Source organism: Acanthaster planci, linkage group LG04 (assembly GCF_054643075.1).
Source record: "Acanthaster planci isolate LZ-2023a linkage group LG04, COTS_SCS, whole genome shotgun sequence".
Lineage (NCBI taxonomy): Eukaryota > Metazoa > Echinodermata > Asteroidea > Valvatida > Acanthasteridae > Acanthaster > Acanthaster planci.
This window is the reverse complement of record NC_141780.1, coordinates 15,099,817-15,613,473: the sequence shown is the minus strand read 5'-3', so window position 1 is coordinate 15,613,473 and position 513,657 is coordinate 15,099,817. Positions and strand designations below refer to the sequence as shown.

Below are 513,657 nucleotides of genomic sequence, written 5' to 3'. Positions count from 1 at the left end.
TTTCAAGAAACGGACAGTCGTCGGACGAGGCGTGGTCTGGGAATGTGGAAACGCGCCTCCAGCGCGGCCCGTCCGTGCTGTTGAATCTATTGGTTATTGCCATGAAACACATTGTCAGTTGAAGCGAAATTCAGGTAATGGTGAAATTCAGTACTTGTACTAATGACCAACCTGAAATTCATTACCTCAAACAGCCTGCTGAAAGACAATAGTCGTCTTTTCCCAATTCGGCACTCGACAGTGTGTACAACGGCCGATGTTCCTTCAGGACTGACATTTTTATAGTTGTCATAAAGTGACCCCGTGGGAAGTTATAAATATCCACATTGCTTGGAGGGGTGTAGCAGTCTGACAATGCTAACCTCGTTTCAATTTTGATGTGATTTGGTGGGCAGTGAAAGTGAAAATTGCGTTATGCGTGCAGCTTTTGATATGACTGCTCAAACGAATCGACGGAACAGCTGAGAAACGAATATCGAGACGGCATTGTAGAAGACATCCAGCGATGGCACAGTGCTTCCTTTTTTCTTTCACCAATAAGCTCAGCCAGTTTCGTGCCTTGTGGCACCATTCCTAACTAATTGTTACAATTGGTACTTGGTCTGCCGACATGTGATCGCTCGGGGAAAAAATCATACCGGTATAAAGTCGTGTAGGCCTACTAGTGAACATTAAGTCCACAGTTTAAGCACGCACTTGCAGTGCAGTCTCGTTGATTGTTCCAAGTTCAGTTCATGATTCATTGGTAACAAATATAATTCAAATAACCCGGCAGAATTCCAGGCGGAATATGTCTTTCTTGTAAAACCATATTGCCCAATAACCTAGCTATAACATTCCCCGCCCACATAATTATTTTGTGTGACTTGATATCCAGACACTGTGAACAGTCGATGACACTCCCCAATTTCCTACACTCCCGTCTTGTCGAAACGAGGTATATAAACAACTTGTCTAGATGAGTCTAAATCACCTACGTTAACATCAGTGGCGGGTGGGAGAGCTTTTAAAAACTCTCTCTATTTGAAGCCTCAAGACTTTCCGAATCAGGTGTGGGCGTCTACATATTTGAAAAGGTGCCCCCAGGGTCAAGACAACCCGGTAGGCTGCACGGAATAAGGACTCTTCGCCGCGTGGCAGGGATGCCTGAAGCCGATTGCTTGGCCCAGTTTGCTTTTGACCTTTGTGTCTAAAAGCACTTTCTTGTGGCACGGTTTTTTTAAAAGAGCAGTAGAGAAATCGCTGTGGCTGTTTGGGATTCATAAGTTTGCTTTGGCTGAGTATCATGCAAATTTAATCAGAAGATATCAATTTGCAGTAAATGAGCTCTTATGAAAGTTACACCCTCATTAGAACTACTGATTGTGACAAATAGAAATTAGTGAACACATGGAATGTCTCTGATTTCAGTATGGTGACACTGAACAGCCATGAACATGTAGACCAGTTTGATCTTAGGTACCATAGCACTTTATGTGGTTCCAAGCAAGCTTTCGTCACAATATGTGCTGGAACCGAACTTAACTCGACAGCAGTTTCCATTCGACAACTTTTATGACAAGTCCCATCGAGAGAGGTCTCGGGATCATGAGCTACAGCGTGAGTTAAGGGGGAAGGGTTTAGCTGTGTCTCTTGCTTTTAACCGCGTGATGCGATATGGTTATTTGCTGGTAGAACATCAAACTGACTTCATGTGTTTCATCTCTTTTTCTGTTTCCTTTTAAAGTTGTGGAGAGGGACCTGTATGATGATTGTTCGGACGCGGTTATTTTGTGGCGATGTAGAAGCTTCGACAAGGCAATAGATTCAGGTACGTGCCTCGTTAAGACGGTTATCGTTTCATATTAACATCTCTCTTGGTGTTGTAGCTGAAATGTTGCCCCTAAGAGAACTGTCTTTAGCCTTCCATTTGCGATTTGCCGTAACATTTGGGCCAAGTGGTGATAGCCTCAAAGTTTTTTGCAGATGCAATTTTTCACAAAATAGAGCAGTTCATGGTAGAGCGCGTCAAACCAGTCGCCTGAATGGCAGGTACAGCGTTTGGGCAGTAAAATTGCAACATTACTTGAATTTCGCATATACAGATTGTGACCTGCATACATTCTGTCCGACGCGTATGAGTCATTGACTACTGAACACATAATAACCACGTTCCACTACACGAGACAATGGCGTCGCATCCCGATTGGTTCTGCTGACTTACCGCCAGCTAAATTGCTTGCACTCGTTTTTCAGTGACGAAAAAGTAATATCGGCAATTGGCGGGGGTCGGAATCCAAGGTCAGACGTGCTTGTTCGTATCCCCTCAATGCTCCAACGGCCACTTCGCCAATAATCGTGTTACGGTTATGTTTGCTCTCTTGGCACCGATAATTCTTTTAAGTCACGCATCCAGACAGGCGGCAAAGTAAAATGTTGTGCCGTTCCTGATTATGCGTCATAACCACCCGTATAAATAAGTAGATCTTTTTGTATGTTTGGCACGTTTTCTCATTTGTCGGGATTTGCGGGTGTTAATTGAAGATCAAGGCACAAGTACACCGAATCACGAATAACAAAACGTAAAATATTATTGTAACTCCATTTTTTAACGATTTTATAGATACATATTTTTTAAATGAGAACGTTTCTCTTGTTGACCGATTTCCATTTTTTCTTTACATATCAGTTTGTAGCAGACAATGTCCATCAAAATTAAACTGAAAGGAATTGTATTTTTCAAATAATCGTAGTCGTGTCTCCAGCGTGTAACAGTTTCGTTTTCTTATAAACTTCATCTCGCATGTCTGACTTCATAGTTTACCAAAGAAGATTCACAAAAATTGACGTACGTTAGATGTTAGGTGGCATGAAATTACAGTATTCAAAGGTAGGGAAGACCATTGGTAAAATCCTCCAAATCAGACTACGGTATAATCCTGAAATATCTTACTTTAAAGAAAGTACATAACAGGTTCAACCAGTCTGTCAAATATTTCCACCCAGAATGCTGTTGTTTTCGAGAAAACAGACATTTTGTTCTCTTTTTTACATTCCCGGCCGACCATGGTATGAGTTCATTTCACTTCGCACATCACATTCTTTAACAGGCAGTAATTCGTCTTTTCTGCTGTGTAGTCTTTGCAGATGTTGTGGGAGTCTCCATTTAAACCTAAAAGCAGCTCAAAATATACCGACAGAATTCACCAAAACATTGTTAACTGAAATTATAGGAAGCTATGTAAGGTGTAAAGTGAAGAATAAATTGGATCAGTATGAAGTTAAATTCTATTCAATGAAAGAATTTTCTTAACGCAAAATCTTTGCGAATTCAAAACCACCAATAGAGCATAATGTTTTGATCCAAATATCATGGCAGTTCCACGTTTTTGCAGGAATCCGTAAATACTGCTACATTTTCGAGGAAAGCGCATTATTCCAAGGTAACTGCACTGATTTCCATTCCCTTGAAAGCTGCTCCTTTTTCAAGGGAATGAGAACCTGTCATGTCTGTTTCCCATGTGACCCACGGACGTTGTTCGCTTACTCCGAACACCCTGTAATACAGAGATTTTACGCAAGATAAATTACAAGACCGTCGATTTTGGAGTTGAAAATTCCACGCTGTTTTTCTCAATTTTTCACGAAGCAGTGACTAAAACATGAAACAAGTCAGTGAAATGTAAGCTGCTGTGAATATTATACATCGTAATCAGCCAATCTTGTGAAATTACGGCAAAACACCAATGGTGTTCACTACCTTTAACTTGTCATTTTGACAAGATAGCATAGTTTGCTGACAAGTTAGCGTATGCCTGCCTCAAGTCGTTTTTAGTACCATTTTTACCACTAACAACGAGGCAAAGAGTCTTCAAATTCAGCCACAGTAACTCTCGTATGCAAAATGTAAGAGGTAAACATTTGATTAAAATGGCTATTATTCAAGGTCACTTTAGTAAGTTAAAACGGGTAAAACGGTACATTTTTCATGGTGAATGTAAAAGTAGGCATAGACGTATACCACAACCAATTTTATCAGGATATTGCGAAGGAAATGCATTGTCCGTGTGGCGGTTGAATGAAGCGAGCACTGAACGATATGAAAGTCCATCAAGGGAGTCCTTCCGGGCATCACTGTCTCGACTTCTGATTAAGTGGTAAAAAAAGAAAAGCTACATTTCCATAATTATACGCTAAACGTTCCCGCTTGACGCACGTCTCGGCTTTCAGCGATTGAAGTGGTCCTCGTGGGCCTCTGACGAAAGGGGGAAAAGGCGTCGATTAATCCGTGCGGGGGGAGATGTTACCTGCACGCAGGTAAACTTCTTGCCCTGGGCCTGAGGGAGGGTGCATCCTGGCCGTGCATAAATAATAATAAAGCAGCGATTAATAAGGAACGTCTTCGTATGCTTGCGGATGTTGACAGAGGCAGTCAGTAATTGCCCACCATTCAACAGGCAAAGTGTTGAAATAACTGGAGCCTGAAAGGACCATTCAAGCCTTGCAGCGTGTTGTCTAGGAGAGCGAAAAACCTTTAAAATTAAAATGAAAAGAAACAGTAGACGAATAGTTCAGCAAAGTGTTTAAAGTTGCATCCGCGGCTTGTCTCACAATGAACCAGAGCTGGAAGATTTAGGGAACCCTGAGCCAGACGATCGCCTGTTAAATTCTCTACTCCAGTGCCATGATGTGCTCGACGTATCAGTTACGTTCTTTTGCGCTAAAGCATTTAAAGGTCGTAGATGCGCAGTGCAAAACAGATAATTAAAATTTCCTCGATTGGATTGTACCCTGGAGCACTATACTACTCGTGCATGTGACATCCAGCCTTGGCAAGTGGAGTCAAAAGAATGGACGGAGCCGAGGTTGAACGGAAATAGGAACAATCACGTCTTTCTTTTTGTATTTTCAACGAAAGCCGTGAAAGGATGTAAATGGTACATATCAAGACGCCTGTGCAGCACTGCTCATCTGAAGCACCGATATTTATACGTATGCAAAGCGTATACAACCAACAGGCGTCTCCAAATATTTGTATTATTCTAACGTGGATCAAAGACATTGGATTGAGATTCATGTATTCCCGACAAATGGACAGATGGCGCCGTTCAAGATGGTGAGGGCTTTACAAAATGTACATGACAAAACGATTTCAGGTAGAAAAAAAAGGAGATATGGTGAATTATACGTTTGGGGAGAACGGGCTAATGTGGGGGAAAGTGCGCCTGCTCTGAGTGGGAAATATCGAGGCGCAATAGGTCTTAGTCCCACCTCAGACTTGATGTGATTTTGCACTAGGGTGGGATAAGGTCTCTTGCATGCTCGGTGTGAATTTCAGCAGCAGACGTTATGAAGCAGTTTATTTGGCAGGCTCCAGTGTAGGGATTCAGTTTGACGTACCCATTTGTGATTGCATACCACGATTTCAGTGGTTTGAAATGTTTAGTTGGCCATCATGAGCACAGACGTGTATAATAAAATCTGGACTCGCAATGCCCTTAAGCAGCTTATGAGAGTCATTAAATCCACTCGCAGCCATTTTACCGAGCCGAATACAAAGCTTTCCTGGTAATGCCCGCCTTTGTTCTTTCTGACGTCAATAGAAGGGGTCAATAGAAGGGGGCCAACCCACGCTTTTTTATTCGGTTCGGTAAAATGGCCGTTGGTTGGCTTCTTCTCCATACAAAGGCGTTCCAAGTCCAGGTTTTTAATATACGTCCGTGATCATGAGCCCTATGCGCGACCAAGAGAGGGCGCAATTTTCGTAGTAGCGGAGCTCTTCAGATAGAAACAGCTCTTCGCTGACTCACAAACGACTATGAAATGCACGTCCTAACAACAAAAAAGAACATTTCCGACCTGGATGTTATTACTCGATAAGGGGTACTTCTGCTCGAGGCGGACAGCCTTTTTGAGCATGCAGCGTTGCTACCCATCCAGCTTCCAAAACTCTCCCGACAATCGTCGAAAATTTCCCACAGTTGATTTCAAAATTGAATTGGTGGGTCTTCCAAAGGTTGAAATTTCGATTGGAAATCATGACGACTCGGAAAGATCAGAAGTAAAAGGAAGTCGTTTAAACGGAACGAAGTGGAAACATACCGCGAACAACGCGCCAAATGTTTTACTCGTTTTTTTGTATTGGGCCCTCGGGGGCTTCATGGTCTTAAGTTGCAGTAAACTCGACGTTACACTCGACGTTAAACTTGATTGCACTGTGGAATTTATGAAAAGAAAAGGGTTAGTTCTGTTCTTTCTGAATAAGAGTGCCATTGACTCACAACCATATTACCCTTCGTGATGTTTTTCAAGTTTTTCCCCCTAGGGTGCAAGATATTTTTCACCGAATTCGAAATCAAAAACGAGTAATTTAGGGCATTTATCGCACAACCCCCCCTAAAAAAGCCTTGAAAGTGTCACATGGAATATACCTGAAACATCCTTCAATTTTAGCGAGTGGTTTTTCGCTATGTACTGACTGTCCCTGAATCGCCATTATAGACTGGCGTAATTGACTAACTCTCGTGTTAAAATATCCATGCCAAAGTGGGTACACTTTATATGCAAATGTTTTCGAGCAGACCTAGATCACGACGTGTACGCGAGTACCGCCGTCTCGTATTGCCACTAATTAGTGATTCTCATGCATGCACCCTACCGTGGAAGAGGTTTACACGGGCGAGTTTTCCTAGCACTACCGCTTTTTGACCGGTCCGGGGATCTATGTGGCTTACCTGAGCCATAGACGTGCTTCCCACATTGTAATTTACTTGATTTGTTTCAAGCACTGTATTGCGTTTTGTCACGATAATGAATTATTCTGAACATACATTACCTGGCTTTGTTCGACGATCTCATACTTTCACAGGACATAAAATGACGAGTGACCACATGCGTCGGACTAGCACGAACGACACTGTTTCAGAATGTTAATGATGCAACATGAACTGATGTTTATTCTCCAAGGTTAAAAAAAAACCCATTCGACGTAGCACAGACTAAACGTTTCATTGGGAAACTAGTACTATTGCGAATTGCAGCATGTAATTGCATTTGGCCCCCACCACGGGCTTTGTAGAGTCTGTGTACAAAATTGGGTCCCTGCCCGTGAAAGCCAATCATGGATGCATGGCACATGTATCCATGCATCACTTTCAAAAAGCGCGTAAAATATCCATTGCAATACAACGATACTCTCAGAATACGCGGCCCAGCACCCATTTTTTCCTTTGGTAAATGACTAAACTACAAGAGAATTAGACGTGATTGGGCCATTCTGCATGCATACAACGTCTAGAGTCCCTCAGGATAGCAAGAACAGAGAGGCGAACATCCTTGCTGCGGACCCTATGTGAATCCTAAGGAGTTTCAGTACTTCGGCAAATGAAGCTACGGAGTGAGAGACCGCTTAATTCCCCCCACACTGAGTCAGAGGGGTAAAGCTTTCGCAGAGCTGAACATTAATAGCGTCTCCATTCGTTAATACAGGAAGCCGAAAGCACATTAAATGGCCCTATATGCTCCTTGGATTAAAGCATGTGCAGTATTGCGTGTTTCAAGGCACCTAATGAAATAATGTCAGATTGTTTCCGACGATAAAGCCCGGTCGGGAGATAAGGACCTTCTGTCGAGGTCTTTGGTTTTCATAATGAGCCATCAGCGGCCAGACATAGGCCTGGCGGGCTTACCTGCGAATTTAACGGGGACTATCCCGAGTTAGACATGAACCACGTGGAAAAACATTTAGTTTGCCCCACGTGCAAGTAATTGCATAGAATCGCCCACTCACGATGCCTTAGGGCCCTCTGATGAGATTGTCATCGGTCTCTTGAGTCCTCTAAGAGGTTGGGTGGGTTTTCTTTTCTTCCGCAAATGAATGTTCTCTTTCGGAGTAAAACGCAAACATGAATTTGTAAGGGGGAAAAGGACGTCACTGTTGGAGGGCCTGAGCGTCTTTCGATGCTGTTTATGACAGTTGGGAAACCATGGTTACTTTATGTTGTGTCTTTCTGCATTACTCCCAACAAAGGCTTAGTTCAAGTCGTGAACGATAGGTTTGAACGGGGTACAAGGCCAAAAGGAAAAGCTTCGGCTACAATCAAGCAGTGCTGCCTTAACTTCATTCAGGTTTATAATGCACACTGTTACGACGCGAAGGAGTTTTTTTCCCGTTGTGAAATGTAGCCTCGCTTCGGTTCCAGAAATACAAATCGTTATTACTCTGTCTTCAAGACTTTTGATGTTGGCATTCGGCGTGACACAGTGGCGTAGCCAGGCTCTTCTGAGAGGGAAGGACGAGCACAGGGAAGTATGGCTAACTTTTATTAAGGGAAGGGGCATTCCAGTTCGATTCAGGGCTTAAAATATATAGGTCTGTGTCTAAGTAACGTATATCAACGCACTAAAGATGCCGTGGTGAAACCGCCCCCCCCCACATGTCAATTTTCCAGAGGGTCAAGGGGGCATGAGTTCGGGGGGCATTTATCCCTTCCTATCCCCTTGGCTACGCCACTGACGTGACTTTCAAATCATACTCCGTTCGCTATCTTGATTTTTTTTTCTCACTGTGCTCTGTATTGAAATACCTGAGAACGTGTATAGGGTGTCCGCTGTCATGACGTCTAAATTTTGTGCTCCTACGCAGAAGATGAGCATCCCATCATGGCGGCGGACGCCAGTAATTGAAATTCTCTCTCAAAAGACCGTTTTCCCCTTCAACTTAGCTGTGGTAACACAATAGAGCGGGGCCCCCCTTGACATTTTAATTACCACGGCTGCCCCTCGGGGAATTGACATGTAAGGCACCGTTATTGGAGCCCGTCGCGGCCTGCGGGTGTTATCAAACGGAATAAGTTCCCTGGAGTTCGGGTGGCTGTTTGCACACTTTGCCCTGGCCGAGATTTCCCCGGAGATCAGATTTTCCACTCACCTCCGGCAGGAGAAGAAAAGAGAGGCTATAGATGTTAAATCTACAGGGAATGCTCTAACGATGAGATCCAGATTAGCTTCAGATCTTTACGCTGTGCACATTCTCTGATTTTGTTTTCTTTTTACAAAGGTAAGATGAATCGGAGACTGTTTATCTGCATCGCCCGGTTTTTAGCTACAACGCTTCTATTTCTGTTCTACAAGAGGGATGTGAGATGCGCAAGATATACGATGTGATGACAATACATCTTGCTTTCATGTTTCCTCATGTTACATTTCAAACTTGGAAATTTCAAGCAATCTGTGGATGCTATGCGTCGCTACTGGGGACAGTGCCACGTATGTTTTCAGTGTGTTTGATGCACTGCTCGCGGCAGGCGGTCTGGCTGTATTTCTACAATTTTATGGCCAAAATAATCTTAGTCATTCATGAGGAGAGCGTTCAGGGACACTGGAAAATACAGTCGATCGCCAAAATGAAAGCTGAGGTGAGCCCCATGTATTTTATGGTCATTGATGGCCAAGTGTCATCAAGAATTATTGAAGTTCTATGGAATTCACCTCAATCAAGATGGGATGTCATTTACAGTGAGTAGAGAGAGTTTTGCTGGACAGTCGGTTTCATGGGACTTTTGGATTTGACTTAAACGGTATCTTCGAAAGATTAAATAGCTTTTACTACTGATAATCATTTGTTGGAAGGTTTAGATTTTTCTGTCTTGTGTGTTTTGCCAAGAGGCCTATGCAGTTCAAATATTAATGTGGAGGTATAGGCGTTTTCCACTCCAAACAATAATCGTCAAAGATGGCAAAATGAAACATCGCCGTATAGATCACTGAACCAGTTAATTAACGGACGGATTTCTGTTTTTTCGTGTGTTTACGGAGGAACTGCACCCTTGAATTATATTTTACGAGCGTTTCTCGCAAAAAAAAAACCCAGAGCTCCCGTTTCGCCGTGAAGTGCACCCACACAGCTTTTGCAATTCGAATGATAATAACCACAAGTGATAATGTCATGGTGCGTTTGAATTTAAGTTCTGAGCTACCACCTTGGGCAACCTCTCATATTGCAGTCTTATTGCAACATCTTCTTCCAAATTCTACTTCACATCTTTTATAACCACGCTGACGGCGATAGCATCTTGACTGTTAAATACACTATTCTATCAACATTTTATTTACATTTCCATCCTCACAGAGAGGATGGCAATTAAAGAGAAGTCGGAATGCAGTTCAAGAGAAGTCTGGGCTGGTAACTGACATTTCGAAATTGAGATTACCTGTGCCGAAACCTTCACGAGACGGACACTACCTAAGCCAATTGTAAGCTTTCTACGAGTCCTTGGGGGACCGTAATTGCCGTGAAATTGAAGACACATGCACGGGAAATGAAGATTCGACTGTTCCGCGGAGAGTGACGCCAAACACTTCTGACTTCCCATCTAGACTTGCCTCCGTGTGATGCCTCCCCCCTCTTTCCGATATGACGCGTCATGACGTGGCCTCGCTCCCCAGGTATTCTGACCGACACTGTTGAGCGTCTGTGTCTATTATTAAAGACAAATTTGACGTCTGACGACAAAAACAACATGAATTCGTTTCGATGGGTTGGTGCAGTGTTTCCGTTATTTACTTTCAAGTTCCCTCTAATTTGTTTCTTTTGTATATTTGTATTGTGACAATAATTATTCCACCACTACTGGGCAGCCTGAAGGGAAATTTCCTAAAAAGGTTTGGGTTTAAAGTATAGCTTATTTTGTGTTTTTTAAAACACGCTGAAAGCCTTCGTATTTGAAGGACTTCAATCAGTTTAACATGAGAGAACCAGCCTTTCATCTCGTGTGGCAATCTCCATAATCTGTATTTCACTGCCAACGCCCTTCATTAAAGAATTATGCGAACAAAAACGGTATTTTGGAATAAAAAATAATGCATTCTAATTTGTAATTGGACTCCACTTCAGATTTGAAACTTATTTGTCATGTTACTTTGTGTCGTGCTCTTAACTTTTGCTGACAGACTCTGATTGGAAAAATTGAACTTGTGTTTAAAATTTGATTTGATACTGTATATTTCAGAGTGCCTCACCCGAAACAGAAGGGGTATTTCCTCTGGAAATTCCCACTTCTGAAAGAAATTTATGTGCTAAATAAGATGAAATTCGTCGCTATTTTGAAATGAAAAATCCCAGTCTTGTTGGTAGGGGAAATAGCCTTTACTACACCTGTAAAGAGTGCTTGCAGTTTAGAAGTACACCACTGTGGATGGTATGCTGTTGCCCACCAAAATGGACGCAATATGAATTTGACAGAAACTATAAATAAATCTATTGTTACCCTCATCATCAGTCTGTGCTGCAGGACGTGCCGTCAAATCCATCGAGTCAGTGTATGCACGTACGCCTTCGTGGACTTCAATATCAGAGTGCCCCCCACGAGTGCACTACTTCTCGACTCCAACACCAAATCACAGTTCAAGCACCACATTTTCAAATCCTGTCTCGCGCTGCCAAAGAAGTGAGTGGCTCCTCTGCGCGTAATTTCGGATCAAATCTCATTCCTTTAGATGTATATTGTACGGCAGCAGTTATATCAGGCAGCGAACAAATATGCGATATTGTGTTTCGGCATAAGAGACAGTTCACATTCAGCGTGCAAATACCAACCTGAATTCGATCGTTCCTTCTTGCCAGGAATATTTTGTACAATTGCCATTGGCTTTTACCTTAGAGGGTACTTCGATATGCCCCAGTGTGATTGGGTTGCGCCATAAAGGGAATTTCAATGTCTCCTACGAAGATAGTCGACTGTCATGTTTGTTTGCAAAATAGTTGCAGTTTATTGTACTTTCTAGTTTATTTGATCGCATCATTTGAATGGCCTGTTTGGGCAGCCAGCAAGCCGCACTGAATGTTTAAAGCGCCAGATTGTGACAAACAAATCCTCAACTATAAATACTGTACGTTTCATATCAGTTGTGATTGGGGGGCAGGTGAAAAATTGGACATGTCTTTAATTGGCTGTTTGTTGTTTTGCTTATGTGACAATTTCCTCACGTCTGGGAGGAATTTTTCTTAAACCACAGTTCCACAGTTCTTACACTCAGAGGTATAATAGGTCGAAAATGCAGTTGTCTTTTTTTACACTGGCCCTCATTGGTCATGCTGGGTTCGAAATGCTCTTTTTTGTCTTTCGACATTGCGTGTGGAGGCGGAACCGTCACAGGCTGGATATTTTATACTCAAACGCAAAGACTGACGTTCAACGATAAAATACCTCTGTCGGATGTTACGTGGACAACTTTGTGAGGAAATCTGGCCAAAGTGTCGGACAGCTGATGTTATCAGCAACTTTGACCCGCCATGCTGATTGTCATTTCTCGTTATGCTGTGGATGATCATGTGCGATGTTCAGTGGCCTGTCTGTATCAGTAAACACTGGATGTCATGCACCAGAAGTGACTGGTTATCATCCGAGCATCCATAGCTTTATATTTAGGCACGCACCTTTGCAATATTTCTTGTATATTGTCTGAACGTGATAAACTTTAAATAGAACAGTCAACAGCAATGTAAACTTCACAGCCACGTAAACCTATAGCATAATTCAATCTATATCTTAAAGCTATAACCCAATATCAATCCTTTCTTTACTTCAATCCCAACTTATATGTAACCTAACTGTAACCCCAACCTTTACCCTAACCTTTAACCCAATCTCCAGCCCTAAATGTCTCTAATTTTAGCATTGATCCTGATCCTAACAGTAACCATCAAACTGTAATCTAACCGAAAAGAGGCCCCATTTCGAATAACAACACTACCTCCCTCACAATGATAAATCCTTTACTGTACAACCCACTTGCATTAAATTTCTGCAGAAGTGTCAACTCGGTATCACGTCAACGCACATTCAGCGTGAAATGTGAAGTCAAAACGGCCACTGATGCCGCTGTCGGAACTGAATATGCAAATTCGTACCCAGTGTTGCCTTGACTTTATAAATCTACTTCACGGCCAAAAATGAATGTGCCCCTATTGGCCATTACGCTGTGTGGGTAAACTGATTTATTTATTTTTTTAATCATAATTTCCTCGTCCCCTACCCCACACGGATGCTTGTTTCACATATGTGTGGACAATCCCTTGCTCTCCTGTGGTTAAGGAAACTTGAGGAAAATGCTCCTTTTCTGCAACTATGATAAGTCCGTCGATTTAAATTTTTGATCTTGATTTCCTGGACTGTTCCTCTTCATTTGCCACTGATAAACCTGACCCCATCGTGCTTCTGAAGCTGTTTTTCAGGGGGGGGGCACTGTGTGGACGTGTGCGAGTCGACAGAACGCCATCACACCCTACATTACGTGTATTTCTTTTGTGCAGAGGTCCACACTAAGTATGCCACGCCTGCACACCTTGCTATGTGGTATGATTTCTGTTTGTCCTACCATCTTCCCGTCGCTGTCACTTTTCTTCTTGCGACGAGAATAGACCTTTTCACTAATAAATTTATAATTATGGATGCATGCGCACAAATGGCCTTGGCGGCAAGAAGTGTGAGTGGGTCATTGAAAACGTACAGGGGTGCGACTTTGATGATCATATCTCTCTCAGGTTTTCTGGCATTCAGTTTTTCTTCAGAAAATCCCATTAAATCGTTTTTGCTTTTAGTTCCTGATCTAAGCAGGTTTTTTAGTGCTCTGTAAAAAGACTGTATAATCATTATTTTTCCTGTGTGCACGAGATCGCTGTTTCTTAGTATGGCCCCCTTCCATCACACGTAGCATAAATTACATCGTTAGTGTTCTTGGAGCCAACCCGTACATTTGTAAACTCTTACTGATGTTCAATGTACACATACTGTACGTACATAGCTTACCATTCAACCTGCACTGCAATTTGCAAATCTTGTTGGTCAAAGTTTATACAACTTTTTGACCAACCTTGGGTCAAACATCAACTGGTCAAAAAGTTGGGCAAAACTTTAACCAACCGTAGCTGGGCAGTAGGTTTGTTCAATTATTGGGTAAAAATTTGACATAAATAGTTGGTCAAAAGTTTTGCTTAAAAATCGGGTAGTACCGGCAACCCTTAAACAAAATTAATGTTTGGCTAATTTTTGAATTAGATGTTGGTTCAGAATTACTCAATAATTTAGACAGTTGATATTTGACCCAATATTGGGCAACAGTGTTGGTTAAATCTTTTACCCAACAAATTAGTCACCAACTCCTGGTCAATCAAACATCAAACAGAATTTTTAAAAACCTTCATCGTTTCCTGGTTTCCATGTTATTCAGCATACATTTGTAATGATGTCATGGCTTTAAATGCTCGTTTTAAGTTGCATGAATATTCTCAAATAAGGCACATATATCAAGGGATAAAATCTTCTCATCTACATTCTTTCAGTTTAGGCCTACTCAAAAATGAGTACCTTTTTTCATAGCTAAGAGTTAATGGGCCCATCAGCGTAAAGCCTGCTTTATTTGGATTCGGATCAATGTCACTGCAGATCTATACCGTTTGACAAACACACCAGGATACATTCATTTCATACCTTACTTAATACATACAATCATTGAGACTAGTGCGACTTTAACACCAATGATAAGCCCATGACGAATGATCAAAATATTACAAGTTTGGTTGTAACTAACAGTTGTACTCAAACTCAAGGTGTGCTCAAGATTGCTAAAGATCATCTGGATCTTACATAAATTTTTGAGCAGTATTCAAAGGATACATTCAACATGTCAATCAGACTGGCTTTACATCAATAATTAAAACACTAGGGAACAAGTATCCAGTTGTTAGGTCTGGGGTTGCACGACAGCACAAAAAATAGATTCCAAAGAGAAAGGGATCTGGTACTTCAGATTTCGCAAGTGCAGAAAGCAGCGAATCGAATGGGTACAGTACATGTACACGTTGGCTCCAAAAACACTAACGATGTATACTACTTAGGATGGAAGAGGGTCATACTAAGAAACAGCGATCTTGTGCGAACAGGAAACGTCACGAGTATAAAGTCTTTTTACAGTCTTTACAGAGAACTAAAAATCGCGCTTGGATTAGAGACTAATACCAAAAACGATTTAATGGGATTTTCTGAAGAAAAAAGAACAAAGCCAGAAATCTTGAGAGAAAATGGTCATCAAAGTCAATGGCCCGCTCACATTTTTTGTCGCCTAGGCCATTTGTGCGCATGTTTTCTGTCTGGCATCCAGTCGCCCACATGAAATATTTAGGGCGTTATATATGCTGACGCTGCTTCGGTTGACCAAAGTCTCGACCTAATATATAAGGTTTTGTATTTTGAAGAAATGTTTGGTTGAGGGGAAGACCACGGGCCCTGACGTTTCGCTCATACAAGACCTTTTACATTCACGTGAATGAATAAAGCCTGTTTCGAGACCTTCGATATACTATTGTAGTTCCGTGACATCACCCAATCCGACTATGCACCATCATATTAAACTTAAATTATGTTTACCTAGAAAAATGTCAGGATTCAAAAGGTGGCAGTGACTAACAAAGGATCGTATTATGTGCTACGTGCACCACGCTAATAAGCAAAGCGAGTATATTTTCCCTTGAATACAACAAGCCTGAATGATTTAAATTTGGGCAGGAAATTAAACGACTATCCAGACCTGATTTTTTTCTAACTGGAACCATACCTGAAGAAGCCTTAGATCAGGAAAGAGATATCATGCAGAATTCGAACCATAGACATCCAGACTACAGGCCCAATTTCTGATCCACGTGATTCGAGCAATCTATAGCTCAACCCCCCCCCTTCACTTTTTGGTCCAGGACATTTTATGATGCTGCTCAAAGTTTTACGTAACTTTGGTACCAGTAATGTATTACCTGCATGCTTCGCATCGTGGCATTTTCCGGAAAACACTTTAATTATTAACAGCGCTGTGTAGTTTGAGTGTCTGTACACTGTATGACTTTACCTTTACGTTTGATCTTAGATGAATTAAGAAACAGATGCTATTGTTCCCCCACAAGTGGGCAGGGGGATTTTCTAGATCGCAACAAGTTTTTTTTTTTCAATCTTGGGATTTTTTTCTGCGCGGATTCACTCCTAGCGGATGAAATATTCAGATAAATTGCACAAATGTCACCGGCTGAAAGCGTTTAAGTCCAACGCGGTGTCCTCTTGCGTGCAAAGATGCATTCCCAACAGATTAAGTACGCATGTTATATATCTCATTTTTACATCTGAAGGAGGACACGACTTGGATAATATCCGGTCACAAGGCTGCATTATACCAACAAATAAAACGTTATAACAGCAATTTTCAAAATGACGCCACATTTTTTTCAAGGGGGAAATGACTTTCATGGAATGAATACAAAATGGGTCTCGTATAGGCGCAGCTTTAACACCGATTGTTACCGTCCACAGAGCACTCATCGGACATTACCAAACCGTGCTTTTAGACATTACTTAAGCTCCAAGTCACTTGATGGTAACCACAAGCCCCATGCATGCGCAACCGGTAGGCCTATATCATTCACTCGGCGATTCAACCCCTCGTGGCAAGTCGTTCCAGCTTGGCCTATCTCTGCTGCTGGCAGTAGCTGCGTTACTCCCACTGCAACGAGTGAACTCGCACAACCTGACTTGGCTTATTACGGGGCTTCACAGACTGCTACGCACGCAACGTTTGCCGTGAGTGATCTCCCTCATTTCGAGCATCACGGGGGGGGCTCCTCTCTCGGAAAATTGCTCCCAACCATCGTGGGGTGCACAACGGCTTCCAGATAAACCGCGGGTTTTAGAAGAAAGAAACATCAAGGTGTGTCAATGTGGTAAGGCCTTTCGTGCTTGGTCACATTTTAAGTAATAATTATTTTTCAGCCTGCAAGGCTGCGCATGCATGAATTAAACCTAATGAATTAAACCTTATGCACCTTTGTACATGGAAATGAAAGGAAAACTAGCATAGGACACTATAATGGTGTAAATAATAAATCGAGTTCAACACCACGCTGGAATTGTTGTCACATAGGCCTACACCTGTCGTTGTTGGGAAAACTAATAAGCAAAACCTGTTTGTATCTAATAAATTCTAGGCTTTTCTTAGTGACAGGCTGTATCACTTTGAAACTGTTCTGTACCATTCAGTGTTCAAATGGGATATTTTTGACAGTGAATCGATTGGTCGGCACGCGAACCTTCGGAGTAAAGTAAATACAACCACGTGATTGTAACCAGCTTATACAAAATGCCGTGGTTAAGGAGAGGTCATAACAACACAGACTGAACCTCTTCAGACCGGAGAAAAGTAGACTTCAAAGTATTTGGTTTGTAACATAATTTAGCGGTCGTGATCCGGATTATATTGCTGTCGACAAATGGAACTTTCTAGGTGATGATCGATCCCGACGTCCAGCTTGAAGCTTTCCTTTCAGGCAGCCTCCGAAATCCCCCTAGGAATTGCTTCACTAGTGACAGTTACCATGGTGACGCGCGGCAAGGATGCGGATTTTCACGTGGTTGACAGGCTCCGCAAATTCCTTTCCCTTGTGCTGATAAGGACCTTGAGGTTTTCTGGTGCACAGACTGTAAAGTGAAAATAATTCAGTATTTACGAAACTGTTCTACTGAGAGAGAAAAGGAATTCTTGACAGCATATGTAACTCGTTATCATCCTCATATTAAGATGCATATCCTATCTTTGGGACTCGGCAAACTACCTTGTACAGATGAAGTAACATCTTGTTATCTTGGATTCCCCGCTAATGTTCGGTTTTGTCTGTGTTCTCGCGTATTTTCTTTGATTTAAAATTGTTCAGTCGTGAAAAATCTGTACAATCGTTCCCACTCATCTTACAGTCTTATGAGCGATGTACAAACTGCCAACCATGAAGGAAAGTATTTATCCTGTCGAATCTTCAGTTCTTTGTTCGAATTTAGATTTCAGTACTTTGCATAATTTTGTGCTATGCTGTAATATTAAGTGTTGATCGTTAGTGAATGTTTTAGTTCTGGTGCATTCTTTCAAAAAATCTCCTGGCAACTACGGGGAGTGTGCAAACGATCTGGACGTCTCCGGATTTGCAAATGAGGTTGGAATGCAATTTAGGGGCAACATAACTGCTCAGTCGTGCAGGCTGCTTGGACCAAAAGGGGCGGTACTTTATAGGGTGAATTACGAAAGCTATTATGAAGGCTAGCACAGCTTTGCTCTTTGGGCAGTTAACGGCGTGGCGTATGTTTCTTGCTGTTAAGCATGGCGCGGCAGCTCGTCAGCCGTACTTCCGGGTTTAACTACAGCCGTACGGTGTTCTTCAGGCGCGGTTGATTTGCTTCGCTCTATGATGTACCAAGGCTTTGAGTATCAAAACATACGGCCGCGCATGCAATGTTTCCTGGCAGGTAAATCTTTTTTTTTCCTTTCATTCAATTATTCCTCCTTATTCAATTACACAGCAAGTCCTTACAGGGATATTAGACAAAAGAAGAAGCAGAAGACCAGACAAAAATTACTTTGTACTTTGGGTGCATCGCTCGCCGTAATGCACTCCGTTGGTCGTTCTATAACAGTATATGGGAAAGCAGCATTATTGGTGTTCACTGTAGTGACCCTGGGACCTTTTGTGTGCAGTTTGGCTGTTATGTTAAGATGAATCATTGCATCTGTAGAATCTGCAAGAAATGTCGCACAAAATGCTGGATATAATGTTCATTAAAAGAAGTCGCATCATACAATATCTCTAAAACTGGAAGGAACAGAAGCAGCAAAAAGCTGTCCTTACAAAAAAACTCAACCAAATCAAAATTTATTTGGTTCAACCCTCTTGTCTTTCAAACCAGATTAAGAGTTTTATTATAGCAATACAATCCATATACGGCCAGCATTGGTAAAAATCTGCATCTGCCAACAAAGAACTACACATCAAAATTCTCCTTCAGCTACTTCACCAGTTACACAAAAGCTTGCCATACGAAGTGATTTTGCCCTCTATTGGGATCTAACGAAGCGGTCCAATGGGTCCTGCTCTTCATTAGAGCTCCCTGAAGGTGTGAAAGCCCTGCACGGTGTGTTGATAATAGGGTTACCTTTCAGTCAGTGACGTCTGTTATGTTTTGCAAAAACGTTTAATCCATGGTTGATGCTGCATTTTGGCAAAATGCTCTGGAAACGCTTATTGTAATATCGAGCCAAGGATTTTGTACCGGTTTATGTTGACCTCAAAGGAATGGTTGATTTTTCCTGATAAAAGTTGTTCAATGCAAGACCTTTTTTTTCCTTTTTCTTTTCATTTTGTGGCACCATTGGAAGCAGTTGGAAGTTATTTTTATCAAAGGTGTTTTGTTTTGCTTTAGCACTATGCAGGATTCGCCCCAGTGCATTTCTCTTGTCTTGCCAACAAAAACCTCCATGCGTTTTTGTTTGATGTAGAGCACGCGTTTAGATACCGATTTTTTTCGAAAATCGGTTGCTTATCGTGCTCCTACTGCCGAGTGGTAAGCCGTGGACTTTTTGCTCGGTATTACCCATTGAAAAGTCCACGTGCAAAGACCATTCTGTGAATTCTAGGTGACGATAACCGCAAGGCCCTTCGCCCGATTCGATTTAAAACTAAGCAGGTTGACCATATATCGTCTCAGTCATCACCAACTAAAAAGGCCGAACACGTTTCAACTGGCGCGAAATTTCGCTGCAAATGCTTCGTGATGTCACTTTCGCTTCGAATGTACAGTGCACGTATCTGTCGTTTTCACGAAGTTTCACCCTTATTTAAGTCTCAAAGCATTTTTTTTCATGCAATAAAACCATTGTTCGTTCACAAGTGAGAATGATTTATTTACCTGCTGCTATTTCTACAAACATAATTCGTGTCAAACATGACATAATTTTCTCTGAATCTTATATCTAAAACATTCTCATATGTGACTTCGCGAAAACCAAAATCTTTAACCCTGTTTTCGCTCCTCCGATTTCAATATGATTTGACTTACTCCACACAGAGATTAGGGTTAAATCTCACGTTCATTTGAGACTGCGTGCGTACATTTTGTGTCAGTTCATGTTACTGTAATTGTTCATTTCACGGTCTTCACGAAATGCATCTTTATGCAGCAAACTTGGACTTGTGCGTTAGTTCGTGATGTCGCTCACGATTTGCGCTCTTTTTGTGCCTGCCATTTTTTTTACAGAATACGGAAATTTTTCCTTGAACATCAATTACATTCATCATAGCATTAACCAAAAACTGTACTTTGTGCAAGGAAACAGCCTCCAGTGCCCGGCAAGATACGCGATTTACGATCTTCTTCTGACATAAATATAGGCCTACGTAATAGGGGCCTACATAGAATAAATTGTGCTCGTACCGCATCCTTGATTGGTGCGACCCAGCGCCAAAATCAAATTGAACAGCACATTTTCATGGCTAAGGATTAACCGGAAATCAAATTAGAATTTCCGAAGTAAAAAAAAAATAGACGGTGGGTGTTATCAGCTGGAACCTAGCCACTCAACGGCTCTCCTTCCGTTTAGGTCTGGCCTGCATGAGATGTGAGAGGGCATCGAGTTCTCAGCCCATCACTTCCGGACTACACCTTGCACTTTTGGCGGTGGGCTTGGTAAACACGTCCGGCGTCCCGTTCTGCAATTAGCCGTGTTATTCTGTGCTTGTGACTCGTGCTTAAGCGACAAACCGATCATCTTCAGCCCACCGTCAGCACGACAGCAGAGGGATTGATAATTTCGCCGGCGTGTGGACGCAAGGAGGGTCGCGCTTGGCAAATCAGGCAGTTCGCACGTGCAGCTGCGCATGAGGTGTCACATTCCGCCCCTGTAATGTTGCAGATCGCTTCTTGGCGGTTATGAGAGTCGTAACGATCGAAGGAGAATCCAGGACCATTTCCCCCCTTTTCTGTGTCAAGACGTCTAGGAAGGCTCGTGCCTTCCCATACGAGGTGAAACCCCATCGCCACTCACGACATTTTATTGCCCGGACAAAAATCAATCTCTAGTTGTATATAGGGAAGGCAAATCCGGCGAATTCTCCTTGTGTCGTTCCTAGCCCGGCGCCGGCGCTGCTAGCCGGGATGAATCTCACTCTGGTTGAGATAAACCGATACCACAGGGGAGAACATGGCTGGCAGACGGAGACATTAATGTGCGATCTCTGACTTTAAAGGTAGGAATGTTTGGTAATTTGAGTTTGCCGTTCGGGACAACTGGCAAGTCTTGCCTCCATGTTGTGCAATACGTCATACGGTAAATGCTCATTAATTGCAATTGCGTTTCTTCTGATGCCGCGTTTTGAAGGCGTTTTACATTTTGAAAAGCAGTTTGGAGGTGTTTAATGTTCGACCTCATGAGACGAAATGACAATCGTTTCTTCTTCACATGAATACACTGTACCACGTTTTCTGGTTTCCACCACATACGTGTCACATCCAGAGTCTTCCCATGACGAGAGGGATTAATTGAAGCAGTACTTTCACACACTGACTTTGATTTCTGCTTAGAAGTCTTCAATATTGATGCATGCATCTCTAAATATACTCACCGCTAAATGACGTATAATGACACGGCAAGTCCACAGATTTTTTGGGTATTCTGCTCTTCGCCTACGTATTTTGATAGTCACTGAGGAAATATCGTTTGTAAAATACACGCCGGTTTAGGGTAAACAGCCAATATCTGAAATAATAACATCTGCCCAGCGTCAAAATTTACGTCGTTTGACCCAGGATGATGGCGCCTTATCCGCGGCTCATCTGTCTCGAACCGGCCAACTGACCCTGCGAGCTTAGCGGTAGAGAATGAAGACGTCTGCGCTAGTATGCCACGGGCTTGCGTCGCACCTGAGTGAACTGTATCGTGATTTATTTTACATACCCTTGGATTACACAGTACATGCACATTATATTTTTAACATTGTTGTTCCTTATAGTGAACATTTCGTTTTTTTACTCCACACTACGTGTACTGAAGTTATCTGTTAAGGTGAGTGTTGAAGATGTTTTCAAAGACGAAAACTAATCGCCTAGCTGGCATGGATAAATGTGTGATTAATCTTAGCTTTCTGTGTTGGAGTCAGTGTATAGACTCCATGAGACTCGGACCGTTATACCACACATCCCATTCCTGACACCATTTTGTTCCGCTTTGGCGCGTGGGTCTCCCCATGTCCCAACAAGTGATGTGCTAGAATTACCACGTGAAACTTTAAACTCGACGACGGCGTCGGTGCATACTCTCCAGTGCGGCTGAGCAATACATGTCATGGATGGAATTGATTGTGCTTGCGTCAGGTGAAGAAACAAAGAATAAGAAACAAGAACAAGCAATTATTGCTTCTTGGGATTTACAGTGCAACAAGAAATTATCCAGCTCTGCAACTTTAATAATCTTCTAAGATTTCATCTTATTCACTTGTTCTCCGTAAGTATTAGAATAAGATTTTGATCAGACTTCGATCGAATCATTCCATTAATGGCAGCTGAACATCCCTCGCGTTCTTGCGACTAGTATTTCAATGTTATACAACGAGTTGGGACTATGAACGCCATGTTGATGTAATTTGAGTTGTGAGCCTAGCAACAAATTCAAAGTACAGCAACACTGTGGCCGACTAAAATACTCCTGTACCACCAAACCATCATGCCAACAAGCCGACCAACCAGCCAAGCAAGCCATATGTTAAAAATAATGCATATATACATGTACGTTCAAAGTAACAAGTCTTGACTCAAAAATTCGTCCCGAGATTTCTAAACGTTGGGATTTTGCAAATGGCCAAGAAAGTGAACATAAATGAAAACAAAGCAAACCACACAGAACAAAACAAACAAAGCAAGTCATATATTAAAAACCCCAACAACTTTCAATTCGCAGTTACGTTTCAGGGAAAGTGTAGAACAGAGTAAATGTGTCCTCTGTGGAATATTTCCCCCGAAAGAGATACCACCAGAAAAAAATTTGCCCGAAAATGTTCTTTTTTAAAGGGCTATGGTGAGGACAGCTGGATAAAGAGTGGTTTCCTCCACTTTCTACGGATCTTGATGAAGTATTTCTTGAATTTATCAACGTTTTCATGTGCACTCACTTGTACGTGTATATTGTGCACCGAGCGAAAGCCCTCTAACATACGTGTCAATTTAATGTACTGAAAAAACAACTTTTTATTGGGTAATTCCGAGTCAATTCTCGCCGTACTAGGTGTTTTTCTTCCCTTGTTTATCTTTTGCTTTAAAGATTACACAATACATGCTGACAGTGGTAGGCTACTTTCGTGTATTAGATTTCAAACTCTTGCAGCAAAATGTAAAACATTAAACAAAGACTTTAAACAGTGTAAAAAGGAATCCTCTAATAAATGAAGAATGATCGTCACACACGCTTTGGTTGTATTTGTTTTTGGTATGATTTTGTATTTTTCATTAAGTTCTATTGTTGTCAATGTGAGCCGGCAGGCCCTCTTGAAGCGAATTTTGACAGACTCGAGATACTGCAGTTGTGCTGGTTCATACTTCAGGCGAAAGGCGAAAGCGAAGCGAATTTGAGTCACGAAAACCTTGCAGGGTCATCTCACTCAAGTTGAAATGTGTTGGAACTTTCACGGATTCGCGACGCGAATATTTCATCTGACGTCACAGATGCGCGTTCGTGTTCGCTGTCGCCCGAAGTATGAACCGGGCTGAATTCAGACTGACCTGTGCGAACATCAATGTTTTTCATCGTGTATGTTGGCAAAAAACCCAATGCGGTGATGAGGCAGGTAATTTCCTTTCGTACGAAGGGGATTAACAGTGCATTAACGGATAAGATCGCGCCTAATGGGAATTGGCAACGACAATTTCTTCTTGCAAGCGGTGGATTGAGATCGAGCTGCGCTTTCTTTGAAATTCACGCGAAGGTGACAGAACACACTGTTAAACGAACCAAGACTCGTTTTGCCTGGGCAGAGGTTTAGAGACGAGAAAACTCAAGTGTAGATGGGGGTATTTTGTCAGTTGAAGGCTGAATTAACTTTTTCTCTTTAGAAGTCCTAATGTTGTTGGGAAAAATCCACGCGAAAATGTAAAAAGTCTCACATAGAAAGGGCAACAGCAAGTGGCTATAGAGTGTCCTTGTGTAGATTCCCTGTCGCATTGGTTATCTAAGGATAACAATGCCACAGGGAACTCTATACCTCTGCGCAAGGGATGTCTCGCAGGGATGCTCCCTAGGAAATCCGAGCCCGATTTATCCCTGCGGGTGTGATTTTCTCATAGGCCCCATGCAAAAATTAGTACTTGACTGACAAGTGTGTCTCCTCTTGTATGACGGTCTCCTATTTTTCTCTCTCTCTCTCTCTTCTTCCTGTGCAGAGGCAAGGCGGACGACACTGAGGGAGATTAAGCTGTTGGAATCATAACGATCTAATTTAAGGGTGACCGACTGAATGAGCTAGTGTTTCCTCGATGGAAAGTGAAGGAGTATGGCTTCTGGGGCGCTCTCAACAGAGTACGGCTCTTGGTTGGAGGTCTCCGGCGGTGGACGATCCAGCTCCGGCCCAGGCTACGTCCTCCTCACCAACACCACGGGCCTGGTGGGCGGCGGCGCCCGGCTTAACGACACGCAGGATGATATAGGGCCCCGCACCATCGGGGTCGCGGTGCCGTTCGCCACCTTCATGACCCTCCTCAGCCTGATCACCATCTTCGGCAACTCACTGGTGATCTACGCCGTCAAGACGGAGAAGCGGCTGCAGACGGTCAGCAACTACTTCATCGTTAGCTTGGCCGTGTCGGACTTCCTGATCGGCCTGATCGTCATGCCGATCAGCACCACTTACTTCGTGAGCGGGGACTGGGTGCTGGGGATCGTGGTCTGCCAGATCTGGCTCTGCATCGACTACGTCTCCTCCACCGCCTCAATATTCAACCTCCTCGTGCTGAGCTTGGACCGCTACTGGTCCATCCGCTTCCCGCTCAAATACATGCGCAAACGGACCGGTAAGCGAGCCACCACTATGATTTCGTGTGCTTGGCTGGTGTCGTCGTTGTGGATAATACCGATAACCTGTTGGCATGCCATCTTCCACCAGGGTGTCCGCGTGGTCCCCGGCAATGTTTGTGATACAGAATTTGGCAAGAATAAGCCTTTGAAGGTTGGGACTGCCATTGGGAATTTTTACATACCTCTGGCCTGCCTGATTTTTATATATGCACAAATTTTCCACGAGATCCAGAAACGCTCCAAAATGGTTCTCGGCAGGCGATCCGTAGGAGGGACGCGAAAATCCACGCGGAATTGCGACAGTGCCCCGTCCAAAGGCACCGACTTGGAGTTGACCAGGGTCGACAACGCGACCTGGACACCTGACTATGATGATTCTATCAGCACCAGTAAGGACACGTCCAACGAAACTCCCGACCAGACGGAGAATAACAGCAGCAGTCCCAGTAGTGACAGGGGGCGGGCCAGGCGGCCTAAACGGATCAACTCGCAGCTGAGGAACATATCCAATCTGACGTTGCTGACCGTAGGATTGCACGGTATGGTGGACCCAGAGGCAGTCAAGAGAGCCGCTGCCGGTAAGAACACCTCTCCCGGAGCCGTACCCAGGGGATCTTGCACCAGGAGCCCCTGCTGTCATGGCGATTCCCGATTGAGAGAGACCCAGTTTTTATCCCCCGGGGATGCTGTGAGTCGAAAGGAATCCAGCTCGCGCCACCGACACCACATCATCACCGGGAAAAATTCGCTAGATCGGGACAAAGGAACACCTGTCACAACCGAGGAAGCTCGGCCCCTTAGAAACAGGACTTACCAGGCCCAAAATGGCAGCCGAAGATCGATTCTTCGACGGAACAGTACAGTGGAGGCCGATTCAGTGCCCAATGGGACCCTTTCCTCCAGGAAAATCTCCTTCTCCTCCGAGGATTTGCCGGGGAGCAGCAGCAAGCAGGCTCAGATCGGTTGCATGCCGACCAAGAAAAAGCTGTCTGCGGAGTACCAGGGCAGCGAGATGGGCAGGGGTGAACGGGAGAACAAGGGTAGACGCAACGGCGTCACCACCCGCCTCCTGAGCGTCGAGCAGCGGGTTGATGCCTCAGCGACCAGCAGGGAGAGAGACGAGGACCCGCACCCTCCCCACCAACCCCACCACCACCATCCCCATCTTAACAACAACACCAACCCCCGCGGCAAGTTCTCGCTGTCCCGGTTCAGCATGAGGCCCGGCCGGGCCACGGAGACCCTGCGCCGTATACGGAAGATGTCGCTGAGCAAGGAGCGGAAAGCGGCCAAGCAGCTGGGTGTCATCGTCGGCTGCTTCATCTGCTGCTGGGCCACCTACATGATCTTTTTCATGATTGTCGCCTTCTGCTCCGACTGCATCGACGACGACCTATACCTCGGCAGCATATGGCTTGGGTACATTAACTCCACCCTCAACCCGTTCATCTACCCAATGTGCAACTCGACATTTAGAAAGGCTTTCAAGAAGATACTTCGTATCACAAAGAGATGAAGTGGGACTTTGGGGGAGAAGTGCTGCTTTGTAGAAATTATATGATAATGAAAGAAGTAACTTCTAAAAATTACCGTTTAAGATTCAAGTACTGTCTACGGAAATACTTATGTTTCTTTGATGGTCAAGTGCAAACTATTTCGGTGTCAGTGAGAAACAGTGCTGTATGGTGGTACACAAAAAAATAATTCATCGGGCGTTTGAGTTATCTCAGGGTTTTTATTATGGCAGTGGAAGTACCTTTTAATTTCGTTTTATGACCAAATCTTGGGGGTTTTTTTTCTAGATTTCCTTGCCATACAACGCTACACAATATCATAGGCAGTCCCTGAGAATTTCGGCGCTTGTGTCCCCAAACACATGGGTTGTATCTTTGTAAAAATCTCTTTTCAAATGGTCACATTTCTATCAATAGTCGCATACCAGTTGTGTGTTTCTTGAAACCTGCTATTTCCCCCTTCATTATAAATTTGGCTTTAAGACTGTCATAATTGGTGGGAACGATCGAGAGCAATGGGTCTAGGGGGAACTGCACGTTGCCAGTGTTGAGCGAGGGAGGCTAGTTGAACTTTGCGAGCGTCACCAACAGAACGTGATGTGCATGATTTTAACTAATTCCCAGGATTTACCCCATGAAGGTCATTTGTCGCAAAGAATAATGATTCTCTTCTCTGTGATGACAGTCGAGGTCTTTAGTGAAGATTTTTGTCCCTTTAATTCATCAATGCCTCCTCACTTTTCCGCAAGGTGCTCGACGCACCTGCGCGCAGCGATGTATGCTTAGAGCCTAACTGCTGGAAATATCATGTGTGTATTTCTTTCGATCGCATTGCAGTGGAGATCCACGCTGTTCCGGTGTCGCTACCGGCGCCATGGCCGACACAAGATCCTTCTAAGCTGGCTGGTCAGCGCCACCTCCGGATGGCTGTCCTGCTGCGTTATTAAATTAATGAATCAGTTTGGTCCCCGTTTGACGTGAATTATTGAAAGGGAGACAAGGGTTGCCAAGCAAAAAAAGGTGTGCAGACTGTTGCCAACATACCCGCATAAATTTTTACGACAGTGAGCGGCTCTTGTTCCCGTTAATTCAGTAGTGATAGCCAAGTGAATCTCAGACATTTTCCGACCGTCGTAAACGATGGTCTCAGCAGGTCATTTGTAAAGGTGGAGTCAGCGGTGATTCTACCATATTTGCCGTAACACTGTTCACGATCACTGTTATGAAAAGTGTTTGCAGAAAGAGAGTGTGAGAGAGGATTCGTAGTTTTTGGTACATGTAAAACGAAATAGGGCCAACATTCAAGAGAGGCAACTTGATTATTGTTTCATTCAGTGAAGAAACTTTGAGAGTTGCGTGAAAATGCAATAATGTGACACATTCACGAAAGTGAGTGCCGATGTTTGTGCCGTCGGGCATACTCTTTGTACCTACCGAAAATTAGGGGCCGGGGATGCAAAACGGCCGGCGGAGTTCTCAAGGTCTTCGGGAACGAGAAAGCGCGGTCTACCTTACCTGTCCAAATCGTGGTGTGGTGCGTTGTGAGAGATAGAGAAAAACAAGGTGGGTCCGATGTACACTGAGGTCGACTTGCGTCAGGAGAAGAGGCTAATGGATTCGAGATACCGCGGTGTCAGGGAAGGGCAGATTGAGAAAGATGGGAAGAGAAAGACAGAATTGGTGACGGGAATGGAGGAGTGAGCGAGGAAAAGTTCGAAGATGGGAGGTTATTGTGAATGCAAAGAAACCGCAGGAACTGGACGGACAGGTCGGATGAGGGGGGCATCATCTGGTGAAACGGTTGAGAAGATCTTCGACGGCCGGGTGATTGAGAAGTTGGGACGCCGTGGGGGATTTGGGAGTTTATTTACATTTGAAATGTGAACGGAGAGGACGCGTTGGATGGCTGTGATGTAAAACATAACCACGGGGTGTTTACGGAGTTTCTTGTTTTCACCCATGAATGCATTGACAACTTGCGGGTCGACGGATGGATAACTAAGTCGAATGACCAGTGGCAAGCGGAATGAATCAGGGCATGGGTTGACGGATTTATACGGGGATTCCTGAGGGGGAATGCTGAGCAAAGGCTCCGGTATAAAAAAAAATTATTAAATACTGATACTCAAAGCCCCTAACAATAGACACTACACAGTGTAATATATCAATGCAATTCTATGACATCTAACCTTCATTCTCCCCATTTAGATATCCCTTGCTGCGTCGGTACGTTCCCGTTGCAAACCCGCCAAAATGTAGTTTGCACTGGCTGTAGGCAAAGATATGCATGTACATGTACGCGATAGCCCTTTGCTTGTTAAAGGTGGAGATATTTATTTTACAAGAACACCAGATGGACGGGTCAGTCAGGTCGATTAGTGGATGTGGTTGGATGGAATTGTTCATAAATGAATCAAAAGGAAGCAAATTGCAGGAATCGATGAAAGAGATGGGTGTTATCGCGTATCAAAGGGAAAGGAAAGGACTTGACAAAGTGTGCGGAGTTCCGGGAGAATGTGAGAGAATGTGGGAAAGGAAGTTGAGAAAAGCTGAGCTGCCAAATCGGTCGGAAATAATGCACAAACACTTGATGAGGGCGTGGATAATCCGGAGTGGCGTGCTGGCCACGAACGCGGTTGAAGCTTGTTGGTCTCTGCGTGGGGACCAGCGAAATTCCAGCCCACGTGGTGCGGACGTAAAGGTGAGGCCATTGGGTTCAGTAGAGCAAAGCCCTACCGGCCGCCGTGTAGAATTCATAATTGTACTCAACCAACTCAGCCGACCTTTTTGAATAGCAAGTGATTATTTTCTTACACCCTCACAACCTGTTTAATAATTTGGATAGTTCCATAGAAAAGAATTTACCATGGCTGCTCTCTGGTTTCGAAAAACACGCAAACCTATGTATCAAAAGGCGGTACAAGACGGTGCCAGACGTGAAAATGGAGTTTACATTTTCGGCTGAAACTTTATATGATTGTAATGTCAAGGCCCTACAACTTTAAGTGTATTACAGGGTAAAAACAAACGTTTATACATGTAAAAACATGACAGCTTTCGCCGCTTTCTTGGCGCTACTTGCTATATATAGGCGCCAGGCAATAGCGTGTTTAGCGTGAATTGTTTTACTAGCTCATCCGCACTATAAAGAAGCAAGCGATGGGCAAGGAACGTAATTATTTGGTCAAGTTTAATATCGGTTTACGGACTGGCAAAGAGTATTACAAACGCAACAAGTTATGTCTTCTCGTCGCTGAAATTGGTTCTGAACCACGGCAAATGTCGGTACTTTGCACTCATTACGTCACCGTAATAATGTAACATAAAAAAAGAAAAATATATATATTTTGAAATCTGTCTTACTCATCTTTGTTGTTGAGATGTACGTATTAAATCAGTACAGAATGTTTTGTAAAACTGCTTCATCAACCCTTGGTCAAATATACTTGGAAACAACGTTGAATTATTTTGTAACATCTACCGAAATAAAGCAGAAGCCTACGTCAGAACGTGACGACAGATTGTAGCGGCATTGGTCTTCGTGACTTTGCGTCGTTTTCGTAAATTACCTTCTCCCCTTCTGCATCTTTCCAACCAATCTCATGAAAAAACTGAAAGTCTACAGTGCTCGACGAATTTATGTTCACTCCAGCAGTTGCGGATCTAGGAAATGCATTATTGCTCAAGTAACGAAGATCAGACGAAAAGAACAGGAACAAGGCATACATTTCTACCCCCCCCCCCGGTTGCCGGCTGCACACCACCCGCTAGTAGCACACGGATACATCAACAATTTTGCACGGTCACGTGATGTGGCCTGTCTGTTTGAAACATGCGTGTACCTGTCAGATTCCTTCGAAACAGCTTGAGAACATACACTTGGAGAAACAATCCTCACCAAAGAATAACTAATACTTCCAAAGCAACAATGCTTCATTTTCAACACCCTCTTAAGAAAGAATGGAGGCGGCTCCTATCCCCCGCGAAGTGAAATTTAAAATATGCCACTCTTACCAGCATATACGGTACATTGTGCAATGTTACAGATAGGGACTTTCTTCGTTCTATCTCCATGTCAAATAATTACTTGCCACTCAAACAAACCTTACGAGCCTAACTTTCTGCGTGTGGCGCTAACATTACCATCTTAGATTTCACCTGCTTTGTTTGATGCACACTAGCACAATGGCGTACACGAGGGCGTGGCACGCCCCCTTCAAGCTGGAACTTAGAATCTTATATGCGTGTCCCCAAGCTACTGAACATTCGTAAGGTTTAAAGAACGAGCTCGACCACAAACTTCCCAAATGGCTCTTGTAATCAAAAAGAGGAATTCAAGCCACAAAATCAACTACCCTCCAGCTACATCTCAGGAAAAGACGTGGCATAAGCGAAATATGATGAATAGACTTATACAGAGTCTCAAATGAGATTGATATCGGTAAAAACGCAAATGTTGATCAGCAAACTTCGTACTGTAGACAATGAACAAAAAAAGCGTCTTACTGAGATTATTTTTCCAGGCCATGGTGTAAATTAGTTTGTGACTGCACCAGCCAACATTTTGCCTTAGGGACCATATGATTCACAAACCAAGCCACCGTATTTCATAACACGCACATAACCTATTTAGATAACCTTTCGAAGGTAACACCGACACAGCCCTTCTGTGGAGTTGCTGCTAACGTTGAGAGATGTTTTCCGCTGCAATTTCGTGCCTCATATTAAGCTTAGGCTCAAAACCTTAATAAATTAAAGGGATTTATCACAACTCGCAACGTTGCAATGTCACGTAGGCCTTTAATGCGAAATATACACGCATAAGGCTGATATATACCTGCCTGAGAAAAATTCCAGTAAACAATTTTCTCGTTGTCAAACCCTTTTTTGCCAAGGCAATTTTGGGCAATCCAATCACGCAGAGCTATTTCCTACTTCGGGACGTGCCTCTAATCGGAATTACTGGCCGCCGGGCCCCCGTAAACGTAAAACCCCATCCACAGCAACTACACTAAGTGTTTTCCTTTCCCCTCTGTGTATGTGTGTGTATGTGGCTCACTCTCCATGTCTTGCCGGTGTAACCTCAGGGTGGAATCATCGTTTCGCGTCAGCCAGCGTCTCTCATCTTGTTACCGGGCTGGCGGGCTGCCTTGGCCCCGTGCCCCGGGCGCTTGTTCCCCGCTTAAAGCTCCTCTCCAGCCGTCCCACAACGCCGTGCAAACACAAGAGGAAGAAGGGGGAGAAATAGACTTTACCCGCGTCAAAACCTCGACAGCAGCTCTTAATCAAATTAGCCGCTTTTTCAAACACGCAGACACAACTGGGGAAAACACGAAGCTTACAGCGGTGCTCAGCACGGGTACAGATAGCTTACAGGGACGATCGTGGGATGACGCGGCCGGCTGTGGACTTAAACCAGAGCACAGCAGTCATGGACACGAGATGACGCGTCCTCCCGCATCATGTTTTGGACTTATGTCCAATGTCTTCTCGGTGTTTGCTCTCCATAAAAGAACAGCATATGTCAACTTACATTTTGCTCTGGGGAGAACTTGAAAAGATTGAAACTGAGCAAGTAATTCCATACTTAAGTGCGGATTCACTTGACGAAGCCGATAAATCAGAGTTATTCATAGTATGGTCACGGTGTCGCAACTATGAAACTCGGACTCACATTAAGACTATGTTTCGTTGTCCAGCTTGAACATAAACTACAAAGCGATGTAAAGTTCTACGAACTGTTGAAGCACATGTATATTTTCTTTTATACCGCAAGCAGGTGCCTGCACTTCCTGACGAGTTAGACTAGCTCCTGTCCAGTACGTATAGTCTCCAGACGTCGTATAGACGTCCTCCAAACACATAGGACTGCATGGTACCAGGTAATGATTCCGGAGAAATCCTGCCAGGTTTATGTAAATGAGGAAATTAGCATATATCGGTCCTACAATCCGACACCGTCACGTGACAAAACTTTAGAAGACAGACTGGATTAGCACCTTCTCTACTGAGTCATTTGCGCTCGCAACATACTGTCAGACATATGTACCTGCTTTTTATGGATAACCACTTCCATAATTACAGGGGAGAAACTTTTCTGAAGTTCTCCTGAGAGCCATGTGTTAGGCTGTCACGCGCACGAAAGGTTGCATGTAAGCATCATCTCTATCCGGTTCGTAAGTGTGATTATATATTAAATTTTGTCAATATTCTGATCATGGTGCTACGCAGCCCTTCCATATTTCTCGTCAGTGTGACGTCTCTTCAGTTTAAACCACACCCAAAGTGCACATGCACTGCACATGAAGTTACATGCATTGATCGCCGTTTACCTGGAAGCATGGAACCGGAAGTAAACGCGAAACTTCAGCGATCGTCCAATGGGAGCCCGCAAATCGTGGACGCGCGTCCGCCTTTGCGACAAAGTCACTTACGAACCGGATAGACGTTGGATCTTCTATTAATATGCAAATTAGATAGGCGCATGCGCACTACTACCATTGGTTGGCAAGCGCGGCCGTCAACACTGTCGACACTGTAGGACAGCTGCTCTGACCATGAGCTAGCTCGATGAAGGTCAATTAAACCGTATTTCAGCCTTTGTCCAATATTTTAGCACGTCTTTCTCGAATCTAAGAGAAGTTTTTCGGTGCCATGAGATTGGAAAGTAACAATTCCTTGCCTTTAAGTTTGGGAATCATTCCAAACTATACCAGAGCAGAAACGGCGTGTATGTGTTGATAGTTGAGCGTGCGTGGAGATTTGTATTGTGACGTCATAGATTTAACTTTGCCAACCAGTCCATAATGATGCAAGGTATGGGGCGGAGAACCCCCCCCCTGCCTTTGTGTTGGTCGTCGTTTGATCGGAATCTCAAGAATTCTTGACAGACTTCCAGGGGGATGTGTTAGGTAACAATAGTCTGGAATGTGTATAGGATTGGACACGTGTGTGTGGGGGGGTACCCATCTGCCCCATATCGTGCACTGTATCATCCAGTGGTAGTAATGCGCATGCCTCTGCCTTATTTGTATATTTCATGGAAAGATCCATTGTACATGTGTAGAACTGAACCAACCACGGACCCCAGGAGCCTGATCCCCATCATAATTATGATAGGGACGGGGACCAGTCCACCTATATAATGAGCCAGTTCAGTTATACCCAGCAAGAAATGAGACCGAGGGGTACCCCCCCCAACATGTCCAATCCCTATACACATTCCAGACTATTGTTACTTAACTCATCCCCCAAGATGTCTGAAAGGAATTCCCCAGATTCCTGCGAGACAATGACCAGCACAAAGCAGAGGGGGGTTCTCTCTATCTCATACCTAGCTGCATATGAGTTCACTATTTCGATAGCGCATGTGCAAAATAAAGCGCGCCCGACGTCATTCGCACGCGCGTGCGAGATCTGGCCACAGGCGGACTTGCGCGCGTGTTTTGTTCCCGAATGACCTTGCTCTTTCTAAATACAGAATCTTTGCCAAAGCTAAAACTGCACGCGTAGAATAATGCATTGACAATCCAAAAGAACTGCATTTCGTGGCGCTCAAGTTATGGGATGCCTTTTAGCCCCTTAGTCTTAATCAGCAAACATTCCGTACTTCATCTATTCGTGGGAAATCCGAAAACAAGTGACACGGTTTGTGGCATTACCGCCTGCATTGCGATACCATCTTGTTGTTATGGCATTACATTCGGGAAGCTTACCTCGGGCATCTTGATTGATGATACGATGAGCTCGAGATTAGACCTACATGTTTTCTGCACTTGTCCGAATTGTGAGTTCTAACTCCCAACTCTGCAACCTTTTCATGGCCAAGTCCGCGGATTACCGCTAAGTAGCATAATGGCTTGCGAAGGAGCATGGTTAGACACTAAACTTTCAACGCGGGACCGGTTGAGAGTGTCATGAAAGTTAATACAGAGACCATCAGCTTTTATGCCGCTTGGTTTATGTTTGTGCATGAAAAAAAATATCTCCCGAGAGCTTTTACCACTGATGCTTTGTCCTACAAGTGGCTGCTTAGTATGGCTGGCCGTCAGTACAAACGTCAGAGAAAAATTCACAAAGTATTAAAAATCCCACGCAGTTATCAAAATGCCAAACGATAATACACACACTACACTCATGAAAAAAAGAATTTAGAATTAATGGGGCAAATGTACGAACATGTTCGAACGAATTCAGTGAGGTAAAATCGAAAACTAACAAAAGGGTGATTTTCTTCTGCACACTTTGGTCGCCCAAGCAAAATGTAGGCAAAGTGAGAGTGATCTATATGGCTCTGTTCAGAAGTCAGCTCTTGACCGTAGGACAACCGGGAGCCAATTTAAAGGGTCCCGAATGAGCCCCCGTACGAATACTGCGACTCCTATTCTGCCTCCGGCATTCAATGGGGTCCGCAGAGGCTTCAAACAAGAGCAATACTCTTCAATGGAGGGACCAGAGACTTCAGAGGCCCCTTTAATTGTCCTCAGACAGCATCTCCCGGCAGTGTTATTTGATTTTTTTTCTGTTGCTGTTTTTCTTTAAAATTCATGTTCATTATAGTCTGAACACGAAATCCCTATTACATGTATATACATCGAGTTGAAAGAGAGCAAACTTAACACCACTGTGTTATTGCCATAAGAACATTACGGTGTGTAGGCGACCGGTGCTGGAAAAACTGCACACACTTTGGTAACTCTACTCCAAGGGTGTGCCGATCAGCGTTTGTAATACACGTAACTTTCTTCTGCTTCGACACATGCATGTTTATGTTACCCTGTTTACGGACATTCCTTCGTTTTGTGCGTCGTTAAGAAAACTAGGTGGAAAAGTTCATTGCTCTCGCGAACTTTGAAAACTCTCTTTTATTAAAAATTAAAGCTGGATTTCTGTTCACGGGTTCCTTGACCTTTCCTCGTCCCTTGTCCACAAGGGGGTAACCTTGTTTAGACCTGACTTAGTCCACTCGAGGTTCGCACGGTCAGCATCACGTGGACCTCTAAGTCCCCACTACATGTATATACGTAGGTGTACAAGGTTGGTGCACCCATCAGGTTGTCTCCTCGCTTGCAGAAAACCAAAAGGGGTGGATATATGCGCCCCCACCCGAGAAGCCTCCGCTTTCATTAGTGCATGGAGATCATCAAGCAGTGGTTCAGTGCCGTTCGAAGCCCGATGGCACTCCCTTTTTTTCAGTCCAAAGACCCTGAACTTCGTCTCGACTCCTGCAACATTTCTGTCCATCTGCTCCTTTCCTTACTCAAGTTCCACTGACCCAATTGCTTTCATCAACTCAATAACAGACTCTGCGGCACAACAGACGCAGAGATCATAACATTCGGAGACATCAACAGCACATCTATGATCATTACAATTCAGCATACCAAATGACTAACTCTATACTTTTTATTTCATCCTGAAAAGTACTTAGCCCAATTGCCTCCACACCAATATAGAGTTACGGCACCATACCAGGCCAAGTTAGCGCCTCGCTATGTCCAGAAGTTAACTATGCAAATGTGAGTCCCCGTTCCCATTTAGAAGACTTACGTCATTATATGGATCATGCAATTTAGGCCACTCACGATTGGGGAATGGTTCAAATTGCCAGTAAGCTGAGGTGGTCTATCACTCCGATTGAATGTAAACGTAGGCCTATACGCATCAATATGCGACTGGTCTAACGAGGTAACAGCATGCTCCGAAGCCTGACATTCTGGTTTGTGTATCACGAGGCAAGCCTGATGAAGAGCGGTACGGACACTGATAAAGACCATTCCGTGAGATGACTTTTTTCAATGATCGAGGGGATCGATTGTTACTGGACTACCTAATCATATGTATACCTGTCTCCCTTCGATCGATTTACCGGGAAGCTTTGGCGGGCGGCAATCATGCATTCAACCGATGCAATGTGGGAAATTTCACAAACGCGCGTTATACAGGCAATAAGGGGGTCGTGATTTTTTTATTACTTCTTTTAATTAATGGCAGTATCTTTGGAAGCACAGTCTCTGTTGTTTTTTAAATTTGAGATCGGTAAAATTGCCTTACAAAAAGGGCATGGCGACATTTTTTATGAGGAATTCTTTGATTTGAAAGTCTCCTCATACCGTATATTCATACGCACCGTTTGGCAGGAGCGTTGAACCGGTAACAACTTTGCTGCCATGGTTTTAGATTTACAAAATAGCCACTGGTGGATTTCCAAGGGTTAGAGATTCTGGCAACTTGCGTTGTGCTGCATTATGTCCAGAAATAATTGTGTCTCTCTCGAAAAAGAACGCCGACGAAGTCCTTCTGCCGAAAAGTGCACAAATTCACGGTACCACACGCAGTTTAAGCGTTGACACAGTTTGCCAAATTGCAACCAAAATGCAAATTGCAACCCCGCAGCAGTTTTTTGGACCTAAGCACACTTCCCCCTTCGGAGTAGAATATAACGTAACAACCAAAATTATTGTCTAAAGAATTAATTCTTGAATATACAATTTACATTGCATGCAACCATCAACGCACATTATAAAGCCATTTACTGCTAATATAGTGACCTCAGGCAGCGTTCAGGGAGGGGGTGGGTGCTAACCCCGCCCCGAGGTTTTGTCTAGACCCCACCCCCGAAATTACTCTAGAACCGCTCCTGGTCGACCTGCCTCAATTCGTCGCATGAAAGAACTGAAGCTATTCTCTTAACATTTTCAATAAGTTAATTTCCACGCCCACTCAACAGTATACATTGTACTAACTTCTAAAGCTATAATCTTTTCTCAAGTTTAAACAATTAAGCCACCCTTGGGATTAGATTAAAGCTACAACTTTTTCTGGAGCGAAAGCTACACCATCCTTACGATAAACAGTCGGCCCTTTCTGTATCGACAAAATATTTCAGGCAATTCTAACTTGACTTACCCATCGTTGGCAGATTAATCTCAACCAAACTTTCCCTAGCTGACCTATAAAAACTCTTTCGTCCAACGAGACAATTCAGCGACGTTAAATCTTTGACATAAATAATTCACCTGCCGAAGATTGGCAAGGCTAAAAATATCATCTGCCGATTTTTCGAGATGAGCGCGGCGCGTAGGCTCCCCAACGGCAGCGGGATTTGTGACTCTATTTGTGCGTTTGTGGGGGGGGCGGTATTCCAGCGAAGTCTGTGACGAGTCGCGTCACCGTGGGCGATTGATCCTCAGCACGACAGGAGATCAGACCAGGCTGAGACATCTTGCCCAGTCCCGACGCACCCTTGGGACCAGGGTTCTCGTCCTCCGTCTCTCAACACGGCACCCGCATTATTGTCGGATGACTTTCACTTGATTCACCTAGAGTTTGTTTGGGGGTTTACCGGTAATCTTAATTCCATACTAAAACTCGTCAGTTGTGCACATTATAGCAGAGTCATCTTGATCGGAGTGGGGAGGGGCTGGCTTTGGAGAAAAGGGCGCCTGGCATTCGCACAGAAGGTTTCAACGGACAACTTGCCTCCGCAAAATCGAAACAGTGGAAGGTGGGGGTGGCAATCTTTTGTGTGGCGATGCTGTTCAAGCGGACAATACAGAACAACAGGTGGCGTTATTTCGTCACCACAATGCTCGCTCGTGAGCAAAGTGCCATAGTGAACAAGAGCACTTGATACAAAATATCACATGCAGCAAGGTATGAGACGAAGAGAACCCCTCCTGCTTTGTGTTGGTCATTGTCTCGCAGGAATCTGGGGAATTCCTTTCAAACATCTGGGGGGGATGTGTTAAGTAACAATAGTCTGGAATGTGTATAGGGATTGGACATGTTGGGGGGTACCCCTCGGTCTCATTTCTTGCTGGGTATACAAAATACGGTGAGGACGCAGATCCGTATCTAACGCCCCTGTCACATGTATTTCAAGCCGTCTTGTGACTTGATGGGAAGTGGGCAGTGAGGCCCAGCCCGTGTATATTTGGTAGCATGGCTTGTGTCTCCTCTTTGTGCCCCGTCCGACACCAGTCGGCTTCCAGCTTTTCCTCTCGAACATTTCTTTCCTATAGACTCGCACATTTCCCGCCTCCCGTCGATTTCATTTCCGAAAAAATAAAACCCGCCACATATTGATATATGGAGAGGCCAGTGTATTTCTCCCAGTCACAGTGGATGCACAATCTGATAATGGCAAGGGCAAAAGACCTTGCAAGACACAACTCTAAACACTGCAATGTGATCTCACTTTGCAGTGTGCAAAAATGCCCAACCAGTAAACGGCACACACAAGCTTCACACCCAAACCATCTTCCCCTAAACAAATCGTTACTTACTTACTCTTCTGAACCGGGAACACTTCAAGAAAATTAATGCAGTCCGCAAGAAGTCAGCACCCATCTCGCAAATAAGACCGGGACATCGACGCGGTATCGGGTTTTGAAAAGCAATGGCAGAAGTCACTGTGAAAAAGGCTTCACCTTTCAACAAATGTGTTAAGGGCAGTTTCAAAATAATGAGGTCACACTTTTTATCTGAAGTGAAAAAAAATGAAGTTGTACTTTGAACGTACCAACTTTACAAAAAAAAACGCGTGTTCGTCCAGCATTTTGATGGATAATGAAGTCACATAAGTTTTCTTTACTGCAATTGGCCTTGACATCATTGTATGATTAGTACGTGGATAGCAATTACATGCAAAGGTAATGACACTTTGATGAGGTGGTAGATTGGAGGTAGCATTTCATTTTCACTGAACGAAACTAATCCAATGCACGTAATGTAAAATATTCATCACATGGTCATTTACGTATTTGCTTATACACAATGGCTGAATATAGGCCTATCCTGTTTTTACAGGTAGAAGTTTCACTTCTGTTGCATAAAATCGCAACAAGGAGTTGCAAAGTTTATATTAGTGAATGCTACAACAGACGTGGCTTCCAAATTGCTCTCATCGTTTCAAAACGTGTTTAATTTGCTTCTGTCTGCTAGAAGCATCAGTTTCCCTTCAGAGATCGGAAATTTCTTCACCTATCTGCAGACGGAACGGTGACGTATCGCCCGCCATTTTTGTCTACAAGAGCCCCGACGTTGGCTTCTGCGCGCGTAACGTTCCATATATGGTCACTGACACGTGATGACCACTCACCAATCAGACGGTGTGGGCTTACATGTATGCATAGGCGGTATGGGCAGAAGCAAAATAAGTATTGAGACCTGGAGACATCAGGGGATATTTTGTGCTTTCTATTTGAGGACTCGCATGGCAATGAGAGAGCACGCAAATGATGGCCATCGCATTCGTACGCCATCCGTCGTTACATGTAACCACATTATGGTACATACGTACATGCGATTGAAAAGAAAGAAAATACGTATTTAGATCTTCATTCGTAAAAAAAAGAGCCCTTTCGATGACATTTCAGGAGATGGGGGGAGACCAATCACGACTTGACCACCGTATCATCCGTGTCTCCGAACATCGTATCACCACGAAAAACAAGAACCAAAAAATAGATATAAAATATCGGCGACCTTTACAGACGTTTCGCTCGAGAAGACAAACCATCAACAGTATTATCCAGACAATAAATTATTCACGCGTGCAGGACTAATCAAGCTAAAAAGACACACTATACGTCATCCGCCGTTTTGGCAGACGACGGAGGCAAAGGAGACTCCATTAGGGACGGCAGGAATTGCAACAAGTTGGGCCAATCTAGCGGCGCGGCTGTCGCGTTAAGAGATCAGAGATGGCTATGGCAATCCTTGCTTAGGCATCTGGGGCCAACTTCATAAAGCGCTAAGCGAGTAATTTACGAAGCAGGAGGAGTAATATTTCTCCGACAAAATATGTTAGACCAACCAAACGGACAAGGTACACCAAATATGTGACCGATGCTCTGCTTACGACTGAAATGTACAACGCGAGTTCTTCTGTTAAACGGCAATATGGAATTGACCCCCTGCTCTCGTCCAGATCTGCTGATCCCAGGCTTTGCGCGGCCCGCCTCCTGCCGCTTGCATCGCGTGCGGTAGGGTAGATATATCGGGCAATTCGAGCCGCGCTCCGGTGCTTCACAATTCGCTCCCCGGAGCCCTAAGGCAATAAAAGCCCTTGCCAGAACTAGAAAAACATCTCAATTATTAACCGGATCGGGGGGGCGAGGATTTGATTTGGCCGCCGACTTCGCGGGGTCCAACATTGAGGTCATGCATATAGGTAGCCTGCCTGGCCTGATTGTTGGTGGGGAGAGGTGGTAGATAGGTGGATAGGTGCAAGACTCGATCACACATTCAATACGACAGCTGTTCTCGAACAGCTGCAGAAATATAAAAAGATTAAATAATTAACAAAATAAACTACAAACAAACAAAGCACACAAGACAAAGTTTCTCACACGTAAATACCGCGCTGCATTTATGTGACTGCCTCTGCTAAAATGTCCATCGCCGTCTATAAGACTGTGACCAAAAGAGGGCGCTATTGTCCAAAACCAGCCTAGTTGAACTCGAACGTCTCGGAGTCTCCAGGCAAATTACATGTATGAACTTGGCCCAAAACAATGTAATTCGCGATATCTGCTCAGTTGGATCAATTTAAATACAAACTCTTGAAAACTCAACTCAAATAAATTGATCAAACACAATTACCACGACTTGTCAACCAATCATTTTTTCAGATGTAGAAAATGTATCCCCAAAATTTAACCTCAAAAAACCCCACAATATTTTGTTATGAGTAGACCGTATTTTCATCAATTTATCATTGCTGCCTAATAGCCTGTTTGCAGGCGGGGTATACCACGGTTGGGAAAAAAATAGCCTGGCCTAAGACAGCACTCTGGACAACTTCCTCCCAGTTATAATTCATTACCGACAGTAGACTAGTGTGACCAACAATGCCTGAACGAAATCCTACCCATAGTTCCCACAGCTGAGGACAGAGGTGTGGACTGCATGCTGCTGAACTGGGCTGTGGCCCCATGATCCTTGACCTGGTCGAGGTGACCTCACAGAGTTTATACCATCAGTTCATGTGGCAGCTGCATATCGTTGACGTTCCTAGTGGTCTCTCGTTGGTTGGTTGTTTTTAACGTACAGAACTGTTCATTCACAGAATTGCTTCATTCTTTGCATGCCTTCCTCAAACAAATCTTTTTGGGGGGCACGGGATGAGAGAAATCTTATTTCGGAAAGCAGCCTCATTCGACTCACAACCACTCCAGTGCTTCAAGGGCAAGCCATCGCCCTTGACCCGGCTGGGATGACATCATGGCTATTTTTAGTTCCTTTGACACAACGATCCAATCATAACTTCCTTCCCGGACATTCTGCTCACGACCGCATCCAGGACAGAGCACACCCTCAGTTCCTCCTCCTGGATTTTGTAAACCTGGAGAAAAAAAAACCAAACAACTGCCTATAAGGGAACAAAGCAATGCGGTGCTTGAACAAATATCACAAGAGCTGAATTCTTTAAGCAATGATAAATTTGATCAGGGCATGCACGTGTACGTGGACAAGGAGATTTTCAAAAGCTAAAATATTCACAGTGGCCTATTTTTAAGCATTATCCGAAGACAGGACTGTATGCATATGCAAACAAAATGATCTTGTTTCTTCCTTAGGCCTGCATGCACTGCATACATGTATGTTGTATCTGGAGCAGAACGTGACAAATCAATTGGGGTTTATCAGGCTGGTGGTTGCAAGCTGGCAGCGATAGATGGCAGGTTGGAGGACGGGACTGACTGGTACTGACTCCGCCCCTGGGAAATGCCACCCCCTCGTGTAATCACCTGCTTGATGAGGCTCTCGTCGGTGAAGGAGGCAAGGTCATCCAGACTGACAGCGCAACCGTCCACCGAACTCTCCACTGCCAGCATCTTATCTAGGGAGGCATCGTCCAGGGTGACTGCAAGTAGACCGGTGTCTTCCTGAGTCAGACCAAACCGCTTGAAGGAGGCGCTGATCTGGAGAAGGGAGACAGAGACCAATGGACAGCTGGACAGAGCCAATCAGAATAATTCTTGTATATATATCATTTTCAATTGTTCAGAATCTAAATATTCAGCAATCATCAAATACACAAAATGCGGGGCCAAAATGCAATTTTGTAAAAAACAAATGTGCAACTGCCACGCGTTTGTCTTTTGTAGAGCAATTTAGACAGAGCAATCTCTACTATGGCACACTGTGAAACCATGAAAGCCTAAAAAGGAGATGTGAAAACCGGGTGGTTGTACTTTACAATTTGATCATGATACATGGGAATCGCTGACGCTCAGCACAGCAACAATTGATCCCAAATGGCCTATGGATTAACCTTATGCTACTGTAACCAACCAGAATTTTCCACTTCATCTGACATTTTCCTCAAGCGCAGTGTACAAATGCTTACATTGTTCGTTGGAGACAAATTGAAGAGTACCTCCGAGTTGATGTTTCTGGTCTGCATCTTGAGCCCATGTTTCTTGACATGCAAAGTTTTATTTGCAGCAATCAGAACCTGGAAAGGATCGATAATCTGCAACAAAATAAAAACAGAGAAATATCAAACGCGCACACCTGTTTAGTGTTTATCACATCCTAGGAATAACAAACTGAGTGTCAGCTGTGAATGGCCATACAGGGTGTCTGATCTGCTAACTTCTGTCCCGCCTCCCCCGATCCCCTCCATATTTACATTTGCTAAAGAAATTTGCAGCAGTTAAATGACTCATAAGCCTACTGTAAATGAACTTAGAAAGGTACATTTCAGTAAATGAATGAAAATGCACAATAAAAAATAAATCTGGCTTTAGCATTTATCAAAATTACACTTCTTGTAAATCCCTCTCCAAACTGAAAAAGGAAAGAGTTCCACATACGGACTACACTAATTTCCCCTTAAAATGTTACAACAGCAATCAGAAAGTGATAACAAAACACGTCTCAAACAGTGAATTAGCAAGGAAAATTCCAAAGCATAGTGTAAAAAACACTAGTCTCATAGGTTTGAACATGGGGCATTAATTTAAGTTTTGCCCATTTATGGAACTTTTTCCACGAAAAATTATGCCTAGTACTACAATGGAGCTATAGCTCCATGGTAGTACTAGGCCTAGGCCTATAAAAATCACGATCAATCATTAGGCCTAGGCTTACTATAAAATCTGAAATGAATAAATAAAATGAAATGCAGTAACTTCAAAAAATGGGGGCAAAAGAAAGCAGCTTGTCACTTCTGGTCCCTCTTTTTGTAAATAGGATTTTAGGCCTAGATCAAATTAAAACATTCAAGAAAGCACACGAAGAATTTAAGTTGTAACATTACAAGCTGATGAACCACCGGTCACTAATAAACATGTAATATCCGGATAGACTAGGCTAGCTATCATTCAAGTTTACCATTTTGGGAGACAATAGAGCAGCATCAATTTCTCCAGCCATGATAATGTTCTTTATTTCATCGACATTTTTCACGTCTTTGAAAAGTGCAATGCACACCACAGTCTCAGGAAATAATTCCAGCTGAAACTTGACGGCGAAATCTGGAGTCAACATGCTGAAAACTTTAGTTTGCCTATACGTACAGTCAGGTGCTTCCCTCAGTTGAGGATCCATTTGGTTTTGAGAAGTCACAGTTACCAGGCCAAAAACAACAAAATGGCGGCGCCCATGAATTTCGTTCTCGTAATTGTTCTCTCCATATTTTTCGCTGTTGCCTCAGTGTTATTCTACCGAGTTAACAAAGTACAGCCTGATCCGTATATGGATGAGATTTTCCACGTACCACAGGCCAAGAAATACTGCAATGGCTCCTTTTCTGAGGTAAAACTAGCATTTTCAAATTCATAGACATGCATGACCACGATGCACATGCAGGATGACCATACACATGATACATGGTGACATGGTGGTCACTGCATGAATGCGCGTGATCGTGGTGCGTGATCATCAGGAGCGTAGGCCTGCATGTGGGTCTGTTTGTTTTTTCGCGGATCTGGATCTTGACCAGTGATCGCGAACCAAGATCCAGATGGCATACATGTACATTTTGTAATTTTTGTGAGATACACATGAAATGTATTTATGTCTTCTTCTGCCATACCTGTAACTGGTGGGAATGTCACATTTTCTAGAAACATCCTCTGAAAAATGACTCCTCAATCCTTTTTCTGTACGGAGACACCCCAAGGCAGCAAAGGACTAATGAACGCCTTGTACTCAGTTGAACAAAGAAAACTGAGTTAAACAAAAAGGCAGAGGTGTCATAAGAGTGAACATTGCTGCAATATTTTTGTCACAACTTTTCTGTGTGCCTGTAGGACTGGGAGGGAAGATTTGTATGATACATGTACAAACTAAAAGACTGATTGGTTCTCTATTTCTCTGTGGAAAGTGGGATCCCATGATAACCACCCTACCGGGCCTGTACCTGGCCTCGGTTGGTCTCCTCAGGCCTGTCACAGAACTGATGCAAGTGGACATGTCCGAGATGTGCACCACCTTAACCCTGCGCTCAACCAATGTACTGTTTGCAGTCGGAAACCTGTACATGCTGTACGCACTGATTATGAGAATCCACAGAGGGGACAAGGTACAGTATGACATTTGGCTTGAATTCTGCATATATCAAGGCTTGAAGGAGACAGAGGCCTCTGTGCTGTACATGTACGTGTAGTTTTCAGCCGAATCGTAGCAATAGAACTTGTCGTAAACTGCATAAATACTCTGTAGGGCTTACATGTATTTGTCAGCCTGGGAAATTTCCCTCTGCAGAGTTTCATATTGTGGCCTTAACGAAATGCACTGGTACTGTACAATTTTTGAGATCCTGCATTTGCCACCCCAAGGGTTCATCTTTACTATCTTTTGTTGCATAGCAGGCAGTTCAGTGATGTATTAATGACTAATGGGTTCTTCTCTCTATGTATGTTGGTTTTCAGGCATCACATGGTTTCAAGCCATTGCTGACGGCTGCTTCCTTGGCCCATCTCCCTGTGCTGTACTTCTACACCTTCCTCTACTATACAGATCCCGGCTCCACCTTTTTCATCCTCATAATGTACCTCTTCAGTCTCCATGGCAACCATATTATGGCTGGCCTGATGGGGGTGCTGTGCGTCATCTTCCGGCAGTCCAACATCGTCTGGGTGGTCTTCACGGCAGGCACGACGTTCGCCCGAGAGGTCGAGGGCGAGCGACGGAGGAAGCAGAGCCCCGACGCCGCCAATGACTTTGGCGCGATCTTGGCCTCAGTCAAGAAGTCCCTGCTGTACCTCCTGAAGATTTCGCAGCTGTGGCGACTGATACTCCTCCTCTGGCCCTATGGGGTTGTGGTGGTGGCCTTCCTGGGGTTCCTGTACGTCAACCAGGGCATCGTGGTGGGGGACCGGAGCCACCACGAGCCCTGCCCCAATCTGCCCCAGCTGGGCTACTTCCTGATGTTCACAGCCTTCTTCGCCGCGCCGTACCTGGCGTCGCCCTACGGCGCCGTCCGTTTCCTGAGGGCCTGCCTGAGGCGACCGCTGACTTACCTTGCCCTGACGTGCCTGGGGCTGCTGGCCGTGCACTACCTGACATACGTGCATCTGTACGTCCTGTCGGACAACCGGCACTACGTGTTCAGTATCTGGCGCCTTTACCAGCGCCACCACCTCATCAAGTACTGCCTGGTGCCCGTGGCGGTCTACATGGACTGGTGCATCCAGGACAAGCTCCCCTCCTGCAGCAACCTGTGGCGACTGGCCTACTTCGTCTGCCTAGCCGCCGCCACCGTGCCACAGAAGCTCCTGGAACTGCGGTACTTCATCGTGCCGTACCTCCTCTTCCGGGTGCACATGCCACTGCAACCCTACTGGAAGATCTGCTTGGAGCTCCTACTCGGTGCGTCAGTGAATATTGCCACCCTGTACCTCTTCCTGGAGAAACCGTTTGTCTGGGAGGAGACCCCAGGTCTGCAGAGGTACATGTGGTGATGCCTTAGGGAGTTTCCCAAGTACATGGACTGTAGTGGACTTGTAATCACACTCGGTATGCATCGAAACATTGTGTGGTCATATTCTGACTAAGAAAATGTCACTGTATTAACGGTGTATTTGTGGAAGTTGTCTGGTTTACCCAATTTGATTGGATAATACAACTAATTTATACAACTGTAATATGGCTGAGTCAATTCGAGTAATTCACTGTTCGAATATTCGATCTTAAATTCGATTGAATATCCAAATATTCAGTTGTACTGACTGGCATATTGTTGATGAACAAACCAAATACAAAATCAGTTGCAATAATGCATACAATTGTACATTATAAGCACTCTTATAGCTTCTCACGTCTAGGAGTATCTCCAGTCACAATTTAGCAAGATTTAAGAGACAAACAATACTTCTTGCCGTATTGAAAATTTCTATTCCTTTTCAATTTTTAAATGAATAATTTACTTTTTGAATCGTAAGATTTCTGTCGCTTCATTGAATCGGCTTGAAACAAGCCTCCATGTTGCAAGTTTTCTAATATAAAAAAGAAAGTTCTCCCTTCCTTTTCATGAATTTTGCATTCAAATATGGAAAACAATATTTGAATATTCGATATTCGATCAAATATTCGGCACAGCCCTAAAACGTTAGACAGTTTAGCTCTTCCCGTTGGCTACATGTAGTAGCCTGTCATGAATGCAACAAAACATTGTGGTCCATCTGAATGTTGTAAATGCACGGGAGTTGCGTGTGGCCTGGAAAAAGTGGCTTTTGCATTTCTGTTTTCAATTAGTTTTTCTGCCAGTTTGCCAGTAGTGCATGCCAGACTCCGGCTAATTACGTCATCAGAATTCGTTCATCAGGTCACAAGTTGTTCAAAAAAGCATCCCCAGTAATCTTCCCTCACGACCTGGCTTGCAATTTGACTTGTGATTACCTCATACATGTGATTACCTCATACATGTGATTACCTCATACATGTGATTACCTCATACATGTGATTACCTCATGTGATTACCTTCATAATTGACTGGTCAATCCACATTGCAAGTCTGCAAACAAATATGTCATTTGACATTTCATAGCTTTTGAGCTGCAAACATGTACATGTATGTCTCAATACCCATCTTAAATGGAGAGTGATCCTGATATGTGTTGTATTCAAGTCGAGTAGGGGCTTTATTGCTCTTTCACATCCAACATAACTTTAAAAACAGTCTAAATTAATCGAAATGAAAAATAATCAATAGATCAAAAATTGACCAGGGAAAATTGCGAACACTTGCCTTGTTCTGAGCGGTATTGTGTGGAGCACATTTTTTACCAACAATGACAAACCAAAACTAAGAAAGGCACATGCACACATACATGTATGTACATGTACAATGTACTTGTTCTGCTGTTAGGAGAACTACACATCTTTTGACTGTGGTTATTACAGGACAAAAATCCTTGTGGGACACACAAACTCCCACAAGGCAATCCAAAACTGTCCCCAGAATACCTTGCCGGCTAGAGCTCACCCACACACCACAATTTCACCTGTTTGGGATGAAATCTACTTAAAATACTGTAAATTGTTCAAGGCACACAGAACTCAAGAACACAAGCAACCCAAGCCACAAATGTAGACCACATCCATTTTGAATTTTTATTTTACTTAAATATGTTTGGATTTTGAAATACAAGGTACATGAATGAGAATAATTGACATCTAAACACTGCGTGACCACAGTGTATTAGTTTGAGGCACACCTACATGTAAAAAAATCTTACCTGAAAATTATCTTACAAAATATACTCATCTAGAGGAAGATTAACCTCAAAATTTGATCCAACAAAATTTGATCATTCCTCTGGCTCGCACCTTTGCTCAGGTCCAAGGTTTTTGAGGACCTAGCAATGCCTATCGTTTCAAAGTCTGTGTTTTAAATATCCAGCGCTTGTGGCTGCTGCTAAAAGCCGCACATGGCTACAGAAGTCACTGGCTAGCTAGTGGCTTCAGCAACTTTTCATAGGCTTACATGTATGGGGTACTCGAAGCCTCAGCAGGCAAGTCATTAACACAGCCTTAGTTGCCCTTCATCCTGGTCATGTTTCATTCAATGCAACATAAACCAAGATGTAAATAAGACCCCAACTGGATGCATTGAAATTATATTCCGTAGATTCCGTGACCACCTGCCCAGCACTGGACATAAGCAGCCATCAATTTAGTTATACCTATACACCTGTTCCCTACCCCTTGTGTTGTCTGCTAAGTTCAACATTAAACACATTTTCATCACTGTCATATTCTGTTGCAGTTAGGAGCTCTGGAGTTCTAATCCTGTGCACATGTTATATTACAAACCTGAAGTTCACATGTAGCTGAAATAATTCCAGCCTATTAATGCCCTAAGCCTAACCAAGAGCTTTTCGTCATATATGTATGTGCTAAACAACCTTTAAAAACTCTGAAATCTACCCCCATCTTTCTATAAACTTTCCTAAGTTTAAAAAGCCAAACCCTCACCCATGAATCAATCCATCATCATTCAATAAAAATTACAACTACAAGGAGCTAGGGCTAAAGGACCAATAAATTCCATAATTTGCTGCAGCACCAATTCAAAAATTCACCAAGCTTTACACAAATAAGAAACTTTAAATAGTACTTCTTTTTTCTCTTTGTACGACAAGCAGTAAAATTTTTGCAGGACAAAGATTTTGAGTGGTAAGCTGGAATAACTGCACTGTGTGACACCGCTGTTTGTTCAAGAAATAACATACAGTGTACATGTAATATGAGTGAAAAAGCCTGATACAATTACAAATACATGTACTTTCTTGAACTTAATGATTTTCAATTAAGCTACTACTGGTTTGCACATGTTCTCTTAAGCTGTGCAAAAACTTCTGGTATACTGTTAGTTATAAGCAAATGAACACTGTCAAAAGATTGAAACCCACATGATTACGAATTAGCAGGCTCTTCACTGCTCTCATGAGAAAACCTTCAGTTATCCAAACACCATCCGTTGTTTGAATTGGGGCGTCCAATCCAAAGAACTCTAACAACACATTCTTGATTCACAGGAATCAGAGGTCTAGCGATAAGCTGTTCCAAAAGGCACTGTGCCAAGTTCTTCAAAACAGCATGTCTGGAAGATCTAAGCTCTTAGCCATTTCCCATGTTCTCTGCTTACCCCACGGAGGTTTCAAACGTAATATACAAATGCTACATCTGACCAGATTTGAAAAATTCTATAAAAATACGCTGGAAGTTAGAATGATTATTTGGACATACAACAGACTTATTTCAGAAACACTAAAAGTACAAAGGAAAACAAACAGTGTGGCGAACCTCATGGTGAAAGAAATCAGATATCAATCCACACGTTCCTTGAAATTAAAAAATGCAGATCATTTGTCATGATATGCACAATTAAAGGCAACTTGTACAGTAACTGAGAAATATATGGTGAACATGGGGTTAAAAATGTGACAAACTGCAGGTTTCCACAGGGAGAGCTCTGTCCGGAAGACATCACACTGTGTTTACCTATGTGCTTTCCCACCGTGCGGAGAGGACCGTAGGCCCCAGGCACAGGTAAATATTAAAGTGTGCTTCAACTGCAGAGAAAGGACTTCACCCAGTCTATCACTTGGTAAAGTGCTAAGCCATATTTACATGCTGAGGCACATCACTAGATGACATATATTTTGAGATCTTAGATATATTGTAATTGAATACTTTCACACAGCTATTGTTATCTTCTAATCAGCTACTCTTTGGAAATGTTTCCCTGTTAATAAATTAGGCACAAATTCTGTAATTGTTTTTTTTTTTTTGAGATTAGGAATCGTAGATTTCGTCATTTCTCACGCATGTTGAAATGTAAAACTTCAGCACTGACACTTCAGCAAAATGACCAGTTTTCTTCATTTATGTGTCCCTGTGAGCAATGTTTCATCTACCTCCAGTGACTCGGTAATTCTGACATTCAAATCCTGAATTCTGTTTGTGAAAAAAGAAACAGTTTCAGCATTTGCGGTTCATGTAGTTGGAGATGAACGCCAACCTTTCTGTCACAAAATCTTGTCATCAGAAACTTTGCTGAAGGCATGCAGGCGGCCAAAGTGTGGCAACTGCAGAATGTCAAGGGACATTGACTTTGTCCCTAACCAACCACCCCAAGTCCTTCACACCTGCTTACAAAGAACTCTCCTAGGGCTGTGCCAAATTTGGCCAATGATCTGACACAAAATGTTCAAATAGTTAGTTTTGAGATTGAATTCCGAGGCAAGACGCACTGAAATAAAAATCAGAAGGCAGTTTTTAATCCGGTAACAAAACTTTGCTCTAAAATCTTCTTTCAAAGGTGTTGTGAAAACTTTCAAGGCATCAGCTGATCATGTCAAATAATAAGGCCGACAATTACCGTGGCTCCTACTTACCAATCAGCCCAATTTTTACAGTTCTAACATTTACACTGACAACTTAAAACCATAACAATGAATTCTGTCTTCATAACAAGCCTTTTATGTCTTTAATCTAAACACTTTTTGTGTCTAAAATTCACTTGAATGTTTACTGTTTGACTGTTTATATTTATTTTCATATTTACAATTTTTCCTACCAGAAGCAATGTTGTCATTTTCCCTGATGTCATCATCAAGTTTCCATCCTAAATTCTACGTGCGTAGAAATCTGGTGTAACAGAATATTCGATTGAATGGAAGGTCGAATATTGAAATACTGAATTATTCGAACCTCACAGCCCTAGACTCTTGATGGATCCTTGCCTATACGCAATCCGGGTTGTGTAACATGTACTCAACTATACCTGGACCTTGTTGGAGCGAAATTGTTCCAATGGTTTGCAGCACAAAGTTTTGGGCTGATACAAAAAGGTTACAAGCAACACAGGAGTTAGGGTTTTCATAAAGATATTTAAAACAAGTATAAATTCGGTGTGAGACTCGGAGTGCCAATGATCGTGAGCATGCTGGTCTTGATTGCTGTATCACTGTGTCGGGGGCGGGGACAGCGGCGTGTGGCTGGCGGGCATGGCGCTGGGCTGGATCCCACGCTTCTTCATGTAGGCGACGATCTGGTCCGGCACCTCTGCCAAGACGTCTTTGGCCAGTCGGGCCTGGCTGAGATGCTGGTTGCCGCTGCCGACCCCTCCGATGTATTCACGGAACGGAACAAACTGGAAGACGGAAAGAGGGGGAAAGCTCATGAGAAATGAGTAGGTAACCATGGGTCCATGCCATCATCGGAACCAGACTTGAAGAATGATGTGGATTGTTGTCTTTATGGCTACAGCTGACGACAGTGAAATCCTCAATGACAAAGATCAAAGTCGTAGCCATACAAAATGCCCAATTCCAACACAGCCTAGGTTACAACTTGTCATTCACGGAATTGCATCTTTCACAAGATTCAATTACCTCTGCTTTCCTCCACAAAATGTAGACACTTTTCATAACTACTTCTCCGAAATGCTCGAACCCATGCTTTGTAGGACCAACACTTTGAATTGGAAAGCGTGCAGTGCACACACCAGTATGCATTTGCGAACAATGCTGGTGGTCATGCAGTTTTGGGGTTGCTTTCGGTACAACAATTTGGTTGCTGTAGGTATAGTACTTTGGTTGCTATAGGTATAGTATTTTGGTTGCTACGGGTATAGTACTTTGGTTGCTATAGGTATATTACTTTGGTTGCAACAGGTATAGTACTTTGGTTGCTATGGGTAAAGTACTTTGGTTGCTACAGGTATAGTACTTTGAGTACTATAGGTATATTACTTTGGTTGCAACAGGTATAGTACTTTGGTTGCTATGGGTACAGTACTTTGGTTGCTATGGGTATAGTACTTTGGTTGCTATAGGTATAGTACTTTGGTTGCTACGGGTATAGTACTTTGGTTGCTATAGGTATATTACTTTGGTTGCAACAGGTATAGTACTTTGGTTGCTATGGGTACAGTACTTTGGTTGCTATGGGTAAAGTACTTCGGTTGCTACAGGTATAGTACTTTGGTTACTATAGGCATATTACTTTGGTTGCAACGGGTATAGTACTTTGGTTGCTATGGGTACAGAACTTTGGTTGCTATGGGTAAAGTACTTCGGTTGCTACAGGTATAGTACTTTGGTTGCTATGGGTATTGTTCCTTTGGCCACACACAGCGAGACGACAAAAATAGTGAATACCATGAGATTAGCTCTCGACCAATCAAGATAGTTTAGAGAATCAGTGGGTGAGGTGTTATAAGGCCAAGTAGATGCATAGGTACCTGCACTATGTCCCTCTCTGCCACTCTACCTCTGTAAGACAGGGCCTGCTTGTCGGCATCCAGCTCCTCCATGGCTACAAATGGAATAAGAAATGTCCAAACACAACGTTCCTTGTTGGCATCATTTCCGCATTAGATTATTCAACACAAATGCGGTAGGAAGTGAACGGTCCACCAGTCAAACACAGGTACAACCGGGAAAAAACACATTGCTCGGCCAGGAGCTAGAAATTCAGTGGATAATAGAAAATCGTTAACCACTTTGCGCCAAACGACACTTAACAAAAAAATGATTCCAGTGTCGTAACACATTCTGGCAAGTCGCGCATGCAGAACTGCAGGACGCCTGTACTCATCATCCCTTAGCTTGAGTGATTCTCATTGAGTCTGTGTTACACACAGAGGTTCGGACTTGTCCTCTGAACCATGCGTGTGGAGCCCTACAGCTGCCGTTGACAACGGTCTGGTAATATTGCAAATTTCACTCCACAATGTCGCCTTGGAGTTTCAACACAAGCAACAAAATGGGTAAGAAATGTTGCTCAAATCTCAAACAAGTGACCTCCAAGGGTGGGTATTTGCCAAGTCCAAGTTTATAAAGGACAATGGTTGTGGGTATCTTGTCTTTTTAAAAATTAGTATGTCTGATTGAAAATAATACCATGCACGGGACAAGTTCATTGTAGAATTATACCATTTCCGAGCCTCGTCTGTATTTTTGTATAAAAACACACTCACAGGCTCAACTTGGCCCCCAGGCTTACCTCAACAAAAGAATGAACATCTAACCGCTTTCCAACTGCCTTCTAGTGAAAAGCCAATCTTAGTTTGTTATTCCTACATGTGATTCCAGAAAGCCACTAAATTTTCTACATGTATGGGGAGCTGTTTCTACACTGAAATCAAACCAAAATTGGACTCACCATCAAATTCCGCTGGCCCCACCCCGATGATAATGATTGACATTGGGAGGAAACTGGCCTGTGGGCAGGAAATATATAATGTGCACTGTATCTCAACCAGGGTATTTCTCAACTGGAAGTATTGCAAAACAGCTCGGTTGCTGGACTCACAGCTCGGTTGCTGGACTCACAGCTCGGTTGCTGGACTCACAGCTCGGTTGCAGGACTCACAGCTTGGTTGCTGGACTGCCTGAGGTGGTAGCTTGCCTTATTTCTGAGCTAAAACTGATTGCTGGGAGAATTTTTTACGCATTTGTGAAACATTCCAGTGTGTGGCTGATGAGGCTGGATATCTATCATGATCATGAGAGATTATGGTTGTGGCTGCAGTTGCTTCCCACTGAGTTGTGTGTAATCGCAAGTAGCAGCCGGGTACTTTAGAAACAGTCTACATGTAACCAATCTGGTTAGCTTGTCGCTCATTTCATGGCTGTGCATGTACAGTAGATTGAAGCTCTGCGTATATGCTGGTTCCCCATCTCTCCAATGGAATGTGTGGAGGGAGCCACTCCCATCACTCAAAAAAATCTTTGCAAGTTGACTGTGAAGTGGAAACATGGAGCACAGCGACTTCACTCCCAACCCTCTGTAAGCTTATCCAGAATCCAGAGATCAATGGTCAGCAACCATAACGATAGGCGATCGGATTCCACAAATTGAGCCTGAAGGCCATATTTTTGGGTAATTCTGTATTAGTTTAAATATGGGGGAGCAAACCCAGTTCTTTGATTTCATGACCATCCTTTTCAGCATCCTGGCAAAAAGGGACAATGTATTGGTGGTGAAAAATGTTGGCAGTTCCCATTCAGTGACATGGTGCAAGATTCCTTTCCAGGCCTTGCTCTGGGTGACTTGTGACCCATTTCGTTGGGTTGCACTTGAATAAGTGATCTGCTCTCTTTCAAACTGGTTCTCAAGGACCCATCCTTGCTAAGCAATAATTTCCACTTTAGCAGTAAATGGGTTGGCCTTGCTTATGCTTACCCGTATGATGGCCTCCTTGGTCATCTCCATGTCGGAGATGACTCCATCAGTGATCATAAGCAGGATGAAGTAGTTAGAGCCGTCCATGTAGGCCTGCGCAAACCTGTGTGGTCAGAAAAAAATTACCAGTAAGCCAACTAACACAATTTCCATATTAATGAACACAACAGTGATGTCATCTTTAGCCTCCAATACATGTTACAGGTGCTAGAAGCACTCAACATGTTCGCAGTTTTGTTTCTTTTTGCTTTGTTAATTAATTCTAAATTTCTTGGTTTTTTTAATCCAGTAATTGAAAGACAGCCACTGATGAATTTGTTAATCAATGATCACTCGCTCTTCACCAGAAATAAAATCTAGGTCCTATGATTTGCAGAGAAAATCCCTAAACGGTCAAAAACCCACAAGGAAACTACGTTGCAGCAAAATCCAAATGTCCAAAAAAAGAGACTTCCCCCCAAAAGAGAAAAACTTCAGACAAATACTTCAGGAGTTCCATTATTTTGGTGCGATTGGCACAGCTACATGTACATGCATTTGCACAGTTGTTTTGGTATGAATTTGACGGTGGGTGGTTTTCCTGACACTCAGCTTTGTCTCCATCTCAGGCTACACCTGATTGTTCACCTCTTGACTTTGACGTTGTCATCAGCTCCATAATAAGTCACATGGTACGATCAGAACATCAAATTGAAGCATTTCTATCTAATATGAACACTGCAAGCCAACATTTGGAATCAGTTTCAAAGACAAAGCCTGAGATGGATACTAAGCCGAGTACTGGAAGACCGACTTATTCTGTGCTGATTTGAGGAAGTTGTATGGGTGCGGCTGTCTCTTAATGTTATGGCTGTGGCTAGAATTAACATGTATGCCTATGGGTGCCAACAGCTTGTATCCACAGCCATCCGCTCGGACATGGCCTCACACTCACTTGGCCACGTGGCTGATGATTGGGGCAAAGTTGGTGGGTCCGTAGAGCTGCACTGTCCTGATGCACTGCTGGTAGGCCTGCATGATGCCTGGTATGCCCATGCAAAACGGGCTCTGGGCGTTGAAATTCTGTAAAAAAAAAAAACAACCCCCGGAAATCTGACAACACAGTGCCAAGTATAAGAGCAGGGACATGTCGCTTCGGTGATCACAACAGAATGGGTTGTGTTTATACAACTTGACAACTTTATCGTTGGAAACCAATGTCATCACACAATCAAACATATGTCATCTGAACATTTCTCAACCAATGGGATTTCCAAATCTAATGGGTCACTGGCCTAATGGCCGGTGAGCAATGACTGTGAGTAGATGGTTTGCTTTAATATGAAGCATTATTTTCTTCCATCCATGATCGCGGATGTCAAGCCATGTCCAAAATGGGCACTGTTGGCTATGGGTATGACTCGCCACCAATGGTGACCTAAATGTAATGGAAAAACCCAAATCTGTAGCCATGAAAACTACAGGATTTGGGCACAGCACAATTTCAAGGGTCTAAAGTGTGTTCCCCTCCCAAAAAAAAAAGTCCCACCAGAAAACACTGTCCATTAATGTCAACTTACAGTTTTGATACAAAGTTTTTAAACAGGAAACTCTCAGCTTGACCAAGTTTTTCATTTCATGTTTTTCATGGTTGCTTTTGGTGATCCAGAGATATGCCTCGGCAAACATCAGCACTCAAAACTGCATTTGCGCCTCGGTTCAAAAAAAGGGTTACTCCCCGAGATGTTTCAGTGCATAGTTCTGTCAGCATCTCCTTTGAAATTGAACTGTAAAGCTGAAATGCACACTTTGTTACTTCCATTTACACAGGTCTAATGGTCAGACTGCAAAGTGGCACAAACTCAGCTTTGGTTGTGTTTGATGTGGCACATCTCTGGATTGCCATAAGCAACTACCATGAAGCACAAATGCATTGAGCAAAGAGCGCCCTCTGTCAAACTGAAAATGCAAGTTACAAATGCTGCCAGTTGACAACGTTTTTCAGGGCACGCAATGTACACGCAGATGAGTACTAAGAAGAGAAAAACCGGCATTAAATGGCACGTACCACCGGAAACTCATGCGACACTTTGCCCTCCGGTGGGATCCTGGCTCCAAACCCAAGCACCGGGAAGAGCTTGTCGCTGTCGTAGTCTTGGATGACCTCACCCACCGACGAGATGGCCATCTCGTAATGGTTAGGCTGGTAGGGATTGATGTAATGAAGGGAGTTGCTGTGTGATGGGTTGCCTTGGCGAGGAGGAAAAAAATTCAACCATGTCAAGTACAACAAGCAGGCAACTATATTTGCATCATATCTGAGGTAGTGAGCACATAAAGAAACAAACAATAACACCATGCAAACAACAGTTACCCCCTTCGCTCCGGGAGACGGCAAGAGCCGCGGCTTTATGTGAGGATTAGTGCATACCAACCATACAGTCTATTCACCATGCAGCTGCTGGTTCAATGGGGCCTGCTGATGGACAAAGCCCTCCATTCAGGGCATACCACAGCCCAAAAGAATCCCGCTGCGAAGGGGTTCATTAATTTCAGCCAGTTTAAGGCCGGTGATGTTTATACCATTTGAGGCAGTGAAGTCTACGGCTACGGTGAAGTTGATCTGCATGCCTCCTTTGATGTAATCCAGGAAGCTGGGTTGTTCCTCGACCACACAGTTGGTCAGCTCGATGGTGCCCGAGTTCTTGTATCCCTTCTTCTTGGCTTTCTTTTTCGGGTTTATCAACTGAAATTATAACACAAAGTTTCAGAACGGACCGTATTTGTCGGTGCATTTCACACAAACCACTGAGTTTTGGACCGGCGATCACCAACGAGACATCACTCTTCTTTCATTGGGACAAGATTGTGAAATGTCTCAAGCTGGTCTGGGCAGTAACATTGTGGAAGCCTGAATGCTAAGGTGGGCTTGACATGATTTTACCGCTTTCTTTTCACAGAGGCTTTCCATTCTAGTCAAAAATCTCAAACTGTGTAACAGACAAACAACACATGTTCTCTACTTGAAATCTGACTTGGGAAAGCAAGCCTCAAGAATATGGATAAGTTTGGAAGAGATAACTGAGAAACTTTGGCGGTTTAGAAGGAGGGATATGAACACAATATTGCAATATTCTGAACACCAGATAAGTAGTTTGAGCAACAACACCCTTGAAGAAAGTTAGCCTACTTCTCCGACTGCCAAAATGCCCCACGCAGCATTTTCTCCCTGAAAAGCACTCAGTTTGACACACAACCTACTACTGCTATTCCTAACCAAAGAGAGTCAGTATTACCTCAAATGTCTGTTTTCCCGTGGAAAGCTGCTTCATGTTTGTAGTGAATATACCAATCAGATCATGGCTACTGGAACAAAGAAGGCCAAGATAAGTAAAAGTCTACACAGCTGCCTGCTGTCCAAGAGACATCTCCATGTAGATTCCATGCATGCAAGTAACAAGCACTCTGATTGGTTTTTGCCAACTCTCATTTCTATGTATCTACCAATCAAAGGGAAGCATAAAGCACCAATACCAAGAGCTTCTGCTGATTGGCTATATGTAAATGGCAATTTTCCCCGAATACCTGCATGTGCATCAGCACAGAGCAGGATACACCAATAATAAATCACAAAATGGTAAACAAGAAACAGTTGCATATTCAAAGAAGGAACATGAATGAAAATCTACATGAAGGCATTCAATGTGTACAAACAAGATGGACAGGCAAGCAAAGGAAAATACCACCAACTACATGCACGACGTGTAGCAAACGAAAACATGATACCTGAATACCAAAGACTACATAAATGCCTTGCACTGTGTCAAGTCACTGCATTAACCCTAACAGTCCTCAAAGCTTCCAACCTGTTGAAGGACTGCGTATTAATTGTTAGGGTTAGAGTTGACCTGAAGCTGGATTTTCCAGGCAGCCAGCTGCATCTTTTGTTTGGCATGTTTATGACCACAGACACAATGGGTTCATCACACCCGCAAAGGTCTTGGCTACGGCTTGCAGTAATGCATGCATGTACGGTATAAGAAGTAGCCGTAGCCACTGGCCAATTGGCTGCCATACTGGTACATGCATTGGAAGCCATAGCCAAGACTTTCTAATGAAACATTAAGAAAACTTGTCAGTTATTCCGTGTACATGCACAAGGAACACAAAACTTTGGGTGTTGTCATTTTATTTAACATGAGCATTTCAAATAAAACTGGCAGATCTCGTATAAGGCCAACGTCACAGGCAAAACAAAGCCGTTGGAAGATTGCCAGCACGCTTACCCTCCGTCACTGTCCCAGTCAAAGCATTCCACTTTGATGGTCCGATCCTGGTCGCCGTTGCACAGCGCCCTCACAAGAATCGGGAATGGCCGCCATGATGGATTCAGAGTGTTCTTAATCACTTCCGTTTTGTGGCATATTGTGTACCTTTCATTAAAAAATTAGTCAGTCTAAATATATAAATATGTCACAATTTATTTACGATGCCTGACACAGTTTCGTTTTTTTGCCCTCCTACTGTGAAAACTCATGTTGCTAAGCATGCTGGAACTTGGAAGCATAGATATTAAGAATGATCCAGAGAGAAACGTCCAACTTACGAATTGTCTTCATTGCAGCGATAAAAGACCATGAAGGGGTCGGACTTGCCCAGGAAGTCTTTCTTGTCCAGCTTGTGCCCACAAAAGCTGAATGTTGCTCGCGTCTGTGCAAACATAAAGTGATGTAAACTCCTGTTACCCTTAAAAGTCATTATCATTACACATCTTCGTAACAATCTGCTGAGCACAAGATTTTAAGCTTACAGAGGCTCTGCATATTTTGCGTAGACAATTAGCAGTAAATCAAGCAAGAGGCACGCTAACTTTGGAGGAGCAAATTGATTTCTATGGTAAGCACGACATTTCTGCTATTAATCACTCCGTGAAATTGGGCCCAGAGCTCAGAGGCTTATTTAAGACCAACCTAAACATCCCCTCAAGCCCATGAACCCCTGCCCCCCAAAAACTTGATCTGTCTTACCTTGCAGTCACTGACTTCCTCGGCCATTATGATGATTTTGCCAGCTTTCTTCCCACCCGCACTGAAACACAAGCAACCATTTTAAACGAACAAAATGAACTGGGCCATTGGTTTTCTCCCTTCCACATCATCAGCATACCCGTGGGGGGGGGCAGATCGTTACACACCGTTGCAGGAGTGTAAGTGGCCACACATTCAACCAAAACTAAAAACAGGCCACAAAAAGCTGAAATTTATGAAGTTCTCATAATTTTGTACAAAGCAGATGTGAGCAGAAAGTCAGAGTAAAAGTCGCAATCAAAAAAGCTGAAATCAGCTGAAAAGCTGAATTCTCAAACTCCTGCTTTGACATTTCAAAGACAAGGCACAGATCTGATAAGGGGTGGATGAAGGATTTTTGCCAAAGGGGGAGAGTATGAACTCAAACTTTTAGGGTCACAGCCATAAAATTAAGGAGGTTGGGTAACCAGAAACAAAACTGTTGTTTTTAAGCCTTTGTCTCATTTATTGGGTTGGGTCCCTCTTTTTTCCCCTCCGTTCTTTTCTTCTCTTTTATTTATTCATTTATCTCTTTGGTGAAAAAGGACGGGGCATGCACCGCATGCCCCCCCCCCCCAATCTGCCCCCGATGATATTAACAAATCTTTCTGAAATCTTCCCTACAGTACTTACTTTAATGGTTTCTCCAGACGATTATTAGAGGAACCCAGGATTTCTCCTAAAGTGGTTTCAAGACTCCCTAGGAAATCCTGAATGTAAATTGAAAGTTCAAAAGAAAGTATTAATCAGGGACAACGTCATATGGGAAAATTACAAATTTGAGGAGGAAACCCAAAGTTCAAAACGCAAATAAAATATACTTTTTGCACACTGCCCTTTGCCTGTTTATTACACTACATTTGAAACCCTAGGACCCATACATGTACAAAATCCAAACACAACCGTCATATTGTACATCTACAACCTTATCATGCTGCCAATGTAAGTGTAATTGGCATGTGTCTGCTTTCTATTCGTAGTGTTTCATGCCAGATAGGGCAATATGTCAGAGCAGCGTTTAGATTACTGGCTCAAGGGGGCCCTCGGCTAGAGAGACCGTCACCATTCCACCTTGGGTAACCGTGACAAATGACTGCGGCAAAAATTAGCCAAGCACGTAAGGTAAGATGCTTCCTTGAGAACACCAAGCAATGTACATGTAGCGGTTGCCTAAAGTGAATACTTTCCATACCAGTAAACTTGTCAGTGACTACGTGGTGGAATGAAGATCCATAATGCTTTTATTATATCAAGTGGCACAAACATGGTCATCAGTTTGCAAAAGAGACGGCACTTCCCACAAGAGTATTTTCCAATATGTATGTGGTATGTGTACATACATGTATGTGTGCAGTGTGCACCCAAGCATTCAATTTGAAGATCGAGGCAACTCTTCAACAGCAACAATCCTTCCTTAAGGCTGTGCCAAAATCCAAGTAACTGAATATTCTATTGATTATCAAATATTTGAATATTACTCTTTAAATTTGAATATGCTCTGGTGATGCTCTGTACTGTATGTGACTGCTTCAAAAAAGCAGCCCACGAATGAAAACGTTTCCAATGTCATCATTGTTTTCACAAAAGACACAAATTTCGCTTTGCGGCACAAAACAAAACTTTCAAGAAAACTGCATTTTAAGTTGGTCACTTATCAGAACTTAATCTGTCCAATGCTGAAGGAATTTATCTGCCTAACAATTGGCAACATCTATTCTGTTGCCATTACACGTGATAGCAGCAGAATTGTTGCATTTGTAAATCATTCAAGAATTGAATTTGTCCCTTCAGGAAAATGAAAAAAATCCAATGGGGTAAATTCTGCCCTTCACTGCTTATTAATGGAATCTCCACTGGATCACAAAGTTCGGCCCTTCCTGAAAATGACACATACAGTTTGAATCATCGTTGTTTGGCCAATGGCAACAGATATGGTAAAAATGACTTCACCAGAAGACAACCTGGTCAGTTTCGTTCAAATATAGAAAACCAAAAAACAGTGACGATTAGGGGCCAACTTCAGCAAGGTAGAACCTGGAAAGACTTCTCGTGGTCCTGCTGATTCCTTCTCCCCTCACCCTTCCTTTAAAATGAGCCACTCAGGAGACGCGTCTACTGGAGTGGTACGATGCTCACAGGTGCATTCTAAAACTTAAAGAGTACACATATGCAGCAGTACGTGCATTTTGGCACTCCACAGCACCCTATCAATCAAACAGGCAGGCAACTCATGTTTGTACCTCCTGTCCATAAGTGTGGTGTCATTCACCTTCCAATACACTGGTTGCCTAATGCGGTTGATAGGAGCACGTGCAACACAGTTAAATCATTCCATGATTGAAGCAAAACACCAACCAACAAAAACAAAGACAGAAATCATCGGCTTACGTGAGAGGTGAGTTTCTGTCTGGGGGAGTCCACATCATAACTGAAAAATGAGAATATTCAGAAAAGGCTAATACGAATTGATCACACAACCGATACAAATAAAAATTATATCAGAAGAACTACTAGTAGCTATAGTGAAAGAGGAAATAACTCCAAGTGCTACCAACTACTGGAACACATTACCTGTGCATCTCAAAACAGAAACTGTATAAAAGGAATGGTACATCTACCTACATGTATTATTTTCATTTTCATTTTTAGAAATGTCTCTTTGTATATGAATTATAAGGAATCAAGACAGTATTGGAATGACTAATATCCACTTCTGCATGAATTGCCCATTGAGGATAATGATCGCCACATTAAATATATGTACTGTACTTAGACTTTCATGGGTGCATCAAGTTGAACGAGCCATTTGCGAGTTAAATTTAAATAATATCTTGTACACTGAGTTATCTGATTGCACATACATTGTAAACATAACGATTTGAATTCCCCAGACTAAAGACACTGTTACTATACCTTGTGATTCGGGGCAAGCTCTCCCATAGCAACCACCATCCCTGGAATGGACTGGTTCCTTTGTGCCCTTCTTATCCATTGAGAACAGTGTATTGTTGCAAGGCGTCTCTTATGTAACTAAGCAAAAGCTTGCCCCGAATCACGAAGTATAACAATGAAAAATTCAAATTGTTATGTTCATGTGAATTTAAAGAACTCAGTGAAGCAGATTTTTTTCTCAAAAAAGGCTATTTGCATATCAAATAAGTAGCAATTTACAGACAACTGTTTTCTTAATGAGCAACTCACTTTTAAAGTTTCCCTGAGATCCTGTGTTCATAAAACTGTGATAATACCAGGATTACTTGTCAGAGCTAATGCAGTCCAAACAAGAGACAACCAGTGGCTTGAAACAGAGAACTCTCTCTGAGAACTTTGATCATTTACACCATTCACTTGACAATAGTGAGGGGGAGACAGCATGGGGGGTGCACTGCTCAACAACGTGGGAAAGAGGTTGACTCCCCCATCTCATTGGTTTTCTCAGTGCATCACGTGTCAATTGCTGCAGTGTTTTTTACTCACATTTCGAATTTCAGCCTCTGGCATTCTTCAAAGAAGTAAGTCAGGATGAACTTCTTGACAAAGTCTGGATTCAAGGTGTTCTGGATCTGTTCCGTTCTCTCATACTGATGACAGAAAAATCGCAGCACACAGTCTTTTAAATAAATGTGACTACATGTATGTGCAATGTCACTTACATGCACTGCACCACTGGCTAAGCTCAAGTGACAACCATACAGTACTTCAACCACTGGTCAATTTTCCCTTGGAACCTCTGCAAAAATATACATTACGGGCACCGGGGAAAATTTACTAGTGGTTGGCAAGTGATCCTCACTTCAACTTGCCCGGTATTGTAAATGTACATGTAAATCGGCTTGATATTTTCACAACAGCATTGCACTTTGCATCTACCCCCACCCCAAAAAGTTCTGTTTTAATTGAGATGCTATGAGAATTTACTTCTAAAAATTTTAAACTCCGGTTCCAGTCAGTCTGTTTTTTAGCAGGCTTTGATGAGCTTGTTGTGTTGGCAGGGTGTCTGAGCAGTCCGGGCGATTCACAATAGTGCGCCACCAAGAGTTTGCAACAAACTGGCCAATCATAACGCGCGAAATTTGTCGACCATTTTCAAACGCGCATTGAGTCGACAAATTTCGCGCATTGTGATTGGCCAACGCGTTGCAAACTCTTGGTGGCGCACTATTGTGAAACGGCCGTATTACCGATACCGAGAAGCTCAGACTTGAGCTAGTGTAAATTGAATAACTTACACTTGGATGAAAAATCTGAACACTTACATTTATGTAAATGTCACATGGAAATTTATACATTGTCAGTTAGAGCTGCCTACCTCGGCAAATTGTTTGGATCCGAGCTGGGTGGTATACAAGACACACACTATTATAAAGCAAATCAAACGAGACAACCACAATTAACCAATTAGCACACACAGCATTTGTATTACAATGCACGCTACATACATGTACATCTACCGTACTCAGTACAGATCAATGGGCAGGCTGCCTGATTTTGACGATCCCCTTCATTTAGCCATTCAACATTTTCCTTTGCCATGCAGGTCCAAAGTTGTAAAATGAATGAGCAGGGTTAAATAAGCATGCAAATCAGGGTAAAACTGGGCATCCGTCTATGGACAAATTTCACTTTCACATCGGAAACAGAATTTTCACAGGTAAAAAGGTCATGAAGAAAAGGCAGGGAGAGTGTCCACCACGAAACATTTTCTCTGAGGTAATACTGATAGTCTATCAGCATCTTCAGCAAACAAACCAGATACACGAATATCATCATCTTGAACATTTCATACACAATGGCTGCACAGCTTTTGATGTTTGGTGTGACACTACGGGGTAGTAATGGGCACTGTGTAAAAAGTGTGCTCCTGAAAGAGGACATTTGTGTGTGCAGTTACGGAGAAAAAAGGTACTGTTTATGAAGAGGACAGTGAGCATTTAATGGTTACAAAACACTGAAGGTACAAAAAAGGACACAAAAGAATGGGAATTTGAAATAATATGAATAAATAACAATAAATACCCCACATATCTCATGATCTCCCATGCTAGGCTTCTGAATCCCATTCAACAATGCCACTCTAATACACCTTGAGGGGGCTTGCAACCTCTGATGCTAGGCTATTTGAGCCCAACCTGTAGCTGACCCGTTGGATCTTGTTCATAAGCTGAGCATGCATGTGTACTCTTCCTTGGACAAGCATTTTGTGTTAAAGTTCTGGACAAAGTGGGGTTGGAGACATGTAAACAGCTTGCACAGCATCGTGATGGAGCCAGAATTGTCCAAACTCTGGGGTGTGCATACTGTAGACCACGACATTTGCATAAACCAAAAAATAAAGAAAACAAAAATACGAACATGGGTAATTCCAGAAATGACATGTACATGTAGGGGTCCATTTTTTTCCGTGTCCCTGTCACATCTGACATATGTGCTTATTTCCAAGAGCAAAGAATCAATGCAAACTACCTGCCAAACGAATAGTAATAGAATTCAATTCTGGCGATATTTCCATGTCAAATGAAACAGGGACACAAAAATGTCAGACGTTTGGATCCTTAATTTCTGGAATTACCCACATACACGAACATCTCAAACCTTTTCTAACTTCTAAATTCATGGTATGTGTGGGCACTTACTTGGGTCTGACTTGGACATGACATCTCTGTCCCTCAAGTCCCTGTATTAGAAGAAAAAGACAACAAACACAAAACACTCACTGTATTTCATTTTTTTTTGGGGGGGGGACGGGCATTTTAAGCTTTAGGTGCACCGGTACACATATTATGTCAAGTCACGATGTCCAATGTTGAGAGGGAACAAGGGCAGATCCAGAACCAAATTTCAAGGGACTGGGGGATTGGTATTTGGGCAAGGAACCCAAAATTTGTCAATTTTTTCTTCATATAACCTTTTACGGCCCAGCTGTGGAGAAAGGCTGCATTTTCGGTCTTTTTAAACACTTCTGGGAAGAAGGGAATAAAGAAGATATGTACCCCAAATCACCTTCGTCTCACTAAATTAAAAAAAACCAAAATTTGTTCCTTTTGGGGAGGGGGTCAGGAGGTATGACCTCAGTTGAGTCCTCCCCTGGATCCATCAAAAAAAAATTGAAGTACAGTAAACATGTACATGTATGCACCGGTACACATGTACAGGGTACTGTACATGTACAGGGGTAGCCCAGGTTGGAAATTGTCTTCATTACACCACGACTAACGTCCACGTCGCCACGACTGTCAGATTGTAAAAGACAACCACTACAGCCCTATTTGTGGGGCTAGATGCAAGGGAGCCGTCGTGCCGTGAAGTTGCGTTGCCTGGAGGGAAGCTAGAGAGAGGAATGTGTGTCGTAAATGTAAAGGCATGACTAGAATTATAGGCCTAATACGAGTAACATGACTAATATGCCCACCTGCACGACACGGTGATTTCTACTCTTGTCGCGGGCACACTCGCCGTTCCGGGTTGAAACAGCGTCGCAGCCGAATTCACGGCCATCTTCCACCAGAAAGAGATAAACTGATCAAATATCTGGAGCTCAAGCTCTAAAGACTAAACGAGGCAAGCACATGCAGTACAGTAAGAGTAATGAGTAAGACTGGGACAGTCGATGCACCTGTTAGAGGAAAAGCGCGTTCAATATGTACAGTGTACAGTAGTAGTAGTAATAGGTCTAACGTTCTAGGGTATATATGGGCTGGGCCGAGCAAAACAGAGCCTATTTCCAAAACCAAGTGCGCCCTCATTTTGTTCACAGTGGTTTATTTTTTTTAACTCAACTCGTTTAATCCCGGTCACTGATGACGGTAATTTTATATAGGCCGTGTTCAATTAACTTCCTATCGTTTTCGGTGTTTTGAAGGGGCGGGTGACTTTCACGGTTGCTCCCTTCATGCCCACAATAAGTAAGCTTAGGAGCCATCCAATCTATTTTTTATCATTTCCACTAGCGTACAAGGAGTATCGTTTACAGACCCTGCGCTTATACCTAGGGGTGCACGGGTCGCAGCAAGTAAACTTCCATAGACAGCGGTGATAAATCCCCATACTTCACAGAAATACTCAGAACTCGCACAGGTGTTCAGGCTGCACATGAAAACGATGTTCGACATGTCGTCTTTCTTCTTCCTTTCACTTTTTAGTGAGTTGACCAATTAATTTTTGAGAAATTTTCACCCAAAGCCGACCACCCCTAAAGTGAAGGAAATTTCACTGCCTGGAAAAGTAGCCAAACGGCTAAATAGTGCCACTTTCGGACCCGATTGCAATAAAATTGCTCAGAATTGGAAGCCCTAGGCCTGATTCCGGGCCAGAGGTTCAGTGCATATGTCTTCAAAGCCCCCCCCCCTTCCATGGCTGAGTGCATGTGAGTTCGACGGAGATATTTCTGGCCTATTTTCCAGAGTGCACCCCTACAGAGATTTTTTTAAACGGTGATATTATCATACGTACGGCATACTGAACCAGATCTCTATTCGAAGCATATAAATATTTTTGCTCGCATCTTACCATTTATAAATTGTTAAAAAGAGCAAGTACGTACTCTACGAACACGACGAAGAAACAAAAAAGGGAATTAGGAGAAAAACTGGTGATTGTTGTCAGGGTTGTTGGAGTTTTCGGCAAGGGCCTCCCGTGCGGGGCCGGGTCGTCAGCGTTATGTTTCCAGCTGGCACGGTTCCCCCTTTCCCGCCTATAAAACCCACAGGCCTGCACCACGTGGGAGAAGAAAGACCGGCGGGCGCTGCTCCGAAGCTTCATGTCACTTTCAGCCAAACGTGCCCATCCTCTGCAAAGGTACTTCTGTGGGCTTGAGGGCTGTCAAAGTCAGAGTTTACCAAAGCGATACAGTACTCAACCAACCAACTTGTATTTACGACTGCATACAAATTCAATGCATGCAGCGACTGAGCTAGAGCTGCATTAATGCAAAAAAGGGACCTCACTGGGACCAGAAATTGAACCAATGTGCACGATTAGAAGTAAACGATTAGCTTTATCCTTGATAGATCATGTACAAAGATGCCATTAAATTTTTTCGTTTCGTTCCCAAGTGCAAAAAAAGCTTACAGCTGGTGAAAAGGATATTTCGACATCCTCCAAATTTAGTTTCAGGTTTCCAATCACAAACTAAATTACTGCCAGACTTCAAAACACAACACGGGTCCTATTATCCACTGCGCCATATCGCATATGACAACTGATAAAACCAAGCTCATTTTTGAACGAATGCTAACGGTATTCAATGAAACATGATTTATTACCCATATAACACTGAAACAAAGTAAAAACATCTTCAAGATGAAATTATTGCTTTTAGCATAAAGACTTTATACAGATTATATAAATACAGACCAAAGTTCGTCACTCTAAGGAAATTTCTTGGGGGCACACCCTTGATAAATTTGACAGTTTTCGTTTTTGATTATAACACAAAATCACCGTGGCGTGAACAACTGAGGCATGATCAAACAGTATGGAAACGCAAAAAGCTTCGCGAATAACTGAAACGTCTATCAAAGTATTCAAGCTGAAAAGTTCTGGTGAAGAAAACCCAATAAACAGAAAAGGGCACGTCATACGGATAACATATCCCTTTCGGCTATTCTAGAGAGGTATCGTGCTGCAGCCTGAGCAAATTAAAAGCAGTACAAAGATTCCGGCTAGAAAAAAATGCGAAGAATACTAGCAAAATGCTACCGTAGGCAGGCAGCACTTTGAAGCAGAAACAAATCATACAAATGTGTTTGTTGAGCAGCTTGTAAACATTTTTTACCAATAGGAAATAATGTTTCAGCCGGTTAGTACAATTTAAACTCGGCTGCGACTTTTTCAAACTCAAATCTAATTTCAAATGCACTTGGAATAACCTTGACTACTTGACGTTCTAGTCTGAAAAAAAAAATCAAAAATGGGACCTTCTACGGTAACAAATGCAAAAATAGAATGGGTGGAAACCAGTTTGAATGCTCTTTTTTTCTTGTTATGAATTCAGCGTACTTCTTTTGTACAAAAATTCAAATGTCAGAATAACTGCAGTCAAGCAGGAATGCATCTAATCACGGATAGACTGAACACAGTCCGAATGCCAGACTCCTTCGATCAAAAATAAGAACTGGTCTTCTTTCACCATTTCTGTAGGCACTTTAGAAAGGACCTGAACGTTAGCATGAAAAAAAATACATCTCTATAATGAAATGTACAAAAGAATTACATCTATGAAATGGCACTTAAAGACTTACATGTATAAATTCTGATAGTCATTCACGATGGTTATTTGATTAAATACTAAATTATACTCAATATAAAAAATGACCGACAAAAACATTCTACGGTGGAAAAAGGCTTTGAGCACCGTGCATATATGAAAATGAACCAAAAAACTGCATGTATGTATACACATTAGCTAGAGAAATACACGGTTACATGCAAGGGACCCACTTCACACCGCTGCAAGGCTACAAAATCTGCTAAGCACAGAAGACATTAACTCAGCAAAAATATGGGTTTCCTGCCCGTGTGCTGGTTTACAGCTGATTTTGCTCTTGATGAACAATAACAAGCTTAAGTACATAATCATTTGCCCTTAATACAGCTCTGCAGCGATGATCCATGCACTTGACAATTCAGCTATGAACATTTGGGGGTGTAACTTTCCCATTGTGTGTTGTGACTGAAGGTTTTGTAATTAATGTTATTTTTCACAGACCATGATTTTCAGCAGAATTTTTTTCCTACAGATTTGGTTAAATTTCACTCTGCACATCATGCAATAAAAAACATATTTTCCACACAAAATTACTCGTTCAGCCTTTTCACCTCAGCCTTGATATCTGCATTTGGATGATGCTTTTGAATAGGGCATTTTTACCTGGCGTAAGCATTGGATACTGAAAATGGGTAAGTCCCGCATGGCACCCTGACTTCTCCGCCACGTATTTGTATCTTGGTTTCCCTGCGCTGCCTGTTAACATTGGGGCGGGTCTTGCCGGCGATAAAGGCTGCCCTGCCCACTTTGTGGACGCCCTGGATCGGGTCTGGACCGCTGAGCGTCACCAGGTTGCCCTGCCTGTTGCTGACGAAGGTTCCGCTGCGCGGAATCAGCTCGGGCGACCAGCCGCCCGCCACCGGTGACTGGCGACTGGAGTTGGGCCGGCTGATGCACTCATCACCTACAGGGGTTTTCACGCTGTCCCGCCGGCAGGCACAGTCTGCAGCCGTTTTGTCAGCTTCCAACTTGACCCCAGGGATGCCGCTGTTGCAACGCGAGCAGGAGCGACCCCAGGCGCCATCTACAATCCCGACTGCTGTTTCCGGTAAAGATCACAGATACAGCGAGGACAGCCGAGGGTGAAGGGATGCGGCAAGGACAATGAGACAAGACGCGGTGAGCATTAGGTGAAAACAGATGCAGGGGGTACCATAGCAACGATGGGGATGAATGCAGGCAAGGATACCAAGGTTACAAAGGTCGACCATGCCAGGAGATGAACATCCAAAGGTGAGGCAAGGCAGGAAGAATGATACCGTAGGATGGAGAATAAGGCAAAGGGAGGTGAGGGGGGAAAGGGAAAAAACAAAGTCAATGTGAATGAGTGGCACCAGCATTCCCATGTGAAGGGTTACCGTCAATATTTAAGTTAAAGCTGTATACAGGCTTTAGCATCCAAAGTAGGGCTCAAACAAATACTTAAAACGGGAGATGGACACACATGTTTTTGTAAGGTCATTAGCAATTCCACAAAGCTGTACAGATTTGGATTTAAAATGGTTTATGCTCAACCACAGGGTTTTAAAAGAGGATGAGTAGGTCCCGAAAGCGTGTTTGCCTGAAGTCATGGTCATAAAACGGGGAAAAATGCACTAAAGCACAGCAAAATATGAAAAAAAATTACAAATTATGAGATACAATGTCTAAAGTCAGTAGTGATGAAAGTATTCATCAGAAATCCCACAGACTAGTGGCTTCAACAATTTGAATACAATGCAGTTTTATCAGGAAGACTTTCCTCAATATGCTCTACTTTTATGAGTATAGTTTTTATTTGGGCATCTGAGGCATAAACAACCCATTTTGTCTGGTTTATTTGCAAGCATAGCAATTGATAAAACAGGTGTTTTGACGTACAACTTGAGTCATGCTGGCTATCTCGCTGCGTAATGTCATCATGTGATGATTTAGCTTGCGTAAGCGCAGACGATGCTGTAATGGAAACAAACAGATGGGAATGAGGTGTGAGTGCGGGATGGAGGTTAACGATCAGTGTGGCCCATTTCTCAAAGTTTAACTTTGGTATCTGGATTTGGGTTTTTTTGTCTCTGACCAAATAGCTATTGCTGGACTTGTTGAGGAGGAAAGACTCCACACTTTTGCTTCTTGTCATATGGGTCTTGATGTCTCAGAATCTCCACAGTCAACGCAACGCTGAAGATGCCGAGATTTGAGAAATGCTTAACTTGAAATTAATGGGTTAATATGACATCTTAAGCCATGTCCACAACTGGCTTTAGGAGCTAGGAGCTTGGTCTATCGTCAGCAAGTTCTGACATATTTGTGACTGGCAAAAGACGTGGTGCTAGCTCTAGTTGCCAGACATGGACAAGGCCACAAGGAGGACGGGGTACATGATTAATTGTGGAGTTCTTGAAATGAATGGTTAGTATGAGGCGGCACCTCAACATGATTAGTCATTCACTGCATTAACTCAATGGGAGTCAAAGCACATGCACAAGATTAACTTATACATGTAAGTCACGTCCAAAATGGGCACCAATGAAAGCTATGGCTATTCATCAATGTGGCATGTGCATGGCAGCAGCCACAGCCGTACACAGCCAACTCGGACACGGCTCGGCAAACATGACAAGATAGTACAATTACAACATTTGCCACAGAAAAGAGCACTAAATAAAGCTTCATCACACTGATGGCAAAGAGTAAAGAAAATGATGGTGATCAATATGACACACACATGAAACAGCAGTATATTGGGACGCAGACTGGCCAAGGGTCCTCTCCAGCTTGTCAAGGTAAAAGCAGGACGGCAGATCATTGATTTGTCGTCCTTTCGGATCTTTTTAAGTACATGTATTTCTACATATGGGAAAGTTCTAAATCGGTATACACTTTTTCTGGGGTCCATTGCGCCAATTAAGTATAATGTTGCAAAATGGTCCGACAGATCTGCTATTTTTAAAAAGGAAAACACATCTTCACATTCTCCCAAGTGTACTGCCTCCAATTACACTAGGCACAGTTGGGAGAATTTTGGCACATGCAGAGAATGAATACACACTCAATCAGCCCAGATGAGCGTCCATTTACCTGAACTGTACCCATCGGGCCTGACGGAAGCAAGCGGGTTAATGATGGACACGAGAGATAAAAAAAAGAAGCAAACGTGTTAAAAACAGACATGTCAAACTATGACTGATGAGTCAAACGGTGAATGTGACAAGTCCTCATCTGTCTGCTTCGATGGCAGCCTTTTGCAGAATATTAGAGCTCGAACCATTGCTACCTTTGTTTCTTGATATTTGTAATAGGACAAAAACTACTTAACTGTGTGAAATTTCATTCGCGTAAATGTTTCAACAGGGGAAGTCCCTAAGAAATTCTTCAACCAATGAAAATGTTGAATGCATTCAACGCATCCAAACACTGCTGTAGTTATTTCAGTCACCTTGAATATAATACTTGATTATCGGGAGTAATCTCTTGAGCGCAGTAGATACATATATATACTTTTCATTTATGTAAAAAAGTTTGATTTAAAATCTAGACTACAATCTGCGAAGACCCACCGACTCCTTGGTCGTGTTCACAATGCATTGGTATGCATACCATCAACAGCAGAGGTACACAAACGTGTGCCAATTCCGGCGTACACATTTAGCCAGTGAATATGGCCCTAGGTATTGCTGTATAGTGGAATTCCAGTGTCCCACTAATGAGATTTCATCTAGTATTTGCCATGTCACGTACGTGACAAACATTTTCGGTTGCGACAAATTCAGATCCTTGAGATGTATTGAGCTTTTCCAATAGTTTGATTCTTACGCACTTGCACAAGGTAACTTTCTCTGTTTGTATCGGAAGAAAACCATCTATTGCAATGTAACCAGAAGGAACAGCATTCAACTCATGACATAGGTGAGAATGCAGCAAACCTCATGCAATGGACACCGTCAAAGAACAATGGACAGATGACATTCTTGGTTCATGGCACGAAGTTAAGCATCACACTACTAGATGTCAACACCGTTGACATTTGCTGACGGAACTGCCAAATGAACTATCCTAATAACTACATGTAAAGTACGGTACCCTTCCATCTCCCCTTAAGCTCAAAAGACGCTATCGGATTTCAATTCCAATGCTTAGTATATAGCCCAGCTGTCAGTCTTTGGGCTAATTAGCAATAGGAGAGGCACGGATATTCACCCCTTGCAATCTATCTAGTTGCTTACGGAAGACTATAGTTAACTGCCTGGTCTTTCACCACAGGGCCCATTCCTGGCCCAATCTCATGGTGCTTCTACGCACGCGATCTACTACTGAGGAGATCGCAAACAGGAGATCACAAACAGGAAACAAAGAGATTGCTAACTTCAACTCGCAATTTGCTGTATTAAGTGACGGGACAATAGAACTGCGAATACTTATGCAGCATGTCCACACTTTGAAATAAACTTGGGATAAGTACAAAGTTTCTGCACCACAAACTCTGCCTCCAGTGTGACTCTCCCTATAGTCTAGAGTCTTTGAAGTGATTTTAAATTCAGAAACATTTGAGCAAGAGTTGAAGGTTCGCATCTTAGAGAAGCAATGTGGGAAAGTTGGCAATTGCAATTAGGAGAAGAAAATCTCTTTAATGTGAGTTGGAGAGATTCTATTCAAAGAACTAGAGTTTGAACATCTCTTGCCAAGAGACAATCATGTTGTGAGAAATGTCCAGCTCTTCAGTTCTTTTTAGATCAACGACTCATAAAATGAGACGTGAAGCCACAAAATTACCCACACGTGCCACAATGCAAAGTTTATTACCAGGCCTCCTAAATTTGAGTAGTGCTGCCCTAAATGTGTCACACATGAAGCACGTGTCATTGCATTCAAATTTGTCACTGGGAAGTCACTCCCATGTTACCTGTGTAGAGTATCATCTACACAGTCATTTTTCAATATGAGCCAGCTAACCAAGCTAGTAGTTGGCGTCACTGGATGCAGCTTTTCTCAATATTGCACATTCGTCCACTGAAGTCTATCTACACAATGTCTCTCAGAGCCCTTTTTTAATACCCCAAAGGTTACTGAGTAAACTGACTGCGGTACAAAATGCAGCTTAATCAAATTGCATAGTGAGTAGATCGGTTTTTATTTAAATTCATTTAGGCACTGGAGTAGACAGACACCCCGTTCGGCCCAATGACAAAATGCTTCTCGGAATGGTCCGGGTTGTGGTGCTGCAGCTTCAATTTGGGATTGGTCAGTTGACCATGCTTGACCAGCGGGTTTTTGGGCCGTTTGGGATGGCCGATGTGATAGGTCCCGACGTGTGGGATCTCGGCCGTCTGGTGAGTGGCCGATTCGGAGGAGGGAGAGTGGCCGGCAGTGCTGGCTTTGTGATTGTAAATCGTGTAGGCCTTGAGCGACTTGGTGGGCTGCAGGCCGCTGCGCTGCTCGGGGGCTGGGGGGGTACCCTCCACCCCAGTCCCCTTGACGGTCACCGCGCGGAGCTTCAGCTCCTCCCGGACCACCTCGCTCTCCTGGCTGACGTTGGGCAGGCGGAAGTGGTGGTGGCGCTTCCGCCGGCCCCTCGCCTTGCCCTTCTTTTGGTGGTGGTGGCCAGGCTTGCGGGCCTCCACCAGCTCCAGGTCGTCCTTGCTCATACCTGCCAGCTTGCGGGTCATCTCCTCCAGGTTGGTGGCCCGGAGGAGCTCCGGGTCAGCCTCGGCATCCGGCTCCGTTTGGCTGGTTTCAGCTTTGCCCGGCTGGCTGGGTCGGCGGGGGCTGGTCTGTGAGGGGTTGCCGCTGGCATTGGTCTTCCGCAGGACCACCGGGCCATCCGGCTGGCGCGGGCTGATGATGTTGGGCTGGCTTCGCTGCCTGTGTATCCGGAGGGACGGGTTACGTAGGCTGGTCCCCTCAATGCTGAGCTGGGCACCGACGTATGGAGGAACTGTCACTTGAGGCTGAGACATTTGAAAAGGGAAAGTCGGAAATAATCAATTTCTTACTTTAACAGACAAATGAAAAATTTAGTCGTGTATCCACAGTTGATTTGAATAATTGTGACTTGACTCACGTCTCGATGACTCGTGACGGACTTACAGGAATTTGTGATAGAGTTTGCAGTGTCTTACACTGAAACATCCACAAAAATGCTGAACCAGGATCGCTGAGATTGAAACCCACCTGCCTGAAGGCCAGCTCAAACCTGCCCGTGTCACAGTTCTTGTCATGCCGTCGGTCCAGCACCACCTTCATGGTGTCCTCAATCACGTCATGGCATAGCTGCTCCGTGATCTCGGTGGTGGCACCCATGGCCGGCGAGGAATTGATCTCCAGCAACCAGGGCTGGAAGTCCTCTGTCAGCATGAAGTCGGCCCCGTACAGCTCGAAGGAATTCTGGCCCCGGAGAGAAAGAGAAGACAGTTAACAACTGATTCCATGCATCACAGAGCAGAAGACACACTTTGTCAGCACATTTTACGAAATTCTACATATATACACATTAGTGAAAGTGATGTCTATACGTTTCCCAACACTTGAGTGGTTCCAACTGTGTTTGTATGCACACACAGTCTCACAGTGCTTGGGGGTTAAGCATCTCAAGCAGTCATGGGCAACAGCTTAGTGTTGCAGCAAATATCACTCTGCTACATAGTCTCAGATTTTTAAAAAGGGGACAATGCAGTGAGATACGTCGCACAAATCTTGAATGAATGACCACCAAGGGTCAGCAATTGAAAAGTCCAACTTTGTGAAGAACAGCAGTTGTTGTATCTTGTCATTTTCAAAAATCGGCATATTCGGCTGAAAATAAAACCGTGCCGGGGGCAAGTATGTGGAATAATACCCTTGGCAAATAGTGAAAAGATAGGACTTTTGTGAAGATAATTAAGTATGGTCGGACCTCGGTCATAAGAGCACTGTTAATACAAGATTCTGATTATAACAAGGAAAATTTCAGGTCCCAATCCTTTGTTTTTCATTGTTTTCATTCCTGATAACACAAGGTTCCTGATATAAAAAGGTGATTTACTGTCCATAGGAATTCTTATTATCGAGGTTCAACTGTATTTCAATGCCTCGATGTTGAGAGTGGTTTGTCGTCATGATACAGTGTAAAGTGACTACTGTTTTCTTAAAACTGGCCGTTTCTACAGAACACCTAGAAAAAACCACGTTTAGATTCAGCTGTATCAAAATGTTATGGCACCCTACCTTGCGCATCTCCACCACATCCTGGGTGCACTGGAGCGCGGCGATGACGGCCCTCTTCATGCCCGGGTAGATGCAGTCCTGCCAGACATTGCCACAGCCCCGGCCGCGCAGGTACTGCTGGAACTCCTCGCTGGTCCACATGTTCTCATCCGGCAGCATGGCTGAGCGTGTCGCTGCATTCTCAAAGTTCTTCTGCACCGAGAAGTTGGACAGGTGTATGGCCCTGTGACAGAGGTGAAAAATTTGGCATGATTTCCTCCCACGAACTCTCCCCAAGAAACGAAACTCTGCCGAATGAAACAAAATATCCATTATGAAGTGAGCAAGATTCTCAAAGCCCGGGAAAATGGTCACTCACGACTCCAGGTTGTCTAGGGAGAACGGTTGGGTGCAGAACCGGAGGTAGCTGCTCTGGTACCACCAAATGGTGAGCGGGTTCCAGTCGGTCACCAGGAACCACTGCCGGATGTCAAACTTGGTGTTGTAGATCAGGAGGGGCCGCTCAATGTACTTCTGCACCACCCACTTGCCCTCCTTGACGATGGCCGGGTTGCCCACCAGTTTGAGGATCTCCTCCAGCCGATTCATGCAGATTATGCCTGGAAAAAGAAGAGAGTTACTGTGGGTCAATGCGCTTGCCACAATCTCATTACGCTAGAGTGAGTTTGTGGTCCTTTTCTGGAAGTGCTATTGCTCATTGCAAATGACCTGCATACTTGACTGCAAACTTGTGCAATGGTGTAGAAACCTGAAGCTAGCTCGCATGGTTTCATGCGAGCCTGTGGTATTAGGCTTGCATGCAATAGGCCTGTGTACTGATGATGTCACGCTTTGTTTACATGTGAATTTTCCTAAGGAGTAAGTTGGTCCAACAATCCGCTGGTCAGCTTAGGAAAAGCCCACAAGGCACACACCAATGAAGTGAGTCATCATCAGGGCAGGGGTCTCAAATTTATGGCAAGCTAGCATGGTTGGCTGCAAAGCGTGCATGATGGTTTACGAGCCCTCTAGGATCATAGGTGTTTACATATATCAGTCTTCAATACTGAAAATGCTCCTGGCATTTTAACACAGGCACGAGTTCTACAGAAAATCATGCCACTTTCATACAGCTGTGAAGCACTGAATTTTAAGTGGGTTAAAAAAATGTTTGCTTTAATGACAAAAGTAGGTTACCAGTGAAAAATTCCCGGAATACATTTCTTGTAACTAAATCCGAGCTAGCGCATAATTTAGTAAGCAACATACATGTATCTGCTAACAAGCTCTATGAAATGTGGCCCTGAGCTAGAGTGCAAGACAAGCACGAAAGAAATTTATGCAAGCATATTATGCCTTGGAAGGTCAGCGTCCTAATAAAGCGATCCCACCCCGACAAGTGAGAAGCTGCACGATTTGTGCAGTGCCACCTGGCTTGACCTCGGCACCCACCTCTGCCCCTGGACTTGGCCCCGGGCTTGATGATCCAGATGTTGCGCAGTCCGTCCATGTCCAGCTGGGGCAGGACGGCTCGTACCCTGTTGAGCAGACTCTCGCACATTGCACTGTGATTGCTGGACTCGGCTATCAAGCCTCCGTCACTGGACAGAAAATTGAACAGATGGTAAGAATTGGTTTGGGCAATTTGTGCCAACTTGAGATGGGGGCCTTTTTTTCTTTGTTTCGTCTTTTTTTGGCGGATATTGCATGAAACAACTCAACTGCTCATTTTCAAATATCCAGAAGGTAAAATTATGCCACTAAATAATGTCACCTGGAATATCACGTATGTATAGGGTGGGAGAATCTTCACAAAAGGTGGGTTTTATCAGAACATACACTGCAAACCATGTCCAAACCATACTTAACCTCTGCATATCACCCATATTATGGGCTCCACGTTATTTATCATGTATCTGTAAAGTCATTCACAGAATTTATTGATTTCTTTTTGTTCACATGTTCATTGAGGTTTTCACAAAAATACAAAGCTGCCAAGAAACCAGATATATATTTCAGTGATTAAAACTGATTTGGAGAACAAAAGTTGGAGGTAGACTCCTTAAAACTTACAAAATTAGTTGGCAATATTGTCGTATAAAGTCGTCCCACTGTTTATCTGTCATGACGTCGTTCAGGTCAACGTCGCTGTCCAGGAATTCGTGATTCACGTCTCTTAGGTAGTTTTCCACGATGTCCGAGGCGGTCCGTATCAGTGAGACCGACAGGATGGGGTTGGTTTTCCTCTTGGCTTTGCTCTGCGCCGGCTTGTTGCCCACTTTGGACTGGGATCTGGGCGAGTTGGTGGAAGAGTCCTCCAAGTCCGACTTGGCCGCCTCCTCATCGGGAATGTCTTCATTGTCGTCCATGGGCACATCCAGCTCGCCGCTGTGCCGTTGCACCACCCACTTCAGGATGCTGCAGGCCGCTGTCAGCCGGTAGTCGTCTGGAGTCAGGGAGGACAGATTGACAAATCTTCGAAAAATCTCAAGTACTGTCTATTTTTACACAACTCAGTCTATATGGACTGCATACCCAACCAACAAAGTTAACAAATAATGACAAAATTAAGCAAATTGGTATTGCAGGCAAAATGAACTTTGGGCGAAATGTTTGGTTGTAATGCTGTAAGGAAAGGAACATCACATTCACTTGAATACCTTCTGACATGACATATGGTTCAATGAACTTTGTTACAATTGCAGCTTTCTGAGTGAAAACGTGAAAGAATGAGGATTTATAGTGCAAATGTTAGGCATGACTGGTCAATGTGCACAATTGCAAAGATCTCCACGCGATCTGTTGATCTTATTTGATGATTTGCCACTAGCACTGCCGTCGCCAGTGGTCTTTTCTTTCTAAATGGCTGTTATGGAAGATTGTTTCAAGAAAGGATTGATTGATGGTGCCACACTATTGCATGACCATATTGACTGTCCCATTGCACAGAACATAAATACATGAAATACATGTCAAAATTTTGAAACACCTCAAAGAGACACTGCCAAGCACTGCCAGATTCCTACACTAGTTCTGCTTGACCAAAAGTGTGAGAAATTTATTCGAAAAAGGCTACAGGAAGGCACTAAGCTTCCACTCTAGTGTACATCGGCAAAAGCAAATTCAGTCCCCAGTTAGTGCCCATAACTAGTATTTGAAAGCCTTTTTATCAAGTCAAAATAAAATTGCTTCCTCACGTAGAAATGTCTTCTTCTCCTCCTCTATGCAGATTTTGTAGCTGCGAGGGTAGAAGGTGTCTGCGTCCAAATCTTCGTACCACTTCAGGTTCCGCAGGTGTGTGCAGAGACCACTCTGAAACCATCCCCCAAAACCAAGCTGATTAGATTTGGTACAATGTAACCACTTTTTCTCTGGAAGCCTTTTTGTTTCATAATAACTAATCCAAATCTCCCCAGCAAGGAAAAGATACGACAGCAAATGTTTTGATAGTTTCTAGCTCATTTTTGCCTTTAGGGCATAAGTTTTAGCAATATTTTTCTGCTAAGCAAATAAAGTACAATCGGCCAGGGTTGGTTTGCAACCAGTACATGTATATGATTACAATGTTCAAAGTGAGGTTATAGTAAAGAAAAAAGGACTCAGACTGCAAATGTTTAATTACAAGTTTTAACAATGAGCTGGTTCACGGCAACCATTCTTTTTCAACAGCAGGTCAGCTACATCCACTTTATTTTAAATTACAAGCGTAGACTAGCTGATTGTTCTGCTATAGAAAAGGAACGGTTGACAGGAAAAGATAAAGTCTTCAAACTCGAAATTTAAATCATGAATACTGTCCAACTGCATGAAACCTATCGACACAACTGTTAATAGCTACAGTTGTGTGGCACCAGCGTTGGACTTTTGGCAATGCTGGCGTCTCACCTTGGTGGTAAATGCTCCGTTTTTGGCAAAGTGGTTGACTATCGTCTCTTTCCGTAGGAACCTGAAGTTGATAGTATCTCTCCGACACGTCCAGATGAAGAAAGGATCGTTGTTTCGGACCATTCTTGACTGTTGGCGGATGAAGAAGAAAACACAAGCGGGGTTCCACTGCTTCAATACCTTCACCCACTTATAATCTTGAAGTCTCAATGAATAAATTATATTCAGTTACACTTAAACAAAGTTGTATGGTGGTGTTGGTATGAGTTGTGGAAATTGGTGGGGGGGGAGTGGACTAGGGGAAATGACATAGTAAACAGAACAAACCATCATGCCATAGATGTCATCTGAGTCGCCCAGTGGACTGTCCTCGTCGTCACTGTCTGGGGTTGCACCAGCGTCTGGGGTGTCGTTGTTGTCATCTATTTGACAAAGAAAGAAAGCAATTTTAAATGTTTGTGATGTCACTGTTGAACTCCTCAATGGAGTCTTCAGGTCGAAATGGTGAGTTGTGTAAAGGAAGAAGTAGTTTTCCAGGGTGAGATTGGGATATGGATATAAAGCCATGAAATACATAGAGAAGGGGTGTAACCATGGCGATAAGAATACAGAGATTTTGGGGGGCTTTTAATAGCTAATAGCTCTCTCCTCAACAGCTTGGATTATGCAAATCCTGCAACAGGTTTATGGATAGAGTGTAAAAAAAGTTAAAAACCTGAATGCTTTTCCTTGTAATATCCAGAGTTTTTTGTGTCACAGATCCTGAAACCCAGAAAAATCCTGAGCTATCGCACTCCTGGTTTTTCAACGCTCTACTGCAAGGATCATGTGCTATAGACCTCCACAGTAGATTCACATTCACCTGTTGCACTCCTTGCTAGATGCGTTCTCATATGCAGCAAGGTATGAGACGGAGAGAACCCACCCTGCTTTGTGTTGGTCATTGTCTCGCAGGAATCAGGGGAATTCCTTTAGACATCTTGGGGGGATGTGTTAAGCAACAATTGTCTGGAATGTGTATAGGGATTGGACATGTTGGGGGGTGCCCCTCGTTCTCATTTCTTGCTGGGTATATGCGTTCTGCACAATAAACGTGAATTTCAAATTCATAATAGTGACTGTTAAAAATGAAATGGTGGATGACTCAATTTCTTGAGTGGAATCAAAATCCTATGGACGACGGTGGTGACTTACCGTCATCGTCGTCATTGTCACTGTCATCGGTGTCATTGTCATCGCTGCCTTGCTTCCTCTTGACTTTGTGCGGGGGCATGGCTCGGTACTGCTTCTCCACCCAGTCTCGAGACCGCAGGCACTCTCTCACCACGGGGTAAGGGCCCTGGATCATGAAGATCTTCTTCCACTATTGAGAAAAAAAAAAACCATAATTTGTAACCGGGCTAATTCACGTCTCAGACCTTCGCAAAAGTTTGGCAGGCTACGACTTTGTGCACACAATGCAAACCTTATGAAAACTTCACAGAATCTGCCCACATTATGAGGACATACCAAGAAATTGATTGACGTGGGATTCGAATCTGTGACCTCTACGGACTGAACTATCAAGCTTTTATGCCCACGGTTAAAATCTAAATCCACACGTATACTACCAATCCATGACAATCTTCCTGACAAATACAGTTGGCATACTGTGCATAACATGAACATGTTCATGTACACGACTGTTTTTGCAGCAAGGAGTTGTGTCAATCAATGCACAACCAAAAATCACCTTGTAAAAATACAAGAGAAAGAATTATCAGAGGCACAATGGGTTCACCAGTGAACGTTTTTCAGATATATATCCCTGTGATACCTACTATTTAGACAACATATCACCCACAGAGGAAGGTTAAGTTCATCTTCCATTGTTAAATTAAAAAAGTTCTTTCCTCAAGCAAGTTGGGATTTATGCCTGATTCAGGCAAAAGACAAAGTCTGGAATGTTGGGGGGAACCGTGGTAGGTCAGGTGTCCAAAGTTGTCTGAATTTATTGGCTGATAAAGTTGTGCACTTCCACAAATTTGAAGCAAGATCGCCCACCTTCATGGCCCGTTCCGCAGTCAGCTTGGCTAGCCTGAGTCTCTCTCCACTCTGCGCTACCGTCCTGGAGACCAAGCTCTTTGTTTTATTGCGAGGGGAAGAGCCAGGCTCAGGGGACGTGACCGTCTTGCTTCTCTGATGATTGGTGGCTTGGGGGCTCGTCGACTCTAATGGTTCGCTACTGGCACCTGATCCAATCAGAATAAAACACAAAATAAAACCAAAACATGTCTATCACCCCCAAAGAAGCAAATGGTCAACAGAAACTTTGAAGACTGCCCTCTCTGTTCAAATTTTGCGGCACTTGAGTTCTGCTACCTTGCTCTCCTCGTATTTTCAGTTCACCCAAATGCAGGTTTATTAAAATACATAACAATGGAACAAGTTGGGCAATGCCTGCCCCTGTCCCTTCGTATTCCTGTATTCTAATGGACTTACATGTAAATCAGCCACTGAATCCACCAACGCACTATTTTAATAGTTAGCAACTATACAATGTAAATGAACAGTATTATGGATTTCACATCATAAACTGAAAATGTACCGAAACAGGATGATTTTAAGCACCCAACATGCCCAAGTACATGTACACATATGTAGACAGTTATTTCTGTCACCCCTCTCAGTTATCATGGTTGGTTACTTAAAAATACATGTATTTGGTGTGAAGGTGTAGACATGAATTTTGCGAATCCAAACAGGCGATGAATTTGCACTGAGTATTATTGAGAGGATACCCTCTGTTTATGCATGCTGGTTTTTTTCTGTGGAAGAAAGAAGATAAGTCCTTACCATCGACCGGATGCGTAGCACTCCTTTTGTGCATTCCGAAACTTTTAGGTTTTGGTAGGGCCTTCTGTCGCTTTAACACCAAGCTGGCCCCACTCTGGGTGTAAGGTCCTGCCAAAAAGGAAAAGACATGATGGACTCTGTCAGCTATTCTGGCTGCTAAGACGTTGTGAATATCCTTGAACAGTCTTTGAGTGAGCACCAAAGGCACAGCTGAAACAGTCACCCAACTCCCTGTCTCCTCTTGGCCAGTGAGGGGGTACTTCAGATATCAAAGCTGTTACCCAGGAATTCTCAAAGGTCATGCACAGGTTGGTCAATAGTGGTCATCGTAATTCAAGACCCGTTCCTTCTTCAGGCAAATAGGAGTCGGAATGAGATCAGCTTTGCAAATTCACAGTGCGAATATTTGATCTGACATAAAAAACAAAATGGCATCACGGTTGACTTCCATTTTTGTTTTTAATTTTTAAATGGATGTTGTATCGTTTTGCGAGTCAGAAATACATGTAAGCCTCACCTTCTTGCAGCCTCTGCAGTTGCACTGACGCCTGAGGGAGCCCCCGGCCGGCCCTCACGGGGCTCAGGGGAGTGGTCAGGTGTAGGGAGATGGAGCCGCCCACCCCGAGCCGGTTGTTGCTGTTGGCAATGTCCGCTGCCGGCCTGTTCTCGTTGAGATTGGGGGTGGAGGTCGGGGTGCCCCAAGCGGTCTGAGAACTTTCTGCATTCTGTGAGAAGAGCAGAAGGGAGAACAAAACAGGTCAATTTTTCAATAACATGATTAAACTGAGAGATTAATAAAAACAGACAAATGTATATCCTCCTTCCCTGCCCCTTTGCAACGTCCCAGAAACACTCGTACACACCTCCTTGTCCTTCAGTGTAGCAGTACTCTTCTTGGTCTTGAGGGTGGAGACTGGGCTTAACCGCCCCTTGTAGGGTATTTGGTGTCGTTGCTCCAGCTGTGGACGAGAAAGACCGGACACAATTGGGCCATGAAAAAAGCTCTAGAACCGTCGTAAAAAAGATCTTCCTTGATCTTCCAAAATCAGTCACTATATGCAGGAAACAAATGCACATTTCTTATACATAAGCTAAAAACTTTCATGAAAATCAACCTTGGACCCACATACCGGTACATGCCGGTACTTGAGTACATATGTATCACGCTGGACTGTGCACGTGCACAAGTTTGACGGATATCTGACAGAGATCATGTCCTTGCAAACTGAACAGATTGTTTTGAATTCCTTTTATTTCTTGCATGTAATGAACTTCATAAGTCAGACCTGTTTGTTTTTCTATGTAGTGTGTTAAATATTATGCTTTTTGTTTGTTTTTATTTTTTATGGGGGGCATTCCGAGATATGATATCAATTAAATCACTCAGTTACTGAATTAAACTTTGTTTTGTCAATGCCCAAATTACACTGTACATGCATGACGTGTACACAAACTGCCACATATGTACATGTACGTTAACCTTCTAGTACATGTACATGCCTTTTCCACAATACGTGTACAGGTATTCATGTGTACCCCCACGTGCCGGTGTATTACTAAAACAATTCCTAAGTTTACTGACAAAACAGTATGAGAACCACCATGCCCAGGAATCTGTAAAGAGGTTTGAAAATGTGTCACATGTTATGGCTGAAAGCTTGTAGAAAGTACATGTAGTCACTGTATGATATTTGTTTCATGTACATGTACGTTGTAGGCCTACAATGTTCATGTACTCGACTGACACTGTGCCATAGTTGTTAACAAAGGGAAAAAAGGATCGAACTACTGTCTGTCTTGCCCATACCATAGCAACTATGAACAACAAATCAATTCCTTTGTTTCACCATATTAGTCACGCATCAACTGGGCTCCTTTGTGTCATATCACTCAAAGTACAAGTACCGCTCCGGCCTGGGACAGATGTACATGTATTAAGTTTGTAGGATTACATGTCCCTATGCCGGCGTATGGGAATCCTATACATGTAATGTATGTATGATTGGCCAATTACAGTAAGCATGCTCATCAATTGTTATACATTGTTATAGCGACATACCGGTAATTAGAAGCAGTTAGGTCTTTTCTTAGCTTTGACAGCTGCAGCTACAGGGCAGCTACACTGTACTATAAACAGTGTTGAAATGTTCCATGTCTGTCAGAAACTCGGCACTTGCCCACAGGTACAAGTTCATTTCAATTCTATCCAGCATTTTTTTGTTGTTGTAAATTTACCAGTTTCACACGCACTCACACGTACACTTTTATGGCTGCCCTGTCTGAGATGAATTGTTTTGTGAGAACGGCACATCTAATTTTCATTGGATGGGTGTAGAAATGATTGCAAGGCAGTACTGGAAAAACTCACAAACTCTTGGCACAAAAAATGCATACAATGTAACAACAAGATCAAAGAACGTCCCTGCTCTGTGGTCGGAGGAGGGCAGATTCCGTCCCCCACTCTCTCAGGATAACAGAATCTCTGTCCCACTCTACTCCCTCATCCTGGGCTAGCAGAAGGTTCTCCTTACCCTGACCTGTGCAAAACTAGCCATAAATCACAATGAGCACGGCCAGTATTTATCTTTCCCTTTTTCTATAGACTGACCAACTGTACAGGTAGGAACACAATGGGCATGTATTTCGTTTTTTTCATGGCATACATGTACTAAACTAGTACTAGGTACTCGTACATGTAGGTACTAGGTACTTCTTCGTCGTCGTATGCTAAATTTGCTTCCCCTGTACATGTAGCATCGCATACACGTGCAACATGTACGTGTCCCGGTGTTTACATGACGTCCCTCAGTCCCCGTATCTTTTCTCCCCTTTCTGGGTAATTCACACATGCACATCTATACTGTTCATGTAACGTGTATGTGCAGTACGAGTACGTAGGGTACATGTATTGTGCAATTTCAACTGTACTCTGTAGCCTTTAGCAGTTTTTGGTGTCTTCACACCAAGCCAGAAAATGAAACAAGCCCGGATCCTTTTCAATACATGTACATGTAGCTCCGTGCTGATACGGCATGAAGCAAGGACTTGCAGTAGAGCAGAATTTTTCTCAAAATCAAATTATGTTAATCAGTAACAGAAAGCTTCTGGTCCCTCTATAGTATGAACTCTATCAAAAGAATATAGAAAACAAATTTACTGTGCTATCTAAGTTCCCTGGGTGTTTTTGACACTAACTCAGTGTTTCAATTGAATATAACGGGTCAAAGTCAACTGTGGTTAAACTCAGGGGTATACATGTAAAAGAAAGGGCCAGGGGACCCTGGCAGAGCCATGCAAACAGCTTAATCTGAATTCAATCTACCCAAAGTTTACTCAGGACCCCAAGCAGAGCTATCAATTTCAGAGTCTATGAGCTGACAGTTATAAAGGTGTGAAAATTTTACACTGGGTGAAACTTGGCTGATTATTTTTACACCTTCAATTTTCTTTTCTCACATTCTGAAACACTCTGATACTGTGACTTTATTGGACTTATACACAGTTGACACAATGGCTGAAATAAGGGGGAATGTCGTAATTTTCAGAATATAAGCCACGGCTTATATGTTGATTCTCGCACTGAAAAATGTCCCTGTGGCTTATATACCCCAGGCGGCTTACATGTGCATGTATACAGCAACATTTGAAGAATGAAATCAGTCACTCAACGCCATGCCGTGCCTCAGCGCAGCCTAGCCCAAGCCGCTGGCTGGCCAAGCCACACGTGCATGATATGCGGCACTCCGGGGACAAGGCACAATGTGTTTTCATGCCTTCAATTTTTTTTAACTCATTCTGGGAAACCTCGATACTGAGACTTCATTTTTTGACTTTATAGTCTGACTTAGTGTGAATGAATTAAAGTGCCATCCACAGCTGTTAAGTACATTATCATAAAATGTTAACTCATTTGTTCCCTTTTTATTCCCCCTGTTCTGTCATTAAATTCCACTAATTGCTCAGAGGTTGGGTCTTTGGTTTGGTGAAATGTATGATAAATGTCCTTAAAATGTACACTGACCACGAGTTTACTTTTAAACACCTATTTTGTTCGTTTCTTCAAATGCGACCCATTCCAAAAAACTTCAGCACAAAGAACTGACTGTATCTACAAAACGAAATTGATTTTTTTAAAAATATGTTTGAATTGTCCAGTTGATTTAGCTCCATTAATTCATAATTTGCATCATTTCCAGTCCTTTACAATCCAATAAAAAGGGATATACATGTATCCCTATCATTGCCCAATCTATCCACTGGCATTTCAATTTTAAAAATTTAGAAAATTTGTGCTACTCTGCCCGGGAACAAGTCAAAAATATTTACAATTTGCCTAAACACTGTTTACTCATGAATAATCAATAAGTGACGAATAAAAATGAGGAATATTTTGTCAGTGAAATTAATTTGGCTTTGGGAATTTAATTTTTATACCAAATTCTGCCCTTACACCTTAGTGTGACCGTGCGAGTTGTGAGTGAATCACAAGCTTGCTCAGGTGGGATTTGAACCCATAACTTCCTGCTGGCTAATGCAGACGTTAGACACGTGGGATCAGGTGGCTGGCTCAAATACAATCATGACATGTACCCTACATGTACATTGTACATGTATACACATACATGTATACGCAGTCAATAACTTGGACACCACTGAGAATACAGGAAAGGGGAATACTTTGGTTTTCTGATGTAATTTACATGTTTTTGAAGGCCTCAAGGGCCAGGTATGGTGTACATGTACATTAAATACAAAACAGCTGGCCTATATACATGTACCTTTTTTCTAAATTTGCTTTTTTAAATGTTTCCATGTGTACAAATGTACATGATTGTACTGTACCGGTACGTGTGCTATATGCACTTGCCTGCATGCAGTGTGACTCAAGTTTCGTCTGCATCAAGCACAATTAAAATTGTCACAAAGTAAACTTTGAAGATCTGAAAAGAACATGCAAAACCTGTTCCATTATTTGTTAACACCTAAATACTATCAAAATAACATGTACCGTACCTAATCATTTCAGAACGAAAACCAAAAAATTCATCAGTTTACTGTAAGAAAGGGGCTGGAGTAAGTTGGAGGGTTTCAAAATTTTGAGTTGAAGTTTGATAAACCGTACATGTACTGCACCTCACAATGTTGGCATTTCAACATTACACTGAGAGAATTGATCTACCCGACTTAAGGGGAAACTTCATAAAAAGTACATGTACGTCTGCTATATACGGTACACCTACATGTACGTGTGCATGTAACTGCCGTCACATGCAGACAAGCCCGACACAGAACGAGGATCATAACTTAACCATGATCACTGTCAATGGCCTGACAACGGCTTACCAAAGGGAACAATTACCTTGCCATTCACTGGACTGCCATTCATGAGCAATCAAGTGTGAAAATGTGATGGATTATTCATTCCCCTCCTGTCACATACGGTAATAGCACATACATGTAATGCACGTCTGTTTCACGGCAGCATTTATTATTCAGAATATAGTTCCCTACGACAGATGAAATATCCGGATCTTAAATGGATTGTAGATGACATGTGTACAAATACCCATGTCCAAGACAACTGAGGTACCTGTACATGTAGGCCTATAATTTACAATTACACAGTAACTGCATCCAGGCCCACTGCATGGGGATCTTAATTTAAAAAGCTAACATCTTTATCATAGCCAATGCAAACCATCTGTACACTTTAATGGCCAATTAACTTATCAAGTAATAAAACCTGCAAACATCAAATCTGCCCATGCCACAGCCCCATAAATGGGGCCGAGGCACTGGACTGCCGATTTTGGGTCAACTCTTACCCTGTCAACTCGTACCTCAGTCAACTCGTACCCCGCTCAACTCATGCCCCGCTCAACTCATATCCTAGTTAATTCGTACCCTGGTCAACTCGTACCCATGTTGGAGCCATGTAGAATGTAACCAGTCCTCTACACCTGAAGAACCCGACAACACCCCGTATATTCTCCTTTCACTTTTGGATGAACAAATCCATTCCAACTATTTGTGCAAAAATAAAATATCATACTCAGAGAGACGGTAACCACTTTTCCATGTAGTGAGTGCCTTTCAAGTCACTATTAAAACCATACCTGGACGAATTCATATTGAATTATGCAGCCGATGAGTCCCTGAAGGGATGATAATGCATTCCTACTATTTTCTCAGCTAAAATTCGACTCAACCCATCGTTTAGGTAATATAGTTCTGGTCTCCAGCAGTTTTATTTCTTTCTATTATTTCGACCCTCCCCAGGCTCCACTGAAGTCTCCACGTAGAAATATAAATCACACAATGACACACCTCAAATAAACATGTTTTTTTCGAAAGCACCCAAAGTTTATTTGTAAAATCGGTCTATGAGAGAGTGTCTCTGAATGGGATAGAGCCATCACTTCTCATCCCGAGTTTATTTGATTCCTTTAAATGCACCATAAACATGGTTGGCGTAATGCGACAGTGTAGTCAGACACCACTTAAGTCCTACTTCCTAAATACAGTGGGGATTTTTCAACGAAATCTGACCGGTGAAAGGAACTCTGTACATAAAATACATTTGCATTCAATTGCGAGCATCAAAACCTGTATTATACTCTGCATATTCTCGGCAGAATGGGCCTAGCATGCCTAGGGAGTATGAGTTGACTCAGGTACGAGTTAATTTGGGTGCATATGTTTGGGTATGAGTTAACCGGGGTACAAGTTAACCTGGGTATGAGTTGTGGGGTTCGACGTCTGCACCTCTCCCACAAACGTTTGTGGGAGAGGAGTGGTCCTCGGACCCCACAGTTCTGAGGGCATACTAGTCCTACTACTAGTACTAGGCTTAATTGTAGGCTAACTGATTTTTGTTTTGTACTAGGTTCTAGGCCTATGCCCTCAAAAAAGTGTTGGACTATTTTAAAACTGGTGCTGTGTGCCGAATATGACCTACAGGATGCAAGAGCCATTGGTTACAATTTGCAAGCAAACTGACTGCGTGAAATGAAAGAATCTCACAAGACGATCAACAGAAACTGAAGATGATTTACAGAAACCAATTCACCATCGTGAGCAGTAAATCACCTTTTTTCTTTGTTTCTCCAGGTGCTGCTCCTGCCGAATCATGAATGTCGTCCCTAAAGCCTCGGCAATCTTGAGACTCGCTGAGCTCATCTGAGGCTTGAAGGTGAACTCATCCTGGCAGTGTTGCTGGACAGCGGCTAGGCGTGTGGCCCGGGCCCGCTGCAGCAGGCCAGACCGGGACTGCCTGCTCTGAGCCAACCGGAGGCTGGTGGTGTTCAGCTTCGGTGCGTAGGTTAAGTCCGACTCGATGGAGAAACGGTGGTTGGGGATCGCCAGGTCGTTAACAGAGGACGACACCCCGTTGCTGATGTCGTGACCCTCATCTTTCGGTGCCGTGGTGGTGGTGGAGACGGTGGTGTCGGTCGCAGATGGAGGGTTTAAGTTGTCGATTTCACCTGGCATGGGAACAAGTTTCACCAGACTGTGGCTGATCCCCGCTGGAGATTCCACCTGCAGCATATCCTCCTCTGCCACCCTCGGGGTATTTTTTTTCCTGACTGGAAAAAAAAAGACTTAAATTGGCTACTTAAATAATGGTTTACATCTTGCTCGCCTAACTTTAGTTTAATTGGAGTTTGATCATCGTTAAATTTTGATGAGCGATGCCCAGATCTACACGTACGCTTGTGTTTTTACTGGCAGCTAATCCCCATGTTGTTATCTCCATGGACGCACGCTATTTCTGTGTCATGTAAATAACCTCTTGCCACTGGTACACAGCCAACGCATCATCGTAATCGGAAAAAAGGCGCCGGATACCAGTACAATTAAATCAAGGCACAGGGTGGCGCTGTTGTGCACATTATTTTATTATTTTGTGCACCCTAAAAATAAATTCCCATAGACACTAATGATAAACCCTTTTATTTCAAAGTTGTTTTTAAAATACTCACAACTCTCAATGGTGTTCAAGCTGGACAGCGAAATGACAAAAGGATGTTTGAAATGTCCTCTTTCATTTTACTCTCAATTTTTAGTTGGTTGACCAATGAATTTTTGAGAGAAGACCGTCCCTATAAGAGGGAGGAAATTTCACTGCCCGGAAAAGTAGCCATTTTGAAAATGCATTCCTCTACAAAACGGCTAAGTAGTGCCATTTCCGGACCCCATTCTATCCAAATTGCTCAGAATTGGAAGCCCTGAGTCTGGGCCAGAGTTTCAGTGCAATATTCCTTCAATTCCTCAATTGCATGGCTCTCAGGACTCTCAAGTATAGAATATTTTGAGCGTATGACTTTTATTAATAAGCTCGGCGGACATGTTTCTGGCCTATTTGCGTGATTGCACCCTCATTAATTTCTGTTTAATTTCTGTTAATTTTTAACCACAAACATCTATAAACGATATTTCGTTTATCTTATACGTTTAAATCTTAGAGTCCTGCAGAAAACAGATTGAACGCTTTGCCATAGTTTCCTGCTTTGAGAGAAAAAAAAACAGGTGTCACTATGGAACCTCCATACACTTATGTAAACCTATGCAAGAAAAGGCCTAAATGCTTTAGGCATCGTTTTCTGTATTTAGCCCCTCCTTGTTTTGGTCCCTCTTTATGCTACAAAGTTCCTTATGCTTTCAATTGTTTGCATGCCATTCCGGGTGTTTTATGCTTGTACTCCATTTAAAGCACTACAGCTGGATTTCCAGATGTTTCCTCACAATTAATCCATCATTTAGGTGGGGAAGTTGAAGCTAAATACTGGGTAAGCAAGTGAACTATTGAGGGGGGGTAGAAATTTCAGCGTCACGGGAGAAGGGGCAATTACTTTTTGCAGATATTTTTGCAGTAATTAGTGCAGTACGATTTTCATCCCACTGAACGATCAAGTATTGTCAAGGAGAAAGTTTAGGTTGAAGTTATCTCAATTAAATTATATGTGTAAAATTCATTGGGCGCATTTCGTTCATTTCACCCTTTCATTAAGCGAGGACGCCGATTACTGCGCACGTTCTCTATATTCTTTGCTATATTATTGATTTTTTTTTCTGTAAACTTGACCATTAAGAATGACATGAATCAGTTCTCCGGAGTAAAGACTAAAACTGTCTGCTCAGTTCAATACACACTTGAAAGTGGATTGCAATTCATCAAAGCAGATTCCTGAAAATAAGTCAATGAATAATTAATTATTAACATTAATAATTAATAAACATTAATAATAATCATAATATCAATAATAGTGTATTGATGCATTTTTGTCGTTCAACGTCTGTTTGTTTTTTATTTCGTTTAAACACACTTTTGGGTTCCTAGTAAGCTACAAAAGGAAGAATTAAAATGTCGAACGAATGAGTTCCTACATGGCAATGACTCTGAAGTCTGAAGGGATCTCAGCTTACACCTAGCTCCGGCGTTCTGTTTCCATGGATGCGAAAAATGAAATCGGTATCGAAGTTGTCAAATGCGAGAATCCCTAGAATACCGTTCAACTGTGGGCATTACATTATGGCATCAATGGAAAAACTTTTTTCTTACTCTCTTCTCATACACATAGTTATCTCAAATAGTTAAAACCGGGTGTTATTACTCATTCTGCCCGAGCAGGTCACATTTTGTCTGTCTTGTGCGCACTCACACCATAACTGTGCATGTCTTGTGCGCAGTACTTGAAAACTCACGAGAATGCCCGAGACCGCGAGGAGTCCATCCAGATTAAATTCACTTGCCATCGCCCATGACGAAAACACCCTCATCTGAATTTACATCTGAATTCCGTTCATCTCCCAAGAATGCAATCCATTTTTGACCCAGGTCTTAGGCAAGCCTACCTAGGAATCTATTACATCAAAAGCTATAGGAAAGTCCTCGTCTATTTGAAGACACACTGACAACAGACGTATAGCCGTAGCGCTGAAAGTTCGCTTCAGACACTACAATTACGGATACCCCATTACGTAACCTTCTCTGATGACCCAAAACGAGGGAGATTCTTGGATCTTGGATAGGCAGTTTCTGTTGAGCCTGGGCACAGCTGTAGCTCAGAGCTAAACCTAAGGGTGTGGTTCGCTGGTTCGACGTAGAACGGCCCAACGCTATGAGTTTGATGTGTTGAGCTGTGGATGGCTGCAGAAAGGAGAACCTCAAAGGGACAGTGCAGATTTGTAAGTTTACATTAAAATGAATTTCCTCTTCGGTATTAATGATCAACGAAACTATCTCCGAAGTAACATAATAGAGGGATACGGGAAAGAACTTTTGGGCTCACTTGTCCCACTGTCAACCGTGACTTTCTGGAACAGTTCATTGGCATTGGACTACTGCACTGTCATGAGCACTAATAGGGTTCTTACAATGAAATGATTTTTACTAACTTGGCTTGAAAATGCAGCTTTTACGTTTCAGTCAACCCTGTTTTCTGTGTTGTCAAATTGCCATTTGGCGTGTATTTTGTTGCCTTTTATGCTTGTGTAAAGTTCAGTAAGCCTGTTCAGGGCAAAGCTGTGATGTTATCCTAGGCAGTGATCCTTTAGCGTTACCTAGTGCCCACAAAAACTTGATTTTTTTATTCGTGTGCTTTGCGTTCAATGTCCATTTCGTTTGGTGATTTATTGTTGGGTAAGCTCATGTTATGAGCCAACCAGCAGCTTCGTCTCAGAATTACTTTCAAAAAGCAAATTTTGGTTCCAAATTACAAACCTTATAAACTCCGAAGCGTCGTCCCTGATTTACGTCACTGCGACAGCGCCTCAACTTTTCCAAAATTTGTTTTGGTATATTTTAATGTTTAACCCAAACAGGGCTACAATCCTCCAACTTCAATATAATTTTATACAATTTTTCAGACAGAAGCACGGAAAGTGTGTATAAGAAAAATTCATCGCATTGACTTTATTTTTTTTTCCTTTGAATGACGGACAGAGCAAAAATGGTGAGCTCATTCCTGCGAATCGGACTGGATGTATTCCTGTTGTTTCTCTTCGCTACCAAGACTGGCGGATTGTCCACCTTCCACCAAGATGTAGCCTTCTCCTACATCGACACGGACGACGTCGTCACTTTACCCATCAACACCTACGATGATCCTCCGCTGTTGGAGCGCCGGGGCACGGGTTCCGTGTTCGATGCCACCATTCCCGGCACCTACGTCTTCACCTTCCACGCCCCAGGGAAAAACGTCGCCAGCCCGGCGCCTGTGAACGCGACCAACTACCGGCTGGTCAAGCTCTCAGGTACTCCGCCTTCGGCCGACCTGGTGCTGCGCCTGACCGCCGACGGCCCGGTGTCCGGCCACGTCATGGTGGAGTTGGATGCCCTCGACTCCTTCCAAATAGAGACTTACGCCGGAACTGTCATGCCCGTTGCAAACACCACCGCCCCTGTGATATTTAACGGCTTCCTTCTGTACCGTGAGTGTACCAAATTCCTCCTAACCCCACTTTCAGCGACATAAACCCACAATAGTTGTATGCGCCTAGCTCAGAAACCTGAAACAAATGCATAAATTAAATTATAAGTAAACAGGCCGTCTGAGCATAGAGATTGATTTATTTAGTATCTTGCCAATTAGGATGTTTATGTCACCACGAAGCCTTTGCGTCTGTATCACTGTTTTTTTCCAATACGGATTACATCTTTGTCTGAGACAGGCACTGTGAACGTATCACTCCTTTTGTTTTCCCCACTTCAGATCGATGCCTCTGTTCCCCGCTCGTTCTCCGCCGGTCATCCTTTTCTGCCTCCCGCGATACCGATGTGGCCGCCGGTACAGCTGCAATCCATGACTTCGAAAAAGTCTTCAACATAGGCGACGAGTTTGACGAGCTTCGTGGCATCTTCACGGCCAGCCTCCCCGGTATTTACGTCTTCATGTACTCCTTTCCCAACCAAGGAGTAGGCAGGTCCGGCACGGTCACCGTCAGCTTGACACTCAACGACGCCGTGAAAAGCAGCGCTTCCTCGGTCAGCTCGACCGCTCCGACTTTGCAGTATTCTGGTGCCACAGTCGTGCTGGACCTCGTAGAGGGTGACCAGGTTAGACTCAGAAAAGTTGGCGGTCTCATCTCAATACCAACAGTCATTGATGGAGGAATTCCTGTGAAAGTGTCACCGATATTGTTTTCGGGGTTTCTTTTGTAAAGTTCGCCACACCAGCCAAATATCTCGGTAGTAAGCATATCAAATAATTATTGTACCACTAAACCACTCAATAATTATTGATTGATTGATTTTTTTGGGGGGGGGGGCAAAATGACCCTTTTTCGTTCAATTTTTGTTTCTTAAACTGAGGTTCGTGCCTCAACTCTCGTGAACTGTTGACTTGAAACCCCACAAGTGATAAATTTAATAGACATTTTGTTTATATTGAAGCTTTCTTCCGACGAATTTAAAACGTTTGTTAAATTATTAGATTTTGAGTCAGGCAAGTTGTATGAAGATTCGAATAAATCTTGTTGGAGTACCAAATGTTTGCTATGTGTAAATGCCTGCCAGCAGAGTATACATAATGGCATGGAAAACGATGTAAGATATGATTTCGAGTAGACAACTGATACCTAGCCACGCCGAGGTTTTCTTCATAAAGGAGGTGGCGCGGATGGGATTTATTGACCAATGGCAGCATACCGAGGTTCGTATGGGGACGGGTTTTTTTTTAAACAAGCAATGGTCCAAATAGTCTTCATCCGTCAAATAATCCTCATCCTTCAGAAAGGTGCCGTTTCGAAATCGTAACCTTTGTAAAAGGTAGTTTCTTTAAATTTGTAAAAAAAAAAATTATAGGCTACAGAAGGTAACATGCAGATAACAAAATGCATTGCCTCCTACCTAGCCCTGCTGGATACGCCAATTCTGTCCATACGGTTATTGTCAAGAGTTCATATTCAAGGGTGCTTTCATGAAAACGGATATTTTTTCTGAAACAAGAAGCAATTTCATGTGCTTGACTCATGTAGGCATTGTCATCAAAATGATGATGTAGGAAACATCGGCGTCGCCAGGCTTTTTCCAGTGAGCCAAACCACTTTTCCGGGGGGAGGGGGTCCAGGAGGGAAAGCGCTAGTCAACTACGATAAACCATTAACAGTGGGGGGGGGGGTCAATTTGAAGTTTCTCTCAAGAAGACTGTGGATTTTCAACCCCCCCCCCTTTGCATACCCTTTTTTCCCACTCATTGTAATTTGCATGTTATTTTATTCCTGGGGGAATGCTACCACGCCCCTCACTTCGCCCATGATGTGAATTTAATTGCCGCACATTATTAGAATGATGCCTGCCTAAAAGATGTCCCTCTACGGTACGTGGAATTAATTTGTCGTTGGCTGCAAAACCCACTTCAATTCTGCAATACTTGACGCAACTACATTGACAAGCTTCTTCACTGATGGATACCACGATATGGACTAGGCCTACACGCTGTTGCAGGCGCTTGGAGTTTGTACCCGAACGTGCCGTGTTTACCCATTTGCAACTTACCTCACGATAGTAACGGACTTGGCCGGAGCAAGACTGATGGCCACATTTACTGAGAAAGGGAACGTTTTCTTATCCGTATTTTCGCAATCTTCTTGAAACTTGAAGCGCCGACTTCCATTAGCACCCTTTCGTGCCAAGTAACTGCCAACACACCGGTTAGCGATAATTATCCAGCTGCAGGAAGCGTGGTGCCCACCAAAGTGTTCAGTCTGCAACCCTTGGCATATTTTTTTTCGCGATGTGATCCATTAACAGTGATCTATCGTTCTCGAGTGTGTTTCTCACTGATGAAGACGATCTCGAACACAGTCAGTGCGATGCTGTCATGGTGAAGGATGTTAGTGGTGTTTCACGCCGCAGAGCGATTGATCACTGTATTTCTACTGTACTGGTGAGCTTCAAATTTCTTTCAGTGTATGTTGCCTTCTTCGTCAAAATAACTTACCTTATTAACATAATCTTCTTCACCTTACCTCGACCATTTTGTTTTCAAAGCAAGCGGTTTTAACTGTTTCCTACAAGGGAAATCACGAATCATACGATTACAGTGCGCTATAAAAGCACGTTGTTCATGCTTGCTTCGGTCATAACACGTTCTTGATTATCTTCCTCAACCTCGCTGTGAGAAAACATTGTACTGCCAACCCAGTGCGTTATCTTGTAAGATTCAAATGGAAAATTCAACGGTCGCATGCGTCAACTTATCTTCAGTTGACGTAGAGACGGACCAGTACGCTCTTTATACCTACAGGATAGTGGATTTAGTTGTGTGCTCTCTACTGTCTGCTATCGGTACGCTCGGAAATGTTCTGATCTTGCGAGTTTATTGGACCAAGAAACGAAAGACGAGTACACACATACTGATATCTGGGTTGGCCTTGGCAGACCTGTTGGTGTGCTTATCTCTGGTGGGAACCGTCGTCAGGCATACTTACTTTTTTATCAGGAAAGATGAGCCTGCCTTACTGTACCTGCCTGACCACTTTGGCAATGTGTGGACAGGCCTCTCCGTGTGTATTACAGCCTTCATTGCTGTTGACCGGTACGACTGCGTGTGCCGTCCCGCACGGCGGTGGTTCAACACCCGCCGGGCTAAGTTGGTAGTTGCCGTAGCCTTGTTTCCGTGCGTCATCTTAGAAACCCCGCGCGCGGTCGAGACCTTTTGCTCGTGCAGGATATCAAACACGCCTTCACTGATCTTGCTGGCCGCGGGTTTCCTCCTGGCGGTCGGCACGATCGCAGTCTGCTACGGGAAGGTCTTCAATGCGGTCCGCCAGCATACCAAAGTTGGTATCTGCTCAGGACTTGGACGCTCCAGCGTCAACGCCAGGAAAAATACAGCAACGAACGAACTGCCCATAGCCACAATTGCTCATGCGAACGGGAGCCGTGGGAATTCACTAGGGCCTTTTGTTAAACACACGATGCCCTCCCTAGATCCTACACCCCTGCAGCAATGTCGAACGACATCGTGGGCAACCGAGAGTGAAAACACCAGAGCAGACCACAACAAACTGTCCAAGGATGCACAACGGTCCCGACAAGACCGTCTGGGTAAGACGTCAGCCCCGCCAACGAGCGACCGAGTATTCACACAGGTCTCTCGTCAGCGGCCCCCGAGTGGCTCAGTTCTGCTTCAGAGGAAGACCACGCGAATGCTGTTCATCACAAGCGTCGTGTTCGTCGTTACCTGGACCCCGCTGTGGGTCTGCGAGGCGCAGCGACTCCTCTCCGATGGAGACTTGGACAGTTTTATCGGGATAGATATTCTCTTGCGGGACGTCATTTTCGTCAATAATGCAGTTAATCCCGTAATCTACAGCCTCGCAAATAGACGGTTCCGCCAGGAGTTTGTCAATGAACTGCATAAGTGGCCGCTTTCGCTTTGTCGCTTTCAAAACGAAGACTAAACACGTGTCGCGGCTTTATGGCGTACAAAGGCACTTTTTAGTAAGCATTTCAGACTCGCGCATTACGTTTCATCACGAAGTGCAAAGTAGGCCGCCTTACTTCTTCTATGTAGCTGTTGCTAAATGTTGGGAATAATGATCAATACTAAACAGAACACGCACTTCGATAAATATAGAAGCATTACAGAAAGAAGATGACCTTTGGCAAAGATTTACATTTTGATATCCCAGTGACACGTGGGGGACGAAGGGTCATGTGTTTGACAGACAGAAGAAACACTGGAAACGAATGAGAAGAAATCCTGAGTAAAACATTTTTTAAAAATATATTCAGCTAGCTGGCTTCGTTATTGCACCGTTGTCAAAGATGACTTTGCAAGGTTTTGCAGATATAATAACAAAATTAAATAATTTTATAATAACAAAATTCTCAAAGTGCCCATATCGTTATTGAGATAAAAACTTTAGAAATACTGGTAGAGTGAATACTGATGCATGCATTGAAGACCCCCATTTAAGTATTGAAAAATTACGGAGATTTTATGAATATTTCATTTTTTCGTATTTCATGAAAATAGCTTAATGGTCATTGACTTTGCACCTTCAGGGCCAAACAGTTATCCAGGTTTCTCCTCTCAAAGCTCCTCCGCAAATATTTTGCAGAAGTAAAACCCTTTTCCAGTTAAAAGTATAACGAGAGTAAAAAAAAAAATCTGCTAAATTTACCTTACGCTTGTAACACAATTCATGTGGTTACATACAGATGGTGGATTCATATACGGTCGATTTGACAACGTACGTAATAGGCACAGAGCTTTAATGAGAGATTCTTGAAAGGATAAGGTCACATTAATATTGCATTGAAGAAGTTAATTCAAATGTTCATCATGAAGTGTATAGAAATCCTTAGGCACAGCTTTGGGTTTTCAAATAAGTTGAAGTGCACATTTTTCAACAACAAGAAAAGGTCAAATTCTGCTCCTCACAACTGAGAACGTTGTTGGGATGTTACTTTCGGAGCTGTATATATAGAGAGCGTTGCGACATGAGGTTGTATATGACACCATTTTGTTTCCAAAACGGTTGACTATAGAGCTCTGGCCACTTCATGTTTCGCAAGTTTTAAGCCAAAATGGAGTGCGCTAAAATCACCTTTAGCATAGAATTATTTTGATTTTCTGCGTAAATAAATTTAAATCCGACGTAAACTCCCAAAATTGCTGCAAAGTAGGCTCTCAAACAACAATGCAACCAAACCTTTCACACGCAAATGAAAAATTAAAAGCACTTTTTCCCACACCGGGAATCGAACCCGGGCCACGGCGGTGAGAGCGCCGGATCCTCACCACTAGACCACATGGGATTGTGCTGAATCTAATGACAACCAAAGGTGCAAAGTTATTGCAAAGCGCCAAGATCCGCATCATTATTAGCTATCACGAGACTACAGAACCACTTCCTAGCCCTGTCGAAACTTGTTAGCGCGATTTGATTGCTTTATCACTTCGTCAATTGGCTATGAGAGAACTGGTACAAAATGTGTCTCCTTTTCGCCGGTGACGGGCACATTCATCTTCATCTTGCTGCCAACTGCATTTAACTTCATTCAAAAGTGGGCTCTGTCGAATCGAAAAGCGAGGTGACCCACGTAAAATAAATTCTAAAATTTGTTTTGTGTGTAAAAACTTCAGTCTCTAAATTGAAGGGTCAAAAGTGAGCTGTTCTCAATAATCTATGAGAGTTCAGCTCTTGTGCCTGCACCATTTTTGAGCATATGTATATGGCTAATCTCTGGACAGGTTGTCGTTTCTACTGTACACGTCGCTGTTAAAGATCTGGCAGTTGATTATTATGCCCAGTTCAGTATAGCCTGAGACATTGTCTTTGAACACGTAGATTAAAGTTGTTGTGTCTATTTTCAAGTATGCATGAGCGACCATGCTGGCCTGTATTTGCTCTGGCAATTAATTAGCAGGGGTAAACCACCACAACGGCAGACCCCTGGGCGAAAATGTTCCAATCAGACAAGATTAATTCTAAAGAACAAAATAAATCACTACGGTGAATTATGGCCGGGCAGAGCCAGAGATTTGTAGCGGAAAATGAGCTGAATATTATCTGACTCCACTCAGAAACACAAAAAGTTATTCAAAAAAGTGCAATTTCAAGCAGAAAATCATTCACTGCAAGGTGATTAAAGTGTGTAGTTCCTGTATATGCTATTTCAAAGACGATCCCATTTTGGTTTTTTTCCCCTGAATGAAGCAAAACTTTTGGAAAGACAAAACAGCAGATAAACGATTCATCAGAATTAGCTTTGAAGCACTACGCAAGCTATATAAGAATTATTTTATTAATCCTTTGTTACAAAATACTGCAATATCCAAACTTCTTCAGTAAGATTAAATGCATGCACGTTACTGCTTACATAACGGTGGTAGCTTGCTACACACATCCGGACGCAGAAAAAACATGAAGCATGCAAACAGGACGGTGATAAATGAGAAACGACTTATGTCGGAAAAACCCTTACCTCAAGGAACACTTTAAAGAAAGTCTTTATAAAAGAATCAAGTCAGCCTCGAGCGTGAACTGTATTTATGGTGCATTAATCTTTACAAGGCAAAGATAACCGCGACAAATTATTTCTAAATGAACACTTTGTCCAACGAAATCTTCCTGTCGAATTCAACCCGACCTCTACACCCAAATATACATACAACTGAACTCAGCTAACAATTAAAGCAACTCATTTAATTTAAGTTTCAAGTTAAGTTTAGTCATCTGACATTAAAATAGCCTTTGAAACATTTGGATTTACGCGCAGATTATCGGTCGGTACGTCTATATATCTGTGATTTGACCATCCTTGCTATTCACGTGCATTGTTGCGTCTATTGGTTATTCTCTGATAGGCTATACCATGTGTTTATAGGTCTACGGTGGTTTCGTGCATAAATTTATTTTAAAAATGACATTACGTAACCTTGCGCACGCAGCAGCAGCAAACGAATTCTTTTCCATTTTGTGCTAACTATGTGCATCTTATTACAGTTTGTCCCATTGCATGCGCCTTATGATGTCAAAGACTAACCACGGATACAATATAAAAGGGCCAATATAGGCTGCTGCCACCAAGAATGTGAAAGACTTCAATTTTATAAAATTTGATTTTGATTGTGCAGACTCGCTGTCACCCAGCGCCAGAACCGGGCGCTGGGAAGGGCTGATGGTTTGCACTGTGATTGGCTACATTGTGCGCGACCTGTGACTGCGAGGTTTCGCTTCCTGATAGTGAAGCATTATTTAATTTTTTTTTGATTCGCCAGTGCCAATACTTTGGCACGTGCAACGTGTCAGCTATGATACGATGAAAACCTCGCCGTGGTACAAACAGTGTGGTAAATTCATCTGCTCGATGAATATCACTGACCACGCGTATTTTGGCGATATATTCCAAATCATTGGTTATCTTTGTCAATGTTGGATGAACGAATAAAGTTCAGTAAAAATATTTTCAGCAATGAGGAAGAAAACGATTAAGTTTACCCACAATGGTCTGTGCGTCGTTGGCTCTGACCCCGAGTGGCGTATTTCCTTCACTAAAATCTGTGCAAAGCTATCGGCCCTTCCCAGCGCCTTGTTCGGGCGCTGAGCGACGAGCAGATATTTCAGAAAGTTTCATCTAAGGTCAATGTGTAAGGGTCACGCAAAACATGACTGTATGCGATATTTGCAGGACACATTATTCTAAGCGGTACATATAGAAGACACCGTATATGAATCGAATGAGCATGACTGTACGCTGCAAGCAAATTACGTTTGCATGATTAGACGCCTGCTACTATACGAAGGGCGGATCTGGGTGGCTGACAACGGGGGGCCATTCCACCCCACCTCCTAAAAAGGAGCCATTTTTAAATAAGAGAAAGCCCCCCCCGAACGGCTCTTAAAAGTTACATGGAAAGTTCGAATTTTTAAAATTTTTTTAACGGCAAAATAGTCCCGGATCCGCTCTTAATTACTACCAATAAAATACAAAAGCATCTTACCGCAGGGTGTTTTGTTGTTGTTGTTTTGTGTTTGTTTTTTATAAATTACCTTCTTAGTTACCTAGTAGCCACATCAGTTCCGCTTAAGAAATTTGCTACTTACCTGTGGTGAAAAGATGCCATTTGCAAAGATCATTGTTCCGAGTATATAAAGCAAATTGAACGATTGATCTAGATTACAATTATAACGATCAATAAAGCGCAATCATCCCCGACTTTCAATCAGATTTTCCCCTGTGATTACTGCATTTACAAAAGCTAATCCAATTATTCTGAATTATGTCGTCACCTTCACAAACAGATGGACTTGTTCACAATAACTGTTTGTTTTTATATTTACCACTTTTTGCTTGAAATGTTCTATTTGCAATTCTGACTTGTTTTAATATCAAAATGAAACTACTTTATTAATAGTGTGTGAGACTCGATTCTCAGCTAGTACAAGTTGCTCCCCCAATCAATGAGAAAATTGCATTATATAAAAAATTAAGAAGTATGTCATCGTTATCACAGAGATAAAAGAACGTAAAGATAGGCTATCGTGGGTTTCATATTAGACTTGGTGCACCTTGAGTTTAAGTTATAACCACAACGAGCGCACACAGTTTGGATGCCGATTTCTTGTACTGTTTGTCTTTGGTTTTCCAAGGATAACACTGACTCCTAAATTCCTCTGAAACTGTTCTCAAAGTGACAAAAAACACCGTGTGGACGCAGCCTACACAAATTTCTTGTAACCCTACAATAAGTGTACCCCTGTTCGTGCTGAAGTCCACACTACGCATGCTACACTTGTGGAAACGACTACTTGAACGACATAAGTTACCAAATAGGAGACCCTGATTTCTTATTTTGTAATGAAGTTCAGTGGTAATCATGAAAATCGTGCAATCTCAGCTTCGCCCATGGTGAGCTTCACCTCAGAATCCAGGGGCATTATTGACCCTTAACCAAAAGAACGCAAAAGATTAATGATTAAAGTTGGTTTCAAGGCTCATTTCCGTATGTACGTTTTTTTTGTGTTGCGTAACACGGTGCGTTCATGCGTTTCACTTTCACGGACACCAAAATCAACGACATTAACATGACACACGTATGCCTTGCGTCCGGCCTTCAAAAACGCCCCGGGAGTGATTTTGACGGATACGCAACGCTTGGCGCAAGTGTTGACGCGCGTAATATGGAAAGGTGCCTTTAGGGTGTAGAAAAATTGATGTGTAGCACAAACTGAGGTCCATTCAAAGCAAAGATTCCAACTGAGGGCGCACTTTCATGTCTGGAAAACATGCCAAAGAAGCTTAAAATAATTTGAAGCAAGATATGGGACGGAGAGACCCCCCCGCCTTTGTGTTGGTCATTGTTTGATCGGAATTTCAGGAATTCTTTACAGACTTCTGGGGGATGTGTTAGGTAACGATAGTCTAGAGTGTGTTTAGGGATTGGACAGGTAAGGGGTCCCATATCTTGCCTGGTATACACAAAATATCTCTTGGTCGAATCCACAGAACATCTGGGTGTGATGACATCTCAGTGTAGGTATACAGTAAAGAAAAGCGCAAAGAGTACGAGGAGAAGAGATTGAGTGACGCTAGATGCAGAACCTGGAGTCGAAATCTGTCTTTCACCTGAAAACAAAAGATCAGTATAATCTGTGCAACGTGACGGGGACACTGGACGCCAAATTTTGTTTGTAAATGTCTGTTTTAACTACGGCGCATCGTCTACATTCATTGTTCACAGAAGTGAAGTTTATATCTGACGTGGCAGATTCTGTACCTTAGTGCACTGTTCATACGAAAGCTCCTCTGTCAAATAATAGTTTTAAATATTTTAACAGGTTGTGAATTTTTTATACAGACCGAAAGATGCTTGGCAAAGTTTGGTAAGCTCTGGCAAGACATTTGGAAATACTTGATGAAAGTTGGGTTGAAATCGCCGAATTTGGGAGGGTCACTGTGTGAATAGCAATTCGTTCTCTGTTAAAACACATCGGCGGGTACTTTACACACGTTTTCACCTTGAAATGCGTGCCATATTCAGCCAATTCAGCTACCCATTCCTGTTGGCAACTGTGGCTCTTTCATGATACTTATGAGAGGTTTGGTTCACCAAACGGTATTTATGTTAAATGGTACCTGGTTTTGCAACTTCGATCTGACTGGCTACACCGTCGCCCTCCGAGCTGTACCCCTTGACTTTAACAAAGTAAGTGGTGCCTTGCTCTAAGCCATCTATCGTAACCTTGTTGGTGCGACCGCCCACTGTCTTGATTTGTGGAGTCTCGCGACCTCCTTGCGTCCAGTAGAAGACCTGGGCATTTATTTGAACAGACAGAAGATGTTACTTTGGAATGAACACCGTGTGTCCAAGAAGAAGAGAAGAGCACTGGAAACGAAAAGTGGTGTCGAAATTAAATTTTTGGCAGCCATATTAGCGAGCAGATTTCAGAAACACAAACAAGTCATGCTTTGTGCGTGCTTTGATGTCAATCCTCCTCCGTGTCGTTCATATTTAATGGCAAAATCGTCAGTTTCATCGGGAAATTCGCAATGTTTGCAACTAGATTAAGCAACAATCCAGCAGCTTAACATGGCGAAAAGGCCCCTATGCATTATTTCCAGCGATATCTAAGCAATTAGAGCGAAGCTTAATTGTGAAATGCTAGGCCTTTTTAGAAATTAATCTTTCTTTAGCAACCGGATCACTCACAGAATTGTATGTGGTGTGAAAACAACACCCTTGATGTTGTCAGATGACCACACCAAAATGTGTTACATTAGCACCTCCGATGTTACTTTGTACATGTACGGGTGTTACAATGCACTGGAGGGTGTTGAGAGTGTTAAAACATCAACGGTGTTGAAATAACACCAAAAACTTTAAAACCAGTGAAAAGAGTTGGTATAATTTTCTGATAACACCGGGGGTGTTAAATGCAACACACTGTGTTTTTTGTACTGATGATCCTTATCCCTGCGACGGTTTTTTTCAACCCCCCGAAGTGTCATGTTGTCAATCAAGATGGACGCGCGCTGGATTCATATGAATCATACCTTATATCCTTCAACATCTGCTGATTTGAGCAGGTTCCATTCGACCATCATAGTGCTTGTGCCTATACGTGAGGCTACAACATCAGATGGTGCGATCAAGGGTGCTGTCAGGAAGAGCAACACAAGCACGATTGAAAATTGTGTACGTCTTTGTAATGTTGGTCTCTTATATAGGGCCTACATGTTCCCAATTTTATCAGAAAGTTTTCTTTTTTAATTTGAAGGAAATGTTCATTATCGGTGCTGCTCTTTTCTCACACCTTCCAAAAAAACTCCTACAAACCCAATGTTGACAATTGCTTCCCACCATGTGCTTTCAACTTATATTGTGTTTTTTTCTTTGCTTGTTTTCTTTATTTCCAATGAAGCAGATATTTAGGTCGATATCTGGGTCATCAGCTTTTGAGCACATCCTTAACATTGATCCCAAATTAAGAATGGCCTGGTACCGTTTGTATTCCAAAAAATGGTTTTACCAGCAGTTACATTCAAGATGGCGTTGGCAATGACGCTTCCGTGCTTATTTGATGCGACGCATTGGTACACCTCCATGTTCTCTACCGAAATTGATGGTTTGCCATCTATTGAAAAGACATTGATATTGGTTACATCTTCGCTATCGAGCTGCCCCTTACGCCAGTTGGTCTCTCGCACTGGGACTGATTTTTTGCACATTACAAAATCTTTGCTGAAATGCACAATTGTGTGGTAAACGAGATATAGCCGCTGTAGCTGGCTCGTCGGATTCTGTTCGCACATTAATGGAGCCAACAGGGAAACTCCCCCCCCTAAAAATGAGCTTCTTTTGGCACTGAATATAAACTTTTCCAACTTGATTTTAAGAGACTTGAAACAAGTTGTCAAAATGACTGCCAAAACCTCACAATGTTTTTGCGAAAACAACAGGCCTAGTTGAAAAAGTGTATTTATTTTCATTCAGTGGCATTGGTAGGCAAAATGCTCTTTCCTTGAGGGTTAATATAGGTTTTGCCGGCCGAATTCATCATCTTCGCACACAAATTAGAGACAGTTTCATTCAAATTAGCACGAAATAGATTGACGATCTCGATACCCATTCAAAGAACAAACCTGATCATTCAGTTTCATTCTAAGCGCATGCAATTGCACAATCTCGTTATTCATAAAGTGAAGGGTCAGCATTCAATTTGGAAAACACGCAAAAAAATCATTCAAATTCAATTTCGTGAATCGGCAAGGATTTGTGAGATTCGTGCCATGTTTTTCGTTACACGTGAAATCTTCTAAATTCTTTTTTTTATATATAATTTATGCATAGGCCTAATATTTCATGAAAGGAAACGTTTAGTTCACGGGTAAAGATCTCCAATAAAAAATAACGATTGATCAATATTATTTGCTAATCTGCTAGATCGTATTTTGTTTCTGTTTAATTTGTTATAAAAATGAATGAACAACAGGGAAGTAAGATTATTTACGTCACACAAATGGACAATGAGGGGAAATGTCTAAAAAGGGTCTTAATTTGCCGTATATTCCTCTTACCTTGAAGTTTTCCAATTGGAAGCCTCAAAGTGCGAACATGATTGCCCATAGATGAAAACAAAAGTGAAATTCGGAAGGAATTTTTCAGTCCAGTCATGTAGCGCGAAATCGATTGATCGTTGTACACTGTTCAACTGAATGAAATTTGTTCTAAATTGAATTTTACAGTAGGCCTACACTATTTGACGCTTCTAAACTAATTTGAAGGCTCTTCCGTATGAAAAAGAAACAAGGGAGCACCAGCTGAAAAAATCATTGGAATACGAATGAACCATAATGAATATGTCTGTGAATATGACGAATTTGGCCAGGAAAACCTATAATAGGGATTTTCGTCACTGTAATGTTTATAATTCTAAATATACGTTTCCATCGTTTAGACTTGTCCACTTCTTGGGGATGACCCCAAAGCAGACTTCTCTGGCTTGCAGTGTTGCGGTTCATCCGTTGTGCACATATAGGCTTACCGTGTTCCGGTTTGTGTTCACCGTTCGCCATCCACTTAATGTTTGGAGCCGGCTCCCCGCCGGCCTCACACAGCAGATTCGCCGTTTTTCCGTCGTAGATGTCGGTATCTCGAGGCTTGACAATCCAGTATGGCGCCGCTGCACACGAGAACGTGACGAAATTAGCTATGACTTTCGTTCTAATCACGACTGTTAACACAAGTTAAAGTGCCACAAATGTCTCTTGGGAGTGAGGGTAGGTCAGAGGAAATGAGGCTATTGAAATTCATTGAAATTGCAGTGGTGAAATCCAAGTACAGGTCTGTAAGAGCCATATTGCTGGACGCCATAGTTACATGAGGTATGGCACGGCATTCACACTGCAATATTTTAGCCCTTGGGACAATTAACGTGTTTGAGATTTCAATATTCATTTCAAAACCTTTAAAATATGTTTACAATGTTCATAAAGATATTTTGGTAAACGATCTTTATACAAATCACACATTTACTCTTAAGGCAAAAACGTGAATTAATCTCAGCATTCTGGACCTCACGTACACCGGCATTTTTAAAGGCAGTAAGCAGACCTTGAGCATTTCGTTTTATTGTAAGAATAAAATCTCTTAAATTTAAGGCTAGTCCCTAACAACCATTTGTTGCAGTTTTAGCTCTGTCGATAATGTAGATCTCAATAGAACTGCTCTAAGTAACTTCATTGCCTTCGCAATTACCGTACTTCATCCTCTAATTGGCTGTAAATGCGCAGTTGGACGAACAGATATAAATTCTTGAAAAAAAATCAAAACTAATAAAATACGCAGAGTAAATTGGGGTCCGTAACTCATTCAAAAGTTGTGGTGCCATGTTTAAAAATGTAACTGTTATTTAGTAGATGTATTCATTTATTAAAGTTTTTTTTACTAACATGTGATTTTAAAACTCTTTTGAATAACCCTTTATTTAGTGCCCACGGCAAGCCATTGTTTTGCCAGCAATAGTCCACAAAATCTGATAAGTTGACAATTACTGACAGCCATTTCTAACTAGGGGGCCAAAATTTGGGGGAATTTACCCACGATGACAATCTTTTGCCTTGCATTAAACATTCTTTTGAAGTGAATGTTTTCATTTAGAATCCTATTATTCAGTGTTTTATATTACTCATCAAAAACGTCATGACAGGATTAGTTGGTGAATATAGATGTGTATATCGGGAACAGCGGGACACCGAGAATAATCATTGAATTTTATAAAACAATACTATTGAACAAATTTCAAACATTTTTGGAAACCACCAATTTACGCTGGTATCGGACTTCCGTTTCGTCAGAGACTACCAGTGATGGAAATACTTTACCTTCGACATGCAAGATAGTGGTAGCTTCAACATGACCTTGCTCTGATGAAGCCGCGCACTTGTACTCCCCTTCATGGTCCAGTGTTACATTGCGCAGACTCAGTACGGGTCCAGCCACTTGACTGAATGACGGCTGCTGTTCTCTGCTCCAAATGACTTCCGGCACTGGACTGCCAAAAAATATAGGCCAAAAATAAGGGCCAATACTACTACTGTTATCTTTTAAATACTAAGATTCGAGCTTGCGCCCGAAACATCAAAGCTGTCTAAAATCGACTTCTTCTCGAATGGAATGAATGAACTAACAGTGAGATTAAGTATGGTGTTAAAGGAAAAGTTGCCTGTAATTAAAAAAAAATCCCCTTGTCATATAAAACAAAGACAACCCTTCCTGATCTTTACGATTTACAAGTACACTACTTGGTATCCGTACGTAATTACTGACCCAATACGGTACACCGTGCAAATCTAGCAGTACATTTTGAACAGTTAGTCACATACCTCCCAGATGCAAGGCAGTACATCTGCACGTCTTCTCCTTGCAAGGTGTGGATGACTCTAGCGCCCTCTAGGATTGTCAGTGGTTGCATGGGAACACCTTCAGACCCTGCAGAAGTTACATGGGAATGCAGAAAGGATGTTCTCCTCAAAGATGTTGATTAACGCTACTGGTATCTCCTCAGTTATCAACGTATCTATCAACCCATGCCAATGTTCAACGAAGATATCCTTTTTACTCATTTTCCATCCCTCGAAAGCCTTACTTTACTCTTGACCCCTGCCGATGCCGAGAAATTGTTAAGATAATGGCATGATTCTCTCCCGTTATAGAAATTGTCGTAATTATTGGAAATCCTCACCTCTTTCGACTCTAACCCCCTTTCTTGCTGAAAAAGGAGAAAACACTGGGATGGTTGGCGACCTGACGCGGCACGTGTAGTTGCCCTGATCACTCGACAAAGCTGCCAGGAAGACCAGGTTACCAGCATCATCCTGCACCAAGTTGCGATCTGGGTTCCACCACGACCCGTTGGCGAAGAGTGGTCGATCGTTTCCGTCGACCCAGAAGATGATCGGGGCCGGATGCCCGTCTGGAGCCTCACAAGGCACCGTCAGCAGGAGACCTTCAATGATGGAGTAGCTTTGTGCCTCGCCAATAAAGTAACCCAGATCTTAAAAACAGACATTTGCAATACACCTCATTCCATGGAAGCCATTTTCTATTGTGTTTCCTGAACCTATCACATTCAGTATAATCTGTTAAATGGGGTTGGTGCCAGACTATTTAGGGGAACAAAGGCTGCATCCGAATCTCTTGTCTAGAGCTAGGTCTTGGTATTCACTCCATTGGAAATGCATGGAGCCGTGCAGACATAGACCTAGCCGTAGCTATGGAAGCCCGTTTCGGACACGGCCTGAGTCTCACCTTCAGGTTTTTGCATATAAATACAGTTAATCACAAATGCCAACTTACTCTGAAATGTTGTTGATTCGGAATAAACTGTTATTTTGTTGATGTTAATTTTTCTCTCAGGTTCTAAAAATGAAAAGTTAACTTCACTTTCCATTCAAGATGATCGACATGTGATTACATTCTATTGCTGTTTCCACACACAAAAAAGTGCCAAGGTTCATTGTGACGCGTGATGCGTTGCACATCATGCCATCGATTGGAAATTTGGATTAAGTTAAGAATATAAGGATAAAATAATGACATTAATACAACTTATCGTGCTCCAAGCATCCGCCCTTTCACAGAGGAGTAACGACATGCCACGGACAGGCTGCAAAATTCAAGGTCTCTACTTGCACCAGCTCCGAATACTTTGAAATTACTAAACGGTAACAAATGAGTTCATCAACCAAGCGCCCGTCCAAATTTCGGCCTCGTCTTCTTGCAAAGACTAGCCTATGTCTGACAAGGCTTGGAGTCCATTAATCAGTTAAGGTAGCTTAATTTTGGCAATTATCGTTAAATAAAGCTGCAACAACAGACCAGGCAGAAATTCGGGCAACAGGATCCCAGCGGTTGGCAGCAGAGCGCGCATTTTCTGTATACTCACAGCTGTACTGGACTCGGGCGGTGGTAGAAACTGCCGTGCCGAGGTCGTTAGCGGCGAAGCAAATGTAGTTGCCGGCGTCGGTCTCCTGGGCTGGATTTAACACGAGTTCACCTGTGTGGCTGGGGCCATGACTTATTGGCACACCGTTACGCTCCCACCGATAGCTGCCGAGTCATGTGAGCGCAGAAGGATTGAAGAACCCAACTTGTTAAGATCCTGACATAAGGTATCTCAGGACGACATCTTAACAACAATATGTACATGTACATGTCGACAAACTGGATGGAATGCACCGACATCCTCATCATAGGATGTCGGCATACTTAACATGGGATGTTGACATCCTCAACATAGGATGTCGACATCCTTTGATTACTCATCAACAGATGAAAACATCCTAAGATAATTTATAATGTAATTCCGAGATATCGTCATTTCTGCTTGAAGTATTACTGGATTTTGTTATCCTACTTCTGGCGTGTTTCATTTTCCCAGAAAGCCGTCACCTCCACTATCTAAAGATGTCAACATCTTTCCCGTAAAATGTCGTCATTATACGTGGAATGGAATAAAATAAGGATCCCAACAAGTCAGATGGTACTCTCATCAAAGCTCGTATGAGGACGGTGCCTCACAATGTCGTAAGCTGTCGCGGTTCAGTTGTCCAGACGCCGCCGCATTTTGCCTCGGAAACGGTGCCACACCTCCATGATTATGTGTAATTGTGGGTGCAGCCTGCTGTTTAGACTTTGTTTCACACAAAAACGGCACCAGCCAGATTTTATGTATGAAAATGCTGTGACGTCATCCATCCATAGAATTTCTTTGTAAATTCATGCCGAGTGACTGTGATAAGCCCTGTGATTATAACTTTCATCTGTTTAATTTCCTGTCATGCTGCACACGTTCCAATTTTGTATTTACAGCTACAAACTGAAATTACCAACGTTCACCAGTAGTTTGAATGACCCACTCGATCATCGTCAGTGTTTGTGAATGAAATACTCTCAGCTGTACAAAATCTTTTTTGTTGGCGAATATTGAATCACTCTATTGAAACTAATGTGTAATTAGTTGGAGGTTGCCAAGCCTGAATGTCGTTTTGCCTAGGTTTCTTCCTTCCCTGATCTCGGAGATGGACACTACCTTTGATCAAGTGCAATGGTCTAAATACATGACATCGTGGCATATATTTAGACCATTTGCGTAAGCTTTGGACATCAAAGGCTTCTACATAATTTTTGACGCAGGGATGAAGCCCGAGGCGCGTACCTTTCTGTATCTATCCTCTGTAGTCTGGTAAACAGGTCTCTCCGATTGCTTTTGAATATTCTTCCTTTAGATAGATAGAATTGATAGAATGTGATTTCTTAACTTACGATATTGGGTGCGAGCCAGTCGCCTGACAAGGCAGAGTCACCGGAGTGGGCTTCCCGTCGTAGTCACTGAAATAGTAGACAGACTCGCTCGGCTGCTGTGTGAATATGGGTGGCGCTGTTCAAGAGAGAGAAAATTACGTCTATTCAGTATTATGTATGGCCGTGTCCTTAACACTTGACAATGGCTTGAAATTACACATAACTTTATGGAAACTGGCTGTGACTGCAACTTTAGACTCGAGTGTAATTTCTAACTGCAGCAAAGCAATTTGGACACGGCCTATGAAAGCTTAAAATGGCAGACTGCGCTGGAAGCGCCCGTTTGGGCTCTAAAATACATTCTTCGCGAAAGGATAAAACACATTTTCCCGGCTATTGAAATGTTTTTCATTCCAATTTAGCGATTTGAACATTTGAATAACCAAGTTAGTCTTTCGCAATTCGACTTCAGAGTTTAAATACTGTAACACCGTGTCGAAAGAAAATCGTCCTCACTAAGTTGTTGCTAAAGGGACCCCTCATAGATCGGCTAATTTCTGCATTAATTACTTTAATACTTTTGCAAAATAAATCACTGTAGCATGTGCATACTTGTCTTATGTTCTGGGCACAGCATGCACATTCATAACAAAGGTGAAAAACAACAAACAGACCCCCAAAACATTCAGTTTCTTTAGACTTTTTTCTTCAGCAAAACTGGCAACGGTATGTAAACTACATACCATTTCCAGTTGCAGTAAATCGACCAAAATCCCAGGAGCCTTTTTTCAATTATTCCAATTACTCCAATTATTTGATTAAAAGGTTCCTCCCAATGAATGTCTCCCCACTCTTTCTGGTTTTGCATAACTGTTATACTTAATTTATTAAATGACAAAATGAAAGTATGTTTTGAAATAATAAGATTTCCCACGATCTCCGTGCAGAACAATCATGGAAAGGTAAACAGAGGACTGAAAGCGTGTGTTTCAGTTTGCCTTTCGGTTATAATATTTCGAAATAACCTTCACGCTTTGAATATTTTTTTTTTTAGAAAAAGGCAAACATACATTTCTATTACCTCGGGCCTTCTTCCTCGAATTTAAAATAACCATTGAAGCTCACCTTTAATCTTGTACTTTTGATCGTGGCATATAGACGCAGAAGATTGGATACAATGTGACTTTAAAAGCATGATACTAGTCTGAAGCGGACAAACATGTTTTTGAAACATGAGTTTAAAAGTGTCAATGCCTTAGTTTCAATCCAATTTCATCGTATGTTTTCATACTTTGGATCAAAAGCCTTTCGCCAACGGGCTCAGACACAAACAGGCAAAGCCGAGCTTTGGTTGAATTCTCCTCCTTGATGATACTGTTGATTTGCACACGAAGTGGTGGAATCAAGTTGACGTCGGCAACGAAAGAAGTAAATGGATAATCATATTACTGCATTTACTTACACTGTTGCTGGCACTGACTTGGACAGCCTAGGGACGTGAGTAGGAACAGAACTAGGTTTGCAGCTCTCGGATCAGCGAAACGGCTCCCCTCCATAGCCCTTTTACGGAAAATAGATATGTTAATCAGGAAGGTCATGTCCCGTCAATAATTGTGCGCCACCTTTGTTGCATGTGTGAGTGCAGGGGTCGGAATAAGCCACTGTGCTGAGGGCCCGCGAAAACTTTTGAGGGCAACGACAGCATTTAATTTTTTTCAATGAAAAGCGTCATAAAATTAAATTTTCCATGCATTTTTTTAAATTTATGCAATAGGAGAAGCCCCCCCCCCGCATTGATCTCAAAGGTCGGTGACCACCAGTGGAGTGGCTGGGGGGGGGCATGGGGGCACGTACGCTCCCCATGAAAAATTGTCGCCCCTAATCTCCCCACTCGCAGTCCTGATGTGATCACGATTATGTACATGTATATGTCCAACATCCTTTCAGGCCCCCCGACTTTATGAAGATACGACAACTTAAGGTCTGTAGTGTTGAAAATGAATTATAATATGACACACAAAGTGCTTGTTCAACCACATCTTTATAGAGAAGGAATTGGCTGTAAACAAGTTCTCTTCACAGGACAATGTGTCAGAAGAGCTGTGCACCACACATCAGATCCATCACACAACACAACATGTTATTTAGCAGAACTATTGGGTGCCTGATTCGGCTGTGATTTTATGCAAGTACAGGACATGAGAGAAAACGCCCCTCCCCCCAAAAAAGGGCAAAGTGACGTGTCATTCACATAATACTCTGAAAGAGATTGGACATGTAGACGGGTGTAGACGTGGTCCGGGGACTATATTGATGCACGTTCATTTAAAAACAGTATAGAGAAGCTGTCACGGAGAACATTTTATGTTGACGACCATTGTTTGTGTGAATGTGTATATTTTGCTACTTGATGCACTATTGTAGCGTTTTACTCAGCCTTTACATAGAAACATTCTGTGCAGTAAGGTTAATGAATGTGTTATCTCCTTAATTTGAACAGTGAAAAGCAATATCTCTGAGATGGCCGAGTGGTTAAGGTTGCGGTCGTGAGATCGTTAGATGATGGGTTGCGAATCCCAAGGGTGGCGTTTTATTTTCCCAACGCTCGCTGTCAGTCAGTACTTATAAGAGACACTCTAATTCACCCCTGTAAAATACCAACAGTACCTCAGCCGACCAGGTAAGCTCTGCGGCTGGCACTGTCCGCGAAGTCCAGGTGAGCGCCTTAGTACAGGTTCGAGACAAATGGCCGACTCGGCAGCCAGGGCTTAGGGGTGCACTGAACTAATTCAAGCTCCATTGAAAATAGTGTAAAATCAACCAAGTTTGGAGCCCCATGGCAGGCAACTGAAGTCCTTGAGGCCTCTCAAACAAAAATCAATGTGTTGTTTGGTCCTTCAGATTTCATTTGATTTTCAAATTGTAGTAGGTTAACCAATGAATTTTTTAATTATCCGCCCAAAACAAACTCACCCCCCAAAAAGTGAATGTTGCCAAGCCCTCCCAGCGGCCATTTTTCAAATGACATCCCTCACCTTCCTGGGGCTCTTCTGACTAATTTTTCAATCCCATTTTTGTCTGCTTTGCCCCCAGATGGGTGCCCCTGAATCTACAGAGATGATCCTGGGCCATACTGACACAATTCCACCATTTCTTGGCCCAGACAGACCCCTCTTTTCGAAACAATCTCTGGGGGTACTTTTTGTGCGCCTCGGCCTGGCGGAGAATTTTCCTTGAATTGGGACACTGCACCCTTAGGGGCTTGCCTCATTCCTCCATTGAATGGTCGCTCGAACCCTTTTGGGGGGTTAATGGATGGGCAGGGAGGAAGTGTGGTGGGCCGGGAACCCCGAGACCCCAGAAGAATCCTACATGGAAGCCGGTAACTGCAATTCCTTCCGAATTTCAGGATTCCGTGAGCCTGAATGCTTGGTCAACACCGCATAACTTTTGGATTTTTCCCTCAGCACATTTTTTATTCATGTCTCTGGGTGCAGAACCCACAAGGCAATTTTCTAGGTCTGAATACAGTGAGCTATTGCCGAGTGTCCCAACAATTTCGTCCAGGACTGTAGATGGCTACAATGCATTTAGTGCGTGACTCCTTATGAAAGGGAAAGCAAAACGAATTGTTCATTTATGTACATCCTCAACAGTTCCGGGAGGGTTAGACTGAAAACCAGAAGGAAATGAGAGATTAAAAAAATGTACGGTTCAGTCACATAAACAACAAGACGCAGTTCGAATTTCACTATCTAACCTGTCAAGTTAACAATTACGACCTATATATCTGCTGAGATGGAAGACACTCCAACATACGGCAGCATCAGCATTGCCACAGTGTATGACGACGTATCGGCCTGCTGTCGTTACAAACGTCACAGCGGTGGCGTTTGTTCCTGACTATGAGACGCAACTTTCAAATATGAAATTCCCTCAATCCTATGATTATGACAATCCGTATAGAGACGGTTGCTGAAGGTTTTCCAAGAAATTGTCTCGAAAATTTGTACCTCTCTGAATATTCGCACACTTGACAACTGTTTGAAAGTTTCCATACAGACGCTATCTTTGGTGAAGTTTTCGAATCGATTGGAAAGCAATTTGGATTTTTATAGAGAGCAGCATTTATCATCTCTTTGCATTTTCATAAAGGAACGTTTACAATAAATTATTAAACGTTTCTTACATCTAAGCTGTGCCAAGAAAAAGAGCTTCATCATAATTGTTATTTAGGTATCTCTTACAGCAGAGTTGCAGTCGAGTACTTTCCTGGTATCTAGTTTACTGCCAGAGATTAATATTATCTCGAGTAGACAAATGCACAATACAGACAATGGATAGTTAATACTGTCTAAACGAAATTCAAAACTTTGGACACCTAGAGAATCTTGTGCGAACTAAGATTTATTTTTGCCAGAAGGCCCATTTGCCGGTCACTTGGGTGGTACTGTTGTCCTCGCTTGAAGTTTACTATAAAGATTCCCTTCAATTTGTTTACAACAAACACATCACATTTCATAGTACTGAATAAAGCCAGATTCCCCGGAACTGCAATGCTAGAATTTGACTTAGAAGGATGTTCTTACCTTTTCTGACAACTTTCGGTTGAGATACTCGTTTAGATTTGCTGTCCGATCTTCGTTATTTGTGACAGTTGTTGGAGATCCAATTGTGTCGCTGTGACCCAGGACAAGGTTGAGCAAATAACTAAATTTCAGCCTGATCAAATTCACAAAAGTGCAACGGATAAACGGAGAGTTTGTAATCCAGGTCGACTGGATGGAACACTCGTGCTCGTCTGCTGCCGGAACAGTGAAATCTATGCCCCCGCGCCTGTCCCGTCTGAAGCAAAGTGATTGGCTAAAACACTCTGGGTGACTGGCATTACGTCAGTCTTTATGTACTTGCCCTTATTAGGTAACTAAACTTGTACTTTCAGATTAATGTTGTCACTATATATTTTATTTCCTGTTTTGGATGCCCTATGAACTCTGGGGTCATGGGGACGAAATTTAGAAAGCCAGGGACCTTACTGGGTGGTTGTATGAAGCAGAAATGCCATGCATTTGTATAGGCGGACTGAGCTCTGTGTGAACCAAAGATTGTATGGCGCCGCGCAGTGGCGCTATACAATCTTTGGTGTGAACCACAGACATATAAACGCATAGACCGCCAGTCTTGCGCGTATAACCATGATTTTGAAAAGTATGGGCAAACGATGGGCGGAACGGTGGATGACAGCGCGTTCAGTGCGCAGTACGCGCAACGCACTTATATTGCCTGTTATTTGTTTACATGTTCTTCCAAATACGTTCACCTTTTTTGCTCTTCAATACAGCTATCTCTTCTTTTCAACTGTTGCAACCGCATTTTTTAAATCCCTATGGGCCAGATTAAGTAAATAGAGGGGACTTTTTACAATACAAACATGGCTTCATAGAATTTTATGGCTGGAATTCTTCAACTGTGCGTAAATTCCCTATACCGAGAGTGAATTAGCCCCGAGTTTTGATTTTAGTCGGGTGCCGCGCAGATCACGAAAAACCCCTGTAGTTTTGATTAGGACCTGGCGGTCTATGCGTTTATATGTCTGTGGTGTGAAAGCAGTTGAGGGGCGCTCTGGTGCCCCCTAGATGACCAAGTTTTCAAACCACAATCACACGACTCCAACCTCTAGAAGCGGAAACGGAATGGAGATATCTCTATTTTATGATTGATTAACTTTGCATTATACACGTGTCTGTGCTGGGTGCTTGCACAACACCCTTCCAGGTTCTGGCCGTATATGTATCTTTTGTCAAAGCGAACATGTATACTGTGTGTAGCCCAATTCAAGGAACCGAAAAGAAAACGTCCAGAACAACTGGTCTGGTAACGCTGAGGGTCATGGGTTAAAAAGTTGAACATGGGTATGCATGCCAGTACGCGCGCATTACTATTCATACATTAACAATGGGTGCGTTCGATTAGCTTACACGTGTAAGTCAAACTTGCACGAGAGCGTTCGTTTAGCCATCACGTGATGTTCGTGACTGCCCTGGTGTCAGCCACCACTACCCCATCTGGCGAGCGGGTCTCTGGAGGCTGCCTGAGTGTAATGACGTCACGGATGGACTGTTCGAGCATGAACTTACATGATGGAACGTGGCGGGGACTTGACCTTTTTCCCAGAATGCCTTGGAAAACACACTGCAGCGTTCGATTAGCCTCATTTCGAGGCTTCCCTTGTTGGAACACTGGTGTATTAAGGGAAGCTAATCGAACGCAACCAGTGCTTGGCAGTGCGCTTATACGCGTTCGCGCGATACGCACACAACAATACGCATGTGTGTGAGCGGAATAAAGTTTCCTGAGATTTCCAGGAGAAGCTGAGCAAATGGACCCGACTGTGTTCGAGACCGGGGCCGTTTTCCAATACTCGACTTGGGATCCGTCTCAGGCTTCAACTGTTTTGTACTTCTTGACTTTGAGGTTATAAGCGCAGTAGTAAGTCTGGTAGTGCCACAAAACATCAATTAAGGTGCAAAAGAACCAAACATTACAGTACTTCAATTTGAGTTAAACGCTTCAGGCCCACAGAGGATTGGTTTCCTACGCGAAGCCTGAGACGGAGACGAAGTTGAGTATTGGAAAACGGCCCAGGATTCTGTTGGATAGGAACACCCTCGTCTGTAGATCCATCGCATCGTACAGTGCCACCCGCGCAGGTCGGCAAGGAACACACGACACCAAAACAGTCCAGGCAGTGCTCCAGTGCAACCCAGGTTAGTGAACTTCCCAAGAGCCTATCTCTTCTTTTCCATTGAGAATGTTCGTCTTCTCACATACAGCGTCTAGCCATGATAATAATAACGACGCTTTACACATAGTATGGGCGATTCACAATAGTGCGCCACCAAGAGTTTGCGACGCGTTGGCCAATCACAACGCACGGAATTCGTCGACCGTTTCCAAACGCGCACTGGGTCGACAGATTTCGAGCATTGTGATTGCCCAACGCGTTGCAAACTCTTGGTGGCGCACTATTGTGAAACGCCCGCATTAACCCAGTAACAGATCAGTAAACATGTTCAGTACAACACAAAATATTTCTGGAGCCATTTAAACAAGTATAGTACCGTAACAAATGACTACCAAAGAAACTACACCAGCTGCAGCACTACCTGAGGGTGGTTTAACGAGGGTTCCTTCGGAAACGATGCAGCTTCGATGACAAACTAATTCGGTGTTTTACCAAACAATTGCAGATGGCGGGATTACAAAAGGTGAACAGGTTTGATAGTGACCAATACAGTGTTGTTTCCGGACTAGCGCCTAACTGTCACTTGAATGAACCCTCACCGTTACGTGAAGGCTATGTGCGCTACGGTTACTGCGATTATAACACGATCCAGCCTCTTCACGAGTCATCCGAGAGGCGATTACTGGTCTGGTCCACAGGTGAGAGATCTCAAGTCTACAGTTGCTATGATAGCTGCTAATCTCAGTTGAAATTGGTAACAGGGTATTTGAACGTGCATATCACACACTGCGTATGTCGACCTTTCTCTTGCCACCCTCCAAGCCATAAAGCCATAAGTTTTGCACAACAGTAAACCATGGCCGACCAGCTTTACGGCGGGAAGTAAGAAAATTATTTTTTTACTAAATCGCTGAAGACATTTCACACAGCAATTCAAGTACAATGAATATGACAAATCAATGATTGCTTAAAGAAAATTCCCTTCTTTAGCACAAATGGAACAAAATGCGCCACTTTGAGGCTATAGCTGCGTGCTGTCATCCAAAGACAGACATTCTTCGAATTTCGGCGGTCAGTGTTTGCAAACAGAAAAGTTTATAAATTGAAACTCGCACAGCGCCCCCAACGATTGAATGTTCACGCGCCGGGTCCGTCGCCGAAACATCAATGTTCCCTTTTACAATGCAGCAAAGTGCCTTGAACAAAACTGCGTGCTTTCAGAAGAGGTGCAAAGTTCATTATGCGTAACCCCAAGAATATTCGGAGTGATTACGAATTCAGCTTGCGCAAAATGCAAAACTAGCATCGGAAATGACGGAGAAATACTTCAAAGTTCTCATAATCGGCGACCCGAGAACGGGCAAGACAAGTTTTATGAGACGCTACGTTGGCCACCAATTCACCGACAACTACATCGAAACCCAAGGATGTGAGTATGGATATTCTGCACTTTAAGGAAACGATTGCAGGTCCAGGAAACCTTGGCCTTGGCCCAGCGTCCCCCGTCCCCAGCCCCCCCCCCCCCCAGTTTTCAAGCTTCCCGCCCTTGCCTCATTACTTTTTTCAAAACCATGCTCTTTTCGGGGACACTGCTCATTTCCGTCTAAAAAAGAAACTAAACGTTTAGATTTCTTTGCGAAAAGTTTCAAGCTACCTATAATTTCGATCTAACTCACGGTGTTTTAAAGAATCCGTATTTATCTGGCACCGCAAAATTCCTTGCTAAACATCTTGGCATAACAGCGATGGCTGATCGAGAGCTGACTCCGGAGCATCTTCAAAAGTTACAAAAGGAAAAGGACCAAGCAAAAGCATGCATATGAACCACAAAAAAATCCAATCAAAGAATGCTGAACAAATATTCTATCCAGGTTTTCTTCTAAATTGCAAATAATGATGTGGGTTCAATGTCAAACAGTTACACAGTTGATGCCTTCGGCAACGAACATGGACACAGTCTATACTTGCGTTGCATGTGAATACTTTTTAATCATTTTGAAACTCTTAATTTTCTTCGATCCAGGCGACTTTGGTCTTAAGAGGATTCGGAGGTCTCCCACGGAATTAGTGGGACTCCACATATGGGATATTGCAGGTATGAGTTCGTTCTTACGTGAAGTGGGCCAGAGTTATGCTGCCTCGTCTGCTGAAATTTCTGAGGGTTCAAAATTTCAACACGAAAACTTGTATACGGCATAAATAGTGTCTTCCCCGATCTATATTACAACATACCCTTACCCCCCGGAAATGTTTGGATATTTGTTTAGAAAGTTTTAGAAAGTAAATTGTAGATACACTTAACTCTAGAAGGATTTCATACAGTGTGTATAATTATTGAAGAATTAAAGAGGCATAAAAGTGACTGGTGACTGCCCCCCTCTCAGGTATGCCCCGCCCTTTCTGACAGCCAACAGTTAGTTTTTGCTTGCACGTCAATGGATTCGTGTGAAATCTAACCTTCGACAAAGATCTCACTTTAAAAAAATCAGGAAAGAAAAAAAAAAAACAAGTGGGCTGGTTTAAAATTTTGCCCAACGATGGTCAAAACATAAACAGCCTAAATTTCTGTGAAATTCCTCTCATAATTGCTGAAATTTTACAAACCAAATGATATTTAGCACATTGCCTTTTCACAGTGTTGGTTCGACAGCAAACATGATCCTGAAGACTTGCTTCAGGCTACTATAGGCTTACAAAGTTTGTAACTGAAACAATAGTATGCCTTGCAATAACAAGGGAAATGATATACCCACGCTAAACCGTGGTCGCATCCGTCACAATACTTTGCTACTTCCTTCATCACCATGTTTTCAAACTACATTTATCAGTGGATCTTGTTCAAACAAGCAGTGTCAGGTTGTGAATGCCAGTTGACTGAATAATAAATAGTGGTCGAGTAGTGATTTCTAGGAAATATACTCGGTGTCGACCTTTACTTCAAGTCGACTTTGCCCCGGCAAATTTTACGGTGTAAGCGCAGTTCCTGGGCGTCCTCAGTATTTTTCCCGGGCAAAGCACTTTTCCAGGGAGGGACAAAGCCTCATCAGCTACGAACTGGTAGACAAGATTGACAATGGAAATGGGCCATTTTTTATATTTCTTTTATAGTAACTCAGTGACTTTCATTCCATTTCATCTATTTCTCGTTTCCGTCGCATTTCTTTCTTTCTGTTTTTTTTCTTTTCATTTTTTTCTTTTCCGGGGAGAGCGCCCTTCCCCCCGTGACGCCCAATGGTACAGTCAAGCACAAAGCAGTTATAAAAACACAAAAAAGACAATACTCTCTGTTAAAAAACTTGGTTTTGTCGAAGGATACGAAATTTTATGATCGAAGTGCTAAAACTAAACTGAAATGCTGGTCATGTATGTCAATCGGAGCATACAGAGTGATTTCGGACCTTCAAAGTTTTACTTGCTGATCAACGTGTTGTTTTTCTTTTAAACAGCCGAAATAAACGAAGGAAGTCCGGACGTCTGCCTGCCTTGATGAAAGGGGGGGGGGCTTCCAGCGAAGGGTCCCGGGTTACACAGTCTTGAAGCCCTTTCCATTTAGGAATCTGTCATAAAGCCGTAGGGCTACGGCTGGACGTACTTATACGTTCATAAATCGGGGGAGCCAGCTGCTATAGCGGCTCGCTGCATTAATTTTCCCATAGACGCGTGTATCGTTTCCACCCGTAGCCAGGTTAAATCGGATGTGGCCAGTGAGCATGCGTAAAACAGTGTGAAAGTACTGGTATGGCTGCTACCAACAGCGTCTCAAACTCTTCCATTTTGCTTGGTAGTCTCATCCCTGATCATAGAGTTAGATATAATATCCAACCATGTGTTCGATCCATCTTTCTGAACGAAATCATTTACTTTGCTACTGGTAATATGCACACTGTTAATTTTCAATCCTCCCTTGCTACTGATGGTTTAAACACTCAAAATCCGGACTATAGCTGGAACTAGGAGCGTATAAACCAGGTTGCAATTTGCATACTTGAGTAGCTAGGGGACTTATAAGTGGATAGAAGGGGCCATGGTCTCCTCAAAGGAGCCAAAAGTGAATATTTTTTTATCGAATAATGTGAGAAAAGTGATTTGGAGGTCTATTTTATTCCCCTTGCTTTCAAAAGGACGCATATAAAACGTTCCAAAATGTATACCCCAAGAAAGGCCATAAAGGGTCATATTAAAGAATCCAGGAGCCTCAGGGGAGCCTCAGTGGATCTCGTCATGCTTAAAAGAACGCAAAACCTCTTGTCTATTCCCAAAGTTCTGAAAGGAGGTAAGTATTGCATTATGTAGGGGCCTCCAATGGGCGTACTATCTTCCCGCCCAATACCGGGCTGTCCTTGCCCGGACACCACGTCGACTTTGTTCACGGGGAAGCCATTTTTTATCGCGTTCATATTTAGTGTAATCTGGTAAATGGGATGGTTCCTGATTATTTTGGTTTACAAAAAAAATTTTCAGATTTTTTTTTAAATATGGCTTGAAATATTTTAATATAATTTATTTATATTTATTTATTTGTAATAAATTTTACATCCAAGACAGGTAGACAGATTTCATGCGTTGTGATTTGTCAACGCGTTGCAAAGTCTTGGAGGCGCTCTGTTGTGAATCGTCTGTATTTTTGTATTTGCAATTGTAGTAAATATTACTTACCGTGTCGAATAATTTGCTTAGACGTTACATGTATGTCGTTCTTCAGGCCAAGATGCGTTCCGGCATCTCACCAGGGTCTTTTATCGCTCAGCCTCGGCGGCTGTGGTTATGTTCGACCTGACCTCACGGAGGTCCTTCGAACACGTCAAGGAATGGAAGCAAGATTTAGACGCCAAGGTCGCTATGCCCGACGGTAGTCCTGTTCCCTGCCTTCTTCTCGGTAATAAGGTACGAGAGCGAAAAAATTCTCCTGTGGCAGATAGACTTTCTCATTGTCCGAAACAAATTCCATGAAGTTGATGAACTCAATTAGGCCTACTGCATATCAAGACAAGTTCGAGAGACGACAGGGGTTATGCATAGTTGAACTAACGTCGCCCGAACGATGTAGCGGATGGACCAATCTAATTCAAGATTTTGAACCAGGGCTATTGCATCGCTGGTTATGCAAGTAGTAGGACCGAAAAGTAGCTGCAATCACTAATAACAAAATATGACTGACTATAGGTTCACCGTCCTTTGCGTGTTGACACTGTCTTGCGCATGCTCACTGTCGATACCCTGTGGTCGAACCACAGTGTGCGTTCGAACCTGTTGAATGGTGAAGAGTAACCATCGCCAGTACAATGAAAATGCGCCCTCCATCATAAATGGAACAATTGGTCCTTGAAAAAAAACTCCTTTGATGGCGACGCCCACGACTGCAAGGCTGGGGGCAGATTTGGGCCATTACAGAACTTAGCACCCAAGGGAAAATCTATAAATCCAGTGACACAGCTCTCGTGCTTTTTTCAGTCGGACCTAGACCAATACGTTGTTACTGACGAAGAGATTACACTGATGTCCCAAGACCTGAATTTCGTGGGCTGGAGTAAAATATCTGTCAAAGACTACGTTAACATCGACCAACCAATGCTGTAAGTATGCAACTCGGAATGCAAAGCGCAGATGCAAAAAAGATAATACTATAACTAATACATCCTTTGCAAAACCGGACAAAATGATCGAACGGGACGGAGAGTTATTTCCCCGTATCAATTTCTGAAAGCAAGAATTTTGAAAGTGGCGTAAGCACGAGGGCGCACGAGGCATATCCCCCCCCCGGTGCCCGCTTACTCGTGCCCCGCCCCCCGGAAATTTGAAAGTGCGAAATGAAAAAAGGATCTGCACAGCGCATTTCGTTATAGATTTGCCCCTGAAAACTTCTTAAAAACTAAAACACCAAGAAGAAACAAACAAGCAAATGTCTTTATTTTGATGTCAGCTTTTAAAAACACAAAGATTTCATTTAAAGTCACTGACATGATAGTTTTGCATGAGCTACTGGTATAATAAACGACTGTTACTTATACCTGTCGTCTAATTGTTGCCTATAGTATTTCAAAAATGACATGCTTGTAAAGGATAAAAAGAATCAAAAACAAAAAAGCCAACAGTATTACTCAAACATTTTTGAAAATTTTAAGTGACGAGTAGAACACAACAGTGGGAATGAACTGAAGCGCTACTTTCAAAGTTAACTCAGTTATTTATACTTGAGGATTTACTTGACGTTTCGTCCCAAACTTACTTTCAACTTCAACATGACGGAACGTTTCAATGCCATATACTGGATGGCTGACAGCATGCATCGGTAAAACCCAGTTGACCTGTTTTAAATGTGATCAAATCAAATTTACTTGCATTATAATTCGTTATCAAGGAGCATTTTATTTCACTTGCCATGAGGACATTACATGAAACGTGAAGACTTCTTTCCCCCTCAGATTTCTCGTTGATGTAATTCTGGCTCGATGTTACCCCACTTTCCAAGCACGAAGGAGGTCAGACCCGGAAGAAATCGACGCACGCGAGTTTGCAGACAGTATTGAATTGTCGCCAAGAAAAGAGGACCGGAAAACCTCGACTTCGTGCTTTTGTTTCTATTAGTTTCATTCAGGAGAAATGTTTCGATTTCGGCTGCGGGTGAGAGAGGACGCAGGAAAGAACTTCAACTGTCACACGACGAGACTGGCATAAAGTGAGATCTTAAAGATTAGAAAGCAGTGCCTTTGGCCGTTTTGAGTCTCTGGAAAGAGATCAGATCAAGTTACAAGTTTTTGCCGTCCGTCGCATGGAAAACCTGCATTTATGGCAAAGTAACTCAAATAAACCGATTTCTAATTGCAGGCAAATTTCAACAGCAAGCTAAAGGAAGCGGCCCCCAAAATAAAATGGTTGCAAAAGGTTGAAACTTTTCATTCAATTTGCCCCATTAATGTTCATCCATCAGCACTTGTTGAAAAGGAAAGCGAAGGATATACATTGTACACCATGGGTCCTAAGGGAAACTTGTGTCATAATAGAGAGCATTTTATAAATGAAAGCACAAAGCAAGACCATCGCAAACAACATAACTAAACAAAAAAAAAACCAACTTAAAATCACTTTTATTTTGCAAAATGTATATGACTACATCAAGAAAACCTCACTGATCTGTGAATTTATTGGTTTTGACAAAGTAGTTTTTTTTATCAGGCTCATGGGCAGGGTATATAGTTATAGTTTCTATATTGGAACGAAAGAGGGCGCTTTGCAACCCTTCAATGACTTCCCTTTGAACTTGAATCACTCATGTGGGCCAACCGATGCCAGGCTTCATCAAATCTAGTGACAAAGTACTGATAACGTCGTTACATGAAATTTTCATGGCCTTTGGGAGAGAAGCAAAGATACATTTGAGGGGCTGTTTTACACCCGTGTTTGATAGGAAATGAAATCGTCCTTTCAAAGTTTCTTTTTTGAATAAGACATGTAGGATAAAGAGCGTATGACCCCGGCCTGTGGTCATCCCCTCTCCATCCGCTAATGAGCGCTGGTTGCAAGAAGGAAAGTCACTCCCCTCCATTGTGTGGGTAGAGATTCCAGAGGTGGGGGATATATCCCCCACTTTTTGACCTTGGGATTACCAGTATAATCATCTCCCACTTTTCAAGTCACTGACTATGCATATCAACGACTACACACTTGCCGGCGTCACGATCTCACCTAAGATGAAGGCCACAGCGAGCTTTTAGCAATCATCCCCCAACATGAAAGAAGAAGTCTCCGCTCATGCTGTATTGTAAAATCGACCCACGAACAACTCAAGTTTGGCCCAATACCTATAATAAATGCCACTGAAGGAGTAAACCAAGCGTATTAAAACTTTACATCAGAGCGACGTAAATTTTGACAGTCAAAACTCAATTATGAACCCCCGCTCACGGAATTGTGCAGCACCACAGCAATGTACTGTTCACAACACATGCAAATGTCACGTGGAAATGTTTTTATTGGAAGGTTTTTGCCCTTCACGCACGTGTGCAAAGGAACTGCAGCACAGTCTGGCATCCGGAATGGAACAGTCTGGGATCCGGATGGAACAGCATGTATGTTGTTTCCCGGGGAGTATCGAGCCTCCAGCTCCATTATAGTCCCTTTGTCTTCAGGATTGAAAACCCATCGAAATGCAGGCATAACAACCTGGCGAAGGTTATAGGAATTTTTCACGAGGGTTCATCCTGCATGTAGAAAAAAATGCTGTTTGCTCCAATAAAGAAAAACGCAAACACCGCTTTACTTGTAGAAAGTATACAATTATGAATTGATGCATGGTAACACTCATGTTCATGATCTGTTTGTGATCTTTTCATCAGGTAGATAGTATCACACATCTTTTTGGGCATTTTATACAGTAAAGATAACATAAAATAAGCATCCACTTATAAGCTTAGACCGACTTCTCCTCCCCTTTTGCAAGAGGGGGTGTCAGTCTCATACTCGACTCCTGGGTTTTGGGGGTCGTTCCTACACTGGGCCTCAGTCTTGTTCCAATCTCAGCAGTAGCCTTGGCATCTTGAGCTTCCAGACGCTGGATTCAGTTTGTTAAACGCCCTGAAACTGAGCATTTTGATTATAAATCAAACCAAGTCTACAACCACCAATAATCCACATATCAGAATTATAGGCTTTTCCTTTGGAATCGGTTCCTGCTATTATACTTTCAGGAAGCAAGTACATAGACACGTCTGATATCATATTACAAGGCATATACCAACCAACTTATACTGCTTATTTTATATGCGTGTACTTTTCTTTGTCTGACTAGAAGCCTTATTTCCATTGCTCTGTCAAGGCTCTTGACAGGTATACACGTACATGTGCCTTCCTGTTCACGGAATCCGGTTTTAAAAAGCGTTGTCAACAAACGCCTTCCTGTTGGGACCAGTTCATATATGTTAGGGTGCGATAACCTTTGAAGTTATCCAAACTGTACAATTAGTTCTTAAGTCTGAGCGCGGTGATGGGCGACATCACTGAAAGTACAGGGGTGTTTTGATAACCTCGCAAAACAACATCCAGGGGCAGCCCCCACGCTCAGCAACCGTCGAACTCCTCTGAGCCACTGCACTTCATGGTGCATAAAACGACACAAGAAAGGGTTTATCTACAATGGTTAAATGTTAATCTGATGAAATTTTCAGCTCTTAAGAGTATCTTCCTCAGCCAGAACTATTTTCCCCAAACACCATCTTGTTAAGTTTATGGTTTACTTCGAAATTATTGAAATGAAATACATCACCTGTTTGACATTTATAAGAAGGTTCCAATTTGTTAATAGCTATACCTTTTTCATCTCTAGAGGATGCAGCTGAAACTAATAACCACACGATTGAGTGTGAAGCCTGTTTCTTTGTTTAATAGGGCGAAGATGGTTTAAAAAATCGGTCCTCCATTGAAACTTGAAACCATCCTGACTCCTCTGTTTGGGTCGGGTGTCGGAGATTTACACAAACACTTTCGGTTTTACATATAAACAATCATCTCTTGTGTAGCCTAGGCCCCTTTATAGATAATTAAGTACCAATATTAAAAACACGTGGTCGAATTAAAAAAAGGTAAAATAATAAGATTAAGGAGATTTTCACTGTTGAGGGGCAAAGATTCCACATGCAGCTGCAGATGTTAGCCATGCAAGGCATTTATTATTTTTCACTTAAATTTCAATATGTTTGTATGTATGTATTATGCATCTCATCTGTCAAGGCATCCAGTAAATAATGTCAACAATGAATCCCACTAGCCGGTCAGTCAGTACCTTTTCTTACACTAGTCTTACACTGGTCAGACTGACTAAAAAGATGGATCCGGATTTGTTCCATTATCCTTTTTTGCGGTCCAATTTGCGCTTGTCTGGACTTATATCAGCCGGATTCACCTGTAACCCGGAGAAGAGATGTTTCTAATCCAGATACAAGACAATTCTGAACCCGCATTGCATCCCTGGTCGGAAATGTGACACATCCCACAAACAGAACGCCTTCATTTCGTAATGTTTCCACAGTATTCTAAAATCACTTCAGCCCCCCCCGACCATTCCCACCAAAACTCTGTGTGGGTATTAGAAAATGCACTAGATGGACTCCAGACCCCCCCCTCTTTGACTAAGGGGCGTGGTTTTTGTAACAGTTTACAGAACTGAATGTCACAGTTGATCAGAAACATTGCCATACTCAATATATGGCCAGGATCCTGACGCAGCAAATCCCACAACCAGCGGATACTGTGGGCATTTTGCTATCGCCCGATAGAATCAACTATGGCGCAGTGTCTAATTTTCTGCACATACACTTATTGTACGCAGTGGTAAGAAGTTACACAATATCCGCCAAAACATTGTCAGGTTAAATTGTCTCTGCTCCGTTCGAATTACGGCTTGTCAACAGCTGGTACCCTTGCCGTCCTTATGTTTACTGGACATTTTGGGTGCCAGCCAAGTTTGAACACGGACCATTAATGGTCCATGGTTTACACTGGTAGTCATTGACACTTCTTTTTGTCAGTGTATTTTTGGAGTAATTGCCATCATAAACGTAATGACATGACAATGTTTGTGTACATAATATAAAATTCTATTTTGCACTTAAATAATATGCAATAAAAATACTGCAGTAGTACTTCAGTTCAGCTCTGCGCTACCCTCTCTGTGAACAGTTATACTTTCGATTGTATTTAAAGTTTCTAATCTCCATCTCTGTATTCTGTATGCTATCCTTTTCTACCACTAACATAAACAAGTTTAACGAAACCGTTCATGTTTATTGTTCAGGGATCAAGGTGTAGCCTTCTTTTGTTCTGCCAGCTGCATGCGCAGCGGTATAGGCGAGGTCAGGGTGGGGGAGTAGTTTTGAACCACAGATAACCTTCAGATAAAGTTTACGTCAGGGGCACTGGGCTCTGCCGGATTTGATTTTCAACTGATTTAAAAGCTCCTTCCCATCGCGTGATCTCCACAATCTATTAGCTGGGACACACAGCCGGTAAAACCCTAGAGCGGGCTAGGGGCAGATGAATGCCCAACCCCTGCATCTATGGAGTCGTGTGACATTCACACATGCTGGCTTTCGAAACCAGGAAGTAACTTTCGAAATATTGACAGAACACTGTGTAATATGACAATCCACGGATAGGCCCATATTTATAATCCACTTCAATTTGCTGTGTTTGGTTGCAGTGGCGTGGCCAAGCTCTAAGAGGGAGCGGGGTGGGGAGAGTTTGTGCCATCCCCCAAATCCTGTGCCACTGAGTTTGTATAATGGATGGCTTTTTCAAGAACCTTGTTAAATGGGCCTATGTCCACACTAAAGTAGCACGTATCGAGAGTATAAATGGCATGGCGACCGTTAACCACCCCCCCTTAAAAAATCTCAATTTTCCACGGGGAGGCGAGGGTAAGAGGTCCCACGGGGGTGAGTGGATCCCCCCCCCGACTTCTGTTTACAAAACCTTCATAAAGACGTAGTTCCAAGAGTCCGTGAACAGTCTGCAAAACAAATAGCTGTGCGCTTCGCAGACTGTTCCAAAAAATTGCCTGGCGCTGTGCCAGCAGGAAACAAGACCACAAATTATGCAACAACGGATGTGCCGCGCCAAAAGAACCATGTTGTGCAGACTGTTGCTCGAAGGACCAAATCAACTTTCACGTCTGCTGAATCGCACAAGCTGGCAACAATAACTAAGCACAAGAACTCCTGTATACTAAAATTGTTACGCTATAGAATTTGAGCATCGTTAATTATTCTGCCCATTACTCCATTGATTCCGGTATCCACATGCAGCATTATCGACGGGTTGGCTGACTCCAGCACTTTCGGTGGTCAAGTCATCAATTCAGAAATAGATTACAACGAGATGGGTGGTCTTGGGTTCGAATCCTGTCCACGGGCACGTGGACACCATCCCATCCACTGAGGCTCCGAGAGGGAAAATGAGCACACTGCGCTAATGATACTTCAGTGAAAGTTGATTTACATGTAGTTTGCTATATAAATATTTTCTATGCAACGATGTAATTGTAATTTACTAATTTGACAACTCTACTACTATACGGTGCATTTCATCAAGTCACAATAAAAATCCAGGGGTTAAGGAATTGTACATAATCCATAGCTGCAGCCTCATCTACTGCAGGTATCCCACACTTAACATTATCCCTTGGCCATTAGAAATACATTTATAAACACTCTACCCAAGGTAAGAGTCGAGTACAAACAAGGACAGAGATAATGACCTTCCGCTTGGCTTACGCATTTTTGGCGGATGCCAGATGGAAATGTGCACCATCTATAGTGTGAAAGGGTAGCCAGGGTGCCTTGACCTGTCCTTCTTATAATTATTATGATTCCCTATGGTCATGCCTGCGAGGCATCGTTAGTGCTCTCCAGCACGATGATGCCCGGCCCGTGGCCGAGCCTGAGGTTGTCCGAGCCGCCAGTGGCAGGGGTGATGTCCACCGAGCCCGTCTTCGGCCGCAGCCGCCGGCAGCTGAACACCTTGCGGATGCCGCGCCGGAAGGGCCGATTCTTCATGGTGTAGATGATTGGATTGAGGCAGGAGTTAGCCACGGCAAGGATGACAGTAATGTGGTAGTAGACGGACCCGAAGTCCACGATCGACGGGTCGGGGCTCAGGTTGAAGACGACAAAGATAAACTGGTTGGGTGCCCAGCATATGGCGTAGGTGACGCTGACTATCAGTAGGGTCTTCTCCAGCTCTTGGGCCGCGTACACCTGCCACATCTTACAGTTGTCGGACTTCCGGACCGTCGATACTGAAACGTGGCAGGAGATGGACAGAAGCAAATTAGATAAGTTTTAGTGATAGTTCTTTAAAGGGAAAGCATGTGGCGAGTGTTCTCTGAGAGACTGTAAATGGCGATGGTTACCATGTGTAAGGATATGACCATTGAAAAGTGGCATAAGTCCGAATCAGATTGGTGACTACAGCTTCGAGTATGCTACAGGTGAAGGCTGAGTATTTAGACACTCGTAAAACATACCAACCAAAACCAAACCGAGTAAAACCCAACAAAAGACAAACAATTTGGTGAGACCGGCGCCAGAATCAAACAATATGGAGTTCCGTTGGAGTCCCTCTTCTCATGAAACAGAGTTACACTAGTTTAACTAAGCAACCGTTAGCTACATGTATTTATGAATAAATGAAGAAAATACTTTATAAAAAACAAAAATGTATGCGGGTCATCGTTACACACTTTCCGCTGGATGTTGGATATGTCGTATTAAACGCAACCAACGTGTGGGATTCCTTTCTCCCGTGAGTCCTTTATTACGGATGTTTTCAAAGTTGAGCACGTCACTGACGTTTTCACGGAGTGGCGAATCAGTCCTCATGAAAACAAACTTTTGAGAATTTCGCACTTGAAGTTGCTCACTTTAAAGTGCATTCAAAGTTTCACCTACTCATTGGCAGAAAATCTGGGGCCAATTTCATAGAGCTGCTTAAGCACAAAATTTCCTTAAGCGTAAAAAACCCTGCTTAAAAAAGAAAGGTTACCAGCTCAAACTTTATCTGATTATCATGCTAACCAAAAGAGAGCTAAATACGATCCCAAAGCAATATACATCACTTAGAGTTTTGGCTGGCAACCTGATTTATCAAGCAAGGTTTTTTTTGCGCTTAAGCAAAGTTTGTGCTTAAGCAGCTCTATGAAATTGGTCCCTGTACCACACCTAGCGTAAACGCTGACATGTTAATCCAAGAGTTAAGGCCAGCTGCAGTTCTTGGTTTAAGGCCAGTTCATACTTGTCACTAAAGCGAGCACCAACGCTAATTTGTGACGTCGGATCAAAATATTTGCGCTGCGAATTCGCAAAAGTTAAACACATACCTATCTGAGCGAAATTTGGATGCAAATCTTTCGTGACGTCAAATTCGCTTTCAAATTGACCTGGGGTACATATGAAGCGGCCTTTGGGTGAATGCAAATTTGACATCTTGTGTCGTTTGCAGCCAAATTTGCTCGAGCTAAGTTGTTTCCAACTTTTGCGAATTTTCGGCGCTCGTTATCGATCTGACATCGCCAAATCGTGTACGCGTTATATACGAACTGAGTTTTTTAAATACTTTTCACGTAGTTAGGGACGGCGACCATTTAGACCCGGTTTGAAAAGTGCCCCCCGGTAGCCCACCCGGTATAATGCCTACCCGGTATTCAGCCTAATCCAGGCCGGTATAAGGCCTGTCTGCACATTGGCATTTCAAAGTCCCTGATGAAAGGCTTCCCCCAACATGCTTGCACAGATGAATAGGGGTTTAAGCGGATTAGTGTAAACATTGTATAGAGCTGAAGGATTAAAAACCACAAGCAGGTTCCTTCTGGGATAGATTACATGTACCAGTACTTGCAAACAATAGACCCCAGGATGAAGAAGTTCGAGATCAACAACCAGTCCAGCATCCCAGGCCGGTAGCCAGGCCGGTATGAAAGGGGTTTTTGCAGCCGGGCGAGCTTACCGGGGGGCCCTTTTCAAACCGGGTCTAAATGGTCGCGGGCCCTTATTCAATAGCAAAATCTAGAGGACAATTCGAGAGGCCGGTATGGAAAATTCGTCGCTCCGTCTCGAGGTTTCGTTTGAAACGGGTCGTGTGTCTCAGAAAACACTGAATTGGGCATTAAAATGACTTCAGCTACTCTCTTTCTCTCTCTCTTTCTCTGAAAACATTGCTGTCTGCGGTATAAGTGCAGTCATTTCTAAACCATAGTTAAATTGGAAACCATCAGTTTTACCTTGCCATATAATTGACAAGGTAATATTTATGACTATTCTTTCTTTTGGGTAAATTCCGGTATTACTAACATATGTATGATTGCAGCTGTTACATTCATAATAGGGGATTACTGTTGAAAATAATCAGACAATCCAGGTATTCAATTCTTCTTAGCCTAGATCCTGCAGGTACAGCATTTCGTGGTTCGCTTGCGTGTATCGGAGACCGACGGGCAGAATTCGTCATGAATTCCCTGAGACATGAACATCAAAGAAACGTTGTCAATTCGCATGTACAAATTAATCATTGTTATTAATCGTTAATACACTGTTAAGTCAAAACGTGGAAATCTTCAAAGATGGGCTAGACACCCTAAAGGGCTTTTCCTGAGGATAAGCCTAACGATTTCTGTCGTTAACGAGGAAGGACGAACGAAATCTGAGACTCAATTTAAAGTAAGTTATTATCATTATCACCTCGGGTAATTCAAGTGTCCATTTGTTTTCACATACATGTCTAACGTGTAGCAAGCACTAAATGACATGCCCTTGCAAGTGCATGAAGTGAGTACAATTTTGACAGTTTGGCATTCAATGTGGTCTTCGAAAAGTAAGTAATTAAAATTTAATGTTGTAATACTAATGAAGTTTATTGAAATAAAACCAGGCAAGAAATTCGGAAACGCAAAAAAATGTGATGAAATTACAGTTGTCCCACATCCCCGATAAGCGGCGAAGCCACTTAAAATCTTTCTCGGTCATTGATACCCAATAAGTACATTTGAGTTACATTCAAAATTCCTCAGCTAGTATTTCCTGAATATTAAATGGAATAGTTTATCGTTTGGAGTGCATTAAACTTTGTTTTATGTTTTAACTTAACTTTCCACATCGTAGGACAATTACCCATTAATTTGATGCACGAAATTATTTACATTGTGTTGTTTGGTCGAAGATCTTTTGTTTACCCTCGTCTCCAATAGGGTAAAAATACCAGTTACTGACTAGAAACAGACTGACAACCTGAGAAACTTTAACATCGATTAGTTATCGTTTTTACTTTGCGTCATATATTATCTTTGCTTCCCCTGATGTTCCATTCCCATTCCACCTTAATTCCTCATTCGTGTTTGTAATGTAATGCGGTGTTACAAATTGCGTAGATAGCACTCAGGACTGAAAACAAAAACTGTTGTGAGCGGAACGTTGGTTTAGACGGTAAAAGATTAGCTTCTCTGAAGTAGACTATAGCAGTTGTCGTGTTGCATACACAGCCATATAGGTCTTCTTGGCCATTTTCAGCAAATGAGCAAGTAATTGAACCACTTCGTCAGCCTATTTTGCGCGACGTTATATGCCGCGCTGAAAATAGTAGATTTGATTCGTTTGACAACTGCAGGCAAAATAACTGCCGTGTCACTCGATTGAATGCAACAATTCAATTTAACAATTCAACAAAACAGCCTTCCTAGGCGTGTGTTTGGTCGTTCAAATTCATTATCGGGCAAAAATTGGTCATTAATTAACTACAAAGCGCTCTGTTGAACTTTTATTTCCTTAGAATGTTATTGACAAAGGAGTCACTTTGCTTATGTACTTCCACGTATCGAGCTCTTGACAATTTCATGCGCGTGCATGTACATGTATTTCTAGAACTGGCAGCTTGTGGTTGCCACACAAGAGTGTCTTAGGTAGACAGAGAAAAGTTGATTTGGGCCACGGGGAGAGCAATCGAAATGGTCAATTTTAACATGAAAAAGTCTTACTTGTGTGCCATTTCCTGCACCACGTTTGAAAAATCTTTACTGTACTGCGCATGCATTTGAACATAACTGTATAAAATTTACCCCTTACAAATGAATAAATTATTAGTATATTGTTAGTAGTATCATGCAAATGATACAATGATCGTGGGAGTTTACGTATACAACAAAAATGAAGAACTATCTAATGACTTAATTTTAGATGGATTTGCTTTAAGATTTAAAATTTCAAACTTTTATTGCTTGTAATTTGACAACAGATGACGTCATAATGATCTTTAAGTATGTCATAATGACGTTAACCTTGTGAGGATGAGGGTTCGTCTTCCTACTATTTTTCTAGTTGAAAAAAATGACCCGGAGAATTATTGTCTTGAAGGGAAAAAAAGAAGGAAAGGCGGAGGAGAAAATGGAATGGTAACATTAAACAAACAAGGGATTGGGTTAGGCCCAACCACGTAATCAAACATTCCAGATGAAGTGCACTGAGTACTTGGCTTTATGTGGGTGCTATATTGGCCGTGTGTTGACTATAACGTATCTGAGCTTACAACCAGGAAATACCGTTAACATTACATGGTTTGCAGAAAGAGTACGCGGATCATGTTTGAGTGCGATAGCCACTAGTGACGGGCGTTCAAACCAGCGCATGGCCGAATGAACCCGAATCACGGGAACACAATAATCTTCACACCAAAGAACTTTCAACAATGATCGCTGACGGGAAGTTTGAGTGCTTGCACTTCTCTTTACAAACACGACTTCAACGTCGGCGACTGCACAGCAAGGAAGATATATATAGCGCTACTTAAAGCACACGATAGCTTTGCGGTTTGCAAAGCACAAGCTTGTCACGCGCAGAAGATACCACTTATTCTGCCTGAGTGTCTGTAACGACAAGAACTCACTTGTTAAAGAGATGTGAAATCGTCTCTTTGACAAGTAGCATTGAAATATGCTTTCCAAGAAATATGCTCTATGGGATCTTGTAATAAAAACGATCCCCTTCTAGACTTGGGCAAACGTCTTACTACTCGACCAACGACCTCATCAAGTTTGGAGCTGTGTGCCATGAGGATATGCATCCTCGTGTGTTGCCACGGTTAACTATCTCTTCTCGACGCAACCTGGTTTGCTTTCGTTTATTTCTGGAAATTTTCAGAACAAAAGTCTCCCTGGATGTCGGTTTAGATATTTTTTTAAATAGACTGTCTCTTCCCCTTGCACAGCTAGCTCCACAACGTTCAAAACACAGAAGCGTCAGTGTAGGTACAACATTGTACGCTATTCAAGGCTATGAGGCTTGGACCCTCTGAGCCCAAATACCTGCCAAGCATTATTACCTTACCTTCCCAACCAAGAAAAAAGGGACATGCCGAAGTTGTGCTTAAGCATATACAGAGGTCAATTTGCTAATTTTCTGTTGTAAACTTGCAATCAACTTTTTAAACAAAAATCCGAAATTCGCCAAAGAATGCACGCATGTTTCACTTCTATTTGACGTGTTGAAATAAACAATTTCGACCATGCCGGTCCAGACCCTCGTGAACCATACAGAATTGTCCTTGGCAGCTTGCCGATCCTCTATTGAGCCTTCTCATTTTGAAGACTTTGTTTGCACAACATTTACAAAAGATTACATTGAAACTCTTTGCATTTGCTCCGGAGGAGGCTTAAACTCAATAATATAAAACAATACCGATTTCTTACGTTGCGCACGTATCCATCCTGCCGGTTGCTCCAAGCGCATAATTGTTATCCCGTCACATTGGACTCACAACTTACTGAACATTCCCGAAACCATCTCAGCTCCCTTGGAGTAAACTAGTTCATGCAGCACTATCAGGCGCACACGGCTAAACCAAATCTGCCCTCACAGGTACCCATTTACTCCTGAGTGGAGAGAGGCACGTAGGGGTAAAGTGACTTGCCCAGGATCAAAACATGCAGCCACCAGCTGGGCTCGAACCTCCGACCCCATGATGATGATGTGAAATTTAGCCTCAAAGTGGTTGCTATAAAGGTGATGAAATATTTCCATTTTCGACAAATCTTGGTTTCTTCACTTGAATTTCTCGATTTTGGAAGTTTTCCCACAACAAGAGACCAGAATCCAAACTACACAACACAGTCAATTTCATTTAGCTAATTTTTTTTTTTTTTTTGGAGGGGCCGACTTTTATGAGTTATATCAGACACCGAGGCGCGATCTACATATTTTACATACACAGAACCGATCCAGCCACTGTACGACCAACGGCGTGTTATGCGTGTAGTGTCGTACATAACGCTGGGGATATGTACCGTGAATTTCAACGTCTCCTTGCAATGTTACAATGAAAGATAGACCTCGGTTTCAAAATCTTACTTCATGTAAACTTAATGTACTTTTGTGTTCGTCTGTCAAGGCCATACGATTAATGCGGGAATGAGGCCTGACAGAATCGGGGCTACGTTAGATCGATATGCAAAGGCATCCAGTCGGGAAGAGAAAAAAAATCCTGAGAAAACTGTCAGCAAATATGAAACCTTCACACCTTTTTCAACCACGGCTTACTTTTGCAAATTTCAGGAAAACTTCGCATTCTTTGTTTTAAGCCTTCGAAAATTGTACCAAATGTAAACAAACTGTACCGCTCACGAAAAGAGCGTTACACAAAAATCACTAGTTTTGACCACTGTAATACTATTTCTCGGTTTATTTTCACACACAAAAAAGTTAGGAAAAGGCCTCGTCATACCATGAAAATATTTGGGTCAGGTATTTTTATTTCCAAAAAATGAAAAATAAGACGTAAATTTCACGAAATGAAAGAGCTGCTTGCCTGGCACAAATTCAAATGGCTCTCATTACGTTTGCAAATGACCCTAAAAATGGGACATACGCAGTTCAAAATTCCCCGCTGAAACATACATGTTACATGAATAGGGTCACATTACTACTGGTGTAGTTTGTGGGTTTTCTGCGACTTACAGTTCTGTTTTATTCATTTTATAACTACTGGTATGCCACTGACGGGAGTATGCATTTCGATACTCCCAACTTCTACGTCCAAGTGGGTCCGTACCGGGTCCGGACAGACAACAATGTCAGGGTCACGCACAAAGGGATGCCGGCAAGGTGAACTCTCGCCTCTTATTTAACTGTGACCTTGGACATTGACCGCGACAGGTCACAACCCACGAAGATGCAACAATAGTTTTTGCCGCACATCAATATCCAAATTGTGGTTTTCCGTAAATTTGTCCTACTTATTGTCAGGTCTCACTCCCTGCAGTAAAAGAATTCTGTGTTATCGTGTTTCCCTGTTTTCCTTAAATTTTCATATCAGTAGATGTCCACAAATGAATGTTTGGAAAACTATGTAACATTATAATTATAGTGGGTTGTTAAATAATTATAAGGGCGTACATGTGACTATTAAATAATACATGCTGATTGGGTCTGTATTCCAATAATCATTCACTGATTGTCGTATAGTTCATTAAGCGTAATAAAACTTTTTCCATAGAATTGTGTTTCGAAGGGCTTAGTCCTCGAGTACAACCGTTTAAGCGTTGCGCTTGATGGGATTCTGTAACAAGATTATTCAAGTGCAGGTTCACATGTTTACTTACCTTTTCGCTCTCTTTTCTCCTTCAAAGTCCTAGCTTGAACCTTTAGCGTCTTGATGACCTTCCACTGAGTTAACACCATGAAGGCGAAAGGTGCTAGATAGTAAGAAGTGAAATTCCACAAGCCAAGCACGACCTGGAATCCCTTGGTGGGCCAGCCAAAGAAAGAGCAGCGACCGTACTCGTCGTTTCCGTACACGTAGAAGGTGTAAGAATTGGTGATGATGCCGACTGCCCAGCAGGTACCGATCATGATGGCCGTGTTCCTTGGTGTGTAGATGTTCTTGTACTTGATGGGATGGACGATGGCGATGTAGCGCTCCAAGTTGACGGTGACCAGGCTGCAGATGGATACTTGGGCGGTGGTCCACAGCGGGAACTTGGAGGAGTAGAGACGGCACTTGAGGTCGCCCCAAAACCCGGGGCTGGGGTCAGGAGCGTGGGGGAACAGATGGAAGGGGACCGCCCAGATGCACACGACGAGGTCCACCAGCGCCAGGTGGACAAGGAAATTGCTGGTTTGGGAGCGCAGGCTGGGGACCCGCAGTAGCACCAGGCAGACCAGGAAGTTGCCGGCAATCCCCAGCACGGCGATGATGCCGTAGATCGCGCGCACCGCCATGCTGTTCTCGATCTCGCTGACGGCCCAGCCGGCGTTCAGTTCCGTGTCTCCGACATCACCGTCTGTTGTGGTCGTCAAGAAAGTCATGGTGCTTGCTACTGCTGTGCTGCTGATATCCAGTCGGTAGAAGACTCCCGATACGCTGTATGTTTAATGCGTCCAGCATAAACAACAGTTGCTTCACCTTGCCGTAATGTTAGGAAATCCTCGGAGTTGCAACGCGTTGGTTTCCGAACCAAAGTCCTTTGTTTAATGTCACAAACTGTACAGAGCAAACTTAGCAGCATTCAGGAAATACATGTGTGTACGGCAGAAATGAAGTGGCTAGCTAGAGCGTCCCACAACGATGCAACTGTGAGTACGACGGCCCTCGTGCGATGGAATTGTGCAAAAGGAAGACCTACCTGGGGGCGGGCTTCGCTGCCTCTTATAATTTGACCTTTGGTCCTCCCGGTGGACCTTACAGGACACTGGGAAAGGCTTGTGCCCAAAAATACGTAAAAGCCACCGACTCGAAAAGTATATTGCAGGTTTTGTTTATTGCTGCCTTTATCAACGAATTTATATTTAGTGCACACGTCATGCGCACCTAGACGAGTACACGTCATGCGCACATGGACAATTAATAAGTTGGCCAATCAAGTGGTAGAGCACCATCACTAGTCAAGATATGGTGATCCCATTTTAACGTCAACACTATCAAAAGCTATCTCTTTGAACATGTAGGTTTAACGTAATTTATTTCACAAACATTTTAACAGTGTTTAATCGAAAATGTTAATAATTATTTTATTTGACAATACGAAAATTGTAATATTAACGACAATTACAAATTGTTTCCGTGGCAAGATTTAACTCCTTGATTATCTTGATAACATAGGTCCACGGACACGACAAAACTCCGCCCTAGCCAATTTACGTATGGCTTTTACATATTTTCCGATACAACTTACTAGGACATGTATATACTTGATAGAACAAAGCGCCCTCTCTCTTTCGCGCAGAGAGCCTATAATTATGCTCGTACGGTAATTTTCAGGTGGAGCTACGTGAAGTGTGTTAAGTCTGTGATTCACTGAGCGGCCCGGATTCCACCGCTGAGATATTTCCTATCGTCCCTTCAGTGGCAGTAACTATACAGTGTCCCTTGGGCTCCCCCGTAGCCTCCGTCCCCCAATGGGAAACTAACCTTACCCTAAAATTACTTCGGTTCCTGAATCCTTAGAAAAATCGTGGTCGTCGATTGGTGCACCCTTGTTCTATCTTTGTACAAACTTCGTGTCATTAGGGCATTCAATCTATTATATCTCACCAGGGGGGCGGTAAACTGAACCCCCCCCCCGAAGTAAAATCATACTCCTGACAAGCAATGTGCCAACCGTGCGTAAACTTCTTGAGCTAAAGCGCATGTCATTATTTCACAAACTGCATGTTGTTTGGATAAATCGCGCCCTGAGCGCTTCCTCCGGGATGCCTTGGCTCCAATTCTCCTCTCCAGCGATCATGCGGGCGGCCATTCTCCCTACCTCGTCGGATAGCATCGCCCCGTAGCCATATCCACCAACCGCAAGGCCAAGTCTGGGCGAGAGCATGTCACAGTAAGGGAGTTCGGTCCGCGTGCGTGTGCACACGCACATGTCCGCTTGGACAGACACTGGCGTGAAGTCTACATTTAAAAAAACAACTTAATATTTACTGAGCCCATTCATAACTTAGAGCTTGCGTCTTTGACTGAAAGCCGGTGCAAGATATAGGCCTAAAACAACAGTGTTTTAATTTCATTGAATAAAGATCTGTTAAAGCAGCTCTTTATGCGGTCATCAAACCGCGTGATGTACTTTGTTAAAAAACAACATACACATATTATTTTGAACTTGAGCAAAACGAAAAAAATCACCAATCCTACTACCTTGCTCTAGCCCTTCTCGATTAATATAATAACACTGCCAGTTTTCAGGTATTTGGAGCTCTCACCTTTGACGATACTCAAAAGCAAATCCCGGTATTTTGCCACCAATTTTGGATCGGGCTGAGAGAGAAACCAGTCTTTCACCTCCTTCAAAGTGTTCAGCCTACGCTGGTCCTGGTATCCTGGCCCCAGCTTCAGGTAGTATTTTCCTGGGTAAGTGGGGATGAGAAACACGCCTGTGTATAAGAGATGACGATCAATGCACGGGCAATCTCTCAAATCTACGAGTTTCCCCGCAGAACCTCACAAACTCACACAATTTGGAATTCCTATATATATGATACATAAGGCAAACTTACTTCTGCTACATGCACATGGAAGAGTGAAAGTTGAAGTGTTTCTTCACAACAAACACGAGTGCAAATGCAATCAGCTAATGCATTACAAGCACCTTCGTTTCGATATTAATCTTTGTAAAGCATTTGACAGAAACTAGGTTTGAAACTATCTCTCAACGATAGGATCTTTGGTATGCTATTTTCGGGTATTTTGTCTGCATCGCTCATATCTGCTCTACTTATCTTATCTTAAGGCTCTTATCATAAATATGTAATTTTGTACCAAATAAATGTATTGCTTTATGGAATAACCTTGACCTCACCATCCGGGTATCGCACAGGGGGAATTATATAGCAGTTCCATTCCGGGTCAGTGAAGGATGTCATTGTGGGCATCGCTCGAAGCTTCTCCAAATCGCTCTCCCCAACCTCCAGCTTGACCACAAATGTCCCATCGATCCCAAGGTCCAGCTTTTTGGAGGGCGGCAATAGGTTCTTGAGGTGTGTAAAAGCGCCCGTGCACAGGAGCACCTTCTTGGCCGAGAGGCGGCGCCCTTTCTTGGTCAAGAGCTGCAGTAGTGGTTCGCCCTGCCCGTGTTCCAGCGACTCCTGCACCGCCTCAACCACGTCTTCTATTATATCACAGCCTTGGTGGGCGGCTATCTGTTGCTGCGCACGGACAATCATGCGAGGATTAGCGTGGCCGGCGTTAGCCACAAACAACATGGCGGAATCGCCGTATTGACTGACGTCCAAGAAAGGATACCTTTCACGGACGCCCTCTGCCGTCAGTAGAACACCTTCCGTCTTGGCAAGTGGCACCGCTACGCTATCGATATTGTTGCCGAACATGATGTGGCCCAATTCCCCGCTGAGTTTTATACCTACGCACACATAAAGGTTTTTTATTGTTAAGTCGTGCTTTGACTAGCCTTTTCCTGACGCCTTTGCGGCCTTAGCAGGCATACATTAGAGCGACAACGGGGCTTCAGCTGAGAGCGTCATGCACTCCAGCTGACTGGGTTGATCTCCGCCCCAATCGCTGCCAGGCCGACTTCGCTATCCTGTCTCAGTGCCAGCCAAGTTACACGAGGGCCTTGACAGAGCCACTTAGGCCTGCAATGAGCTTTCGAAATCCAAGGACTTTGTCGTCATGAATTAACAAAAGAGAAAAACACAAGAAAAAAAACTTGCAGTCCTGTGACTAGCTCAAACAGAGTGGCATTACTAAAGAATTGCCCGCATGATTTTTAATAAGGGAATAAATATTATGTGCTTGGATAATGCTTGAAGGTTTGCATGCTGGATTTATGATAGGTAGGAGGTTTGTGGAGACACCATGTGGATTATCTTTTTGTGAGTATGCGCTGAATCACACATACATAAAAAAAGAAATAATCCACATGGTGTCTATGCAAACTTCCTACCTTTTTAGAGCTCCCTCCGTCAACAACTGAAGGCCATTTTTTAATGTTTTTTATTAAAAGTATGCGTTTGACGCTAAGCACGCAGAGTACGCATAAGAAATTTAATCCAGCAGGGATGGTCTTTGTGTACACGCAGAACGCGTGCAAGAACCCGTTTGTAACCACCTGTCTTTCTTTCACCAATTGGGGGTGCACTTCAGCTCGAGGCAGATACCATGGGTCAAACATTTCCCCGGAACTATCTTATGCAAGATAAATTAAAACACTTTGAAAATTGAAACACGTGAACGGTGAATTAGATATTAAATTTCAAGGAAAATTATTGATTGCGATATCCTTTTTTCCCTCTTTTTGGGGGGATCTAGCATTTATAACAAACTTGTTTAACAGAGAAACCTGGGATTCATAAAGCACTGGGGGTTTTGTCGACTCATGCTAAATCTGGTTTGTGCTGAGCATAAAGTCGAGCCCATTCTTGTACGAAGCTACAGTTCCGAGTCTATTCTCTGACTTAAACTATTTCCCATTGTTTACGCGAACATGGAGTCTCGAGTCTATGGCGCTCTTGCTGTTAACCCTTCGTGTGAGTATCATAAACACCTTTGTTCCATTCATTAAAGTGCACGGGTTTGGGCTACGTGAAACACTGAGAGTATTCGTGCAGTCAACACCGTCAGTGCTGGATACATACTCCCTTCTCTTCCTCTTGTGCCTTGGATTCATTATTATTCGTGTGCCATCGCAGCGAAACCTATCGGACTGAAACCACCACAGGACTCTATGAAATTGAGGAATGGTGTATCGCATTCACGAGAGTATAGTTAGCACTTTTCGAGCCATTTCGAACCCAAAATGAGGTTCACTGGTCCTTACATGTTCTCATGTATAAGTCATTCTGAAATGCCTACGTACTACGTATTGCTATTTCGTTTGGAAAATGAGCAACCTTGCAAGGATTCAAATTACGATACAAATTTTGGAGTTAAATAATAAGAATAAAGAATTTCTATAAAGTGCAGATATCCACCTAAAATTGCTTAACACAAGAAAATATACAAGCTTTCTCTTCAAAGCAAGAGAATACAAGTATGTTCATCAGACGTTTGTAATGAAATGAGATTTATGTAATGGACCGTGCACTCATGGAACAGCGATTCTGACACATCTGTCATCTCACGACTGGTTGTTTTAGATTCCTAAAAATAATCTTCACTTTAAACAAAGGAGTGACGTCATAAAAATAGCTTAACAAAATTAATGTTAATACACTGTCAAGTGACGCGTGTCGACCAATAGGAATAGAAAAACTCTCGCATGTATTTATGAATGTTGATTTCCACTGGTTTTGATCGCTGCGGACCACGCGTACAGTACTAGTAGAGAGAGAGGAGGCATTCTTAACTTCAAATGCAGCGATCATGAGAAGTTCCAATACATGCCTTCACCTGCTTGATTAATTAAGCAAATATACTTCGTGTGATTTTCACTTAACGCTGAAACTTGGGCGGTGTACTTATCAATATGGTTTCAAAGATTGTTTGGGAAAAGAAATCGACCCTTGGGTACCATTATTGTCAAATGTCGAAACCAAAACGATGTAGAAATGTTTAACAGGCTATAAAATCAGCACATTGTGATCAACTGGACAAGGGGATCAGGATCGATCTCTTTTGCCCACTGCTGTGCTTTGAAATCCTAGTCGGTACATCACCTGCTGTTGCTTCCAGCTCAGTCAGAGCTTTGAAAGTCCTCATGGTCATCAAACTCCGAAGGTGATGGCTACCCTGGTACTTCCGCACCGCCCGGGCAGCGTCATAGTGAGAGGCGAAGATCTCACAGAAGCGGCGGTCCTGCATGAGTGTTAGCAAAACGCCATTTGAAGAAAAAGCTGTTTGAGAAGAGCCACTCAAAGAATTGGATGTACGGACCTTCCGTGTGGTCGTAGCGGTGGGTCATTTGTTTCCCTGGGATACTGCGTGCTAAATCTTTTCTGCGCTTTCAGTAACAGTTAAGCTTAAATGAAAAAGACCTCTAATATGACTGCAAGGCAGATCCACCATCGAAGCTTCAGGGAGAATCCAGGAATCCAGGAATTTCTTAATGTAAGGCTTAACCTTGTTTGAGGGGTGTGTTACATGTTTTTACTTGCTTCTGAAAGAAGGGAAATTATAAAGTCCCCGAAGCGCCTTTTTTCCTTATTATTTTAAAACAGAATTGCCCCATTTCGGGAAGACTATTCCCCCCTGCCCCGAAATCCGCCAATGGATAGCCATGACTTCTACATGATATCTAAAATAACCTAACATTCAATTTCAACGCTGTTTTGAATGGTTCGTTCTTTCTACATTCTTTCCTTTCTTTGACGGACTTCCAGAAATTACCGAGATTCAGTTTATGTCCTACCTCTTGACTGGGCTCAGTCGGTCCAATCAGACACACCTTGCGGCCAGGCTTCGAGGCATGTCTTGCCGCCGACGAACCCCACAATCCGGCCCCCACGATACAAATATCGTACAACACCATGCTTGGCCGTGACTGCGAGCTGTTATGTCATGCAGTCGAACATTCAGTCGAACATAAAGTAAACAATATTAAACTTTGAACCTATGTGTCCATTGTCCACTGTAATGATTGCTATCACAGTTCGCGCTGACGCTGAGATTACTGGGGGAGCACAGGGCTAAATGTGTTCCAAAGGTCAATTCCTTTCATCATGCGTCGACTAAAAAAACCACAAATCTCCTCCTCAGTTTTGACAAGAGCATACTAATTTTATTCAAATCTATTTTCCACCAGCAAACATCGTTTAACGGGGTTAAAGTTCAATCTGCAGGCCTGCTTGATTCCAATAATGTCAAACACACTTTAGCTTTCAGCGAAGTGCCGGATGGAGCTGTAAATGACCTAAGGCAATACGGTACATTACCTGAAGGGAGGGGAGCGGCCCCGTAAAAACTCCCCCTCCCCCCCCCCGAGGAAAGCCCAGCTAGGTAGCAAATGGGGCAACTGCCCTCCTGTGGGAACTTTCGTCTCTATTTTACTCCCCCCCAATCTGGCCACTGACACCACGAGCGGAACCAAGAGAGGGCGCAATTTTCCAATTTCTCTCGCAATGGCGGTACTGCTGATGGGAACTGCACCTAGCTTGCTGGTTCATATACGACTATAAATGCACACGCACGTTGCGGTCGCGTAGCTATCAACAAAATAAGCACTCTTCACTCCACTTCATGGTTTTGGCTCTTTTCAACTTACGACGGTGTGCTTCTGCTCAAGGTAGACTGGTTCCCGTCCCGTACGTAGTCTCAAGAGGTCTTACAGACGTCCTCCGAACGTAGGGGCCGGTAGTGGCAGAATCCTGCCGGTTTTATGTAAACGAGAAAACAAAGCCAACCCAATGCACAAATCAAGTAGGAGCTGATAGAATATTTCGTCTTTTCTTCGTCCAATCCAATCGTCTCAGTCCAATCCTGTGTCCTTTCTGATTAATTCAAGAACGGCAAGACATAAGACTCTATATACATGCTTAGCTGTGAGAGATGCTGAACGACGGTATGTTTACTTGTTTATCTAAAGGACATGTGTGTATATTTATATGTACATGTATGTGCATATTGTTAAGTCAAAATATCAGTGATTCAGGTTGTATGGCCAACCTGTGATTCAAGACAACTGAAATACCTATTAGACTTGATGACAAGTCGTTTGATGTGTTTTGTCCGTCAGCTTGACCAAAATTCACCACCGTGAAAGCTATGTAGGCTATATACATGTCTTCAAACGCGGAAACGTCTCAGATCAAATGACTGGGTTTGTCACCGCTCTATTACAGCAAAAAGGAGTGTGTTCAAGGCCTGGTAATAACTTCGTTTGCTCTTTCTTGTCTCCCCCGGACTTTGACTCTTCTCTCTGTGCCCCGCCCTGCAGAGAGTTGAGTTTAAAACTATCGGGCAGCGTTTGAGTATGGAAGCCGTATAGGGACACACGCAGTTTTTCAAAGTGGTATTTCGCTGCGGAAGATAATAACTTTTTGTCATGTGGCCCGCATGTAAATACACTTCATTATTAAAACCTTTCCACAGCGCGCTTCTGGCGTGACCTTTATCATTCTACCTGAGCCGCCTGTGCTGAGGGCTGAGGGATGTGTGTCAGAACCTGGTCCTTCTAGCTGCTGTTTGCCACTAAGATTTTATCTGTGCTTGCGTCAGAGCTCCATGGTCAGAGTACAGAGTCAGACAATTTCTGTCAGGCTGGGCGCGCTGGTGACATTGATTTGTCTTGCAGAATTTTGCTTTGTGTAGTAACATTCGACGATTGGGAACATCCATGAAGCTTCGTCAGTCCCTGCTTGACAAGGCTGCAGTGCTTGTCCTGTTGCTAACATCAGCCGCTGAGGTAGGTAGTCCTACATTCATGTTCTAGAACAGTGCGTTCGTCTTCTGCTACGCTTTGTGTAGCGAAGTGGATGACGAACCCCGTCGCATGCATGTTATCATCCATTTAAAGCAAGATATGGGACAGTAGAGAACCCCCCACACACACCCAAGTGTGTATTTGCCTGCAACTGGGGACCTCCTATTGTTCCTCTTTTGTTTGTACTTTAACTTTTTTACAAGACCACCCATATGTTTTGTACACAGTTGTCAATCGGGGACCTTATTGTCCTCTATTGTTCAAGGTCCCCAATTGAATGCAGAAACAAACTCAAACGTACACACACCTTTTGTGCTGGTCATTATTTTACCAGAATCTCAAGAAATCTTTTCAGATATCCAGAGGGGATATGTGTTAGGTAACAATAGCCTAGAGTTTCTTCAGGGTTTGGACAGGTGGGGGCGCTACCCCTCCGTTCCATATCTTGCTGGGTATATTCTCAGCCTTTTTCCCCTCGTTTCACAGTGCTCACTCATCTTTAGAGACGTCAAACCTGTGCAAAAGGTGGACCGAGAACCCAATTTTCTGCAGGGCGCAAACTTGCTTTCGAGGGATTGGGGCAATTTGTTCAACCTTTTATGGCCTCTCTAAGGGGTGATGCTACATTTGAGGACTTTTTACACGCTTTTGAAAGGAGGGAAAAATGAAATACTCCAAAGAATCGCCTTTCATCATTTTTCATAAAAAGTGGCTCCATTTGTGGGGGGATGGCCCTAGCTGTTCTTCCGCTCCGTTCTAAACCCCAGTCTGTAACAAATCAAGATTTACGATCCAATATACCCGCAGAGATTGAATCTGCATGAACATAAATTGGTTGAAACCCGCATTTATTCGGTTGCGTTACTTCTGGTTATAAACAATATTTTAGTTAGACCTGGACCAGTGGGTTGGTCCATTTTCATGAGTTTCGGCATATTGATTACCTTGACCAATCGTTTGGTCAAAACCTTGAATAGCTGATAACAAACTAAAGCCAGTGGATTCCAGCCCCCCCCCAACTCAAACGTCCCTTGCCATATTATATGAAAGTTGGCATGAATATAGAAACTCTCCTTATCAGTATACAAGTGAAGTTTTTACTTATATAGTTTTATTTGAAGTTCAATGCAGCAAGTTAAGTGGACAGGTATACAGGCCTAAACCTTTTTAGCTGACCTGTCTCAGAAAACTGCAGCCGCTTTGCGAGAGAATACTTTGATTTTTCAGACAAGTGGTATCAAAATCACACTCCCCAGAGCTCTGCTCGTGGAAAAAAAAGCTATGCAGCAATATCAGAAATACTCTTGAGGGAGGCAGGTTACGCCCCGGATCATTTAGGGTTGGGTCGATACCGGCGGAATTGGTTATTTTTAACCGAACTGTCGGTTAAATGTAACCGATGACAAGAGCTAACAATTTTGATCGTTTTCATTAAGTTTACCAAAGCTTTGATTACATATTGACCATAAAGTATAATGGCCTTGCCCCATAAGGATTAAAGTTTGACCAACCATAACGTAGCTTTCATGTGATCAGGGCATGACTATCATGTGCACAGCCATTGCGCAGAACTATTACAAGCAGTGCCAAGGCCTAAATTGTTGCCTGCTGCGTTGGGGTCCATGGTGTTTTGTGCACACGTAGATCCCGTTTCAACAGGTAACAGTACTGCTGTAGATTTTACGAACACAAGGGAACGAAGTGACATAATTTCTACTGCGTCACAATGCGCTTCACTGAAGTTGTCTTCGCCGACGAAATGATTGTCAAAGAAATTCAATTAAATTGCATAATTGGCGTGGATTTCCGACGATATTTCCAAAAAGCTATCAAATTCTGTCATGCATGGGTGATATCTGAAATAGACTGTCTCCGCTCTCCCCCACCATGACTATGGAGGTCCAAATTCGGAACTCCGTTATTCACACACGCACAGACCACCACCGTGGAAACGACACTTTCAATCCCGGTGGAGATCAAGGTAAGAGGGGTACATCACTCATGAAACACGGTGAGCATTGCTCATGTTCTCGCCGGATCCGGTACATGCGCGTTTGTTGCTTATCACGTGTTGATGTTCGACCAATAACTTAAATGCCACTTTATTACCATGGTATGACAATAGACTGCGAGATGGTCACATAATTCGGAGAAGATTTAACGCTTGTGAGTACAACGCAAGAAAATCACGTAATTGGTGTGGTCATAAATGTCATTCTATTCGTCTGATATGATTTTTACCACCGTTAATCCAAACAACGATGCAGTCCCGGCAACAACGGGTATTGGTTGAACCCCCAACACCTCACCGCCTCCTAAAAAAGAAGGAATAACATAAACCCTTGAGGCTACCCTGTAACTACAAGTAACTGTTTTTTTTCCTGTCAAAGCAAAGATGACGCGGAATGAACGTGAAAAGGCGTCCACGCACTCTTGCTGGTTTAAGCCAGGAATTCAGAGTAAAAGATTCTCAACCGGATAAAGACGACACGGCACTTCAATTGTTGGATAGCTTTAACTACCAAAACTGGTTAACAACCACCAAAGAAGTTGTTCCACCAATCAATCAAAATTGGCTGAAATAGGGATGAAACCCTGTAATCTTTGGTTCAGATGACCCACTGTTATTGATTCTAATGTAGCCATTCCGTATTGGTAACGTCTAATCCAAAAAGCATGTATTAGCTGATTTTATTTAGCACTAATACTCGGTTAAACGCTAACTAATGGCCTTTGGGTCATTTTGACAAAACCCATACAACAGCACACACAACGGCTGATAACATGACGTAATTAGTACATGCTTTGATAATCGATTGTAAAATAGTGTAATAACCAGATTGTAATGTTGCTCTCTCTCGCGGTTTCTATAGCAGAAACTAGGGTTCTTAATGACATGCAACAAATGCATAAACTGTCTGGACTTTAGCAATGTAAAAGTTTCATACCTTCGGTGCATCCTGTAATTTAACGCAATTGCTTCCTATTACCAAATACCGGCCTAAATAATGCCATTTGGGGCTGCCCACTGTTATAGTCGGCCACACATTTACGGGTATACAAACTGTACCGGGAACGTATTCAGCAAATTCTCTCCCGGCAACGCATGTATAGAGATTATAATACAGGTAGTATTCATAGACGTTGGCAAGAGAGAAAAGCCAGTTCATTCATGCATTACATGCCCTGTAAGGGACTAGTAGATGTAACGACTGCACTGGAAACAACATTCAATTATATCCACCCTGGCAGAAGCACCCCCTCATCGGTTGAAAAGAGCCATGTTGGTCGGGAGCGTTCATTTTGTTGGTAGCGATGCGACTGCAACGCTTGCGTTTCATGGTCGTTCGTGAACCAGCGAAGCGCAGTTACAACCAAAGGAGCCTCCGTTACTAAGAAAATTGCGCCCTCTCTTTGTCCAGCTCGGAGCCCATAGTCACTAGAAGTTTTCCCTCCTTCATTACCGTGTTCTGTTTCAGCAGTGTCCACTTAACGCATCTTATGTTTATCGTGATGTCTTTTGTTTACAGGTTAGCGCACAGGGGGATGCATCGTGCACTGGCATAAGTAAGGATGTGGCCTGTAAAAAGGTGAGAGCTTGGGAGACTTGTCACGACCTGATTGAAGGTCACGGGCCCGAGAGGGATGTGATTGGTTACTCGGCCCGTCAGTTCTGTCTTCGTCGTGTCAAAACTTTGGAGAATTCAAGGGAGATGAAAAACGGACTTAGTCCATGTAATCAGGCTACACACATGCCTAGCCTCTCGAACGTCTTTGCCCAGCGAGATCTGCACTGCGCTTACTACAAAGAAGATCGTGTTAGTTACATACCCACTTTAGAATAAATGTTTATTTGCAAGACTTGCAGTGGATATGTGTACCCTTTATGAGAAACAGAAAGAGGGGAGGCACGAAGTAACCCTTCGTTTTCAATTTAGGTTATACTTTGTGAATCTGTATTTTGTTCTCGTATAGGCGAAGTTAATTTTTGACAAGGAGGTTTATTTGCCCTTGGCATGTGAGAAAATTAGCGCCATGCCAGGCCTTTTAGCTACTTTGAAAATGGAATGGTGAAAAAGGGAGCCATCTTCACCGACAAATGGACCTGCTGTGTTCCCTTTTCCTGATCTAGATATGGTTACCATGGGTAACATCCGGCGACATGCTTAGTGGCATAAGTAGTTGTTCATACACACTGACGTAATCATCAACGTCTGCTGCTAAACTCTTTTGCAAACAAGTTACTAACCTTTTTGCTATTGCTGTTATGTTAAAGGTTTATTAAAAATCACATTGCAACTAAAAGGTTGAATTGAGTGATTAGTTAAAAGGAAGAATCAAACACTTAACATGTAACATTAAAAACACTACAAGAGGTCAATTGTTAAAAAAACATACATTTCGAAGAGAGACTAAAAATTGACAAGAAGAGAGGATTAAAAATTAGAATTTAAAAATAGAATTAAAATTAGTTAAATAATTGATCATTTAACAACTGAATAGAGAACAGAACTGGACTGTTAAGATACCGTTTTGTGACCCATTTAGGGGTAGTAAGTTCATTTGAATTCCTAAGATCCCGATTGTGTTGATTCCTCCTGGTTGCTGGCAGCCACTGACGGAATTGATTGGAGTGATAGGGTGGGCTAGTAAAAGTATGACTTAATGAAATCCTAGGAGATAGGAGAGTTGGAATATTGCACAATTTCAAGGCATCATCATAGCTGGTATAATCACTACCAAATGCCATCCGGGGTGCACGTTTCTGGATTCTCCGCTAACCCGCGTTAACGTGAGAGTAAATTCCAGAGGTTTATTTCATGGCTCTCATTTTGCAGTGCAGTGAAAGTACTCACAAGTGTATGCCAGGTGAGGTGCCTATCGACCCTTGGTTGGTAGCCGCGGCCAAACAGCAACGAGAGCTACAGGTGAGTTCATACAGATGCGTACTACTGTTTGAAGGGGGCGTCATTACCAATTTTCATAAAGCAGATTTACATTTACGTGAGTTACAAATTAACATACTGAGTGCCAAGTCCAAAGCAAAAGCAAAAGATTACAGGTATTTATCAGCGTTCAACATCCCCAGTCACTCATTGTGACCTCTCCAACTTAACCGTGGCGTATTACAATGATACTTGTAATTGATCTCTGACTGACAAGGCTATACAGCGCTATAGAATCGGCAAGAAACGGCATCGTTTTCCCAGCGAAGAAACGACAGTCAGCCCAGGTAGCCAAAGTCACGCAACCAAACCCTACAGTTCCGCGATTGAACGAAACTTTCCAACTCATTTTGTTAACATTTTGAAGGTAGTTGCCGTTTGGAATGCCTTGGTCAGGCTTGGTGTAAAAAGTTGTTTTAACGACAACATGCCTGCCATTTTTACTTTTCAGAGTGCAGCAAATACACATACCGGTAATTGGGGCGACACATTCACAACAAGGCATAATGAACGACGGTCAGTTGGCCTATGCAATATGGACCGATAACAGATTCGTAACAAGTTACAAACTGAAAGCGAAAGATGCTACATGTACCAATTATTATTTTGAACAGGGGCCAGTGGACGCCACCTTGGTCTTTGCCCCTTCAGCCTAACTATATAGTCCCTCCCCTTGATAATGCTAGCATAAATAGTTCATCGACAAGATGTTATTGTCTCTTATCTTTTATCCGGACAACAGAGTCTCTAAATGCAAACATCATTGCCTTTTGACAAAATATCGCCACGTCCATCGTTTATGGGCTGAGAACTGAACGAACAGCTCTTCTAGTATTAAGTCCTACGATGTCAAATTTCTAGGGCTTGTTAACTTTACGGTATCAAGAGTGGAATCCATGGATTCATTATCGTATTAGTTGAGCTTTCAACCACAGATATCATGTTGTGACTTTTTAAACAAATAGACTGTTTTAGCCCAACAGTTATTAATCTCCAACTAAATCCACATACAGATCCGAACTTTTTCAGTGTTCTTTGACACTTCCCTTCATTTTTATTTACCGTGTCTTTCACTTTGTTATACGTGTGTCGCTTTTTGCATGATCAAATATGTTCAACTTACCTTTTGTTAAAAGTGCTTTGATAAAATATTCAAATATTTAGTTAGAACAAAGTCAAATATAAGAGGTTTTCTGCTTGTTTTCTTCTGACAGATTGACGAGCCTTGGGATAGGCTCCAAATGCTTGATGTAAGTAAGCAATGTCTCTATTATAACAGTCTTTTTATGACTCAGATTAGTTGACTTTACGGAGGAATTTCCTGTCTTCAGACTTCTGTCAAGATTATCCTTTCATAAGGCTACTTTCTATGCGGTGTTTAACTTCGAATGCATATATTTCGAAGCCTGTAGTTCTCTCAAAGAAGATCAAACGACACAGAACTAAAACCGTAAACATGCGTGTTCCTTTTTGGTATTTGTTTTTATTCGACAGGCACACAATGGTTACAATGCCAGAGCTTGGGGATTCGGAGGTATGTTCACTAGACTGATCTGACCTAGTATACCTCATCCACAGACAAACAAACACAGCATCACGTGACAGTTCGTATTTTTACTATATTTTACTGACACTTCAAAAAGACAATATTTAGCATGCAGCCTCGTTATGAAAAGGGCACTGATCCCTGACGCCACGGGACCGTGAAAAGGTATACCCAGACGGGTGTTTCGGCGCGAAGTGTAAACCTTCTAACTACAATCCTGGACAAAATTGTTGAGGCAAAAGCCATACGCTTTCCAGCCCCACCCTCACTCCACCGGTCAATGTTGTCATGTCCAACCGGAACGCAGACCGCGTGCCTATAGACCCAACATTGTGTCTACCGTGCCGTTTGGCGTGTGTTTTCTGGCTTTGTGGAAAACAAAATTGACAGCCGTCTGTTAAGTATAGAAAAATCTATATATTAGACAATTTGTACGAGAAAAAAATATGGTGAGGGAAAAATCCAAAAGTTATGCCTCGTTGACCACGCATGCAGGCGCACGGACTCCTGAAATTCGCAAGGAATCGCAGTTACCGACTTCCATGTAGGACTCTTCTGGGTCTCGGGTTCCCGGCCCACAGCACTTCCTCCCTGCCCATCCATTTAACCCCAAAAAGGGTTCCAGCCACGGACGTGTATAATAAAATCTGGACTCGCAATGCCCTTAATCAGCTTATAGAGTCATTGAATCAACCCACAGCCATTTTTCCGAGCCGAATACAAAGCTTTTCTGGCAATGCCCACCGTTGTTCTTCCTGGCGTCAATAGAAGGGAACCGCCCACGCTTTTGTATTCGGCTCGGTAAAATGGCCGCTGGTTGGCTTCTTTTTCATACAAAGGCGTTGCAAGTCCAGGTTTTTTTTATGTACGTCCGTGGTTCCAGCGACCATGCAAGGGAGGAAACGAGATAAGCCCTGGCCGCCAAGTCGGCCATACGTGTCGAACCTGTACTAAGGCGCTCACCTGGACTTCGCGGACAGTGCCAGCCGCAGAGCTTACCTGTTCGGCTGAGGTGCTGTTGGTATTTTACAGGGGTGAATTAGAGTCTCTTATAAGTACTGACTGGCAGCAAGCGTTGGGAAAATAAAACGCCACCCTTGGGATTCGAACCCACCGTCTGAAGATCTGACGACCGCAGACTTAACCACTCGGCCATCTCAGATAGATTGGTTTTTGTTGTTAATATCAAGAAGATAACAAAATGATTAACCTTACTGCATAAAATGTTGCTGTGTGATGATTGAGTGATTAAAACGCTGCTATTAAAGTGCATCATGGAGCAAAAGCACACATTCACACACACACAATGGTCGTCAACATTAAATTAAATGTTCCCCCCAACAGCTTATAATACTATTTTTAAATGAACACACATCAATATGGGCAATTCGACTGAAATCGTCATGACGGCTGAATTAAACCTTTTAAGCCGCTCGTCTGTTACCAACAAATCTGGGGCTTATGAATAGGGCTACCCCCTTTATCGATACTTATAACCTGCTCTTTTTTCTCCATGGATCATGGAAGTAACCGACACGTGCCCCTGGCCTCCACCCTACCCGATGGACTGTAACAACTATGCAAACCAAGAGTTCAGCTTTATGGATCTGCTGAACATGGGCATCCGTGCGCTCGAGATTGACAACTGGTTCTGCTATAATGAGGTACGGGCTTCAAAGTAAGCTCTTTCAGAGTGGTGGCAGTACATTAATTGATTGGTCTCCAAACTCCGTCATTTAAACCGCAAAGACATTTTGTGACTTCCACAGATGCGCATGGCGCACTTAGGCGATACCATCGATCTTGAATGCAGTGAAACCGACCCCCTTTTTTCTGACGGCATCAAGGAGATCGCTGATTGGATAAATTTACCTGGCAACGGAGAGGAGATGGTTCGGATCTACATGAACGTAAGTCTCGAAAAAAAATCAGAGCACGTAATTTTTTCAGAATGTTTTAATTCTTGCTTGCCAGATATTTTTACGATTGTGTCCGTTTTGTTTGGTGTATTGTTTGTTGCTTGAGCCCATGTGGACTGGATTAGGCTGGCCTGCGGTCCTGTGTGCTCCTGTAAACGAAAGATTTGGGGAAGGCTGAAGGGTTTCCATGATCGGTCTACTTAATTAATTATCATCTGTGCTCATCTTCGAGTATACAGCTCTCCCCGGCACGTATCCGTTCTCAAACACAGTGACTCGCCTTTCTAGGGGGCAGGAAGGTCATAATTCACCCTGGAAGGAAGAATCGAAGGTTTCTGACCTTCATCGGTCTACTTGCTTCATAGTCTCAGTCACGGGAAAAAGAATTGGCAGAAGGAGAACACACATCTGTTGCTTTATTATTTTAGGAGAAATATAATCAGGGCAATGACGATTCTGTCAACGACCCATTGGAGCAGTACCTGGGCGATCGCATACTTACCCCGGCAGAACTGGCAGACACATACGGTGGGAAGTGGCCAACACCGAGGCAAATGAGACAGGTAATATAGCAGGATCCTTCGCACTTGCGTGGGGGCTTTGTCCCATTGATAATAACTTACGTAAGGATCTTCCAACAATGAACAGGCTAAATCCAATGATAAGTCGAATTGGCGGCACCCATGGTTGCGCACACGACGGTGTGAGCTTTTAACAGACCTCTTCGACGAACATTGGAGATTCCTAATAGTGCGCCTCCAAGAGTTTGCAATGCGTTGGCCAATCACAATGCGCAACATCTGTCGATACGCGACCCTTTCCAAAAGCGCATTTAGTCGACAGATTTCGCGCATTATGATTGGCCAGTACGTTGCAAAGTATCCGAGGCGCACTGTTGTGAATCGCCCGTATTGGGTGGGTGTTGTGATTTGCCTGAATGCGCTCGCCACAGAAGTTTAGTAATCTTGGTTTCAAAACATTTTGTTTTAATTGATTCCACAATCTGTTTGGTTCTGAACTACAATTGTGTTTCGCCACCTTGTATCAATTCCATCGGATTTCTTGGCTGAATGAAGTACGTGGTCATCTGTCTGTAAACTGCGCTCTGTTAATCCATTTTTTTGGGGGGGGGACGTGCAACGATGTAGATACACGGGTAACGAACCTCGATTAGGTAGGTCTTGTGCCAACACCGTAAGTTTAAGTACGCATGCGTCGTGGTATCATGACAATAAGTGTGCTTCGGATAGGTCCTCAAGATATGTCCTCGGATAAGTCGTTAGATACCTATAAGTGGTACATATACTTTCACATTTCAAAATAGCATTTAGAATTTTCTGGGTGTTGATTGTCAATCCAAGAAGCCGTAAAAGAACGATCAGCGGGAAGAAACTGACGCCATGGCTTCACCTAATCCAATTATGCTTACCAATAGGCGGGAAAGAACGTAGTCGTTGCAACGGGCAGTACCGCAGGATCGGGGGAAGTTTATCCCCATGGAGGAAAGTACATCCACAAGATTTACTGGGAAGACAAGCAAATGAGACTGGTAAGGTGTTTATCATCCAGCATCTTGATAGGTGTGTGTAATATTGTGGCGCAATAGCAGTTAGCGTGTGTATTCTGAGCCGTAGAGTTAGGCCCAGGGCTTATTCCCAGACGTTGGCAGGGCCCGATGTGCGCTATGGCTGGTGGCGCCAGGCTGGCGGCCTGCGAGATATATAATAGCGATCGCGCGCCAAGCGGGTCAGTTCCCTCCCAGTCAGACCCATGTGCCATGGCAGTTCCAGCCCCGTCCCGGTTGGTTTCTGTTGCCGTATGGTTCTGGGCTATACCTAGTGGGCGACTTGCCGGGGGATCCTTAGATTTAATATGACTCATCCGGGGACGAGTTTATACGGGTTTAGTTTATATTATCCATCCACGGGGCGGTAGTCTTACGGAGAATTTGGTGGATGTAGAACAAGTTGTGCCCGTAGCTTACACCTGTATAGGGATCACGACCCGTATAGGGCCAAGACCTGTCTAGGAGATTGCCAGGCCAAGGCCTGTGGAGGTTGCAACATTAGTAGCACCTGGACAGGTGCGATCAATCATTAAACCAGAGTCAACTCAGGCAGACGCGTCCGTTTGTGTCTGTTGTGCCCCCGGAGTCCCACCCTGTCCTCTACCCCAGTGCGCGCCTGTGCTGCTCTCCTGCTGCACCTGGCGGTAGACTGCTCTAACACGGGCCTGCCTCAGACTAGACCGCTCGCTGACGTCGGCCGAGGACGACCTGGGGTTTTGTCGGCAAGACTGCCACAATATTCACAGAATAATGCCGCGCAGATATTAGCCATTAGGCAGAAATTGTTAACAATGTACGTGATGTGATGGCAGTTATGATAGGAATGTGTTTGTCTTCAAGTCTCGGTATGCATGGAAACTGTTTCGAGCCAGTAGGTGTTTATGCTAGTTTATGCTAGTTTTCCCGGTGAACTTTCCCAGATTGTCTGATCTGTAGTTGCAGTACTGAATTACAAATACAGAAAGTAAACTTTTAACCTCTGCTGAGTTTAAGCTCAGGTCAATTTATGTTTCATTCGAGTGCCCATCGCATTATCAACTGTGGCTGAAAACCACGTTTTGATAATAACTCGGTATAGCAAAGGTCAGAGGTTTACAGAGGTTTTCGTCCACTATCCGATCCAACTCACTCACTCGCGGTACCAACTCACTGCGTAGGCGCGATAGTAATGTGCGCGTTTGACGCAGAGCACGCTAAGTACGCGCGACGAATTTAATTTCGGAATGTCGACAAGAATAGGTTAACAAGGTTAAATCAGTGCTCTGAAACATATGAGTGCCGAGCTTTCGGTAACTGAGTACCTTCTTCAGGGCAAGCAGATTCTTTAGGTAACTGAGTACCTTCAGTTCACTCAGTTATCAAAAGCTCAGCAATCATATATTTCAGAGCACTGATTTAATCTTATATTCTTGTCGATATTCTGATCACGGTGCTACGCAGCCCTTCCATATTTCTTTAATTTCGGAATGTATCCGGTTCGTAAGTGTGACGTCATTTCAGTTTAAACCAAGCCCACTGCACATGCACTGCACATAGAGTTACATGCATTGATCTCCGGTAACATGGAAGCATGGAACCGGAAGTTAACGCGCAACTTTAGCGATCGTCCAATGGAAGCCTGCAAATCATGGCGCGTCCGCCTTTGTGACGAAGTCACTTACGAACTGAATGATCTTTGCATACACGCAGAACGCGTGCAAGAACCCAGTTGTAACCATCTGTCTTTCTTTCGCCAATTGGGGGTGCCCTTCAGCTCGGGGCGGATACCACTGAGAAGGGTGAATAATTATGTTATGCTGAATAATTCTGTTAAATGCACTCTTTGAAAGAACTGCTTTCACTTTTTTTTCAGTTCACAAATTATCCCGAATGTGGCACCAAGAACCTCACAAACAAGATTCGATACTACAGCGATGCCACCCACTACGGAAATAGCACACAGTAAGATTTACCCTTCCATCTTTGACATCGACTCATCATCCGATTTGGATGTTGCATTTTTAAAAATTATTAACAGGTTATAAGTCGTAGAGACAATACCGTGAGTGCGTAATGCACTGACACCGTTAGGCCTAATTGCTAAAGAGGGCGGTGTTATCACTCACCATTATCAATTATTTTCGCTATTTTACATACTTTCAATATTGAACACGCATTTCCTATCGACATGAGCACAAGGAGAGCACTTGGTAAAATCAATTCATCATGTTAATAGGTGGGATCAAGCCGGAACGTGAAGTCTTTATTGACCCCTGCTGCACCCCATGCAGCGAGTGCCAACGGCGTGACAAGTGAGCTCCGTGATGAGTTGATATCCAACATCCATTCATCATCCTACCATCACTAAAACAATGGAATTTCAACAATGCTGGCCGGACCGGATATCAGGCAGAATTCATTGAAATATCCTATACAAAAGGGCATCGACCAAGAGTGCTATCCAAGCTTGTATCTACAGGCCTAGGCCTAAATAATATAACCACTGAGCCATTTCATTGAGCATGATTTGGAAAAGGCAGCAACAGCAACACGGCTGGAGCAAAAACCATTTATCACCCCCACGATACACGCCTCTCCATCTCTTCGAAGAAAATTCATCCACTGTACGACTTGTCATGGTCTTGTCTTAAATCTTGAGACTTTTAATGCTCACGCTCTGCACTGATGACATGGGAGTGGATGCATCCCTCTAGCTACTTGTCGCTGGTAATCCATCCCTATAGGCCCTTGTTCAGCGCTACGTTTTCTGCAATGGCAACCCACCTTTCACGCGATACCATCTCTTTCCTTTTCTACATGTAGTTTGAAACACGATGGACCAAGCAACGGAGCGGGAGTCATATATGACTTTACGGAGTTCGTCAAGTGCAGGGTGCAGTACCCGGCTACCGATATGATCACCCCCGACCTCATTAAGACTGCCCTGTTTACCTGGGCTGAAGGGCAGCCAGACCCTGAGCTTACCTCGGAGTCCTGCGTTTGGGTCAGGTAAGCTGTGGGACTATATGACACTGATCCAGATGAACACTGTAGCGCCATATCATTTGAACATAATGGAAACAAACACAGGTAGTGCACAAAAGCACCAATAAGGTTTGTACGCATCAGGAAAGTAAAAGAACCATTAAGAGCGCCTTTCCTGCATATGCGTGTCAGCACTTGTGCAAAGCATTGCGCAACGTATATCCGGTTCGTAAGTGACTTGGATGGAAGCGCCACGATTCGCAGGCTCCCATTGGACGATCGCGGAAGTTGCGCGTTAACTTCCGGTTCCATGGTTCCACATAAACGGCGATCAATGTACATGTATGTAACCCTACGTGCAGTGCACGTGTGCCGTGGGCGTGGTTTAAACTGAAGTGACGTGACACTTACGAACCGGATGGGGCCGAACGCAACGCACACGTGTTTGTCATAATGTTAAGTTACTGTCAAACTGCGGCCTTAAACTTCTTCGTTACGCCAAAAATGATTCTCACAAGATATAGGATCTTCCTATTACACTTGCCACCACACTCAGAGATCGTCCACAACACGTTTTACACAATCCACCAACAGTCACTTCGATGCAGGTCTCACACGTTCTCCCTTTTATGTAACAACAGCCGCACGGACTGGCGATGGTACGTTTCCGAGGACTGCTCCATTGAGTTGTACTATGCATGTCAAAGCACAACGAACCCGGATGACTGGAAAATCAGCTCATCTCCTGCCTCCTATAGCTCAAGCAGTGACGCCTGCCCAACTGGGTACAAATTCAGCGTGCCTCAAGACGGTTTTAGACACCAAAAGGTGAGCCGACATGGGCTTAGTCCTTAACTCTGAGGTTGTAGGCCTAATGGCTACAGGAAAACGATGAATCGGTCATAGTTGGGATAACAGGAGCTGTCCCACAAAAGGAGAGTGGTCACAATCATCGTTTCTATATGCACTAACATTCACTTTATCTCTCCAAATGCAGCTGAAAGACGAGTCGGGGGGCAACTCCGTTTGGATTAACATCACACCCTGGCTTCCAGAAAAGGAATCGGCAGCGCCCTCTGTGGGCCAATTGTCGTCTACAGCTTTGCTTATGAGCCTCCTACTCGGCAGTTTCTTGCGCTATTGAAACACGTGGCAGATTCGACAAGAAATTTATAAAATAAAGTACGACCGAACGAAAATAAAGGATGACGTTAATAACTGCACACTACAAAACAGGAAATGGATGTTAGTAGCACCCGCATTGCCATTATCTGTGGGATTTTGAAACAGAGAAACCTTTCGGACTCTAGGCGTTTGTACAGTTCATCAGAAATAAATTAGGATGTTTCAGCACAAACCGACTGATGCCATGACATAGTAAAAGTAATCAAAGCCAGGAAGCTAACATACATCCCAACAGTGTCTCTGGCTTTCTGCCCCATAGATAATTTTAAAAAATCAATATTATATCATTACAAACTTCGAAGCCGGCATGTACAAGTGTCACCAGGCATTGTATAGGTTGACAAATTGCAGTTTGTCGCTGTACGTGCATGGTTCCTGTTTTTACAGTTCGCACTTAGGACACAATAATCAGTAGAAATAGGATTGTAAAGTAACACCGATTTTTGTCTTCAGGTTTTTCTTTTTTTTTTAGTTTGCCAGAACTACCCACAGAAACAGTCTAAGACTAATTTTAATGCACATTGCGCGTATTTTATCAAGAGTGCTGCCATAGATCATTTTAAATAGGGGGTGAGGGTGCCATCATGACATTTGCACCCCGACCTAACACTTAGGTGACCTTCCCCTTCCCCGGCCATTCTTTCCGGCAGCATCATGATTTCGCCGATGAAACTAACTAATGCTTGCGTAACACCCCCTCCCCAGCGACGCCCGTAGTTTTCGTTTTCGCAAACCATGTGTTTTGTGATTTCAGTGTTAAAGTTAAATCCCACAACCCGTTAAGCCGTCAACTGACAATTCTAGGCCTAAAAATGACTTTAGGCATATTGAAAGTATCTCAAAGAAAACTCGAGAAGTCGTAGCAAAGCTATCGCACAGAATAAACCAGCCAATAAGCCTTTTGCGAGTGACCTTGAATGAAATCTGGTACTCTGAGATTTTAAGTTCACGAAACATACAATTTGAATTCTCCACACTAAAAACACTGTTGCTGTACCTCGTGATGCGGGCAAGCTTTTGCTTAGTTACGTAAGCGACGCCTTGCAACAATACACTATTCTCAATGGAAAAGAAAGGCACAAAGGAACCAGTCCATTCCAGAGATGGTCCCTGTGCAAAAGCTTGCCCCGAATCACGAGGTGTACCAACAGCGTCCTTAGTATGGGGAATTAAAATTGTGACGTTGGTGTACAATCAAATAACTCAGTGTACCAGATTTTATTCGAATTTAATTCACAAATGGCTTATTAAAGGTGTATTCACCGGCAAATATTGTTGCAAACAAAGTTGTAATATAGGGTTGCCAGAAATTTAAGTTTTGCTTTGTTTGGTACGGCACAGGTCGTACTGAACAAAAATCAGAATAAATGGTGGCTGTATATTCACGTCGTAACAAAGCAATCTTACAATACGGGCGATTCACAATAGTGCGCCACCAAAAGTTTGCAACACGTTGGCAAATCACAACGCGCGAAATTTGTCGACCCTTTCCAAACGCGCATTTGGTCGACAAATTTCGCGCATTGTAATTGGCCAACACGTTGCAAACTCTTGGTGGCGCACTATTGTGAAACGGCGGCATTAAAGGGCCATTCTTAAAGCATACTTGTGGTTGTATCTTTGAGTCGAGATAGAAAAAATAAAGCAGCATAATTATTCAACCGGACTTACATGGTCTGTGAAAAAGGTACGGGCTTCATTGGTCGTGGGCAGTAAGACTGAGGGAAAAACAAATGTCAAAAATAATTTTTGTCCTTGTGTATTTCGTACCATTGCTTTATTATGTAAAATACATCTCGAAAATGAAATAAATTAAACAGCTTCCAAGCCAGGTGGGGCTTCCCTCACTCCTGATATGTTGCGTCCTGAACTATATTTAACCACGGTTGAAACCTAACCTATCCGTGAATATACGTGTACATGTAATTGCATGTCAAGAGTCGTCAGGAATCTTCAGGTTAGGGAACCAATTCCAGACCGGGCACAGCCAGAACAATTCCGAATATGTTTGACGTCAACAGACCACTTGCAGCTGACAACTTGTTGATAGTTCCTCAACATGGCAAAAAACCACTGAAAGCGCGAAGTGCAGACCCACTATATCATGTATGAGTATTGATCGACCCTAAATATACATAACACTCTACTGAGGAGCTGAACTATCCTCGGCAACGTCTCCAATTCTCAAAGCTTTGCCGCTTCAGCTTGTCAGTCCTCTTTCCGTGCTGTTTTTCTGACTTAAGCATGCAGCTTTTAGGCTGCACCAGCTCAGTTACATCAGCACTGGTCCTTTTCCTACTCCATGAGAACCAACTTCCAGTCATTACGGCTTGCCTTTGCGCCGTTTATTTATTTATTTATTTTCCAAAATCACGGGCCATTCCTCAGACAAAACAGAGAGGAAGTCATGGTTTGAAAACTGTCCAGCGGCCGTGGCTAATTTCAATAGACATGCGTGCTACTCCAAGCCACAGCCAGTTGATTTGGACCTAAATGCAGCCTTAACATGTACCCCCACTTGCTGGCACCAGAGAAAATCTTGGATTGAGGTGAGGTGGTCTTGAAAAGCTCTGCTCCATCCTTGCAATCTGACACTTTGAGGACAAACCAGCCGCAACACCAACTGCATGATGACCTTGCTAAAACCTGGGACACCTGGATGCGATATTCATGGTACTTGCTATTTGGTTAACATGCAGGGCTGAGCAGTTAGCACACTTACACTGGAGGAACGGCAAACTACAAACAAGGTAGTTTACATGAATTAAGTTTAAGCCATGCAACGGCACTACACATGTACATGGTACATGTATTGTAAGTGGTAGTCAAAGAAAAGACACCAATCTCAAGATTTTAATCTTATGGCATGATTTTTTTGAAGATAGGTTTTTGTGAGTCACTGTGTTGCTTGGGCACTTTCATTCTGATGGCCAACCCCGGATGTAGTGATTTCAAAGAACTTTGCTACAGGTACTGAGGTCATTGCGACATTCCCATCCTCGTGCGTGATTATTTGGTCACTTTGATCAGCATCAACCTCTTCAACAATCTCTGAACTTTGAATCAAATGATACTGCTGTGCTGCATGGACAATCGCCGGAATGCCAGTAAGAGTTTGCCCTTGGTGGGTGACCTTCAATCCCATCTGCGCCCTGTGGATGATGTCTTGGACTGTGTTCAGGACGGTGTTCTCCCCCGCATGCGACACCATGCCCTCCATCTCCAACGAGTCAAGGACTAGTGTCTTCCTGAGGTGTTTCTCACTCATGTGCCGCGTCAGCGCATGCTTGTGCTTGTATGACTTCCCGCAACCACTGCACTGGTAGAGTTTTAAGGTGGAGTGTTTGCGGTAGTGCACACTCAGCTCACTCTTGCGCTTGCCCACCCAGCTGCACTGGTCGCACTTGTAGGTCATCTTGTCCCGAGGGATGTGCACCAGTTGGTGGGAGTACAGCTGCATCTTCGTCTTGCCCACGTAGTTGCACTTCTCGCAAGGGTAGGTGCCCTCCTCGTGGGTCCCCCGGTGGACGTTGAGAATGATCTCCGTCTTGAAGTCCTTGCCGCAGACTTCGCAGATGAACATGCGGGTGTCCGTGTGGGACTCAATGTGCCGCTTCAGGTAGTACTTGTTCTTGGTCTGGTGCGGGCACTGAGGACACTGCAGCCACTCCCGTGAGTCTTCGGCATGGTGGGCTTCAAAGTGGGTCTTAAGACTCGACCGCCACCTGCTTTTGAATTTGCACTGGTCGCAGTAGAAGAAACGGTCCTGATGCTTCTTGCGGTGCCGGCGCAGTGATCCGGGGGTTTTGAACCCTTTCGAGCAGAAGTCACATTTGTACAGGCGAATCTCACTGTGCGTTGCCATGTGCTCCCTCAGTCCCCGCTTCTCCTTGCACTCTTTACCACATTGATCGCAGGTAAACATCTTGGGCCCCTTGGGCTTCTTCTGCTTCAAGGCCGGGCAGCGATTGTTCCGGCGGTGCTTCTTCACACCCTTAATGGTCGTGAACCCCTTTCTGCATGATGCGCAGCCGTACCTCTTCTCTCTTCGCTGCCTGTGGCTGTGCAGGTGTATCCTGAGACTGGCTGCACTGATCCCTGTGTAGTCACAACTGGGACAGGGGAATTCCTTACTGGTAATCGGCACCCCAATGCACCTCTGCAAATGCGAGTGCCTCTTCAAGGCATCTCTTGTTCCAAATGTCATCAAGCACTTTGGACACTGCAACTTTCTTTGAGAGACCCTGGGAGCCTGCTCTGATCCTTTGAGGTCATCTTGTTGCTCATCTGGTTCATCAACGCCCTCTGATTTGTCTTCCTCATTTTCCTTCTCATAAACTACATCCTTATCATCATCATCCTCAGCATCAGGATTGCCCTCAACTCCTGAGGCTCTCTCGGATGGAGAAACTAAAACGTAATCCTTGAACTCTCTTGGTTTGCGATCTGCACTCCGCCTGAGCCCTGGTCTCAGTGAAATCCGACATGGACCCGCTGAATGGCTTTTTCCACTGCCGATGGACTCTTCTGATTGAGACACAGCCAACTGCCTGCTGTTATTTCCCACTCCCTTGGGGGCAGGGGTCACGGACGGAACAGCGGTAAGGGAAGGGAGAGACTTTGGGCGGCCTCGCCCTCTCTTGTTTTTGGCACACACCACAGCATTTGTCCCTGTGGTGGCTTGTGGAAGCTGACGAACAGATGTGGGCTGGAGCATTCCAGCAGGTGCTGTCTGTACAGAAACAAACGGTAAGAAGACAGCATTGTTTCCGACAGAAACTGGCCCAGTAATGATCCTCTGTGGTCCTCTGGTTGATTGGTTCTGCAAAGTGGATTGCTGACCTGGTATGGTTATGACCGCACTCTGTGAAAAAAACAAATGAAATTTTCAAAATGACGTGCTAATCAACTGAAAAATGACTTCTTAAGAACAGTCCTACTGGTCTTTGACGTCGTCAGTTCTTTAAAGGTTGACAATTGAATACCTCATTGAAAGAAGGGCCCAACTTCAAGAAAACCTTGTTTGAGTTCAAAAGAAAAAAACTGAATATTTTTAAAGGAGTTGCAATGGAAATCAATTAACTCTCTTACATGTAGGCCAAAATGGTGCAGTTGGGCCTTTCTTTTAATGAGGTATTCAATTGTCAATTGCATGTACATATAAATAAAAAAAAAAAAGCATTTGCATTTTGCATTTTTAGCACTCAGTGTTGTACAAGATCCCTTTATACCATCTTAAAATCTCTTCTAAACATCACAAGACACCTTCAGGCCATCACAGGACCCTACAAGACCATTAAAAGACAAACACAAGACCTCCACTCTGAATTCAAGTCATAGGCTTTGATATACCAATGAGCTGCCACAAAAATACTCCTTTGTCTCAATGCACTCTGTTACTTGTGACCGGTCCTGTGATTGATTCCCTTTCTGGTCTTGTGATTGATTCCCTTTCTGGTCTTGTGATTGATTCCCTTTCTGGTCTTGTGATTGACTCTCTTTCTGGTCTTGTGATTGACTCTCTTTCTGGTCTTGTGACCGGTCTTGTGATTGATTCTCTTTCTGGTCTTGTGATAGTCTCAAGTACAACAATGCACTGTTGTAGTTTCTTAAGATTTAAAGACCACTTGTTTTTGAAATACAATTTGCCCTATTTGAGACGATCAGTGGCCAGTCGCTGTGAGGGCTACCAGAAAAACACCAGAGAGAGAAAAGGCGGATGAGAAATAGGAAGCAGGAAGGCATATTCATTGTGAAAAATGCTTATTCACATTACAGCTAAACTGGGATACATGTGTGCTGTAGACAACTGGAGTATTGAGTGCCAAAGTGTGCCGTCATTTTGAACCAGGAAGTGCAGTACAAACGAATGGAGTACGCACACAAGTTGGTTCAAGTGCTGTTTCTCGCACTTATGCCTTTTACGCACACTCATACCTATGTGCATGATGCATTCACTGTGGTACTCTATCCGGTTCGTACGTGTGACGTCACTTCAATTAAAACCATGCCATCTTCTTCATTAACAAGCAGGAGAGGACGAGGTAAAAGAAGACCTCTTCAAAGCAGTTCATGGAAAGAAACTGATAGAGTACATCTTAAGATTTGCCTTGGAAATTGTGAGGGTATGCAGATGTGAATGGATGGAGGAGCAGGTGGTAAGTCTAGAGGAACGATTGTGAGGAACAACGAGAGAAAGTCTACTCGAGCACTCCTGGAACAGTGACAGAAGATGCCAAGCAAAGGCAAACACTAGCTATATGTGAGAGGGGTTCCAGGGAAGCTGCAATAATGCAAGGGCAGTCTGGGCTAAGGACACTTGTTTGCTAACGCACCTGCTTTGGGGTGACAGTGGGAGTTCCATCAGGCTTTCTCTGGTTTCCAACGATCAGTTCTCTCTCTATCATCTCCTCTAAGTCACCTTGAGTTAGAGCACTCTTTTTGCTGTCATCAGTGGCGGGGGATGGAGTACTGTCGTTATCTGCCACCGTCTCCCATTCTCCAGCATGTTTTTCCTTTTTCCAACAAACAAGTAAGAGGTCTGAATAGAATGCTCAATGTGGTAGTATGAACACTAATGTAATACCAGCCCAACGTGTAAGTTGAGTTTTACTACACAAGTTCAAAGGGTACTCTTGAAAATGTATGTATTTTGAATATCAGCGAATGAATTTCTTAAGAGACATTCTCAGAACTTACTACAGTGACGGCTCTGATGATTTAGAGAATTTATGATTCTGACTTCAGTATCACAAACTTTAACATCTTCTGTACTTGAATACTTTTCAGGTTTTTATAAATAAAGTAGATGTGGTAGTTCATCAGCAACATGCACTTAAAAATGAATGGTTACAAACAATTGGCACAATCTCAGAAATTATCACTTAACACGTCCCTTTAAAAATGCCGGTAGACTTTCAACCACAACTGTACGTTTCATCAATTCCTTCAAAAATAAAAGGACATTTAGGAACATGGCAACATGGTGCATACCTCGAGATGCTCGGCGATCGCTGCTTTTCGTGTGGAGTTAAAACTGAAGCACAGCTTACACTGAAACACTTCAATGTGAAAGACGGACAAACACTGTCTGGCTCTGCTCCAGTCTGCATCTTCATTAGGGGTATCCTCTAGGTTGGCTTTCACCCTCAGCTCATCCTGCAAATTGAGACCACCCAACGGAGTCACTAAGGGATCCCAGGGGACGGGGGGATCTACCCAAATAAAGGTAAAACTTTTGTGTGTTTTTAATTAAATAAGAATACATCGGTTTTTTTAACTTTTATGCATATTTTTCTTTCCAAAGTTACGAGCCCTCACTTATAGATGTTCGTCAAATAAGCGTGATGAAAAAGGTGTACATTGTTGAATAGCGACTGTAGAAATCTGCACCCATGATAAGGACAATTAGCAGCACATAAAGGCCTTATCACGGATGCAGATTTCTACAATCACTATTCAACAATGTACACCTTTTTCATCCAAAAATTTAGCCTCACATCTAAGAAAGCCGTAGAACAATCCTCAATTTTCAATCCCCCCTTTGAGTTCTGGATCTATCTTCAGAGTCGGCAACGGTCTGTGAAGCAAACCCCCCAGTTTCCATCACTTTGAATATACAACATTTTCTATCTTCAGACTTTTTTCAGAGTAATTTAAACCCTTGTTGCCATGGAAAACATCCCATATCAACAGTGATGCAAAGTTATTCGCTGATGTATGGCCTTCATGTGCTGCCAATTGTCCTTCCTTATCATGGGTGCAGATTTCTACTATTACTATTCAACAATATACACCCTTTTTTATCAAGTGTCTTTGATGAACATCTAATCCACATTGCCACATTTGAATAAATCTTTCTCCACAAAATGTTTGCAGGAAAGATTAGAGCTGCAGGAAAGATTAGAAATATTCTGCAGTTCAAATGTACATCCATACATATACCTGTAATTACATGTATAAATGACTGGATTGAGCAGTTTTCACTAATTAAAAAATTGGGAAGTTTGTGCTAAAAATGGAACAATGGAGAAACGGATGCAGAATTTCAGCACCAAAAAAAAAACCCACATCTGAAATCAGACAACAACGTTGACCTATAGACATGTTAGACAAAGGCCTAACACAAAAAATCTGCAGTTCCGTTTTAACAACTTTACACTTTTCAAATTGCTCAGACGACGCATGAAGCTTACTTGAGGTTCGTTTTTGTCTTCATCTGCCTCATCTGTCATGTCTAGTCCTACGCTGACCTCATCCATGTCATCATCTACTCCTTCCACCATGTCCATGCCTCCAGAAGTTGATTGAGGTTGCTGTGAACCAGTTGGCTTAGCGCTGGGACTGTTGTCTTGTTCCAATGCCCCATCAGCCATTACATTTGCCATTCTTGCACATTTGTGACTGAGAAGTGAGATTTACATTGCTGGACAGTCACACAACCATGACAACATACCTGTAACACTGGGAGGAAGTGATGCAAAATAATTACTAATAAGGCCTAGGCCTATATATAGCCCTACAAATAGAGCTGTAGTGGCTCTCTTTTACAACTTGTCTCTTATCTGTCGCCACCACAGCCCTACTTCAAGGCATGTCTTAGATGTCTGAAATCCAAACTGTAGGATTATCACAAACTTTGCATCCTAATATCTTCTGAAATGAGAAAGACTCAACAATTTTACTTACACTCGCATATTTCTCAGAGTTTGGACCTTTCATAAGAGCTTCCTAAAGCTTTCCAAACTCGTACAATTTCTGATGTATGGCGCCTTGAAAAACCTGGCCTGTGGTATTACATGCTGACCACGGGCAGTGCCATTTTGAAAAAGGAAGGCAGCACTTCATTCGTCGGAAATCAGGGCACCCGAAAGGTGCCGCAGATGCAAACTTCATGTTGGCACAGTACTGCTTAGTAATAAGTTGCGCGCAAACTTTGCTAATGTACAGTCTGCCCACAGCACATGTGTGGAGCATGATACAGTTACATGCATATTATTGTTATTCAAATTCAATTTCACCGGTTCCTTGTTCGTCTGTCACGCAAGGTATGACAGGGAACCAGTTTTGTATGGTACAATGTATAGTACTAGTATACCAGAGCACCTGTCGGGTCAAGAAGTGCTGCTTTCCTTTTTCAAAATGGCACTGCCTGTGGTCAGCATGTAACACTACAGGCCGGTTTTTTCAAGGCGCCATACATTGGAAAATAGCCAAGTACACGGTTTTGGAAAGTTTTAGGGTGCTCATATAAAAGTCCAAACTCTGAGGAAAACGCCAGTGTAAATGTAAGTAAAATTGTCGAGTCATTCTCATTTCAGAAGATAATAAGATTCAAAGTTTGTGACAATCCTGCAGTTTGGATTTCAAGCATTTAAGACATGGCTTGAAGTAGGGCTGTGATGGCAACAGAAAAGAGACACATTGTAAAAGAGAGCCACTACAGCCTTAGCCCCACTAGTGTGGCACGGATCACTCCCGATCCATCCTTAGCCACACATCCGTATGCGCAATTTCCTGTCGGCGTACTGAACATTTTTGGCGCACCCACTTATAATCGTGGGCGCAATTTCTTTTGCATATGAACATGATTCTTGACCTTTCCGTTTTCTAAATACCATTTATTGAATGATTTCACTCATGTTATCCAGGTATTTTCCGGTCTTTTTTCCTTTATCCATTCAATCATCTCATCATTCATCGTCTCAATGGCTGTTCCATGTCAAGACATCTAAACTGCTGCCAAAGTTTTGGAAGAGTCCATTGGAACATGTAGTATCTTATTGCTCAGTCCGTTTATTACATGTCTTGACATGGAACAGCCGCTGAGACGACGAGGGGTCAAGTGACGTAATGCTCAACGACCTTATTTTTAACTGGCGACTGTGAGAGTGAGCCTGTTAGATTGAATGGATAAAGGAAAAATGACCGGAAAATACCTGGATAACGTGAGTGAAATCATTCAATAAATGGTATTTAGAAAACGGAAAGGTCAAGAATCATGTTCGTATGCAAAAGAAATTGCGCCCACGATTATAAGTGGGCGCGCCAAAAATGTTCAGTACGCCGACACGAAATTGCGCATACGGATGTGTGGCTAAGGATGGATCGGGAGTGAGAGTCTGTGCCACACTACAGCCTATGTGTGGGGCTAAGGCTTAATACAAGACATCGAGTCGATCGACAAACAACTTCCGTTTGCATCATTTGCTAAGTAAAGAAATTATCGAGACCTCTATATGTAACTAAGTATTACGAATACCACATACTAAAACAAAAGAACAAAACAGAAATTTCAAGCCTTGGACGCTTTAATTCAAACGAAAACGTAAATTCTTGCAAGGACTTACCATACACCCGCACGGCAGCAGTATTACTTGTTTTCACCAGACTATAATTTCAAATGAATGCTATGTAATGGATAAACGTCTGGGTACCAGGTGTACCCGAACGGCAAGTTTTTGTGACAACAGAGGGCGGTATGTACAATTTATGGATTGTGTAAGGTCGGTCAGGGCCAGAGCTTCTGGATGTGGCTTCACCTATAAGGTCATATGTGATGTGAAGCCGCAGCAAAGTAATTCGGACATTTTTTTAGAGGGGGTTAGAAAATGTTTCATGTAACCTTTCCTGGCCATCTTGAGGGATATGGCTACACTTTGTGGCTTTTTAAAAATGTTTTTAGCTTTCAAAAGATTGGAAATGAAACAGACCCCAAAATGTTGAGCTCCTTTAATTTCTTTGAAGTCTTTTTGCTCCTTTTTACAATTGCCAGTCCTCCGCTCTCCCGGTCCAGCACCTCTTCATTGTTGTCTGAAGCTGGTACTTATAACCACTTAACTTTTTAAAAATGTGGAATACACCACGCTGCCTTTTAGACCGCTCAATTGTTATGGTATGATGGGTGATGACACTGCCGAGAGAGGGGTGGGGGTGTCAGTAGCCATCCCGTGTATAGGATTCCCGTTGTTGAGAGTCACTTTTGACAGTATTCTGCATCTGATGTGGGGGACCGTAACGTGTGGACCTGTGGTAGCCTGTTTATAGTCCGGGTAATGACGTGTACGACCCAAGAAGTAGGGGCGTGTCTTGGTGACCCATATAGCTAGTAACTTGTTTATGACGTCAAAGCAATAACCAAGAACATGTTAAGGGTGGCCCACATAACGAGGAACCAGAAACGGTTACGTCATCTGTCATGTGCAAGCGCAGGGAAGCAGACGACACTGAACATCATTTTCACCGTATGCAAAATGTTTATCACCGGTACTGCTGTCTCTTTTGACGTACTTTCGACAAGAAATTGATTCTCTGCATGTAACAACAAACTTTGAGATGTACAATTCACTCATTTAAGGGGCAATAAAAATTGTTTATTTTTCGCAGTTTTGAACCGGCGCTGAACCAACTCTTTCGGTTCTTGTTCGGTCGGAACAATGACGTCACAGAGGCATGCCCAAATCGCAAAACGCTTAACCAATGACAAAACCTGACAGAAGATCATGGTTCAGGTCGCAAAAACACGCCCCAGCACGAGTGACTAAGACACAACACGAAAAAGCTTGGTCATTTGCACTTGTCCGTGCCCACACGCCGTGTGGGCAGCATATCTGCAGTGCCACACACACACACCGTACTTAAGGAGACACGGGGTTTTGACTGACTGCACTCCGTCATTACTCCAATCCTTTACCGGTAGCTGAACGCAAATCCGGCAAAAATAATTAAAAGCCATTAGTGCAAGGCCATCCTGTTCGCACCGTAGGTGGTACGCGCACCGCTCCTCCGACCGATACGGGCGATTCACAACAGTGCACCTCCAAGCTGAGAGCTTGCTTGCAACACGTTGACCAATCACAGTGTACGAAATCTTTCGACCCAATGTGCGTTTGGAAAGGATTGACAGATTTCGCGCACTGTGATTGGTCAACGCGTTGCAAACTCTTAATTAAAATGCGCGCGCACTCGTTAAGACGTGCAAGAGATTAGACGATTTTGGCGTCCAAGACTTAGTCAATTTGTTCGTGCTCGTACGTAGGCGTATTCAATCTGATTGACACAGTACACACACAGGTGCGTATAAAGGCGCCTTTCAATGCGCGTCAACACTTGAGCCAAGCTTTGCATATCTGTCCAAATCGCTCCTGGGGCAATTTGGACGTCCGAACGCAACGTTACGCACACGTGTGCTCCTCAGGACTACAAATAAAATACAAAATAACAAAAAAGCAGACGTCGTGGGTGAGACTGTGAGGTTGAGTTTTTGTTTTACTGCAGAAAGAAAATGACTACCGGTAACGAAAATAATGACATCTTGCTTTGAACAATATTGCACAGAAAGTTTGGCTATTTTCCAGAAATGCGCATGCAGTGTGAGTATTTTGTTTGTCATCAATTTGTTGGACCGTGTGCAACTTAAGTTCAGGCCACAGAAAATAATTATCTACAGGATAACCTCCATCTACATAATTGGTTAAAAAGAAAGAAAATCTATATTTTTCGCTTCGTTTCATCCCTAAGTCAGAACATGTTCGTGTGTTCCTGAAACAAGAGTTGCTCTGCTTTATTTTCAGTGGTAAAAACGAACGCTGGATTAACGTAGCAAAGTTGCGGCTCGGGATGAGGGCACTGACTTTGATATTCTCGACCCCTGACCTGCCGCTGGTGAGCCCATACTGAGGTACAGATTGTACCTCAGTGTCGTTTGTATCTCGGGGGAGATTTGGACACGCTCCTCCGGGGAGTTCTCACTGAGCAGCCGCCTTTTCTTCACCTCTCCGTGCACCGTCGTCATCACGTCCAAGAGGTTCAGCTTCCGAGCAAACTTCTCCAGCATGTCGAAGAGGACGCCGACATAGAAGTGGTAGACGCTGTCAAGGGAATCGCTCTTGGCTGCCTTGGGGATGAGAGCAAAGGTGAGCAGGAAATCGTAGTCGTCGGGAATCAGGGTAGCGGTAGGGAGTTCCTTGCCGGCGTCACTCTCTCTTGGCGAAAGTTGTTTTCCCTTGGCATCGCTTTCCAGAACCTGAAGAAAGAAAAGCTTGGGCTTATCGGCCAGGGTGGGGCAGTTATCTCGGGTGAAGATGTCGGTCAGCTGCTGGACGTCCACTGCAATGCCGTCCGGACCGATGATCTTTCCTCCTCTAGCACCTCGGGAGAGGATGCACACGATGACGCAGTCGAAGTAGGAATGATCCTCCAGGCTCAGGAAGCGAAGGGCCGAGATGATGTCGAGGGACATCAGACCCCGCATGACGCGAACATTGAAGCCCAGCTTGATCAGGACACTTCGCAACCGGTCTGTTGGTTACGCAGAAACAATGATAGCTCAGTTATCAAGGTTACGCAGAGACAATGTAAGTCTAAGGATAAGATTAAATAATTCTAATTATCGTCTGTATGGTCGTATAATGGGTCAGCTCACGAAACATGTGAAAGATCATTAAAATGTGAGACTCATTTTGTAATGTATAAAAATTATGAGGCACATGCATTTTTAATGGCTGCGTGCTCACCTGTGCTGTCCTCTCCTTTGGCATTTTCTCGTCCATCACTTTCTGACGATTGACTTGATGTTCTACCATTTAAACTCTCCCCAACTTCCAAGGTGCAGAAATTGTCAATGACGATGGCCACTCCTCTGGGCCTAGTCCTCATGCGGTAGCAAGGCCTCTCTCGGCCTCCGTCTAGGCCTGCCTCGGCCCTGAAGTGCACCATGCCTCTTTTCTCGGCTCTCTTGTTAACCTGGTCTTGATGGTCACCGAGTCCGGACACGCCTTTCTGACAGGCTTCGGTGAGTTGTTGAATCAGCGGGCAGCCTTGCCACTCAAAGACCTTGAGATTGGAAAGTTTGCCGGCTAGGAAGACAGGGAGGCAACGCAGAGGGTTGTTCCGCACCTGAAGCTCCTCGAGTCCGGTAAGCTCACATAGGGCGTGAGGTAGCCACTCTAGACGATTGTCGTTCAGCCAGAGCAGCTTCAAGCTCTTCATGTTGGCGATCTGACCGGGTAGGCTGGTGATCTGGTTGTTGTCGAGGAAGAGCCTCTCCAGGTTCTCCGCGAGAGAGCCACAACACAACACCGTGGGAAACTCGGCGAAGCGGTTATCCGAGAGGTCGATCCATCTCAGGTGGGTGAGCCTCCCAATGGCATTCGGAAGGCTTGACAGCAAGTTGCAGCTGAAGTAGAGCCGGACCAACTCGGTGAGCCGACAGACTACTTCCGGGCAAGACTGGAAGGCATTGTTTTCCAAGTACAGCCACTTGAGGTGGCTCAGCCTGGTCATGTCAGCCGGGAGGTCCCTCAGCTTGTTGACGTTCAGGTTCAACCACTGGAGCTCGCCCAAACTGAACAGATCTGGGGGGAGGTGCTGGAGGTTTCGATAGTTGAGATCGATGCGGAGGTCATACGCGTTGCCACGGTAGGGCGAGATTCCCAGGGCTTGCAAAGACCATTCCTGCCTCTCGACTCCGGCCATTAGGCCTACTGCAACTTCGCTAACTGTCGGCCGATTCAACAGTTTATTACGTCAATCATGACATAGTGTGGAACAACACTCTGTGAATGACAATGTAAACTGGAATTTGTCATATATCTTTATTTTTATGGGGTGCAATCGGTTTCACTGTGACAATAGGAGGCAGTGAAGTTCAAAGTCTTGTTGTGTGGAATTAAATAACTGCATTTAGTTTTAAATCATGTCGGTTGTTATTCTAAAGTCATTGTTTACGTGACCAGAAAACAATTTATACTCATCCTACCAAATTGCTACAACATATTGCAGTGTGGGGAAGTATCCTGCCCCCTTCCTTTACTGTTAAATTTCGCTTTTTCAGATATGGGTTAACAAGTAAAAATAATGCAGCGATATCTAGACCTATGCATGCAGGCATAGCAATCTCATCTGCAGGGCGAATTCAGTGTAACAGGCAATGAACCTGTAAATCGGACAGGTGGTGCAGTACGTGGTTGTGAGCCCGTGAGCCGAACGTTTTCGCATTTTATTGCAAAATTACTCTTCGCTGAAAAAGCTTCGATATGCTCAGCTGCTGAAACTTGTGTGTAGTGTTTGAGCTCTGTATGACCCCAAACATGGTATTCGAAGAGATGCCTTGGCCTATTTGCGTAAAGCATGGAGGAAGGCAAGCCATAACTCTCTTCCCTGGTATTGCATGTTACGCCTACTACGTCCATAGGGTATGGGGTAAAGATTGCTAATTTGACCAATAAATGCAGTCAGTACAATCAGATCAGAGTTTGATATTGGGTAGCAGTCAAACCTACATGTACTCGAACAATACAGCACTGACCGAAAACGTTCTTCACTGAGCGCAGCTACGTACCCCGGCAACCGCCGTAAATATTTACCTCTCGATATGATCATGGCGTACGGTGTACGTACAAAAGGTTAATAGGATGACCTTCATGTAGAAGGTAGCGCGAGCACCCAGCTGCGTTAGTATGTGAATGCTGCTTGCTTGATACGCTAGCAAGAGATGACTTGGTAACAGTAAATTAACACACCTCGTTACAGCTGAGAAGTAACAGCTACAGGTTGGAAAAATCATGCATCAGTAACTCGCTCATGTATTCACCGCACGACAACTGGTTCAGCCATCATTCCGGGGGAACCCCTGATAATGTGCATGATAGAGGTTCATTGGATGATGAGAGACCTGAGGCGAAAGATGGCGCTACTCTCGTGAAAGAAAGACTGCTTTGAATGTTGATTGTGGTCTGTCTACTTCACGAGGCGCGGACAGAGTTTGCCTTCAGTCAGTCGTACACCTAAAGTGCTTTGAGTATTGATTGTGTGTTTGCTGCACAATACGCGGACACAGTTTGCTTAATACAGCCATTTCAATAGAACGCGTTGGCCAACAGTGGGGCATTGTACAGAGAATAAAAGTTTCCAACAGTCCTTGACTGATTCACGAAAGTACCTGCCTAGAATTTAGCCACAGTAGGCTTAAGTGAGCTCGGCAGAAACTTTAGAATCCATGTATAGGACCTCAATGTACAGTTTATCTTTGGGCACATCTGCATCCCAATTGCAAGGAACACGGATCACAAAAAGTGCAAGAAATATTGGATTCTAGAGTACCAGAGCACGATACTAACGTATAATAATATTGAATTGGGCCCTACAAATCATTTTTGATTCCCTAGCTCCCAACGCAATCTCCATCACCTGATTCTTGCTCAGCTCAGAGAAGAGCAAGCCTTCACCAATATTTTACAGCAAATGTCGACATCATGAAGGAACTGCAGAATTCATCCGGAATAGTCCTTTCTGGGATGAAAATGCATTGACGTATCCAGGTCTTGGGTCAGAGGGATTTTTTTCTTTATAACAAATGTCAAATTCTCTCTTTTTTTGTCTTTTTCTTTTCTTTTCTTTTCTTTTCTTTTCTTTTCTTTTCTTTTCTTTTCTTTTCTTTTCTTTTCTTTTCTTTTCTTTTCTTTCTTTTTTTCTTTTTTGACCGGTTAAAGAATTTTCAATCATCCCCAGACAGGAAAGATGGAAGTCCCATTTCTAAAATACTGGCGCTTTTATTTCCGAAAATATTGCAACAGGTTTTCAGGGGGCAACTTTCACGTGCAGACACTTTCAGCGATGAAAGGTGGCTAGAGTGTGGTCATCATGATTCGTCTTTTGGGGGTGTGTTCGCGTTGTTGTTATAGCAATCAGAATTTCAACCGAGAAGTAAAAACTATAAAGAGAGCAAATAGCAAAGAAATTAGTAATCTGCTCGAGGGAAAACGCTGATTGCAGATTTTCAAGAGGGAAAATTAACTGTCGATGCCTTATTGGTCCAGTTTTTGTGGGGGTGAAGCGTGTCAATGCTAAATGACGAGCCTATTTCAACTCAATAATGAAAAAGGAAACATAACTATGATTTGAATCTCAAAAGTATAAAACATTTATTGAGTGTATTTTTTGTTCAAACATATACATGAAAATCAAGATGATTTAACGTAAATTGCATACTCTGAAACAAACAGTATGTCGAATGAGGGTGGGTATTGTACCCCCTCGTTAATGACTTTCCAAAAACTGCGCAAAACCCCGAATCTGCGTAACACGTCACCTTCTTTGCAGCGGTTCGATAAATGTATAATTTTAGACTTGTTAAGTTTTTCGCCAATGTTTTGTCTTCCACTTGAATTTTGTAGGGGGGATGTGAAACTTACGTACCGGTATAACACCCTTGCAATATAAAATTCTAATCTTTAAACACACACACAAATAAAAAGACATGTTTAACATTTTATAAAATATACTATCAGGAACTAGACTACAACGCATTTCAGTTAGAAGAAGTTAGTAATAATTAGCCTAGATATATTTTGGAATCATCACATGAAGCATATTGCTGAAATTTTCGATGGGAATATTGAATGTCATGCGATGTCACTAATACAGACTTTGCCATAAATTATTAAATTTGATATAAATACTATCTTTCAATACTGAAATTATATCAATATAGAATTTTTCGGTGACAAGCCAATGAAATACAGCATTACAGTAGCACTGTAGGCACATTTGGTAATAATGAAGTCTGCCAATTAATGATAAAAGGGATTTGGTCCATTTTAAGATGTAAACGAATCAAGGCACAAATTTTGAACTTTTATTAGTCAATTCACTGACTTAAAATCACTGATGAAGGCACAGTTTGATTCACAAGACATTCTGTATCATATCTATCATTTTGTTTAATCTGGAATGGACTGTATTGCCTTTATTGTTTATTCATTCATTTTTAAGAGAAAAAATAAATTTCAAGTTAACAATGTACACACCTTAAAAGTGCCTGAAAACAACTAATACAAACTAACATGTCACTCAAAAATATAACCACAGCTCCACTATTTATATTTCTAAATAAGAAAAAGTTCTTTAAAAAAAACAGCTTTCAATCTTTTCATATATTTTTTTACAAAGAACTTTACGAATGAACAGTCTGATAATTACAAATAGGAATTGTGTGTGCTACCGTCTGACATTTCGAGTAATGGCTAACTGCTCCTGTCTCATGTTAGACAGAAAACTATTATCCTGCCTCTGTAGTGTGCACACATATACTACTATATTGGCCACCTCAAAAACACATTACTATATGGACTGTGGTACAAACTGCAAGATTGGTTGCCATGGATCAAGGCAACCAATCAGGATCAAAGATCCATGTTTGTTTAAATTAGCTACAACGTTTACCCTTCGGTATTCTGTACATATCCAAAAATGTCCTTGGCTCACGTGGGAAATATATCAAAGCACTACAGCTACTGAAAGACACTTTCACACTTCTACTCTTGCACGCTTCTATGTATCTCACGTACAGATGCACCAGTTTTGTGCACATTAAAATGAAAGCTGGGTCAATGAATCACACATGCAACTAAGAATTCACACAAATGAGGAAACACAAAACCAAGCCAGTCCTTGTACAGTGTTTAACCTGCAGTGACATACATGAGAAGTAAAAGTAAAGGAAATCAACATTACTTCTCCAATTATGATAATGCGTATTGATAATTTGCAAATATCCAGCCGTCCTGCTGCCCAATGCACAATTACAGTTATAAACCCTGTTCATCTGGCTGCGAAACTGATTCTGGCGGCCGATATCAGTGCACACCAGTCTCTACCCTCACAGGTACCCAGTTATACTGCATAAAGAGAGGCAAGTAGCTAGGGTAAAGTGACCTGTCCGAGGTCACAACGAATAACCAGCTGGATTCCAAAGCCTGGCGACTCCATGTATGATCATGAGACAAACCAGACTGAATCGGGTGGGGAGAAGTTGCAGTATTCTCATCGCAGTGATAACAGTTTTTCACTGCAACGACAACAGTTTTTCACAAACAATGACAAGCTTCCATCAAATGATTGTGGCAGCGGGGCAAACAGAACAAGTTCGTACAATAAGGCCATTGTTAGTAGGCACCAGGATTGTTTCTGCAGCTTAAGAATTTTGTAATACCATCGCCACTGGGATCCAAATATCAGAGCCAAATTTGCTATGCATGTGGAAGGCCAGTCAACAACTGGCACATGACATGAACACTTTTGTGGTGTCAAATCAAATATCTGTGCTGCTAATTTGCAGATGTTGAGCACATTTCAACTCAGATGGAATTCACTCAAACTAGCTGGCTTCACTTTCGCATTCATCTGAAGTATGAACCGGCCCGAAGAATGGTTAAAGAGTTCAAATCCAAAATACAACACTTGCTGACTGCTGCTTGTCTGTCTTTTACTACGTACAAAGAGGGACTAAACTTTAGTTCCGTTGATGTAACTGGTATCACAATGGACTCTTGACACTCGGCCGAGTCACTGCAGCTACCGAGGGGCTTGTAGGACAGTTCGCTCTTGCAGCACATGGCTCAAAACTTCGCTGATCAACTGCAGCGTCACCTTGGTTATTGGGTAATCCTGAGGGAGTTTGTTGACGATGTGGGGAGAGCGGACGTAGTACCTGAATGTAATTAAAGAAAAAAAAAATTCTAATCACATTCGTTAAAAAATGGAAACAAATTTCAGAAGGTTTACTTGCTGGTGGGAAAAACAGTGTGTTTGGTTATACACTATCACACACGAACAAACAACCCAAAACATTCTGTACGTATTCCAAGTTTGCGAGAAGTTAACAATGGATTGACAGGCCTTCCTCCTTCCATGCACACCCGTGAGCATTCATACATCATTCTCAGTGGACATGATACTGCAGGGTTCAAGGTAGAGAGGGGGGGACGATTAATTACATCAAGTGAAGTTTTCCAAATGGCCATGGTACTACCTCACACGGACTGTGCTATCAACGGAATCAACTCTGCGATAAACAAAACATTCTCAAGCCCACGGGAAAGGTCGGGTCCGTTCAACGACTGCAACGATTTCAGGTGAAGATCCGCACACAAGTGCGCGTAGAAAAAGAAAAAGGTTTGAAGTAAATGCATAAGTGATTTAATTATGTATCACACTTCATCACTTTTGTCAAGTGGCACGGCAGTGTGAATGTATCTCCACCCTGCCTAATGGCTCGCAAACATCCAGGTACAGGAGTAAAATTCCAAAGCTGCAGTGTACGATGTAAGTAGCTATTCTTACCCATTCCTTGAATTTACTGTTGTTAAGCTTTTACAACCATTTTCTCTACGACACAGGCGTGCACTGTTGTAAATATTTCTTTTCCTGCAATGGGTCAGTGATATTTTTTTGGGTGGTTTGTACACATACAATTTACCCAATATGAGGCCATCTGTGGGCACTCAAGATCAGGGCTACAGGAAAAAAAAGAAATAGAAAGATGGATGACAGATTTACAGCATGTAAGACAGGCGTGTCATGTTCCCTGTCATTATGTGAAAGAGGCTTATTCACATTGTAGTACAACTGGGATGCACGGCGGGCTTCTGAAAGACAGGAAGAAGACAGAAAATCCCAGAGCAACTGCCGAGTTTTGGAAGTGAGTCAGGTGGGAATCATCTTTCCGTCTCATCATCTTTACCACTAAAACTGAGGGAAAGTAAAATTTGAAGATGGAATGTCGAATTTCAACCTATTCCTCTGCACAGCTGATCAATTTTGGTTACTCGTTAGCATTGATGAATTGCAGGATCCGGCCTGTAACAGCCCATGGCTTTTTATCTGGTTTCTGTGCTTCATACATGTTCCCTGTATCATTACTGACATCTGTCATATATACACACTCTTGTAAAAAGGAGTCCAATTTGCATAATTCATGCTAGTCTAGTCCGGTGATATATGTCCTTACACACAGAAATGCTTGCACCTGTCGACACTGTCTTACCAGTACATAAGCACATGTGGTATGAAACTTACCTGAAAATGACGGGTTTGATGAAGAACCCACAAAATAACTACATGTATCACTGTCAGACCATGTCTGAAATAATGGCCACTGAACCTGCTCACTCAATTGCCCAAAGGAATAGGGATGGATACCGAACAGGTGCACTGACATGAAAAGCGAGAGGTCTGTCATTTGTCATCTTTTGGTTTCTCTGACGGCTCACATGTGACTTGCCTGATCATCAGACCTCAGCAAATTCAGGGATTTCAACTTAATAAGACAGAGATGGATGACCGTCGCACAGCGGCGAGGGCTACTTCTTTTTAATGTGCATGAACAGGTACCTCTAGTGAGCCGCACTCTGGCTAAATTCTATTCTGTCCAATAATAACTAAGTGTGCATGTACATATGTCACAAAACTCAGAAGAAAAAAATTATGGAGCAATTTTCATTTGAAGATCCCATGCAATAAATGGAATCCGTACCATCCAAGTTAAGTTCAGTTTTTAGTCTTCAGTTTTCCCGACATGATATCTGACTCTTAAGGAAAAAAAGGAAAAAGTACCCTGCAAATCCCCTAAAGTACAAGTAACACTGACAATTTGAAAAAAAAAAAACACCGAGGATACAACAGAAAATCAAAGAAAAATAAATCTGAAACCTATTAAAATAAGAAAAATATCACAACCGTTTTTCTCCGTAAGGTTTTTCAGGCTGCCCTAAGATATCAGAAGATCCATTTGACTCTTTCTAAAAGTAAAAACAGTGCACTTAGAAAAACTGAAAGCATGATCCAATTGTCTCATTTTCTGTTTAATTCTGGGGAATGAGTATATGCAAAAAACATGTGCAATTGTGTATGTGTGCACATACATGTTACAACAAAAATTTTCCATTTCCGATTTTAATAACAATTGCTTTGAAAAGCAATCATTCTCCGCAATAAATTGGCAGCAGACAAAGGCTAGAAAATGATCTGTCTATGCAAGATCCATTAACAATTCCCCTAGCTTGGATAGCCAAGTCTTCCTACCATGCTTCATTTGCAAGGATTAGACATGCTCAATTTGATTTCGTTGGATCAATATCCCCCCTGCCAAACACAAGAATCCCACTACCCCCCCTCCCCCATAACTAAACCATGCGAAGAACCATAAACTCCCATCTCCGTCTTTTTCGCCCCGCTGCTCCAGGAGGCGATTTGTAATTAGGCGCGCCTTGTAATTACGGGACAGTTGGGACAGCTCAGGCAGCCTGCAGACCACCCACGGGCAGGTTAGTGTCCTTTCGCCGGCATTCAGTGAGACACCCTCATAGATATGTTTAGATTTAATCACCTCAAGTCTCCACGGGGAAAACAGATTGGAAAAACTCGAGCATTAAATGCACAATGTAGAGATAAATTACCAGTGGTGATTGAATTCGCTGAATACAGTTCAGAAGCTGGCACGTCAAGTGGTAAATTTTATTGTTGCTCTTCAATGCAGCTTTAATAGGCCTGCATAACAAACCATCTGTGTGGAAATGTTTGTATTTGTAGATAGGATCATGCATAAAAAAAATAAATGAAGTTTATTTGACACTGTTTCTTTTTAAAAATATGTCCTCAGCAAAGCAAACCCAAAGTATGAGTGCAGATAGCAGCTCATTCTACAAAAATCACACTAATTTTCTTGCAATTTTTAATCAACAATAGTTTTATTGGGAGAGAGTGAGCCGTCTTCAAGAATTTTTTCACCCACCGTCTTTTGCAATTCTTATCACTGACAACTTTAAAGTTTCAAACACACACTGTCTTTGTGTTTATCCCACTTTTTTTCAATGAAAATTATTCTAATTGATTTTGGGGGGTCACACGTACACTGTTCTGGGCCATGATCTCCTTCACCATCCAAAAAGGAGGGCTTTATTTTGACCGAAAATGTTTTCACATAATTGACCAGTATCCGAATGAAAATAATCCAGTAAACACCTGCAAGCCTGGAAACCAACCTGAACTCCTCTGTGTAATTGTTGCGGACATGTGCAGCGATGGAACTGCTGTACTGGATGAGCGTCTGGAGCACAAAGAACTGCTGGAAAAGGAGAACGGCTTGACTGGGTGTCAGCACCTCGCTGCTGGATGGCATCAACATTCGCATCGCTCGGGAGATCAATCTCTCCACAAACTTGTACTGTTCAATGAAATGGGAGGAGATAGAGACACAGCGATCAGAAATACAACGCAACACAAAGCGTGTATTCTCGTACAAAATGACATAAAAAGCAAAATTAGCACATACTCATTATGCACATGTTATCTGCAGGCAACCAAGTGTAAATTAGGTGTTCGACCAAACTCCAAAGCCACGTTTTGCTAGGAAATGGTAAAAAGCTACTACTTGTTTTGTATTCTATTGTTTTTGTTTTAATATTTTTGGTGCACGTACTTCTACATGTCATGACCTACAATCAGGAATTGTTTCTTATTGTTCATTTTGTGACTGTTCTTTTGTTTGATTTTGAGTAAGTCATTTTTACATAAGCCTTGACGTCAAAAATTGTTGTCTCTTTTCGTATTGGTATAAAGTGACAATGTTTCCTTTTAATTTTCCTGTGCATTAATTGAATTTACATTTGTAAATCTATTCCTTTTGATGGTCCTTACACACGGTACCGTATCAAATACATGTGAATCTTTCATTGATTACACTTTTGAATTACATTCACATTTATCTGCTAGAAAGCCCCCAAATTGATTGAACCCTCACCCAAAATACAAAATTGTCTCAATGTTTACCATTTCTCATCCCACATTATTACTAACGAAGCCCGTAATGATACCCCCCTGGACTTCTGACATACGGGTAAATACTGGTACTGTATGTCACTCAAAAGCTCTGTTCATTAGAGTTTGTTTCTGCATTCAGTTGGGGACCCCGAACAATATAGGACAATAAGGTCCCCGACTGACAGAGGGTTCCCAATTGAAAACTGTGTACAAAACATATGGGTGGTCTTCTAAAAAAGTTAAAGTACAAACAAAAGAGGAACAATAGGGGGTCCCCAGTTGCAGGCAAATACACACTTTTGTGTCTGTTCACTTAAGAAATATATATGGCAAACTGCTCTCATTGGAAATACATGTACATGTACATTGAGTTTGTACGAGCCCGCATAGATGAACCTGTGGGAAAAGTTTGGGAACTGGTCCTCTTTTTGTCCCATAAACACCATGTGGTTTATGGGGTGTTTTTTTTTTCAATTATACTATCGTCACAAAGACTAGCAATGCGAAAATTCACGTGGGTATTCTCCATTCAGATGCCTAATGGTACAAGGAAAGACTTACAATCGATTTTTGTCTACTAACTACTTGACGTCGGATGACGTGTGAACACAAACAAGTTTCCTTATTTGTTCCACGGAGGACGTTATAGAAGTCTTTTTTCATTTCCCCATTGACGCATCTGTGCACCATGCTTGGTTTTGACAAAGCGTGGAAGATCCTACACATGGAGGGATGTGATACTAAATGGACCCACCCCCAACCAACAATAAACTGTAAATGCCTTTCCTCAGTAATTAGAATTGAATTGGGGAGCCCACACCATACACAAAAGAGCTAAAGGGATTAAAGACCTCCTTTGTTTGGGTGAGCCGATTTGTTAGGGAGCAAAACCACATTTTCAAAAGAGTTAAGGTTACAAAATCCCAATTAGGAACTCCTTTGTACCAAAACAATTGGCCCAAAAATACATGGCCATGGTTGACACCTATATATACGCTAGGGATCTTTTGTATGCAAACCAGTTGATGTATGGGCACTCGCCACAATTTTTATCAGGGCAGTTGACAAAAATGGGAAAAGAATGAAAATACTGATGCCTAAACTCAAGAGTTGTATCTCCCTACATTTCTTCATGGGCGCAATAAATAAATTGAAAGGTTGAAGAATTTGCAGGGGAAAAAAACTCGTCCCCAGCAGCTACGTTAACGAGCTGTAGGCAAAACTTGTTACCTAGGGGACCTAGTGTGTGCAAACTCCTAATGACTAGCTTATCCCATGCATTTATTCATGTATGTGCATGTATTTTCACCTCTGCTTGTACAGAAAAACTGAGCATACACCTGAGAATATCATGCTCCCGACCTTTCTCTACCCAGTAGGCCAGAAAAAAACTTGTGTAAATTTGTACATGAATGAAAAATATGCACTATGTATTAAAGGTACATGTACTTTCACATCCATACAGAGTAGATGCTTGGATGGAACAACGTATACAGTACATGTCCATGTAGACATGTACCTGTAGGCCTACATTGCACAGGTACGTGCATGTACGTGTTAACAAGACAGGAACTTTTTTTTAGTACCTATGGTGTTGTTTAACTGGTTGAAAACAATTTGGGGGAAAAAAAATCAGCTTAAAAATGGCATGAAGTGATTTTATCAGGTGTAGTGTGTGATGTTTAACAATACATAAATTCAGGGTTTTCTGGGGAAAATCAATTAACGAAAACAGCATCAATGTTATTATTGTCAGTACAGCTGAAGATTCAGAAAGTTTATTTGCATTATACATGTATGTCACCGGAAACAAAAGCAACCCGGGGAGTCCAGAGTTGAACTTACCGTTGTGGTCTGCAGCGACTCCAGCACCTTGATGATCCAGCAGATGTTAAAGAATCGCCCCTCGCTGTTCCCCCAGTTGGCCTGGTGGGCTATCAGGATAAGCTCAAACAGCACCGCCGTGGAGGCATCCGTCAACTCCTTGACCAGATTAAAAACCTGAGAGACAGAGCAAAGAAAGTGAGAAGGACCACCGTTGCAGAGAGGCCCTATTTCAAATCTCTGTCACATGACCCCGGGCAGGAACTCCCTGCTGGGCACGTGCGACAGCTTTCCCTGTAATATTCTCCCCATCCAAACTGCGCATGTAAACCTGACATACATGCATCTAGTAACACGAGGGCCAAACAATGATAATGCATGAGAATTTCCTGACATGAAACATGATGTACATGCTTTACTGAGTAATACGGTCAAGAGTGTCACAAGTACAGGTGCTAATATACATGTTCTGATGGACTAAAATCCTGACTTCATGAACATCAATGTGGAAGAAGAGGCATGTATCAATACATGTACAGGGTGTGGGCACTTCATACATGTACATCTACTTGGCAAAAAGCACAAAATGTCTGACCAGTTTCGTAGGCTTTCAAAATTAAAAAAGGTGAGATGATGGTGCAAACGTCAAGATTCTTAAAAGATAATACACATGTACGTACAATGAAATGTCAGCATGCAACATCAGAATGAAACATTCTTGTAAAGTCAGCACATAATTTGTGGGTTGTACGTGTAATGCACTCAAAACCCGTACTACATGTATTCTTTAGTCCTTTTTTCCCTCAACGTGTCTTTTGTGAAGAGAAACCTCCAATTAAATGTACCGGTCCGCAGTTCTGCTCTGTGCCCTCAAATTAGGGTCATGTTTTGTGGCAGAAGCCCTACAAAATGGTGCATGCCCGTATTTCAGAAGTTTCTAGGATAAAGATCAGCTCAACCTCCAGAAAATACAGCAAGTCTTTCATTAATGAACCTACATGAATCACATTGTTTGCATACATACATGTACATGATGTACATGCACCAGTACCTGTATATTGTGAACATCTTAGCTTTTCTAGCCAGTAGACATTGTGCACTGATTTTGCACTGCAAGACTTTGTCAAGAATTGAAAAAAAAATGAGCTGATCTTTACAGGCCAGTACAACAGGTAAGAATCTCAAGCATAAGCGTATATGTCAGCACTGGAGTGAACTTCCACTGCGGTAAGCTGTCTTTCTCCTGATTTTCTCTGTCTTTTGTTCTGCACCTTGGTTTTGCATCACTTCTCTCTTGATTAGTACAAACCACATGATTTTTGACCTGATATCATATAGGAGTTGCTCCTTTAATGGGGAATTTCTCTGTTCAGTGTCCTCAAAATGAACACATACACACTTGTGCAGAACAACTGTGCATAGTAGCCTCTGATGATTATAGCATTACACTTAGCCAGCACTGAAGTGATTAATCAAGCTGCAAGACACACCTCTGGGAATACAGGCAACTTTCCATTCCCAAGGCTTTTTGGCAATGAAACAACAGACCATGTACTTCACCGATAGAAGAGGGGTCTGTGACACGGGCATATTGACTTGACGGTTGGACGGTTCGTTCCCTGCCACAAGCAAAATTAAAAATTCTGCCCTTCCCTAAATTTCTTGCAATGCTAATGATGCAACCCCTGGCTTTCCAGCAATCCAGATGCATGTCACACCAGGGTTTCACCTACCGTATCATTAAAATGATGCCTGTCCTTCACACAGCAATGTTAAAAACCTCATGTCCTCTCCCAGAAAAATTTTTTATGATATTGGTGCTATCTGAGCCCATGCTTTTCATTAAGTACATTATTTACTGCTTTGGGAGGAAATGAAAGAATTGTGAAATACCGTAACTGGAGTTTTGTAAAATTTGTACGAGCACAAAACTGCCTGTTCTCAGTACAGACGGACAGTTGACAATGGATGAGGCACAGTGTAACGCATAAACAGTACTAGATACCGGTATAATATGAAGGTCACGACTCGTGTAACTAGTGGTGGTCTCTATATTTGGAATGGGTACAATTAACCACAGATATTTAGAAAACATCTGAGCTTTTATGCTTGAAGTTCCAGTAAATCACACAAACTCTACACAATGAAAAAGTGATGAAATACAGTATGCAATATCCGGTCACAAATACAACCACTTGACTTTGAAGAGCATAAAGAGAATGACTTTGAAGAGCGTAAAGAGGAAGAACTGAAACTTGGTAAAAGACAGAGCTGTCTGTGTAGGAGGCTGTCATGCATGTTATGTGTGACTCTCTACAATTACCATTCGTGCCACTCTTTCTCTCCAACATTTTGGGAGAAACTTGCAGCGGTAACACAAAATTTCTACACAATGTAACTTTTGGTCTCAACATAAAGTGGGTTGTTTCTTCCAATTAATTGAGAGAAAAAAGGAAAAACAAAGAAAAACTTCCTGACACCTTAATTAAAAATGGTAAGGGTTGTTCCAGTGGATACTTTTGTGCTTTTAAGCAGATCATCAGACTGAGATCAAAAGTTAAAAACTGGAAGTGTCAGTGGTGACATACGTGTACTTTACCTCAAGTCTCTACATATAAGACATTGTATTCAAACTCCAGATGACACGAGTTGCAGGATAAAACAGAAAGATTTTTACGTGGCTGTACCAGTACATGAGCTAATTCTTTCTGCTGAAATGTTTTGTCCATTATCAAAAATAGTGATAGTAAAAAGTACACGCTGTACATGTACACGACAAGTTTATAAAAAGATGGATAAAACTGGAAAAACAACAAAACATACAATTTCTGGTATAGAAAACTGAACCCCCCACTAAAATGTAAACAAAAATTTTAAAACACTGCATATAACTTATGATAAAATGAAAGTCATTCTTCCATAAAAATTCTAACTCTCATTGCTCATAAAATAGAATTAGACGCTTGGTGCTTATCTTGAAGAACAGATCCCAGCCATCCACCTGTGGGTGCTATATCTTAAAGGATCCAGGAAATGAATTTTTCTCAGAATCACTTTTTGTGTATCTCTGCACTCTTCTTCCATGTATGAAGACTGTGAACTGAACGGTGCACTTTTTCAAACATTAAGAATTGACCGAGCATTTCTGGACAAGTGAGGGCACTTTTGCTTTGATGTAAATCCAGGACAACATGGTTCAGGCTGCATGTTTTCATGTTCAAATTGTGAACCCCAAATTTGCTATCTGGGAACATTTCTATAAAAAAGATTTTTGCTGGATTATTGCCATATACATGTACTTACACAGCAATAAATTGAATGTCTAGAATTTTTTTGTGCACAAATCAGTGCAAAATTAAGATTCAGTGCCTTGGATGACATCATAGTTCTACTCCTGAATATGTAAATTGCATTAGCAAAAAAAACCAAAAAAGCATCAAAATAATAGGTTAAAATTGCAAAACAAAAATTTAAAATAAGGTGCAATTTCAAGGGTTTTTAGTGAAATTTATAAAAATATTTCTATTTCCTGGTTCCTTTAAGTATACTTAACATATTTTGCTCGTATAAATTCTACATATGAAAGCACAAAATCCTGCTAAATTTAATTGGTTTCCAACATGTCCAACCTACACATGTAAATGTACATATGAAGATGTAATAATTTGACAAGGGGCCATTGTTGGCTGGCCTTTGTACTTTGAACCCTTTACCCCGATAACAACGTGTACATGTATGACTGACCTCTGCATCTCCGTAGGTCTCCCAGCTATCTGCATCAGTTTCTAGCAGCAATGAGTGGGCCTTGCTCTTGGGCGGACGCCATCGTTGAGGCACCTCTGGCAAACAGGTCAGGACCATGACTAGATCCAACACGGCTTTGCCACTGAAAACAACAGAAAAGAAATTATCCTTGTGATGAAATATTTCTGGTAATCCATCCTTGCATGCTTTAAGTACCCCTGTTTGGCGGAGGGCGACAAACAAATGCAATAAGGGCAAATACTTACACTGCCAATAAATTTCCGAAATTCCTGGTGTATTCTGCTCCTTATGTACACGGACATGTACATGTAGGCCCACCGTACAATGTACACGTAGGTCTACTACTTGCATACCAAGACCAAGCCCTGGTCAGCCCAGCATTGTATGAGCGGAATTGCTGTAATTTTGTTACAAAATAAAGGAACAAGTTTTGGGGACAGAATTTTGTCCCTGTAATGAATTCTTCCCTGTACACCCGTCCTTCAACACATGTGTAGTCCCCATAACTACAGTATCTGTAGAGTCTATTCTACCAGAGATGTGGAAAGAATGGAGGATATTTGAAACATTCACCATGAAGACCCAAACTAATGGGCAGGAGTGATAAACTCTGGTGGAGTCATCTGGAGGTCTTGATAAACTGTGCTCTCATCAGCTTTTTTTTTTTAAGAAAAACTACTATTGATGAATAGAGGGATTGCGAACTTATGTCCAATGGCAATGGTCAGAGAATTAATAATAAAATGGTGTTATATTATCACCGATAGAAGTACCAGTGTAGCAAAGCAACTGAATGAGAAGTGGCAACGTCTTAACGATCATAAACACTGGGCACTTAACGGCAGTGGCTTTCAGGTGGAGGTGGAGGTCTCTGCTATTCGGATTTTATGGAGAGCGTTTCATGCAAGAGTTCAATATATTAATTACAACTTGACAACTTGCCACATGGGACAAGGCTTCACGTTCACGGTCCTAGCAACACAGCTCCTTGAATGTGAAAGGGTTGATACTCCCCTCAATGAGTAACCGGGTGAACTCGCGTACTCACTTGTTGGCCTTGACGGTGCTGATTCTGCCCGGCACCATCTCCGTCTCACGGAACATTAACCCGAGGCTCTCAATCAAGAGAATAGCTAACCTGGTAATATACAGTGCAGAAGAAAACTATATTCACATACAAAGTACATGTACAATATACATGCAAGTGCCTGAGCTTGAAAGCACATTATATCTGCAGATAATGATGGCATTTAAATGGAGATGGAAATGACCTAAAAGCAGACTCATTATTATATCCCATACTCTAAAACTGCGATTTTCTATCCACCAAAATGGAGAAGGAAATGAGAATGACAGAATGAACACAAACATTCTTTTGAAAGCTGTCTGGTTCTCTTTGTGAGTCCACGCTAACTAGACCTGCAACAATTACCTTACATGTAAATGTGATTCATATTCCACTGGCTACTGTAATCATTGTTTTTGCTGTTCCAGTGAATTTGTCTATACAGTTGCTTCCAGAAAATGGAAGCTCGCTTTTTCAAATGGCACACAAAACTAGCCACAAACATTTCAAGCCAAATAAAAGCTCCCCAATTCCACAAATGAAACTCTTTCAAAGAAAAGTGGAAGGAATTCAATGAATACCTTGTAATTAGTAGGGCACTGGAGGTTTTGGTAAAATCAAATAACTCAGAAGGGAATAAATAATTGCTTTAACATTACCGAAAAAATGGCTTCTTTAAAAAATGAGCACAATTCTTATTCCAAGAAATATCTTTGTCTCACTTCCTAGAAAGTTTTGTAGAGAGTAGAGACAAGAAAATGTTTCTTGCAACAAGAAGTATTTTCTGATATTGAGAAATGAAATCAATTTTATTTCAGTGCAAAAAAAAACTTCAACCCTACTACTGACCACTACTCCCGTATCCAAAACTGAAAATCCATTTCACAGCCTCAGGATTGAATAAGTGAAAAAGGGAGCTTACTCCAATTCATCGGCTCTGTGGTGTCGACCCCTCTCGTTGTTCTGGATTTGCAGCTGTGACTTTGGCAGATAGCGACTCAGCTGGGTGATCATGAACTCAAACAGATCTTCATTCTAAGGTGAAACGGAAACATTGTTCATAATTCAAAAGTATTAGATAACCCTGAATCGCTTCTGGTTGACTGGGAGGATGTCTCACAGGGTTCAGGAATTCTCAAACCACTCCGGAGGTCTTGATGAGTACGCATAAAACATCAGCTGCAGAATACATGCAATGTTTGTACATGTATGCATGCAATGGGTGACAAGTGCCAGGTGTAACCATTTGTCTTTCATTCACATACATGTATGCATGTCCTGTAAGCAGCGGTAATGTACCGGTACACGTATCAGTACATGTTCATGCACAGTACAATTTGTAACTGAAAGTTAAAACTGTGAAATTGGGTGGAAACGTTCCCATTGACATTCACATTTCACAGCCCATGAAAATGTTTTCCCACTTTCATGAAAAGGAGTGAAAATCTCTTCCTACTGTGGAAAAAGTTTTTCAGTGTGTAAAATGAAATAAATTCCCTGGGAAGACAAAATGTGTGAAGAGAATTTCACATTCCCAGGTTAACTTTCAATTGCAATTGCGTATATGCATGCAGGTGTTTTGTTCCCGCACAAAATTCACAGTGACCCTCTATGTATTACTGGTACTTTGGGAAGAATTCCCAAACAGTTTAAGAACTGCAGGCAACATTGAAGACCATGTGAGCTCACCTTCCAGAAGAGCTTCTTGAGCACGAAATACTTCTCAGCGGCATTGCACAGCTCCTGCACCAGCTGGAAGAGGTCGGGCATTGATTGGGCCGAGTTGAGGATCTCCAACTTCAGTTGTTGGAACTGACGCTCCAGCAACTCCCTGGAACACAGTTCAGAGGAAGTGAGAAGTTATGGTACATGTAAAGCTGTGCACAAAAGATGCATGTACATGTACGAACTGCCATATGCAGGGGTGTCATGTACATGTAAATAACCCTAGAGTGACACCTGTGCCAAGCACAGTTATCCACCAACATCAAGAATGTGTCACTCAAATATATTAGATTTCCTCCATTTGCAGTGTTCGTCAGCTGTCATTTATGGGATGGCTGAAGCCTTTTCTCTTTTTGACATTTGTAATGCAACAAGTTTGCTACACTTAATTTCTTTTTCTTGTTCTAACATTTATGAAACAAACACAAAACTACAGCTCCATATTTCTGCACCATTACAAAAGTGTACTGAAAACTGAATACCTTCAAGCTTTCATCAAGCTTGCCCACAGGCTTGGTAGTACCTTGTATGTTTCTAACATTAGAAACCACGGCAAGCATGCCAGCTAAATTATCGCAAGCTTGCAGCAAGCTCGCTACATCATGAGCTTGTATTTTTATTATTACTATTATATATTTCTGGTAATGACACCAAGGATTCCTCAAAAGCGCCCTAGGCACTGTAACTCACAAGCCTGAAGAAACCTGTAGAGAAGAGACATTTGAGAAGCAGTTACGGTTTTAGAGGTGGGAGGAAAACCCCAGAGGAATATTCTGCGTAAAACCCACGGAATCAGGTAGGGACTGAAAACCCAATCCGCATGTGGACCGGGCCGGGATTCGAACCCGGGCCGCAGAGGTGGAAGGGGGGGAAAGAACCACTACGCCAACCTGACTCCCCAAGAAATGACTTCGAATGTACCGGTACATGTACATGTACAGTATTTGTTCCTCTCCCAAGCTAGACTGCACCAAGCTTTCTGCAAGCAAATAAATGGCAAGCCAACTTCAAGCCCGAATTTCAGAAGAGGGAAATGATCGACAAGCAAACCTATCAAAAGAAGTGGTGCAACGGTGTAGAATTTACTAAGGGGTTCGGCAGGTACAGCACCAGTGCATGCATATCATTGTAGCACACTGTATACTGACATATCTGCCAGATTTCAGTCCCAAATGCAAGGTGGATATATACACCGATGGTACCGGTACATTGTAGTTGCACATGTATGTATATCAGATGCGTACAGGTACACGTAGATGTACATACATATCGTAAACGGCAGAGTGTGCTAATTGTGTTTGAACAGCCACAGACAGGAAAGTATTAAGTGGCTCTTGACAAGATCTCCACTGACATAATCACACAAGGGAAAGGCAGTTTTGAGTGCATGTTTGGACAGAAAGAAACTTATAAATGACAGCTTTACACAAAGCTGTATGGTACATGCGTACATGTACATGTACCGTATACATGTACAGTGTACCTGTGTACATGCACTGTACTGCAGCAGTGCAGGATACAATGAACCAATAGGGTTTTTATCCATGAAAGCTGTGGGCATTTTGTTAATTGCACAAAACAACGGCTATACCCCATATTTCTAAAACTAAACTTTCAGCATACATGTGAACAGGTGGGAAGGAAACATAACAGATGCCAGAAAAAAGATGAAATTTGAGAGTGTAACACTTGTTAAGTTGTTTAATAATTTAATAGATACACATACACGTGTCTCTGATATAGTCATTGTGTTGCTCAATAATCAATCTGTGGATTTCTTTTTCAAGTTAATGCTGAACAATGTATTGAGCTGATTCATGAAATTTAGTGAACATCAAATGCAAGCTTACAGTAGATAAATTTACGACATAATTGCACAACCCTACCGAGTTTCGTACACTGAGTTTTGAAAGACTCCATTTTTGCAAAATATTTCACATTACACGCTGCAACGACACGATTCTACAGTGAAAGGCCAATTGTAATGTCTCCTAGGAGAAATTTGCATAATTTCTTTTGAACAGATTTCTGCTTATCATTTACAAAACCTCCATCTTGTACAGCCTAAAAGGATTGCCATCGACCTTTGGACATGTATCACACAGTGTGGCAACGGAATATGCAGGCCGCTGCAACGCATCTCAATATGCAAACAGTCACTTGAAACTGGCAGAGCAAAAAGCGCACAGCACCTACATCCCCCCACCAATAAAAGAGAGTGTGCACAAAAATCAGAGCATGCTGTGAATATAACATACATGTACATGTATACAAGATCCCACAATTACACACAGCAAAGACATGTTATGGTGCATGTGTACATGTACTGGTACAGCAGCAAGTTTCATTCACAAATGCACAGTATATACTGTACATGTAACCCAATACAGCACGACCAATTCGGCCCTACCAGAGCTGAGTTTTGGGTTACATCTGCCGCGACAACATAAGTGCGCACGGAGATGAACAGGAACCCGTATGAGTATTGCCCATTAAACTACCGGCACAGGTTCTGTGCTACATGTACATGTACAATGTAAATCATTCTCTGTTATTACAAGTTTCCAGAGTATCCCACCTAGTACCATGGAGGAATATGAACGTTATGTTTGGTTACCTGTTTTCTGAACAGTTCAAAAGCTAATCATGGTAACCGATATCATGGTCACATGCATTAAGTCACACATGTATCTGTCTAATGGGTTGTCACTTGGAATTAGATCCATAGGTCACAATTTGGGGCGTAAAAAAGAGAGAAGACCTTGGGTAAAGCTGATTGTTCACGCTGCCAAATAACCCAATGACAAAATGCTGTTTTACTGTAGTTCAGTATTCCAACATAATGAAGTATGATGTACATGTATACTGTATGTACATGATTTGGGTCAATATACAGTACGTGTACCAGAATGCATAAGGTTGGCGCTATCGCCAAGACCGCACGCCAACGCACATATGCTAAACCTGTTCAAGCTCAAACTGCGGATTTGGTACGGTATCACTGACCTCCATTTCCTCCACACATCGAATTCTGTGGGTGTGAGGAATGACATCATAAGCACCAAATAAGCTTGAATTTCTAAGGACTAAGAGCAAAGGGCTTAATCCCGCCTGGCTGAATCTCTGCACATGACACTGTGTGAAGCATTGATGCCTCCTACGTATGCACGCATCCTCATGTAAAGTTTTCAACATCTGTTGTACACGTGTACAGCACAAGATTTATGAAAAGGGCACCTACATATATATCTTAGATTCTCCCCCTTAACCATAACCTTCCCTAACCACACAGAATTCAACACCAGTAGTGTCTGAGTTTGTGGCATTGAGTACTGTTTCATTTAGTGTGAATGGGTACTGTGGGCCTGCACATACCCTGTTGAATTTGGACTGAATGGGTACTGTGGCCCTCTCACTTTATCCCAGCAGCTGAGGATAGATATTTAGCATGATGGTGTGTGAGTTTGTTTGAATAGGTACTGCCTGTCCATACTTTTTTTGTACTGTGCAATGGGCCTGCTGTACCCAATCAAACAAAATCACAGGTAAAGACCCGTTGAAGTTTGTGTGATTGGGTACTGTTGCAGCAGGAGGTATATTGTACTGTTGAAGTTTGTGGGATTTGGTACTGTGGGATAAGAGTTTTTTTCCAAGGTGTTGAAGTTTGTGTGACTGGGGAAGGTTAGGTCCAGCAACCATTGGGTGGTTAGGGTTAATCTATCCTTCTTAGGATTAGTTCAGTACCAGTACGTACCTGGACGGAAGGCGATGCTTGCTGCCACTCTTGCCTGTTCCCATGCGACTAGCCAATTTGGGATCCTTCAGTAAAGTGGATCGCTGTGAGAAAACGGGAAAATTACTGTTTTCGAAAGCCCAGACGGTGTCATGTGGTACACCCCCGTCTTCATCCTACCACTGCCTGATACACTGCGTCTTCAACAAAAATGATCATGTACCTGTACAATACCGTGTGGATATTAATTTTGGAAAAGGACCACTCCTCGTCATTTCCTTCACTTTCAGAAGACTTTTTCCCAGGATTGCTTCTTTGCAATTTCTAAAATCAGGCTCCAGCTGGTACCAGTACATGTACATACCGGGTACCTGTATGTACATGTAAGTCTGCAAAATATGGAAATTTATACACCCAACAAGGCTTTCGGAAGTACACACCAACAAAATCTGCTGATCTGAGGAACAGCTGGACCTTTGTAAAACACTACCCCCAGTATGTCACAAAGTTTATCTCAAAAAGTAATTTAATAATAACATAAACTTTTTCTACATATACAGGTACATGAACTGTAGGCCGAGTCCAGTGTTCTGGATGTTGCTGGCAGACACATGCTCATAGTATACATTGCATAAAATCAAATGGCTTTACTAAATAAAAGCAAATGTATTAATTTAATACACGTAAGTGTAATTTAAAGAAAATTACAATTTCTGTCTTCTCCAACATGCAAGTTCAAATCTGTGTTGAACTATACATGTATGAAAGTAATGATGCTTTGCAGGTAAAAAGGAGCACTGCAAGAAAAGTGTCACTTACAACAATGTAGTTGTTCCAAGAGCTTCTGAGATGCATCAAGAAAGGCGAGGAGAGGGAGAGCAAGTAGACATGCAGCTCTTCTATAACCTCCTCTTTCCTCAGCTCCTCCTGCTCCCCATCTTCCCCAAAGCTGCTGTTGCTCCTGGAGGAGCTTGAGTCAAGGCTCTTGGATTTCATAAACTTGTGCCGCTCTGTTGTGTTACCGTTGGCATCCTTCACAACCGATTCTTTGACCCCGCTCACTTTCCCATTGGCCTTCTTGGAGGAAGGGAACTGAAATGGTTCTGATTTCATGCGGGCTGTTGCATCGGGTGAGGGGAGAGTCCGGTGGGCTGTTGCGCTGCCCTTCTGTGTACGCGAGCTTTGATCGGGCAGGGCCAGAGTTGTCGCCAAATCTGTGCTGAGAGTATCCGGGGTGTCAATGCTTCGGAGGGCTTCCCCTGGGTTGGTTGCAGGCCTCAACGGAAGGGGCCGGCAGGTCTCCACAGCCCCGGCTTTGTTGAGGGAGGAGGCCGAGGAGGATTTCTCCAATCGGTCCAGGCTGCCCAGAGAGCCATCGCTCCCCACGGACAGGTTCCTCAATTCAGTTGCTGGCAGCGACAGTGACAGCCGATCCGGCTCCGATTCTTCCCCGTCACTGTCCATCATCTGGCGCAGCACTCGCAGGTCTGACTCGTCAAAGCTGTGGTTCAACCGGAGACCAGCCCCCTTCCCATTGGACTGCATCTTCCCGTTGGCTCGGCGGGGGGCCATTTCTTCTAGGTCGCCTACTTCACCCTTCGGGGTGGTCAGCCGGAGGCTCGGCGAGCTGGTCCCGCTTCCTGGGCTGCTCCTGGAGAGGTCTCCATCAGCTCCATTCTTCTTATCTTGCTTCAACAGATCACGCAGGTTCCTCTTGCTACGAGTGACTGGCACGACAGTTCTGTATTTGACCGAGATGTGTTGGGAGTTCTCCCTATCATCACCACTGAGAAAATCAGGAAATTCATTCACCTTGAAGGAAAAATCATAAACATACCAGAAAAAGAAATTTTTAGCAGAAAAACACAATGCTACAAATATGAAAAAAAATTTGTATACAGAAAGTGACAGGAAATGAAATTATTTTTAAGTACCGGTAATTTCATTTCCTTTCATTACCATAACCATATGAATGTAAATCAACACAAAACCTATTTCTAGGTTGTTGTTTTTTTCTACTCATTCCTTCCTCTCTCCCCACACCCTGTCTGTATCTGCAGACTCTGCCATCTTTGGAATTTTTATTACAGCTGTCACAAAATACAGTACCAGCTTGCAGCAAACTGGAAGGGTAGCTGTGAATGGAGAAAGATGAGGAATTTGAGTTTGGTAATTTGTTTGTGAATACAACTAACCACTTCCAACTACTGACGTTGAGCGCAAGTGATGCAATTCAACATCAACACTTTATCTTTATACATGTAAGAACACAATGACTGCTAATATGGCAACAAATGTGCACACTTGAGATGCACAAAACAACGAAATCCTCCTTATGGTACATGCACATGTACACAATACTGTATAATGTACCGTTATATTCTGTAAGCCCCTGCATCCCACACAACTGCAGACTGAACACAACACAACAGGTGTGCATAAAACCTTAATCATGGAGAGTTGGGAGAGAGAGGTCGTTAGCCACATTCAAGGTATCACAAGTCAACAGAATTTAAGGCAATCACAAGTCACAAGGCCAGGCCCCACACAATTAAGTTGAGTTATCAAGCTACATGCACTGGTACTTGTACTCAAATGAACTGTGATGCCAAAATCCTTCGTTGATTTAATTCATCCCATGTCAATTCAATAAAGTACTAACGGGTAAATTGGCCGATTAATGAAATCCCAGTACAGGGTGGGACTGACACGCAGCCTAATTACAGTTCTCATCTTTGATCCAAGGCTGGATGAACATTTAATCTGACTACAGTCTGATATTGTTTGCTAAATTGTTGGCTTAGTAAGTACACTGTAGTAGTAAGCAGCAATTAGCCCGTTGACCACAATAACATTCACGTTGACCACAATAACATTCACGTGTACGCAGTACACCTGCCAGTACATATCGGTACATGTACTCTACCGCCAGTAGGTTATACTTTCATCAATAATAATGATTGGCAGCAGATCAATGTACATGTACATGTACGGGGGGGCAAAGGTAGAAAACAGTTTTCCTCAATTTTTTGCAGTTTGAAATATGAGTTTTGCCAACTTTTTTTTATGAGGTCCGGCAAATTGTATCTGAACTTAACGTTCACGGTGTGTACTTCAACTGAAAATACTCAGAGACATTTGTCGCGGACAAAAATATTAATATTTCTGAAAAACTATTTTGTGAATAATGTACATATACCCCTTATTGTGGTTCAAAAACACTTCAGAAAGTGGTCCACTGTGACTGTGAGATGTGACCAAAAATACAGGAAGTGGGCACCAAATATTAGGGTTGGAGTACTGGTAGGTTAAAACTTAGATTCTTTTGAAAATTATGAGAATCATATACGTCTCTGGGTGTTGTTACATGTATTTGATGCATACACCGTATACATTAAGTAGACACCCGTCTTGTCTGTTGGAAGGAGTGAGTGAAGCTGTGAAATTTGAGGAAAACTGTTTTTGTTCTACCACATGAACGTTTGTAAACATTTTACCCCAACTGTGTACCGGGTACGTACCAGTAGGGTATTTGCAACAACAAAGGGAGGTTGATTTAGATTTCAGACAGATTACATGTACTGTAGCATGGTTCAATATCACATGCCTGATGTCTGGAAGATCACTGGAATCAAAAATGGAATTAAGTACATGTACATGTTTGGGTACATGTGGCTTACCGGTAAGTTTAGTCCTTGCTATGGAATGAGGAATTTTTTTTTCATATCTTTTCATACTGCACATGTGGATATATGTACCATAAATCCCTACACAACCTACATGTACATGGTATATGTATTTCAAGAACTTGATTTCAGATACACGCTCATCAATACAACTGATAGCACAAACTCAATTCTCACGCTTCAATGTTCATAAAAACAAGGTGTCCAGGGGCACGGCACTGCATGTCCAAACCCAACAGGGGCTGGCAAGGAATGTACCATACATGTACAGTGTACATGTACAGCTTACATGTACATGTACAGTGTACGGTAGTATGCCTACAGTGCATTGTACTCCCTTGAAGGGCTAGTTGCTGCTCTATTCTGAACCCTCCCTGAATAATTGACACAGTCTCCTCACTCAACAAGCTCACAGTGCTGCTCAACTGCACAATCCGCTTCCACAGTACACAAGGCAAAGCCATACACACGTGTACATGTACAGTACAGCTTGACATCCACCCTACAGGCATCCCAGTGTCCTGACTTATATGTTATTTATAAGAGCTTTCTGCACCACAGGGATGGGAATACTACTGACAGATACCTGATCTGAGTCAGCTTGGGGAAATGTGCATGTATGGTTGAGGTGTAACAGGTTAACAAGTCCTACTTCAGGAATGTACATGTACCTTGGTATTCTGCTCTTGATTAACATTGGTGATAGCTTTTTTGAGGGGGGGACTGAGTTATACAGATACAGGCACTACGATTTCCCCTTATAATCACAATAAATTACTCAAAACTACTTCTTTCTCCAATTATGTTTGTTACAATTTCATTACTCCTGTGTATACATGTACCTGTACCGTAGGATGAAAGGTGCGGACTTCAAAGTTTGTTCTTTATTCAAATTTCTTTAAAAATATACAAATGTACACAACACAGGAATATACAGATATATTGGGTTTTTGGAGAATCCGTAATGGGCCGCACAGCTGGCTGGTACTGGATGGTGCCACCTGGCACCACTCACCGTGGCTAGATCACTGGTATACACATAAATGTATACGTTACGAATATACATGTAGAGTACGGCAAATGTAACCAACAGAACCTAATTAATGACAGCACAGGAGCTACATGTAACAGGGAAATTTGCATGTAACTGGATGCACTGAATATCTGGCCCATTTCTCCTTTCAATCATCAATGGAACATTTGTTGGAGGAGTTTATTGCTGATAATTCAAGAGACTGAATGCCCTTCAAGGAAAACTACAATCTCCTCACCCTAATCTTTAGTTTGTAATAATGAAGTTAATCCATGAGAAAAGCAAGATGTACCCTGTATGCTGTACACGCAGGTACGTACACAAAAGGACACTTTAAAGTGAGGCAAATTGCCCTAATCTTCTCCAACTAAACATGCACCACAGCCAGGAATGAGAAACAAGTACCAGTACAAGTACTGTACTGGGTATACATGTACATGTACACAGTACGTCCAGTGTGACTGTTCAATTGATGCAGTGCAGACAGCAAAAGAAAATTACATAAGACTCACTGCATGGAAAATGTATTGATCAGTTGTATCTGACTGGATGCAAAAAGGCGGCTTGATGTAAAACATATACCAGCATGTACTGTATGTATGTACATGTACATGAGATTGAGAAAGTTGTCAGAAATAATTATAAGGCAGTTAAGCAAGCATGTGTGAATGTTTCGGCTGAATTTTAGAAAACTATGCAGGGTCAAGTGCAATACTTTTAATGTAAAGGAATACTGGACTCAAGCCACCTCATCGTCATAGGAAAAGTAGTGTGACATCACTGAGACCAGGCCAAAATCTGTGGCTTTTATATGTTTAGGTTATCTAATTTAACATGAATTTAAGGAGAGGTATCTATTAGGAATTGGGTACATGTGCATCATAGCGTCTGTCCACAGAGTGATAAACATGAAACAGACTGATTTTGCCATTCCTTGGGCAGATACATGGAACTTCGACTAAAACACCTTCCTTTTTCAAGTAATAGTTTACATTTACATCATGTGGTTTTTCTTTATCAGATGACACAACTAAGATTTGATTTTAGGAATTGCAAATGTTTGTCTACTACTTTGTAACGTTGTCATGACTAGTTTTTCCTTCTAAATGTAAAAATCTTAGAAAGACTTACCTCATAGAGATTTATTACAAAACCAAATTAAATCAAATAATGAATTCTTTAAAAAGATTGGTTCATTAAGCTGAAATGAAAGTGAGAAGACGGTCTGTCCCAGATTATGATATGGAAAAACGTTACATCTGTCCATGTATCGTAACAAACATTACTCATTAAGACAATAGTGTTAATTTTTGCTGAAGTTTAATAGTCTTTTTAACAAAAATGATTTTGGAAACTGAAAACAAACAAGTTTGGTTAGTGAACAATTCTGTTTTCATGCTGTAATTCAAGCACCAGAAAAATGTCTGTCCATGTGACATACATTATCCATGTGACAAACGTGATGTCTGTCCAGTGACCAATGTTATATATGTATATTTTTTTTTCTAAAAATAAATTTCAATGTTATCTACACTGGAAATGTGTTTCTGGGATAATGAAAATTTCTAAAAGTAAACTACAGGTAAAAAGAGTATCTAAAATACTTTGCAGACCATCAATTGTGTTTTGAATTTAATTTTCATATTTAAGAAACAAACTGTCTGTCCACGTGACAAATGTTACATGTATATCTTCAAGAATAAACTTCTGCAACTTCTTCAATACTGCTCAATTTACCTTGCTATGGTAGTAATCAGAAAGAGTGAAGACATGTACATAAGCAAAAAATAATTGCAAAATTTTACAGCTGGAAATTTGTATTGAGTGTCATGCAAATAGTGGACAGACCGGTGTACATTTTACATGTATCATTTGCAAATTCCTACGGGAGGTATATGTGCATGTACCAGTACCTATAGGGTGCATATTGTAAGTCTGACGCCTCATAGGTCTGGCGCCTCAAAAGTCCGTATTAAAAGTCCGAATTTTCGGACTTATGAGGCATCGGAATAATGAGGCGTCAGATTTATGGGCAAATTTTTTTCAGCGTCATAGTTCCGACGCTCCAAAGGTCTGACGCCTCATAAATCTGGCGTTGGACCAACGAGGTGTCGGACCTAATATGAGGCGTCAGTGCGGTTGACTGTGAAACATGGATAATGTGACCTCATTAATGACACATAAAGAAAACATCCAGAACCAGCAACATCTTCTATGCCTTTGCTCTGAAGATCAACAGGTTGTGCTTTTCATATAGTCTGACCTGAACTGCAAAACACTTGTCCTAAGTACATGTACATACATGTACATAGTACATGTACGTGTACATTGTATGTGTACATTGTACTAGTGCTACATGCCATGGTGCCTTTTGGGGCACAAATGGATTCAAATTACGGAGTTGTATGCACATGCACCGGTAGCCCTTGTTCACAGGTTGTGTGTGGTCTTTCTCTGGTATGCCATGATACATTTGTACAAATCGCCGCTCTGTGTAGGAGGCGGCCTGTGGGCTACAGTCATTCAGTTGACTTTTTCTTCTCCTGGCATCTACTGCAGGCACCGTTTTGTCCTCGTCTTTAACTATTGTTCTTGATACCGAATAAATAAATAAAAATAATAATAAAATAATAATAGGGTACCCCTAGAACTGTGGAGTCTGACGTCCGCCCCCTTCCTAGGAGCGGGACGAATGTCAAACCCACAGTTCTGGGGTTTATATATATGTACTGTACATGTATGTAGTACTCACTACTGGAAGTTCAACAGGGACTAGTACCTGACTCAAGCAAAGATCACACACCTGTACATTCCAACGGAAACTGGTTGCACAGTCAGTGCCAAGTCTATACATGTATCTAGGGCTCTGCCAACACTTGTTTTGGTGTGTGTCCCTACCGGTACCAAACAGACTACAATGCTTTGTAAAAACGTGCCACGATTGCCATCCCTTGTTCATCCCTGCATAAAGTTCATGTAGGGGCCATACATGTAAGTATGTCTCAGACTGCATGTTACAAGTAAATTTGTATTGTAGCATGTACAGTACATGGACTGGTAGGCCTACTTTCATTATAATAACCATGGCTCGGTACTCCATGAGCTTGGGTGGAACAAAGAATACTGTACATAAATACATCCCACATATTTTTATGATTCAAGTCAAGTCATTTATATAACATTGTGACTGGAGTCAAGTCCACTAACGAAACTTGTACACGGGGTATGTTGTACTACCATGCCTACAGGTGTGTACTGTACATGCACCTGATGCAGATCATTTCACCGACTATGAACTGGTTATCTCATTAATGTACATGTACAGTATGTTGCTGTACCCGGTACATTGTACACCCACACTATATACAGTACATGTACCGTACATGCACTTGTACAAGTATCGGTACACGTATATGTACAATGTATGCACTTGGAGGAGTACATACATGTAATATCCTCAACAGGTCACAACAAAGTGGCAATTTGTAAGCAACTTGGTGTGGTGGTGGCCTACAGGTACATGTAGGTAGGTACTTCAGAGGGCCCATTGTGTTACAAGATGCATTGTCCTTAAAATCATAGCAACATGTTGTTATTGCTGGTGGTCAATGTACACACTACCTACACCTATCACAAACAATGGCCTGATAGGGTGACTGATTTGTATGCAGACAAACACCAGGCTAATAATAACTGAGGAGGTTTGTTGGAAGCAATCGCTATAAATTTAGTTTTGTCGTTAAAAGTTCACAGCTGGGAGACCATGAGTAAAAACCTTTGCAAGTTTGCTTGTGACTGTGTTCACTCATCTGTTCATGGATACATGTACATGTATGTCAATATTCGATAAGCCTTTTGCAAGTTAACTGAATTCAAATTTCATAAAATCTTGTTCACTAAGCTGCATACATGTACTAACAGGTACAGGTCTGCACCACCGAACTAGTACAATTCTTAATACCAGTAACTTCAATACATATTGCATACATGCACATATACTGTACCGGTACATGCACTGTTCAAGATTTCAACACTGCAGAAGAAATCACATGCAGAAAATGAACTGATTGAACCGTCTCCAGAAGAAAAACCTTGCTAATAGTTTTCAATCTGGCATAGAGGTATGCAAGGCTCAATAGGAATGTGATTAGATTTTTTAAGATAAAGATGTATTAAATAAATTTGTCCTTGAGATTTACACGTAAACGAATTCCATGGACCCAAAATGAACTGGAAAAGTGCAACTAATTATTTAAAGGTACCGGTAATTTACCAGGACTATGGGAAATGAGCTATCAATTTATGAGCATTGATAAATGGAGTTTTTGGCAAACAGCTAGTACATGTGTGGTTCATGTACATGTACCAGAGTCCACATGCACGTACATGTTCATAGTAAATGTATACAAGTACAGGTACTGTACATGTACATGTACTAAGTATGGTACAACATACTTTGTAAAAGCTCACAAACTACATGTGCCTGTACATGTACACATGTCACAAAAAGACAGTGACTAACAGTACAACTCATGCAAGCTACACAAGAGCTCAATGTACATGTACACACTGTCTTGAGTACGCTGCGTAAAACAGCCATGCAACAGGCAACGTGGCATGCATGCACTGGGACTGCATTGTTGGAGTGAGGCATTCCCGGAAGCTTGTCACCATGGCAACAGTACACAATCAATTGCTGCATGCCACTCTATCAATGTATGCCAGATCGTCTCTCTCCGCATGGCCGCACGGCACACAATACAAAAGACCAGCACGCACGCAAGCCGTCTCTGTCAGCAAAGGAAATGAATTGTGAAGTGACTTTTTTCAAGCACAATGCCATGTGTGTTGCTGTGACACTACAGCATGAACAAGTGGTTTAGTCAACGCCCTTGACCAGTTCTGTTGAGCAGGAATTGTTTGATATTTCACGATATATATATACAGTACATTGTACAGAGAGGTACGTTACTGTGTACATGTACATGCACATGTACGTGTACTGCTACATGTACGTGTTTAGCTTAGAAAGAACAAAAGTCCATAAGATAAACGGGATGGACGGAAATGGTAGCTGGAAATGGTTGTGGGTCCCTCCAAACAAGAAAACAAAACATTAAATTACAATCTCTTTTTACCTAAATTAAATTTTAAAAAAGCATTCATTTTCCGTTGAACCAAATGTGGGCAGCAAATCTTACATGTACATCTAATTTTAGTCCCCATTTTTAACTGTACTGAGGGTTTGATTTTAAATTCATGTACATACGCCTACCGGTATAAGAAAAGCATGTGTGCCCAATACATGTACCTGTACACACACCCATGTACTATTATATACCACTAAATACCACTAAGCCAAATGAATGCAATGGCAAAATGACATCAATGACAAAAAGCATTGCTTGACAGCAAACCAGTTACTTGAACTTTGTGTTATAATGTCAATGTACGGGTACATGTACATGTATTTAGTGATAAAAAGGTCAACACAAACAAAGGCATCAAAAACATACAATCCTGGGTGTGCACTGCATTAAAGTGTGATTACACTATTGTTTTTTGGCCATACTTTTACAAGATCGGCTGATTTAGGGGTATTTAACTACCCGTGTACTGTATGTACGCGTGTCGAATTGCAGAAAGCCCTCCTAGCCAACACAAGTAGCCTATGATACATTTTTGTCGTGAAGGCCTGCCATAAAATAAGAATAATAACGAGATGAATACCAGTAAGGTTGTTGCAACTCAGATCCTTGTGTATACAGTTTCAACTTTTTTTCAGAGTCAATCCGAGGAAAATGTGAATTTATGCAGTTTCAAACTGACATGAGACAGAGAAAACACTTTCCTGTCGCCTTTTATGAGTCCGAGGTGCACAAACTCATCTGTAAAATTGAAGATTGTACAAAGCATAAGTATTATATCAACAAAGTTTTTTCAAGAGAAGGGAAACCATCTTTCCAGCAAATCTTACATGCATGTAAACATGTACTAGTACATGTACATCTAGTCAACGGAGAAATTTACGCAGTTTGAATGATATTGGCCGATTTAAAAAAACCGGATTTAAAAAGAGCTTGCATTTACCAATCAGTCTAAGCAAACACTCTGGAAAATGGTTCAACCTAAAGGCCAAAATCTTCATGTTTGTCGAGAGAATCTCTGCTACCATAACCACAATTTAGAAAGAATTCCATACAGACGCCAATTCCATGTGCACACCCTGTGCACAAACCCAGTGATTGGATGACTGGTCAGAAAAGTTGTGTAATGTAAATACCGAGACTTCAATATGTTAGGGCATTTTATTGCTTTCAGATGGCTAATTATGTAACCACAGTGAAAAGTTAGTGACATGTTCATATTATAATATGGAAGTCTTTCCCACAAGTTAGGCAAATTTAGGCAAGCCTACATGTACATGTCATGACATGGAGGTTGCAACTACATTACATACTGGTACATTTAGGCCCAATATTCCTAAACCTAAAATAAAAATACTCTTGCAGTCTTGGGGCTGCAACGGCATAACAGGCATAATAGGGTCGGCCTAATTTTGGACTGGTGAATGCCTTGTTAAAAAAATGAAAATTTAGAAAAATATCACAAAAATGAAGCAGTAGACTACGCGGTAGGCCTATGCCATGTCTTCTTCCATGTCTTCCCTTTTTCCCTATCAACTCACTAACAAGCAGTTCTGTAAAGGCCACACTTCAACAGCAACTTACCAGCTGAATGGATGTCACATCGCCCAGGTGGACCGATTCCTCCTCCCGGATGAACTTGGGCGGGTTATCGGTGATGTAAATCCTCTCGTCCGTCAACACCGCGAACTTGAAGTTCCGCTTCACCTTCTTGGACTGAGCGATACAGGCCTCGTAGGCCCGGATCCTCTCGAACACGCTCTCGCTCAACTTCTGCTTGAGGAAGTTCTCCAGCTTGGCATCGCGCTTGCAGCTGGTCATCAAGTCGTCCCCATTCCGCGCCATGCCATGGGCGAGAGCGAGACGCAGCCCACTCCGCCCTACCGGTCAACGGCCCGATCTCCCCGCCCAGCCCTACCACGAGAACTCGGTCCGCTACTGTAAAGTGTGATCAAGTGCAACTTTTTCTCTTCAGCGAAGGCCAAGCACGCTACCATTTCGCCAATTTGTTGCTCAGGCGTACTGTCTCCTTATCCTTGGAGATCCATCTGAAGATGCAGCAGCAGCCAAGTTGGATCTACACACATGTTGATCTCTGCAGCAAGTGCTCGTTGATTGCGAGGGATTTTCTGTCATTTGTTCCAGCCAAGAATTAATATTTTTCACCTTGGCACGCATACGCTACGTACACATAATGTACATTGTAAATGTACGTATATATACGTACGGTGTATGCACGTTATACCCACTCATTGATATGATCGCGATCGATCGACATTCTGACCGCGCGCCGCGCCGCCGGAACAGGGCGCGTAAAAAAGAACACAACAGAGGGCGCTGAAACCAATCGTCAACTGCTTTGGAATGACGCGCTCTGAAAACCCAAAACGACAGTGTGCGAAGTAGTCCAGCTGAATGTTTGGTCCTGTCCAAACGTTGGTCATGGGGAAAAAAAGAGAGAGAGACAATCGGTGAGGAAAAACAGCCAAAAATGTGCAGCAATTTATGCAGGAGTTTGTTCGTGCTTTTTTCCTGCTTGTGAAAGCAAACTAATGCCATCAAGGTTCTGACAACACCTAAGTTGGCAACTTCGTACTCGGTATGATTTCCCCACCAGGAGATGAGGAGGCCTTCGGGAGTGGAAACAAACTTGATTTTAGGGGTTTATCACACTGTACATGTAATTGTCTGTAGTTGTTACTGAAAACGATTGGTGGGGGCACAGAGGTACGAAAAGACCTCCATGGTGGGGGCGAGTCATTGAAGGTCTGATGAAGATTGTTCCAAATTTTGATGGTTCTTGAAAAAAAATAGTTTGGGAAGAATGTGGATTCTATCAAATTGTTTATTGCTGTCCCTGTTTGACCACTCAGTTTATGGCTTCAAGATGTAACTGTCGACTTGGCAAAATGTCAACAGCATTATACTTTTACCTCTCGTGGTTCTCTTAATGTTGTTTCATTTATTTCCCTTCGCGTCAGAGAATTTGACAAACTATTAAGTTCGCTTACTTTTCCCCAAAACCTTAATGACCTGGCAGGTCTTTGACTGTTTGCTTGTTATTATTTCAAATAGCCAAGGCAACTTGATGGAAATTTGAGCGACCGGCGCTAAATTTTTGTAGCATCGAGCATGATATCAATCAAGTTACAATCTCATTCCAAAAAGGGCCAAAATTAAGGTGTCTTCCTTGCGGTAAAAGGGTTTTTCCCCCCGGGGAATTCAATATTGCCCCCAGTTCCTTGAAAGAGTTCCCAATTTTAGCAGCGGAGATGATGGCATCTTTGTGACGCTGACAATCTAATCAAGCCCATTCTGACCGCCACTTGAACATCCTCAACGCGGGCAGACAAATTACTCCCCTGGTTTTGACAGGATGATATGGACGCCAATTATCGTAACATACATCAGATTTTAAGGAAGAGCACACCTTACTTTAAAAAAAAATACCGCATTCGTTCTTTTGTGGAGATTTGGGATTGTCTTTGTCTGAATTCATCTTGATGCTTTTTTACTCAGAACGGGCCTCTCTGTCAAGATTCCAATCAAAGCAAATCGATCAAAATTTACTTCTACGCGGACATCCTCGGTGACTTCATTTACAAAGAAAACTGCATGCATCTACATGTACATTATGTACACATGCACGCTCTAAGCAGATGAAGTAAATAAATGAATAATTAATCGAATAGGCCTACATGCGTGTACAAAGATTATTTATTGACGCCTTTTCTGTTGTTCTGTATACACAAATTTATCCATTTAAAGAGACTGTAATAAGGGAGTTTTCAAAAAGGTCATGAAGACATGTACGGAGACATTAATTTGGCGAACATTATCTTACCATTTATTGTAGTATTGCGTTTTATTCTTTTACCCCGTATGACGTGAGTATATAAATCATCGTGCTAAACCTAACTATCTAGGATTATACTGAAATTTAGCCCTGTTAGGGATATGAAGTTATAATCATAATCAAATCCTCGACAAGCTCGCTTGATTATTTCTTTAATTTAAAAAGCCATACTACCACAGTTCTATAGTCATACTAAGACATTGTGTTCAACAGTTAACTGCGTATTAGATTATGTACAATGCCCTCTCGGGATACCGGGTACTTCCCGTAAAATGCACGAGTTAGCGGTTTCCCATAACATTCCGTTAAATTGACTTTTCTATGGAATTCCATTGCTGCCACTTTATGCAGTGCATGTGGGGCATTTTGGCCTGGATCTCCCCACACTTCCACCGACAATGCGACGGCACGACAGAACAATGCGCCGTCAAGAGGCGGAAGTGTGGGGAGCTCCAGGCCACCGCCCCACATGCGCCGCATAAAATGGCACCAAAGGAATTCCATACCATTCAATTTGTTCTTACGGTGACCGTATATCTTACCAAAAATTAATGGCACCCACGGCTGTCATTGTTTACACCTCACCTGCAACTTTTACCGCAGGATCTCTGGCTTCTCATCGAGAGCCTTAAGTAAGTGCAAAGGAGTATCAGGCGTTGTGTGTTGTCGTAGCACGGCACCTCAGAAATGCATGTAATTCTATGTACGAGACCTCACATGGATGTCATCCTAAAGAAAGCAGATTATTACCATGAAGGGCCTTCAATGGATAAGAGGTTGGTATAGCGAATTCAAACGGTATAGGCCCTATATGTGAATGAAATCACACGATAATCTATTAGTATAGTATTAAACAAGGAGACATTGTACGTGTATATAAAGCAAAGGAGTTTGACAATATTTATTCGCAGGCTCGCCGTGGTCACTGGTTCCCCTTGCCAGTCGTCATGATTTCCATTGCAATGTGCTCGCTGCCCCCCTCCTTTTCCACCGACGCCCCTCGGTCTTCGTTCCCCAGGCGAGAGCTGTTTTTCGACCCCGGAACAGGTAACTCTGGAATGTCCACCGAGCAGGATTCCCGCCTGGGCTCAGCCGGCGGCGCTGCATCGGTCCTTCTTGTCGTGACAACTTTTTCCAGCTCTACGGCTATTTGTCGGAAGGATGGTCGCTTCTTAGGGGACTCAAGCCAGCAGCGCCGCATTATATCAGATCTGGACAAACCAACGTGGAAGAAGTTTTAATGAAGGCTCCCGTTATTTTTTTCCTTCTTTTTGCGTTTCATTCATGTTTGCCGGGTCAGTTTATGTATGTTCTTCAATCCAGGTCAGGTCTTAGGTCTCTGCTTTTGTTTGGAGTTTTGGTTTAGTTTAATTGGTTTAGTTTTGGGTCTTGGTTTTTGGTTTTGGGTTTTATAGTTTTGGGTGTTTGGTCTGTTTTTGGAGAACTTGGGGTTTTGGTCTTGGGGGTTGGTTTTGGTTTTGAAGGGCTTAGGATTTTGGGTATGGGTATTTGGTTTTGGAGGGCTTAGGGCTTTTGGTTTGGGGTTTTGGTTTTATGGTTTGGGGTGTTTGGTTTTGGTTTTGGAGGGCTTAGGGTTTTTAGTTTGGGGTTTCAATCGAATCAAATTGAATCGAAACGAATCGAATTAAATCAGTTACAGTTACAATAAAAAGATTACATCCTTTGAGGGTTGTTATTTGTACAGCAGTAACACGTAACGCATTACCAAGGTATCCAACTATCTTCAACGACCGGATAAACAATCTGACGGGCCTGAACCCCCCTCCCCTCGATCCACCGTTCTACTTACATTTTGATGGGACAGAATCTTGGGGGATCCATACGCTTGCCCGTCTTCAAGAATAAGTACACATCCCTATTTTGGATTTCGGGATAGGGCGTTTGTCCTCTAGAGAAGAGCTCCCACAGAAGCACTCCGTATGACCACTGCAGTAAGTACGAATATGCAAAATACGTCCAGCCTGTAAGACTGAGGACATATGGTCCTGGTTAAGACCGAGGACATATGGTCCTAGGTAAGACCGAGGACATGCGGTCCTAGGTAAGGACATGAGTGCTGACGATCGTTGATGTATATGTGTACTGGTCCTCTTGACTGGCACTGCGAAAAGATCGGTATGGTAATGTCCCTTTTGTGCATACAACGATGGTACAAACAATATCCCTTTCTCGGAAATGAAGAGGATAGCTTTTACTGCTCTTACAGGGACGTGGAATGTGCTTATCTCCAATGACAGCCTACATGACTTTATAATGCATATTATTTTTTTCCTTTCCTCATTTTGATTAAAACGATGCAAAAAGAGAAATTCATGGGGTAAGGTAGATCCTTTTTATTGTGTGAAAAGTTTGGGTCACAATTAGTCAATGTTAATTTGACAACAATGGACCCAATAACTTGAACTGTTGGCTAATTCAGCTCAAAACTAGGTTGCCCCTCTTCTAACTCTGAGGTGTACCAATGATATTTTAGACACGACAGTCAAACTGTCACAAGACAAACCCACCACATCTGACTTGGTGCTATAGACTAGGCGTTCCATTGACTCTGGCGCCATCCACTTGACAGGTAACTTTGCCTGCTGTTCGCCGCTGGTGTAGTAGTCTGATTCGTCCAGGTCACGGGACAGCCCAAAGTCCGAAATCTTAGTAACAAGTTCGTCATCAACCCTTTGGTAGATAAATGCATCATATATGCGCATAAGAAAGCCTCGCTGAATGCAATGCAACGTTTCTTTTAACAGTCCTTGAAAATGCACCTCTGTGTTTCGATAAGCCTTGTTTAAAAAATTTTGTTTCGGTATTTTTAAAAGTAACGTCATGGTGCCCTTTTGGGTTTGTATGCTAATGCAATTTCCATATATTCATGGGCAAACTGTGAAGACATCCAGAGATAAAATGTTTCTGGCAGGATTTCAACAAGTCAGATGACACTTAGTTGGTACCTCCGTTGTCCGTTACCATTCAGCCCATTCTTGCGCTATGAGGAGAAAAACGATTCTTCTACTAGTACAGTGAAAAAGTCACAGCTATATGTTTCCTCGTAATTACGTTGATAGGACAAAGTAAGGCCATTCAAAGCATTAACCCTATAAAGCTTGTTTTTTCAGTAAAATATTTGTACACCTTTTTCCCGATAGGTTTATTCCTATACAGAACTGATGTAAAGCATCACAACTGATTGCAAAACTTTAAATCGAACTCTGTCAAAAACATCCAGGGCACGGGATTTCTCTGGTGGCAGGCTTACATAATAATGTTGCAGCGTCAGGTAACTGAAGATAATTAATAACTGGGGGGCAAAGCCTGTAAGTGTGCTGTTATTTATTCCAAATGTAAACACGTTATCGGGCGAGCATGTGCCGAATTCTCTCGATTTCGAGATCTGATCTGCCATTGTATATCTTTGTAAAGCTTTTTTTCACTTACAGGCAGTTTCTTGCAGCCAAATCCCTGTGGACGAACTTTTGTCCAGCAAGGTACTCCATACCGAGGGCCACGTGGTAAGCGAACTTCATCAGCTGTGTATGGGTCAGTTCCTGCGTCAATAGGAAGGTACTCAAAGTAAGTATAGCTCATGACAAAAATCGGCACTTTTTATCTACAATTTATTTTGGCAATAATAAGCTCATAGATACCTGCTTTCTCATTTTCACGAAGGATTTCAGGTCACCATTTGCCATAAACGGAAGCACAATCAGCGGCTGACCCATCCGGTCAAAGGTTAGGCCAAGCAATTTCAGCACGTTGGGGTGACTGAAGTTCTTCATCAGTAATCCTTCCTTGAGGAACTTGATGACCTTTGAGGGATCAGTATCTGTACATGGATCGAAGGGGATCTTTTCATTATGTGTTGTGATCCCGAGTCTGCAGTGATTCTTTGTTTCATTTCAGGACATGTAAAGTATATAATGGCGCAGAGGTCAAGCATTTCTTGAAATGTTTTCAAGTGAGTACGTACACATTTTGGTTCACGATGTGAACAGAAATTCCCTTCACCATAATGAACGATGTCTTCCTAGAATAAAATGACAGCTAAATTTGTCAGGAAAAGAATAAATAAATTAAATGTTTTGACAAGGAACACTGTTAGACCAAAAATATCTCTCACATACTTTCCACACATTTTAGCGGAGTAAACAATTGTAAAAAATATAATTATGTTCACCTGGAGAGCCATTATTGGAACAAGTCGAACCCATTCTCAAGTTGAAGGACTCGACGTTTGGAAACAGAAAAAGAAAGTTGCCCTTACCGCTTGAGAATTTATTTTTTACAAATGATTGCCTTCTTGGGCGACTGTGAACGACGATTGGCTGAGAAAAATTTGTAGGCTGTGTTTTGGTCTGCCGCTTCTCGACCAATCAGTATTCTAAGCAACTTATATTTCCACAATGTAATTCCAACGCGGATATCTTACTATACCTTCAACTGTTTTGACTGCCACTGTGTTTTGCTCTCCATCCGAGGGCCAATCGGTGAGGGCTGCTTGGAAAACTTTCCCAAAGGCGCCTGGTGGGCAAGGATCATCAGAAAATTGGAATAGTGGGACGGGTTGGAAGGGAAGTTGATGGTACATGATGGTAGTCTCATCGGCTCTTTGGGGCGAAGGTGGAGGAGTGCTAGCTCCTGGGCCTGCTGTTGTTAGCTGCACATATATCGCATAATTTGCGGTATTGTCCTCCCGTAGGGAGTTACCGAAACCCACCATATTAATGTGAATAATAATGTTAATATTAATAAATAAATAATAATAATTTATTTATTTATAAAGCGCAAATTTCATATACAATGTACATATGTTCAAATGCGCTGTACTGTGAAGACATTAACGGCACAATGAATACATTTAAACATGGCATACAACGGCGCCTCTGGCAGCCGCCAAACGACCCACATTCGCCCACACCTGTAAAGAAGAGACAGTAAGAAGCAGTTACAGTTGGGAGGAAAACCCCAAATAGGAAATTTCTGGGTAAAACCCACGGAGTCAGGTAGGGACTGAAAATCCAATCCACATGTAGACCGGGCCGGGAATCGAACCCGGGACCACTGAGGTGAAAAGCGAGGAAAGAACTACCTTGCCAACCCGACTCTCCCATAGCGGCATATGGGAAATTATCTCTGACAAATGCCCACGAATTACGATTTTTGCAATTCAGAAGCCCCGCATGTGAGTGAAAGTTGAGCGAAAAATCAAGCTATATCCTGTGTAATTTCAATAGCTTCATAGGGATTAGGTTAAAAAAATGGCAGGTGTACACAATGATCTTTTCAAGGAATCGTTGAAATTTATCAGCCTTACCGCGCTTTTGTCTTTCGGAGAGCTCGAATCTTAAGCCAAATTCTTGCTCCGTGATATACGAATGCGTGAGGCACACTGTGATCCAAGTAATGACGTATATTAACAGGTGTTTAGTGTAAGGCAGTTATGTTCAAGTCCCTTATATCGTAGTATAGTTTTCGGCTATCTCGGTCTTCTTGATGATATGACGACGCAAAAAATTCAAACACAACATTTTTTAATAATGTTGATTTCCAGCAAACATGCTGCATTGGCTTTAACATGCTAGCTTTCTGTATAATTATCCTCACGCAGAATGCCATTTCCAGTGTTTTTTTTGGTTCACTTGAACCATGTCCGTCATACTCACCCTTCCCAAGTTCCTCCCCTATCTCCAGCTGATGGAACTTAATCTGTACGTCATCGGCAGCAATGCTGACTTTGTTGCCAAGGAAGATGGATGTGGCATCGAGTTGTTGTTCGGTGTAGGTGTCAGTGTGTCCCGAAGCTGAGCTGAGGGGCTGGTTGAGCTGTCTGTCCGATCGGCCCGCATCCACTGTCTTTTTATCCTCTAGGATGCAAGGAATACAGACTTTAGAAGCCTCAATCTGTGTAGTGAAAAGGAGGGAGGGATCTTGATCTTTTTACTGCCCTTTTTCACGGAGCATGGCAGACTTTTACCCGACAGGCATTATCGTCGCATCCAACCTGAAAATGGTTAATTTTTTTTATGTAGTATTCGCACAGCGTGATCAGAATAAGGGGAAAAACAAATATGCAAATTACCCACAATGCCCATAATGTGTTTGTGCACGAAGAGGCATGTACGACGACAAACGGTCAATCCAAAGGCAAAACCACGGAAGCTTCTGGAACCCTCGCGCGGTCCGCCTTTGGGGGTTTATATTGGGCGGTCCCATCACGTTTGATAATTTTTGGAAGAATAATTCCTTTCTGAAACCACTCCATGAAACACTCGTGTTGGAATTTTACCTTTGTCTTCCTCAACTAATAGTTTGGAAAAGTCACTAGGAGATGGGTAAGAAAACCGAATTTCATCAACGACCTTTCACATCCGGCGATATCGTACCAAGGCCTCCTTGTTCATGCACGTTTATTTTCACTTCCTGTGCTTATGTGAAATCAAAATTGTAAAACTTTGCAAAGATTTATCTACCTGTAGTCAATTGGTTCCATGTTCCATTGATTTGACATAACGCAGTTTTTGTCAGCAAAGGTTAAATAAAATATCAGAGTCTGTCGTAAAAATAGATAATTACTTTTAGTTTATTACCTTATCAATCAAAACAGTTTGTAAAATATTTTGATCTGTTTTAATTTCGGCTTTTACCGACAGAACACCATAACATTTCATGCCATAAATGTTCATCTACGTACGAGACCGCTGCATTGGTCTTTTCTGTTCTTCAAGTATTTTAGATTTTCGGAAGTGATGGGTCAATTTTTGGCAGGATATTCCTCTTTCAGGACAGGTAATTTTTCAGTTTCTAGCAAATAATTTCCAAAACCCTTTTCCAAGTTGGATTTTTAAGAACGAAAACGTACTACAAATTCTAAAATCTTTGCTCGTTATTTTTCCCACTCAAGGGTTCCGGAAGCGCGCCCTCAGAGCTCAACTTTTAGGCTCTATTGTAGAAACAGAGAAACATACACTGTACTGGATAACACTGATTTTAAAGATAAATTACCCCCAAAACGCAGAGTTCAACGATAAAGTTTTGTGGGAACATCGATTTCAATGGTAATGTATCTGTGAAACTGAGGAATTCAGAGATAGCGTGTCTCACTAGAATCACGGATATCCTGAAATCAACAGTAACGTATGTCAAAAACACAAAGTTTAATGATAGTGTTTCTTGGAAACGCGGATGTGTATATAATTATGAAACTTGGAATTTGACGAAAATGTATCGCCGAAACTCGGAATTTAATAATAACGTATCTCGGAAACCCCAAATTCACATTTTGTGCACTGGTACATGGCGCGTAGCCTTTGCAGGGTAGCATGTATAATACGGAGTTCTGGAAGTGCCAACCAACTTGTTGGCTTGGCTTTAAAGCTTTCGTGCAAAACCCTGAAATTGAGTTTCTTTCTTTAGTGGCCTCTATATTATTATGGTTCCTCCCATTTAGGCCGTGGGCTATCTAACAGGCACCGTCTGGGCACCATGCATGCGCCTGCTTGTGGGTCCTGTGCGTGATAAGTTTCAGGGCTCATGGAATTACCCAAGTTGTACAATAAAATACTATACACCAGCATCACGCCTACAAAGGAAGAGTCGGCGTCTGTCTCTCGTGGGACAGCTTAAATCTGGTCTGTTCATAGCTTATTGCAGCTTAGCATTACATCTAAATGCGAGGATTCAGCCCCAGTAGGAAGAGAAAACTTTCATCCAAAGATGTATTCATTTCAACCCGATTAAAATAAAGGATTGAAATTTAAAACCATTACAAGTCGTGCACAACAGCAATTATGACAAAACATGGTAAGAATTGCAAAATTTGTTGAAAATGGGGAGTATAATCCAAGATTGTAAACAAGGAAAGATAATTCGAGTCAACCAACGCTTAGGGCTTCATCCCCATAATAAAACCGACTCTCACTACATCGTTTAAACTCTCATTAATGCATGCACTCCTGAGTTTCCTGTTTCATGGCAAAATAATAGCAACTAAAGAGAATCGCTGCGACTCATCATTGTTGACCGTCCCTAACAGGATATGGATGTGTGTTTTTACTTTTCTAGGGACTTCCTCGTCAGATTTAATGACAAACGTTTGCATTTTTCGGGGGGTTTTTTTGCCTGTAAATATGAAGGATGAAGACTAGGTAAACCGCAAGAGAAGTACCTTTGTACAGAGACCTGATCCGAGCCAACAGCATGAACTCGTTGTAACCCTTTAACACTAGACTCAGCTTGTAGTACTTGGCCGCCAGGGCTGCCACCACCGCCAGAAAGAGAACGGCCTGGATCGCTATAATGGATACCAGCACAGCCGCTGCCGCATGGTCTATCTTGAAAGCCATTGTCTTTGAGGGGTTTGCACAGAGCGTTTAGCAAGAGAGGAAACATATGGCATTTATAAAAAGATGATCTGACATACGAATCAAATGAAGGCATATTCCCCCAACATTTTATGTAAGGACCGGAAGAAAAGTGGGGGAGGGGGAGACAAACGATATGACATCCCCTACTTTAAAAAGTGGGGGGGGTAAGTGTTTGCAGTCGTATTAATACAAATTTTGTGCAAAACAGAAATAATGATCTTGCGCATGGCCCACTTTTTTCGGATACAGGTCAGCCAAAAACGTATACTTTGCTCAACGCTTACGGGCCGGCGCGGCGCGCATGTACATGAGTCTTGTAGCCTTCAACTTCATAAAACAGTATTAACTATATAATGTCACATTAATTTGTAACAGTACGGAGCGGTTTTACATGCATCCTTAGTTTAAAAAAAACCGAGCTTGGCACAGCCGAGTTCTGCAGGGGGGCAAAGTGAGATAGGTCAAAAGAACCCCGCTTTTTCGGGAGGTCAACCATACTTCACGAGATCAGTCAGTCGTGTCGGCGATATCACAACAAAATCAGTCGCCAGATATTGAAAGCAACTCAGGGTGCGCCTTTCTGGTGGACACGCTGCTGTCGCTCAAACGTCCTGCCCCCTAAGGGAATGACAAGTTAAATGACAAATTAAATTTAAGTCAAAAGAACCCCGCTTTTTTGGGAGGTCAACCATACTTCACGAGATCAGTCAGTCGTGTCGGCGATATCACAACAAAATCAGTCGCCAGATATTGAAAGCAACTCACGGTGCGCCTTTCTGGTGGACACGCTGCTGTCGCTCAAACGTCCTGCCCCTATGGGAATGACAAGTGAAATTTGAAGTTGAATGCACACTGAAATATGAAACGACTGTTGACGCCTGTCATGCTTCGACATATACGTGGAAAATGAAGTTCCTGGTTCACGACCTTCAGTCTAGTGAAAGGGACATTTGACGGAAGCGTATAAGGGCCACATGCCATTCCCTTTTCACAGTGATATCTCGCCGCCTCCAGTTGGCTACTCCGCTGTGCATGCTGGAAACTTAAACAGCCCCTATAAGATTCCGTATGTACGCGTCTGCACTTTGTTGAAACAGGAGCCAAACTTCAGTGGCGCACGTATCCAGATTTTGGTGTGGGAGGGGAGCAAATTAAAATGCAAATGCACGTTTGAGCTCATTCAACTTGATAATGGGGAGAAAAATATAGCCTATTTATTTGATGAATAAGTATACAAATTAGTTTCTTTCCAACTCACCTATGAAGTATTCTCATTTGAAAACAAAATTTCAAAAATTAAAAAAAGTTGAAAAAATCCTTCGGGGGGGGTAGGGTCCTGGAATATTTGGCCACCTGTTCAATTTCCCTCTTTTCCAAAGCGTGCAATTAAATGGAGAAATTCTAAAATTTGTCCACCACCCGAAGTTACACCCCAAATTGCTCTTTTTTCATACTTCACTGTCGTTTTCTTTGGAAGTATAGAAATAACAACTTTGCCTCGGAAATGTCAAAAAGCAAATATGGGTTTCAAAAAAGTTTGAGAAGACCATGTAAACGGAACAGTGTCTTCTCGGATTTACATCTCAGCAAAACAGCGCCCCCAATTGTCCGAAAGAGCTTGTATAGGTTTTTTTTTTTTTTTTAAATAAGCACCTTTTAATACACTTACCGTATGAAGGATTTGAGACATTTTTCATGCAGTGAAGAAAGGTGACAAGATGCACGAGAAGTGGGTTTAAGAAAAAACTCATTGTATGGATCCTTTAACCAAATCGTTATTACCTGCAAATTGGATACATACAGAGCATGGGGCTACAGCCAGTAACTTCATTCAAATGGGGAAAAACTTAACGCATATCGTATATTTCCTCAACGGAGAATTCATTGAGAAAGTTGTTCATGAGCAGAATTTTACTTAAATATGACCTAAAAACGACAAACGTATTTTTAGAATTTCTTAAGCTCTAAGGAGACATTTACAACTGGGTAAAATACGGTGTTATGAAACTGGGGTTGAATTCCAGTTGATCAATACCTTGAAAAGAACCTTCTCGGGCTCTGTCTATAGGTCTATGTAATGTTTACATTGAGCTTCAGATTAATTTTTATAAAAAGGTCTCATTAAAGTATACGTACATTTCTAGTCATGTTTACACCTACGCAATATTAATTTCAAATTTGACGATTGACAACATTTTGAATATTTGTGACCCACTCTGTGAAAATGAGTCTAAAGTTGCCAGAGCCACTTTGGAGTAAAAAGTCCTTTAGAATAATTTTGCACAGTGAAAACCAACAGGAACCCACAGCTTTTGTCACCATGGAGTATCCACTGTCATAAGGATGCCAAACTGAGTAATACATCAGAACAAAAAACTCAATTTGCTCTTTCCAGTACAAATGAAAACTCAAAAAGTGGCTCTGGCGACTTAACACTCATTTTCATTTTCACGTGTATTTAGGCATTCTAAACCCTTACCATATCACATAACTTATACCTGAAGCAAGTCCATTTACTACATCTAATATTGGTTTCCTGCAGTTATCGAGAGAGAGTCCTTACTTTTATGGAGTTAGGCCTATCCCTGATGCATGCTAATCAGAAGTCATCAAGAGAAGAAACAAAGCTCGTATTACAAAATGGATCCTTTGACCTGTAGCCTGAAAACTGTACTTTTTTTATAATAAACGAGTATTGACTTGACGATTCGCTGGAAAATTACGATATTTCAATGAGAAAGACTAGCCTATCACTCTGAGTCATCACCCTGCATAGTATTCCATATCTTGTCAAAACAGACAGTTTTGCTCACTATACGTAACGTATAGTGGGACTGTCACTTTTACCCTGAAAATGAAAGCGTCTCTCTATAGTAACCTATAATACAAGACAATCTGGTTTTTCAGTCTGAAGCGATAAGATCATCACTTGTAGCATTGACCAGCCACAAACCAAATTCCTTGAACTTCTTCTCCTTGGCGGCATGGCCGCGGATGTTGGCGGCGTGCATGACGACAGTGGAGTAGTTTTCTTGTTGCCACGAGGGATCGAAGAACTGGGAGCCCCAAGGGAATAAGTTGGGATGCAAAGGTTTGATGTCCACGTGCACGGGCTGGTCCTGGTGAAGTAGCCCATTCATCACCGTCTGATCTGAAACGACTCTCCCTTTCCTCCTGTTGCTCCTCATGACCTCGACCCACGTCCGGACAAATTTCAGTGTGGCGTTGGTGGGCCGGAGGTATATGAAGCCGGCGCAGAAGACCGTTTTCTGGAGTCGGACTGGATAGTCCCATCCCCGCAGGCACATATCAAAGTCTCCCTGGAAATGAGGGAAGGGATCCCGAAACCAAAACAAGTCTCCATCGCTGAAGAGAACGTCCCAGCCTCGCTCCAGCAAGCCCAGGGTGTAGCCCATGCGCTTGTTCATGAAGCCGTAGTACGCGTGGCGGTCCTTGCGCGGGATCGCCCTGCTGTCCACCTCGCCAGTGTCGGTCAGCACCACGTGAATCCCCGGGTCGCCCTCTGATTTCCTTCGGAGGAACTCGAACACCACCCGGTCTTCTGCGATGATGGTAGTATTGACGCACAGTTGAAGCCGTCGTATGGACAGCAGCATGTTCACGGTCACATCCAAGAAGGCGGCATTCACCGTGGTGAGCAGCACAACCCCGGGTCGCTTCTGGATGTTTTCCAGAGTGCAGTTAGTAATTCTCCCTCGAAGACTGATCGGCGCAGACACCACCTCTATGCCGTTGGCAGACCGGTTACTTTCCAGAACATCCACCTTTACGTCCAATTGTGTGTAAGCCGCTCTGATTTCATTTTTGATGTGTTTGTAAGTTCGGGAATCCTTCTTAGACAACGGCGCGTAAGTTACCACGGAGCTGGAGTAAATAGCTGGAAAAGGAAAGAAACATGCATTTTTTCCCAGATCAAATTGTGAGAAAGGTAGCTGTTTCATTCTGATTTTCATACAATAATATTTGTACTTACACTAAATAAGTGTAAGTTATATTATTGTTTGAAAATCAAATTAATAATAGAAACTAGAAAGTTGTTTTTAACTATTTTCTGAGATTGAAAATTTTGAACTCTAGCTGCGACACAATGAAGGACAATTAGAAATCGTTAAAAATTGCCTTAATCAAAAATGACAACTTTGAGTTCTAACTTACTCATGACGAACAAAATGAAGGCTATCGACTGCATTGTGAAGAGCAGTAACAGCATTTTTGATATCCTCTCCATCTTTAGCGCATCTGACTAAAGACCTACAAAATAAGGACAAAAGCCATACTTCAGTCACCTTTTCAACATGTCTAGCTATTCCGTGAAATGTCTCTCACGTTGTAACGCATTACCTTCCGGCAGTCCTTACATGAACACTCGCCGCGTTAACGCGCAAGTTTATAGAGTACCAAAGTGAATACGTCACGCGCACAATTAGGATCTAGTGCGTGAACCAGCGCGTGAACCAACACGCGCGCGTACTCTATTCGTTTGCACTGCACTTTCTGGTTCACAGTGACGTCACACTTCGGTACTCTATAGGTCTTTATTTCTGCTCATCAGCTTTCAGTCCTCTATCCAGTCTTTCATATCGAGATCAGTGGTGTGTTTACTGCACATGCGAGGACCATACATTTTCAACATGAATTGGTTGCGCGTACTGACCGCTTCCCGCGCCAAACGCGTATGTGACGCGCACTTGAATTCATGCGCGTATGAGTCGCTTGCGCTGCAGCAGGAATGCTGGTCTCCTTTATAATGGAGATGTGGCGTGTAAAGATGACATTTAGTACGCATGTTCAGATATGTCTATTCTTAATTAATGGAAATATATCTATTGGGAATAGAGATATTTCCATTCCGGGATTAAATGTTAACTTTGCAAGCCATATGGAGATCAATGATCGTCACACTGTGGCCTTTTTTCAATACTCAACTTCGTCTCCGTCTCAGGTTTCGCCTACGAAATCAATCCCCAATTGTAGGCCTGAAGCGTTTAAATTAAATTGAAGTCCTGTAATATTTGGCTCTTTTGCATCTCACTTGATGTTTTGTGGCACTATTAGACCTCAAACTATTGCGCTTTAATAGAACTTCGAAGTCAAGAGGTAAAAAAAATCAGTTGAAGCCTGAGACGGAGCCGACGTCGAGTATTGGAAAACGGCCGATGATTGTTGTCACATCATAATGGCTGCAGGTTTGCTCTTGGCTATGAGAACTTCCTGTAGTTTATTCAGCAACACAAAGCACACGACAAATCACTATCGGCGACACGAACCATCACTAGCGATTCGTCCAGTGATGGACGTATAAAAAGAGGGCACTGTCGCAATGTATCGCATAAGATGTACGCCACTGCACACACGACAGGCATATTATCGAATCACAGCACCGCGAAAGGCGTCTTGGACCCAATACTACTTCAAGTGAAGTCCTTGTGTGGTCTATTTTGCCAAAGGAAAATTTTGAAAATGTTTTACGGGCAAGCAGATTTCAATATTCTTTTATTAAAACATCCTCATTGTTAAACAACAAAGCCACTAAGATTTTATTAACGTGGAAAAGGCAACAGGAAGTCTTATGACGTGCCCACAGAAAACTGTTGGACAGAAATCGCGACCCTGGTGGCACTTGGGAACCATTTTGATATGCGTTTTTTCAATGGAAATTCAAAAAATATATTTACCCTCAAGTTGGAGGTTTTTATGAACGAAATAAATTTACTTCGAAGCCCCAAGTCCCTAGTGCATGATTTATTGAAATATCTCTTCGATTGGTCCGAGTATGGTACCCCTTATTGCAAATAAGTCATTGGTTCACAAAGCACTGATGAGCTCGCGCACAGAGATCTAGCGACTTAGTGGAATGTACCGTGAACTAAATACTGGTGGTAATCTTGGAAAGACCGAGGTGAACTGGTCGAAATGCATTTTAAACGGAGTGAGAACTATCCAGTCTTTGTGTGGAAATCAGAGACACAGACTCAGTTGAAAAGTTCCCATCAGCCTTTCCCTTATTTGATGGTGAAGGTGCAATTCAAGTCAGGGAGGACAAGGGGTCTATGGAGTGAAATTTTCGACACAACCTCTCAAAATTCATCTTTGTGCCTCCAATTTACAATGTTTCCAATGTTTTCCATGTCATTTAAAATGTTTTTGGTGCCTTTCTAGTTTTATTATACTGAGGTGAATTTTCACATTTATGAGCAGAACGGTGGTGTCATTCCAGTCAGAAAACCTCTATGCTACATTTAAAAAAAAGCCGAATATTTTCAGTCCTTGACATCATTTTGCTCTGGTGACTCTTTGTGTAAATACAGGGCAATAACCAACGAGCAACCTTTTATCAGAGGGGTTTTCCAATGCGCAGATTTTGGGTTCAATCAGCTTTATAGGTGCTGCGAAAAGAGGAGTCGTATGGGGCCATTCCCGGCTGAAACCCCGACCTCGTCTGCTGCCGTGGCTTCATGCAAACGCAACTCCCGAAACGTTTATCGTTGCGATGAGACCTTATGGCACTGCATGATCTAAGATCTGCCTTGGGGTAGTGGTTGTCAACTGAATTTTGTCAGACTGAAATCACTAAATCGAAGCCATTAATCTGGATGAAGCCGGCCCATATACTGCGGTTGAGTCGACGTAGTGGCTGTGCTGCTTTACATGTGATAAGAATGTCAGTTTTATAGGTGTGCACTTTATCGGAAATGATTGATCATATTGCTCAAAATCCGATGGTTTCGTTTTAATTTTAATGGCTAGCTTTGATGATGCGGCACTGCCGCCATGATCGAGTGGTGACGTCGAATTGGAACGGACTACATTGAAAATTTACATAGTGCGTGGTCACCAAAACCTTTATCATTGGATTCAATCTCTTTTGTCGGTTTCTGATCGGACTAGGATAAATTACCAAAGCCACTAGATGGGATCGAATTGGACCATACCAAGGCTGTTCTTAGATGGGATTCGGGTATTTTGTTTGGAGCTGCTGGATTGTGAGATTGCTTCTCTTTGATCCAATCTGACCCACACTTTTTACTGAGTAGGCCTACGGACTCACCTTTTCATTTCAACAGCTGGAGGATACAGATCGGCACCATGATACCCTGTGCCCAAATAAACGACACCGCTTCAAACTGGGATTCTACATGCAGACGACTGTTTGACTATACAGCGATGGTACGAAACGACCGTGGGAGAGCACCGCCACGTTGAACTAAGACTCCCACCACAGACAAGTATAGAACGTGACTGTGTACGATGTTGGACGCAAGAGGAAAAACACATACATGTATATATTTCTGGACGGATGGCTTTGAATACAGGTGGCGGGTTGCCCGACTTCGCTCGGTTCTCTCGGAAGGCCATGGTTGGTCTGACGAGAGTGCAACGCACGTCCAGCAAGGAGAAAACTGTGTGACCGTTATGAATCATTCGCGCGTCACAGATTCGCCAGTTCGCTTTTGTGCCGAGTGCACGAGTCGGCCTTGATCCCATTTCGGGCTGAACATTGCGACCCTCTCTTTTGTTTGGTATTCTTTATGGGTTTATGACTAGTAGAAGGGTGAATGCGCGAGTAAGTATCTTCGTGGATTAATTGAAAGACCTCTTTATGAAATCAGAGGGAGGAGATCGCAATGTGCGCAAATTTGAGACTAGGTGGCAATGTTTTCACCCTAATTAGTCCTCGCAGGTATCCATAATACCTTACAGCTGCATTACAATAAAGGACTTAAGGGTAAAATCCCCCAAATAAACTTCAATATCTGTTTGATGAATTACTAACACTTGCATAAACACAGTATCTGCTGGTCAATTTTGGATGTATTCAAGAATAAGGTACCCCTCCGAAATTATTATCAGGCGTCAACCCTTCTAAATATAGGCTTACGGGTTCCCATCAAATCTATGTGCCAAATTTGCTTCTTTGGACCCGTTTGTCATGTTTAAACCCACAAGTATCCTGATAATAAAGGTGAACCGAGAACTATACCAATCGAGATTTCTGTGAAACGCCTAACGGCAGTTATTCTGCAGAGTAGAACGATTGCACTCGCTAAATCAAGTGGCTCTCATAGCAAAGTGTGTTTTGAGTGTTGTTTTAGGTTACAACACCCTGCACATCAGTTGCCTGAGTGCAATGCCTACTGTCGGCTTTATTTTTCGTGAATGATACTGATGGAACACATGCTTTAGGCGGGCGCCTTCGCTCATCATGCAGCGCCCGAACAGGGCGCTGAGAAGGGCTTATGGCTTTGCTCAGAGTTTAATGAAGGAAATACGACACACGGGGTCACAGCCATGCGTGGAGCATATGGGTAAACTTATGCCTGGCGCGCGAGCTCGCTCAGTGCGTTACACAAGCGACAGTTATCAATTCAATATTTTTTCATTTTCTTCCTCATAGCTGAAAATAGTTTCACCACATTTTATTTGTTCCTCCCAAATTAATCAAAATGACCAATGATTTGAAATGTAATTATCGCAAAAGACACGTAATCAGTGATACTTAGTGAGAAGATAAATTACCACACTGTGTTTAAATAACGCTTCGCTAACAAAAAGTGAGAATCTCGCGGTCACAGGTCGGGCACAATGTAGCCAATCACAGCGCAAAGCCGTCAGCCGTTCCCAGCGCCCTCTTTGGGCGCTGGGCGACTAGTGAAGTGGACGCCGTGTTTCTTGATATTTAATACCCACTATAAATCATGTGACTTAGTAACGCAATCGGTCTATTACAGATATTATATTTAACCAAGTCCAGCCTGAGGGGGGGGCTCATACACGATGCTGATGCCTCCTTTCGGTAGTTTACGAGAAGCATGTAAGTTTGAATCTTGCAGGTGCGGCGTTGTTGAAGAGGTTTTTCCAACCAAGATTTGCCTTTGAGGATGGAGAGAATAACATCTTTTTTACATGTGTTAATAACAAGTCCGTTTGCTTTACGCCGATCCGAATCCATTTCTGGCCCATCCATTAGGCTTTGGTGTCAGTGATTTAACGACGGGATTACTGATCGAGCCCAGGGAAGGGGGAGGGGCATTTATCTCCCATACCGCTTTTCAAATCTTCATCGCCGGGCAAGTCATTCCCCGCACAAATTAATCCCACTGGTTATGCATCCTACAATGGTTGCCCTTCCCAACTCCCTTTCAACGGGTCGCAGTGAGGACGCAGCGAGGCTCTTCACAGGCCGCCAGCAGTACATGTAGGAATAGAAAATGCAATGCGTAAATAAAATAAAATGTGAAAAGGGTTCCTCAGTTCTGGGGCGTCTAGGAAATTCTGTTGTGGGGCCGAGCCCATCAAACTTAAATCTGATTGCTGCTGACAGCCTGGGTGTCAACGACATTACCGATGCACTCCTCTTTATAAACGTAGCAGATCCAGGGGCGTGGAGGGCGCACCCTCCCCCATTTTTTTCACCAATAAATAAATTAATTCATAAATAAAGAAAAGGAGGGAGGGAGAAGGAAAAAAGAGGGTGTCATACTGGCTAAAATTGCACAATAGAGCGCCTAGAATCCAAAATGGCTCCGGACCCCACGTGGTACGGGCAATCTACCATTTATTACTGCTTTAGTTCAAGCCCTCCCCCTTTGGAAAATCCGGGATCAAGCCCCACTTTTGGAAAGTCCTGGATTCGCCCTTGCCCGTCTCCTATTCATAACGTTCACCTACAGAAAATAATAACTCTTACTTTTTTCAAAATGTCATCTTTTTACATAATAGTTGTTCGTTGAATTATTTGTTTATCTTTTATATCTTTTCGAAGTCAGAGCGGGGTTTCACCACAACCCAGAAAGGGGCAGTTGTTTGGTTCCCGGAGTCTTATTAATCGACACTACTCTCTCTTCGCACAGCTCTGCCTCATCCACGATACTGAGTCAGACATGGGTTTACGGCCGCTTGGCTCAAATCCTGAGCCACACACTCTTTCTCCCCACTCAGTGAGCTTACAAATTCCATTTTAATCCGTACAAGAGCACATAGTCATGTGAGTTAATTAACACAGCATAATGATTTGTCGACACGGGTTCGTGCAATTAACAAATTCAACCGTTCTTATCGTTGCAGGCCCCCCACTGTCCTAAAAGTACAATCCAGTTTGTTCTGCCCGCGACGCCCAGTATAACTGTAGTTCTATACACAGAGTTATGGCGTGTAACGTTAACATTTAATCTGCGTATACAGATATCTCTATGCCTAGACGTGCCAAGTTAACATTTATTCCAGGAATAGAGATATATCTATTATTAATAAAGATATAATAGAGATATCTCTATTTCGGGAATAAATGTTAACTTGGCACGCCTAGGAATAGAGATATCTGTATATGTGGATTATATCAAGCGAACTTGAACCTGCAGTGAATTTGAGTTGAACATCACCCATGTAAGTCCATTCATCGTCGCTTTCAGAAACGCAGGTGCTTTTCAAACTCGTCAACAGTGTTCAATGGCCTTTCAATCGGTTGCATTTCAGGCGGCGTGTTACAAGTTCAACGTAGGCCTTTGAAATGTTGTGAGTGCCTGTCATATAAGTACAGGGGCGAATACAACCAGGAAGTCGGAAATGAAAAACGTCGGGCATTGCGTGAAGTTCTCGTACAATATGTTAATGTTTGCATGCCTTGGGTAGATTCAGGAAGTGGGTCTAGAAACAAAATAAAGCTGTGAGTTGTCATGACATGTACAAGTGTATGTCTTACGATTATCCGCTCTTCCACTGACTGGTAAGAGATTGCACACCATGGGGTCGTCGGACGAAATGTTGCTGCTCCGTTCCTGAGCCAACTTGGAGACACTTCTGCTGAAAGCAACTCAAGGTCCAACAACGAGGTGGTGCGATCTACGTTATCACAGTAGGTTGACTGTGAGTTATGTCCGTTCCTAGGAATAAATGAAAGCGAACAGAACCGGGGACTGCGTGGTTGGGTTCGGTGGGGTGGTACGATGGCTTATCAGGGTTGGCTTTGTTTTTCGACTGTTTTTTTTTTGAACACGAGTGTCGACTGCCTGTCTCAAATAAGCCATTTGCGAGTTAAATTTGAATAAAGTCTGGTGCACTGAGTTATCTGACTGTACATAAACATAACAATTTGAATTCCCCAGACTAAAGACACTGTTGCTATATTCGGGGCAAGCTTTCGCATAGCGACCACCATCTCTGGAATGGACTGATTCCTTTGTGCCCTTCTTTTCCAATGAGAACAGTGTATTGTTGCAAGGCGTCTCTTATGTAAGTAAGCAAAAACTTGCCCCGAATCACGAGGTATAGCAACAGTGATTTTAGTAAGGAGAATTCAAGTTGTTATGTTCACGTGAATTTTAAAGAACTCGGTGTACAAGATTTGGGTCAAAGTTAACTAGCAAAAAACTTATTATCACATCACTACAGATTTTCGAGAAACCTGGAGCGTGCCGTCAGCAAAGGACAGAGATGGGAATGCACTGGCTTTATGTTCTTACTGTTTTTGTCTTCCCGCCGCTTGTGGCGTGCCTACTCGTAGTGTTGACGTTACTTCTGGTCAAATATCACAGACAAGCCCAAAGGATGAAAAGTTACAGTGAGCTCCTTCTATTGGATCAAATCAGAGCTCTTTATAAAGGTATGTGGCTCTCATTTCTTTTCAGATTTCACTGCAGAAGTTCCTTCAAGTAAATTCGAATTCAATTTTTGAATCGAGTAGAGTAATTGGAGGGAATGCGCCTCTAGATCAGAAGACAGGACCCGCCCTCCCTTGGTCCTGCGCTCCTATCGCTGGGTCCACCCACCTGTACGCCCAAGAGAAAAGAAGGGCACTGTGCATTCCTATCCCAGGTCCCCCAAGATGTCTAATTGATGCATCACAAAGAGTTAATTGGCCGTGTTCAAAATGGACTTCCCGCACCACGGATACACCAACTGCAGCATGCCATATTGCTTATTTCCTAATAAATTTCGCCGACCTACAATCCTGGAAAAAATTGTTGGGACACGTGTCAATAGCCATACCCTTTGCAGGTACCCCACGTAGGCCTACTCCCCTTGTCGATGTTGTCATCTCCAGCCGGAGCGCAGGTTGTGCATTAAGACCCAAGATTGAGTGTGGGCCCATGGTGGGGGCGGGCCTAACGAGATTTGGCCAGGTTTGTCTGAATTGGTTCATAGTTGTGCATGTGCATATAATTATATACCATGCGGTTTTGCGTGAGCTCTCTGGCGTTGTTCTTGGAAAACAAAATTGCAACCGGCGGTTGAATGGACGGTATATGTTGGACAAATTGTACAAATGGAAGAAGCAAATTGTAAAATTACAAGTAAAGGAAGATACCCTAATGTGGTACTGTAGGAGCTCATCGTACACGATGCATCATGGCATTTCGGCTCATAACTGTAAATGTCTAAAAAATGTAGGTCATTGAACGTGCGCGTGAACACTTCATTTCCGCCTCGCTTGCGCGGCAATCTTTGCGACCGGAGATACGAGTCGTAAATTTGGTGGCAAATATTGACGGCAGTATTGACGATTTGTGATGTCCCTCCAGGGCCACCAGAGTTTGGTTCAAGTGAAGAAATGCAATCATTACAATATTGTCTTTGAGCAGCATTTGAAAAACTTTTTATGCACTATTTGCTCAATGTCCCTTAAACTTCAGCTTGTTACCATTTTAAGTTAAGAAAATTGAGACCTAGAGTCCTAAAATTTTATTGTCCTATCGACGATACCCAAGGATATAAAGTTAGTAGTACATGTACGGTACCTCGCCGCTTACGCATAGTAGGCACATATAAACTCACAGTAGACCCACCTGTAGACGGCAGATTGGAATACAGCCTAGGACTCTACTACTTAGTGCCCCCCAGGGTTCAGGCGAGGAAGTTTTCTTAGACGTATTTTTTTTACCCACTCTATACTCTTCTTCTTCAATATATGAAAACAACTAAGTGACAGTCCCTTTTCCGTGCATCAGAGGGCGCTCTTGCTGTGATGCAAATCACATTTTTTTCTGGTGAAACTGTGAACCCAAAATTTGCTCATTGAATATTTTTCCAAACGCATATTAAGAACGATAACAAATCGTGGAAGTGCCATCATAAAAGCTGCTAAAGATTGTACGCAAGTTTCATGGCCAAATGTCGTGGAGATGACGGTAGTCCTATTCCTAGATCTGATACTTATATGACCTCCCCTTTCTTGTCCTTTCTTTGTCCATTCTTACCGACAGCACCGTACGGTGCTTTTGCCGACAAAACTGACCAATTGGATACGACACCCACCCCCCACCCCCACTAGCGACGCTAGTATTCACAGGTTCTGTGCAAATTACTTTGCTTGTATGACCTGCTAAACATTAACAAAAGCGAACACTTACGTTGGAATAAAACCCCTGTATTTCAGTGTTCGTGCAAATCAGGAGAATCGAGGTTAATGTCAATGTCACTTCCGAATTTTCTGTACATACATGTACTATTAGTATTGATCTCAGCCGTGGCTTATTGTGACATCTTGGAGGTAACGAAACGTGGCGACTACACAGACACATTGTTGGCCCGTCTCATACTCAAACCCTCGAAAGAATCCTGAGAAAATCCTTTTGAACGGGATTTGCATTTCAGTGAACACTCCCAGATAACTAACTACAATGAAAAACACACCGTTGCAGTTGTAGTGTGGCAGTCTTATTCTTGCAAAGAAAACGAGAATCACATTTTTCGAAATGCAGTGTGGAACAAGGGTTTTCTGTTCCCAAGACAGCGTCTGATCTACAAGGCTGGAAATCACTCGTGTTCCCACGGGTGGAGTTCCCGCGGCTGCGGCCATTTCCAGTGAACTCATTTGTGCTTGCCACTGGTGAAATCCATCGGAGGCGGCCTGATGTATTTTACCGTTGCATTATTCCAAACGCTTTCATTAACGACAACAGCGTTTCGGTCTGCGGCGTATCCAGGTTTTGGTGTCGGGAGGGGGCAAATTCAAAAGCGAATGCGGATCCAGGCTCATTCAGTAGGATGCTAGGGTAGAATAAAATAACAGAAACCAAACTTACGGTCTCGACATCCTTGCTTTTATTTCGTGGTGTTGTTTTCTAAGGGTCCTGGTGCTACTATTTGATAAATTAGTATACCGATTAGATTACTTTCTTTCCTACTCACCTATGAAGTATAATTTGTTTTTGAAAAAAAATCTCTCAGGGGCTGGGTTGCCCCCCCCCCGCTGGATACGCCATTGTTTTCCGTATTCTCTCAAGATTCCATGCCACTTAGTCTGTTAGGTGTGTTGTTACTGCTTCTTATAACAATACTTCGGTTCCAGCTCCACCCAAAGCTCATATTACCACAGGGCTTTTTTTTTTCGGAACGACTCCCTAGATATAATATTTGAGTCCGTGGATCGCAGCAAACTGGCATCCAAGGCAGCCAAGAAACGCAGAAGAGTCACAACACACGGCAAGAAACCAAACCGACAAAGTAGCACTGTCGTCCTGAACGATCATGTCACCATCGTGCCCGAAGACTTGAGGATAAGGTTCGAGCAGTTGGACATGGGGAGGGTGCTTGGACAAGGTACACGAAAACAAACAAGCAAAAGGCACATATGCCTTGCGAAGATTCACGTAGTGTGTAACCAACCGAACCAAACTAATCGAGGTGTGCGCTTGACAGCATTTAGTCTGAATGATTATCGTCCATTGTTCAACAGAGCGAGGAGCTGCCCTCCTGAACAACGTGTGATATCATGTAAAAATTATGTGACGTCATTTCGACACAAAATGGGCTCCTTGGTAAAAAAAAAACTGTCGTTTGTTGATATAGGCGTAAGCTAACCATGTTAGTTAAACAAAATAATAAGCTGACTAGGCTTTTCAAATTTGCTATCGTGTTGCAGGTTGAACACCCACAAAATATGGCTTAATCAAAATCTGGGGGCACGAAGCGGTTGTGTATATGTGTTCCGATTTCGCAGACGGTTGTACGTAGTCGACTTTAACATTATGCAACACGACAAATCGTCCATTAAGCGGAGGATGAATCTACAATTAAGTCAGTGATTTTCAGCGCTATAATTCTTTAGTTGACTTTTGGAGTCACAATTCTTTCGGGGTCTGTTTTCATGAAGTTGTACCTGGAATTGTAGTCAGTAAACATGTAGACAACATTTAGAAGTTATTGAAATAAATTTAAAAATCTCTCATCAAGAGAATATAGAATAACACTGCAGGTACAGCTCGACAGTTCATTCAGGGAGCTAAAAATCCCAAATTCTTGCCTTCATATCCTCGTTACAGGTGCCTTTGGACGAGTGTACCAAGCAGTCCTAAACGATCCCTGGCTGGAAGGCGAGCAGAGCACAGTGGCCGTTAAAACCGTGCAAGGTAAACCTACCTCATACGGAGGGAGATTTTGGCGTCGCATCAGAAGGTGTTCAATTTCAAAACGACTACGTCAAAAGCATGGAACACCTCTCATGATGATATCAGGCTCTATCATGTCCGCCACCATGAGGTGTACATTTTGAAAGCAACCTGGGAGCAAACTTGAATTTGATAGGTTATTTCTACGCGAAACGTTCTTAAGTTGCAACTCCACAGAGTTTTTTGCTTTTGACATACATTTTGTAAGAATTTTTTTCAATTTGGATTTTTTTACATGCTTCCTATTGGCTGTGTCTTGCTAATAAATAACAGTGGGAGATTTTTATTCATCTATCGATCGATTGTACAATTTGACCGCAGATAGATCGAATATATTTATTTAGCTCGATTAACTTAAAAAAAATAAATTTACATACAACTGAAGTGTCACAATAACATCATCACTTGTCAAATAAGCGATTGTAGCTTCAAAAAGACCATTTCCGTAGAGTTTGCGATATTAAAACTTTTTACTAACATAAACCTTGATCTCCTGATGTGTGTGCTTCAAGAACATCGAGCACACGGCCGCAGAGGAGACTACGAGAAATCAGCAATCATCAAACATGCACACACATCAGACCACCGCATCGAATGGGACAATGCAGAACTCATCGCCCCCATCAAGCATTGGCACCCAAGAAGAATCCGGGAGGCAATCGAAATCTTCCGCCACAACACCGTCCCACAAGACATCGGATTCAAGCTGAGCGACATCTGGTGCCCACTGCTAGCACCCAAGACCACCACCACCACCACACGGGCAGTAGGGTCCTCTATACCTGAAACCCAGGCCCCCCTCATCCCCTGGTATTAGGGTCCTCTCTACCCGAAGCCATCTCATCCTCAGTTTCCCGCCTAAACTAGTTTCCCGCCCAAAATTTGCATCCCTAATCCTCCACTGGATCCAACACCTACATGCTCCAGTGCACCCTCAGCAAGCCACCAAGCCACATCACGCCCCACCGACTCCAGACAACCTTCATTACACGGCATCCACTCGAGTCAGCAACACATTCTCCTGAGGACGGCCAGGGCATACTGGCCGAAACGTCGAGTTGAACACTCACCGGTTCTTCTCAGAACCACACCTCTTCCCAAAAGAGAATATTACATGGTGTACCCGCAAACCTACATCCTATGTACTTCCACCATGCAAAGCTTCAAATCTTACTTACTGTATACTTGGTTATTTTATGTGGAACATGATCTCCATTTATAACTTTCTGCCATTTTCTCACCTCTCAGATAAAGGTGACCCCCGCAAGATCATCAAATTTCTGCAGGAAGGGTTAATCATGAAAACCTTCGATCATCCCAACGTCCTGGGGCTTCTGGGTTTGACCTTTGACCCAGCTGGTCAACCACTTATTGTGATTCCTTTCATGGAAAACGGTGACCTGAGGACCTTCTTGGTGAAGCAAAAGCAGGTACTGTATCTAATTTGTTGAATCGACCTCAGCGAGGCTCCCTTTCCTTTCAGTGCAATGCAACATTAACAGGTGACAGTGAGTGAATTGCACGATCACCAGCGGTGTAGCTAAGTTTCTCACTGACGGGGGCCAGAGGGGAAGCTGGATGGTAAAGTGGAGGCTCAAGCCCTGGTATTTTCTGAATATGCCATCATTTCCTTTTTTAAACGAATTGCCAAAGTGGGTTGTTGAGGAAAGACGATTTTTAATAGGGGGTCACCCCCAAGCCCGCCCACCCCAACTACGCCGCTGGCCACATGCCAGTAACAAATCGCTCATATTGCTTTATATCAAATGTCTCTTATACGTGACTCTCTGATACTATTTCCTACCGAAATTTCGCAAAATAGCTTGTTCACGCAAAAGAAAGTTTTAACTTTAAATCTGTGCATCCAAACGAGCTTTAAAAATGGCTGAGGGTAGGACCTCAAAGTGTATATCATATCAGGTATAATTCAGAACAGAAATAAGAAGACTGAACATGTTCATGTATTTAATACAAATGAAACCAGACGTCAGTCATCCAGAGTAATTTAGACTACTTTGCCTCACACTGATTTCCACGTACACGACCCTGTCAGTTCTGCCATTTCACCTCCTCGTTTTGTGTATACGATGGCAGAAGATTACCCACCCACTGCTGATACAGTTTGCGTACCAAGTGGCCCTTGGGATGGAGTATCTTGCCCGACAGCGTTTTGTGCACAGAGATTTGGCCGCCAGAAACTGCATGTAAGTATAGGATTATTAATTACCAAAGCATATAGGCGGGACCTAGCAGGTTATTTCAAGAATTGCGGGTCCAGCATGTGACGTAGGGGGTTAGGCTTGCAGTTAGGCTTATAAACCGATCTAGGCAAAGTGAACAATCACTTGAAATGAAACTTTGATACCATCATGTTATTCTGATGTTGCTTTCATTAAAGCTTGTTGGTATAGCAACTGCATACTGATTTTAGGCATTTTTAGTGGTGATCTCTGTGTGAACAGGGACCATAATAGTTATATCTAGGTATACCCTGTTATAATTCACATCTAGCAGAAGCACCTATCATCATTTGATAAGAGTTATCTTGGTCGAGAGTGTTCATTTTTGGTAGCGATGCAACTGTATTAACGCACGGATTTCGTGAACCAGCGAAGTGATCAGTTTCGACCAAAGAAAATTGCGCCCTCTCTTGGTCCAGCTTGAGGCCCCTAGGAAATTTCTCGTTGGTCATGGTCATGAAATTCTGCTTTGCCATCCCATTTACAGGGTTGATGACCAACTTGTCGCTAAGATTGCAGACTTCGGGCTGTCCCGTGACCTGGAGGAGTCAGACTACTACACCAGTGGTGACAAACAGGCCAAGTTACCACTTAAGTGGATGGCACCCGAGTCAATGGAAAGAATGGTGTACAATAGTAAGACAGATGTGGTACGTCTCCCGAGTACACACTTTCCTTTAATTTCCTAGCCCATCGTCATCTTTCTCCATCAACATCGCCAGCTCGAATTATGCTTTGAGATAGCTGGCAGGAAGACCCCACCCAAGATTTAATATATTCTAGGTATTTTCTAACCTTAACTGTGGCAGTTAAGATGCCTGTCTTTGGGTTGCTTCGTGCGGCTGGTTTAATCGCTACTTGCTCGGGCCGTGCGCCGACAAGGGAGTGCGCTTTGCTGACAACAACGACCTCCATTTTACGGACGGCCTTTGTACTCTGATGGTCGACTCCAGTTGAATCTTGTTTACATTACCTGTACATCGATTCTCTGATCTTTCGTTCAACCCCGAAAATTGACGGTCGGCCCAACTTGCTGGTGTTCAATGCCGAGAGGGCGTGCTCACGCACTGAGCCCAAACCGCCATTGAGGAACACACAGAACATGGCGTATTGTCAGCTCCATCAGAATATACCGGACGAGCCATTTCAGCCGCCTTTGATGGCTTTGCTCGATAGTGGCTGCTGTTCATTCGTCAGATCATCCCTTATTGGCTCTCTCCTGGACGACAAAACAAAATTTTGCTTCTGGGTCAGCACTTGCTCGTTGGTGCTTTGGTTGTCAAAATGGCTAAGACTTTAATCTTTTAAACATTTCCGAGGCACTAGACTAATTTAGACACACAACGGAAGTCATGCACTATGTGGATGCAACAAAGACTTGTTTGACCATATTTTTCAACTTTCGCTGGTTTCTGTTTCCGATAAAAAAATTCTTGACGCTCCGATTAATAAAATTCTGGACTTTTCTTTTTCTTTGAAGAACACTGCTTGTGTGTGGGACTAATTCGTAACCAACAGTTCCCTTTCCATTTGTCATCTCTCTTACAGTGGTCCTACGGCGTGCTTCTGTGGGAATTATTCTCCAGAGGGAAGAAGCCCTACCCCGATCTCCGCAACAGGGACGTCTATACCTTCCTCAAGGAGGGCAAGCGCATGAATCCACCCAAGTTTTGCCCGAAGAAGATGTGAGAAATCTGTGATGAAATTCTATTTTTGAACTCTCTGCAGACATAGCTATTGATGTGGTGCAAGAGATGTGGCTGATTGTTCGGTTCAGTATCCTATTCCAAATACCAATGTGAATCTCCGATGAGACTGATTCTTGCAATAGGGAATATCACGTTAGTGGGGCCTTTTGTTTTCTTCTCCACGGGAACCTAATTTCTAGCCTTCAAACAAGGCAATTGTTTATAACAAGTGAAAGGCTATACACACATCTACTGGTGGACTGTTTGCAGGATGCTGTTTTCTCAAACATCTTTCAGAATGAATGTTTGAATTTGACGACATGACATCGTGGCAAATTACTCCAATAAGCCATTTGCTGAGCATTATCCAAAGCCGCCATCGACACTGCATTGACGGTACTGCACATTACATCAAAACACTCTTTTCATAAAACAACTTGTCCTCTTTTTTCAGATCTGAAATTATGCAAGAGTGCTGGAAGGATTCGTCCAAGAGGCGTTGCTCTTTCAGGCAAATAGTTGAAAATCTGGAAGACCTGATGGCAAGTGAGCCGTGCGGTTCTTCGTCGGTAGCTCTTCCTGGTCGTCCGCACCCATTGCACGCAGCAGACAATCTGCCTACGGGAGCTGCGGAGTGTACGGATGACAACGGAGACGACGGTCATGCACCTGGACCACAACATACGTACGTAAACCTGGCTGCCCAGATCAACGACGAAGAGACGGCAGCAAGCGCGGCCATCGCGAGGAACTTCGAGAAAGTTCCCCCGGTGGAGGGATGCCAGGGCCGAGATCTCGGCAGTTGTGCAATCCCAAAGGAAAGTACGAGAAAGTGGGAGAAAGGGAATTCGTACACTTGTGAAGATGCGATCATCGCTCCGTTAAACTAGAATCTGGGACATTACGGTTTATAAATAGAGATCACGGTGATACACATTCGTGTATTCATTTGAGATCATTTCATGCAATTACCCAGAGTTTGTACAGAGTTCTGTCCGGTCTCATTTATTCACCCAAACCCATCATAGACGCATGACACACCCTCCTTAATGCTAAACTAGACCTTGATGTGTCAGTGTTAAAGGCCGTAAAAGGCACCGTGGCATGTGCCAAGAAGGGCTCCCTCTTTGGGCCTTAAGGCCAGTAGTGCAAGCCGAACGGCGGGGTACCTCCTGCACAAGGCTATAACTACAACCTTGCCACGCTATTGTTGGCAAACACGGGCAAGCAGGAGCTGGTAGCCATAAAGTAAGAGCTGCTGAGTGCAATTTAAGATATGGGCGGCCTTTCCTTGAGGTACATGGCTAATTTACTGCTAATGGTGTATATATTAATCCAATCTTATTTGTGGTAGAGATCGGGGGGCTTGGTGTTTCTTTTGGATTGAGAATATAACCTTTTCTGTACCTATGCTTCGCCCGATAAAAGCGCTTTCAGTTCAAAGGGTCTACGGTAGACCCTTTTTCTTTTCAATGAATGAAATGTCGTGCCTTCATTTTGGTCGGTTTTTGTTTTTGTTTTGGGGTGTTTTTTAAGGAGTTTGCTGATTTTGAATATGTTCTTCCAGCAAACAAGCACCAAGTGGTCAAAAGTATCACGGATGCTTCAAAATGCCAGGAATGTTCATATTCATAAACATTTCTGCTTATATTTCTGCAGATACAAAACACAGTTTTATTAGATTTTTAAGACAAAATTATTGTGCCACCGCCACAAAGAATAATAATGAATAGAATACATAGACATGCAAAAGAAAGACAAAAACGTTGGAGCATCGTTACTTTTGTCAGTTTAAATGGAAAGCATTACTGTCCTGCTTGTTCTATAGTGTGTGTTGCCGTATATTTTTGTATATTTTGAATTCAATAATATTGAACATCACCTATGAAGCTTGCCTACATAAACATTTAAATATGGCGTGAAGCATAATTAAGTATAAAGTAACTGACAGGTGTGAATTTCACGAAGATCCCCTGTAGAATAGGGCGTGGAAATTATCTGAATTGTACAGTGCATATATTTGTTTGCTTCTGATGGGCGAAATCTGGTACCTTAATGGCAGAATGGAGTCATCTTGGCACGCTACATGATTTTACATCGTACAAAGAAACTTGTTGAAACTGAAATATTGAAACTGAAAGTGAAGTTAACTTTTTCATAATTTTAACTTGAGGGCGTCAGTTAATTAAGGAATTACTTAAAACTACCTGACAAATTATGACCTCTTTACACGGATAAATAAAATGGAAAGAGTAAACTGTGTATATCAGTGTAGCATGTGCGATTTTTTAAGAAAAAGAAAAGGGGTTAAAACAAATCTCACAAAACTCCTAAAATAGTCAGACACCATATTCCCATACAACAGTTAACAGTACGGTCGATTCACAATAGCGCGCCTCCCAGAATCTGCAAAGCGTTGGCCAATCACAATGTGCGAAATCTGTCAACCCTCTCCCAACTCGGAATGAGTCGACAAATTTCGTGCATTGTAATTGGCCCTTGCGTTGCAAACTCTTGGAGGCGCTGTTGTGAAACGCCCGTATGTAGAGCGCGAATACTACGGAAAAGGGTGAAAACTACAACTGTTCACTTCTTATATAGATTGTATAATATGTCCGGAATCGTCAGTTTTTCATAGTGGTACATGAACCGTTAAACCTATTTGAATGAAAAAGAAACCTTTAAACAATATCCAACACAAAAGAACCCACGCACCAGGGCCTGCAAAACACTACAAAAGTCTATTAATTTGATAAAAAGCCAAAAAAGGACAGCTGAATTTGTACCCTACAACAAATCATTTGCTGTTCGATGACGACGTGTCCAAATCGGGTCTTATGTGCTAATACGGCTACCGACTTTACCATTATTCTGTAACTGAAACTCGTAGACACTCCTTGTTTGGGAAGCTGCCCAACATCAAAGATGTACCCAAGAGGCTCATGGGAAAAATCTTTATTGAACACAATCTAAATACACCACGCGGCAGCTTTATTTTGCTATCAATTTGCTATGAGCTATCAGTTGCTTTTACTTTGTAAAACAAAACTTTACTTTCTGTTTAGCTGAGGCACGAGGAGGTGACTTCAAACCCAGGTAATCCTGCTCGTGAAGATGAAAACGAAGGTTGTTGGAAGTTCTTCAGGCATTTTTTATTTTCTGCCTATTTTGTAAGGACCTTGATGAACTCTGAAATTAATAATGAGAGAAAAGGTCATTTAATGCATTCAGCAAGGGAGTTAGTAGTGTCATTTATATTTTTTGTAGGCCTATAAATTGTGAACCACACTTTTACTTCTAAACTGGCGGAAAATTAACGATTGCCAACCACTCATGAGCATAAGCTCTGACTGTGATGTACAGCAAGATGGAGGCCCATCGATAAAAACGCAGGTCTAAATTGAATGTGAGCTTAAACAGGCAACCAACCGTTGTAGTTGACTTTCCCGTCTGCATCCGTGTCGACCTCTTGAATCATTGCATTGATCTCTGCTTCAGTCAACTTCTCACCGAGGTTCAACATCACTTCATTGAGTTCTTCCGCGCTGTTAAAATATTAACAATACAGGCAATTCACAATAGCGCGCCTCAACGCACTAGGGTTTGCAACGCACTGGCCAATTACACAGTAATCGAGGGGCATTCTAGAGTATAGTGGTTTGGGATTGAAGTTGCAGATCATAGGTCGGGGGTTTGAATCCAACTGTTGACAGGCGAAATTTGGGCCTCAGGCAAGTCGCCTCAACCATTTATACTGAAAAGTAATAAATGTAGTGAGAAGCAACCGATACAGGGCGTCGCATCCCATCATGACACTTGGAAAAGAGATATTCTCAGTTTTTTTCCCAAGAGATCGGAGATAAATATTGGCATAATGAAACAAATTGCTCATCTGTAACAAGATCTGGAACTCTCTTTCACTGAGTGAAAATGTTAATAAACGAAGAGCATTCATTATAAAATTAGTGAAATATTAACAGCCTCGGTCAATCAGCAAAATATTTTTGCCTTAAGCGTTTCTTTTTTCGTGGGAACACAAATTTTGTTCTCTTTTCTAACGATGTGGGCCGACCAAAGTTGAAAGGTCTTTTGTTTTAAACATCACGCTCATTAACAGGTGGTCAATTTTGTGTGTGGAGTGTTAAGATATTGTACATGTTGTTGTCATTATTTTTGATCTGCACACAAAGAGGATCTTCGTCAACAAAACTACAACTGCCAGACGTTACACCTATAATTTTCAGATATAATTCCCTCTGTGTCCACAATTAGATGGTCAACTAAAGGGGGTTAGACTTCCGGTAACGTGTAAGATTGCGCAGAGTGTGTTCGTCTTTATCGCTCACACAAATTACTTGTCTTGTCATGGACACCAGTAGACTTCTATTAACGACCTTTCACGGCCGACAATATCGTGCCTAGGTCTGCTTGTTCATTCACATGTGTACTGTGAAAGATGCAGTGAATTCTATACTCCTAAACCAGCAAATCTTGTAAAATTACGGCACAAAAAAGGTGTAGCCTCCCTCTGCTGTCTTGGTGGCCTGCGGGTTTCACCGGTTTTCTACACCACGATTCACTTCCTAGGAGACCTTTGTAGCTTGATGCTACCATTATCAACTTGGTGACTTGTCGTGCAATTTTGCTGAAACCTTCGTCTCTTCCCAGCTGAGAATGAGACTTAATGCATGTCATGATTAATTATTTGACTTTCACCACCGTGCTTTCGCCGTTTCTTGTCCTAATCCGTATTGTTCGTTAAAAGCACCTTTTAAGGTCTCGGACACGAGTACCTCGTGCGCAATTTACCCTCTGATAAGATGGCCAAATGAAGGGCTCGTGACAGCCTAAGCGAAGGTGTGTACAGGGTTTCAAATTTGTGGAGTATTACTGCGCCTGCGCACATTTCCTCCCATAATTATACGTGGGCGAATTAGGTCTGTCTCTCAAAGATCTGTGTCTCGATCAGTGACGCCAACGTTTGTTCACACCATCCATCAGGTAGATTCTGGTGTCAATGAACCGATAACGAATCATTGATAGGGATTTAAATCTGTGTACAGCCAACTGGCCCTCGCGCACTTCAGGACTTCGAGAGTAACGTCATGCGCCAGCTCCTGTCTCTGGATGGAATCTACATACGAGTACATATGCAGCAAGGTATGAGACGGAGAGAACCCCCCCCCCTGCTTTGTGTTGGTCATTGTCTCGCAGGAATCTGGGGAATTCCTTTCAGACATCTTGGGGATGTGTTAAGTAACAATAGTCTGGAATGTGTATAGGGATTGGACATGTTGGGGGGTACCCCTCGGTCTCATTTCTTGCTGGGTATATACGAGTACAGGTAAGCGCAGGTGCATTCTACCTGATGTATCCGTCACCATTCTTGTCAAATACATTAAATGCGTCTCGAATCTTCTGCTCAGTACTCTTCAGTCTCATCCGTCGTGCCATCATCTTCCTAAACTCCGAGAATTCAATCCTTCCATTACCTGTGCGGGAAGAAATTGAAATTTTTGAACAAAAGTGGGCTTTGGTTTTGTTTTATGTTGTTTTAATTAAACAATATATTTTCCCCTTTTTAACGTACCGTCAAGATCGACCTCTTGCATTGTGGCTTGTAGCTGCGCTTCAGTAGGGTTGTGACCCAGCGACTTCATGACCGTTGCCAGCTCTTTGGAGTCGATAGTGTTGTCTCCATTCGTGTCAAAACGTTTGAATGCCTCTCGGATTTCTGTCGTTGGAAGTAGATTCAGGAATTGGTAAAGTCGGTACTGTTTGGAGCGCAATGGACAATGGAACCGCAACATCAACAAAACGCTTTCCCAATATCCCTGCTCTTTCCACTGATTTGGTTTTTTTCCATTAACTTTCACAATGGTGCCCCTCCAAGTGTTTGCAACGCGTTAGCCAATTACAACGTGCGAAATCCGTCGTCCCTTTCCAAACACGCTTTCGGTGGACAGATTTTGCACATTGTGATTGGCCAACACGTTGCTAACTCTTGGAGGCGCACTATAATGAAAAAGTGTAGATGCTTGTTTCTCTTTTGTCTGTATTTAGACTTTTACATTAAAGAGTTCACTCAATTATAACAACCAGAAAATCGCCATGCGTGGTCTCTTTTTCGATTTCTGAAAAATGCCTTGTTTTCATTCACCTGATACCTTTAATAAGTGAATTTTAGGCGATGGAAAATAGAGGGCGAATTTTGCCTTAGTTGCTTTAGTTTCAGTCGTCACCGGCTTTGTAGCGCTTGTACACAATGTACTTCGCTATTCGAGCAACGTGCCCACCAAACCGTATTTAAACCATAGAGCTATATATAAACATAGCTCTTTGATTTTATACAGGTGCTGGTGGGTCATGCGTGTAGTTCTGTCGTCGCTACAGGTATGGTTGCTACAGTACAGGTATTGTTCAGATTACCTTGAAAACAAAATAGCTAAAGTAGTCGATGTCATGTGACCATCTATGGGCGAGGAGTTGCCGTTGTGTTTTCATATCTATTATGAATAGAAACTGTAATCTTCTGTTTGAGTATGCAAAGGAGCAGAATATTTAAATCCGTACAATTTAATAAACGATATTGCCTACCCACACAAAGAGAAGTCAGAATGACTGTAAGATTTAAATGGAATACTCTAGAAAACTCGCGTTGTGACGATATCAGCAAACAGTAAAAAGGCTGCATTAAGCCTCCTATTTCGAGTTCATCTTTGTTATGACAGTGTGTCTTTAAAAACTGAATGGGTCATTTTTTGCCCTGCCCTGGCAGTTTATGCATGATCCATGGGCGTAAATAGATTTTCAAACTTGGGTGAGGGGAACGAAGCCTTGGCTTGAATGAGAGCACGAGGCCCTTACAGCTTGGGTAATTTTGGATTCTAGATCTTTTGTGGTACGATCTGAGGCAATTTCTTTTACAACTTCTAGTTTATTTGTTCAAACGATTTTAATATGAGATATATGAACCGAACAGAGGCCCACTCCCTTAACTTTTTCTTAGATTGACGGTCCAGAAAAGTGGAGAAAACAAATGACATGATACCTCCCTTTGAAAAGGTATGGGGCACGTGCCCCCCCCCGGTTCTCCACATCTTGACGTCCATGGCAAGATCCTAAATACCAAATCTGACTGCTAGTTATCTTTCAAACAAGGTAGAAATGACCTGTCCACCATCATCCTATTCAATTCCCCAAACCTTCGAAGTTTCAAATATAAAACACTGTTGTTCAAAGGGTTGGGCTGGCTACGACTTTTATAATAGTGGATGGCAAAACCAAACGCTTTGGCTGGTTTTATAACATGTACATATCTGGAAGATATAAGTAATATTTACTACGCGTATCTAATAATAATAATAATAATAATGAATTATTTAAAAAACGCTTTCCATGTCAATGACATCTCAAAGCGCTGTACAGTAAAATGCAAAAATTAAATTAACTTTAAATAATTAAAACAAAGTAACAGGAGTTATAAAACAAAATTAGGTGACGGTGATGGTGGTTGACATCAATGCAGAAATGTGATGATTTGTGCATATTGAATGCGTTCTACAATACTTTGAAAAGGGTCGCATAGCATTGTATTACATTCCAGTAAAAAGATATCAGGCTTCATTTTACAGTTTATAAACTGGAAAAGCACAAAGTGGATACCCAGCCCTGTACAAGGACCAAATTTAGATATGAACTCAATAAACACAATATCAAATTGCACAATTTTATGAGTACGGCCACTTTGTTTACTGTATCTCTGCCACTGTTGGCATTGGTACCAGGATTATTTTCAAAGGAGTTAGCCACCCATGAAACGCATGCTAATACAATGACTATGCCACGTAAGTAAATTTGTACCACTCACAAACAAAAGATGAAGGTTTTGAGCGGATCTCTTGACCTCACAAAGTCGGGTTTGTGTTTGCTTACGAGCCAAATATACACAGACTACATGGATGCCGTATTTGATAACACAACAATGCATGTTTTCTAATTATGCGCGACGCCAATTCACTCAAGTTCAGTGGCACGTTTTGCCTTGAACTCTAGTTAAAAAAGAAACAAGAAAGAAACAAGAAAAAGAAAGGGGGAAAGAGAAAATTCTGAAACATAAATTATAACCCTGCTATTTTGTAATTTCGAATGTTTTCTAAATGAGCCCCTTAAGAACAATTCCTTTTTCCGAGAAAGAAAGGGATCACAGCCGGACGTCACGTTGCTTGCTCAACGTTTCATTACAGTTTCATTGATGAGTCGTGCTGTAAGTTCTGACAAAAGTTAGCCCGATTTTTTTTATCATTTAAAAGTCTTGTTTGACGAGTGTCGTATTTCAGAGTATTTAAAATACATTCAGGAATGAATGACTTACCAGCTACTTGCTGCTCGGTAAGATTGTCGGCCTGTTGATGTAAAAGCACAAATAAATCATCGATTGGGAAAAAATATTGTCCGTCTTCTGCGCTTTCTGAATTTCTACTCGTCCATGAAATAACACCTACTTTGATATCAAGTTTTAGATGTGCCATCGTGACTACCCTGAAAAGTCTAACGCACATAACTACAACATTCATCTCGTGCCTGTCATTAAGTTGTCGTCCCTATGCTCAGAAACTCCGGATAAATATCACGTCCTCAGAAAAAAGGCTCATCCTTGCACTTAAGTTGTCTTATTTTAAATGGATGTGGACGTTTGAAGCAGAGTGTTGCATGCTCACGCATGGATTAGTCCTTATGATTGGAAACCGCCCCAAATACACTTCTGCTGACTTAATTCCGTCACCACAAATAGCAAATTATTCCACAACATACACCCTTCTAAATGCCATAGTACTTTACCATTCTGAGATTGTGAAATTCTCGAGGATCAACAATCGGCTGAACGTTCGCTTGCACCAACGCGACGCTCGGAAAACTCGGTTGATAACTCTAAACTGGCAAGAACACCGTGTTACGTGCACAGTGCCGCGAGGACGAGTACGACAAGGCCTTGTACATACCTGCTAGTCGGCATCTGCTGTCGAGCTGTACAGCTCGTCATGGTTCAGCAGTTTTTCTGGCTGACTTGTTTTCTCCCGCGCACGACGTTCGATTTGACTTTCATTATGACATCAAAGACACGAAAAAAATAGCTGTCAATGCACTTTTTATTTCAGCTTGAGGCTTCAAAGGGACATTGGATTCTGCCTTTTCTTTTGTCACAACTTTCTTTTGCGGAGTCATACTTTTTCTAGTTTCCTTTGAGCATTTTGGTTCTTGGTCGAATTCCACGATGAAATTTCTTTGGGACAACAATTTCTTGATTATCTTCCAGGAGGGAAGAGTTTATTTAGATGTGATTGAAGTACTTTACAAGATGTAACAAGTTCAAAGCGCCGTTGACCGACCATCTGTTGCACAGCGGTTCATGTCAAAGCGAACGTTTTTTTCCTGGATCAGTTGGATACCATAGGGGACTGCCAAGTTATTTGGGCCAGGACAGAGCCACTAAACAAAACAATTTACAGTTCAGTGGACAGAACAAGTTTTGGTGCAAGAGGTCCTTGGTGTGTCTGAATCTGTACAGCGATTAACCGATAGAGGGCGCTTTATGGTGGCCATCTGGGCCATTCTGACGCGGAAAGGACGTCTTGCCGGGAAATCAAGCAATTTCTGCTCAAGAAGTTTGGAGCATAAAGCTGTGTGAACCACGCTAGTTTCCCGAGATATTCGTCTCACGGGGCGGTTCTAGTACAGTTCAGGTTGTTAACACGTTGAACACCTTCTAGCAATGATTCAGAGTAGCCTATGCGAAGGTGTTTGTGCGTAATGAAGTACGTGCAGACATGGGTGTCGTGGTGTACACTAACACACCAACGCCGGTCGTGTGTTGTAAAACCGCACTAAGAACGTCTTACACCAACACTAGGTCAGAACAGGCTTTTCGACGCTGAAATCTAAACAGACAAAAACTTCTCAATAATGATTTATTTTACAGTGCAATAAACTAGTAAGGAAGGCTTTTCGTGCAATTGCACTATGCCACATAGTCGCTCTAGCTATAGATCCTAAGTATTCTTGTCAAAAGATCGAGATTTTTTTTTACTACATGAAAATTTCCGTCTCTGTGTAACACACTACACGTATATCTATAAACTGCAATTGAAGCTAATTAGGCTATTTTTATTACACATTTTTTTTGTCTACTTATCTTCAGTAAAGAAAAGCCCAATTTTTCTCAACTAACGTGTTATTAATTTATATATATATGTTCATCAAACGGCGCATTTAGCGCCAATTACAGGATGAGGTGACTGTTTAGAAGACAAAGAAGAAATGTCCAGTTTTAGAGGTGAGAGGAAAACCCAGGATAAATATTCCAGGGAAAAGCCACGGCATCAGGCAGGGACTGAAAACCCAACCACATGCTAACCTAGGTGGGACTCGAACCCCAGTCGCAGAGGTAAATGGCGGTGAAAGAGCTACACCACTACACCAATCTGACTCCCTTGTGATATCTTCTCATACTTTCTATTTTAGTTGCCAAAAAAGAATTATGCAACAGGACCGAAGTTAATTTTTTTTCATAAAACTGACTTGATACAAACTTCGTTTTAAATATCGCTATCCATGAGTTGTATCACGATAATACTTCTCTCTGAATTACGTATTCTACACTTCAAACACAAAGCCCGCAAAGAAAGTCTTGTTTCGCGATTCGCCAAAATGCAACATCCATTCCTAAGCAAGTGTGACTAAATTCCTATATTTGCAAACGTTAGGTTGAAGAAGGAAGGTCTTTACTTAGAAATAAGACAATTGAGTACGCAGATTAGTACTTGGAGCTCGAATTCTATGTTAACAACGCATCAATAAACATGTTATAAAATCCAACGTCTAACTATGCACGACATCAGAAGTTACCACAATACTTTATCTTAATCTTAAATTCTAAAATTTTCAATGTACATTTACATTTAATTGAGTCCTGTACGTAATAAATCCAGAATATAACTCAATGGAAATTACTGGTCATAATTATTAGGTAATCATTGTTTTTTTCAACTTGTTAGTGGATTTTTCGGAGCCTTTCTACCGACATTTATGTCCACGTACCTGTAATATCGTGTCTGTTTGCTTCCACACATCCTCAAAAACAACATTCCGCTGCTACGTGTACAAATACGAACAGACAGAAAAAAAAAGAACCGGGTGCCAAAATATAAATTTGAAATTATATTTTAAAAGTTAACAGTTGCAATTTTCAAAGAGGAAGAAGTGACAGTAGCCTTTGGGAACGGGTTCGTGAGAGTCAGCTCTAGTAAGGTAGGATTTGACAAGTAAACCAGCCTTAATTATAGCTTCAACTCTAAATTCTAAACCCAGTCACATGAAATATTCATGATATTTCACCTTCCCTTTTTTTAGAGACCAGAGCAGAGATCCATAACACAAAAACAGACCACTAATACCAATTTCCACACAAGCTGCTCAGATCAAAATGTGAGTAATATTCATCTATTTTCCCTGGAAGTGTCAGTTATATGCCTTTCTTTTCAGAAAGAGTGTTTCAGGAGTCAACGTTCTAGAACTTGGTCTCCAGATAAACGTTAGCATGGACTTGACTCAAGTTGCTGTAGGACGGCCCACGTTGGGTTTCACTGTTTGTCTCACGACGCGGCGCCAGTTCCTGCGGACTACCAGGGTCAGCGTGGCTGACATGGGCGGGAGGTGGCGGGCAAGGGGCGAGACAAGGCACGCTCGACTCCCCCACAATGTCTGCTGATTCTACCGGCTCTTGATGGGGACGCCTTGGTTCAGACGCAGCTGTAGGGCCACCACTACCCAGCCATGCCACCAGGTCCTCCAGTTCGCGAACAATTTGTTGGAAGGAACATCGCGTCTTGGGTTTCTCCCTCCAGCACCGCCGCATGATTTCAGATCTGAGCAAAAGGAATCCCAAGGATAAAACGATGTAGTGAGTCTGGATTTAACATGAGCCTACGGGCCGTCCATCAATAAGCTCAATCCTAAACCGTGGAAGCTTGTATGATAAAACACTTGTCAATGCACAATTGCAAGAGGTTTTTGTGGGACAAAATAGTCACACAGACTTGTTGAAAACTCCAGTTCGAGTCAGTGCAGCGTTCTGTATTTATTAATTAAGAAAAAATATCCTATAAAGAACCCTCCCAGTGAAAAGTTTTCTAAATAGATGGCAGCGAGCCCTTCCTTGAGTGACAAATTCGAGAGTTTTCGGTAAATTTTCTTGCGTTAATCAAATCCTGTTATAAAACTGTCATAACGTCTTAATTGTACGAATTACAGTTTCGTGGTCGCACCGAGGTAGTTTAACCTCAACGTGCAGCTTTGAGCACATTTTCGTTACGTTACAACATGTTTGACGACTTTGAAAAAGTTGAGGTAGGTCTTACATTTTCTTTGGGCAGAATTTAGGGGGATTCATCCGGTGACCCTGGCTCAGAAAGTCGTAGACATCTGCGTTTGCAACGTTGGGATAAGGCTTGCGGCCTCCGGAAAATATCTCCCACACCAACACACCGTACGACCACTTTGAAAATAAATATAATCGACATTGACAGTATTTCAGTGCGTATATATATGTAGTTACTACTGCAATGAGTTTGTTAAAAAATGATAAGTAAACACTTTCAGTAAAGTTTCACAATAAAGGGTGGTTTACTCATTTTTCTCTTTAGACCTTAGTTGCATCATTGCACTCATGGGTGGTTGTATAAAGCTTATTTCTTAGCAAAAGTGACAACTGTTTTGGAGCCCAGTAAAGGCCTAACACACAAAAAGGAGGGCAATTAATGGACTGAAAGTACGCCACTTGAAAAGTAACTGTAAATGAACAAGACGCGAGTTCAATAAAAACAGAACATGAAAGTCTGTACAAAAAAGTTCATATTTTACTTCAGACAGTTAAAGCGCTCTCATTGGTGGAGAGCCTGTCGTGCGGCCGGTCAAGCACCATCATGGCTTGAAGGGTATTTGAAAAAACTGACGTGAAATTGTTGGCCAAAATCGTTGGAGGTATATAATTTTCAACCTTGTTCTGGCTTTCGGACTCGATATCTAACAAATTGTCCTGTCAAGTGTGAAAACTCCTTCAACCTTGACTTACTAATGCCCTCCTTTTTGTGTGGGCTCCCATGCATGCTTTCTAATCGTGCGGGGACCCTCAACCAACCATGGACCTTATAGTCAACGTCCACGAGTTGCACCCGTATAATCACTCGACACAAAGCGCAGCATAAAATTCATTCACCGACTTCGGCTTCGACTTCGGTCCGAGCTCATTTGGTTTTCTGAAATTTGTGACAGCATATTATGAAGCCATTAGTGCATATTACGGAGGGAGACACAGGCATCGCTAAATTGGGGAGCTCATAAATTTTTCCGAGGGATCGTCGGCAACTGTAGTAACTGTAATTGTAGTCTGATCTCCAATTGTGACTCTCAGGTTTTCGTTGCCCCATTCCTTAACCACAACCTTTTCCATTCTTGCAATCAGTATCATGATTTTGGCGACAAAACTGACTATTAGAGAGGTGTCACGTCCCCACACGACGCCCTTTATATGAAGATAATAGAGATGAACAACGTCTTTAATGTTTCTAGGCAGTGCCTGAGTTCAAACCTTTGACAAATTTACCCCATATTTTGGAAGCAGAATCTCTTGCGTGCAATGCGCTTACATCTCAATGTAACCACTTAGCTACAGTGGACTTTGTTTGGCTGGTTAGTTGTGTTTTTATAAGGTTTACAGGCGAAGGAAATTAAAACTGTCGCTTGGACTTTGTCCAAAATGCTTCATAACACACTGTAGGCCCCTATGTTATGTTTAAAAACATATCTGCACGTGACTTTTAACGCTGTAAATAATGAAGAGGTAAATGTAGTGTACTCACTACGTCTGTTTGGGTGTTATAAACCCTACGACCGAGAGACTCTGGCGCCATCCATTTGACGGGTAACTTCGCCTGCTTGTCGCTACTTCTGTAGTAGTCCGACTCGTCCAAATCACGAGACAGGCCGAAGTCTGCAATCTTAACTACAAGCTGGTCGTCAACCCTGCTCAAAACAAAACGCATCGCCATCATTCCTCGTTGGGCAATGAAATACGTAAAGATTTGGTCCGAATTTTGTATTTCACCCGCATGCAGTAAGGGTCCATAGAGTACTTCACACACAGGTAACGCAGGAATTCTTCCTTAGCCTTATCGATCAGAATAACTTCTTTAGCATAGATAAAATGTATAGTTAGGGTTACAAAACAACTTCATAACGGTGCGTTTGTTTTCTTAGACTACCAAGTCCAAACTTTTCTGGTTTACTTTACACCATGCACTTTGTAGCAACCTCGAAACAGCGCCCTCGAGAGGCTTCAAATGCACTGTTTGGCCATTCTTTCCAGTCTGAGAAAAATTACGCAAACATTTTGTGGGTTAGACAAAGACTGTGATTAATCTTACCACGTACTGAAAACCTATCCTCCAAATCTTGAGTTGAAATAGTTATTTTGAACGGCTGGGCATAGTGAACTTTAATCTGCCTTCTTACATGCAGTTCCTTGCGGCCAAGTCTCTGTGGACAAAATGCTGGCTGGCGAGGTATTCCATTCCCCGAGCAACATGAAGAACGGAACCCAGCAACTGCAGAACCGTCAGTGCCTTCAAAGAGCCCAAACGTGAAAAATTAGAGAAGAGTTACATTCACAACTACACTAATATTGTTTTGCAATCATGCTCATTGCTTCTGTTCATAGAATGTATGTCTGTACGGGATCTCACTTTCAAGAAGACTGGTACACGTTCCCATTCTTTATGAAAAATATCGATATTCATTATCATTGAAAATGACGGTTATTAGGAATCGATCTTTCTACGTGCCGTGTTTGATAATATGTACTTCCTCCTGTATTTTTGGGCCCCTTTTTATTGCCCCAAGAAGTATTTAATAAGTGATCTTCTGGTCACTGGTTAGTACCTTTCCTTGATGTTTGACAAAAGACAGAAGATCACCATTAGACATTAAAGGCAGCACGATGACTGGATGACCTTCTGGGTTAAAGGTCAAGCCAAGCAGCGGCAGGACGTTGGGGTGATCAAAGTTTTTCATCAGCAAGCCTTCCTCCATGAACTTGATTATGTTTCGGGAGTCGCTGGTGTCTGTGAAATAAGCAGTTCAGGGCCTAATTTTTGAAAATTGTATTCAAATGGCAAACTACTGCTGCTCGTTAGAATCCCACGATTGCTGGGCGCTTCGGTGGATACTTAATAGTCTCTCGTGTGTTTGACAGTAAAAACGATTGATGAAATGTCAAAGCAACACTGAAGAGATCTCATGAACACAAGATCAACGTGTATGTCTAACCTTCGCTTTGGTTCCAAAAATCGGTGTTTGAGAGAACGTATACAGTTCATTTCAAGGGTAATCGGAATAAAGGTTAAACAATGTCACGTCATTTTTTGTGTACATCCAGTGGCAGCGGAACGATTTTTAAAGTAGGGGACAGTTGGACACCATCAGGCATCAGCCAGTAATTGACAATTCCATTCAGCCCCGTTCCATTAATAGGACCAGCCAAAATTAGGGAACAAAGCAGGTCCACTGGCCCCTGCTCCATGCTGCCAACCCAGGGTCGTCATTACACGCACGAATGGGTGTCTTTTCCCTGAATTTCAGTGAATAAATAATTTCAGTTGATTACTAACATTACCAAGGTAACATATTCTGACTCCATCACAATTGGAATGATGAAACCCCATGCACTTAGGCTTCCATCTTCCGGCAGTCTAGGATATAAGGACGTTTCCCGTGGCTAGGGACTTTAAAAATATTACCTTTATACGAGACAGGTGATGAGAGTGTAACTGCCAATTGCAGACAAGCATCACTTATATCATCGTCGTGATAAAATCCCATGTGATGGGCAACCATGATACAAAGAAGATCTTGTGCGCGAGCGATCTGGCTGTCCACCGACGTTATAGACATTTATCAGGGGGCAGCCATCTTGATTTTCTACCGTTCCAACCAATGTAAATAAACTGAATAAGCTAGAAGGGGAATTATTCCCTTTTATCAATATATTAAGCTGTATAAATATTGCGGATGGTTCTACAGGGAACAAGACAAACCTGGCGGCACTTCTCACTCCCACCTGTAAACGCTCTATTACACCCCGCCCCATTACCTTACCCTGTATCGTTTTCACTGCCACATCCTGCTGAGTTCCAACTGGAAAATCCCGAAGAATTGCGTGGTAAACTCTACCAAAGGCACCTGCAAAGTTTGGGCGAGTAGGTTCATCAAGATTAAGCTTTGAATATTATACGTGGACTTCCTCGGTGCTTCAATGTCCTGCAATCCTTCACGAGTTGAACATTAGGCGTGGATAAAGTACCAGCCACGCAATTCTACTGGGCGTGACAATGGGTGGAAAGCAGCAAAGTTTACAAAGTAAGAATAATTATTTAATGTGCCCCTCCTTCAGAAATTTTGGCAGACTTCCACACTCAACTGTGCATGCCAGATGTGGTTGGACGAACACTGCAGTTACAACCTTGGTGTTATCAGAGGACTATACCAACACTTTTCATAGGCGTCAACATTTTGGTATTATTTGGTGTTACTTTTAACACCCTGCAGTGCACTGTAACACTCATGGGTGTGCAAAGTAACACCAGTGGTGTTAAAGTAACAAGAGGCCATCTGATAAAACTAAAAAGTGTTGATTTTAATACCACAGTTTTTGCAGGGAAATCGATGCGTCCGTTCCCTTCAGGAGGTATCGCATAAGCATCTCGTATTTCAGCCTGCACGCGGATCTGTTACCTCACGAAAGGGGGGACTTGGAGATCGAGAGAAAAGGACCAGACGTAGATTAGACCCCGATCTTCCAACCCCTTGACACATACCTCTATTATAACTTCGCTCTTCCTTCTGGATCAGGTTCCACTTGGATCCCCCTTACGGGATCCGGTGTGAACCCGGTGAATGAATGTAGCCAAATTGACAGTGAGTCTAAGTACCTCGTCCTGTTGACAAAAGAGTCATGTTTCGCGTTTGAGAAGTATATCGAAATGAAATACCCACCTTGCCCAAGCACTCGTGTCATATCAAGCAGATTGAATCCAATCTGCAGATCATCGGGCATGATGTTGATTTTGTTATTCAGGGCAACTGTCTTCCTCTTCGGCGTTGACTTGTGTCGTGATCCTCTGTACGCATTCTCGCTAGGACCTGGCACCAGCTTACTTGCGGCCTCGAGGATCTCTTTAAAAGAGAACCGGTCGAAGAAGGGTTCTTACTAAAGGAAAATACCGTTCGCTCTGCAAACCTGTGATGTAATGCAATGAAACTAAAAGGCAAGAACCGAGGCGAGAGACTTGGAGCCCGTAAAGGACATCTGGCCTGATGGAGTCCAAGTTTCACTGCTTTGGTCACCTACAAATTTTGAACAGGAATTTTGTTTTCAAAACTCCGGTTTGCAGCCACCCAAGGTAACGGGGGAGGACAATCATATAAATGAATGTATACGTATCCTTTCAACACACAAATGGGTGGGGATCAAAACTTAAGTCTTGATATGAAGGTTTGATGTACCGTACTTCAATACGTGACGATCATCAGAACTACCAGTAGGAACAATCTGTCCAAGAACATTTTATGTCAGAATCGCTCTGCACAAAGTTTGACTCAGTGATTCCGTTCTGTACCTTCTTGTAGCTCCCTTATGCGGTTCAGAAGACGATTGTTTAGACTCCGAAGCAGTCGCTTCTGCTTGATGTACCTACGAATCATCACCACTACAAGGATTGTGGCTGCAACCAAAGCTGTCACAAAAACTGCAACTATAATTGGTGTCGAGTAAGCGGGGTACACGACCCTCCCTGGGGTGAATTTTTGATTTCCATACCAGTGAACCTGAAACCGAAAGAAAATTTACTTTAATAGTGACATCAAACTCACTGAAAGAAAGAAAGAGATATCCTCAATACGGTAAGAGGACACGATTTCATAGGTACAAAAAATGCTGCCTACAGGAGGTTTGGAGAAAACCTCTAACTGATTGTAAACCTTTTAGATTTGGACGGATATTATCATCTAGGCTAGCTTACGAGAGAAAATTGAGCTTACAACAGCTGAAGGTATTGCAGTTGGGTCCGGCTGGCCGTTGGCATCCAAGCCATCGGGTTCTTCGTCAGGAAGGTGGCATGTTATTATTGACGACTCCAGTACTTCGATGGGACAAGGTTCACTACCAACTGTAACTGTGATTTCCGACCGATTGATTGCAGATATATCTATATGTCCCTGTGCATTAAATTCAAAATCTAAGTACATCAAATTAATAGTTTATCACACACTGCCATGCACAAACATGGTTTATTTAGACCCATGTCCTCTTTCGTGCAATACAGAAGAAATTTTCACTACCTTCAAAAAGAGCTTTCGGCAGAAAGAAGGTTAAACAGCTGTAACAAGCAAACTAGACATTTCCGCAATGTTGAAATTGGTCAGACTTAATGGCGTTTCATTTTCGATTCCTACCTTGATTGTTAACTGAGAATCGCGAGTGTTACCCTCAACGACAAACTCTTCGCCGGGAAACTTCTCAAAGACTGGATCTGGGCAATACGTGAAGGTATGACCACCCAGCGACGTGGACCATGAAGTAAGCTGAACTCCGTCCAGCAAGAAACCGAGGATGACTTCTGATGTACATGTCGATGCCAGGTGCTCGGTCAGGCCGATAGCGGGCGATACACACATCATGTATTCATCACTCATAATCATGCAGTCCTGCAGTTGTCACAAAGATTGCACTTTGTGTGAGTTATGCTCTGCAAAGGAGGGGCTGCATGTGACAGAAGGGAAGACCTTGGCCCTAGAACTCAAGTAGATAATCCAAAAGCTCTCAAGTCTCAAGAGTCAAAATACCCTATATAGGTGTCTTGAATCTTCACATGTAAAACTGTACTGTATTTTGTGAACTTACCTTTTCTATGCAAATTGTTCGAAATTGTAAAAACGGGACTGAACTGGTATGCTGACGCGCAAACTGACTCGTCAGAGCAGGCAGTAAAACAGACTACCGGTCAATTGAAAGACAAAGAAACCCAAAGATCAAATGGACCACGCAACCTAGACACCACAGCCCAAACTCCAGTTCAAGATCAAGACCAAGGATTAATACCCAAGACAGGCCAATCAAATGAACTTACCTCCTCGTTTGTGAAGTTCTTGCGGCGCACAAGGATCGTTGCCTTACCAACAACACTGAGACCAGTTCCAGTGACGTTTAGTCTCCTTCCTCCCCTTTGAAGGACAAAAAACGCCGAAATCAATCATTTTTACAAAAGCTAACATTTCAAGGAACCAATCACCTGCACCAAAAAGTTAACCCAACAGAGAGTGCAAACACTACTTGACACCGTGCCGAAAGACTGCATTATATTAAGTGCGCAAAATGATTTCATTTATTTTTATTAGGACTGTATATTACTTTTCATATTGAAATCGTTTAAAAAGTTGTACTAAAATTGGATTCACAGTTATCACATCCTGCTGTTAGTAGGCCATATCCAGGTGTTTTAACCAGGTCAGTGTCCCAGCCAGGATACACCTGGGGCAAATTTCATAGGGCTTCTTAAAAGCCAAAGGTTACCAGCTCACTCTATGTGATTGTCATGCTAACCAAAAGACAGGTGAATACCATTCAAAATCACACGGAGTTTTGGCTGGTAACGTAATTTGTCAAGCAAGGTTTTTTCACGCTTAAGCAAAATATTGTGCTTAAGCAGTTCCACGAAATTAACCCCTGATCAGTTGGTTCGTTGATTTGTTGATTTGAATCATTTTGAAATGAAACCTACGATTTGAAGCTCCGTCTGGGATGCACATTCTCCACAGTCGGATTGGCTTTGTACGTGAACATGTCCGCTGAGTTTCTGACAGCACCATCAATGGACAATGAGATTTTGCCTGCAACGCCTACAGAAGAGTTCCCAGTGCGACATTCCACGGATGTCTCGCTGATACTAATGGGCAACAAATTTACAGGTTGGTTACCAACGATTCAACGATTCTACAAAGTACTTTGTTAGAAACTTTGCTTGTAGTTTGCAATTTCCAATGTTCATAAAACTTGAACCAGCTTGAAATCAGTCTTTTGTTACACTTCAATGTTCAGCCTCACTTGCGCATAGAAATCGGCAGATTTTGTTCTGCACGCTAAGCTATGTACATTGCGAAGAATGACTTTTTTAAAAATTTTATGTTTCTATAAATTTCACACTTAGACTATTTCAGGTTTTCGAAATCTTGATGTAAACATGTCAACATAAGATGAAATATGGATTTTTAATTGGTCAGATGGCACTCTCATATGACCGGAGATACCATAAACAAACTATTTTGTGTGATGTCTGGTATTGCCTCACCTCTCAGTGTCGATGTCGCACTTAACACCCCCTACCACTACGGCTATGTCTCTTCCTGTGTTCAGGCTCGTTCCCACGATCCTAACCACTGTGCCACCGGCTGCAGGGCCACGAGTGGGACTGAAGCCGGTGATCGTAGGGTTCTGTGAATAAGGATGAATGATTTGAATGGTATTTATCCAAAGTGCTTGCAAATACAATTAATCCAGAGCCAGATTTTTAAAATTTGCAACGCAGAAGAGAAATATGAAACAGTACACTGTTCAAACTTCTTTTCCTTTACATCACGTGAAACAATTAAACCTAGCGCCATATTTTCAGTGCGGCTTGCAACAAGGACAAACGTTATTTGAAAAATTCAGATAGAAATTCCTCAATTTAAAATGTTCGGACATACCACGTATTTGAAACGCACAGCTCGGGGATTTTCAACTGAAGAATCTACAGCAACTATGTAGACTGTGATAGGCTGAGCATCGCCAAGGTTGCCATCAGGGGTTCTGCATCGGACACTGTTGTAGAAGGACACTGGTTATAATTCGTAAGTGTGTCCTGGATTTACTGAAACGTGTCAGGAACTAGTAACGGCAGGGATTCGATATCAAAGCTGACATTCAGACACCCAACATCGCGTGAGAAGATTGTAGATTGCAAAGCCAACATAATATTCGATATTCAGCGGTTAACCCAATTTAAACATTTAAAAAAGTCAGAGAAACAAAACTGAGTTGTACAGAGATGGGAATAGGCCAAGAACCACATGCAAGGTACCAGACAAGTGTTTTTGTTCGGTCTACTTCAGCTGTGTCACGATGATACTAAGGAAACAGTATCAAATATTACAGTATCTGGGATTTGAAAAAAGAGGGGATGCACGAGCGTCACGAAAGGTGGTGGTAAAAGGGTGCTTCCCCCCCCAAAAAAACCCTGAAAAAAAAGGAGAAAGGGGGAATCGAAAGTAATGAAAACAAGAAGATGACAAGAGATGAATTTCACCAGTTTGCTTTAAACAGAAACTCAAAATGACCCCACTTATCATTTAATTGTTCATCTTTTTTAGCTGATGAATGTTTTGCCACCCTTCCTTCTGTAAATTTTCCTCCTGGAAAAAGGTGGTCTGCCCAAAGTAAAGATCCTGTCGACAACCATGAGTGGATACGGTTATACAGAAAGCAAGCCGCGTTATTGGTCAGCTGGGAATGTCCTGAAATGACCAATTGGTGATGCTTGTTTCGGAAATGACAAAGCCTGACTGACACGATTAGCCTACTTAAAACCTTTCGGTGATCATCATACCTTTGTCCAACGACATAATGGTCCTCTAAACCAGTCAGATCACACGGCTTCTGACCGATTATCACGCTGTGGATTTCTTGAAAGTGTCGTCCGATGTTGGTTCCCGTTATTTCGATGACAGTATTGCCTTCCAACGGTCCGCTCTCTGGATACACCTGCGAAATATCCAGTGGTGACGATTAAACCGAACTCCAGGTTATTTTGGCCTAAATTATATATCCACGCAGAGACGATGACAGCATCGCCGACCATTTTCCGGCAATACGCAAATGTGCGGAAACGCCTTGTTACGGCGCCTGTCCATATGCACTTTTTTGGTGCGTTTGGTACACGATGCGTTCATGTGTTTGACTTTCAGGGACACAAAACTCGACTCCATTATCATAACAGACGAATGATTATTTTCAAGATGCATTTTTGCGTTGGGGAGATAATAATTTATATCACGGGTTTTGCCCCAACCCAACGTATATATTAATAAACACTGTATGCTCAGTGCCTGTCCGAGAATTTGCGGAAAAGGTCACAAGCCTACTTGGGTGGGACTCGAACCCACGACCTCCTGCTTACTAGTGCAGATGTCTTAACCACTCGACCACCGAGCTTGCCGGGGTCGGCTAGCCGGTCCGAGTCAGGTGAAGCAGTGGGTACCGCGAACCATTTTCAAGATGTATTTTCGGACAAGCACTGAGCATACGGTGTTTATTGATATATACGTTGGGCTAGGGCAAAACCCGTTATATAAATTGGATAATGTTCAACCATAGAGACAGGATTCTCTGTGGTTCAACCTTACCGACTGCCAGCGTCAAGTTGTCAAACATGCTTTTGCCTTAATGTTACCAGCGCAAAATGATGGCCCTTTCGGTCAAATGCAAGGAATTTCCAAGTATTACTTTCTCAAGGATAATTGTTTTGATAACTTTCTTGAAGGTAAGGTAACGTAAATAGGGTATTGAAACTGTATTCACAACTACCCTGGACAGCTTTTCTGATCCTATAATTGAAATGCGTCATGTGACTGTGTATTAACATGGGCTAATGCCCACCGGGAATCGATAATGCCCGCTAAGTGCCTGCTGAGCAAATCACACCCGGGCACGTGGATATGAGACAGTGGTTAATCGAGTCTGATTGGTCAAGAATCTAATCGTTGGAAATCCATCACAAGTTGACTTTTTTGACTCTATGAATAAAATAGTATTTAGGAATGGGAATAAATATGTGCTTGGCCGGTCTATAACGCACGTTTAAGACGCCGCCACATATGTTTCACTCCAATTCGACGTGTGGAAATTAACGACCTAGACATTGGGCAGCGGTATACTTAACCAAACCCTCGTGTACCATACGGAATTGTCTTTTGCAACTTGCCAATCCTCTGTTGAGCCTTCTCATTTTGAAGACTTCTTTGGCACAAAATTAACAAAAGATTACATTGAAACTCTTGTATGTGCTTCAGGAGGCTTAAACCGAATAAAACCCCTCAGAATCGTAAAAAATCACATCAAAACGTAAACAACTATCGCTTACAAAAAGAGTTTTTACAAAGATACTAGCTTTGACCAGTCTGGTACCATTTCTCAATTTTATTTTCACAAAGCACGCTAGGAAAAGGACTTATCTTACCCTGAAAATATTTTGGGCAGGTATTTTTATTTTTTAGAAAATGACAAGACGTATATTCATAAAATGAAGCAGCTGCTTGCCCGACACGAATTCTCATGGTCCTCAGTCATTACTTTTGCAAATTACCCTTAAAATGGGACATGCGAAGTTAATAATTTCCCATAGTACAATGTAGTACACACGTACAGTACAAGTGGGATTCAGTCTGTCGCCGATGGCCACGCCCCCAGCAACATTGCACACAATTTCACAATACTCCTTTTCACCCCCATCGATCTATAATCTTACACTCAAAAGTTCCGGAGGAGGGCAAGGGTCTGTGGAGTCCAGTGCTACGCCCATGGCCGTGCAGATATCTTCTTGTTCATGAGCGCATTGATCGCCGCACCAACGGCACTCCAGCTCCGGTCTCGCCGTTTCGTTCGACAGACAGCGACTGCAATCTGGCCGATCCACTGCACAGTTGTATAGTGTAACTTTGCAAAAGGAAAAAAAAACGTTGTTTTCATTTACTGACAAATGTGGATTACAGAAACTAGGCTCAAACCAAAGATGGAGGCATCGCATACAGCATGGACATTTATATGGTTTTCCTACGTGTGGCCTCTGAATTTAACCTTAGGCTGGGAGGATGTGTCCGGTTCATAAGAGTTCAATTCTCTTTCTCCGAAAAGCAGTTCTAAACGCAACATTGACAGGTATCATTTTAAGTCAAATCTGTAGGGTAACAGTCAAGGGAAATGGTAAACACGAGCTTACAGACTTCTCACAGTTTGAGTATTTTGCCCTGGGTTTTTGTATAATACCCTGAAGTAAAAACAGCTATCCTGACACAAATATACAGCAATTATAGACAACATACAGCAATTATACAGAAATATACAGAAATTGTAGACAACATACCGGAGGAATCGAATGTCTCATCCGACAATTTGCATCGGCACATCATTGCAAATCTGCCATTTTCTCCAAGACCATAAAAGCTAGAGATATTCCAACCATTATATTCTAAATCCCATTTATCAAGCTTTCAAACGTAGTCAACGTACATAATTTGAGGGATTTCTTAATTCTCCATCAATAACCTATATCATCAATACATATCCGACACAAAATAACAGTATGTCGAAGAGGATCTAAACTGTTTTCACGAATGGGCAGTTGAAAATCACCTGAAATTTAGCCTCACCAAAGTGTGTGTCTTAAGAAGAACTCTAATTATCAAGATCTTTGGTGGTGAGCCGTTATGGGTTATCTCTCATTTCATATCGGTTTGTTATTTCTCCATCATTTGGTCTCATATAGACAGCTAACCAATAAATCGAAGTGTCCATCCGACAAGCACACATACCACAATTTGTACACAACGAGTTGCTTTATTTTATGACGTACCCCATCTATTCAGCTTTACACCAAGTATAATTTGTAGGAATTTGTAATTTCTCTTTAAATCAATCATCAAAATACCTACAGCTAACCGAGGAATCGCAGTCCACCTCAGAAAGGCATAGGCTGCATACGGCAATTTATACAATGAAGAAACACCACCAAAACATCGTTACATATCCGACGTTTTCTCTAAAACAGCGGAAGATGAAGACATTTTGGTTATTCCATCTTGTGGCCCAGCTATGCAGCTTTCAAATCATGCCAAATTTCTCGGGATTTGTCATTTCTTTATGAATTTATAATCAGATATAGACGCCTACTATCGAAGTGCCCATCTCACAATGATACATACTGCAATTTCTGCACAACGAATAAACACCACCAAACCGTTGCTGCATATCCTACGTTTTTCTAATACCACGGAAATTGGAAATATCCGTTAGGCCTATTTGATGTTGTTGTGAGACTTTTCAACTTTCGACCAAGGTATCATTTGTAGGGATGTGCCATTTCTAATGGTTTTCTTATCAGATATAGACACCAAACCAATTAATCGAAGTGAACTTCTGACAACATATAAATACTGCAATTTCTCCACAACGAAGAAACACTACCCCATATCCGACGTTTTTTCCACAAATATGGAAGTTGGAGATACATGTATTTCCCTTATTTCATTCTGTTATTCTACTTTCGAACAATTTATAATTGATCTGGATTCCTATTTCTCTATGGATTTATTGTCAGATATACACACCTAACCCAGGAATCGAAGTGCCCTTCTGAAACCACACATACGGCAATTTGTACACAGCAATGAAACACTGTAATCGTGACATATTACAAATGCTCTCCACATCAAGCAAGCTGGAGACTCCTGGCTATTTTTAGGATGTACTTCATCTTTTCAGCTATCGGACTGCAATATAGGAACAATAGCATTGACAACAACATTTGCAATAATGCCTTATTTACGAGGATTTGATGGTTTACCGTCAATATATTGTCAATTATAGACAACAAACCAAGAAATCGGAGTGCTCGTCTGACAAATATACGTGCGTCGGTACATATCTACGCTGGACATAAAGTCTAATATAGACAACAGCAGGTGTTGATTTGGAGAGATTTGTTAATGTAAGCTTCCTCGTTCAGTTGGAAAAGAGCGTCAGCAAATTTAGCTTTGGAAATCATTCATTTAAACACGACGTCCATGCTCTGAGAAGTTTATGCACCAGCCTCTAATGGTAAATAATGTAAATACATTCATACACGATCGTCAAATCAATTATTGGAAAGGTTCGGGAATTAAAGATACATTTACAAAACGCATGATTTTAAAGCTGCTGTTTTTAGTCAGAATATGATATCTGCAACTGAGAGGAATACATTTCACCTGTAAATCCCGCACTGTCCTCCAACTGTCTGTCTCCATTCCAAGAAACAGTCAACCGCACAGTTAATTCCTGCGTGTCACCTGAATACAAGTACTTCAAAAATAAAAAGAGACAACCAGAAGTATGACCGAACTGTATTAATGAGAAACCTTTCCAAAATAGAAAATATCTCAACTTGTGAATTCTGCAAAAATTTCCCCATTTAGGAATTTAATACAAGATTCTACGACCAAATTAATTCACAACGAGTTGTTCCATCGTCGGGAAGAGTTTCCATTCGAATCTACATTCTTGTGAGCAAAATGCAAAACAACGTGAAGCAAAGTGACAGAGGAAAGCATTAAAACCTGTTTTAAACAATAGTGAAAGAGTCAAAATCGAGAAAATCATTATGCTCAGACAAACAAGACAAACAAGTGTACAGGAAGGCACCATAACCCAAAGACAAAGCTATCGTACGTCAGAGAGCAATTTCGACACAATGGAATACAGGATAAAGAGTCAGGGCTTAGGATAAAAATGGATACAGATACACAGTGTTCAATGGGGGCTACCAGTATGGGAAATGCACGTTATAAACAGTTAAAATTGTCAATGATTTTCGGACAACTGAAGGCGTTGTTGCTGTGATGTCATTCGAGGGAGGCACTGTTCAATGTTGCAACCCAAACTTGAGCATTGGAAACCGTTCCCGAGGATCATTTGATTCATATGATGTTCTTAAATGAAAAGGAATAACCATAAGGGGAAGTCAAAAAGTAAAATTAATAGAAGTTGAGGTTTTCTCCCTGTAATGACATCAAAGTTTTGCTTATGCATGATGGAACTTTGCTTCAGCATACAAACCTTAAAGGCACCGAAATACCTTTTCAATAGGAGAAATATGAAAAAGGGTGAATCGAAACATGACAGTGCATTTTCAACGGTTGTGATCATAACAGGTTGCAACAAAATTGCGTAAAGGATTATTCAGCAAGCATGATTAGAAGCCACTACACAGGTGGCACCACGCTTGTGGACAGTTGGTGCGCACGCGTTACGTGGATTGACCAATAGGATGTTGGCACTTGCCAAAAGCACGCGCGCGACAGCACTAGTGCCACCGCAACTCTTGGTGGCGCACTATTGTGAAACGGCCGTATTAGTCTAAAGTAAGTAATACTCGTGTCAGACAGACGTTCTAGAGTCACGCCGAAGAAAATTAAAAGCAAATTTAGAATTAATTACGGCAAAATTCTGACGTCTGAAAAAAAAACAGGAGCGACCAGGCTTGCTAGCAGGCAAAAGATTGGCACTTGAAGGTACTCGGAACGACACCAGAGCGACTTGGTTTCAGACGTTGCTCCTTTCATGGGCTGAACCCGACTCAAACACATGTATTACGTTCGTCAGCCTGAAACCCAAAATAAATTGCGTCGATAGGAGACGCTCTTAATTCTATTTGGTTCGGCGCGACCATGGAACGCCTGTCTGAAACGGGTGTTAGATAAACGGTAGATATCACGCAATCCAAAGCAAATTTTGCAGTAATAAATGGCACCTACAAACATACAGAAAACCTTTAGAAAGCACTCCAAAGTAAAATTATGCCTTGGTCTCTACAGACATAATACCTCTTTTGCATTGCATTGAATGACGTCATTCTGCAAGAGGGTTCCAATGGTTGCCTGCTTGACGCCTTCTACAGTCAAATCGCACTGGTAAGTTACGTTCATCTAGGTGGAAAGTCAATTGAATTTTGTTTAGATTTCAAACAAAAATCATTTGTTTCTCGCGCACTGCAACATTTCAGGCTTTTCAGTTTAGCAGTAGATGATGTTTTGAAGATTTTGCCCACAATGACAGTTTGTGGGACGAAATCAGGCAATCCCTGTACTGTTAACTTCAGCAAGAGCAAGTAAGGCTTTTACTTTAATTAGTATTGTGTCTGATGCTGTTTGTCCCTCATGGCACAAGTTGACGTTCTTGTAACTGGTAAGTACTTTGGTAAACGCTTTGGTTGATTGTTTTATCTCGCGATTATCGAATACGACATACTTTTAGTGCAATGACAATACGCTGAGAGACTTCAAATTCAGGAAATCAGAAACTGGTTTTCTGTTTGAAAATGACAATCAGGAGACTCAAGATACTGATCATCTGATACTGCAGAAACTGGGAAAAGGATTTTGAAACAGTTTATTGAAACTGAAAGGTAGTTTCTGAATTTCCACATAATGATTGATTAAGTTGTATGCCAGTTTAGATAGATAATTCGGTGTCAGATTTTGGGGACAGCAATGTTTTCTATGTGGGTGTTTACTTATATCATGGAAATCAATCAGTGAGAAGATCTCATTCGCGAGCTGCATTTTGGTTTCACAATTTTCACAGATACAACTGCAGTTGTGAAGTGGGCAAACCATGTGCAAGGGCCTGTATTTTTCAGAAAAAGCATGGAGCATTTGAAGTCTTGCATAAATAACAATTATGCAAATCTTTCAATAATGCTGTTTCCCTCTTTTACTCCGTACAGCGAAATGTCTTGTCGTAAAATCAGGATGAAATTTTAAATCAATCGAACAAAATATTTGTATTATTTCCTTTCCAAATAAATTCCTCTATAAACGAAAATTGACGAGACTGACCTGTGGAGAGTCCGGGAGGTTGAAGGCGGGGACAGATATGTCGCTGGGAACCCCCACGGGGATGAGCACTTCCTCAGTCTGAGGTCGCAACTGTGGACAAAATCCTGGTCCTCGCACTGACGAGGCGCCTGGGTTCTGTGTGAATTCATTGAAAAAGCCTTTACATTGTACTGCTTTTATGCAACAAATGTTACCCAGCTGTGGGAAGTTAAGCATAGCTGTATAGATGGATTTCACATTAGCGCCGTCTGCGCATATCCGCAACGAAACCGAGGCTCTCTGTGTTGATTCCACACAGTACATGCAGTATCCACTTCGTAAGTGTGGTGCCACTTCAGTTTAAACCACGCCCACTGCACAAGATACACAACCATCGCAGGTACGTTAGTTCGCGGTAAATTGCCATTATTTTTTCTTTTGATTTCACGTGTCGAGTCATCTTGAAAGACTCTTCCACAAAAAATTGCAGCCTGAAAAGTCTGAATTTAACATACCTTTATGTATTTTGCGTCTTGATTCCTTGCTTTCAATCGTCTGATCGAATTATGAATTGAAGCTGACACATACAGCCTCGATTTCAGACGCGGAAGTGCGCAGATCGACGCTAAAAGCGTTGTATTGGGATCCCTCTATTAACAAACGGGGCTGTTCTAACTAGTATCCCCGCTGCTCACTCAAAAAACTCAACCTAATAATCGAAACCCAAATTTTTCAACGTCATTGTAAAAAATATTACTTTTAAAATGATGTTATGAATGAAGTGGCTCAAAACTCAGGATCACGAACACCTACTGCAATCAGTAAGCAAAACAATGAATTTTTTCCTGTACTTGAAATGAGATTAAATTTACACTGTTTCCAGCGACAATGATGTCTTCCTGCGTACATTCAGTGCTCTGGTGTGTGCACCTGTTGCTGTAAACACACCAATCACAAGACCAATTGCTGCTGACGCACGAGCTACACCTGCAGAGCAACGACATATTTTAAGAGGTCAAGCCATATGAGAATATTTAACTGCTATGGACAGTTACACCATTTCATCTCAAATACCAGCGACTGTTAAGCCCTGTTGCCTTAAAGCCCAGTTGTGCCATAAAGTATTCCAAAAGCGAAGTATATTTTTTGAAGTCCGTTTAGATTTCTCCAATGTCGTTTCTACGAGATACCAGTATATTTTTCCAAAGTTTGTTTGTTTAAGACATAATTCTCTAGTTCTTTTTTATCAGATCTATACCTAAAGACATTTTTTATATTTTTAAGAATTAATCATCTTTACGAGATATATTTTCAACGTCGCTTTTACGTTTTTTTGCCAAAGTTCGTTCGTTTGCGACATATTTTCCTAATGAGAAGTGTATACTTAAGAACATTGTATTTTTGGAAAAAAACATTACACAAAAATCTTGTCAGCTCTGTTTTATTTGATGTAGAATAATACTTGAAAATAAAAATACCTCTTCACTATTAACAGCGTTAAATGATTTGTTTCCAGAGATATAAACGTTTCCAAAACTAGATCTCATGAGATTGAACGTACTGGAGAATATAAACGAACTAAATAATAATAAATCTCGTGAAAACGTAGTTGACAAATATTCTCATTTTTGTGAAGAGTATTTATATGAAATATTCTTCACAGAAACAAATTTCCAAAAATATACTAAACACCGGCAGTGGAACGATGTTCGAAGTTGGAGGGCCAGTTGTTAGACCATCAGGCATCAGCCATTTACATGCCGATCCATTAAGCCCCACCCCGTCATAGGACATTTTAAAAGGGGGGACCAGCCCCCCCCCCTCGAAAAAGTGGGGGAAGCCACTGGCCTCCCTGCCCCTCCCCCGCTTCCGCCACCAGTGACTTCATAAAAACGGATTTTGGAAATATGTACCGGTACTTTACTTTTGGAATGTACTTGTTGGCGCTACGAGGCTTCCGTATGCGACTACTTTTCACGATAAATCTAAGTAGTTTCAGCTGACAAGTTTTGTTCTTGGTAGCGTGCATCTTGTCAAAAGAGGTTTTGAAATAATCTAAATTTATGAGAGTTGATATAGGCCTATTCCCAAATCTGGTTTTAATAGCAAAATCAATTTTTGCTAAGTATTCAGTACAGTAAACCGGAGGTTTAGGATTAAAGCGAAGTGTAGGATGATCAGAATAATGCCCTCTCAATCAACAGGAACTGCTTCACATGAGAGAGATCCATTTTAAATTATTGGTTACTGCTGAACAGGTATGAAACCTACAAATCAAATCGTGAGCAACTGTAGAAGCTGAAATTTGCACTGAGAAAGTTTACGCCAGATTCGGAGGCAAAGAGGCTCAGTGTCATGGTCACATGGCTTTCTGTAAAAAGAAGAAACAATTAGGAACTAAATTAGGCAAGATTTCAACCTTGTTTTTCTTTTTTCTTCTTCTCTTTATTCATTCTACTGATATTATCAGCATTTTAGTAGGCCTAAACTCAGAGGGATGCAGTTTCGTTTTGACCAATAGCATTGTGAAAATAATGGAGGGGCGATTTTTGACATCTGTATGAAAATGTTCATCAGCGTTCACGAAGGTGACAGCCTGCAACGCAGAGTAGTTGGACAAAGTGAATTTCCATATGAAACATTCAAACCACTGAATTATTCAGCCGATTTGGTGTTGAATGTATGTAATACATGTGTACGTGTATTCGGTTGTGCTCATTTTGCTCAGTGTTGCTTGCCTTATTCTTTTCAATGATCTTTCGGAGATTCACCTTCTTAGATTCAACATGACTGTTAATTGTTCAAACTGTAAGCTTGCATGTACCAAGTGTGACAAAAACTTTGGGCGAATATAGAACCTACGAAGGCAAGCTGAGAAGATATATATGCTGAAAAGGAATCTATAATGAAGTTGACAGTTTTGTCGCTGTTTTTGTCAATGTATCATTCCACAGTTTAGTCGGCCATTTATTTGAGTGTGGATATCAATATCCAAAAATAGTAAAGGTTACACTGGGTTGCAGTAACGCACTGCTTCATTCGAGTTGTATAACGTCATAGGTAAGAAATACCCATACACAGTAATGGTTAAAATGTACCACCAGTTATTACCCTAACCAATTCTACAATCACTTCATTGGTACAAAACGTCCAACTGAGCCGAAAATGTCGTGCCCAATCTACTCCATATTCGTCGTAATTCTCTGTTTATTTATGTGACCTTTAGTATTTCTTTATGAAAGGTCAAAGTGTGCCAGAAAGACCCCCTACACTACTTTTGATACTTGGCTTTTCGACTTGACAACACACCAAACAGACCCTGCTCACGCTTCCTCGCACACGTTGGAACAAATGACCATTAACCCAATCTTGTAAACTTGTTTTAACTAACCTTTGGGCGGAATTGGCGGTATGGCACTATTTTCCGGAGTCATACACTTTATAACGTGGTCCACTGTTTCTCCACCCACGGGAAGGTCGTTGAACTTGCAAATATAAGACTCGCCGGACACCAGTTCGGGAAGTTGGTCCACCGTCACTACAATCTGCAAATCGGTTAGTATATTGCCGATTAAGTTTACTTATACACTCCTACTTTGTAGATTCCATACTCAACTACGCTCCAGCAAGTGACAACAAAGGTAAAACAATACTGTTTCTTTTATGAGCAAAGCCTTCTAGATTTTGGACAACTTGACCGAATTGTTAAGATACAGATATGCTAGTTAAAAGCAGACTTGCTTTGATTCACCTGTTGCATGTAATATATTACAGGTTCCTTTAGTAAGAGGTAGCTCACCATTTGTGGGGGACTTGTTATAGGTAGGTTATCAGGCACAACACTGATACCAACGCACTGTACAGCATTGTAAGGTAGCCAACGATATTCACCTTGAGCCATCACACAGTCACTGCGCTTCGTACACCTGTAAAGGTAAAAGGGAAACATTCCAACAAAGTCTCCTGAAACCATTTGGTAAACTTTCTGATACGAAGATGCGTGGCATGCGATGTAAACTTACTGTGGCCAACGTATATGTTCAAGTATATTACTGTGAATTATCTACGTCAATGATGATTGGTGATCAGTGACAATGACGGTGCGATTCAAGACACTTCAAAGGATTTTCGTGGTTTTGAGGAATCACACATTGAATTGCAAATGAAAGGGCCAACTATAATCTGTACCCTGAATTGTTTTACGACTCTAGTAGTCATACAATACGCCAAGTTACATGATAGTCATTCTGCATTTCAAACAGCCATACAACATGCCAATTGACATAGAAGTCGTACAGTATGCCAATTTAACAGTTTCGATTCGTTTTAGACGACTCGCACATTGTTGGTGATTCGGAATAGGAGGACCTCAAATGCTGCATTCGTAACTCAACAGTCTGACTTGGAGATTCGAACGAACCTCGCTGAACAAACTAAGGTCGAAAAGCCATTCAGTTATACGTACTCGGTTTTACTGCTACCAAAGGCCCCATGTAATCCTCCCAGCACGAGGTCAATGTAACGCAATAAACAAGTTTGCTGTATCGTTTATCCGTACTGGCTTGTTGTGTTGATGTTGGCTGGGATTGTAAAAAACTACTTTGGGTCAAACCTTTTGAACACCTCAGCATTCGCCCGATTGGTTGTTTTCTGAGGCATGCATGTTCCTTTATTGAACAGTCTTTTGATACGGGGAGAAAAGCAAAAGATGAATCGAAGGAATGGAAAATATGATGTATTGAATTAACTTTGGGATATGATCAATTTAACTGTAGGGCATTAGTTTCTCTTCTCTCTAAAAAATAATAAAAGTTCAATCTTGTAAAACTCAGTTCGCAGTGATTAGACTTAAAATAAAGCAATGTATTGGTGTTATTCCCAAAAAGAAAATGGTTTGATCCCAAGTAGTTCTTTGTGGAGCACCGAGCATCAATTTAACAATCAGAAAGCTGCCCCGAGCTTTTTAATTCTAAAATCAGTGTTGAGAGGATTACCACGGGCCTGCAATGACAAAGGAGTGTGTGTAATTGAATGGCTTTTCTGACTGACGACTTTAAGTTGTTCAATGAGGTTCTGCCGCAACTCCAAATGGAAGCAAGTTGGTTCACGAATGCAGCATTTGATTGGCCCGACTTTATTTTGAGTCATCTTGATCCGAATCATCGAACATTTTGTGGGTTATACGAAAGAACAATACTACGAAAGCCCGTTAGAACCAATATATTTATTACCATCCATCCATCCATCCATCCATCCATCCATCCATTCATTCATTCATTCATTCATTCATTCATTCATTCATCCATTCATTCATTCATTCATTCATTCATTCATTCATTCATTCAAAAAATACACGGGAAATTCCTGCTGTACACGCTTGAATCGCCGTGACTCACCCATCAAGAGTCTTTATAGCACAACAGCTGGGCCCGGACAGTGTAAATAATGCCACGTGGCCAGCCTCTCCAGACCCAGGCTCGGCCCTGTCAATCACAAGAGCTTATCCAGGACTCTAGGTCAACACACTATATGTTTACAGTGCTGGCGGCCAACCACAAGCTTCCAGATACATTGGCAAGCATCCCAGACATTGGCCTGATGCATTTTTCAAAGGGGGGAGGAGTGTTGTAGAGGGGAGTAGGCATTGCGTGCATTATCATAATATAGCAGTGTTTTGTGCACAAACATATGGGAATGGTATGGACCCCCCCCCTGTTTCAGTCACTGCCCGGGCGATACCAAGATTGACACCCCTCTCAATAGTTAGGTGGGAAAAAGTTAGGAGAAGTCACGGGAGTTCAATCAGGTCATGCGAGGCAGTTAATAGAAGAATCAAATCACGTGATTTCTGTGCCAATCTGGGCACACGCTCCCACGCGGCAGGGTAGCAATTTTGACAACTTTGCTATCCTCCATGAGAGAAGAAACACTACTAGGGAGCGATTTTCATTTCTTCTTAACTTATCAATGCCAAACATTCACAAACCACATTATTTGATGTATACTTTACCTGTCCTGCAGTGTGCACCAGCCGCAGTATGGGTCCCCGTCCTGTTCAGCATTCTCGCCTATGCAAGACTCGCAGGTTTTGTACTGGTTACAGTTTTCCACTCGCAATTTCAGAAGCTGCAAAAATTGCAATCAATCAAAATCACAAAATGGTCGATTGCTTATTTATTACTTAATTTTGTGGAAACGACCTCACCGGTTCAGCCTTTCAGCTTTAATCCCACTCAAGTAACCCTTTGACACAGCTGTGCAACAAAGTCTGAAAATCTTTAGAGATACGTTTTCGCGCTGTGTCCAGATTTTCCCATTCTCCTTTGAAATAACACTCGTTCTTCAAACTTCACACTAGATGAAATGTAGCAACAACTGATGGCGCTGCACAACCTGCCATCCCAGAGCTGTATGTACAGTCTACACTGCAGTGTGGATCCATGTACGTACAATTATAAACAGCTCTGTACAAACTACTGCTCTGGTGGAAAAACGCCACCTAGGTTCATTGGTCTGAGCTCACGTAAGAAAGAGTACGAACCAGCAGCACCACATACCAGCTTTCATCTGAATCGAGTGGGTAGGGGGTTAACTTGTTAGAAGGATAGCGGAAATGAGAAGAGGGCGCTAATTGGTTTGGGTGAAATATCTTTATGTTTACTCAACATTTTACCCACTTCAATTGGCGCCTATTGTGTCACACTGTCCGCCATTTAGAAAGCTGATCGGGTCAGTGGAGCAATGGTGTTCACGGGCCTACACGTCTTTTGTTATTTACTCTCAGTTTTATTTTTAATTCAATCTTCCCAAGAAACTCTGCCTCAGTTCATGGAGTCTTATTTTCTGTGAGATAAACATTGAACTTTGGCACCCCACCTCGAATATGGAGCTCAAGAGGCTGCTCTTTGAGCGGGCACGTACTTCACCAGGAAGTGACAAATCATTGCCCCACTTTTGGATTGCAGGAAAATTTCTCTTATTGTATCATGGTATTATGTCAGCTACCGGTATCCTGAGGAATAAAACAGGTTGCTGTTGTTGATATCCTATTAGACAATTTGGAGCAACTAATCATTGCACGTGGTTTGTGTCTGTTGATTTGTACGTGCACAATATCATACGCTCGTTCAGGTAAAGAGCGTTGTCTTTCTCGCGTATTATGTGCGCGCATGGAAGACTTGATGGCCTTTTTAAGAAAGTTGCCAACTCGTTCCCATGGGTATGATCTTGCTGCGCCATGTTGGTTCCCACCATGCCTTGTGCGATCTAACCCCTGGTATTGAACTGCAACACTAAAGCATTCCTTAGTCATATTTCACCCTGTTACTTCTGACTGGTCTTGTCCATGGTCTAGTGTGTGGTCTTGTGTATGGTCTTGTATATGGTCTTGTGTATGGTCTTGCGATGGTCTCGACTACAACACTGTATTGTATGATTTAAATATCCCACTTAATTATAGGACTTAAGTCAGTGTGTTTACGCGCAGCACAGGTTTACGCGTGCGTGGCGTGCAAGAGAATACGCGTGCGATTGACTTTACGTTTATGTATTCATCGAGTCTTGGTGAAGACGTTGGGGGCGCACTTCATGATGAATGCCACTTGAGAATGAACCAACGTAAATAGGCCAGTAATATGTCCGCCGAGCTCATTAATGAAAGTAATAAACTGAAAATATTCTAGATTAGAGGGTCCTGAGAGACATGGAACTGGGACATTGAAGAAAGATTGCACTAAATATCTGGCCCGGACACAGGGCTTCCAATTCTGAACAACTAGAAAGTGGCACTATTTAGCCGTTTTGCAGGGGGATGCATTTTCAAAATGGATACTTTTCCGGCAATGAAATTTCCCCCATTTTAGGGGTAGTCCGCATTGGCTGAAATATTCTCAAAAATGTATTGGGCAACCCGCTACAAATTGAAAGGAATATGAAAGAGGACACGTGGAACATCATTTTGCTGTGCAGCCTGAACATCTGTGAGAGTGGTATTTTTGCAATGTTTGTAAAGTATGGGGATTTATTACTGCTGTCCATGGTAATTTATTTGCTTCAGTGCATCCCTGATGATCCCTTCAGAATGGCCTCCGTGTAAGCTGAGAAACGATATACCATCTTTTGGGATTGCTAGACCCAGAGGAGTAAAGAAGGTGACGGTGACTACAGAGGACATACAAAGTTACAAACGGCACTGCCCGCATACCAAACCTTCTTTTTGTACAGTTTAAAAAAACGAAATTACAAAAAGATAATTTCAATAAAATACATAAAAGAAATCAAATAAATAATAAAAAATAAAACTGTTTAAAAATTGCAAAAAAATTAAAAATTGAAAAGGGAAATAAAAGATGTAAAAAATAAATCTTGAAAAAATGTTGGCACCAACAGGCTTTCGTACTGAATAGCCAGTCAGCGTATTTTTTCGTATTCTACACGATCAGGGGCTAGTGAAGGAACGTGCACGCAGCCCATGGAGTCGAGGTTGGATCGTTCCCACAATGACCGAGTTATTATCGTTCAGTAGGAGAATGGCACAGGGCCCAAAGATTTCAGTCGCAGTTCACAGGAGCCGAATTGTGGTTTTACCTGCCGCTCCGTAAGAATGCGTAACTCTTGTTTCGAGTCATCCAGGCTGATGTCTGTTAGCACAGCACTGTCTCCAAGCTTGATTGTCTCGTACAGTCTCGCATAAGTCCGGTTTTCAAGGTGAACCTGAAATAATTAGAACACATAATGTATAATTCAATATTAAAGTAACAGTTATGATTAATATAATAATAATAATAAAGCATTTATAAGGCGCACTATATCTGCAAAGCATTCAGAGGCGCCGGTCTAGGTGGAAAAATGAAAAACTCAATTGTGCATTCATAGTGAAAAAGCTTGTGAGAAGAAGAATGTTTTGAGATGATGCTGAAATTGCTTGATGTCATGTTCTTGTCTTAGATGATCCGGGAGTGAGCTCCATAAGCGTGGTGCAATTGTAGAAAAAGCCATGTCTCCGGCACTGGCCAGCCGAGTCCGGGGAACAACTAGGGTATTACTTGTTGACCTCAGACCCGGCCTGACAGAGCGGAGTTGCAGCATGTTTGCAAGATAAAGGGGACTAGAGCCATGGAGTGTCTTGAATGTGAGAAGGAGGATCTTGAACTGAATTCTGTATTTGATGGGTAACCAATGTAGTTTGTTGAGAATGGGAGTTATGTGAGCTGTTCTTTTGGTGCTCGTTAGAAGACGTGCGGCAGCGTTCTGTACAAGTTGCAAACGATGAATTGTACCGTGCGGAAGACCGGTGAGCAGGCTATTGCAAAAATCAAGTTTAGCAGTGATAAAGGCATGAATGAGTTGCTCTGCTGCGTTCTGAGAAAGTAAGTGTCTGATACTTGCTATTCTTCTTAGATGCATGTATGATGTCTGACAAATCTTGGACACATGTTTTTCAAAGTTTAAGAACCGGTCAAACACCACACCAAGATTACGGGCATCCGTACTGGGTACCAGAACAGCATCGCCTATTTGTAGGTTTTGGATTTTGATTTTGTGTTGAAGTTGTGGCGAAGAAATAATCAAGAACTTTGTCTTATGTGGGTTGAACCTCAGGAAATTGTCCAGCATCCACTTCTGGATGTCGTGCAAGCATGTGATGAGAGAATCGAGCATCTTTGTATCATCATCCTCAAGGTTGGGACTGAATGAAGTATACAGCTGGGTATCGTCTGCGTAAAAATGTGACTGGATATTGTGTTGCCGAGCGAGTTCCCCAAGAGGCGTTGTATAGAGAGTAAAAAGGATCGGACCAAGAACGGATCCCTGGGGGACCCCATATTTAACCTTAATCGCACTTGAGGATTCCCCTTGTATCTGAACTATCTGGTGACGGTTACTAATGTATGAGTTAAACCAATTCAACACTGAACCCTGGATGCCAAAACAATTAGAAAGTCTATGAATAAGTACTGAGTGATCGATGGTGTCAAAGGCCGCTGAGAGGTCCAGAAGTACGAGCAGCACGGCTTTTTTGTTGTCCACGGCACACATGATGTCACTATGAACTTTGAGAAGGGCCGTTTTGACACTGTGACAACTTCTGTACGCAGACTGTTGATTTTCACGCAGCTGATATTTTGATAAGTGTGCATTTAGTCTTCCTGCAACAACTTTCTCAATGACCTTTGACACAAACGGCAAATTAGATATTGGACGATAGTTTTTCATATCATTACAGTCCAAGGATTGGTTTTTGACGGTTGGGGTGACCAAGGCCGTTTTGAAGTTGTCTGGGAACTGACCAGAGTCCAATGACATGTTGATCATCCTGGTTATGGGTTCCACCAGAACAGGCAGATTCTTGACCAACGTGGTGGGTAAGGGGTCCAATCTGCAGGACTTGGCAGGAGCAGTCTTGATTATCTTTTCAACTTCCTCAGTAGACACTGGTGTGAAGGTTGTGAACGTGGAACTTGAAGGCCAGACTGAATTTACCTCAGTTAAGGGTGCTGCTGGTTGTGGATTATTAATCAGTATGTCTTCTCTGATCTGCTCAATTTTCTCGGTGAAGTATGCGGAGAAACTAGATGCAAGTTCCTTTTTGGACGTATGCTCCGGAAGTTTGGGACCGTTGCTTTTTATGTTACATGTAAGTTGATTTATGATACGATAGAGTGATTTTTGATCGCCCTCACAACTTTGTATTTTGTCATGGTAGAAGGCTGATTTTGCTTCTTCAAGAGTTCGTTTACACAGGTCTCGTTGCAATTTGAAACGGTCATAATCAATTTGCAGACGAGATTTTCGCCATTTTCGTTCCAGCTGACGTCTCTTGCGTTTTTCAGTGGTAATTTGCTCCTTGTACCAGGGAACAGCAGGTCGGTCAACAATTTGACGAGTATTCTCAAAGGTGCATGGATGTCTATTAACTGACTGAGTACGCGATTGTACTGATCAGTAAGGGTCTCTATCGAGGTGGCAGGATCGGTGAATAAGGGGGATGCAGTGACGTCACTCGTGAACTTGTGCAAGTCCACTAATTTTACTTTACGGTACGAGACTTGTCTTTTTATATGCTTCGGTTTTGGGAGATCTAAGTAGCAATGAATGGCACAGTGATCAGATATAAATTCGGAGATGGTTACTGACTGTATAACGGTGTCTGATCGGCGTGTTATAACGAGATCAATAAAGTGGCCAGACTTATGTGTCTCGGAGTTCACCATTTGCTGCATATCGTACTGGAGAAGAAGATCCCTGAAACCAGTGGTTTCGTTTGTGTTTTTGTCCCAGTGGATGTTGAAGTCACCCAAGATAATGAGACACCCTGAGTAGAACACCTGTCGATCGAGAAGCTCAGTGAATTCTTCAGTGAACACACTGAAAGGGACTCTGTTTTTCTGTGAAGGTGGCGGGCGATAGAGAACAATGATGCATATCCGTTGATTGTTGTGGATTAAGTCGACTTCAATGTGTTCAGAAGAGGTAGGTGATGGTGTACGGTCGTCGAGTGGTTGCTTGGAAACGGACGCGGTCAGTGCAGATTTGTACAATAATGCCACGCCACCCCCCTTCCTGCCCTTTCTGGGGGCGTGAACAAGTTTGAAACCAACGGGGGTTACCTCAGCAGGTGCTTTGTTGTCTCCAAACTTGAACCAAGTCTCTGTAATTGCCGTAATGTCAATATTATTGCCTATGATGTGATCTTTGATTGACTCAGTCTTATTACATGCTGATTGGCAGTTAATCAGACCCAGTTTCATAGATGCGATGTCAATAGGACTGTGGTTGGAATCATTAGCTGTATGACAATTTCTTTCCCGAGCATGTTTGCCACCTCTACAACCCCGGTGTACATGATGCCACTTACCGATGCCGACACGTTTAACATGATTGAAAGTATCTTTTGGCAGTAGCAGTTGATGTGGAGACATGTCGGCCCTTATATCCTTTAGCCTGTTGCTGCTGTAATGCAGAATCCGTTGTTGCTGTTGTTCTGTTGATGGCATGGTTAGGCACAATAGAGGTGCACATAGAACAGTCACGGACACTACATGTATACACCAACACAAAGTCATGGCGGCGACATGCTCAGAAGCAGCATAGACTAAGCCGAAGATTCCTTGATCTGGGAGATCACAGATTGCAGGGCCTACACACTGATATGGGATGAACATGAAGATTTGCCGATTTATTGTCATTCAGATTTAATTCGAATCACATTGATAATGATCCCTGTAGTCGCAGGGGAGGAGGCAGCCAACGCTGCACCAGCCAGCGTGGCTTAAGGTTGACAAGACGCCATTACGAAAACCACCTTCTTCTTCCTCCCTTTCCAAAACCAACCACTTCTTTTTCCTTTTCAACTCGTCTCTACCCGCCAAAAATCTAAGTCATGGCAGACAAATCCCTCTGCTGCATGGATACAGTTCTATTTTTAGATTAATTTGCATATTCAGCTGGCTACCTTTTGGCAATTGACTTTAACAATAAGTAGACGAGCGCCCTCTATTGGTCCAATTTGTGAATAATCAAGCACTGATCATGATACATATTAATCGTTTATTTTATGTCCTTCACTGACACTGGTACTCTGAGTTACAGCATAATCGTTTTGGGTTGAAAATTCCTTCATTATACGTTTTTTCTGTAGGGTTTATCTTAAAATGTACCCCTTTGCCGCACTCAATTTCAACCTTGAGGTATTCTGCGGTAAACTGACCTGCCATCTTTGTATGATTGTATATGTGTATTACTTGTTTCTTTGAAGATTTAATTAACACTTGTTTATCTGATCGTTCCTTACTGGATTTGTTATGTGAATTATTTTACATCTTAATATTTATTGTGACAGGAAAAGTCATTTTTTCGATTTGGTTCAACTTAAATGAATGATCCGTTCCTTTCTATTGATTTATCGATTAGAGACGGGCCGACTGGCGGACCACTGTTTTCATGGAACTTCAGACTTGGCAGCACATTTTGACAGCAACACCAACCAGCCTAAAATTGTCCACTAACCTTCAACAACGACCCTTGTGAAGTTCCGATGAAAGCAATGGTATGGTTCATTTCGGTGCTTGTAATGATCGATGACAGTCTTGAATCCTCTACTTGGAGCAATGGCATGGCTGTAACACCCTCGGGGTTACTGGCATACTTGTAACGTTTCTGTGTATCACACAGTACTGCTTGGATGTCATTGAGGGGTGACTGTAAACAGGATAAAAAAATAATAAGTATTTTGGCCACAGGTATGTAGTTCCTTTTGTTAATGTGAATGCAGTTTCAATGATATCAGTTATCTCACAAATCTTTTCAATGAGCAAATTTTGTGTTCACAATGTGCACAAACCCCCACCCCATGAACAGTGTCTTCCTGAGATCTACACGTACATGTACAGCAATAGCATGCTCATTGGTTGGAAAATGGTCTTGCATTTGAATGACCAAAATATGTCAGATAGTTTTATCCCTTAAATGAGTCCCGTTGTTGCAAAAAGAAGCACTGTTCCTAAGTTCCCACCATGAACTATTCATATGCCCAAAGTCCCTGTGAGTTCCTAATTACTAGCACTGAATACATTTTGGTTCAATAATAAACACATTTACCTGTAAGGCGACAGAGACCAAGTGATATAATTCAATGTCATGTCATGATACATGTACGTGTGTATGTGTCCAATGGAGGATCTTACCTCTCCCCCTTGCCAGGTATCCTGTGCTATGTAAAACTTTGAATTTGTGTAGTTCATTAATCAGCTTTTGGTGCTCCTTGAAAAAATGTGTATGACCCTTGGTGCTAGAAATTTACTGGGCTACACGTCTTTTAGAAGCACAAAAATCACTGGATGTTAAATGCAGCCGTTTCCTCAAATCATTTGAGATTTTTTACATACATGTACTAAAATATAAAAGTATCCATTTTCCCCCAAAATTTAAAGATTTCAAATTGCTGGTGAGGGCTACAATAAACGTGACCTGGGCATGCACACTGCAGGCAAGTGGTAAATAGATACAAATTACACAAGTACTATTGCATTCACATCCCAGAAGATACTTCACTTTGTAAGCATCTCTAGTTTGCTTGCATCCTGGTACAGCGGTCACAAATGCCTCTTCAATCTCAGTCGTATTGAAAGCGTACAGAGCAGAAATATGTCCAGGGAGTCTATCTAGCGGAGCTTGGTTGGCAAGTGATTCCATTCGTGAATTTGTTTTGGTCGAGGCTGTTGTCAACCTGACCTAGACAAACATAAGGTTTTACGTGTTAATAAAGAGAAGTGGCAAACAGAAATAAACTTACTGTCCTGCATCTACTTCCCTGAAGATACCCCACTTTGTAAGCATCTCCAGTCTGCACGCACCCTTGTACAGCCGTCATAAATGCCTCTTCAATCTCATTCATATTGAAAGCACACAAAGCGGAAGTGTCAGTAGGCGTGTCACTGCTTCCAATACTGGTTGCAAATACAGTAAATAGCATCTGGGATGACTGGGCGATTCCAAGAGATGTTGCCAAGTCTGGTCCGGCTTCTCCTAAGAAAGCAGCCTGGGCAAGGTTATAGGAACCAGATTCTTGACCGCAGCGTAGGATGATCTCACTGTATGAATCCAGGCTGGGACTGGTGTGACAAACACGAACCAATTTAGAAACAAATGCAGAAGATCCGATTGTTTCTTGCTGAGCAGTGACAAAGTAGGTGAAATTGTTCAACGTAAAGCCATAAACATAGCTAATGTCAAATGCCCGGCTTCGGTAATCTGAATTGAAACTTATTTTTGAGTCTTCATCAGAAAAAAGTAGTCTCGGATCAGGAAGACTTTGATCCAAATCTCGTCTTGCAACGGGTGGAAATGTCCCATCCTCTGTATATGTGGATGCTACATAAAACCAGTCTCTTCCCCCAGGGCCAGGTGCAAGCACACCAACAGTGGTCTTGCCTCTACCTGGAGATACTTCAACTACACTGCTTGCATTTACAACTGTCAGTTCAATTCGATCCCTCTGCTGACACCTCCCGTCATTATCACTCCCACATGTGATCAGTCTATTTCTGGTGGGTTCAACAAAGAGGATCTTGTTTTCATTGGCACAGTCCTCTGCGTCAGGACAATCGAAGGCTGTGCTGGCGTTACTCAAAGGTACTAAATTCTCATCCAGTCGGTAAATTGAGTTCACTGCCCCAACGTAGATATCTGAGGGGCCATGGAAAGTAACATGGTTGAGTTTGGCGTTGGGATCTGGATGTGGGTTTGTGAAGGATGCCACCTCGTAGGCCGACAGCAGCCCCTGCTTTTCCGTGACAGCAAACGCAGAAGCACAGATCAATGTGAGCACCAGTGATGTCGACCCAAACCAAGCCATTTTCTGTTAAAAGGTCGAGGTTAAAATAACGTGTTATACAATGTATCCCTTTTTAAATGGATGCATAAAATGTAAATCATAAGGGTCAATTTGTCTTATCATCCTTAGATGACACTTTGAAGTATCATATTTATTTCCTTTGATACCTTCAAGGAGTCAGCATCTTTTATCATAATGGGCATTCACTACACGTGCAGTCAAATTAAACAGTTCAGGGAGCTATTACATTCAGTATATCTGACAAAGTCACGCACCATTGTCCACTGACTTACCAGGGAAATATGAGTCTAAATTCAAGAAACTATCGTCCCTTCTTAGTTTCTTATCATCCATAAAATATTCCTCAACCCCAACCTACCCAACCCCAATCCCAAAAGGTACCATTTCTGAAGCGCTGGCTCTTTCGCTTTTTTATTTTTAGTAGGAGGTGTTTGATTTTCCTCCGTCCTACACTGGATACACCAAATGCCTTTTTGCTCTCAACTGACGGGCTGATATTACTTTCTGTACTCAAAATATTCTGGAAAAATGAATACCGGAATCGGAGCCTGCCGAGCGTGTGTAACCCGACCGCCAAAGAGCAAAGGTTATGATCATTCTGGATGGTGTTAAGTGCAAATATCAATTGTTTCACATCCTGATTCTGCAAAGGCCTGAACAAGCGCATTTATTACAGCTTGTGTTCTCATATCCCTGCTTGCTAACAAAAGGAAAAACAGCCAAAACTCAGTGCAGTCTTTTTAATAAAACATTGAGGCAAAACTGTCCCAGGTTTCAGGTCAGGGGCTGGCTCCAAAAGTGGTGCAGCGACGAGGCTTTTTTTTCTACAAAATGATCCACGCACGTGTGCTGGTATCAGTGTACTGGTGCAATCAACTCTGAAATAAACTGGTCCCTCACTATGTTGCCAGTACTGTTTAGAAAGGGTTTCCAACTTATAGATGTACACAGGACATAAGATCACCTTGTTTGTCTGGTTCCCATTATGTAAATGTATCATGACGTCATCTGAAAGAGTGTCCGACTAATGTATGGGGGCATAAATTTAAGGGACGCCTTTACTTTGCATATTTCTCAACCGTACCTATCTAAACTAGATAAAATTACTCTTTCACAGGATCTGGCCAATCAAGCAAGTTTGGCGGCTTTTGGACATCATACTATGTAAAATAAAACAAAAAACTTTGCTATTTTGCCGACGCACAGGTCTACCGCGTTGCGCACGCTGACCAGAAACCGGGGACTTTTTTGGCCTTGCGATTTTGTTTTTACGGAAGCCCAGTCATGCCACATACAAACAATCGTTAGGAAGCTAATTTGTTATGACAAATTACTTCTTCGTTATTACGGACTACTTATTCGTTGTAACGGATAAATAATCCTAAGAGTTATAATTCGTAATAACGGATTAGTAACACGGGCGATTCGCAATAGTGCGCCTCCAAGAGTTTGCAATGCGTTGGCCAATCACGACTTGCAAAATCTGTTGACCCTTTTTAAACGTGTACTGAGTCGACAGATTTAATGCATCGTGATTGGCCAACGCGTTACAAACTGTTGTAGGCGCATAATTTTGAATCGCCGGTATTCGTAATAATGAATTAATTCCCCACATCTTATTTTAATTTTTTTTATTTGTGGCACGATTGGGCTCTCGTAGATTTTGGCATATTATTTGTTCAGGGAAGACCTCATATCGACGAACGCATACACGTATTTATTAAGGAATCATAATGTTACTGGACTACTAGCGCCAAAATTTTGACCCTCGAAGTTCACTCGCACATTAAAGCTGACACTTTGTGTGTGGTTGTACATGAACCATTCAAGTGCAGCTTTTCGAAAGTATTTCACTGGGTAATGTTATAATTATGGCCTCAAATGGCACAATCCAGGATTGTGACAATGTCGAAGCAAAACCAGACCATACCTTTACGTGGCAATGCGGTTGATAAACGTGTGGGATAATAGTTGGGCGCACTTTCCATCGTTTTGTGTTATATGTAGTAAATCAAAATAGGTATTCTCAGAATGTGAAGAGAGAGATCTGAGCGCTGGTAAGAAATATGCCTAATGAAAAGTGAAGACGACGTTCGTCACTATGTCGTCTGCTTCCTTGCACTTTGGCTCTGTCGGATGATGTAACCGTTTCATGTTCCTTTTTTTGTGTGCCACCTTGAACAAGTTCCTAGTTATTTCTTTGAGGTCGTATTTCTTGTTAGGGCTCATGAAAACACACCACACAGCTTGTACGGGGTGCGACACTGGTCCAGTATTCAGCATTCGTGGTGCAAACAAAATTGTTTCTGTTTATTGCACATATTTTTCATGGAAGCTAAAACATCCAAAAGAGAAATACCGTACCAGTCGTTCGTTGATACGAATGGCGGTAAAAACAAAAGCGAATCGCCGCCATAGGACGGAAACCCTACGGGGAGAAGACAATGATGGTCCACAACGACCATTCTCATAATAGTTTAATTCATGTCTTACGTCGCTGCTTGAAAATACGTTTACGTAAGCTTCAAATTGACTCCTTCGTTAAATGTAACAAACTCGGGCTGCTTCTTTTCATAACTTCTTCGTAACTGTGAGACATTATAGGTTGGTTTCTTTTCACTTTGACCTTTGAAATAGCTTTATACATTAGAAGTACATTTCAACTGTAGTTGTGTGTACTTCGGGTTTGCCCACCAGTGCAAAGCAAGTCCAAAAGCCGCTTATATTTCCATATTATTCGTGATGAGTTGGCATGCACAAGAAGACTCGTCGTGTAATGCTGACGACAGTGGCAATCATGGTAGCTTTAAGGTGCAAATAACTGTACACCAATGTACGTGTACGTGTAATGTATTACCTATCCGCGTCCACCCTTCCACAACTATTGGACATGAAAAATTTGAGGGGCCTCAACCCCCCCCCTCCCGAAAAAATATTAGGATCTACCCCTTAGGAATCTGGTTATAAAGATGCAGAAGCAAAAACGATGCCATTATTTTTCCTTAGGTTTTTCCGCACATTTTCTTTTTTTTTTCAAATCCATACCTTGTTAACTTTAAAGTTCGTTTCAGCAAGCAGTGGCGCAGCCAAAGAGGGAATGCGCCCAACCAGCCGGATTCTTTCCCTCTTGCCCCAACCCGAACTTGGCTACACCATTGTCTAGAAAACTGGAATGCACAAACTGCTACACACCAACTCCACCAAATACCGACAGTACGCCCATAAAATATCATCGACATTTTAATAAAGGTTTGTCTTCGAGCTCATAGCCCTCTGCGTCCTCGCTTACCTTCCCACTTTTCTAACTTTGTTCGCCGACGATAGCAGTCAAAATGTGAATTTTCGGTATTTTAGGCTTGATCCCATGGAATTCAAGTAAAATCTGAGAAGCCTCTAATTTACCTACCTATCGGATACGTTGAACGGAATATACCACTTCAGTTAGCTCTTCATAGTACTGTACATCAGCATATCAGTGTAGGTTTTTGACATAGCAATGTTCAGCAACATATGAGAAGCAGCTATAATTGCTTGTTTCGTACGCTTTGTCAGCTGCACGAGAAGTCAATTCCAATTACAAGGAAGTTTATCCTGAAAAAAGTTTTCAGTGTACGTGCATGCAATGGAGCTAAGTGATCATTATTTCCTTTCCTTTGTTTTATTTTTGGTTTGAAACTTTTCAGGTTTCCGTGACTGTGTTTCCTGTTATTATCAACAACACGACAATAGGGGAAGGACACAAGAGTTCGAACTGCCCGGGCTGTAACATCTGGCCAATTACCGCTTTCTAGCATGCCTGGTACGTCTATAGCAAGAGCGCAGCTAACGCTTGCTACGCATCATCTGTTCACAACCACGAAACCCCTTTGTACCCTATGATCGCCGCCGCAATCTGCATCCTTAAAACTTCGTGTACTGAGGTATTGGAAATTGAATATTCATGCCTTTGTTGGTGCTTGGTGGATCCCATGACAACATCAAATTTAATGCTTGTGCAGTTGCTTGCATTACGCAGTGTGCCCTAAATCTATACGTGCAGTCATTGCCCTTAATGAACTCTTTCTTCTGGAGTTATTTTGGGAATAAATTATCCAGTTGTGTTTTGTTTGAATCATTTTTATTGTCGCTTTTGTACAAAAGCGTATTTTATAAGATTTCACGATCACTCCCTGTGATGAACTAGCGCATTTTGTTCCTAATGAACTAAGCTTTCCAGTAGTGAACGTTTTGTTGGCCAGTCTTAGCCAAATTTGTACCAAGTCTTTGAACACTGATGTATTGGACGGAGAAGAAAATTACAAACTTTGCATGGATAATGGAACAGTGTATCAAATTTTATAAATTTATTTAAGATGGCAAAAATAGGTCTAATATCGGGAATTTTTCTCTCTCTATTTCCTGGTCACATCGATAATTTGTATTTAATTGCCTGCAAAAAATACAATTATTGCTGGGATATTACTGGCCCCGCTTGTCCGGCTAAGATGCAGGCAGCAATAAGGTATTTTTGGAATGTTTTCCATTATTCATCGGACTCGCGGCGACCGTCATTAAAGACTTTGAAGTGCACGAGTTGCAACTCCTTCTGTGTCCTTCCTCAATGGTCCACCCCTTCCACTTAGTTTGTGCGCATGCACTGAACTTCGGCAAAGCCGCGTTCACTTTCTGTTGTGTCGCCAGCCAGCACACGACTATACCGAAATCCAGGCGGAGATCTTCCACATTGTGTAAAAGTTTGTTGAATTGATTCTAGAGAAATTAAATCAGGCTGCCGATTTCATTTTGTTATTTCTTTCTTGTTAATCATTGGTGACATTTCTGAGAAAATTGGGTGAAAGATGTCTGTGCACGTTACATTTCCGAACGTAAAAAAAGGTATTTTAAAATCGAAATTTTGAACTGTTCTCCAGTTTTTCCACACCCGCTGCATATCATGGTAATTAAAAGAGTGTTTGAAAAAGGATAGCGTGTTATGGTTAAGCTATTGCAAATTGTCCTTGGTTAGTTTTATCAATTTCAATTTGGGCTCTCTGTCGATTGATGGTCGCCATGATAGCACGATTTGCATGTACAGGTTTAAGTCCACTACTATGGATAAATGACTATCGTGTGCAAAAAACTATCAATTTGCAATAACTTGAAAATACATTTACTACCGATGTTTTTATCAGGTCTTAATACACACGGCACTTTATGTCGTTTGTGTTAATAAACGAGAAATGGTTTTAAATGGGAATGACCGTGGACGTAGTTTCTTTCGAATCTGGTCGTGTTTATTATTTTAATGGATCTACCTATTAATGACTGATGCCTGATTGTCTAACAACTGCCCCCGCCCCCCCAAAAAAATCGTTCCGCCACCGGTGATACCATAGAGGAAGGACACAGAAGGAGTTGCAACTCTGGCACTTCAAAGTGTTCAATGATGGTCGCCGCCGAGTCAGACCAATAATATAAAACATTCAAAAAATGCCTGATTACTGCCTGCATCTTTAACAGCCGGACAAGCAGAGCCTGGAATATCCTAGCAATAGGCCCTACTAGTATATATTTGCTTGCAATTAAATAAAAATTATTGCTGTGACAAGGAAATAGAGAGATAAAAATCCCTGATATTAGACCCATCTTTGCCATCGTAAATAAACTTTTTACATTCTAATACACCGTTCAATTATCCATACAAAATTTGTAAGTTTACTTTCCTCCGTCCAATACATCAGTGTTCAAAGACTTGGTACGAATTTGACTAAGACTTGCCAACAATATGTTGACTACTGGGAAGCTAAGTTCATGAGTAACAAAATGTGTTATTTCATCAAAGGGAGTGGTCTTAAAATTTCATAAAATACGCTTTTGTACAAATGCAATAATAAAAATGATTCCAACCAAACACAAACTCTTGTAAACAACCGGGCTATTTATTCCCAAAATAACTCCAGAAGAGAGACCTCATTAAGGGCAATGACTGCACATATAGATTTAAATTAATTTTAATTTTGATTAAATTTGATGTTGTCATGAGATCCACCAAGCACCAACAAAGGCGTGAATATTCAATTTCCTATACCTATTACCAGCCACAAATTGCAGCGGCGACCATAGGGTACAAAGGGGTTTCGTGGTTGTTAAACCGGTGGTGCGTGCGTTTGCAGCACTTTGGCTATAGACATACCAGACATGCCAAAAAGCGGTAATTGGCCAGATGTTACAGCCCGAGCAGTTCAAACTCCTTCCGTGTACTTCCTCTATGCTGATACTACGCCATAGGATTATGGTACTGTCATTGGTATTAAAGGGTGTCCTCCGCAAGATTGCCATATGATGCAAGATATGTGGGAAAGGGGGACCCCCCTCTATTGTGTCTTCTTTTGTGTCGATGGAATCTTTGGAATTCCTTTCAGATTTCTGAGAGGGGTGCAGTCATTTAAAGTAAGATATGGGACGGAGAGAACCCCCCCCCCGCCTTTGTGTTGGTCATTGTTTGATCGGAATCTCAGGAATTCTTTACAGACTTCTGGGGGAATGTGTTAGGCAACAATAGTCTAGCACTATGAATATCAGCATCATGAATTTGCCGTTAATTTGCAATTTCACTGTGAAATTGTTTTTCCACTGCAACTTCATGGCAGTTCACATGATGAAAACACCGTGAAAATCATCCCGGATGTGACCCCTTGCCGACACCTTGAGGTCAAGTGAAAACACCGTAAAAATGCAGTGAGCCTATCAAGGGGACCTTCCTCATTAACTTTGAGGTGGGGCTAATCTTTTAAATGCTTTACGGACCTATTATGTGAATCCCTCATAAAAAGTACCATTACCTGTCTTCTTACTGTGGTGGTGACAGGTGTAAATGTACACTGAACACCCCAATCACAGTGTTCGCATCCTTGCAATGTACTTGTAACCCCGGCCAGGTTGTTCATACACTACTTCATGGCCCGTAGCTGAATGAGAACATTGTAGGGACTTCAGCAAAACGACTTCCCACAAATTATGTCACCTCACAGAAACATTTATTTCAATTTTCTGTGATTATATGTGATTTATATTTTATTTGCTTGAGTAGAGTTATACTCATGAATATTCTGGAAATTCATAATTCCCATGGCCATTTATGATTACTCATCGACAATTAAACAACAGTCAGCACCGAGTACACAATGTTATGCATGATGTTGGAGCAGAAAACATTAGTGCAAAAAAGAACGTTGAAATTTGGGGGAAGACGCGGACTAGTGAAAATTCTGCTTATGGACTAGTAAAAAGCCATCACTGCTGGCCCGGCTGGCAAGTGAGAAAAACGTTACGGGCAAACCCTGTCCATGCACGATGCTAGATTGGACAATGATGTACACGCCGTTGCTATCCTCGCTCGCTCTGATGCTACATTGTCGGCTTTGTTATTCCACCACTTTGTATACAGTTTCACAGTCTTTTGGCAATTCCATAATTCGATGTGGTAACTTCGCCACTCAATGTGCCTTTTGCCCACAAAAGTTGGAAATATTTATATGTCTCCTGTATGTGGTCAAGGGGGTGTTGTGACATCTAACACCAAGTTTCGTGGAATTTTATGAATCGTGTCACATTTTAGGGCTGAAAAAAAAACTTGTGTCCTTCCTCCATGGTTCTAAATAAGCAAAATGTGCTTATCAACTTTTCAGCTGCATCCGGCAAATTTGAGCCATCGTACGTGTATCCATCTCTTCTCACTGCTCAAAAAAGGAAATATCAATCCTGTCTTTCCCTCACAAAACACCTGCTTTACATTCACAACATGTGGAAAGAAAATTTTGTGGTTTTCACAAGTTCCATTCGCATTTCACTAGCACGGTTTCGAAAACACGCACGCAACATTGCTTCATGGAAGGTTTCCGCTGGTTCCCGAAGGCCCACACCTAAACAGGGGTATTCAATCGCTCCTCTTGTTGGTAACTGCTGCGCTAATTTCTGGCTGTCTATCACACTAATCTTTTATTACACTTTGACAGTTAATCCGCTGTTTTCACACCTTCCACGGTGGGAAGCTGGACTAGTGTACCGTTATGAATAACAATAGGACCATAAGCTACCAATATGTTGACGTGAAAAGTCTGTGAAACTGTTGTGAGCTAATCCGCTCCCAAGCTGACTTTCCACCGTAAAAACGGGCTTACATTGCCTTGACAAAAAATTCACGGTGATTTAATGGTAAAACTGCATTTTCACGGTGTTGAAAGTTCACAGTGAAAGTGTGTATAGGGATTGGACAGGTAAGGGGGGTACCCATCCGTCCCATATCTTGCCTGGTATAGGTGCAGTAGGCACAATAGCCTTTTGGTATACAGCTTGTGCATCACCTTGGGGGGTCCCCCTTTCCCACATATCGTGCCTGGTATCAAGATTGCATTGGCCTCGGGCAATATTAGGAAAGAATGACCCATCCTATATAGTGATTAATGCTGCACGTAAACTTTTCATTCTGTGTGGCTCACTTCTTGGAATGGAACACCTTTGAAAAAATAATGACTGTATGACGTATAAAAGTTGAGTCATTATGTTTTGAAAGTTAATGTGCGACGTTTGAAAGTTAAACCATGGCGTTAACCTGGTTGGCACAGTGCTTAAGAGAACGCGTTGAAGCGAGCTGTTTTTCCTGAAATGAAATATATTTTGGGGCTCTAAATGTGAAACATTCAAAATTGATCTTTTCAAACAGGAAAGAACTTGAAAAAGGAATACATTTCGGCCCCGTTTCGAACAGGGGTTATTTTATTTAAAAGCCTCCTTATACTCCTGCTGTGAGATGGTGCGATCAGAGTCGTGTATTATAAAGAAAAGTTGCGAGATGAGTGTCACCATTGTTTGAAATATAGGTACTGGCAGGTGTATTAGTCAGCCGAGCCAGTGCACAGGACAGTTACATACAATCGCCGAACGCTCGAATGTACTCATATTGAACAGCCATTTTTGCTTCCAAAATTCGAAACTGGCGCTATGCTCTTTTCATACATCTCTGCAGCCGATCAGAGTTGTAGAGACTAGCGTCAACTTCAGACTTCGTTTTGGAACCAAAATGGCTCTTCATTATGTGTGCAGTACTGCATGGTGTTATTGTGTGGTAACTTTCCATGTGCATGTATGCAGAATCCACCAATTTGGTTCCAACAGTTAAGACACTCATGTCGCTACTCATCGCCGCGCCGACCCATGCTTTTTGCCACCAACCGACAATCTCTCTCCGTGACGCGTGCGGCGCGCCGCTGTCCATGATGACGCCCTCTTGCAGCAGTTGGTTTGTGAATAAAGAGCAAAGTCTTGCTTGAGAATCCTTCCCATGAATCGTCGGCTTTTGTCTCAGGCTACGACTACGCAAAAACAATGAGATTAAATATTGTTGACCAAATCAGAGTCACAGTGTTAACTGATTCCTTGACAAAAACACGATTTTTTTCTTATCAATTGTTTGAAAATTTCTAACATACTGTGAATCCGTCAGTAACTTCTTGAACAAGTACTAAACATTTTGAAGATAAAAATTATCGCAACATTATCGCCAAACAAGAACACGACGCGACGTGGCTACCGTGTCTTTTGCAAATGTAGGCGTGTGATTGTTTTCAGTACTCTGCGCAGTGCACATTGTTTGAAATTATAGCAAAAAAATTACAGCAGCTGTCAGGCAATTTGAGAGTTGTGTTCTAAAATCGTTGGAGTGTAAGCTTTAATCACAACGACTGCGCAGGTTTTAAACCCAGTAAGGCGATACAACATGTAAAATGTAGTCAGCTCAGTTGCAACATGGATGTCATGACGGATTAAACAATAGCAGTGATTTGTTTATTCATAAATATGCCAATCTATAAAAATATTATGTTTTGTTTAAATTACTCCATAATGTTGATTAAAACATAAGAAGTTTCCTTTCAATCGAAGGAGTACAACCCTCAAATTTCCTGACAACTGCTGCAAGTTTTTGCTATAATTTCAAACAGTCGAAAAACAATCACACGCCTACTTTTGCAAAAGACACGGTCGTTTTATTTGAGACATACTATAACTATAACATCATCATCAAGTTCAAATAAGCAGTTTATTTCATTGAACATTCAAACGTTCCATGTGATCAAATCGCCACCGTTTCAAGAAGTGACAATTTTCCTTAAGGAGAACAAAAACTAAGCCTTTGAGAAAGACGCGTTTTAGTTTTTTCTTTTACGTAAATCAGTTTTCAAAACAATTGTCGAGAATTGTCAAAATTACCTTAAACAACTGATTAATCAAGTAATTTGCAAAAAAAGCATCTTGAATGGGCAAAAAACTCTAAACACTGTACTGTCCTAGTTCAATTCACTCACGTAAAATCCTTTCCCAGGGGAAATCTTTAAAAAATCTTGCCAATGTGGATTGCGCGCTATATCTTCATACAATAAGATTGATCTCTTTGTATCAAAAGTACAGTTCAGCTGAAGTTCCCCGTGCCGACTGTACCACCGATTTTGCGGCATAACGTGACTGGTATGCAAAAAGAGAAATTCAATAATTGACGACTTTGAAAAAAATGTGTCTCTTTGTAAAAACGGTAACAAAAGTTTTCTATTGAAAATCCCAGTGCGTACAGTACAATCATTTGTGCTTTACGTAATGACTATGTCCTCAAACTCCATTCGTAGTAATTATACAGTTTCCACAAGTTGTTCAAATTTTCAAAGATTAAACATCTTGTGTAGGCCTACATAAGAAATTTTCAGGTTACAAAATAGCAGTTAATCGAGTACAGCTAACTACTCAGCCTGCCTCAGTAACTTTTGTAGCAGTATTTTTGCCACTCCACAAAGGTGCCGGTAACACATTAGGCCTATGCATTATACATTATGCATTATAGGCAGTGAACTACGTAAAAGCTTCATCGTCAGTAAGCGAGTCGGGGACACGAAGGAAAAGGAAAGGGGGTGGGAGTTCGGTTGAGCTAGCTAGCGTACATAACTAAATTTACAGCATTTTCTGCGGTTCGAATCCCAAAGAGTGCTCTTCTCCGTTTTGTCTCACTTGTTCATTCTGTTTCCTGTTGGAAAAGACAGTTGGAAAAGATACAAATTGAAAGGGTATTTAATATACTGCCTAGATTTGTATCTTTGGAGTTTGTTTTTAATTCATTTAGGGAATGAATGGAATGAAGTCAGGGAAACCTCGACACGTTATCGAGTTGAACCTCGATGATTATCCTGACAACAATATCGCGTCATACCATAATATGATTATTGGCTCTTTGTTGAAAAGATTCGTTTATTAAAGCTTTGGGTAGTTGGATTGAGTGATTTAAAATTATCAGTCACCCTTTAAGGCAGCGAATAATTCAACGAATTATTTGATTGGTTTTTAATGGAGATCGTGTAATTTTTACCAGCATAGGCTCAGCGGTATGCACGGTGTTAAAAAAAATGATGTGGTATTTTTAAATGTTGCTCTAATTAATGCACTTATAAATATTCGCTGTCTGCATAATAGAAAACAGAACTGTGATTTGAAATTATTTCAACATGCGCACATGAGAAGCGCGTGATCTTAAAAGTACACACCGTTGTCTCCCCAGAGGGGTTTTGTTTCTTGGTTAATAAAATAATAAGGAAAAAGTTCTCTGTCTTTTTTGTTCACGATGGCTCAAGCAGAAGTTGGAAACCATAGCCCACGCTCATTTTTAAACTCTTCCCAGAACAACACCCTTTGGCAACAGCGTTTTAAAGCATTGCCCATAATCCCTCCCCCATCCGAAATTCTCCTGGTGCAATTTCAAGTGGTGTTTTACCGGAAAAAAACTTGGAGAGTGCAAAATTTACTCGCTTTGAATATTCTGGTCAGTCCAACCAACCTGGTTAAAGCCCAAAGACTGCTTTACGAATCTACTTATTCTTACATGTGCATGGGAGTGGTTTAATACGGCGGCGGGTTCATCAAATGGGGATTCCCCACGAAGACCTGTTTTGCGCAGCAACGCCCATAATGCGCCGCAACCAAAGGAAACACCTTGAGCAGAATGGTACCGGCCAAAATTAATGCGGAAGTTCTCAGAGTACTGCACGCCTCGTCGGGTGCGAGCAGCCTTGGAGAAAATCACACGCCATAAGACTAGTCGACGGCAGTGGTTCTGTCCTGGTTGCCTCTGTAAGTTCAGGGACGGTCAGACGATCATAAACCGATTCCATCCTCAGCCTATCCTTTTTTTTCCAGTGTGATCTGAAGCCTACAGCAACTTATTGCAAAAGGAATTTCTGTACTTCTGTAGTCTTCTATTGGTGGACTAGGAATTGATCTCGGAACCTGCATAACTAATGATCTCAGGACCTAATAATAGTAAGTTTGGGTGGTGTACTGCTTTTACTTTTTACACGCACAACTATTGTGTCACGAGTCATCGAATCGGCACGCGTCACACGGGTTTGTGTGACACATGTGCTTGTGTTGAACATTCACCTTGCATTCGACAGTTACTCGTACACTGTATGTGGTTTACCGTTAAGCCAATCTGGAGCAGTCTGCAGAATTTGGACAATAAACAGTTCCTTAAAAATCACAAAACTTTGACGTGTTCCGAGCTTTGACTTCTGCTCATCAGTTTTGTGTTACGCCCTAACACATTTTTGTCAACTCACCCTGATAAATTTGGGTAAGTACTACTTGGCACCTGAAATAATTTCACTAAGTTTGACAGATGCAGTATGCAATTTGTTCATCTCTCTGAGAGATGCACCTTTAGTAGCACCTTAAATACTGGGAACATTGGGAAATTGATTGGGTGGGTACACTGACAAGCCTAAGAAGTCTGACATTTATCCATGTAGTGACTTTCAATAAAACTGTATTTTTTTTTCTGAATTTGGGCTGTAGTGGGCTGGTTTTTTTTAAAGATACCGCACTGTCTATCATTTTGCAGTTATCCCAAAACTAACTTGACAAAAATTATTGTTGAAAGGCAAGGTTCTGTTTTTAATTGCCGTTAATTAAAAGCTTGAATAAGCATTGACATGACACACATGGTTAGTACTGTGATTCGTCAGTTTAGTGCATGACTGGAGTAGGTGCATTCAACTAAACGTAATAATGTGTCCCATCATGATGCTGAATTCAGGCACAATGCAAAACGTGATTCAGCAACTTTTGATCTGAAATCCAAATCCTAGAATATTTTTTTCTCTGAACATACAGTATTCACCGAGCCGAGGCTTCATAGGTTTGTTCTGATGCACCCCTCTTTAGATTGTGTTGCCTCAATCACTAATAACGCATGGCTGATTTTGCACAACTGTGGAAAAAGCATTGTGAGAAGGGAAATTTTCCTTCCCACGATGCCTTACTATTGTGCTTAATAGAACGTATAATGCACATATGTGACCCACTCTGCAAAAATGAGTCTGAAGTCGACAGATCCACTTTTCATTTGTATTGGAAAGATGTATCACTCAGTTTGGTATCCTGATGAAAGTGGATACTCCATGGTGAAAAATGCTGTGGGTTCCTGTTGATTTACACTGTGCAAAATTATTATAAAGGACTTTTTATTCATGAGTGGCTCTAGCGACTTAAGACTCGTTTTCACAGAGTGGGTCACATATGACAAATGATAGACAGTGAAACAGAGCTTTTCATGGGCTTGAAGTCAGTCAGACAAAATCTGGTGGCAACATGTATACATACACATGTACACAATGTCCAGTGGACATGTACATGTAGCTCTAGTGACTTTTAAGGTGGTCGTCAGTGTAAGATGCTGTGTCATCTTGGTGTTAAGTTGCATGCATTCATTAAAGGGGTCACCATTCATGCCTGGAAACAAAAGTGTGATTGAATAGGTCAAGTTGTGTCCTTGTGTTTCATTGCAGACACATCCAAGTGCTTAGCTGAATGAGGGAGTCTGTTTGTTTTCTGAAATAACATAGACACCCATAATGAAAGAACTTTTCATAGTATCACTTCCCATGTTTTTATAAATATGCATGATCAGTGTAGAGTGAACATATGTAGTTGAGAGAGTTCTCTTGGCTCTTAACAAATCAGCACATTAGGCTTTATTGAATAGTTTTCTATTCAATTGATTATTGAATGTGAGTGGTTGTTAAATAAATGGAATTGTCAGTGTGAAAAAATGGAAAATAAAAAAGGAAATAATTAATTTCTTTGGTTACAATGTTGCATTCTAAAAGTGTATTTCAAGGCAATTGATGCACGTGCCCACACAAAGATCCAAACTTTGATTCCTTCAAGTTATGGTTTGTTTTTTTTTAATTTATGTGTTTGGTGCCCCATGGACTAAGAAAATAAATAACCAATTTCCTTTGCAAGTTAACTTTGACCCAAATGTGGTACACTGAGTTCTTTAAATTCACGTGAACATAACATCTTGAATTCTCCATACTAAAACCACCATTGCTATACCTTGTGATTTGGGGCAAGCTTTTGCTTAGTTACATACATGTACACGTAAGAGACGCACAAAGGAACCAGTCCATTCCAGACATGGTGGTTGCTATGCAAAAGCTTGCCCCAAATCACAAGGTATAGCAACAGTGTCTTTAGTCTGGGGAATTCAAATCGATATGTTTATTTGCAATCAGATAACTCAGTGTACCAGATTTTATTCAAATTTAACTCGCAAATGGCTTATTTGGATTGGACACCGATAGGCCTTTTACATAGTTTCTTGATTTAACCCTGATAGTCCTCGATCATCCAATTGCAGTATGATCTTATTATGTGCACCCTGAGGGGTTAGGGTTAACAAAGGAAAGAACCCTCGCCTGGAATCTGAACTACGTAAACTACCACACAAAAGTCCATTTGGTGTTTCATTTGGTACTGTCAAATATTCAATTGGTGGATCATTCTGTAAATTTTGGGTCTGAAAATGTGACAATTTTGTTCCCCCTATTACACCATACCTGTTTAATCTGACATGTACATGTATAACTGAAATTGATTTCAAATTATTTCTCTTTGTTTGGCAGGTAATTTGCATTAACTCTCGGAAATTAGAGAATGTGTTCTGAACTTACAAATCAAATATCAGATATGACAGGGACACACACAAAATTGGACCCCTAATTTATAGAAAGACCCTGATTTGAAGATATTCAATTATTCAAATTGACTCAGCCTTATAGCACTTACAGTACAATATGCATATATGGATTATTCCAGAAATTAGGGTTCCAGTTTTTTTTTTGTGTGTGTCCCTGTCACATCTGACGTACGATTTTGTAAGTTCAGAAAAAATTTTCTAATTTCCAAGAGTGATGAATTAATGCACATTACCTGCCAAATAAATAGTAATAGTTTGAAATCAATTCCGGTGATAATTCCATGTCAAATAACAAAGGTCAGATGTAGCAGGGACACAAAAGGGTCACACTTTTGGACCCCTGATTTCTAGAATTCCCCATATGCCTTTACATGTACATGTACACCCATCAGCACCTTGCTTCAGAAACTACTGCTACTACCATGCCTCATGCATATTCATGATTGAGGGGGTGGGGGCATGGGGCGTCCCCTTGGTGTCCTCTACCCACCTCCATCATTTCATATTCAAGATGTGCCCGACCTGTAGAAACCACATTAAATATGCTGCACTGCCCCCTTAAAAAAGTGTGCCACGTTGTGCGCCCCTCTGAAAAATAAGTTTTCGGACTCCGCCTTTGTGTTGAATTCTTTTATCTACTTTCACCAAAATCCTCCACAAAATTTGGGCAATTCTGTAACTTTTTATCTCCTGTTTCCTATCTCTGTTTTTCACAGTCCTTGATGAACTTCTCAATACTTACCCTACTTTTATGCATGTACATCTTTGATCAAACTACACGTACTAAACACACTGTAAAAAATAGTTTGAAATCAAAGTCAAAACTCACCTTTTGATTTGTATGTTTATCTCAAATACATGTATTTGTCAATTATTCCATATGTGAAACTCCTCACAGCAGTAGAAAAAAAAGCTTTAAACTTGTTAACCCTAACTAATTGGGAAAAGGGGCTCATGACTTTGTGTTAAATTTTGGAGATGGATGCATTTACCCACACAGCAGAAAGTGAGTACATGTATGTGTGTATGATATTTAAGCTCTAAATTCTAATTTCAAATGTTATGTAATGTCAGTGCAATGCAACAGTGGAATTTCTTTCATTTTGTTACATAACCCTAACACTCCTCAATCCTCCAACAGGTGAAGGATTGAGGAGTGTTAGGGTTAAAGTAACTGATTATATTAGTAACTGTCAAATATCAAAGTGGAAATAACAGGCTGTAAGGATGGGATGTTTACACGTTGAAACGTTTAAACGAAACAAGTTCCAAACTTGTTTACAGATTTTCCCAAATGTTTAAACGGAACCGCCCCTTTTAGAGGTTTGATGTTTTGCTTGACACAATCGGGCATTCATTTTTATTGTAAACAGTGCCTCTAAAATTCTTGAAACAGTTTTGCCTTTTGGCATCCATGTAGTCTCCTTTTTGAGAAAAAAGTGGATTCTAATACAATAAGCACTGCTTGTTTAAATGCCCCATCATCCGTCTACATTTTTACATACGTTGGGCCGTGTGCATTGTTGAACTATATGATTATGCATACACACTGGGGTACCAGGCAGCAGTGGCCTCTGTATAAAACTTCTAGTTAAACGTTTAAAGGTTTAAACAGTGTGGGAAAGTTTTCTGAAGGTTTTTCAAATTAACTTAAATTCCCATCCTTAGAAGACCGTGCCTTTTACTTCTATGCTTTGCAACACTTCTTTTCATTTTGAAAATGGAAAATAATGAGTTTGGTTAACGGAAAGACGATCAAATGTCCATTCTCGAGTGGAATTGCCCTCACACAATTTGTAAACTTCCACCTCTACCTGCATGTACATTGTACATTAGACCTGAAATGTAACAGGATTTGTGTCAATTAAGTCGCAGGAAACCCTGGAGCTAGCCAACCAGTGTTTCGTGGAGCCATGGAAGAACCGACCAAAAAAGTGTTTCTGGCTGTGACTCTCTGTGCCTTTCACCTGGCCTGTGTTGCACAAAAAACGGGGCAGCTTTCTGCCTACGAGGTGGCATCCTTCACAAACCCAGATCCCGATCCCAATGCCAAACTCAACCATGTTACTTTCCATGGCCCCTCAGATGTCTACGTTGGGGCAGTGAACTCAATTTACCGACTGGATGAGAATTTAGTACCTTTGAGTAACGCCAGCACAGCCTTCGATTGTCCTGACCCAGAGGACTGTGCCAATGAAAACAAGATCCTCTTTGTTGAACCCACCAGAAATAGACTGATCACATGTGGGAGTGATAATGACGGGAGGTGTCAGCAGAGGGATCGAGATGAACTGACAGTTGTAGATGCAAGCAGTGTAGTTAAAGTATCTCCAGGTAGAGGCAAGACCACTGTTGGTGTGCTTGCACCTGGCCCTGGGGGAAGAGACTGGTTTTATGTAGCATCCACAAATACAGGGGATGGGATAGTTCCACCCGTTGCAAGACGAGATTTGGATCAAAGTCTTCCTAATCTTAGACTACTTCATTCTAGAGAAGAATCAAAAATAATTTTCAGTCCAGATTACCGAAGCCAGGCATTTGACATAAACTACATTTATGGCTTTACATTGGACAATTTCACCTACTTTGTCACTGCTCAGCAAAAAACAATCAGATCTTCTGCTTTTGTTTCTAAAGTGGTTCGTGTTTGTCACACCAGTCCCAACCTGGATTCATACAGTGAGATCATCCTACGCTGCGGTCAAGAATCTGAATCCTACAATCTTGCCCAGGCTGCTTCCTTAGGACAAGCCGGACCAGACTTGGCAGCATCTCTTGGAATCGCCCTATCATCCCAGATGCTATTTACTGTATTTGCAACCAGTGTTGGAAGCAGTGACACGCCTACTGACACTTCCGCTCTGTGTGCTTTCAATATGAATGAGATTGAAGAGGCATTTATGACGGCTGTACAAGGGTGCGTGCAGACTGGAGATGCTTACAAAGTGGGGTATCTTCAGGGAAGTAGATGCAGTACAGTAAGTTTATTTCTGTTTGCCACTTCTCTTTATTAACACGTAAAACCTTATGTTTGTCTAGGTCAGGTTGACAACAGCCTCGACCAAAACAAATTCACGAATGGAATCAATTGCCAACCAAGCTCCGCTAGATAGACTCCCTGGACATATTTCTGCTCTGTACGCTTTCAATACGACTGAGATTGAAGAGGCATTTGTGACCGCTGTACCAGGATGCGAGTAAACTAGAGATGCTTACAAAGTGAAGTATCTTCTGGGATGTGAATGCAATAGTACTTGTGTAATTTGTATCTATTTACCACTTGCCTGCAGTGTGCATGTCCAGGTCACGTTTATTGTAGCCCTCACCAGCAATTTGAAATCTTTACTTTTGGGGGAAAATGGATACTTCTATTTAGTTTATGTATGTAAAAAATCTCAAGTGATTTGAGGAAACGGTTTCATTTAACATCCAGTTATTTTATGTGTTCAGTTTCTAAAAGATGTGTAGCCCAGTATATGTAAATTTCTAAGGGGACACCAACGGTTGTGCGCATTTTTCAAGGAGCACATATGGCATGGTCTTCATAAAATGGACCAAAATGCAACTCCGGATGTCATTTTTCAAAACTTCTAAAAGAGTGACTTTGATCATGTAAAATACAAATTAGCACCTTCAGATTTATAAAAATGATTATATGGGGATAATTAGGCATAATATGTACTTATGGTAGACATTTGGTTGGCTACCAGTGCAAATCAAATGGAATTGAATTCATTTAAAGTTTTACGTCATAGTGTTTACACCAGAGGACTTGATTTCAAAACTTCTCTCAACAAGAAGGAGAATTCAGCATATTTTTCGACTGATGTATTGTAAAGTACCTAAGAAATAACTTTTTAAAAAGCCACAAAAAAAGGCTCTCTTCATTCTCTTACCGTTTATAATCACTCTCACTACACCAACATATTTGCCAGGTCTTGTATCTTTCGACCACCAAAAATTATCTTTAAGTTTGGCTGCATTAAAAATCTATAATGCGTACAATATGTTCGTTGCAAACGTCATATACGACAGAATTTTGATGACGTCCGAGAATTTTGACGGGAAATGCATGACGTTCGACAATGCCGAAAACGCTGTCACATGTTGTGCTCGACAATTCCACGCTCGATGTTCATTTTGCGGGTTATTTTGGAGATAACTCTGCTGAAAATAAAATTGAAATTAACAACTCTGAGCATTAGATTTTCATCGTGAATCCTATTTTATGTCTCGAACGTCATTTTTTTGCAAACGTTATTCAGAATGACGGATTTTCTTTTGAGAAAATTGTTCCAAAGAGAAAAATCACTGAGTGTCGCCATTCCGTGGAGGTGCTCATGAATATCGAATAAAAAAAAGGGCACACTATCTGGGTTGATGTCAAAGGTCAAACAGGCCATGATGCAGCAAAATTTTTCTCAAACATCACTGCGAGAGATTGATGGAAGCCGCGAAATCGCCACGATCGGTATTTTGGACTGCGGTTTTTTGGCACTCTTTTTAAAGCTTGTGTTGTACATCGATATATAGATTTTACTCGCTTTTTTTGCAGTCGATTTTTTTATACTAATGAAAGAATCGAATGACATTCGCGACTGCCGACTTCGGGACCCGATTAATTGTGAGAGGTACTTTTTAATTTCGTGGTTATGGTTTTAATATGTGTGAATGTTATCACCTTTCACCACATATAAATCTGTGTAAAATAACCTCAGGGATTATCACTCCTCAGGAAATTCTATTAGCTCAGATTTTAAGAGGGAGTTTATGTCCCTCAAAATTGCCAATGTTCGAGACTTTGGCCAAAATAGTTATTATTTTTTTTATCCGGTTTACAGTCACCCTTCAATGACATCCAAGCAGCACTGTGTGATACTCAGAAACTTTACAAGTATGCCAGTAACCCTGAGGGTGTTACAGCCATGCCGTTGCTCCAAGTAGAGGATTCAAGACTGTCGTCGATCATTACAAGCACCGAAATGAACCATACCATTGCTTTCATCGGAACTTCACAAGGGTCGTTGATAAAGGTGGGTTGGCTAGATCAACTGGAACTCATTTTGTCCGTCAAAACTACGCAGTTTTGTGGCAATTTTAAACTCTCTTTACATCTGCAGTCGTGTGAAATATTTCAAAATGTTCAAGGTCAGGATTAGAAACAACCTTTCAATATCTAAATTATACCAAGGCTTAGAATGGTACAAGAAGATTAGAAGATAACGAGGGAGGTATAGTTATATTTTACAATGGTTACAAGTAAGTGCTTTTAGGTTATGGTTATGTACCTGTGCGTAGTAATGGTTAGTTTTACTGATGAAACAAGTTTTACTGTAGTTTGGCTTCTTTCTGTGGCACTTTATGGCAGTTTGAATATCCATGTATTATCCCTGTTAGCCTTTGTTGTTTTTCGCTCCTCATTATGTTGTAGATTTCTTGTACATGACCCACTATGTTGAAATGGGTCATGAGCTACTGGAGCCTCTTTTGAGCCGATGTTCTTGGAAAAAAATTGCTAACCCTAGGTATTGTTCACCCACACAATGCCCGTACTTCATCAGGATACAAAATGATTAAGATATTAAAACAAAGAGCTCCCTTCCCTCTTTCCAAACTCAAAAAAAAAAACACACGAAACAAACTAAAAAAACCAACTAAAACTCAAAAAGGGCTCAGGTGATTTCCTATATCACAGAGTACATGCTGTTGTCTTTTTCTGCTTGTATGCAGATTGTCTAGTACATTTTTTCGAAAGTTTCATTTTTTCCAGTTGTTTTTCTGTCCTGGTATAGTGCTTGGTTAATGAAACAAACAAAATCACAGTAATGATTATGTTTTTAGTACTGACCAGAGTGATAAATTACATATGCCTGTGTGTGTTTATAATTATTTTAGGTTCATACTGAAAATGGGACATATGCAAGGCAATACGAGACAGTTCAGCTCGGAGACAGTGCCGTGCTAACAGACATCAGCCTGGATGACTCAAAACAAGAGATTCGCATTCTCACGGAGGGGCAGGTAAGTTTTCTGGCTTCAGGGCTTTGTTTTTGATCTTCCCTCAGTAATTGGCATTACCCCTTAGCACTTGTGTGTTCTGTTCCTTCCATTGGCAGGGGAGAGGGGCCAGTCTCCTCCACTTTTTCAAGGGGGTAGGGGGCTTACCCCTTACTCTTGACGAGTGCTATTGTTGGGCTGCTGTTTGAAGATGATTTCACAGCTGCACGCCTTTGAAAATTGTTCCACTACCATCGGTTCCTTCCGTGCCGTCTTTGGAGTTATTAGGGGGTCTATTTCAACCATTGTAACTTAATTTTTAACAGTGTGAGTAGTGCTAGCGAAACAATGCTTGAACACACTTCAGCTAGCAACACTACAATTATGAATAGTGCATATCGACCAAAGATAAATTATTTTAATAAAAAAGTTTTCCAGGCTAGGTTGACTCCATGACATAATGGAATGAATAATTATTTGATGGTCATTTTATCTTGCATTTCCAAGCTCTTCTGGGACCAGCAACTCTTACAAGTGTTAGTAAATGTACATGTAGTGCTGTTTGCCATGTATAAAGTTGATTATTCCTACTAAAAATGGCCTATTCAAACCAATTAATTTTTGAATTGGATTTATTTGGAATGAATTGGGTCAATTGGTTTCAGTTGGTATGCTTTCTTTCCCATTTGTTTTCCCCCATCAATTGGAGGTTTCAAATGGGACGCAATTGGTTTCGAATGGCATTTTTTTCTTTACTATTTATTTTCCCCGATCAATTGGAATTTCAAATGGGAATCAAATGGTTCCAATTGGTACGCTTTTTCTCTGTTTGTTTTCCCCCATCAATTGGAGATTTCAAATGGGGCGCAACTGGCTTTAATTGGTTTGCTTTCAACTTCTTTCCCCCCTCAAATGGATTTTTCAAACGGGACTCAGTTGATTTGAATTGATATTGAAATTGTTTCGATTGGGTCTTCGGTTGGTTAAAATTGTATTGTGAATTGGCATTCAAAACGGTGTCAATTGGTTTGAAATGGTTCAACTGAGAAAAGGTCTGAATTTACTTTTCAAACCAAATGAACCCATTTGGATTCCAATTGATTCCTAGCCAAAGCAATTGGTTTTGAAATCTGCAGTTGTACGTGTAGCTTCTGCGTTGCATTTGCTGCAAACCTAGTTCAGACGTACGTGAACATTCACTTCCAATTGAAAAATTTCAAATGAGAAAGAAAGTCCACAAAATCCAACACCTCACCCCCCCTGCTTCCAACATATGAGTACCAGTACATATAGGCATTTCCACAAAACAAACAAAGGAGCTTGTGTTTTTGGTTCAGTTGATTTGAAAAAAAAAAATTAGTTCAGTCATTTTTCTGGGTGGGACAATAAATTGATCGCTGACTTGCTGATAAGTTGATCCATTGCTTGCAAGGAGAAGATACCAGTACACTGTACCTTATGTTCATTGCCCACAGGCAATACATACATATGTGTACATGCATGACAGTAATAAACTATGTACCATTGGCATCAAAATTGCCTACCTACAATGTAACATCTGTTTTATTTTGGGGGGAGGGGTTGCCCAGTAAGTACCCTGCCATGCCTGGTTTACCCTGGCGCCTCACTGAATTATTGTAGCGTGAATCTCATAAGCAGATGTCAGTCAAGCAGGTTTCAGGTTCTGCTCTGTTACTGTGCTCCACCAATATTTTCGTGTCCTCGAATTGAGCATTGTGCAGTCAGTGTGTGCTTTTCCTATTCCTAAACCTTTGTTAATGAATTGGCAAGGAATCTGGTTTACCACTATCTAGTTAATACTGTAGGTTACTAGCTTCCCTGCCCTCATGGGTGTGTAGATATATAACCTTGTAGCCGCATTCTTTTCTTGACCCGGGAGCTGGCCTTTATTACAATTATTTACTTTCTTATGAATATGTACTAGCTTCCCTCCGTTTATCCAATCAGCTCCCGAATTGTTAGTCCATTATTTACGCATGTGTTTTTTTCCCTGCACGCACCCTCTCCGGCTGAGTACATGCACATTTTGCCCCTCTCTATCGGTTTTACCTCACCATGGAGGGTGGTCAGTTTATTCATTGTGCCGTTTTTATCTGCACATTTCGCGTACTTATTATTTTTGGGGGGTTTGTTGACGTAAGTATCTGTCCAGTGCGTCTTTGCTTGTGGGCCCGTTTAAGTTTTAAAAAAAATGTAGGGTGGCCTCTGATTCCTTTTAGTTATGGCATTGTTGATATAACCATTTAACCCGAGCCAACGGTAAAAATCGCCCCCAACAGGTCACTGAGCTTCATTGATTTCAAAAAAATACGTGTGAGCCGAAAACCTGTGCTTACTAATTAGGATGGCCCAATCAACCGATTCAGTAATGAGTAGGCTGCAATTGAGCCATCACTGCAGTACACATTATTTGAAATGTACATGTACCTGCTCATCATTCACATGTACGGTACACATAGATCCATATGAAGTATTGTTTCTATCCTGTGACCTTGTTCTAATAGTGCCCTGTGACATATATCATATTTGCACATACTGGTACATGTAAAACACTAGTAAAATAAATGAAATGTGTGGCCATTCAAATGTCTGATAGAACAGCATGTTTAGGGAAGGAAGAACAAGTAAATTTAGCTGCTTCTGCTAATATTCTAAAAATACTCCGGAAAACAACTTAGTTGTCATTCATGTGAAATTTACTGTGTTTTAGAATTGAGTACCATTTCTCAGTGACTAATCTCATTCCTTTAAGGAGAGTATGGTTTATTCATGCTGGCAATCACATTTGGTAGACATTTTGGGTTGTAAAGTCATACATGTACATGTAAGTAAAAAAAAACAGATCAAATTTGGATAAACTTCATATTAAGATACCGGTAGTTACAAAACCATGTCAGCGTTGGAGTCAGGTGAAGCCCAAGGCTTTTACATCTTCCCATCCCCTAGCCCATGTCATTATAATATAAGATGTAGTCTACTCTCACTCCAACTCTCTCAACAAACCATTTAAAGTATACAAAATTTGTCATGGTATAATTTCCAAACTATATCGAATTTTAGTGCAGAAATAGCTGTTGCACTGAGATTTCTGCCTGGATGACATCACATTTGCTCATACCGAGTAAATGGGGATTATTTGCTATTTTATTTTTAAAAAGATATCTACATGCCCTTGAAATGTACAAGATCTGCATTTGAAAAAAAACAAATTTCACTGCATAGGTTCGTTAACCCCCTGCACTAAATTAGCAAAGGGCCAGGCAAAATTCCGACCTAAAAATTTACAGATCCAGTCCGGCTTACTTTGCCAAAACGAGTCTATTAAACTAATTGGCACACTTGCCAGAAAAAAAAATGGACACATTTGCTGATAACTTGAACAGTAGGTCTTGCCACAATTGTCATGTGTAATTGCCCACAACCGGCATGTCATGCATGCCACAAACCAAGCATGCATGTACATGTACTGTATGTGCTGACTCTAGAAGCTGTTTAAGACTCAGTGATGGAAAAAGCTGAAAAAAGACTTGCAGATTTGTTACGGTTGAAACACATTGTGTCCCTTCAAGACCTCAACCATTCCAAGCAGAGGCGTAGCGAAGGCATGGGGGGGGTTGCCAGAGTCAATTTGCCAACTTGTAACTTAATTGTTTGCCAACCTTGTGTCGTGTAACATTCATAAAGTGCTCCATGGTACTCTACACTTCATGCTTCAGGGAAATAGCCAGCGTGTATCATTTTGTATCGTTAATTTTGGATTAATTTGCAGGCAGGAGCTCTATTTGCCGACTTGAATGATTGGGGGTGCCATGCCCCTATCCTCGATCCCCCCACCTCGGGTATTAGCCAAACCCCTCCCAGGTCCCTGCTCCTCCTGGTCAGAGCACATATGTGTACATATACATAGATGTGTACCATGCAGTGACACAGCATTGAGAGGGAGCCTGGAGGGTAGGGGTCCAATGAGATTGGACCAGGACTGCACCAGTACGTACAGTAACTGTCATTAGGATTTGTTTTGCCAGTGTCCACATGTTAGTTCATTGCCTCCTCATGTATCAGACTGTGCGCACATACATGTAGCATGTCAGTAGGAAAAGTTTGCGCAAATGGTACTGGTCTGTCTAATGTTGATAAAATGATTGTATTGCCCGATGGATAGGAAATATTGGGGCAGATCCCCTCCAGATGCCCTTGTAGGGTTAAGAGGGATAACTCAAAGCAAGAAAAGCTGTAGTTGAGAGTAATCATGTGTACTCTTGCTGCAGATAAATCAGTGTTACGGTGGCCAGTTTCCTATTACCAATTAGCGGTATCATACCAGGTGTGGTCCCTATACACATGTGTGCACACACACGCTATGCAAATGTACATGTACTTATGTGACCAGGAAGTTTACCACTAGATGCAAAAGAATATTGGGGATAAAACGTCCTCTCCTGCTGTTTCCTGAGATAAACTACCACACGTCAGTCATTGCTTTTTTCCCTCCTTGAAACACAATATTGGTGTGGATTGTATTCCTTGAAAAACAGTATAATGTAATTGGCTTAAGTACCCGCCCTTGTTTGAGATTATACTGGTAGGATATACAGTATGTCTCACTGCAAAGTACCGCAAGTACACAAGAACAAAGTTACATTTAAATTTTATCTGTTGATAATCAGCCCCAACAGTTCAGACCATTAAAAGTCCTGGACTTTAACATTGTACCCCACATGTGCATATGGGGAGTTCATATTTTGTAGGTCAACCCAGAAAACAACTTTGCGGTGTCGGGAATGTGATACAGACGAATCTGGTGATGGTAGTAACACTGTCACTGGTCATTTGTTGTCAGTGACTACTATTGCAAGAAGCCCCTGGTAGTCACTCCTTACCAAACCCACTGTAGTACCCGGTAGTCACTCCTTACCAAACCCACTGTAGTACCTGGTAGTCACTCCTTACCAAACCCACTGTACTACCTGCTAGTCACTCCTTACCAAACCCATTGTAGTTCTATCCACCTTTAATATGGGGTCATTAGCATGTCCAGTAAAACATCACTGAAAACAGCAATGGACATGTACATGTATGTTCAAGCATAACTTAAGAACATACGTATATGCACACACACCTGTTTTACATACAAAGTGTTGACATTCCTTTGTTCTCTGTGATTAAAGAAACTTACGGAGATTGCTCCTTTTTCTCCAACAAGGATAACTCCTTCAAGCTGGATTTTTGATGATGATTTCCTGGACTATTCCTCTTCATTTTGCCACAGATAACCTTGACTCCAAAATGCCTCTGAAACTGTTTTCCAGAGAGGGGAAAACATTGTATGGACATAAGCGAGTCCACTCGACGCCATCATACCCTGCATTATGAGGACTTCTTTTGTGCAGAGGTCCACACTATGTATGCCACGCCTGCACATTCTTCCCAATGGTCCCAAAAGAACAAAAACCTGTTTGTTTTGCTGCTGCTGCTGTTGTTGTTGTTGTGATTTTGTTTTGCACAAGCTTGATAGATGTCACAACTCCAAAAATTAATGTAACGTACATCAAAACTAACATGTACATTATGTGAAAAAGAAAAATATGAGACCTACAGAGGCAGTGAAACTTGACACAAAAAGCCACCAAAGATTTTTCAGATGGAGGCTGGTGGGGCATATGTACCATTTCCTCAAAATGTTTGTGCACTTGTGAGCAAGAAACCCTGCTCGGTTGCATGGGCTTAAAAAATGCTACATACATATACAGTACAAAGCTTCTCTTTTTATAGTTCCAGCTACCCAGTAGCTGTACGTGTGTTTGCACAAAATCACCTTTTTCAAACACTTTTGTAATAAAATTGCATTTTATCTCGTGTTGACTCACCGGTACACAAACACACAAAAGTGTTTTTGGGGCAATTGTAGACGTTCCTATTGTCCTCTTTTGTTCTAACTTTTTTGGAAGGCCTCTAATATGTTTTGTACACGTTTGGCAATCGTGGACTTATCGGAAATTGTGGACGGTCATTAATTTTTTTGTTTAACGTCCACGATTGTTTTGGAACATCAGTGCAGTGGTACTTATGTGACGAATTGAGGAACTTTTGGAAAGGTAGCAACCAGACTTTGAATATGCACTACCTTATTGACTTCATGCCGTGTAATCAGTTTTCTTTTCATTGTTTCTCCACTAATTAACAACTCTACTTCTTACCCGCTTATGAGAGAATTTCTCTGTTGTTGTCATGCTGAAAACATTCAGAGTGATTTATTTCTTGTTGGTGTGTTTTCTTTTCCAACATGATTGTGGCAGCTTCTGAAATTGCGAGTGGAAAACTGTAGTCAGTACACAACCTGCGAGTCTTGCATAGGCGAGAATGCTGAACAGGACGGGGACCCATACTGTGGCTGGTGTACGCTGCACAATAGGTAATATAGCTCTTCCAAACTAATAGTGGCCACCGGCAGTGGAACGATTTTGAAAGTGGGAGGGGGGCAAGGTTAAACCATCAGGCATCAGCCGTTAATAGCTCAATCCATGAAGCCCCACCCAGTCCTGCCAAAAGTGGGCCCCCCGTCAAAAAAGTGGAGGGCTACTGGCACATGGACATGTATTTCAAATAGCAGTAAATTCTGCTCAGAACGGTGAATACATGAAAAAAATTCAGAACCCTGCTATAGCCGCTGCTTTGGGGGGGAAGGGAATTTCGTGGACCCCCACCTGACTAAAGTTTCAAGCTTTTTCCTAGTACAAATCTCATCTATTTATTTTCCCTTGAAAATCCCTCTAGACTTTTCCCTCCCCCCCCCAAAAAAAAAACAATTGTCAGAAATCTTCTGATTATGTGCTGGCCTCCCCCCCCATTCTGTGACCCTCAGAAGTGCTCACCTGATCTCCCTGTCTATGCTTGACTTGGTGTCAAGGACTTTGTACTAGTAACAGGAAGCTTATGGCTACTGTTGTAGTCTGGCATGCCAGTGCTTGTGCCATCCCGCTCATGGAGTTTCCGGTCTTAGAGGGAACAGCAGGCTGAAACCATTCTATCCCTGACCTGTAAATATTGCCCACACTCCATCATCTGATCGTAGGACTCCCCGTTCATTTCCTGATTGTTGCACAATGCCTTTTGTATGAGGCTCTAAAAGAGAAGAATTTGATACCAGTAAAATTCTTCCTTCACACTGGGTTATGGTCACTGTAGTAATTTCTCCGTGGACTCAGGGAAAAGTTCTTGTCGGAACCTCACAAACTGCTTGCAGAAGTTACCAAGATGAACTTTCAGTCACCTAATACAAAACAACCTTGCTGCAAGCTTTTATGAAGACAATGGGCTTGCGAAGTGAGCTCATAAAATAGGCATCCCTCACAAAGGGTTATTTGTTTGTTAGCTGTGTCTTTTTTTAGTAATCTCTCCATCACATGTCAAGCAGTGTCTGACTTAAAATGAGTTCCCAAGTTACCAAGACTAACTTCTTGAGTTAATGTACCAACTTCTGTAATACACAAATGTTGCCAACTAGAACCTTTAGTCTTTCCTCCACAGGACCACTAGTAATTATGCCAAACTTTGAAATACGCTTCCTCCTGTACATAGAATACCTCTTCACGCTTTGTGAGAATGTAAGATAATGCATTGGTAGTTTTCTTTTAATAGAAGGTCATGTTTTGGTGGAATTCCACTGCATAGGACCAACAGGAAATAGCGGGGCTGATACATGTCGTATGAATCTGGGTCATGTTGCCATATATCCTGTCTGAGTGTAGTGGCTAGTAGAGCAGAATTAGTGATATTGTTAGGAGGTGTATATTGCTGAGGAAATGTACATGTCAGCATGGTAAAAGATGGATTACCTATTTTTTGGCCAAAGGAGGAACCATTTAATCATGACCCTCGTTTTTGATCGTGCAAAACAGAAATTGTGTATTTTTTATTATGTCTGCCTTTTTTTTAAAACTATGAAAACATAAAAAATCAGAAGAAACAGTGCAAAACCTTCTCTTTTGTATCCAGTTTCCGCAAAAGGCTATGGCACAAAAGCATGGTGCATCTTCATCAGGAATGATGCTCCAGTCATTCGGTTCTTCATCCCCCATGGCCGGCCCCCCCCCAAAAAAAACTCACACACTCCTGTGTTAACTGTCGGCATTCCTTCTGGAAACATGAGTGAGAACGAATGATAGCAATTTTGTTCGATCTCAGTCCTAAGCATCTGCAAGTGTATACACACACAACAGGCATCGTATGGTATATGTTAGAGTTTAATATGTCATCAGATATGCCTTATTGTATAGCATTTTCTTGATTGCGCGTGTTTGGAAATTACCACTCTGTCATTCAAAAAAAGGATTTTAAGTGAACCTTACGATATATGCACATGTATACATGTGAACTGGTAGTTTGTTTCTGTGTGGTTTCGTTTTGGGTTCAAAAAGACCTACTGTACATGTGTATCCTACCCCTCCTACAGATGCACCCTGCATAGCGAGTGCCCGATGGCCGGAGAATCAACTCGTTGGCTTCCTTACAACGCCGCCCAGTGTGTGAAAATCAGCAGTGTAAATCCAAGTAACTTGCCCATCAGGGACCCCCAACAAGGGGTAAGCCCCTCACATTTTACTGTGTATTGAAGAGAGGCTGTGTCCAAGTCAAATAGCTGCAGCCTGGAGTTAACACACCTTCCTGTGGCTCATGATTTCAGCTGCTACCTAGTGGCCTATATAGATACTTGTGTTATATTAACCCAATGCAACACACACACCACAGCATATTTTGAACATGCTATAGGTTGTGTACGTACAGTGAGAATTTGGGCAATCCTTAATCAGCTGTTAAACTCCCATGACCATATTCATGGTGTACATGTACATAAAGCTCAGTTAAACAGTCGTTACTGCACTTGCATTTTTGTCTTTTTGCAACCAATGTTGAGAGTTCAGTTCCAGTGTGGACGTGGAGTGGGTAGAAATCAATAGTTTCATTATCATCATTCACGCCCTCCAGTGAACAAAATGACTAACAAGATTATTGCCTTGACCGCATGATTGTACACCATGCATCTGGCAGTTATTGCAACTCAGTTGCAGATCACAATCTTTTTGCGTATTGCTTGCCTCACATTATACAAGATTACGCTGCTTATTGACTTACACCAAATTGTAACATAGATATTCAGGCTTATCTGGAAAAATCAGCATATTCTGAAAAAATTCCCCATGCTCAGTAATCATAGAAACACAAACATAAAACTAACATTCGGCTATTTGTTGAGCAAACTTAGAGGACTAAGCACCAAGAAAATTGCCAATGGTATGATACAGGGGCAGGTTTTTCAAAAAGTTTTTTCTTTCCGTTGTAAAATTTGTTCGTAAAAAGGATGATGTGCCCAGAAGTGAATGTGCAGTGCCTATACTTTCAATTAATGAACACTCAACTCTTATCACACGCTTACAGATCGGTCATTCTATAAATTTGGGTCCAATTTTTTCCCGTCCCTGTTACTACTGGCGTATGATTTTTTAATGTTTAGAAAACATATATTGTAATTTTCAAAATTAAATAAGTAATGCAACTTACCTTCAAAACAAATAAACATCGTTTGAAATGAATTTCAGTGATATACATGTACTTGTATCTTTTGTCACAGTATAGATGTCAGGTGTAACAGGGACGGACAAATTTCATACATCAGATCCCAAATTTATAGAATGACCCACATACATTTAGCAATGTCAGTGGAATGATATTGTTTTCAGGGAAAAGGGAGATGAGGATATTGCAGTTGCAGTGCAAAGAACTCACAGGAAATCTGAACAGGATTTTTTCAATTTTTCAGTCGTAAGTCGTCACAAGAAACCTGAACTGTGTATTGCAATTTAATTGCATCCAGATCAGGCGATTTGATTACTGCCCATTCTCAATTATAGTCCCACCCAAAAGTCTGTCATGCCCATTCCAAGAGAGAGATGTTGTTCATCTGGCTGGCTTTTTTCTTTAATGGTACAGTCACCTTGACTTTCAAGTCCAAGGGGCCTGGTGGATAAATCAAGAAGCCATCAAGTGGAAAGCTCTTTGGATGAGATGGAGCTCTGTCATTGGCTTTGCACTGTGATCACTGAGCACATCTTGAATATCAGCATGACATGTATGACAGCTCACGCACAGGCATTGCTTTGATGAAGGATGTGGCGTGTGTCTGATATTGGATCTGCTGTTGTGTCATTCCACACGCAGTGGCTAATATTAAAAAAAAAATACATAAACCGAAAGTGATTGCATTTCTTCAAAGCTGAAAAACAATTTCTGGGTTATTACTGCAATTTAATTATAAAGGCCCATCTCGTATTTCCCAAAAGGCCAAATTGCATGTAATGACCTTTAAGAGAAAGAAATGTTAGGAGTGTGCATTTAAAATTAAAGTCATAAATAATAGGAAAGCAATAAGTATTGCTCAAGAAGGAAAATGGATTGCTTCTGTGAATCATCAATGTTACTGAAACTCAAATCCAAGTCTTTTCAAGTGTAATGATGTTGCTGTAGGGCAGTAAACCAAAATGTCATGGTCTAGTTTGGTGGAAATGATGCATGGTAAGTTATCTCCTAGTGCAGAAAAGCTGCTTTGTAACTCAATAAAAGATCCAAACCATTTGTAATATACTCTCAAATAACATACTGGGCCACAGAAAATGTGACGCTCCTCTGACCCTTACCCTAAAAACAGAAAGATTTACCAGTTCTCTCAAAACGACCCGCTGCAGGTGCATGTATTCATGCCCACAGCCAAGGCATTCAATTCATAACTGTGCCTGTGTGCAGTGTCATTTATAGAAATAGGTAGTACACGGTACACAAGATGGCACGGTTGATCAAATTACCCAGGTTGGGTTGACCACCAATGCGAAACAAACTAGGCTATCCATGGGACTCTACCGTGGGACCCTACCAGGAGCCTGCCAAGTTAACTGGTCTTTTTCTTCCCCACCTGTTTAGTATTAAAAGGCTGGGATTGAGTGAATCTAATTCCTGTTTAAGTTTTGTACATGTACATGTGTTTTTTACACAAACCATCTATGAAACTTCTTAAAGAATCACTTCAAGTAAAATAAACTGATTGAAACTTTAGTTCAGTGCTTCTTTCACCAAACAGCGGAAAAGTGTAAATATCATATTTGTGTGAATAATTAACATAGGATTTCACGATTGGCTCATGACATAGTCTATGATAGGCATAGATTAATTTTGGTCATTCATTATGCAGCTCATCTGCTTCGTGACTTCCAGATTGTAATCATGCTATCAGTGGGTATATCTACACATTGTAGCAGCACATGATTTCACACGCTTTCAACCTTTGACAGCCTTGGTGCTATTTCTCACTGATGGCTACGGTTAGCCTGAACACAGGGTTGCCCCAAATTTGCAGGCACAAGTAGATCAGATATGGCCCCCAGCAAATTGAGACATACTGTACATGTATGTGTAAACTAGCGCTCTGATAGAAATGCAATTCAAACCAACTTCTACAGTTCATAGTCGTTACTGAATGGCCCATATGCCCCAGATCTGCAGTCAGAACAAGTTGCATTATACAAGTTTCGTCGGTATAATGTTCTCCTGTAGAAGGACATGCATTCAGTATGACGAAAAACATTTAGCAAGGAAAAGCTGGTCACGGGAATATGGTATGCTCATTTTTTGTCTCCTTCGGGATTTGGAATAATTTCCTAGAATTGGCTACTCTCCATATCTCTGACTGTCTGCCAAGGTTTTCAGAAATGTCACTTTTTATTGGTGTCAGATTTTGTTTTGAAATCACCATTTGCCCCATTACTATTGTTTGTATTTTCATTCTTTATAGAGAGAAGTAGTGTTTATCATTTGGTGATTTCATAAAAACGTGATGGTAACATAGACAGACCCTATAGGGACTTACTAAATGTACAAAAAGTGGTGTGAACAGGTGCGACTTTTATTCCCTACAGATCACGTTGAGAGTTGAACAACTTCCTGATCTTCCTGATGGAGAATCTTACAGCTGCCAATTCAACAGCCTACAATCTCCAGGAAACACCACAGGCAACACCATATTGTGTATGACTCCAGAACCGAGCACCATTCCATCAATTCCTCAAATGGGTAACTGCTGATTGAGAAATATGCGAATCATGCTGGTGTTATGGACTTCAACTTCTATATCAGTTGACTTTTTTTTAAAAACGAAAAATTGTATGATTTTTCAAATGACAGAGAAGAGTTTTAATGAATTTCCAGTTGCACATGTGCAGATGAAGTCTAATCCTCAACATTCTCATGGCACGTTCACATTCAGTTTCAGGAAGCTCACAGCGCTCTTTGTGCTCGCATAAAACACATATTTTCATCTTTTGGTCGAAAGAATCCACTTTGAATCACTGCATGCAACAACAAATTGGGGAATGCATAATTCACTTACTCTGGAGACAATACAAGACTTACTTTCCACCATTTTTACCTCACTGAACCTACTCTTATGACTACTGGTAGTTCACGTTGGGGTAGAACACTGACATCACACAGGTATAACTGAAATCGTCACAAATGCCCGACTATGACCAGAGCAGAAACATGTTTCTGAGTAGGGTTACGAAATCATGTCCTTGAGAATTCTAATGGTACGTTTAACATCATTTATCTCCGGGAACACAAAAAGTCCCAGTAATTTCAGGTCTCAGGAAGCCCCAAACCCTTGTCTTAAACTTCATGGAAATTTTAGCAGCGGACATGTTTTATAGAATTCCAAGCCTTAGAAGCATCATTAATGAGCCAGCTCAGTATTCCACCAGTGCCTGCCTTAAAGCACATTTGAGGTAATTCAGGAACAGCCGTGTGTTTGTGCAAGGCTGCCTATTTTAGTACAGCCAAGTCATGATTTCTCGAAGGACCTTGCTTTTTTTAAATAATGAACTGGCTCATTATCTACTCGCGGAAAACAAACATCAAGGAGCACTAGGCTTAAACTGCATGGCACAATAATGCTCATGATCTCTTTGCCACATTTAGTTTTAACTTATAACTCCTGGCCTATTGCACCTCATAATCTCAGTAATATGGTAATCCTCAGGCTCTGTGGCTCATTATGCCATACTAAAAACTGAGACTCAAGCAACTCGCAACCCCATGGTTTACTTCAGCTTCTGATACGCACTCGTTAAAGTTTATTAAGCTTTAGAATCATTGTGACAGCATTGAAATGTCATGCCATAATCATTGGGAAAAATATCAAAAGCCTGCCACTTTAACACCCCTGTCATCAACCTCAGTTGTCTACCCCTGATGTGGATACTGTTCATATTGGCCCAGAATGATCACATGACAGGGCAGCATAACTGCATGTAGCACTGTTAGACATCATGTCAGCCAGCGTTATATCTTGTACCATGACAGTCATGCACATCATGCACATCTTGCACGTTCCCCTGCAAAGGGACTGCTAATCACTTCTTTTCAAAGAATCTTTTGTCTTCCTTAATTTCCGTCAGAAAAACAATTGTTTGCCCTCAGCTTTGCCCTGGGCACTGTGCGTACCCGAGGGTTTTCATAGCATCCTTAACTTGAACAATTTTTAATTTGCACTTCCCTGAATCCACATATTGACTTTTTTTTTGTTCTTTGCAGAGGATCATGTGACAATGCAGTTGAGCGTTTTTTCTTCAGAGTCGAGCGTGACCTTCATAACTTCAGCTTTCAACTTCTATAACTGTAATAGACACACTTCGTAAGTTTTTAAATTAAGGGACCTCATCACAAGCCTATTTATTCAAATACATTTATGGACAGTGCTGCTTATATCTAGCTTACAATCATGCCATGCCCCAAACTTAAAATAGTTGTGAAGGCATAGGGGCCAACAACCAAAGGAAAGCCTGACGGGGTGAAGTTGTACGTTTTATTTTGCCTTTAGATATATACCGGTAGTAGAAACTTTTTAGATGGAATGTAGCGAGGGTCATTGATGAAGTCAACATTTCCCTTTAGTAATCTTGACACTACTTAATGGGCCGTAAATAAATCACTCTCAGTGAAGCAGGAAATGGTGCTGACCCAGAGATCATAGCCCTCAGGCCAGGTGCTGTTTGCACAGAAGCAAGAGCACAATTGATGCACCCCTGTTTTAAGTGAATTCTTCCTTAATTAGATGTTGGTGTGCTGTTTTGCTGTGTTTGCATATTCTCCCTGAAATGACTGTGCCAGCAGAAGAATTATGTTTTCCAGTGCCATGAAACAATGCAGAAGTTACAGGAAGAAACAAAGGCCTCTTCCTTTGCCACAACATGAATTGCATTTTAATCAGTTGTGGCAAAATGCCAGTTCCTGATTGCAACAGACTTGCAGCCAATTTCAGGAAGTTTTGTTGTCCAATAATAAAGGGCATATCTCAACAGGAAGCATAAGGACAATGTACAAACTTGCCTACCAGTCTCAGAAAATGTTGTTAGAACATCAACAGAACAGGTCAACAGCAGACAGACATCACATGACATGACTGCAAAGTATACCTCGCTTGTGTTGTGCAAAATGTCCCTGCTGTTTTAATTTGTGCAGCAAAAATTGGCCCTATAGGGAACAAAAGACAGTCTTTATGCAGTTTGTTGCATTTGTGCCAATAGATAGAGACAGACACTGACATACAGAAGTTGTACTGCTCTCGTGCATCAAACAGCCACATACAAAGTGTGAAATTAATTCCAGTCAGCCATTTTCTAACCACTTTATTATTTTTCCAACCAAAGGCAGAAATGGTCAGACAAAATGTCATTACTATTTTTATACATGTATATTTCTGGTAATGACACCAAGGATTCTTCAAAAGCACCCTAGGCGCTATAGCTCGCAAACAGAAACCTGTAGAGAGGAGACAGTGAGAAGCAGTTACAGTTTTAGAGATGGGAGGAAAACCCCAAAGGAATATTCTGGGTAAAACCCATGGAATCGGGTAGGGATTGAAAACCCAATCCACATGTAGGCTGAAGCGGGAATCAAACCTGAACCGCAGAGGTGGAAGGCAAGGAAAGAACCACTATTCCAACCTGACTCCTCAGTGTCTGGGAGAAATGCAAAGTTAAAAGTCTCCAAAGCCAAATCTTGTTTTTTTCACTCCAGGTTTTGTGCTTTAAATGTGTTCTTGTGTAAACTTGTCCTATCAAAACCCGGTAATTGTGTTTAACAAAACTTATCGTGCCTGTAGGTTTTGTTGGCCACTTTTATGGCCTGATTTCACACACATTGACATGAAGATTTAGGTTTTATGCCTCAAAATGAGATTAGGGCACTCGGACATTGCCATCCACCTTTCCGTCATAGAATTCATGTGCCTTCAGGACAACAATGCCTTTGACAGCAGTGCGTTCATCAAGGGAAATGGATATTGTGTGTTGCTTGAAACAGGGCAAGGCCAGCTCCAGGATGGAAAGAGGTGATGATGGGGGTGTTATTAACTGGAGTCCCACAGAGAGTGTTCATAAAGGACATGGTTTTCCTTCGTATAGGTTTTAATTTGAAACGTCACTGATCATATAGAGGAGACAGGGGGTTGAAAGGTGTCAGTTCTGTGACAAAATGATATCTGTGGCACACATATGTAGGACGTGGGAACCAAAATAAAGATAGTTGGAAGCCCTGCAGTGTACGTGTATTATTTGCGATTAACAACATGTTTTCTTTGATTTCTCATGCCCTGCATGTTAATGTAGGATACATACTCAGTGGATTATGTTCTAAAGTTTTGCAATATTTCCAGTTTGGTTGTGCTTATTCCATTTTGTTGTCCCTGGGATACAGGTGTACCTCGTGCGTCTCCAGTGACTGGAACTGTGATTGGTGTGTTTATGGCAACAGGTGCACTCACAGGAGCAATGAATGTGCCCAGGGGGACTACATCGTCACTGGAAACAACGTCAGTTACTCTTTCAAATTTGGCCTGTTTTGACCCGAAACGTCTTAAAGTGTAGGAGAGTTTTACAGTGGAAAGCACATTTGCGTCCGTTTGTGGTTTTCACTGATAGTGGCATTGCCATCGATGTTTCAATATTTAAGAGTAAAATGAGTGATTTTCAGGTTGAAATTTTGGTGTCACTGTTGCTTCTGCATCGAAAGAGTCTGGAGTTTGAAGGGGGCGGCAGGTATTGAAACAGTACTATAGCCAAGGGAGGAGTGCACAGACCCCTTGAAAAATAAATCCCATCCTTTTTGCCGCACCCCTCCAGAATCAAAGTTACAAAATAAGGTTTTGAGGGGAAAAAAACAATAATGTGGTGCCTCTTCCATGACATCCAGCCCCTCCCCCTTTCACCCCACCATTGCGAGAATCCTTACTTTGCTACATTAATTGCAACCCTTCTAGCAAAACACATGAATATGCTCTTTTGGAGTGTTGGTGTTCACCTTTCCCCCACCACAATTCTTTCTGATGAAAACAGAGAAGATGCCAGAAAAAAAGGAATTCATTTTATGCAGGTGTCGTCCATGTATGTACACACACATTGAGAGTACAGTATCTCAAATTTCAGAGAGGTCACGCCAACCCGTGTAATTAGGTGGACTCATGTACTATTCCTAAGCTGTGGGGGAATAGGGGGCTGTACATGTCCCCGCAACTCAGTCCAGCTTTGCTTAATGAAAGAAATTCCCACTGCATGGTGCTGACCAAAAGATACATACAAATACACTGTCAAGGCTTCCAAGGTAGGAGCGGGTATTAAGGGACATATTTGGGACCCCCCCATTTTGTAATTAATGGAATATAAATCCTTAACTGATTTCTTGCAAATGTCAAAAACTATGCGACCGCGAAGGGTGCCACCCGTTGTCTGATTCTGCCTACTTTGAGCAGCGCTGACATAAAAAGATTGTAACAAGTGCCCTTTTTACATTTAACACCCCTCACATCAGAATGACCATACACCAACACCAACGGAATAGAGTTGGATGGATATTTTTACAGATAATTGCATTTCATGCAGTGAACATAATGATGTTTCAGTGTGGTACGCCGTATATTGATTGTGCATTTTGGATAAAATAGAGGGATTATAGCACTTGTTTTGGAAGCCAAGTTGTTCACATATGTTTTGAGGAAGTGATTTTCTTTCAGTAAGTTGTTCATGTCTTGTTTATACATCATACATATGTTCTGTTTTTGCTGCTGATGTGAATGTGTCATGATACCGTTGCCGACAAATTGGCATGGCCAGTAGATAAGGCCGACAATTGATCCAGCAGTCTTGGACCCGACTTTTGTGTTTTTTCTTTAATATTTTCATATCATGATGATCACGGATATTGTTCACTCTAGGCTGCTCGAGTTCCACAGCTTCCTGTTTTTCTCGTGGTGATGCCAATTTCAGGGCCTGTGAGCCCAACGCTCACGTTTCAGTACTCGAACTTGGGTTATGGGGGCAGGAAATGGGAGCTGAAATAGCATTTGCAGTCTTCATGTTGCCACTGAAAAGATTTCATAACAGCTTTTTGCTCACACTGTTTTGGGGCTTTCGTTCAAGGAGGGTTTTTCCCCCATGAAGTAATTCTTTGAGAAATAAAAACATTCGAGGTAGCAGCTGGTACTCTATCAGAAGTTCAAAGATTCAGTTTAAACAGTGGTGCGCAAATAATAAACAAGCTAAGTAGCCTTACTGTTGTGGGAATGGGAAATGGGGATATTGCCATCCCCCCCGGCACCATGTGAAATTGTCAGATGTGTACACTGCCTGTGTATAAGATACAGTCTTAATTTCATTCTTAAACATGTGCATCCCTCGATGCCCCCCAAAATTTCACCTTAGTTGCGTCACCGAGTCGGCTGTGTTTAAACAGGATCCTTCCATGTTCATTCTTTCCTTTATCAAAGCTTCCGTCTCAAAGAGAAGATCAGATGCATGCCCCAAATGTTACCGTTGATTGTAGTGCAGCACTTGACGATGAGTTTGTATAGGTGGTATGGTCTTGATACCCGGTTTTTCTGCCTTGCAGAACCCAGATGCCTCCTCAATGCAAGGGCCAGGATTCTGTCCACAGCTGCAACGTCAGATGCAGGAGGTACTCGTGCCGGTGGGCATTACTCGGGAAATATATGTCTCCGCCTCCAACTTGCCCAATGCAACTCAGGTGAAGATTGTACCCATGTGGTGGGCATCTAAGAGAGGGGGGGGCATTCTCAGGGAGGAAAAAAACTCCAACAGAAAAAAAAAAATACAAGAGATCAGAAAGGATAAAGATCACCAGCTCCTATAGAAATGGCTCTGATGAGTTGAATCTCCTTCACTCTATCTTGAGGGTTTTGTTGGTCTGGGAGGGGGACTCTGGAAGGAAATCTCCAAAAGACAAAAAATGAAAAATTACCAGTTCAAAAATCACCAGTTTCCTATAAAAATCCCTCTCGAGTCAAGGGTCCTCCACTCTCTATGGTTTTTCAGTCTGATTCTTTCAAGTGCTTGCTACCGCTGGCAAGGGCTATGCCCCCCACCTTTCAAGTGCTGTCCATGTTTTATTGAGGAAAGGATTTTGTTGCCTGGACTAGGTCATATTGCATTGTGCTTTATCACTGTTATAATGCGTATGCTGCATACTTGGCTGCCTTGTCAAGGCTAAACTGCACATATGAAGCACAATTAACAAGCACATTTCATTGGTTGTACCGTGGTTACAGTAAAGAACACTTCTGACTTTCAGCATCTCTGGTCCTGTCATTTTGAAATCTATTTGTTTTGAATGTCATTTTGAACTTGATTAATCACTTCTTGGCGGGTTGCCTGGTACCGGACACATTGGCTCTATATGAACAGCCGGGGTGCCCGAAATCGGACAAAGGAGCTGGACCTTGTAACAAAAGACTGTACTCGGAACAAAATACCGGGCTACTGGGCATTGCCAACATTTTTTCAGTTGTCAATAGTGGAGGTAATCCATCATTGTTTTGAAAGAGTATACTACTGTTTGTGGTATTCAGTGCAAGTGGATTATGACCGGGTACAAAAGAACTCCAGCGATGAGCAAATACAATAGTGCTGCACGCTAATCTGGCCGCATTTAAAAAGATGCCAGCAGTGCACTGGGCCAATTTCGGGAACAAAAGAAACTTATGTAACACCACACAATCTGGGCTCTTTTTACAAAGTGGCAGGCCTGGCTGAAATACTCGGGCGTCAGTAGATGTTGTCTGTCAGATTAGAGGAGCCACCAGACAGTCACTCGTGTGGGTGCAAACATCCAGTAAATGAAGTTATGGGAATTCATCCTGCAACTTCAAACTAAACCCGGCAGCAAGTGGACAAAGTTCCGTAGCTTGCTGTGTCTTTGTGCAGTCTGGAGTCTTTGAAATTTGTTTCTATTTTTCTATTTAGATTTAACATATTAAAGTTTGGGTGGCGTGTACTGGTACACATGTGCCCCTGCTGAACGTACACACACTGGGTAAACAAAGGTAAACTAATGAAGTTCAACAAAAACACAAAACACAAACAAATTTGAATTGCATGGAACATGCTGTGGATTTATCGTCGACAGTTAACAAAAGACTACCAGTGTGCTTTGAAGGTAGAAGGGGCCTTGCAGACCAGCCCAGCCATCGTGATGGAGCCAGACCGCATACAGTGCAGTGGACGGATGGTAAGATTTGCGTGATACTTTCTCCCTTTTAAAGGAAACCCAGACCAATTTTAGTATATATCTATTCCTTGGTGGTGGTGGGGGTTTTTTTCAGCAATTGCATGACCAGTATTGAAAGGGTAGATGTACGTATTCCTCTGTCTTGAGAGTATTGCATTCCTTATGCAACCCTCAAATCGGTATTGTCTTTTGAAAAACCGCTTCATTGTCCCAGGCCTAATTCTGCCTCAAAAGCCGAAAAGAACGATTTGTGTAGAGAATAATTTCAAATACAATGGAAGGGAAAAGTAATTAAAGGTTTCAGGGAGAAAAATGAACTTAGACACCCCCCCCCTAATTTTTTTTTCCTGTGAAAGAAGTATCACTCCGTCTGTGACCGGTGCTAAAAAGTAAGTTCTCTGTGAGTGGCTTTTCCAGTACATGTCTTACTGCTTTCTTCTTTCAGTACACTTATGAGGCTGATAAGCAAGAGCTGGTGGTACAGTTGAGCATAAGCTGGAATGGTGACAGGCAACTGGATGATCCAGACGGCTTCAATGGTGAGCGACAGTCTCTACTGACTAATCGTACAGTGCTGTGATAGCACCTGGCTAATGCGTAACTCACAATGAAATTTTTCTCTCTAATTGGCAATCCACAACACCCTTTTTTCGACAAGGCATTTAATGTTATATAAACCACACAGTATGACTGTGTATTTACATTTCATAATGCCCGCTGTGACTTGATAATGCCCACTTCGTAACAACCTGCTGGACACGTGGCTATGATGAGACAGTTTAATCCATTCTTACTTGTCTGTGTGCATCACATATGCTCCAAATCCATATAAGGAGATTCTTCTGGACCATTTGCATGCGGAATATACCATAAAATGGACGGGGGTGTTTGGGAAAAGGAAAGTAAAATTCTTGGAACAAAATTGTTCGAAATTTATCATTTATTGACTTTTTTGACTCTGACAAGAAAAGTATTTATGAATGGAAATAAATATGTGCTTTCGGTCTTAAACTAATGCTTAAGACCAGCTCAGGAGAATGAGATCTGATAATGACCTCACCTGTAGTTTGGGCATTAGTGGCGTCCATTCTCTTTAGTTGGTCTTAAACACACGTATAAGACGTGCCAAGCACATTCATTATTTATTCCCTGATGTATGATCTGCCCCACAAGAATGATATCACTGCAGTGTACAGCTTCGAACTCGGGCAGTGAGAACTGACTTCTGAAGTTAATCATCAGCTGTCTTCCCCCCAGCCAGCAACGCTGAACTTTTCATCTCTTTGGTTTTGCCCCGCTGAAATGTAAAGGGTTCAGATATGCCCTCCCCCCCAAAAAAAGTAGGTGCACCTAGACGCCCATTACCAACTACACTAAAACCCAAGTCATGCCAATTGGAAAGCAAAGCATGTTTTTTTTTATTTCTGTATACAGTGACACTCTACAAGTGTGGAGTGGATCGGCTGGACTGCAGTCGGTGCCTTTCAAACGAAACAGCCAGACCGGAGCTGGAGTGCCGCTGGTGTGACAGTCAGTGCTCCTTCAAAGATGACTCCATGTGTGGTAGTGAAGGGCTTGACCCCAGTGACCCATGCCCGGCGCCTGCTCTGACAAAGGTCTCATCAGTGTTGTCGTGGAGTCCGTCACAAGTCCTCCACAAGTCAGTCACAAGTTGTCCAGTCTCAAGTCACAAGCTGGTCAAATGCACTGTGGCAAAATCACTCCCTTGTCTTGCTTCAAAGTTTAATTTACCCTTTGCTAATGGAGCACCCATAATTAGCGCTCTCCCAAACTTGGTGCAAGCTAGTGTAGTTACTTAGCTAAGCAACCAGCAAGCTTGTCTGTGTCATCTTGCTGGTTTGAATCCGTAATGTACATGTCTTCAGCAGTGGTTATTGTAGTCGCTGAACTGAAGATAGGAATTGTGCACTGTGAAGATGTATTATGTTGTACACATTGATTATGTGTGTTGATATGCATGCCATCATTCATTTGTGCTACTTGTGACCTGCCTTGCAGTATGACTTGTGATGGGCTCTGCTACAATTGTGGGTTATCTGTGATGGGCTCTGCTATGATTGTGGGTTATCTGTGATGGGCTCTGCTACAGTCGTGGGTTATTTGCATGTTATTGCCTCTAGCCTGTATAGATATAAATAAAATCTCCTGGATGTGCTTACTGCAAGCATTCAATCAATTTCACAAGAACAAGGTTTCTGCTGACAGAGCCTCTGGATATGTTACAGAAGCTGAGCTTCAAGCTTGGCATAGATCATGCCAGCTTTAACCATTGGAAGAACTTGAGTAGTGTAGCTAAGAACTCTGTAATAATTCAGATTTTGAGCTTCAAGCGTGGCATAGATATTGCCAGCTTTAACCATTGGAAGAGCTTGAGTAGTGTATCAAATGTAGGACTGTGTAATAATTCAGATTTTGAGCTTCAAGCGTGGCATAGATATTGCCAGCTTTAACCATTGGAAGAGCTTGAGTAGTGTAGCAAATGTAGGACTGTGTAATAATTCAGATTTTCAAATGACTGTCTATGGAAACAGTTTACCCACCATCACTGAATATAGATACGTAAGATTATCAAGGACTATAGCAAGCATTAACCATGCATGATGTTGGGCAGTGATGATGACCCAAAGAGAAGCTGCTGCTAGGTAACAGTGCCCTCTTTTGTTTATTTGTAAAGTATTTTAACATTAAACTTATCACACTTCTGTAGTCATGATTGTTTCTGTAGCACTGTAGTACTCCTCCAGTCACTGTGGTGATGTTTTGTACTGTACATTTTTGTTAACATAGCTCCAATTGTGCCTGTGCATTAGTTACCGATCACGTACCGCGTCCCTGACAAACATAACTTTCAACCAATAGCATTCAAGTTTGATTTTTAATAAAACAGGTTGAGCCTGAAACCGGACCAATGGAAGGCAACACCTTCGTCAAAATATCAGGAACCAATATCGGGCGATATTTTGAAGATATCCGCAGCGTGATGATTGGTCAGCAACCGTGTGATCTCACTGATTTGAGAGACCAGTATGTCACTGGACAAAGGTATTCCGATCAGTTTGGAATTGAGAAGAGTTACAGTTGGTAAATTACTGTTAACAGGTCCCCAACTCACTTCGAAACTCTAAATTGTCAGCGCAAAATGTCAAGATTCGTATTTCACCACTTAAGGCAATCTCTACTGCAGCCTAAGTGACAGCTGACGGCTGTCTCCCTCCCCCGTCACAAGCAAAGATTATATAGCGCCGCGTAGCGGTGCAAGATGGGTAATTCTGCCATAAAGGTGTTATCACGATGGGCGCCATTTGAGTGTGAACGTTAATGAACGTGCGTGCCTGTTGCTGCACCTGCACCTGTGCATTAACATGCACTGCGCAGGTGTAGTCCAACCAGAATGGCGCCCATGTGATGACAACATTTTACGTGTATTCATGGTGAAGTTCCCCATCTTGCGCCACTACGCGGCGCTATACGATCTTTGGTCACAAGTTGTCTCCATCCCACCTTCTTGATTCCATTGTTATTACACTCTTGGACTTTTTTTACCAGACAGCCATTCTGGGATCACGTTGTTTGAGTCTACTTTAAGTTGTGCACACTCTGAAATGTGAAAGAGCTTGACTTTTTTGCTATAATTATAGGTATGGCCCAACTTTGAGAAATCTATTCATGTGGATGATAAAAAAAGAAGCATGACTGTTTGAAATCACCCATCCACAAATGAGGATAGAAATCTGTGATTCGCCTCTGCTACACCGGTACATCATCTTTATCCCCATGCACATTAATTATTTAGAAACATTTGTGTGTGGAGTTCCTTGCTTTTGATTCCAAAAGAATGAAAAACTGACTTGTTAACATGGCCTATGCTAAACGCAGTGTCTCTGTCGTTGAATTGGTAGTGTTGGATGCAGGACTGGTGGTATGACACCTGGCTCAGCTCAGCCAATCACCATATCCGTTGCTTCTCCAGGCAGCAGCGATTTGATGAGCACAGGGGATATCACATTCACCTACACGGTAACTTATTGAATGGTTCACTCCATATTCAAATTTCAAACTGTGACTCACTCAGGCAGAATTAAAGTTTGAGCATTCGCCACATGGGATGTGGTTGAGACATCGATACACTTTGGTCAAGTTTGATCGGCAGTCCTTGTAAACCAGTGATAACATCTATGCTGGGCACCAGGCAAAATTTGACCTGTGGTGGGAAGGTAGCTCCTGATTAGACTTTGCTTTGCCTCAGTGATTATTTGACTCACCAGTTGGGATTCAAAAAATGTGGTTTCAGTTTTCCACTGACAGATGAAAATCTTGGTGCATTTTTATCTTGTTTAATAGTTTACTGTGAGATGGCATTTCAGAAAAAGCATCACACTCGCTCATTGTTAAACATGGTGATCACTCTGGGCACGAAGCCAAACTGGCAAATACAAATGCCAGCTGAAGAAGGGAGCTTTGAGGCAGGGAGCCCTTGAAACATTTCCCCTTGCACTGTGCCAACGGAGCCATCCTGCCTTATGTCGGTCAACCTCCAAGTTGCCCAGTTGTTTCTGCCAAGCACATTCTTGGAGTGCACGGGATTTTCACCCAAATATGGTCAATGATCCTAGTCTGTTTGTTTTTCATTGGATATGTTGCAGACCTGATCCCAACAGCAGACAAGATCTGGCACTAGAAGCCAAAACACATGTTATAGTGAGCAAAGCATTAGCCAGTTAAAAATCTACCAGTGATGAGATAATTCAGAACAAATCAGCACTCTAGAAACTCTCAGAAACTATCAAACATGAAAAATACACACCTATCAGGAAAGCATTGTAGCACATTGATCGGTATGGGCAATTTCAATACAGTGATTACAGTGAGTGCTTACATTCCAAGCAATTGCTGTGGCTTATGTTCCACACTGAACTTAAGCTACATGTGGCTATCTTGTCCTGAATCCAACAGAACCCCATGATCACCCAAATCACTCCGCACCAGGGCCCTGCTGATGGTGGCACCGTGGTAACCATCAGTGGAACCAACCTGAACACGGGCAGGGACATCCGAGCCACAGTGGCCTCCAACGTGCCTTGTCTGATTGACCGCGAGAGGTAAAGGCTGAAGCTTTTGCTACCCTCCTTCAACTGCCAAGAGGCCAAGAAATTGAAAAAAATTGCAGCTCAGGTGCCATTTTTCCTGTGCCAACGTGTCAGAGTTTACAAGCCACTCGTGACTCTTCACATGATTGAGATGGGTTCGGGATTTCCACGGTCCTCTCTCTAGTTAGGCGTATACATGCCTATGGGTGCCTGGGAGGGTAGAGGTCACGTTACACTGAACTCAGGCTGCGGCAGAAGCTGATCTCAATGCCCTGTGTGTAGGCGTAATAACTTTGAAGTGCTTTTAGACTTTGATAATAAAGTGCCACAGAAGCACAGGTGACTATTATTACGCTTCTTCAGCAATTAAGAGTTGGTACAGTACACTCCATGTGTATTGACCAGGTCTGTCTTGAGATGAGGGTCACCTGGTGCAAGCTGTTAGGTTCTTGTGCAGATGAGTTTTATCGTACAGTGTGTGTAAATGTACATGCGTCACATGTGAAGTTGAAAAGTTATGTTAAACAGTAAGGCGTCACTTCTTGCAAAATGTAAAATATTTGTAGCTATGTGAATATTCATTTCATTGCTGCAGGTGGTAAAGGTTGCTTTAAGCTCTTAACATGAAACTCTACAGGTTTTTGACTAAACGAAAAATGACCTCTTTTCTAGTTCCGTTGAAACGTGTTGAAGCGTACCCCCATTCAAATTTTAATTGAATGCTGCTTTTGCTATCTCCTTTTACTCAGAGGCAGTGACTCGAGGATGGAGTGTCGCACCACAAACTCCTCCGTGAATGATATGGGCCCGTTGTCTTTGATGTTTGACGGGGCTTTAAGAAGGTCCCAGACCAATTTTACCTACAATCCCAACCCTAACGTCACCGACATCAACCCACGAAAGAGTGTCGTGTCGTAAGTATATCGTCGTACACAGAAGATTTTATGCTAGGCAGATGTTGCTACTCTTTTACCAGTCCGTCAACGCACAGCGCACTAGTTCTTTTTGTTTTTCCTTGGATTTTCTCCCCCAATGCCACAGATTTTGTACATAATTATTTCTCAGTGGCGTTTCGGCCAGTTTTAAATCTCCATCTTAATCAAACTTAATCGAGTAAAGACCCAAGGCATAAGGACATCATGATGACGTTATTAAAAAAAGCAATTTTTTGTTTTGCATATTTGAGATTATCCGATCATCTGGAAATTCGGTTGGGAAGACGTGTGCTGTATAGCAAATATGAAATGATATCATAATGACATCACTTGATTTTTTGAAATGCATTTTATCATTTATTTTTTGGATTATTTTCTTTGATAAGTTTCAGCTTTACTCCAAGTCAGATTATACATTACAGATAAAAAGACCTTCTTGATTAAAGTATCTTTTATGATGATGACATCAAATGATTTAATATGGATCTTTTATTCTTTAACTGATTTTTACATACTCTTCCTAGATGTACTTTGAGTGGATAACTTGTTTGTTATATGTCATCGCATGCCAATCACCAGTCCAGTGACAAGTAAAGGGATTGCAATTGCCTCGGACTCGGACATATTAAGAAGTGGGTGGGGGGAGCAAACTTATTTCCAAGGGCCGAAAAAATCGAACATTTTTTCATCTGACCTTTTATGACTTTTTTGAGAGGTGAGGCTACATCTTGGGGCTTCTTACATGCTTTTTTAAGGGAAAAAACTGAACTAGACCAAAAACTTTGCCTTTCATTTGCTTTGCTAAAAACAAATGGGTCTGTGTTGGTGAGGGCCATGGCCCCCATTTCACCCTCCTTGACTTGACTTGGGAGCAGGTTGCTTGTGATGGATTGGTGATGACCTCTGGTAAATTCTGATGATTGAATTTGGAGTTCGGCCTGCTTAATTTTGTTGGCAGGGGCGGTCGAACAATGAATGTGACCGGCCGGAACTTTTTGCAAATCCAATCGCCGCTGATTATTGCCACATTGGAAATGGATGCCGATACTAACCAGACATTTAATGAGGTAAGGCATGAATCGCATTCACTCACCTTCAGCAGTTACTTTGAAATACCAAACTTAAATTGACAAATATCCAAGCTCTGGGTTTATGTGTGTCATTGGGTTTTTTCTTGGGTTTAATTACACAAGCCTTCACAAAATTTCAATGACCTGTCTAAAAAACACAAAAGGGAACCTTTTGATAAATCACTCACTCATAAGAGTTGACATAAAAACATTATTCTTTCCTTTAATTTCCTCGTACATACATTTGTTGTAATTGATATACAGTCTGCCCTGTAATCTATTCCTGTAACATTGCAAGACCGTTTTCTACAACAAGCCTCAGCTTCTTAAAAATGTCCCTTATTCTTTTAATCTCCTTTTCTTCATGCAAGGACATCTTTTCATTGTTTCTGTTGTGTATGTTTCATGGAGATCTCTCTCTCTAGATATGTGTATCATAGGCGTCAATCAGTTTCCATGTTTCCAAGTGGGAGGATACTTTATCAAGGTATACCTTTACCTTGCAAAAGCATTTGTTTAAAAACTTGCTAAAGTAGCCAGAAATCAGATCACACCACAGTGCATCTATACCCCAAAGTTTTCCGGGGCCCTTGAGCAGGCCCAGACCCCATGTCGCTCAGGACTTTGTGCTTGCATTTGTTCTAATGAGGGCTATGTCCCCCCCCACACTTTTCATAATGGATTGACGCTCTTGATATTGTGTACAGTGAGAGAGAGCATAATTTGAAAGTACAGAAATTAAATATCTACCACAAAAGCAGCAAACTCACACACCATGAAACAGTACTCTGAGGAACGGTCCCAAGCCCCTTGCACCAAGTGCATGTCGTAAATCGTCCCAAATTTCATTTCTTTGACTGTTGTTTGATTCTATCTCTGTTAGTCCTGCGAAATTACAGATGACACCCTCATGATGTGTAGGACCCCAGACATAAGCTCAGTCACCAGAGACGGGGTCAACGTTGGTCAGAGGAGAAGGAGGAGACAGACGGAGACCAACTTGATCATCGGTTTCATCATGGCCGACGTCGCCGGCCTGCAGAGGTGGTCGGAGAACCTTGCGCCGCCAGGTTTTACGTTCGAGTTTGTGAGGAACCCGGTCTTTGAGCGCTTCGAAGGAGATGGTAACATCCTCAATCTGGAGGGCTTCAAGCTGACCATTAGGGTAAGGCTTTAAAGCCCTCGAGTCTTTTATGTGGCTTCCAATGTAACATTGCCAGGTCAGCGTGGAGATGCTTTCCCCACCTTGCTCCCCTGCGACCCAGGTTGGAATTCTGCCTTGGCCAACATATGGATTAGGTTTTCGGTCTCCACCTGATTCCATGATTTTCTTTGGAATATCTGATAAGGTTTGTCTCCCACCTTCTAAACTGAGTTGTGTTGCCATCTCTATTCAGGTTTCTTCTGGCTTGGGAGCTACTTTTGGGAAACCGTTTCTTTTATTACACGAAACAAATGCCATTACCTCTAAACAGTTTGCCCCTGCCTGGTGGTTAATAGCCTATCATCACTTGGTTGGTTTTTAAAAGATGATAAAATACCAAGTAGTTATAAATACTTTCTCAGTTTCATATGATGTTTTCACTCCCATGTCAGACCCGCTCCATTAAAAAATGGACGTGTGTCCTGTATATGCATGGGTGGGCGTCCCGATTTTTTCTGCAGATAATTAACCATTGCCTTTAACAATTCCCTTTTATGTTACTGGTTGGCACGGTAACTCTCCACATCCAGGGGGAAGACTTCAGCAGTGCACAAGATATAAATGAGGTCAAAGTGTTTGTCGGCAAAGAAATGTGTCCCATTGAAGTCTTTGACAACTCCATTTTGACGTGCGATGCCCCCACGTTACAGCCTGAGCCTTTAGACTATTCAAGCAACCTAACAAACACCTCCTTGCCTGCAGTCTACGTGAGTAGCGCTACCTATCAAGCCATTAACCTTATTCCCCATTTTGATAAGGGTGCAACTTCAAACATTGCATGCCGTCCTCAACCCTCCAATGCTCTCTGTTATTTTTTTTCCCTCAGAGGGGTGACCACTCCTTCATTTCTTCAAAACTTGGCCATTCCTATCACTTTGTTGGGGGGGGGTGCAGAGGGCATTCAAGAGTAGTATTCGTGATTCCAAGTGTAAGCAGGATCCTAAATGTATATTCCTACTTGTCTGACACAGAAACAATTCCAGCCGAAAACTTTGACATATTGCGTCCTTCAAAATGAGCCACACATATTTTGCCTTAGAGCCTCTATCTGTCACAGTACTCCACTTATGCAAGGGTAATTTTAGAGGATTTGTGAAGTTTACGAATGGTTCAGTAATTAACAACTTTCAGTGCCATATTGTTGATCTCTGTTTTTATTTGACTTCAGCACACATTTTCTCATACCGTGCATGCGAGTACCTGCCAGAATACTATTAAGGAAGGCAGAAACTGGACAGCAAGATGAAATCATTCTAAGCTGTTGCAGTGTCCCCTGCAGATTTCACACTGTTCTTTGCAAAATAAAAGAAACCTACCAAAAGTGTCCCCAGTGAAAGATTTCATTGCATTGCAGGTGCTGCACAGCAGCCGTTACCACTTCATTGGTTACGTCAGGTACCTCAGGAGCATCGAGATTGGGCTGATCATCGGCATCGCTGCCGGTGTTCTGCTAATGTTGGTGCTCCTGTTTTCCTTTGGCCTCTGGCGCAAACTCCAAGGCTCCCAGAAGCAGATCGGGGCCATCCTGGTCCAGATGGACGAATTGGAAAGAGGGATGGCGGAGGATCTCAGAATCGGTAAGGGTTTTGTGTCAAGTGCACTAGTCACGGTCTTTCTTGTAACACCTGGGTTTCATCTCGGTGTGTAGCATCAGGCTTCAGCCTCCTGAAATTCACTCCTTCAAAGTTTAGATATCTTCCATCTAAGTGCAGTGACAATTTTAGCAGTATCAAATTGTCTCGTATGAGGCTAAAGTTTTTCTTATGGTTCCGAGCTGGAACGGATTATTGAGTTTTAGACTCAGAAACAGGCCCGTCGCTAAGGGGGGAGGCCTCAAGGGGTTGAGTCCCCCTGGTGAGCAGTTGACCTCCCCCATCGGCAGAAGCCATAAGCATAATAAGTAGTGTTGTTTTTGTGATGTTCCCCCGAGCTGGTACTGTGGCCCCACCCCCTAAGCCCGAAGTTGGTGACGGGCTGCTCAGAATTCAAAGATTTAGAGAGAGTCAAGATGTATGACTTAAAAGTCTGAGATGCAGCTCAGTCACGGGTCTGGTCGTGTGGTGGTCTAGACCAAAGATCGTATAGCGTCGCGTAGCGGCACAAGATGGGGAACTTCACCATGAATACGCGTAAAACGTTGTTATCACATAGGCCCCATTCTGGTTGGACTACGCCTGCGCAGTGCATGTTAATGCACAGGCGCAGGCGCCACAACAGGCACACACGCACATTAACGTTCACACTCGAATAGCGCCCATGGTGATAATACCTTTTTGGCCGAATTACCCATCTTGCGGCGCTATATAATCTTTGGTCTAGACTACAACCTTGGAACCCACTGCATTAATCCTCTGTGATTTTTGTTTTCGTCCTGTTTCGATTTTTCTTCTTCGTTGCTCCGTCTCCCCTACAGCTTTTGCAGAGCTGCAGACCAACGTGACAGATCTGACCCACGACCTTGCCGGCACTGGCATGCCGTTTGTCAGTCACAGGCAGTATGCCACCAATATGCTGTTCATTGGCCTGGATGTACAACCGGAGACCTCTGACCCAAGGGTAGAGTGGGGCATATTCGGGGATTGTTGCCAAATCGAAAATGTCCATATATTGCAACCCTCTCTCCCAAATGCATTGAAGCAGCCTAATTTTATGTGGTACTACAGTTGGTCTTATATTTCTATGGATTTTTTGGGGGCCTCTTTTAAAAATTTCTGTTCCTCATTTTATGTAGTTTTTATGAAGGTGTTATTCTAGAGATGACATGTTTTCTATGGTGCCATCATTTTTGTCAATCCACATGTGTGAGATGTTATTGAATAGACCAATTGTGCCCACTAAGTCACGTGACCTATAGTGGGTATTAAATGTCAACAAACACGGCATCCACCATTAGCAAAATGTTTCATAAGTATCATTTACCAAAAATAAAGCCAATGGTGGGTACAGTCCTCAGACTACTGATGTGCTGGGTACTATACCTTAACTTGGCTGTATTGTTTGTAAACAACACTCAAAACACATGTTGCTATGGGGTTGATACCCACTATAGGTCACGTGATTTATTGGACATAATCGGTCTGTTGCCATGTTGAATTGCAATATTTGAATGACCAACCAATTCCCTTTTGGTTTGCCTCTCTAGAAGCCAGAGGAGCACACAGAGAGGGCCATGGCTCAGTTCAACCGACTCCTCACCAACAAGAGCTTCCTCCTGACATTCATCCAAGCCATGGACGACGAGAAGAAGATTGCCATGAAAGACAAGTGAGCCTATCCGCTCTGAGCGGAACAGAAGCGGGCTTTTTTTTTTTACTCACTGCATGAGGCGCGCAAATATATGCACATTTGACGCAGAGCACGACGAGTACTCTTAACTTATTTATTCTGGCATGTATGGTCTTTGCGTACACACAGAACGCGTGCAAGAACCTGCTTGTAACCACCTGTCTTTCTCTCGCTGATTGGGGGTACGCTTCAGCTCGGGGTGATAGGTCTAAGTCAGCTGAGAGGATTAGATACATTCTGTTAAGGCTGTCACGAGTTGGACTGTTCCTCTTGGAAATTGAATGCTCCTTACAGGAACACCCCGGGCTGTTCCTTACTGTAATAGGTGCTTCCAAGTTGTGCACATGTATTGAGCACTGTTGCCCTCAGTTTTTCTCAGTCGGAATGACAGTTTTGTCCAAATGGAGTATTGTCGGTCGAATGCTCTGTAGCTCTTTTGCTGGTGAGATGCGCCTCACGAAATACCTGGAACTTGAATGAACAGAGAGATCTCAAGGTGTTGTCAGTGTGTAACAGATTTTGGGTACAAAGAGACCAAGGATGGATACAGTGACAAATTATAAGGGGCAGTTTTTGGGAGGGGGAGGGCATGGAATGTGGACAACTTCTCAAGTATCCTTTGATTGCCTTTCTAAGTGGTAAGGCTACATTTTGAGACTTTTTACATGCTCTGTGAAATTCACCTCTCATTGGTTTCAAAAACATGTTCAGATTCCTTTTTTGGAGCGGTGCTATGACCCTTCTCCCCCAATCTTGCCTCGACAAAGACCCCATTCATTGAGATCGGTCATTTCCAGATGGACAGTAAGTCTTGACAACTCTTGTCAGTCCAGTCACTTCTCATTTTCATGAAGTTTGTTTCCATTTTTGTATCACTTCTTGCAGGTCCACAGTAGCCTCATTGCTAACCATCATAATGATGCTGGAGAACAAACTTGGATATCTCACCGAGTAAATCACGTTTATTTTTTCCCTTCAAATTCCGAAAAAGTAGACCAATGATCACTTTTTATTTAATTGCTATCTCTGCACTCATGTTGCTCCGTATCATGGTAGGAAAAAAAATAGGCTTTTGTGTGAAAAATGGCTAAAATAAGATCTTGGAATACGAATGAACCGGAGGATGAAGTGTATGTTGGCTGTTACTTGGACCTGTGATCGTCTCCTGATATGTAGGATAAGAGGGTAAAACTCAATCGCTGGGGAACCAAATTTACCTTAGGTTTAAGCAGTGGCACAGTAGGGGAAGGGGGCAGGGGGTAAGTTGGGAGAAAATGTTACCAATTGTGTTATTGGGGTTTTTTTTGTTTTGTTTTTGAGCGTGTATTTTTTAGGAATTGAAAATGCTAACATTTCATAAAGGCAACTACCACCAATTTTTTGGAAGATGAGGGTTCTTTTACAGATTAAAAAAAACGTGATAATGAATTTTTAGAAAAAGCGCCTATTTTGCCCCCCTCTCATTCAAAACCTGGAGACGCAACTGGGTTTAGAACATTGACTCCACATTTGTAAATATCATATACTGTCATTTGCTAAAGTTTAAGACCACCTTGAATTTTATTGGTATTTCTGTTACTGGGCCTGCATTACACTGTCTCACTGAATGATTCCTTAGCATGATTTTACAGTGGTGCATAACATCAGTGTAGTGCTATATACCCATTTGAATGAAATTTTTTGCAAAGGCAGGTCTTTTATGACATTTTGTCCGCAAGGCAGCATGGGTTTAAAGAAGCCAGTCTAAGTAATCAGAAATAAGGGAGGGCACACTGAATATTAGACTGTTAACATGTCAAATCATGGAAATGTAGTCCAAAATGTCCAACCAAGGTACCAAGGTTACACATTGAAAATAAACATAAGTTGCCATGACTGATTGGTTTAAGTTTGGTTTTCCTTCAGGTTAATGCACTTTCTAGGGTGGTCCTAAACTTTTGCAAAGGACTGTAAATGTTCGTAAACACAAAAACATGCAATGGATAACAGATATTCTCTACGAGATGAAAGTGAAAGAGACTTCAGCGATAGACTTGTAAAACAAACATATTAAGTTTATTGTCTAGTAAAACATCCTGCTTGTTGCGGTTTCCTGATTTGGGCAGTGCGCTAGACACAATACCAGACTTCCTTCTTTGATTTCCGGTCAGCCATACATGTATGACTCTTACTGTTGACAATGATTTTTAGCTTGTTTTTTTTGTTAGCATGATATCAGGATCTTTTCCACCTGATCTCTGTAATAGATTTCCTGTCCTTTTATAGTGAACACGCTATAGTATTATGTGTTCTGTAATTAATCGCCATAGTTATGCTGAATAAATTGGGTTTCCTGCATCTCATGTGTAGATATTCAAAACCTTTAAGAATTGAGTGTCACACCCATATTCAGGTACTGTTTCCCGCTAGGATTCCATCCACAGTACACAGATTTTTCCATTCATATTGTAAGCGTGGAATACAGCTATTTCCGACAGTCAACAAACTTTGCTCATGTGTGATATTATTTTGCTCTTAAATAGGGAAATTGTAACATGCTCTCCCTGCATACGAGAGACTGAAGTGTCTGATCGGGCTTCATCCCTCCTTAATCTCAAAATTCTTGAATTTAGCCATAATATACCAGTAATTACGTGGGACAAGTCTGGTATTAGTTATTGTTAGTACACCTTTAAAACAGGAAAAAAAAGCAAAACACCAACTTATTACAGTGACCTCACCTCAACTGAAAATATGTCTGCTCGATGCAAAAATTACATCTTGAAAAAGTGATGTTGGCAAGCTCCGTGGTTGAGCAGTTGTAGTCTTATATGAATCCCACTGAAGTAAGCTGATGAATTTTATTCACAAGCCTTTGGACTGCTTGGTTTGCATTATCACCGATTATAGGTTGCATAAATATTAATCAGATGTAAAAAATAATTGCATAATAATTTTCAAAACTAATTCAATTTATTTAACATTCAGTTTAATATTTGATATAAAAAGGAACTATCAATCGAGTGGAAACAAAAATGAAAAAATTTTGAGGCCTGTACACCTCATGATTCACTCTCTCGCTCTTTTTCTGGCAGCGTCATGATAACTTTGATGTCTCGTCAGGTACAGGAAGCTGTGGACAGCAATAGGCCGAAGCAGCTCTTCAGACGGTGATTACAAATTTTTGTATCTTCCAATTTTTTCTCTGGTGGGGGATTGCAGTTTTAATTCGTTATACATTTGATTTCAAACTTGGCCAGAGGAATTAATTGTCAGCATGAAAAAGTGCCGTGCATGTAGGAATGCGCAGGGAGTTGCATGTACGTTACTGGGATGAGCTGGCGTTCTTGTTGTCAAGTCCATCTTGAGTAATCTAATCTCAAGACAAGTTCACAGGCTGCGATTCTTCTGTCATTGGTCTCCCAACTACTTATGAGCGCTGTTACGAAATGACTGGACCTGCAAAGGGGTTAAAAGGACTTTTGATGGACTTGGCTCCAAGACTGCGAGCTGGGTTGGTCAGGGGATAAATTCACTTTTGTTGAAAACGGAATGGTCTAATGTGAATGTTCCTTCCTGGTATTTTAACTTAATATGAATCTTCCCCCTGCAGAACCGAGACCATAGTTGAGAAGCTCCTGTCCAACTGGATTGCTTTGTGCCTGTATGATCAGTTGAAGGTAACTTTCATGTGCAAGAGGTCAAAGGACCATTCCTTATCACAGTTCTCTGAAGAAAAAAAATGTCTTTTTGGCTTGTTTCGTACAGGGGGGGTAGTCAATACTCATGCAAGATGTCAAAGGTCTTTATTGGGCACAATTTGATTCAAATCTGGTCAGTTCCTTTCCTTGTGAAATGCAAAGCATGGGCTTGCCGCTTCTCAATTGTTCATTGATGTCCTGCTGAAATGACCTGCGGTCATCTATCAGTGTGGTAGAGTCAAGATCTCTACATGCTGACTGGAATTCACTTGGTGCCCCAGGCCTTGAAGTGAACGACCCCAACAACCGGCCAGTGCTGTCGTTGCCCTTCTCACTGGCAGAGGTGCCCCACAAAACTCCGTCCTCACAGCCAGTTTTGCCTTGCTCATTTGCCTTGGCCGTCGTGCCCTTTTTCCATAAACATCCACAAGCCTATTAAAATCCTTGTTTTCAGATGTTTTTAAACCCACTGAAAGTGTATTTCGATGTCATGCCACCCCAATCGGCTGTCTTATCTCGCAGAGTCAACGCACAGATGTTGCAACACGTAACCGGCTTTGGTGTCGATCCCATGTGTGTACCGAGTGTTCATCGTATACACGTGCATCCGCACGAAACATGCAGTGTACATGTACTGTATACTTCTGTACATATAAGCATGGGACCAAAATTATTATTATTATTAATTTTGACCATGTCAAGGGCAGTGAACAGAACCTCAAGGTCCTTCTTAAATCACTCCCGGATAAAATGATTAACGATTATAGATAAAATAAGAAGAAATTGACATGCACAGCAACTTGATTACTGAATCAAAAGTCGCACACAAAAGTGCTCTCCACCAAGCAAAAATGACCCATGAATGGACAAAATTTTAAACTATCAATGACAAAAGTGAACACCAGTTTTGTCAAAATGATGTGCATGAATGGTTTGTGTATAGGGATGCCATCCTTGTGTATGCACTACACATTATTACCATGCATACACATTACTGAAAAGTAATGATTGTGACTTCTTTATTTCGTCCTGTGACATTGATTTCTGCGTAAAACTTAAGGCTCACTCTGTTACATTCTGTGACTTTTGATTCAGTTTTAAACCAAGTTGCTGTGCATGTCAATTTCTTTTTTGTTATAAAGATAATCACTTGCTTTTGGGCATGTGATTAGTAAGGGGTATTGCAGCATACCTGTGTACAAAAATTGTTTATTTCTGTGTAGTGAATTTTTATGTGTGGTCTTTGACAGAAGTGGCAAGTTTCTTTTGCTGTCCAGTGTACTTGAAAAGCTAGAAAATTCCAAACATGTGCAGTGTGTCATGCTGCATCAAAAAACAGATGGCAATCATATTTGCAAGCCCCAAAAAAGTGGGACTTTGAGGCCTCACTTGTAACGTGCACAGCGACGGACATGTGGAGTGTGTCGAGACTGTTAGCGGTCACGATGCACGAATAACTTGGTGCATTTGGCCTCGTGTCTTATCTGCAGGATCACACGGCTTTCCCACTGTTCTTGCTGTACAGTAGCATCAAGGTGCAGACAGAGAAGGGACCCGTGGATGCAGTCACCAAGCAGGCCCACTTCTCCCTCAGCGAGGAGCGGCTGCTCAAAGCGAACGTGGAGTTTCAGGAAATGGTACGTTTGTGGCAGAATTAACGCAAGGGGTATGTTGGTGGTTGTGAGTTAGTGGTTATCAGCATGGGGGGGATGCGCTTTCTTTCGGGCAGGCAACATGACCTTGATTTCCTCATTGTTGGTTTATCATGTACACATAAATCACGTATGCCATTGCAAATTTCTCTACATTATAGAAAGTCTGCTGCAGTTTGGAATTTCCTCTCGTTTTTCCCTTGACTTGCCAGTTGCATGCTGTATAATTTGCATGTTTTCTGTTCAGACCCTTAATGTGGTTGTGGACACGGAGGATGGCGAGAAGAAAATGGTCAAAGTCCTGAACGTTGACGCCGTCCCTCAGGTCAAGGAGAAAATACTGGACTCCATGTACCGCAACAAGCCTTACTCTGATCGTCAGAGAGCTGCAGAGGTCAATCTGGGTAAGTCTATGATCTCAGTTTCTCTTGTGCTGTAAAAAAAACTTGCTCTGACAGTCAAAGAGCTGCGGTGGTCATTCTGGGTAAGTCTGTGATCTGAGGCTCTCTTGTGCTGTAAAAAATCTTACTCTGGCATTCAAAGAGCTGCAGTGGTCATTCTGGGTATTAAAGTCTGTGATCAGCGATTTGTTTGTACCCTAACAAAACTTAGTCTGACCATCAAAGAGTGGCACATGTCAGTCTGGGTTTAAATTCTGTGACAAGATTCACTTTCAGTTCACAAAATCCAGCCAAGAAGGAATGCTTTCCAAGATAAGATGCAGAGGGGGGCATCCTTCCAGATTTGACATCTCGGAAAGGTATCGTTCCAAGATACTCTGTCATCTTTCAGTGATTAGAGATCATTGAGAGATGTCCTTGTTCCATCTTTCCGGGACACCGTATCGGTGAAATGCAGAAACAACGATGATCACTTCGATCACATGTGCATAGTTTAATACCAAGTCAGGATGTTCATGATTTTCCTTATCCCTTTTCCCTGGGATCCTTCAGAATGGAGGCAGGGGAGATCAGGCCGCTTGGTTCTGCAGGACATGGCCCTGCCGCAGATAAGCAATGCTGACAGATGGCAGAAACTGAATACCCTGACAGAGCTAGGCGTGAGTAGTGTCATTGCTGATTGTTCGAAAAATGTATGAAAGATGTAGTTCAATGATGGAGGACATTTTTCTGCATATGTATTATAATGTATAGTATATCTACATATGTGACCCAGTCGGTGAAAACGAGTCTTAAGTCGCCAGAGCCACTTTGAGTAAAAGTCCTTTAGAATAATTTTGCACAGTGTAAATCAATAGGAACCCACAGCATTTTTCACCTTGGAGTATCCACATTCATCAGGAGGCCAAACGGAGGCCAATCAGGAGGTCAAAACAAAACCTCAAATTACTCTTTCCCATACAAATGAAAACTCAAAAAGTGGCTCTGGCGACTTAAGACCCCTTTTCACGGAGTGGGTCACATAATCACAGAGAGAACGTTGCCTTTATTTTAAACTGTGTATTTAAAATTGTGTTGAAGGTACAATAAACGTCAGCAAATTCCCTTGGCATTGCGTCCTTTGACTTAAAGGATGGTTATCTTCCTGTACAGTTTCAACTTTGTGTGGATTAAAAAGTTACACCGTGGCCTTTTTTATCGACTTCTGTCAAAATTTTAGTCTCAACTGTAGAACTGCACTGGACTCAATACATATTCATGTTCTTGTGTAAATGAACATGATTGTGTAATATAGAAGGCATATCATGAAGTTTGTGAGGGAAATGTGAAGAAATTGTGTAGGAGCTATTCTGTGGAGTATGGCAGCAGGCATGCCGTGACTTTGGTCATGTGTGGACAGTTTTTATCTACCGCAAAGTTTTTAGTGTCACTGACCGCAGCCGTAGCTGGACCGAGACATCGGCGTGGACTCCATACATTGTATGGGGCTGGCCCATATTGCCATGCCAGCTGTATCCCATAACGGATGCTTTCGTGGTTACAGCTTGAACCGCGCCATGCTGAGCAATTTAAAATACCCCACCTGAACTACCCCCATATCGTGTGACAATTTTGGCCAATTCGCATTCTGCCTTCAACAACGATTTTAGACCGATGATGACTTTTTTGATAATCCAGCCTGGGAAATGAGGTTCTAAAGGTCATTTTGAAAATTGGTCGGAAGGCAAGAACCATGTTTATTTTGGTTCAGTGTGCTTTCAGTTATACATGAAAGCCTAATTTGACACAAATATCCTCCATTGTTGAACCATATCTTTAATCGACATCTCAGGGTCTGTTAAAAGAAAAGTGATATTTGCTTCAGGGCTGTGCATTAGAACGGAGTACCCCAAAAAATGGAAACCTTCAGTCTTTAGAATGGACAATACAGCCAATAAACTTTGTTCATAAATGAGCCATATTGAATTGAAAGTGTGTCTAACGTTTCATTTTAGGAACCTCAGAGTAACAATGAAATAAAAGTTCAGTACAAACTGATGTAAGTTTACGCTGTTGAATAGTTTTAAATTTGTGATTGTTTCTAAATGTTCCAAGCTACAGGAATTAAAAAGACACTTGGAACCTCAAAGAATCTGACACCACCCCATTTAACAGATTATACTGAATAACATGTATTCAGGGAACCAGTTAAAAAATGGCTTCATAGTAAATAGAGTCTATTCCATGGACTTCATGTAGGGCCTGTTTGTTTCACACGATCACGATCAGTGATCCCAAAGCTGGTTCCCGCTATCCATTAGGCCAGTTCTGGTGTCAAAGAACCAATATCTTATCACTGATCACGATCCGGATCCACCTGAAACAAACCGGCCCATAAAAAAAAAAATGGACCGGTGATGTCCTTAAGCAGTGCACAAAGGTCATTGAAGCCACCGGTGGACATCTTACTGTGTCAAATATAAAGGTAAAACAAAGGCTTGCTGGCCATTATTAATCAAATTCATTTGAGACATCAGTAGTTACAGTAGCAAGCAAGCCAACCATCCTCTATGTATTAGGCACGATAAATAGCTGCCGGTGGCATCAGTTGGTACAAAGACATTGGGAGTCTATTTGTTATGACATCTGTGGTCTGTTTACACAGCTCCTAAGCACCTAAGTTTGCTGAAGGCTTCCATTACTCAGTAGTGAGGGGTCTCAAAGGAGGTCTCTGATCTCAACTTGCTGGAACATTTTCTATGAGCAATGTTTCCTTGGAGCAACTACCACAGATTTTATGCCCAGAGGGTACTTTTTTCTCCTTGGCAGGTTCCGGATAATTCTCTCATGGCACTGGTTCCCAAGCAGTTGGCCCGCACTTCAATCAACGAAGCAACATCAGGTGGGTGGAGATTATTTTGATAGAAAGTCAAAAAGAAAGCTTCCTTTTTTCCTACCGTCAGTACATTTCTCGTAATCAATTTCCAACTGACTGTTACCTAATGCAAATTTTCCGACGTAGTCTCAGGTTTGAAAAGAAATTTTAAGGGTTCCATCTGTAATCCGGGATAATTCAAATTCCATTACTTGGCTACAACACCAGGGGTAAACTTGGTGTCAGAAGTGGGACACTTTTAATAAAACTACAATGTTTAGTCAATTACAGGAGCTTTGTTTTTGTACGGTTACATCTGTAGTCTGACAGAGCCACTGACCACCAGCTAGATTCATCATAGGTTTTTAAGATGGGGGAACTCATGCTAGCACTGCCATTCTTAGGTGGTATATACATACACATTGTTGATGTATTTTTCAGGAGTGTCATCAAATGATGCCAATCTGTACCAACATGATGTGGGCGTGGAAGATGGTACTGTCCTCTGGCATTTGGTAAGAAGCATTTATGCTCAAGGATGTTCATAACGGCAAACTCACACCACAAATATTTAATCAACCTCACAATTTTGATCAAGCTTGTGTTGGTTTTCGCACTGAACATGAATTAACTAGCCTTAAGACAAAGAGCTTTTGTGAGAACAGTTTTGTTTTTCTGCTGGCTGCACTGCTTTCAATTATTCCAGTAACCAGAAAAAGAATATTATTCTTACAATGGTAAAAAGCAGTTGTCAGTAAGCTACTGGTGCAAGTGGCCCAGTGTTGAAGGTTTGTGACTCCTGACCAGAGGATTAGGGGTTCAAATCCGTCTGCTGGCGGTATGTTGTGTCCTTGGGCAGGTCAGTTTGCCCCTGCCTGCTTGGTGCTCTCCACCAAGGAGTATAAATTGGGTACTGGCATCCCATCCGGGGAGAACAGAAATATTCTCCAGCATTTCATGCCTAGGAAGTTGGAGGTAAACACAGGCCCAATGAAGATCAGAACAGACTTGCCTTTGCTCAGTTGAGCATGGGGAGTGAACTCTAAAATGAACACTGTACCCTTGCTGCTGTGTTTTGTAGGAGAAACCGCATGAGGAGATTGAGGAAACGGAGAGGCAGAAGAAGAAGAGGCAACACGAGGCCCTGGGCAAGGGCAAGATGTCACAGAACATTACGTTCCCTCGACTCCTGACCATGAAGGTACGGTGCTTTCGAGATTCAGCATCAGGTTGAACCTATCTGTGCCCACAGTCCACCCTCCTAAGCTGTTATTGTCTAGTCATGAGTCCCAACAAATGTAGACCTGCTCGGACAGTTTTGGATGGTACATGGAGTATAGAGGCACGACAGTTTTGAGCAGTGCAGGGTATAACAGGGTTGGCAGTATGGGGTCACAGAGCTTTGAAAGGATTCATTTACAAACCCTCTTGGCATTTTCCTCAGAAATCATAGGAGGAAATACGAAGTTACTGAATATTTATATATTGTCTCGGTTGGAATTTTTCCACAATCTTTTGTACGTGTTTCTGGCATAGCAAATTTTGCAAAATCTTTAAAGTTGGTAAAAGTTCCCACACATTATCTTTCAGTTGTTCCGGTCTTTTGGGAGCTCTGCCCAATACTGTTCACTTTTGATACATCAGTGGGTCCTTCCGACCAAATATAATGTGCTGTCCACCCCTAGTTGAAGGGCACCATCATAGGAAAAGAAAAGACAGTTTTTCAATTGGGCTTGTGCACCGGCCCGATGGAAACCTGGAGACCATACATCCTAACAGAAATTGTTTGCATATGCTCAGTGCATTACGAGTGTGTATGAACCTGCACTCGCACTCGTTGAGTTCCTGCCTCGGACGTCTAAATGTTTACATATCTGTCATTCCCACCAAGGACCATCCATGCTTTGTCAAAACTTGCTCTGTCATATTTCTGCTAGGAGATAAAGTAACAATGGAAATTTCAGTTTCCATTGCCCCAGTGGAAACTGTCAGACAAGGCACTGAGTAGTGAAATCCAGAAAGCAAACGTCTAACCTTCGACCTTTGACCTCCTGCAGGGTATTGTCCAGGAGTATGTTGACAGGATGTTTCAGGCCATCCTGACAGTGGACGGCACACCGCTGGCCATCAAGTACCTGTTTGACTTCTTTGACAGCCAATCCACCCGCCACGGCATTGAGGATCCAGACATCGTCCACATCTGGAAGAGTAACACGTGAGTACAGACATCGATCAGTACCAACCGAGTCTTTGTAAAGGAGTTTGCTAGTCGAGTACCTCATAAAAAAGCAAATATTTTTCATCATAGTTATCCCAAGTTCTTTTACAAGTACAAGCCTACCGTTACTGCTTACAGTAGATAAACAATAACTATGTCTTTGTTATAGTTTCATATGAGTAGCTTTGGGTATATAGTGAGACTTAAAAAGTTCTGTGCACTTAAGAATTAATTGCAAAATAGTAGTGATTTACTTTAAATACTTGATTAAACACTGGTATAAAGCATACAAGATTCATAACTTTGACTTCACCGTTCATCTTGGACCAGTCGCTATCAGTGTAGTCATAGAACCCAGTGTCTCTTACGTGACAGTCAGCCAGTTGATAAGAACTCGGGTTTGAAAATTTTGTAGTACACAGTAGAAACAATTACTCCAAAGTTCCCAAGCCCGCTAAAAAAGCACTCCTTTCAAGATTTTGACATCATCAGTGGAATAATGTACAGCTCACTAGCCCCTTATACAATGCGAACATTCCACAAACAGTGTTCAGGCAGCTTTGATCACAGGATCTGAAGTCTCAGAATGGGATGCTTGTGAGGGGATAGGAGAGATGAATGTTGGTTCTGTTGCAAGTCTTAATGGACCACTATACGTAAACACTTCCAAAGCTGCATTCGTCGTCATTTCATTTATCCTTCTCATTTGGATTGCATGGAATGCTGTGACCTCAAGAGCATTGGATTTGTAATCTATGGGTGCGTGTGCCCTTGGGCAAGGCACTTTGTCATTCATTGCTTCTCCCCACCCAGGAGTTATTGGGCACCTGTAAGGATGGAGATGGTTTTTGTGGTTGATTTAGCCGCTTTGCCCCAAAATGGCTGCATCAAGCTGTGTACTCCCCAGGGAGCAAAGATGGTATTTGGAATGGGCCCAATGAGAAGGGGCAATGCTAATAGAAAGTGCTTGGTCTCAGTCAAGAGCAATAGATAAGAGCGACAACTTTGAAATACCCTTTCTGTAAAGCTTGCGTCATCTTGACAAAGCTTCTTCACATTCCTTAATGGTCTCCCCACCCTGTTTTATGATTTAGGCTGCCACTGCGATTCTGGGTCAGCGCCATCAACCACCCTAACAACATCTTCGACATCAGGCCCACACCCTCAGTTGAGTCAAGCCTGGGCGTCATCGGACAAGCTTTCTACGACGCGTGCAACAAGTCAGACCATCAACTAGGCAAGGTAAAAGAAAAAAAGAAGCGTTCTTTATAGACTAATCCTATTGATAACAGGAATAACATGATAAGATAAGATTCTCAACTTGGTGTAAATCTGGTCACCCTGACGATAACACGATACAAACTACGAGTATTTCTTTTAATAATGCATTTTTCCCCGGATGTGAAGAGTCCATTTGGCACATCATGCTGTCACTCAAGAGTGGAGGAAACACTGTTCCCTTTCCTGAAGAGTTCCCAAGATTTTTAACCAATCCATTGCAAGAAACCTAGTTTAAAATCCCATCTGAACTGTGTCTAAGCCCCAGAGATGATGACAAGTGTTCTAGCAATAGGTCTAATTAATTATTCTCAACATGTGGTGTGTCCTCGCCAGAATTGTGATTCACAGTCTGAGTTCTTTTGCAAATCTCTTTTCACTAATTTTTTACTCGCCTTTTTGAGACAGTCTGCTCAAACTCTCATAATCTGTCTGCAAAAAATGCCCCAACAGCTCCAATCACAGCAAGTGCGCTGCCTGGTAATTCTGTGTGGCCTCATGATTCTGGTGAACATGTTGTTTGCATTTCACTCTCAATTCTTCTGGCGATGGCCTCGCAGGAGTCCTCATTCAACAAGCTGTTGTACAACCGGGAAGTGAGCAGATACCGTGAGCTGGTGGAGTCTTACTACACAGGAATCGGGGACATGAATCGCATCGCCTCCCAGGAGCTGGAGAGAGAGCTAGCCAAGACTTGTCAGGTATGTAGGGGTTACCCTACACCGCAGCATTGCGACACCCCCTCCCCCCCCACCAGATTTTTCTCAATTTCCAGCTTTCCATCAAGTGAACAAAAATTTGGGCGTCGTGAAATTTAGCATATAAGTTACTGTTGTGTCAACAGAAAGTCTTGTCCATTTTCATTTGAGGCGCAAAGGGTTCAAGGCCCTGGTGCTTTGATTGCAGAATTTCTCTCTAAGCCAGCAGACTCTGTCTTACTGAGGTCATGGAGAAAGATCTACTGGTGTCCCAACGGCCTCTAACTTCGGCTGTTTGTTTGCGAATGTGTCTAGGGACATTGTCAGTGAATTCAGCGGTTGAAAGAATTGTTTTAAGGTGTGTTCAGAATGACCGCCACACAACGTTTGCTGTCTACGAAAGTTTTCACAGTGCCTTTCACCTTTGAAGGGGGCCAGTGGGAATGTCCAGCAAGTAGTGCAACCTTATCGGCAAGATTCACTTATATTTTAAGTCACTCCCAGCGTGAATTTTGCAGTTGCTCTTTTATTTTTTATCTTCCCTTTCTTTAAACTTGAACTCACAGAACTTCACAGGTCTTTTCAGCAAGCTGAGCACCCTACTGCAACTGTTTCAGTTCACCAAAAGCAACAAAGAATTGGTAACTATGTACCCCTAATGTCGTCGAGAAGCACTTTAGTGACCAGGCTATAAAAGGTTCTCACATACCTTTTGTCTGGTTGGATATCACAGTGTTCTTACATAAAAACTCAGATCCTGATGCAAGCTGTCCCAAACAAAGCACAACTTTTCACTTTTCACTTACCATTGAGAATTAAATGAAAACACCGTTTTGAACACAAAGACTGCCTCCAAAGTAACTTTTGGTCGTTTTTGGTTGCAAAGAGCACAGTGCAGCAGCGTTAAGGAAACCGCGCTGCAGCAAAATTGCTTTGTGTCTTTCGTCAGGTTTCTACTAGCAATCATACTTCAGTAGTCCCTGTCAGGCACCCTTGCTCTCTGTGTTTTAGCGTGTTACTCATGTTAACAGGAGTGTCTTTGAGTTCGCGAGTAGCAGGAGTATGATTTGCGGCTGAGCGAGATTATACTCTTGATCCACAGGAATTTACTCTTGCATCATGTCATTTTCAAGATGGCAAAACAAAGTAATCATTCTCCGTTTCATCATGTGACCTGAGACCAATGTGCTCAGAAAATTTTCCTCTGCCCCTGAGCATCGAGAGTTAGGAATGCAAGTGCAACCTGTGCATTCACTCTGCTCAAAGGAAGTGAAATTGTGTGCACTTGTCATAGGAGTTGAACGTTTGTGAGCATCTGGGTTAATTTTAAACAGTGGATATTTAGCCATCACCAGCAAATGTAACGGAGTAGTATTTAGCCAGTTGGGCGATAAAGATTATTAATAGATTACCGTCAGATTCCAAGCAGGGTCCATAGTGTAGTGTTTAGCACACACATCTTGAGATCACATGATACGCTCCCAGCTAGGTTTGATTCCCAGCTATCGTCCTGTGTTTCACCCCCCCCCCCCGAATGTTCTTCTTTTGTTTTTGTTTTTCAAATCAAATTCAACATTCAATGGCAAAGTATTAGATTTTTCTTTGTATGATTCGTGGCTCTCCCTGCGAACATCGAACAAAAGAGACACTGCGCTAGCAATGAGGGTCCATTGTTGTTGCACTGTGCTTCTTCTGTTAGATGTTCCTAGTGTCTGGAGAATGTTTTTGAAGGGAAAACTATCTGAAATCGTAAAAGGTCTGATTCCCACCTCAGTGGAACACAAAGTCACAGTGACTGTAGGTGCAGAACCAGACTATTAAGATTTGTCACTGTAAGAATTTCTAAAAATCCTAAACAACAGCTACAGTGCACGTTCCCTGGCAAAATATCATTTAGTTGAATTTGCCAGCAACGTCAAAATATCCACTACCTTAATTTTGCTATTAACCAGCCTACAGTGGAGGACAGTCTCTATATTGTAGCGATGGCTTATGGGTTAAATCATTCATTGTTCTCTGAGTCGGTGGCGGTTAGCGTGTGAGCGTGTCTCATTCGGTTTTTTTTTTTTTTTCATTTTTCTGTCTAAAAGCTGATAAACGCAATGGAGGAGGACGAAGTTTGCCAGCGTGACAATCTAGGCTACGAGCTGGAGCAGGTGGAAGAAGTCCTTGAGGGAGGGGAGCAAAGGTACGTGTAGCGTGCATCCTCGGTCGCTGTTGCCGTGGTAACATGCACCACTGATGTTGCCTGTCTCCAGTTTGTGCTCAGTGTGGGAGGTCTGTTTTGAGCTTCGTGCAGTAAATGTATCTAATCAGATGTGTATTTTATTTTGCTGTTCATCATGTTCAAGTCTTTCCAAGATTGTTGTTAATCTAGGATAGTACAGGAAACTAACAATAGTTTGGCACTGTAAATATCTCCAGAAAAAAGGGATTTCTTTTGTATTTGGCCAATTTTATTTGTCGCATTTTAAAAAATTGATTTTGTTGGAAGTAAATAATTTTGATATGAAGTTTGTGCTTTATGATGACATTCTTACGCCCTCATTTCCAAAGAGTGAAATGCACTCTGTTTACTGAGTGAACATTCACTCTCCCAACTAAAACTACAGGTGGGACAAATTCTGGTGAAATAAACTCACTTGAATAGATTAGAAGTCTGCTCATGTGCGACTGAAATGGGTTGTTTTTTCAGCTATTTCAATCTGAATTTAGAGGAATGGTCACTTTCAATCGTCCAGTCCCGAGTTTCACTCTTTTGAAATAAGGCAGAGTATGTCAGCTGAAGGAAAAGAAGGGAGATAGTTCTTTGAAAACAAGAAATATTTGTATTTTGCACAAAGATCTTTTCTGTATAAGAACCTTTTTATTAAGTATTAAATACTCAAGTACAGTTGTTTTTTATTGACTTTAGCATGTTACAGTACTCAGAATATAGTAAGAAATAAGTTCCCACTTACCGCCAATCTGAGCAGAAGTCATCAGAGATCAATTGCAGTTACCAACATCTGGGGGGTAAAATCTTCTCACTCAATCAAGTGACACAAATTCTAAAAACCCGTATTGTCCACAGCCGGTGGAGGGGTTTATGCTTGGAGTGATGAGCTTTCTGTTTAAACGATGACAAGAGTTTTGGATTGATCAAAGATCCTCTGTTGAGCGACACGTTGTACTCATTCAGATGCATTTTTGCAGGGGTGCCTGGGAAGGAGGGCACTTGTGCCTGGAGCAGTTGAATCATTTCCAGCATTTATTGCAGAGCTAAGTACTAACCTTCGTCACCAAAAAAGTCTCATTTTTTTATACCATTTTATTTAGGGGTTGAGCGTTGTGTCTGCATCTTCCACAGAAACTGTAGTTGTGACCAGATGTCACAAATGAGCCTTATAGCCTCTTTTTAATACTTAGGTTTTTGTTTGCATTGCATAGGAAAAGCAAACAGAGCCGTGGTTTCTGTCAGTTTGTCATTCTGATAAAAATGAATCTTGTAAGGCAAACATGTTTCTGCTGATATTTGCATCGTGCAAGTTTCTCCTCGTTATCTGTCATTCATAGGTGGCTCTAGCCACTTCCAGTCGTTTTCTCAGGTTGGGTCACCTTGTTTCATCAAAACTCCTGACATTGCGTACACACAAGTGTGGACTCCCCATTACCCGCATCCAAGCATGTGCCATTACCAACAACCTGCAGGGGTGTTGCATTCCCAGGATGCTCGCACTCTCCATTTATTGTGTGTAGTTCTTCATACTGTTTACCTGCAACTCGCCCCAGACTGTATTAGGATTAGGCTCGAGGTTGCTGGCCCAGATCCAATCAGAACTAACCACACAGATTACTACAACAAATGAATTTTTAAAAAGGACATAAAACATAACTGTGTGAATGGTGCAAAAATATGCAGAAACAGCATTCTTTTTAAACGATGCCAAATTATGACTGTTTTTGAATTAATGGATGTATTGTATTATAAACTAATAAGCAGATATATTTAGATACTCATATTTGCCATAACTTATTTGGACGGAAGTAGTTACAAAATAAACCAGGCATTTTAAAGATTTCTTAATACGGTGCATATAATAGTAGACTGATGTTAAACTTGCCACTAAATTCATGCACAATATTTTGCTTCCAACACAGTTTAATAACAAATCTTGCCAATATCACTGCCCCATTTTGCCAATATGTGAAACAATAATTTAAGATCATAACAGGTTGTTGTAGCAAATTGCTGTTCCAGAAAAGAAGAGAGCGAGAAAGGTTTATGCAAAAGGCATGGTGTGTCTGTGATTTTTTAATTTGAAGATTCCTCGTGTTTTGAAACTCCTAATGATGGGACGTTGAAGAACATCAATCCTTGCCCAACTGTATCTGTAAAAACAGTCCTGTTTCCAGTCATTTCACTGTTTGTGAAGTGTTGGCCATAATACATTGAATTACCAGGGTATTGCCAGGATTTACCAGGGGCTGATTGAAATTTTATAAAAGTAGCCATCTTCAACATGGTGTGAGGGCATCTATCACTGTTATTATCTGCATTGTACCTTCAGGCTTGGACCTAGCAATTTTTAATGCTAATATACATGTAGTAGCAATGATTAGTGTTTAATAGTATTATTGTAATAGTCTAAGTTAGGTGTGCTGTGTAGTTGGTGTATGAGTGAGCTATTGTTAAAGTATCTGAAAAGTATAGTGTGGATATCAGCATTGAAATAACAAGCACATATGGTATCAGTGGACCAGTAGTTAATTTAGTTCTAGTGTTTGTGAATTTGATATCATTGACTGAACTGCAATACTCGTAATATTTTATAGTAATGACTTTATAAAAAGGAATATAAAAAAAACTATTTTGTATTTTGTTACTATCTCAGTGATAAAAGTACTCAAGGTTTATGTAGAATTGTAAGCATTGTACAATCTGAGTAATTGTTAGAACAGAAGCATGATCACGGAGATTTTATCTTGCTGACTTTGCATCATTTTTAGCAATATTTTATACGGGAAATTTGTCTTTGTTGGTTGGAAACAAGTGATTTCAAAATAGTGTTTTCAACAAAGTTTTTGTATTAGTGTCCCATTCTTTACCAGTTTAATACTTTTTTTACATTGCTTTGAAATCAACCAACAGGTATTTTACCTAATATTTCATCTTTATGCATTGGCTTCTTGGGAGTAGCCTTTTTACTTTCCAGCTGTTTTGACAGTTTCCACTCTTTATCCCTTGTCATTTGAGACGTCTTCCACAGGGTTGGATATTTTCCAAAATTGCTGGATATGATTAACAACGGATTGGAATGTTGATTTAAAAGGCTTCATTACATACAGGTAAATGGTAAGCTTGCCAACACCATGGAGGGTCCTCTAAAGAATTATTCACAAAAAAATTGAATGCAAAATGTTACCACTTACAAAGGAATTTTGTCCGGAATCATTATATGAGTTTTTAACTTGAGGTTACCTATACCTACAGCTTGTGCTCATTAATTAATGGAAATATGAATGAAATTACTTGCCTTTTAAGCCAGCTTACAAATTATTTAAAACATAGACATGTATGTAACTTTAACATAAAATCATTTTGACTTTCAATGCATGAGTAAGGTTTGTCATAATCATGAGAGGAAAAAATCGTTAGTCTTGAGAGCTCATTAAAGGACTGCAGTAAAGGCAATCCTGAACAGGAAACGCATAAATAAGTTCACTTTGTGCAATTTAAATCTGAGACTTTGAGGTGCTGGTGACAGCAGACATATCAGCCCCTTTTCCCAGCATCGCACATGCTCAGAACTATGCTTGCATGCTCACAACAACACACTCAGGCCCAAAACTGGTAAAAAGTGGTAAAGTGGCATTGTTTCATATGAAGGGTTTAATTCCAAAATGAGATATATCCATTTGAAAAACATGCAATTTTTCCACAATTATGAAAGATCGAAGAGCTTAGCAGTGTACCATTTATCCTTAAACTTCTTCTTTACTGTACTAACTCATTAAAGTTATGTTGCGCTGTCTAAAAGCTGCATAAACGGATGGCAGGCAACTAAGAGAGGGTAAGATTCTGAAAGATACCAAAATGGCACCTATCCCATTTTGGAAATAAACTCTTCATATGTTAAACCATGAGAAATTGGTGCCTGTGTTCTTGAGCAAGGCACTTCGCTGCAACCACAGATGATTTAACAGCCTGGAGTTTGTTGAAACCTTTCCTTGGAGATAATAATGTGGTCAGGCGTTGAACATTTCCGGCCTGAATGCCTGCATCAAATGTTAGATTGTTTGAGGGTACTCTTGAACATTGGTGCAGCTAGATCAGTTCAGTGGAGAACAAGCGTTGCCAGGAAGCTTTTCTTCTGAAATTGGCCAACTGCCAGAGATTTGAACAGCTGAGGTGGAAAGTTTTCCATGGCATTTTCCCTAAGGTATCTCCTACAATGGTGCTAAAATACCTCTTGATATTATCGTTTATCAAGGAATATAATGTTCCCATTGTAACTTATAATTTGTTTCTTGTCGGCAAATTGTGTGATATTAGATTCCATAAGGGATTTCATGGCATTTAATTGTGATGGTTCTTATCGTAAGTTGATTTCAATGAAAGAATTTCCACAAAATCAATTATTAATGACTACTCAAACATTTTGTGTCGGGAAAGGAAGTGACAAACAACATCCTGTTCATGTTTACATTTGGGACACATATGAGTTGGAAGCCACTCAACTTGTGATATATGCACGTAATCATGAAGCCACTGCCTTAGTGGCATCGTCTTGAATTAGAAGAGGGGGCAGCTTTTTCCCGTGCCTCCTGGAAAGTTATCACATCCATGTTGTCCATTATCCCGCAATAAGCCAATTTCCTGTCCCGTCGCCATGTTGATTTCAGTGCCCATGCACGAGTAAGTGAATAAAGCTAGAGGGGACAAAGCTAGAGGGGAACAAATTGTCTACAACAGTGACAATCCCGAGCATCCATTTGCCAAACATTATACGTAACGTCATGAATTTGTTCCCTTCTGTTAAATCCTCTGAGCATGCACACGTGAGGAGTTCCGTTTCGAGTTTATTCCTATACATGAAGTTGTTATCATGAACTGTTTTGTACCTTCCTAAGGGTTTGTAAAGCATCAATCTATTTGTGAAATTTTCCTGTTGCAAATTCAGTCGTGCCAATATATTCTTCTATTTTCCTACACTTTTTAAATATTTTGAGAAATAGGTAAATATTGTCTTGCCGTGTACTTTCTTCTTGTGTCTTTAGTTCAAGCTTAAGTTGGCTTACCTCCAACTTGAGTCCAACTGAGATGTAATTCACTTCGAGCACAATTAAATGAGACAATATTAAATCAATGCAGATTGAATTAGATTTGAAGAATGTTTTGGAATTCACCTGAAGAATTTCAAACTGTGATGAATTTGCAAAGCTGAGTCGGAGCACAATGACATACAAAATGCCAGACGTAGTAAGAATAAACTTGTTTAACTTCCCCGGCCATTCAACCTTGTCGAAAATATTATCTTTGACCTTCTCAACCTTTGGTCAACGAAGACTCCCTCAAAATGAAAAACAAAGTAGAAAACTTAGAGACATACCATCATTAGAAGAATGTATTTGTCGAGAAAATAAATACTTTGAATGTGTAATGTTGTTTTTCAGTGTGTATCTGTGCAGCCACCATGCGTACGTAGTTTCTGATACATGGCTCTCAGCTCACAAGTCTTTTACTAAACCTACATGTCCCGTCTAAATGCCCCTTCATTTGGCTGATGCACTTTTTTGCAAGGCATTGAGATCTGGAGCAGAGGCCAGACAATTTATTCCACCTTTGATCATTTAAACAGCCGGTAGCACTTGCCAAGTGGACGGTGCCATTGAATATACTTACTGTTATTGAACATACTTAGTGTGATGCTACTTTTCCCTACGACTTCACCAAGGTCTGCAACTTCTAAACGAAGTTTTTCAGACTCTGAAACACGCCAAATGTGAAGAGATTTGGACACATTTTGAGGTTGCCAGAATGAGAGTCCACCTTTATTGCTAACAGGTAAAAACAAAGATTCAACAGGTTATAAAAGCACTTTATCAAAAAAATGAAAACAATACCAGAAATCTGTGGAAAAAAATTACAAAACTAGTTTTCCAATTCATATCAAGAATAATGCTGTTCTGATCGGGTAGATATATCCATGAAAAGTTATTTTTGTAGGCTCTGCACTTGAAAGTTTACCAGTTTTGTATACCTATTTCTTTTGTTTGTTTAAGATGCACAGCCAATAACTGAAGATATTTAATATTACGTGATCTGTGAAAGGTGAGTGAAAATGTTATAGTTCAATGTGGCAACTAAAATCAGAAGATGTCATTGATTTCAAGAATTGCTCGGATTACTGTCGGTGTTGTCCAGTCTCCTCTCCCAAGTCAATGCCAAGTTGTCCAGTCTCGAGTCGGCAAGCTTACTACTCATCTGAATTGTGTCTGATCCCGTTTCAGCCTATGCAACTCGTGATGAGCTTCAAGGTTGGTTTCCACTGCTGTTGTCGGGTCCTCTTTCATGAGTACAGCCGAACCTCGTTAATAAGAGGTCCTTCGGACTTGGCATGAAAAACAAATTAAAACCTAGCATTTTCCTTGTTATAATCAGAATCTTGTATTAACAGTGTTATTGTTAAACGAGGTTTGACTGTAATATGGATTCTTAAAATCTAAGCTCACTATTTGAGCAATTTTTAATCTTTTTGTTTTAATAATTTTTTATTGTGCATAAGTATTTTTATACAGTATAATTGTACAGTTTATGTATGCTTGTTGCCAGGTGCCATTTTTTTACAATAAAACGGAATAACAACTATAATAATAATTATTTCTCCAAAACCACCAAAAAAATCCTCTTTTATAGGCCTATTCAAAAAAACTGTTGGGTTTTCGTGAACCAAGATTATCCATTAAAACCCTAACCCCCTAGGGTGTATGTAAAATCATATTGAAATCAGAGGATTTGGGACTGTTAGGGTTAAGGTAAAGATAAAATGCTGATACAGTTGAGTAACTTTGTCAAACTTGTTTCTTATTCGTAGGTCAGGCAGGCACTGCAGGTGCAACTGTCATGGACCTCGATGGACTTGGTTCTCTGAAGAGGAAGAGCCTGGGCATCGGTGTCTGGATCCTCGGGAGGCGAGCAAGTGAAGGAGTGCATCTCCATGTGATAGCTGTCAACGGCACAGCCTGTAGGGCAGCGTTGGATGGGATGATCTGAAGCGCAACCCCTCAAGGGAGTGCTGGGGTCAACGAGGACTGACTTCTCCGGTTTGCATCCTGTATTCATTGTTTTAACAAGAGGGACAGAGACTCTTGGGTCAGCTGAAAGTTCCTCTGGTCAGTTCTCCACTGTTCCTTTTAAGGTTACTGGTGATAAAAATCCTGTCTGATGTACTGTACCACGTTTCCACAATCCACAATGGTGAAACGTGGTATTTACCTTTTAACATTGAAAATGAAATTTTTTTCCATCAATATGGGTAACATGAGGCATAAAGTTAGACTTGTTAATTTGCCTGTAATGAACTCTTAAAGGCTTGAGAGCCTTTGTAAAGCCATTTGTAGTTCTTTTGAAGTGCTCCCCAACAAAACCAGGTTGGAAAAAACTGAGTTGTTCTGAATTTATTGCAAAAATCAAACTTTGCGACTGGAATGAAATGGCACTTTGGGGATTGGGGAAGTTGGTCACCTAGACAGAAATTCTGTCTTTTGTAGCTTCCTGTAAAGCTACCAAAGGAAGTTGAAACCATCCCTAGCCAGTAGCCAGCCTCATCCACAACAATTAGATGCTAGCAGCAACCTTACCACAGACTATGCACGGCCTCTCCTGCCTCAACTCCTCTGTCCCGCACAGCCCAAAGCGGACCTGGGTCCCCCGTCCGCACGTCCCCTCACTGACCTGACAGTCTCGCCACGCCCCCCACTCCTCCTGGCACTCTGCTGACCCTGCTCCATTGACTATGGAGAGGAAAAACAAATGCATCCCGTCATGGTTGAACAACAAGTAAAGCAATGACAGCGAGAATGAAAGAGGGCTACCTCATTAATTGCTCGGCTGCACTTGGTTAAACACACCACATGCCTGGGGAAAATATTCATAGCCACAATTACATTAGCCTCTCTTGTACTGCCCACTACATGCATCGCTAATAAAGGTGACGGAAGCTAGCAGAACTCAGTGCAACCCTGTTTGGTGTCGGGTTTTTGACCCACAGGTACTTTGGCCATGGCCAATAAGGTCCATGTTTTTAATTTCAGTAGTAGTGTGCAACATTTGATGTTTTGATGGCTGCATTAGATTTCATAACACTTTTTTCAATTATTATTTTGATTCGGTATGGCTAGCCATAGTCAACTAGCCACTGGCAGGCACAAAATTGTATATTGCAACCTTGATGTAAAGGAGACTGAGTTCTATACGGGTATGTGCTATTGCTGGCTGTAGGTAAGGAACTGTGATGTAGTCAATGGCTGCCTGTATCTTGGTTTTAACTGTCACCCTTTAATATCCCAGTTGCCAATTGAACTTTCCAATAGAGCAACTGTTTTGCCCTCCACAGAGAAAATTTAAGTGTTTTGATATTTGAATGTTACCCAGAACAAAACTTCAGTTGCTTCAATTGAGTACTTGCCAGGTGCTGGAGCAGTCTTCATCGGTGGTGTGCAGTTGATCTGGACAAAAATGGTGCCAAACACCGAATCTCCCTCGGGGTTGCGTGCCGGAATGATCTGCAAGAATGCCACGTACACCACTGTTGCTATGAGCTCATGTCAGGCCAGATCACCCAATCAGAGGGCTGGATTTTAAGTGTTCTGTAGGCCCTATAGGTACACTGAAGTGTTGAATCCTTGATGCATTGCACTGATTCAGTGGGGTTTAACCATATTCCTCTGGGGTTTTCCTCCCACCATTAAAATCTTCACTTCTTGCCAATGTCTTCTTTCAACAGGTTTTTAATGGTTTGTGAGCTACAGTGCCGGTGCTTTTAAGGTATACTTAGTTTCATCAGAAATTTATAATAATGCATTCTGCAGACATAAGTGATAAAGTGCTTTACTCGTGGGAAAAACATTCCATGGCAATGCACAGGCCCTAAAGATTAAGAGGAAGTTTATGGACACACAGGATGCGATGGGCCGCCCAATCAGACGTGTCTTAGAAGCCTGCATATAGCAAACATGGGTCGAACCAATAGGAGCAAGGAAACGGCAACCCAGGCAATACCACATCGGTCACTTTGCCGCATTTTACTTTGTGGCGAACAAGTCTGCAGTACAACATAGTTGGAACTCTAGGGTTAAAAATCAAAAGCCCTCCTGGGGCATCCCTGAGGCGACCCCGCGGTGAGTTTACCCTGGGATGGATCCTCCAGTAAAGGTCCACACTGGTATGAACTCAATTACTTTTCCACCCACTTTTCGATTCTCACCTCAATCCTGATGGCATCTTCTTGGGTCTCTATCACCCTGTCTGTCACTATCTCCCCATTGTCATCAGTCTGGCAGGGTTTAGCAAGATACCACAAATTTTCGGCCTCCAGCACACGGTTGATGGTGCTGATGTTGCCATGGATGTTGACGTTTTGAGGAGTGTGAGACTCCACTGTCGCAACTGGTTTAATAAAGGCAATGGAAAAATTACACCCAGAATAAACGGCCGATAGTAACTCCAGGGTGTGGATTTGTGGTATCAAGGAGATTAAGCCTCTAAACTGGTCCAGTTGTAATTAATTTGTTGTCATTTGTAGTTTGTCATGAAGTTTTGGATAGCTGAGTATCCAGCAAGGAGAGATATGAGAGAGGCGGGAGAGAAGTTTGGGGACGACTCTTCTATGAATGAAAGTTGTTAACAAGCACTTCAAAAAAAATCTCCATTGCCCCAGACTCAAAACCTTGATTTGCCACATGTTGCTTGTAGACTTAATTCATGACTGAAGCTATCATATAGTGAGTGACGCTGAGAACATTCACAACAAAATATGCCTTCAGTGGAGTTTACACCTATCTACAGTTGGTTCAGTCAAATTGGCTGCCGTTGGAATCCAACTGTGAGAGTAGCAAATGGAACCGAATCAATTTTGCGACCACTCCTTTGCTATATGATAGCTCAAACTGTAGGCACTGGTTTTTTTTTCGGCATGTGTAGTTTGTTTGCGCTCACCCTTCTGGGATTCAGTGCAGATTCTAGAGCAGCCTTGGTGGCAGCACATCTTAGTTCCAGGGCAAGCTGTGTGGAAACTGCACTCCTCTATGCACGCACCATCGCTGCCTGCGGTATCTGTCGGACACTCGTCTACAACCACAGTTAAAGAAGAAATTTTACACTGAAAGGAGGCTAGGAGGTAAGCTGTCACTTCATAACATGCCCTTCAAGAGCCAGACATGGGTAATTCCAGAAATTAGGGGTCCAAAAGTGTGACATTTTTGTGTCCATGTTACATCTGACCTTTGTTATTTTATTTGACATGGAAATATCACCACGATTGATTTCAAACTATTACTATTTGTTAAGCAGGTAATTCGCATTAATTCATCACTTTTGGAAATTAGAAAATGTGTTTTGAACTTACAAAATCATACGACAGATGTGACAGGGATACAAGCAAAAATGGACCCCTAATTTCTGGAATTACCCACATAATGACTTGAGTCAGCCCTCCAAAAATCACCTAAGTATAAATCTGAAACGATGACATCCTAATGGACTTTTATGAGCATTAGAGAATGCAAGCCTTGATAGCTTTCTTTTTGGCAAGGATATTACGGGCGATTCACAATAGTGCGCCACCAAGAGTTTGCAACGCATTGACCAATCTGTCAACCCTTTCCAAACGTGCATTGGGTCGACGGATTTCACGCACTGTGTTGAAAAAAATAAATGAAGTAATATTGCTGAACAAAATCATTGGAAATTAATCATTTTTCAGACTTGTTTTGACGTCCTGACCAAAAAAGGTATTTTTGAGTAGGAAAAATGCTCCATCTTTCCAAAGAAAAAATCAGAAGAGTAGACGCTGATGATGTCCCTTTCCGTTGGCTCGGACCTTTATTTGCATCCAGTCTTGAATGTTGAAGACCAGCCAAGCACTTATTGTCTTATATTTCACCTTGCCAATGGTACACAAATCCATCTCAATGTCGTGATTTTGCTCCCATCCTGTGAGTAGGATGGCCTTTGGTCCTCCCCGTGCTGTGCAGGCTAGGTATTATGTGACTAAAAGGCCCACGTCTTTGCTCGTATTTGGAAAGGGAGAAAAAGTCTTCCAGATAACTACTCACAAAGTTCGGATATCCTGGACTGCTCCACGATGAGTTGCCCCTTGAGAGCCACCATGGACATGCTGACAGGCTCGTCCTCCGCGTATCGTCCCTCGATCCGCATCATGTCCAACGGCAGGAGGTCCATCTCGGTCATGCAGACCTTGGAGGGCATGGCGAGGAGTGGGAGGTAGGGGCGCTCACCGTTCACGACTTCAAACGTGACCACTGCCCTCCTCATGGGAGGCCTGACCGCTGGAGGGGGAAGGGAGGACATTTTGACTCTCAAGGATACAATCATCCTAGGCATGGTAAATTTTTTGGGGGTGCGCAAAGTAATCACTAGTATCAAACTCTTGAAATGACTTACAGTCAGTATTTAAGGTAATAATACTTTTTTTTTGAAATGTCATTATTTTTTTTTGCCTTTCGTTGAAAACATAAACACATATACCTGTTCATTCCCATACTACAGGTTGCACGCACTGAGGGTGATGCATGTATGGGTGTAATGTAGCTTTGGTGGCATATTATGAGAAAGATTTCTTTTGTCAGGCAAGTTAGCACTGGGTTACTGGGACATGCTGCCGTCTTCACGACTACGGAACAAGTATGGGTGTACATGAAGTCTGTACTCCCATGGGACATCAACATTGCTGCATAAAAACACGCCATTGCTTGTTCATATTCAGATCCAAATTATACTGACCTACTCCATAGGTTTCCCTGAGTGCCATAAATGGCACGGTGTAATTCACCTTCACGGTTGCCTCCCCTTTAAAGTTCTTGAACGGCGTGAACTTGGCACTCAGCAGCGCTTGCAGCACCATGTCCGTTGGGCCAGAGATGCAGAGGTAGGACGGGATGCGGTTGTGCTGGCCCATGTGGTCCATGTAGACACGCAGCCCGTCGGGCGCCGAGACCGTGACTAGACCATGGTCAGCGTAGATGACAGTGTGAAGGATGCCTGGGTGAGAAAAAATCCGCAACAAGAATTTGATCTGTTTAAAGATGGTATACAGTGAAGATGGAAGTAGAATTAATTTAGGGAACCATGCACGAGGGGACATCAAGAGTCATATCCTTTTCTGACTTCTAGAGGAAAAGTGCAGGTGAAACAAAGAAAGATTCCTCGCATTTAATAAGGGAGCTAAGGCCTCCTCAGGGAAATGAAGGCCCCTTTCCATGGCTCTTGCAGGTTGGTCCCAACCCCATGTGCCACACACAGACCCTCTCTAACGAAATGCATTGTTGTGTGCAAGGTCGAGTACTTCATTCATGTTTTATGAGCACTCGTGCCCTTAAAGTCTTCAAAAGTATGCATTCATTTGTTACTCTTCAAACTACTCTCAGTAATGCAATTATGCACTTAACTGCGGCAAAAATACTTACAAATGAGGCCGGTGAAGTACGCGAGAATTGGAGAAATTGAAATCAGTATAATTTACCAGTCCTGTCAGGCACTGAGGTTGCATAGCGCAGGTCCATTGGTACAGTCTCACCCTGCCACACCGTGATCTGGTTTTGAGATGGCTCAATAACTGCATCTTTGTCATTGTACAGGTAGTTGATGCACTCTGGCTTTGTCTTGTACGCCCACAGCATCATGTAGTCAGACAGTCTGTCGGAGCCATCTTTGTACATGCGTATCTGACAAGGTACAATCACAAGTCATCGTGTCCACGTATCCAACTGGCTTTGTCAGCAATGGCTTTGTAGTGGAGTTCACATAATGTACAAGTCAGCCTACTTGTGACTTGTAAGTCATGCATAGCATTATGAGTTTGGACTCATACATTGCCTTGTTTGTAATTCGTATGACTTATGGAATATGTCTCAAACATACAGCTTATAGCCTATATGTATGACTGTGAATCATAACTCATGCATAACTCGTATCTACGATTCACAAGTCATACTTATAACAATTTCTCCTAACAATACTCATAACAACAACTTATATATTGAACTTACAACTTTATAACTCGGAACTGAAATGGAAATATCTTTCACCACGTTCCCAGTGCAGTTTTTTACCATTCCCTTATTTCCAATGCTCTTCATTACCTCTATGGTGACTTTACATGCACCCTCACTGCCTTCTAGCAGATGGACCCGGATTTTCTGGAGTTTGTCATTGCAGTCTGGCACACTGGTACAGGTGAAAGTGGACCTATTGGTATCCGTGTTTTCAATAGTAGCCAGCTGGGAAAATTGAGTAAAGAGAGAACTGTTTTGAAGGAGGGAGAAAGTTTTAGATGTGCGGACCCAAAAGTTGGCAAGCAGCTTCTCAGTGCTCCACAAATTTGCATTTATAGATCTTTATGAAGCCCAAGATTTTCCAAAAAACAATAAACAAACTGCTTTGAAAACCTGACAACTTTCAAACCCCTTCAGTGGAATTACAGTCTCAACAAATCCAGCACATTCTAAGAACCATATGGCATAACCGAGGGAGATGAGTCAGTGGTTGCTGGCGCTGTATTTAAACAATGTGGGCCCTGAAACGAATATCACAGCGGCAATTGCAGGAGCAAGTCTTGGCAGTTTCATCAATTATCTGTGTTCAACAGCCAGACAAATTCTTCAATGTGTCAAAATAAAGAGTTGATTCTAATGCATATAAAAACCTATAGGCTTTCCAGACAATTTTCATTTTTTTTTAATTCAGCGATTCAAATGTTGTAATTCCTCCAATAATTTCATGATCTTTTGGAAACACAAATTTAGTCATTTACAATTTTGGTCAATACATTCAATGATTTCAAGAATACTCATCATTACAAATCAAATTCATCAAAGCTGTTGCTAAATGGTAACATTCAGAAAACGAATTCGTATCGTTCATTTCAACGGTTTTACAAAGTAATTAATAAGTTTTGGGTGTGCACAATCATTGCAGAATGTCCTCAAGAACAATTTCGTACTATAAATCAACAACAGACAGGAATACCTAAAGACCTCCCCAAGTGTAAAGTGCCAGTTCTGAAACAAAAGATCTAGTGAAACATTTTAACATGATGTGTTGACACTTATGGTCTACCTGTTCCTTTTGTGTGCTCCTTGAATGAGTCTGTCATGTTTTCAAGAAAACTCATTTGAAAGAAACGAGACACTTATAGGGAAAATTATGAATGAGATGCATAGCAGAGTTACCAGTGACCAATTTGCCTCCTTTTGCATGTCACAATGAAATTTGTTAAAAGCGTAAAATGGACCTCGTTGTTAGATTTTGTTACAAAAGACAAATTCATTTTCTGAATTTTCATATAGTTTGGCATACACAAGTTGGTCTTGGTAGAATTCGACTGAACAGTTGGAACTGTGCGACAAAAGACAAAATTATACATTGCACGAGTGAAAAACAGATTCTGCAGAATGCATTTGAAAAAACAATGCGTTAATTCGAATGAAATATATTTCAAAATAGCCAGGAAAAGCTACACATGTAGGCAGTGAAAAAAAATTTGCTTGAGACCCGTATCCTGGGATCCAGTGAAGAACAAGATTTGAACTCCGCGGAAACAAGATTCACAGACCGTAATTAAGGTGACTAAAGATGCACATGCGGTGATAGAAGTTAACATGATACCAATGGAGTAAACATCTGCATGTAATGCATCATTCTAACCTGCTTCTCCACCACTTGCAGAGTAAACATGACCTGGAATGTCTCTTCCTTGGAGCGAATGTACAGGTTCTGAAGCAAGAAGGACCTGGCGTCTTCTGAGAAATAGGTGAACAAGTTGCTGTGCAGTGATGGAAGATAAGAGGTGAAGGTTCGGCAGGTGTGTTCTTACAAATGATTTCCCTTAATTGACAAGGTGTCATGATTAACTCTGTTCTTCTATGCTTGCCTTTGATAGCCTTTAGGAATTGCTTGCTGGCGTTGTTTTCACTGTGATTATGGTAGTGCTCGTTAAGTTGTACCAAGTCAAGGCCTGTGTGCATGCAGCAATTGTTATTTAAAGCAAGCTCCACTCCCCAATCTCTCCAGGTCGACTGTTTGTAGTTTCCTATTTGCGTGTGGGTCTTTGACACTTTTTAATCCACGAGTAAGTGGCCAATCACGATGCCTGTTTGTGTATCATCCAGTGTGGCAATTAGCACGTGTACAACCCATACTGTGCAGCTCGACAGCACTGGCCACAGTAAATGCTGAGAAGCTGCAAATGAAAGTTCAACTTCAGGAGTTAAAGTGCAACTCCCCTAAGCTACCCACCGCTATACTCTCAGATCAGGAAGAAAGTTTACTTATACAAATCTAGTTGGAAAAAGTAACTTTGTGCAGGTGAAATTGGCAAGGAAATTAAGACCCATGTAGGACACAACTGTGCATGGTATTTTGTACAATGTGGAATATATTTCATTCAAGTCACTCGGCGTAAAGTGGACCTATTGGGCCAACGGAAAACACTCGACCCTCATATGGATGTCATAAATGTCTGTAATTGAGCTCACTCCGTTATGAGACTCTTGGGTTCGGATTCCCTCGTCCTCACATGAATGTCGGCATCCCAGCGAACCATGTCCACACTGGTATCCACGTCGCAGGTTGCCGGCGTGATTTCATGCATCTCCAGGTGGACGTGGCTGGTCCAGTCAGAGCAAGACTGGTTGAGCCACCAAGGGGGCAGAACGCGGGGCCACCAGGTCCAGCTCTTGCGTGGGAAGGGGTACCAGAAGCGAGGATACCTGAACGGAGGAAACAATCCAAACATTTTTGAAGGGCATTTTTGACTCAGAATTAATCATATTTCATTTATGATACAATCTCATGATTTGCTATTCCAATAAAACTAAAAACTACCTTTTTGAATCTACAGAGTCAAATTTAAACAATAGAAATTGATCAGAAGTATATGGTCAAGTCCGTCACAGTAAGTCGATCATGGGTCAAAATGATAGGTCTGGTCATTCATTTTGTGCGATGAACAATTTTGCCCTTCTTGACAGTTCATTTGAAAGTGGTGATGTGAATGTGGGCAACTTATGACTGATTAGTAACAAACTATTTGGGTTCTAAGTTGCACTATAGTATAACATCAGTTGTTACTTGTTACCAAGATTACAGGCAACTTAATTCACAGGTGCACACAGACCTACAGGACCATCATTTCGAGTCTAGAAGAAAACTATACAGAAGCCATATCAGAATCCATTCTGAAAAAAAAAATGATATTTTACACTTCTGAGATAAAAACGGTATTTGCATTCAATATTAGAATCATCACTCGGACCATTGTGGCCAGATGACGGGCTTGAGAGGATCATCACTCATCAGCTGATCGTGATTGGACGGATCCATCCAGGAGGACTCGGGAAGGTTCCAGCTGGGTGGAGTCGGCCAATGAGGACACCAGGGGACGTACACCATGCCGGCCAGGACGTGGTTGATGCCTTCCAAAGAGCCTTGAAAGAGTAAAGAAATTACACGAAGTTGTGCTCATTCATACGAAGAACTCATTCATTACGAAGGTGATGTCATCTCAGGCATCCTCAATGGCACTCACTGATTAATAGATAAAGAATTTTTTATTGTGGACCTCATTAAAAATACCTTGATTTTCTGTACAAAGAACCAAAAACTGCCCTCTTCACCTTTTTGGGAGAGGTACGGGAATTCTTGCAAACCAATTATCAATTGGGCCTACAATCATTTTCCAGGCTGTACAAGTGTACACACACTTCAAGCGATCTTTTTTTTCCCTTCCCAAAAATCTGCCGATCCAACATGGTCACCCTGTATGAAAGAAACGCACCTTTTAAGTTCAGAGCAGTAAAGAACTACCTTTTTTGGTTTACAAGTGGGAAAGCATCATTATACTATACCCACCAGAAGAAACGAAATTCCTTTGATTTCTAACAAGTTTTTAAACGATACTGAACACTACTGTAAACTTCATACTACATTGTTCACATAATTCCTGAGTTTTACAGTTTGAAGGATTAGTGCAGGTGTGGAGATGAATGCATCCTGTGCCATCATTCTAATAAATCTCTATACTGTGAAATTCATCGGGAGACTTACCAACAAATGACAACTGCTTCTTCCCGTTGTTACCTGCCCGGTTGTCGAATGGTTCATAGGTTTCATAGAAATTCCCAAAGCGGTGTAAATTACGATACTCCTTGTGAGAATTAGGCAGCACCCACTCTGGGCTGTCCGATTCCTTTTCAAAATAGGAATGAAAATCTGTTGTTGTTTTAAGCGTTTCTATGAGTCATCCTGTACTGAGTGTGGATGCACTGAACCTCATCAAATCTGGAAACAATAACTTGACCCATCATCAGTTGAAGACCCCATAAAACCATGCTCACTTTTGCAGTTATCAGGACAGTACTGAGAGGAGCTGGTTGGACCCTTGGGATGTTATGGGGGCTAATGGTATCAATCAAGGACTGATTCAAGACGGCCAACGAGTAGGTTAGGAAAAGGAGCAAACACTTTTTTTTTAATAATGAGAGGCAATTTTTTGGTCTATTTCATCTTTCCTTCCAAAATTTATGAAAAGTCCCAAAATGTAGTCTCACCCACTCGGAAAAGCCAAAAAGGGTTAAACAGAATTTTTTTTCAAATTATTTGGGCCCTTCACAGCAATTTTTGCCTCCCTTGAAATTTTGGTTTTTGGATTCACCCTTGGTTTAAATTAAAGCTGGAAGCAAACTTGTGTCAGCAAAAGATGTCGTTCCTAAAACTTGGTGAAAATCTAAATTAAAAAGAGCTGCTACTTTTGCTCCAAGATTTTCAGAACTAGTTTCTCATTTCAAAAGACTGGTTCTTTGCCTGTCTTTCTGGGTTTTTATGTGAGGTTTAATACCTTTGGAAAGAAGATGACATCAGGTCTCTCATCTTGCTTGACCCACAGCGTCCCGCCCTGGTCCAAGGAGACCCGGACGCGGTACGTTCCCTTTACGTCGTCAGTGTCCCGCACACGCAGGCCCCCAAACCTGATCACTTGACCCTCCCTGGTGTCCAGCTGCAGCACACTGGTGGTGGGCCCGTCCAGGTTGTGGGTGTTGTGGGATGTGGTCGGGAGCGGGCCGATGTCGATAAGGAGTTTGCGCTTGACGTCGAGCGGTTCTTCTGTGGCTACGTTCCAGTTGACCGCGTGAACTTCAAAGCAGTGCCTGCCTGCTGAGGTCACTTGGGTCCTGCAACAGAGTTGGGCACTGTCTCTTCAAAAACGTAACACTTTATTTGAAATCCTCCAACAGCTACCTTTCCTCAAGACTAAAGACTTGTAAGCCTCACTTTGTACAAATATATGAGGAGAGGCAATTTCCTCGAAGACACTACAATTGCACTGGTCACTGGGCCTGTTGATGAGTCCACTCTCCCTGAAAGCATGCATTTGCTCATTTAAGACAATTAGTAAATTTCAGTTTTCCGTCTTGGGTGCTTCTCTTGATACTCAAGGATGCAAGAAAATGTTGCGCATGGATTGCTCCCGGATCACATTGCATGAGCAAAAAAGGTTAACCTTTATCGGTTCTAACCTCTTTGTGGGAAATCCATCATTTCAACTTACTTCAGAGTCAGGTTCTGCAGCTGATCAGGTGACAGATTGTTCAACTCCTGCACAGAAAGACGCCTCGTCAATCCATCGGCGAGCTCCCAACCGTTGGGCAGGGTGAGGATGCAGTAACAAGAAGCTGGGAAGAAAGGGGAGAACACACAATTATTTGGGTCTCTGCGTTTAGGTGGGAACCCAAGTATTTAGGGTTAAAGATGCACTGAAAATGATCGAGTATCTACAAAGAGTTTTGCAATTGGATACTTCTTACCACTTGTTAAGCTTTGTGTCCCAACAAATACATAGTTCAAATGTTTTCTTGCAATCAGGAAAGTCGTGACATTACTCTCATTTCCTACAGTACAATACAGTCACCAGATAATTAGGGTTGTAATGCCTCAGCAACCCTTTTTATCTCTCTAAAGTGCTTGGTTGTTCACACAGAGTAAACAATGAGCAAACGCAAGGTAACGGCTGTTGTCAAGTCCATCACAAGTCCCTGAAAGCTAGTCCATTACAAGTCGGCCAATCTCTAGCCAGGTCACAAACATGCATCAAAAGCATTCCTCTGTCATACAGTTCATTCATTCAATCATTCACATTCGTTCACAAACACGTTTATTTCCATATTGCTGAAAATCACAAAAGGAAAGTAAAGCAAATGTTTGTTATACGGAGTGATCTTCTGAGTGAGGATCATAAAAATTAAGTAACCAGTAAATAAAGAACTGACTACAGAAAATGAAAAAAATTTAAAAATGAATGAAGAAATAATGAATACTTGTGAGTGGACTATTGAAAGGGCTTGTGGAATGACTTGTACAACGGGCAGTGGCGTATCCAGTGGGCCCCCCCCACGGATTTTTACACTTTTAGTGTTATTTTAATATTCATCTATCAAAGTTTTATTTTAATATTTACGAGTAAGGCTTCTTTGACTGTAAGGCTTTTGATTTTTCTCTCCCTGGCCCAACACCAAAAGCTGCATACGCTACTGATGACAGATTCAACTTCAGTTCCACTGAAGGCCACACCCAAGGGCAGATTTAGAACCAAAACTGTTACGGGGTCTGAAAAAGTTGAAGAAATTCTGTATCCTTTTATGGCCTCCCTGAGGGGTGAGGCAAAGTTTGTCAGTTTTCATACTTTTGGAAAGGGGAGGTACAATGGTCCCACTTTATCCTCAAAAAAATGAAGGGGAGGGCCAGGACCGATTGCCCCTCCCCATCTCCCTGATTTGCCAATGGCTGTACCTGTATCCCTGTGACACTGGAGTGTTTCGTTGCAGTTGCACATCGCAACCGTTAGGATAGGCCCCTCCTGCTCAATAGTCACCTGCATCCCAAGCGGTACATAGGTGCCCGATGCAGCACTGATCTTGTGCAGCTCCAGCAGGGGCACGGCCGGATTACCCCTGACCAGGATGGTCACCTTGGCGGGCAGGCTAGTCTGGCCAGAGCTGTCAGTGACAATGTAGGTGAAACTGACCACGCCCACAAAGTGGAGGGCAGGCCTGATGGAACAAAGACGGGACACAAGGACAAAAATGCTATTTGAGACTGATATGATTAATAAGAAAATGCAGTTAATTACAATAATGATTAAATTTAGTTGGTTGAGCTTGGTGGTCAGTACCTAGTGATCAAATAACTGTTTCTTTCCAGACATTTTCTCAGTGGCAGATCCCCTCAGTGCATACTTTTTTTTTCTTCTTTTTCTAAAAGATATTTTCCTATTTTCTTCATTCTTTTGTTCTGCTCTCAGCTGATTTTTAATACATTCAGTGCAAAAATTACCACTAAAAATATTCCCTGTGCACATTTTCACATGCACCTCCTGCTGCTCCCCATAAATGTGCCCTCCCCCCATTGCCCAAATGCTTGCAACCCATCACCTCATTAACATATATTTGGTATGCCCTCATAACATAAGTGTATATGCACTGTTATGGTTGAGAGCCATTTCTGGAAGTTAAGTTGAATCAACTGTTTGGGGCACACTTTCTCTGTTCCCCGTGCTTCCCCCACCCGTACCCCACCCTCTAAACTAAAATTGTCCTCAAACTGTCTGCCACATTTGGAGTATCAAAAGGGAATTTCATTTCAGTGTAAATCTGTCGCGCTTATGTTAAACTACCCTTTCAAAAGTATCTGAGTTTTTCTATTGAAACAAGCGGGGCATGCCCGAGAAACATTGAAGGCGCCTTTTTGAATGGTTTTCAAAGCGCCAGATTTTGAGAAACGGTATTTATAACCTTATTGGGGGGGCTTGTTAGGGATAAACCAAAAATGGACAACAGTACTAGAATGTGTCCCCATTTTGCCCACCTCCAACTCAAACATGTTGTCAAAGCCAGGTTTATCAAAATGCATCATAAACACTGGAAGTTGACAGACCGAGGTGCAAATTAAGACTTAAAATTCTCACTCGAATCTAAATTCTCCCGTTGTTGAATCGAGAAGCCAAAGCCCGGGTGTCTGGCTGTTGTCCGTAATGCGGAACCGGAGTGCCGGGTCTCGCTCCTCTCCTACGGGCGGGCAGGCCCCCAGGATCCCGAACAGGACATGGTCCTCCGAGATCTTGTAGGACTTGCTCACAGCTTGGAGTCCGTCAACTGCTGCAGGAGAATTCAACAGTGAAAGAATGAAGAGGTTGCCGAACCTTCATTTAGAGCAAAAAGTACCAGTAACAACCCCCAAACTTTGATTTGTGAGAAAGGTGTCTGTAATCACTCAGATGCCCAAATGCTGACTATCATTGTCCAGTGCTAGGTATACTTACTCGGATGAAAGTGTAAGATGAGGGTAGACCTAGCCGTAGCTGCTTATTTTATTTCAGCCATGGTAGTCTAGCCTACGCGTTTTCTATGGATTCTAGTTGCGCGTGTTGGGGACGGCAACCATACGAGTACAGTCCATTAATTCAAGCCCCTTTGAAAACAGTGTAAAATCAGCACTGTTCAGGGCCCAATAACATGCACGCCAACATCACTGAGATTTCTGAAACACGAATGAAATTCTTGTCTGGTCACTAATCTTTCAATTTCTTTTCAATTTTTTGTGGGTTAACCAATTACATTTTTAATTATTTCCACAAAACAAAATAACCCCCCCCCCCAAGTGATTTTTCCGAAGTCTGATTGCAGCCATTTTACAAGTGGCAACCCTCAACTTTCTGGGGCACTTTGGACCATTTTTCAACCGTAGTTTTTAGCCATTCTGCTCTCATATGAAAGCTCAAAGATCAGGGAGTTGATTCTGGCAAGGATTTACAAAATCTCACCATTTTGGGGCCCAAACAATCTCCTTTTTCAAAAGATACTGCGGGGGGCACTTTTAATGCTAATGAGCTGGCTAGAAACCCTCACTTGAATTAGTGGTCTGCACTCTATCCCGACAGACGGCTGGCCAAGAGCGATTCGATCGTTGAAGTCGCATGGATAAGATGGGCACCGCCGTGGCATTTTGATGATCTCGTTGTGGCAATTATTTGATGTGAAATACCATATGATATTTGGACAATAGCAAGTCTTTTCAGCAAATTGAAAGGATAACAAACGTCACTGCCAGTGTCGTGAATTTCCTGCTGTCTCATTAGGGCCTACTTTCTTGAACACATCAGGGAAAAACGGAGTCCCGAAAAGGGTCTGGACCCCATCATCAATATCTGCCTTTGCTTTGTAAATAGTTGCATTTAATCATGAACCTGCAATACGTTGTAACTGAAAAGTTAACATAAACATCATTTATTGTTTTGTGTTATTGTTTCATCGAATTAATTCACTGGTCGGATGTTATAAACACACAGAAAATGAACAATAAAATAACAAATAATTCCAGATGCAAAGAGACGCAAGAAGTTTACAAAAGATCAAACAGAACTTTTTATTTGTCTTAGTTTGAAACCCCTGGGTAAAATTAATTGTCTCAAAAACTGAATAATAAAAACTTACAATGAAATATTGGATAAACGATACCAATCTGACTCGAAAACTAAAACAATGATAACATTGCTGATTATTTTACAACAGTTTTGTAAACCAAGAGGAATTAGAGTTAATTAAAATATGTTAATGATATTTTGTTTGGCTTGTCATCATTGTTTTTCTACACATGCTAGATTGTGTGAAACGGAATCATGAATTAGTCGAAACTTCGTTGAAGTTTCCCTATGATTCAGCAATAAAGCCCATATGTGTTCAAACATAACCATGTAAAACACCTTTAAAGCAGACGAGCATGAGCGTAGAGTGTTTTTCAAATCATTCCACAGCCAGCTGCCCTTCGATCCGGTTTGCCCGACGAGTCTTCGCCGTTTATATGCAAATCCCGGTTACTGATTAAACCCATAATGTCAACACTGAGGCGGTCTTTCCCTGCACTACACTACCACCAGAAATGTCAAGCTGTCACCGTGTGTTATTAATGAACCATGCAGTGGGCCTTAGGGGCTATCCATTTAACAACGATTGTAGCAAAATTAAATTATTTGGGGGAAACAATTGAAAGAAATTCACTGCGGGAAAAGACTGCACTTGTGGGCCTATTAAATAACCGACAACGTTGAACTTTATTCGACATTAATTCTGTCATACGGTCTTGCATAAGAGAAACCAATTGTTGGCCTACATTCTGTCTGTATTCGTCATTATGTATCAAAAAATGTATGAACATGTACATGGGAATGTGCTTAGGTTATTAAATAACCGTCCAGCCTATAGCCCCCTCCTTGAAACCCATGATGCAAACTTTTCTTAAAGTCAACAGAAATGCAACACTGAAGGAACTACATATTATTACATACGGAGACGTCCGTGGTACCGGTGTTCGGTCAACTTGAACGTTTGAGACTTGCTGACAAGAAAATGTTTACGAAAAGAAAAACTTCCAGTAGCCTTTACTAGCTCCTCTTCAAACTTTACAGTTACCCGAAGTTGTCCACCAGTTATGTAGCCTACCTAAACAGGCCTGCATATGAACTGGCCTGGTGGATTCCTTGAAGTTAAAGCACAAATGGATAAACCGACTAGGCCTACAAGAGAACTGACGGTGGTGTAAGTCATTCTTAATAATAACCCCGCCCATCTAGAATCGCTGCCAATATACGTGACGCATTCAGCGTTTCCACTAATGACTAGACCAGCTGTGATTAATAGTTTCCCACTACCGAGTTTGATTCTCCACAAGTCTGGTTGGTAAGCCTTCAGAATGTGTATACAATTTATTCCACAAAGTAGCGACTGACATGCACTTGTTTATACCAGAATTGTATTGTTGCATGGAGGAAGGAAAATTGTTGAGCCATGCAAGTGACGTGAATCGGGGTGGAACTGGAGGGGGCGATGCACAAAGCTTGCACTCAAGTATAATTCATAGTACTCGACTGGGGCTGCAGAAGTACGCCCGTGGAGGGCCCCATCCTATATATGAGGACATTCCTGACCCAGTGGAATGCTTGGAAACCCAATCTCTGTCTTTCCCCCATCCAACTTCAACCCCTTCTCCAACTGAAGAAAAAAATAGGATAAAATCCTGCATTTTCTAATCCTTAAATCACTGTTCCAATTTGTTTAGGCTTTTCTGATAAGAAAAGCAAAATCGGAAAACTGTCATTGCCCTAGAAAATTACTTAATTTAGCTCTCCCCTTCCCAGCTTGTCAGAGACTCCGCCTGTCTTTCAGTTGCTACATCCCTGCGCTTAATTGTTACAGCCGTATCCCTGAAACAGAGCTCAGTCTGTAAATCAATAAGGCGAAATAAATGTTCTCGACTTACATTTGCAGACCTCGCCCACTGCCAGAGCGACGCACGCCAGCAGAACGCAGATTCCTTCGGTATTCATTTCGGCAGAAACGAAAAAACAGCCCCCTACCTGTACAACAAACCTATTTACTTATGCACTGCCTGCGTTGTGTGTAAGATTCCCAATAAATGCAGCTCTTGCGATCCGAAATCCCACGGAACTAATTCGCACTTCTTGGGCAAAGTCCAGAACATCGTGTCCATGAGCCGACCGACTGCGCGGTGAATTTTTGAATACAATGGCTGATGAATTTCGGGGGTCTTGATCTTTGAATTTACCAGTGGGTAATTGATTGATTGCCAAGCAAAGTGCACGTTGCGAGAGGAATCCTGTCAACAAAGTGACCTGGATTTGTTGTGTTCTTTTTCTTATTTTTCCATTTTTTTTCATTTTTTGGCAAGAAAACAAATGACGTTGTTGCGAGAGTTTGGCCTACATGTAGCTTGCTTGATTTCCTCACTTGTACAGCGAAAGCATTAGCCCATGAGAATTGCTTTGATCCAAACTTTAAACCAACAAGAACAGATTGTGAATGCGATGTGCGTTCTGTTATTTTCAACATGAAATCTTTTCCATGAAAAGGTGTATAGGCCTACAGTAAAATTAAAGTTGATTCAACGGTTGAGCTTGTTTTCCACAATTATTTAAAAACAAGCGAAAAAGTATGGACAAATTGCACCGGCTTGGACTACAGAGCACAGCCCTAGATGAAATGTTTCCCGAGATGCTTTTCCAAAATAGGTCTTTATCCTTCCTCAACCACGGTTGAGTTCTAGATTCCGTTCAGTTGTTGAAAAGACACGTAGTTTTGTAATTAATTGCATTCAAATCTAAAATCCATTAAAAATAATCATAATAATTCATTATTATATTAATGATAATATTCTAAACGACTGTGCTTCGAAGCATGTGGACCATACTTCTGTGCTCCCCCCGTAAAAAAAACATTAAAATTAATAGGAACTAAAAACAACATCTATTTAGAATTTGCCCATGCAGATTTAACGATTTTCTGATTTTCTTCCAAATGTGAGACCCTGTTTTTAAAGTGGTTCACGTCAAAATGTTAAACACGCGCATTATAGTTAGGCCCCTATGAAAATATATTTAGAAAGTCGATGTATATCATGGCCCAAGACTTCTTCATACGGTCAAATGAACTCGTTGAAGTAATGCAGCGGTGTTTCAGTATACCATTTGCCGAAGTAATTATTTGGGTCACATTCGTCACAATTCGGCAATCTACGTCAGTGACCCCTCTCCATGCATTGGTCACCTCAAGTTCCGCTGATTCGGAGATGCGGGTTCGAAATATAGGTGCTATATACTTTTGCTTACTCTTGGGTGAGGGTGTGCAAATTAGCTAATCTTAATACAATAATTAATGATGTAGACAAATCTGTACAGAGAAGTATAAAGTAATTCAGGAGTTGAGTGCTCCGCCAGTTGGGCGTGGCTGGGAAGAATTTGGGGCAGCTGCATTTCATTAATTTGCGGAACATCACTCGCACCCACTTTGCAATTTTAATGCAGTAAAAAGACAAACAATAAAGGCTTAATCAATGCACTCGACAGCGTGGACAGGGCCGGGAAGACTGGGAGAAATCCTCCCCCCCCCCTTGAAAATATTGCTTTTTTTTCTTCTCTTCTCTTAAAGAAATCTATATTGATTCATTATCAGGATTGATTATTTGTTATTCATTATTGTGATTGATTCGTTGTAATATGGAGAAGTGGAGAAATATTGTACTTTAGACGATGGTTATTTAAACGGCTCTGGCCAAAAGCGTTGACGCTGATAGCCGGGTCAAAACGTAGGCTAATAGCGATGATAATAATTCTATATATCTGATGATATCAGGCCCTAACTTTTTTCCTGGATAGCCCACCGGGCTAGTAAACTGGGTATTTTACTAGCCCGTTTGGAGCTTTACTAGCCCGTATGCAAAAAAGGAAACCCCAGAATTGTTGTTAGCTTTACTACCAATGAAGAAAAAAACTGCCGATGGGAAAAATAAGTGGCACGATTTGCTGTATGTCACATGCACTTGGAGTTAAAGGTTTTGCAATCGTGCATTTATTATCACCAAAAGCAATACGTGTGTTTTGATCTAAATTTTAATACTACAGGTAAGTTCTATATTGATTTTTTTCACTAGCCCACCGGGCAACCAAGGACCCAAGTCTAGATAGCCCGGAGCATTTTTCGCTAGAATTTGTACGCCGGGCTAGTACTATTTCGAGGCCTGGACATAATTTTATGTGTCTTGGTGTACCTTCCCGTGGAGGCCGGGAGGGCAGATATGCTGCCCTTTTAAAGAAATTGTAAGGGCCAACGCTTTATTAGAAACGACACTACCTTTTGCGGAGTGGGGAGTCTTTCATAGATGAAAAAGTAGGACCGTGTGGGGACTTTGCACCTCATAGCTCTTGATGGACTCTTTCATCTCATCTGTGATTTATAGTATAGTGGTATAATTTATAGGGACTCCCTCGGCTTCCTTGTTCCTGTTAATTTCGGGACTATTGGAGGTGCATGTTCGTTGACACTTTGACGCTTTGACACTACGACACCCATCCGTCTCTTTCTGTGGGGAGAGATGGCTGGTCGCCTCGGGAAGTGTTCTTGTGTAGGTTACACAGTTCCGTATACACAAAAAATATTCCCGCCACAAAAAGGCCTGTTCTTGTCATCTTTTCGCAGTCAAGGGATTTTAAAAGAATAGACTTGCCGTCATTAAACTTTAAAGAAAAAAATCGCAACTCGCAAGTCCTCAAGTCAAGAGAAATTGCCTTCGAAGTTGTACGAACAGGCCTTTAATATCCGAAGTGCGTTTTATTCGGTAGTTGCAACTTGGTTGCAGACCAGTGAACACGTTCACTTGATAAAAAAAAATGTACAGAACTGCAAGGTGCTTGAGAGCCGTCAAGCAGAAGTTTGTCATCTTCTAATTTTTTTTTCTAAACCAACCACCTCTGGGCCCAGAGTCTTCATCCAACGATAATATTTTAAAACAGTCCTGAAGAGTGACACATTTTGTTTCAAATTTCACAGCCTGCAAGCTGAACCTTGTAATTGATAACAGGATGTCAGGATGACCAGATTCGCAAAGCGTGGGGATCTTGAGGCCTTCTAGGCCCATTAATTCTAAGATGAAACTCACACGGTGTACGGGTTCATTTTTCTTCCATAAAGGGCTGAAGTACCATCAGATGCCGGGGAAATGAAGTGCGCCACTCACTGTACTTGTTTGAAATACTATCTTGATGAGGGCACGTTGTATTTGGGATTCATGAATTCCACACTCATTTTTTATCATGTTCGACGCAAATTAACCGAATTTCCAAAACACGAAATTACCAGACGGTTAACGCCCTCGTCGGGGGGGGGGGCGTCGTCTGGTTCCTTTCTTGATAATAGAACCTTCTTATGGAAATTTGTAAAGCGACCATACTATGAAACATATCACATGGGGGCGCCAAACACACCCTTATTACTCACACAGAAAACTCATCCAATCCGACCCAGTTTGAGGTGTGGGATGTGTCAAAGAAAAACGTTGCTACTCCCTGTCCGATATTTTCTCCATTTACAACTCTTCCACCATCCCACGCACGGAAATTAACGGTTCGTAACCCAGGTTTGTAGTCAGTACAGTTTTTGGCCAATTGTAACAAACGTTCACATGGCTTATTTCTCGACTTGCTCTTTATTAATTGTACAACCTGCAGAAAAGTGTAATCCTTTATTGAAATGAAAGCGTAGCATAGGCCTAATACTAAGCATGGTTAAAGTAACATGGTTAACTTAACATTGACATGGTTGACATACAGGAGCGCGATTGGTCGAGCAGGATTTGAAATGGTATTGGTCTAACTGCATGAAGCCCTCAACTTAATTTCCTTTTTTTTAATACTCTTCCACAACCGTGAACAGGTTAATAAGACAGAAAAAAGCAATTGTCTGAAGATGAATTTAGCGACAAATTGCACAGCAAAGTCTGACATGAAAGACCAAAGTTGATACAGTTGTCGTGGTTGTACAGACAAGACAGAGATCAATTGATGGTGCGAATCAACTGATTGTGCGCGATAGTTTTGCTGGCCTAATTTATATCAGCACTGCAATCCGCCATTGCTTGTGCCCGTTAATGCATTTAAGTACGGCATGGTGAGGGAAGTTAGTGCTTTAGTTTAGTGCCCCTTGAAAAACATGAGAGGTTAGAAGAAATTGTTATGTACATGTATGTAGGGATGTAAAAAAGATGGAAATTATTATTAAAAATCTACTTAAGTTTGGTACCATTGTAAAGAGCATAAAAAGAGTTTTAATATGATGTATAATTTAATTGTCTAAGTCAGATATCAAGTGTGATACATTTGTTTAAAAATAGGATTCGGGAATAAAATTTTGGCCTATAAAAATAAAGAAAATATAAGAAAATCTGTGACCATTTGTCAGCCAAAATCAGCAAACAGAACTTTTTGAGCTTTTTTAATTGTTACGATTCTCGTGGTAGCATGTGTCAAATGCTGTGTTTGATCAACAGCTGGTGCAGATGCATTGGATGAGCACTTTTTGTGGATCACAGTTCAAAGTGTGCGAGTCTTCAAATTTCACAGTATTAGAGAAAAATACATAACTAAATGTTCCATGTGTTTTTAAGAGCATTTGACCTTCAGTTCGGGTGAAAATATGCTGATTTGTTGGCTGATTTCTTTCACACAAAAAGTCCACTTGGCTACTTTGCGCAAAAAAACACGACCACACGATATTGAATGGTAGATTTTCCTGTGCCGCCTATGGAAGCATGCATTTCAATGTGTACATGCACCTGTTCTTTGATTTAGTCCAAATGACAATTTTTGTTTAGTATCCTAGTTTACATATGAAACATATCCTGAATGAGGAATGCCATCGAAACTACGAATCGAAAGTTGTTAACTACTTAACCAGGCAGTTGAAGCCTAAACTAAAACAGTTTAAGTGAATGCATGTTTCCTATTTTTGTCAAGCCAAGTGCCTTCAGAGTACACATGTACATACAGATGCAGCTTGTTGGTGTGTACTGCATGTACTACTGGTATTAATTCTTTGTTTATTTTCAAATTGTTTTTTTCTTGTAAGTAAAGCCGATTATAAAGTGTACGTACACATGTACAGTACCCATGTACATATACTCTTTTGTAAATAAATTATTTGGGATATTGTGTCGATTGCCACTTTAACATGTTCATTTGCTGTAGTTGTCAGTACACCCAATGATAAACACTACAGGTACACATGTATAGGGCTGTGCCGAATAACCGAATTTTTGATAGATTGCCAAATATTCAAATATTATTTTTCGAATTGCAAAATTCGAATAGTCGAATGCAAAATTCATAAAAAGGAAGGGAACATTTTCTTTTGTTTTAAATGAGAAAAATTGCTCTCTGGAGGCTTGTTTCGTGCATATTCAAATGAAAAGTGACAGAAATCTTACAATGAGTTAAAAAGTAAATTATTCGTTAAACAATTTAAAAGGAATAGACATTTTGAACAGGGCAAGAAGTCTTGTTCATATGTTAAATCTAGCTAAATCGTGGCTGGAGATATTCCTAGAACTATTGTATTGATCATAATGTGCAAATGTGTGTGTTATTGCAACTGATTTTGCATATTTTTTATTCAACAACAATCTGCCGGTCGGTACTACTGAATATTCAGGTATTCAATCAAATTGAAGGTTGAATGTTTGAATACTGAATCATTCAAATTGACACAGCCCTACACATGTACAATGTATATGGTACATGTACATGTATTTAAAGGGTAACTCAAAGGAAAACATGTTTTCTCTGATTTTATCTGTTCAAATAAATATGGAAGCATCCAAATCGAATGCAGTGTCAGTTGACTTCAGAACTCAACTATAACAAGCTAAAAGGGCTTTTTTTTCTGTTCATGCCAAGATGTGAATTCTGAACACGCTTAATGTAGATTACGTCATTCTGAGAAAACAGAGAAAATGAGGGGAACCCTCGCCCTGTGTCCATAGTGGTTAAACCCTTGTGCATGTCAAACAGCGCATGTAGCCATTGTTAGTAGCCATTATTTGACATTCACAAGGGTTTATCCACTACGAACACAGGATGAGGGTTTCCGTCGGTTTCTCTGTTTTCTCAGAATGACGTAATTTACATTCAGCATGTTCAGAATTCGCATTGTTGTATTTGAGCTCTGAAGTCAACTGACACTGCATTCGATTTGGATGCTTCCATATTTATTTGAACAGATAAAATCAGAGAAAACATGTTTTCCTTTGAGTTACTCTTTGATGAAAATACCAGCACAACCTTCTTTAAAAGCAGTGGGGGTAAAATGTACATTTTGAGTTAAAATCTGATATCAACCAAGGGCGACATTTCTTCAAACTTTGGCCAGCCGTATGAATAGTAATGTGAGAGCAGTCTATTGAGAGAGCATGTAGTGGTATGTGTACATTTGTGCTTGTATTATAAAGCTTTGCGTGCCATATACTGTGTATGTACATGTACATGTACATGCACAGCGTACTTGTGCATAATAGCCTAGGGTAATCACTAACAGTACATTGTTATTTCTTCCTTCTCTCAAGACATTTCCTCTGGGTTTCCCCCAGATCACCTTCCCTTTGTGCAGAGCAACTTTTTTACTTCCTGATTCTTTTTGTTTTTTGCTTGCTGTTTACATGTATGACTCCAGGCACGTGATGAACACTGGGAATATCCATCATTGAGAAGTCAGCCGAAAACGTCGGCCACATCATTGCTTCCACTTCCTCTTGTGTTGGAATTAACCCACAGAGAAGCAACGTTCACTGGTAGAGCAGATTCAATTTTCCATTCTCTCAGGCTCAGAGAGCTCAGACACCAGTGTTGGGACTTACCGTACACTGTTGATGCACTCACCTTCGTACCGTACCTGCTACACGTAATGAGGCTGAGCAGTGGTTGTTAGATGAGGCGGACATTTTACTCTCTGTGTGTGCAGAGCCATGGCGAACGTTCTGAGGAGTTTATGGGGCAGGCTGATTCTGGGCTCTGGATTCTGTCTAGGTGAGTACAGTACCTCGTGCTTTGCCAAGCCCAATGTTAACAACACCTTAAGGACACGTGTGAAGATAAGTCATGTAGCAGTGTACATGTAGCTGTGTGCATGTACATGTATGTCTTAACCCCTTCTCGGTGGGAATTTCTTTCCGAAAGCTGACTCCAAGAATTCCAGCCTCGCTTGGCCACGAAGGCCACCTACCAAACCGCAAATTCTCGGTTTGTAGCCCAGCGTGCTCTGCACGCTTTGAGTTACACGGTGAAAAGGCTGATTGTTCGGTGGCATGCGGCTCTACTCAAGCTTCCACATTCCCGTTGCCTCTTTCAAAGTGGGGACTATTGTGAAGCTGGTGATTATGATGCAAAATCGGTCTTTTCATTTCTGGGCTACACACAAAGACCAATTATCATATACACAAGAGCTAGGGTCTGCTTTCTTTCACCGTGTTCGCTCGAACGTGGGCCGAGAATAATAGCTGAAAAGCGGGCTGAGGATCTCAATTTTTACGGCGGCTATAGCCACCCCCCCCGGTGCGAAGGGGTTAAATAATGGATTAGTCTGTTGCATTAGAAAGATAATTCATGTTCTTGCATGTATTTCACAGGCACATGTACATGTACATGTCCTCTTAGAGACCATTTTGTGGTCATTTTTTTACGAGCGTACAAAGAAACCTATTGCCTTCTGGGTTCCCTTCTCCCTCCCAGAGTATGCAGACTGAAAAGGGCAAAACGATGATCTCTGTTAGCATTTTTCCCCGTATATTTAATATTTTTGAAAAGCATATTCATAAGTATGTAAATGGCAGCCACCCTCCAGCTTAATGGTGTGTACAATGCACTTGTGAAAATGTCGACATAAAGTGGATGGCCTGCAAGTGCAGACTAAGTATCCATAAAGTTACGGAGTGCACGTGCAGAGGCAATATATCGTACACTACATGTATCATTTTCTGTGCCATTCATGGCTGTCATCTGAAATCAGAGGTAGGGAACTACCAGCACATGTACCAGGGTACATGTACATTTTTTTGTACATGTACATGTACATGTATCTGTATGTTTGTACATGTATACATGTCCGTGTATGGGTTTATGTGTTTCGAGGATTAAAACGTTAAAAACTGTCCGCTCCTCAAAATGAGTGAGACTGAACTCTTCAAACCTAGTGTTTTGCACGGAAGTACTAGTACATATACATTTTTTTTCCTCAAGATGATTTATGATAGTGAAATAAGTTGGGGTTTGCACATTTTGTACTTGTAAGCAAAAACAGCCCGTCCTTAAAGTTCATGTCTGTCCTCCAGACAAGTGGAGAGACAGGCTACAATTACAGATGAGATGCTGCATTTTGTCCGTTTTGTCCCGTTAATGCAATTTTTCAGTGAGGGCCTTTAAAAACTGATATGACAGTGTAATGATTCCTGTGTTTGATGGAATATGTGATAACCCAGCAACCTTTTAGCTGATGTGCATCACCTGCACCTCCAGTATGGTATCTCTCAAGCAACTTCAGAACAATTGTGAAATTCTTCTGCTATCAAGTGTCAGCACTTGATAGCACAGTAAGGAGTGACGTGAGTAAAATAGGGACAAGAAGGGATGCGGAGAAGCATCTGTCAGTCCTGGTTGGGGTTCATGGTCACTCCTACATGTACATACTGACATACCGGTACATGTACATGTATTTACATGTATGTGTACCACATGATGTCTATCTGTAGAGCATTTAACATTCATGAACGAGTTTATTCTTTTACTGTAAATTGAACAACATTAAGATTTAAGTAGCGTTAGTCCTTCATTATTCAAGTTCAGTTTCAGTGTTCAAGGTCAGTTTCAGTGTTCAAGTTCAGTTTCAGTTTAAGTTCAGTTTCAGTTTAAGTTCAGTTTCAGTGTTCAAGTTCAATTTCAGTTTCAGTTCAGTTTCAGTTTAAGTTCAGTTTCAGTGTTCAAGTTCAGTTTCAGTTTCAGTTCAGTTTCAGTGTTCAAGTTCAGTTTCAGTTTAAGTTCAGTTTCAGTGTTCAAGTTCAGTTTCAGTTTAAGTTCAGTTTCAGTTCAAGTTCAGTTTCAGTTTAAGTTCAGTTTAAGTTCAGTTTAAGTTCAGTTTCAGTATTCAAGTTCAGTTTCAGTATTCAGGTTCAGTTTCAATATTCAAGTTCAGTTTCAATATTCAAGTTCAGTTTCAATTTTTCCTTACTCAGAATGATGAAACTACATGTACATTGTACATGTACTTGCACTCAAGCACAGTACATGCAATATCATACAGTATCTGTATGTATGGGTGCAAGTATAGAGATGACAAAAGGAACTGATTGGCGTGACCATGGTGTGACCTAAATTGACCTCTGTATGGGATACATGTTGTGTCGAAGTGGACGATGCATGTCTTGAATGATCAAATGGAATTCCTGTCTGTTTAAATTCTAGTCATTTTGTACACTGCACTTACAACATAAATGTACGTAACGGTAGGCCTACATGTACATGTATGGTACATGTGCGCATTTACATGTACATGTACCATACGCACATTGTACATGTATTGCAAACATTTGTCATCATTGGTACCGGTGCATACATGTACCGGTAGGCCTACATCTACAATGTATGTTACATGTACATGTACACATTACATGTACATACATTTTATCATACAAGTTCATGTGCCATTACATGTACATGTACGTGGAAATGACGGTACCTTCAGGCTACATTTTTGTACGTGTTATGTAGTATTTTGATCCTGTTGAATTAATTTTCTGTCTATTCCATGCATTCTTACAATCAGGATGTACATGTACATGTACATTGTACTATAAGAAAAATATGATATTTGGAAGTACATGTACATGTACATTTATCGTCGAACTTTGAAAAGGTCGAGGGCAGCATACATGTACATGTACCAGTACACTGCATGTGGTTTTTCTATTTTTCAGACTCTTTAAAGCCCGTTCAATTGATATTGTAAATCGTGTACAGTACAAGTACACGTACGTTAACCCTTCGAGCTGAATCCTCTAATTTTAGCTGGCTGTTCCCATCCTAGTAGGAGGATAACACAGATATCAGGATCTTTTTAGAGGTCAGTGACCGGTACACTTTACAGTTAATGTATGTATATGGTATATGGACATGTACAGTAGGCCTACATGTACACCTACGTGTATCTGTACAGTAGATAACAGAGAAGGCAAATTTATTTGCAGAGCCAGGTTTTGGCATTTTATTTTGTGAACCTGTAATCAGGATTGAAGACCTGGCTTGCCTTGTACAAAGCTGGATGTTCTAGTTTTAAATTAAAATACAATGCCATGCCAATGCCATGTACCGGAATATGTATGTATCCACGTACATGTTATGTACGGTATGTACGTGTACTAAGCATGTATTGTATACATGTACATGTATGTACATGTACACATGTATGTGGTGTATTTGTACACAAAAGCAATTTTGTTTACGTACTGTAAATACAGGTGATCTACCCTAGCCTACATGTACATGTGAGCTATCATTCTTCATTCTTTATGCTATTGATCAGATAATCTTGTCCCAAGGTGATATGGATGAGGGTGATTGTAATGTATAGTCGCTCAGTGGACTGACTAAAGTACTGTAGATCAAACAACATCAGTGATTCCTGCTTATCATTCACACATGTACCCATACATGTACTCAGTTCCAAGGAAATCATACAAGCCTGTTGTTCGAAACAGTAACAATCCTTGTGCATGTCTGCCTTGCAAGGTTCAAGGTTGGGTTAAAGAAAGACATTTTGGCCCTGAAGAACTCCACTCTGCAACTGTATGTACATGTACTTGTATGTACCTACATGTACATGTACCTGTAGATTCCCTCATGCACTAAGTTGGTACTGATGTACATGTATGTACATGTTTTTAAGTGTACATGATTTAAACTGAGGGACAGCTACAGTACTTACATGTTATGAATGCTTTTAAAGGTCTACAGTTCATGGACACATGGGGGTATCACATTAATTAAACAGTGCACCAATATCCGGACTTCATGTGGACTTCAGTGATTTCAAGGAATATTCTCAAGTTCATGTTGAGTGCTTCATGCATGCCTACGGCATACAGTAATGATGTGATAAAACTAAGTGGGAAAGGATCAGTATGGCATGGAAATGTACATGTACCGGTAGATCTTGTCATAAGACATGCATGATCTTGGCATAAGATTTTGCATTGACAGGTGCAGTACTTGATTAACCAATTACGGAGTCTGCAGTGTGTTTGTTACACCATGGTTACACATGAGTCGTTGCCGTCGCAACACTGTGATGTGATGGATCCTGTTCTGAGAAAGATCATGAACACATGGACATACATGTACAATGTAATTGGTACTGTATATAGTGAAAATGAAGTTGAAATGCACACGATAAACATTTCATGCATGCAAGTACAACATTTAGTATGTACTGGTACATGCATGTACCATGCTTGAGCAGTCTGGTGATGAAATTAAATCCGTGAACAACTTGGAATCATTGCTGGGGGAAGGAGGGCATGTACATGTACATGTACAACATGCTTACACAGGTACAGTATTGCATTACACATGTACATGTCTGGGTCTCTCTTTCATTCCCATGTGAATGTCATCACATGTCATCACATGTACATTCCCTGAGAGGTCACTCCCTGTTTAAGTCCCAACTGACTTGTACACTTGTTCATGCATGCCCACGTGCCATGCAACAAGCAATTGGTTGTGATTTGTACACATCACCTTGCCCTTGGGAGTTTGGGTGTACAGTTGTTAAAGTCAGATACACCATTGTGGATGTACATTTATTTATTTAGGATGTTTATTTCATCTGTTTATTTGTTTAGTTTTGTTTGTTTGTGCACTTGAGGGGGTGGGTGTCTGTGTTTTTCTAAATACCAGTGTGGTATCAGTTAAATTTAGAATCCTCTGTGTTTTGAAGAGACTCCTGGTGGCTGGATAGAGTTATGGAAGGTGTCACAAAGCTGTCAAAGTAGTGTACATGTACATGGGTCTGTCCTCACTAAAGACACATTTGCACGTAACCAAAATCAACTCTTTCTTAACAGTGTTGAGAGTCAAGAAATAAATGAAAACTGATTCGCTAATATTTGTGTAATTGTAGAGATACTTGTACATGTAGTTTACACATTTTAATAAGATTTGGTTGGTTGTTAAAATTATTAGGATTAGGATTTTGATGAAAATGTCCAGCTTATTTTAGGGGTTCCAGTGGGATATGCCCATAACTGTGTCAACTCCTTAATCTGTTCAAATATGGGCACTACAATTACCGGGTACAACATGTGAGAAATGTGCCAAAATCAAGGGCTTTTTATTTCTTTAAGTTAAGTTAACAGGACTTTAAGGAGAGCTATTTAACGTACATGTACGTCACATACTCTGTCCACAAAGTGACAAACATGAAACAGGCTGATTTTGCCATTTCTTGAGCAGATAACCTCAACAAAAATATATCTTCCTAAGAATAATTTTTACAATTATAGTTTACATCATATTTGTATTTTTTTCTACCAGACAATAAAACTAAGATTTTAGGAATTGCAAATGTCTGTCCACTATTTTGTAACATTTGTCACAACTGTTTTTCCCTCTAAATGTACATGTACATGTAAATTACCAGTATCTTTAGAGTTATCTTATTAGTACATTTATTGCAAACCATGTCAAATAAAAAATGAACAATTCATTAGAAAAAGTGGGTTCATTTTGCTGAAATGCAAGTAAGAAGACTACATGTACTTTATGTCCCCAGGTTACTGACATAGAACGTTCTATCTGTCCATGTAACAAACATTACTCATTGAGAAAAACTTACATAGTGTTCATTTTTCAGTAGTCTTTTTAACAAATATTGGTTTGTAATCAATCTGTTTTCATGCTCTAATTCAAACACCAGAAAAAATGTCAATGTGACAAACGTGAAGTCTGTCCAGTGACAAACGTCTCATTTTTTTCTTGACATAAATTTTAATGTTATTTACACTGAAATTGGTTTCCTGAGATAATGAAAGTTTCTAAAAGTAAACTAAAAAAGTATTTTATACATTGCAGGTAATTTTCAATGGTGTTTTGAATAAATTTTTCATATTTAACCCTAACCCTACATGTACATAATACTACAAATTACTACTTGTAGTAAAATGTAGTAATCAGTGCTACCGCTTGTAAGAGGACATGACCGTATTGTTCTCTGAAGCCATAAAATGCAATAGAAAAGACAATGTACCATACAGTGCTGTGGCACTATGAATGCATGGCTTTATTGTTCTCTGTACGAATAACAATGGAAGTAAACTAGCCAGAAGTAGTAATTTGTAGCACTACGCCCTTCAGGCTCAGACTATTACTTAGTATTTTGTAGTGCTGAGTACTGTAAGCCAAACAATATGCTTGGTGGTTAGGGTTAAGAATCAAAGTTTCTATGGGTCCATGTGACAAATGTTATATCTTCAAGAATAAATTTAGAATTTCTTTACCTTTCTGTGGCAACAATCAGAAACAGTGAAGACATACCGCCATTACTGGTATGTAAGCAAAAATAATGGCAAAATTTTATACTTAGAAATTTTTACTGAATGTCACACGAATGTGTCATTTACGTGTAGTGCGGACAGACCCATATTGGTTTCACTTTCAGTATACAAGTCAAACATCCCCAAGGCTGTGATGATTTCCTTGTGTGCTAAATAATCCTCCTGATGCAATTTCCTTCCTGTAAAACAGAGATACCAGTACCCTTGACAGTTCTTGTTTATGCATCAAGCATTTGAAAAAGAATGTTTTTGGAAAATTGTTTTCTTTTCCTGGTCAGTCTGTCTACCAACCTGAAGCTTAGAAAAGAATTCCACCGATAGACACATCACTGGTTGAAAAATGGAGGGACTTGTTGATGGCGGCAGTGATGAGTTGAAATCAATGTGGATTTATTTTGTTGAGGTCCAGCATACCAGTGTCTGTGTGTTTATCTTAAAGACTCCTGTTTGTATGTTGACCGAAGGATGTGACTCAGTGTTCCTGCCTGAGCCAAGTGTACATACTGTACATGTACATGTAAGGCACAAAGGATGCGTTATCAAGCACCTTACATTGTACCAGTACATGACTGTGCTACCAGGCATTTTGTGAATCATGTTGGTATGGTACATGTATCATCCTAATCACTTCACGTTTCAAGGTCTTCTCAGGGAAGATCTCATACATGTAAAGCTGTTCATGTATTTGTTCATATTTACTGTACACACATTGTACATGTTCATGTACTGGTACAGTACCTGTGCACAAATTTGTATTTTCATGTGTGTACGTGTAAGGACACAATACTGGCTAACAAAAATGGGACACATAGGTAAAAATTCAATCTAGTGAAAGGTGTTTAATTTACTTTTAAATTATGACAATGGACCACCCTCTATCAGAAAATAGCAATGGGAAGATAATCGGCCCAAGAAATTTTCTTCCATGCAGTGCTTTCTGTAGAGGGGGGCCTCATAAGTTAACGTTGGTTACGGTGTCCACTTTGCAGTCAACCATGCAATAATAAAAGTCAAAGAAAAACAATGTGGAGTTGTATTGTTGTGGTTAAGCTTTTCCTCCTTTCTGAAAGTCATTTTTAAAAAAATGTTAATTGTTACTAATTTTACGATATCTTAATAAGGTGGACACCGTAACTAACGTTAACAAGTGTACTTTTTCACACACAACAATTTTAAATGATTCGCAGTTTGATGACTTGAGGAAAACAGCTGGTTGCGAAGCTTGCAAGTACTTCAAAGAGGACATTATCATTGACAACCAAAGAACAGATACCCTCAATTTCAAAGATCTTTGTCCTGTAGTTTAACGTTAGTTACAAAAATGACACGGACACCAAAAATTTCGAATCAAAGCGAACATTTCATGTGACAAGTTTATTATGACTTGCTTTACTGGAGCCCTCAAGGTAGTTGCCTCACCTTCAGAAAATTGCCTATGTTACTATGTGCAGGTGTTAATACATGCACATGCTTTTTCATTTCTTGGGAGCATCTCTGTGATCTACATATCTGATAAGCCACTTCAGCCTATTTTTAGATGCCCTATATGCATGCAAGAAGGTTGCACATGAGCTTCACAGAAGTTGAAATCTTTGACATTGTGAACTTAAGTACATGTACATGTATGTATATTTAAATGTGACCTTACACGTACAGGAGTTGAATATATCAAGTAACACTTTACATGTACTTAGCATGTGCATGGGGGTACTGTACATGTACAGGTGTACGGTACATACATTTTCTTATACGGTGATGGTACCTGTAATTAAGCATAAATTTTGTGTACTGTACCAGTACATGTGTACATGTACTCAGTACCGATGCATGTGTAACATTACATACTACATGTATGTGCGTAGGGCTCTGTACACTTGTACCTGTACACTGATACCTGTACACTGGTACATGTATACCTATACCTGTACACTGGTACCTGTACACTGGTACCTGTACACTGGTACCTGTACACTGGTACCTGTGCACTGGTACCTGTACACTGGTACCTGTACACTGGTACCTGTACTCTGGTACCTGTAACTGGTACCTGTACACTGGTACCTGTACACTGGTACCTGTACACTGGTACCTGTACACTGGTACCTGTGCACTGGTACCTGTACACTGGTACCTGTACACTGGTACCTGTACTCTGGTACCTGTACACTGGTACCTGTGCACTGGTACCTGTACACTGGTACCTGTACTCTGGTACCTGTACACTGGTACCTGTGCACTGGTACATGTACAGTACCTGTACACTGGTACCTGTACACTGGTACCGGTACAGTATCGGTACATTGTATATGTACCATACATCTGTGATCATAAAATTTTTTGTCAAACATTCTATGGGAAAAAAAAACCTGTCCACATTCATATGTATATGTGCAAGTACCAGTAATGAAAAGCTGTCCATGTCTTCATCAGTATTTGGGTCAAAACCACCCATGCCATACATGTACAAGTATGAAGCAATTAGTAATGATGTGCGCGCATGTGGAGGCACAAATGTACTAGAGGTCTTCCGGGGTGAAACACTTTTGCCACAATGATGTCATGGCAAATCAGGAGATGAGTAGTTGCATGCAAGGCAGTTTGGTTTCATATCTTCCAATCCAGCCCGGGGTTACGGCATCAAAATGTCTCATCCCAGCAGGAGTGAGAAGGTTGTTTTGACAAAATCTACAGCTGCTGGTCTCCCGAAAGTGTCAGCATGTGGGTGTAGGGTAAGGGTGGGACGTTTACACATTGAAACGAAAAGTTCCAAATCCGTTTACAGATTTTCCCCAACATTTAAACGGAACCGCCTCGTTTATAGAGAGAGGTTTGAGGTTTAGATTAAGGCAATCTGGCATCCAGTTTTATTGTAAATGACGCCTGTTAAATGTAATCTGATTTAGAACACTTTCCTGCTCGGTCACATCAAAGGAATATTATGAATTCATCACCGGAACTATATGTCAACTATTCACATTGTATACAATTTGTTGTGTTTAAAGTTTTCAATGACACCATGGTAAGGGTGGTAAGTTTAAACGGTGTGGGAGAGTTTCCTAAACGTTTTCAAATTAAACACAAATTCAATTCTTTAGTGTAGGGTACACACCGGTCCATGTGCACACTCAGTTCAGAACAAAAGCAAGTACATGTACATGTACATTTGAGATGGCAATAATCTGTCAGTGCCATGCACAGTGTACAGTACATGTACAAGGTGTATATGTACAGTACCGGTATGTGGACTGAGCATTTTAGGGATTTAATGTGTACATACATGTGCATATATGTAGACAAAACATGTACATGTACATTTTATAGTGCTTCAACTGCATTGTACATGTACTGGTACATGTAGACAGACATTACGTGTATATTGTCAGACTAAAATTTTAGAAGCTGATTTGCTGTTGCCTTGTGACAAAAGTTCTGTTGAAAGGTAGGATCTGTGACAAAATTAAATATCATTTGCTGCTATGGTAACTTCTTTTGTTGCTGTTGTAGCAAATCATTGAAGCAGGTGATCATTACTCATAAATGTTTATTAAATACCAGTTTTAATTGCATGCAGATTTTGGTGAAAAACAAATTGAAATTCAGCTGTTACAAGTCAATATGATGATGTCTTTTCTTTTCACCTTGAAAGAACACAGGTGCATGTACATGTACATAGTGACTGTGAACAAGTTTGAATTGAGTATTCAAGAAATGTAGTGGTACCGCACATGTACAGGTCTACTGTCTGGGCCTTTACATTCCCCATACATGTATTCCTATTGAACTTCAGTCATGATGAGTACAGTTGTATACAGTATTATTACTGATTTATATGTACCTGGTCTATATGTTGTATTTGTGGCCATCAGTGGATTTCTTACTTTATACTGATCAGTGGATATGGATTGAGTCAGGAGTTGAGTGCAGAAGTAGCAGAGATGTTGACAGATCTGTTGGTTTGCAAGCAGGTTATTAAATACATTCCTGACCTCTCCATGCATTTAGTGGTGATGGATGGTGCCTGTACCCAGGTATATACATGTGTACATGCAATTATACATGTAGCTCCTGTACATGTACATGTACATGTATGTTTGGTTTATCCCACAGCTCACAGCCAGATGACAGGGTGTGAACTGTACGTTTCATTAAGCGTAACACCTGTCTGTGTGTTGTTTTTGGTCCCTCATGAATGCTTTTTTTGTTAGAAAAAAGTTCTCTCAGCATTCTGGAGTGACAAGGCTTGTAACTTGTAAGCCTTGTGCTGTGGCCGTTTTTCCTTGAGATGTTCTTTTTATGGGCATGAATGAAGTTAATGTTGATATTAGGGTATAAATGAATCATACACATGTACACGTACATGCACTAAAGTTTGTAATAGGCTGTACATACATGTACATGTACATGTACCATACTGTACATTTTTCTTGTGGTACACCTGGCCCAGCATGACCTCGGTATCAGTGGCTAAGAAGTTCCAAGTGTCCTTTGTCAAAATGGTTGTGATTAATTTAAGTCAGTACTTAACTGTGTACATGTACACGTAGATGATTCATTGTACGCACATGAATACAAAGTAATTGTATAAGTACCATGCACTCCTATACACGCAGGGTACGTGAACAAGCTTACTACATGTATACTGCATGCACAAAACTACAGTGATACATGTACATGTAGCACTCTCCCACTAACGGTTACACATGTGTACATGTACATTTGTACATGTACATTTATATTCCACACATTATTTTGTATCCAACTCATTGTGTGCCGTTCTACGCATCAGCATGCATGCAGGCACATGTGAAACTTGTACTGGTCAGTACATGTACCTTCACCAGTACGTACAGTGTACATGTACAATGTACCCGTGTGCATGTCATGTGTACACATGAGAACGTCCAAAATTTTTCTCTTGAGGCAGCGGAATGTCTGTTGCGTACATGTACATGTACATGTAGGCCTCTCCTAACCACTCACCAAAAAATGACCCGAAAAGGTGAGTTAGCATGATGGGCACCAAGACGATTGTAAGGGTGCTCATGAATAGAGTAATCAAAACTGCATGTCATACCGTTACATGTACATGTACTCATAAATTTCATGATCATATGATGCAGAATTGATCATTGTGCATGCATACATGTACACTTGGGGGTCCCTTCAGGACATTGCCATAAATGTACATGTACAGTAGTAATACATTTCTTTCATAACATGGCAGAATATTGCAGCGCCCTTTCTGTAATGGCAATGACATTTTAGAGACATTTGATCATTTTTTTTTCACAGGTTCCTTTTTCACAGTGTACAGACTGTCTTCATGTTGCAAAGGCATATTGTATGTGTAATATAAACCTGGGTGTACAGTTTGTAGTGTTTGGGTTTCAGTTTTTTGGGGAGGGGGACATATTGTTCAAGATGTGCAGGGGCCAATTTCATAGCGCTGCTGAAGCGAAAAATTTGTTTAAGCGTGGAAAAATCTTGCTTGACAAATCAGGTTATCAGCCAGAAATTCTTGTGATGGATATTGTTTTGGAATGGTATTTACCTGTCTTTTGGTTCGTATGACAGTCACATTGTGTGTGAGCTGGTTGTTTATTAAGCATGGATTTTTCGTGCTTAAGCAAATTCTGTGCTTAAGGAACTCTACGAAATTGGCCCTAGATCTTGTACTGGATTTTTTTACATGCATTTAGTGTCTACTCTACCGGTACATGTGTACATGTATACAGGTACATGTACATATGTACATGTGTACATGTATACAGGTACATGTACATATGTACATGTGTACATGTGTACAGGTACATGTACATATGTACATGTGTACATGTGTACAGGTACATGTACATATGTACATGTGTACATGTGTACAGGTACATGTACATATGTACATGTGTACATGTATACAGGTACATGTACATATGTACATGTGTACATGTGTACAGGTACATGTACATATGTACATGTGTACATGTGTACAGGTACATGTACATATGTACATATGTACATGTATCATGCAATGTGACATGTTCAAAATGTTCAATCATCATTATCAGGTGTCATTATTTTTTTCTTCTGATCCCACTTTGATTGAGGCTGACCTGGTTTACGGTACATGTACTCATATCTCCACTGACATACATGTACAGTACATGTACACAAAGTACTACCTGTAGCAATAACTTTACAGGTTAAACCCATTAGTCCATGCTTTGTACATCACACAGACAAACAATTGCCTCCAGTTTTAAATACTCCCTAGTGTGCTATTGCCATAATAGTTTCATACATGTACCTGATGGGATGAGCTTGCTTTTGGGCCCTCTGCAGATATACCGGGTATGTACATGTAAATGCATACCATGTGTGCACTAGTCAGGGTAAAATAGATGAATTTAATAGTGTAGAGTCCGTGCACGCACATGTGCATTAGACGGGAAAAATTTGGACTGGTAACCATACATGTACATACTGCTGTACACATTATATGTAATACAGAAAAAGCCCTGAACTTTCTTTAAGTACATGTACATGAACATGCATGTGTACTGGTATGATACACATGTATGATTAATTAATTTTGTTTGTACATGAATGTACATTGTACATGTACACGAATGGTGTACATTTTCACAACACTATATGTGCATGTACCGGCCGTACATGTTGTACTATACATATTTAACGATGGGCAGGGAGGCCTACATGTACATGTACAGTCTGTGTTGTTGACTGAATTTGTGCACAGTTCTTCTCCTGTACTACGTTGTACTTGGAGATTACGGTACAAGTAATCTTTTGTCTGGAGGCAGTATAATAATAAGGTTTGGAAGCTGCTCCATTGATTATCCCACGGTTGTAGGGCTTCCTCTGGAGAAAATTAAAAGCCAAGTTTGGCTCCCGGAGTCCAAGCACGTTCACATACAATATACGTATAAACTGTCGCTGCGTTCCTGTGTGAAGTTGGCCTGACCGCTCCCTTAGGGGTCAGGTTGCAGCGGATGGAATGCAATTCCCTTCAGGTGCCATTGATCTCTAATTAGTGATCCCAATGTGTAATGAGAAGATGGGTACCCGCACATGTACATGTGTGCATTCTTGTACCTACATGTACTTGTATGCATCCACTCAAGTCGTTCTATTCTACACATTTACTGTGTACACATGTACTGTACACAGGTTATGTGTGCCAAAAACAAATTCGCACACAGCGTTCACAGGTCTGAAAATCAGATCTTTGAAATTGTGAACTTTATATTTACGCTTTGGGTTCCTGTACATAGGCCTAATTGCCTATACAGAACATTTTATTGTAAATCCAGGTCTTAGATACAATAAGTCACTATGTGTCATGTACATCAGTGGCGAAGCTAGGATTTTACTTGTGGGGGGCACAAAGGGGGCACTGGCATCTTGGGAGGCACCAGCTTTCAGTGGTGGGGTTTTTTGGGCAAGTTTTTGTTAGCCTTGTTCAGTATCCATTCATCCATTTTTTTCAGTGGGGGGTCACCGGGGGGGCCATGTGTGTCCATGATATTCGTGAAATGTTTGCGTTCTTTTATGTGGAAATCATGTTCTAGACTTAATTGATGTGTGAATTGATGTGCCTCAGTTTGTATCATTGAAAATCTTGATCTGTACTCAGTACACGTCAGCTTGTTTTAATTGACACATTTACCACTGGAAATGCACGGGCACCAGTACAGTGAACATGTGTACATGTATGTATTCAACTTTGCAGAATCTGCTCACACATGTCGGTACATGCATGTACATGTATGTTCATGTACACTGTACATGTACTACATTGAACAGGTGTACCAAAACTACCATTTACTATATGCACTTCCCCTTGGAAACCCTGGACCAAATTTTGGAGGAAAGAAAAGCAAATGTATACAATGTCTTTGGGGAAAGGGATAATTTATAACCCATTACAGTACATGTATGGCCAGAGGCTAGTCAAATGTGAAGGAAGGAAATGTTATACAACGCACCTTCCATTCTAGCTCAACATTGCTGCTGAGTTCACCGGTCACTCGCACTGAGACTTACATGTACATGGACATTGTTCCTTCATGCATGCATCACCATCCCTTTGGAACTCTCTGCCACGCCACTTCAGAACTGTAAATACCGAAAATGAATTTAAAACACCCCTTGAAACTTACCTGTTCCATTACTTGCTTTTAGTTGTTTCTTATTAAGCGCATCAAGACTTTGGTGTGATGCACTATATAAAAACTGGGTTATTATTAATTATTATTATTATGTACACGCAATGCAAACACATATGTACACTGTACTGTACCCGTTCATGTACATGTACGTAATGCAAAGACCCACCCGAAATTGTCCATGGGCAATCCGTTTTGAGCACTGAAGGGAGTGACTTGGGAACACGACCAACATTAAGTAACAGATGCATGCAGTAAGGCCCTTTTTTTTTTCAGTAGAATGATATTTCATGTACACGCACCGGTATGTCCACTGTAAGTACATTGTACGTACATGTATGTGTACATGTACTGGTGTGATGACTTTTCGTTTGCCAGTCTCGGTGAGTTTTTATTCTGCATTCTACCCAAAAAGGACTGTTTCAAAAGAATCATTGCAGCACAGCTTTTCCTGACCATAACAATAATCCAAATTTCAAAAAGAAAACTACTAGTAGAGCAGAAGGACACTTCCAATAAAGAAATAGCCTGAAACATGTACCGTAGGTCCCACCAGTAGATGTTCATATGACAGTGGCATGAATTGCATCAAATGTACTAGTACATGTACATGTATTGCGTCACAAGTTTCACTGAGTATCACTGCTAAGAGAGTTGCAATTCTTTTCCAGTTGTTTCAACATTTTGTACGTGCATAGTAGTACACATGCGAACCATGGTTCAATTTCTGTCTTTTCAAGTAAGAGGGATTTGGTGTTTTCTTCTTCCAGCTCTGGCAGTTGTGGGCACCATGGGGCTCACCACCACCCAGACTGTCATACGGGGCAATGACATCTCCTTCCCCTGTGAGGCTTACAACAGCATTGCGCCCCTGGTCATCGGGGCCACCATCATGGTGGAGTGGACTAAGGACTCCCTGCCGCTGGTGGAAAGCTCAGGCCCGACGGTCAGCGGCCGGGTGCGACTGGACATGGGGACCTATGGCCTGACCATCTCGGTGGCGGCCATCTCGGACCAGGGCCTGTATGCCTGCCGAGCAGAGGGGGAGCCACTGAATCCCAGCACCTCCAATCCCCTGCTGATCCAGACCACACAGGTCTCCCTGACCACCACAGGTTGGTTGAACCACTGTGGGCACTGTTACAAGTGCTGACCACGATTCATTCCCTTTTTTCTGGAATTTGTTCATGCTGACAGGAGATCTAGTTAATGATTTATTTGGCTGGTGGCATTTGCCACAACCACACTGTACCAGCACATGTTGCCTGGTAACCTGTGCACAGAGTACATATTGGGTACTGCACAAAATCAACCACGTGGTTGAAAAATAGTCATTGCATGAACTTGATCACATCTGTGGTCATGTATGGCATACACATAATTTGAAGATAATGCATATAGCGTGGATGGGTCACCAAATGAGGGCAGAAGAAATTGAAGTATGTAAACCAGTGGCACTTAAAGTAAAGTCATTTGATGGGGAGGTGGGATAAATAAGCATTTAGATACCGTAGTGAAAGGCACGTGTAGACAGGTTTTGTTTCACCAGTCCTCAGTCCTTGAGATAACAGATAAGAAGGGGAGGAAGTTCCCGGAAGTTGCCTGCGGTACTATCTTTTATGGTGGCAGTTACGCTGACAGTATCAGACAGTACATGTAGCTATAGTAGCAGTGCTCTTTATGGCTGCAGAACTTCTGAAGTTCCGTTGAGGCTGGAGAAAAATGGACGCTACTGTTGAAAAAGGGCAAAATATTTGCGGAGGGGTTTAATATCCTTCCCCTCCCCTCCCACTACCCATTGGTAACCAGCATTCAACAGTAGTATTAGGCCACCGAAAGCTCAGCCTTGTAATACTGGTGCACATTTACATGTACATGTATGTTCATGTAGGCTCATGTAGAAGACATTACATGTACATGGTCATGTAGTTTCAAGCTTTGAAGATTTTCTTTAAAACTGAGTTAAAGCTACACAAAACTAGGCCTGAAGTCTAGAATGGATTCTACAAGTCTTGCAGGCTTTTTCACTGTAACTTTTTTTTTTACCCTCCTGAAATTCACACGTTACTATTTTGCCTTAATTGGTACACTGGGGTGTACTGCTGCATGGTACATGTACCTACATGTACATGTACCATGCAGCAGTACACCCCACCCCATGTACATGTACACCCCACCCCATGTACATGTACATACATGTGTTTGCACCTGCATGTATCATGTTCAGTATGTTCTGATGTCTGATCTTTATCAGAAGCATTAGAACAAAATGAGTATGCATGTACATGTACACTGTACATCTATGTACAATGTACATATACATGTACTTGAAAAGCTGCCATCAGAACAGCTTTAGCTGTGTCCCCATTGGACTCTGTTTGGTTAACTTACCGTGACATTCTTGTAGAATTACAAAATTAAATCCAATGGGAGCACACGGTTAACTAACGTCCCTGTCAACTTACGATCGCGATGTAAAGCTAACGGGCTGAAAGGGGTCGCAGAAAATTTCCGCGTAGCCACAATAAGTTAGCAGGGATGTAAAAAGTCCAATAGGAATAGTTCCCATACAGTGTACATGTAGATTGACCACGACCATGCTAAACATACGAACCAGACTACTGCCTACACAGAGATCGATTGCTGGCACGCAAAAAATACACAGTTAAGTGTACCAGGATAGAGCTATACACACGATGTGTACTGGGCTTTTCCTGTATGGGTTTGTCTTCTTTGTGTCAGATTTGGCCGAATTCGTCTGTTTTTTGTATTACTTTTTGTCAGATTTTGTCAATTTCGTCAGTTGTACAGCACAGGCAATGTACATGGATTCAGCTGGTCTGATTAGGCCTAACACAGCAAATAAGGATTCCGTTACAGTTAAAAAAGTCCACATGGGAATGCGCAGTAGATTGATACGAAGGAATGTCGCAGTAAGTTTCCACATGCCCGCGGAAGAAAACGTCCAATGGGAACACAGCTTTTTTACCAACCCCCAAAGAGATACCCGTACAAGTACGGTGCACTGTACATGTACATGTAGGTGTACATACGTGTACATCTACAGTGTACATACATGTACATGTACAGTGTGCTTACTTCAATGTTTTACTGTACATGCACCGGTATGTCTTCTTATTTTCCTATACGGATTTGTTCTCGTCTAGGAACAAGTACAAAATGAAGAATTTCACCTCCTGTCATGTTACCATGTGCAATGTGGTTGAAAGCTGTGTACGCGTCATAGTGCATTAACCCTCACACTGCCGATAACATTTCAATATGTTGTACATGTATTTCTGCACAGCCCACTGAATTGTCTGAGACGTGCCAATTTCATATTACATTCAACTCTTGGGTTTGAGACACAACCCGAGGTGACAACCAATTCCAGTCTTAAAGCCATGAAATGTGATAGCCTGCAGGGGAAAAGCTGTCTGCGCTGCTAACATGCGTAATGCCATACATGTTATGTACACACTAGTAAGTGTGTTTGTATTTCAAATGTTTTCACAGCCAGTAGAAGAAAACTTACCGAGAGGGGCCCGAAATCCTGGCCGATTTCACAGTTGGACCATTTGCCCTGTGACCAAGAAATGTTAACCAGCACAGCATGTGCAGGGGAGAAATCTCCTAAAAACTAACACGTTGATATTGTATGGAACTGTCTCTTAAACACATGTACACATAAAATACAGGTAAGCGATAAAGTGTACACATGTACAAGAGAATGAATATACCACATTCACATTTGTGTCCAGGCACGAGAGAATGAACAAAATGTTCGCTCTCCCATTTGGAGGGTCCAAAGTCATATACATGTACCGGTACATATTTGTTAAGTGGAAGTCAATTTTGGGGTTTTGCAATATTTGGAAAGAGTAACCCATCTGTTTACATGTAATTCCAATATTTTTGCAGGATTAGATATTTAAGAATGTCACTTTCTCAGCAATTTTGATTATAGCATTATTCGTGCCTAGTCAGAAATGTTGAACCAATGTCGGAAACAAAGATGCAAAGCTGCCCGAATAATGTCACGTTGTCGCTTTATACTTTTATCCTACATGTACTGAGTACATGTAAGCATTTCTTCTACACACCATTGGGAAGTTTTCTTTCTACTGAATTCAAAAATACTAATTTCTCAAGTTCTGAAAATTCCAACTTCAGCTCATTTTGTGGTGAGAGGTCACATTTTATTTCAAAATATCTGTGCATCTGAACGGGGTAAAAATAACACGACAACTTCAGCCATGTCTGTCCATATACAATATGTGATTGCTGTGATGTCACTTTGGGCACTCAGTTCATGTCATTTTAGAAATTTTCTGTGATACTGTAAAAAATATTCCCATATTTTTGATTGGGTATCATATTTTTTGGTCATTTCCGGGAACGACATCCACAGTGAGAACACACACAATTTAAATGGACCTCCAAGAAATAAAACTGACGCACAAAATTGTTGGAAAATATGAATTTTCAATTTATTATTACTTTTTCAACCAGAAAGGTCTTAGTGAATAGGAATAAAAGGTAAGATGGGTTGGTTTTAAACTACCACTAGTACATTTAAAATTGGCTAGGGGCCTTGGGATGATAATCAACCTCGCCTTTGGTGTGGTCTGTTATCATTACCAGTCCCCACACTGGTCTAACACTTGGTTTGCCCCATCACACTTTTATTCCTTTATTTAAAAAAAAATGTACCGATAGATGGTATACAAAAGTACATGTACATTTCCAGGAGTTCAACTCGCTGTGCAACTTGCATTTAAAGTTCCTGAATCTTCAAAGATTAATCACACCAAAGGCACATCGCTGGTGCGATTGAACTATCAACCTAGCCCAATGTATCTGTGTTTCCTCAATCTCACAGAATCCTCCAGAACCAATCTTTTGAAGATTTTGGAGGGCAGGATTTCAATAGATTTTCATTGCCTGCGGCTTTCAGCTGTGAAAACCACGGAAATGTTATGCCGCAGTCGTTTTGCCCTACACAGGTGTACGTTGAACAGGTGCACATACCGGTACATATGCAAGACACTGTGAAGTTTGTTCTTCCCTAAGTTAAGTACGTGTACGCTATATACACGTACTGGTCCATATTTTTATGTTATATCAGAATTGATGTGAAAATAAAATTTTCGCAGATAGAACCCTTGCTGTTTTGAATGCACATGTACATGTATGCAAATGCTCATGCTAGAGACCCAGCAGCATACGACCGCAGCCATCCATTCATTAACAGGCTCCCACGTCCTCAACCAAGTTGCCCCAGTACGTACAGTAGTGCCATAATACACAAGTCTCCAGGATGGCTCCCGCATCATCCACTGAATTCATCACAGATGACAGCGCTAAAATGCTGTGATCTGCAATTCAGTTTTGAGCTTAAGATGATTCATCAAGCGGAAATCTTCCGTGTTCCCTCCTCCCCCCAAACTCATCCCAGTTGTTTTGTAATCGTCGGGTCAGTTCTCCAACTCTTTCTTGTCGCATAAACCATTTTTACTATAAAACCTAAGTATATCTGTCAGCGGGACACTTTTGGAAACGAACACCCATGAGGAACTGAGTTGCTATATGCATAACATCCCCCCCTTGTGAAGTTGTTTATTCTGAATTGGATTGTTTTAATAGAGCGCAGTTGAATTGCTGTCTCAGCCCTCAGCTCCTCTAGGCTTTGGCTTGACATTTCACTGACAAGAATCGCCCTCTGTTCAAGTTGTTTACGCGTTCCATTCCTTGCCAGAGTCGGAGGTGGCAAGACGTGGGAACACTTGCAGTCCTTGGTGTATACATGTACTGATTCGAGTACATGTTCTTGTATTGGTACTTGTACATGTACCGTACATGTCAAACTGAGCTGGAATACAGTACATAGCCTCCCTCGTGGACGGTACATGTTCATGTATACTGTGAAATGGACCAGATCCTGGTATCTGTTTAATTATCAGATATTTGACAAATTTGTATTGTTAATGTACATCGTGAATATTTCATCTCTTTTGTCTTGAGGTTTTTATACATGTACCGGTATGGCCACCTACATGTAGTTCAAGTTTGCTTACCAAGGTTTCACATTACAGCATCCAACTTGGAGCAAGAGGATTGCAACCATTCCTCATGTGTTCCAATCAAGACTAAAGGGGGAGTTGTCGGTCAACTTGCTGAAGCAGGTGTCCGAGCTCCATCAAGTAGTTGTAATTAATATACAGGTAGCATTCAGAAAATTTCTGCCTTTAACTTAATTCTAAAATGTCCAGCCAAAGCCACCTAAAATAATCTCTTTACATGATACCTACCGGGTACCGGTAGTGGTAATGTAGATGTGTACAGGCCAACAAGAACCAACATGTGAACATGTAAAGCACGCTCCTAATAATAAATTGGTGATTCATTGTAAAGACGTACATGTACATGTAGGCCTACATGTACATGGACATTGTCTGCTTGCACACAGTTTAGGGGCATACCTAACATGGTTTTTTTTCATTTAAATTTGTCGATGGCCTTTTACAAAAATTACAAGTGTGTATACTGCACACGTGTGTACATGTACGTGGAAGCATAGCGGTACATGTACGTATCGTAGCTCATGGCCACTTTTTTGCTTCAAGATCCAAGAAGCGTTGCTCGCTGTCCTTTTTTGTTCAATACAGCAAGGGTACATTGTAAAGAAGACAGTAAATGAACATATGTAGCATGAGTCTCTCATCCTCTCAAAAAAAGAAAAAAGAAATTGGGAGCTGGGAAATTGGAAAAGGTCGAACCTTTGGATAAAAACTGGTCACCTTTCGACCTTAACACTAACCTTTGGTTTCCAACCAATTGTGACCCAGTGAAGGCTCGTGGCAAGCCTCAAGGATCTTAACTATAGTCTGCAGTTCACTGGTGACTTATTGGAGATAATAATGAGTCAAATAGGCTTTATACCATACCGGTAGCCACGCTTGCCCCGAGCCATTCAGATATGTCATGAACTCTTTTCTTTCATTAAATTCATGAGTCATGCTCCAAGGACTAATCTTGGACTTCTTGGGGGGGGGATTGTACATGTGTTCATGTATGTTTGGGGCCAGTTCTGGACAGCTTATTTCGTTTGCCTTTTTGTTTTAAAGGTGCAGCTATTTTGAATTGTTGAACACTGGCACATGAAGGATTGGAGGTCCACATTTGCCAAGGACTGAGTCTGTACTGGGAGAACAGTGGAGGTGGGGATGAAATCCCAATGTCTATCGTGGCTCCTGTGGCCTCTTCTTTCATAAGTTGCCTCTATTTTTATAAAAAAATCTCGGAATGTAATGGCCCATCCTTTATGTCAAGAGACAGGGGTGAAATTCCTCTCACAGGCACAAAAGCCAGTGCGAGCATGCAGTGTGCCTCAAACACTGTGCCTTTTCAGCCTGGCCCATAGATTTTTTTTTTTTCACACGGTTGAATCAAATTTCAACCACAGCGCTATCTCCTTTTCTCTTATGTGCCACAGAGCTTTCTCCATTTATCTTAAATAATATTCTCGTACTTCAGCCTGTCTGCTACTACAATTCATGTACATGTACCCGGTACCCTACTTGCATGGCAACTAAACTTTGTATTTGTACTAATATCTGAAGCATACTGTAGAGAAAAAAAAAGTGTGCCAGACTGGGTGATGATGCATTTTGAATCAAGCAGTTGACTGCTCTGGCTTGTTCAAATTAAGTGCATCCAGCGAGGAAGCAATCTTTTGAGCATATCACCAACTGACAGAACGCATCCCCTCCACATAAACTGATGAGATTGTTAACGTACGCTGTCCGATACTGAGGAGACTGGCCGGCCTCAATCAAACCATTGCATTGTGAAATTTGCAGTCACTGCTGCTTATTCAAATTTGTCAAATGGATGGGTTTTTCGGGGTACAACCGTTTTGGGATCGATGGCTTTGTTTATAAATAATGATAAGCTTGGGGAGACAATCAATTAAGCTGCTTGAGAAGGCCTGAATTTACTCAATATGGCAGAGAAAGATGGTTCTGCCATGGGCATGTTTATCAACTCCCTTCTGCTGCTTCATTTACGTGTACGTGTACAAAAAATGTTTACATGAACGTATGTGCTTGTAAAATGACGAATTTTTCTAGTGTGCCATTTTACTCGAAAGCTGTACATATGTATCAGTACACGTACCGTTCATAATGTACGGTAATTTTTACATGTCCACGTACATGAATTCAAACATGTGCATGTGTATATATGTACATGGGTGGTCTAGCTCGTGTATGTTTTTGGCAAGGTCCATGTACATTTACATGTACATGTATATGTACATTGTAGATGTAATTGTGGGGACTGCACACATGTTGAAATAGACATGTAAATTTATGATATGGGGATGTCCCCACAGCTCGGTCCATTTGCTAACAAAGAAATCATCCCCTCAACAGGTGATGACCCAGGCACTACTTACATGTGTATATGTACATGTATTCTTGTTTTGTAGTTGTGGGGACATACACTCAATATTTGGGTCATTCCAAAAGTTAGGGGTCCAAAAGTGTGGCATTTTTGTGTCCCTGTTACATTTGACCTTTGTTATTTGATATTTGTTTGGTAGGTACGTTTCTTGTTGAATTTAGAAAATGTGTTCTGAACTTACAAATCATATGTCAGATGTAACTGGGACACGAAAAGATATGGGCCCCTAATTTCTGGAATTACTCATTTCACCTACATGTATATTGTGAGGACCCAAAACGTTATGGGGACACAGAATGTCCCAACAACTTGGACCAAATTTGCCTAACAAAAGAAATTGACCCCTAAAGTAACACAGTGAATGCCTACCCACCATGCCCACTATAAAGTGCAACTGACACAGGAGAGTTGACCACTTAGAAATAAACTGTGCAGCAGCATTCCGCAGCCATTTCACAAACCTGCATTGGTTTTTTTTCTTTGGCTTCAGTTCTATCCTTATCTCTGGCACCAGAGACAGTTACATGTATATGTGCAGTAGCCCCCCCCCCTTGTTCAACATACACAGATGGATATAGGCATTCACTTCATGGCCGGTTTTGATAAGATTTGATACCCCAGAGCAGGAAACGGAGCCCATATATTGAACCAGAGCTTCCAAGAATAGGCATCTGAAAATAGATTTTAACAACCCAAAGGGGGCACCCTTAAAATAAAAGTAATGTTTTGGGTTGTGGCTAGAAAAACCACCCGCACTTGTACATGCAGATCACTCTCATTTTGCCTACAAATTGTATGGGCAGCCAAAGTTTGCAGAAAAATCACCCCTAATTGGCTGGTTTTCAATTTTGCCTCCGTTTCGTTCAAAATGTTCATTTGTGCCATTTATTTTCTGGAGGGCGGTGGAATGTATTTCCATTTTGTAATTACTAATGTGTGACTTATGATCTGGTATTTTGATAGCTGCGTTTTGTCTTGAATTTTGTTCTCTTTACTTCAGTACTGGTGGCCAGTCATACGTGTACATGTAGATGTACTTTCTAGTAGCCACCTGTTGGAAAAAAAACTACTGTGACATAAAAAGAACAGACCCTGCAGAGTACCGAAGTGGTTCACGCATGTGTTCTCGTGCTAGTGTCTTTTATACACATACATGTAATTGCTTGCATGATTCACTGAAGTACTCTGTATGGAATCCCTTGCATAGTAGCTGCAGTCATTTCCTATACTCATACTTGTACATTGCAGCTGCTGAGCATGTGCGAAATACCGGTATGCACGGATGTGTTACAGTCACATACATGTACGGTGTAGCCGCTGAGCATGTGCGAAATACCGGTATGCACGGATGTGTTACAGTCAATACATGTACAGTGTAGCCGCTGAGCATGTGCGAAATACCGGTATGCACGGATGTGTTACAGTCACATACATGTACGGTGTAGCCGCTGAGCATGTGCGAAATACCGGTATGCACGGATGTGTTACAGTCACATACATGTACGGTGTAGCCGCTGAGCATGTGCGAAATACCGGTATGCACGGATGTGTTACAGTCACATACATGTACGGTGTAGCCGCTGAGCATGTGCGAAATACCGGTATGCACGGATGTGTTACAGTCACATACTTGTACAGTGTAGCCGCTGAGCATGTGCGAAATACCGGTATGCATGGATGTGTTACAGTCACATACATGTACTTGTACAGTGTAGCCGCTGAGCATGTGCGAAATACCGGTATGCACGGATGTGTTACAGTCACGTACATGTACATGTTCATGCACCTGCAAATTAGAAAGGAATTTAAAGGAATGCAACATGGGAAGGGGTGAATGAGGATCACTCAAGAGAATATTTGTACTTGTTTTTAGTAATGTACCTGTAAGCATTTAGAAAATCTGCATACATTTGTACATGTAGCTTTTTTTGTTGACAATGATTAATGAACAGCATTCCTGCACTGTCTCCCTAGCTGCCTCTTTTATCTCTGAGGAGTCAAACGTTACATTATCAGTTGAAGGTAAGATGCAGTCAACTTGTAGACGTTAACAAAGTACTGACTACTTACATGTAAACATGTTTTGTTTTGTCTTTGAAAATAATATATGTAGAATTATAGATGATCACTGTTGTTTCATTAATGTACTCAGTGGCTCTTTTCACTTTTTGCTCTTCTCTACGTGTTTTTTTTCTCGCGCACCACTTTTTGACTTTTTTTTTGGAGAATTTTCTTGTGTCGCTGATTTTGCCAAATTTCAATTTGCCAGTGTTTGTGTTCCACACTATGCAAATCCTCTTCTTTGCAATGCAAAACGCAGGCTTGCAAATCTTCGCATGGTTCTTTAGTGCATCAAAATGTGCAGGAGGCTGTTGATTCAAGCCCCACGTTACAGCTTAGGAGAAATTTTTTAAGTATTCCGGAAACACTACATAGCATTACTGAATGACAGAACGAAATAGCAACATTTCCATAACCCCACGTAAAATCCCAGAGAAGACTAAAAAGGTGTGTGAAACTGTTCTGATACACGTACCGGTACATGTACTCATAAGCTTCTCCAGAAATTCTTGCCGGAGCACCTGTGGTTGTGAATGTGGAGAAAAAAAATGTGGCTTGCTCGATCTCTCTGGCATTAGTTTGAGTTAACTAGATATTTACAGAGTGCGGATCTCGACCATGTCCTGCAGCTCATGAATCAGCATTTATAAATCAATGAGGCTGAGGTAATAAGCGGACCGGTTTGGCAAGCCCCAATTCAATTACCACGTCTTGGCTGCCTCAGCTGTCTTGCTGTACATTGTACAAATTGGTCTTTGCAGAACTCATGCAATAACAGTCGACTGAAGTCTTTAAGTCGGAGCTTATACGGGGGGACATCAGGTGCATCAGGATAAAATGTTTTTGACTATCCGCCCCGAATTGAAGTGCACCCCCAAGTGGCAAAAGAAAGACAGGTGGTTGTAAGTTGTCCAAGCGAGTTCTTGCACTCGTTCTGCGTGTATACACAAAGACTATACATTAAGGAATAAAGTTGTTACGCGTACTCAGCGTGCTCGGCGTCAAAACACGCAATTGATCCCCATTATAAATGCGCAAGCTTATGCGGCGAGTACCAAAAAAAAAAAACCACACCCTCTTTTGTTGCACTCAGAGCAGGTTTGAATTGTCTTGCATCCATATGGAGGCTCATGTTCCAGGTCAATGTGCACGTACCTGAGGGTACTTTCATTTTTCAGGCTGAGCAATTTTTTTTCAAGGTGCCTTTACGACCACTTGGCAAAATCAGCGGCATGAAATTCCTCAAGCAGAGATTAACACTGTAGATGCACCCTTCAGATTCGTTGCCTTCCTAGTCGTGTCTCATGTCAACATGTTGTCTGTCATTGCTTTTTCGTTTACACGTAGATTACTCACTCTGTGCTCACTTGTGAAATGCCTGACCAGCAAACTGAGATGAAAGTATCACCAATATATGAAGTGCCAAGATGTTGACACGTTTGAGTGGCCAAAACATGCCTTATACATGTACAGGACTGGCAATATTGGTGCTTTCTGTTTTCCAATTTCAGCATTTAACCCTAACTCTTACATGTACATGTGTTCCGTGCACCTTTTACACATGTACACACTGTACATTATACATGTACATGTACGGGTACTTCCTACCGTACATGTGCAATTAAAGCATACAAAGGGGCTGTGTCGCTCAGTCCCAAGAAATGCATGCTCAACAGAGGTTACTGTATTTTTTTTTTTTTTCAACACTGCTCTTGTGCATGGTTGACAGACAAAATACCAAAACTGATGGTGAGATTACCCGGTATTTAACAGAAGAAAACATAGGTTGTGTATTCTGTAACCTGTATGGTATAAACTTTGCCGTGCCCCGAGAGGAAGTTACACTGTACACTGTGACTCTGCGTGTCGCAGCTTGGCATATCAGATTGTGCAGTTGTCAGTATAGGTTGTCAGTACAGGTTGGTGTTGCACTGTCAGCTTACATCTGGATTTTCTGCCAAGTCACAGGAATCCCCAGGCAATCCCACAGTGGGGAAAGTTTTTTTTTAATTTTCCGCAAATGTCTCGAGTTTCTGTGGCTGCCAGTAACATAGGAAAAACTATCAGAGGGGTCTGGGCTCCCTCTGATTGGCCTCTTGAAAAAGCGTGGCCATAACAGCATGCAAGATTTTGACTGTGCAATAACAATTGTGAAACTTCCTAAAAGTTTATTTAGCCCAAGCAAGGCCTGAGCAATGCATGCGTTTTCTTCACATTTGAATTTCATGTGGTTGCTTCCATTAATGCGCTTTGTAAACATACAATTAGCACCAGCTATTTAACCACTAAGCAGAAATGTACATGTAGTTGGGTGCCGTGTTAAATCTCCATCCTTACTGTAGTTGGAATTGTACTCATATGGCTGTGCTTTCTACTTGTGTTTGTTGGAGTTGTACATGTTTTTGTAATCCATTTCCACAAAATGTAGAGCTACATGTATACAGGGGCAATCCTGTGCATTTCATGTGCATTTGAGGTCATCTTGGGACTGTCACTTAGAGATAGTCTGATGACTGTTTCACTGATATACATGTACCTGTGACCATAGTCACCTGACAAAGTGTAATTTTTTATCGCACAGGTTAAACAAGAATGTGTATCATTATTTGTAGATGTCGAATGTGAAGTCAAACCCCACATCATGTTAACCTCAGCGTTTTGTGGAAATGGTCTTGTCTCTTATGAATATTTCACAGAACTTTACTGGTACCTGCTTGCCTACTGGTGTTTCTAACATTCAGTTAATTTCCTAATTTACATACAGTATTTACCCTCAGTTTCCTTTTTCCTGACATTGTTGAGAGTGAAATTTGATATCTAACCACAGTAACAGTTTACAGTTTCAGCAGCCATTACCGGTATCATTATTACACCATGTCCGGAAGTTGTGGCACGCGGCTGAAAATAACACAGGCACTTACGGAAGCCACTCGCAAGCAGCTGTAGCTGCGTTTACTTTCCATGGTGACGTGTGTAACTCCGTGCCACAGCCAATTGATTTGGACGCAGTCTTTTGGAGTTGACCAATTAATCCTCCAAAATTGAGCACAGTGTGCAGTTAACCTGTGATGATCTTGTACTCGTCAATTAATTGACCTACATTGTAAAATGCAATAACCAGGTGTTGAATTTTGGAGGATTTGAGAGTTAAGGATTTTGGTAAATGGAAGCCATCCCTCGGTCAAGAAAAATGACCAGATCGTTGCCTGGCTTTGACTACTGATCACTTTGATTGGCTGCACCATTTTGTGATACTGGGTGACTGTAATCTGCTCGGGCAGAGTCTGAGGCATGACTCGGACTATGTATGCGCATTTGTGAATGGACAGTTGAGCTTGCTATGTCAAGTTCTTTGAATCCTGAATTTGACCCAGGGCCCTCAGTACAGTACATTGTATATATATGGGACAGAAGGGACCTGCTCATGCAACTGTGCAGAATCATTTCCTTCTTTGTGGAACTTGGTGATGCACGAGCACAATCTGAGATTACTCTCGGATTGAAAGTACCCTGTGTGCTGTTTTCAGACTACAGGGTCACATACGTGGCAAGGGCACATGTAGCAGTCAGCACACAAGCACTTTGCACCAGACAGCTCTAGATTTACACGATTACTCAAAAGACTGCACTTAAGTTGTCATCACCAGTCTATTCCTTCCACCATGCATGCGGTGGTGTTCTCCTAAGGCACCTGTGCGTGCCCTTACCTTTCACCTGTTTCCTCCACTGGACCTGTCACTGCTGCCCTTATTTCTGATTTCCTTCCTTGGCCACTGCTGTGCCAGCAAGGCTAGAAGTCACCCGGAATTGGCGTGAAGAGCCAGGCTCGGCATTATAGGTTGGAGGAGGGGTGCTGGAGTGGGGTCGCAGGGGCCCAGAAATTACTCTGCGAGGGGGATCAAAGATTGTTACTTTGGAGGATCCGGGAGGGGAAGGGTTGAGTTTTCAAGGCAGATCAGTCAGGGATTGGGAATGAGGGAAAGGAATTTTAACCAAGGCGAGTGAAGTGCCCTCAGTGAGCTCTTCCCAACCTCATCCAACTTACATCTCATCAAGTAAAGCCTTAGCAAAAATTAAGATCTGGGATTTTTTAGTTAGAAATGCAAAGATGATACTTTACGCACATAGTGTGATATTGTGCACTGTTAAATCTGCAGCGCCTCCCTCCCATGATACTTGAGGTACAGGTACATGTAACTTCTTACAAGTACTGGTACATGTATGTACATTCTGTTGAGAAAGCAAGGAAAGTTTGACCATCCTTGTTTTCCACTCTTACTTGGAGGAGAGAAAACCAAAATTCAGCAGAAACAACAAAATTTGTTGTTTCTGCTGAATTTTTGGTCGTGTGCCTGGCAAAAGATCGTAAGCGCGCTTATGCCCTTTTGCCATGAAGCATGATCACAGTAGAAAAAATGTTCCCGGTAAAAGGGCGTAAGAAATACACTCTCTTTATTTAGTAAAAACGGATAAAATTTACTACAAAATCACCACAGGCTGTGCAAAAAGCAACCTTTGAACAACTTATAAAACGACTTGAGAAAATGTTTTGGAACTATTTGCAAAGCAATCTTTATATATCATTAAAATAAAACAGTTGCATGCAAATGTCCTTTCGCCTGGAAAATGTTTTTTGGCGACGATTATGCTTCCCGGCAAATGGTCATAAGCGCTTACAACCTTCTTCCGGGCACACAACAAAATGTTTTCAAATAGTGGTCTTTTAATTTAAATGCTCACCCATTTTGGTCTGTTGTTTGGTGTGTGATCCCTGCAGAACCAGTGCCACCTGGAAAACCAGTTGCCAGGGTGACCACCAAAGATTCCATCGACATCTCGTGGGCGGAGAGCAATGGTCCAGTTCTCTCCTACCAGGTTCTATACAGGTTGGTGGGACAGCATGGAGTGTATGTAAGAAAAAGGAGAAACAATTGCCCGGATTATGTTGAAACACCCAGCAAGCTTGAGATCTAATCTACCAATACCATACTTACCAAACCGGAGAAAACATCAGGAATGTGAGGAAGAACTTTTTCAAGGGCACTTTCGGCGGTGCCAGAAAAACATGAAAAATCCTAGATTTTTTGTAATCCTTGAAGAGGAATGAAGCATGCAAAGATCTCACAATGCATGAAGTTTGACATCTGTTCTTATGTACTTGGGGCTCTGTTCTGAAATTATTCAGGCCAGCCCATTTATTTTTGGATTAGTGATCCCCCAACTTTAATTTTGGGTGCTAAATGGAAAAAAGGCCATAGTCTGATTCATTTTTTCATCCTGAGCTTGTGGTTATTGCAGTGGTAATGTAAAACTAAAGCCTAGATAATATACTTTACTGCTTACAGCATCACAGCCAAGGAACCATCAGTTTTCCTGCCAGTTCTCAGACCTGTTCTAAGTTTCCTTGATTATTGAGTAATATACATGTACATGTACATGCAGAAAGACCAACGGCCTACTTTGATTAGGAAGTGAATTTAACTTTTATTTTGTTTCAATCCTACAACATAGCTTCTTGAAAAACTCTCGTCCTCAAAAATTATAATAAAAAAGTGTGTGGCCTAATGAGTCTGCATTTGAATTTTGAGTCCGCAAGACCAAACGCGGCACTACCCTCTCAAGTTTTATTTTCATTTGTTTGGTTCCCATCTTCAGGGAGGGTTCATCCACACCCGCACCGGGCGCAGCCCCAATGAGGACCCCTATCTCTCCAGGGCTGGAGACAAGCCTCCTGGTTCCCAACCTGATGCCTTACACAGAGTATAGCTTCTGGGTGGAGGCCAGCTACCGGGGGGGCTATACCAAGATGAGCGAGATGTCTGTGCTGTGGACAGCATCCGGAAGTGAGTCCTTAAACAGGCTTTGATCTTTACAGCGGCCACCAGCGGCCACTGCCGTGATACCCCGGTGAATTGCCATGATGCCCTTTAAAAATAACACATACCTTTCGGCCACTTGGCCGACGTGCCCCTCTTCAATGATGTACATTTTAAAGTTGTGTGTAAATTTCAAGTTAAGTCAAGTTAAGTCAAGGCTGTTAAAGTCACAACAAGTGAAAGTTTCAAAAGTGCCTTGTTGCCCTTTCATTTGGCCTTGGTGCCCTTTGGTTTTGGGGAGCATTCAAGGCTGAGTGGCCTTGACCCTCTTAAGCTTAAGGTTGAAACCTGCTTAAAAGCACTGGAATGATGTTCAATGACAGTTTACATGTACATCGCAGTCAAGAATAAGTTGCGATGTTCTTTAGATATCGATAAAAATCTTGACTTAAGCCAGGTTTCCATACCAACATGAAGAGTCACAGAGAGCATTGGCAATCAGTCCCCAATGACATGCACTCATAGGAAAAGGCTTTATCATGATTGATGCAAACGCGGATGTAGACAGTCAGGAAAGTTGGATCATCTTCAAGTTTGCCAACTGTCTGTGTCCAGACTCCAAAGTACCATATGCACACACAGACATGTCAGCCGACGGGCGTACGATGTGCCCTTTTCTCAGTTCCAATCTTTTTCTTACAGTAGATATAAAAAGCGTCACCCCAACTGTCGCCATGAATAAAATCTATCAAATTGGAGTACTGGTTTGGCTTCAAGAGGTGGTACAGCCACCCAAACAAAGATATTTACATGTAACTGAAAAAAATTAGAGTTTTGGATGTCATTTTGCTTGTGTTGTTCATAAGGATGTCACACAATTTCTCTTCCACACCTGTCTGCGTCTCTGCATCTTGTGTACTATTGGTGATCGTTACGACTGTATGGATACTGGGCTTAAATTAATGTACAGATCATTGTATATGTAGGGAATACAGGCGATAGTCACGATTGCATTTTAATGTTAGAAAATGGGTAACAGTAGTGAACGTGTAAAGAGTGTGAAATCTTCAAGAGGTACCCATGGGGTGCAAACTTTCTGTCATGGGGGCACCTGAAGTTAATAAATTGCAGCCTGTACACAGGTCATTTACATTCCAAAATGTTGAGGGGAACGTTCGTTGTGTGGTCCCCCCCTCCCAGTTATGCTGCTGATAAGTAGAGATGAAATAAAGAGGAAATTCCTTTCTTTACCATATATGCATCTCTGACATATCAGTTGATTTTGATGTCCTGTGGGACACGTGCACAGTATCGGCTCAGTTACAGTTGTGATTAGATGGGAGACTTGAAGCGTTAAGTCACAAGGTACATGTATAAGATACCGGTATTACTTATCCCCGATGATCCTTAATTGCAGTTTGTCATTCAGAACATTACAATATTTACGTTGTTGATGTTCTGATTGGCCAGCTACATGTACAAAATAAGAGAGCCTGCCAGGAAAAAGGTAAAGATCTTCAAATTTGTGAGAAAAAACTCTTCATACTGAGTTGATGTAAACTCTTGACCAGAACCGCACCCTTCCAACTCGAGCTTTGGGGCTACTTCTGATATTGGTGTGAAACAAGATACACCCGTTTGCCAGTCGTGGCACACAAAGCTCCACAGAGGCTGTGCCCGAGTATCCTCCTCTTGTGCTTCGCAAAGGCGGTTTTCCTCATCTTGGCTTCGTCCTTGCCCTCTGGCCAAATAAGTCGGGCACGACTCAAATATGGATCAATCCGGTGTATGCACTGGTTCACACAACTGTACATGTATGTGCCAAAAGAAGATGATGGAAAAGTTGATTAAACTCAGACAATTGAATATTCAACTACGCCACTCACAGTGGGAACTCACAAGACAACTGATCATCTTCCAATTAGGTGATCAGATTGGAAATGTCAAATTCATTGCAAAGTAATCAGAAGATAGAGTTCAGTAGTGAGAAAGGCATGCTAAAGTACTTTTGGACTTGCACTCATCAGAGCATAAGTGCAAGAATGACATTAAGACGCTAATTAACAATGCTTATGAGGCTGAAATCACATGTTCAAATACTAAATGTTAATAGGTCAACAGAAAGTAATCAGCTCTTTCTCATTTCCCTGTATTTGTCGCCATTTCTCAGCTCCGACAGACGCCCCACAGAATGTCGCAGCCTCGGCCACAAGCGCGACCAGCATCCAGGTCTCATGGAGTGCGCCCCCAATCAGCTCACTGAATGGGGCCCTGGTAGGGTACAGGATCCGCCTCAGCCGCGAGGGGAATCCTGTCACAAAGACATCGGTCGGTCCAGGCACGGTGAGTAGAGCAGGCCTCATCTCAAAATACAATTTGGGACCCCATGCCTGCCAGTCATTTTGCTGTTGAAGCCATCGTGAAAATTGGACATACTGTAATTTTCGGAATATAAGCCGCCTGGTGTATAAGACGCAGCACGCAAAAATCTGCAAATTAAGATTTAAAGTTGGCATAGAAGCCCCACCAGCATGTAAGCCGCACTTCAGTGCTGACGATCCAACCACGAAGGTCATCATTCTCCATTACAGGTGTAATCCTAATAAAAGTAAGCAAAATGCAAATAAGAGTCACCTTTTTGCAGGCTGGATGGTTGTCCTGCGTGGGCCGTACATCAACTCTTGCCTTTTTTCCTGCGGCCGGCAAAAGTTATGCAGTCAGTGATGTACAATAAAATCTTGGTACCTCAAAGTCAGTTAAGTTGAAAGATCTTTTTATCTCGGAGGCCGACTGTTTCTTGCCAAAAGAAGAGGGGTTTTAATTTGTAAAATAAGAACTTCTGTTACTGTCCACAACGCTACATCAAGTTATCTCAAAGTTTTTGTCACGCAGATCAAAAAAGCTCCGCCAAGTCACTTTGCAAAATTTGGCGTGAGACCTTGGTTCAAGGCGTCACACTGGAACCGCTTGTGTTGCAGGCATGCTGCACGTGGCATGGCACAAATTGCACTGCACGTGCGCACCGCCGCGATCGCACAAACCTTGTTTTCAGGCTAGACTGACTGCTACCACAGACCCATTCATGCTGTCTCTTTCTGATAACCATGTGACCACAGAAAGTGTCATGAGAATACCCAAGTGAAAAAAACAGAAGAAATTCTGTGGCATGCATGTCACACTGAACACGATCGGCGAAAAGACGAAAGATCTGCCACACAAAGGTACACCATTGAAGCGGTTAATTTTTATCTTATGATAGAAAGAAATCCTCAGGTTACAATAATAAAAAAAAATGATTATCTGTCTACAAAATATGCACTATGAGAATAAATAAAAAGTTGCAGAATAATCACAAAATGTTGCCACAGCAGAGCAAGTAAAGTTTACGATTACGTTCACAGTTCATGTATGTGTTTCGTGACTCCATGTCAAAATCAGGACAACTTGAATTTTTATTCACCAACGTTTGAGTTTTCAGATGTAAATGGCAACCAACGAAAACATGACTATGCCACCTGCACGTGGTTCTGGTGGCCTGGCTGCAGCTTTTATGACTGATTTTATCCTTCAAGGATTGCAATGGAAGCCGCCTGGCGTACATGTACAAGCCGCAGCGACATTTTTCAGTGTGAGAATCAGTATAGGCTGGGGCTTACATTCCGAAAATTACGGTATTTTTCTCTCCGAATGTCAATTTTTCCAGGACAGGTCAGCCCAAAACTGATGACTTTTCCCATTGACATGTTGAAACACAGGCCAACACATGGGAAAGTGTGACCATGACAACAAAATCCCGCCTCGGATTGACTTGAGACTTCACAAATATACTCAATGGATATCTTAATTTTACATACATATATTTACATGGCAGGCAAACTTTCGTGAAGATTGGTCACTGAACAGCTGAGACCTGGGAAAAACCTGCCCTTATCCCCTCCTTGGCTATGAAAACCAGAAAACCTAACCCTGTTTAAAGGGTGAAAAAAACTGACAGGCATTGTGTGCCCTTTGAATCAACCTATTGAGCTTTTGAAATAAACCTCATAGTCATAGTGCATATACCTGTACATGTAGTAAATGATTATAAGCAAAAAGGAAATGGGGTATTACTCTAGCCACATGAGCTTACTTTTTAACTATGGTCAAGTATTGACATTAAAGTTGGAGAAGAAATTCTTGGGATTTTCCCCCAAAAGGCATGATAATTCCACCAAAAATTACCGTTTGTTTTCTGTAAAAGTCAGCTCCACTGAGAAGTTGTACCGATAAGAAGTGTACATTTAAAAGGACCCCTCAGCTCCAATACACTTTCCAGTATATACATTGTATGTATATGCAAGAAGTTGGATTGTAAAGGCTGAAGTGTGGATCCTGGCCAAAAACTTATTGCTAGAGGGCCTCCTGGTGATCACGCAGGCCTGTCACTTTTTTTTACGCCATCACCTTACCCCTTTGTTGCCTTGTGCATTTTCCATTACACGTGATGTAGAGCACAGAAGTCCAGGGCCTGCGGCCATACACCAACTACAGTGTGACGGTGGCGGTGTATAACGACGCCATGGGGGACGTGGCCATTGGGCCCTACAGCAGCGCGGTGGTTGCTAGGACTTGGGAAGCCGGTAAGCAAGCCCCTCACCAAGGGCCCCGCTTCCTCCATCGACAACAACATCTATTGTTCATACGATGTGCCCCTAGCTGGTAGTGTACCCGTCCCCCTCCCCCAGCCCGAAGCTGGTGACTGGGCTGCGGGGGAAGGAGTGCTAGCAGTCGCCTTTAGCGCTGTAGTTCTTACCTACATGTAGGACCCAGTTTACTGACAAGCAGGACCAGTAAAAAGTAGGAGTCTCCCTTGGTTGGGAAAGTTCCAGTGCATTGTCTTATGAGCTAAGGCCATGTTTCAATAGTCCTTGTGGACAGGTATATCATCTCTTGATTTCATTTGCCAGAACTTTCTGTTAAATGGGATTCGGTTAGTTTGTCCGCCCTTCTGTGGCACAAGTGAAAATTTGGTGTGCAATATGAACTTCTCTGTCTGATTTTGCAAACAAATTCAGGCACTTTTTTACATGTTTAAACAAGATGCCAAAATGACTACCGAAAAAATCCATTGGTTCAAGCCGCAACAAATTTTTCAACCAGAAATCCTACTTGAATCCATGCCATCTCACTCTCATCCCACTCAAATGAAAGGTCATTTTTTTCTCAATTTGATATCAACTTTTGTGATGTTTATAGTTCTGTACATTTTAATGATTTTCATTTTTTTTTGCCTAATGTCTATCTCTTCATGGCATTGCCCAGTTGCTCATCTCCGGGGGGCTTATCTTTTGCAAAGTCAGGTTCAATTCAATTAAATTTGATCCCATGCTATCCTATCCCATCCCATTCAATCCAATCCCTTCCAGTCCAATCCAATCCAATCTAGTCCAGTCCAATCCAATCCAGTCCAGTCTAATTCAATACAATACAATCCCACCAATCTAGTCCACTCCAGTCCAGTCCAACCCAATCATATCCCGTCATATCCCATTCAATCCAATCCAATCCAGTCCAGTCTAATTCAGTACAATCCAGTCCAATCATATCCCATTCCATCCAATCCCATCCCATCCAATGCAATCTGATCCAATCCTATCCTATCCAAATCCAAAACAACATGTATTACCACACAATATCAGTTATAGGTACATGTACATCAAATATTATTACAGGTGAGGAGACATCACCTTGAAGCATCCCTTCCACCAGCTTGTGGTGGATGTTGCTAACAAAACTAGAATGATGACAAAGATTCACAACCACAATAGCAGGATTAATTATGCAGCTAAACACAAAAGTGGACAAGGAACAACACTTTCACAGACTAGTTACAAATGGGTGAACACAACTGAAGTACATGTACACGTACATGTACTTTAAGCCGCAAGGAAAGGTTTTAATTTAAATTTGAAAGTATTCAGGGTTTTATCATTCCTGAGCAATATTCAGCTTTGTGATTAGCACGTACGTTTGCCAAGTAGCATTTTCTGCTTCATAATTTTTGTCTTTGGGTAGCCCCCAGCGCACCCAGTGGAATCAGTACAGTCTTCCAGAAGGACACCAGCATCACCATCTTCTGGGAAAAGCCAGAACACCCCAACTCGGCCGTAGTCACCTTCAACGTCGACTTCCGAAGGGTTGGCACGCCGGACTGGGAGAGGGTTAAGACTGAGACATTACAACAGTTTTGCTCAAGGACTGACCTCGGTAAGTGTGTCTTTATTTTTTGGCCGGGCTGCAATGCAACTATTTGGCGCGGCAGTAGTGTGAAAGTTTCCCATAGTCAGTTTTCAGAAAAAGTTATGTATTCATAAGTAAGATTTGAAACCTTGCATGGTGGAAGAGACATGAGAAGAAGGTTTGCTGGTAGACCATGGAATCAATCTCTTTTGGGCGAGGTGTGGTTCTTAACACTCAGCGGTTCTTTTAAGAACCACATCTCTCCCAAATGAGATTGATTCCATGGTGTACCCGCAAACCTATTTCTCATGATGTATACATGTTGCACATAACATCCAAAGGAGGCAAAAGTTATCTTCTTTAGAGTTTCTGGCCTTAGGTAAGTGTTTCTCGAACAATGTAAACCTTGTCCTGGTTTATCTGTAGAAATGATCTTGCATGAAGTAAATAATTTTTTATTTGGAATTTTCATGTTTTTGTGTAAGAAGAAGTCTTCGTTTACTGTATTTGGTTATTTGTGAACAAGCATGGGGGTCTATATTTTAAGTGTGGGATTTAAAATTTCTAAGATTTTAATGAAGACAACAGACACAAAAGCTTTGCAGTGAATTTTTAATGTATGCAAACAGATAATGTCTACATATACATGTTTCTATGAGGACGTCTGACTCTGATGCACATAGAATCGGGACCTCAATTGGATGTCCGTAATGCCCACGTGATAAATGAGTCACAAAACATCTCACTGATTAGACGGGATCCCATCACATACGTGTAGTTGTAATCGTGTATTAACTCTGTGCATGACTGCTGAGGGGGCTATCCTATTTGTTTCACACGGATCTAGATCACAATTAGTGATCCATAAAGCTGGTTTGCGCTATCCATTTTACAGGTTCTGGAGTCAGAGAACCAGTGACAGATCACTGATCAAGGTGTGGGTCCATGTGAAACAAACACACCAAATAAGGTTTCCGCTTTTGAGACTTTGAAAATCCGCTTTTGCAAATAAGTTCCGCCTTTTTGGACTGTCTGATATGGTGATAGTCGACTCAGAAATTCCAGTTTTTTAAAATAAAATTGCATGTCCTGCTGCTTACTTTCCATGTGTAACATCATATTTATTTCGTCCTAATCGCATCAAAATCATCAACTGTGCCATGCTATGCATGACGTATGTTCATGTGTAGTTCAGGCAAACATGGTAAGCACGCTCACACAGATCCCAAACCAGGCTGGAATTGGGAGATAAGTAAGATAAAGCCACACATTCCATTGGCTCTTTTCGCAGACAAAAACGAGTGCCAACCAATTACCATCTCTGTAGAAAATGTGTTTGTTTCCATGTAACTCTCTCTGTCACAATCGCTCTGATAGGCTTATTTTCATGACGTGTCCCACTCTCCTCATATACATGTAAGCCAACAATTGCGCACTTCTCATGCTACTCACCACATGCACGATCGACCACCATGCGAAGCCACCGCGCGTGGTACCATGAATATTTTGTGCGTGTAAGCATGGAAAACCGTACCGTGGTGTGTGTTGTGGAACGGATGTTTCTTCTGATGTGTCTCATCATCATGTCTGCCTGTAAAGACATCATTCATTGAGAAAAAGGAAAGGTAAAGCATTAATGACGAAGGGATTAAAAGTTCCTGGCGATGGGAGTGGGTTGAGGCCAAATTAGGAGGAGTGTTCTTGTCCAAATATATTCGGAAATTGGCAAAATCAGATAAGGCGGTGTGCCTGTGGTGTGATGTAGAAATTAACTACGCTTCCCAGGGTAAAAGCGCCTTAACAGCACATGCAGAATCATTGAAACACAACAGCGAACAAAACTTGCATGGGTTTTCTTTATAACACATGTATCAAATGGACAATAATAAAGAGATTAGGTTTTTCAGGGTAGACTTTCACAAATGTTTCTATTGTAATAGACCAGATTGCACCACGGAGCATCTTAATTGAAAATTTTCCTGGGGCCCTTAAGCCGGACCTGGACCCCATGCCGTAAAGGGCTTCGCACTGCGCACTGGCAAATTTCATCTTGTTTCATTGTCTAAGAATCTCATCCCTGAGAATGTAGACCTTATGTGTTTACACTGGCTCAAATATCCAAAGTCCAGTGGGTGGCTGGCCGCAGCAGAATGTTTGAGGAAACGTACCAGCTTCACATTCTGTGAAATTCAACAGTACATAACTTTTTTTTCCCATAGATGTCTACACAGAATATGAGTTCCGAGTCGCCGCAGTCAACTCCATTTCAGAGGGTCCGTTTGTGACACTGACGGCATTTACCGACGTTGCAGGTGAGTTGGGCTGCTTCATTTTTTGCTGGCATGCAAATTGTTGTTGGGATTGTAAGATTTGCGGATGCCGCGACCGATGTTCAGGCAGCTAATTCACCACAGTTGGACTCGTTTTGGCTTCCCTTCAATCCCAGACTGTGAACAGGCCTTGAAGACTACGACTGCAAAACTGCAGATTGAATGTATAACACCTGTTAATTGATGTCATTTTGAAAGTTTGATCCCTCCCCATTAATTACAGTGTTGAATTCTCGCACAAAGCACAGATCACAAAGGAAAATTGTTCTCTCTTTTCTCCACTGAACTGTGTACTCTTTTAAATCAACAATTCATCAGGCCTTGGGGACTTCCGTGGTACACGCGCATGTCTAATTTACTATTGCATTTCAGTTTCAAGGGAGAGAAAAAAAAGGGAATTTTGATTAAATTTTCAAGATTTCCTCCAGAATGTGGGACTCATTTTCAGTGCTCGGCATGGTGGAGGGGGGGTGGGGGTGACCACGACATTGACCAAAATAAACTGTTGGACAAGGAAGTGACTCCTTCACTAGATGACTGACGAGTCAAATTAGATAAGCTGCGAGTATATCGATGAGAGATGTATCCCCCCCTTTGCTGAGGCCCATAGGAAGGAAACAGTGCCCTCTACAGAAAATAGCTGGTAATATTCTGTTGGATGGGTGCCAAAGAGAGATACATACCAACTTGCTGTAGACATAAATGCATGGGAACATTATACAGCATACGGGTGTCTCAGTGTATTTCTACATGTAGCGCTTACCAGCGCTTACAGGTGTACCGGCACTATGTCAAGGGTGAAAGAACCATTGCAAAGTTTCCAGTTGGGTACCCAGAGAAGTTGGTAGACTGCCCCATGTAAAAATAGTCGTGTCCAGACGCTTTCGAAGCTGCCTCGAGCATGGGTGTTCATTGTTTGTGATTATTGAACTCACTGTGGCGATGCTTTGTTAAATAGCATCGCAGTCTTTTCTCACTAGAACTGCATGAGACTGCAGGGATGGTAACCTCGACCATTTTGCCAGTATCATGTCCAAGTAAGGAAAGCACCCTGCTGACCTCTGAACTTTAAAGTGTAGCTGCGGTGAATTTATCTTTATACATTATACATACACATTATGCATTTTTGTTGCAGCCAAACTGAAAGATTATTTTCTGTGCTTGAAAGGTTTAAGACCTGGTAGAGATTATAAACAGTAAGAGAATGAAGAGAGGCAAATTTTTCTCATCATTTCCCGTCAATTTTGTTCTCTTTTTTCCATGGCTCATATTGTTTTAAAGTTATTTCTTAAGTGCTTTAAAACACATCAGTTGAAAAATATACTGAATTCTCCTTGTTGGTAAGACAAGTTTTGAAATAAAGTCCTCTGGTGTAAACACTTTGCATTAAACTTTAAATGAGTTCAATTCCATTTGCTTTGCACTGGTAGCCAACAAAATGTGCTCCAAATGTGCACAGTACATGTATGCCTTATTATCCCCAAATAATTATTTTTATAAATCTGAAGGTGCTAATTTGTATTTTACATGATCAAAGTCACTTTTTCTCAAAAGGTTTTGAAAAATGACATGCAGAGTTGCATTTTGGTACATGTAAAGTACATGTAAAGTGCATGTCTCTGAAGCTACGACATAAGGCTCACGCACATATTTCTGTCAGGTCTGATGACCCACTTTCACCAGTGAGTACAAGGACATGAAAATAGCTTGGTTAGCTTGCAAACATGAACACAGTCTTGTGTGTATATTGATAGACCCATTCACAAGCACGGGTACATGTAGGAGGCACATGTGCATGTACACATACTTATTGAAGGGAGTTGACCCCTACATCGCAGGTCATACAAATGTTGATGTCCCCTCTGTTCTCAGTGCCCATGTCCTTGTAAGAGATGTTGGGGCTGTATTGAGACTTTTGCCTGTCCTCTGTTCACAAGACCACTTGAGGTCAAGCCCCCAGGTTCAGTTTACTTTCCTCTTCTTCCTTGGGGTTGGCTAAATTGAGTTGGAGGTCAGTTTGTTCATGTTGAACATCAGTTGCGTTGACTTCCTGAAGATGACCACTCGATCATAGAGGTGGCAGCAAGGCCTTGTCTCTCCCACAGCCAGTCGGGCTGACTCGTTTGTTGTCTGGTCTCTCTATTTTGTGAAAGGCCCTGTCTGAAGTTTTTTTTTTGCATATTCCGCCTGCAGTTTGAGTCACCCTAGTGGGATTACAGATCCCAAGAAGATTGTGCTCCAATTCTCTGCTGAGATCACACTGTCCAAAATAGATCATGAGGAGGCTTGGCATTTATCAGTTTCAGCAGTTCCTGTTTTTCTAAGAATCTGATCCTCTGTTTAATCAGGCTGTTTAATCATTGGGTTTGTTTGCAATGTTGCGGCAGAAAAATTCCAAGTGATTCATTCAGATACATGTATGTGTGCACAACATGGCAGTGCTAAGGAGATTCAGTGTAACACGTACATGTGTGTGTATCAAGAAAGAGTCTTTCTCCCACAACATTTACATCAACCCTAAAAGTCCTGACTCCCTCACCTGTTGGAGCATTAAGGAATGTGGGGTTATTCATGTGACTCACTTTTATAAGAAACCTGGAAAAAATCTGAGAGTCGTTTGTTTTTTCGCCACAATTTGTGGGTGAAAGGTGGGGACGAACATCACGCACATGGAAAACTGTCAAAAAGATCCTGAGATTGAGAATGCCTGTATTTTCCAAAATGGTTTGCGTTAACATGTGTGTGCCATTGTGTGTATCAAGCACAGGATGAATGCCAGAGCTGCAGTTTTTCAAGCTTCTATGAGACCGCAAGTTTGCGCCATCTACAGTCACGCGAAGGCTTGCGTGGCTATCGCGGCCACCATTGTTGATTTCTATCTCCACTTTTCAACCACAGTGCACTGCAGTGAACATTGCATTACATCATTACATGTGTATTTTAGGTCTATATTTCAAAAATATGACCCACTTGCCGAGTCCAAACTTGCTGTGAAATACATGGACCTGCATGTTTACCTTCCTTGACTTGTTTGTTTGTTGGGATGTTTGTTTGTTTGTTTGTTTGTTTATTGGGGTGTTGGGGTTGTTTGTTTGTTTGTTTTTTTTTGGCTGGATGTGTCCATACTTAAAGGTTCACATCTGCATGTGACGCACCTGAATTGTTGCCAGGTAGCCCTCATCCGTAATGGCATAACATGCATAATTTCCCTTTACAATCAATCACCTGTCCCAACTTCAGAAACAAATGTTTTGAAATGGCAGGTGGTTGACATCATTATTGCCTATAGGGCAATCGTGAGTTTGCAGAACGTCCAATAACCAACTGAATCATAGAGAGACCTAGAGAATCTCCAGACAAGATCTCACAGCTGTTTTACATTAAAGGTGCTGGCATTTCGTCCTGCCGATGGAGGCTGTGATTTGTTCAATGTGCATTCTGGCTGCTAAGCTCTGAAAATGCTAGGCAATCAAACTATTAGCTTAGCTTAGCAAGAACAGGTTACCAGCTGGAAAGCCACACAATGTATATTTCCTGTGACTGGTTCTCTGCTGACTCCTGTGTAGTCCACTAGTTAGTTTATCAAAATGCTTTGTTAAGCAGCAAATTAGGCGCTGGTGGTGATGTACGCAGCATCAGAAGAAAACCAAGTTGTAGCTGTTTTGCCTATGAACATTGGTTTCCCATCTCAGAGTAAATACTCACAATACAGGCAGTGAAAGTACTGTTGATTCATAATGTTGAATTCACAGTCACAACAGATATATATTTTCTTTTGCGGTGCACATCCTCAGCTTTTTGCAAAATAAGGGACAAAAAGCCATCTCTAAAACCAGGAAAGGGAATATGAGCCATGCAGTTGAAAGAAAAACGGAAACTTGAACATTTGTCACGAATGCGGTTAGTAGTTTGCTGCTTTATGCAAGCAAATAGGCTGATACCCTCAAAACTTCTTCCTCTTGATGGCTGCAGTCAGATAGGATCTTTGGCACGTGGATGTCAGTCACAAGGATATGATGCTGAAACACTCGCGTCATCTTTTGTGGCTGCGATGACATGAGGCCGTCGTAGGAGGGTTGGACTTTGACAGAACGGACTCTGCAAGGTGTCACTTACAAATGTACATGTAGAAAGATTTCAACCAAACTTCAAGCTGAGAGGTGCCCCTGTAGATCATTTTTATGACTCATGCACATCATAAGCTGCAATCTGATTATCCCAGTACACGGTATGCAGTGCTTGATATTAGGCCAGCTTGGGGGAAAAAAGTGGTGGTGCAAAAAGTGCTAGCATGATCAACTTCATCGTCTTGTTATCAGCTTTTGATTGAACAAAGTCACTCTTGTCAAATGTCATGAGAACTAAAAACCAGAGCAAAACAGCAAAAGGATTTACCTTTTGTTTTAGATTTCCCTCAGATGTTTTGTCTGGCCATATCTGCTTTTGGTCAGACAACTACCAAAAATGCTTAGAAGATGGCAACTGTCTGAGTTTCATTTCTTTCTCTTGTATTGGGACCTTTTGTGAGCCCATTTACGAGCCATGTTAATAGATTTATACATGTAAACTAAGTCCGTTGAAACGACACATTCCTGTCACAGAGATGATATCTTCCCCAGCTTTTACTGACAGGTGTACTTGTAATCTGGCTCTTTGTTATGCACAAGTGACCATCTTGCCAGCAGCCACATCCTTCTTCGTCTTGTCAGCGACTTAATCTGTGTCTGCATGCGGTGTCACCATGGCTTAAAAACATTTGCAGTACACTTGCTTATCACCAAAGTGCATTGCATATCAGGTCCAAGTTATCGTGAGGCCATGGTGAACTTTCAAATGGATAGTTAATTGGAGCCCAATCCCATCTTAAGCTTATCGCCCCAGTAAAATCTTCCTCCCAAAGTGTACCGATGTGGGCTTGGAACTTGCTGGAATCCGTGCAAATCTGGCATAACATACACATGTACATGTATTCATAAATATACCTCAGTCTCCCTATTCAACAAAGTGTAACTTGACCCTGTATTAGCATTTGATAATGCCTGCTGAGAAATGATAATGCCTGCTGCGTAAATCACATGCTGGCACTTGGATACGAGACAGTTTAATCGATTCTGATTGGTTAAGAGTCTGCATGCAGCTTGTCATGTGCCCGCCAAGTTCATATAAGGAAGTTCAATTGGATAACTTGCACAAGGAATATACCATAAAATGGACCGGGGCGTTTAGAAAAATGAAAGTACAATTCTAGAACAGAATCGTTGGAAATCCATCATACATGCATATGCACTTCTTTTGACTCGCTGACTAAAAATGGTATTTATGAGTGGGAATTTATAAGACGGTCAAGCACATGTTTAAGACGGCCTAGTACATATTTATTCCCTTACTAATATGCGCACTCGAACTGTGTTGGCACATTGCTCCCATTTAAAACAACATTAGTTTTGCAGTCTTGTACCCATGTCAAAAAACACTGGTGTGGGCTGCGATAGCTTCAGGATGGTCCGGGTTCAACTTTAATCATAGTGTAATGACCAGTAGCCACTTCACAAATTTAGCAACATTTAAAAATTCCTCAGCTCTCCAAACCATGCTGGATGGCCCATGCTCAAATGTGTTGGGTTTTCAAATGCAGTAAATTAGTACATATGAAAACCTACATATTTTTCCACTTTGGCTTCTAAACAGAAACTGCCATTCTGAGGTTCAGTCCAGATATTTTGCAAAGCCCAATTTAAACTCTCCAGACCACTCCTTTCTTGCATCTTTGCAGTATGCACAGAAATTTTACAAACAGCAGTGCAACGTTTTTCTCAAATGAAGTCCAACCTTCTTCATTTTCAAATAATTCCCAGAGTAAATACCAGAGTGAAGCCTGACTCTCTGAAAAAAGTGGAAGAATGTTTAATATTAATGTGAGAAGTCTTGAGAAATTTATTTTGCCACATAAATGTACAGTCACTGTTGGTGCACACTGTTGGTGTAGGCAAGCTGCAGTACTCAAGTGGATGATTCATTCTCACAGTACACAGTTGCTCCTGGATCTCTCTCACTTCCTGTCACCCGGGGAGAGTTGAAGCACATGTGGGTCTGAATGTCCAACCAGTTGCCTGGATATTTTAGGAGAGCGAGGGCATGCACACGGCTCTTTTTTGTACTTTTTTCTGGCAGGTGGGAGGGGAGCGCTATTTTTTTTAAGACTCGGCCTGTAGTGAGGTGTCGCCCGTGGAGTTGGATGTAAACATTGTGCAATCTGGGCTGGTGTAATTTGCCTGTTGTGGGTTTTTTTCGAAATGTAATTGAGTTGGGAATTTCTCAACATGTTGCCAGTCCCGGGTTACTCGCTGGAAGTGTGTTTAGGAATGCTGTGAATTGACCTAGTCAGCCAGCCGTGGCAGGCATTGTACTCTTTCTGCTCTCTCCCTCTTCCCCCCTCCCCCCTCGCATGAACTCCGGGGGAACTCTCTGGTGAAGTGTGCATGTGTCAGCTGGTCCGTTGGGATGTGCAGTGCCAACTTGCTACGGCTTCTCAGAGCTGGAAGAGACTTAGGGGATAGGTGAATCACATTTCTATTGTCTGACTGCAGTGTATGCCCTTGGAATTGCAATTTGATCAAAATAGATCTTGCAGTTGACATTGCCCAAGCTTGCTGTTCAACTCTTGTAAACACAGGATAGAACTTACCTATGGATTAATGCTGTGCACTGGTGTGGAATTCCTGGTGTTTGGGAGTGCTACAAGACAATGTTGTTTGTGTTTCAGTGCTTGAAATGTGGTCACAACTCTTGACCAACTGGTAATGTACACGTGTGCACTCACGCTGAGCTAGAGGGAAATTTCACAGATGGCAACATGTAAAATACGGCGTTGACACTGCTAAGATGCAGCCCTACATGAGTCTTGTCGGCCACCGCCGTGAGCTTTAAACCGTGAAAGGATTTACTACATTACTAGCCACCAATGATCGGGCTGGCATTTCTGGATCCCTGCGTCCAGCTCATAGGGGGATGGGAGACGGTCTTCCTCTTCTTGTTCGTCAGTCTGTGCGTCTTGCAGATACGGTGCGCCCTCAGGCATGGAGGAAGGTGTAGGGTGTGTGCGAGAAGGCCCAGTAAGTTGTCAATGCCCCTCCCCCCCTTTTTTTACTGCCACTATATGCAAGGAATATGTCGTAAAACGAGAGCCTCGTTTGTCTGTAGGCATGGATTGATCTCGGCAGGATATTCAATGGAAGATATGATTACCTACGTGCTTCTACTGAAGACCCTTTGGTCATCTGTTATGCATCCAAAAATAAATGGAAAGTAATGGAAGAAATGCTACACTACCGTATATGGGTCATTCCATGAGGTTGGGGCACAATTTGTGACGGTGTCCTTGTTACATGGTAACTTTTACCAGCTGTTATGAGCTGCAGAGTTGGTCATTTACTCCGTAAAAATAGCACACACCTCTGTATTCAGCCTTGCAAGATGTATAACAATGGCAATTTGGAATCCACTTGCAGGGAAATAGCTGTTCATTTTCAAGTAATCCATGTAACTATTGGCACTGTCACAAATTGTGCCCCAACCTCATGGAATGACCCATAGAAAAATGCGAAAAATTTTCCGTTTTTGTGGAGCTTTCCGCTGAAACTTTGGGTAATGGAAGGTGATCTCTCTGTCCCATCCAGAGATATTCTTTCCTGTTGACTGAAAAGAAAAGATTTGTGAAGAGTATACAGATTTCTTTTCTCTATGTCTCACTTGCAATTTTTCCAATTTCCAGTTTGTCAAGGGTAACAAAATTACGGTTTTGGAAAATAGGCAACCATGTTGGGACCAACAATGCAAGGTCTCTTAGCTGGAGATCATGCCTTCGGGTCTCTGGCTCACATAGATGTGCATGATACACCAGCAGATTACGGTGCTGAGGAATGAGCCAAATTTTTCAATTTTTGTAGCACGCAAGTAGTAATCAATGCATAATTGCTTCTTAGATGTACATGTACGCACCTTTGCTTTCATGCCGAGGCGTGCCTCTGTGGAGCCACATTATGGTATGTGAAGGGGAGAGGGCATTTCTACCTACAGTAAGAATGTTCCTAGTGCCGACACACCTAAATGCATGCAGTTTGCGTGCAGCTCAGAGAGCAGGAGTACATGAGAATTTTCATCAGAATGTACACAAAATGTGTGAGGACGTTGGGCATATGGTGGTAGCAGTGCTCAAGTAGTCTCTATCCTTTTACTTTGGCACTGTTTGGGGGGCACGTATTCTATGAAACCCTTTCTTGGTTGTCGTCCTTCAGACTTTGTTGTCTCGTTGTCTTTCCAGCTCCGGGCCCCCCAGTGAACGTCACCGTCAGGGACATCGGCATGGGGAGGGTCAAGGTATCCTGGATGGAGCCTGAGGTGTTCTACAGGAGTGTGGACAGCTACACCATCACTTACTTGGATGTGGGCAGAAATGTCACCATGAAGACTGTGGAGGTGAGTTTTGAATTCTTGCAGTCAGATGTGCATACATGTATGAAGCTCAAGAACAAGTTCGTTCAATATTTTTTTCCAAGGGGGGAGTAGGTGAGGGCAGGTCAAACTTGGAATTATTTCCGAAATTTTATTGTGATGCACACGGGTGTGCCTTTACTTCATTTAAGGGAATAATTTGTGGACCCCTAATTTCTGGAATTACATGTACCCACTTGTATGTGCTGATCTGGGGCTGAAACTCAATTAGTGTCATTTGGGACATCCCTGTCCCATTTCCTTGAAATCCAGGACTTGATCTGCATATGAAAGTGAATGGTGGTTGGCAGCGACAACATACATACCCATACATGTACATGTACAATGTATGTGCATGTGTTACAAAAAACTTTCATATTGGCACCTACCACTGGTACTTTACCGGAGCGGTTCCTTCATGGAAGCAGTGTCAAATGAGTCATACATAAATCACAAGTATGGAAACAAAGATAGTATGTCACAACAGGGACATGCATCAGTGCACGTGAACCAGTCTGATGAATATAAAAGTCACATGAGTAAATAGAACTGGTGCCCTGGGTTATGACATACCTGTACATGTATTGCTCTCTACGGTATGTTGGAAGACTACGTGTACTGTTCTGTGAGACCCGTCGGCCATTTATACATGTCCTTTAGTGTGTGAGTTAATGTGTGTGTGTGTGAATGTTATTTGTCCTTCAATTTCAATTGTACCCAGTGTATTTGTTGGGTACATTGGTATTTTGAAACCTAAGAAGTATTGTCGTTTCGTGCACCATATCAAAGTCATTCATACGCACCAAGTCCAGAGGAGGTTGAGAACATTGGAATATACTGTATTATGTAAAAACACCGTTGACCAGAGCTTTTTCTCATCATGCAAGGAAATGAAAACGATGATAGAAAGTGCCTCCCACAGGTTTTTAAAGTTTACTTGTAACACCTTGAAGTATACTTTTAGAAAGCAAGTTTAAAACCAAGAAATTGAATTTTCCCCTGTTTAATTCACAGACAATTTAATTTCAGGTATGATATAATTATTATGCATATTTAACAATCCATTGAATATTCAAGGTTAGTACAGCCCTATATGTACTTTAAAGTAATTTTGTTGGGGCAGGGCAGGGTGGATACCAATGTTGTAGGTCTCGAGACCGTATTTTTCCTGGCCTCAGTTTCGGTCTTCCAGGTCTCAACTACAACACTGGTGGAGACATAGAAATGTTGGCAGATGCATGCCATGGAGTTTTGTGTATTACAAATAGGCTTACCTTGTTTACATACATGTACATGTGTATAGGCATACATATACAGGTTTACTCTCTTTCATTTGCTGTGCTTTTGATTTCGTCCCTTCTTGGTTTTGTCTTTTCTTTTTGCCGTCTCAGTTTCATTTTCTTTATGCTGATGAGTACCTCCCTTTTCATTGCGGAAGAATAGACCAGGACTAGAGAAACGAGCGAGCAAGGTTTCTTTTGATACGTGTGTTCACCCGCAGAGACATCGGGGAATTGGGATTAAGACTTCCAAATGTCAAGCCTGCTGAATTTCATTCTCCTCGGGGTTTCAGTTCTGAGCAGTGTCAGTGTTCAACAGCATAGGCTATCGGGCTCGTCTGGATATTTTTGCAGTGGGGTAACATGTGTCAGTGACTTTTTGCGTGTGTGCATGCGGATGAGTCGTTTGCGTCAGCGGAACTTGAAATACATGAAGCTTGTGGCTGTTTTGATGGTGTTGCTACTGGTGACATTGGCTGATTGGTTGACTGCACTGCACATGTGAGTTTTTTTGGGGGGGGAGAAGGGCTGTCTGGGTATTGGTGGTTTATTTCTGTGGATCCTGCGTATCCCTGCTGTTACTACACAGTGTCTGTATCTTTGAGAAATGTCCTACATGTAGGCCTACATGTAGTTTAATGGGTTCCTGCATCTTGTGTGGGAAATAACTTGTGCGTTACTGTCAAGTCTGCCAACTTTCACTCGCGAAAAAGCAAATTTTTCTCTGACCTACTGTTATTCAAGTTGTCGGACAGTTTGTTATTTCAATGAAGCAAGGTCATTTGAGATAAAAATGCCCGATGTCCTTCCTACCAGCTTAGATGTAGTTGACACAATGCACGTTCATGTAGTACATGTAGCGTACATGTACTGCTATGCTGGTATCTGTCAGTCCGTAGGGTTTATCTCTTGTATATTAATGGATCCCCTTCCTGACTGGCCTGTGAAGTGCTTCATTCGGTTCACATGCTGCTGGAACACCGAATGGGCATATATTGTAGGTCGTTACGTACATTCACAGGTGAAAAGATTGCAGTTATATGTACATGTCACATGTGCATGTGTGTGTTATTGTTGCATGGATAAAGCAGATACAAGAGGGGCTATTTTGCCAAGACGTAACCATGAGCCTGGACTTCACGGGTCAGGTGACTATCATTTGCAGTGATTGTCTTGTGTTTATTCGTGGAGGAAAGAATGGTTCTTTCACAGTATGCAACAACAGTTTAGTGAAGGTGCAGTTAAACTCATATATGTACAATCTTGATTCGTTCAGATTGGTTGAGGCTAAAGTGATATAAGATTTGTTCCTACCGGTATTAGATTCACATGATAAACCCCCTTTAGTCCCTTCTGTATTTTGGGGGGATTACATACATGTACCCCAGGAGTTTTGTTAATGCTTTTTTCAAAGTTTGTCCAAGTTTGCAGTATGTACATGTAAACCCTACAATGGTTGATGGTCACACAAGATCCTACACGTACATGTACATTACCTATGTTAAAGCTACATGTAGCACCGGTCACTGAGCTGTGTCGAGATTTACATGTAATCTTGCCTCATATCGGCATGTGTCGACTTCATGGGGTAATTTCCCCCTGCATTTTCTCTTTCACTTGGTTAACCATAAGTGGCACTGAACAAACCAGAAATGAATCATTGTACTACATGTACATGGAACTAATCAGGTTTGGTTAAGGCTTATCATTGCTCAACTTCATAAGGTTTATATGAGAAATGCAAAGCTTTGGGTTTTTTGGGGGGAGGGGATTATGAAAAACTTGTTTACATGTAGCTGTGAGAGAAACTTCAAGGTTTTCTGCCCAGTTCCCAAGAAGAAAAGACAGCCTTTTTAGATGACAAGGAACTAATTTAACAGCTGTTAATATTGATAAGGAACAGTTGTCCTAAAGCCATGATTGTCCCAGTCCAAGAAATTTCATCTAATTAAAACATTGCCCAGCTGAGCAAACTGCTCTGTGAAACAGACTGTAAACTTTTATACATGTAGGGTATATTGTGTAGCAGCACCACAGATTTGCGGCAGAGTGTTTGTATGGTGTGAATTAAAACTGGGTTTCTTGAAATTGGCTGCAGTACGTACGGTACATGTACACGATCATTTGCTTTAGATTTGGTTTTAAAAAAAAACATTAACGGCTCCACTCCACACAGAAAACCCCCCCAACAACACAACCAACAGAATTGGGCCTGTGTGACTTGCCATGGTCACACACCTTCCCCTGGCCAGGGGTCTCATCTACAGGTACCGGTAGGATTGAAATCTCTGGCCAGCAACTTGTACCAGCACCGGTAAAAGCTGCCTGTCCACTCTTGTTCCAGGTATTCCGAAACTGATTTCCTCGGTGGTTTGATGCTGTTTGAGATTTTGCCCAGTTGCCGTCGCGCCCATTGCATTGGAAGGAGATGCAAGTATTGGTTCACTGGTGTTTAAAAGATTTACATGTACATGTACATGTATGTAGAAGAAGATGGAAGTTTTTCCGTTTGTGAACTCTCAGAAACTTCCTTTGCAGCGTTGATTTTTTTTTTTTTGGCCTGGCCTACTACTGTACATGTACTGGTACATCCCTTTTGACAAGGCTTGCCTGTACCACATGAAATGATGGAAGCCTTTGCATGCGAGCATTTTGTGGTCATGCACATTTTGAATGAAGAGTTCACTCAAGCATTAGTACTTACACAAATATGTTGAATGACAGTCACTGTTGGAGCAAATTTGTCAATTTGTAACACGGCCCCTAATTTCCCAAAGAAAAATTGTTCCCTCGGTGGGGGCCAGTCAGAGCACAAGAGTTTAAGCTGATGTAGTTATTTCTCCATTTTTTCGGTGGCCTGAAGATCTTATTATGTGTGTGCGTGTAGATTTAGCAATAATTTATAAAAAAAAAAACCGGAGTTGAAACACGGTCCATCATGACTGTGGTCTCACAGCAAAGCACTCATCATCCTGTGTAGAATTGCAGAACACTACTCCCAAAAATTGATTAGTTGGCCATGGTTGATAAGGGAAGTCGCCCAGCTGGAAAAAAAAGTCCAATTCCTCTAATAAAAGGAACTGACATTGAAATAAAATTGCAAAGGGAAATGGTACAAAAGCGAAACCACCCACATGTACATACAGTGTGATTTTTTTTTTTCTTTTGACCCGGTGCGTCGCTTGGCATGACTGAACAGCACCGAGAAATTACAGATGTGTCACTGCCGTTGGAAATGGAGCAAGAATTTTTTTTATCTCAGTGAAAATTGCACAAATTCTATCGGGTGTGCTGACCATAGATTCACTCTGTGTGCCTCTGTGTGCAGTGTTTGTTGCTCTGAAGAAAGTATACATTTGTTTACATACCTGTAACTGTGTATATTGTACATTGTGTGGTCACACAAACTCAATCTTGTTTTTTAAATGCTGATTTGAAAGGTACGTATGTTTTTTAAATCTTTTTGAAAATTTGCGAGCGATATCCAAGGTGTTGGTCGATTATTATTTGATGTGACGTGCACGTAACGGAATGTTTACATAGAAAGTACACCGTATTGTAGCCCATCAACTGTGCCAGCATTGATCTTGGGTGTGCCCATTTCTCTGCAGAGTGACAGACAGCTATTGTGTGTTTAGTCATCATGGTAGGTCGAGTGCCATTTGCGTTCCGCAGGCATGTGCCAGCATTATTTTGTGTAGCATTTAATCACATTATGATGATGAGATATTCCGTTATGTGTACACGCTGGTGGCGGTGGTAGGATTTTTTAAGTAAAGAGTAACTACTCTGGTAATTGCGGCAGTGTGTTCAATGCACTGTATGTGTGTATATATATGGGAATAACGTTGGACTAGAGATGCACCTGTGCTTGTGTATCAGGCTTTGGTGAATACATACAAATACATGTATATGCATGTACCAGTACGTTTGTTCTGTAGAGTGAAAGTGCAGCCTGTTATGATGTTAGAAAATGGATGTCATATACCAAATCTTCACAAAGGATGTACACATATCAGTGTGACCTCACATTAACTGTGTCGTTATTGATATGAAAAGTGTGTGCGACAGCTCCTGTTGGATGTACGTGTAAGTACCGATACATGTACTGTATATTAGTAATTAATAATCAACTTTTTAAGCATTTCTTTAGGTTTAACACAATCTTAGTTTTCAATTTACTGTAGGTAGAGGTACATGTACATGTACCGCATGAATGTACATGTACACGTATATTTGTGCATCATAGATGGGTCTCATATGTTAAATTTCTCATATTTATTCTAAAGTCTTGTTACATGTAGTTTATGAAATTAAAGTTGACAACCATTCTTCACCTTAACCTGAGTAAATACAAATTAGTATCTCGTCCCCAATTGCTTCCTGGTTTTCTTCTCATACCACCCACATTTTTAAGTTCTTAATTTGTCTTTTACTTTTTTTTGTTTTCCAGCATATTGTATATACTGTGTGTTCTGCATATCAGTGTATACTCACACTCAAAACCTGTTTGGTAAGGCAATCGCTCCTTCAGGCACAAAAGCATTGATCAGCAAATTATTCAGTCAAATCCATCCTCAATCGTGTAAAATTTTGGAAGAAAAATGTTCAACCCTTAAAAGGTGGAGAGGTGGCTTTTCTCCCATTTCTCAAATAAAAAGAAGGAAAAGAAACTGAATCAATTTGTAAATCAACCCATTAAAAGTGTCCAGATTCTAAAGTCCTCATCAAAAGCGTGTGGTGTGCTTAAGATTCTTATGAATGTGTTCTCGATCAAAGTCATCAGTAAATCACCAATTTTCTAGAGCACTTGAGGGCAAGGTTTCCTGAGCAGTTTGGAGGTCTCCCGCATCATTCTCGTTGCCTTCCTTGAACTTGTATCAGCAGGATGCAGGACGTAGCTCCTTTTCTACTGTTAACTCTCAGAGAAGATCCTCTCTCAGCCAACAATTCCTTAATGCTTCCACCCTCACGCCCCCCAAAAAATTAAGGATGATATAAGGCTCTCTGAGGGTAATGCATGATAATCCAAAGATCATTTTAAGACAACATCAGGATACAGGAATCTGCCTTCGCCTAAACTTCTTAAGAGATTTTCCTTCCTTCCTTTCAACCCTGGAGCTTCTTTAAGGTACATGTTGCACTGGGGATATCATTTGCTCAGTGCCAGTGGCAATGATTTTGAAATCCCGGTCATAGGGTCAGGAGGTTTGAATTGATCCATCAAATTCATCAACCCTTCCTTGCTTTTCGTCATCCAGGAATTATGAATGCACACTTTGACTGCATATAGTAGAGTCCCCTAACATGGTGCACTTGGACGTTCGCTTGACGTTCTTCGCACGGTGTTGCCAAACCGCTTTTTTGAAAAGCCTAAAACTCATTTTGTTAAAAACTGGCACTATTTCTGTCATGATACTTTTAGTTGAAGCTGTGTGAACACATTCAGTGTTATGAAATTTGTTCCAAATCCCAAACTGTCGGCATTTGGAAATTGGGGTCAAATTCAGCAGAGTGTTCCCTAACACGGTGCGCTTGAAAAAAATATCTAAACAATCCCTTACAGACTTTCACACAATTCTTTGAAGTTGATAAATTCTTGTAAAAGCATCATCACTTCCACTCAAATACCCATCCACAAGTTTGTCCGAAAATTCTTTTCCCAATTTTTGGGCACATTTTAAAAGAGTTCATTTGGCACATGGGAAAAAAAATTGGAAAATCAGGTGAAAATGAAAGTTCATTCAAAATTTGCAGCAGGTATCAGTACATGTAACTAAAATGAAGATTAATGAATCAGAATACTACCGGTAGGAGGTTGATGAAGTTGTAAAACTTGACTTAGAAATGTTTCCGTTCACTGGAGAATATTGTGAAAAACATCCCTCGGACATTAAAAAATACTGGTCTTCCTTTTCATTTTACTGTACAGCAAGTTTTATTTATTTCAAAGAGTATAAAACACTCTTTTCCAGCAATTAACTTCTTTCTTCATGTGACCCCTATATCCATGACCTTTGACCTTTTGAAATAAGAAAAAGTAAAAAAATACAGGGATTGTGTACAAAAGAATGAATTTCCTTTGAAAATGATACCAGCCATCAAATATACAAATACAACAATTCAACAAAATCAAGGGATCAGAAGTCCTGATCAGCTGTTAGTGTTGTTAGTGAACATGTTGAAAGCACCCGTGTAAACATAGCATTTTTCATTGTCGTTTTGGATTTACCTTGCCACATTCTAGTTCGCAAGAATGTCTCTAAACATCATTATAACTACGAATGAAAACGTCAATGTCACTTGCTTCCATATCAGAATCGCTGTCACCCATTTCCTGCAGAACTTCTTGCAAAGTTAATCTTGCCATGGAAGTTGCCATGATGCAGACAGCGTACGGTTCACACACTTTTGCGTTCACCGTTCATGTCAGATGCATGAAACTTTTGAAGAAGCGTAGCACTCTGACCTTTTTTTTTTCTACAGCAACAGTCGTCTTTCTTTATTGCATCTGAAAGGGGAAGTCCCAAGCTTCATTCCAATATGACCATAGAGGTCGCTATTCGCGTGCGTTAATATAATACCGTGCAACAAAAAGGGGACCAATTTCGGGGGCAGTTTCGGGCGCCAGAGTGAGTAATAAGCCGGGTAGTTTCATGTGCAACAGGGACGAAAGGGTTAAACAATAAAAACAATCCAATCAAGCTATCTCTATACTTCTTTATTACCGTTATAAATTGATCATGTGATCACTTTGCCCTCGCCTCGTGATCAGCAACTAATAAACAATTAAAAATTCCCGTTAAGATATCCTCTCGCTGTATAATAAACATGTTTCTCTACGTACATTGTAGAGAGATGTATCACACAATGAACATACTCATATGGTCGCCATGGAGTTCTGCCTTGGCATGATTGTATCAAGCACGGCGTACTCATCATTATTCGTCAACCTTGCAAGACAAAAATGTCGGGAGTTTACTCTTGCAGGACAGGGACCTGTCACTGCCTGCTGTACTGTTTAACTGCTTCATGTTGCCAGCCGCTTCTGCTTTGGTCGGTTTGCACCAGTGTCTCCAGTGCTTCCGTATTGGATTCCTTCATCAGTCTTTACCCCTAATATGCTGTCACGCTAATTCACTTTTGCTGCTCTCTGAATGTGCGGTGGGGAAGTGCTCCGTTATTCATATTATTGTACATGTACCTCTATGAGCCAAACCAAAATTTACAACCATCCTCATTGAACAACTTGAGGTGTACACGTACATATACTTACCATCATTGAGGTGCCAAGGCCTTTCTTGTTACCATTGATGGGTTTGCGTAATGTGCATATTAATGTATCCAGTGTGATTTTGACAAACCAAGAACTGTCTGCATTATCTCAGTATTACAAGGGCTTTAGACTTTAGTGAGAGCATCAGCATTTTGTTTCTCTCTGGTTTTCTCCAGACATGCAAGCCCTCCTTCACCTGGACTGCTTTGGGGAAATTCAAGCTTCCACTTGCTTTTGCTGACGTGATTAATGCTTGACTTTTCTTCCACCTCTATACCCCTCTGACCCTCTCATTCCCTCCTTCCTTCCACCTCCACCCTGCTCTAAATGAACCTCCCAGGTCAACAAGCTCTGGCGGATCTTGGAGAATCTCGAGGCCGGTGTCCAGTACGAGGTGAAAGTCCAGGCGGCCACCACCAATCTCCAGTCCGTGCTCAAGGAAGGCCAGGCCTCCGAGTCCGTTTCCTTCACCATCGAAAAACCAGGTAGGAGTCCTGAGCGAGAGCATTAGTTGTCGGTGCAGTGCCCTGCTGAAGCTTGCCGTCAAAGTGAAGTGCGAGCATACTGTAAACGTTTGGTGTCATGTACCGGTAAACACAAGCAGAACAGACAGGGAGTGAAACTTCTTGTCTTTTTTTTTTTTGGTATAACATTTACTGGCTAGCCCTGCTGAACCCTGTGATCTATCCCACAGTGCTCACTTTCTGTTGGATTTTGTTGATGTGAGCAGTGTTCTAGCTGTTAGATTCTGTCAGATTCAGGAGGCTCAGTAGAGTACCCAAAGTGACTACATCATGGGCACAATTATGTGTGCTAAAGGCATTAGCACAAGAGCTAGTTTGTGAACCAACTAGCGCGCATACTCCCATTTGGTTGTACTGCATTTCCTGGTCCAAAATGACGTCGCACTTCACCTCTATAATTGTCTGTGTTGTTCAGTTGGATTCAGCAGGGTGCCCAGAGATAACCTGAAGGGTGTTAGGCTTAAACAAAGACAAAAAAGATTAAGATTGTCCATTTCAAACAAATAAAATGGAAAATTTTCATGTCTGCTGCTGTCAAAACCCTGATTAAAATTGCAATTTAAAACACTAAAAAATTATAGTTTTGAATCATACATATTTAAGACAGAAAGCTTGTACATGCATTTAGATAAATTAAGAACACTGAAACAAAGATAACACATTTAAAAACATAAGAATAAAACTCAAGATAATTTTGGTTTGTTTTTTTTTTCAACCAACCGTCCTATACAACCAAAACCCCCCCAAATCAAAAACTTAAGAGTTGGCACAATTAAAAACTGAAAATGGCACGAATGAATTCAGATATCGGCTTGTATAGCTAACTATAACTGTATCATCTGGATGTTCCAATATATCTACATCATCTGCATTGGAAACACAATCATTTGTATATAAAATAAACCAAAGCAGGGATGTGTTAAAAACACACCCTTGCGGTGTTCCAGTAAACTGTCACTACAGGTGCTCTCAACCTGAACAGGTTGAACTCGATTCCGAAGAAAACAAAAGAGGGAAATATTCTGTGTTGACTCATTCCTCTCCAGAGTTAATAACAAGGCCATGCAATCATCCACAGGCATAAACAGTGTAGGTTTTATTCTTGCATTTCCCTGTCCTCTACCATGTTTGAGATAAACATGTGATATCTGAAAATAAATGCGGGAGTGGTGAAGGGGCATTGCCTGGTCACACAAGCTTCTTGGTTCTATTTTTTTTACCCTATCCCCGTAGAGTTTGTGAAAAATTATGCTGAAATGTGAGGTTTGAGGACAGTTGTGGTTGATGAAGGGACCATCGAGCTGTGTATTCACCAGGGAGCTGAGATGATTTCACAAGTATTAATGGGCCCTATGATTAGGGATTATAGTAATGAACCATGGAATCTTTGGCTAGGATATTGCATTTCGGGATTGGCGGGATTTTCTGTGGAACCTGACATGTATGGGGAGTACATGTACATGTGCTGGGGGTAGGCTGTAGCTCGCTGCTACAGCCTTTGTGTAAAAGTTACAACGTACACGTAACTAATTTGAGTAGTCAGCAAAAGAGTTGCAGAAAGAATTGACCAACTTCTAGAGTGGCCTTTAACTTGTAAACGAAATAGTCATTGCTTTGGTTGTGTGGCTTTCACTTTCACAGATTTCAAATTTACTTTTCAATTTGTGCTGTGGTGCACTAAAAGAAATTGAATTTATCAGCAAGGCGAGTGGAAAGGACCCACATATTTTCCACTAAAAAGGTACATATACCCACAAAAAGCAGGTCTTCGTGTACATGTAAATGTGTCTGTGTATAGAGTAACCCTCAGTTACGGTCTGAACAGTGCAAGTGCGGGTGTGGAAACCATCAGAGTCTGTCAAGTTTCAGATGCCATCAGCGCGTAGTTTTCTTGCGTTAGTCTTTTTGTGACTTTTTTTCCATTCACAGTGTGAGAACTCACCATGTGCATGGGCGGGTTCTTGCACATTTTGCGCTGGATATTCTGAGAGCGTGGAACCGTTTAGTGTCGGAGTGCGCGCGGTCTCTGGTTGCGCTCTGGACACCCGGATGAAGTGATTCCCACCAACCTGCCTGTTCTTAGTTGCCAATGAGGTGGTGCATCATGTCGTAGTGGATGGGACGTCCAGGATCTCCGTCGTAGCCTTTATTTTACTCCCAAATGTTTTAACGTGCCCCGCCTCTATTTCCCTCCCTGCCCCAAGCCAGTGAACCACCACAAAGGCTTCTTCTCTCTCTTGTTCTCCTCAGCTGGTAACACAACGGAGTCCCCAAACACCACTGCAGCTGCTCCCAACGGCACGGAGGGCACGAGCACCCCGCCACCTGGCTCCAACCTGGGGGTGATCATCGGTGTGGCCGTAGGCATGGTGTACTTTGTGGCCACGCTGATAGTGTTGGGGAGCCTCTTCTTCATCAGGTAAGGACCAGACCCCCAGGTTTTCAATTATGGCATTAACCCTAACCCTCCTCAATCCTCCAACAGGTGAAGGATTGAGGAGGGTTAGGGTTGATAAGTTTCTGGCAGTCTGTCTTGAAATCTTTCAAATAATGTAGCTGCAGAGCATTTGATATGCTTGAACGTCGGTGAAAGAGTTTCATACATGAAATGGAATGTTGATTCAGGATGTTCTCAGTCATTCCCTCGTGTCTTGTGGAAGTAAATTTTCTTTTCGAACAAATTTGGGTTTATTTGGATAGAAAATGGTGATCGATTAATTGAGTAACCCAGTGATAATACTCCTAGCCCTAGTGATGACCTAGTTTGCCACTCAAAGAGGAAATTAAAGGGTTCATGAAAATTAATTAAAAAAACAGAATTGAAAAGATGGCACTGTACACATCACGTTGCTCAAACCATGTGATGGAGGTTTTAGGGGCGTGTGAAGCCCACAAAGAGCTGCAGCAGTCACCAAAGGTCAGCACCACTAATGGTCAGCATTTGTACATTGTATGTAAAGTCCAACTTTGTAAAGGACGGTGGCTTCGGTATTGTGCTGCTTAAAAAAAGGTTTGTGTTTTTGGCCCTGAGAAATGATGCTGCTTCCGTGACATGTGCGACATGAAATGAAACCATCAGCAGGTGGCTCAATTAGAGAATCACGATTGACTAAGCATAGGAAATACATGTAGTTAAGTTAAGGTTTGGGAAGTGTATTATGGCATGTCTCCCTTCAGTGGAGGAGACTGTGTATCTCTTGACCCCTAAACCCACGCCCAACTGACGGCAGATTGTAGGCGGCTAACCGGATAGGCCTAGGGTGCCAAGTCCCAAACCCTTGAGGGTATTAACACTGACCTTGAGAAAAAAGGTTCTGACAGGATGATCCCTCTTTAACACCCCTGTACTGGACACTCCTGTTGTACATGTAATTTGTGAAGTAATTGGGATCAGATTTGATGACCTGATAAAGAGAGTCTTGAACACCGTGCAGCCTGTGGCGACAGAGTAAAAACAGCACTGAGATACATTTACCCGAAGTCTAAGTCTTTGTCTGTGGCAGAAAATGGGCCAAAATAATGTCAAATTGTATACCAGGCACAAAATGGGACAGAGGGGTACCTCCCCCCCCCAACAAGTCCAATCCCTATACACACTCCAGCCTATTGTTACTTAACAACCCCCCCCCCCCGATGTCTGAAGAGAATTCCTGAGATGCCTGTATAAGAATGACCAACACAAAGGCAGGGGGGTTCTCTCCGTCCCATAGTTTGTATCAAATGTCAAATTGTCCACCTGCTAATCTTTTGCCCTCTTATTACATGTACATGTTTACTAGTGGATTTGTAAGTACGACCAAAACGACGCACCTGACTCAACCCTCTTTATTAACCAAGAACCTACATGTGCATGAATTTCATAGTGTGAGCAAGTACTTGTCTTTAATCACAAGAGGTTTCCTCAGTATAAGAGATCATGCTTTTCAAAGTGTCAGGCAATGTATTGGTCTTGACTGGTTTGTCAATGATTTTTTTGGGGGGGGGATGTTACATATGTTGGCATGCACATTGTAAATATTCAGAGCCAGATTTGTGTTTAAAAGCTGTTAAAATGGCCATGTACATGTATTGTCCAATTGTGTCCCTTTAATTTCATTAAAACAGTCTTTTTCTTCACACATAAACATTTGGCCTCAAATGCAAACATTGCAAACATTGAACTGCTCAGGGCTGCAGTTAAGCAACAGTGACCTCCCTTTAATTTTTCTTCCTTCGAAAGCGCCACCCAATGTCAAGCTTCATCCTTGGTTTCCCCTTCTGTTTTATAAGTTTTGCATCAGCTGTCACCACCCACTTTTTTTTTTTCACCGAGAGCAGACACCCTTCCTCAGTCCCCCACTAGTCGAAGGAAACCCACCGGCTGAACAAGAAAACGCGCCAGCCTGCCCTCGGAGCAGATGACATTCAGTGTTGCATCCCGTCTCCTGCTAAATACCGGTTCCCGGTCTAAAAATACTTGTGATCTGATCCTGGCTGTCAGTGCAGGATAAGGGGAGGAGCTCAGATGTCTGGGGTTTTTTTTTTCCAGGTTTTTCTGCTGGCAGGTTCACACAGCTCATTCACTTTATTGGACTCTTTCTCCTTCGTTGGACATATCCAGTGCATAACTAGGGTATTGGACATGCGGTTGTCTTCAACAGCAACGTGGTACCATCCTTGCATTGAAGTGTTTGCGTTGCACTTATGAGCAAATTATTTTGGATATATGGTGCTTTAAACATGCTGTTATTATTATTGGTTTTTTCACTTACAGGGAGTCAAATAAATACAATGTTCATGTGTCAAAATTGTGCCGTAATCAATTCGTCAGTGAATTCCATTTGGGTGGAGTCCGCCCATCTTATATTTCACTGATATCACCGCCATACAATTTTACAGGCCGGGGAGGGGGTCTTTTGGTTGGTTTGTTTTTTTCTCCGGCCAGACATGGGTTTTTCAAAATGTTATCTCATGTCACAGGCTTGACTCTATTTTTTTTGTCCAAGAGTGCTGGAAGACGGGCTCCTGATTCCTCAGAAATTCCACCTGCCAGTAATCCAATAATTCTCTGTTTTTACTTAGGCCCAGCTGGTGCATCCAGTAAACAGGCACTCAAGCTTTTTTCCTAAGACTTTACTTCCTCTTTGTGCAGGCTTCATCTCTACAATGAATCCTCAAATTTAGGCCGAAACTTTTGTTCAAAATAAATAGAGATACGGGTACTTCAATATTTGGCGGTGCTTACATTTTAAAATCAGGGGGGTAGCAAGTCAGCCGAAGCCTGAGACAGAGACTAAAAAGCTAAGTAAAATTGTCCTAGGAGAATGTGTTAGAAAAGGTTTTGCTATCTGTTCCACCCATTATTCCTCCCCACGGAAAACGGTCAGCTTACTGCAGATCAAAAGTTAGGCCTTACCGTGCCAGAGGGGGAATTCAGCTAATGCCCAGGAAGAGTTGAAACTGAGCACAAGAGTGCCGGTTGCTATTGTGCAAGTCCCATTTGGCTGGTTGAGGATTAATGTTTCCCCACCTCTGTGATGCGTTGTGACAGATTCAGCCCTGGAGGGGAGCCTGTATTTTTTTCCTCCTGCATTAAGCTCTCCAATATACAGCAGGTTTGATGCCTTCTTGGCATTGGACTTGTACAAAGTGACTCGGTGTAACTGTTAATGTCCTGTTACTTCTTCTGTCCGCAACTGGACTAATTTTTGGCCCTCAGATATTTTTTACCTCCTGCATGTCATTGAAGAACAAGTTCCTTTTTCTGAGGTTTATGAGAGTGCATTGCTCTTGACCCTGTAATTAGACGCCAAGCTATAGTTTGGGTTGAATCACATTATCCTATGGTACGCTGATCAGTCGTTTGTCATTTATCACATTGTATTGTTTCATATTTTTCTTGTATTTTCCTAAACAAACAGAAAAAGAAGGAAGCACTGAACATGTGACCAGAGTACGGTACTGTTGACATATCATAACTTTGGGAAAATATGCATGTAATTCAAGGCAGTCAAGAAGGGATGAAATGTTGCTCTGAGGACTTGTTGAGGAAGTAAAGTTGGCTGTCAGGGAAGGAGGTTCTATATTGTCAGAGTTTCTTGACTGCGCTCTTAAGAGGTTTCAGTTCTTGTTGCTCGTTGTGATTCATTTCGAAAAATAAGGGAGCGGCGACAGCCTTTGGTATTCTAGAGTGAAAGTGAAGAATATGTACATGTACAGTTGTGAGGTCTGTGCACGAATACAACAGAACATCCACTAGTGAATAAGAATGATGCACATACAATGTAGATCAGCTGCTGCCATGATTGTAAGACAGTATTCATGTTTTTATTGCATCAATTCATGTCATGCTGGTTGAACTATGTATTACTGTATTTCTCTATTGTTGCATGAATTTCGTTAGCCACAAGAAGGTCTGTGTAGATTCTCTAATTATGAATTTAAAAGGTTAATGTAAAATGGAATATTGCTATATGAACTTGTTCTTTAAAAGCCACGACTACAGAAGCCACTAGCTTGGATGTCATCCAAGAAAACTATTAAAGACTCTCTTAAAAATAGCCTCCTTGAGAAAGTGGGTGGATTCTATTCTATTTAGAGCCCAGGAATTGAACGTTTGCCAAGCAGGTCTTATTTCCAGTGGAGGTATATTATTTTGGGAATTTCCGTTAAATGGCGGTAGACCGGGGCTTTAAGTTAAAATCGGGGTGTAGCTCTTTTAAAAAAATGTTTTAGTTACTCGCAACTGCTGAAGACCGGTGCATGATGAATTAAGCTCTGCAGATTTTCTGCATTTCATGGCCTCGTTTCTCTGAAAAAAATGAAAGGTTAATGCTTTCCTCAAAAGTATAAGAAACTTTGCTTGTTTAATCTCGCGTAAACAGTTGCAAATAATTGCTTAAAGTGACCAGTTTCCTCCACAGTGATGGAACCGAAAAGTTATCCAACTTCTGTCACTCTTTATCATTGTGGATGCATGCCATTGGTCACATGACTTCTGTTCTTGATGACCGTCGTTAACCTCATGCATTTCTGCACACCAAAGTGATGTTGACAGGTGGAGGAATATCTAAACCCCCTCCACGCCTTACATCCTTCGGTGAAACCCTCAGGGCTGTGTAAATCTCTTCAACTGTTAATGATGGTATAAACTCATAGGGAAATGGACAATTAGTGCTTAATATCCATATCCTCTGCTGAACATGTGCATTTCACTGAAAGTGATCGTCACGCTTGATAAATGTGACATTTTCTGGGTGTAATTGGAGTCCATGCTGCTTTAAAACTGTGTAAGCAGTCACGATTTACATGTATATGGGCATTTGATTTTATTAGAAATCTATTAAAATGACTTGTTGGTTTTTCTTATTTACATGTATCATACACAAAATGCAAGTGTCTTTTTCCCTACAATCTCTTAGAAAATGTAGAGGCTTCAGGGATTAAGTATTACATCATTGAAGGATGTCCAGTGTATATGTACATAAATGTAATTGTACATGTACAATTGAAATTTTCTCCGGTAAATTTCCATCAGAACTGGAAGGTTGTGTACATGTACTGTGTGCACATGTACATGCAGTATGCATTGTTGTAAAGGCAGGTACATGTAGTATTATTGAGTGGTAACTGAACCCACTCAGCCTTGTAGGAGTGTGGATCTACATGTAGCTATCTGTTTTATAACGCCATGGTAAGAGGTGGAAGGTTCACCGTTCAGCTGAGCAAATACCAGAGTGTGATTCTCCTATTACAATTCCACAAAGCACGGAGCATACATTGCTTCTGTAGTGCTTTCTTGGTGAAGGCAGTGCAACTTTTAGAGAGAAGTAGTTGAAGGAGATGGTTGTTAAAATTAAGGCATCCTACATGTTTATCATCCTACATGATTGTTTTATCACTTCTGGGAAAACTGAGGATTTTTCTTTCTTTTTGTTTCTTTGCAGGGCACGAAGGAAGGACCGCCTAGAATTTGAAAAGCAGGAAAATGGCATGCCACCTGCCTTTGCCAAGCCAGGTGAGTGGAGCTGGGATTTTGTGACATGTACGGATTGACTTAGATTGTTAATTGGCAAGCTGCCCCCAACAACCAATGTAATCCGGTAACTGACTGCCCTATTGACTTACTGGCTAGATAGGGCTGACTGACTAGCAGGTTGCCTGGCTGGCTATACATGTAGCTGGCTGCCTTCCTGGTTTATTGGCCAGCCACCAGTATGGTTTGCTGTCGTGCTGGGTGTCTCAGTGGCTTTCTCCCCATCTGACTCCCCAGTTGGCAGGTTAGCTGACTAGTGAAAAGCTGACTGACTAGTTAGTATCTTCACTGACTGGCCAAACTGGCTTGTTACCCCCTACGTAGTTTACAGGCTGCCTGATTGGCTGCCCTACAAGCTTACTAGATGCTACCTAATCATGTGACTGATTAGCTGACTGTCAGATTAGCTGACTATAAAATAGGCCGGCTCACTGATCAGCTGAGTGGATGATTAGCTGACTATCAAACTGGCTTGCCTGCTGATAAGCTGACCAGTAGATGTGGCTGCCAAAGAGGCTAGCTGTACATGTAGCCGGATGTAAACCTCTTCATTCATAAAAGTTTGTTTAAAGTCCTGGTTTGCTTACAGCTGCCCATTTCTTTCTCCCAACATTGTTGCAGATGAACTGGAAGAGCCCCCCATACCAGTCGGCAAGTTTGAGGCTCATGTGATAGCAAACCATGCCGACAGTGACGGTGGCTTTGCCACAGAATATGAGGTATTTTGCTCTGTGAAACCTCTCGAGACCACTGGAGGCAATTTCACGGACCAGCCTGCTCCAAAATTTTACTCAGTACAAAAAATGGACTTGTTTAAGAGGAATGATAGTGAAAGGACGGTGTACTGACAATGTCACATGTGCGCTGAGGGATGACAGATTCAAAGCTCCGTAGGAAAGTGTACATTGTGAAGAAAGATGTCACTTAAAGTGCTTTTCCGGAATACCAATGATCTCTTGTTTTAACACTTATTACCATGTTGATCAGGCCAGATGATTTGGCAGTGCATATACATGTACATGCCTGTAGTCGCTGCCCTCATAGCTTTGTAGCCATTCACACTTCCTGGGTGGAGAGAGGTAAGCAGGAATAGAATGACTTGTGCAAGGTTGAAACGTGTTACCAGCTGCAGGATCGTAACCCTGGTCTCTGTGATCACGAGTCACATACCTTAATCACTGTGCCACATGCCCCCGATCAGTTATCTTGTTTTCAATCCTGCATTGAAGTGTAAGTTTTCTTGTCTAATCTGATTAAAAATCGGTGTTTTAGTCGAATCCATCACAAGTCACATCACAAGACCCATCTTAAGTAACAGGGTGAACAGTGACAAAAGACTGCTTTCTGTCAACGTTCACTTGAATAGCTTGTGAATTGGCTTGACACTGAATGACCTGTGATGGACTTGAGATGGATTTACATGTTCAGGTACTCGATTACATATACATGTACATCACTTTAAAAAAAAAAGTGCCATGTGTTTTTGCTTTTGTTGTCCACTTCAGGATATCCAGCGCGTTAGCACCAACTATCCAGCCCTGTCAAGCATTGATCCCAACCTCAAATACAAGAACCGTTACACAAACATCGTGGCTTGTGAGTCTTCACTTTTCAAAATGTTCTTACAGTAAAGAGATTATTTCATTTAAATTGTCTCAGACTATTATATTACGCAAATCATGTGGACAATGACATGTTGCCTTTATCTGTCAGAGTCTGGACTTCAAATCATTTGCAGAGTTCATGGTGTATTAGAAAGGGCAACTTGGCATTCCCCACTTCCTCATTCATCATGCTCGTGACAAAACAAAGCACAGTGTGAAACAAGGATTTAGCACCAGTGACATGAATTTGACCGTTTAGACATTTCTGTATATTGATATATATGTCTGTACTAATAAGGACAACAGAAATTTACCCAGTTTGGGGGCAATTGTCATAGAGGGGGGTGGATTTCTGGTTGCATTCAGCAGCACCTGAAGCGTATCCTTTGTATGTAGTTTGACATTGTACTAGTATATTACATAATTTACATGGCATGAATTACATTTGGTAAATTGGAACCAGAAGTAGTCAATCGTGTCACGTGGGTTCTTCCTTAAGTAACTCTAGACTACCATTTTTCAGATGACCACACGAGGGTGAAACTGAGCATCTTGCCCAATCAGCCCTTGTCAGATTATATCAACGCAAACTACATTGATGTAAGTGTGCTATCTACATGGTTTTATTGTGGTTAGCCTCAATGTTCAAGTTTAATTCTGAAGTTCATTTTCCATTCCCTGCACTGAAATAGTACATTATTTGACTTCAACTTCCCCATATCAACTAACCATGGCATTTATGAAGGTCACAGTTGCTGTGAGCTCAGATTATGCCCCATGCAGTCAGTGATGGGATCAAGGAAATTACATCACGTTCCATTTCTAGACTTCAGTCGCTTTTGAATTAAAGATGACATCAGTGTGGGTTTTCACAGCAATGAAATGTGACCTGAGACCACATAGTAAGCTGAAAGGCAGAATTTTTACGAAAACTGAGATAGAGATATTTTTGACTTACATGTAAGCGGAAAAAGAACTTTCCTATATATATAACACTTAGGGTAACAGTAGGGAGGCAGTTTGACATTATTATGGTGGCTGTGGCATTGGTTTTTTTTGTGACATTGTTTCAACATTTCTGAAGCATGAATAATGCTATTGCCAAAATTGCCATTTTTTAATTGATTTTAAAGGAAGTTTAAAATTTAAAAATGTCTTTTAAGAACTTGACCTTTTTAAATGTCTGATCCTGCTAAAAAATTTGGAATTTAATTGAAAAAGTTTTTACTGTTTCCGAATATCTCAAAATCCCAAGGATTGATCCCTCCTTCAATATCTGACTTTGAACCGTCACAATAGGAAATAGTGGAATGCAACTTCATGCTGCTTTTGTCATGGCAGTTTTATTATTATTAGAACAGATTTATTTTGGTAGATCACATCCCACTTGTTTGAATAATTAAAGTGCAGAGGAAGCACCGTCGGTGTACCATACAGTGCTGGACTACACAGGATGTAGGAAACTGAAGAGATTAAATATAACAGGCAGTGTCACACATTTATGCAAATCAAATGGCGTGAATCAGGAGATCATTGGGAAAACGACACAAACAAGGAACATGAAATGTTCTCCTTCGACGAAGTGTACCTTCCTGTTTCTGCCATACATTTCCTGTTCTTGTAGTCTGTTGTTTGGTTTTCATCCTTAATTTCCCGGTATTTACAGTTGATGAGTTCACTGATCTACTGTGTGGGGAGGGTTTTCAGACCGATGGAGGGTGTTCTCTCAGCTGAATTGAAACCAAAATTGATGAGGAAATTTTTTTGATCAATTACATGTACATGTACCCATTCTCTGGCTTTCAGAACCATATAATTATGGGCTTTCGCAGGTCATTTCTACCAAATGAAAACGTTGCTTTCTTTGGCTACCCATCTACATGTACATGTTTGATTTGATGTTCCTTTGTGCACAAGTAGAGGCCTGTGTTTTGCGCCCATCTCTAAGTGGGTCATTTTGTAAATTAGGGGTCCATTTTTTGTGTGTGTTCCTGTCACATCTTGGCACGTGATTTTGTAAGTTCAGAACACATTCTCTGAATTCTAAGAGTGATGAATTAATGCAAATTACCTGCCAAACAAATAGAAATAGTTTGAAATCAATTTAAGCGATATTTCCATGTCAAATTACACTCGTCCTAACAGGGACACAAGAATGTCACACTTTTGGACCCTGACAATGACTCCAATACGTTTGGACAATGACCCAAAACACACACACATATGCTTGAAGCATAAGTCGAGATTCAAAACCAAGGTTTTAGAAAACGTGCAATCATCTTGGTCATAGCCATGACTAAATCATCTTGCTGAGGCTAGGATTAATGGACTCATTGTAAAGGTGCACATGTCATTCAAGCCACAGCATTTGACATTCCGACATGCCTACTTAGTATTGGTTTCTTTTGGCAACAGGGATCTGTTCTGTTGAGGATTATGGGCATTTCACTATTTACTTGAAGCCCATTTAAGGTTCTGGGCCCAATATCATGGCACTGCTCAGCAGAAGGAAAAGTGTGCTTACTCAAGCAGAAAATATTGCAGTAACCTCAAGCACTATTCCATAGTGTGGTTGTGCTAATGGTTTCCATTGTTACGTTTCTATTTTTTTTATCCTACACACGGACACTGCTACTAAGTGGCCCCAGGGCAGTTAATAACAAAAAGATTAAAAATACCAACAATCTGATGCCCATTTACTCAAGACCTGTGCCTCCCTACATATTTTATGGGCATCATAAATAAATTGCAAGGTTGTAGAGTAAGTGGGAAAAAAACCCGCCCCCAGCAGCTTTTTCAGGTAAGAAAATCCGACGTTAACTGGCTAAAAGAAAGTGACTGTGTGCCGATTGCAGGGCTACGGCAGACAGAAGGCATACATTGCCGCCCAGGGGCCACTGAAGTCTACCGTCGAAGACTTTTGGCGGATGGTATGGGAACAGCACACCATGGTGATTGTCATGATCACCAAGCTGGAGGAGAGGGGAAGGGTGAGTGGCTGATTGATCCCACATTTCTTGTGTCAAGTACTTAACAAGCACCCCACCTTTTTCTCTCACTAGTCATGTCAAGCGCTGTCAAGCCTGTACATGTATGTCCGGACCCATTGTTCAGTGAAAGAGGAGTGACTTCTGCGTTTCCTGTGAAAAGCTTATGGCTTGTATTGTGACTTTGGGTACTTGTGATGTATCTGCAAAGGCTTATGGATACTGGAGGGGCAGTTGTAGGTACTTTTGAAGTACTCAACTGTAGTGCTGTGTGTTGTCTCCCAAGATGACCTGGCAGTGCTGGTTCATATGCCAACGGAAAGCTATTTTTACATTGTTAAACGCTGGCCCCAACATTCACTGCTGTTAACCGCTTCCTGCCGGGCGACCCGTTTTTGAGTACATAGGCTTTATATGCAGAGCCGGGATCCAGGAACTGGGACAAAAGAGTTGGGCCTTATAACAAAGACCGTGCTCAGCACAAAAGACTGAGCTGCTGGGCATTACCGACATTTTTTCACTGTCAGTAGTGGAGATAATCCAGCCTTATTTTGAAACAGTATACCACGGTTTGAGGCATTTAGAGCGAGCGGATTACCACTGGGGACAAAAGCTCTCTACCACCGCAGCGATGAGCCACACAGCACCGCTGCACGCTAATCTGGCCCCTATTGAAAAGAGGTCAGCAGTGCACTGTGCCGGTTTCGGGAACAAAAGAATCTTATGTAACACCGCACAATCTGGGCTCTTTTTCCAAGGCTACCGGCCGGGCTGAAATATTCAGGAGTCAATGAATTTTACCTGTCAGCTTTAGAGTAGTGCCCAAAGAGTCCTTCATTATGGTATAAATGGCCATTAAATGAAATATGAATTTTTGAAGAATTTTGAAAACGGAAAATCTTGAAAATGAGCCGGCATCTTGTCTTGCTCAAGAAAAATTCACCCGGCAGCAAGTGGTTAAAATGCATGAATCCTCTTTTGTGAAACTAGAGAGCAAATGAAATGGCATCTACCCCAAGATTTGTTGGTGAGGATTGCAATGTTTAACCAGTTGTCAATACTAGGACTAGTGTGTTTCAAGTTACCTCCTATTCAAGCAATAGTTTATGTGAACAAAAGATAAAAATAAACGTCACGGCATACATAGAAATGACAACCATGACAGAAAAAGGCTTTTCTCATAGCTGTGGAACCCCAGCTGTTATCTTAGTGGATCCAAAAAGAGAAATCCATATCTCCAGAGATAGCTAAGGAAAGTACAGAAGTTTTTGTCCTTGCTCGTTGTTTAGATAGCTTGATTGTGCTTAACAGTCCAAGTGGCAATCTGATCATTTTCATCTTGTTGTGTCATTTCATTTCTGCTTTTTTTCCCACCGGCTTTGGATTGGACAGTCCCAAACTGGTCAGTGCATTGGGAAGGTTATCTTGAAGATTGTACAGCCTGTTTATTTTTGTAAACCCCCGAGATGTGGTTGCAGCCTCACTTGCCTGGGAAAGTTGCAAGGACGTCCCTTGTGAAAAGGAAGCACCCATGATGAACAGAATAGAGGCTGGTGCCAAAGTGGGATCTTGCATGTTAGGAACAGGGTCATGTGATGCTAGAAGATGCGGTTGCTCATATCCGATCTTGATGAATTTGGCATTGGCCACTACCTCTGGTGGACTGAGTCACTTGTTTTGGCTTCGCTGCCTGAGCATAGAAATGCTACGAACGCTCTTTTCCCTGACACATTTTGACTAATACATACAAAAGTTTGTTTGAGTTCAAATGACATATGGGTAGTTCCAGAAATTAGGGGTCCATTTTTTTATTCGTGTCCCTGTCACATCTGACATACGATTTTGTACGTTCAGAACACATTTTCTAATTTCCAAGAGTGATGAATTAATGCAAATTACCTGCCAAACAAATAGTAATAGTTTGAAATCAATGTCGGTGATATTTCCATGTCAAATAACAAGGATCAGTTGTTGCAGGGATACAAAAATGTCACACTTTTGGACCCCTAATTCCTGGAATTACCCATGTAACTTGTGAAAAAAAAGGTGGATGCTTGCTGTTGTACTTCCGGCACAGTTGTTCTCTCGATTTCCTGGAAACAAATTTGTTGTAAATGAAGGATTATTTTTAAGAAAATGGAATTTACCCTGTCCTCCCTATCCCCTAATTTACTGGCATAGATTTCCAATTGAATGAGAAAAGCAGTTCAGTTTTGCAGGTCAGTGCTGTCAAAAATTGGAAACAAAGACAGTGGGAAAGGCTTCTCATAGAAGTGTTTGAAAATACACAAAAAAACCTTTTGCAAAGGTACATGTAGTGTGTGAAATGGCAGATTTACTAGCACTGACTGTTAATTGATACCTTTCCTTTTTGCCTAAGTGTGTCTTTGGAGCTGCTTTGCAAGGCTCTCTCTGAGGAAATATTTGTGGCTGCACTTGTACAAGCTTTGAGCCACAGTTAGTTTGGCTAGCAGATTATCTCCCCAATATTATTCATTCATTTACGGTTTATTTCTTAATACCAAATAGAAAGTCAAAAGACTAAAAAATATTTGGTTTACAATATACACAATAAGAGGTTAAAATTGACATAAAAAAAAATAAATTAATAACTGAATATTAAAAAATTGCACAGAGTACGATATTTAAAGAACAAATACCACAGATGAGGCGAATTAACAATAATACATACTATAAAAAAATATGCAGTAAAAGACAGAGCCAACAAATAAATGATTACACCAACATACAAACCAACCAACACAAATACATGTTTATGTACCAACCAACCAACCAACATACGAAACGACCAACATATCAACAACCGACATACCAACCGACCAACATACCAACTGATTATACTTAAGACCTCCACAAGACCAGACACAAAGCCAGGCTATTCAAACGCCTGAGGGTGAACAGTGACCAAGGAAAGGTTTTGTAGCAGTTTTGTCATGTTCGTTGGCATTGCTTTTGAATTCAGACTAGAGGTCTTGTGGGATCTCGTGATAGCCTTAAGGGATCTCCAACAGGGCATCCCACAGACAAATGTTGTATGATACCAGTATTCAGTCTCTTTGAAAGCCAATTTTTTTTTCTCTCATAAGAGGATCATGTTTGAGTGGTTGTGTTGATGCAATTTTTCTGTTTTCCCCCCAACAGCGAAAGTGTGATCGCTATTGGCCGGCTAAGGGCATGCCCGAGCGCTACGGGGAATTTGAAGTCACGCTAGAGACCAAAGAGAAGTACGCCAGCCACATGGTCCGCCACTTCCTGCTGAAGCACAAACACAGGAAGGTAACGCCATTCAAAGAACACAGCTAGGTCACATTGGGTTGTTGGGTGTGAATGATTTCCTAGTCTGAAACACATACGTGCAAAGATCTGGATTAGGGAAGGGCGCTGTGGGGCTTTGCGCCCCTCGGTAAATTCTGGCAAAATGAAGGAGAGAGTATAAAGAGGAAAAAAGGAAAAAGCCTGCCAAAATATCATGAACCCGTGCCTTGTGTGAGATTGCAGTATTTGACAAGTCAGTGCACGGTTTAGACTGTAAATTCTCTGCCATTCCCTATGTAATGCAAGTACGAGGGTTCCTGTGTCCCCCCCTTCCGTCTAGAGTGACACATTTACGGCATACATGTAGCTTTCCTCTGAGAATCGAGCTTCATAGCAAGCCAGAGGTTCAAGCCCCACATGGTTTGAAATGTTGTTGGATCTTGAACAGTTAAGTGGTTTGCCTTTGAAAAGATTCTACTAGGATCAAAACACGAGGCCTTCGGTGAGCTCTCAGCTGAACATACCATATGTCACTCCATAGCAGTTCACAGCAGCTTTTTCAGTTTTACTTTTTTCAGGTAAAATGGATGCCTTTAAGAAATATTTGTCCAGCATGGCGTTAGCACTAACCCCAACCCCCTAGGGAAGTATTACATAGCAGTTGTCATAGTGAGAAGCACGCTCAGTGTAAGAAGAGCCATCTGGTCAGTCATCCCCAGTCTCAAACAGCCTCATCAGCTGAGGCTGCCAAACACCACAAGATTCAATGGGACCACCTTCCTATTGTCAAAGCATTGGCTCTTAAACTTAAAAGAGCTGTTTTTTCCTCTTTCTCTCACAGCTGAGGGGGGGATCCTCCAATTCTTTTGCAATACAGCATTATGTGTAAAGACATTCATTGTGAGTGCATCAGTGAAGTTACCATGAAAACAACACGAGGTTTTGTTTCTGTGGTCATTTATAGTTTGTGGCTTCATGGTGTGGCTGATCTTTCATCTAACTGGTGTCAAAATGATTGCAAGATATCACTGGAAAGCTTTCAAAGATTCTTTGCCGAACACAGGCCTGTTGCCCGCCCCCCCTCCCTGCTCTTTTGGGGTTGAACGGAAACATTGGTACTGTTGACCGCCGTATGTAACAAGGACTCATTTCCATGTACCCACTGGTAGCCAGCTTTCTGACAAAGTCGTAGGGTTAAGATTCAAAACAGGTTTTCACCGTAACTGCTGCCAGATGATTGGGTATTCCATAGGCTTGGTGCTAGGAATCATGGGAGATTTGGTTCAGGCTAGAAGGTATTGTAGTTGAAGTTCAAGTACCTTCTGCTGATCCCATCCTAATCATCTGAATTAGCATTCGGTTGACAGGGAAAGCAATTTCAAATTGCCTTTTTGTGAACTTCTGAGTCCTTTAACTTAGCAGTAGAAAGGAAGAGTCTAACAAGAATTTTTTTCCCCCTGTTTTTTAAAGTCATACAATCCGATCCGATGTGAGTATTCCGGTATTTCGTCATGGGCAGTCGGGCGTCATGCATGTCTGATTCCATGCTGTCTGTTCGCAACATCTTACCGGCGGCCTCTCACAACTAACAGTGAAAACAACAGGTCTGCCAGACACGATGTCTGGGTCATGCGGGCCTACTTCAATCATAACGTCAATACCGCAACAACCCCCTTCCCCATTAAAAAAACCACTCCCTCTGTCGTCAGCATGAATTTTGCGGTAGCTGTGACGTACCTTCATCAATTAGGCCATTTCCCTCCCAGACGTTTCAGTGACGCACATTGTCACCATTCCATTCATCACCACCTGTGACCGCCCATCTGGCCTTATTTGCTACCAATTGAAACAACACCAGAAAGAAAGTCCATTTTCATGGATTTGTTGGGCAGAAAACCGTGAAGAAGATTTCTGTACTGTTATAAGAACAATGAACTGGCCTCAAGTTGTGTTCTTCACATGGCAAGTTAGCTGGTGACCTATTTTTGGCAAGCACATATTTTTGACCTTTGCACTTCATGCAGTTAGCCCAGCTGCATTTAAAAGCAATGATTTTTCCTAACACTTAGGCAGTTTTTCCAAGAAACGGCTGAACTTTCTGGTACGCTAAACAGTAACCCATTACCGTGTTTTTCACACTAAAACCTGGGACTTCAAATCCCCAGTTTTAAAGTAACAGCAGCCAGGGTGGTAACATCCTACAGAGTGGAACCGGAGAACTGCAGGAAGTTGGCATTCAAGCATTCACCAAGGGGCTTACTCACGATCCAACTTCTGTATTTCAGTCATTCATCATTAAGCTTTCTGTGAAATGTGTTCCTTTAGTGGCATTCTCATGGGCTTTTACACTGTACATGTAACATTTTGCTTTGTCTCATTCTTTCCCTGAATTTACTGACTAAATATTTCACTGTTCAAAATCATTTACCTTCATAAGCAAGACATGAATTTGGATGAATGCTAAACAACCACAAACATCTTTACAAATAGAAAATCGGTCACGTTTAAAGTGCTTTGTTGTATTTTGCTTTGGCTGTCAGTAAGGTTTATTTATCAATTTTACTCATGGCAAGAGGTATGATTGTTTTCAGACCTGGGGCCAATTTCATAGAGCTGCTTAAGCATAAAATCTGCTTAAGCGGGAAAAAACTTTGCTCAATAAACAAAGGTTACCAGCTCAAACTCTATCTGATTGTTATGCTAACCAAAAAACAGCTAAATACGATCCCAAAACAATACACATAACATGGAGTTTTGGCTGGTTACCTGATTTATCAAATAAGGTTTCTTCGCGCTTAAGCAAATTTTGTGCTTAAGCAGCTCTATGAAATTGGCCCCAGTATGAAAAACGAACCTTCTAAAACGTAAAAGAATGAAAATGAAAGGAAGCTTAAAGAAATCAGTATAAAGCCCTGTCTCAAATTTCTTGAAATGATTGAAACTTTGGAAAGGATGTCAACTATGCATTGAAACCTGTAGGTCTTTCTGTTTAATTAATTTCAGTTGCTGGACTGAAGTGGCAAATTTAAACCTGTGTATTTAAAGAAGTAAGATTTTTGCATGTCATTTTCACAGTCTTTTACTCATACAGTGAACATGTATCCAAGACACGCAGTAACTGTGTGACAGTTTTTAGTCCGGATGTTGTTGGGTTGTGGCAACAACCTGTAGTTCGACTGAGGTTGGTAAAAAAAACAAAAGTGCAGCCCTGATGCAACACAGGATAGCGAACAGCGCCACCATGTGTTGAATAGTGTCCAGCTCGCCGTGCTTCCCTCTCCACCTTTTTCAAATTTATTTGCTGGGTACTTAAAACAAAATAAATCTCTTTCAAAATTATCAATCTGCTGTGCGAAACTTTGCCATGAAACATTATTGACTTAGTGCCCAGTAACTCCTGTAAAGTACCGGTAAATTCCAGTTGCCAAGTTCGTAGAATTACTTCTACAGTGCTTGTGATTGGAATCAGGCATTGGAATTTTGGGATCAGGCTGCTGCAGGGTTACTTCCATCGCTTCCCAGCTCTGTGACCCCGATTCGAGTCCCATCCAGGCAAACATGTGGAAAAGGATTCCATGGGTTTTCCCAGGAATACTTGTTCAGGTTTTCCTCTCACCTCCAAACTTGAACATTTTTTATTTACTTCTTCCGTGGGGTCCCTTGGGGGAACAGTTCATGTGTAACTGGTAGGGTTGCCCTGGTGAAATTAAGTGGCAATATTGAATGAATAATTGTTTGGTCTTTTCTCTCACTTGCTTCCCACAACATGCAGGATGCTCAAACAGTAGGTTCACTCTGTTCTATTTTGCTGATGTTTGGATGTGTCTGTCTTAGATGTTGTAATAAGTCCATCACAAGTCTATCACAAGTCAGAGTTTCAAGTTGACTCACAAGCTGTTCAGATGAGCTGTGACAAAGCCATTCTTTTGTAACTGTTAATTCACTGTTACTTGTGACCTTACTCAGGACTTGCAACTGGACTCACGACCAGACTTGCGACCAGATTCGTGACCAGACTTGCGACCAGACTTGCGACCAGACTTGTGACCAGACTTGCGACCAGACTTGCGACCAGACTTTGTGACTGACTTGTGATGGGATTCACAATAGGCTCCACTCCAGCTCTGCCGTCTTGAACCCTATGCATTTCTTTCATTGAATTTATTTTCAGTGTTTCTAAGTGGTCTCCCCGTAGTAGGTGATAACAAGCAGATGATGGCACTGTGATGGAGCATGATTCACAAATAACTAATCACTGGTTTAAGATGCTAAGCTACTATTACCTATTTAAAAGCCTGCTGACAAGTATTCTTAAGAATGCAATGAGTAATCCCAGTGTAATTAAATTACGTATTGCACAGTTGGGGGATTTCTAGCAGAAAGTGGCACTGTAAGCCTTAACGTTCCTGTCTGTTCTTGTTATATTTCATGCTCTGATGCACTGTGTTAATATTAGTCTGTCTACGGCACTCTACCTACTCAACCAGTCACTACTTATGCAAATTTCCCAAGGCGCGTATTATTCATTCGCTGAAACGATTTGATCACCCGTGGTGCACCCTGACATCCCAGAATGCAGTGCAGCCTCGCCGCCAATCATCCTCCTTTTCTCAGCGCCGTAACGTAAGGGACGTGTCTTCCAAGGCATCTTCGATTTATCAAGCTTCCGTTTTTGCTACACGGTTCTTGGAACTTTACAAATTCCTTATGTTATCAGTTATGGAAAATAAATAAATTTAAAAAAAGAAAGAAAGAAAAAGAAAGAAATTCCTCGTCATAGATATGACCTTGTATTATCATTGCTCGTCCTATTTGTCTTCGATTATACATGTATTGTGAGAGTCCATCGGGCTCCCTCCTCAAATGAACATGAGCCACTGCCCCACTTTTCCAGGCGGCCGTTACATGCAAATGCGACCTAGCATCCGACATATCTATGGCGTGGGCATCCAGACATAATCCACACAGTAGCACTATCCGGGCCAACTTCCCGGATCGTTGCCCCGGTGAATATGCCATCGGTACACGGACCCAGTTCCGAGTCTCCGTCATGGCCTTCTGGAGCTACTCTCGCTGCCATTGGTAGGTCCACTTAGGCCACGGTGAAGCAAGTCCTTGCCTTACCTGGTGATCTCTAATGACAGCTACAAGTCTAAACCTGCCAGCGTTCGAGACTACGTCACTGGGCACCAAGACAGGAACGCACAAGTAACATTTTCCAGGCAGTCTTCCTATCTTTTTCAGTTCTGTCACAGTGAATTCGTCATCGTGACGCAGACATACCATTGCGTCTCTGCAGTCCGCATCCTCATGCATCCGAACCTAACGTTCGTCAAGCCGTTGGGATTTTTACACACCCTTTGGCACCCCGTAATCCGGGCTTTCCCCAAGGGGTCCTGCGGGAGAAATTTTGCACTGCTTCTCACCATGTACAACACTGTGATCAGCAGAATGACCATTCTGTGGGCCCCAAATATGTGGCTCCACGTGAGCACAGATTCTGCTGTGCGGCCCTGTCATAACACACACTATCCGAACACCGTTCACTTCAAAGTGGGCGTGTCCAAAATCTTATTACCGTGACTGTTATGAGGTCTGTCAAAAGAAGGCCAGCTGTGAGTCACCTATTTTGTTGCGATAGTGTCGCGAGCTTTCCCTTCTGATGCCGCTAAGCATGATTGAAGCGAAGGAAGAGAATTCTGTCAAATCATTTTCATTTCTGAAATGAATACTTTCTGTTGTTAGTTCTTAGCACGATTTCGGGCATCGAAGTGGTTATTGTCCGCAGAGATCCTTTCCTTGAGCGGAAATTACTAGCAATTTCCTCCAGTCAAGGTTAACATGTACATGTACTAGAATGAGTACTCTTCTCGGAGTGAGTTGCTATGGACGTTCATTTTGTTATTCATATCACGAACGTCACGCGGCCTGACTCCTCTACGCCGGCCATTTATTTTCAGGTATGCATCAAAATTATCATAGCGGCGAGGCCGTGCTGCATTGTGGGAGGTCAGGGTGCACCACGGGTGATCAAATCTTTTCAGCGAGTGAATAATACATGCATGGGAAATTTGCATATGTAGTGACTGTTTGGGTAGGTATTCCCTAGTAAACCCGACCCACACTTAATGTGGGGAAGGACTTTGGCACATAGAGTGTATAGATTGCATGAATCTGTTGTATTCAAATTCAGGGGGGGACATCTTTGCATGATGTGGTGATCAGCATTTCCAAGCTCACCACCGGAAAGTTGTGGGTTTAAATCTAGTTTTTGTCTCTTCTGGCTTTAATTTCAAAATCCTACCTGCTATTCTCCCACCACCAAGGGCTGTAAATCCAACAAACCTATTGCACTCACTATAAGTTTCTTGAAATGTGCTACCTCTCAGTATGTTCCTCAAAGTAACTGCTCTGTATAAAGCTTATGTGCCAAGAGAATATTTTTTTTGGTTGGCTTATTCCAGATTGTTTGAAAGGTGGCTTGTCCCTGTGATGTTTAAAAATGCGTGACTTGTTATCTCTTCTTCCTCTCTGTTTTTGTTTCTCAAGGATGTAAATAATACAGTAGGTGTCTAAAAGTGTCAGTAAACAATAGATTCCACAGTTCATTTGTAGGAACAAATGGCACAACACAGAAAGAAAAAAAATGAGATGTGTAGGCTGTGGACAGAGGAAGTGTTCCGAATGGTCGACCCAAAAGTGATACTGCCAGATTTGATGGGGGCAGAGGTCAACCAATTTATGCAAACTCGACTTTTTTAAGCAACTTTCTGCTCAGATCTATCGGTAACTGGGAGTGTGCATTGGCTTTGCTTTTCATAACCAGTTTTCACGCTTGTGTGGCTGATGTGGTTTTATAAACATCAAGCCTTCCTTGAGTCTTCGTAGATGGAAGTGTATATGGTACGCACGTCATTTCCCATTGGTTCTAAACACAAACATAAGGTCCCAGAAGTCTGTAAAGACTGAGGGTGTATTGAGCTTAAACTTGACCACTAGGCAAGGGCAGTCATGGAGCAAATATCACTCTATGTTCGGGCCCTGGAGTGTTGAAACTTAGGAGGATTTGGTGAGAAATAAACCTACCGGTATTCTGTACAAATGACTCTGAAAGAATTGTCATTTGACTGATTTAAAAGTTATCTAGTTAAGTGTGTAGCCCTCTTTACAAACAATTTGTTTTTCTGCTAAAAATATAAGCATCCATAGTTAAAAAAATACCTTAAACTACATCTTCCCTCTGTCTGTACCTCCCCATTCCTTTCACGTCTACATTCATAGTTTATGGTGGACAACAATGAAGTAAATGTTGTTTGGCTTGTAAGTTCTGACAACCTCTCTGTTACTTTTAGTACTGGTTTTGTTTTCACATTGTGCATGACACATTGTTAGTGGCACATTGATGGTGGATACTCCTTTTTCACATCTTGTGTGCAGTTTAAGAATTCAGGAATACAGGGAAGTTTTGGAATAAGTCTGACAGTAGTAAAAGCATGATACTATTGTACAGTTTGTAAAAAAAAAATCATTCTGCATTTTCCCCAAAATGTTCTCAAGGCACACTTACTTAACCGACATGCGTATCAGTGTTCTCTAGCTTTGTTTCATTTTTGAAGCCATCGTAATCAGTACCATTTGGAATTTTCCCCCTGGAATTCTCTTTTTACTTTGTGACAGAGTGCTTTGGTTATAGAATCGTGTATGTGGACACAAGGTTGCATGCTGTTTAGTGTTAGATTGTCACGTGATCTTTTTGTGTTGTGTACCATCTTAAGGAAGTGACTGTTGTACTTTTGTCTCCAAGCAAATTTGAAAGCTAGCTGCCCATTGGTCGATCCACAGCGACAGCAGCTGCTCAGCGTGTGTGTCACGCTCCCTTTGAGCTCAATTTGCTGTCACACATTTATTAATTAATCACTTTAAGTTCACAGTGCGATCAGCGCAAGACTGAAAACGTTTTGCTCATCAAGTTTGCTTGACTTGTTGGCGTGGTTCGTTGACCATGGTTGAGCTTAGAGCATCTGCAGTCTGTGTGCTGCTGATCTTTAGCCTTAATATGAACGCAGTCATGTTCCATTTCACTGCGTTCCACTGGCGTAATTTACGTGTGTATTAGATGGTATTTTGTTCAATATTGTGTTCATATCGGTAGTGATGTGGACAGACTTCATGAAACTGTGTTTGAAATTATTTGTTTGGTTTGCCCATTTTTTAAGCATTTAGAGATCTTGGAAGTCAGCCTTTCGGATGGCAGATTTTACTGAATTTTGCTTTGATCTACCTTTTGGGGGTTTCGATTCTTTTCCTAAATGTCCTTAATCTTTAAACAAAGGAATGAAACATTATTTATTTGCCTGTTCTTTGTAATGCTAAAAGAAACAAGCAATTAATACCCAAGTGAAATTTTTTTCTGTGGCAACCTCATTCGCGCAAACCCTCAGTAGGGTGTATTACATTATACCAATGGCCTTTTCCTTTCAAAGAGCACCTCTGAAGAAAACATGTTTCCTCTGATTTTATTGATTTTATCTGTTCAAATAAATATGGAAACATCCAAATCAAACGCGGTGTCATCTGTCTTCAGAACTCAACTATAACAAGCTAAAAAGGGCTTTTTTTTTTGGTCTTGCTAAGATGCGAATTCTGAGTGTAGATTGCATCATTCGGAGAAAATGAGGGAACCCTTGCCCTGTATTCGTAGTGGATAAACCCTTGTGCATACCAAACTGGCTACAAACAATGGCTACATGCACTGCATTCAAATTTGGATGCTTTCATATTTATTTGAACAGATGAAATCAGAGAAAACGTGTTTTCCTCAGAGGTGCTCTTTAAACTTGGTTGGTCTCTTTCATCACGTCATCAGCAGTGGCCCTAAACTGACAGAAAATCTATCTCTTGTTATTATTTTTTATTAATATTTCTTTCATTGGCATGAAAGCTGTTTTGCTGATAAATATTGTCACACTTGAGATGTACATTAAAAAGCACTGCATTTTGTCCATTGTAGGTAATGTAGTCAGGTTACCATTTTGTTTTTATGGAATGTTCAATCACCACAAGGTCTTCAGCATGAGACTTGAACTCAGAATTTATTCACCTGCACAGTTTTGAAAATTGTGAACAGTGAAAATCGTGGCTGCCACATTAACAGATTTTGTTTTTGAGATCACTAGTTTTAAAAAGAAGTTGATGTTGTTCACCCAAAACTGCCCAGAAGTCTTGTGTTCTCTTTCAAATATGCAGAAATAGTCTCATGTAAGCGTATTTACAGTGATAATTTTTCCCATCCGTTTCTCGTACAATCGTAGCACGGCAAAGCTCCGGAGCGCAGAATCCTCCAGTTTCACTTCACCGATTGGCCCGACCACGGCGTACCAGCTTACACGTTACCGGTGTTGGCATTCGTCCAGAAATCATCGGTAGCCAATCCAGTCGATGCTGGCCCCATGGTGGTCCACTGCAGGTATGCAGGAAATCTCTGAGGAGGATACTACAGCTAAGCCTCAAAATTCTTCCATCGTTTACCTCTTTTGTCCGTGTAAAAGTGAATGTACTCGGTCTCATAAAAGCCGAAGATTTAAAGACGTCAGATAAAAAGTTAGTCTTTAAACTGAAATTCAGTTCTAATTCCTAAACATACAAGGAGAATTTGGCGGTAGCTGTTTAGTTTCACCAAAGTTTACAGATATATATCCATTTTGATCCTGCCAAAGTGTGTTTATTGTTACGGAGAATCTTAAAGAATCCTTCAAAAGCCTCCACTTTCCAGGAAGCCCTTAGCACAGTATTTGTACTTAAACTTTTTAGAGACATCAAGCCTCATGTTGAAGTAATACTGGCTGTGTTCTACCTTCCTCAAACCTACAAAATCTGCCCTTTGAAGCCTTCTGGTAGATTTTCAAGGATTTGGTTGGGTTAGATTTTAAGTTGGTCATTGATGGACTTCTCTTTTCCCCATCCAACTTCTACCCCTGCAGTGCTGGGGTGGGCCGGACAGGCACGTACATCGTGATTGACAGCATGCTGAAGCAGATGCAGGCTGAGAACAAGGTTAACGTCTTCGGCTTCCTGAAGCGCATCCGGACGCAGAGGAACTACCTGGTGCAGACGGAGGTAAGGTGGTCGGCTCTCCATCAGGGCACGCCACTGCTGCAGACTTTGTCAAAATGGCATTCGAGTCATATACTGTACTGCTCTGTGGCATGACTGGTGACTATGGGATATCCAACTGAAGTTCAGAATGCCCAGTTCCATGTTGGTCTTATTACATCATAACCCTCTCAGAAAATTCTTGGGCACCTTTTTTGACAGAAAGTACAACCTATCAATCAGTTTCCCCCGGTTGATGTGAAAACAGTTTTATCCGAGGAAAAAGTCTGGAATAACTTGAACAAAACAACAGCGCTAGTCAGTTTATAGGAGAATTATATGTTGTCCTCAGATGTGACTTCAGATGGCTGGCCATTGATTTGCAAGGATAAAGACTGTATTTCGTGGATTTTTTCTCAAGAGGCAAGGACTACTTACAGGAGAACAATGTCTTTTTTGCCAGTGCTTGTGTTTAACCCTCTCTTGATTTTGGCTCGACCCATCAGGAGCAGTACGTGTTCATCCACGACGTCCTCCTGGAGTGGCTGAAGGCCGGCAATACCACGGTGCAGGCAGCCGACCTGAGACAGTACACCGACCGGATGACGCTACCAGACGAGCAAGGCAAGGTGCTGCTGGACGAACACTTCAAGGTGGGTGCCATACAAAGACCTTTTACCTCCTGAGTCTGTAAAGCCTCAGCCATGGCATTTGGGCCATTTTAAGTTCTGTGTATGACCAAGAGATGGTGCTATGCTACCTTGCAACAACTCTTCGTTAGAGCCACAGACATAAATGCATATACTGCCCGATTGTATATGCAAAACTACATGCACATTTGGTGTGAGATGCTGGATCATTTGTGTGTAAAAAAAGTCATTCAATCCAGTGCACAGCAGTGGTGCATTTGTGACCGTTGCAGAGTGGAGGCAGGAACTAAATGCAGAGGGTCACGGTGTACCCAAACTGGTTCACATTTCCGCTGGAATCGAAGCATAACATGTACCGGCACATATCCAGTTCATTTTCACAATTTGATTGAGACATTGAGTGATATACGCCACCGCATAATTTCACCTAATGACAGCAGATATATCACATGACCTCACAGAATTACTGATTTAACATGTAGCTGGAAAACTATACTAGCGTTCTATGTGCTCTTTGTTCACGCTGCCGCCACGGGCATGCAGAGCAGCTTGTAGAATCGAGTCAGCATTGCGTCAACGCAGCTTTTGAAATGTTGTCCAATCGCATGGTATTAGCTGACCCAGCACGCACAAGATTACTGAGCAACATACGCTGGAATCACAGAACCGGCTATATTTCTTGTGTAAAGCTGCAAGACTGAGGCTCTGCATGCCTATGGTGGCAGTGTGCAAAGAGCGAATACATGTACGTGTACATAAGTTTACATGGAGGTTTGGTGCATGGTTGTCATGGTCACTAGCCACATACATTGTATATTCTCTATGGTGTATTCATTTCCAGTCTCTACAAATTATGTAATTGGTGCTTGTCATTTCATTAACCTTCATTGAACCTTTGATAGGATTAGAGTTGCTAGGTATGAAACTAACAGAATTTCCATTACTGTGTCAGCTTTCTTCCCTGGTTCCTCAGCTTTTTAGTGGCACGTGTGGACATGCTTGTACATGTGCATGCATCAGTGTGAGTTATGTTCACATGCCTCTTCTGTCTCGAGGATTATTGCACATCAAGTAAAACCGAGATAGCTTGCTACGGTCACAATATGCCGGTACAATGCATAAAGTCAAATGCACAAATTCACTTTTCCTTGTTAGCCCTTTGGTCGTAGTAGTTTACAATAGTACCATAGTTGCACACCACGTCTTTCTATTTCAAACAAGATTTTGTTCTGAATTATTTAACATGTGGCATATGAAATGGAATGGTAGTGCATTGCGATTGCACTTTCTGGTCGGCCAAACCACTGCGCAGTCTTTCAAACGCAGTGTACCTGTTTGGCTGTCCTTTGGCCCAGTTCATGTATCTGACTGAGGTAGTCATGGTAATACCTGTCCAGACACACCCAAGATCCTGATAGGTTGACAGCAGCAAGACACACATTTAGCCGGTTCATGCGGAGGGTTTCAGTGTTGAAAGTGGACCGATACTGTATATTCTGCCTCTTTCAGATTCAGGTTGTTGGCCCAACGTGATACCATTTAGTGTACCCCAAGTGGTCATAAGGGGTATCACAACTTTACCGAGCTTGGACCATTTGACCACATTTCCAAGCACAGAAACCTTCTCTTGATGTGATACTGATCATTTGCACATTTCATTTCATGGGTAATGACCCGAGACACAATGATACATACACATAAAACCTCTAAGAGATCGTATGTCACCCTTTGGCAAGCCTGATTCTGTTCACCCTGTGGATAAACGGGCCCACTTTAGCACAGCAGAGCCCCTTGTTGGAGGACAGTTTGTGACTGAAAAGTCAAGAGTGTTGCTTACGTTGTTGCAACCCCTAGACTGGCTGTTTCCTAGATTTCTGTTCATCCTCTTCCCCTCGTCTCACCCCTGCAATGTTGTGCAAGATGGCCCATTCGTTTTGACTCATGACCACATTATACCGATGAAATTACATTATGAGAGTACATGTACAATTAAGCAAGGTCGGGTGTGTGCTTTAGTACCCAAGGTATGCCTTCATTAAGTGGGGATTCATACATATTTCAAGATGGATGGAAATTGGCACTTTATAAAGATTCTGGTAGGAAATAAATTAACTTAATTTGTAAAAATTTGAATGAAGCAGACATGTATTACGACTCCATTTACCCACTGCTTTGATTTTCTCACATGCCGCAGTTCATCGCCACGCAGAAGATTCGTGATTACGAGTTCTCCAAGGCCCGGCACGCCCTAAATCGCAGCAAGAACCGGAGCAAGCTGCTGCCCATGGAGAGGAACAGGGTCTCCATCTCAGGCGTGGCAGGGCAGGAGGGGTCTGACTACATCAACGCGTCATTCATACAGGTAACGGCCAGGGGCTGTGGATGGGAAGCACTGGTGATGGAAGCCGGGGGGGGGGGGGGAATGCCCCCCCCACTTTTTTGACTGGGGGCCTGCCCCCCCCCACTTTTCGCTGATCCTGTAATTGGATGGGGCTTAATGGATCTACCTAATAATGACTAATGCCTGATGGTCTAACAACTGGGCCCCCTCCCCACTTTGAAAATCCTTCCGCCGCCGCTGATGGATAGTGTAGCTTGTACATGTAGGTAGGGCCCCCCATTCCAGCCCCACCCCCTCTTCCTTGCCCCTAGTTTCGTGTTGTTGTAAAGGCCATTTCCAAGTACAAGTATATCAAACTGGATAGCCTGGTCCGGCTGAAATCAAGCGCAAGGAAACTACACAGTGCTCAAAATACTTCTAACCTGGAGAACAGCGTCTAGCCACAATCACTACATGTTACCCAAACTTGTTTCCTTTGTTGTCCAGTGGAGTAGCGAAAAATTTAGTAAACTACCTTTTGAAACTTTGATCAAAATATGGTAATACTTCTGGTGTTAAATAAATGTAGGTGCAAAAGTATATACCAGCTTAGAAAAATGTGTTGGATAAGATTTGAAGCTTTGCACAATGGAGACAGACTCAAGAGAGGGCTTTCGGTAACACTATGTGGATAAATCACTTTTTGGAAGAGGTAGGGTTCTGAAAAGAACCGTTGAGTGTGTACTCAACGTCTCTCCAGTGAACTCTGTTCTTCCTCAGAGAACCATACCTCTTCCAAAAAGAGATCTGTCCACATGGTATTACCGTAAGCCTTCTCTTTCAAAATGTACTGATTTCTATACAGGCTAGTAGAAATCTAAATGAGCTAGTACAATCTTCAGTTAACTAGTCCACTGGGCTACCAAGGTGAAAAAAGTGACTACAGGGCCTGCTAAGGAGTGGTTTGAGTGCTTTGGTTTTTGAACATGGGTGGGAAATAGAGTATTTAAACAAGAAGGCATTGTAAAATTATCCATGTATTTGACAAAATACTTTGAAAAGGACTTGCACTAACAGAAAAACTCAGGCTATTCAGGATACAGCAAAAATTACTCACCGGGGGAAACGGTGACCTGTGAAGAATCATGCGTACATGTAGCAAGATTTAAGTGGAATGAATCAAAGCACACGTTCAACAAGGATCCATTGGATAAAGTTTATGTTATGAGTTGCATCATTGTGAGACCCTTTGTTGGTTTAGCTTTGGGTTTTTTTTAGTGATTGTTGTTTATATTCTGATTCATTGCCTTTTGATTGGACAGGGTTACCGTAGAAACAGGGAGTTTATATTCTGATTCATTGCCTTTTGATTGGACAGGGTTACCGTAGAAACAGGGAGTTCATTGTCACCCAGTACCCATTGAAGGAAACCATGACAGAGTTTTGGCGTATGCTGTGGGAGTGTAACTCGACAACCATCGTCATGTTGACGGACAAAGAGGAGGTATGACCGCGAGGAGGAATAAAAGATTTCCAAAAAAAAAGTGTCTCGGTGGAAGTTTGCAGCTTTCACAACTGAGCACTGACCATGGTCTCACAGAGCTTTTGACAGTGGTGTGACTGACATTTAAAATGTGTTGTGAAGAAGACATTGACTGTCCGCTGACTGACAGTTGAAAAGGGGTCAAGAAGATGTTGATACTGGCCAAACGGGACGTTGAGGATTTTACAACAAAAAGTTCAAAATTACCCTAGCAGATAAAGGTAATAGGTTTGCAGTAGCCCTGTGCAAAAAATATCTCTCTTGTGAGTGTGTGTGGCTCTGAAAAGAACCCAGATGGAACTAAGTTAGCGTCCTCTCCACACATCACCACTTCCAGACATCATATGAACCACTTCACCATTGGAATCCTTGCAGTATGCTGACGATGGATAGAGCATACTGTCCGAAACATCAAACACCCTCTGGTTGGTATCAGAACCACACCTACTGACAACAGAGACGGTGCTGCTACAAATCTATTACCTTCATATGCCACCTTCACCATGAAAAACTTCAAATCTCAACCCAACAGATGTTGAAAATATCCCCAATATGATGTTGGAAATGTCCTGTTTACAACATCAGAAATTCACCAGCAGTACTTTAACGAAAGCCTAATGTTTCAATGAAAATGCCTCAAAAAACCCACAACACATAATGGGCTGTGATCTGTTGGGACGCCGAAAACAAGTCATCAAAAATGTGACAGAACCCACGTGGGGGCATTTGCAAACCTCTCAATATTGCCATACTGTGCACATGTCCTTACACGATTAAAGATAACTTTGGAAGGGGAATTAAGCATAACCTTTTTTATTCCACTGAACGAAATCCTTCACTTTTAAGAGTACTTCCCGTGGATTGTTATTCCAGTTCCCCTTTGTCTTTGCTTTCCCACAACTTACAAACTCCTCAAGGGCTCATGGATTCTTGAGGCGCAAGGGTTATACCAGTACATTGGTGTCTTTTAAATTGGAAGTGTCTAGTGGATTATCTTTTCACTTGTCATTTGAAACTTGATATTTCCTCTACTGACAAAGCTTTCCTCATGGGGAGTGGCATTGGCTCATGAATTTTCCCAATGTTCCCCTCGGGCAGACAGCTCTAGGGAATCCACAAGAGAACTTGCATTTCTTTCAGGAAAAGCATAATAGCCACCTTTCCTTGGTTTAGCTTTGGCTTTTTTTCCTCTGTACAATTTCATGATTATATGTACCGATCAATCTTCATGGAATGCTAAATAGAATCGACTAAGGACTTACTCCTCCGGAAGTCAGCACATTGAACCAATCGGCCGACTTTTGCCCCATCAGGAACAATAAAAAATACTGTCCGCCAAGGCGTGAGTCACATTTGATTGAATGCCAGATGTCTGCTCATTCTGCTCTGGCCCGCAGGACGACAGTCCCATCTACTGGCCCACCAACAAGGACGAATCCCTGACCTTTGGCACCATCAAGGTCACCCTGTGCGAGGAGGAACATTCCAACATGTCCTACATCACCAGGGAGTTTCTGCTGTGCTGCTCACAGGTACACAAAATGATAATTAATAAGAGCAAATCTTGATGAGGGAATACTGGAGATGAGAAGATTGTATTTGAGCATTTGGCACAGACGGATGATTTCAAGTTGACTTGGCATCCGGAAGACCTTGTCCCACTCACAGTATGTCCCTGCACAAGATCTTCCAAGTCACTCAGTCCTACTTGATGCAGACATCCAAACTCCTCTGGAATCTAATGTGCCTTCAGCATTTTGACAGCCACTGTAATCTAATGCAGGGCTTGAGGTCCCAGTTTTGTTCCACTTGTGTTCTAGTGCAAAGTGTGCTCCAATAGTATCACACAGAATTATCCGCTCAGGGAAGATTCCTTTAAAAAAATCATCAAGGTGTCTGGCCAATTAACAGGAACCACTGTTTAAATTAACAAGACTGTGTAACTGTTATTGCGCCTAGGGGCTCAGTTAGGGGTGTTCATCTACAAAATGAGTGTAAAAGTGCCATGTATCATTTTCAACTGTTTCCGTTCAGTGAATACAATTCTCGTAACCAAACTCTTCCATGTAATTTTGTTGTCTTTGACTTTCCTATTAAAGGTATAATGGAGTAGCTGTAGTACGTAACAAGTTCCCTGTATTATATAATATTAAGTCATCCATTCATCAGGAAGCCAGACTGGAGTGTCAGATGCAAAGTGGCAAAGAAGTTAACAATTGTGCCCCGCTCGGAAAACTTGCTTGTCCTTTTCTTATGAAGCAGCCAATACAGCCGTTTCACAATAGTGCACCACCAAGAGTTTGCAACGCATTGGCCAATCAGAACGTGGGAAATTTGTCGACCCTTTCCAAACGCGCAATGGGTTGACAAATTCTGTGCGTTGTGATTGGCCGATGCTTGCAAACTCTTTGCTGGCGCACTATTATGAAGTGGTCGTATTGTGATGCCTTTTTTTTTCCCTCTAGGACGAGGATCAGCTGACGGTCAAGCAGTACCACTGCAGCTATTGGCCAGACAGCTGCTCCCCGCTCCACACGGCCTTTGACCTCATCTACGCACTGGAGGAGCGCAGCAACATGCTGACTCGGGTCAACAAGGACGTGGTTGGACCAGTCACGGTGCACGACAGGTGAGCAGTCTGAATCTAAGGGGATAACGCTCCTCCTCGCTTGACTTCAGCCCTTTGTAGTTTGAAAATCCTACCTGTTATGCCACTGATGACACCGTTCACCCAATTCCGTTTTAAGAACAAGACATTTCTTCTAGGAAATGTTTGTTTCTAAACAAGGAATATTCGTCGATAATGAATAGCAAAAACATAATGTACTCTCATATGTTTGAGATATTATGTTTTAATACAATCAACTTTTTACATACTCCTAAGGGAGTTGAGATGATTTTAAGCGGTGTCGTAGTTGAGACCATCACAAGACCAGACACAAGACCATGCACAAGACCATGCACAAGACCATGCACAAGACCAGTCACGAGTAACATTGGGGAACAGTGACAAAGGAATGCTTTTGTTGCAGTTTATTTGAATAACTTGTGACTTGAATTCAGCCTGGAGGTCTTCTGTTGGTCTTGTATGGTCTTGTGTGGTCTCGACTACAGCACTGAATTAAAGAAAGTTAATGAGCTTAGTGAGCAGGAAAAATAATGATATAGTGTCTAATGTTCTGACACTGATGGAGATGTACACTTTATGAATATACATTATGAGCAGTAGCACTAAGCAACCTTTATAGTGCATGCTGTCTTTGCTGGTAACCTATTTACGCTTAGCAGATAGTTGTACCAGTTGAGTGGAGTTGGATCTGAGAGTTCAGCAGCAAAACATTTGACGGAATAAAAATAAAGTCTCATTCCTTTTTTTTTCCAAGGGAAGCAGGGTTTATAAATTTTCCAAAGATGGCAGATGGATTTTCAAGACTCTTTGAAACAAAACATCTAAGAATTTTTAGACTTGCGTTTATAGCTAAATATTTTGGTAGAAACAAATATCAAGGTCCCTGCCCAAAAAGAAATTATGGATTGGCGTCAAAGGTGTGCTTGAAATTCTTTTGGGTTGCTCTGGTTTGGACCCATAGATTTGGGGGGCGGCAAGCGGGCACTTTCTGTGCCCTCTCCACGTTGCATCAGCAGATGATCATGGAGAACTGTGTCGACGTCTACCAGGTGGTGAAACTCTATGCCAACAAGAGGCCAGGAATGTTCAGTTCCAAGGTGAGATCCATCGCTCAGAAGTCGCTGAGTTTTATTTTGGGCACGGTTTCAAGTTTGATTATTTTGTGCTGGTCACTCAGGATAATTTCCTGTGTGACTTGCTTTCAGCCTTTGGGCTGTTTAATTTTCATATTTTTCTGCTGAATGTTTCCCTTTTGTCAATTAAAATCTTTCTGATCATGCAACTGAGGTTACTTCAACATTTTTTTTAAAAAGAGAAGTTTTTGAAGAAAGCTTTATTAATTTGAGAAGTTAAGTGGACGACAAACCATACAGTGACTAAAAAGCTTTACCACATGTTGGCATAGGCTGGATTTGAACCTGGGCCACAGTGGTGAGGCAAATACCCGCAGAGAAATCTGACTCCATTTGTTTTTCTCTGTTCAGGATGAATATCACTTTCTGTACCGAGCACTCCAAAGTGTGTACACAGCCGAGCAACAGATGAAGAGCCTCAAGGCGCACTCGCTGCACCGCCATGATTCGGAAAAGAACAAAGATTGGCACAAGATGCGCTACATGACCGCTGTGCCGGACAGCGGCAACTTGCGGCAGATGTCGGATTCAGCCCGGAACAGCTCCTTGGACAGCGACAACTGGTACCGGGCCCGCAGCCAGACACTGGGCAGCACGGGGCCCCAGCGCAGCCAGCGCCCGTCCAAGTTCTGGCACCGCCGGACCAAGTCGGAGAAGCGTAAGACCGGCGGGGGTAACGCCAACCTGAGCATTGCCAACGCCAACGCGCTGGGGGTTGCGCCCCCTGGGGAAGATGACCTACCAGGACCGGAGGTCTACGACTTGGCAGAGACAGTCCGGGATGGCCAGCCTGAGGGCAGCTTGGACTCGGAGAACCATGCAGGCAACGGCACGCCCAGCACCGTGCCGGACACCACAGTCATCCCGGAGATCCACCTGAACGGTCTGGACCACCTGCAGGGTGACAAGCGCCACGAATCAGTGCACATAGAAGACAGCGAGACCATCGCGCTGATGGGGCGATTCTCCCCCGACACCTCGCAGGAGAACATGGAGATGCCGGCCGACTTCCGCTTTGCCGGGAGTGGGAATGTCAAGTCACAGAGCCGGGAGTCCCTCGGGACACACAGCAACAAGTCAGAAGAAACGCGCATGTGACTGATCAGGTGACCCCTCCTCACCTGACCATATGCTACTCTCCACCTTGGGCAAGTTCACGAACTGTAGTTTAACCACCATTGCTTTTTAACAATGCCCACGTGTAGTTACATTTGAATGTCCCTTTTCACACTTTTTTGTAAAATCTCATTATTACTTACAGTTTGCTGTTACAGCTCTTGAGGCATTTATGGTCACTGACATCTGGTACAATCATATTCATGTGAATGGTTCCCTCCGTGCTGAGAAATTATATTTGGGTATTGATAACCAGCAGTGCAACTATTACCTTGAGCCTTGCACCATTTGGTATACTAGATGGTCCAAACCATCAATCATTCAAGCAGTGTTGGTCAAACTATAGTTAAATACAGTCGTCGCACAAACTTGCCCATTAGAGTAGCAATCTCTTCTGGTTGTTAGAGTTAATATCAAGGATGATTCCATAAAATTTTAGTTTTGTTACGGACAGATTTTGTACAGTTTCTTCCAGGAGTCCTGTGTGTTCAGAATCAACACTCCTTTTTGGCCAAGACGTCGATCCCTGACTCATGTGAATATCGAAAAATTTGACTTAAACTACTGCAAATTCGACTGGATGACTGTCCTCATCCTTATACATGAGGACAGGGTTTGCATTGGCTTCACAACTTCCTAGATATCATTGGTTGGTAAATAACCATGCTCTGAAATACACATAGACACAGAAGGTCATACGTGTGTCTATGCGTGAAGTAAATATTTGAAGTTTGAAGTTTCAGACATGGGGAAGAGAAGTTGACATAATTGCTGACCCTTTATCTGAGAAGCAGCAATTATCAAACTCATGTAAATCAGCCACCAACATTCAAATAAGTCAACTGTTACTCATGCCAATATATTTGTATATCTGAAGTGCCCTCAACAACTCAATAAAAATGGCTACCATTCCCCTACATTTTGAACTTTTCCACACATGGACAATATTGTAAATAGTGCATATAGGGCAACAAATCTTGGCCACATACCGAATTTCAAAAACAACTGTAGAAATTGAGTGGTATTGAGCCTATCATTCCAGCTGTATGTTGTCAAGGAGCAGTGATTTTCCTCTTTTTGTTCTATCATTAATAGATTTGGCCTCAATGCAAAAGCAGTGCCACTGTGATTGGCTGCATGCATCTGTAGAGAGTTGGATTCATCACAAGTTGTGTTTGCATATAAAGTTCCCTGGAAGTGTTTTTGGGGATACCTCTTACCGCCAAAGTGATTGATGCAAACTGCTAGTTTCCAGAGGGGTGGATGATATTTCAGTTTTTAGCAACCCCCCCAAAAGTCTTTGAACAGGGTTTAGTTTTGTACCTGCAGTTCATTTTGTATTTTGTTTCCACCTTTTTTAACATCAGCGCTAGGAATCGGCAACTTTGCGGCTGATGTAAATATACCTTGTGAGATTAGACTGGCAAGTGATGATGGAACTTTTTTGGTTCTGAATTTCATTAAAGATACCTCTTAGGTTTTTTCTGAAGAAAGCAATTTGCCAAATGATTTTTGATGACTTATTCTTTTTGTAGCTGCTAATGCCTTTTTTTCAACAATTTCTTTTATATTCGGGGAAAATTGTTATTTTTAAAAGCATTTTTCAAATCGAGTTTTGAAAACGTGTGAGAAAACCAGTTAAATACGGTCATGTTGTATAAACTCCTACTAAGGAAGTCTAAATACGTGTATACAGAGGTTAATAAAACCTATGGTGGCCTACAAAGGCCACTAAATTTCTTTAGATGGATCATCTGCCAATCGCTGTATAGTTTTCTTGAATACTGGAAAGTGCAGATTGATTAACCTTAGCCAAAGAGAAATTGTAACTGGATCCCACAACATTAGTCTTTAGGCCATTATCCAGTAGAGTTGTTTTGGTTCACATTGGACCCTTGTTTTGATGTAACAGCAAGCTTGGCCTCAATGTGAAAGTGGACATTGCGTGGGTGAACACTACTGAGGGTTCCCACTGGTTTACGTTGTTTTCGTTCCTTCTAAAGGCCTTCGACTCAAAAGGGTGGGTTATGAACGGGTTAATTTGCCTTGAAACAAGTGTGAAAAATGATGTAGCTAGAATATTTACTACCCCCCCGCCCCCACCCAGTGTGCATTCTGTTTGTAATTAGTGGTTTCAGGCTCTTGCATAATGTTGCCATATCGTTCATGTCACCTGTACCCAATTTAGAATGCATCTCAACCATTTTATGTGCTGGTACAAAGTAACAAAACAGAAGTCGTCAAGTGAGAGACCGAAAATGAGTCATGTGTTGCCGGGTTGACATTACATTTCAGGCTGCAGTACCTTCCTAGTGTATTTCAGCGACATTGATAATTAGAGAGAAGGGTGCTTGTTTTTAGAAATTGGTCTGTAGTGGATTTTTTTTTGGGGGGGGTATAACTGACTTTCCAGAGCAAGATCTAGAAAGCCTGATTTCTTGGAGAAACTTTGGCCCACTTGAGCCCATTTCTTCATTCTTCAAGGAGGCTTCCCTAGCTTTGAAAAAAATGCAGAAGCTTCATATCATAAGAACTTTCCAGGATAAGTTTCCTGACACCTGAAACACCAACATTTGAAGTGAAAGCCTTTTTTGGGGGGGGATAGGTTTGCTTTGGTGACATCTTACTCATTTTCACCGACATAGTACCCTATTTCTCTATTGCAGAATGCATGTGATATGGCAGTAATGTTTAGAGTGAACCTGCATTACTCCCTGGCTGAGTTTCTTAAACTGCTCCATCTTCTGCCAATGTTTCTCAGCAGACATTTGACAAAGAACCAGTTACAACTTCCAAACATGCACATTGCACTGAGGATGTCCGTGCACTGACTGGATAGCGCATCGACACCAAGGACTGCGATCCATCTTTGGAGGCCCAAAGTTAAACTATTTACTCAGTAGCAAAAGCTGGCTGCTGAAATGGTTTGCATATTGCTTCACAATAGTTCACTATTGATTAATTTTTGCTTGGAAGATCAAATTGCTCAGTGAAAGTTTTCTGTGAAATTGCGTTCCAACCTGAGGGTGATTGCTACAGTCCGAGAAACTGTGACATTCAAGAAATTGCTTAAACTTGGGGGTTTTGTACGAAATCCTGTGAAAGTGTGTGCTTGCCAGCATTGACATCAAACATAAAGATGGCAGAAATTTTTAACAGCAGGACCTGTTATGTACTTTTTTGGCTTTATGGGTCATTTGTAAATAGTGATCTGAAAATACTAACGTTAATGCCCCAGAGCAACCCTTCTGGTCAGTTTTGTTTTTTTTCCAAATTTGTTTCAAATGAATTTGTCTACTTAATTTTTTTTATAAAGGGCATTTTTTTCTCTGTCATATGTTGAAACAGTATACCAACATTATAAATGATGCTATGACAATGTTTAACCCTAGCAGTCCTCAGTCCTCCAACAGGTGAAGGATTGAGGACTGTTAGGGTTAATGTTAACACAATACCTCATTATCAAGATGGGAAAATGTAAGTTGATGTAGGTGTTTCACTTTTATTTGCTGTTTATTTATTTGCCAAGTTCAACAGTGTCAATATAAAAATAAAAATCTTCATAAAGATATACCTGTATCACATAACATGATGGTGGTGCATTTTATATGTAAATGTTAACTTGCGTAACTATTGTACTGACAAGCGGGAGAAGGTGAAAGTATTATAGAACGTGTGCTAGTGAAGCATTATTCACCCAATGTTGCTCGAGCAGGAGGGCCTGTTTTTATTTACTTTTTACTTTTGTTTTTTTTTCCAGGTGTATCTGTAATTTTTGGGGCACAAATGTCACCTTCAGGCAAAGAAGATGATATTTTATACCGGGGACTTAGCTTTTTATTCAGATGCGTGTAGGTATGGTGACAAATTTCTGGGCCGGTTTTGGCTCCAAAATAAGATTAATGCGCAGTCCATTAATGGACTCGGTAAAATTTGAAGCAACTAACATTTTGCAGTTATGTCATACAGGGATTTCACATTAGCACCGTCTGCGCATATCCGCATCGAAAGCGAGGCTCTCTGTGTTGAACTTCGTCGTGCGTGCCCGCGGAGTCGACACAGTACATGCAGTATCCAGTTCGTAAGTGTGATGCCACTTCAGTTTAAACCACGCCCACTGCACATGCAGATACACGACCATCGCAGGTAGTTAGTTTGCGGTAAATTGCCTTTAATTTTCTTTGGATTTTACGTGTCGAGTCATCCTGAAAGACTCTTCCACAAAAATTTGCAGCCTGAAAAGTCTGAATTTAACATACCTTTATGTATTTTGTGTCTTAACTCCTTACTTTCAGTCGTCTGATCGTATTAAGAATTGAAGCTGACACATACAGCCTCGTTTTCAAATGCGGCGGAAGTGCGCAGATCGACGCTAAAAGCATCGTATTGTGATCCCTCTATTGGGGAAAGTATAACATCGCTTGAGTGTGAAATCGCGGATTAAACTAAACACACTGTGGGCTTTCTCTGCACCTGTAATGTGTAAAATATTTACTATTCGAATAAAAGAAACTTGTGCCTATAAATTATAATGTCATAATATAAATAATACTCGCTCTGTAAATGGTGCAGACCAGATGAAGTTCAATTAAAGATTTCCCTTGAAACTTGTCACATGTGTAAAAAGGTATCACAAAATTGTTACCACTCTGTCCTCCATCCAGTGCCCTTTGTGAGATTGGAGAAGGTGTTAAAAGAAACTTTTTATTACCCTTTAATACTTTGGTTTAGTTTCGCCATTAATTAGAACGAGAGGATTTCTTTTTTAAACTTATGTTAGACATCAGTCCATAAGTCCAGAAGAATAAAACTAGTGTCATTTGGCACTTCCAAGAACCTTAGATTATTGAGAAAATCGTTTCCCAAATTGTGGAGAGGACTGGTGTAAAGACGTGCAAGGTTTTCTATTGTCAGACTAATCACTGTAGATGTAAGGTCAACAGCATAGATTTCCGTATCCTGTAATAGACTGAAAGTGCTGTTTCTTTCATCAATTAGAAAAAAAAGGAATGGTTTTGATGATCCTGCTGGCCGGAAGACTGCTTAAGATTGTGTTGAATTCATTCTGAAATGTAATCATGAACTGCGAACATTTCTCCAAATCCAAGACATTTCCTGGTGGTTTCTAATCCTCCAATTATTTGTGGGTTTAGAAATTGGACGGCTTGCCCTTCTGTGGAACCTACAACAAGCTGAAAATGAAGAGTGGTGCAGTTCAGTCCTGTAGTCTTAATTGCACCGTTGCATCATTTATGTGCATACCAAAATAACTTTTGGAGTTCAATTTCTTTGTAAATGCATTATGTAGATAATGTAACTTAAGAGCACAACTCATATTGTAGATTATTGACTGTTTTTATGTAGTGTCACGTGCGTATGGTGTTCTGTACAATGTCATTCAACACGGTTCATTTCCAAAATGTTTTTGAGCATAAATAAACAGAGCTGGTCAACATGTAAGAAGCTTTATTTTTGTTTACGTCCGGACGTTTTGCCCATTTTCTTGTCCGGTGATATCCTGCGCTCTTTGATCAACTTTATTTGGTGGGTGTAATGTTTCTCCGCTAACTTTTCTGTTGGAAGGTGAACATACACACATCGGTTTGAGGCTGTGGAACTTGATGGGAAATAAGAACCGGAAGGATTTGGGTTTTTGTAGGTCACAGCCAGAAGATACTTTTTTCGTGAAAAATGTATGTGTTCTCGTAACAAAGAAGTGTCGCCTTGGACAAATTCTGAGGTGCCACATATTTGGTATATCTTTTAAATATCGGGAATTGTGAACATTTTGATTTCAATTTGGAAGCTTTAAGTTCCGAAATCATGTGTTCTATATTATTTACATTGACAGAATGTTGTCAATGAAATATTACAATCATAGTACGATTTGAATGATTAAAAGTCTAGATATTTTTTGCGCTTGCAAATTTCCCGTGAGGATCATTAAAGGCATGCAAACTATCGGACATGGGTCCATCCTGCATGTGCCCAATCTTTGCAGACGACGGCGTCTGTTGCTACAGCGCCCTCAAGAGTTTTCAAACCCTTTGGACAATGGTCACGTCGGATCGTGTTTTGCCGAGGAGTTGCATGCTACAAAATTATCGACACAAGCCTAATACCGGAAGTGTTGGTGCCGGAAGAAATGAAGTCGGTTAGTTCCAGAGGAAAAGTGCGGCACGTGGCATCCAAGAAGGATCCCAAGGTTGCTGAAATGCGTGAAAAGTAAGTTCATTTTCACAGGAAAAATGGTTGCCTAGATTTCGGACAATTGCAATCTCCACCCCCCCACCCAATACAAACGCAAATAATAAACAGTCCATGATCACCGATGAATAACACTGAATAAAGTAGGCCTAGTATCACAACCGATGGAAAGGATATACGTACACCATTCACCAGCTCATCATAATCTTGCTTGCGATCTCCACTTTTAGCATGTTTGTCATAAGTGTGTAGGGGGGTAAAACCACTCGGGCTGTTCAGTAGGCCTATTTCCTCCATGGTTTCACCATAGAGCAAGCACAGACAATGACCTCGATGACAGATTAATTGTCATCATGGTCAATTGATACTGAGTTTTTAAAGGGGCACCTGTCATTTTACTTGTGAGGAAAGGTCCCCAACCTTGCAAGAGAATGTTTAAAAAATAAAAGTAGGCCTATGTAAGACTCGTGGGTGTTGAAAACATTGTTTGTGACTTTCCTATACAAGACTCTTACCTATTTGGCATGTGTTTGTTTTACAGGTTTTTAGAACTCTTAACCCTAGCAAACACCATTAACCTTTAAGGCGGTAATTATTTTTTATCATGCCATGGTTAAAATAGTGTATACATTCAACCTTTACACTATGTACACAGAAATTAACATTGCTTTATTGGCAGGTGGCATGGCTGTACATTTGTCAGCTTTTGTTTTAATCACCCGAATATCCTTTGCTCTGCTTCACAGTGTTGCTCGGCATGTCAGGGTACCAGTTGAGCATGCCGACAGCCTCCAGTGTTGGACTCCTCAGGCCTCCACGGCCCTCAAGATCCTCATCTCGGCCCGTTTCTGCTCCGCCCTCCTCAGTAACATATCCGACTGTGACGAGACCTTCAACTACTGGGAACCGGTGCGTGGCTTGCGCCAGATCTGACATCGGTCTGCTTGTCTTTGATTTTGCTATTTAATGCCGCAAATCTGGAAGTGAAGTTTTTCCTCTCGATGTAGATTTGTTACCAACGTCGACCTGCCAGGGGACTCCAAGACGGTTGAAATTTCTGAGGAAAAATGGAAATACTTTCCAAATGGACATCTTGATTTATATTAAGATATTAACAGAAAATACCAAATAAGCAGTTGTCTCTACAGTTGTTTGATTTTAATATTTTCCATTTATATTTGAATATTTGAATATTTTATCTTCTCACCCAGGACATACTCAAACACTTGCAGTTAAAAACGAATTTCTGCTTGGTCTCTTGCCCTCACTAAACACATGCAGTTGTACAGTTTTAAACAAATGTGATACATAAAAAAATCCTGCAACAACAGAAAACATACTCCAGAGTTCATAAGTTTGAACCCCACTTTTTGTAAATTTTCCTTTATTAACTGACTGCAAGACTGATGGTTTATCCTCCCTTTTTACCCTCATCCCAGACCCATTACCTGATCTACGGAGAGGGCTTTCAAACCTGGGAGTACTCCCCGGCCTATGCACTCCGCTCCTATGCGTATCTCTTCCTGCATGCCTTACCCGGTAGACTTCACTCCCATCTCCTGGCTGCCAACAAGGTTGGTGTCTGGAAACAAGACGCCTGTATTGCCTGCTCGGCAGGGTCTCAAATAGGCGGGTTCCCTGCTATCTATATCAGCAATCTTTTGGCGGGTAGACATCGTTTAAAACTTTTCGTGACAAAACTGAAGCAAACATCTAATCTGCTTGCTCTGAAGAAGGTACTCAGTTACTGAAAGCTCGGCAGCTCTGCTTGCCCTGAAGAAGGGACTCAGTTACCGAAAGCTCAGCAATCACATATTTCAGAGCACTGATTTGATATTATATTCTTGTCGATAATCTAACAAATCTTCGTTGATTCCATTTAGATCCTGGTTTTCTACTTCACTCGGTGCCTGCTGGGGCTCTCCTGTGCATTATGTGAGCTCTACTTCTACAGGTGAGAAAGTCTCTCCTCTGGTCCCCAATTGCAATTATTTTGCAAGTTGAACCTTTTTACTGAAAAGGGATGCCTTTTTCTGTCAAGGCAGGATTATGTGATAGGCATACAAGAAATTTGGGGCCTACTAAACGTTTGAGGGCCAATGAAAGTTAGGTAACACTGGTGCCTAGTTTCATAGAGAACACTTAGCCTTGCTCTATGTGATGTCTTTGTGAGGAGAGTTTCGATTACTTTAAAAAAAAAATGATGTATTTGATACAGGTATACAGTTGTACTATAAACGTTGTTTTTTCTTTCATAAAGGGGTGTATGCAAGAATTTTGGAGCAAGTGTCGGACGTCTAACTCTGTGCTTTTCACTCTTCAGCACGGGCATGTTCATATCGAGTGCAGGTGAGTAACGTAACACGCCTGTATTCCGTTCACAGAGGACTGTGGATCTCGTATTCTGTGCAGTTCACCATTTGCTGTAGTTTGTACTAGAAAGAGCAAACTGCCGTCTTCGTTTTGATGGATGTTCGGTTTGGCATCCTGCTAAAAATGAACATTATGTGGGTGAAACGTGTTAAGGGTTTCTATCAATTTGCATTGTGTAAGTGTCTTTTAAAGGCCTTTTACTGGAAACCTGGCTCCAGCAATTTGGGAGCCAATTTGTTAAGTTAGGTCACTGTGGCAGAAATGCTAAAAGGCACCTCAGACCTATTAAAGTTCGGTTTATGGTATCCACCTTGAGTAGAAGCACCCCCTTCTCAGTTGAAAAAAAAAAGCCATGCTGGTGGGGAGTGTTCAGTGTTGTTGGTAGTGGCACGCACGCAATGCATGCATTTCGTAGCCATTCGTGAACCAGCTGGTTGCAGTTCCCACCAAAGGAGCATCCGTCGCTGGGATAATCACGCACCCTTTTGGTCCTGCTCAGGGCCCAGATGGTTTGGGAAAGAGTTTAATGATTGTAGCATGTACAGCTCAGCTGCTCTTAATTTACATGGGGTTAAACACCCTCAGGAGTTTGGTGTCTCATACACCAGAAGAATTTAGGACTGAAGGCATGTGCACGGGGAGGGGGACATCTGACCCGAAGTGGCTCCTTGAGTTGGGGTTAATGTTGCTAGGGGTCACCTGAGTTTTTGTCTCATTTGGAGATATTGCAGGTTGTGCATATTCAATTGAAGTTGTAAGCTGTGCTGGTTGAACATGGGAACCAGTTTTCAAAGGTGGTGCTCAACTCCTTGCCTTTTTCCGCAGTGTTCTCCTCACACTAGTTTGAAGTCACTTGAAATAAATGAACTACTTTAGACGGATTCCTTGGGTTTTGCTGGTTGGTCATGCCGCTGAATCTAAAGTCAAGTCCAAATTGCTTGGAAGTGGCTGAAATAATACATGAACCCAGGGGAGCTGCCAGCTGGTGGCCACACCCATTTTCCCTAGGCTTATGAGTCAGCTCTAGGCAAGCTCTAGGCCACCTAAAGTTCCTACTTGTAGTCGATAGATTTTAATACATCCCTTGTTTGTATTTTCACCAGCATTTCTACCAAGCAGTTTTTCCATGTACATGACCATGGTGTCCATGGCTGGATGGTATCTTGGCAACTATCCAGTAAGTTCCACTTTTGTAAACGTCAATTGTGAACATCATGTGTGATTGGTTTGTAGGCAGAACTCGGTGAAGTCAATTCATCATTGAAATCTCACCATTTTATCGGCATCTCTGTTGGTCTCGTTTGGGAGAATACCATTTTGAATGCTTATTTTAAAAACCGTAAATTTTTCAGAGCTTTTCAACTGTAATTGAATTAAAAATTAAGGTACAATTTGAAATCGTTTTCAGGTTGCGATAATGGGCACAGCCATCAGTGCATTTGTGGGATGGCCTTTTGCTGGAGCGTTAGGGTAAGGAAAACCAAGCAAATGAAGTGGGTCCAGTAAGTTTTTATTATAAATGTAGTCTCTATTTTCGTATTATCCAGTTGCATTTTTTCTCAACCATTCTGAATTCCCAAAATCTTCCATAGTGAGAGAAGCCAATGGCACATTGTTACATTGTACATTGTTGGAATTTTTAGGGGCATCACATTTATATTGGCTTTGTTGTACCATCTTTTTATCCTGCCAACCCGCCACAGCCACTTTGTGGATTTTGAAGGATATGGGAGTCTTGGGATTCAAGGCAAAAGTCAATCCCATTGTGTCAACTTCAGCTGAAGCAATAACTGAAGAACTTTGATCATCAGTTCATACTCCACCCCTTCCTGATTTCTGTCATTTCCTGTAAATTGTGATTTTTCACTTTACTCATTTACACTTGCGATGTCTTTTAAAAAACAGCGTCCCTACTGATGTTTCGGAAAACATTACATCCTTGAAACAAAATCTGGTCATGTCTTCTGTGTATGTCATATTTGACATTTGTGCTTGTAAGCTAACTACATCCCTGTCTTGTTTTGCAGAATCCCTATCGCAATTGATATTGTCCTTCGAGAGAAGAGAGTCGCTTTGTTCATCAAGTGGTGTGTGGCAGCATGTGTCTTAGTCTTGGTGAGTTTAAACCGCTAACACTTACCTTCACAAAGCAAGTCATGGTTGTAAAACTTTGACAGAGTACTTTTCGTAGATACCTTTTTTCTCACCATATTTGTAGTATTCTCATTTGTCGTCTGTTTTTTGTTTTTTTTCTTTCACAAGTTGCCCTTGGTGTTGATCGATTCTCAGATGTTTGGCAAGCTGGTGATTGCGCCGCTCAACATCGTCATGTACAACGTGTTCACTGATCACGGAGCCAATCTGTACGGTAAGTTACGGTAGCACGCCTTGAGCTGTATACTTGAGGGGCTTCCAAAGCAACGATTACATCTGTTGTCCAAACCAGACACAAGATCAGTCAGTATAAACAGGGTGAACAATGACTAAGGAATGCTTTAGTGTTGCAGTTCATTTGAATAGCTTGTGATTTGGATTCAGACTGGTGGTCTTGTGATGGTCTTGTGTGGTCCTGTGAAGGTCTTAAGTGGTCTTTACTACAACACTGGTCATTTTATGCGAATTGGGTTCTGACATTTTTGCAGTAAAACTCTCCATTGGTTCAGGCAGGTTAATGTAGACTATAATTAAGTTGTGAAGCCATGAAAATACTTCAATAAGTTGCACAGGGATGTTTTGTTTCCTTCTTTTTTTTTTCTTACAGGCACTGAGCCTTTCAGTTTCTATTTCATCAACGGATTCCTGAATTTCAATGTTGCCTTTTTCATGGCTCTGGTTGCCCTTCCCTTTTCAGTGAGTGTAAAAACTTCTGTGAAAATCGAAGTTGTCCGTAATAACTTTCAATCAAGAAGCTAGAGAAGTGGGTAAGATTGTATCCAAAGACAAGACTTGTGTGCATCAATTTGAGTTCTTCATATTTCTTCCAAATGTCGTGTTCACAATTGGTTTGAAATGCGTATGTTCCAGAAAGCTGATTTTCACAATTCAGTGGTCATTTCCTCAACATTCCCATCCTGTTACATTTAATAAGTAAATAAAACTAAATTGCCCAAAGCCTGAAGAAATTGACAGCAAATATCCTATGACATTATCGCATGTAGGACTGAAAAGCGTGCCCTTTGAAAAAAGAATCCGTTTTGATCGTTTCTTTGTATTTCCTGTCTTCAGTTTGCCGTCAACTGGTACGTGAAGGGACGTCCGGGAACCAGCCTAGAGCCCCTTCCTCATTGGCTCACGCTCCTACCAATGTACCTGTGGGTTCTTGTCTTTTTCGGCCAAGCACACAAGGTGAACACTCAGTTGAGTGTTGCTTCACTGCATATCCCCATATTACCCTCCTGTCTAAAAACAGGCAGTTACCACAGAGAGAGACGAACAAAGGATTGACGGCTGAGGACCGGACCAATCTTTATTCTCCTTTAGGTGTGGCTGTCCTCTGTGGTAAAAGTGAATGGATACATTCACACATGTGCCAGATACCCTGAACTTTCTCCAAAAACTTTGGAAAACAGCAAGTGGTTGAGGTATTTGTACGTAGCCCAGAGAACATGTCTTTTTTTACTTGACACACAAGGACTGTTTACCCTTTGTCCACGTTTGGCTTGTCTCTTGACGGCACTTTATTAATCAAACATGTAATTGGCTCCTGTTTTGGGGTGGGCGAGTGGTCAAATCGTGTAAGCCGTTGGGCCAAAACGGTAGCAGCAATCCAAATCATGTAAGCCGTTGGGCCAAAACGTTAGCAGCAATCCAAGTCATTTTACCCAGACCTGATTTTATTTAGATCTGTCAACTCTTTCTTCCTGTCTATCTCTTTCATGTTTGTCCCCTTCATTTTCCAGGAGGAGAGGTTTTTGTTTCCCATCTATCCTTTCTTCAGTCTGGCCGCAGCCATCACCATGTCCTCTCTACAGGTATCTCTTTCCGTTTTTAGATCTGTGTTAAATGACTAGGAACCTTGAAATGCTCCGTCTGACTGTAGACGGCGTGCACAGCACAGGAAAAGTCCTAAATGAGCAATGATTTCTTTGGACCTTCTCACCTCTGAGAAGTTATGCACTCCCTACCCCCCCCCCAGATTTAGGTGAAACTCGGTATGAGTAAAAGCAGAAGATGTCCACGTCGAGTGCTGGCTGTATCAACCAATTTTTCATCCAATTGGATGAAGGGATTTTGTTTGCAGTTGTCATTTGTTGTAATTACACGTATTTGTACTGCTGTCCACGGACGAGCACTCTGCATTGCGCGCTGTAGGAAGAAGTTAACATTTAGCCCCACCCTGTCTTTGAACTTTTGGAATTTGGTATTCCTGTGTGGATGTATTTTTTAGAGCTGCAGTGTCTCCCTGAGTTCCGATTACGTTTGGCACAGAAAAAGAGATTTCAGGGCTTAATCTTCAGAAAAGTGAAATCTCTGACTGCCCTGCCTCTGTTTCTTTGTTTTTCCCCTTTCGGTGCTCCAACAGAAATTGTACCACCGCATCTTCACCCCCTACAGACTTCACCACTACACTTGGTCATCCAATTGGCTGGCAGCAGTCGTGGCCGTCGTATTCACTGTCTTGTCGCTATCACGGTCGGCTGCACTCTTCTTCGGTAAGGCACTGTGGAAAGTCATGGACCGGTGGCTATGGCGACAGACTCCATCTTGTGTTTTCTTTCATCCCATATAAGATTCCATCATTTTTATAATGTTTTAAGAATAACGTCCGTTCAGTTTTAATAGTTATAGCTCAAATGCATTTTATTTCTTTTACCATGCGTGGTTACAGATAATGGCCATTGTATTTTGATGTCTTTGGCCAATTCAGGTTTTCATCTCATCAGTGTGTTTGGAAGTTGTGGCTGTGGCTTGATGTAGCACATGTATTAGTGGAAGCCCTTGGCTGGAGGCTTCGGCTACTTCCCATAGACCTGTGTGTTACTATGAGCCACAGCCATTTTGACATGGCCATAGTGTGTATCTCATCACATGCAAGTTGTTATTTTGTTCCGCGAATGTCCTATCCATACACAGTGGGGCAGGGAACCATTTCCTGCCCAATGGCACACGTGTAGTTTGCCCACATGCACCTGTGGCCAAGATGCATTGAAGGAAGAAGCATAAATCACAAAGTACACTTCAACATATTTGAGAAATCAACTAAGCTTCTCTTTCTTTCCGAGAAATTTTGTCAGTTTCACCTGAACTTGTGAGAAGTGTGTCATAATTAGACTATATAACATGAGGAGTTTGGTACTCTGGGCATTCATTTTGAAGGATTACATCAAAAGAATATTTGAATTTTGTTTTTGATTAACCCTTACAGCCCGGAATCCTCAAATTTTAATATGATTTTGCACACACCCTAGGGAGTTAGGGTTAACAATACTGCAACCTTGATTGGTACTACGCTTGGTTTCCCAGGTTACCACACCCCAATGGATGTCTACCCTCTGCTTGGCAGCATAGCAGACAATAGAGAGATCCACACATTACCCCCGGACCGACCAGTCAATGTCTGCATTGGGAAAGAATGGTATCGCTTTCCAAATAGCTTCTTCTTGCCAGAAAAGTAAGGATTTTTCTTTTTGTTTCCAACTGTCAGTTTGTACCTATCACTAATTTGTATTTTTGGTGTCATTAACTTAGGATTTGGGGGTTTTCTTTTCAGCTGGAGGTTACAGTTCATCGAGTCAGAGTTCAGAGGGCAACTTCCAAAGCCCTACGCAGCTGGGAATGATGCTACCAAGGTGATACCCACCGATATGAATGAATTCAACCTGGAAGAGACATCAAGATATGTGAGTCCTTTTCCTTAAAATATCAGGATCAAAAAGAGTTCTTTTTATGTATTTTTCTACTCCTGTCATTTTTTTTTATTACCCCCTGCCGACAATGCATAAGTTTTGTTCTGTTTCTGCATTGTTCAATGAACCCTCCTATGTGGAAGTCACTCTTTGGGTCACTTGGTGAACATCTCAAAGAAGCACAGCTGTGTTGTGTTGTGCACTGCACCAACAGTCCCTCATAGGAATATCAGATTGCACTTTTGTGCTGCCCAACAACTGTGCTTCACTGTTTCATGTGCATAATTGTGCAGTAAACCAAATGCAGTGAAGAGGACTGCACAAAAGACCCTGGGTCATTTTGTGCTGGAAATCTAATGTGTACACAATGAACCTGTGCATGTTTGAGTTCCATATAGAAAATACATGCTCACCAGTGACTGTGGGCACTTGTGCACATTTGTGCTGTAAAAGCATAGCAGGGTTAAAGCCTCATTTAATATGTTACATTCCTTTTCAATGCTGGAACTAAAATGAAAACAATTTTTTTCCCCTATTTTTTGGAAGAAATATAATATGCGTAGTTAATCATTGGTATCGTGCTCATTCCTTAGATGCACAACCTCAATGATCAAGCTTTCAGCTCACAATCCGTTAGCTTGGCAAGAGAGGTTAGCCGTTACGTGGGATTTGACAAATCAAAATTGCCAGAACCCACATTACTGTATCGTTCGTGATTTTCAATCAACTCTTCATTTGTGTAAAGGGAAATTAGGCAAAGCAAGATTTTCACAGCGTTGATCTATAAAAGTTAGAGGTTATCTGTTCATGTCATTACGGCAGATCGACATCAACAAGTGTCACTATTTAATCGACCTTGACCTGCCGCAGGAGACAAAACGTGAGCCCCGCTATGCGCTCATGGAAGACGAATGGGAGGTGATCGAAAGTATGCCTTACTTAGATGCTCAAAGGTAATGTGCATGCTTTTGTCCAAAAGTAAAGCAAAATCACAGGTAATCTTTCAAGTAATTTCTCGAAGTCAGTGAGCTGCAGTGAACCTTTCTCAGACACCGTTTTTTCCAGAACTCCTCTTTTTCAATGTATGAAAACTATTTGACATCCCCATTGGCTTAAATGTATTGAAAAGTGCACTTTTGTAATCCTGTATTAAGATTATTTATGCTTTATGTACAACTGAGGGCGCTGTTGCCGTGATGTCTGCCGGGAAGTCATGACCCAGTGTATGGGCTTTTCTGTTCAAGTTGTGAACTCAGAATTTACTCATTGAAAACATTTCTGAGAATAGTTAGGCCAGCAGAATCTGAAAAAAAATGCGGGACTTTTTAGTGCACAAAATAATGTACCATTAATGTTGTCTTCCTGCATGACGATGGGAATGTTCATCAACATAAAAACCCACAAGTTGGCAAAATACCCCTAAGATAGTGGAACAAAATTGAACATAAGATTACCTGAGGCACAAAGGTGCATTCAGGAGGTTTGTATGTTAAAATTTCTATGGCAGAGTCCCTTTAAAAACGGTATGTCTTCTTCTTGTCCATTTTCCGTTTCTTTCATCCAGGTCCCATCGGTTGTTCAGGGCATTCTTTGTGCCGTTTGTCTCCTCGAGATACGTTACTTCTGCAGATTATGTCATTCTGAAAACGAAGCGACGGAAAGTGGTCAGCAAGAAGAAGCCCAGCCTGAAAGATGTTCCAGACAAGACAAGATGATGACAGCTTTTTTTTCCGTCCAAATCCATAGGAGGATTCAGCATTTGGAAGAGAGGGGTGTCCAAAAGTAAAAGGGGCCACCCCAAACAGAGGTGAACATCAAACATAAGAAGGGAATTAATGTACTTTTGCTGAGAAATTGTTTGGATGATATTCAATATGCAGTTGAGGGCAAAAAAGTACACAAGAAAAAGTACGGGGACCCCACACCGGGTGCACCGATGCCCTCAGGGTCCGCCAATGAAATGCATCAATTTCATTCACTTAAAAAATGTCTTCTGTTTCTTTATCCTCCAGTTGGATGACCAGGTACATTGTTTGGGTGTCTTGTTTGTTTCCTGTGCGATACTTCGTTGAGATGTAAATGCTTCAGATGTCAAGGATCATAGCTTGTCAATGACATTGGAGAAAATAAAAGCAGACTGTATCAGTCCATTTTACACACATGCGTAAAATTATCTCCAAATCATTTAATCATGTTAAATTTGAAATCAATTCTTTGGGATATTGTAACGCAGTGGCCTGAGCGGGTTAGAGGGCGCTCTGGCGCGGCAGCTGTCACCTTGAAAGGATCTGAATGCTGTTTCACAATAAATTTATAGTTCCCAGATCCGTTTGGTTGAAATATATAACCAGGCAGCTAATTTGGACGGGGACAGACAGAATGAGCAACGAACAAGCTTCTTTTGGGTGGTACTCTATTTAGTCACGAAGACCATCTACAAATCTCAATTATACTCGGCTATCCTTGGCACTACCAGTTGCAAGCATGTCAACCTGCCGACTCGGTTTACTCCAGCTCCCAGAATTATTAAGTTACTCAATTTACTCTGCCAGTACCTGACTGGAAGTCACTTTCACCCCGCCAGTCCCTGACTGGAAGTTACTCAAATCACTCCGCCAGTCACTGACTGGAAGTTACTCAAATCACTCCACCAGTCACTGACTGGAAGTTACTCAAATTACTCCACCAGTCACTGACTGGAAGTTACTCAAATTACTCCACCAGTCACTGACTGGAAGTTACTCAAATTACTCCACCAGTCACTGACTGGAAGTTACTCAAATCACTCCGCCAGTCACTGACTGGAAGTTACTCAAATCACTCCGCCAGTCACTGACTGGAAGTTACTCAAATCACTCCACCAGTCACTGACTGGAAGTTACTCAAATTACTCCACCAGTCACTGACTGGAAGTTACTCAAATCACTCCGCCAGTCACTGACTGGAAGTTACTCAAATCACTCCACCAGTCACTGACTGGAAGTTACTCAAATTACTCCACCAGTCACTGACTGGAAGTTACTCAAATTACTCCGCCAGTCACTGACTGGAAGTTACTCAAATTACTCCACCAGTCACTGACTGGAAGTTACTCAAATTACTCCACCAGTCACTGACTGGAAGTTACTCAAATTACTCCACCAGTCACTGACTGGAAGTTACTCAAATTACTCCACCAGTCACTGACTGGAAGTTACTCAAATCACTCCGCCAGTCACTGACTGGAAGTTACTCAAATTACTCCGCCAGTCACTGACTGGAAGTTACTCAAATCACTCCGCCAGTCACTGACTGGAAGTTACTCAAATTACTCCGCCAGTCACTGACTGGAAGTTACTCAAATTACTCCACCAGTCCTGGACTGGAAATTACTCCTCAGCCCCAGGCTGTGGTTACTCACCAGTCCCAGACCGGGATTTCTCTGCCAGTCCCTGACTGGAAATTACTCCACCCAGTCCCCGACTGGTATTAGGCCTACCCTGCCATCTTCTTGCTGGATGTACTCATCAGCCCCAGGCTGTGGTTACTCGCTGGTCCCAGACCGGGATTTAATCGTTATGCTGACATCTTAGTGCTTCTAACACTGGTAGTGCCGGTTCCCCTTCCCGACCTTTGATTAAATATTGCCATGGCTGACGTCGCTTCCCGGAGTGCCGGAGTATACCGAGCCGGTGAGTTACCGCTGACTCGGTGTCCCTGTAAACCTGAACCAACCACAGCGCTTGCTCAGCGGCTCGGTATAATCAATGGTATAGTAAATTGCTATTACTTCATGTTAACTTCAGTTTCTTTAACCCAACTTTGGTCACACACAGATTCTTGTAAAACACCTTGAGCTTGATGGGTGGTTTCAATTTGGAGAAAATATCATTTAAGTTCAAAGGACAAGTGGATTCAGTGATTATATTTTATTTTTCTTAAAATTGTTGGGTATGTTTAGACACTGAAACATGAAGTCTGTGATTAGAAATCGTGCTTGGTTACTTTTTAGACCAGTTTCATTTCATAGGTTAGGCAAAGGGCAAAAAGAATGTCCAAGACCAATTTTTGGATATCAAATTCCTGTTCTCTTCCACAGAAGAATGCAAAAGTACAAGAAATTTGAAATTTCTAATTAGAATGATAATTATTATTAAAATTGAGCAAACCTTCGATTTAAAATCAAATCTTGCAAGAGGCCTACATATGTTGAAGCATCATATACTTTGTAAAATCCGTTGTTTTGTCATGTTGTATATTTTGGTGCTTTAAATAATATGATTATATTTTTGAACTATGGAGGTAAATAATATGTGATTACTAAATGCAACTATTTTTTAGCTAACAAAGACTTGTCCATGGTACAGGAAAGTATATCATTAGAACCTGCTTTTGAAGACTTATCGTTCAAACAAAGTTACTTGGATTTAATAATTTCATGACAAAATTCGGATGTTCAGAGTTTTAGCTGTGTATTTGATTTTGAGGATTGTGCTGTTCTGTTTCTTTTTTTTTTTATTTTTCTGCACAATCTACACATTTTAAGTTGAGCCAAATATATGAATTACCTCAGTTTATTGAATAAGATTTGCATCAAATATTTTCTTTTACTGTAAAAGGCACTTTTATGGCAAATTTATGATTAAACTGCGTCAGGCCTATTTTCAGTGAAATTTCCAATGTCATTGTATTTCTTATAAATGATAACTATGAAGGTGATCTTTATGCCCCATGTCACCCTTTGAATTCTTGACATAATCTGCTTATATGTATGCCACGGTTCATTTAGTCATTCCAATGTGCCCCCCCCCATTTCAACCTAGTTAATATCCGTGTACTCGCTAAGTTTATCCCAGTCATTGGTGCAAAGTGCATTTATTCTTTCATCCACTCGGACTCGATCTTTATAATATTTGATTGGAGAAGACTACAAGCAGAAAAAAACTTCTTAGGATGATGTAGGCGTGCGTCCACCCTTCCCCCTCCCCCCTTTATATTTTCTATCCCGAACCTCGGTTCATTTACCGCAGACTGAGTGCTTGTAGCCGTCTCTTTTGTAAACACCTGAACCTTTCACACACGCTACCTTGGCAGACCACTATTACATGTACAAGAACACTGCTTAATACATTTTGTCTCGATTTGCATGTTTTTTTTAAGTCGACGATTTCGCTCAAGTTTGTCATTGTGCCAAATCTCGCGGGATTAAACGGGAGTTGGCACCTTAACTGGTGTCCGTTGGTTTTCGACATTGTGCATTGTCAGGGCTTTGATTGGGAAATTGGCGTCGAGTACCAGTCGTCGACTCCCGATACGGTCTCTTTTTCTCCTCGTGGATATCGCCATGAAGGCCCAAGGACAGGTTTGTATTTTCGACGTAATTTTCTAGATTGGGAGTTCCCTTCGAGTATAATTTTTGAAATCTGTATTGAAATACGACATCATAGATTCTATATGTTCTATTGATTAAATTGTGTTTGATTTAGTAATCTCGCTGTAACAGAAAACAGGCTTAGCAATCATGGCAATCAGCGTAGGCTAATAAGAACACCGCAGGCCTACCAAACTACATGGACATGATGAACTAGGCTAGTATCAGAAACGGTTGCGCCTGCAACCATCAGTTGAGCCCAGTTTTCGGACACAGTTTATTGCCAAACGTAGCCCCACTAGTGTGGCACGGACTCTCACTCCCGCTCCATCCTTAGCCACACATCCGTATACGCAATTTCATGTCGGCGCAGGCCTACTGAAAATTTTCGGCGCACCCACTTACCATCGTGGGCGCAATTTCTTTTGCACACCAACATGATCCTTGACCTTTCTGCTTTCTAAAAACCATTTATTGAATGATTTCACTCACGTTATTCAGGTATTTTCCAGTCTTTTTGCCTTTATCTATTCAATCTAATGAGCTCGCTCTCACAGTCGCCATCTTTAAAATAAGGTCGTCGAACATTACGCCACTTGACCCCTAATCTTCTTGAAGGCTGTTCCATGTCAAGACATCTTATACACGGACTGAGCGATAAGATACTACATGTTCCAGTGGGCTCTTCCAAAACTTGGGCAGCAGTTTAGATATGTCTTGACATGGAACAAGTCAATAGGGAGTATGCACACTTAAAGAAAATGGAGATACCATCTTGCTTAAAATAAATTTCAGGTCTGCGAGGTGTTCAGTGTCAGTGCCGGCATCGCCATCAGCCTTGAGTGATATTTTTAACAGCTTTTTCAAGTTGCTGTTTTTTATAATATCTCAAAGAATATAGAAATACAATCAAACTTAGAAATACTTAGGCAACATGACTTCGCCTGCCCAGTTTTTTCAGACAAATCTCATAGGTTTGTGCACAGGGGCATCAAGTGTTTTCCGTATATGGAACTCTTTCTGGCCAAACTTTGTTTTTCGATGTCATCTAGCTTTTTGCAAGAGTGTCTTTGGGGGAAAGTTCCACATCGCGCCACCACCTTACTTAGACCTCGTCCACACAGTTCATGGGCCATGACAAAAAAGTAAATTATCCCCCCCCCCCAAAAAAACCCTCAACTGCCGTCACATTTATGACCATCTAGTCACCAAGTCCCTAAGTTAGATTTACACATTTTAGTAGTTTACAACAAGTCCGTGAGTCACATTAATGCATCTACGAGTATCAACTGTAGGATGCCTCCTCAGACAGCCAGACGTGTGTTGTGACGGTTTCATCGTCGGTCAGCATCAATGGACGTGGTCAGATGATGACAGTTGCGTCAAATTCTGTCAAGTGTGATTTTTGTACTTACAAGCATCGTTGGGGTATATCATGGTTATTTCCGGAACTGTAAGGTTTTACAGAGCTTACAGATAGCAGTGTATATTTGAAGTTTAGTCACTTCGATAGTACAGAGTTTTTCTGCCATCACTTATATTTGTGGCATAGGATTTCACAAAGGCTTTTGGGATAGGTTTGGTGTCAGATGGGGGGTTTGTTTAGCTTGTATCGAATCAAAATATTGAAATTTACAACATGTTTGCTCACCCACACCTCACAAGATCGCAGCGAGTGCTCACTCTCAGTCATGTCAATTGAAAGGTGATCGTTGTCTGCGGTAAGATAGCTTGACCAATTACAGTGCGGCTCCTGTATCTCTCTTTTTATTTTCTGTTCACCCAGAAATGAAAGCCGTATTTCAATTGGTTGAATTGCGCTGTAAACACTACCTGCCCAATTGCATACACATATACTAGATGTGGCATCAATAGGATGCAAAACTAGTGTCTGTTGACGATCAGTTGTTAAGAACCCGTAAAATGCTTGAATTATAATTTTTGTTTTGTTTAGGTTTTTTGGGGTGGAGGGAATAGCACATTTATAAATTGTTTACTTTTCAAACCTTATTTCCATTTTTACCTTCATTTCACTTCTGTGTCTTGCAAACTCACTGTAAGACTACAATAAAAAGATCCAGTCTCATGGCCTGTGCACCAAAAGTTTGTGAAAAATAATGCCGCCTCTATGTACATGTACTTGTGGTGAAAACTAAGGCTGTATTTGGTGGGGGAGGGGATAAAACTGCATCCATAACGAAAGAGCCAATCACCAGGCTTCTCACTCACATTTATAGCTGTTTTGAATTAGACTCCAACTGATAACAGCAAATAATTGTTAGGTTACTGCTGTGGTGAAATTTCCATCTGTAAGCAGCGGCCATCTGAGGGACATCCAAATCTGTTGTCTAGAGCTAGGTTTAGGTCTTTGCTCCATTGGAAATGTGTGGAGACGCGTAGACAATAGACCTAGCTGTAGTTCTGGAAGCCCGTTTCGGACATGGCCTAAGTGTTGGAACACTCTGCTAAGAGTAATCGAACAGTCCTTTGAAGGGGTTTTCATTTCAATATCCCAGTGCTCTTTTTTTGGTCTGTGTTTCAATCCCTTTTCCCTTTCTCTTGTCCAACAGCTGAAGGAGTTTCAGGTGATCGGTCGAGCCCTCCCGACCGACAAGGAGCGCCTGCCGGCGCTCTACAAGATGCGGATCTTCGCGACAGAGGAGGTGTCGGCCAAGTCGCGCTTCTGGTACTTCATCAAGAAGCTGAAGAAGATCAAGAAGACCAAGGGGGAGATCGTCTCCTGCCGGAAGGTAAGAGACCTAGACACGGTCGGTCTTACTTTGGACGGTGAGGCTTTTGACCGCAACGCCTCAGTCATGTCGATGCTGATTGCTGGAGCCGACTGTTCAAATTGATTGCGAAAAGCTTTCCCTCGCTTGCAGCTTCATGATATGACATGCAGGCCCAGGTGTCACAAGAGAACTCTGTTTACTCCTGAGGTTTGTTGTTTTGCGGTCATTAACCCCCCTTCCCCAGTCCTCACTCCTTCAAGTTTAATTACAGACACCATCGGAGGTAAAGAGTGAGTTGTCCATTGCAGGATACACAGCTTTGCACATCATACGTTGGCTCAAAGAAGCTCATCTCTGCTGGCCAATTCCCAAATGTGCAAATATCAAACAATCGGCTGCTTGTCGCCTTTCAGAACAAACAACTGTGTTCATGGGAGTGAATCAAGTTGCCACAAAACCATTTTTTTTTTTTGATGGGTTAAATTTGTTGTGTAGAAGTGGTAATAACTCAAGGCTTCTGTGGTCTAGCCCTTTCTGGACATTTTGGTTTAGGCTTTTTTTAGGTGTCGTAGCATGTTTTTTGTGCATAAATGTGAAATCGGACCCTGCGTGAAACAAGCATCACTGGATTCCATAGTCCTTGACAAATCTACCAAAGCCAGCAGATTTGCCAGGATGAGAGATGAGAGGGATAGGATTAAAGTGTAAGAATTTGAAGGGTCTGTCAACTAAAATATCCAACTAACCATCCATCTTGAAATTTCCTAATCTGCCCCTGAAGTTCTGGGGCAGATCATAACTTCTCTAGCATCGTTGATGCCAGGGAGGTTCCCAAATCCCCAAAATTCCAACAGTGAGGGCAACCGGCAACAAAGTGATAGGTTTCGAAGCCCACCTGAATGAAGTAACGGATTCCATCTTACTACATGTTTTGTAATATTTTGCATATTTGAGGATCTTAAAATAGGGCTTACATGTGGTGTGCACTAGCCCATATTTAGGTACTGGCCTGTTATATCAAATTCAATTCTGTACTCGGCCGTTCTTTGAAATCGTGCCCCAAGCTGAAATAAAATGTACAGGAGATTGTGTATGTCGACATTACTCCAGATTAATCTTCTTTTTGTTGGGTCACTTCTGTGGCAGATCTACGAGACCAAGCCAACCAAGATCAAGAACTTTGGCATTTGGCTTCGGTACGACTCTCGCAGTGGGACTCATAACATGTACAGGGAATACCGTGACCTGACCACGGCTGGCGCAGTCACTCAATGCTGTGAGTAATGCCATACCTTTGTACATTTCGCTTCTTGAAGTCGTTCCATTTATTTCTCAGAAATTCTGAGTATTCACAAGATCTAAAATTAGTTTGAGCCCGAGGGCCATTGTAGAGTTGCAGAGATGGGCTGTACATGTACATGGTTTTGCACAGTCCTTGCCAAGGAATTGTCTTCGTTCCATGTAGTCCATGGAATTCTCTTTGGCCCTTTACATTGTTCTGAAGTGGACCACCAACTCATCTGAGACACTTTCCGAACCTAACGCTGCGACATGTGTTTTGCCATAATGAACACTCTAAGTTGTCTCATCCATGCTCATTGTTTGCACCTAAGAGATAGTGACCGTCAGTAGACCTGAGCCTGTAACTGGCTCTATTCTTGGTCCCCATCCCAACCCTCTGCTCTGACCCTGTCTGTCACAGACCGTGACATGGGAGCTCGTCACCGCGCCCGGGCCTCCTGCATCCAGATCATGAAGGTGGAGACGGTGTCGGCCAAGAAGTGCCGACGGGCCAACATCAAGCAGTTCCATGTAAGTGTCCCTGTCAGAACTATTGTCTATGTTATGTGTGACCCACCATCCCCAAAAGCAGGCTGAAGTAGGTAACTTCATGACCCTAAAATAGTGGAATCTCCACTGTTCAGGTTTTCATGGGCGTTTTACAGCTATCACTACTTGTTAGAAGCTTACTGCAGACAGAATTTCGATTTAACACGGATCACTTTAAAGTGTACCAAAAAGTTGAAGGAGAGGAATTGTCCAACATCACGAATACGGACTTTAGCCTGGTTTGTCTTGTCCGAGACACCAGGGAAGCTCCCTGAATTCTCCCCTTACACTTCACAGTCGGAACCCATCTCTGTTTGATACCAACACATTTTTTGTCTACGTTCTTGTTAGGATACGTAGTTAACAAGGGCTTGGCTTGTACATTCCTGGACCTGTCAGAATTTCAGGAGACTTCTGTTAAACTGTATCAGAGAATGCATGCCAACCTGGAAAGCATATTTCACAGTATCCTGTGAAAAATAGCTCTGTGAGCAGAAAACTGTGCTGTGAGCAATACGATGGTGTGTTCGCTTATAGTGGCAGGTTTTCTAGGTTTACTCATCTGTTGTAAGGAAATCACTTTGAACTTCCGACCACAGTATGCAGAGTGGAATCCTTACACACTTCTATCTCATATCTTCGCTCTCCCCTCTATTGCCACAGAACTCCAAGATCAAGTTCCCCTTGACTCACCGTACCCAGCGTACCTTCAGGCCCATCTTCACCACCAGAAGGCCCAACACCTGCTTCAAGTAGACACCCCTTACAGAAGACGTGATAACTGTCCACCTCACGGAGGGGAAAATGGCTCGACAAGATAGGGTCTTGTGGGATCAACTGTAGCCTTACACACCAGCCGTTAAGATTACCTCTCCAATCGAGAGAGGGCATACATGTATATTACAGTGTTTGTGGTGGAATTGGTGAATAAAAGACTTTGAAAGAAATCATCCAATCTAATACGCTGTCTGGCACCATCTCTTCTTGATTACAAAAAAGGTTGTAACTAGTCCGTAGGGCATTGAACATCATCAAGGCATAGTTGGTTACAACCTCTAGGGTCATTTTAACCTTGTCTTTGCCTCAGTTGTCGTGAGGAATTGTCCCTGTTGACAATTTCATTTCTTTGATTTCCGAGTGTCCCCTTTGCCATTTTACAGAGAAAGTCTATATGAGGTGTGGTCATTTGGCATGAAAAAACCTTGTTCTGCCAGCGTGAGTATGCTCAGTGCGCGGGAGTTGCCATGTGGCCACACTTAAAAGACTGATCTCGTGCCGATATTAATTAGTCAGTAATGACTACTGCACTCATTCTGTGCATGTGCAGTTGTAGACAATGTAGTGAGCTGGCTAGAGACTAGAAATTCTCTACAAATTCGGGATAAATCACAGCTTGGAAATTTCTGACAAATCTGTTTATTCATTTAATTCAGATAAACACACGTACATTTACAACCACACTAGCATTTATGTCGCTCGTAGCGGCACACATTTGGTAACCTTTTAGTGTCGGAGGCACTAAATGGGCATGTACAAGTTCAAAGCATGGTGCGACCAGCATAATGGTTTCTGACAGATAGCCAGCATAGTCTTTATGCAGCCAGGAATTTCCTTGTTTCCGGCAATTTATCAATTGCACCCAGATGAGATCATTTTGGCTTCAAAAGCTTGGGGGCTTGTCTGGTGTCGCCATGTTGCCAATACTTACTGAGTGCAATTCCTCAGATGAAGCATTCAAAGACATTTCATTCGCATTTAATGTTGACAATACAAAACCACAGAGTTATTTACGTGGGGATGCATGTACCTTTTTGTTTTGTTCTCACCCGACCCAAAAAGCCACAGAAATTATGTGGGGAAAAGGTACAAAAATGTTTGATATCTCAATGGGAACAAAACCTCGGCATACCAACATGCAATCTTAACAGCATCGAACAACTTCAATCATTTTGTTATTAACAGCTACCCGGTATTGTCTGTTTTGGAAACATAAAACTTGAGTGCCCAAATGTTGACTTGTTACAAACAGGAGGTAGTAATAACAGTGCACTTATTGTCGGCATTCAACTTTACAGTGGATGAAACACAAAACTGAATTACAATGTAATCATTCCCATAACATCCGTGATGGTATGGTCACCAGATCATTTATTTCACTACTTACTGTGAAAACCGGACTTGACAATAGGTGGCAAAATAAGACACCTGGTGACTGGACGATCATGGACATTACATGTCTGTGTAATTAACACATTTGCATTGTTAAGGCAGGAAAACCAAAGGCATTTTAATCTACAACTAACACTTTACACCGGATGGCCAAATCCCGTCCAGACGGCACACTATTACACAACCAAAATATGAGTCAATGCAGCAAACATGGCCCTGAAGAAAAATGCAGATTTGTTAACATTTAGCATTTTACCAGTTGCATTTTTGGACAGTGAAAGTATTTTTGGGCTCAACTGCTCAGTGATCAAGTCTTTCTGTGGTAAACGTGGGAAAACAAAGCTTATCTCCTTTGGTATTGTTTCACTAAGAACCTTTGTCAATCCTAACTCCATGGCTATGCAGAAATCTAATGGCCCATTCTTTGTAAATGTACTCCAGCTATCAAGCAGGCAGGAAACTCATTTGAGGATGGGCCAATTTCCTTGTTCTTTTCCCATCAAATAGTTTCTGCTACTGTCCAAATTGGTAGGAGTGGTCCGCTGAGTAAACATCTGAATGGGAGAATCATCACCACATTGGAATGCACGTAATGTTTGCTGCGATATTAATTTACTGGGTCTATCATAAACTTCAAGCAAATTGGACGTCAACAAAACATCCAAGTGAAGTCATAATTTACTTTTAAAATATTTATACAGTGCATGCTAATGGCACATGTTGCTTTAACCCTAACCCCCTAGGGTGTATGTAAAATCGTATTGAAATTGGAGGATGTGGGACTCTTGGGGTTAAAGGTACAATTGGACTATTTCGTCTTGGGAATGAAAACTGTTACCACGTTAAATTACACTGTGTTCACAGCTGATACAAGTCTGTTACATGAATAACACGCAGACCAGAGTCCACATGGTCGGCAGGCACACTGGCCGAAGCATTTCGGGCGGTCAGTCTAGAATTCCCTGGTCAGTGGATGGGCCGCAACGTACCCTCGGTTGTCGCACACCTCGTTGGCAATCCTCTCTAAGACAGAATCACCATTGTGGTCTGGTGCTGCAAATGAAAAAAAAAATGATATAAACGTAGCAAAGCTCTGTCTACCCGACGCTCTAAAAAGAGTGTAATATGGCCCTTCAACATGCTTTAACCACCTGTCACTGGAGGATGTGTTAACTCACACAATTTGCCTTATTTGTTCTGCGGAGGGCGTGCACACTTGTTCAAGAATTCTTTCTCATTCCCGTGGTTGACGTATTAACGTGTCATGAAATTGTAAGGTTGAAGGATTAACAAAGGAAAAAGCCTGCCCCCAACAGCTGTTTTTGGGGGAAGAAAATCCCACATTATGTGGTTATGTGCCAGTGCGGTATACATGTACATAACCCAACGAGACTGATGATCTCTGATATGAAGGTTCCACAAACAAGTTGACTCTTCTGGCAAACGACTAGAAAATGTGAGTGTGAAGGTGTGTAATGTTCTCACTGGTGACGAGAAAGTCTGGCTTTCAGTTATTTTGGTTTAATTCGAAGAAAATGGATACAACAGTTTTCCTGAAGCTTTTTCAAGATAGTTTAACTACGGCCTGGACACTGAATCTCCATAATATTGCACATGTTGAGTGCCATTATCAGATTTCTGTGCCGTGTGGATTCCTCCCACGCTAAGGTGCTAGCGGTTCGTGTTCATTCTGTTGAAATTCAGTTCTGCACCGTTTATTTCACAGGCATGCGCATGGCAGTGTGCATGCAGTCAGCCTTTTGCTGGCTCTTACAGGCAAGCCGCACGGTGCCGCTTGCAATTCAAAGCACGAAGTCGGCACCCTGGGAGAGATGATGCAACTCCCATCCTCATCTCACCTAGGGAAATGTCCAAGAAGTTCTTCTGTATCCTCTCCTCGGCCTGCTGGCAGAACGTCTTGGCTATCAGCATCTCATGGTCGCAGTTGCGTAAGCCGATGGTCTTGGATCGGGAAACTCTGGACAGGACCGCCGTCATGGCATACACGTCGATGAGAATGTTGGCTATACGCTTCAAGACCAACTGCTCGTTCATGATTCCCTACAGCACAGAATACACAAGGACCAAAGCTTAACTTTGAAATCTGACACTGCATGCAGGCTAGAAAGTCTTTCAATCATTTTTTTTTTCCCTTATGTTATCCACCTGCTTTAGCACTTGTTACACTTCATGTATTTTATTGACTAACATTCCATTTTAACCATGAAACAAAAAAAACATGTGCACTTTAAAACACCAAACGTCAACGGTGGCTTTTTCCCTTTATTTTTCTTACCTTCTTGTATTTGGCAAGCAGTGTCTCAACTGTGTAGCCAAACTCGGTGACGAATTTCTCCAATTTCTTGGCTGTGTCCTGCATCAAGAAAAATGCACGCCAAATATAGATTGAAGGTCAAGTCCCCGTGTAGCTCAACACTACGCAGTAGTTTGAAGTTGGATGCCTTCTGATTCAAAACTTTGACAGGTCTTCTTCAGCAGTTCGTGAAACCAAGTGGTTTGATTTGAACCATAAAAAGTGACTGTTAACCATTTTGCACGCAAGGGACCGTTCAATGGTCGGGTAGCCTGAGTGAAAGAGAATGGATTGACCCCAAGTCTTGGTACCAGATGTTGCTTTTCGCATGCTTCACTTGAGCAGTGCTGAGGAGGCACTGAACTGTAAATGGTCTGTTTCAGGGCCTTCACAACTTTTTGCATTCGTTCTTTCCTGTGGTGAGCACTCACGTTGAAAACGGGGTGGACCCCACCGCTGTCGTGGTCCAGCTTGACGTTTCCTTTCTTGATACCCATCTTGTAGAGGGCACGGTCCACGAGAGCCTTGTACACGAAGCCTGGATTCTTGAGGGGGCTCTGCAACTTTCTGGAGATTCCAAGACAAATACGGGAATGAATACCCACTCAAATATGGCATCATCAATTCTACTGCACGTACAAATGGTTTATCAGTGTCTAGGTAACAAGGTAACTTATCCCTGGAAGCCGTCCATTCTTAGGACAAGCAACAGCCTACTCAAATAAAATGTGATAAAAGCATTCCTTTGTCTTTGTTAATCCCATCACTTTTTACTGATCTTCTGAAAGGACTTGTGGCTCGACCTGCAACATAACTGCTGCTCTGGTATTTACCTTAAACAATTTGAATCATGCACTGACGTGGCTGAACTCCCAGCCAACTTCAAGTCAATTCAGATCCCCCTCACCAGTAAAAGACTGTCAGTGTTAAGGACATTATGCAGTAGATGAATGACTGATTGGAAAGGACAAAGACATTTTGTTCCTGTTCTGAGAAGGCTTCCTTTATCCTTCATTCTCACCAAGTTGTCAGCTATTCAGATAGGCGCTGGAATTTGGTTGCCTTTCTTTTTTTTCTGTACAATTTGCGCCCTGTTAAACTTCTGGCCCAACTGGTCATTGACTCAAATTATGCCAGTGGACAAGTCAAACTTTTCAGGGATATTTTTCCCCTATTTTTTATCCTTTATTCTGTGATTACACTGAAACGTTCACAATAGCTGGAAGCCCCTTCACTTCCACCAAATTTCAGGCCCACTAGTTTTTCTTCATTTGTAGAAATGCTGGGTTTTCTTGGACTCACTTGACCGTCTCTGTCAGTTCCTTGCCTGCCGCCTGCATGCCCGTGAGGGCCACATACATGCGCAGGATCTCGTTGGTGCCTTCGAAGATGAGCAGGATGCGGGCATCGCGCAGGTACCGCTCGTAGGGGTAATCCTTCATGTACCCCAGGCCACCGAGAATCTGGAGGGCCTCGCTTACGTGGGTCCAGCTACCTTCGGAGCTGTAAATCTGTGGCAATCAGCAGAATGGGGACAAGGAGAGAAGACAGCACTGATTGTGAATGGCTACTTGATCTCGGTAAGCTAAGATTTTTGCTTACCTTCACCTCAACATGCTCTATAAGCCAATCAGAATTTTGTTTGACCCAAGTTCTAATTTTGCCCACTTCAATCAATATATTATTATCTCTTGTATTATACAGGAATACGTGTTTACAATTTTCACACCCAGGCTCCTTTATCCTTTACTGCCACCATTTAAATTTAGGACGGATTTTCGTAATTTTCCGCAGCCAAAAATGGAACTACACTTGGCTCAAGGGTTGCAACTCCAGGACCGGAACTTGCAAAAATGAGACCTGAAACTGTCCAAACATTTGGACCCCTTCAAAGAATGTGCAAGTAGGAGCAACATCACTCAAACAATAGGGTGGATCTCTGATCTCTGAATGGTCCATCCCAGACCGGGGTCACCGTGGCCTCTGACCTTGACTATAGCGGCTTCTAGGGAGCAGTCCTGGGGTGCTGGTCTGTCCAGCATGCCGGCCGTCAGGTAGGCCATGCTCTCCATGACATAGGCAGTCACCGTCATCTGGGCGATCTTCTCCTTGATCAGACCGAAGTCTCGCAACTTGGTGTTGAACTGCTTGCGCGCGTTGGCGTGTTCTGTCACCATTCCTGAAGAAAAAACACACAAATAACTCTAGGTTCAGGAAGTTGGGTCCATAAGTGGAAACTTTCACCACGTCCAATGTTCCATCCCTCCTCCGTAAACTTCACTGCACTGTCAATCCACCGTCTAATTGTCTTTGAGATGTCCAACTTAATATAGTCTGCACAAGAAGACTCCTTCATATCTCTGGCATCAGCCTCATCAATGCACCCCAGACTACGTGGCCTGGTCCCCAGTTCTCTTCTAACAACTTCTCTCAACCAACAGTCTCTGATATCGACTGCTACATACAAATTTTTGCAAGCACTGTGTACATAAAGCTTTTGACCAGCATAGTAGGTAACTACAGCCAGTGTTTGTGAAACGTGTCCGCTTGAGTTTGGAATATTCGCATACTCGGTCAAAGGCAGCATTGAATATTCAGAAACCTAAATAGTCAAAACGGAACAGCACCACATCAAAAGGATCCACACTTACCCACTGCCACCTTGAGCATGCCAGCCCCTGAACTTCCCATACTGAAGCGGCCGCTGTTCAGGATGTTCATGGCTACCTTGAATCCTCCGCCAACCTCCCCCAGCACGTTCTCAACGGGGATGGGCGTGTTCTCAAAGTAGACTTCCGTTGCTAGGGGCCAACAACATACACTCAAACCTCTTAAATCGTTTTAACTATTCAGGGGCATCCTTTTTGTTGAACACATGAACCTTGAATATCTCTCATTCGTGAAAAAAACGTGTAGTATTTCTACCAAAGGGTTTTCAGTTCCTCTTCACTTTGTGTCTTGTAATTTCTGCAAACGTGGCTTTATACTAGTCAGACATGTTATTTGCTGTGGGTGTTTCCCCTTTACGATTTGGTAACATACTGTTGGATCCTCGGATGCCGAGCTTGTCCTCCGGTTTCCCGCTGGTCAAACCTCCGAATGCTCTCTCCACAATGAAGGCTGTGATCTTGTCCTCCTTGACACCCTGAACGAACGAGGCAAAACGTATCACATCCACTAATTTCCGCACGCACTAGTGTCTTTCTGCACTCATGACTGCGAATCGCTTACAAGATCTTGTATGAAACTGATCTCAGTAAACCAACAAATTTGAAATTAGTCAAACTGCCTTCTGGCCAGGATATTTCATGTAGATGTGCTGAGACAAAGTTCCAATTTAACAATTTTATCAGGTCAGGTTTTTTAAGTAACAGCAGGTGGTGAATGATGGATCTACGAGCTAGATTAATTTTACTGTCTGTTCTGTTAACATCAGCTGGAAGTGCATCCACAACTTCTTTCGACGTAAGGGGCACAGACAGTTCAATACATCTTGGAGAACACACAACGTGCCTTGCTAAAACACAAAAAAACAGACATTATCCACATACCTTGTCATTTGTGATTTCTGTTCTGGCAAACACAGTCATGATATCCGCTATTCCACCATTGGAAATCCAGATCTAGGATAAACGAGGGGAAAAGGGTTACCATGAAGCTTGAAGAACGCAACAAGAAGAATCCAATATCACTCTGTGGAGAAAATGGAGCTGGATTTGAGAGAAAAAAAGGAAAGAAAGACACAGTCACCTTGCTTCCATTAAGAAGGTAGTGTTTGCCATCTTCACTCAGAGTGGCCGAAGTACGTATTGACGCAGCATCACTCCCACTGAAGGAAAAAGCAACAATGGTCAAAAGCGAATGTAATATGAATGACTGCAAAATGTAAATGGCCTTTAATGACTGGTTTATAGTCAGTCATGCGACTGAAAGATTGTCGAGTGATTGACCGCGAGTGATTGACAGTTGTCACTGAAGGGATGTTAGCGACGTTGTTACAGAGTTCAAACGACTGCCACACCCAAAGATTAAATGTTGCACACTGTGTGCACGAACATCCCACAACTACGAACTACGACTACGAAGCACCCAGATAGGGTTTGGTGCCTGCTGACTATCAGCGTCTGGCCTTCGTCACTGCACAACCAACTATAAACTTTAGAGCTCCGTGAACGCCTGAGAGAAGATACTATCTAGCAAAGCACGAATGTATGCTGTACTCTGCACAAACTTCTACGGTCTCTGAATAGGCAACAGGAATTGACGTGTCAAATCGGTCTCTCATCTTTTGGCCGGTGTTGAGAACAATTCAGCAAGGCTGGGCTTGGTAGCAAGGTGGAAAATGACAAAAGGAATGCTTTTTGTTGCCGTTCATTCAAACAGCTTGTGAATTCGAACCAGACCAGAGGTCTTGTGGGGCCCAACGATGGCCTTCGGGGGTCTCCGCTTCAACACTGCCTGCCGATAGGTCTTCTGGGACTCTGTAGGCTTGAGGCCATGAAGAACACGCACATCATCACACAGAGAGAAGTTCTCAATGTACCCTACCTGGAGGGCTCTGTGAGGGCAAACGCTGCGATGTGTTCCCCTGAAGCCAACTTGGGCAGATACTTTGCCTTCTGTTCGTTGTTACCGAAGATTAAAATTCCCTATGAGGAATGAATAATGATAAAGTATATTCACATCTGCACCCACATCCACCAGACTGGAACTTGAAGCACTTCATTATTACCTTAGATTTTCATGCTTATAACACATTCATAAGACCATCTCATCCCTACCAATGATACACATTTTCACTATCGTAGAATTTATACATTTTTAACAATAAATTGACCAAAAGAGGGTTCAAAAGTAATTCTACAACAAACTCCAATCCCCCCAGCTCTGCTTCTATTTATAAGAATAATTTGAATCTACATTTAAATATCCAAGGGTCAATAGACCAATCAGCTGCACACACAGGTAAACACATCTGTGATTGGACAATTCAGTGTTAGGCAAGGTTTAGCCTTGGTCTGTTGAGATTGGGTAATGTTTGTAATGTGGGTGGTTCAGCAACAAGGCAAGTGAATGACGACTTTTTGGCCTAGGTCTGTGTCAGTGGCAAATACATGTTTCTGGCCACCTGCCACCAGTAATGAGGTAGCCATAGATTAGGATGGTCGCTTCAGCCACGGCCTCACCTTAAAACCGATAGACTGGTGCGCAGCCAGAGTGACAGCTATTGCACCATCCAAGGCAGTGATTTCAGCTATCCTTGCAAACTCGGTGTTGGACAGTTCAAGACCGCCTACAAAAAAAAAAACAAACAAACAAGAGGGAAGAAATTAACATCCCCCTCCTTCGTAGGTCTATGTTCTGCTTCCATGAATAGGTTGGGCATCATTCAACTACATGGGTCCTTTGTCCTTGATTGTCACACTTAATTTCTTGTTCAATGAAGGACACAGTGAAGACAGCAAATCTGGCAGGAACATTTATTGCTTGGTTGATAGGTAATGTAGGTCACCGTTACAATTGTCCAAGTTCTCTCTCAAAAAAAGTAAAGTTAACGTGAAAGGCTAAGGCCATCTAGCAAACATGGTAGAAAGTCCTTCACAAGTTTATCTCATTCAAGATCCTGGCAGTCAACCCACTCGTAAATGAGTGCAAAAAACAATCCTTCTAAACCTCAGATTTCTAGCACAAAAGAAATGGTGTGCAACTATCACTCATATTATTTCCACAGTGCAAGAGCAAGACCTAACCCGAGCTAGTTTCTTGCCAAGAAATCCTACCATACTCCTGAGGGACTTGCATCCCAAAGAGACCCAAGTCCTTCAAGGTCTGGAGTGTGTCCTCAGGAATCTTGGCCTCCGTGTCCTGCTTCTTGGAATCAACTGGATGCAAATGAAAAGAATTTCTAGTTTCTTTTTCATTTGATCTGCAGATCGACGGCAACTCCACGACAGGTTCACGACATTTTCCTTCAAAAACCAAGACTACAGATCACATCTTTCGGTGAGCCACATCTCATAGCAATACAGATCTCCACTAATCTGACAACTACGAGGGCCTTGTGTGGGCTTTTCACATCCATGTACAAACATTCACATCCCTATTCACATATTCTTGTTTTGCTTCAATTTTTGGGGAGGTGGGAAGTAGGGTTGTCGTATGGAGCATTGCTATCTGAGAGGATATGAAGTTGGATTTGAAGGGATCACTACGTTAGCACCCTATTCCCCCCCCCAAAAAAAAATCAGCAGAAGTACAAACTACAACGATCACCTTACAGATCAAAACACCCTGTTTACAGAATACATGAAATTGAATGAAATGAGAGGGCCACTTCCGTGAACAAATTAAATCAACAGATTCTGTAGTGGCAGCTTGGGAACTAGACGCTGGCAGCCATACGTACCATCTTCTTTGAAGAACTTCTCAATGGGTTCACACATCTGCGTGATGTCGTTGTATTTCTCCAGGGAGATTTCTGGGTAAGGGAAAACGTCTTCCTGCACAAAGAAGTCAAGTCAAATTCAGAAAACTCAGAAATTAGGGAAACGATGCAGAATTCTGGCACGCTTTGGTGAAATGCTGCAGGTGTTTAAACAAACCAATGAAAAACAAAGAATTCAAGCTCCTTTTTTTCAATTATTTATATTTTGTGTATAAAATACTTCAGAAAGGAATCAAAGGATTTTTCTTCTCTTCATACTTGCAATGCAACAATTGAAGTGATGTTGGCCTCCTTTTCTACAAAGTACACAGAAAACTTCTGTGGAACCATTAAAGGCCTACGTCTATCATGTGTTGGTGCCTCCAACCCCCACATAAAGCACCTCCTCTGGCATAAAAGTGCTCCTGCAGGCTCTTGTTTACAATGTCTATGCCTTTTGTGGAGTTTTAAAAAACAAGCATCACTAGGGGGAAATTTCAGAGAAGGCATCCGAGGAGTGTTTCCTTTTTTTCTTCAAGGGGGCACTCTTCAAAATACGTTAACTGTGGCCGAGTTGTGCATAGGTCGTGTCATGGTTGTGTTCACTTCAAAATGCCAAAAGCGGGCCACTTGGGGAGGACTTGCACTGCACTGACTGCAGGCATACAATGCAGGGTCTGTCCCCGACCCCCCCCTGGCTCTGGCAGTGTTTTTATTCTTTTTATGGGGGGCACCAGCTTTCATCGGTGTGGTTTTTTGGGGGCAAGTTTTTGTTAGCCTTGTTCAATATCCATTCATCCATTTTTTTCAGTGGGGGGCACCCCGAATTTGTGGGGGCATATGCCCCCCTGCCCTCCGTGGCTACACCACTGTGAACAACATTTTTTTAGCAGTTTTGTCAAAATTGTCATTCGTCCCTGTCAGCTGGTCATTGATTTGCAATGGATCAAAAGTCGATCTTTTTTTTGAGGGACGGGGGTAAAGTAAAAATAAGCGTTGGGCATGTCAGGCCATCATAGCCATGGGTCACATGTCGTACTTTTGTATTTATCCCAGCTATCATTGGGGCTAGCCCAGTGGACGTTGTTTGTACTGCATTGCACCTTAAGTCCTCCTGCCATTGCGAAAGTTTTTCCACCTTTTTTCTCACAGTTTTTACCTGGCAGAGACAGTTCAAATGTCACTCACAAGTGCCTTGTATCCCAAATTCATCACTAAACATGCTAAATATGCTCACGGAAGATGTATTTTGCAAGAAATTTAGTGCAACACCATGCTTCCCATCATAATCCACAAATGATCTAAGTTTGTCTAGTACAAAGCAGTAGAACACATAGTCGCTCTAAATTTCCTGCACAATACGTTGTCTGCAGGCGTGTTAAATTTCAATACAGCATTTATGACATTCAGGATACAGTGCACTTGTGATCAACATTTGATCTGCCTCCCCCAGGGTAAAAATAAAAGAAAAAAGTTGAAAAAAATTCACTTTGGCAGGAGGACTTTTACTAGTGACTTTACACCCTGGACGTCAGCCGTAGTGTAAATGAAGACAACGTCCAACCTGGGCTATAGTTGGAGTGTAGCATCATGAACATATTCTTTCCACAAGCACGACAAGTATAACTACGGCTAGGCCTCCATTCCAGGTGAACGCCAGTCTTCATTTTACATTACAATGTAATGAAGACATCGTCCAGCGAGGGCTAGCTAGACCTCCAACCTTGTTAAACCGGCCAAGGAATAGGTTCTTGATGAACGCCACGCTAGCGGGCCGACTCGTGTGGAGCAGACGATCCCATCGCCTCGGTCTTGTGTCTTTAGGACTGCCAACCACAACAGTCGCTTGCGGTGATCGGGACAGCAGTTTGGTGTCCAAACATCTCTGAAATCGACTGAAAGGGGCAAAGTTCCGGGTGAACATGTTTGAGGTGAACAAGACTGGCACCACTTTTCGGCAGAAATATCAGTGGTCTGTGTGTCTGTGTTCAGGTACAAACTGAATTTTGGAGTGACCGTGCGTAGTTTATGCAATTTCAAAGCGCGCCCTCTATTGACACCTACTGGCAAAATAGCTGGAGTGTTGACTCTGTATTTTTGCCATGCCCAAAACTTATCACTTATCAAAAATGGGAGACTAGTCGACCGTAGCTGTAAGTTAGCTCCGACATAACAATCACCATTCACCAAGAATCGATTAGGGGGGATGTGTTCAAATGACGCTCTCGAAATGACTGCACTAATTTTACACAGTTAACCCAGGCCCGGTGGGATGGGGGGCTTCTGAAAAAAATGAAACAAAACGCCCGGGGAGAGGGGGAATAAAAGGAGGGTGGAAATGACATCCATTTTGTTTCAAAAACACCCCGAAATTTACCCCTGCAAAATGTGTTATACTGTCTTTAGAGTGAAAATGTGTGATGAATTTCGTGAAGATGTACCGGGATCAATGACAATGGCAGTAATTAACACATCTCCCACCATGGTGGGAAACTTTGAGACGCTGATGGCAGCAGACGTATCGGTCCTCAGACGTCAGAACCATCTATGAATACTCTAAATTGGAGAAACGACCGTTACATTTGTTCTTACCAAGAGTTTTCAAGTCCCCCATTACTTATTTAAAAATTTGCCTGCGCCATCTCAAGCAATCACCTGTACCGATCAGTTTAATTTCCTAATGTATAGTAGGGCCTATACAGACCAACTACGAACCATCAGCACGCGTACGTGCAATTCACGACATCTTCTGGTCAAATCTGAATTAAAATAAAACTACTTGCAGTGGGCCTATGCGGATCCTACGTAGCCAGCTCATTCGGAATGCTCTTATTATCCAATGGATAAGCATACACTCCCCAGGTCACCCGAAGATGTACCGAAGGATAAGGAACAGACTCAGCCCAATTAATTTCATGCTCTGGAAACTAGACATGTATCATGAATTTTTCTTAATTGGGTTTTCCTAACCAAATTAGGAAGAAGAGGTGGAACATGTATCAGCTTCTCAGGAATATCCACTGAATGGGGCTGCTATCTTCGGTAGCCCTATACATTGTTGGCATCAATATTTGCACCAATTCGTTCGACAGTTTCGTTAGCGATTTTCACCATTCGCTTTGGCAATTTCACCATTCGATATGCCAATTTCGACATCCAGTTCACAGATTCCATCGATTCCATCACTGAACTCGTCATTTCATCGTGCAATTTCACTATTGAATCAGTAATTTCACATTTCCATTTTGCAATTTCACCATTCTATTTAACATTTTTTGCCATTCCATTCGACAGTTTTAACGCTCTATTCTGCGATGTCACCTTTCGATTACAACTTAAGTATTCTATTTGGCAGTTTCGCTCTTCAAATCTGCTATTGGCTCTGTTCAGTTATTTAGATGAACTTTTGTAATTTCACACAGCGGCGATTTCGCCATTACGTTCTCACAATCTGTTCTTCAGATATATGCATTATGCACAGTTTTGTCTTTCCGCCTTGCAAATTCATTATTTCAGTTGTTTAATCGTCCGGTGTGTCGTAAAAGCATTATTCATTTGGCAAAAACACCATTTACTTGATTTTTACTTGTCTCCAAGCTTGGGATTCCCTGCGTTTCCACAGTTATCCAATTTTACGCGTAGCCTACTAATACGGACGTTCCACAATAGTGCGCCTCCAAGAGTTTGCGACGCCTTGGCCAATCACAATGCGCGAAATCTGTCGAAATCTGTGGAAAGGGTCACCGACAGATTTCGCGCGTTGTGATTGGCCAACGCATTGCAAAAGACCGTACTCGCGGCGCGGCGGAGTCCCCAATTTCAGTCGTATTCCTGAACGAACAGTACATATATTTGAAACCCGTAATGGGATGGTACCAAGTGATCTTGGGGGTCGGAATGAAATCGTGGAATATACTCTGGTTCTTTGAATTTAACGTTTTCAAATAAATACGTTGGGGAATACGGTCTATTGTAATTGGCAACCCGTCGTGCCATATATTCTGCTCACTATCGTTCCGCAAAGTTAACATTATTTTAATCCGCGTATACAGATATCTTTATTCT

At 42.0% G+C, this 513,657-nt stretch overlaps 26 protein-coding genes and 1 non-coding gene across 48 annotated transcripts; 11 read left to right on the top strand and 16 right to left on the bottom strand.

The window, feature by feature from the left end:
• The first annotated feature begins 1,721 nt into the window (after nucleotides 1–1,721).
• Nucleotides 1,722–29,871, top strand: LOC147799419 (histamine H1 receptor-like). Of its 2 annotated transcripts, none has more exons than XM_087136226.1 (2): nucleotides 1,722–1,810; nucleotides 24,264–29,871. In XM_087136226.1, the coding sequence occupies exon 2, from the start codon at nucleotides 24,374–24,376 to the stop codon at nucleotides 26,408–26,410; it is 2,037 nt and encodes a 678-aa protein (XP_086992352.1). In that variant the 5' UTR covers nucleotides 1,722–1,810; nucleotides 24,264–24,373; the 3' UTR covers nucleotides 26,411–29,871. The 2 variants fall into 2 exon arrangements, with proteins under 2 accessions (XP_086992352.1, XP_086992353.1); XM_087136227.1 differs by lacking the exon at nucleotides 1,722–1,810 and adding an exon at nucleotides 20,996–21,082.
• A 10,883-nt stretch (nucleotides 29,872–40,754) lies between these two features.
• Nucleotides 40,755–43,970, bottom strand: LOC147799418 (EKC/KEOPS complex subunit Tprkb-like). The gene is made up of 4 exons (XM_087135925.1): nucleotides 43,755–43,970; nucleotides 42,766–42,891; nucleotides 42,164–42,337; nucleotides 40,755–41,757 (listed from the first exon to the last, which is right to left on the bottom strand). Exons 1-4 carry the CDS (start codon nucleotides 43,968–43,970, stop codon nucleotides 41,647–41,649), a joined length of 627 nt encoding a protein of 208 aa, XP_086992051.1. The 3' UTR covers nucleotides 40,755–41,646.
• A 42-nt stretch (nucleotides 43,971–44,012) lies between these two features.
• On the top strand, nucleotides 44,013–47,599 carry LOC147799417 (dol-P-Glc:Glc(2)Man(9)GlcNAc(2)-PP-Dol alpha-1,2-glucosyltransferase-like). The gene is made up of 3 exons (XM_087135924.1): nucleotides 44,013–44,177; nucleotides 44,749–44,946; nucleotides 45,296–47,599. Exons 1-3 carry the CDS (start codon nucleotides 44,013–44,015, stop codon nucleotides 46,325–46,327), a joined length of 1,395 nt encoding a protein of 464 aa, XP_086992050.1. The 3' UTR covers nucleotides 46,328–47,599.
• Nucleotides 47,600–47,953: 354 nt separating this feature from the next.
• LOC110974015 (copine-8-like) lies at nucleotides 47,954–66,301 on the bottom strand. 2 transcript variants are annotated; one of them, XM_022225306.2, is made up of 17 exons: nucleotides 66,018–66,301; nucleotides 65,242–65,282; nucleotides 63,918–63,964; nucleotides 63,086–63,189; nucleotides 61,997–62,036; nucleotides 60,242–60,318; nucleotides 59,570–59,630; nucleotides 59,149–59,252; nucleotides 58,829–58,975; nucleotides 57,839–57,908; nucleotides 57,126–57,288; nucleotides 56,611–56,792; nucleotides 55,498–55,625; nucleotides 54,564–54,666; nucleotides 53,541–53,598; nucleotides 52,618–52,691; nucleotides 47,954–51,525 (listed from the first exon to the last, which is right to left on the bottom strand). In XM_022225306.2, the coding sequence occupies exons 1-17, from the start codon at nucleotides 66,101–66,103 to the stop codon at nucleotides 51,337–51,339; spliced, it is 1,674 nt and encodes a 557-aa protein (XP_022080998.2). In that variant the 5' UTR covers nucleotides 66,104–66,301; the 3' UTR covers nucleotides 47,954–51,336. The 2 variants fall into 2 exon arrangements, with proteins under 2 accessions (XP_022080998.2, XP_022080999.2); XM_022225307.2 differs by having other exon boundaries at nucleotides 57,839–57,905.
• Nucleotides 66,302–67,838: 1,537 nt separating this feature from the next.
• On the bottom strand, nucleotides 67,839–90,550 carry LOC110974043 (tubulin tyrosine ligase 3-like). Of its 5 annotated transcripts, none has more exons than XM_087136019.1 (19): nucleotides 90,463–90,550; nucleotides 89,841–90,337; nucleotides 83,615–83,710; nucleotides 83,269–83,476; nucleotides 82,752–82,859; nucleotides 81,960–82,147; nucleotides 81,111–81,279; nucleotides 80,244–80,338; nucleotides 79,917–80,045; nucleotides 79,229–79,343; nucleotides 78,105–78,477; nucleotides 77,484–77,632; nucleotides 76,411–76,651; nucleotides 76,053–76,275; nucleotides 75,021–75,233; nucleotides 74,497–74,797; nucleotides 71,931–71,950; nucleotides 70,734–70,808; nucleotides 69,749–69,912 (listed from the first exon to the last, which is right to left on the bottom strand). In XM_087136019.1, the coding sequence occupies exons 2-19, from the start codon at nucleotides 90,297–90,299 to the stop codon at nucleotides 69,898–69,900; spliced, it is 3,177 nt and encodes a 1,058-aa protein (XP_086992145.1). In that variant the 5' UTR covers nucleotides 90,300–90,337; nucleotides 90,463–90,550; the 3' UTR covers nucleotides 69,749–69,897. The 5 variants fall into 5 exon arrangements, with proteins under 5 accessions (XP_022081052.2, XP_086992143.1, XP_086992144.1 ...); XM_087136020.1 differs by having other exon boundaries at nucleotides 69,749–69,909; XM_022225360.2 differs by lacking the exon at nucleotides 71,931–71,950 and having other exon boundaries at nucleotides 67,839–69,912.
• A 2,106-nt stretch (nucleotides 90,551–92,656) lies between these two features.
• On the top strand, nucleotides 92,657–95,779 carry LOC147799416 (uncharacterized). Of its 2 annotated transcripts, XM_087136090.1 has the most exons (3): nucleotides 92,657–92,939; nucleotides 93,697–94,184; nucleotides 94,466–95,779. In XM_087136090.1, the coding sequence occupies exons 2-3, from the start codon at nucleotides 93,704–93,706 to the stop codon at nucleotides 94,912–94,914; spliced, it is 930 nt and encodes a 309-aa protein (XP_086992216.1). In that variant the 5' UTR covers nucleotides 92,657–92,939; nucleotides 93,697–93,703; the 3' UTR covers nucleotides 94,915–95,779. The 2 variants fall into 2 exon arrangements, with proteins under 2 accessions (XP_086992216.1, XP_086992215.1); XM_087136089.1 differs by lacking the exon at nucleotides 92,657–92,939 and having other exon boundaries at nucleotides 93,686–94,184.
• Nucleotides 95,776–100,325, top strand: LOC110974065 (G protein-coupled receptor 84-like). Its single transcript, XM_022225395.2, has one exon. The coding sequence runs from the start codon at nucleotides 96,921–96,923 to the stop codon at nucleotides 98,157–98,159; it is 1,239 nt and encodes a 412-aa protein (XP_022081087.2). The 5' UTR covers nucleotides 95,776–96,920; the 3' UTR covers nucleotides 98,160–100,325.
• On the bottom strand, nucleotides 99,451–99,522 carry Trnae-cuc (transfer RNA glutamic acid (anticodon CUC)). The gene has a single exon. It is a non-coding gene; the product is annotated as a tRNA-Glu (tRNA).
• Nucleotides 100,326–100,470: 145 nt separating the features above from the next.
• Nucleotides 100,471–116,847, bottom strand: LOC110973987 (contactin-1-like). Its single transcript, XM_087136088.1, has 12 exons — nucleotides 116,605–116,847; nucleotides 113,478–113,575; nucleotides 112,037–112,151; nucleotides 110,658–110,821; nucleotides 109,455–109,766; nucleotides 109,096–109,201; nucleotides 108,595–108,764; nucleotides 107,256–107,393; nucleotides 105,741–105,845; nucleotides 105,265–105,368; nucleotides 104,347–104,521; nucleotides 100,471–103,836 (listed from the first exon to the last, which is right to left on the bottom strand). Exons 2-12 carry the CDS (start codon nucleotides 113,569–113,571, stop codon nucleotides 103,739–103,741), a joined length of 1,581 nt encoding a protein of 526 aa, XP_086992214.1. The 5' UTR covers nucleotides 113,572–113,575; nucleotides 116,605–116,847; the 3' UTR covers nucleotides 100,471–103,738.
• Nucleotides 116,848–118,362: 1,515 nt separating this feature from the next.
• Nucleotides 118,363–125,902, top strand: LOC110974059 (ras-related protein Rab-29-like). 2 transcript variants are annotated; one of them, XM_022225384.2, is made up of 6 exons: nucleotides 118,363–118,782; nucleotides 119,266–119,458; nucleotides 120,784–120,855; nucleotides 123,463–123,644; nucleotides 124,212–124,333; nucleotides 125,183–125,902. In XM_022225384.2, the coding sequence occupies exons 2-6, from the start codon at nucleotides 119,266–119,268 to the stop codon at nucleotides 125,343–125,345; spliced, it is 732 nt and encodes a 243-aa protein (XP_022081076.1). In that variant the 5' UTR covers nucleotides 118,363–118,782; the 3' UTR covers nucleotides 125,346–125,902. The 2 variants fall into 2 exon arrangements, with proteins under 2 accessions (XP_022081076.1, XP_022081077.1); XM_022225385.2 differs by lacking the exons at nucleotides 118,363–118,782; nucleotides 119,266–119,458 and adding an exon at nucleotides 119,995–120,189.
• A 2,479-nt stretch (nucleotides 125,903–128,381) lies between these two features.
• On the bottom strand, nucleotides 128,382–140,083 carry LOC110974058 (allatostatin-A receptor-like). The gene is made up of 2 exons (XM_022225382.2): nucleotides 138,889–140,083; nucleotides 128,382–131,547 (listed from the first exon to the last, which is right to left on the bottom strand). The coding sequence occupies exons 1-2, from the start codon at nucleotides 139,592–139,594 to the stop codon at nucleotides 131,129–131,131; spliced, it is 1,125 nt and encodes a 374-aa protein (XP_022081074.1). The 5' UTR covers nucleotides 139,595–140,083; the 3' UTR covers nucleotides 128,382–131,128.
• Nucleotides 140,084–140,230: 147 nt separating this feature from the next.
• On the bottom strand, nucleotides 140,231–145,771 carry LOC110974057 (uncharacterized). Its single transcript, XM_022225381.2, has 5 exons — nucleotides 145,585–145,771; nucleotides 144,893–145,031; nucleotides 142,078–142,638; nucleotides 141,482–141,625; nucleotides 140,231–141,173 (listed from the first exon to the last, which is right to left on the bottom strand). The coding sequence occupies exons 1-5, from the start codon at nucleotides 145,702–145,704 to the stop codon at nucleotides 140,926–140,928; spliced, it is 1,212 nt and encodes a 403-aa protein (XP_022081073.2). The 5' UTR covers nucleotides 145,705–145,771; the 3' UTR covers nucleotides 140,231–140,925.
• A 1,573-nt stretch (nucleotides 145,772–147,344) lies between these two features.
• On the top strand, nucleotides 147,345–163,575 carry LOC110974050 (uncharacterized). Its single transcript, XM_022225369.2, has 13 exons — nucleotides 147,345–147,576; nucleotides 151,125–151,184; nucleotides 152,433–152,522; nucleotides 153,755–153,790; nucleotides 154,035–154,074; nucleotides 155,614–155,750; nucleotides 155,856–155,996; nucleotides 156,434–156,568; nucleotides 157,441–157,554; nucleotides 159,425–159,513; nucleotides 160,375–160,560; nucleotides 161,178–161,364; nucleotides 161,534–163,575. Exons 1-13 carry the CDS (start codon nucleotides 147,508–147,510, stop codon nucleotides 161,678–161,680), a joined length of 1,431 nt encoding a protein of 476 aa, XP_022081061.2. The 5' UTR covers nucleotides 147,345–147,507; the 3' UTR covers nucleotides 161,681–163,575.
• Nucleotides 163,477–172,118, bottom strand: LOC110974090 (uncharacterized). Its single transcript, XM_087135646.1, has 5 exons — nucleotides 172,071–172,118; nucleotides 169,917–170,184; nucleotides 168,715–168,879; nucleotides 168,057–168,236; nucleotides 163,477–166,585 (listed from the first exon to the last, which is right to left on the bottom strand). Exons 2-5 carry the CDS (start codon nucleotides 170,106–170,108, stop codon nucleotides 164,618–164,620), a joined length of 2,505 nt encoding a protein of 834 aa, XP_086991772.1. The 5' UTR covers nucleotides 170,109–170,184; nucleotides 172,071–172,118; the 3' UTR covers nucleotides 163,477–164,617.
• Nucleotides 172,119–173,955: 1,837 nt separating this feature from the next.
• LOC110974031 (uncharacterized) lies at nucleotides 173,956–177,794 on the bottom strand. Of its 3 annotated transcripts, none has more exons than XM_022225336.2 (3): nucleotides 177,243–177,794; nucleotides 175,236–176,276; nucleotides 173,956–175,020 (listed from the first exon to the last, which is right to left on the bottom strand). In XM_022225336.2, exons 2-3 carry the CDS (start codon nucleotides 176,194–176,196, stop codon nucleotides 174,314–174,316), a joined length of 1,668 nt encoding a protein of 555 aa, XP_022081028.1. In that variant the 5' UTR covers nucleotides 176,197–176,276; nucleotides 177,243–177,794; the 3' UTR covers nucleotides 173,956–174,313. The 3 variants fall into 3 exon arrangements, with proteins under 3 accessions (XP_022081028.1, XP_086991768.1, XP_086991769.1); XM_087135642.1 differs by lacking the exon at nucleotides 177,243–177,794 and adding an exon at nucleotides 177,087–177,233; XM_087135643.1 differs by lacking the exon at nucleotides 177,243–177,794 and adding an exon at nucleotides 177,003–177,056.
• An 824-nt stretch (nucleotides 177,795–178,618) lies between these two features.
• c12orf56 (chromosome 12 open reading frame 56) lies at nucleotides 178,619–209,543 on the bottom strand. The gene is made up of 10 exons (XM_022225334.2): nucleotides 208,883–209,543; nucleotides 198,252–199,244; nucleotides 197,454–197,536; nucleotides 193,664–193,805; nucleotides 192,897–193,009; nucleotides 191,957–192,046; nucleotides 190,888–191,029; nucleotides 187,165–187,320; nucleotides 184,542–184,723; nucleotides 178,619–181,210 (listed from the first exon to the last, which is right to left on the bottom strand). The coding sequence occupies exons 1-10, from the start codon at nucleotides 209,141–209,143 to the stop codon at nucleotides 181,075–181,077; spliced, it is 2,298 nt and encodes a 765-aa protein (XP_022081026.1). The 5' UTR covers nucleotides 209,144–209,543; the 3' UTR covers nucleotides 178,619–181,074.
• A 1,454-nt stretch (nucleotides 209,544–210,997) lies between these two features.
• LOC110974101 (hepatocyte growth factor receptor-like) lies at nucleotides 210,998–220,440 on the bottom strand. Of its 3 annotated transcripts, XM_022225462.2 has the most exons (10): nucleotides 220,295–220,423; nucleotides 220,028–220,147; nucleotides 219,331–219,511; nucleotides 216,830–217,030; nucleotides 215,601–215,687; nucleotides 214,814–214,992; nucleotides 214,605–214,714; nucleotides 213,683–213,845; nucleotides 212,965–213,101; nucleotides 210,998–212,365 (listed from the first exon to the last, which is right to left on the bottom strand). In XM_022225462.2, the coding sequence occupies exons 3-10, from the start codon at nucleotides 219,506–219,508 to the stop codon at nucleotides 212,077–212,079; spliced, it is 1,344 nt and encodes a 447-aa protein (XP_022081154.2). In that variant the 5' UTR covers nucleotides 219,509–219,511; nucleotides 220,028–220,147; nucleotides 220,295–220,423; the 3' UTR covers nucleotides 210,998–212,076. The 3 variants fall into 3 exon arrangements, with proteins under 3 accessions (XP_022081154.2, XP_022081159.2, XP_086991770.1); XM_022225467.2 differs by lacking the exon at nucleotides 220,028–220,147 and having other exon boundaries at nucleotides 220,295–220,427; XM_087135644.1 differs by lacking the exons at nucleotides 219,331–219,511; nucleotides 220,028–220,147 and having other exon boundaries at nucleotides 220,295–220,440.
• Nucleotides 220,441–221,259: 819 nt separating this feature from the next.
• LOC110974064 (uncharacterized) lies at nucleotides 221,260–226,838 on the bottom strand. Its single transcript, XM_022225394.2, has 3 exons — nucleotides 226,599–226,838; nucleotides 223,706–223,801; nucleotides 221,260–223,427 (listed from the first exon to the last, which is right to left on the bottom strand). Exons 2-3 carry the CDS (start codon nucleotides 223,776–223,778, stop codon nucleotides 222,433–222,435), a joined length of 1,068 nt encoding a protein of 355 aa, XP_022081086.2. The 5' UTR covers nucleotides 223,779–223,801; nucleotides 226,599–226,838; the 3' UTR covers nucleotides 221,260–222,432.
• A 3,030-nt stretch (nucleotides 226,839–229,868) lies between these two features.
• On the top strand, nucleotides 229,869–241,128 carry LOC110974051 (hepatocyte growth factor receptor-like). Of its 2 annotated transcripts, none has more exons than XM_022225370.2 (9): nucleotides 229,869–230,402; nucleotides 230,939–231,149; nucleotides 233,894–234,088; nucleotides 234,811–234,897; nucleotides 236,185–236,366; nucleotides 237,031–237,140; nucleotides 237,664–237,826; nucleotides 238,725–238,861; nucleotides 239,319–241,128. In XM_022225370.2, the coding sequence occupies exons 2-9, from the start codon at nucleotides 230,981–230,983 to the stop codon at nucleotides 239,752–239,754; spliced, it is 1,479 nt and encodes a 492-aa protein (XP_022081062.2). In that variant the 5' UTR covers nucleotides 229,869–230,402; nucleotides 230,939–230,980; the 3' UTR covers nucleotides 239,755–241,128. The 2 variants fall into 2 exon arrangements, with proteins under 2 accessions (XP_022081062.2, XP_022081064.2); XM_022225372.2 differs by having other exon boundaries at nucleotides 229,869–230,413.
• Nucleotides 240,487–247,870, bottom strand: LOC110974052 (calmodulin-alpha-like). The gene is made up of 6 exons (XM_022225373.2): nucleotides 247,706–247,870; nucleotides 247,239–247,269; nucleotides 244,455–244,598; nucleotides 244,230–244,356; nucleotides 242,294–242,409; nucleotides 240,487–242,053 (listed from the first exon to the last, which is right to left on the bottom strand). The coding sequence occupies exons 1-6, from the start codon at nucleotides 247,706–247,708 to the stop codon at nucleotides 242,028–242,030; spliced, it is 447 nt and encodes a 148-aa protein (XP_022081065.1). The 5' UTR covers nucleotides 247,709–247,870; the 3' UTR covers nucleotides 240,487–242,027.
• A 935-nt stretch (nucleotides 247,871–248,805) lies between these two features.
• LOC110974068 (hepatocyte growth factor receptor-like) lies at nucleotides 248,806–286,607 on the bottom strand. 4 transcript variants are annotated; one of them, XM_022225399.2, is made up of 28 exons: nucleotides 286,399–286,602; nucleotides 281,931–282,995; nucleotides 280,646–280,837; nucleotides 276,224–276,349; nucleotides 273,648–273,763; nucleotides 271,437–271,563; nucleotides 271,029–271,182; nucleotides 269,909–270,008; nucleotides 268,510–268,624; nucleotides 267,659–267,793; nucleotides 266,645–266,746; nucleotides 265,031–265,124; nucleotides 262,534–262,721; nucleotides 260,617–260,771; nucleotides 259,718–259,832; nucleotides 259,321–259,463; nucleotides 258,754–258,918; nucleotides 258,103–258,196; nucleotides 257,429–257,680; nucleotides 257,015–257,191; nucleotides 256,594–256,801; nucleotides 255,971–256,150; nucleotides 255,074–255,157; nucleotides 253,859–254,040; nucleotides 253,433–253,542; nucleotides 252,781–252,943; nucleotides 251,281–251,417; nucleotides 248,806–250,788 (listed from the first exon to the last, which is right to left on the bottom strand). In XM_022225399.2, exons 2-28 carry the CDS (start codon nucleotides 282,990–282,992, stop codon nucleotides 250,431–250,433), a joined length of 5,034 nt encoding a protein of 1,677 aa, XP_022081091.2. In that variant the 5' UTR covers nucleotides 282,993–282,995; nucleotides 286,399–286,602; the 3' UTR covers nucleotides 248,806–250,430. The 4 variants fall into 4 exon arrangements, 3 of the variants coding, with proteins under 3 accessions (XP_022081091.2, XP_086992199.1, XP_022081093.2); XM_087136073.1 differs by lacking the exons at nucleotides 280,646–280,837; nucleotides 281,931–282,995; nucleotides 286,399–286,602 and adding an exon at nucleotides 279,495–280,155; XR_015425057.1 differs by lacking the exons at nucleotides 248,806–250,788; nucleotides 251,281–251,417 and having other exon boundaries at nucleotides 252,814–252,943; nucleotides 253,345–253,542; nucleotides 286,399–286,607.
• Nucleotides 286,608–295,042: 8,435 nt separating this feature from the next.
• LOC110973988 (plexin-A4-like) lies at nucleotides 295,043–355,711 on the top strand. Of its 3 annotated transcripts, none has more exons than XM_087135502.1 (37): nucleotides 295,043–295,325; nucleotides 299,923–301,025; nucleotides 302,889–303,080; nucleotides 303,943–304,068; nucleotides 310,362–310,477; nucleotides 312,518–312,647; nucleotides 316,029–316,182; nucleotides 317,701–317,800; nucleotides 319,864–319,978; nucleotides 322,051–322,185; nucleotides 323,584–323,685; nucleotides 324,131–324,224; nucleotides 325,120–325,301; nucleotides 326,594–326,748; nucleotides 327,606–327,723; nucleotides 328,660–328,805; nucleotides 329,543–329,707; nucleotides 330,687–330,795; nucleotides 331,682–331,963; nucleotides 332,533–332,709; nucleotides 333,357–333,579; nucleotides 334,416–334,558; nucleotides 335,145–335,266; nucleotides 336,173–336,238; nucleotides 338,362–338,436; nucleotides 338,880–338,946; nucleotides 340,458–340,604; nucleotides 340,867–341,023; nucleotides 341,573–341,679; nucleotides 343,829–343,901; nucleotides 344,316–344,389; nucleotides 344,956–345,075; nucleotides 345,932–346,089; nucleotides 347,187–347,334; nucleotides 347,931–348,071; nucleotides 348,635–348,709; nucleotides 350,159–355,711. In XM_087135502.1, exons 1-37 carry the CDS (start codon nucleotides 295,304–295,306, stop codon nucleotides 350,264–350,266), a joined length of 5,727 nt encoding a protein of 1,908 aa, XP_086991628.1. In that variant the 5' UTR covers nucleotides 295,043–295,303; the 3' UTR covers nucleotides 350,267–355,711. The 3 variants fall into 3 exon arrangements, with proteins under 3 accessions (XP_086991628.1, XP_086991627.1, XP_086991629.1); XM_087135501.1 differs by having other exon boundaries at nucleotides 299,917–301,025; XM_087135503.1 differs by having other exon boundaries at nucleotides 295,043–295,638; nucleotides 299,917–301,025.
• A 361-nt stretch (nucleotides 355,712–356,072) lies between these two features.
• LOC110974087 (uncharacterized) lies at nucleotides 356,073–374,863 on the bottom strand. Of its 2 annotated transcripts, none has more exons than XM_022225448.2 (18): nucleotides 374,656–374,863; nucleotides 371,309–371,495; nucleotides 370,135–370,394; nucleotides 368,897–369,020; nucleotides 368,186–368,519; nucleotides 367,396–367,537; nucleotides 366,605–366,776; nucleotides 365,826–366,059; nucleotides 364,996–365,113; nucleotides 363,432–363,569; nucleotides 362,813–363,014; nucleotides 362,074–362,331; nucleotides 361,386–361,619; nucleotides 360,268–360,399; nucleotides 359,537–359,718; nucleotides 358,739–358,835; nucleotides 357,912–358,064; nucleotides 356,073–357,383 (listed from the first exon to the last, which is right to left on the bottom strand). In XM_022225448.2, the coding sequence occupies exons 1-18, from the start codon at nucleotides 374,720–374,722 to the stop codon at nucleotides 357,136–357,138; spliced, it is 3,282 nt and encodes a 1,093-aa protein (XP_022081140.2). In that variant the 5' UTR covers nucleotides 374,723–374,863; the 3' UTR covers nucleotides 356,073–357,135. The 2 variants fall into 2 exon arrangements, with proteins under 2 accessions (XP_022081140.2, XP_022081138.2); XM_022225446.2 differs by having other exon boundaries at nucleotides 371,309–371,498; nucleotides 374,656–374,862.
• A 3,323-nt stretch (nucleotides 374,864–378,186) lies between these two features.
• On the top strand, nucleotides 378,187–479,816 carry LOC110974086 (putative receptor-type tyrosine-protein phosphatase mosPTP-1). Of its 3 annotated transcripts, none has more exons than XM_087135343.1 (28): nucleotides 378,187–378,311; nucleotides 381,411–381,763; nucleotides 397,292–397,636; nucleotides 406,962–407,009; nucleotides 411,826–411,934; nucleotides 412,704–412,891; nucleotides 415,035–415,207; nucleotides 417,354–417,483; nucleotides 418,919–419,110; nucleotides 421,303–421,395; nucleotides 429,734–429,888; nucleotides 438,800–438,944; nucleotides 441,234–441,402; nucleotides 446,909–446,979; nucleotides 447,619–447,716; nucleotides 448,503–448,593; nucleotides 449,125–449,201; nucleotides 451,457–451,591; nucleotides 454,751–454,885; nucleotides 464,176–464,330; nucleotides 464,845–464,980; nucleotides 465,463–465,609; nucleotides 467,801–467,968; nucleotides 469,305–469,430; nucleotides 470,867–471,001; nucleotides 471,935–472,098; nucleotides 473,060–473,195; nucleotides 473,583–479,816. In XM_087135343.1, exons 2-28 carry the CDS (start codon nucleotides 381,703–381,705, stop codon nucleotides 474,327–474,329), a joined length of 4,329 nt encoding a protein of 1,442 aa, XP_086991469.1. In that variant the 5' UTR covers nucleotides 378,187–378,311; nucleotides 381,411–381,702; the 3' UTR covers nucleotides 474,330–479,816. The 3 variants fall into 3 exon arrangements, with proteins under 3 accessions (XP_086991469.1, XP_086991467.1, XP_086991470.1); XM_087135341.1 differs by having other exon boundaries at nucleotides 378,187–378,324; XM_087135344.1 differs by lacking the exon at nucleotides 406,962–407,009 and having other exon boundaries at nucleotides 378,187–378,324.
• Nucleotides 479,817–480,398: 582 nt separating this feature from the next.
• On the top strand, nucleotides 480,399–493,425 carry alg9 (ALG9 alpha-1,2-mannosyltransferase). Its single transcript, XM_087136156.1, has 17 exons — nucleotides 480,399–480,572; nucleotides 481,301–481,463; nucleotides 481,994–482,128; nucleotides 482,438–482,508; nucleotides 482,815–482,903; nucleotides 484,031–484,104; nucleotides 484,336–484,397; nucleotides 484,955–485,042; nucleotides 485,190–485,295; nucleotides 485,689–485,777; nucleotides 486,153–486,272; nucleotides 486,827–486,898; nucleotides 487,450–487,579; nucleotides 488,391–488,538; nucleotides 488,638–488,767; nucleotides 489,596–489,726; nucleotides 490,338–493,425. The coding sequence occupies exons 1-17, from the start codon at nucleotides 480,493–480,495 to the stop codon at nucleotides 490,486–490,488; spliced, it is 1,839 nt and encodes a 612-aa protein (XP_086992282.1). The 5' UTR covers nucleotides 480,399–480,492; the 3' UTR covers nucleotides 490,489–493,425.
• A 564-nt stretch (nucleotides 493,426–493,989) lies between these two features.
• On the top strand, nucleotides 493,990–499,645 carry rpl18a (ribosomal protein L18a). Its single transcript, XM_022225304.2, has 5 exons — nucleotides 493,990–494,114; nucleotides 496,694–496,873; nucleotides 498,002–498,131; nucleotides 498,558–498,667; nucleotides 499,349–499,645. Exons 1-5 carry the CDS (start codon nucleotides 494,097–494,099, stop codon nucleotides 499,439–499,441), a joined length of 531 nt encoding a protein of 176 aa, XP_022080996.1. The 5' UTR covers nucleotides 493,990–494,096; the 3' UTR covers nucleotides 499,442–499,645.
• Nucleotides 499,646–500,078: 433 nt separating this feature from the next.
• Nucleotides 500,079–511,630, bottom strand: acad9 (acyl-CoA dehydrogenase family member 9). Its single transcript, XM_022225302.2, has 15 exons — nucleotides 511,316–511,630; nucleotides 509,575–509,668; nucleotides 508,949–509,050; nucleotides 508,355–508,461; nucleotides 507,717–507,817; nucleotides 506,919–506,997; nucleotides 506,720–506,791; nucleotides 506,211–506,313; nucleotides 505,820–505,969; nucleotides 505,157–505,347; nucleotides 504,471–504,679; nucleotides 503,600–503,735; nucleotides 503,151–503,228; nucleotides 502,714–502,915; nucleotides 500,079–501,907 (listed from the first exon to the last, which is right to left on the bottom strand). Exons 1-15 carry the CDS (start codon nucleotides 511,514–511,516, stop codon nucleotides 501,807–501,809), a joined length of 1,926 nt encoding a protein of 641 aa, XP_022080994.2. The 5' UTR covers nucleotides 511,517–511,630; the 3' UTR covers nucleotides 500,079–501,806.
• Nucleotides 511,631–513,657: the final 2,027 nt, after the last annotated feature.

Bases quoted from the DNA above. Each gene is read 5' to 3' on its own strand.
- LOC110974101 (XM_022225467.2), bottom strand. From the start codon at position 219,508: ATGGCTTTCAAGATAGACCATGCGGCAGCGGCTGTGCTGGTATCCATT. The intron at 215,688-216,829 runs GTGAGTATGACG...CTTGCCCACCAG, and splicing joins AGGGGAGGAACTTGGGAAGG to GCGCCTTTGGGAAAGTTTTC. The intron at 213,846-214,604 runs GTAAGTGAAAAA...TATCTACCAAAG, and splicing joins TTGGCTGCAAGAAACTGCCT to GGTTGATGACGAACTTGTTA.
- c12orf56 (XM_022225334.2), bottom strand. From the start codon at position 209,143: ATGGCGCGGAATGGGGACGACTTGATGACCAGCTGCAAGCGCGATGCC. The intron at 199,245-208,882 runs GTAAGTTGCTGT...TTTTCCTTCAAG, and splicing joins ATGTGACATCCATTCAGCTG to GTGAATGAATTTCCTGATTT. The intron at 187,321-190,887 runs GTCAGTCATACA...TCTGTCTCTCAG, and splicing joins AGACCTACGGAGATGCAGAG to GTTTTTAATCTGGTCAAGGA.
- rpl18a (XM_022225304.2), top strand. The intron at 498,132-498,557 runs GTGAGTAATGCC...TGTCTGTCACAG, and splicing joins TGGCGCAGTCACTCAATGCT to ACCGTGACATGGGAGCTCGT. The intron at 498,668-499,348 runs GTAAGTGTCCCT...CTATTGCCACAG, and splicing joins CCAACATCAAGCAGTTCCAT to AACTCCAAGATCAAGTTCCC.
- acad9 (XM_022225302.2), bottom strand. From the start codon at position 511,516: ATGTTCACCCGGAACTTTGCCCCTTTCAGTCGATTTCAGAGATGTTTG. The intron at 506,792-506,918 runs GTGACTGTGTCT...CGTTTATCCTAG, and splicing joins ACCTTCTTAATGGAAGCAAG to ATCTGGATTTCCAATGGTGG. The intron at 504,680-505,156 runs GTCAGAGGCCAC...TGATTGCCACAG, and splicing joins TAGAAGCCGCTATAGTCAAG to ATTTACAGCTCCGAAGGTAG.
- LOC147799419 (XM_087136226.1), top strand. From the start codon at position 24,374: ATGGCTTCTGGGGCGCTCTCAACAGAGTACGGCTCTTGGTTGGAGGTC.
- LOC147799416 (XM_087136089.1), top strand. From the start codon at position 93,686: ATGACGGACAGAGCAAAAATGGTGAGCTCATTCCTGCGAATCGGACTG. The intron at 94,185-94,465 runs GTGAGTGTACCA...TCCCCACTTCAG, and splicing joins TAACGGCTTCCTTCTGTACC to ATCGATGCCTCTGTTCCCCG.
- LOC110974058 (XM_022225382.2), bottom strand. From the start codon at position 139,594: ATGACTTTCTTGACGACCACAACAGACGGTGATGTCGGAGACACGGAA. The intron at 131,548-138,888 runs GTAAGTAAACAT...GCCACGTTTCAG, and splicing joins GGAGAAAAGAGAGCGAAAAG to TATCGACGGTCCGGAAGTCC.
- LOC110974057 (XM_022225381.2), bottom strand. From the start codon at position 145,704: ATGGTGTTGTACGATATTTGTATCGTGGGGGCCGGATTGTGGGGTTCG. The intron at 141,626-142,077 runs GTGAGGTCAAGG...CCACTTACCCAG, and splicing joins CCCTGTGCGATACCCGGATG to GAAAATACTACCTGAAGCTG. The intron at 141,174-141,481 runs GTGAGAGCTCCA...TTTTAAATGTAG, and splicing joins GCTTTTGAGTATCGTCAAAG to ACTTCACGCCAGTGTCTGTC.
- alg9 (XM_087136156.1), top strand. From the start codon at position 480,493: ATGAAGTCGGTTAGTTCCAGAGGAAAAGTGCGGCACGTGGCATCCAAG. The intron at 485,778-486,152 runs GTGAGTGTAAAA...TCCTGTCTTCAG, and splicing joins TGGTTGCCCTTCCCTTTTCA to TTTGCCGTCAACTGGTACGT. The intron at 486,899-487,449 runs GTATCTCTTTCC...GTGCTCCAACAG, and splicing joins TCACCATGTCCTCTCTACAG to AAATTGTACCACCGCATCTT.
- LOC147799417 (XM_087135924.1), top strand. From the start codon at position 44,013: ATGGCGGCGCCCATGAATTTCGTTCTCGTAATTGTTCTCTCCATATTT. The intron at 44,178-44,748 runs GTAAAACTAGCA...CTCTGTGGAAAG, and splicing joins GCAATGGCTCCTTTTCTGAG to TGGGATCCCATGATAACCAC. The intron at 44,947-45,295 runs GTACAGTATGAC...GTTGGTTTTCAG, and splicing joins GAATCCACAGAGGGGACAAG to GCATCACATGGTTTCAAGCC.
- LOC110974065 (XM_022225395.2), top strand. From the start codon at position 96,921: ATGGAAAATTCAACGGTCGCATGCGTCAACTTATCTTCAGTTGACGTA.
- LOC110974059 (XM_022225384.2), top strand. From the start codon at position 119,266: ATGGCGGGATTACAAAAGGTGAACAGGTTTGATAGTGACCAATACAGT. The intron at 123,645-124,211 runs GTACGAGAGCGA...TGCTTTTTTCAG, and splicing joins GCCTTCTTCTCGGTAATAAG to TCGGACCTAGACCAATACGT. The intron at 124,334-125,182 runs GTAAGTATGCAA...TTTCCCCCTCAG, and splicing joins AACATCGACCAACCAATGCT to ATTTCTCGTTGATGTAATTC.
- LOC110974087 (XM_022225446.2), bottom strand. From the start codon at position 374,722: ATGAATACCGAAGGAATCTGCGTTCTGCTGGCGTGCGTCGCTCTGGCA. The intron at 363,015-363,431 runs GTAATGAAGAGC...GTACCTTGTCAG, and splicing joins CATGTAAAGTCACCATAGAG to ATACGCATGTACAAAGATGG. The intron at 357,384-357,911 runs GTAAGGTTGCTG...CAATGAATACAG, and splicing joins GAGGCCGTGCATAGTCTGTG to GATGCAAACCGGAGAAGTCA.
- LOC110974015 (XM_022225306.2), bottom strand. From the start codon at position 66,103: ATGGCCGTGAATTCGGCTGCGACGCTGTTTCAACCCGGAACGGCGAGT. The intron at 60,319-61,996 runs GTAAGCCGATGA...ATTTACATTCAG, and splicing joins GACAGAAACTCACCTCTCAC to GATTTCCTAGGGAGTCTTGA. The intron at 54,667-55,497 runs GTGAGTGTGAGG...CTGACCACACAG, and splicing joins ATCATCAGCCACGTGGCCAA to GTTTGCGCAGGCCTACATGG.
- LOC147799418 (XM_087135925.1), bottom strand. From the start codon at position 43,970: ATGGATCCTCAACTGAGGGAAGCACCTGACTGTACGTATAGGCAAACT. The intron at 42,338-42,765 runs GTAAGCATTTGT...TCCCTTCTCCAG, and splicing joins ATTTGTCTCCAACGAACAAT to ATCAGCGCCTCCTTCAAGCG. The intron at 41,758-42,163 runs GTGATTACACGA...TTTTTTCTCCAG, and splicing joins ACGAGAGCCTCATCAAGCAG to GTTTACAAAATCCAGGAGGA.
- LOC110974064 (XM_022225394.2), bottom strand. From the start codon at position 223,778: ATGGAGAGGATATCAAAAATGCTGTTACTGCTCTTCACAATGCAGTCG. The intron at 223,428-223,705 runs GTAAGTTAGAAC...TTCCTTTTCCAG, and splicing joins CTTCATTTTGTTCGTCATGA to CTATTTACTCCAGCTCCGTG.
- LOC110973987 (XM_087136088.1), bottom strand. From the start codon at position 113,571: ATGGAGGGGAGCCGTTTCGCTGATCCGAGAGCTGCAAACCTAGTTCTG. The intron at 110,822-112,036 runs GTAAGTTAAGAA...ATGACTCGGCAG, and splicing joins ACTGGCTCGCACCCAATATC to CTATCGGTGGGAGCGTAACG. The intron at 105,369-105,740 runs GTAAAACCATTT...TCTTCCTGACAG, and splicing joins CATCTTGAATGTAACTGCTG to CACCCTTGATCGCACCATCT.
- LOC110974050 (XM_022225369.2), top strand. From the start codon at position 147,508: ATGAAGCTTCGTCAGTCCCTGCTTGACAAGGCTGCAGTGCTTGTCCTG. The intron at 153,791-154,034 runs GTAAGTAAGCAA...TTTATTCGACAG, and splicing joins ATAGGCTCCAAATGCTTGAT to GCACACAATGGTTACAATGC. The intron at 160,561-161,177 runs GTAAGCTGTGGG...ATGTAACAACAG, and splicing joins GAGTCCTGCGTTTGGGTCAG to CCGCACGGACTGGCGATGGT.
- LOC110974086 (XM_087135343.1), top strand. From the start codon at position 381,703: ATGGCGAACGTTCTGAGGAGTTTATGGGGCAGGCTGATTCTGGGCTCT. The intron at 421,396-429,733 runs GTGAGTTGGGCT...TTGTCTTTCCAG, and splicing joins GGCATTTACCGACGTTGCAG to CTCCGGGCCCCCCAGTGAAC. The intron at 469,431-470,866 runs GTATGACCGCGA...TCTGGCCCGCAG, and splicing joins TGTTGACGGACAAAGAGGAG to GACGACAGTCCCATCTACTG.
- LOC110974052 (XM_022225373.2), bottom strand. The intron at 244,599-247,238 runs GTAAGTCATTCA...TTCCAACGACAG, and splicing joins TACCGAGCAGCAAGTAGCTG to AAATCCGAGAGGCATTCAAA. The intron at 244,357-244,454 runs GTACGTTAAAAA...CTTCCCGCACAG, and splicing joins GCAAGAGGTCGATCTTGACG to GTAATGGAAGGATTGAATTC.
- LOC110974043 (XM_022225360.2), bottom strand. From the start codon at position 90,299: ATGCTGCAGGTGGAATCTCCAGCGGGGATCAGCCACAGTCTGGTGAAA. The intron at 77,633-78,104 runs GTAAGTTTTAAG...TTTTCTGTCCAG, and splicing joins CAATATTGCCAACTAATTTT to TGACGGAGGCTTGATAGCCG. The intron at 76,652-77,483 runs GTGGGTGCCGAG...TTCTTTTTCCAG, and splicing joins GGCCAAGTCCAGGGGCAGAG to GCATAATCTGCATGAATCGG.
- LOC110974031 (XM_022225336.2), bottom strand. From the start codon at position 176,196: ATGGCCGGAGTCGAGAGGCAGGAATGGTCTTTGCAAGCCCTGGGAATC. The intron at 175,021-175,235 runs GTGAGCACGCAG...CGTAACCAACAG, and splicing joins CAAAGGAGAGGACAGCACAG to ACCGGTTGCGAAGTGTCCTG.
- LOC110973988 (XM_087135501.1), top strand. From the start codon at position 295,304: ATGATCTCAGGACCTAATAATA. The intron at 344,390-344,955 runs GTAAGAAGCATT...TGTGTTTTGTAG, and splicing joins GTACTGTCCTCTGGCATTTG to GAGAAACCGCATGAGGAGAT. The intron at 348,072-348,634 runs GTATGTAGGGGT...TTGAACTCACAG, and splicing joins AGCTAGCCAAGACTTGTCAG to AACTTCACAGGTCTTTTCAG.
- LOC110974090 (XM_087135646.1), bottom strand. From the start codon at position 170,108: ATGGCAAATGTAATGGCTGATGGGGCATTGGAACAAGACAACAGTCCC. The intron at 168,880-169,916 runs GTAAGCTTCATG...CTCAATTTGCAG, and splicing joins AAGACAAAAACGAACCTCAA to GATGAGCTGAGGGTGAAAGC. The intron at 168,237-168,714 runs GTATGCACCATG...TGTTGGAAAAAG, and splicing joins CGATCGCCGAGCATCTCGAG to GAAAAACATGCTGGAGAATG.
- LOC110974051 (XM_022225370.2), top strand. From the start codon at position 230,981: ATGGGAATGCACTGGCTTTATGTTCTTACTGTTTTTGTCTTCCCGCCG. The intron at 234,089-234,810 runs GTACACGAAAAC...TCCTCGTTACAG, and splicing joins GGGGAGGGTGCTTGGACAAG to GTGCCTTTGGACGAGTGTAC. The intron at 237,141-237,663 runs GTAAGTATAGGA...TCCCATTTACAG, and splicing joins TTGGCCGCCAGAAACTGCAT to GGTTGATGACCAACTTGTCG.
- LOC110974068 (XM_022225399.2), bottom strand. From the start codon at position 282,992: ATGGCTTGGTTTGGGTCGACATCACTGGTGCTCACATTGATCTGTGCT. The intron at 276,350-280,645 runs GTTAGTGGACAA...TAATTATTTCAG, and splicing joins CACAAGGGTCGTTGTTGAAG to GTTCACCTTGAAAACCGGAC. The intron at 262,722-265,030 runs GTGAAATGTATT...CCTTTTGCAAAG, and splicing joins GGACAGTGCGGGATTTACAG to TTACACTATACAACTGTGCA.